This window comes from Eleutherodactylus coqui, chromosome 4 (genome assembly GCF_035609145.1).
Source record: "Eleutherodactylus coqui strain aEleCoq1 chromosome 4, aEleCoq1.hap1, whole genome shotgun sequence".
NCBI classification, from domain to species: Eukaryota; Metazoa; Chordata; class Amphibia; order Anura; family Eleutherodactylidae; genus Eleutherodactylus; species Eleutherodactylus coqui.
In genome coordinates this window covers 225,520,841-226,097,556 of record NC_089840.1, presented here as the reverse complement: position 1 = coordinate 226,097,556, position 576,716 = coordinate 225,520,841, and the positions used below count along the sequence as shown (strand labels likewise).

General features: G+C 43.2%; 1 protein-coding gene across 6 annotated transcripts; it reads left to right on the top strand.

Moving 5' to 3' along the window:
- The first annotated feature begins 243,496 nt into the window (after positions 1 to 243,496).
- Positions 243,497 to 574,871, top strand: ANK3 (ankyrin 3). 6 transcript variants are annotated; one of them, XM_066600797.1, is made up of 46 exons: positions 243,497 to 243,638; positions 338,313 to 338,417; positions 340,610 to 340,708; positions 344,615 to 344,713; positions 366,962 to 367,060; positions 369,609 to 369,794; positions 373,866 to 373,889; positions 378,447 to 378,545; positions 391,237 to 391,335; positions 396,941 to 397,039; positions 399,628 to 399,825; positions 413,061 to 413,159; positions 413,969 to 414,067; positions 418,220 to 418,318; positions 423,165 to 423,362; positions 426,293 to 426,391; positions 431,354 to 431,452; positions 434,365 to 434,562; positions 436,401 to 436,499; positions 438,654 to 438,752; positions 439,426 to 439,524; positions 442,084 to 442,179; positions 445,622 to 445,694; positions 446,836 to 446,898; positions 481,116 to 481,239; positions 492,478 to 492,580; positions 501,028 to 501,134; positions 510,413 to 510,634; positions 524,303 to 524,457; positions 526,513 to 526,724; positions 528,465 to 528,672; positions 531,369 to 531,465; positions 531,758 to 531,986; positions 532,908 to 533,033; positions 533,254 to 533,376; positions 539,496 to 539,577; positions 551,151 to 551,225; positions 552,710 to 552,841; positions 554,315 to 554,461; positions 560,755 to 561,412; positions 563,515 to 563,848; positions 565,861 to 565,953; positions 568,863 to 568,946; positions 569,062 to 569,133; positions 571,413 to 571,494; positions 573,470 to 574,871. In XM_066600797.1, exons 1-45 carry the CDS (start codon positions 243,525 to 243,527, stop codon positions 571,476 to 571,478), a joined length of 6,090 nt encoding a protein of 2,029 aa, XP_066456894.1. In that variant the 5' UTR covers positions 243,497 to 243,524; the 3' UTR covers positions 571,479 to 571,494; positions 573,470 to 574,871. The 6 variants fall into 6 exon arrangements, with proteins under 6 accessions (XP_066456894.1, XP_066456892.1, XP_066456898.1 ...); XM_066600795.1 differs by having other exon boundaries at positions 565,825 to 565,953; XM_066600801.1 differs by lacking the exons at positions 373,866 to 373,889; positions 446,836 to 446,898 and adding an exon at positions 543,072 to 549,323 and having other exon boundaries at positions 492,493 to 492,580; positions 565,825 to 565,953.
- Positions 574,872 to 576,716: the final 1,845 nt, after the last annotated feature.

Sequence of the window (576,716 nt, the reverse complement as noted above, 5' to 3'; positions counted from 1 at the left end):
TGCACCATACAGGTTTACAACCTATTAATGATGCCATATTTCAATGCAGCGTGTTGCCCTGCACCTCCTAGCTGAACCGCACTGGCACCCTGGGCTACCACAGAGATCAAAGCCGCACTACATGCTATTGATACATACTGATAAAAAGGAGGTATTGGTTTCTCCCTTCCTTCTAATGTTTTGTCCACTGCCTGTTGTCAAGTGAAGTGCAACTCTAGTAAGAGAGATGACAAGACAGAATGCAGGAAGTGGAGGAGGTTGTTGATTCATGATGCCTATAGATGTCTATGTAGAGGAGAGGGATGGAGGAATGAGGGAAACCTACACCAACATGGCTGCAGCTAAGTGAAAATCAGAGATTGAGTCTGCATAGTTGAACACTGCTGAAATGCATTATACCAGTCATATAAAGGCCAGAAATTGTGTTATTCCTCATGTACACACACTGCAGTTTATTCTGGGAAAGTCATCTGATTGTGCAGGTCACTTCAATGTGTATAGGTCCAGGTCTAGCTAGCTATGAGCTACAGCCACTCTTCATTTGGTAAATCGGTGGCTTGCTGGACCGTCCAAATCTGTGGCATTCTGTAGATGAAGCAATGCCACAGCTCTCTGGTACATGATGTTCCCGACTGTACTAGTGTATCTTGTCTCCACCAGCAGTTAGGGGCAGACCGGCCTTGACTGGAGGAAACGCCCCCGTCGCGCCCCTAGCTACCAATTGGCTCTTGATCTCTGCTGTCTCATCCTCACTGTTACTTGCCGGCCAGCCATCGATCAATTGGAGGCCAGCGGGGAGGAGAGTGACAGCGGAGCCAGGAGCACAGAGGGGAGGCCAGCAGGGAGACTGACCACAGGAAGACACATGTCAGGCCACCAGGGACTGTGACAGCGGAGATGGAAGCTGCTGGTGTGCCAAGGACCGGACTGACAAACGCCTGTAACCCGCTTGGTCGCTGTGCTGGGAACCTGGGACTAGGACCAAACTGACCGTAACCCGCGGTGCTCGTGCCCCCACGTGGCTGTCAGGCACTTTCCTCACCCTCCGTCCAACTAGCCAATCGCCAGCTGTGGGTGTTGACTATAACTCCACCCCCACAATCCCAGGTCTCCACCCCTAGTTGCTGGTGGAGACAAGATACACCAGTACCGTTCCCGACTGCAGCATACCACTGCGCTTGGACTATGCCTCTGGCAAGTGCTTGCATTTATGGGATCTATAATGTACACCATTACTTAGCATAGGAAAGTGTCAGTTTCATTGTAATGTATCTATAACCTATGGAAAAAGGTTTTAGTGTCCAAATCTGTTGAACAGCGTACATGATGTATAGTGTAACTGCACAGATGTGTTAGAACAAGCCCCTGTACCCTTCCACAAATTCCCTGCTAATACCTAAGAGGCCAATTCTGAATCAGCTTTAACATAAAAAGTGTTGTGAGATCTTACAACTTGTTAGTTCTTGACCTCTGGATTCTCATTGCTCCCACAACGTGCTGCTTTGTCGCTGTTACTGGCAGTAAACTGTGTTGGGAAACTCTAATAACTCCTCTAATTGGCATTCAAGAACTGAGCAGGAAGACTGAGCTGCAGATACATACACCTTAATTGTCCTTTCTTGCATGGGTGACAAGTGGCTCTCTGAGGGCAAACCTGTTCAGAGAAGGTGCTAAGTAATAATTGCCTGCTGTTACATTAAGCAGGGGATGTATAAGCAGGCCATATACAGTATACTCTACAGAGTGCTGGATTTATTAGCTTAGTTACGGGACTATTTGTGTATGCATATTATGCCACCACTCCCCAATGAGCTACCCTAAATCACATGCTCATTGTGGCATGGGTGAAATGGTCGCAGCAGGCGTTCTAAATATATAAAACCTCAAAAATTACAGCAAAAACAAGAAAATCCTCATTACGTCCAGCAAACACATGATGACTTAAAGTTAAGAGGGGCTTTCCAGGACGAAAAAAATATTTCAATGGCCGTGGAATGGTGCAGATGGACAAATATGCATGGCCTTATACAGGGGCGTAACTATAGGGGATGCGGTTGCACCTGGGCCCGGGAGCCTTAGGGGGCCCATAAGGCCTCTCTTCTCCTTATAGGGAACCCAGTACTATGACTAAAGCATTATAGTTGGGGGCCCTGTTACAAGTTTTGCATCGTGGCCCGGGAGCTTTAAGTTACGCGTCTGGCCTTATAAGTCTCCTCACCAGGTGCTCTCTCTAAGGAGAAACTTTACTTTTCCTACCATTGCAAAATGGTGTAACAGAAAAAAGTACGCCACACTCACTACTTTCAGTGGCTCCCCATCCAGCACTAGAGCCCTGGTCCTCACCACTCAGAACAAGTTCATTATGGTTGCGTCTCATTCAATGTGCCCATGCCAGCTGAAGTCTGTGATTGGCTCCAGTGATCAGTCTTGTGTAATGAGTGTCACGGTCTGTAGGTTGTAAATAGATCAGGCAGGGATGCAGCGCTGGAGCCACGAGGGTCCAATGCCACTAAGTATATGTTCTTTTATTATTTTCTACCATTGCTTGTTTAGTGGAAAAAAAACCCCTTTAAAATGCAATTTTTGTGCCAAAAAATCTCTCTTAAGTACTGGTCACTTGCTTCCTTCTAACTTTCTGTCCACTGCCTGTTGTCATGTGAAGTTTGTTTCCAGTTGAGGACATTAAAATAGATTGCAAGCAGTGGGGTGAGTCTATGCAGTTCCTTTATCTTCAAAATTAGTGAAACACTTCAAAGCAAGGATTTGTCATTTTAAGTAAGCTTATATCTTAATATAATGAAGATCATTTAAAGGGTTTTATGGGACTAAAAGATTGATGACCTATTCTCAGGATAGCTCATCAATAGTTAATCGGCGGGGGTCTGCCGCTCACAATCCCCTCCGAATAGACCTGTGATATCCCATTCATAGATCACATGGCCTTGAGAGCCTCTTATATTCAAGTGAATAGGATTGAGCTGCAGTACCAGGCACAGCCTCTATACAAAGAACAGCACTGTGTCTGGTATGCAACTGTCACTTCAGTCAGCTAATCGTCATGCATCCCTAGCGCAGGATCCCTACCAATAACCTACTAATGACTTATCCTTTGGACAGGTCATCAATATTTTTGAGTTGTGGAAAACCCTTTGAGCTTAGCACCTTAATAAATAATGTCTATGTCAAAGTGCAGGGATTTTATAGGTTACTAATTTCACATTTTCATAATAGTGTTGATAACCTTCTGACTGTAATGTCAAACTTTCCTTGCAGTTTCTTGGTTGCAGCACTTTGTGTTTGACATTGAACTCCTCACATACTTTCACATGTGTGATGAATGTCATATATGTAGTGCCAGGACTGCCTTTAATGTATCATGTTAAGGGCTCATGCACACAACTGTATTCTCGCTCCGCACAAGATCCAAGTTGAATGGAGCTGTAATGTCGCCCCCATAGCATTCTTTGGGACTGTACCATACCTCCATAGGTCTCTGATTTCAAACAGAACTGAAAGAAAATCTAATCTTGACTTGCTTCAGCACATGCCGTATTATGGGGCAGCAGGGAAGGAACCGTATGGTGACACATGCCACGTGTGACACCCCGGGGCATGTCAGCTCACAGGGATTGTCATCTCCTTGGGTAAAACGGTTGGCACGCTCACAGGAATTCACTTCAACACAATGGATTCTCTTTTCATTCGGGCTTCAGCCAACTTTAATGCTTGTTTTCACAGCAAAACACTTCTCAGCAGCACAGTGCATCAATGGCACGCATTAAACTAAATCCTTGGCCCTCTAACAAGATTAGTGTCCCTCACTAATAGATATATTGGTCCTTTTACACTGGCCAGTGCTAACAACCACTGATTGACAATGAGAATGTTGGTCAGTCCTTGCCGATTATCTGCTCTACGGGGACGATCGATCATTAATATGAAGGTTTTTCCCCTACAGCTGTCATTGATTGGCTGGTGGTAAGTCTCCGCATTTACCTGGGATGGATGTGCAGCCGAGCTGCTATTTATTTATTTATTTATTTATTTTTTTATGATCTGATCAGTTGATGACTGAGCTTTTGCCAGCCGATTGTTGGGTGGAAAAGCTTTTTGCAGGAACCACAATTGCTATTTTTTTTTCTCCCTGAGGAAGAGACCAGTGTTTAGGTCTCTATACACATTGGAGTTTTTTTTTAGCTTTTTTCAGCTTCAGTAGTGAGGCTAGGTGACGTCACCCCCAGCCTGCAGTTTCAGTGTATGCAGCCGCTACCAGCCGGAGTGGCTGCGTCTCACACGTGTGCTTTTTTCTTAAACTGTTGGTCATTGCCTTCTGCTCCTGGCCTCCACCCGCCTTTGCTCGGTGAGTGCTTTCTAAATTGGCATATTTTGTTCTTTTTTGCCATACCTTTCAAGTTTAGCGCACCGTTTGCACATTATTGCTTTTGTACTTCATAATTCCTGCCACTTCAAACGGTATAAGTTTTGACCGTAATATCGGCACGACTCCCAGAATATAGCATTGCCTCTTCTTCCCCAGACTCGGAGTATCATTGGGGTGGATCACACCTCTTTTAGGAGCTCTCCAAGGTGAAGCCTAATGAGCACAACTCATGAATGGGTGGGTGGAGTTGGAGCCTGTTTTTTTTCTCTAGGAACTCCAGTAATCGGGTGCCATTTCCAGATATTACACCCAGTACAGGGAGTTTTTGGCTCCTATATTGAACTGGCCTCCTTGGTTGCCTTTAATGTCATGGCCACTCCATGCCGCTCCCGCAGCTATCCTGTCTCTTCAGTATCTGCACTGACCTGACTCTGTCACTCTGCAGGGTTATTGCATTTAACTCTACTGTGGCAATGAGGCTTCATTTCTACAATATGTCTTTAATACATTCTATATACCGTTTTCCGCGACAATAAGACTCTCTATGAACAATAATTGTATCAAAGTTAGTCCGCAGCACTCTTCTGGTCTTATTCCTGACAAAGACCCCAAGAGGGTTGAAACGTTGCAAATGGAGGAGTAAATTATACTTAAATTATACGTCTAGCATTCTGTCACTCACTCTATTGATAGCGAAAATAAGACTCTGTCTTATATTTATTTTTGCCCCAACAGAGGTACTAAGACTTATTTTTGGGGAATACCTTATTTTACTTACCTAGCCGGCGCGGTTCGGGTCCCTCTCGCTAGTCTCCGAGGTTCCGTAGCTCCACCTCGCGACCTGCACTCCTCGGCCGCCAACAGAACATCACTTGCTGATCGCGGGATTCATAAATGCTGCCTCCAGGAAGCGATGGCTCTGATTGGTTCGGCAAGTGCTGCTCTCAGTCAATCAATGCAGCACTCGCTGAACTAACGTGACAGCTGTGATTGGCTGAAAGCAGCGCTCGCTGAACCAATCAAAGCCAATGCTTCCTGGTTAAAATTAATACACGGAGAATAGAACCAAATGATGTCAATGGGTTTGCTCTCATTTTGCGTGTGCATTTGCCAGATGCACAAAAAATAGAACCTGCTCTACATTTCTGCACATTTGCTCACCAAAGTACCTATAGACATCTATGGGGGTTGTGCAAATGCATGCGCAATACACGAGGGGATGCGTAAAACAATGTGTTATTCAATGAAAAAAAGAGCACATGTGGAACTCATTAGACTTAATAGCCATTTAAATCGGGCGTGTTCGTCTGCCACATGTAAATTAAGAGGCCCTGCATGGGTTAATAGAACATAGTTCAAATAGGCATACGCTCATGTCAAGGAGCCCTAACTATTATGATAGATTCACATAGATCCTACAGACCCCACTGCTGTGCTCGCATCACATATGGAGCTTTTAGCGTCCGCCTCCGGATTCCGCTGCAATAACCCTCCATAGCACGCTACGGAAAAACAATTCTTCCTGCATACGAGTGGAAACCAATTGCGGTTTCCGATTGCAGATGAAAAATCGCAGCATGCTCCATTTTACTGTAGTTCTAGCACGGCTGTATTTGCATTGCAAAATTCACGGCCGCTGTTCGCCCCCGGGTTCCGCAACAAATACCTGCCATAACATGTTGTGGCTCCACTTTACGAAACAGTTGCAAAAAAGACTATGCCAATATTTACCCGCACTGCGGAGGCTGGATGTACACTATTGCAGCCACCATCAGCTGAATCGTAGTCTATGAATAAGTTTTATGTAGGTGCTAAGAAAGTCGAAAAAACATATTGTGAAGATAGGAGTACTATTGCAGAGTGCACTATTCTTGCTGTGAAAAGTATCGGAAAACAGATGAAAACGCAGACGCAACCCATTACTACCAGTGTGAACAAGGCCTGAGGAAGAAATAAATGGCTCTTTAGATACTGCACTACTTGCACCCGAGTGCCGCCAGACACATGCTATGTATTTCTAGTAGATTGACTCTGGAGATATTGTTCTATATGATGCTCTATGCGGCTTCCTTATAGTCTGACACAGAAAATTGAAGCAATTTACTTTTAGCTGAGGAGCTCAGAAATCTGCTGAGGTTAATGTCCTGTGTGATTTTGTTGTGCTTTGCAGAATAGAAAACAGATTACCTGCACTAAATCCTTAAAGGAGTTCTGCACTATTAGCATGTATCCATACAGAGGAACACAACATGTTCTGCAAGTTTGCAATTTCTACTTTGTGTCTACATGGTCCAACTGAGACTGCACAGGGATATTGCTTACACAATGCAACTCTGCCTTGTCATTTTCGGAGAAACGCTAGCGTAATGACACTGTGAGACCGCCATAGGGGATCTTATATGTGAAGGAAAGAATAAAGGGGATTTTCGGGAATATTTTTTTTTATTACAGGAATTCACCTCCATTTCTTCTCACAGCACTTAAAGAACAGAGCACCACTACATATGAACATTGCGAGAGCGTGCACGCCTGTATATGGCCTCTCTCGGTTTGTGCAGTGTGTGAGACACTGGTACATGGGTTAGGAAGGGCATCGTTTCTCCTTAAAGGGGTTGTCCTGCGCCGAAACGGGGTTTTTTTTTTTTTCAACCCCGCCCCCCGTTCGGCGCGAGACAACCCCGATGCAGGGGTTAAAAAAGAACACCGCACAGCGCTTACCTGAATCCCCGCGCTTCGGTGACTTCTTACTTACCTGCTGAAGATGGCCGCCGGGATCTTCTCCCTCGGTGGACCGCACGGCTTCTGTGCGGTCCATTGCCGATTCCAGCCTCCTGATTGGCTGGAATCGGCACGTGACGGGGCGGAGCTACTAGGAGCCGGTCTCAGGCACGAGCGGCCCCATTGAGAAAAGCAGAAGACCCGGACTGCGCAAGCGCGTCTAATCTGGCGATTAGACGCTGAAAATTAGACGGCTCCATGGAAACGAGGACGCTAGCAACGGAGCAGGTAAGTGAAAAACTTCTGATAACTTCTGTATGGCTCATAATTAATGCACAATGTACATTACAAAGTGCATTAATATGGCCATACAGAAGTGTATAGACCCACTTGCTTTCGCGGGACAACCCCTTTAAGGACAGCACCGTCCTAGAGGGTGGGTGAGGAGACTTGGAAGGGCACGCATGCTGCTCTGGGAAATATGCAAATGAAAAAATGGAACAATACCTCTACAGCGCCACCTATGGTAAGTCAATATCAGGCTTTTTAAACACGTCTTATAACAATGACTGGGAATTGTAAGCCATAGCCAGAATAACCATCCACAGACTGCAGTTTCAGGGTTTGGCTTACATTTCCCAGTCATTGTTTTATAAGGCTTGTTTAAAAAGTCTGACATTGAGTAGCAGGAATACTGACTTCCAACAGTTGGCGTTGCAGAGGTATTGTTCCATCTTCCCATTTACACTAATACATTACACAGAGAGGGGTTTCACTTACAATCACAGAAGATGGTCAAAGTAGTGAAAGCCCTTAAGGCTCATTGACATGGGCGTATGCGTATTTTGGTCCATGAATACACAGCATGTTCAGAGGCCAAAATACAGTGTAGCACTCCTATTGATGTGTGTTAGGGTTTCTGCGTATTTAGTGCATATTTACGCACTTTCATTGATTTCAAAGGGTTCTTTCTGTGCGTAATATGCACAAAAATAAGACCTCTTGTGAACAAACCCATTAAAACCAGTAGGTTCTATTCACAGCATATTGCACGGTGCGTATATGTGTGAATGAGTCATTATGTGCAACCAGATCATTGAATTGTAGGAACTAGAACTATAAAACCAGGAGGCAGAGGTAGCTATCTTATCTGGACTTTGCTGTTGGGCCTTTTTATGAGACAGAGGCCCCCTGCACACGGGCGGAGATTCCGCGGTGGAATTTCCCGCAGAATTTCCACCCGTGCCCGCTGCCAGAATTCTCACAGCGGAATCGAACCCGGCTGTCTGCAGGCGGCCAGAAGGATTAGCGAGCCCAAGTTTTATAAGCAGCACGTAGTAATTTAGGGGAACTTGTTACAGATTTTGCATTGTGGCCCATTGGCTTAATTTCTGCCAATACTGGAATGGTTTTGCTGTGGGCAAAAGCTTATTTTTTGTAATCCGGTATGTTTTACATATGTTACTCTATATTTTTATTATGGTTCCCCTTACTGATGGTTGGTGTAAATGCTATTTTTGCTGAAGGTGGATATGGTATGTTCAATTAATTATGTGGAATGTCTTTTACATCTCCCCACTTGTTCAGTAAATTCACTGAAATGCTGCATGCTTGCCTTAATTCTCACAGAAATGTTCCCTCTGGCAATGACAGCTCAGCTTCCTTGCTTTGCCTTTATCACATACTTGCAGTACTTCTAGTGGTAACATCTACGGTACATCCGTATCACTTCAGCTAGAACAAAATTCCTCTTTTATCTAAATATATGACGATCTGCATCAGTGCTTTCGTTAAGTTAATTGTATCATTTTGGTTAGATAGTATGTATCCCAATTATAAGCGATAAAACCAAGTTATATGATATTATAAGAATCACGCACTTTACTTGCGGGATCCGGAGATTGTCAATGCCACCTTGCCAGCAGCATCCAGGATGTTTTTTTCTGGAAGTTTGTTCTCTGAATGGATAAAAGCAGTCCGTTTCAGATAAAGGATCTCAAAGACAACCTTGGTAAAATTCTATCTTCCCACCGCCCCGCACTATGAGAGCTTATTCCGACATGCGTATATCGGCCAGGTTTTCATGCCTGGCTGATATACGCTGTCCCTCTCTGCAGGGGGGAGGAGGCGGGATGGGCTGGGAGCAGTGCACTGAGCTTCCGCCCCTCGCCACTATTTGCAATGTGAGGGGGTGGGATGGGGCGGAACTTAGCGTGAAAACCCGGCCAATATACGCATGTCTGAATAAGCCCTGAGGGTGTATCCACTGTGGCAACTTCCCCGTTCAAGTTCTGTCTGATTCCGATATAGAACTTTGAATGGGTTAATACACACAAGTGATTTTTCTATTAGACCGACAGATAACAAATGGTGGAAAATAGCAGCTGAAGTGTATCAGACGATGGTAGAAAGTATGCCACAGAGAGATGTCCTTAGGGCCAATGGAGGCCCCACTATGTATTAACCTATGGAAATATATACTACTTCTTAGGCTGCATTCACATGAACGTATATCGGCTGGGTTTTCACGCTGAGCCGATATACGTCGTCCTCATCTACAGGGGGGGGGGGGGAGGATGGAAGAGCCAGGAGCAGGAACTGAGCTCCCGCCCCCTCTCTGCCTTCTCTCCGCCCCTCTCCTTTCATTGCAAATAGTGCAGAGGGGCGGAGAGGAGGCAGAGAGGGGGCGGGAGCTCAGTTCCTGCTCCTGGCTCTTCCATCCCCCCCCCCCCCCCGCGCAGATGAGGACGACATATCGGCTCGGCGTGAAAACCGAGCCGATATACATTCGTGTGAATGCAGCCTAACTCAAGTGTCCAACTACTTTTGGTAGGATAGCGTATTCTCCATTGGAACTATTGCTTCTGCTAGGGAAGAAACAGGTATCACACAAAGTATGTAGTGCCCAGCTGTGCAAGACTATGGCCACATGTTGGCAATTTCTGTATGAATCTACTTCTAAGGGCTAATACCGACATCTGTATATCGGCCAGGTTTGTCCCTCTCTGCAGGAGGAGGGATCAGGCTGGGAGCAGTGCACTGAGCTCCGCCCCTCACCACGGTTTGCAATGGGAGGGGTGGGACATTGCAAATAGTGGCAAGGGGCGCACGTCGGAATAAGCCCTAAATCTGCATGTGGATTTTGGTATGATTCGTCATCAATTTTACGCATTTGAAGCTGTGAAATTCATTGTGAAAATCCGCAGCATAAATCGGCATCACCGGTCAACTTCTTGAAATTTGTTGAAACCTCATGCACCTTGCTTGTACTGTAAAAGAAACACCTTTACAGAGTGATTTTTATAAAAATTTATTTTTATTGTTAAGTAAATGCAAAATGGGAATTTTTAGTTTGGGGTTCCTTCCTACCTCCAGGAGAGGCTCTGTAAGGAGACTATTGCGCAGATCAAGATGCTATCAACCTTTAAAACATGTCATAACGTTTGCAAAGTATTAACTACAGCAGCTGGAATTACCTTTATAGAATTTCCTATGTGTTACTATTTTGCTCACAGAAGCCCAAACACAAAGGAACTTGGTTACAAAGGCAAAGTTTGCAGAGTGCAGGATGGATACAGCATGATCCCTGCCGCCGGACTATCCACAGACCTATGAATTCCTCTGACAATTAAACCTTTGTCTCCTTGGAATGGCCTCACCCTTTTTTATGGTTCTCTAGTAGACTGTTTATTGCATCTTTTTGTACTGACTTCATGAGGGAAAAACTGCAGTAATGCCAACTACATGCCCCTCGTTATCGCTCTGCGAGACCAATGCATGGGCGCCTACAAATGACCCAGGTTATTAAATGAAGAACATTGGGACTTACAATACTTTCCAAAACGTTTAGCCAGGTGTGGAAAAATTGCTGCAAACCACTATTTGATGTGGCCTCCATTTGTCTTCAAAGCAGCATCACAATTCTTCTAGGTACACTTGCACACAATTTTTGAAGGAACTCAGCAGGGAGGTTGTTTCAAATATCTTAGAGAAGTAACCACAGATCTCCTGTAGATGTAGCTTGCTCAAATCCTTCTGTCTCTTCATGTAATCCCAGTCAGACTGGATGATGTTGAGATCAGGGCTTTGTGGGGCCGTATCATCACTTCCAAGACTCCTTGTTCTTCTTTATGCTGAAGATCGTTCCTAATGACATTGGCTGCATGTTTGGGGTCGTTGTCTTGCTGCAGAATGAATTTGGAGTCAGATGCCTACTGCTTTTGAAAAAAGAAAAAACCTTACTCTCCAGTATTTTTCCCCTCCTGCCGAACACTTTTTTACACAACACTGTATATAACCAGTGCTGCCCAGAATATATTTGGAAGTAAAGACTCAAATGAACCAAGGATCAACTGAAAAACTTTAGGGGAAATTCTGGATATATTTTTTTTACGCATATCTAATAAAAAGTCCCTTCCATCTAATAATATCATGGTTTGGGCAATTTAGGTGTTCAAATAAATACTACAAAGCCTATAATTAACCAGTTCTGGACTGCTCACATACTCTACACGTCCTATGCCTATTAAGGAAGGCAGGCAAGTAAAACTTCTGCTTAGGAAGTGGTGAAGATGTACCTGGATGAGCCTAAACATGCTTATTATTTTTTTTTAGTAATTACTACATATATTTTATACACTGATAAATTTAATGCAAAAAAACAAACTATTATGGAAATCCCCATGGATTTTACTCTAAAATCGGCAGTAAGTTCCCAGAAATATTTATCCACATTTCCTGCCCCCAGAATTTAGAGGGGTTTTTCCAGGATCCCAGTACTAAGGACCTATTCTTAGAATTGGAGAAAACTGGAGTGGGCACCACCAAGTGATACACAGGAGGGGTAATTGCTGTGTCAAAACAGCAGTCAAATACAGGGCAGAAAAAGCAGCATAGTATAGAGCCAGGTTCACAGGGCCGTAAGCGTAAAACACCACGGGGCTCTCACAGCGTTTTACAGCCGTGAATCCGTCCAGAATCTTGCGCACAGCCGCATATGGAGGAAAAAAATTGTACTGCACATGATCGCGCACAGGGTCATGCGCAGTACACCTGTTTTTTTTAAATATATTTCTTGTGCCATCGCTTAACGTTGATGCGTATACCCGCAGCCCATAGCAATGTAATTACGTAGGCGACAGTAGAGAACAATGGGCTTTTATCTCGCGCATGTACGTATCAATAAAGAACATGCTGCGTTCTATTTTGTGCTCACGGATTACGCGATTCCAACATGCTAATGTGATTCAAACTGCGTAAGGCAATATAATTGATTGCCTGCGATCTACAGCGTATCACATGGGCATACAGAGCCCAATTAATACCCAATTCCTATATGGCCTAAGTCATGCACACTCCAAAACAAATAGGGAATAGGCAAACAACTTTATTAAGGACAGCGCCATTAAAAAGTGAAATTCCCAAAAAACGAAGTGCGAGCAATGCAAAAAAGGGTGGAAGGCAGCAAATAATGCTCGTATCTCATGAGTAATATGAAGCTGCTGTAGGCAGTGCAGCACGTGGGGTCTGCTGTAGGAGCAGCATCAGGCACGCTCTTCACAGCGCTTTGTGTTTCCCCTTGGCTATGCTTGGGTAACAGCTCAGCCTCCTGACTAGGTTATCTGGATGTCACAACCGTCTGTTTGGCGCCTTATTTATTTACTTACTTCTCAAGTCATATCCCTGTTTTGCTTTGGGATGCATTTCTTTTTTTTTTCCTATTGTGGCCATTGTGCAATATTGAGGTATTATGCTTCATGAGATATGTGCATTTATTTGGTGCCTTCCAGTCTCTTTTTGCATTGCTTTCACTTGATTTGTATTTTTGCTTTTATCAGACTCCCAGCAGAGGTTTTAGGGCTTCCTCCCGCTGATCCTACACTATCTGCATCAGACCGGCTTCACACGACCGGTTGCCTATTGCAGAATCCGTGATAGCCGTGGAGGATCTGTAGCAAATAGCACTCACAGATCCAAATTGCGTATTCCGTGAGCAGAGGAAAAATCACAGCATGCTCTCTTTCGCTGTGGACCCCACGTGTATGGCCTCCATTGAGATCAACGGAGGCTGTCCGATCCGCAGCCAATACGGAATTAACATTGAGTATGGGCTGGAGGTACCCGCGTCATCGCTATGCAACGGCGGAGAAAATACAAATATTTTTAAAATTCCGGACTGCGCATTACCAAGGTAATTCACAATGCAGAAACCACAGGTACGTGGAGTCGCCAACTGGCCTTACACACATTCATGCTGGTCTGACCTCAGATGCTGCCCAACATAACCCCGCTCCTTCAGGTACCATCACTGTGTACAGTACGCACTGCTGCCAGCTGGAAGGAGGAGCGGAGTTATGCTGTGTCTGCGGTCAGATGAGCGTGACCGTGTGTAAGGCCAGTCTCACATGAACGGATTTGAATTGTGGATTCCGCAATCTCCATCCACGCGTATGATACGCAGTAATACGTGGGCATTCAAATACATTGATTTTCGCCCATCGATCCATTGATCTCGATAGATGCGTTTGATTCGCAGTACATACGCAATTATACTGCGTATGGACATGGATTCATATGCATGTTGCTAGGAGACCAGATAACAAATGGTATAAAGAAACAGAAATTTGTGGGCAAACAATGCAGTACAGAGTCTGGGGAGCAACACACCAACCAGACTGCTGTCTGCAACCTCCAGAAGAAAAGATATTTTTGTAAAAAGTGGTTTATACCACTTTCAAAAAAAGTAGTATAAACCAACTAAGCCAAGAGAGCAGTATCCTTTTCTGAAGGCATGGTTCTCAGGGCAAAGCTTACAGCTCTCACCACGACAGCACAAGGGAATGTCGCTTGAGCGATAGAAGGGGGTTGGGCAACTTTCTGATGTCATTCCTTGCTTGCGGATGATATGCTGTACATCTGTGTGAAGACCCACACGCATAAGCAACCAGACGAAGTTCCCTTTGGCGGTCATACGCAGGTCTTCTGCTGCTGTTATACACTCACGGAATCCAACCCATTCCTGTGAGCCCGGCCTAATGCAAATACTAGAAAGCGCTGCCAGAGTTTAGGGGACACAGAAGGGCCCTACTACTTAGGAAGAGACCTATATTAATTTTAAGGGGCCACAGAGGGGTTGTACTAAAAATTATGCTTCTAAGGGGTGGGAGGTTCATATTGCAAAGCGCCACAGACTGAGATCCTAGTAGTAATTAGGGCCACATGGGAATTGTTTTGAATTATAGACACAGAAGGGGTCTTATTACTAATTGTGGCCACAGAGGTGCTGCTATTAGTGGCACCACCATGGGGCACTATTACTTAGTGGGGCTACAATAAGGGCGATATTACATTTTAGGACCATAGCAGGGAGCAGTATTTCTATAGGGAAGTGCTGAGAAGTTCATTAGGAGTGAGTGTGTGCAGAAGCGGGTTGTGGCTGGAAGAAATATCACTGGTGGTCTGAGAGAAGTAAGCCAATACTTCAAAACAGAGGAGACATCGCCTATGATCACTACAGCTGAACTACACTGTGCCTATATTACATACTACACTGTGCCAATGCTGGCTATGTTCTATAAGATAATATGTGTATATAAATATAATATATATCTAATTTTTTTTAAGGTGGGGGCATAAATTCTGAGTTTTACTATGGGGCCCTATGAGTTCTTTGTACGCCCCTGCATCTACTCTCAGCTGGCCCACTTCATCGGTTACTATCCTCATGCTGTGCGTTCGGGTCAGTAGACCCACGGTCCAGCTGGGACACTCGTCTGTAAAATGCACCATTAATACAGTTGTCTGAAACTGTCCATATAGAGAAGAAATGTAGTTCCTGGCTTGGGTGTTACATTTATGTACGGATCTTGGTTCTGTATTTGTTTATTAGCTTGATTCTTGTACTCTATTTATGAGCTTGGATCGGATGCTGTTTTCATGTACTGAGGTTGGTTTGTGCTGTATTTATGTCATAAGCTTGGTTCTGGTGCTGTATTTATGTTATGAGAATGGTTGTGGTACTGTATTTATATTGTGCTTGGTCCTGGTGCTGCATTAATGTTTTGAACTGGGTTTTGGTGCTGTATTTATGGACTGAGCGGAGCTGATGCTGTATTTATGTCATCAGCTTGGTTCTGGTATAGTATGTATGTACTGAGTTTTTTTTTCTAGTGCTGTATTTATGGTAAATTGATGAACAAGTTAAGGATGGAAGAACAGCTACAAGAGGTACACAGACCTCTAGCCTGCCGACATCCCTCCCCCCCCCCCCCCCAACAGTAATTTAGGGACCGTAAAACTTTCACTCCGCTATCAGTGCCTAGACAAAAAAAAAGTTTGTTTGCTGTTGCAGAATTCCTTTTAAGTGCGAACCAATCACATCCATATCTGTGCCTTGTCATAAGTATGTATGTTATAAGTGTGTGTAAATATCCATGCCTCTTCAGATCCAATCCATAAGCCTGAAGAAGAACCCTGCGTTGGTTTGGAAGCTCGCTGTAACATCATGTATTTTTGTTAGCCATTAAAAGGTATCATATCTACAAGATTACTTGGTCTCTCTCACTGAGAACAATCACATTTTGCTCTACTGGCTAACATGGTACCAGATCTTTGTTCTCAGGTCAGTAACGTCCTTGGTCATGTGGCCTGAGAGTGGCTTGGTCCCTTTCGAATGAATGGGAATAAACAGCTATAGCAGGCACTGGCGCAATGCTTGGTATGCATTGAGGAGGTCATTGCCTCTTCAAACACCTGCCAGTGGGGTCATCGATACTACAGTCCCAGAAAATCCTTTAGGCGTATATTCACACGTTGCAGATTTTGGTGCAAATCTGCATCAAAATCTACAATATATTTTCTGCTGTGGATTTTGGTGCATTTCAATAGGAAACATTGTATCAAATTTGCATGCACATTGCTCCATATGCAATGTTTTATAAGGTCCTGTTGAAGACAATGGGCGAGGTGTTCCCTTGGAAAGTCCAAAGATTGAACGTTTTGCGATTATTATTTTTTTTCATTTGCGTGAATGAATCCATTCAAAAATGGCATCGCACCAAAGAATAAGCCCTTATAAAAAATGTTTTGGCACTATTAACAGATACTATAAGGCAAACGCTCTTCATCTGACATTGTTTTATTTCTGATAACGCCATTACACTAGAAGCGTTGCAAAATGCGATGGACACCTGCATATTCTCCAGACAGTGGTGGACCACTGGGACGATGAATAGTGTAATGAGGGAATAAGTTCCATTGACTGATTTTACTTGGACAGATAGCCTTTTGTCCTTCTCATTCGCCATTTAACAATGCATCTCAAATGGTATCTATTGTGGGACTTGTAATATAGAAGTTATGGCACTGTTGTATATAACAGAGAAATGAAGCCCCAGCATAATGCACACTGTATACACAGCTCACTTGTATATACAATGGGGTCTTCTGGACACAATAGGGTGACTGTCTAGCCACGGACAGCACTAGCTTCTGTAGTCCATTGTGTCCGCACTTGAAATAATCATATGAAATGGGTTTAAAGAGAAACAGAAACCAAAAAGTGTACTGGTGAAATTACTTAAAGGAACATTCCCAACATCACGTTCAGGCTCTATTGTACCAGTTATGAAAAATAATACTGTTATGTATCAAAAATGGATGTTTCTGGATGCTTGGTCTGGGCATTTACTATGGATCGGCATGAGTCCGCCTCTGAGGATCCCTGCTGATCCTCCGGCCCGCTGTCAGTGCTGTAGAGCCAGACGTCCGCATCGGTGCCAGAACCAGAAGTGTAATAGAAGGCTCTGCTCCCATTGAGATCAATAGTTCATGTTTCATCTGATAAGAGAATTCTATTTCATGGTGGCCAGAAGATTTGTCACAATCACTGGTTAAATGTCACCTATAATATGTAAATAAAAAAGGACACACTTTTGTCTTGGTAGATTACCTTATAAGCTATCAGTGGTTCCCAACTCTAGTCCTCCAGACCCCCCAACAGGTCCCGTTTTCAGGATATCTATGAGGGTGCATTCACATCCTCGCGTGAGTTTTGTGCATTGCGAGATACACAAACTCGCACTGAACTAGACTGCAGTGGGTGAGAGAAAACATTGCATTGCGCTTGCATATACAGGCGAGTGCGATATATAATTTTTAATTTTTCCTATTAAATACATGTGATTTTTGCACTTGTGTTCAGCAATGCGAATTTCTTGCAAATCACTCGCAGTGAACATCGCAATTTTACAAGCACGACATTGGTCCGGATAAATATCGCTCTCACCCATGTGGATACAACCTGACAAAGAGAAAACTTTCGGCCATTTCAGAGACACTGCTAATAATTACATCACCTGTGCAGCACTGAGAAAATCCTGAAAACCTCACTTGTTGGATAGTCTTGAGCACTGGAGTTAGAAAAGTCCTCACATAGGCCGGCAGCACACGAACAGGTCAGGTTCCGCCTGCAGGAGCCCACAGCTGAATTTGGCCCTGTGCCCGGCCGGCGTTTGCGCTTATCTGTTAAAATCTGTATTGCAGATGGCTGCAGCGAACCGCCGTCGGACATGCTCAGTACAGATTTTGTTTTTTAAATCTTTGTTTTACTTGCACCGTTGCTAGGAAATGATGCGGGTACCAGCGACCTATCCGCAATGTCAATTGCTAATGGGCCGGGCCGCTGGTCGGATGGCTTCCACTGACTTCAATGGAAGCTGTCTGTGCAAAATGCGCAAGAAAATAGAACATGCGATTTTTTTTTTCCTCTGCTCGCGTAAACTGTAATTAGTTTCCACAAGTGTATGGGAAAAAGCGCTTTTGCGTTGCATGTTCCAAACGGTATCTGCTTGAACGCCAACCGCGGATTGCGCAATGCAAATTAATTCGTGTGCCACCGGCCTCATGGCAAAGGGTTGACCTTGACTATACTTCTCCCAGATGACCTCCAAGGTCACACATCCCTGTATAAAGATGATGTCAATCTATTGAGAGAAGACCCCCAGTGTGTGGATGGGCTTGAGCTTAGCATGAAACTAGCTGTTTTCTGGACTTCATGGGATGACAATGTTTCTTTGTATGTTACATTACTTCTGTGACATGTTACTTCATGCATTCACATAGCTAGAGTCTGTAGTACACAAGGCGCTACTCTTGTTTTTGTCAACAGATGGCAGTCTAGCCCCGTGACTTGGAGACGAGCGGCTGGCATACAGGCGGCACAGGGCAACATGCTCAGAATTATTGATTAGATGACTCATAGTCTTTCTAGAGTGGCATTTAGAACTATAAATAGCGGTGGTTGAAAAGGTGCAACAAATTACCCGGCGCACGCCACAGGTTCCAGCGCCGGTTATATGCACTGCTAGAGTCATCCATAGACATTGCTTCTGCAGGAGAGGGAAAATAAGCAGCATATCTGCTAAGACGCTTAACCCTTTGATTGCATTAGAATGAGGTCTCTCGTGTTGGAGGGTGCACCACGTGGAAGGGTGGCACGGGGGCTCAAATTCCGGATCTTTATTGGCGTGATTTTTAATTCTTGCACGGCTCATTCTTATGCGCATAGACTGTTCGGAAATAAAGAGTTTTTTGCAAGACTCGCTGGGTTATATAGCTTGCGTCCAATTCCCTTTAAACATTAATTGAATTTATATTTATTGGAAGACTAAACTAAAAATCATTGTTTATAAGGTTATATTTTTCTTCCGTTATACACTTGTATCGTAGACTTGAAATTATTGGTTAGTAACCAGAGAACTTGGCTTCCTGCCTTTTTTATGACACGTGGAAGAGGACGTTTGAGATATAGGGGCCTTTTATAAAAGTCTGGACAGTCTACATTTGATTTGCAGGAAGAACAGCACCACCTGTGCTCTGTGACTGGTATTGCAGTCTGAGTTGTAACTGAGCTGCAGTACCAGATGCAGCCTACAGGCGAAGGTGGCGCTGTGACTGATAAGAATTAAAGAGGTTGTACAGTTGTCAACTGCTGATGGCCTATTCTCAGGATATGCTATGAATAATAGATTGATGTGGGTCCTCAGGGTGAGAGCTGCACTGATCCACTGTTTGCCGTGCTGATGCGCTGATTTCTGCAGGAAGCAGACAGCTCCGTTCCTACTGCAGTGCTCAGGCTTGGTTTTTCAAGCCATTCACTTCAACAGGCACTTGGCCTATTATACCAAACCTGGCCACTGCAGAAATCAGCTCAGTGCATGAGCGCAAATGGCTTGTCAAAGGTGGTCCTGGGTGGGGAATCCCTGACGATCTATTGTTGATTGCCTATCCTGTGGGTAGGCCATCAGTAGTTTACAACTGGACAACCCCTTTAAAGATTTTACTTTGTGCCACAGAGCATATAAGCCCTTTTATTGTTGTGATCTGTGGGGGGTCCCAGTAGACAGACGTGTACTGATAATGTATTGGTGGGATATCTTGGTGATATGTCTCCTCTCACAATTTAGGAAGGTTCCCCTTTAATAATGTTTAGATACTTTATTTTATGGGTTACTAGATGAACCTTTTAGACTTGAGTTAATTCAGCTGGTTGGTAAAGCAGTAAATTGTGTTTCCCCGGATTATAAAGTATGTTGTGCACAGACATTCCAAGTTCGATCCTGAGTTTAAAATATGGACAAAGAACTTGTGAGTCTATTCTTGTAAGACATCAAGTCATATGGCCGTATGTGGAATCCACTTCCGGCATCCCGCAGCAGACTCCAGCTATGGGCCCGGCCGTGGCCCTGCGTACAGCCGCATAATGTACTGCGCATGACCACAGACTCACGCATTTGGTCACATGCTGTACACCTTTTTCTGTTTGTTCTTATGTCCTGTGTGATCGCTTACTGATGATGCGGGTACTGCAGCCCATACGCAATGTAGTTGCGTATGGGCTGCGGGTACATCCGTGAAGATAGAGAACACAGGGCTCTATGTCGTGGATATCCGCGGTAAAATAGAACATGCTGCGTTCTATTTTCTGCGGATTACGCATTTCCAACCCGCTTATGTGAGCGAAATTGTGTCATCCAGTGCATTTGATTGATCTGTGTATTACCTTCCAGAAGAGTAAGCGGAGGTTGCAGACAGCAGTCTGGATGGCGTGTTGCCCCCTAGACTCTGTCCTGCATTGTCTGCCCACAAATTCCTGCAGACTTTATACTTTTTGTGATTCGGTCTCATAGCAGCTTGCATATGAATCCGTGTCCATACGTAATGTAATTGCGTATGCACTGCGCATCGAAACCATAGAATCAACGGTGCCCATACGTAAGATAGAGCCTGCTGTGTTTTTTCGTCCGCTCGTGGAATCTGCAACTCCTACTCACAAGTGTGAGCGAACCAGCGAAATTCAATGCCTTTCAATGCTTTGATTTTTAAGGTAAAAAAGTAAAGTCCCCTGGTGCAAGCACCGAGTCGTGACCAACTCCTAGGGTGATGTCACATCGTGATGTTTTCTTGACAGACCTTTTTTGCGGGGTGGTTTGCCATTGCCTTCTCAGTCATCTTTTACCCCCCCTAGTAATCTGGGTACTCATTTTACCAACCTTGGAGGGATTGAAGGCTGAATCAACCTTGTGCCGACTACCTGAACCACACGAGATTGAACCCACAACCTTCAGGTCATGAGCGAGAGACTGCATTCTGCTGCTCTAACACTTTCTGCAACACAAGGCTCTTGAGATGATTTTTACTGTTGCATTATAGATGTAGTTATCCTACAAATGAGTGCTTGTTTGGCGGCTGAGTGCCAGAACCTTCAGACGGGCAGACGATCGGGTAAACAGACGTTGGGATGATTGTTCATTCCCAATCACTTGGCTGTGTAAAAGTCCCTTCAATCTGAGTTTAAAGGGGTTGTCCCGCGAAAGCAAGTGGGGGTATACACTTCTGTATGGCCATATTAATGCACTTTGTAATGTACATTGTGCATTAATTATGAGCCATACAGAAGTTATCAGAAGTTATTCACTTACCTGCTCCGTTGCTGGCGTCCTCGTCTCCATGGTGCCGTCTAATTTTCAGCGTCTAATGGCCAAATGAGACGCGCTTGCGCAGTCCGGGTCTTCTCCTTTTCTCAATGGGGCTCCGTGTAGCTCTGTGTAGCTCCGCCCCGTCACGTGCCGATTCCAGCCAATCAGGAGGCTGGAATTGGCAATGGACCGCACAGAAGCCCTGCGGTCCACCAAGGGAGAAGATCCCGGCGGCCATCTTCAGCAGGTAAGTGAGAAGTCACCGGAGCGCGGGGATTCAGGTAAGCGCTGTGCGTTGTTCTTTTTTAACCCCTGCGTCGGGGTTGTCTCGCGCCGAACGGGGGGGGGGGGGGGGGGGGTTGAAAACAAAACCTGTTTCGGCGCAGGACAACCCCTTTAAGGTGTTTCAATTGAAGAGAACACATTTGAGGTTTTATAGTAAAGGAACATATGCTGCAAAATTAGATATAATGGTTTGGGAAGCCTGCGAAAAGCTGTTGGTTGAAACACCTGAACTTTGTTCAGGATCGGCTTCTCTTGTCCAGAAAAGCAAGGAGTGATTATCTCTCGCTCTGGAAGATCCTTCTTGTCCTGCATTACACAGGCAGCCCATTGATTTGAATGTGTAATGATTAATTTTCCCTGTGGAGGCGCTGCAGGGAAATTTAACACTGACTTGCAGGTTTCCCCATAGATTACAACAAGTTACTGGGAAGCCTGACAGGAGGACACTTTGTGATCAGCTAATTATCAAGGGGCCTTCTAACAATTAGCATTATTCTAAAGTGAACAAGCCAAGTCCTTTAATAATGATGGGGGAAAAATCAATTGCCTCAAAAATGTAGTTGTCCCCAAAATGTTATCATTCCAGAGCATATGAAAATGGGCGCATTTTATAGAGAAGCTAGTATGTTGGGTATTTATTCATTGATCCAGGGGAGGATCCATTCCAAATTCTACACAAATTCCACCCAACCACTAATTCTGTAGGAAGCCAATTAACAATCTCCATGCAGCATCATTTTCCATAGTAAAATTAAGTTTTTAGAGCCAAACGCTAAGTAGTTAATTACTAGCCTTTCAGTTTTGTGAATTAATTGCATTATTTTTACATAGACAACTGAAATAATTATGTTCCTTTTCATTTGTGCACAACAGTAACAGCTAACAATTATCCAGTAAGAACCAGCCACAGGAACGAAGCCCACGATGCGGTCACAAGTTCTGTGGGATCTCTAGACTCCACATGACTAATATTTAACCTATAAAATGCCTGCCTGGTAAATGATACGGATAAAAAAGATACATAAATACCTCTTTCAAGTTTAGATTAATTTTGGTCATTGAGGGCACAATTCCTTTGAATATTTTACCTTGATCATAGTGGTAGAAAACTCCAAGCCTCGAATTACCCTTACAGTAACGGCTGGTTTACACAGGCCAATGATCGCTCAAATGACAGTGTGAGTGACAGCTTTGAGCGATCATTTTGCATAAACTATTAAGTAGCTACTTAAAGGGGTTTTCCCGCGAAAGCAAGTGGGGTTATACACTTCTGTATGGCCATATTAATGCACTTTGTAATGTACATTGTGCATTAATTATGAGCCATACAGAAGTTATTCACTTACCTGTTCCGTTGCTAGCGTCCTCGTCTCCATGGAGCCGTCTAATTTTCAGCGTCTAATCGCCCGATTAGACGCGCTTGCGCAGTCCGGTCTTCTCCCTTCTGAATGGGGCCGCTCGTGCCAGAGAGCTGCTCCTCGTAGCTCCGCCCCGTCACGTGTGCCGATTCCAGCCAATCAGGAGGCTGGAATCGGCAATGGACCGCACAGAAGACCTGCGGTCCACCGAGGGTGAAGATCCCGGCGGCCATCTTCACAAGGTAAGTAAGAAGTCACCGGAGCGCGGGGATTCGGGTAAGTACTACCCGTTTTGTTTTTTTTTATCCCTGCATCGGGTTTGTCTCGCGCCGAACGGGGGGGGCTATTGAAAAAAAAAAAAAACCCGTTTCGGCGCGGGACAACCCCTTTAAGAGCAATTAAGTGTGAAAATGAAGCCTTCACTGAATGCAATTAATAGCCTGAGAGCTCTTATCTTCATTCAGATCCTTTGTTCTCGGAGGGGTAACAATGCTATCAGCACTCACTATGGAGAACTGCTGATAAGGCTAACCAACGATTTTTAGTTTGGACTGAATTTAATGATCAGCTAGCAGTGCCGATCAGCGATTTTAAATTATTTTTTTATTTTATTTTTTTTAAAGGGATCATCGGCCTTAATACATACTTATTACATTATATCTACAGCGATGAACTGGTCTAGACAATCCTTTATTCAAATACCCTATTAGGGCATCATGACATCTGACATGAAAACAATACAAGCTGCAGATAATGATGTAAATTAGAAAAAAAAAGCAATTCTTTCCGATGGATTTTCCCGTCCAGTGTCACCACTCTCTTCTCTGCGTCTGATCCTGGAAGAGCTGTAGTGGTCAAAGGATGGGCATCGCTCCCTTCACCGCTCGGTCGATCACTGGTTTCAGCGGGCATCTACTAGAAGCAAGGTTTTTTTCCAGGAACTTTCTCTTGAAAAACTTTAAGAGGATGTGAGAAACTGCAGAGGCATGGCATGGAGGAATCGTGTTCCTGCATTCCTCGTGACTCATAGCTATCTTTTGTATGCAACCTCTTACAACGAAGGCTATCTATCAGTGAGTGAGACTACCCACTGGACTCCTAAATCTAGAATGGGCAGAGGATCTATCAGTGAGTGAGACTACCCACTGGACTCCTAAATCTAGAATGGGCAGAGGATCAGGTCAATAAATGGACAAGTTATACTGCTGAATCGTATTCCACAAAAGTATAGATTAATGTGCTCGGCTCTCTCTGCTCTATAGCATGACTACAGAATAGACTACATTTTCAATGTTATAGGTTCCCTTAAAGAGAAAGAGATCATTGAGTAGAACCCTGTGTTGGGTCAAACTTTTAACCAAAAGAGGGTTCTACTGGTTCAATTCGCTCAACACTAGTCTAGAACACTGGTGTATAATAATGTCTAAGGGTGCATTCACACGAACGTATATCGGCTCGGTTTTTACGCCGAGCCGATATACGTCGTCCTCATCTGCAGGGAGGGGGAGGCTGAAAGAGCCAGGAGCAGGAACTGAGTTCCCGCCCCCTCTCTGCCTCCTCTCTGCCCCTCTGCACTATTTGCAATGACGAGAGGCGGGATGGTGCGGGGCTAATTCTCGCCACTTAGCCCTGCCCCGTCCCGCCTCTACCTATTGCAAGTAGGGCGGAGGGGGGGTGGAGAGGAGGCAGAGAGGGGGCGGGAGCTCAGGTCCTGCTCCTGGCTCCCCCCCCCCCCTGCACATGAGGACGACTTATATCGGCTCGCTGTGAAAACCGAGCCGATATACGTTCGTGTGAATGCACCCTAAGAGCCATAAAAGCCCTGTATAATGTCTCTTAGACAGTGTTATACATAATTTTTTGTGAACTTTTAGTTTGCTTTGAACGAATTTAGACGCCATCGAAGTTTTTGCAAAAGTTTGTTGAACCAAATCAAAAGAAACTTTTCAAAAGTTCGCTCACTAGTACTACTAGTGTTGATAGCTTACCAATTAAATGCAAGAGTATAGTTTTTTATTTCAAGCTGGGGCTCCCCAATAACGCCATTTATGTAGATATACAATTTATGCAGTATGCACACAGGGTACATGGACTGACCTCGATGTAAGTAGCATGGCTGTTTAGGCACTAAGCCATGCAAAGGAGAGGTGTTCACAAGTGTATGGGCACTCTACATTTTAGTCTATGGGAGTAAAAGCTAAAAACACTTGCTTGTGTAATGTGTATTGGTGAAATGCAAATAAAAATGCTTACAGGTAACATCACATGCACCTTTGTGTAAAGAGCCGACAATCAAGATATAATTGACAACTTTAAACTCCAGAATCTCTCATGTATGTATAGAAGTTATTTTTTATTTATTACTTAGGTCTTTTCATCCTGGAAAAAAGACGGCTAAAGGGCGAACAAATAACCATGCATAAATACATTAGGGGACAATACAAGGATCTCTCCCATCATCTGTTTATACCCAGGACTGCAACAGTAACAAGAGGGGATCCTCTACATCTAGAAGAAAGCAGGTCTCATTACCCACCCAGAAGGGGGTTCTTTACTGTAAGAGCAGTGAGAGTGGAAGGATATTACAGGATATAGGCATTAGGTGACCAGCAGGTTTGTAGTTCTGGGTCTTATATTTAGGTAGAAACTATCAAAGGTTAATCCAGGGATTATTCTGATTGCCATTATGGAGTCGGGAAGGAATTTTCCCCCAAATGGGCTAATTAGCTTCTGCCTCTTGGCGTTTTTGCCTTCCTCTGGATCAACTAGGGGTTGAAACAGGCTGAACTAGATGGACATTGTCTTCATTCAGCCTAACATATTATGTTACTATGTTAGTTTATTTTTCCAAAATGTCTGGGAGACACCAGAAAAGAGAAACAAAATTTGGACTCTCAGAAGATTAGGCTTTTATCCTGATTTACCCAGGGTTCATTGGTGGTTCAGTAATGGCAGCTTGTCCTTGCTGCCTGCACAGCTGCAGTTTGTATGTGCATGTGTAAAGGGGGTTACCTCAATTGTTAGGTTTGTTGTCTATTAGGCCGGTCTCACATGACCGAATATGAATTGCGGAATCCGACCTGGCCGTCTGCAGCCGGCCTGAGACCGGCCTTTTACCCCTGCTATTGTGTGATCTTGAAAACTTCTCTTTTTAGAGGGGGGGGGGGGGTTCTGCAAGTTGAGAGGAGAACAGAAGTTCCATTGCGCTCTGATTGCACAGTTGCTGCTGTGAAGAAGTGAAGTAAGCAGCCTGTCTCCATGAGATGACCTGTTGTGGTGTCGGGAACCACAGCGGTATACCGGGACTGTAACTGTCAGAAAATGCTAAGCAGACCTTGGTGAAAATGGGGAATTACTGCTGGCTGCAAAGACTCTGTCTATACGAATATCGCCACTCTCCCCTCAACTCCTTTGGAGACCTCTTCCGGTTCAGACTGTTCTGTGTTGCACCTTTTTATCACCCAGACTCGTGAGTGATGAGACAAGACTGCCATTGTTTTATTGAAGTTCCATTCTCTTCTAATAAATCTGGCTGAGTTGACTGCAGTATATGGAACCCACGCCAGTTCTTTCACAGCGTGTCGCAAGCTAGACCACAGGCAAGTGCCTAAGGGGTGGCTCTTTTGCGCAATTAAATGTATAGACTCCGGCTGGTCTCAGACCTTTTCCAGCTGCACAGCCACCTCAGATAGACCCTCTTCTGAGAGCTAGTTTCTCCAGGCCCAATGATACAATGAACCCTGGCCCAGTCATTAGATGTGTGCAAATGTGCACCGACTATTGTGAGGACGAAACCACTGCAACCACTGAACCGCCAATGGCATCATAACCACTCTACGTAAAAGAAGGCGCTCGGTGGCTGTCACTATTTTGGTGTCTTTTGTGTTTTGCGCAGTTATGTTTTTAAGTGCACATGGTTGAGGACGTTTAACCTTTAGGCTGGGTTTACACGGGGTGGATTTGCCCGGAAATTTTGCTGCGGCAAATCCGCCTGCCGCCGCTAATCCCAGGACTAGCCAGCCATGTGGACAAGATTTGTCAATAATTTCGTACACACAGGACGGCCAATCTGTCGCGGCAAAGCCGGCATTAGCCAACGCTGCGTCACGGATTCCCTGTCTGCAGCATTTCTAATTTTTTTTTCCCGTTGCGGCCTCGCCCCCCTCTATGGGAGAGCCGGCCGCAACGGAAAAGCATGCGGCCAGCCTGCTCCAAAATCTGCGGCTAAGTGCCACGGGTCTTAAAGCTGCAATTTTTCTGCAGAAATCTTGCGGGGTTTTTTTCGCTGTAGCAAAACTGCGAGATTTCCAGCGGGATCCTTAAGGTTGGATTCACACTGTATTTTTTTTTTGCTTCCTTTTGCACGCTAAATGGCAAACCGCTGAGAAAAACAGACATAGAAAAGGACTTGGGGATTTAAGTTAACCGTAAACTTAACTGAAGCAGCCAGTGTCAGGCAGCTGCCGCCAAGGCAAATAGGATCATGGGGTGCCTCAAAAGAGGTCTAGGGGCACATGACGAGAACATTGCTCTTCCGCTTTACAAGTCACTGGTCAGACCACACGTGGAATATTGTGGACAGTTTTGGGCACCAGTACACAAGAAGGACCTTTAAAAACATTGCATGGCGCTCGCATCTCGTGCGATATGTACGCGATGTAATGTTTTCCATGAAACTCAATGGGAATCGCTTCTTATCCTCTGACGCACGTAAATCGCATGCCTTAGGATTGCAATTTTATGGAAGCGATATGAGTCATTTTTGAATGAAAAACACCTCGTTTTTGAATAAAAAATGAACGCTGGCGAGCACGATATTGGCTGACATATATCGCGCTCGCCCGTGTGAACCCGCTCTGACTGTCATTGATATGTACAGCTCTCGTTAGGGAACACATCACCCTCTTCTGCCCAGAACTTCAACGCTTCAAGGTCACCTTTCCCTTCCCTGCTTTCACATTCGGCGCTGCGTCGTTTTTAACTCTTTATAACCAGCGTGTTGAAGTGAATACTGTGAGCCGCTCGGCGGGTTGTTTACCAGGGCTGTAACCTGTGGATATGCAGCTCGCGCGGCTCCACAACTGAATGCATGCTTAGAAGAACAGACAGACATATTTTACCCAACGTCTTTGTACTGCTTCACTTTGCTTTTGCATGCATCTCGCAGAGAGGGTCATATCACATCCAAAACAAAGGGGGGGGGTGCGAATGATGTATCTCCATGGCAACAGATATTGCTACAGAATTCTCCAGTGCTGTGTGGCCACTTCAGAAAGAAGAGCAATGAATAAAATGTGTCACTCCACCATGATTGGTGGTTGCTATGGTAATAATACAGTTATTGTCATGGCCGATGCGGTTGTTGTTATGGCTTTTTTTCTGCAAGTCATTTAATGCTTCTTTGGAAAAAAAAAAATTTTTTTTCTCTCTTTGCTGCCTCGCTGCGAGAAAAATAACTTTTCTCAAGTGGATTTAAGAACATTTCTGCAAAAAAATAAATGCTAGGTATTTTTCAAGATATTTTAGCAAAGGCGGAGAATGAAGCAAAAATGATACACAAGACCTGAAAAATGCGATTATTTCTTGCTGCTCATACATCGTCTACATATAACTGTATACAGATTATGACCATTCACGTCAGTCCCTATACCCTAAGGTTGCTCTCACACAGGCGTATTGTCATAGCGTGACACGGGATGCCTATAGCCCATTGATTTGCATTGGGCCACTCACACCAGCGTTTTGTTTTTTTTGCCGCACACATATTACTCGCACCAAAAGAACCGCAGCATCTTGGCGCATATTACGCGCGCATACATGCCAAGACAGTGCATTTAGATTGGCGGCATGCAGCAAGTTGCATGTGATTGTGCGAGAGAGATTGGCGCACTGCACGATGGTGCACAATGTTGCGTGAGCCTAAAAGTGATGATGCGTATGCTGCGCATGTTCAGCCACAAATTTGCATGCGGAAAATATACAACTTGCTGCAGTACAACCAAAGTGGATGAGATTTTAAGAAATCCCTTCTACACACTGCGGAAACATTACATCGCATACATTGATCTGCGGTTTGTAAATCCGCATCATGTCAAATTATTATACTAAGGATTGATTGTAGTTTCCTTGCAGATTTGACCGATTGAGTTCAATGGGTGTTGCCAATAGACACCGGGCACATGTGCGAGTCTGGTGTAACGCCCCAACAGCAGTGCCAGACCATGTGATGTACTTGCCGGCGCATGCATAGTGTTGTCCAGCACTGGATGTCAAGAAAGAAACCTTCTGCTGGTAGACTGGCTGCGCTATCTGTCATCTTAGCCAGCCAATCAGTGGCTTCTTTTGGATTTCTTTTGTGCTTCGGAATGCCATTTTTGGTCCCGTTCTCTTTGGACTGTGTTTCTTCTGACAATTCTTGTTCTTCTTGGACTCAGACCTCCTCCTGGGTTTTTTTGTCTTTTCTGTCCCATCCTGTCCTCATATATTCCCTCTCCTTTATTGTACACAGAAGAACATATAGGGAATCTAGTGAGGCTCCAGAAGTGGGATCGCCTTTTTCGGGGGAGTATTCCGCCTAATAGGCTGGTCCAGTTGGGGCAGATCAGAGAATATTCCTAGGCCTCTCCATCATTATTTTGGATGAATAAGGAACCCCTTTTTGGATTGCATAGGGAGTGCTGCAGTTTTTCCCAACCAGCTACTACTGTTCTATGAGTAGGATCGCCCATTAGTTGTTTTTATACAGCACTGCCTTTCTTCAATAAATGTAGATTGAATATTCTATACATACAATATATGAATATTGTAAAATGGTAAAATGGTCTAGAAACCTAAGCATACACTTAAAGGAAATATTCCATGAAAAACTATTTCCTGGGGCAATGCCATGTACCCCCTTACTAAACTACATAGTCAACTCTTTGCCTTGACCTGAAGAATGGTGTTTTTTTTCTTTCCTGTTGCTATATTTTGCTTTTTTGTTTATTTTTAGCTTTGGTTTCCTTCTCAAATGCAAATTACATTTGCAATATGTTTTGCATTCAGCACCCTGGCTACATTCCTGCCTTCTGAAAGGAACAGTGTCTCATAAATGACAGTAGAAAAGGATGCTTGATTCTGTCAGATTTGATAAATTATGTAATAAGAATGAAGCAATGGCAATATTAAAATCGATCTTTTCAACCTAAAAGGCAATATAAGGTGCACTGCTTAACCCCTTGGTGCTGAGGGGTGTACAAGTATACTCCCCGACAGTGGTGTTTCTATGGAGTGGGTTTGGCAGCCAAGCCCGCTCCATACATACATGGCAATTTTGGGGTGAAACCCTTCATCAGTCATGCTGATAGAAACGATACTCTTGGGGTAGCAACGTTATGGACCCAAAAGTGCTGGTGAGAACTGTGAAAAGAGATGACCTGGATTGTGAACATCAGGGGAGAAGCAGAATTTTCAACCCGAAACGCGTATCTTTTGCTAGTTTTTAATTCACTAAATAAAAGAGAAATTGGATATTTCATCCTATTGCCCCACAATTTTTATTGGAGAGTTGGGCAAAGACACCTGCTTTTCTTTTCTCCTTATTTCAATATCAGATTGCCGATCAGCCGTTTGACGGGGCATGTGGCACTTGGACAAATGCTACGGCCTCTCCCTTACCCTCTGATGTCATATCCATCTGTAATATGGACTTTCTACAGCTCAGTCCCAATTCAGGTGAATGGAATTGAACTACAATGCCAAGGACAGCCACTACAAAATGTATAGTTCCATGCCTGGTATACAATGAAGAGGTCTCTTCAAACAGTTAGGGCTGCTGGGGGTTGTACCCCCACTGATCTGATATTGATGACTAGAGTTGAGCGAACATACTCTGGCGACCTTGATGCTCATTCGAGTATTAGCGTACTCGATGGTGCTCGTTACTCGAACGAGCATCAAATCGCGTTCGACCCCCGCCCCAGCTTTTGGCTCCTCCCCGCTGTGACGTGCCTGTTTTGGCCCCTCTCTGCCACGACGCAGCACACGTCATTTGAGAATTTTTGGTCTGGCAGGGAGAGAGGGAGGGAGGGAGGTAGAGAGGGAGAGAGACGGACAGAGATGGACGAACCAAGAAAAAAAAAAAAGCTCGTGACCCTGCGTTCCACATACAAAAATGCTCGAGTCTCCCATTGTAGTCAATGGGGTTCGTTAATCGAGTAGAGCTCTCAAATTTTACGAAAAGCTCGACCCGAATAACGCGGACCTGAGCATTTGGGTGCTCGCTCATCTCTATTGATGACCTATCCAAAAGAAATGTCCTCAATATCGAAGTCCAAGTTAGCCCCTTTAACTGGAATTAAAGGGGTATTCCCATCTTGGCAATTATCCCCTATTCGATTCATGAGAGTCCATTGCTTCAGTAGGACTGCTGGAGGTTGCTGTGTGCTTGAACTCCGCCTATCACTTCATTGGGACTACCAGAGATGGCAATGTAGAGCCCATGCTCAACCAATATTGTTACATTTTCGGGACATCCTGGGGCAATTTCCCTGGCGGGTCCCAACAGTCGGAGGGAGTAACTTGCTGAGATGGGAATACCCCTTTAATGACACATAATATAGAGAAAGAGAATGAAAATTGTTAAACTTCTCATACATTAAAGCAATATTTATCGAGCCGGTTTGTTTGAACAAATTTCCATCTTGAAATGTGTTGGGATCTTTTGTTCCTCAGCAGGCAACAAAAACTCAGCAAGGACATTGGAAATTGCCTATGTATACTTAATTAGTATTTTATTTTCCTAGTACATTCTTCCTGCTGTTCTTGGATCAGGTCCTCTAGAGTACTAGTGTTTTAATGTCCACAAATACTTTCCACTTCCCTCTGAGCTCGTCCATTAATTAAAATCTGTAGGTGACCTATAAAAATAATACAAGGATATCGGACTAATGTTCATTTCAAGCATATAAATCTGAAAGATGACACAAGTTATGTATATATCTCTAATAAAGTTGTTATGCTAGAGTTAGCAAATCTTTCTTGAGGAAAGGTGTGTAAATGGACTGGATAGGTTATGTTTTTTTATTAGGGGAGTAGATTTATTATTACATTTGCATTAATTTTGAATTCAATTTTGAATTCAGGGTTTCCTAGGGGGCTTTCTCTTTCTGCCATTATACAATGGCACCATCTGCTGGCTAGAGCCAGTACTGCGATATGGGACATGCTGGAGAGGTTCCCCAACAACAGAGCGGCAAGTAATATACAGTAAGAATACCCTGCCGGACGTCTTCTGACATCGGAGCTGCACAGCCTTCAATCAGAATGTCTTTAGACGTCAGACAGTGGATTGGAAAGGGTTAGGAGAAATCCACTGCCTGCAACACCATCTATATGTAAGGGGTCCTCTTTAAAGAGCTAGTGTACACAGACATATCTAAAGACTAGTAGAAAGCCCATCCCAGGATGACGACTGCTATCTACTTATATAGTTGTCCATGCTCAGGAAAATTATTTAGTGGAATTAAGAATAATAGAACACACGTGTCGGCCATTTTGAATACACTAAATACTCGTGGCAAACCAATGTGGAGGTCCATTTGCACACTGGATTACTTTTTGTAGACACTAGCTAAATTTTTCAAAAGCCTCCGCAGGCTTTTCCTTTTATTCTTACGCATGTAATTAAAATATTTCCCGGTAAGCAACCTAACAATGACATTTTTTGTACAGACCGGGCCACAGAAAATTAGTCCGGTACCAGAGACTTATGAAAGATGTCTAAAAGAAAATCCTTGCTTTCCATAGCAACCAATCAGGGCGCAGCTTACGTTTTACCTTAGTAGTATAAGGAATGAAAGCTGAGCTGTGATTGGTTTGTATGGGCAAGAAAGACAGATTTTCTTTTAGCTTTCAGAAGTGTGTGTTGCCGGCCTACTTTTCAGTATCCCACCCTGTAGATGCTATGGTGATAGTGAGTGAGCGTGAGGCGTAGTGTGTAGTTACACATGAGGGCAGAGTTGTTTGATAACAAACTGTATATATAGTAGATTATGTAGTATGCAGTATCGGATACTAAGGCCGACCCTGCGTGCCTCTCATTTTCTTCATCTGTACTGCGGATTGACCCGGTGACTCTTGGTCGGACATGCGCATATTATTTTTTGAATGTTTATTTTTCCTGCGCAATCGCTAGGCAATTATGCGGGTCCCACAACCTTTTGCAATGTCAGTTGCTGAAGGGCCGTGGGTCCACTAGTTTCCACTGACTTTAGTGGAATCCATCAGTCGCTGTCTGCTTGTGCAAGCTGACATGCCGATGCTCCATTGGTTTGAATTGATGCGGAATGCCACGGATCGTCCGTGCGTTACTCTATTGCCGATTCTGTGATTTAAACCCGGCCGTGTGCAGGGAGCCTAAAGGTAAGGTCCAGGCAACTTTTACAGGACAGCTTTTCAAAGCATTTATGGGCAGTCAGTGGATATAAAAGCCATTTAGCATCATCCTTACTGGTAGTGGGTCCACGTCCGGTGAGGCGCATTATTGCCTACTGATGGCTTTCAAAGAGCTATGTCCTTGGTAGCATTTGCATTTATGACTGTGCCATGCTTATTTATAACGTCTATGAAAGCTCATCCGGTGAAGTGATAAGCAGTATAATAGTTATGTTGTTCTTTGCTGAACTTTGTCTCCATGTAGAGTGAATGATTTATCATTGCAAGCACTGGCCTGAGTGGATCATAATGATATTTGCTAAATGTAAGCATGGTTTGAAATCGACCAGGGTTAAAAAAAACAAGAAAAAAAACCCTGGGCCCCACAAAGTGTATCTAATCTTTTCCTTGAATTAATAGAACCTGATCACCCAGGGATGCCCCAACATGAACTCACTGGCGTATTGACTAGCAACTCTTACACAATATTTCACTTGGCTTAAAGGGGTTGTCCCGCGCCGAAACGGGTTTTTTTTTTTTCTTTTTTGAGGGTGTACGGAGAACCTGTAAGGTGTGAGACGTGCTATGCGTGGGACTGACGTTACTTGTGAAATCTGGAGGAGGTCTTAGAGAGAAGTTGTGTGATGCCCGTGTTTGTCACTGAAAAGGCAGTGATCCTGACAATCCTGCTAAGCAGACTCCTTCCAACATCTTGATCCTGAATAAGAATGCTGTTTATTACTTGAGTCTGCTGGGGAGAATGCTCCAGTATTTGAGAAAGCCCTGTGTATCCTGCAGGTGGTTTTGGACTACTTCCAGCATATCTCTGGTACCAAGGATGAGAGAAAGCTTTATCTCACCTGCCTGCAAGTGTGACCAGAGATTTAGCCAGTGCCAAACCTACAACTGCTCCATGTTCAACAGAGACTGTAACCACCAAGCTGTGTGCCTTCTAGAGGCTGTAACCACCAAGCAGTATGCACAATAGGGACTGTAAGTGCAAAGCTGTTTGCCTCCATTACTGTACTATCCACCAGTGAGTAATCATGCTAGAGTCAGGAACTGCACGCAAAAATTAACCCTCATAACTCCTTCCCTTTTCAGTACCATTAGTCATGGTGAATGTTTTTTTTGTTGTTGTTGTTGTTGTTGTTGCTTTTTTTTCCCATTCTGGCATTGTCTTAGCATCTACTAGAATTTGTGGGAGGGCACTGCAAAATTTGAATACTGTTAATTTAAAGAACCCTATCCGGTATTCCCGCATTTTGCTGCACAAATGAATGTTGTTCTGTAGACCTTCACAGCCCTAATCCCCGTTGTGGCCATGAGTCTAAGTTCCGTACTTTTAGAAACATGCATAGATGCACGTACAGATTTTACCTTGATTGTGATATCATAGCGCAGAAAGTTATCTATCCTGCTTCCCTGAAAATAAGACAGTGTCTTATATTAATTTTTACTCCCAAAGATGTGCTAGGTCTTATTTTCGAGGGATGTCTTATTTTTCCATGAAGAAGAATTTATTGTTGAACAAAGAAAATGAACATTTATTATATACTGTACAGTAGTTGTCATCACAAACCAGCATAACCAGACAAACCGTGAATCCTATCAAGCATTGCTTGTTACTAACATTATTTCCATGTACAACACTGTCTGGATACTATAACAATCACCCCTAAAGAATCAAAGTGACACACTGGTTGCCTGACTCACACACAGGGCCACAAAAAATAAGGACTGTAAAGTACCTGCCTCCCGCACACTGTCTGGAGTCTGTAACAATCACCCACAGCCGTTCCTGGACCACTTGTACAGCACGGACGGTATTGCAGCTTCCGGACACTAGGGGGAGCTAATCACAGCAGACTCACACAGCTAGGTCTTACTTTTGGGCGGGGCCTTATAATTTAGTACTTCAGCAAAACCTGTACTGGGTCTTATTTTCAAGAGATGTCTTATTTTCGGGGAAACACGGTAGTAGCTAGTACTGACCCAGGCAGCTTCTTCCCTAACAGTCTCTGCACTCCAGCGGTCTCTTATCATGCTGCCTCACTCCACTCCACAGGCAGCAGCTTCTCTCACTTAGACTTAGTCCCTACAATTTCTATTGCGCAGCAAAAATTGTCCTTTTTATATGCCTTAGCCAATCAATGTGCATCTATTGTGCATGCTCAGTTCTACAACGCCAAAATTTGCTGCAAATTTTAGCACACATTGTATTTTTTTGACACCATTTTTTGTGCATTTTCACAGTCCATCTCCATAGCAACTTAACCACTTAGGGTAAGTCCCTTACATCTCCAATGAGCAGCCAGAGTGTAAGCCAGCATTTTCCTACCTTGTTCCTTGGAATTTAAAACCTGGTCAGTCGTTCCATGGAAAACATTAAAGACCAAGCAGAAAATCAAATCACTTAAAGGAATTGTCTGACTTATTGGAAATGTATCTTCATAGGCTCCCCGTGTCTAAAAATAACACATCAGCTTATAATCTCCTTTCCCGCTCAATCACTGAGCTCTGACATTGGCTGCAGCAGCAGCCAATGTCATGTACTGCCGCAGCCTGTAAACATAATGTCTGAGTGAAGACCCGAAGTGACGGTGCTGGATGCAGTAGAGAGACAGGAGAGGTGAGTATAAGATCATTTGTTAGTTTTAGACAAGGGGAACATGCTATGATGAATTTTCAATACGTTTGGACAACCCCTTTAACAAATCTCAGGCAGAACATAATTCCGTAATTCTTAATCAATACTATTTGCCCACTCAGGTATGAAGTATATTTTCCAAGAGTTTCCCCATTGTAAAAAGACTGGGAATCATTGCTGTAGACTCTTCACAAAGAATAATAATTTTCTACATACAAGTAGTATAAACCGAGATGGGAAGCACCCTGTGCCTATTTGTTTTCGTTAACAAACCACAATTAAGAGGTAGCCAAGAGCTGGCCTGATACGGTTCTTCTTCTAAGCACAGTTTATCTGTCTCTTCTACCCCGAGGCAGTTCTTGTCTTGTGCTAGAGAGCAAGATAAAAGTACAAATTGAATTAACCTTGCTGAAGGAAAAAAAATGATTCATTGTTGCGAAGCAGTATTTTGTATCTCGACACAGCTGGGCGATGTATTGGGCAGACGTGTTATCATACAGTTTTGTGAGGAAGTGATTGGAATACTGATCAAGTCACAGATGATGTTTTGGCACCTGAGGGAATGGTAACACAAACACACCCATCCCCTCAGGTATAATGGTCACGGTTTAGATTTTTTTCATGGTTTAGACATTAGGCATGCGTTGGCTAGGAGATGTGTGATAAAGAAAAGGTTCATAAAATATTCAAAAGTTTGTAACCAACTGTGCAAATTTCTGGATTCGTTTAAGAACATCTAGCAAAATGTGGTCTAATCTATCTAAAATCACAACCAGGCTTCTTTGAGGTTAGCGTCCAGGAAATCTAGGTTTCACAATTGTTTTGCTGCGTCTTGGATGCATTCCAATTTTTGCTAAATGAATATGGAAGGCAAGAAAAAAGGCTTACACGGTGCGCACATCATATGCAAATGACCCAAATCCCCACAGGAGGTAGGTTCAGAGTTTGGGCTAAGGAGATCTTTGCATGCCCCTGGTATATTCCTAGTAGCATGCAGCATCAGAGCCTCACTAGTTATCAAGAGAGCTGACTCCTATTTAGAAGGGGTCACTAATTTCAGGAGATTCTCTGATTTCTGCACGGACTTCAGCTCCATGGAGGAGGAAGAGAAACTCTGCATTGTGCTGGATGAGAAAACACAGCAGCCATAACAACGCAATATATTCGTGCTTGCTATAGACAAGGGGTCCTTTTAGACAAGGCGATTTATCATTTAAATGAGTGATGTTATCGCTACTGTCACGGAGAGACGGGGGGGGGGGGGGGCGATACCTATCGATCTCGCCTCTGTCCCCGATTACTCATGGATCGACTACTTAAAGCGCCTCGCCGCTACCAGTTTGTCACGGCCGAGCCTAAATCGATCACTTTGGTGAGATTGCAAGCTTGGAGTCGGTAGAAAACAGGCTGAATTTTATCCAACTTTCCCGGGCTTCTGCACACATGTGAAGCGAAAGCTCAAATCACCACCTAATCCATTCTAACGCACTCCTGTGCTCTACAATGCTGCGAACATACACGCTGACACCACCAGCTTGTTACAGGTAAACTGGAACCCAGAGTTATGAATTATGAACGCAATCTTCAGTTAGGATTTATTTTAAAACGCACAAGGCTGACTAATAAATTGTAAATTTATTTCAGAAAAAGACTAGCAGTGCAGATATATATAAAGGATATAAAAAAGGGTTGTTACACAGGAGTATAAGGGGATACAGGTATACACAACAAAACAGTATTTAAAAATAGACAGGAATATCAAAAAAACCTGAGAGGCAAGTAGCTATGGATAGTTGGGGGATATTTTATCAATATCTCTATATCACAGCTCCCTTGTTCACTCGTGCAGCTTGTTTAGTGCAGCTAGTTTGAACGAGCCGTCTTTCACATTCACTGTATAAGTGAGTAAGAACGACTGAACGACATTGTTTATATTGAACAATTATTCTTTACTTTCCCCCTTTTGATTGATAATAGTTCCGTCTAAAAATACTTTAAGAGGAGTATGATATGCTATGGAGTTCTGTACCCCCTACCTGGGGATTTCCATATTCCTCAAACCTTCAGTCACAATCCCTCACCCCTATGCCTCAATTCTTATTTCCGCCTGCTTTGTCAATGCTAATGTTTGTTTAGTCCTGCCAGTGAAGCTTTTATTATGATACAATAGATTTTCTCAGGAAGGGTAACATTTCTCCTTAAAGGGGTCTCTAAGCCAAAGCCAGAAACCATATCTGTTTCGGGGTGAATGCCCCTCATCAGTGTGCAGTAGGTTTCTGGCTTGGTTAGTGAAAAGCCTATGACTGGGATCAGGAAGGGTATCATTTCTCCTAGGGTCTTATAAGTCTCCTTACACATCATCTAGGCGATCTCAAGAATTTTGCATTGATATTTGGAACTGTTCATAATTGCTTCCACTTTGACAAAAGCCCCAGTTCCAGCTGCAGAAAAACTGCCCCAGGAACATAACGCTGCCTCCACCATCTTTACTGTTGGAATTGTGTTCTTTTGGTGATGCACAGTGTTAGTTTTGTGCCAAACATACCTTTGGGAATCATGGACTCATCAGACCATAACACTTCTCCCACATGCTTTTGGTAGACTTGATTTAGGTTTTGGCAAAATATCCTCAGGCTTGGATGTTTTTCTTGATTAGAAAAGGCTGCCATCTTGCCCCCTACCTCACACCCCAGAATGAAGAATACGGGAGATGGTTGTCACATGCCCTACACTACCAGTACTTGCCAGAAATCCCTGCAGCTCCTTTAATGCTGCTGTAGGCCTCTTGGCAGCCTCCTAGACAAAATTATCTTTGGATCTTTTTATTAATTTTTGGGGGACATCCAGTTCTTGGCAATGTCACTGTTGTGCCAAATTTAATGCACTTCTTGATGATCGCCTTCACTGTGTTCCATGTTCTATATAATGCCTTGGGAATGTTTTGTTCCCCTTCTCCTGACTGATACCTTCCAACAATCAGATCCCTTTGATGTCTTGTAAGCTTTAAACGGCAACTAAGAAAATGTTAGGAAAATCCTCCTAGAAGAGCTGAACTTTATATGGGGGAAATCAGAATCGGAGCGGAGTACTGACTACTATTTATCATGAGCTTAAATGTGATTGGCTAATTCTGAACAGAACCACACCCCCACATATAAGAGGGTGTTCACACTTATGCAACCACATTATTTTAGTTTTGTAATTTTTTATTTTTATACCCTAAAAGATTTCTGTTTTTTTTTTATGGAACTATATAGAAATCGGGTCACATTGAAGGTGGAAATAAATCTGAAATGACTCATTTTGGTCGGATTTTTTGAATATGACAAAAACCTGGCATTTTAGCAGGGGTGTGTAGACTTTTTATATCCACTGTATAGTATGTTGTTTTTTTTCTTCTTTCATGCTCTAAATATAGAGATGTGTTAGACTGCTAAAAATGTCGCCATCCTTCTAGAAACATGACCATGAAATTGTAGCTTTTATGGAAATTAAAATTACCATTTTTACTACTGCTCCTAGTTTCCACCTGCTGATAATTACTTTTCACGGTGGGATGCTAAGAGCGCTTAAAGAATCTTAGGCTGATGCAGATATACCCAGACAAATCTAAATAAAGAGGTGATTGACATTACGGGACCCTTTTAGTTATTGAGGGGAAGCAGATGTGCTGCCAAAATTAGTTGGGTTTTTTTTTTTGTTTTTTTTTTTAAATATCTATCTCGTTTCTTCAAAATCGTCCCACAGACAATGCTCATGCTTGGTACCTTTTAACTTATTCTACCTACAATGGCCAATATAGATCTTCCTATTTCCCATTTGTGAGATATTCCATGCAAAGCTTTAGCTAAACAACATTATACTGATAGTAATTGCAGCCACAAGTTTCTTATCACACTTGGTCCTAAATTGTTTGACTTCTGCCACATATAGTATCTTGTTCCACCTTGCTATATAGCAACATAAACATTTTAAAGGCATTGTCCACTTGTAGACTATTGATGGGCCCATGTGCAGGATAAGCCATCAATAGTAGATCAGTAAGGGTCTGTTTCCAGGGATCCCGGGCAGCTGTTTGCTGGGTCGGTGTGCTTATACATTGAGCTGATTTCTGCAGGAAGCAGACAGCTCTGTTCCCACTGCAGTGTTGAAGTCTGGTATTGCAGACCAAGTTCCCATTGAAGTGAATGGGAACTTTGCCTATAATACCAAGCTTGGCTACTGCAGTGGGAATAGAGGTGTCAACTTCCTGCCGAAATCCAGCGAACGCACATTGGCCTGGCAAATAGCTAATCGCAGGGGTTCCTGGCGGCAGACCTCCACTGATCTACTTTTGATGGCCTATCCTAAGGATAGGCCATAAGTAGTTTACAACTAGAATTGGACAATTTTGATAATCAGTACTTATCAAGGAATTGCCATTGTGATTCCCTTATCTAGATAAAAGAACTTAAGTTACACACACACTGCAATCTGCAGTGTCCCTGACATCCTGTAAAGTAGGCAGGACTGCAGCCTGTAAACAAACGCTGGAGGACCGAGCAGTGGCACAAAACGGAGCGGGGAGCGGTGAGCTTACTCCTGTTAACTAAAAGGGCTTTAGTATGCAGTAAAATAACGAAGACCCGCGATTCCCTACAACTCGGACAGCCCCTTTAAGTATTTAGGGGGTTCCAATGGTCTAACTGATGTGCCAAAAATTTCAGTTAGCAAGCAAAGAGCTTGCACAGGCAGACATCACAGCCCCTGTTGACTCATGGGGTATATGTTGTACACGTGTACTCTTCAAGAAATCAGGAAAACTAATACAAAGTCTGTAAGAAACCTAATATTGTGTTCTATCCTATTCAAGGGAGGATACGAGTTTGGATGGTCCAGAATCTCTCAACAAGGGGCATTTATGTGCGGCTGCAGGAAACATTTAGTGGGGGTGATTGCTGCTAAAAAGGGATTTACAGGGTATTGATATTCAAGGGTTCACTTACTTTTTCTCCCTGCACGGTGAATGTTTGCTTAATAAAAGACAAGGATGGTATATCTGTTTGTGTGTTATCAGTTTCGTCAGATTATGTTCTACAATTGTGACTTTGAGAACAATCGGACCACGTTTTATTATTCAATGCCTGAATTCAGGTAATTCCAAAGGGGTTCACTTACTTTTTCATTCAATTTTATTTGTTTGTGCTGGCTGCCTATTGATACGGCCATATTATAACGAAGTACTTGCAATAACAAAATGATCAGGTATAAGATTCACCTTTTTTTCCCATCTTTTCTCACCTGACTCCGCAAAACGTGTTATTCGTCATCATCATTCAGACATGTTTAACGGCTTTAATAGCGATGTTGTATAAATGATACATGAGACGTGAGGTCCCTTCATATCTCTCTACTTACTTCCTGTTGCCATAGGCATTCATTAATATTCCGGGGAGGCCTGGTTGCCATGGCAAAACATGTAGTTGTCGAGCGGTTTCCATGGCGACCCTCCACCATTAGGTATCTACAAGAGGCTGGAAATCGGTGTCGATAGCTGTGAAATGACATCTCTTAATATATGATGATGAAGGGTTACTTCAAAGACCTTGAACCTTTTTTTCTTTTGTGTCGAATCCGTTTTTTGTGTTCTTGCTAAAACAACATGTGTGAAAATCTACTGGCAAATGGGAAACAAGTCACATATAGCGAAAACCATATTAACCCCTAAAAGACCAGGGTGTTTCGGTCCTAAAGATCCGGGCACCTTTTTAAGCTATTTTTACCCATATGGTTGTTTTATGGCCCTATTTTATTTTTCTTGGCCTGCCAAAATTATTTTTACTGCGTTCTCCCCCCCCCCCCCCCCCTTCCCATGCTGGATTCAGGGCTATATCTTGGCGCCACTCAACTGTATAGGACTGCCACATGTTGCAACATTTTGAAGTTTTGAGTATACCTTTTTGCCATTAAAATACCAGTTCTCCATTATCATCTGGTTATACTGCATCCTGTTACACGACTCAGAGAGGGGCTCTAATGTCCATACTAGATCCCCTTCCCCTCTAGTGAGTAATACCAATTTTCCTTTACACCATCTTATGAGCGCGGGTTCTTTTTTATTTATACTAGTCTTTTTAAACAAGGATCACTTTTAAAGGGCCACTCTGTCAAAAAATTATTTTTTTCCATCCCTGCACCTCTCACCTGATTGCCTGTCACACTCTGGATGTCTCCTGTAAATACTGCCGTCCTTTCCATGCAGTGAAGCCTCCTGTCTGATAGTTATTGGGCACCATCTTGATGCTGAGATTTCTCCCTGCCTTCTCTTCCTCTATGCTGTACTAGCTTTCCCATGATGCATCAGCACAACCTCACATGAGAAATTAGAGCCTGCACCATTTCTGTCTGCTGGGAGGACAGTGTGATTTATCTCTACTTTTTGTATATTCGCCTAAATAAGTTACAGACCATAAGTATACAGTCAGAGACTGACCAATCATCTCTATCATTATTACTGTTTGGAGTATCTGTATCTCCTTTCCCCTATAGGGCTTGTGTGCTAGGGTCCATCAGGAACTTTACTGACTGAAAAACTAACTTTTTGAGAGAACATCAGTCTACATTCACACGGGCGAGAACCTCGTGTCAGTTTTGTGCATTGCGAGACGCACAAAACTTGCATGAATATGAATACCATTCTTTTCAAAAATCGCAACATGTTCTTTCTTTTGGCGTTCCCATGGGAGGTTTTGCCCATTGTTTTCAATAGGACCCTTAAAGACATTGCACTCTCAATGTTTTCCATTGAGGATCGCAATTTCACAGAAGTGATGCGTAGCATTTTCAAATTAAAAATGCCTTGCAGCCTCGTGGAAAAATGCAGATATCTTAATTAAAATTAAAATAATTTGGCCTAAGGCCAAGCAGATCTCAGCCAATCACAATGAGAGCACATGACCCGCCTGAAGAAGACTCCAGGACGTTTCAGATAGAAAGGAAGAACTAAGCAATGTAATACTTGCTGACTTGAATGCAATAGGGAACTAGTTACATAATGAATGAAAGAAAAAAAGAATCACCAGAATTTTAATTTTTTTTTTTTTTATATTATTTCTATTACACTTTCTTGATTTTTAAAAAAATACTTATTAGTCCCACAAGGGGACTTGAAGATGGAATTGTTTGATCACCTGTATAGTACACTGCACTACTTATGTTTGTGCATTGTACAGTATTATGCTGTACAGGTAGCTTATTAGACCGTCTCCTGCAGAGCCTAAAAGCTTTCCTTACACAGCAGTCAGAGTGGCCATTTTTAGGTTTTCAGCTGCTGTGGATACTTCTCAGCACGTCACAGGGGGATTGGTGGGTTATAGAGGGAGCCCCCTCCCTTAGACTATGAAACCACTTAGATGTCACTGTGGAGGTTTCTCCAATTTCAGCCAATAAAGCAGGAGCCAGCCTATATGATTAGACAGCTGAGCACTTGCTTGCTCGAGCACAGGACACCCATGCACTATTTAACAAAGCTGCTGTAAAAAAGCAGCATCCTTGTCTAAGGTCTATTAGTGTCCACCATAAAAACATATATTGATAGTTACTAATGGGTTAAAAGGTGCATCCTATGTTTGTCTTCTTACCTCCAGTCTGACAGTGTGAGATGAGCATTAATGTTTCCAAGGTAACCGTATAACGCCCCAAGACTCTCCTGTCTAGTGCGCTAATGTTAGAAGTACTAGGAAGGAGCTCTAGCCTTACAGTTAGGTCAGGGGCGTAACAATAGGGGATGTGGTTGCACCCAGACCCAGGAGCCTTAGGAGGCCCATAAGGCCTCTTCATATAGAGAGCCCGGTACTATGAAGAAAGCATTACAGTTGGGGGCCCTGTTACAGGTTTTACATTGGGGCCCAGAAGCTTCAAGTTACACCTCTGAGTTGGGTTATATCAATTGATGTGTATCAGGCCTGTCATTTACAACGTTTGATAATCCTGCAACCATTGGATTTCATTTATGTTGGCCTAACATGAGAGCAACCCTCCAGGCCTCAACAATAAAATATCCACACAAGCTTCTCTACCTGTTGCATACTGTGTATTAGTATGAATCATTAGTCTGAGTCACTACACCTGCTTTGATTACCCAGTGTCGCCCAGCAGGTAGGGTCTTAGATTACCAAAGAATGCTATGCACAGTGTGTATTAAGCAGTTAGAGAAGTGGTGTGGCCATCTTTGCTTCTTCTCCAGGCCTGGAGGTTTGCTTAAAGCTAACGGGCCTTAATGCAAAATCTGCAACAAAACCACTAAGGATGCTTTCACACTGGATGGAATATTCCGCAACATTGTTGCAGAATATTCCGTTCTAGAGTTCTGCACCAAAATCCACACAAGTAACTGCGGATTGTCATGTGGAATTGCTGGCAGAACTGCCATTTTCAATTCTGCATCAAAAACGGCACTTTAGCAGTGTGGATTTTGGTCCTGAATATTCCGCAGGAGGGTATATTCTACACTGTTGCAGTTTGAAAGCACCCTTATAATGCTTAATTCATAGTGCTAGACTTCAAATATGGAACCCCTAAGGCTCCAGGGCCCAGGTGCAACTGCATTCTCTGCACCCATTATATAACACCTGTGTATGTTGGTTAAAGGAATCTTACTCTGTATTTTTACATTGGTCATGGTGTAGGACTTGTCTTATGTTCTGCACTGTATGTCTTAGGAGCATACACGAACAGATTTTTCTCAATACATGTTTTTTTTCCAGTTTTTTTTCTTCATTTTTATTGTTAAAGATCATAGAATAGTAGAGTTGGAAGAGACCTCCAGGGTCATTGGGAATAGGGCTAATCCCTCTGCAGTGTGACAGCCCCTCAGATATTTGTAGGCAGCTATTAAATCTCCTCTCAGCCTTCTTTTTTGCAATCTAAACATTTCCAGATCCTTTAACCGTTCCTCATAGGACATGATTTGCAGACCGCTCACCATCTTGGTAACTCTTCTCTGAACCTGCTCCAGTTTGACTATGTATTTTTAAAGTGAGGTGCCCAGAACTGGACACAGTATTCCAGATGCGGTCTGACTAAGGAAGAGTAGAGTGGGATAATTACCTCACATGATCTAGACTCTATGCTTCTCTTAATACATCCAAGAATTATGTTTGCCTTTTTGTCTGCTGCATCACATTGTTGACACATGTTCAGTCTGTGATCTATTAGTATACCCAAGTCTTTTTCACATGTGCTGCTGCTTAGCCCCATTCCTCCCATTCTGTATGTGCTTATTTCATTTTTCTTGCCCAGATGTAGGAATTTGCATTTCTACTTGTTAAATACCGTTCTGTTAGTCGCCGCCCACTGTTTTTTAAGATAATTGCTAAGATATGTATAGCTAATCAGATCATATATACACTGAATGGCCAGCTTATTAAAGACCCCTGCCCCTTCATGATTAGAACTACCCTGTATGGAAATTAGACATGTTACGCCAGAGTGTAGCATCAAATCAAGTGAGCAAGTTTTCTGTAGATCAGAGTCAGTGTGAATTTACATTAGAATGGGAAAATCAAGTGATCTGAGAGACTTCGTCCAAGGCCTGGTCATTGGTGCTACACTAGATAGGGCCCATGTTTTCAAAGACGGCTAACCTTCCAGAGTTTTCTTCTGTAACATTGCGTTGTCAAGAGTATACAGAGAAGGATGTGATCATGGAAAACATCCAGCAAAGAAGATCTTGTGGACGAACACAACTTGTCAACAAAATGGGTCAAAGGAAAATGTCAAGAATCATTCTGATGAACAAGTGATTAGCAGTGAAGCAAATTGCAAATACTGGTACTCCGTCGAACGCGTTCAAATGGATAACTCATCGTTCCTTAGCACAGATGGGCTATAACCGAGGCGGTCAGTTTAAGAAACAGAAAGCTGCGACTCCAGTGGGCAAAAGGGTGTAAAAATTGGATCACTGAGAGTGGAAAAACATTACCTGGTTAGATGAATCCAGATTTCTGTTGCACCATGGTGATGGGAGGTCAGAATTTGTCGCAAACAGCATGAATCAATGATCCCTTCCTGTTCAGAACCCATCAGTAGCAACTGCAAGAAACTGACCTGTCTGCATAGGACAGTATCCCTGTAGAACAATTTCAACACCTAGTGGAATCCACACCACAATGAATTGCTGCAGTCCTGAAGGCCAAAGGAGGTCCTAAGTGCGGTAGATGAGGGTCTCTAATACAGTGGTCAATCCTTACTGGAGATATAGCTGTAGGTAACTTTGTACATATGTCCTTCATCTATCTTCAGGTTTTTATTTATGCTCCTCTTTGTTCCCGTTAGTGAGTATATGTTACGTCCCGCAGAACAAAACAAGCGCCAGGGAGTAGAAGGTAGAAGAATTTGCTTTAGAAAGTGACAAGTAAATCACAGGTTCCAGTACACGTTGCCTGTGTCCTACTTGTGTGAAAACTGACAAAGAACTCTCTCAGTTTTACCAAAAGCGTCAGACAAAATGAGATAAAATGCTAATATAAGAGAAACGCTCAGCACACACTTTTCATTTACAGTGAATATTTATTCCTGTGTCTGTGATATAGAGACAGTAGAGAGAAACTCCACAAAACACGGTTGCCTTAGTTTTCATTCGTAGAGACTCCATGAGACTACAAATTACTTTGTGGCATTAATATCTTCAAAAGAGTTGGTGATTCGGGGATTATTCAGATTGCCAAATTGGAGATAGGAAAGGAATTTTTTTTGCTAAATGGGAAAAATTGGCTTTTACCTCGTTGGTTTATTTTTTGCCTTCTTCTGGATCAACGTAGGGGGTGGGTGTGTGGAACAGGCTGAATTGCATGTGTAGTGGCCCGAAGTCTATACATCTGGCCCCTCCATAATTGTCATACATGTCATGTCTTCAGTGTGGATGCACTGTGCAAATTGTCTTGTCTCTAGTTATGTGTATTGCACAGCTGCAGCATGTAAGAGGTTAATGTCTGAGAGTGGCTGGGATATGTCTGGAAAATTTAACAAATTGTCTTGTCATGTGATGTTGCACTATACATGTGATTGCAAGGAGTGAGTCTGAGTTCAGTTCTGTTCTTCTGGGTTTCTTCATGTGGTGAAGAATGGAAGCTGAGGAGAGGCATCTTCATGTCCCCATCCCAGGATCCCTACCTTGAGAGAGTGGAAGTAAGGAGCCCGCCATGCAGTGTTTCGTCTACTGAATACAAGTGAGTGTCAGCAGATTGTTCTTTCCACGTGTGTGTGTGTGTGTGTGTGTGTGTGTGTGTGTGTGTGTGCGTGCGTGCGTGCGTGCGTTCGCGTGTGTAGGAGCCGCGTCTTACAGATAACTAGGACTGTAGGCTCAGTCTCATCCTGTGTTCTCCTCCTTGACCTTGCTCAACTGTTATTCCTGCATTGGTGTGTAAAAGCTATCTTTAAAGAAGTAAAGTTCCAGTCACTGCCTGTTCCCACTGATTGAAGTATTCAACTTTCATCGTGTGTGTTAATTTCTCTGCCGTACAACCAACGGTGTGAAGGAACGGTGGTGTCACGAGTGACACCTTCTTCAGTCTACTACACATCTATACAGGTAACCGCTGTCCCAGTGTTGCCTGGAAGAGGTCTAGCGGTTCTTGGCTCGGGTCGTACGCGTCCCTCTGGGGAGGAGTTTGCTAGAGGCACCGTGACAAGTGCCATCTCTACCCCTACCAGCTCCTTAATATCGTGCCTTGGTCGCTGCCGGACGTTATAGATGGACGTGTCTTTTTTTTGGCTTTATATAGTATGCTACTATGAAAATAAATGCCAATAATGAAAAAGCATAAAATTAACTTAATATTTACCTAAACCAAATAATTCACAGCCAAGCTAGCCAATAAGTAATTGAGGTTTTGAACATGCCTGCTAAGTGAGGGTACATCTCTGGAGCTCTCACCTGCATGGATATGCACCTATTGTGCATTTATGGTATATACTATGTGCTCAAGCAGTTTGTGGCTAGACACATGGGATGAGATCAGAAGGCCGATATACAGAATCAGCATTACTGAGCACCTTGAGTGTTAGAGGGGTAACAAAAGGCAATTCCAATTATTTGTGGCTCAACAGCAGCATGCACAGATCCTATATGGAGGTCAGTTACTATGTTGCAGAAAGGCTCTATGTGGATAATGTATAATATTTCCTAAAACATATTGTGCAGCGGGGAAAAAAATATGTCTCTTATTACCGCAAGTGGTGTCTCCTATTTCCACATTGGGCAATAAGAGACACGGCAACCACTTTCTATAGAACATCTTAGGATACATTTACATGCAATGATTGTCAGGTGCTTAGGTGTCTGACTGTTGCTCTAGTGATTATCGGAATTATGATAACTCAATGACTGAAAGCGAAAAAGGCTGGAGATTACTGTGAACGGAGGTGGAAGTAAACAGGCAGTCATTTGTAGATGACCAATTGCCTGTTCACACAGGCCGATTGTTGTTTGATTTTTATGCTTGCCTAAACTGAATAATTAATGCTAAGTGAATGAATTATAGTTCATTGTTTAGTCACTGGCAGCATTTGCTTTGAATGATTATTGTTCAGTTTTGCCCGATCCAGCGATAATCTTAATGATAATCATTCTGTATAAAAAGAGATGTGAGGGAAGTGAGATAAGCCACTACTGACAGGGCAATGGCACAAAGTTTGATTTGCATATGTTTATTATAAGCAAAGTTACAAAAACTTGAAAACTGAATACAGAAAGTCACAAATAAGCTTTGGAAAAATCATTTTCAGGGAACTTTGGAGATGGATCAGCTGTCTGAATGAATTGATGCAACCACTCAAGTCCAGTTCCTTTATTGCCCCACTGAGTCTTCATGTTCTTCTCCTTCTTCACGAATTCTATGACAAGAACAATTAATTCATTCTGTGCTAGTCTTTCACCACATCTCCCACACACCTGCAGATATTCTCCCAAGCCATTGTCATCTTCCTTTGATAGCTGTCCTTTCCGTCTTCCTCACAACATATACGACAAGTCCTCGTATAGGACCCTCGTCTTTATAGTGTTTACCGAGTGACGACTTCAGCACGTTGTGACATTGGGCAGCTTTGTCAAATCAGAAAGTGTCATGCCTCTACAAACCTCTCTAACAGCAGTGTCCGTACTGTAATTACAGCGGCTGCGCCTCTTGGCGCACTTTCTAGGCATCCTAATGGTGTTTACAAGCACTTATCGTGCAAGAAACAGTCCTAAAAATCTCTTATTACCAACATGTGGTCCAAAACTGGGGTAATAAGAGACGCCTGTGCAGAACACACCCATGACGGCTTATAAGTTGTTCTTGTTTTTATTTCTGCATGCATTTTCTATTATTATAACAGCAATATCCTCCTGCTACAGTGAATGAGTGTGGTTTTTCTAGCATTTGTTGTAAGCAAAAAAGTTTTATATGTCGAACTTTTCTAAAGGTCCATTTTGGCCTATGAACCTGCAAGTACCAGATGTGTCATTTTTACCATATAAACTATCCAGCTGAGGTTTTTGCACACTGACTCCCCGCATTTCATAGTAGTGGCTGTAGAATTTTTGTCACTTATTACCCCATTCTCTCCTACCTAGGATAAGAAATAAAGACCTGTAGCATCAGGTATCACATTGTGTGCTCTATAACTTTGCTGTATTGAGCTTCGCTCACAGTGTTTTTTTTGTTTCATTAGAGGTCTATCACTAGTTGATTTATTTGGACATTTTGCAGGTCTACATTGTTAAATCTTGGCTGCCCTATGCACAATCATTTAATTACTGTACATTTACTTAGATGAAGCCTCTATCAAATAAATGGGCAGCAACGCCAGAACAGCAATACAATAATAGTGGAAGTAAGGATTTAAGCTATACATTTGGCTCTGTGTGATTGTACTGAGGGATTCTGGATGGATCAATATTGGTTGGCAGTTCCAAAAAAGTGGTGCAGTAGATACATTTCTAAAGACTGAAACGGTAGTAAGAATATAAGTGAAATTGCTTTTTGCCTTCCTCTGGGCCAACATTACAGGATAATAGGCTGAACTGGATGGACATAGATGACTTTTTTCAGCCTTACACACTGTGTTTATGTGGAACATATATTGTTTCTTACTTGTAAATAAAGTGGCACTACAGGGGTGAACCAAGTATTCTCTGCAGATAATGGACTGCTTGCTATATGTATCCTTTTATAAACGATTTCTTTAAATGGACTTGGTATCCTTTGCTGAGGGCCTGCTCAGAGGCCCATTATTTGCAGTGTGTAGGCCCATGTGTATATATACGTTGTGCTGCACTGTATATATGTGTTCTGTTTTGTATGTCGCTTAACAGTAGTTTTTTTTCAAATACAATTTCCGTTTCTCCCTAGATTGACAAGCGGTCGTCTTCACCTCGGAGTCCTTTAAAGGTAAGATGTTAATAAGCCATAAGGTTAATAAGAATAAACTATGAAGTGTGAGTTTTCTTTTTTCTAGTATACAGTACTAATTAAATAAACTTGTATTTAGAGGCAAGGCTAGGGGAAGGGCTGGCAGAGAATGTATGTTGGGTGCCAGGCTGAGGAGCCAACAAGCCATTCTGTCTTGGCTCAAGTATTTAGATAAAGCTCTAGAATAGTGGATTGAATCATTGCCCTAAGTGAAGTGAGTGTTAAAAGGCCACACTGGTGATTGATCTTTTTGCATTTATTTTGTAACTAGTCCACAAGTATATATAAATCAGCTAGTATTACATTGTTTTAATGATTTCATTCTAAGTGAAAGTTACTGGAGTCCTCCCCTTCAGGTAGGTCATGTTATCTTATTGCACCCGCCTCAGAATGACTTATCTTTATGTTCTCCCAAGAAGTCAGTTTTTCAAATACAAGGTTCTCGTTTGAAATTAAATGGACTTTACCACACAGGCTCTTCAAAGAAGGGGGCACAGAAACTCCTATCACAGTTACTGTTGATGATTGATTAAGGTCTCATTTTACAGTTATAATGAAGGAGGGATAACCATTCACCCTCATGATTGTTTACTTATGATCTTTAGCTTATTTAATAGAATACAGAGGGTGATGATAATTCCACTGTCCTACCAGCAGGCAGAAATGGTAGTGGCTCTAGCTCGTCTTGTGATCCTGTGCTGATGCATTATGGGGGTTGCTATAGAACAGCACAGAGGAAGAGAAAGCAGGGGGAAATCTAAACTTCAGGCAACTACTACAACAAGATATCAGTTTGGGTCCTGAAAGAGGTATTCTCATGTTGGACTTTTATGGCATATCCACGGGATATGGCATAAATGTTCAATAAATGCGAGTCCCTTCTCTAGGACCTATACCTGTCTTGTATTCTGACCACCTTTGTCCTTGGCCTGGCTATATGCAGTGTGGGAGAATCGGGAATATGGAAACGGCTGGATGGAATGATGATGTTTCCGTAGTTGCCATAGAAGTGAGTGGGAGTTGCAGACATAGAATAGGGCAGCAAGCAGTCAATGACTTCTTAAAAAAAAAAGCATTAGACAACCCCTTTTAAAAAAGTTATTCAAACCTGTGATGTGATGTCGGCATCCCTATGATTTCATAGGCATTGTGGCACAAGTACAGATCAGATCAACTTACTGAAGTTATGAAGTGAAGATCATTCTTTATATTTTTTTCAAAAGGAATGTTTAGATGCATGCAGAACTACGAAAGTTACAAAATATGTCAAACATGCATTGCATAAGGTATCTGTAGTTGTCATAAATGTTACAGAAGTTCAACAGCAACAATGAAGTACAAATTGAAAAACATAGAAGGAATAATAAGGGTGAAATTAAAGGAAGAAATTGAGTCCAAGGGTTCCACATTAAATACAGTTTTTGCTAATTGTTTTGATGAAAGGCATGCATTCTTTTATAAGCATTATGTTCTGAGATCATAGAGATCAGATTACAAGGAGACCTGGAACGCTTCCAATGTTTAGCTATTAAAAGTTTATCAAAGAGGAGGATTGCAATGGGGAGGGCAAGGCCGAGGCAACATCAAATACAAAGCTTTCTCCATAGGGTTGTCGGCAATTGCTACACCTGTGAGTTTTCATATGAGGGAAAAACGCTTCCCTCCAGAAATGTGACAAAACTAGGTAATTCCAAAAAATGTGCAAAAGGGAACCTGTTTGTCCAAAACCAGGTTATTAGAGTCAGGGAAACACCTGGCAATTCTGACTGGGGTGAAGCACCATCTGGACAGTAATTTGTAATGAACCTGTATAACAGAGGAGCTTGGAGAAGATCTATTGTCCCAATCAAGCGCGGAGAACCATTGATGCAAGGAAAAACTATTAGCAAGATGTCTCTCCCAATTTAAAAATGTGCTTATTTGTATTCCCCCATATCTGCGAATAACATGTCGTAAATCAAACGAGCATTTGAATTTTTTTATTTTTTTTGTGAGTTAGCAAATAATGCGGAATACAGTTTGAATGTGATTGCTATTTCATAAACCTGTAGGGAATTGAGGAAAAAAATATATTTGGGCTAATCGAAAAGAGTCCTTAAGAGGGCCTGCATATTCTGCCTTTGAGGTAGAGCATTATTTAAATCTATCCTCATGCGCGAAATCTGATTAAAAGAGATACCTCTCCTCGACAGGAATAAAATATTTTAGAACCTCCGCTGGGAGATTAACTGACACTTTTCTAGTGATAAGTGAACCCTTCTGGAGACAGAAGTTCCAGGAGCGAATCAAGGCCAACGTGGGGAAAGGGGACAGAATTTGTGAATTAGTAAGGAGTTTTAAATTTGTATTCTCCTTGGCTAAGGCTTGTGCTAATAGTAGGGATTTCAATGATTTTCCTTCATTTATCTAGTATTCGATGAAAGGCAAGCTGGAATTAGGAGTATTTAACCCTTTCCAATCCAATTTGTATCCTGGTTTTCCTAGGGGGCTTACTCTTTTTCTGCCATTATACAACAGTGCTCTCCGCTGGCTAAAGCCAGTACTGCATGAGGTGACACGTTGGATAGGCTCCGACAGCAGAGAGACTGACAATATACAGTAAGAGAACCCCGACAGACGTCTTCCAACATCAGAGCTGTACAGCCTTAAATCATAATGTCTTCAGACGTTAGACAGTGGATTGGAAAAGGTTAAGCCCAAATTTTTTAGTTGGTTAAGAGTAACAGAATGATAGTCGGATCAAAGTTTTGGTACAACCAAATAACCTTGTTTGCTTTAGAGATTGGTGATTGAAGCACCTCTAGGTCCACTACCATTCCATAGAAATCGTGAAAGCTGCCTCTAAAATTAAGCTATGCTAGAAAAGGAAAGGCTAAGGTACAAAAATAGTATAAATTTTTTTTCAAAAGTAGCATTTTGTAAAGCACTATGCGACCCAACTAGGAAAGTGTACGTTTTGATGGAGATCTATTTCCTTCTGAAGGGAGGCGAGGCAAAAAATTAATTTGATTCCCAGGTAATTATTCAGCTGCCAGTGAAAGGAAATTCTCGCTGAATAGACTCTCTCAGGGAAGCAGCGATATTTATACCAAGGATTTGGGATTTATTTGCATTAAGATTATAATAAGAGACCAGCCTAAACTGAAACGGGGCACCTTGTACTGCTCTCAGAGAGAATAGTGGATGTAAAACAGTTAGAATCGCATTGTCTGCAAATAAACCTGTTTCATGATGTCGGAGGACTGCTGATATACCCTTAATGTTAATGCTTGTCCTAATTATTTCTGCAAGAAGCTTCATTACCAATGTGAGCAGCAATGAAGACGAGGGACACCTTTTGTTGGGTCCCATTAATGATTTGGAGAGAACTACATTAACAAGGACCTTTTGCAGAGGGGGCAAGTGATCCACATTGTCTGTGGACAGGTGGATATGTCTGTCAGTTATCACACCTCCAGCTGTGCTAAACACCCTTTCTGATAGCATACTGACAGGGAAAAAGGCAAGTATCTCTAAAGCATGTTGTTCAAGCTCTGGCCACTTATCCAGCTTAGACACCCAGAAGTCAAAGGGGCCAACGCTACGCCTGACTGCATGCATGCAGGAGCTAACACACTCTTGGACCATCATGGATAAGTGCTGCCTGTGACTGTCAGTCCTACCCTGTGCCTTTGCTACAGGCTGCGTGACGGGCTGAAAAAAATATGCTATACCTCTGTTAGACTTCCCCTGCCACCAGTGGTGGTGCTGTTTTCAGATGCTTTCCGCATCCATAGGGGAATGCTGTGCTCAAGCTGCTTAACAGTGTGTCCTGATAGTGCTACATTTTATGGTCCCTCCCACTGCCGGAATGAGACTTGTCATTTTAGCCTTGTAGTGTGGATCATTAATCTAATGTGGGCTATGCAACAGTCCTTCTGCAAACACTGCAACCTAAAAGTACTCATATGCCTTTAAAGTGCATAAGGGTGATGTCCCACATTCCTCGGGTTCAGGCCTAAAAGTCTCCCACCATCCAAGTAGAATAGCTGGGGTTAGTGATGGATGGAAGGAATATTAGCCCCTCCCCTTCCTCCATGTGTCCATGGTCAGGTGTACCCTACCACTGACAGTGTTCAACTCCAGGGACACGTTGTGTCTCACAAGGTGCAGGACAGTGATGGCTTTTTGGGCAAATAAATGGTGCCTGGGAATCTGGTACTGTGGGCTAGCTTGGAGCATGACATTGCAGAAGGCATCTACGTCCACTTGCCTGAAGGGTAGCATTTCTATTGCAAGCAGTTGTGAAATGCTTGCATTCAGGCTGTGTGTGTGTGGATGGTTGGGTGGTATTCTTTTACGTTCCCATAGCTGGAGGATGTAGGGCTGACTGCTGACCTTGGACACCTGTGAAAACTGCCTCTCTGTGCTCAGAAGCTACTGCATGAACAGGGAGGCAGATGGAGGCAGAGGCAGTGGAAGAGGGAGCCAAATGAGGCTGACTTTTTACCCTCTGACCCAGAAGGGCTCTCTAAGGTAGCAGGTGGTGATAGTTCATGTGACTGTTCATACGCATTGTGTATTTTAAACGTGTACCGCAGATCTTACAGATGACCTCTTTTCTTTCTTTACATGCGGTTTCAAAGAATGTCTAGGCTACACAAGCTTTGTGACCCTACCTAGCTGTTGGCCTGATGTTGCTGCTGTGACTAGTAGTAGCTGAGAGTGGTGGCACTGCCCTCTTGTTTTTCTGCGACTTGCTACTCACTGCCTTGGCAGGGTGCTGCCTCACAACATCCACCTCTACCCTTCCATCACAAGCTGCTATCATGACTTTCCCTTTCTGTGTTTGTTGAATCAAGCACCTTATCATCTTCCACCACCTCTTCGTTGTCCTTCTCCTCTTGAGTGGACTTTGGGGCACAGTGAGCATTGGGAGCGGGCACCTCCATTTCCACATCCTTCTGCATACCCATTGCCTGTGGAAGACTGACCATGCACTGACTCATCTTTATCTTCCTTTTCAGAGGAAAAAAATGATTGGGCATCAGTGTATGCAATGTCTTGGTCTTCTCCCACTGATTGTTTGGACTGCCCGGTTGACATCCATGACACAGAATAATCAAACTGCTCTTCAGACTTAACCATGAGGACTGCTTCGGAGGGTGGGGGGATTTGGCAGGAGGAGGGGGTGTGCTTATGGCCGACTAGTGCAGACTAACTGCTGTAGGCCTGTGACTAGAAAGGAAAAGGAGGTGGTGGTACTTGAGGCATGCTGTGTCACCTACTCTATGATCTGTTCTAGGTGCTGCAGATGTGACGCACGGGCAGAACTACCTGTAAAGAATAACAGTGGGATTGCCTCACCTCCTACAGAGAGTGGAGCTGTTGCTTCAGTGGGAGCCACTTGAAGTGTCAACTTGGCCTGTCATCTACCATCCCCACTGCCACCACAAACATGTTCCCTACCCCTTGCTTTCTTCGCGTTTCCTATTTATTTATTTATTTTTTTTTTCGTTTTATTTTTTTAGTGTAGTATTCTATAACTTATTAGATAACTTTGTAGTTTGCAAAAAACCACAGCTGGCTGTTTAAAAGTCTGCAAATAATTCATAGAGGCAGGACTGGTGTCTTTGAACAACATCTGAGGCTGCTGACATGCACTGTGTGTGTTTGCTGTTTCCCTGTTTAGTTTTCTTTTTATTTTATATGAACAAAAAAAGCACCACCAACTAAATAAATGCAATACGTGGGAGGCACAATATGTGAGAACAGAAGGCCACAGAGTATAGCTTGTATCTTTGTGATCTGTCCCTCTTTGGTGCAATGTATTTGAATTCCCAACTCTCACTACTAGCTGTGTAAGGCCTTCAAATAATTTTTGGTGGCCGGACTGGCAACTTAAAGACTCCTTAGGCCACAAACAGAGAGAACTGCAATATTCTCCATGCCAAGGTGTAGTTTGCCTGCTTTGCTGGTAAATATGTTAACAGCAGCAGAAATATACCCTCTCCCAATGTACAGACCATGCTTCATATACGCATATAAATGTGATGCAGCTTCTTTCCCTGCTTCCTCTAATAGAACCTGTTTAAGTTCTCGGCTGATATTCAAGCTTTTACACCAGCAGCAATATATTCTTTGTAGAATATCTGTATTCACAGACCACGTTATATAGGCATATGTACATGTGATGCAGCGTCTTTCTTTAACCCTGGTATAGAAACTTTCACACCAGCAGTAATATTTTACATCCTCTGTAGAATATCTATCCATATGTTATACATATGTATATAGCTGATATACCCGGCTTCGCCCGAGTTAATTTGGTACTGGTGTTTATCTGGTGGTCACACGGAAATCTTATGAAGTCGTGGTTACTTTAGAGATACCGGAAAAACATATGTTCACCATTTTGCATAGTTCTCTGCGTTACCCAGGAAACACCATGGGAGGTAACCATGCGACGTTTCCTTTATATAAAATGACATCAGGAAGTGAGAGAATTAGATTCCATACGTAAAATGTGGACGCTAATTCTTTTGCGCTTAGAATTGAACAATCGAGGTGGGACCCATTAGCTTTTCCTATTTATGACATATTCAATGCCCATGCCAAATTTTAGGTTTCTATGTGAGAAAATTACATTCCGTACGTAAAATTTGGATGCTAATTCTTTTGCGCATAGAATTGAATAATCGAGTTGGGACCAATTAGCTTTTCCTATTTATGACATAATCAATGCTCGTGCCAAATTTCACGTTTCTATGACACCGGAAAGTGAGAAAATTACATTCCGCACGTTACATTTGGATGCTATTTCTTTTGCGCATAGAATTTAATAATCGAGTTGGGACCCATTAGCTTTTCCTATTTATGACATAATCCATGCTCGTGCCAAATTTCACGTTTCTATGACACCGGAAAGTGAGAAAAATACATTCCGTACGTAAAATTTGGATGCTAATTCTTTTGCACATAGAATTGAATAATGGAGTTGGGACCCATTAGCTTTTTCTATTTATGACATAATTAATGCCCGTGCCAAATTTCCCGTTTCTATGACAACGGAAAGTGAGAAAATTACATTCCGCACGTTAAATTTCGATGCCAATTCTTTTGCGCTAGAATTGAATAATCGAGTTGGGACCCATTAGCTTTTCCTATTTATGACATAATCAATGCCCGTGCCAAATTTCGAGTTTCTATGACACCGGGAAGTGAAAGAATTAGATTCCGTACGTAAAATTTGGACGCTAATTCTTTTGCGCATAGAATTGAATAATTAAGTTGGGACCAATTAGCTTTTCCTATTTATGACATAATCAATGCTCGTGCCAAATTTCGAGTTTCTATGACACCGGAAAGTGAGAAAATTACATTCCGTACGTAAAATTTGGATGCTATTTCTTTTGCGCATAGAATTTAATAATCGAGTTGGGACCCATTAGCTTTTCCTATTTATGACATAATCAATGCTCGTGCCAAATTTCACGTTTCTATGACACCGGAAAGTGAGAAAAATACATTCCGTATGTAAAATTTGGATGCTAATTCTTTTGCACATAGAATTGAATAATGGAGTTGGGACCCATTAGATTTTCCTATTTATGACATAATCAATGCTCCTGCCAAATTTCACGTTTCTATGACACTGGAAAGTAAGACAAATACATTCCGTACGTAAAATTTTGACGCTAATTCTTTTGCGCATAGAATTGAATAATCGAGTTAGGACCCATTAGCTTTTTCTATTTATGACATAATTAATGCCCGTGCCAAATTTCCCGTTTCTATGACAACGGAAAGTGAGAAAATTACATTCCGCACGTTAAATTTCGATGCCAATTCTTTTGCGCTAGAATTGAATAATCGAGTTGGGACCCATTAGCTTTTCCTATTTATGACATAATCAATGCCCGTGCCAAATTTCGAGTTTCTATGACACCGGGAAGTGAAAGAATTAGATTCCGTACGTAAAATTTGGACGCTAATTCTTTTGCGCATAGAATTGAATAATTAAGTTGGGACCAATTAGCTTTTCCTATTTATGACATAATCAATGCTCGTGCCAAATTTCGAGTTTCTATGACACCGGAAAGTGAGAAAATTACATTCCGTACGTAAAATTTGGATGCTATTTCTTTTGCGCATAGAATTTAATAATCGAGTTGGGACCCATTAGCTTTTCCTATTTATGACATAATCAATGCTCGTGCCAAATTTCACGTTTCTATGACACCGGAAAGTGAGAAAAATACATTCCGTATGTAAAATTTGGATGCTAATTCTTTTGCACATAGAATTGAATAATGGAGTTGGGACCCATTAGATTTTCCTATTTATGACATAATCAATGCTCCTGCCAAATTTCACGTTTCTATGACACTGGAAAGTAAGACAAATACATTCCGTACGTAAAATTTTGACGCTAATTCTTTTGCGCATAGAATTGAATAATCGAGTTAGGACCCATTAGCTTTTTCTATTTATGACATAATTAATGCCCGTGCCAAATTTCCCGTTTCTATGACAACGGAAAGTGAGAAAATTACATTCCGCACGTTAAATTTCGATGCCAATTCTTTTGCGCTAGAATTGAATAATCGAGTTGGGACCCATTAGCTTTTCCTATTTATGACATAATCAATGCCCGTGCCAAATTTCGAGTTTCTATGACAACGGAAAGTGAGAAAATTACATTCCGCACGTTAAATTTCGATGCCAATTCTTTTGCGCTAGAATTGAATAATCGAGTTGGGACCCATTAGCTTTTCCTATTTATGACATAATCAATGCCCGTGCCAAATTTCGAGTTTCTATGACACCGGGAAGTGAAAGAATTAGATTCCGTACGTAAAATTTGGACGCTAATTCTTTTGCGCATAGAATTGAATAATCAAGTTGGGACCCATTAACTTTTCCTATTTATGACATAATCAATGCCCGTGACAAGTTTTAAGTTTCTATGACATTGGAAAGTGAGAGATTTAGATTATGTACGTTAAATTTCGATGCCAATTCTTTTGTGCTAGAATTGAGTAATCGAGTTGGGACCCAATTACTTTTCCCATTTTGGAGATAATCTATGCTTGTTCCAAAATTCATGTTTCTACGACATCGGGAAGTTGGAGAACTTTTGGCCAGTCAGTCAGTCAGTCAGTCAGTGAGGGCTTTCGTCTTTATACATATAGATAGGCAAATAAACATGATGCAGCTTCTCTGCTCAACTGTACAATAGCTGCTGGTTGCACTGTGCTTGTGTTATATATGGCTAGGTCATATGATGCAGGCATCCAATGAAACTGCTGCCCATATGCAAGATGGAGGACACATTTAGTAACATGTGCAAGGCATCCTGGTTACTGATTGGCTGAACGCTGACCTCTACAGCAGGCATTATGGGAAATTTGGTTTTCACACACTTTTCGCCAAAAATCAAGCAATTCAATTTTGTTAAAATTTGTACGATTTTATCGCCCGGCCGATCAGGATGAGCAACATTGATTATTACATACAGCTGATTGCCTTGGCTGATCTTATAATATAATTCCATCTTTACTGTCTGGAAAAATATCATGCAAATCCTTATGGAAATAATTAACCTAGCAGTAGAATGCTACCGTGTGTGCCATGTGCTGCTCTGCATGAGAACAGGAAGCCCGGGACAAATGTAAACACTTCATATTGAGTTTCGGTGAGCCTAGTGGAGTTGCATCCTGTGATGAAAGTCTATTGTGCTTCAATTGTAAAATAAAACACCTAAGGGGTTGCTCAAGGGGCTCATGCCCACGAACGTATCGGTAAAACGCTGCGGGTCTCCTGGTGCTTTTACACAAAGCGATATCGTTCTGATTTCTGCCCTCCAGCGAGAATTTGAACAATTATCGTTCAGTGTTAACGCCTTAGTGACCAAGCCTGTTTGCGCCTTAATGACCAGGCCAAATTTTGGAAATCTGACAGGTCTACTTTAACATAGAATAGCTCCGTAAAGGTTTTGCATATCCAAGTGATTCTGACGTTGTTTTTTTCGCCACATATTGTATTTCATTTAGGTGGTGAAAATAGTTCGATATAATTTGTGTATATTTATTAAAAGTGCCAATATTGGAAAATTTTGAAAAAATTATCGTTGTTTCACATTTTCAATTGTAATATCTCAAATATGTGCAAACATACTGTACAAACTTTTGCTTAGATATATATTTCCATCTGTTTACTTTATTCTGGACGCACATTTGAAAAACTTTTATTTTTTTTTTAACCATTTAGGAGACGTACAAATTTAACATTACTTTTCAGCATTTTGAGGAACACTTTATTTTCCTGCACCAAGCCAAGATAGTAAAGGCTCGTAGGTGTCAGAATAATAGATACCCCCACAAATGACCCTATTTTAAAAACTACACCCCTCAATGTATTCACTGAGGGGTGTCATGAGTATTTTCACCTGACAGGTTTTTTTCAGGAATTAATTCAATTTAGAGGAGAAAAAGTAAAATTTCATATTTTTGTAAATATGTCATTTTAAAGACATATATATTTTTTCTATAATTTACATGAAAATGAGGATTTACACCCCAAAATGGATCCCCCTGTTTGTCCTGCATTCAAAAACATACCCATTGTGGCCCTAATCTTATGTCTGGATGCACAACGGGGCCCAAAATGAAAGGAGTAGTCGGTGTCTTTCAGAACAGAAATTTTGCTTGAAGGCGTTTTAGGCCCCATAGCACACATGTAGAGTTCTTGAGCGCCCAAAACCATAGAAAACCCCCACAAATGACCCAATTTTGACCCCAAACTAGACCCCTTAACAAATTTATCTAGGGGTTTACTGTCCATTTTGACCCCACAGTTTTTGAATACATTCAGGCAAAGCAAAAGGAAAAAATTGTGAATTTCGTTTTTTTCGCAATTCTGTCATTTTAAAAACAGCTTTTTTTTGTACAGCACACATATAAATGAAGACTTGCACCCCAAAATGGATACCCCTGTTTGTCCTGTGCTCAGAAACATATCCATTGTGGCCCTAATCTTCTGTCTGGATGCACAACGGGGCCCAAAATGAAAGAAGTAATCAGTGGCTTTCAAAACATAGATTTTGCTTGAAGTCCTTTTGGGCCCCATAGCACACATGTAATGTTCTTGAGCGCCCAAAACCATAGAAACCCACTCACAAATCACCCCATTTTGAAAACTAGACCTCTTAACAAATTTATCTAGGGGTGTACTGCCCATTTTGACCCCACGGTTTTTGAATGAATTCAAGCAAAGCAAAAGGGAAAAATTGTGATTTTCATTTTTTTGGGCAATTCTGTCATTTTAAAAACAGCTTTTTTTGTACAGCACACATATAAATGAAGACTTGCACCCCAAAATGGATACCCCTGTTTGTGCTGTTTTCAGAAATATACCCATTGTGGCCTTAATCTTATGTCCGCATGCACAACGGGTCCCAAAATGAAAGAAGTAATCAGTGGTTTTCAGAATATAGATTTTGCTTGAAGACCTTTTAGGCCCCATAGCACACTTGTAGAGTTTTTGAGCACCCAAAACATTAGAGAACCCCCACAAATGACCCCATTTTGAAAACTAGACCCCTTAACGAATTTATCTAGGGGTGTACTACCTATTTTGACCCCACAATTTTTGAATTAATTCAAGCAAAGCAAAAGGAAAAAATTGTGATTTTCATTTTTTTTGGCAATTCTGTCATTTTAAAAACAGCTTTTTTTGAACAGCATACATGTGAATGAAGACTTGCACCCCAATATAGATACCCCTGTTTGTCCTGTTTTCAGAAATATACCCATTGTGGCCCTAATCTTATATCTGGATGCACAACAGGGCCCAAAATGAAAGGAGCAGTCGGTGGCTTTTAGAACATAAATTTTGCTTGAAGGCCTTTTATGCCCTATACCACACTTGTAGAGTTCTTGAGCGCCCAAAACAATAGAGAACCCCCACAAATGACCCCATTTTGAAAACTAGACCCCTTAATGCGTTCATCTAGGGTTGTACTATGTATTTTAACAGTACAATTTTTGAATAGATCTAAGCAAAGCAGTAGAAAAAAATTACGATTTTCATTTTTTGGGCAATTGCGTCAATTTAAAAACTGTTCTTTTTTGTACAGCACACATATAAAGACTTTCACCCCAAAATGGATACCCCTGTCTGTCCCGTGTTCAGAAACATACCCATTGTGGCCCTAATCTACTTACAGGACACATGGCTAGGCCTATAATGAAAGGAACACCGTTGGATTTCAGGGTACAACTGAATAAATTCCAGGTCCCATCGCCCACTTATAGAGCCATTGAGCGGCCAAAACGATAAGGAACCCCCTCAAATGACCCCATTTTGAAAACTAGACCCCTTAACAAATTTATCTAGGGTTATACTGCGTATTTTGACTCCACAGTATTTGACTGAATCTTATCAAAGCAGAAGGAAAGAATTCTGATTTTCAATTTTTTTGGGCAATTTTTTCAATTTAAAAACTGGGTTTTTTTGTACAGCGTACATAGGAATGAAGACGTTCACCCCAAAATGGATACCCCCGTTTGTCCCGAGTTCAGAAACATACCCATTGTGGCCCTAATCTACTTATAGGGCCCATGGCAAGGCCTGTAATGGAGGGAACACCCGTTGGATTGTAGGGCACAACTGAATAAATTCCAGGCCCCATTGCTCATTTGTACAGAATAAAAATTGACTCCCTAAAAATATCCTCCCCCTCCGCTCCTTTTTCGGCTTTCCCCAAATCTTAGCTAAAAGTAATAATGTGAACTGTGTGGTATTTCCGAAGACAGGGGTAATTACGTAGGCTGGTTGGAATGGGCACATGGGGCAATAAAACCGGTATCCCCCCTCCTCTCATGCTTTTTGGGGGTCATTTCTTGACCTCAGTGGCGGGTATGGGGTTTAAAAAGTGGCGTTCCGTGGAGGTGCGGCGGTCTCGCACAGAAGGCGCTCAACAAGCTGCTCCTGGAACTGCAGGAAGGTGAGCGTTCCCGGGGCTTCTTGTAAAATGCGTATTACAGGTAGCGGTCTGAATAACGCCAGGCTCACGCAGCCATAGGCGGAATCCGCTTGCGGAGGCCCGCAGCGGATCCCAGCTGTGACCCTGCGTACAGCCGCGTAATGTACTGCGCATAACTGCCTACTCACACAGGCGGTCATTCGCAGTACAATTTTTTTTTGTTTTGTTTGTATTTCCCGCACCGTCGCTTAGCAATGACGCGGGCACCCGCAGCCCGTACACAATGTAGTTGCGTATGGGCAGCGGGTATATCCAAGACCATGGAGCACAATGTGCTCTACGTTGCTGATATTACTTACTTCCGACCCACTATTGTGAGCAGAATTGTGTAATCCAATGCGATTGATCTGCGTGTTACCGCGGATCAGACGCATGCGGAATCCGTAATTTCTATCCGGTCATGTGAGACTGGCCTATGTTAGATCGCTACTTTTTTATTATGTGACCGGCGACCGCTCAACGATGCCACCTGTCACTGCTTCAGGCTCTTGGTGACCGTTGGACGCTGGGAGCAAGGAGATTTTAAGTTTGCTGGGCTCCCCGACTCTGACTGTGTCCGGAATTTTGCCGGCGGTAGCATGTGCAGAATCCGGATAAGTTCACGGAGGAGGATCGCGTCAGGGTTCAAATACGGAGGCCTCCGGTAAAAAGTTTCATCTCCTCTCACCGATCGCATCAGTGAGGGAAGATGAAACTTCAATTTTTTTTAAAACTTTTATGTGATCGCCATTATCCATTGTATAACGGTGAACACGTGGCCAGAAACCGCTCACCGCTGCCCCCTTGAAAATCTCCAGGCTCTTGGCTAAGTTTCCTAGCCAGGAGCAGGGAGAATTTCAATTATCCTGGCAATCCACAGCTTTTGCGCATACGTCCGCCATTTTGGCGACAGGCGTGTGCGCAGAAGCTGGGGTAAGGTCCGCGGATAAATCCGGGGGCTTTATGTACGTACTTTCAACCTCCCTCACGGATGTGTTCTGTGGGGGGAGGTGAAACGTAAGCTTTTTAAACCTTTTTAAAACTTTTTTTTAACTTTTTTCTTTTTTTACTTTTACACGTTTTTTTAAGTTTACATGATCACTGCTACCCATTGGATAACAGTGATCATGTTCCTGGTGAAATCTCTCTGCTCCTGGCTACACATGGCAGCCAGGAGCAAAGGGATTTTGAATTTCCCGGGGCTGGAGTCCCTCTGTGCACGCGCCCGATGTCTGTTAGAGGAAGGTGCAGAGCTGCCGAGCTGTCCGGAGAAGCCGCCGAGCTGTCCCGCCGTCCAGCTGTCCTGGTAAGTGATGGGCCGGGGGGGGGGGCTGCCGCTGCGCCGGGGGGGCTGCCGCTGCGATGGGGGGGGGCTGTCGCTGCGCCGGGGGAACTAGCGCTGGGCCGGGGGGGAACTAGCGCTGGGCCGGGGGGGGGCTGTCGCTGGGCCGGGGGGGCTGCCGCTGCGCCGGGGGAACTAGCGCTGGGCCGGGGGGGGCTGTCGCTAGGCCGGGGGGGCTGCTGCTGTGATGGGGGGGGCTGTCGCTGCGCCGGGGGAACTAGCGCTGGGCCGGGGGGGCTGCCGCTGCGCCGGGGGAACTAGCGCTGGGCCGGGGGGGGCTGTCGCTAGGCCGGGGGGGCTGGCGCTGCGCCGGGGGAACTAGCGCTGGGCCGGGGGGGGCTGTCGCTAGGCCGGGGGGGCTGTCGCTGCGCCGGGGGAACTAGCGCTGGGCCGGGGGGGCTGCCGCTGTGATGGGGGAACTAGCGCTGGGCCGGGGGGGGGGGCTGTCGCTGGGCCGGGGGGGCTGCCGCTGTGATGGGGGGGGGGGAGGGGGGGGCTGCGCCGGTTACCTTCTGCCTGGCGGTGGGTGACAGGTCGGCCGTGTTCACTCCAGGGGTCCGGTCGGCGGCTGCGGGGCGTCTGGTTGCCATGGAGACACAGCTGGTAGCGTCTCGGGAGCGCGCACGTCGGGCTACAGCAAGCGATGCGAAAAGAGCTGGCGGCCATCTTGGGAAAAAGTTTTATAAGTTGCTGAAACGCTGGAACGGTAAGTAGAAACCAGCTAGGAAAGTAATTTACAGGGGTAATTAGTAATGTATGTTTAATTAGGGGGACTGGGCAAAAAAAAAAATTCACTGCTTCCTCGAGACATCTCCTTTAATGTCCTGCCACCTGGGCAACCTTTGAAGTACAGACAACATAAATACAGTATAGGCAATCACATATAGAATATATATGCAAAGCAAAAATAACTGTAAACTACTGTGCAGTCCCCCAGGTATCTAAAAATTCCGGCATCCAGTAATAAAGGATACATGTGCAAAATGATCTGAAAAAGTTAATATCTGGCAGTAATCAGATTCTAACTGTGTTCTTGAGGGATTTCCATTATAAAATAGTCACAGTCTCAATTATGACCTCCATAGGAATCCTAACCTAGACTAAAACATCTTATTGGTATACTGTATAATACAGTATCTGCCAAAACGTAGCAGCAGATTGACTGGGATGAGCATGGAAACTTTTTACATCTTTGCAGTTAACGTTAGTAGAATTGAAAACCCTTGGTTTGGATTTGCAGTGTGTGACTGATATACAGTCTAGCCATATTAGAGTAATGAGTGTAGGCCAGAGGGGGCTGATGCCTTACCCTTATTTACAAGGAGCTTTCAAGTTCTAAATTCTCTCTAATTTCTTTCAAAAAAACTACTTACCCCAGAAAGTGGGAAGTATTGTCATTTCTCAGAATAATCTAACATTTGTAGTACACATTTTTCGCCATGTCAACACCATAACTGCAAGGCCCCTGGCAACACTTCTTTAGGGCTAATGACTACGGACGGATTTCTGCCGTGTTTCACACCACGGTGCTATCCCGCAGTTATTAGGTTCTATTGAACTCCATTGCGATGTTCCACTGGCGGAGTCTGCCATGGCCATGGGCATGAGGCCTTAGGGTTCTGTTTTGCCTGTTGGAAAATCATTGAGGCAAGAGTGGCCCGCCTGGAAAAACATGGGAGCACAAAGAGCGTCCTTTATGCACATCTCATCCATTGAAGGAATGCAGGCACTATTCATGCCATCATCGTGTGTCAAGATTGCCTAGGACAGTGCCACATGCGCAGCCTTAAGATTGTCAGCGCCCGCCATTTATTTTATATATGATTGCTCAGCCACTCACAGGCTTCAGCAGCCATGGAATGATCACTGCTGCAGCCTGTAAATGGCTGAGTGGTCACATGCACAACAAACGGCATTTGACTGCCCGCTATTTCTTCTGCATCCCATGCAGTAGGCGCTGGGGTTACTGTGCTGGACGGAGAGCTGCTGGAATAGGCAAATATTCAATCTCTCAATTTTAACCCTTTTTATAATTTTTTTTTCTTTTTTTTAATGTCCCAGAAAACCTCTTTAATAAGTAAAGGCACTTTTTCTCTTCGAGACCAACTTATACAGACTCTTGCTGAGCACTCGAGTGGCTCTTTCCAGTACTGTTTTACCGCATGTCGGACCAGCTGGTACATGGCCAAGGCTCCTTTTGGTTCATTCGCGCACAATATTTGACCTTCTTTAAAATGTTGCATCCCTCCGTGACACCTTCACTTCATATCTAACTCAACAGATAATGAATGTCAATGGTGCCATTCGACGCAAGTGAAGGAAACTGATAATTACACACTGTTCTTGGAAAATGAACTTCACCATTTAAAGTATTGAATAGAGATGAGCGAACGTACTCGTCCGAGCTTGATATTCGTGCGAATATCAGGGTGTTCAGGATGCTCGTTACTCGTAACAAGTACCACGCGGTGTTCCGGTTACTTTCAGTTTCCTCTCTGAGACGTTAGCGCGCTTTTCTGGCCAATTGAAAGACAGGGAAGGCATTACAACTTCCCCCTGTGACGTTCAAGCCCTATACCACCCCCCTGCTGTGAGTGGCTGGGGCGATCAGATGTCACCCGAGTATAAAAATCGGCCCCTCCCGCGGCTCGGCTCAGATGCCTTGTGAGTTAGCTGAGGGACAGTGATGCTGGTGCCGGAGCTGCTGTAGGGAGAGCGTTAGGAGTTACTGTAGGCTTCAAGAACCCCAACGGTCCTTCTCAGGGCCACATCTAATAGTGTGCAGTACTGTGTTAGCACTGTAATTTTTTTTTTTTTTTTCAAAATTGGATCTGCAGAGCATTGCGCCCTGCAATAGGGACAGAAGTGGTGGTTAGGCAGGGAGAGTGTTAGCAGTGAGTGTAGGCTTCAAGAACCCCAACGGTCCTTTCTAGGGCCACATCTATCCGTGTGCAGTACTGTCCAGGCTGCTGTTAGCAGTGTTGCATTATTTTTTTTTTTTAATCTCAAAACCGGCTGTGCAGACCATTGCACCCGGCATTAATACTACAGGGATAGAATTGTGTAGGCAGGGCCAGAAGACATACATTATTCATTGAATAGACGCAGTGTGGCTTGTCCTTTGAAAAACAAGGGAAAAAAATTCTATTTCGCCTGCCTCTGACAGTCCTCAGGGCTCTGGGTACGTGTGTGCTGCGTGCAGAACGTTAAAAATAATCAGACGCAGCCAGCTACGTTTTACTGCAGGCTTGCGCCAATTTTTTCCTGCATGGGAAATCCCTGATCTACTGTAGCGAATAACTTTGCATCACTGCAGTTCTCTGACACATTTGCAGGGCCACAACACAGTTATTAAACGTAGTAGTATTCATTGAATACACGCAGTGTGGCTTGTCCTTTTGAAAAACAAGGGAAAAAATTCTATTTTGGCTGCAGGCTTGCGCCAATTTTTTTGCTGCATGGGAAATCCCTGATCTTCTGTAGCGAATAACTTTGCATCACTGCAGTTCTCTGACACATTTGCAGGGCCACAACACAGTTATTAAACGTAGTAGTATTCATTGAATACACGCAGTGTGGCTTGTCCTTTTGAAAAACAAGGGAAAAAATAATATTTTGGCTGCAGGCTTGCGCCAATTTTTTTCCTGGCTTGGAAATCACTGGTAATACAGCATGCTGAGGGGTAGGGGTAGGCCTAGAGGACGTGGACGCGGCCGAGGACGCGTAGGCCCAAGTGAGGGTGTGGGCACAGGCCGAGCTCCTGATCCAGGTGTGTCGCAGCCGACTGCTGCGCGATTAGGAGAGAGGCACGTTTCTGGCGTCCCTACATTCATCGCCCAATTAATGGGTCCACGCGGGAGACCTTTATTAGAAAATGAGCAGTGTGAGCAGGTCCTGTCGTGGATGGCAGAAAGTGCTTCGAGCAAGCTATCATCCACCCAGAGTTCTGCGCCGTCCAGTGCTGCAAATCCGAATCCTCTGTCTGCTGCTCCTCCTTCCTCCCAGCCTCCTCACTCCACTACAATGACACATGCTCAGGAGCGGGAACACTCCCAGGAACTGTTCTCGGGCCCCTGCTCAGATTGGGCAGCAGTGGTTCCTCTCCCACCAGAGGAGTTTATCGTCACTGATGCACAACCATTGGAAAGTTCCCGGGGTCCGGGGGATGAGGCTAGGGACTTCCGGCAACTGTCTCAAGACCTTTCAGTGGGTGAGGAGGACGATGACGATGAGACACAGTTGTCTTGCAGTGAGGTAGTAGTAAGGGCAGTAAGTGCGAGGGAGGAGCGCACAGAGGATTCAGAGGAAGAGCAGCAGGACGATGAGGTGACTGACCCCACCTGGTGTGCAACGCCTACTCAGGACAGGTCTTCAGAGAGGGAGGCAAGGGCAGCAGCAGGGCAGGTTGCAAGAGGCAGTGCGGTGGCCAGGGGTAGAGGCAGGGCCAGACCGAATAATCCACCAACTGTTTCCCAAAGCGCACCCTCGCGCCATGCCACCCTGCAGAGGCCGAGGTGCTCTAAGGTCTGGCAGTTTTTCACAAAGACGCCTGACGACCGACGAACAGTGGTGTGCAACCTTTGTCGCGCCAAGATCAGCCGGGGAGCCACCACCAACAGCCTCACCACCACCAGCATGCGCAGACATATGATGGCCAAGCACCCCACAAGGTGGGACGAAGGCCGTTCACCGCCTCCGGTTTGCACCGCTGCCTCTCCCCCTGTGCCCCAACCTGCCACTGAGATCCAACCCCCCTCTCAGGACACAGGCACTACCGTCTCCTGGCCTGCACCCACACCCTCACCTCCGCTGTCCTCGGCCCCATCCACCAATGTCTCGCACCGCACAGTCCAGCCGTCGCTAGCGCAAGTGTTGGAGCGCAAGCGCAAGTACGCCGCCACGCACCCGCACGCTCAATCGTTAACCGTCAACATAGCCAAATTTATCAGCCTTGAGATGCTGCCGTATAGGGTTGTGGAAACGGAGGCTTTCAAAGCTATGATGGCGGCGGCGGCCCCGCGCTACTCAGTTCCCAGTCGCCACTACTTTTCCCGATGTGCCGTCCCAGCCCTGCACGACCACGTCTCCCGCAACATTGTACGCGCCCTCACCAATGCGGTTAGTGGCAAGGTCCACTTAACAACGGACACGTGGACAAGCACAGGCGGGCAGGGCCACTACATCTCCCTGATGGCACATTGGGTGAATTTAGTGGAGGCTGGGACAGAGTCAGAGCCTGGGACCGCTCACGTCCTACCCACCCCCAGAATTGCGGGCCCCAGCTCGGTGGTGGTATGTTCGGCGGTGTATGCTTCCTCCACTAAAGCACCCTCCTCCTCCTCCTCCTCCTCAACCTCTGTCTCGCAATCTAGATGTGTCAGCAGCAGCAGGACGTCGCCAGCAGTCAGTGTCGCGCGGCGTGGCAGCACAGCGGTGGGCAAGCGTCAGCAGGCCGTGCTGAAACTACTCAGCTTAGGAGATAGGAGGCACACGGCCCACGAACTGCTGCAGGGTCTGACAGAGCAGACCGACCGTTGGCTTGCGCCGCTGAGCCTCCAACCGGGCATGGTCGTGTGTGACAACGGCCGTAACCTGGTGGCGGCTCTGCAGCTCGGCAGCCTCACGCACGTGCCATGCCTGGCCCACGTCTTTAATTTGGTGGTTCAGCGCTTTCTGAAAAGCTACCCACGCTTGTCAGACCTGCTTGTAAAGGTGCGCCGGCTCTGCGCACATTTCCGCAAGTCCCACACGGACGCTGCCACCCTGCGCACCCTGCAACATCGGTTTAATCTGCCAGTGCACCGACTGCTGTGCGAGGTGCCCACACGGTGGAACTCTACGCTCCACATGTTGGCTAGGCTCTATGAGCAGCGTAGAGCTATAGTGGAATACCAACTCCAACATGGGCGGCGCAGTGGGAGTCAGCCTCCTCAATTCTTTTCAGAAGAGTGGGCCTGGTTGGCAGACATCTGCCAGGTCCTTCGAAACTTTGAGCAGTCTACCCAGGTGGTGAGCGGCGATGCTGCAATCATTAGCGTCACCATTCCTCTGCTATGCATCTTGAGAAGTTCCCTGCAAACCATAAAGGCAGCCGCTTTGCGCTCGGAAACAGAGCCGGGGGAAGACAGTATGTCGCTGGATAGTCAGAGCACCCTCCTGTCTATATCTCAGCACGTTCAGGAGGAGGAGGAGGAGCATGAGGATGATGAGGAGGAGGGGGAAGAGACAGCTTGGCCCACTGCTGACGGTACCCATGCTGCTTGCCTGTCATCATTTCAGCGTTTATGGCCTGAGGAGGAGGAGGAGGAGGAGGAGGAGGATCCTGAAAGTGATCTTCCTAGTGAAGACAGCCATGTGTTGCGTACAGGTACCCTGGCACACATGGTTGACTTCATGTTAGGATGCCTTTCTCGTGACCCTCGCGTTACACGCATTCTGGCCACTACGGATTACTGGGTGTACACACTGCTCGACCCACGCTATAAGGAGAACCTTCCCACTCTCATTCCCGAAGAGGAAAGGGGTTCGAGAGTGTTGCTATACCACAGGACCCTGGCGGACAAGCTGATGGTAAAATTCCCATCCGACAGCGCTAGTGGCAGAAGGCGCAGTTCCGAGGGCCAGGTAGCAGGGGAGGTGCGGAGATCGAGCAGCATGTACAGCCCAGGCAGTGCAACAGTCTTTAAGGGCCTGGACAGCTTTATGGCTCCCCAGCAAGACTGTGTCACCGCTCCCCAGTCAAGGCTGAGTCGGCGGGAGCACTGTAAAAGGATGGTGAGGGAGTACGTAGCCGATCGCACGACCGTCCTCCGTGACGCCTCTGCCACCTACAACTACTGGGTGTCGAAGCTGGATACGTGGCCTGAACTAGCGCTGTATGCCCTGGAGGTGCTTACTTGTCCTGCGGCTAGCGTCTTGTCGGAAAGGGTGTTTAGTGCGGCTGGGGGAATCATCACAGATAAGCGTACCCGCCTGTCAACCGACAGTGCCGACAGGCTAACACTCATGAAGATGAACAAAGCCTGGATTTCCCCAGACTTCTCTTCTCCACCAGCGGACAGCAGCGATACGTAAGCAATACGTAGGCTGCACCCGCGGATGGAAGCTACGTTCTCTCTCACCATCCAAAACGGGGACATTTCTGCTTCATCAATATGTGTTTAATATTCCTCCTCCTCCTCCTGCTCCTCCTCCGGAAACCTCACGTAATCACGCTGAACGGGCAATTTTTCTTAGGGCCACAAGGCTCACTCATATAATTTGTCTAAACAATTTTTATATGTTTCAATGCTCTTAAAAGCATTGAAACTTTAACTTGAACCAATTTTTAGTAAAACTGGGCTGCCTCCAGGCCTAGTTACCACTTAAGCCACATTAACCAAAGCGATTAATGGGTTTCACCTGCCATCTTGGTTGGGCATGGCCAATTTTTACTGAGGTACATTAGTACTGTTGGTACACCAATGTTTTGGGGCCCTCGCCTACAGTGTAATCATAGCAATTTGTATGTTCTTCGCCTGCACTCATGGTACAGAAGTGTGTGTGGGGTTGGCCTACACTTTAGCTACATAAATGTAACTTGGGCCTTGGCTATACTGCAGCTACTGAAATGGAACTAAGACTGCGCTGCGCTCCCACTATACTGCTGCTTCGGAATTGTTCCTGGGGCCTGTGTAGGCTGCTACAATGACTTAAATGGAACTAAGACTGCGCTCCCCCTATAATGCTGCTAGTGATATGTTAGTGGGGCCTGTCGCTAATGCTACGGCTGTAATGTTACTAATTCTGGGCTCTGCCTATACCGCTGCTAATGGTATGTCTCTGGGGTGTGGAAACAGAGGCTTCCCAAAGACATGATGGCGGCGAGGCCATTTCCCACCAACGCGGTTACTGTTAAGGTACATATTACCAGTCTGACTGGGGCATGCAGTGTGGGCCGAAGCCCACCTGCATTAAGCACGACATTACTACCTCAGCTGTGTTGGGCAATGCAATGGGATATTTCTATGTACCGCCGGTGGCTTCCTGGCACCCACCCATGCTGTGGGTCCACAGGGAATTATAAATGCATCTGTTTCCACTTGTAAAGAACCCCAGTCTGACTGGGGCATGCAGTGTGGGCCGAAGCCCACCTGCATTAAGCACGACATTACTACCTCAGCTGTGTTGGGCAATGCAATGGGATATTTCTATGTACCGCCGGTGGCTTCCTGGCACCCACCCATGCTGTGGGTCCACAGGGAATTATAAATGCATCTGTTTCCACTTGTAAAGAACCCCAGTCTGACTGGGGCATGCAGTGTGGGCCGAAGCCCACCTGCATTAAGCACGACATTACTACCTCAGCTGTGTTGGGCAATGCAATGGGATATTTTTATGTACCGCCGGTGGGTTCCAGGGAGCTACCCATGCTGTCGGTCTACAGGGACTTCACAATAGGGAGTTGTACCTGCCTGTGTCTATGAATTAAAAACCGCGGTCTGACTGGGGCATGCAGACACCTTGACAGAATGAATAGTGTGTGGCACATAGGTTCCCCATTGCTATGCCCACGTGTGCAGCTCCTGATGGCGGTGGCACAGGATTCTATTTCTCATTGCTTCTGTACAGCATTGTGGGCTATCGCCCAGCCCCTTCTAAAGAGGGTCGCTGCCTAGCCGTGCCAACCCTCTGCAGTGTGTGCCTGCAGTTCCTCGTCATGGCAGACGCACTTCTAAATAGACATGAGGGTGGTGTGGCATGAGGGCAGCTGAAGGCTGCGCAGGGACACTTTGGTGTGCGCTGTGGGGGGTAGGGGGGGCGGTTGGGCAGCATGTAACCCAGGAGAAGTGGCAGTGGAGTGTCATGCAGGCAGTGATTGTGCTTTGTTGGACGTAGTGTGGTGCTTAGCTAAGGTATGCATTGCTAATGAGGGCTTTTCAGAAGTAAAAGTTGTTGGGAGGGGGGGGGCACTCTTGCCGCTATTGTGGCTTAATAGTGGGACCTGTGAACTTGAGATGCAGCCCAACATGTAGCCCCTCGCCTGCCCTATCCGTTGCTGTGTCGTTCCCATCACTTTCTTGAATTGCCCAGATTTTCACACAAGGAAACCTTAGCGAGCATCGGCGAAATACAAAAATGCTCGGGTCGCCCATTGACTTCAATGGGGTTCGTTACTCGAAACGAACCCTCGAGCATCGCGAAAAGTTCGTCCCGAGTAACGAGCACCCGAGCATTTTGGTGCTCGCTCATCTCTAGTATTGAAGCCACTACCTCCAGCCGCTGTCACGTGGGCTCTGTACACCGGGCGATGCTGCCATCTGTCTCACTCAACCCCGAAGAATGCCCGTGTCTTCCAAAATGCCTCCCATGTTTCTATCTGCTCCTACTTCCAAGAAAAAAAATTAGGAGACCTTTAGAACTTGAATATGCATCATAGATGAGGTCAAAGCCAGAAAGTCAGCCCACACTGAAAACAACTAGAATCGGATTATATATGAACGTTCCTATAGACAAATCCAACAAGATCTCTATCTCTGACTGAAATCCTCAGTAAGGAGTGCATTCATATGACATACACATTACCTTATGTGACTTTACAGAATAATTGGTCCCATGTTCTTCAGGGATTATGCATTTCCACTCGTGGGAGAGCAGGTGCTAGCTGCCAGTTACTGCGTGTTACTGTGAAACCACATTTGCGCTTGACTGATCACACAGCGCGCTCCACAGCTAAATCAGAACATATCATAGGAAAAACAACAAAGAGCTATGATAACTAAAAGCTAAGATTATTCCTATGTATGTGCTTTATTGGGTATTCTGATGACAGGATTATTCAGATTGCAAAAATATGAGACAAAAGTCCATTTAACCTTCAAACTGTGATGTCATCAGCACAAAATGTGTAGCAAATGGAATGATGTAAGAGCAGATTGGCTCCATATGTTTGGGAGATTTCCAAGAGTCCATGTATATTGGTCACAGACACTGGGCATAATGATATTTTTAAGGTCAACTTGAATGTTGTCTCCTGGTTATGCATATTAGGTATTTTTAGGAACCAAGTGTTGGATTAAAAAAGATGACAATAGGCTTTTTACTTTTTGTTGCAAGAAAAAATATTTTAAAATACTTGCGGTAAACAAATTCACCTTCAATTGGAGACTGGGACTGATAAGGAGGGTTTCAAGTAAAGGTCTATAATACAAATTAGAAACCTGATCTTGGTTTATGGAATCGAAATAAATTGTACAGCAATGTGAAAACCTATTGATAATGCTGGCCAACCCAAAAATATTTTGGAATGTTTCCTTAGCTTCATGAGTTAAATCTTACTAATTTTGGGGTGAGAAAAACAAATATGGCAAAGAAAAATTTTCATTAGCTCTAGTTTTTTTTGCTATATAATAGGTGGAAGTATGTTATTTTAACGGATTAAGAGACTCCACTTGGTGGAGTAGTCAAGATTTCTTGCAGGCCAGTCCGCTTGGATGTGATGTGATTTCCTATCCCTACTGTCCCACATACATAAAAAGCAACAATATTTAGTGTACCCCAGTTGCATTCCTAAGAGTACAACAATGACTTAAATCACCACAGATTTTCCACTTGTGTTCAGCATATGTGATTGAGTCGAGGAGGGCTGTCATGTTTGCATAAGTCTCCTGCATGTGAACTGCATGACCAAAAGGAATAGAAGGAAGACAGTTGCCGTTGTGAAGTAATATAGCTTTTAAACTGAGCTTGGGGGAGTCTATGAATAGCCTCCATTCAGTTGAATCATGGTTCAAATTCAAACATTTCATCAAGCCATTAACGTCGCAGCTAACAACCAGATTGTTTTTCTTCTCAAAAAAAGGAAGCAGATCCCTCTGACGTTCTCTGTACTGTGAGACCCTGACACGTTGGAAAAGATTCCATTGCTGTAGTCTTGACCCTAAAAGTTCCGCCTTCTCCTTTGAATAAGATCATTCAATTCTGTTTGACTCAGTCTGTGCGGTGTATCATCTTTTACCTCAAAGTCAGGGTCATGGGATGTAGAAGGCTTGTTGGGCTCTTCTTTTTCCACACTTTCTTTATTTTTTTAAGCTTTTAATGTTGTGGCGCAATAACTGGTAAACTATCTGAATGTGGAATAGGTTGAACAATAAGTAGGGGTGGAAACAGGCTGAAGTAGATGGACATGGTCTCCCTTTAGCCTAACATACTGTGTTACTACTTAAACGCGGGCATCGTGCACTTTTCGTTTGAGCGATGGATCTTAGTTCACTTCAAATCCATCGTTCAGCCACTGAAAGACTGAGCAAATGCATTCCATTAGAATGTGCTTCGCTTATATTTCAATAGACTGCAGGATGTTCTCCTCGCAGCATTAAGTCTTTAAGGGCCATTAACACTTTATGCAAATAGATCGCTAAATCTTTCAATCCTTTTGAAATATTATCTTTGCGTGTAAAAGGGCCTTAATTCAGTCTCAGTGTACAGTTTAGGAAAGTTTATTTAGTGTTGCAGATTCAAGAGAGAAAAAAAATAGTAAGAAATGAGAAGACAGTCCAGATGTTTCTGGCTTACTGCCAACAGTAACCACCTGACATATTGATTGGTCCATTGTTGACTCATCATTCATCAGTTAATATAATTAACAGTGGATTCTTTTAGTTAGTTAGGCACGGAGTTTTGCAGGTCGGATAAAACCTTAAATTATGTACATGAACAAAGATGATGTCTCTGAGGTTTAAACATTTGATTTACATTACGGTGACATTCTGCTTTCAGGACAAAGTTATATCCCAGAACCAGTGAAAGAGAGGGGTACATTACCTGCACATGTTCTTCTCTGTCGTCCTTCTAATCCACGATTTCTGCATCACATGCAATTTTCTAACTATCTAATCCCCCACGGCGCATTTGTAGTATTTGACAACCAGCACACTATACCTTCTTTCTGATTGGCCAGGGCTGCTCAAGTGTACCGCAGTGGCCAATCAGATTATAGTAGATAGTATAGATTAGGTAGGTAGAAAATTGCAGCCGCCATTTAAATGGCCAAAAATGGGTCGGTTGCATGGACAGCAGAGAAAAACAATTGCAGGTAATATACCCCCCAGCCTGTCAAGGCTCGAACCCTGGACTTTCCGGTGCTTAAGTCAGCAGCTTTCTCCACTGAGCTATCCAGGCCTTTGGACAAATTCCTCTACATACCCTAGCCCTGTTTTGGTATTATTGTATCTTAATGCCATCAAAAGCTAGGGGTGTGACAGTGCTTAGATGGAGGAATGCCCCTGTCATGCTCCTAGTTCCTAATGGGTGCAATTATTGGAGGTACTAGCAGCGTGTATATGGCAGGGAATCCACGCTGCTAGGAGCTTGGCGGCTGTGTCACCTAATCTCCCCTGGATCCTGTAAGCCCCCGGTGCTAACCTCTTTAGGATCCCTCTGCCCTCCATTCGGATGCAGACAGCTGGCCCCTCTGCAGCCAAGCATACCCACAGCTGAGAGCGGCCCCACCGCTCTGTTTCAGCTCAGAGGGGGGTCAGCGGCAGGGACACCAGAGCACCGTGAAGCACTTTCCCTCCAGTGCCCCACAAGGCAGCCCTCCCTCCCCGATGTCTGTATTGAACGGCACTGCGCCGACGCCAGCAGGGAGCCACAGCGCCGGCGGAGACAGACTACTGGAGGAAGACAGCAGAGAGGCCACAGGGATGGGGGGGACACTGACAGACTGCTGGAGGGTGCACACTGCAAGAGGAGGACAGCAGGGAGCCCACAGCTGCAGTCGACAGCACCAGGGGAAACTCTTTCTGACTGCCGCCAGCCACACACTGTAGGACTACAGCTGGGAGCCCACAGCGCTGGGGCCCAGTGAGTTTCAGCCACTGCACGCAGAACCTAATTACACTGATGCTAGGGAGGAGAGTCACATGGCTGCTCAACAATCCATTCTAGGACCTTCAGGGACCTTCAACTATTCCACCAATCGGGAGCCAGTGGCATGACAGGGGCGTTCCTCCATGAAAGGCCCTGTCAAACCCCTAGCTTCCGGTGGCCTCAAGATACAATAACACCCCTTGTTTCTATGTTAACCTAGTATCTGCCCTCACCTCTTTCTTGATTAGACTTCCTATAAAAGCTGGCCCTGCCACTCTTTTAGTGTGAGATTATTCTGCTCCATAGCGCTTGATCCAGCTCCCCCTCTGCCTGCTATTGCTACAAGATTACCCATTGCTGACTCCTGGTTTTCTCTCCTGACTACGTTACCCACCTCATCCCTTGTACTGCATACTGTGATTACCCATTACTGACTCCTAGCTTTTCATCTGACTACTCTCCAGTCCTGAGGCTGCCACACCTGAGGCTCCACCTTAGTGCCCGAACTGCTACACACACCCTCCTGTCCAAGGACAAAATTTTATCCAAATCCTGAGGGTAACTTTAAGATTACATTGAGAACATTTATGCGTTACAGGCATAAGGCCTTGTTAACATTTGAAGGCGAATGGAAATATATTGGCATTATTAGCAAAAGCTATATGGATTATTGATTTTAAGTATTTCTTTATCTGGTAGATTAGCTCTTGCATAGGGAAAAGAACTGGACCATGAGAAAGTCTAATTTTAATCAAACTTAATGTCTGGGGAAAGTTGGTGCACAACATTGAGAAAACAAGGGAGAAGAGAATAAGTTCAAGCTTAGTAATAGTAGTACTGCTTATAGGGTTTTAGTTGACCACATTTTTTTCTGACCTAAAAACTTTTTGAAAAGTTTATATGGCATGGACTTTAAATCCCTGGCATGAACAAAAAGGCCTGTAACGTATTGGCACAGTGTCCTTGTGGAAATTTTTCACAGTGCAGATAGCCACAAGTGGATTAGCCTAATTGAATGGAGCTAATTTACATGCAGACCCGCAGCAAAGCAAACTGCATATCCAAGGCAAAAATGTGAGGGTCAGGCGTGGATTTCTGTTGTGGATTCTACTGCAAATACACAGTGAGAGAAATCCGCCATGTGAAAGTTGGTTGTTTTTTTTTACTTTTATCACTTCTTTCTGAGTTTTTTGTTCTTTTAATATCATATGGAGACACAATAGGTTCTTGTATAAAAGACTGGAGTACACAACAATATAGGATTTGCTGACAAGCGCTGTTTTTTTACATCTAAGCACGCACATATCTTGAAATGTAGTTTAACCCATTGGATGCCTGAAATCCTTACAGTGTACCTGGCATTTAGGATTTTTCGCATGCCAGGTACAAAGTATTGTATATATTTTTGGCGATTTTATCACATTATGGATCTTACCACTGAGCCAACGGTAAAAGCAGAACATTAGGAACAAGTAATTTACTAAAGAGGCAATAAATTGCAGGCATTGGCTTTCATTCGGACTAATGCTAGAAGAGATGCCAACTGCAGTAAGTTAGAAGATTCTAGAGTAAAACCAGATATTGAACTGCAATGTGTTGCAGCTTCCAATGCATCATAAGCGAGATACATAAATCAATGGATACTGATCATTTTTACAGTTGCCTTCAAATAAAAACCCATGAAAAAACAAGTACAAAATGTTGGGATGGCATTGATTTAAAAGGAAATGTTTCATTATTGTATAGGATGGGTTATCCCTAGAGGGAGTAAATGGAGATAAAACATCTCCTTGTGCATTGGGCTATCAGATTGGAAAGGTCAACTTTGGTGGTCTTCTGCGCACTTTTAAAGGGGATGTCATGAACAAAACACGTTTATCAATGGACGTCCATTTCCCTAACCCTCAGCAATCAGCTGTTATTCCTTGGAAAGTCTTATGTGGGCTGAAATTTCCCTTGCAGCCGCCAACAGAGAGGAAATATCAAATAGTGGGCATCAAATGAATGGCTGTGCTTGCAAAGCATAGACAGACCTGGTCCATCAAAGCAAGAGTTTTTCTTACATGGCAGTTTTACATTGTGGGGGATGCAGAACCTTGAGCCTCCTTTTCTACGTTGATATAGACAGACCTCAGCATGGCCTTTAAAATAGTTGGTATGGATATACTGTAGTGTAGACATAGCTAGGCAAGTATTAGGGTGGTGGACAAAGCATGGTCATTATTTCAGGAGGTCTATATGTAGTTCTACTCATTGCATATCCTACTGAGATTCTAGGATGGTGTGAATTGCTGTACTACTATCTACTGCAGCTTTAGCTCAAGGACATAAGGCTGTTATTTTAAGGAGTATGACTGCATGTGATTGTCATTGGATTTGTATGCCAAGTATTTACTCCTTATACCATACCTTGCCTGCCGACATTTCCCTCTTTCACCAGCTGGTACTACGTGTGATGTACAACAGATGAAATATATTCTTTTTCATGTAGCGCCGTCTCTTCGTGTCTTGGCATAGGTAAATGCTGTGGTTTATAGCACACAATCAGCCTTATTTGTAAGATATTCAGAAACGCCAACTACGCAATGACTTCCCTATTTGTTGAAATCAATTTTTCTTTGCCTCATTTTTGTAGGTAGTTGTTTGCTAGAAAGGGTAGATAACCTGAAAGTAACGAGGTTACAGACTTCTGAAAAAGCCATAGCTTGAATAGAAGCACATTGAAACTGTTGGACTGGTCATTTTGGATCCATCGGGGACCTCATTCTGGGGGTTCGTTCTTAGGCTACACAAGTGCATGTTCAAAGGTTATCTAGGAAGAAACTTTTCGTAAAACCATCTCAGAGTGGTGGCAAAAACCAGTTGAAAGTCATACTTTCATCATCCAGTCTCCTGCCACTCCGCTTCCGAAGGTGTTTGATCTTCTGCTGGTCTTTACTTTCTATTTCAGTGATGATGTCACTGACCACTGGAGCCAATCACAGGCTTGCTTTGGCTTGTGATTTACTGCAGTGATCACCTAACCGGTGGTGTGGATTTTGACTCTGCGTCGTTTATGGAAATACTGCAGATTTTGCTGTGGAATTTTCCGCTGCGGAAAATCTGTAGCATTTCTGCTAGAAGTAAACCTACCCTTATGCCTGTGTGTCACGGATATATTTGCAAGCAAAAAATTTGCGTAATACACAGAAAATAGATCCCATTGGTTTCAGTGGGTTCATGCACAAGCGTGTATTTTGCATGAGCAAAAAAAGACACCACATGGTCTATTTTCCTGCACATTTGTGTGCAAAAAGTACAGTAAAAAACACTGATCTGCATGAAAATAGGCAGCGCCCGCTGTGCAAAAATGCAACACAAATGTGTGCACAAATATGCAAATGCTAGTGTAACACAGGCCTTAGGCAGCCTGCACAGAGGCGGATTTTCATTTGCAATCCGGAGCATTCTATGGAGAAACGCGGTTTCCTCTGCACGAGCGGAAATCGATTGCGATTTTCCGCTTGTGAAGGACAGATCGCAGCATGCTGTATTTCCTTGCAGATTCTGCACAGACGGCTTCCATTGAAGCCAATGGAAACCATTCGATCTGCAGCCCTTCCACGATGAAATTGCGTAAAAGTCGTGGATTCCATGATCATCAACCCATGTAAAAAAGGCTTTGTAGAATACCCCCCAAATGTCATTTGTTTTGGGCGATTTTTGTAGAATTCTTAGAAAATGATGTGTGTCTATATTGGTGTTTTTGTTGACTTGTTCTCACCCACTCTTCTCTAGGTGAAGCTCTCCTAAAGCCAGTTTCAGACAGGTGTAATATAGGTGCAGTTTTAAGCTTGTGTTTATACCTATTAGGCCTTCTGTCCACGGGCGATTCTTCATTGTGTTATCCGCGGCGATAATCCACATGCGGGTAACGAATGAAACGCTTTCCATAAGATAACTATGGAAAGTGCAGCCCGATGTAGACGAGCAGAAGTCCGCTGCGATTTTACGGTTGCGTATAAAAATCGCGGCATGCAGAGATGTGCTGTGATGAACCTATCATAATGATAGGTTCCTCACAGAAAATTGCGGTGACTTTAAGTGTTCTCCCGCGGCGGAAATCCGCTTGCGTTAAAATGCAACGCCTGTGGACAGGTGACCTAAATCACACCCTGACTGTAGGCTTAAAGGGGTTGTCTCGCGGCAAACATCAAAATTTTACATTAGCCCATTCCCCCTGTCACCCACCTGGCATATAATAGCATTTTAAAGCGGTTTTTAACCCGCTTGCTACTCACCGATGTGATGAAAGATGAACGTATAAAATTCTTCTCCCAAGATGGCCGCCGGTCCTTTCCCAGGGATGCACTGCGGTTTTCTCCCATGGTGCACCGCGGGTCTTCTCCCATGGTGCACCATGGGCTCTGTGTGTTCCATTGCCGATTCCAGCCTCCTGATTGGCTGGAATCGGCACACGTGACGGGGCGGAGCTACGCGATGACGCGTAGAAGGGGGCGGAGCCAGAACGCCGCTCGTGCCCGGACCGTCCAGAAGGGAGAAAACCCTTCTGCGCAAGCACGTCTAAAAAAGCAAGAAGACCCCGAAATTAGACGGAGCCATGGAGACGGGGACGCCAGCAACGGAGCAGGTAAGTGAATAACTTCTGTATGGCTCATAATTAATGCACGATGTATATTACAAAGTGCATTAATATGGCCATACAGAAGTGTATAACCCCACTTGCTTTCGTGAGACAACCCCTTTAATGACCCAATTGAGCTGCTGGTCTGAAACCGGACTTAAAAAGCAATCAATCTCAATAACGTGTAATCTCAATTATGACCGAATCTAAGGAAATCTTTTTGTCCAAGTAGATATAAATGTCTTAAAATGAATTTTTGCTATTCTGTATGGATTCTCATCAACTGGGAGGAATCCGGTTCGTTAAACTTCCTGTGTTTTCAGCTGATTAATCTACCAGACTGCAGCTAAATTTAATCAGGGGTGTAAAGTATTTTCTGCTGTCTAGGGTGAAACACGTTAAGAGTATTTTTGAAAACTTCACACTCATTTCCCTACCAACCGGTGCAGCGAAAACTAGGACATGCAGTTCATACAGATATTCCCTCTATATCTACAAGGTCAGCAAATCCTGAACTTTTCCCCCTACATATTTCAGATGGCTGGGAGTGTGAATTACATGATACCTTCTAAACACATCAGAAGGAAAGTTGTTTAATCGCGGCTTTCCTTCTAGAGTTAAATTTGTCTTTCTTTTTTCGGCACACCAGCAGGAAATGACACTATCTCGGATTGAGCCATAATAATGTCTCAGTTTTTCAAATGGGAACAAGTATAATTTGTGGTAACATTTAACAACAGGCCATTTCATGTACTTCAAGATTCAAATCTTGTTAATCTGGTTGTTTGGATGACGTATTCTTTGGAACCGATAGGAATAGTATTGGACTTCTTTTTCCCATTTCTTTGGAATTTAAGCTCAACTTTTTACTATACTATGTTGAATATATTGGCAAATAATTTGCTTGAAGTGAATCTCTGGGCTCTTATTTACTAACATTCATTTACCCCGGTGTATGTGTGGCACTTACCTGATCATTTTTTTTCTCATTCATAGTTTAGTTTTCTGCACTTCATAATAATTCTGTGCTTGTTGTAATTAGTTAGTGTTACTTTTCAGTTAATATTATGGGTGCTATTACAAGAGCGCTCGTGTTTTACCGACAATTGCCGGGCAACACTTGCAAGCACAGGTGCAGCCAGGCAGTTAATGTTATTACCTAGCGTTAATGTTTGTGTTACAGTGCTAATCGCCGGACTGAACTTGCTCTTGCAGGTGCAGCCTGGCAATTGTCAGGATAACACAAGTGCTAGCGGTTTCCACTAGCGCTCCTGTAATAGTACCCTACTTGCGAAAAAATGTATAACTCAAGTATAAACAGTGTTTTTGTATGCAAAAGTTACCATATTCAGATTTAGATCTCTTTGAGAGTTGAAGGAAATGTCCTTATTGAAGTTACACAATTCATGTGGTTAGATTATTGTTCTACCTCCAAAAGAACTAATATTGGAAATAACTCATAACAATGTAAGTCTAATGTATTGTAAGATCACATTAAAAAATGTTTTTTTGGGGTCAAGGAAGAGATGTATTCTTTAATAGAGATGAACTAGCATACTCGCTAAGGGCAATTGCTCGAGCGAGCATTGCCCTTAGCGAGTACCTGCCCGCTCGAGAGAAAAGGTTCGGCTGCCGGCGCGGGTGACAGGTGAGTTGCGGCAGTGAGCAGGGGGAGCGAGGGGGAAGAGAGGGAGAGAGAGATCTCCCCTCCGTTCCTCCCCGCTTCTCCCTGCCCGCCGCCGGCAGCCGAACCTTTTCTCTCGAGCGGGCAGGTACTCGCTAAGGGCAATGCTTACTCGAGCAATTGCCCTTAGCGAATATGCTCGCTCATCACTATTCTTTAAATTTCCAGATTAAGCAGATACAGTAAACTAGGCCCAGACCTTCTCTCAGTCTCCCTGTAGGTCTCCTTGACTCACATGTGCTTAGATGCGCACGCATTCACACGTACGGCACCAAACACTCCCTTTTCTGGACGCCCTCAGCCATTCCTTTGTGCTAATGCTTCTCACATTGCATCGCCTAGCGTCAAGTCAGTGCAGGGCACCAGAGCAATTGTCCTCTCTGGCTGATCCTTCTACTCCAGTAGGATGACATCCAGGTGCAAAACTACTTGTGTCTTTAGCTAACAGAGGATATGGTGACACTGTTGAGTCAACTGTGCACCAGCTCTTACCATAAGTACTAGGCGGTGCCCAAACAGAACATCAAACCCTGAACTACATTGATGAGCATTAGAAGCTTACATAGTACATACTGTACCAAAAACGGGGGCAACACAAAAATACAATGTGCGCTCCAGTACTAAATGTACTCCAACCAAAAAGTGGCAAACACTACTGGAATCCCACAAATGTATATATTGATAGATGCCCATGCAGCTATTAGTCAGCATCTTTTTAATTTTATTTCGAGTGATAACAGACTTACTATAGTATATGTACTTTATATACCTATCTACATCTTATGTCATACTTGGCAGAGCCTCATCATATGATCCTCTGTTGTTTGATTATTTGGTATAATAAAGAGATGGGACTATTTTTGAGTGCCATATGCTGTTTTTTACTTGTTTTTATATGAGACAGAATAAAGCTTATCATTCTGGCACATTCAGTACATGGCAACATTAACCCTTCAGGACCAGGGCTGTTTTGGGCCTTCGTGTCCGGAAGTTTTTTTCACCTTTTGAAGTGTTGCATTCCAAACTTTTTTTGTAGTTTTTTTTAATACATGGAGGAATTACCATTTGTCGTTCTGTTTTTGCAGGCACAAAAACTGAACGATGATCGGCCTGTGTAAACGGGCAGTCATTCATCTGTGAACGAATGCCTGTTTAATGTGAATGTAGGTGGGCGGCCGGATCTATCTCTGGCCGCTTTGCCAACATTCACTGAGCGATGATCGCTCTTGTCTTATGTAAAAGCGAAGGAATGATTATCGATGGGACGACTGTTGGGCATGGAGGTGCCCAACATGTAAAAGAGCCCTTAGTCTACCCCCCCAAATTTTTTATTTTGTTTTTTGAGACACTTGGGGCTTCCTTATTTTTCAAAATTGGATATTAGTTTTGTAGCTATGAGGTGACATGTTGGATAGGCTCTGACAGCAGAGAGGCTGGCAATATACAGTAAGAGAACCCCGACGGACGTCTTCCAACATTGGAGCTGTACAGCCTTAAATCATAATGTCTTCAGACGGTGGATCGGAAAGGGTTAAGTTAGTTGGTTCAATTAATAATATTTACCCCAATAAAATGGGTCGGTTGGAATGGGGTTAATGAACAACGATTTGCATCACAACAACAGCATTACATTTTGTAAGGGGTGAAGGGTAAATCTGGCACACTTGTGTTTCACCCTCCCTACAATGTTATAGTCTTTGATGTGCTGGCAGTAAAACGAATGAGATCAGAGGTTCCACAGTAGTATGTAACCGGGGTGCAGATAATTCACTTAAAAACAACTAGTGTCTATTTGACACTGCATTAATACCTTAAGTAGTCTGTCATAGGCAAATAGTAGATGTGAGAATTGTTTTTGCTGCAGCTCAAAAGCAAGAAGAGCAAATTGTTGAATCATGTGCATTAGATGCCAGAATATCTGGGCCTCTGTCCAGGCTTCCATTATGTGATCACTGTGCACAGCACCTAACGTGGGTGGGGAAATCGGCAAACTCTCAGCTGTGGAGGTTCACACAGGCTGGGATCACATGGGGATAACGAAAAAAATTGGAGTATCTTGCAAATGTGGTTTAATTGTTTATGCACAAATTAGTAAGAGGCAGTAATGGAAGCACAAGGACATCCTGTCCAGGAACGAATCGTAAGGTAAAAGCAAGTCCGAATATGATCACTCAAGTTTAATTAACCCCTTAAGGACGCGGCCCTTTTTCCACCTTCATTTGTGCTTTTTTCTCCCCGCATTAAAAAAAAATCATAACTCCTATTTATCCATCAACGTAGCTGTCTTAGGGCTTATTCACAGCTAAGCTCTCACACTCTCCCCGCAGCCAGCAATGCGAGGAGCCAGGGTGGGGCGGGGCTTAACTCAGCCCCGCCCCTTTTCAGTTCAAACAGCCAGAAGAGAGGAGAGAGGCAGAGAGCCAGGGAGAGAAGGGGGAAGACAGCTCAGATGGTAGCATATATCGGCCGGCCGTGGTAGCATATATCGGCCTCCTATGAATAAGCCCTTAGGGCTTGTTTTTTGAGGGAAGAGAAATATTTTTCAATCTAATGTACTAAAAAACTTTAAAAAAAATTGCATAGTGGAGTGAAGTGCAAAAAAAAAGTGCTATTCCGCCATCTTTGAGGAGGAAGTCTTGTTTCTACGGTGTACACATTGCAGCAAAAATGCCATAACTTTATTCTTTGAGTCAGTATGATTACGGTGATGCCAAATTTATTTATGTATATAATTTTTGTTCTATTTTTAAAAAATAATAAAATCTTTAGAAAAAAAATTTTGGTTGCTATCGTCTGACCGTCATAACTTTATTTTTCCATGGACATGGTTCTCTGAGGGCTTGTTTTTTGCAGGACATCCTGCAACGTGAATGCTCATCATGGCTGTTGTGGGTGAGTGTTGGCTGTCAAAGACAGCTGACATCTGCATTGAGTGGAACGAGATCGACCCCCTAATCCCCCTCTATGCAAACTCAGAGCCTGCACAACATGGTTGTATGTTGTGGAGCGTTAAGGGGTTAAGAAATAATGTATTTACAGCTAGTGCTGCCTACTGCACAGTAGGCAAATATACCCTATGCTACTTTGTCTTCAATGTGCCCCGTTACCAGTAGCATTAATACTTATGTTTTAAGAAAATTAAAGTGATTAGTCAAAAAAGAGGGAGAAAAATGAAAATCCTGAATTTCAACTTCCTACTCTTCCAACTCTACCATTCTATGTTTCTATTAAAAAAAAAACTTTCTGACAGTGAGGGTGATCACTAAGTGGGACAGTTTACCACGGGAGGTGGTGAGTTGGTGAGTGTTAAAACAACAGCTAGACAGACTTCTGTCTGGGATGATTTAGTGAATCCTGCACTAAGTAGGGGGTTGGACCAGATTACCCTGGAGGCCCCTTCTATATGTTTCTAATTTCCACCGAAGTCCTGTACACCCAGCAAGCATTGCAGCATACATGACCATCGCTCCATTCAATTTCCTTCTCACTATAGTTGTGCAGTTAGAAGGAAGTGCAGGTGTGAGTCCATGGTTCTAGTGATGGATATGGGTCCCGGCAGTAGTTGCAGTCAAGGGGCATAAGGAGTATGTTCCCTTAGGTCCCTGCTAGGTAAGTAGTGTATGCCCTGAGACGGGTAAGCATATATTTGGCATGCACCTTGCTACACTCATCACGAGAGCTTTAAACTAGAACAATATAGGAAGGGAAGTAAGAGGCCAGGCAAAAATATACAGCCAATGAATACAATTGAGAATCTTGCTATTAGAAGTGGAAAGAAAGAACAGAGACAAAAATTCAGAAGGAAAATAGAGGAGCAAGAGACACCGATCACAAACTAAAATGTTTTTACACAAATGCACAGAGCATGTGAAACAAACAAGGAGAATTGGAACTCCTAACACAGGAAGAGAAATATGATGTCATAGGCTTCACGGAAACTTGGTGGGATGATACACATGATTGGAATACAAGGCTTGAAGGATACAACTTTTTTTTATAAGAAACAGACTTAATAGAAAGGGAAGTGGTGTTGTGTTATATGTTCAGAAAGAATTCAAGCTTCAGAGCATGGTAGTTCTGTAGAAACTGTTTAGGTAAGAATACAAGTAGAGACCAACAGAAAGGACACCATTGTAGGCATTTACTATAGGTCACCTGAACAAGCAGAAGATACGGGATGAGCTCTTTCTGCATCAGATGGCCAGGTTCTCAAAAAAGCATGACATAGTGATCATGGGAGATTGTAACTATCCAGGCATTTGTTGGAAATCTCTCTCAGGTAAAAGTAATGGATCCAACAAATTCTTATCCGCTCTTGCTGACAACTTTATCTTCCAAAAGGTAGAGGACAAACCAAGAGGATCTGCTGTCTTGGACCTAATTGTTACCAACAAGAAGGGAATGGTTGAGTAAGTAAGGGTGGCTGGGACCCTTGGAGGCAGTGATCATGCTATCCTTGAATTTTGGATAAAAAAGGGAGGAAGACCTGAGAAAACTCAGACCTTATGGTTGGATTTCAGAAAGGCTGATTTTAATGGATTCAAAAAAGAGGGTAGGAAGAATCCAGTGGCTGGATGTTCTTAAGGACACAAATGTCCAAGAAGGTTTGGAAATATTGTGAACTGAGATTTTCAAAGCACTATTGTTAACAATCCTTAAAAGAAGGAAGAATTGGAAGCATTTAAAGAGACCATGATGGATGAACACAGAACATACACATGCTAAAAAGGAAGAAAATGGAAGGTGGGGGGCATATCTATGGAAAAATATAATTCAGTCTGCAGAAACTGTAGGGCAAGTGTCAGAAAAGCTAATAAATTAAGGCTTGCAAGAGAGGCCAAAAGCAATAAAAAATGATTTGGGGGGTATGTCAAAGCAAAAAAAAATTAAAGATGCTATAGGATGTCTACAGGATGAAAAGGGTGAACTGAATAAAAATGATGTTTAGAAGGCTGAACCTTAAAATTCCTATTTTGTATCTGTTTTCTCTATCAGAAATTAAATGTAACATCAACTGATCTTCTCTGTGCTATTGGGAGATATAGGCCCCCTGCACACAGGAGGAAATTCCACGGCGGGATTTCCCGAAGAATATCCGCCCATGGAAGCTGCCATAGGATTGCATTAGAAAACGCAATCCTAGGCAGACGGCCGTGATTTGTTCGCATGAAGTCACACGTGGAAAACAAATTGCAGCATGTTCTATTTCTGTGCGGGTCTCGCAGAGGCCTGCACAGAAATGTCACTCCCGGGCCGCCTGCTCCGCTCTGCGCATGCGCCGGCTGGACAGCAGCTGGCACATCAGAGAGGTGGAGCCGCGGGAGCAGATGAGGGCCGCACTGGTCCCTCGCAGCGGGATCCGACCTGGCTGTCTGCAGGTGACCATAAGAAAATGCAAGCGATCTATAAACAGAGAGATGGAGAGGGAACATTTAGCTAAATAACTTAAATGAATTCAAATCTCCAAGTCCAGATGAATTACATCCTAGGATACTGAAGGAAGCAGCGGAGGTAATTGATGAATCACTTGCCATAATCTTTGAAAATTCCTGGAGAACAGTAGAAGGTCCAGAAGATTGGAGAAGGGCAAATGTTGTCCCAATCTTCAAAAAAGGAATAATACGGACCCATGAAACTATAGGCCTGTGGACCTGACTTCTATACTGGGAAAGAACTTTGAACAAATTATTAAACTGCATGTATGCAGTTTTCTTCCTTTTTAGCATGTGTTTATGTTCTTTGTTCATCCATCCAGTACTTGGATGAGAATGGAGTAATTCACCAGAGCCAGCATGGGTTTGTAACAAACAAGTCATGCCAGATGAATCTAATTTCCTTCTATGACTGTATCAACAACTGGGTTGATCAGGGAAATGCAGTATAGTATATTTTGGCTTTAGTAAAGCATCTGACAAAGTATCATATATCCGCCTTAATGAAAAAAATTAGCAAATAAAGGATTGACAAGGCAACTCGTAGGTGGATTCACAACTGGATGAGGGATCATACTCAGAGTGGTCATAAATAGCTGCGCATCCAACTAGAAGAATGTTACAAGTGAGGTACCTCAAGGCTCTGTCCTGGGTCCAGTGGTATTCAACATTTTTATAAATAATCTAGAGGACAGAATTGAGGGGAACTGATCAAGGTTGCCGACAACACAAAGCTAGGGGGAATGGCTCACATTGGATAAGAGAGAGAGAGTAGATTCCAAAAAGATCTGGACAAACTTGAAAAGTGAGCGGCAATTAACAGAATGGTATTTAAGAAGGAGAAATGCCAAGTACCACATTTGGGCAAGAAAAATGAAAAAAGCAGATACAGAATGGGAGGAATTGAGCTAAGCAGCACATGTGAAAAAAACACAGGTATACTAATAGATCACATACTGAACATGAGTCAACAGTGTGATACTGCAGCAAAAAAGGCAAACACAATTCTGAGATGTATTGTGGCCGCCTGCAGACAGCCGGCTTAGATCCTGCTGCAGAATTTCCTCCCGTCTGCAGGAGGCCTAAGAGAAGCACAGAGTCTAGATCATGCAAGGTAATTATCCCCCTCTCCTCTTCCTTCGTCAGACCTCAAATGGTGTACTATGTCCAGTTCTGGGCACCTCAATTTAAAAAAGACATCTACAAACTGGAGCAAGTTCAGAGAAGAGTTACCAAGTTGGTGAGCGGGTTGCAAATCATGTCCTATGAGGAACTGTTAAAGGATCTGGGAATATTTAACTTGCAAAAAAGAAGGCTGAGAGGGGACTTAATACCTGTCTACAAATATCTGAAGGGTTGTCGCAGTGCAAAGGGATCAGCCCTGATCTCATTTGCGCAAGCAAAGATTAGAAGCAATGGGCTGCAACTGAAAAGCAGGAGATACAGATTAGATATTAGACAGTGAGAATGGTCAATGAGTGGAACAGGTTGCCACCGGAGGTAGTAAGTTCTCCTTCCATGGAGGTCTTCAAACAGAGACTGGACAGACAGATGTCTGGAATGATTTAGTGCATCCTGCTCTGAGCAGGAGGTCCCTTCCTACTCTGACTATGATTCTACTACATTAGGAATTTTTTCCACACATCCTACCTTAAGGTCATTGGTGATGCTATCAAGCTGAGAATTGATAGTGAAATGGCGTTGCAGGTTTGTGACACTCTCTTAAGATGGTCTCTGATTTGGCTGCCTCCATAACTCCTGTAGACTTGAAAAATGTCACAAGCATTTTCTGCTATTTCTTTTACATATGTCTGAAAGTAAATAAGCGGGATGGTTCCACCGATTTTACTTTTTACAAAGAGCCCTCCAGAAAATTTTGATCTGGCCCTCTACAAAATATTTTTACAGAGGGTGTTGCAGATTAAAGGGTGACTAAACTATTTACAAATTTCTTACATCTCATAGTGACACATCTGAAGCTTTGATTAGTGGGGCCCAGGTGCTAAAACAAATAGGCAGAAGCACATGTCTGAGCACTGTGCCCATTTAGCTGTTTCTATCACTAGTTGGAGTGGTGTACGGTCTCCAGAGAAAGTCTATGGAGCCTGCACACCATTCGCAGTGACAGAGGAAAGAGACCGCACTTAGCTGAGTGCTTCTGCCCATTCATTTTAGAGATTTGTGGGGGTCTCTGTACCTATACCCCCTCTGACATGTTACTAATGCATCATCCCATAGGGTGACCCTGGACACATGGCATACGCTGAGGAGCTGGGAGGGCAAGATGCTGGCTTGTCACGGTGGCACCTACCACGCTCCCTCTCAGAGGGACGCACGCAGCCAAGGACAGGGCAGCGCTGGGCCTCTTCTGGACATCCCTAATATGGGGATGCCCAATAGATGGTAGAACAGGTGATGAGATTGTCATGGGTGACGCCACCGTTCCGGTATTCACCCTCATGAACATCGGCAAAGAATAAAATGAGCCGCAGACAGGAATAGAGTACCTCAGGTCCCTGGGAACTGTCAGAGCCTAGAATAACTAACTTTACTGGATACAACTTCAACAATGCAAGGTAAAAGTAGACAGTATTCAAAGTGCTGACAATGCAAGGTAAAAGTAGACAGTATTCAAAGTGCTGGTAGTGTTTCAGATATATACAGACAGACTTGAAGATGAGTACCTCCACACAGCGATCCCAGACTTCAGGACGCCTGTGTGTGTGACAATTGTAGACTCATACCTCCACCCAACGGTCCCCGACTTCAGGACGCTTGGGCATGAACAACTGAAAAGACAAAGTGTACTATGCACTGGGCCTTGAGTAAGAAAACGTAGGACTGGCTCACGCTCTCTCTGGGGTGGGCTCACTCACTGCTCATTCTGATCCTTGCACTCGGGAAATCTCCACTCCTCTTCCATCCTCAACACATGAGGGCTGAAGGTGCCCTCATATGCCTCTGTGCTTTTCTTTCTCTCAGCTCCAGCAGGTGGAAGACCTCCTCTCCTTTTTCCCACTCTCAATCACTCACATTTATAGCCTCTCTCATCCCACATGACGGGACATAAATTGATACATTTACAGACAGTCAACTCATACTTTGCAGACATTAACCCCTCATTTGCTGCAGCTGTGCAATACACATAACAGAATGACAAGACAGTTTTTACACAGAGCATCTACATAAGACATATATGACATTATGGACGGCTTTAGTGCAATTATTGGGAGGTATACCTGTGAGACATATTTAGTTAGCATTTTAAAGTCTGCAGTATTGCATAAGAAAATGAGGTCAAAATGAAAACTTGTCAACTGTATGCAAAAGATTTTTTAATGTTTAATACTTCTGGAAAGAATAAGACAGATTGTGTTGACTCTGTTCTCATTAAGCATTTGATCTAAGGTATACACAGTCACAAACATAAAAAGAGTCTGTAGATGAAAGACAGCTCAACTTTTAAATTGGGTGTTTCATAATACACTATTCCAGTCAACCTGCTTGCATATGTTCGTCACCTAAAAGGCATAACGGCACTTAGTTTCCCACTTGTATTACTGTATATAAATATTTTGCAATTGACAAAATTGTTGGTTGGGATTAGGTCAACTCATGTAATCTTCCTATGCTGGCACACCTTTTCTGCTGGAAGGCCACATTATCAGATTGAACCTCAAGAACCTCAGTATAATTTATTGAAATTGTATGCCATAAATGTTGTGATAGGTACGAGTCCAAAAAGTGGAATCTGCACTCATCTCCCCCATTCGCACTCCAGAAAGGAAGAGACCACGCGTCTTTCTCCATAAGTTGCTGAAACTGTTAAATATTTCCCAACCCCCATAAACCACATTGAATGTGGGTGCAAGCATGCATGGCCATTTCTCCACCTCATCTACTCCTTTCTGGAGTGCTAAACGGCACAGGAGACCCCATTCTGCCAATATATGGACACCCTATAGATGGCCACACAGTGCACCATTAGTACTTACTCACCTTTGCTTCCACGCTATGCCCCACCACTCTTCTCTCTGACATACAAAATACAGGTAAATGCGAGTATCGGATACAGACAGGGATGTCCATGACCAGATGGTTGGGAGCCATACAGAAAGGAATTACGGGCTGCAGGTAGCCCCCCAAGTTTGCACCCAGAACCTAGGTGTAAGTGCCATAGTTCTAGGTGGTATACATGTGGTGTCCTCTAACCAAGCTCCTGAAGCAAATCTTCTCCCTTTTCCACCATTTCAAGGTTGCTCGGTTATGGCTGCATTCTGGTTTTGCAATATTTGCATTACTGCAGACCGAGTGCTGTGGCTTACTGTTTCATGGAGGCACTGTGCCAATGGACACATGTACCAAAATGTGCATAGATAGCCCCATAATTATGCCTATCTTTCCCTTCTTGAAAAGTTGGAGAAGCCACACAATAAGAAGATGTCAGCTGAGCGATTTTGTTTAGCATTATGAATAAATGATAACTTTGGGGTCCTTTTATTGGGTTTAGAAATGTTGAGAGATATCATATTATCGAATTCAGTAGGGCAGCCCCAGTTAAGTATCCTTGAATGTTGTAAGCCACTTATTAGATCCGTACGATATCATGAAATAGCCAAGGGTCTACATAGGTTCGTATAAATTTCACCTCGCCGGCGGTCCTGTAAGCCTGTATATATTATACAAACGCACACTGTGTTGTGCCTATCAAGAAACATGAGTGGCTGTAGTTTTCATGGCAGTACTTCTTTTTATATTTAGAAACTTGGCTACTGCATTAAAGGCAGAGTGGACATATTTGGTACCATGCCATGGTGCTTTCAATTACCCTTACTTCCAGGGAGGGAGGTTCTATCCTATGCTGGGCAGTCACATGCTGCACGATGCACGACACAACTAGGCGATGCGCCAGCAGTGTAGCCTCTAGATACCCCCTTGCTCTGCTATCTGTATGAAGGGTTATGCCACTACTTATCCTCTGGGCTGGAAGAAAGTTGCATTTTTCTTGGCAACAACAAAATGCAATCACAATTATTTCAATGAATTATTATCGGTGATATTCTAAATGATTAACAGCAGTAAATATCAGATTTGTCTCCATGGATGAGTAGAGGGCTTATGTTAAAGCATTGTATGGTTCCTGATACTAACAAAGAATTTGGGGATCTGCGCGATTACCATCCGGAAGGAATATGTGGCAATATAGAATATATACACTGAGGACTAATTAGGCTGCATAGCCTTTTAAATCACGAAGCTGATGTGTGCCGTGCCGATGTGAACAGTCCCCGCAGCAAAGAAAGTACAGTAGAATGCGCAGATACTTGTGCAATAGCACAACCTTCACTTCACGAAAAATGGCGCTATTGTGTCCGTTTTTGCGCATATGCCTATGGGAAAGTGCAGTGAATCCAAAAAAGGCACTAAAAGGGAGAAACAGCTCCACTGCAAAACTAACGCGATGTTTGCAGGGTGTTTCGAATTTTACTATTAACCTACAGAAAACATGTGGATATAACTTTTTTTTGTATGTAAACAACAATTCTGTGTCAAAATTTAAAAAATTGCATTTTTATTAAAAGGCTATGTGAGAAACCAGCCACATTCACACACAGAGGCAAATGGTAAAATCTGCATGATTTCCTTGTCAAAAAATTTCAGCAGTGATGCAGATTTAGACTTGAATTTTGGCGCACATCAGTTGATGTCAGCCTCCCAATAGAAGGGGTTAGGTCTGCTGTGGATCTGCATCACAATCTGTGTTAAAATCCACCACCAATTAGGCGGTTTGTGATGTGGATATTCCGCTGCAGACAATCTGTACCATTTTCTGCTATGTGTGAACTCACCCCTAAAGGGTTTGACATATCGATTTATTTATTTATTTATTTTTTTTTAGGGTGTAGTTTTGGGATACTTTTCCATTTAGTTTTGCAAGCGAAAAAAGGTAGAAAGGAGTTAAAAAAATATATGGGAAAAGCAGTAAAACAAAAGCACTTCTACTTCTCCTTCCTGTGTTGAATCAAAAACTGTAAGTGTGCGGGTGGCCTAATAAGTGACACATGGTAGGGGGGGGACTCTTTTACAGAACTTACTTTGGGGTGCCAGGAGCTTTAAAGACAATGCACCATAGGATAAAGCCTTAAGTTGGCTACATAGCGCTCTAGTGCTTACTTGTCACTTAAGTCTGACGTCACTCATTGAAAGGGAGTGGTGAAGACCTGATGCATGGATAATGCTAGCAACCTGACCTAAGAGCCTGTCTGGGCATAGGGAGGTAAGTGTGAAAGAAAAAAATGCAGATCGAGTCAACAGAGTGACAGATACAGAGCTATGCAGCCAGCCCTGCTGACTTTATCCTGTGACAAGTCCTCTTTGAGGTACAGTATAAGGGCGCCTGCAGATGGCCAGGTCGGATCCCGCTGTGAGAATTCTCGCAGCGGGATGCGGTTCCGTGCCCCTGCAGAGGCCTGCGGCTTACCCGCTCCCGGCGTCTTCATTCTCTGCTGTGCGCCGGCGCATGAGCAGAGCCTGCCTGTCACCATTGACATTTCTGTGTGGACCTCTGCGAGACCCACACAGAAATAGAACATGCCGCGATTTGTTTTCTGCCGTCTGCCTATGATTGCGTTATCTAATGCAGTCCTATGCAGGCGGACACGGGCGGAATTTCAGCCCGTGTGCAAGGTGCCTAAGGCTCCTCTCACATGGGCATAATGTGCTACATGCTGTGCATAAGCAGGCAGCAGTAACCTAATGACATGCATACTTGCTGCGTGCCGACAATCCCCATACACTATCTCGGCATGTATGTGTGTGCATAATACACTGCTAGATAGTGCATGATTTGTATTTTTTTTTTGCGCACGTTTTTTGTGTGCTGTGTGTAAGAGGCACAATATTAAATGTGGCAGCTAGATTCCTCTTCCTATCCACCTCTGAACTATGCCAGTCACTGCATTGGCTGCCCATCCACTACAGAACTAAATTCAAACTTCTCACCCTCGCCCACAAAGCTCTCTGTGGCACCGGTCCGTCTCCCTCCTGTCCGTACACTACCCAGCCCGCACACTCCGATCCACTGCTACACTTAGACTAAACACCCCTGTAAAACGAACCTCACATGCTCGCCGCCTCCAGGACTTCTCTAGAGCAGCACCGACCAACTGGAACGCTCTACCACCAAGGCATTCAGACAATCCCCGACCCACAGAACTTCAGATATGCCTTAAATATGGACCTCTTCAAAAAAGCATACCAAACCTCCTGATCTAGTCCCTCACCCCTGATCATATGCCCCCTGCCCCTCCCTATGGCAAAAACAAATGCTTGTGTGAGAAAGACCCAATTATGTTACTGAAGGTATGCATGCATTTTCATACACTGATTTAGCACCTCCTCACCTGCCCTCGCTTTTTGGTTGGATTATATGCATTTTTCAATTTCCAAACCCGGCCTATCCGTGCCGCTTCCGTACAACACACATGCTTCTATAATATCTAATTTCATTTGTATGGAATAGAAATCTCTTTCTATATGGTCTGTGGAATTCACTAACTGAGAGAAATAACAGGCTGATTGAAGATAATTGTTGGCTCAGCTGGAAAAATCTGATTCTGAAATAACACCACATATAAAATATTCAGCAGTTCCTGAGCTGTTGACATTCTAAGACACCACCTGTTTAGTTATTTACCAGGCATGTGGAAAATACCTGCTGGATTAGAAAGCAATGCTTAGCAGACTTCAACCTGTGGTTTTCCCCAGATTTCAGCAAATCTCTCTGACTAACTGATAATTGCTTATCTGCTGCCTTAATTAAAGGAGCACTCCAGGCAAATCCGATGCACTGTGTCACGCCCCACTCACATCACAGGATTATGGCCAATATTTGGCATCAGTATGTCTAAGCCCAAAATCAGAAGAGATACATATTTTTCCATTATACAAAAATGAATCTGTGTGAAAGGGGCTTTATGCTTAGTGCAGGCCCTTAGGGGGGCGCTGCATGACACAAGGGTTCTCTCTGTGACCTTCCCCACTATGAATACCTGTATCATGCATCATCCCCTCTCCACTAGTATTGTCAGGTAGACAGATGTGGAGAGACAGGCTTGGCACAGGGGCATAAATGAAGGGCAGGCTTTAGGTCAGGGTAGGCAGCAGACAAAACCAGAGTCCAAGATACAAAGTCAAGGTCAGGGAGCACAGATGTTAGAATAGTCCAATAAACAGGTAGGACTCAGAACCAGGAATACACACAAACTGGAGCTTTGCCACAATGGCTGTGTGAGACCAATTGCTTAGGCTACCGCCCTCAGGCGTGGATGCCTAATATAGGTGATACAGGGACAGGATTGTAGGGGAATGAGTAATAGAAGTATGCACTGGCCCTTTAACCCTTTCCAATCCAATGTCTGACGTCTGAAGACATTATGATTTGAGGCTGTACAGCTCCGATGTTGGAAGACGTCCGTCGGGGTTCTCTTACTATATATTGCCAGCCTCTCTGCTGTCAAAGCCTAGCCAAAGTGCCACCTCATGCAGTACTGGCTTTAGCCAGCAGATAGCGCCGTTGTATGATGGCAGAAAAAGAGTAAGCCCCCTAGGAAAACCAGGATATAAATTGAAATGGAAAGGGTTAATAGAACCTTTAAAAGCAGAACTCGGGTAGTGATCTGAGGAAGAAGCAGCAGCGCATCGCTGACCTTATGCGACTACAGAAGCTTGTGAACCGCAACAGATGTGTGCCGTGTCAAGTATATCCGTTTTTATTGGAGTGTGACTTTAACTCCTCTCTCTATCATGAAGACCACAAATCTTCATGTAATGATCAATATGTGAAATGAACTTCTTAAGAAAGTTACATTTGTGGCTTACTCTTATCTAGACCATTTTAAAACACAGTTTAAAGTGACAGTAAGAAAAAGCTAAAAAAAACCAGTATAATAAAGAATTACAGTCCTCCCCCAAAGTTCACTTATATGTTCCTAACTGATCTGGAGATGTCCAGGTTCTTCTTCCAGGCCACTTCTTTAGGACCCATCCAAGAACCTGAAGAGGAAATAACTTTCTGCATGTAATATTATCTGCCTTAAGCTGGCTTCATACGGACTTTTTTTGTGCACGCAGTGAATAGAACCCATTGATTCCAATGGGTTTGTTCACATGCTCGTATTTTGCGTGTGCGTTTCGGCCGCACAAAAAAAAATGATAGAACATGCTTTTATCTTTTTGCGTATCTGCAATTTAACTATTTAATAATATGCTTTATTTCCGTCCAATTTAGGTGCGAATTTTTAAAAAATTTTTTTATTTTTTTTCCACAGACCGAAAATCAGACTGAAGGTATTGTTTGTATTAAATATACCCTACAGAGACTTGTCTCGTAAGGACGAGGCCTTTTTAAATGGAAGCTAGCTCTGCAATTTGTTTATCAGCACGGGTATTGCTCCTCTAATCTTGTTAATACCATGGGAAGCCACAAATATATATTTCACCCTCAACAGAATGGCCAGCCATGTAATACAGAGTTGAGCAGGGTCTGCCTGAGTAGGAGTTGTTACAGAGTAACTTTCTTTTCAGGTCTACAGAAGGGGGTCTTTAATGGTGGGGCTTCCTTAGTGATGTAAGTATACCATGAGTACTCGGGCTCATGCCCACGGCCGTCCCGGGATATGCCCGCAGTTTTACGCCGCGGGAGTACTGGGATTGTAAACAAACCGCAGCCGCTGCTGATTGTGGTATATCGCACGTTTTTCCGCAGTCTCCATCAAGGCTATATTCACTCTGGCAAGAAAATTGCACGATTTTCTTGCGATGCGAGAGTAAGGGAAAACGTGTTTATAAACCAACGATTTTCATTCCCATTTGCAATGTTTTCACGCCTGCAATGCTGCGTGAAAAAAAATTGCAGCATGACCTTTCTTTTTGCGATATCGTCCATTGCTTTCGATGGGGCCGACGGCATTGCGATCCCCTGCGGGGCTGTTTTCATGTAAAAAACGTTTTGCATCCAGGGGTTTTCAGAAGGATTGAGAGGGTGATACCGGGCTGTGAATCACGGCCCAATATTGCCCATAGCAGTGTGAAGCCGGCCTTAGGCTCATGGACAGATGTATAGACCCTATATGGTGGGTTGCAGAGTTTTGTGTTGTTCCTCCACAATCTAACATGCATTAGAGTATGTCACGATTTTAAAACAGTCGGATAAAAAAAAACCTCCTTGTACTTCCACAGATAGAGGTACTGGCCCCATAGTATAATATATGTACTATATCACAGATTTGTTCAGTGAGTGACCATTTTATTAACAACACCGGCCTTTTCAAAGTTGACTCTTCCCTGTATGGAAATTAGACCCTGGAGTGAAACATAAAATCAAGTGAACAAGTTTTCCATGGATCAGTTTCAGTGTGAGTCCACGTGGGAAAATTGAGTGATCTGAGTATCTTCAAACCAGGCCTAGTCCTCGATGTTAGACTAGCAAGGGCCAAGATTTCAAACCTTTTGAGTTCAAACCTTATTGAGCAACCATACTGATAGTCAAGGTAAAAATATCCAGTGAAAGGGAATCCTGTGGACGTAAGCAACTCATTAGTCCTTAGCACAGTTGGGCTGTAACAGCAGATGACCACTTCCAGCGCCTTAGGTGTTCGAGAAACAGAGACACAAGTCTCCAGTGGGCAAAAGAATGCAAAAATTGGATCACTAAGCAGTGGAAACCAGAAATCAACCAGATTTCTGTTGCACTATGCTGCAGAATTTGATGCAAGCAGCATGAATCAATGAGCCCGTTGCTGGTCTATCTTGTCTCCACCAGAAGAAGGGGTGGAGACATGGGTTAGCCGTGTTGACAGAGAGGGGAGGGCCAGGTGACACACACAGGTTGTGATTGGCTAATACAGGCTGTCAAAGTCCTGGATGGGCTCTCAACCCAGCTGCTGTCAGAGTGTAGCATCTCCGCTGGAATCTCCCCTATCTCCACTGGCTGAGATTCCAGAGCTGTGATTTTGTGGGATCACATCTCCCTTGGCTGCGACGCCGCTGCTGAGCGTGTCTCGCTCCCCTGCCGATGCTGGTTGTGCTCAGGACACACTCGCCATGCCGGTTGTCAGTGTCCCTAAGAGGCCCCTCTCATGCTGTCCCTGCATCTGCTTTGCCTGTGCTCGTGGTACCAATGTCTCCCCGACGATGTTCTGCAATCTTACGCTGCGCTGTAACTCCCCACCCCCTGTCACAGTCCTCTGCCGACAGCCGCTCTCCTGTGCTGCTCCAGTACTCCGCTGCACTGTCACTCACCATCCCTGCCGCTCTTCTGCACTGACAGCCTCCCAGCCCCTGTGCTCCAGTTCTCCACTGCACTGTCACTCGCCTCCTCCACCACTCTCCTGCACTGACAGCCTCCCAGCCCATGTGCTTCGATTCTCCGCTGCACTGTCACTTACCTAGCATCTGGTGGAGACATAATGCACCAGTACCAATGAGCCCTTCCTGTCAAGTCTAAACAGTTCAGGCTAGTAGAGGTGGAGTAATGATGTGCGGGATGCTTTCTTCGCATTTCCTGGCTCCACTAATATCTGTGGATGAATATCGCAACAAATTGTTACAGTTCTGGAGGTCACATATTGTCCAACGTGCTACTAGATGGGTGTCGCTAATAAAGTGGTCTTTCGGTGTAGCCAGGGGTCAACGTTGTGGGACAACCCCTTTTTCATATTCAGATGTAGCAACTCTTAACATGCCTGGTGCATTGTGACTCGATTTACAACATTGTAGTACATTGTAGTGAAGTTATCATAATGCGATAAATGCCAAGTTTGTTTGCTAGATCTGTATCTCAGAGTCTCAACTCACTGACAACTATTGCTACAATTTTTAGGAAGACCTGGAGATAAGAGATCCAGCATTCTATCTGGATTAAAGTTGCATTTTTATTTCATCGTCTGATACAAACAGGATATGCAGAGACCGCTGGGTATGTTACACAGTACAGTATCTATATCAATGGATATCAAGGTTTTGCTGGACGGACTGGGTAAAGTGCTGGATCGGTTATCTTCATTTGTCTTCACGGTTGCACCTGTTGCTGTCATGGGAATTTGCTCCCATTGGATTGTGAATCTAAATCTAAAAGTTACTCTTGAAACTTGGTGAAGAGTTTGGTAATATACAGTTTTCAGGGCCCTCTAAATCAAATTTCTAACATACAACACACAGATAAATTTGCCTTAATTTTTATATGCGTTCTGTTAAGTATTTTCACCATATTTTTTCTCTCCAACAGAATTTTTTTTTTTGGTTGGCAAGGTACATGGTGCATAAGTGATTGAGGAATTGATGGAAAAACTTTTCATGTATGAGTTCACTTTGAGTATTACCATTGCTTTAATAGGAATTCCCAGATATGTAATCGTTATGTACAGGGTTATTACAAATTATCTTCTCGATTTGAACCCCTAATAACTCGTGTTTAATGGAAACAACCTCCGTTTCATTTAGCAAGACTGTCTAATAGTAAAAATGCCCTTGTTCCTCATAGCAACTAATCATAGTGCAACTTTCATTTCTCAAGCCGCTGAGGTAAAATGAAAGCTGTACTGTGATTGGTTGCTATGAGGAACATCTTACTGTTAGACAAATTTGCTAAATGAGGCCCAAAAAGATTTTTTCTGCCATAGTCGTCGCTAGAGAGATATGAAACAAAATATCTGCCAACAAAGACATGAGAGCGTTTTGTATCCTTGGTTTTCACATATACCAGTCTGTTATTAGTGGGCAATGTCATTTTCGAACAATGTTTGGTGAAGATCCACCCAGCAGGCACACAATTTTATTAGTGGTACCTGAATTTTAAGGAAAAAGGTTATATCTGTGAGCAAAAATCACCCATCCATCCACCAGCAAGCGTGCAAGGTTCACACGAAGTCCTCACAAATCCATTGTCAGAGTAAGCAGAGGATTGGACGTCCTGCAGCCGACTGTGTGGAAGAGTCTACGTAAGTGTTTGCGATGTTATCTCTACCGACTGCATTTGTTACAGACCCTGAAACCGGACAACAAAGCGCGGCAACGTTGTTTCTGTGAGATTCTGCAAACTGTAATAGAAATTGATGGTTTCATGTAATGTTTAGTGTTTAGAGATGATGCCGCCTTCCACCTTTCGGTCACAGTTAACAAATGTAATGTAAGAATGTAGGGAAGGAAAACCCCACCTGTCTACATGGAGCGTGTGCAACCCCCACAAAGTGAATGTGTTTTGCACTATAACCGGTAGGGACGCACTACGACCTTTTCTTCTTCCATGAGGAAACAATCCCGGGGATTTCATACCTGGACGCTACAGATATGGCTTCTGCCACAGCTGGAACAGGAAATCCCAGGTTTCATGTCCCAACAGGATCGGGGCTTGCCTCCCCATTTTCACAATGAAGTTAGAAGTGAGCTCAATAGGCGCCGACCAAACATGGATTGGTCTTGTAGGTCTTGACGATAGTGAACTCCTTCCTTGACCTCCAAATGCCCCGGACCTTACACTTTTTTTCATTTTTTTTTTCTCAGGGAAAGTGTTAAAGATAGTCTACATGCCCACCTTGCCACCCACCATGCACGATTGCTGTAACTGGTTGTCTATATATCTTGCTGAAGGATTCACATATAGATGGACAGTTCTGTTTGTAGTCCACTTCTGATGCTTAGAGTGCCCGTACAATTAGCGAATATCCACAGCAAGCACAGGTAGATCCCGGCTGACTGCCAACCAGCACCTTGACTTGGTCACAATTCCAGGTGCTGCCTGGCAATCACCGGAGATCCACCTATGTTTGCGGCGGAGATCCACAGTGTGTACATTACTAGCCAAAATTAATAGTATAAGTGCATTTCTTAAAATTTAGGCAGAAGTGAATTATAAAAAATTGTTTAATTAGCAAAATTCTGTATACAAGCAACATCAAAAACCTATTTTAACATCTTGTGGGTCCCCTTTGGCTTTTAATAGTGCTTTCATCCTGTCCGGTATTCCTCAAATGGATTTCATGATCATGTCCTTATTTCGGGATTGTGGAAACAGGCTTTCAATACTGTCTCAGACCGTTTAGCTTTGTTCATTACAGCCCCTTCTGCATTCATTTTATTTTTAAGATACACCATGTTCTCAGGCTATTACGCAGCTATGGAAGCACCTTGATTTTTATACTAACCAGGCTCCACATTTCCGTACTGTCACCCCAGGAATTCGGCGCTGTCTATTAGCATGACCCTAATTCTCTCGAGCCATTTGTGCGCACTCCACTATTCTCTAAATAGATGGACAGAATGAAAAGAGTCCTACTGGTAGACGGAGCACCAACGTCTCAGGCTGACAGCTTGGGAACAGAGAGCCCGCTAAGTATATGAATTACACCCTGGGACCCCGTAGGACCTTTCCTATAAGCACTATAACTTAGGAGGTGACAGGTTCCCTTTAACCTATAGTTGTATTGTACCATTTTTCAGCAGTGAACGTTCAGCTTCAGAACATTATAATCACATTCATCCTTTGTAGCTGAAATTGTTGCTTGCAAAGTGCAATCTTCTGTTCTGGTCTGATTTTACATGATGAGATGTCCAACAAGTGAGTAAGGTTGCTATGTTGTCATGGCAATACACAAATGCACCATAAATTCACTGCAATGGCAAAATGAATTCTTCTACAATGTAATAGCTGTGTTATTAGCTTTTAGCTTAGACATGTCAAAAACTATTGTGCTGCTCGCCTATGATGAACCCTGAGTAATGCTAAATATTATTATCTATGGTGCACTTTGGCATCCTTGTATGCCCCCAACATGACCAATGGCTAATGATGACTTTAAGATCAATTATTATTTTTTTACCAGTTCTGATATAAAGTAGATTGTTCTTCATCTTTGAAGAATGAGGCAATATGTATACTGAACTAGTTTAGAAAGGTCATTTGAAGTAAATAGAAGAAAGTCCTCCCCATTCAGGACCCTCATATGTTATCTAGAGCAGAGAGCAGCTACAAAGAACGTATCTTGCTTTGGAGGACCCAGCATGTCCGTACATTACATAGACAGTTCTTTTTATTTCAATGGGCACTGTGTAATGCTTCATTTCCTCTGTGGGGGTGCTGTAAGGGAATGTAACACTTGCTGCCAGGTTCTAGAGACGATTGTAACTGATTGCTGAGGATCAAACCAGCAGTACATCCTGTATTTAGCTTTTAAGAAGGCCTTCTACCAAATTGCTGTTGTCGATCTCTCCTTTACCCGCCTCAAGATAGTTCTTAAAGCCTCATTGATGTTGTTTGAAAAATAGAATATTGCTTGGTTGGTAATTGAAGCTAAAGGGGTTATCCCAAAATTTTAACATATCCCTAGTTTGGTGGAAAGGGGACAAGTGGGGTCCAAATCATTGATCACAAAAATTGAGTCCAGTGTCACCATATATGAATGGAATGGCAGTCGAGTATGTGTGTTGCCTCTCTATCTCTCTGGGACTGCTGGGGATTGCCGACTGCTCGGCTTCTATTTGACAGTGTGCATGCTATGCCACCACTCTATTCCATCCGTGGTATATGGAACCCCCATTCTCGTGTTCGGTGGGGGTCCCATCAGCTTTGCCTCTCCACCCCCCCACCAATCAATTATCCCTTACCTTGTGGATAGGATGTAAGTTGCAATCCTGTTACAACCCTTTTAATGGCGGATTGTGATACTGTAGAGATCTTATTTGTCACAGTGAGGTCCAGTCAGCTCAGTATTATCTCAGGCAGTTTGATATTTATAAAAATATATTTTCATCATTTTAAAACACACTAAAGGGGCTTCTGTATAGTTATATATTTAGTGGGTTGAAAAAAGACCTAAATCCATCAAATTTGTCTTTTTATACTTAAAAAAAATTCAGCGGAGGCGGAATAAGAAAAAAAATCTGTTTTTTGATGGCAAGTACCCTTTACCATAAAGTGGAAAAAAATCATCTCAGACTCCTTCTATTTGTCCTTTAACATGTAAAGGGCTGCAATTTGTATATAGGAAGTTTCTATGGACAAGATAAGCCGGATAGGTGTTTTTTTTTTTGGAGAGCTATGTAAATCTCTCATCAAGATTGCAGTATGTATAATTAGGTGAGTGGTATGGAAAACAAATCCTAATCCAGAAGTCACCGAGAACTGCTCATATCTTAACATATAATTTTATTTCAGTTTTTCATATGAAACAAGAGCATAGTAGTGATCTGAACAAGAAGAGCTGCAGTGCAAATCATAGGGGAGAGCGGAACAGTTTTTCTCGACAGTGATGAGACAGAAAGTAAAGTAAATTTCAACTTGCCACTTGACATTTGACAATATAATTGGAGTCACTAGTCATGGCTCGACCATAATGGAGCAAGGCTAAAAAGCAACCAATTAGGCAACATTGAAGAAAGTAAATGGCGGCTAAGCATTAAATAAACTAATAAATAGTAAATATATTACCAGGTAGGAATTAACGTGAAAGAGTACAGGAGTAATAAGTCTTGGAACAAGCACCTGACAGCCTTCCTGTGTAAAGCCACTCTGACACAAGGTTCATATCTGCATTGGATGCTCCTTTAGAAGCCTTCATTCTAACAGTATTTTTTCCAATAAAGCTATGAACAACATGCCATAAACCAACGGTCTACGAGATCCAACAAGAAGTATTAGTGTCAACCATGTGACGGATCTGGCTCTGCTGTTATTTCTGCTTTTCTGTTTCTATAACAGAACAGACAAAGGGAAATCCAAACTGGAGGTACGCACGTAATAGCGCTTCACGTTTGTTACCAGATGAGTAATACTTTACTAAACTCACTTTATTATGACCTTCAACAAGAGCACTCATTTAGTTTCGTCTGGGGGTAAACTGTTTCTTCATTAGTACATAAACTTCTCACTGTCTTACCCAGATGTGTGAGTGTTGTCACTCATATGTGTGTCCACAATGGACAAAAGTATGTCAATGAAGTCAAATGTACTAGTCATAAACAAAGATAATATGAGTAGATATTAGACTAACAGAGAAGAATATTAAAAAGCTTCCATTAATTGTGCTGGAAAAGTCTAGAGAAACTCTGAAAGCTTTTTGTCCCATGGTAAGCGCTGAGTGAGAATGAATTATGCATATCTGTCAGGGATTCTACAACCTTGCATTTGGTTACTGTGTAATGCCTGCCAGACTCTTCATGTCTTAATGCCGGTGCCCGTCCCTGATTTCCTATTTAGATATTTTCTGCATGGTTAAGGCTCCTATTTGTTTGAAATGAAAACCTATCCTCCGAGGTCATGTGATCTTCGTGGCCTGTAAGCTTTACTTCTTTCACTTCTTTTAGTATCAAATAGTTTGTTTGGCAAATTATCATATTTGTTCTGTTCATCAACATTTTAGGAACCTGAAGTTTAAAAGTTTAACCCAAGTTTGCATGGAAAAAAAGATGAAAACTGGGACCATCTTATTCACCCCATTAGACAAGGAAACATTTATCATGCCTATTAATACTGGTGTACTGCATAATTGTACGCAAATATCTGACTTTACCAGAAAGTGCATTGTATTTAACACAATGTACAGAAAGTGTGCAACTTACAAACAGAAGGGCTGAAATACGCAGGGAATACGTGCTTTTCGGTCATGTGTATGATGCAACTTAAACAAGCATATCCCCATGTGAATGTGCCCTAAGGCTTCGAAGGGGAGACCAGGATCTATCCCTGAATTTTCCCTAACTTGACTAGAGTGGAACTCCTGCTACAAAAAAGGCTCTGGCCATAAGGTCGCCCATCTGTATTTCCTACCACTACCTACGTGTAAGGGCCCTTTTACTCTGAATGATTATCACAGGAATCTGAACGATTAGAATGACAAATGATAATTCGTTCACTTATAATTCATCGTCAGGATTGTACAGGCATAAATATCAAAAAATGATTGGTCTGTGTAAACAGACAGCTGTTCATCTATTAGCAATCTCCGTTCTGCTCTGCCTCCATTCATGTAAAAGCACAGGAGCGATTATCACTGGGACCGAGTTTTCTCCTTATTCTTTTCTCATCTGTTAAGACCCTGACAGAACTATCAGTCACTAGTTATCCTGATAGTGTACAGATACCTGTATCAACCAATAGACCTAGGTGCATGCTGCTATGTGACTGCAGCAGTGTGCAAATGACCTTGTAAGGACTTCCCATATAAATATCAGTACCGTTTGTGGACTTGGATTTATTTTTGTAACTTTTTTCTAGTCCCTTTTAGGAATGTTTCACACGTAAGGTTTTTGTGGCAATTTTTATGTCATTATTTGAGCCAAAGTGGGAAGTGGATCCAAATGATGTGGAAAATCTAAAGGAAGCGCTTATGCTTCTTCCCACTAGATCCACTTCTGACTTTGGCCCAAAAAACTGCCATAAAAATCTATTAAATCACCCTGAAAACAATATATAAGGTTCCACATATTGATACATGAATATTGCATTACTACAATCAGAGGCGTAACTTGAAGCTCCCGGATCCTGGTGCAAAACTTGTAACAGGGCCCCCAACTATAATGCTTTACTCATAGTACTGGGTTCCCTATATGGAGAAGAGAGGCCTTATGGGCCCCCTAAGGCTCCTGGGCCCGGGTGCAACCGCATCCCCTGCATCCTCTATACTTACGCCCCTGACTACCATTGTTCTGCCCAGCAGAAATCGAAGTAACATAGCAGCCCATTTTAGGTGTAGAGTGGTTACAGCACCATCTAGCAGTGTTTAAAATGTATTACACCTTGTTTTTCTGTCATGAAGACTAATGTATTATGGGTAGTTTGCAAGGCGTGGTGGGAAGGAGGAACTTCCAGCTTCAAGATAAAGTACAGACTTACCTTCTACACTCTCCTCTTCAAATTCCACTATCCTTGTAAAAGTATATCTATTTTACCACATCATCAGGAACGCACACTCGTATTCTACGATCTGTTAACCAATAAACCTGACAGATTAAGAAGAACAGTTTGTTTATTTGGAAGAGAGAAATGGTTAAACTGAATGTCAGACTGCACACCGTGTGAACGTGTAAGAAGACAGAACAACCATGTAAAGAAGTCTTTCTAGTTTCTCTTTGATGTCCTCAGTCAGATCTTCGGATACATGTTTACTCTTGTTGACATTTGATTCTAACAGATCGGCTCTGGAGTTAGTTGTGTAGATTTAGTAACATTTTATTAATATAGTGGTTTTTATTGGTCAAGTTCTGTTCCATAAGTGGACATGTCCACTACACGTGAAATGGTCTTGGTCAAAAGGCTGGGAGAAAGGCGCGACTCTTTAATGGACATGCACATACGCAAGTGTTAGAATTAGAGTTTTTCAAGTTTTATGGATGATGCCAACTAAAAAAACGCATTTTGTAGCAACACAGTGCTGCTTTAGTATTGCTGGTGACACACGCTATCGGTAGTGGGGCTGGATGCTGGTGGCCTGAGACTGAAGAAGAAGCACTCTGTGCTTCGGAACGTACTTTTTAGCTGGCATTATCAATAAAACTTGAAAAGCTCTAATGATGACACTTGTGTATGTGCATGTCCATTAAAGAGTTGAGCCCTACTCCCAGCCTATTGGTCAAGACCATTTTGGCACTCATACGTCTACCTATAGGTTGAACATTTCCTACGTTGGCTGCACTCGACACTCCATACATATACCTCTCTCGTCACTTCAACTCTAAGATACCCAAATAGGACAAAAAACATCTCCATTGCACCTGTCCTCCACTGAGGTAGCTCCATTCCTTTTTTGCACCATATTCTATGTCTACCATACATGTATGTGTGTGTGTAACTCCTTATGGTAGTACCAGTATTTATTCTGGACATTTTTTTGAACTTGTATTACTGATCAGGTTCTTTAATTTTCCCAGACATGCAAACTACATGTGAGCAGCCATGCATAGATATTGCTGTGTCCAGATGATTGGGGCTGCACAGAATGGCCTTCTTGGGTGGGCCGTATGTGGGCCCCCAGCTGCATGTGCAGCCCCTGTAATATACACACAGATACACACATTGTCTCCAGGAAAATTAATAATGAAGGTCATCCAAGCTTACAGGTTTTTCATTTTCTGTGTATACACAGAGTGGAACCAATAAACTGCAGTCACAATTTTTAATGGAATAAGTTACTACTGAATGAACGTTTGACATTGGCTTATTGACAGATTCAATGTAGGCTGAAAATGAAAATAACTTTCTACTTCAGTTTATCAAGTTTCTCCCATCATGACCCATGGTTACGTTTCAGAATTTATGGTCATGTACACGCAAAGTAAACTCCGAGTACATTCTCTCCACTACACTGGGGTTGTCTCGCACCGAAACGGGTTTTTTTTTTTTTTTCAATAGGCCCCCCGTTCGGCGCGAGACAAACCCAAGGGATGGGTTAAGAAAAAAAATATATATACATATATTTATTACTTACCCGAATCCCCGCTCTGCGACGACTTCTTTCTTCCTTCTCCAAGATGGCCGCCGGGATCTTCACCCACGATGCACCGCGGGTCTTCTCTCATGGTGCACCGTGGGCTCTGTGCGGTCCATTGCCGATTCCAGCCTCCTGATTGGCTGGAATCGGCACACGTGACGGGGCGGAGCTACAATGACGACGCGGGACCAGCTCTCCGGCACGAGCGGCCCCATTCACCAGGCAGAAGACCGGACTGCGCAAGCGCGTCTAAAAACGCCAGAAGACAGTGAATTTAGACAGATCCATGGCGACGGGGACGCTAGCAACGGAGCAGGTAAGTGGAATAACTTCTGTATGGCTCATATTTAATGCACGATGTATATTACAAAGTGCATTAATATGGCCATACAGAAGTGTATAACCCCACTTGCTGCCGCGAGACAACCCCTTTAAGGGATTGTCCAAGAATACAAAAATTGCCAGCAGAATGCATCTTCTCTGCCGCCACACTTTCCACATTTTCTGCCAATATTTTTGTTTTCTACTCTTGTATGGCCCCAATAATTAATTTTCCAAAAGACAAATTGTATGTGTATATACTGTATTACGGAGGAGCACAACATGCAGCCCAGGGGCCACCTACAGCCCACAATGCCATTCTGTGCGGCCCCAATCATCTGGACACAGAGATATCCGTGCGTAGCTGCTTAAATGCGGTTTCCATGGCAGAGTGAAAGGGAGTGGTACATAGCAGGACAACACGAATGGACAAGTACTAAGAGTGCACTGTGCATCCATGTCTGGGTCCCCTATATATTAGGACAAGTACTAAGGGTGCACTGGGTACTGTTGTATTTTGTCTACACCGGAAGTGATGGGTGTAGACAAGGGTTAGGCTGCTTGACAGCCAGGTGACACCCCCAGTTCCTGATTGGCTGCAGGAGGCTCTCACTGTAGCCAATGGGATTTCATGCAGCTGCACTGCCTACTCCTCACTCAATCCTCTGCCGTTGTGGCTTGTGCTTGGCTCCTGTCACTTGTTCCCGGCGGCTGCGCTCAGTGACCCTGCTGCTGCTTGTCCGCAGGTCCTCCTCTCTCCCCTCACGCCTCCAGTCATATTGGCGTCCGACCTCCTGCCCCTCCCGGCTCCTATCAGTCACCCCGCCACTCTCCGTTGTCCTGCGGTCCTCCAATCTCCCCTCAAGGCTCCTGTCATATTTGCCATCCCCCACATCCTGCACCCCCCCTCCCGGTCTCCCTTGTCCGCTCACGGCTCGCTCCCGTCTTCGTCCTGTGCTGCTGAAAACATAACTGCTCCTGTCCTCCTCATGCACCGGTAACAGCTTGGCGGGGGGGGGGGGGAGGCTGGAGAGGAGATGAGGTTACATGGGCACCAAGGTCCTAGCAGCATGAGGACTGAGTTGTGCCTTGCATGGAGGGTTAGAGTTCATTTCAGTGTTAGGCTTACATTGTTAGCTGTAAATGCTTCCATGTTAATGCGGCCCCAGCTCTCACATGGAAGCATTTACAGTTAATAATGTAAGCCTAACACTGAAACTAACCCTAACCCTCTATCCCAGACAAAATTCAATCCCCACGCTGCTAGGACCTTGCTCCTGGCAGCCAATCAGTAGCTTGTGGGCATACACTGGGCAGATACAGCCCATCATTAGGTCTCCACCCATACTTGTGGTGGAAACAAGATACAACAGTAACAGTGCACTGTGTAGCCTTGTCTGGGCCTCCTATATATTAGGACAAGTACTAAGGGTGGACTGGGTAGCCATGTCTGGGTCCCCTATATATTAGGACAAGTACTAAGGGTTCACTGTGTAGCCATGTCTAGGTCCCCTATATATTAGAACAAGTACAAAGAGTGTACTGTGTAGCCATGTCTGGGGGCCCTATATATTAGGAAAAGTATTAAGGGTGCACTGTGTAGCCATGTCTGGGGGCCCTATATATTAGGAAAATAAAGTCTCTTTACCTGTTTGGGAATCCAGAAATGGGTATATGAGTCAGAGGCATTGTATATGTATGCACCTCTCTTTCTCCATTGTATTTTATAGGGCTTATGAAATGCCAGACTGTTACCACGACATCCATCATCTACAATGGAGAGATCCAAGTGCATTGTGTCCTCCCCTCTGGAGTGCTGATTGGGGGAAGTGACCCCCATTCTCCCAATAGGTGGGAGTAATGGAAATGGATCTTACTTTGATTTATTATGGCACATACTTAGGATATACCATAAATGTCTCAGGTGGGAATACCTTTGTGGCCCTTGGAAGTGGTTCAGTAAGGCAATGTGGCCCTCAGACAAGAAAAATTTGTGCAATCCTGTTGTATGAGGTCGTAGTTTTGGAGTATATTTTTAGTAGTAAACCAGTAATCCAAATAAAGTCCTGCAGGTTGAGATACCAATATGAGCAAATTTGCCTTATCTAGTTTTACTTTTTAATCTACAAAGAGTGGATATTGTCCGTGACCACCGCTACGTCAAGGTCAAGATTAAGTTGGGTTTTTTTGTGCGATAGAAATTCATTTTCCTGTGCCCCACAGTATGCAGAACTGCTGGCATAGTGCCTCTGAACTAACCTATGTAGCTGGCAGAGGGTATTGTTTTATACAGAGAAAGGGGTGGGTGGTTGAGCATTCAGTGCGCTCTCCTAGATTATGTTCTGGAACACACAGAAATGTCAAAGTCCAAGATGGACATTTTTGAGCCTAATTTTTAGAGGCATGAGAAATATTTTTTTTGTCTGCAACTACAGTTTAGATTTACTAGTACACTTTACTTTTCTTTATATAGCAACAACTCATGCTCCAGAATCATACAATTCAGAGAATTGGTGAAAATACCAACTTACAATTATTGACAAAAGTAGTGTAAAAGAGAAACTTGTCCTAAAGCTTACTGTTACGGCCACCAGCCACACTAGGTTCTGCAGCTAATCTCCTCCTCTTGCTGATCATGGCCAATAGCGTTCTTGGCCCCTTCAATGCTACACATGCCACACTCTCCCTTTTATCTATCTGAGACTCCTGTAGGGCCTGTTATATCAACTACGTCTCTGCCCTTTCCTCGGATATCTCACTGCAATTCTTCTGACCCATCCGTCTCAGCTGTCCTTACTCCAAAACTACTCCTGGAGTAACACCCTAGGGGCCCTTGTAGTGAACACCATAACCCTCAAAAAAGGGTTAAAGGGTGAAAACCAGGGGACCCCTAAGTGCAACCCTCAGGAGTAGCCCAAAGCCAAATCGGTCAATTACACAATGGTTCCACACCTGCTGTATGATACTTACGACCTAATGTGGAAGTGATACAGCAGGTAAAAAGTCACCTGAACTTCATTCTTAGTGAATCTTGGCAGATATGAATCATATTTAAGTGCATTCTTCTTACTTTCATCAATACAGTGAATACTAATACTGAATACAATTTATTAATTTATATAATAAATATACTAAGCTTGCTAACAAAAATCCCAGTGTTGACTGTGTTGACTATATGTGACCTTGAATAAATCTCATTATCTGTGTGGTCAAAGTGATAAAAACCAGACTGCAAGTCCACGTTGATTAAGATGAAATAATGTGCTAGTCTACCCATAATACAAGTACAAAGGGATTGTCTGTTTTGGTAAACTAGTTTTCAAATCTAATTAATAGAGAAGGGTTCCCCGATTGGTCACTCATCTTTTAAGCAAAAGGCCCTCCAGTTACAGGACAGAATTCTGTACCGGGACCGAAGAGTAGACGGGATATATTAATTCCAGATTATCTTCACGGCTGTATCTCTGTTCCAGCTGATGTTTTCAGGCATCCAACATCACCGCTGCCATTTTCTAACTACACTCTCTGTACTGGTCTTTGATTCGCCAACGCGGATCATGTGAACAGTGCTGGCCATTCACAGAGCAGGTTTTTAGTGCATTGGTAGTCCTAATAGTACCAATGCATTATGTATAATTAGGTAGTCTAAAGATTGCAGCCGTTATATTAGCCACCTGAAGACAGCATCTGGAACCAGCAGAATGAATACACTGCCGCGAGGATCAACAATGTCCACCTTTCGGTCCCAGGATTTGGTCTGCAAACCAAAGGGTCCCTTTAATGGGCATCATGTAAAGGTCTTGCGATTGAGTTGTAGGTTAATTGAATACTAGCTGCCAGATTCTCCTACAGACTATTGCTGATAGCTGTAGGCAGGTATGGGATGAGAAATAGGCAGTTTTTTATGGCTTTGTTGATGGTGGACAATAAATGTTTTTTAAAAATAATATAGAAAACCCTCTAAAACAACCTCCATGTAAGGAATGACCCAATGTAAATCAATGGGTTTTTAGCACTGCATATTACGCGCCCCAAAAGATACACATGTAATACGTAGGCTAAATTCACTTGTGTGAGTGAGCTCTAAGGGATTGTCCAAAGCAAAGAACCGCTTAAATTAAGTAGAAGAAGAAAAAAAAAACGTACAGAAGACGTTGTGGATAAATCCCTTTTCAGAAACTAATACGAATAATCCTGATACAATGGAATCTACAGGTGCCTAGGTAAGGGACTCTGATGATGTTTCTCTTAGAAGGTATAAGGGTGACTTCTACTCGCCATCACACATCACTGCATTTTGTGTATTTCTCTATGAAGTGCTGTATATTACTTCCGATTGGCTGCAGAGATCAAGTGGGATGTCTAAAGGACTAGGGATGATAGAGAGGTGAACAGGCTTGAGATATTAAGGCAGGAATCATAGGAGACAAACAATGGGTGAGAGGGAGGCAAGCTGGAGAGTAATCGGAGTGGTGCACAGCCTTAACCCTTTCCAATCCACTGTCTGACGTCTGAAGACATTATGATTTAAGGTTGTACAGCTCTGATGTTGGAAGGCATCTGTTGGGGTTCTCTTACTGTATATTGCCAGCCTCTCTGCTGTCGGAGCCTATCCAATATGTCACCTCATGCAGTACTGGCTTTAACCAGCAGATAGCACCATTGTATAACAGCAGAAAATAAGTAAGCCCCCTAGGAAAACTGGGATACAAATTGGATTGGAAAGGGTTAAGAGACTACATTGCAGGGAGAGAGCTGCAAGAGAAGTGAAGTGATGGCTGAGGGGACGTGTAAAACGAGTCCTGGAGATTTTGTGCTTGTTAGAGGGCCAATGGCACGAGAAAGGAGACAGCATATAACTGAAGTGTGGCCTCAAAAAGCGTTGGAACTGACATCGCTGAGAGAACAAAGTTGACGCTAAAGAGACTGTTACAAAGAGTTCACATCATCCTACAGCTCTGTGCATCGGGGAACCCCAGAAAACATCCACAGATGCTTCACCTATGCTATGGTACCAAACTTGCTAGACATACGTAAGTGGGGTTGGCCCTCAAAAAAAAAAGCAATACGTGCACAAAGATAGTGACTAAAGTGCAAGCCTGTCAGTTAAAATACACGAGCTTGAGCCAGTGCCAGAGAAATACATCTACATCCGCCAGTTGAGGAAAAGATTTTGCACTTCAGACTTTGTGTGGGTGAATAACACTGCTGGGTTGAAATATTTGGTGGTACTACCACGTGTTTTATGACTGAGGGGTGTTGCTAATTTTTGTGAATTGTAAAAAATTGTTATATTCTGTACACATTAGAGTTTTGCATATCCTTAGGTAAAGTTAGCGAGGTTATCCAATGTTTCTGTAATAACTGCATACCAATTATCTCTTAACGGAAGCTGCTATTGCCAACTTATTCTCAAAGTTTATTTTATATATATCTTTGTTAGCCCAGTGAATATATCGTACTCTAGCTCCCGTGTCCGCTGTACCTACCCATGACGCCAAGACACATTCAGTAGCTGACATATGAATACTTGTTAGGTTGGCAGCTTCCAGGTGAGTGGGTCGAGAGGGGTATCCTCTCTCCCCAAGGAGGGCACCCAGAAGAGGTGTGGAGACACCTAGAAGGTAAGTGAGGAGACTTATAAGGCCATGCATGCTCCTTTGGGTAATATACGCAAATAAGGTTTGGTTTCCTATTCCCGGTCATTACTTTAAAGACTTGTTTGAGGAGTCGTACATTGATTTGAAGGAATGCTGCCACCCAATAGGTGGCACTGCAGAGGTATTGTTCCATCTTCCTTGTTTGCATATTACCCAGAGGAGCATGGCCTTATAAGTCTCCTCACTCACCTCCTGGGTCACTCCACACCCCTTCTGCGTGCTCTCCTTGGAGAGAGACAATGCCCCTCCCCAGCAACCCACCTCCTAGGTGTCTCCACACACCTTTTGGGTGCTCTCCTCAAGGAGAGACGACACCCCTCCCGACCCATGTCACAGACCTCTCACTAGCTAAGCCAGAAACCTACTGCACACTGATGAGGGGCAAAAACCCCAAAACAGCTGTCTGTGTATGGTTTTCTGGCAATACTGCAAACGTATTGTTCCATTTTCCTTATTCCCAACTTCCGCAAACAATTGAATATTTGCTTTAGTTGAGCGTTTGGGTATTTTTCATGGGAAGAGTGGAGATAACCTCAACCAGACACCTCTTGTGGTGGCTATCTCCAAGAAGAACATAAAGAATGGGTATTAAAATTCCCAAAACATCATCTATGGAGCGAAAGTTGGGAGGCCATGCAACAGTTGGCCAATCCCATCAAAATCAGCTGGTTTGGACAACTTTTTGTAATAAAATTTTATGTAATAAAATGGCATAGTACGAAACTGGAAGCCCCCCTAGACGCTTTCTCTGCAATAACATAATAGCATTAGATCTTATTTATCATCTATAACTGATCATATCATATGATTCTAAAGCTCAAGACTCCGTGAAATCATTCCATAGGGCACGTCAACCAGTGATGGCTAAAATGAACCTCCTTATCACCAACAGTTTGAGGGAACTTGATTGTTCCATTCGTCCTACTGTTAGAATCAGCCTGGGAGTGGCTTCAGAAGCCAAGGGAGCGTGAGTTCTTCTCTGTCATGCCTTGATGCATTTAACACATGTGTTAGTATTAAGACGCTCGCTGCAATCAGTGAAATTTTACAGTTCACGAGAGAGGGGGGAAGAAAAGAAAAAAAAGAAGAGCAGATCATCCAGCGAGGAAAGCTTCCCGGACTTGTCAGCAATCTGCAGCTCATTCCCGTTCTTCACTCGTCAATACCATTTAAAGCCTGGAAGCACTGTTGGGAAAGCACAGCTTCAAAGTCTTATTCCAATTGACTTTAGGGATATAGTGTTGTTCATGCCGGATGGGGTTAACGCTCATTTATTTAAAGGAATAATAGTCTTTTGTGTCAGGGAAACTCCCAGTTTTTTTTCTCCCTTTTAAGCATAGGCAGCGAGCATGGGCACTTTCTGTCTGTGTAGCTGGAAGTAGAGACTGTAGAGCCATCAGCTTCAAAGCAGCACTTGTCTGTGACATATCGGGAGAAGGACTTTGGGTTTCTGTGTTTTGATTTCACTCGTTGGCTTTGGATGTTGGAATATATAGGAGCAGCGATCCCTTTACTGACCGTATATCGATAAAATGAGTGAGGAACCCAAGGAGAAAATTTCCAAGCCTGCACATAGGAAAAAGAAAGGAAAAAAGGTAACAGACATCTCTGCTGTTTGCATTGTGTGCTTGCAACATAATTGCGTGCTTGCAACATAGTATAATATTGGGAAAGCAATATGTTGTCGATAGGATGCTGGTTGTGTTCGATGGAGTCTGCTGGGTGTGTATATAGGAGGAAAACCATAAAGGAGTCGGGTAGACTCCGAGTGCCATAATACAGACACACCTTCACACGGGTGACTATTCATGTTCGGCTTATGTCATTGCTAGGTAGAAGATCACAGAATGGACTTCTACCTTGAAGGTTTACGATATTCATATGCCCATGGATAGCTTGGAGAACTTTCTTTTATGGGCTGGTTTTGGGTTCTGGGTAGGAGTCTACAGGCTTTGATGTCTGCCAGTATGTCTGGTACATAGTCCATCAATGGGATTGGTACCTGATAGATTAGGTGTAGGGATTGTGAGACTAGATCAAGGCAGGATTGCTTTTTATTGCAGTGCACTCATTGATTTTGCTTTGTGCAAACAGGTGCTTTGTCCATATAGTTCGAGCTTGTATACATGGGCAGTAAAAGAAAGGTGGCAATATGATGTGTAATATATGCCCACACATATATATAATGAGGGAATGATGGGTGTGAAAAATAGTGCTCATAGCTCCCTGCTAGCTACTTATTATTCCATAACTCGGTTTTAATACTGTGAAAATCCCAGCTTAGCAAATGGTGGGGAAAAAATGAGAAACGTCAAGATAGCAATCATCTCAGTATGAAATGAAATCCGTGGCAGCACCTGTTTTTCTGTTCCGCGTGAATAATTACGACTTTATTTTTCTATTAAGCTCTTCCATGCCGTAATGTTTTTTTTAAAGGATTAGATCAAATTTGGATAGTCATTTTCCACAGTTCTGCCATACTGTGTTTGTCCGTCCAACTCCGCCTTAGACACACCTCTCTTTATTACATCACCTTTTCTACTGTTGATTTCAAGGTGAACGCAGACTGTTCATTCTACATTTTGGATGACTTTTTATGAATATAATAGTAGTAGAGGGGCGACGTTGGGGAGCGATTTAACTTATTTGAGCTACAGACACGGTCGGATGCAAGAGTGAAAATGGATTGACGCAGCTGAGCTGAATTCGCCATTTAATACTTTGGGGCTGCGTCATTTGTGCATTGTGAGAATACCTTAGTAACATTGCCTGAAGTTCTACGTCAAAAACATGCGTAACATAGGGAGATTAGCTCAGTGCTTGGCTGAGGGACCAACTCGGCTCTGCTACGTTTGATGAAAACAGCTCTGCTACATTTACATATGTTTTAGAGAAACACATTGGAGGGACCTGGAGGGACCAAAAAAAACCCAGAAAAATAATGCTCATTATTAAACTTTTATCATGTCAACAGGCGTCCTCTCTTGTTTTGAGACTTTTATGATGGCCTGCGATACAAAACTGGAAGAGCTATAGTTTCTTTACCCCCCTGAATGGGGGACGTTTGCTATGATGAACGTCCAGAACGCTAATTAAAACATTGACAGAGGCTGAAAGACATAATTGGCGCTCCAAAGTTATGTGGCATTTTAGACTTTTCAAGGACAGTTTTGCAATAAGTGTTCATGTTGTCGTACAGAATACCAACCTACCCACAATAAATGGAGGCGCATCCAGTATCATCCTAATAGTCTTCACAGGGGGTCACTCATCTTTTTAGTTTTGGGGAAGATAGTCTAAATGATGACTTGTAGAACACATTTAACTCTGCTACATCTCTATAGGTAGATAGATATGGTATATAGAAAAACATACAGCAAAGGTGAATTTAGTGGGTCATGGAGGAGGATTTAAAGGACTAGTCACAGAATATATCAAAAAGTGTGATCAGTCGGTGAAGGTTGTCTCATTTAGGTGTCACCATATCTTCCATGGAGTTTAATGGATAGTGACTGTGCATGCGCAGACGTTTTCTGCTAGGGACAGGCGCCCCTACACCGTTTTTGGGGGTTCCAGTGGTTAGACATTTCTGGAATATCTAGTAGGTTTCATGGAGGTCTATGCAGAACTACTACAGGTGATACATTTTGTCAATGACCGAATCAGCTGTTCAGCAATCTCTGCTACATTGTTGCCTGAGCTTCTTTGTATAAATCTGTGAAATAAATATATTATATATATAATATTACTATATTCTGTACTTGCCCTAAGCAGGTTGTGTAGAGGCAGATTACAGTAGCATTGCATTCGATATTTTCCCCTTGTTTATGTGGAAGACGCTTGTCAATCACGTCATCTTGTAAAAGGTTCTTGATGTATCGTCTACCTGGCGTCTCACGACTCCTCTTCCATAGGAGGAAGACTATATGGCATTTCTAATGTTTGACAGTAAATGCTTCCTTAGATTTTTCCCCTAAACCTAACAATTAATCGGGATGTGATTGATAAAAGCAGATTTAAAGATGGATTCCCCTTTGGGTTTGTATATTGAGGATGGATATGCAGTGTATAATTTCTTGAATGATTGGCAGTTGCACTCATCCTGTAGCATCTTATGGATATAAATCCTTAGTACTGTATAAGCAACCGGTCAAGGATCGCCCTCAGGGAGATCATTTTGGGCTGTTAAGTACATTGCATTCCCTGGCACATCTGCCCCCTTGTTATGTCGTGGACTGATGGCTCTGCTGGGGAATTTTAATAACCTTGTAAATATCCAATCAGATTTAATTTAAATCACTTAGCAGCTATAGCGGCTACAGATGTGCTATCAGCATCCTTCCCTGCCTCATTTTTTATATATAAATGCTGGTAGTCTGACTTAAAGGAGCTATCCCATAAGATCTATGTTTCTATGGCTATATGTCCCAAAAAATGTTACATTGATCCGAATGATTCCATGCATGCGCAGTCGCTCTCCAATGGGAAATATGCCAAAATGGTAAGCATGTATGTCTGCTTTTTCACCAGGAACAGGTCTAGGTACTCAAGTTCTTGGGGCTTGTGGTGGACAGAGTGGTTCTATATAGTCAGCATTTATACCTTGCAGTTTCTATTATAGGCCAGAACTGCAACCATAAGGCTTTATTCACACGGGCGTTTTATCACAGTGATTTGGCTGTGATAAAAAAGGCTGAAAATCGAAACCATCTGAAGCATTGGATTCCAATGCATTTATTCAGATGGGTGATTTTGGGGGTCATAAAATCGTCTGGCCGGACAAAAAATAGCACACACGGTCTGGACCTATCTTTTAGCTGGAATACGGAGGCCGGTCCCATAGACTCCTATGGGAGCTGCTGAAAAAGGGAGGTGGGAGGGAGTTTAGCAGAGGCTCTGATAACTCCCTCCCCCTTCCCTTCCCCTCTCTACCACTTGCCGGCTAAGGGAGGAGGTGGACAGGAGATTAGCACACTACCTCCACTCCCGTCCCGCCTCTCCCCTTGCTGGCAGTCGGCAAGGGGCGGAGAGGGGGAGGCAATTTAGCAGAGCTAAACTCTCTCCCGCCACCTGACGGTATTCGGAGCTGCAGCGTATATACATCACAACCAGCCCGTCTGAATGGGCGTTTAAACATAAGATGCAGCGGCGACTTGGTTGCGGCTTCCTCCCATTCATGCTATTTTCATCAGTGTTGCAGCCATGATATTTGGGGCCGAAAATCGCATCGCCCGTGTGAAGGAGTCCTAATTCTGTTGCTTGATATTGGGAACCGTTAACCACAAATGGCGTATGAAAATGTGTTTTTTAATGCAGTGTGATATTTAGAGGGTTTTTCTAGGCCGTTTTTATTGATGATCTATCCTCAGGATAGGTCATCAGTAGTTGATCAGCTGGGATCCGCAGAGCGCCTGCTGTCACTGGAAATACATAGAGTACAGAGCAGAAGCAAATTGTTTTAAGGGCTGTGTAGAAGATTGCACTTTGGTAATTGCCGGCGCAGCTCCCATTAAAATCAGCAAGAGTTGTGTCTGCAGTTACAAGCGTTGGACACTACACAGAGGTCAAAACGACTTGCTTCTGTTCCATACACTATGCGTTTTGCCATGATCATAGGTGCCAGTAGAGCAGATCGGAGGTCCCGAGCGGCGAACACCAGCCAATCAACTTTTGATGACCTATCCTGAAGATAGGTCATCAATAAAAATAGTCTAGAAAACCCCTTTTAAGGATTACTATTAAGGATGAGCGAGTATACTTGCTAAAGCACTACTCGTCCGAGTAATGTGCCTTAGACGAGTATCTCCCTGCTCGTCCATAAAGATTCGGGGACCGCTGCAGCTGACAGGTGCGTCGCAGTGGGGAGCAGGGGAGAGCGGGCGGGAGAGAGGGACAGAGAGATCTCCCCTCCGTTCCTCCCCGCTCTCCCCCACAGCTCCCCGCTCCGCAGCGATCCCCGAATCTTTAAGGACTAGCAGAGAGATACTCGTCTAAAGTACATTACTCGGACGAGTAGTGCTTTAGCGAGTATACTTGCTCATCCTTAATTACTATCTGAAATGCAAATTGCTAGTCAGCAAAGAATCCTGGGAGACTGAAATGTGTTATCCATTAATTATTTCCATACCAAAAGTTACAAAAGGCTGATGATAGCAGTTATAAAGAAACTTTACAAAGTTTTTAGCATGGAAAATACCCTTGTCATCATTTTTTGCATCCATTTGTCCCCCTTCATGTTGCTGCTTTAACCACAGTCAGTCTCCTTCCCCCTCTGACAGCTGCCACTTAGTTATACAGCCATGCTACTGCCTAGGCTCCTTTCCTGACAAGCAAAAAGCTATTTATTGTGGCTGATCTGCAATGAACAAGGTTACTGGCTGTGAAGAGAGTGACTGAGCATGTGTGTCCACCAGCACTCGGCTCATTACAATATGTGGCCATGCACATTGCTGCAGACGTTGTACTCTAGGTAGCGTCCTACTTCGCAAGTAAATGTCTTAAATCTTCAATGGATGCTTTTTAACAGCATGTAAGCAGAAATTAATATTAATGTAAGCATTATTAATATTTTATGATCTACAGAGTTAATGATATTTAATGGTGGAAAAACCCCTTTAAACTCTGAAGTCTAGAGAATTGTGAATGCTGCTATAGTTTTACAAAGAGTATTCAAGATCCGTGCAACTTAAGTCGTGTAAATAACCTACAGACGCCATATGTACTGAATGTATAGATACTTATGTACTGTATACTTAAAAAGTTTTCTATGGTGGTCATATGTATAAATTATGTGATTTATTTTTTACTATCTTCTTTATTATAGATTATTGCACTAGTTTGTACAAATGGTGCAACATGTAAAACTTGCATTACAGATTCTTCACTACAAGCAAGGTTCTTCCCAAGGTCTGTCAGTCTGACTCAGTGACAGCTATTATGGGCAGCCATATTGAATGACTATAGGGGTTATTACACGCCACCCCAATGTATGCGTTCATTTGCTTCCATGAATATCACATGTAGGGGTTGATATATTCAGGCATGAATTGCTGCTAATGCGGTATAGCAGGTGCTGATCCTATTCATCTATACGGCTGAGTTCACATGGGCGAGTGTAGTGTAAGGCCGCTTTCTCGCGGCTGAGAAATCTCACACAAATGTATACCCCATTCTTTTAAATGGAGTCATATACATGAGTGACATTTCCTATATTTCCGTGTTCCTCGGAACGCATCGCCCATTGTTTTCAATGGGACAGGATAACACATTGCACGGCGTGCGGGGTGCACACGAGAGCAATGGGAAACACTTGCCGATGCGTCTGAAAGCCACACCGGAGGATCGCAACCTTACAGAAGTGATGGGAGGTGTTTTTGACAAAACCGCCCCGCATCCATGGGTACATAAGACATTCTCCAGCGCAATATCGGGCCGAGTTTCATGGCTCGATATCGCATTCAGCTATGTGTAGGTAGGCTAAGGCCGTTTTCACATGGCCGAGAAATCGCGCGAGATTTGTGCAGCGAGACGCACTAATCTTGCACGATTATGAACCCGATTGTTTTGAATGGGGTCATACACATGAGCGAGGCATGCCCTATCTTTGGGCGTTCCCTCAAAACGCCTCGCATCACCCATTGTTTTCAATGGAGCCGGCAGAGCATCACATGGCATGCGAGGTGCTCGCAAGCGCAATGCGAGGTTTGCCCATTTACCCCTTTTGACCACGGTAGAGGATCGCTACATCCCTGAAGTGATGAGAGGCGGTTTTAACTCAAAAACACCCAGCATCTGGTGGGACATCGCATGTTGGCGAGTGCGATATTGGGCCGAGTTTCATCGCCTTATATCGCAGTCGCCCTTGTGAAATTAGCCTAAGGCCATGCCAAACGCTGTACAATGCTCCCATTGATTTCAATGATGCTCCGCAGGCTGGCGATTGAATGCTGTGTTGCTAACATCGCGAATTTTGAGCGCCGTCTGCTTTATTTTCATGCATTTTAGCGCTTTTTAACACACCTCATCACCCATCACAATGATGGGGTAAGTTAAAAAACAGCGCAGCAATTTGGGAACGCATGTGTGAGAGCGGCCTAAGTGGTTTTCCTTCATCCTCACTGCAGTTTTCACGCATGATGTGTATGATGTGTTTTTGCATTAAAAACGCATATTTTGCATCAGATTTATGTGCCTTTTTCACACGCTTGAAGAAACGCTTGTGGTTCCAATAGTAAAATGCTGTAAAAACACATCACACTCGCATGCAAATTGCATGTCATGCGACTGGTGGTCTTTTTTTTTTCTTGCTTCCATCAAAAATAATAGGCAATTCTTGAATCGCACAAAAGCAGGAAGTACAGCAATTTTACAAACTCTGACTATCGCTCTAAGAGAAAAATCGCCCCGTGTGAATACAGCCTACATTACTGCTAGCAGCCATACTGAGTGCTTACAGACCCCTCGTACAATAGTGCCAATTGTGCCCATCTGTAAATGCTCTTTAGGTGTAAGTACTGAAGATTCGGGTGCCGGCACGGAGCGGGGAGCTGCAGGGGAGAGCGGGGAGGAACGGAGGTAAGATCTTTCTCTCCCTCTCTCCCGCCCGCTCTCCCCTGCTCCCCGCTGCGACTCACCTGTCAGCCGCAGCGGCACCCGAACCTTCAGGGACGAGCACAGCGATACTCGGATAAAGCAAATTACTCGAGCGAGTAGTGCTTTTCCGAGTACGCTCGCTCATCTCTAGTAAGTACACTTCAGATGAAATGCATCAGTATAGTGGGGCTCATGGACCCCCCTGTCTCCACTGCAGAGGACAGGCCTTCCTCTGGAAGGGCATCATAGCTTTAACCCCGTACAGCACACCAACAGCTAATTGGCCTCTGTTGTACCGTCATGACTGCCTCCCACATTTGTAACGTCATAGCCGTACCAGGGGAGAACTATGCACTTACGTGGAGCAGCAGGAATCACTGTTACAAACAAGGCTGTAGTATGGTGACCATTAGAGATGAGCGAGCATACTCGTTAAGGCAATTTACTCGAGGGGGGGGGCGGCGGAGAGGAGCCGGGTGGAGAGTGAGAGAGATCTCTCTCTCCCTCCCGATCCCCTCCGCGGCCCCCCCGAATCTTCAGGGACGAGCCAGCAGGTACTCGAAAAAGGTTATGCTCTCTCGAGTAAATCGCCTTAACGAGTATGCTCGCTCATCTCTAGTGACCATAAGTAAACATATATAGGCACTTCACTAGAAATACCCATCTATTATGTTAGCACACTGGACCTTCTTTTGCCTTCAAAACTGCAGAAATAGATTGTGGTATGCATCCACAGATAGTAGAGGACCTAGCATGTGCCAAGAGAATATTGATTTACAGGAATGCTGCCTTCCAATAGGTGGCACTGCAGAGGTATTGTTCCATCTTGCCATTTGCATATATCCCAGAGGAGCATGCGTGCCCTTATAAGTCTCCTCACACCTTCTAGGAGAAAAGATACTCTTATCAACCCACATCTATCAGCCTCTCACTAGCTACGCCAGAAACCTACTGCACACTGATGAGGGGCAATCACCCTGATACAGCTGTCTGTATGTTATTCTGGCTTTGGCTTTACAATTCTGTCATTGTTATAAGGCTTGTTTAAAAAGTCTGACATTGACTTGCAGAAAAACTGCCTTCTGATAGGTGGCACTACAGAAGTATTGTTCCATCTTTCCATTTCCAAGAAAACATTCCCCCGCACTATTACTTCTTCCTCCACCAGCCTAAACTGTAGACACCTGACAGGAAGCCTTCATTGATTCATGATGCTTGCGTCAAACTCTGATCCTCCTTCTTTGTCTCTTAGTCAGCAATGGTATTCAAACTGGTGGTCTAGAACAATCAGTTGTGCATTCTGACCCATTTTGGAGCACCAGAATTGTACTGGGCTGCAATCTGTTTGATTATGCACTGTCTGTTTGTAAGAACTATTTTTGACATCCTCCTCTGACCCCTAATGAGTTGTGTACATCCACAGGATCCCTTTTTGCTGGATCTTTTTCCATGATCACACCATTCTCTGTATACTCTCGACACTGTTGTTCGAATAAACCCCACACAGTTGGTAGTATGTAAAATCCTGGCTCTGGCTACTCTAGCACAATGGCCGGGCCTCATTGGAAAATGCCCAGATTGCTCTGTTTTCCCATACTAATGTGGGTTCACACTGAAACTGAGCAAATGTGCTTACGTGATTTTATGCTGCACTCCAGGGTCTTGTATCTAATTTCCATACAGGGAAGCTCCAATCGTGAAAGGGCCAGTGTCCCTAATAAAATAACCATTTAGTCTATATCATAGCATTCCATTAATACAACATCAGCCCAATAGGTGGTGTATTATCAGAAACTTTTGGGTGTTGGTAAAAATTCATATTTCATGTATATGAAACTCAGTAAAATCTTTAACCCTTTCCAATCCAATTTTAGATTCAGGGTTTCCTAAAAGGCTTTCTTTTTTTTGCTGTTATACAACGGTGCCATCTGCTGGCTAAAGCCAGTGTGTGTGCGCCAGAGAGGCTCCAACAACAGAGTGGCTGGTAATAGACGGTAAGAATACCCTGTTGGACGTCTTCTGACATTGAAGCTGTACAAAGAAGAAGTCAGACAGTAGATTGGAAAGGGTTAATTTCAGATTATTCTGCACTGAAGAGAAGCGCTGGATTATCAGATGGCTACTTATATCTAGTTCACAGTTAGGTACTTTTATTGTTCTTACCTACGTCAGTCCCTGTCCCAGCTGGAACACATAATCTGTTTTCCTTGTTTCTCACGGCCGATTTTATACAATTGCCAGTGAACCTATCAGTATGTGTTAGAGGAAACCTGAGTACCCGGAGGAAACCCATGCAAACTCTCATACAAATATATCTGTATTTTTATGCAAATTACAATAGCTCGTTCATTCTACAGAGTACGGCATATATATTTTAGAACCGCTCCGCCGGTGGCCCGCCATAGTTTATTATATTGAATTATGTTAGGACAGAGGAAGGTAAATAATACACAACTTTGGAAGTTTTTGGAAGAGTAATGCTTGTTTAAAGTAAATGCACTTTGTATTTCTCTACGTGTCTTCAGCCTGGTTGTTAATGTTGCTTTGTCTTCCTTAGAAGATGTGTAACCTTTCTATGAACTGAATGGGATATTTCTGCTTCTCATGGTACATGCACACGGGTGATTAAAAAGTCGTGCCGAAGAATCTCTGGCGCAAGTCGCATCGAACAACACTTAGGCCTCATGTCCACGGGCAAATTCGGATTTAAAATCGGCAGCGTTTTTCCTGCATGCGGATCCACGCCCCATAGGGATGCATTAGACACCCGCAGGTAGTTAAAATATCTGCGGATGTCATTTTTCCCTGCAGGTGCGGGTCCCGCATGCAGGAAAAAATCCGGACATGCTCCATTTAGGTGCGGCTCTCCCGCAAGGACGGCTCCCGCAGGCTTCTGTTGAAGCCTATGGAAGCCGTCCGGATCTGCAGGAGACCCACGCCTGAATTAAACTCACCTGCTGCGGGCCGTGTGTGTCTTCCTTCCTTCCTGGCCGGATCTTCTTTCTTCGGCCCGGCATATGTGCCCGGCACATGCACGCAGCACGCAGCCAGCCAGCGTGCCGAGCACATCCGCCGGGCCCAAGAAAGAAGATCCGGCCGCGAAGAAGGGAAGACACACACGGCGCGCAGCAGGTGAGCTTATTCTGATTTTAAGCCCTCATGTCCGCAGGGCAGGAGGGACCCGCTACGGATTCTCCATGGAGAATCCGTAGCGGGCCTAATTTTCCCCGTGGACATGAGGCCTTAGACATCTCATCCATGTGCCGTCCAAAGTGCGGGAAAACGAAAATCAGACAAAATAGGACATGCTGTGATTTTTTTTACTCGAATCATCATGAAAAGCCTGTATGTGTACAGCTATTCAAATGAATGAGTGCTATTTCTATATGGTTTTTGACCTGGAAATCAGAAAGAAATGTCGTCCATGTGGATGTAACTGAAGTCAATGTTGTGGTGACTGGAAGGAGCTCAGTGTTGTATTCTTTTTGCCAATAAAAGCCACTCGGCCTAAATTCGTAATCCAAGAATTGATAATGACCTCGCGACTGCTCGCTGCCTCACTTTCATTTATTTGGCTTTGGAGACCAATTGCAGCTTTTAAATATTTGATCGTATTTTGACACTTCGACGTTAAATAAATTTATGTTGCAATTTTGAAGGATAATCGCTGAGTCTACAATATAGCGGATCAAATCTACTCTCATGACTGAATAAGTCACTTTTATTACCTGATTTAATATACAGTAATAAAAAGTAACGGTTTTCTGTAATTGCAGTAAAAATAATGCTGTTTATAGTAAAACACAGAAATCCTATGGAAAAAAAATTCTAGAGTAAATCGCGGGGTGTGAAGTATCAGAAATCATAAATAATAGTCCTTTAATCTGGAATCTGTAAATCCAGAAATTGTCATAATAATCCATCATTAGTAAAATACACTTATGATGATGACACGGTAGCATATGGTATTAGCATTTTATTGGGGGCGGTCTTTCTGGAGGTTCTCTGCCTCGACATCACTGCTTTATGTAGTTTTCTACAACCATCTGATATTTTAGACTATTTTATAAAGTATCTGTTAATGCCAGATTAAAGGAATTTTATTCTACTGGTTCCATGTACATAAAAGCAGTTTGAGGCCGGTTTAATATCTGTTTTGGAACTTCCAGTTAGAGATTCCGCTGCGGATCCGGCTCAAGATGCCAGAAGAAAAAGCATCTTTTTTTCCGTCTAAAAGCCGGGCAGTTTAGCAGAAACTTAACCCTTTCCAATCCAATTCCTACCCTGGTTTTCCTAGGGGGCTTACTCTTTTTCTGCCGTTATACAACAGCGCTATATGCTGGCTAAAGCCAGTACTGCATGAGGTGACACGTTGGATGGGCTCCAACAGCAGAGAGGCTGGCAATATACAATAAGAGAACCCCGACGGACGTCTTCCTACATCGGAGCTGTACAGCCTTAAATCATAATGTCTTCAGACATCAGACAGTGGATTGGAAAGGGTTAACGGATTCTACTAAACCATTCATTGCATAGCTTGAAAACTATTATGTATTTATTTAGATTTCTTTTGTCTAATATTACAATGTATCAAGAGTGGGGTCCAATACTTTCACATCACTCACTACTTGTTGCTAATTCTTGTCTGTTTAGATACTAACGGGACATGCTGCGATTTTGTGTGGGTTATGCATGTCCGGCTTTCATTGAAGTCAATAGAGGCTGGCCGACCCGCGGCACTTCCGCAGTGAGCACTGTGGAAGTATCGCGGAATCCGTGTCAGTCCAGAGCACCTGCTGTTACTGCGCATGCGCGATAGAGTGCCGGAAGGCACATACGCAGTGTGTGCAGAGCCACCAGACAGGAGTCACCGGCCAAACACCAGGACGAACTCCACTGTGGGAATCCCGCATGCGGGTTCCATCCCGCTCATGTGCAGGCGGCCTAAGGCAATGCTGACAGGTTCCCTTTAAAGATCAGCATGGGGCCTAGAAACCCATGCAGTTGTTGACCCACAGTCTCCATTGTTGTTATACTCTTTACAGGCCCCCAGTTTGCTGGCTATGGCCCCTGTTACATACAGACCCCAACTGTCATGGCTCTCGGGCCGTGTCTGATCAGGACTGCGGTGACAACTCCAGCCCATGTGAACCACATGCTGGTGCATAGTCAGTGTCACTTTGGCATTGGATGGTGATATGAGCATTTCTCTGCTGGTGTGTGGATGGATTGGTTGGCTTGGAGATATGTGTCCCAGCTTGTCAGTAAGTGCTTGTCTGTGCACATTTATTCCTGTTCCTCCTCATTGAGGATGTCGGCTAGACTTCTAGTCTGTCAGTATTTCTAGTCAAGTCGGCAACTCTTGTCCTGTTCTGTGGTCAGATAAGTCTGTTTGGTGTTAAGCACATTAAGGGTGTTGTAACATCTATCTCCTGACATTTCTATTTCTGCATTGGTATTCCAACTGGGTCATTGTGTGCGTAACATCTATACTGCATGTGTTTTTTTATTGTAGAAAGCATGATCCCTATTTACAACTAGGGAGAGTCAGGGTCGCCCCAGTTTCCTGTCATGGGGTCACCCTCATCACGGCGAGTGCTCCACTTTTAAGTAGGGTCTGAATACTTGAGTAGATTAGGGTCATATTTCCTATTCCCCCACTTTTTGGTTTTGTTATTAATATGTTGTGTTCTCCACACTAGTTTATTGTTTGTATATCTGTCCTTTTAGGATAATATATTACATCCGATCTGGCCAAGATGTGTTTCTTCCAGCTCAAATATAACTCCAATACTATCCTTCCGCCAGTTTGGGCAGTCTCCACTGCTCCGTGTCAATCAAATCTGACGTCAGCCATTGAGCGGTGGAGACCGCGCACATGACTAGTGGACTAGTGTTGGGCTTCATACGGAGCATTAGCAGACAACGGTGATGAAGTCAGCGGGACAGTTGGTGAATAGGTAGGCAGCTAGTTCCACCAGACAGGACTTCATTAAAATCTACTACTAGATAGGTTCCATAGTACGCAGGTTCATTAGTGTTTCTGATGTAAAAGTAAGCATAAGATTAATGGTGTTTTGCTGTGGTTTTTTTCATCATCATCATTCCCTTTCATTGTAATGGGAATTTCACAGTCCATTAAAACTACATTTTAAAACTGCTATCGATTTGCCACGCCGCTGTACACCATTCAACCATTCATATGCAGTGGCTCTTCGCTTTGCAGGCCTGATGCCCACTCGATCTTACATGTCTTTTGGCTTAAATTCAAATAGATTTACATTAAAAGAGGAAAGTTCTCTGAAACCCAAGTGTAGGAAAATGCAGAGAATGGTGCATTCTTCTGTTATTGATAATGACCATATTCATCAGAAACATCTGGACCTCATAGAAGCAACTGTCCTCTCATCTCTCTATTACGTCCATAAGTCTTTATCTTGTACCCTACTGCATACATGTCCTAGATACCTGAGAAAGACTCTTCCCCAGTACAGTCCCCTGACTTTGAAAGGAAGGAGAATAATATGATCATAATGCAACCTTCCATATATTTAGTGTGCAAGTGAAAGGCACCATGTTGGTTGGGAACTAGGTTTGCCCATTATTGTCCATTAAATAGGACCCTTTCATCTTATCTTAAAGTGGTATTCCTGGACTTTTACTATTGATGACCTATCCTTGGGATAGGTTATTAGTGGTTAATTGGTTGAGGATCCACTACTCGGGATGCCTGGCAATCGTTTGGCCCGCTGTCAGTACAACAAGCCAGACATCATCATTGGTGGTCAGAGATGGAAGTGAAATCAATGGGAGCGATGCCTCTTATTACACATCTGGCTCAGAGTGCAGTGATGATCTGGAAATATAATAGAAGGCATCGCTCCCATTGATTTCAATGGGAATGAAGTCATCTATGAGTCTTCTGGCCAAGACCATTGATGATGACATCTCCAGGGACCTGCAGACCGGATGTTCAGCGGGGATCCAATGCGGTAGATCTCTGATGATCGAGAGGATAGGTCATCAATAGTAAAATCATGGAATACCCTTTAAATGTCTTAAGACCGATGGATAGTGGGTTGACAGAAGCTCATTTGTATCCCTGACAGCAATTCTACTCATACTGTCCTTTCCTCACATGGACATTAATTTCTATGTCCAATAACACTAATTAAACCAATATGGAGGTCTGTTCATGACCTACCTTCCTTAAAGCCATTGCTGTTACCAGGAGAAAAATGATGTTTTTTTTTTTTAAAAGGCACTATGAATTCTCAGTTATTAGAGAAAGATATCTTCTAGACATGGCCTTCAGGCAGCCGGTGCAGTATAGTAACATTTCATCTACATTTCTATTGAGGCTGTGAAGCTGGAGGTTAAAGCTGCACAGAAACAGCCAAAATTCACCATGTGATTACTTAATTTTTAGTTCCATTCACATGTGAATTAGGATGTTGAATTGTTATGCTTCCTCTTTATGTTAATTGGCGATGTAAGCTGATCATTAATTTCGGTTTGGGCTATGAGCGGGATTTGTCTCTGTTCTTATACAATCGGAGGATTTAAATTTAGCAGCATGTGTAATCCACATCTTAGGCCTGAATACGTCTGATAGTTTTTCTAAGAACTTCTGCTTATTCCTTATCCAATTTCAGGATTTCAAAGTCAAGTGTCACAGAAATAAAGCAAAATCTGAGAGGCTGAAAATATTGAAGCTATAGTTAGGCCTTCCACATACTCCAAGGGCTCCTCTCACGGGCGCAGCGCAGCGCATTAGTGCTGCATTTTTATAGAACTAACTATGCTTTTTTTTGCGCGTGGAACGGCGTATTTAACTATCCTTTTTCCACTCGCAGGGCATGTTCATTTGCGCACGGCAAACAAGATGCACCGCTTGAAATGGCTAATTAGTTCCAGATCTGCTTTTTCCAGCAGAATTGCGTAGCGGATTACACATCTCCTTGCTTGTTGCATGTACAATTGTGCATTTCTCACTCTCCCCCACATTGACTTCTATGTGCAGAAAAGTAGAGCGTGCTGCTTTTTTTGCGCGACCGAAATGTGCATTGAAATCAGTGGGTTCTTTTTTCTGTATATCGTGCACGCAGATTTTGCACGTGCAAATAAACCCGTGTTAAGAAGCCCCTAGACCCTCAGATGTGTAGGCACGGAGTCTGTGTGTTGAACCCGTTCTTTTTACTATTGCGCAGCTATGCAGTTTCCACATGCTGCCATGCAGTTCCTCTAGGTGGCGATGTATGCAGAGCCAGGGGCGTAACTATAGAGGATGCAGGGGATGCAGTTGCACCCGTGTCCAGGTGCCTTAGGGGGCCCATAAGGCCTCTCTTCTCCATATAGGGAGCCCAGTACTATGAATAAAGCATTATAGCTGGGGGCCCCGTTACAGGTTTGCATTGGGGCCCAGGCGGTTCAAGTTACACCTCTGTGCAGAGCTACTCTTCTCTAGAAGCAATCTTTTTGGGGGAGAATACCTCCATACTTACGGCATCCAGTGGAGTCATGATTTGTTTGCTATTGAATCCATTGACCGAAAAACCTCCCCATGCACCTTCTATAGGAACCTTTTTAAGGCTCTGCACAAAATGCAGCTGTGTGTATGAGACCTTTTAACGTTCAGTTTCAGAAGATACTGTTTATCTCCTCTTCATCATATTCCTTGTGTATCCGTTGTAGACCTCCACGCTCTCAAGAATTTCCTTTCACTCTTTCATTTAGAGCTTTTCATCTGTTGCTTTTACTGTCCTTCTAAATCCCTTAGTTAATGATTTCAGCAGTTTCAAAGTATAGACATATGGTGTAACGTCTGCCGAGCTGCACATACCGAGGATCTGGGGATTTTTCACTGTTTTTTTTTTTTCTTTGAAAAACAATGGAACGGCATATTGTGATGGCTTTGGTTTGTTTTTTTCCTAACTGGATCTTTTCTTTGATGTCATGAGAGTGGTATAGAAACTGTTGCAAGGCGGAGGTACCTCTGCACAAGGCAGTGTCTGTGTGGCACTGTGTGTGAGACTGCCAAGACAGTGCATGTGTGTAGGCTCAAATGTACAATCATAAACAAGATTAATAAATCTGTAAGTCTAACAAGATCTACTTTTATTTTTCAGTACACAAAAAGACAAAAAAGAATAAAAGCAATTAAAAGTACCAACAGGTACCAAAATATACAGCAGCACGGTCAGGACATTAAATGTCAAAATCCTCATTCCACCCCTTCTCTAATGGGTTTCCCTTAGGTTACAAAAATATGTATAACTCATGATGACTATACTGCGTATTTCACGATAACCTCACAATATGAGACCAACTACAATTGTGTCACATGCAAGAGAAAAAAATAACAGCAATAGTATGACCATGTGATATTCACAACTGAATGAAGAAACCCAATTCTAACTCGAGCACCAGTGCATATATACTTGAATCACAAATCAGAGTAACCAAGGTGGAGGGAAGAGAGAGGTGGGAGCGCTGCTGTACCATCTGTATCAATGCACTCAGTGGCTTCGCCAGGGAAGATGCCAATGCCAATCCAGAGATGAGATCATCCGGATGGTCGGTAACAGAAGTTCATGTGAGGTGACTGGGGCTTTCAATCAAGAACACCTAAAAAGACGGCCAATGAGTGCACAAACTGTCAGGAAACTGATTCAGACATTCAGGGAAGCTGGTAGTGTCCAGACAAAACTAAGAACCAGTCATCTGAGCAGGGTTTCTAATACCCAGGTATCAGTACCTGTGCCAGCTGTTTTCACGAAGAGCTCACAGTAAGGGCTTATGATAATGCTAATTTCTTCCGCATTTTGCTGCAGCTATTAGGTTCTATTGAACGCTACGATATTCCACCGGGGAATTCCACAGCGTGAAAGAAACTGCCGCAAGCTCTAATTGTCACGGGAATACATGCAGCCGGCTTCCACTGTAGTCAGTGGAAGCTGGCCATCACGCTATACGTTCGCTGTAACAGCGAAAGTATTGTGTGAATACGCATCCCTGCCCACCGCCGGACGGTCCATCCCACACTGCCGGCGCATCATGCACTGTACTGCACATGCGCGCCGGCTCGAAGGATGGGAATAACGCGGCGGATCCGGGAGGTGAGCATGGGGGTTTTCGGGGGTGCCATGGTGGACTCCGCTGTGATATTCTGCCAGCGGAGTCCACCACAGCCGTGGGCATGAGGCCTAAAGCACCAGGAGACTGGCATTGGAGTATAGTGTGAGTCAACCAAATGTCATAAGGATCCTTAAGACATATAAGTGGCCCCCATACAAACTGCAGCTGCAATAGACGTTGTGTGAAGACGACCCTGACAGATACTTGGGGTACTATTGTATCTTGTGACCACCAGAAGTAGGGGTATAAGCAAGATTTAGGCTGCTTGACTGACCAGTGACACTCCCAGGAGCTTATTGGCTGATGCAGTTGATGACTGTCCATCATTAGCTGTACATGCTTCCATGTTAATGTAAGCCTAACAGTAAAACTAACACTAACCCTAAGGCCTCATGTCCACGGGGAAAATCAGGCCGGCTCCGGATTCTCCATGGAGAATCTGCAGCGGGTCCCTCCTGCCCCGCGGACATGAGCGCTGAAAATAGGAATTTAAAAGAATTTACTCATCCGGAGCGGGCGGGGAAAGTCTTCTCTTCCTCACGGCCGGATCTTCTTTTTCGGCCGGCGGATGAACTCGTCACGTCGCCGGCACGTCGCCGACGTGCCGCGCGCATGCGCCGGGCACATCCGCCGAGCCGAAGCAAGAAAGATCCGGCCGCGAGGAAGAGAAGACTTTCCTCGCCCGCTCCGGATGAGTAAATTCTTTTAAATTCCTATTTTAAGTCTCCTGCGGATCCGGACGGCTTCCATAGGCTTCAATAGAAGCCCGCGGGAGACCCGCACGAAAATGGAGCATGGTCCAGATTTTTTCATGCTCCATTTTAAAAAAAATCACTTTTATTGACCATCCGCGGGTATTTATCTACCCCGCGGGTGGTCAATGCATCCCTATGGGGTGCGGATCCGCGGGCAGGAGAAGAGTTAAAATCTGCTGCGGATTTTAATTCTTCTTTTGCCCGTGGACATGAGGCCTAACCCTCCAGCCCAGGCAAACATGAATACAGACTTTGGCTGGGGAACATACACCCCACCACTGCTAGCAACACTGTCCTCTCCCATGCTGCGGCTGTCAGCCATGTGTGCCCTGCTTGCTTCTGGCCCCGCATTTACACTTCTGCCGGCAAAGTGCTCCACTGCTCACACTCGGCCCCACCGCTGCTCATCAGCGCTGACATGTGGCGATTTACGCCCTGCTGTTGCCAATGTCCCGTGGATTGTGTGTGGTGCTGCAACTGCCAACTGCTCCGCTGCTCACATTCACCCCCACCAATGCTCTACAGCGTGCTCCTCTGTCTCCTTGTCCATCAATGTTGTCCGCTCGTCTGTTGCAGGGACTCAAGACCCATGCCGCTGTGCAGTGCCTACAGGGAACACGGCAATTGTCAGCAGGGTCGGGACACTTACAAATGCCGGCTCCATACAGAACTTCATATCCGAGACCCAGACCTAGCAGGACAGCGGGGACCGCCAATGCACGGGTCCAGTGACACCAGCAGTGTCTGCACATAGACGGCATACAGCGTAAAGACACCAGCGGTGTCTGAACTGACTCCACATGTAGAGCAGATGACTAGCTCTTGGTTTGTCCTGGATAGTACCAGTTTCTCTTAACTTGATTGAAAGCCTTGGCCACCTCATATGAACTTCTGTTACCGACCATCAGGATGATCTCCATTCTGTCCTGCACAGTTAATGGCATCTTCTGGGACCTGAAAAAAAACATGCGATTTGTGCTCTCCGTACCACATAATTCAACATAAGAACTTTATTAATACTCAACATGACATCATCCATAACTCGATAAAATTCTACCCTTAAATCATGTATCCCATGACTTCTTTTCCATTGAAGTTTCTTGGGCTGAATCCACGATGGCTGGCACCAAGATGGCTGACAGAAAACATTTTTGGCACTATGGTGGTGCCTACCACCCATCTACAGTGTTCTATAGTTTCCTACTTCTATCTATTTTTTTTAGAAGATATTCCGGGTGGCCCAGACTTTCATTCACCCTGTATATCTTGTTAGGCCATATTTACATGGCTGATAGCGACATTCTCGGACACAACTCGCATTGCATGGATCTCAATCACCCAGTCTATGTGCTGTGCAATGTGTGGGACACAAGATATTTGCATGTACTGTTCTTGTGTGAGACTCATACAAAAATAGCTTTATCCATACTTGTCTGATTTGACATGGATTTCTGTTCAGATTTTACACCAAAATCCATATCAAATGCAACTACACTTAGTAACTTCGCCAAATGATTGGAGTTTATGCAACCTCGTCCACATGCAACGGAAAACTACCATGCAGACTTTGGGCAGCATAAATGACATGCCACTTATTCTGCTCCGGAAAGTCAAGGATTAGCCCCATTAAATGATGATACAATCTGCTGCACACCCGCAGCACCTTCTACAGCAGTAATCCCAAATACACATTGATGTGTGCACATATCCTTAAACTTTTAGTAGAGTCATGGATGCAATCATTGGCACTACTGATAGCAACCCATCTGTTTTAACTTTCCATCCTGTAATAGTCAAATTAATATATCTGATTGGTACAGAAGACAACACAACTGTTTTTCTATGTGCTATGGCGGGACTTTATCATAGCACTTAAAGGGGTTGTACCAGAATGACAAGTTATCCCCCCCAGCTACAGGATAGGAAATAACTTGCTGATCAGTGAGGCGCTTACCAGCACACTTTATATGAAGGCAGACGCAGAAAACACCTGTCTTATTTAGTGTGGACCTTGTGTGGAATGTTTTTGTTAGTTTTTTGTTAAATTAATCTTCCAAGCGTGTCGGGCGCTGGCTGCTGGTCCAATTATGACAGATGGGAGAACGATTGTTGGCAAATAGCAAAGTATACACCAAACAGCTGAAGATAAAGAATGTAAAATATCACCATGTTTTTTTCTGGATACAAGGACTACTTTTGAGTTTCCGCCAAAATGCCAATGCTCACAGCAGTGGTTCCCCACCGGGGCCATAAGCGCATATGCCCTTTGTCTTGTCTGCTAGGGCATCGCCCTTGGTGTCCAGTTTCCCCACAATAACATGTAGACGCCCGTTTTATTTTCTCATTCGCTTGCACAGGTGCTGCTTCCAACAGCCGAGACACAATAGCAATTCCTTTATAAGAAATTACAGTGAAAGAAAGAAAGCTCTATTGTAGACTTCATATAACCGTAAACTGATGATGGCACCTTTTCTGGGAAGTAAATTGAAGTCAGGCAGTAAGCCCAGCTTACCACTCCCTTTCATTTAGCTGTGCATTGGAAAAACTCCCAGCTAGTATATGATTAAAGCCAGAAGAAGTGCTAATAGACAATCCCATCCAGGGAATTTAATCACTTGGGAAGCGACTGCGGAGAGAAAAGACGCAGTACACAATGTGCCAGGTGCCACATCTCAGCCTACATAGAGTAACGGTATACATCAGCAATTCTGCATCATCTTATCATTTTATAGTACAAAAACCAAAATGCTTAGGGGTTTTGCTGTGGACCAAATAGGTTAAAGCTTAGAGGGAAACAAAGTAATTATTCTCCAATGGTAGGCTCATGTGAGCCATTAATCTGTTACTTTGATCTCTTGGCTGAAGTTTAAACACTTTGTTCAATACAATGTATCTTCTTTCTATAAAGTGTATCTTTCTACCTTCTTGTAACATGCAACATTTTATATCATTGGATTGGAAGAATGAAATAAACTTTTGTTTGTCAGGAGTTTTCACATTCTGTGTGTTGCTCCTCAGCAATAATCTGCAAACTGGTGCTTAGTTTAGTAATAGACAAATCCGTAGTATCTGTTGCCAAAAAGCAACTCCGAGTTTTTAAATGTCAAGTGGCAAAGAAAGTTTACCTTTCAGGCCAGGGTCACACTGAGAATTTTCTTTTCTGTGTGCAGTTTGTTCTTATGAAAAGAAAAACCCCAGTGACTGTGAATGAAGGATAAATTATAATTTGCTCCGTTTAGACACACAGCTTTTCTTAGGGATCCATTGGGAAGAAAAGGCAATGTAGAAAAATGCTTGTAAAAATGCTGTACACTCGCCAACGCAGATTCGGATTTATAGAAAGACTGTTCTATAAACTTTTTCTCTACAATCAATGCTAAAATATGTATGACAAATGCCTGCTTTTGATGTAGTTGGCTGCTCTCCTGTTTGTAAGGGTGGTTTTACACAGCAATGGGTCCAGTAGAAATAAGTAGAAGTCCTTTGTGTATGTTTCCCATTCCAGTTGAATCCACTTCTTGCTGTGGCTGAAAAACTGCATCAAAAACTGTGACTTATTTGCAATAAAAAAAAGTCTTCATTTGAAACCACTCTTAAAGTAGCTTTAGGACCTCATGCACAAAAAATGGATGCACGGATCCATGATGGGGTACCCCTAGCATGCTATGGGTGCATACTTGTACCTCTTTGTGCTACTGGGAGAGTATAATGTCTCACAGGGACTTTATGTGCCCCGATTCAGGGTTCTATACATGTCCCAATGCCTTTAAAGGGTTTTCTGGTTAATAAATAACATCCCCCCAATAGGTGCAACTGTGTTAAAATGATAAAAAGAGCTGTACTTATGCCTGTTCTGCGCGGGCATCCAGCACTGTAGCTCTGCTGTGCTTCTAGGGTTTGTTGTGGACCATGGTGTCACAAAAGTCGCCTAACCACTGCAGCGTCATCGTCCGTTCTCCTGGCATTAGCGCTCACATCCTGGGTGCTTTGATGCCAGGAGTTCAGAATGATGCGCTTAGGGGCCCGGGTGCAAAAGTTCAGCTGCCACCCCTCCACCTCCTATATCTGTACCCATACCCAGAGGCATAACTTGAAGATTCAGGGCCCTAATTCAAAATCTGTAACAGGGCCCCAACTATAATGCTTTATTGATACTACTTGGCTCCCTATAGAGGCATAACTTGAAGCTTCTGGGCCCCAATGCAAAACCTGTAACAGGGCCCCCAACTACCCAACTATAATGCTTTATTCCTACTACTAGGCTTACTATATGAGATGAGAGGCCTTATGGGCCCCCTAAGGGTCCTGGGCCTGGGTGCAACCGCATCCCCTGCATCCACTATATTTACGCCCCTGGCTCTCTATATGGAGACGATAGGCCCTAAGATTCCTGGGCCCAGATGGAACTGCATTCTCTGCATCCCCTGTAGTTATGCCCCTGATGACCCTGCAGCCTCTGGCTGGCTGCAGCATTGGATGATGCCAACATCTTCTGCATCAAACTCCGGGAGGACGACTGGGCTACAGTTCTGGACCCCTGCAGAAGAGGAGGGGTAAGCACTATTCCTTTTGTTACTTAAATGTAGTTACGGCTATCGGGAAAATGTTGTCCGGTAACCCGACAAAACCTTTAACCCTTTCCAATCCATTGTCTGACCTCTGAAGACATTATGATTTAAGGTTGTACAGCTCCAATGTTGGAAGACATCCGTCAGGGTTCTCTTACTGTATATTGCCAGCCTCTTTGCTGTCGGAGCCTATCCAACGTGTCACCTCATGCAGTACTGGCTTTAGCCAGCATATAGCGCTGTTGTATAATAGCAAAAAAAAGAGTAAGCCCCCTAGGAAAACCAGGATACAAATTGGATTGGAAAGGGTTAAGGCTACCCTGGCCATTTTTATAGTGTTACTGATTGATTTTAACTTTCAAGCTACACTTGCAGTCTGAAAGAATTCATTGAGTTGTATGCAATCTTGTGGACAGTAGTAATCACTCATAAGTTAAAATCAATCCCTAGCATTACATAAAACTTCCCTATAGTCCTAGCCTAAATGAGTTGTGCAATTTGGTAAAATCTTATTTTATATACTTGGAAATTCAAAATTTAAAGGGATATCCCATGAAAACCTCTATCCACAGGTTAGGTAATAAGTGTCTGGTGAGGATTTGGCCACTGGGACCTCCACTGATCACAAGAACTGTAGCGCCGCCTACGCACATATGCTCGTTTCATCTCCATGGGACTGGTGGAGGCAGCTGAGTACAGTGCTTGGCTTATTTCGCAGCCCCATAGACATTGAATAGAGACAGTACACATGCTTGATCGCTTCTTTATTCAAACTTCTCCTTACTGGTCTTGCAGTGAGAAGGAACGTAGGCTTGGAACTCTCATTCTTGCAATCAGTGTGGGTCCCAGTGGTGGGACCCCCAGAGATCAGACATTTATCAGCAATCCAGTGGCAATTATGGTAAAACCCCTTTAAACTAGAAAGCAAAATGCATAAAGTTTATATATCTGCAGGTTAAACTTTTACATCATTGTATTATTTGCCATTAAACCGACCTTACCTTCTTATCTAACCTTAGAAAAGCGCCGCACGGTGTGGTGGTGATTTTAAAGGGACAAAAAAAGTGTCTTGTCTTCTACTCCGATCTCATATATTTCAGCCTCGTGTGTACTTCTTTAATGCCCTCTAGTGTCTGATATTTAAATATAGTGCAGCTCATATATGAGAGTGTTTGTGATGGGAAATTGGGTAAATAATGCTGAAAACCATCTCTTCTATGTGTGCCTTTGTCCAATAAAGCAGTTTGACCATTCCTATGTTCTGATCCTTCCTGCAAAAACTTCTTCAAGCTTTCAATTTTTCTTCTTAGTCAGAAATAATTACATCAAGAAGACGTTTCTTTTTGTTTGACCTCCTGTGTCTTCAGCTACGTCATGCTTGTTTTCCACAGATGTGTGTCTAATTTTCAAACATGTTAGGCTGCTTTCACACCTTAATTTGGGCTCAGTTTTCATCTCTCTGCTCTGTTTTTAGAGGAAACCGAAATAAAATTGAAATCAATGGGGATCTGTTATTTTCAGTCCAGGTTTCTGCTTTTTCGATAGAAAAATACCGCAGTTTGCAGTGCTATTTTTACGTCTTAAAAAAGGGGAAAACATAATGGAAGGGAAGCAAAAAAAAATTCCTTTCCATTCGCTTTCCGTTTCTTTGAAACCCTATTGAAATCAATGGAGAAAAAAAAAGCAGACCTTTTTTTTCTGTTTTTTAATATCAGTTTCTCTCCTCCAAAAATGGAGCAGAGAGATGGAAACCCTGAATTGAGCCCTACTGCAGGTGTAAAAGCAGCCGTTGGGTCGTTTTATACTTGCATTGGGAATGCTGCATCCCTGCTCCGTCCGGGGAGCAAGAAAGTGGAATCCCCACAGCCAAACGGTTCTTTCTCTGGATGAAACTGAACTGGATGGACCCCATTGACTTTTTATCCAGCTGCCAGGCTTTTGGACAGCTGCCTGGCATTTTGAGATGGATTTCTGACAGGACGTCTAACTGGAGGTTCCAACGGAGACGTGACACCAGCCTTACTTGTACATTTATTCTTTCAAACCTCTCTGGATGTTTTGTACACCAGTTTTTATATGTGACACGTTTAGGGATTTTCTGTTTTAGATGCATAATCTTTAGAAAGATGTGTATACCTTTTAACATTGGCATACTTTAATTATTATATATTTTAAAATGCTATTAATTCCATGGCACTGTAGATATGAAAATGGGTCGAGTACACATAAACAGGAGTTTGAATGAAGGACAAACTGGGGTACAAGGAAGGGGGAAGAAGACAATATGTGAGGGTGGAAGGGGCTCATATGCTAGTGTAGTGGCAGTAGGGTTATTGTAGACATTTCTAAAGAGCTGGGTTTTCAGGTTGCTCTCGAAATCTTCAAAGGTGAATGATAGTCTGATCATTTGGCATAGTGAGTTCTAGAACATGGGGGATGTGCAGGAGAGATCTTAGAAATCATTGTTTGAGGAACATGCCAGAGAGAGCAAAGATATAAGTCCTATGAGGACCAGAGATTATGGTACATGTGAGGGTTTCAGGTGATTAGGTCAGAGGTGTATGGAAGGGGCTGGTTGTGGACAGCCTTATATGTCATTTTTAATATTTAGAACTGAATGCCTTGGCAGTGGGTAATCGGTGAAAGGAAGTGGATTGGCCAGGCCATAGAGTTGAGGGTGGATTGGAGGGGTGCTAGAGTATAGGATGGAAGGTCAAAAAGAAGGATGTTGCAGTAGTATAAGCAGGAGATGGTGAATGGGGCATGTTCTAGTATTTTTGTTGACTTGAAATTATGGAAAGAGCGGATTTGAAAGATATTTTTGAGTTGGAGGTGGTAAGGGTTTGGATGTGCAGTTTGTAGTGCAGGGCAGAAGCTATGTTACTCCAAGACAACAGACTTATGAGACTATGGAAAGTGTGGAGCCATTAAAGGGGTTTTACAGGCTTTTACTTTGATAACCTATCCTCAGGATAAGTTATCAATCAGCTGATCGTCTGGACTGCTGTTAGTGCAGCAGGGTCATACTTCATCATTGGGGTCAGAGCAGGACGTTTAATAGGTGGTTGCATTTCCATTGAAATCAATGGCAATTAAGCTGCCTATTACACATCCGGCTCTGACCCTAATGCGGAACCAGAAGTGTAATAGGCGGCTTCACTCCTATTGATTCAACTGGGAGCAAAACAGTCTATTACACTCTCTGCTCCAACCCCGGTGACTGTTTGGCCTTGCTGCTCTGACAGCGGGCCTCATGATCGTTTGATTGCCAGGCATCCCAAGCAGTGGATCCCTGCCAAGGATAGGTCATCAATAGTAACCCCCTCCATTCTTTAACTGTGAGAAATAAATTGGGGTGGATGGTTGAATGAGATAGAGGAAGAAAGATAAACTTAGTTTTCTCCATCTTGAGTTTTGGAAAGGGAGGATAAGAAAGAGGATGTAGTTGATTGGCACTCTGATAGGCTATTTAGAGCAAGAGGGGTAACATCTGTGTTAGAGAGGTAGATTTGAGTGCCATTCGTATTAACGTGGTAACTATAATCATGGAATCCTATGAACTGTCTCAGGCCAAAGGTATAGATGGAGGAGAGTAGGGGTCCCAGGTCAGATCCTTGAGGAACACCAACAGAGAGAGGGTAGGACAAGAAGGTGGTATGCGAGTGGGAGACACTAAATGCTTGGTTGGTGAGGTCTGAGAAGATCCAGAAGAGAGCTGAGTCTGTGATGTCGAGGCATGAGAAAAATTGTAACAGGAGAGAATGGTTGGCTGTGTTGAAAGCAGAGGATGGGTCTAGAAAGAGGAGTACAGAGGAATGTCGTGGAGCTTTGGAAGTTAGCAGATCATTAGTGACTTTGAAGGCAGTTTCAATGAGGTGGTGGGTTAGTAGCTAGATTGTAGCTGGTCAAAAGAGCAAGGAAGTTTGGAGAGAGGTTGGAAGACAGTTTGAGGTAGATAGGCTGTTTAAGGAGTTTTAAGACAAATGGGAGTAATGAGATGGGGTGATAGCTGAATAAGAGGATAGGTTGAGAGATAGCTTCTTGAGGATGGGTGTGATGGCTGCGTGTTAAAAGAAAAAAGAGAAGCTCTCAGTGGTCAGTGATACTGCAAGTTGATGAGTTGGATTAGGGCTGAGATAAACACCGTAATAAGGTTGAGAATCAGTTGGGATGGGATTGGATGAAGTGTACAAGTGGTGAGATGCAACTTAGAGAATAGGCCGTAAAGCTTCTCATCGGTAACTGTGGGGCAGCGGGTTCTGGGGGAAGAGCACTGTGTATTTATGTTGACGGGTTGCTTGGACTGTAGGCTGAAGCTTTGTGTGAAGTTGTCCATCTTGTGATTAAAATACCTGCAAATTTCTCAACTAGATGAGGTCTAAGAGGATAGAGAAGGTGGTTAAAAGTGGTAAATGGTTGTTTGGAGCTTTCACAGTGAAGATATGAAAGGCAAAATAGTAGTCTTGTTTTGCAGAAGAAAGTACAGACTGGAAATTGAGAACTACTTATATTTAAAGCAACCAATCCAGGCTTGAAGAATCAAATATGACCGAATCACTTCTCTGACTACCTGAGGCATGGTATGCATAGTATACATTGGTAGTCTAAGACATTACATGCTGCTCTGAGTGGCCTGAACTTCTCATATGGACCTCACTGATTAACCAAAACAGGTGTAGTGTTATACTAATGATGCATATAGTGTGCACCAGGCAGTCCGAGAAGCTGGTGCGGCTGTCTTTGTTTCTCCAAGCCTGGAGGGTTGCTTTAAGTAATAAGATCTTTTTTAGGGTGGATTTTTATTCACCGCCACTCTGTTACCCTGGAAGATTGCTTCCGTTTAGAATAAATTTATACCTCCACCATTTACTAATCAGTGCCCCAAAGTAGGTAAGACACATTAGCTCTTGTGCCAGAACTCTGGTGTCATTTCTTTTGTTTGGCTTTGTCCTCAGAACTGCCTGATCCAGCACATGCCAGATTCAATCAGTGTTGCACGAACCCGATTGACTATAACGTGGCACATCTGGCTTCTGGCATGCTGGTCAAAATATTTCTGGGTGAAGCTTCCATTTGGTTTGGCATTTTGAGCTGAATCTGCTCGGAGGCTCTGTTAGAAGCCCCCAATGCAGATGTGAACGTAGACGAGTGGTTGACTGAGGCCACGTGGAAGACACTTTGGATCACAATATTTGTGTGCAGTTTAGATCAACCTTCAGTAGAAAGGCTGGTGGCATGTGTTAATATCGCTACTTTAAGGCCAAATTCACAGGGGCGTATTTGCGCGTGCAATACGCAAAGAATAGACCCATTGGTTTCAGTGGATCCGTTCACAAGCACATTTTTTTTCCTGTACATTTGAGTTGCGCAAAAACCCCCCCCGCAGAATGCTCTATTTTCCTGCACACCAAAGGTCCCCATAGAAGTCAATGGGGATGAGCAAATGCATAATTTATGCGTGAAACACTGCATAATTGCGCAGGAAAAACAACACATCTGGAAATCATTAGACTAATTAGTCATAGCCGCTGCGCATTTCTTTTGCCGCATTCAAATGCACATGCCTTGCACGTAGAAAAGTACAGTAAAATACTCCAATGCATGTACAAAAAAAAGCATAATTCATTCTGCAACAATTGCGCGTTCAAATACACATACGCTCATGTGAATCCAGCCTAAGGCTGGCTGTCCATGGCTGATATTTAATAGCTTGATCCGCGCCGATAAATTGCACGCAGGTCACGTTTGAAACGCTTTTCAAAGAATAACTTTTTGAAAGCGCACCCCAATGTACACAAGCAAGAAATCCATAGCGATTTTTCCGCTTGCGTCTATAGATCGCGGCATGCCGCGTTTTCCCGTGATTTTCCGCGGTGAAGTTATCATTAAGATAGGCTCATTGCGGTGACCTTTAGTGCTCCCCCGCGGCCGAAATTTGCTTGCGATATTCCGTTGCGGCTATGGAAAGGCGGCCTAAGATTCAGCTGCCAATGAGGAACTTAGCAGCCAGTCTTTAGCATTGGATAAATGATTTTCTGGTAAATATTAAGAGAGGAGCAAAGAGAAAGCAGCAGGGGATTTTTTTTTCCTCCCGTGACCAGAAGAAGAAGTTTTCTTCTAATAAGCAATTAACAAGATTCATGTATACTTAATGCCTACAAACTCTAGAATCTGTAATAATTTATAATTATAGTCTGTGCTTCAGTATATTGTTTTACTATATTGGATAGAGACTGACAAGCGTTGCCAGCCTAATTGAAATCACTGGGATGTGTGCTGTATTGTGTGTATGTGTACCTGGCGCTGGTGTTGCTATAATTTTTTAGAGTATCCATACTGGGGGAAAAATGTTATATACATACATACATTCGCACACACACACTCTATGTTAATGTTTTGGAGGTTACTAAGGGGCTTTTCTTGGGATCCCAGCCAATCCGCTTAGGTGTCTGCTGTTAGCATTGCAACGCAGAGGTCGGAGTGGAAGCTCCTGCTCTGACAAGTGTAATGGCCGGCGCTTGTACTGGCAGGCAACCCTCCTATTAATTTTAATGAGAGCTGTAACTGCAATTGCAGATGTCAGCCACTACGCGGTTCAGAGCAGCAACTTCCACTCTGCCAACAGGTGATTGATCAAGTGATCGGCCAAGGTCCCAAGCAGCAGACCCCGGCCGATCAACTATTGATGACCTATCCTGAGGGGGTAGGCCATCAATAGTATTTCCCTGGAAAACTCCTTTTAACCCCTTGAGTGGCACGCCCGGAAAATTTCCGGGACGAGCTCCACTGCTCATAGCAACATAGCCCGGAAGATTTCCGGGCTATGTATCACTATGGGAGCTGCAGAGCACAATGCCACAAGCTGTGGCAGTGTGCTCTGCCTGCACAGACCCACACAGAACAAAGCAAGGGCTCTGAAAAACCAGCAGAAGATATTGCCGATATGCCGGCAATCTCCTGCTTTGTTTACAGGTTGCCATAGAGACCATCGGCTTGTCAGAAGCAAGCCGATGGTCTCTGTGGCAGGGAGAGCTGGTTGTTAGCTGTCAGAGGACAGCTAGGTACCAGCTCTTACAGCAGAGATCAGAGAAAACCTCCGATCTCTGCTGTGTTAACCCCTTACATGCTGCAGTCTATGTGACTGCAGCATGTAAAGGGCTGTCACTGCAGCATGTAAAGGGTTGTCACCATCAGACCCCCGGAATGTGATCAGGGGTCCTGATGGGTCCCTGTGGAAGTCCCCTAAAGGGACAAAAAAAATAAAAAAATAAAAAGTTAAAAAAATAAAAACACTTGTCTCCCTTTACTTTGTAAAAAAAATAAAAAATACAATCACACATGTGGTATCCATGCGTCGTAATGACCCAGAGAAGGAAGTTAATGCATTATTTAACCCCTTAATGGCATGGCCTCTTTTTTTTCTTTTTTCCCCATTTCTTTTTTTCCTCCCTCCTGTTTAAAAAATCACAACTTGTCCCGTAAAAAACAAGCCCTCATATGGCCATGTCAATGGAAAAATGAAAAAGTTATGGCTCTTGAGATGCAACTGCAAAATTAGTTGAAATTCAATGATTAGACCATTTAAAAAAACCTGCCCTGGTGGGCACGACAGGGTGGTAGGAAACCCGCCACTAAAGGGGTTAAAGCAAAAAGAAAAGAAATAACTTGCAGTTGTAAAATATACATCAAGTAGAATCTTGTTACATTGTAGTAAATGTATTTGACTTCTTGACTCTGAAGTTTTAACTAGTGCGGTGAAGAGTCTAGTTGACTGTAGTTGGATATCCACACAGTTTACATTACAGAGGATCTGGCTGGCATCTGGCGGACTGTTTTAGCTGTCATTAAAGAAGGAGTGGACAGGAAGCACATGTCAGAATAACTCATTATTGAGGGCTATTCTTGGTGTTGGAGCAGAAGATACTCTGCAATCTACATCTGTCTGTATCTGTAGGTGAAGTTCAGATACTGTATACTAAGCACTGTGCTAAAATAAAGAGTACAAGGCAGCACGTATCCTGTCCTTGGTCGAAAAAGAAACATGGAATTTAGAAGTAGATCATAAAAGTATATATGGCATAATGTACCCCTTACTGCTAGTAATAAGAATGTACAGATGCACTGTAAGTTTGGCATATAGTGCAAGGCTATGCTGTTTACGTAGCGAATGTGGTCGCAGAGTGTAAGCTGCAATCAATCAATCTTGTTATTTGTATAGCGCCAACTTATTCCGCAGCGCTTTCAGGTAATTATTACTTATTACCCCCCACCAAGCTGGGTTCTCATTTTACCAACCTGGGAAGGATGGAAGGCTGAGTCAACCTTGAGCCGGCTACCTGAATCAAGCAGGATTGAACTTGCAACCTTCAGGTCGTGAGTAAGAGCTTAGGCCTGCATTTCTGCTGTCTTAACACTCTGCACCACACAAGTTACAGTAAAGTTTTATGACAATATTTAAGCACAGGGGTCACAGGTAATTCTCATGCCTTGTGAACTCCAGCTGCAACAAAAACCCATTTTTGAGATGGAAAGTGGAATTTCATGCCAATTATGGGCTGATAGGTGTTGTTCAACAAAGATGACCCATATCTAAAGCTGGATGCACAGGAAATACAGTATTTCATACCAACCATTCAAGGAAATGGCTGACTATGTAATCCGTGGATGGGCTAGGTCCGCCAGGCTCAGAGTTGGTCTTTCCCCTGTGGCTCATAGAAAAAAAACTGGAGCGTGGGATCGTCCGCTATATCATCAGTATGGTCTAGTAGGGCATATAGAAAGGGGAAGGGGGGGGGGGGGTAATCAAGAGATAAACAATCATTGAATAATTGATTGAGGTGAGACAAATGTTTTTTTTTTTTTTTTTACGGGGGAAGTTGGAATGTATGTTCTGCATTAGCCAGTGTATTAAATAATAATCATTTCAGATACTACAGAATGGGAGTTTCCCAGTAGTTACGACTCTTTAAGCCGTGTGTATTGCGTCAACTACAGGATTAGATCTCATTAGAGGATAGCTTTGATTTGAGCGGACAAGGATTCCCTACTTTGTTCTTGGCTATTTTTTTGCTCTAGTATCACAGAATAATGCATACTTACCAATATTTCAATTCCCAAATTTGGAACATTTAAGTCCCACCCCTTTGTATACTCTAAAACACTTTGGAAAACGTACATTTAGGTGGGGTAAGCATAAACCATTCCCTTTTTTGTGGTACTGTCCTGGAACTGTTCGCAAGTGTGATAACCGTTTATAAGATAACTTTATGTGTTCACTTTTACTTCTATGCTTAGTATTAAAGGGTTTATCCAGAACTTAAAGGGGTTGTGCAGTTGTCAACTATTGATAGTCATTTCTTAGGTTAGACCATCAATAGTAAATCAGTATGGGTCCATCAGCCATGAAACTTTTCAATTAGCTGCTTGCCAGGCCAGTGTACTCGTGAACTGAGCTGATTTCTGCAGGAAGCAGACAGCTCCATTTCCACTGCAGTGGCCAAGCTTGGTATTGCGGGCCAAGTTCCCATTGAAATGAATAGGAAATAGGCCTGTAATACCAAGCCTGCCTACTGCATTTGGAACAGAGCTCTCTGCTTACTACAGGAATCAGCTCAGTGCACAAATGCATCGGTCCAACCAACAGCTGATTGGCGGGGGCCCGATTCCCAACACCCCAATCAATTAGCTATTTGTTGTGACTATTTGATGTGACTACAGTGCTCGGGTGAGCACTACGATGTCTTCTTTGGCCTATGACGTCGTGTGTACCTGACACATGGGCTTTTGGCAGCACAGTTCCATTTAAGTGAATGGTGTTGAAGTGCAATACCTTCAAAACACTGATCGTAGGGGAGCTGGGAATTGGACCCCTCACTGTTCTGCTATTGAAGGCCTCTCCTAAGGATAGGTCATCAATGTAAAAGTTCTTGATAACCCCTATAATTATATAAATTGTACAAATGATTCTGAATATTCTATATAATCATACACTTTAGGGGTTTTGTAGGATTTCACTCCTTTATTTCACCACTTTATTAACAGCAGGGATCTGAGGTGCCAGGCTTTTTGCGCCTACAAGTTGTTGAATTATGTATAGAATTCACTTAAAGGAAGTCGGACACCTAAATTTGACCTAGTAACCCAATATACTGTTATGCATGCTCTATAATAAGGAACCAAGTGTTATCTTTTATCTTTTGCCAAAGTGTCTTTTGAGCCTAGACCATCTGGTGGGTGGTCCACCTCTGTCACCAGTCTGGGCTCTCCTGCTGCCTTTTCAGCTAAAAAACACCCCTTTCTTATTGTGAGACACCTCCAGGTTTTCCCACTGGAGACGTCATGCTCTCCACCTCCAATGGCACCAAACCTTGGCCTGAGAATGAGTCACTGTGCATGCACCAAATCGCTCAGTGTGGCGGAGGTGCATGGTAGGTGGATTACATGACATCTCCAGCGGGAAGAGCTGAATGTGTCACTCAACAAAAAAGGGAGTAGTTTTCAGCAGAAAAGGCTGAAAGAGAGCCCAGACCACTGGCAGTCGGACCACCCATAGGAGACACTTTAGCAAAAGATAAAGGTAACGCTGGGTTTCTTATGACAGCGCATACATAACAGTATATTGTGTTTATAGGCCAAATTTAGGTGATAGACTTCCTTTAAAAAGCATTAAATAAAAAATCACAGCACAATCCAACTTTTACTAGAGCACAATCGTATCAACCAGACCAGGAGCAGAAGTAAATAATAGGCTGCAATCAAATAATTATTATTTATTCTTGTGTAATGCTATTTGCACAGGAAGCCTGGCACATATAATCTCCGTAAATGGCTAGAGTGGGCATTTACTGCGCTAATTTAATAGCTGTTTAAGTGCATGGTCGCAAGCCATCGATAATTATTACTTTATTGCAGTAAATAACTTGGGATTATTGACTGTTGTGTACAAGACGTTTGTTATTTAGCAGATACATACACATCTGGAATGATGTCAGATTACACATGAAGAAATCACTGAAGTTCAGCCTGAATCTTCGAAGATGAAAAGTCAAACCAGCCGGCAAGATGACCCAAGTATTGCATTAGGCCTCATGCTCACACATAGCCCTGGTCCACATGCAGGCCTTGATGCCCTTTTGGGTGGTCACTAACCATTTGGACCCAGAAATGGTCATTGATATGTGTTTGCTCACATGTAGTTTCTAGAGAGGAGAAGGATGTTACACCACTAAAGGCAGAGATAAGCAAGTTGGTGTAACTTGAAACTTCTGGGCCCCAATGCAAAACCTATAATAGGGCCCGAGACTATAATGCTTTATTCATAGTACTGGACTCTCTATATGGAGAAGATGGGCTCGGGGGCAACCGCATCCCCTATAGTTACGCCCCTGCTGACTGTATAGACATCTCTGGGTCACCCATATATCAGCAGAATGGAGACCTAGGTGTCATAAATGTCTCTAAGGGTAATACAGTACTGCTTTAGCTTTTATTGTGGCTCCTAGGAGTGGCTCAATTTGGCTATGTGTCCCTCAGACCAGAAAAAGTTGCGCACCCCTGGACTATAGTGTACTGCCTAGTAGGGTTTAATATAGAGGCTCCACCATATGGTGTATTACAAAGGTATCCTCCTCTAGCAGCGTTGCTCCTAGGGCAGAATATGGTACCTCGTGTGTGTAACAGGGTGTAAGTGCGTAAGTCGGTTATAGAAAAGCTTTACACCACTTCAACTGTACAAGGAGTGCTTTACTAAATGTACTATAAGCGAACCCTATATGAAGACAACTATAGTTCCAGCAAAAATGTCAGTGCCACACATCAACCGATATAGCAACCCCAAACTAAATGTCCAAGACAGGACTGCAGAGATTATCATAAAAAAATGTTTATTGAGAATTACATATATAATAAAAGCATTTTTTTTAAAAACATGAAGGAAATCAGCAGCAACACAGTAGATGTACTGTAAGGAATAACGTACAACGGTATTATTTGCAACAATCTACACCATAGAAACCACATTCAAGGTGCTGCCGGATCATTTGAAATTGAGGTTCCCAAATCCAAGTGGTTATTAGTCAAAAAGACCATACAGTACAACGCGTTTCAACCCCCTCTGGGGTCTTCTTCAGGTACGGAGAGGGGATTAAAATGTGTTCTGCTATATGGTCTGGTTGTCTAATAAAGACTTGTGTATAACAACTTGGATTGGGGAACTTGCATTTCAAATGATCCATCAGAGCCTTGGGTGTGGTTTCTATGGTGTGGATTGTTGCTTTACCAAGTTTTGAAATGCACTAGACAACACATCGCTGGATTTACCATGGCTTGATGCTTGCAAATTGTAGGTCCATGGTTGCCAATTCACACATGGAGGCTTTTGGAGTTATGCCCTGATGCATAATTCAGATTTTTTTTTCTCTTAGGGGCAATGCACACCGGCAGACTTTTGCCGAGGAATCCACAGCGGGCGGCTGCCCGCTGGTTCCGCACTATTGTCCGTCTATAGGATGCAATGCAAAAGTGAATATTCCATGCACACAAGCGGGAGTCAACTGTGATTTCCTCTTGCGGAGGTAAAATCGCAGCATGCTCCATTTCGGAGGGTTTTCCGCACAGACAGCTTCCATTGAAGTCAATGGAGGCCATCTGATCCACAGCCTATCCGGAATGACAATTCCAGAAAAGTTGCGCATTCCGCATCATCGCCCAGTGACAGCGCGGAGAATTCTGTACTGCGCATGTGTGCTGGCATGACGGCTGAAGAAAGAAGACACCTACAGGTACTAAACTTCCATGTTTTTTAATGGGGCCTCTTATACTAGCATTTTTGCGTTGCATATTTTATGCACGCAAAATCACATGCAGTATGTCCTATTATCGATGTTTTAGCATGTATTTCACTCAGAAATCCCCTATTGAAATGAATGTGGTGTGTAAAAAATCAAAACACAATTGCATGCATAATACAGCATTTTACTGTGGTTTTTACACAGCTTGCTATGCAATGGTAAGGGGAAAAAAGTTGTGACATCATCAGCAAAAACTGCGCATAAAAACGCAGCTCTGCACGCAGTAAAACACTCTGTAAAAAATGCAGTGTTTTTACATACGGTCACATAAGGGTGGTCTTAGTCTTGCAAGAACTTCAGTTAACTAAATCCGCTAACTGAAATAAGCAGTCACTGCCCCCTGAACAAATTATTTGCATAGTACTGTAACTTTGTAGAAGCTGTACAAAGATGAAGAAAAAATTAATCTGTTTTACGGTAATGAGTCTTTTCTTGCTCATGGTCGCTTAGCGCTTGTGGTCAGTCACTGCAGCAGACATTTTCTGACGATAGTCAGACCTCCCTCAGGCACTCATGTTGCTACAGCTGGAATCTGAGTTGCACACTCTCGCTGGTGCATAAAAACCCAGCTCTCCAGTAGCACTGGGACAGCTCACTCCTGACAAGGCTCTCTGCAAAAAGTGCTGAGTCAAACCAGATCCTGGGAACAGCACCTGCCTTTTATACAATACCCAGCCAATCCACGGGAAGTTCAGGTCCAACCCCTACGTCTAGGGAAGCGCAGCCAGATGACCAAAGAGGTGTTGATGACTCTGCAGGCCCAGGCTGCGCCCACACAATCTGAAGCCAGGTCATGTGTGACAATGAGGAAAACCTGTTGCAGCCCTTCATCTTGTAAATCTCAACACACGTACCTTGCTTGGCCCATGTGATGAACCTGGTAATGCAACTCTTCCTAAACAATTACCATCAGCCTCCTTTTATCTGTTGGAGGTGCAGCAACAGTGCAGCCTACCACCCAACCATCTCATCTATGATGGTCCTACAGCATAGAATTCCACATTGCGCATATTGCACAGGCTAAGCCAGTAGCAAAGCGCGATCACGGAGTACCAGATGGTGTATTCAGTTAGCAGACGCTGTATGGAGGTCAGTCACTTAATGCCTGCAGAGTGGCTGCAGATAAGGATATTTGTGCCATTTTAGCCTGCTTCGATGAAGCGACCAAAACAGTCGTGATGACGCACTAAATCAGTAGGATCATCCCTGTCGCCTACCTGCACACGCACAGGTTTTTGCTGCACCGTGGATCCACAGCAAATACTGTCCATAGCATGCTGTCGAAAAACGCATCTTCCTGCACACTTGTGGAAACCAAACTGTGGTTTCGCAAGCAGAGGAAAGATTGTAGCATGCTCCAATTTTGCACAGATTGAAGTCAATGGAAGCTGTCTGACTCGTGGAACGTTCGCAGTTAACACTGCGGAAAGGACGAGGCGTTTTTCCAACACATTCCTCCACCCATGGAAGAAGTATGCAAAAGCAGGGGAATAATATAGGTCCAGAGGCAGGGGAAGGGGCTATGCAATGTTCCTTCCATCCATCACTAACTCAAGATATATTCTATGTGGATAGGGGGCCCCGCTACAAGGCCAAAATAACAAATCTCTTTCTGGCAGTGGGGAGGGACCTAAAATGCAGCACTATTAGGATAGACTGTTAGGTCTCATGTCCACTTGCACGCATGAATTTCGTCTCCTCCGTGCCAGCCGGATCTTCTTTCTTCAGCACGGCAGATGTGCCCGGCGCGCTGGCTGACATGCCGGACACGTACAGTGCAATTAAAAAAAAAATCTCCTGCTTTTCCGCGGATCCGCGGCACGTCCACTATGTCAGCTGCAGATGTGCCACAGATCGGACGGCTTTCATTGACTTCAATGGAAGCCTTCCCTGTGGGATCCACAGAAAATGGAGCATGCTGCGATTTCTTCCCACGCGTGCAATTCGCATGCCGGGAAAAAATTATATCCACATGCTTTTAACTGTTTTGTGTATGCTAATGCATCCCTATGGGCGGCTTGACTTGCGGATTTCCCACGCAGGTGCCACAAATCAAATTCGCCCATGGGCATTGGGCCGTGAGCACCTGGAGCAGAGCATTTCCCCATGGCCTTGGGGATGCATCTGCAAAGGATTGCTGCTCTGCGGCTCATGGCAGATGAGCGAGAAGCAACTGCAGCAACGCCACCACCGGTGGCAATGGAAGTCTAACAAAGGTGTGGTATAGTGTTTTCAGCTCATCGCTGCAACAGGACTCACAGTCACAGGCAGCACTTAACTATGATAGTCCAAGAGAATGTCAGCTCCCACGTGGATGTACTCAGACATGTCATTGGTGCTTTTGACTTGTGGCTGTCTAAGCGGATGAGTGGCCAGAGCTTGCACAACATGCTTTAAAGGTGTTTGCCTGCCCCTTTGCCAGTGTACTATCAGAATGGACTAGTAATTATTAGGAAATTATTTTACTAGTGTTTCTGGTGGCGCTACATGCACATCACACACACACACAGCTCTGCTACATGCACATCACACACACAGAGCTCTGTTATGTTGCTTTCGCATATGAGCTGCACGTGATTTACGAACTTCAGCAGCTCGCTGAGGAGATATGTTCGCGCTGCCGAGATTTAGAAACTTTAGCTAGTGGGTGAGGTGAAATCGTGGCTGTGTTTTATATATGCTTTAGAAGGACTTGCGATGATGTCATGAGATGGGGCTCAGAGACCATGTGACAGTGGGATGACATGACCACCATGTGATCAGGAGTGGGCCTAAGTGCTGGTGGCTGATCACAAGACGGTGACATAATCAAAAGTCATGTGAGCACATGGCTGCTGTGATGCTCGGCATGTGTCATGCAGTAGGACCTGCGATGACGTCAACAGCATGTGATCGGGGCGGAGGATGAGAAGCACCCACGCACATACATATTAATGGACAAGTGTTTGTTAGTAGTTTGGCACAGCTGGGGGAGAGATAACTGACAGACACATCCGCTGGTCCACAGACAATGTGGATCTTATAAGATTGAACCAGGCATGGATGTCACCTGTCTTCTGCATGCCCATGGCAGATTCCACCGATTAGTTAGCATGCTGGTAACTTTTAATCACCTATGACTGAGCATAGATTTATATCAAAAGACCATATTGTGCCCTCAAACCGCCAGTGGTGCTGCTGCTCTCCTCCTTTCGTCATGTGTTCTCCTCGTACTTCCTTCTCCCCCATATAATAAATATACAGAGCTGCAGCTCATTTTTACACGAGGAGCAGTGGTGAAACTGCTCCAGCTCTCCTTCTCCTCTTTTTCTCAAAATGAAAATTTTTTTAAAGCACAGGAAACAGCTGTAGCACTGCATCTGTTCCTTGGAGAAGGTCCGTGCTTGGCTGTTCTGTTTACCCTTTGAGAAAGTTATGACATTGCTTTTAAAACAAGCACCACACCTGCTGTTTTTTTGGCGCAATTGTAGATCTAGGAGACCCTATGTGGGTTTTGCTTTGTTTTCAGTGACACCCCTGTGTCACGAATGACCCTCACACCACTGTACACTATTTTTACTAATTTGTAGAAGATGCACAGTGTTCCCCAGATGTGTGGCTGTATTCCCATGCAATCTGACTGCATTGAGAACCATCTGGAGCACAAATTGGTGAGCCCAATTTTTACTCCAGTGATTTTAATAGGAGTAGGAATAGGCCGTCCGTATTCATGATAGTTTTGGTAAAATTAGCCTGATTCCAGCACAAACCAATTATTCTCTTAATCGCTCATCACTATTGCTAATACCATTTGCTTTTTACATTGGTCTTAGGCATGATATATCTCGTAAATGTCAGCTGAAGCTCAGGATTTCAACTAATTCTTCAGAACTTTGGCCATAAGTTGGTGCCCACTATTAATTTTCTGAACACATGACATGAACTTTTGGTCTGGATTTTTTAGACAATCTGATGATGTTACAAAAAGCCAAAATTCTACTGAATGTGTTGTAGTAGAGCAGGGTTTGGCACTTGTAAGCAGTTGTATCTGATAATGTTTTTCAGAAATATTTTTAGTGGCATTGGGCAAAACTCCAGTAATATAGTGAACAGCAGAGGCGTAATTTGAAGCTCCTGGGCCCCAATGCAAAACCTGGAACGGGGCCCCCAACTATAATGCTTTATTCATAGTACTGGGCTCCGTATATGGAGAAGAGAGGCCCCCCCAAGGCTCCTGGGCCTGGGTGCAACCGCATTCCCTGCATCCTCTATAGTTACGCCCCTGGTGAACAGTCTATCACCGCATTTACATTTTTTACTATACTTTGTTTCCCTAAGTATATTCAGTGTGATAATGTTAATGTGACATATTACCAGAAACATTAAAGTCAATCCTAAACCCTTTCACCAAGTCTTGCTTACTTTAGTCTTGCTTACTTCCAACAATGGGAGAAGAGTTGCCCTGGTCCATGAGAGCTAAGCACCATATCCTATGTAATATATTAGCTCTACCCAGTGTGGGCATTCTATCTTGCCCCCTCTAGTCTCCAACTAAATATGGGTTCTCAAATTTTAGGCTGGAGACTGACTTTAAAGAGTACCACAAGACCTTACTTATTTAAATTGCAATGAAGTTTCCTATACAAAACCCATCAATCTGTGACCTGTACCCGATAACTGAGAGTTCGCTTATGGGGGTATTGAATGGCGTGTAATGAATCATGACTGCAGAGTATTACTAATCTCTTAGAACTTCATTATTTCCTTAAATTGCTCAACATTTCTGTTTAAACTCCTACACAAACCTTAAGCCCTATGCTTTATGTGACCTTTCAATTTACTGCTACTTACGCAGAATATTAAAAATGCATTGTAGCGCAGTTTAACTTGGCGGGAAAAGTACCATATACATAATTAAATGGAGAGCATTTGGTATGACAAATACTCTGCATGGACTGATAACATTTTTTCCCCTCATCTTTAATTTTATTTATGTTAATTAATCAGGCTGGCTTGTGAAAATGCTTTCATGCCTGATTATGGAAATGAGTAATATTGGCGCTACAGCGTGGTGCAGCATTTTATTAAATGGAATTCTACATTTATTCATCTGCACCCGAAGTTTAAAAAAATAGCATGTTTTCCCCAATTTTATATTTTTACATTGATATAACACGTTAAAAGGCTTGTGCGCAAACCTTCTGAGAATCTAGTCCTACTCCCAGTACCCCCTGCAAAGAGCTGATTTCGCCACGGCAAGCCTCTGCCAGTGGCAGTAGCCATGTGGCCTTTGCTGACCACACTTTGGGATGCACTGGGGCTAAAATCTTGGGATCGGTGAAGATCCCAGCAGTCAGACCCCCACTGATCACCAAGTTATCCCCTACCTTATGGAAGTATCCTCTATAGCTATGATCTTGGCTGTTGGAGCCATTTGCCAACATTGTAAAGTACTGAATTCTGATATCTCCTAATGCAACATTCACTCATAGCATTGCCATAAAATATTGATTTTGGAGCTATGGAAATAACTAGAAACCAGCAATAATGGAGCACAACAAGCAACAATTGGAGTCTATAGCAAACTTTAGAATGGAGCCCAATTCAATTTTCTACATTCTTTCCACCACTTTTAGTAATCACTATCTGCACATCACCACTGACTGGACATAGACCCACTTAATTGTAGAGCCTCATTGCGACCATTATGCCTGTGATCATGTTGCCCTACTTATGGCCATGAAGTGCCAGAATCATTAACCTTTTACACTCTGGATGTTATTGCTTGATTTCTGAAAGCAACCTACAGATGTGCATAAAACTCGTATGTTTATTACACCCAAGTAATAAAGAAAAAAACTTTATATACATTAATTGCCTTATATGCTCCTATGGCCCAAATCCACTTACTAGTTAATCATTTTTATTTGAAAGTTGCCTTGAAATATGTCAAATAAGCCCTGCAAGTGCCTAACCCCCCAACGACTGTACGTGTGAACAAGCCTTCTAAACTAAGATTAGTGCTCATCGACATATATCCCGCTGTCCATTCTGTCTCTGGCATACTGCAAAAACTTCAAAGGGAAACTGATGACAAGACTCATTCCATAGTTATTGTTGCTTGATGTCTCTCTGGGCTGGACAGAGAAGCGTCACAATTAACATTTCTCTGCTCGTCTCAGACAGATGCACAAAGTGCACTCCTTTTTAATCGGCTACGTATGACTCAAATGAAAAAGAAGTGACCGGACACAACTTTTATGTACAAACGAGCCCTAACATGGTAAAGTAATGTACTGGACATGCAACAACATGTAGAATATTTCTTTATGGAGCGGAATTAAGAAGAAACAATTATGTAATTCAAAATTATTATAAAATAACGAAACCAAAGTATTTTCAGAGTTACCAGATAATGTTTCTAGCTTGCAACCCCCTCCCTGAATTAGGAGCCCAGGGCAAACATCTGATCCTTCTGGGTTCTGCTCTTGACACCCCTTGGCAATCAGCTGATTTTTGCGGGAAAGTAGCAGCAGCCATCCAAGCATTTCCACTAGAGGGGAAACATACTATTACAAGACGAGGTCTGCCAGAACGGGAATTGTTTTTACTGAGTGGCTCTCCGTTCTGGGAAACGAGGCGGTCTTGAGTGGAGGACCCTGCTCTGTGACATTCATATCTCTAGTAAGGTATATGAACCAGGGGTTGCCATTTGGCACAGATTAGAATCTGTTCTCTTTCGCAGACAACACCATTCATGTCTATGGGCTGCGATTGGAATTGCAACTCAGGTGAACAAGACTTAGTTTATTACTAGACTCAGCCTATGGAAATAAAAAAAACAGTTTCTTCTCATTATGGACAGCCTCTATACATTTTGTATATATTTAAGCTTTATAGACACGTGCTCTGCCATTTATCCCACAAATAAGATCTCCTAGAGGCTGTACGTGGCATCGGTTTCAACTTGACCACTGTGATGAAATGCAGCCTTTGTCCGGAGTATATTACTTCTGTATGAAAGAATGAAGCCGTTTTGAGACCTGGCATTGTACTGGCAATCTTTTTTAGACTTCGCATGAATAATTCTCACTTGTCTGTTATTTTGTCACGGTTATGTGCCTCCTTCTCGCTGCACAACAGAGGCGCATTATAATATGGTAATCTCTTATTAAATATATGCAGATTCAAATTGAAGTTTGTGTTGAAAATTTTGCCTTGAGGAAATACTGTACGGTATCTTAAACCGTGGATTAGGTGAAGTCATTTAAGTCGTTTTACATTTAAGGAGATTTCAGGTGAAGGCAGACAGTTTCATAGCTAAGTAGAAGTAGTACAGTCAGTCACCCATCTGGGCGACATCTGTAACCTTTTTTTTGGTCCAAATTTCTTCTGATTGAGTAAACAAAATGGTTATTTGCAGCAGAAGTGACTATTTTAGAAGTCACAATCTTATAAGAATAGAACTTTGATTTTTAGCATTAATGTAACCCTTCCATTTCGAAACAAAATTCTATCCCAGGAGTGGAGGGGGAAATGGAGGCATATTACCTGCAGTTGTTCTTTTCTGCCGTCCCTCCGATCAGCCAGTTCCAGGACCTGTTATCAGGCGTCCAAGATGGTTTTGTAATCTTCAGACTACCTAATGTCCATAGTGCATTGCTACTGTTAGACTACCAATGCACTTGGGGCATGCTTAAACCGGCAATGATGTCAGACATGCGGAGATAGAGATCCTCACCTGGGTTATCTAATTTCCGCAAATTGTTGGATTTCGGAGCCCTAAATCCTTCTCTGTGATCAGCACTAGCCAGTCAGAGAGCAGTGCATAGTGTGCATTAGCTAGTTAGAAAATTGGTATGGCCATCTTGGATAACCAAAAACGGGGCCAGTTTTGTCCTAAAACTGGAGGATTGCTTTAAAAGGTTTTCTCTTGTGGATAACCCTTGTCCATATACCCTATTAAAAATATGGACACCATAGAACAGGGTCCCCCACTCAAAATCCCTCTCTGTGAGCCATAAGGCAAGTCACTCTGTACAAATGGTTCAATTTCTTGCAGACTGAAGCTGTCCATGGGTAAAGTGGTCATTCATCTAAATCGCCCACATCCCACTCTTGACAGGTCAGCAAACAGCTGATTTTGCCAAAGGCAAACTGATGCCAGCTAGGCACTTCCACTGCAATGATCACTTGCCCCAGAGACTTCAGGGCGTCTTCACACTGGCAAGAAAATCGGGCGACTAAAGAGTGACTAAAAACGCATGATTATGAAACCAATGCATTTCAGTGGTTTCATTCTCATATGCAATGTTTTCACTCCTGTAATGTTGCTGAAAAAAATCGCAGCATGCCCATTCTTTCTGCAATATCACCCATTGTCACCAATGGGGCAGGCAGCAGTGGCGCCGGCCCCATTGAAAACAATGGGATAAGATCGCAATTTCCTGCTGCAGCTGTCACACCTGCAGCAAGGGATTCCTTCAGCCCAGCAGTGATGTGAGGTGGTCACATCTAGGAGTTTACCCTGGTTTTTAATGGTGCCGGCGGCAGCAGCATCGGCACCGTTGAAAACATAGAGAGATCATTGCGCTCTCCTGCCGCTGCTGTGACGGCAGTGGCAGTGGATTCCTTCATGCCCATGGGAGTCTCCTTATCACTGAGCACTATGGGGGCAGCTGGGTGTTTGCGATCGGCAGAGGATTCCTTCATCCCCGCGGGGAGTCCCCTCATCACTGAGCACTATGACAGCAGCAGGGTGTTCATTGATGAGGGGCTTCCTTACAGGGATAAAGGAATCCCCTGCCGATCGCGATCTTCTCCCATTGCTTTCAATTTGTCCACACTGCTGCCTCCCCATTGAAATCAATGGGATGAAGGGACCCCCTGGCAGTAATGCGAGGCTGTTTTCACATGAATATGCCTCACATCCAGGAGTTTTAGAAGGGTTGCGTGAGTAATATTGGGCTATGAATCGTGGCCCAATATCGCTTTCGCTAGTGTGCAGGAGTCATCATTCAGATAAGACAACCCCTTTAATGATGGTATTCACCTGGATGCTGAAAACTTAATTCCTGTACCTTTGGATGCGTTGACACATAGCAGGAAATGTGTGATGTTTCCATAGCGGAAAATACGCACCAAAACTCACACCAATGATGCAGATTTTGGTGCAGTTTTCAGATAGGTCATAAAAATTGGAGTCCCAGAAAACTGCTCTAATTGTCTGCAGCTACCTCAATTCAACTATCTCAGGGACTATTCTCCTAATATAATCCAATATTACTAGGTACTTGTATATTCATGTATTCCTCTATCTTTTTCATGCCCTCTCCATCCCACTTCTTTTTCATCTTTGTTCTCTGACTTCCACTTTAGTTGTCATCTCTTTGGTTTTATTCTTTTTCCCAACTGCAGTTGGCTTTGACACCACCACTTTTAATATGGAATCGATCTTTAGGTCACACTCTTATGTGCTACAAAGTAATGTTTCCATTTGTTCCGTTGCCTCTGCTCTGTTGGAAGTCTACAATACCTCAAGATACATCTTTTATCTTATTTTAGACTAGAGTTTGCCACATCCTATATACCTTATGTTTACTAGCACTTGAGCTGTATCACCCATGATGTACATTTGAAGTCTTTGCTTGAACTTTCAAGGGGTTGTACCTGAATTACAAGTTATCCTGTATCCAGAGGGGAAAACTTGCTGATTGGTGGTGGTCTCACCACTGAGACCCCTACTGATCTCCAAAACGGGTGTCCCGTGTTTTCTGTCCTTCTTATTGTAGGCTTACTGCACCTCCCATATGGAGGCGGAGGCTAAATGGAGCACTATTTGGACAAGTGCATTGATGCTCCATTTACTTTCAGTGGGACTACTGAAGATAGTTGAGCGGCAAGCACTCAGGTATTTCCGCCAACCCCATTGAAATGAATGAGGCGCCAAGCACACACACTTGGCCAATGTTCCATTCATTCTGACAACTTTATGGGAGGAGAGGCGACGCTGCAGTGGCAAGCAGAGTGGGACATAAGACCATAATTCCCAATGAGAGTTAATGGAGTGGCTGCACGCTTGCATGACTATCTCCTCCTCACTGCAAGCGGTGCAGTAAGCCTGAAGGCAGGAGGAAAGGGGACACAGGACCCCTGTTCTTGGGATGGGTGAGGGTCACAACGGTGAGGCCCCCGCCAATCAGCACGTTATTTCGTATACTGTGGATAACTTGTAATCCTAGTACAACCACTGTAAAATTCAGATACAGGTATTTTGGGGGGTTTTCTCAAATCATGGCCTGTTTGGTGGTACAGGGGGACTAGAGTTGAGAAGTATTGCTGTAGAAGAGTGGAAAAACATCTTCAGGATTTCTTAACAGGTCTACTTGATTTAATTTACTAATACTTAATGTGTAGTGACTGAAAAAACCTTTTATGGCTATATACCATGTACAGATATACACTGTATATTTGAATCGGAGGCCAAAGTTTTGATAAATGTTTTCAAATCACTTTTTCTTGCTCTGCAGAAGGAAATGTGCAAGGCTAGGATTGCATGTTACAAGGTGCCAGATGCTTATTAGTGACATGTTTGGGAAGTTATTTCAATCCTTTGGAACAAGATATCATGGAGTATAATAGGAATCATTTTAACTTAGTCAATGGCTCATCCGGTGCAGTGTTGACATTATTGACATAGATCCAATGCTTCCGCTGCTTTGGAATTAGAACCATGAGCTCTAACACTTCCTAGAGATCACAGTGCAACAGGAATAGCTTACTCCAGATAAAATACATTCCTCTATTGGCTTCATATATCAAAAGTGTCTACAATGCCCGCAGGAAATTCAGTTGAGTTTATTTTATATATATTTTTTATAATATTCTCCAATAATGTATGTACCAAGTCACTATATGTATGTGTGTACCTTAGTTGACTCCTACTGCTATGAAGAGCATGCTGTTGGTACTTTTAAATTGCAGAGGATGTAAGGGATTCAGTAAAAATGTCAATAGGGTCGGGAGAAATTCCTATTTATGGTGTTAAAAAAAAAAGCAAAAGATGGGAATCAGATCCAGGTACCATGATGTCCCTCCCTAGGTGGAGTCATTATTGCACAACAGTTTTGAAAGGTAGTCACCAAGTTACCTTACAAACAGCCATAAATGCTCTTCAGAGACCTATTGAGTACCCCAACCCGTACATATTTTCCTCACAAGTTCCCCATTATGCTTCAGAGGCTGCCCAAAAATGGCTACTCATGTCCAAATTTGGTGGTCCTTAGAGATGGGCGAGCGTACTCACTAAGGCAAACTACTCGAGTGAGTAGTGCCTTATGCAAGTACCTCCCCGCTCGTCTCTAAAGATTCGGGTGCCGGCGGGGGAGAGCGGTGAGTTGCGGGAGTGAGCAGGGATGAGCTGGGGAGAGAGTGAGAGAGAGATCTCCCCCCCCATTCCTCCCCGCTCTTCCCTGCCGCTCCCCGCCGCCACCCGAATCTTTAGTGACGAGCGGGCAGGTACTCGCATAAGGCACTACTCGCTCGAGTAGTTTGCCTTAGCGAGTATGCTGGCTCATCTCTAGTGGTCCTGCCATGCTATAACTGATCACCACAACCATACTCTTAAACGTACTCAATTCTTATGTATGGCTGCAAGAATACATACTGCTTCCCAGTGGAACTCTCCTACTCTTCCAGTCTCAGCAATGACTAACAAAGTCTCAAATATGCTGATTTACAAAGAAATATAAGCCAACAAAATGAAGCTCTTTTTTGCTCACATTGTAGCTCTGGATTACCTACCTAGACTCTCCAAGGATTTATTATGTTGTAGCCACATGAGACATCGGTTCCACTCTCATATTCACTTCCGTAACACAATATTCTTTATATACCCATTTAACAGATACTCTACATACTGTATATTCCATATCCTTTCCCATCTTCTCTGGTTTAGTTTCTTATATTGAGTATACTTTCCTGAAAACTATGTAGAATGTTCTATATTTTGATGACTGTTTGGCTATATAATGCTTATACATATTTTTTAAGTATCTTGCTCTTATCTTGATAGGAGTTGTACCACTCGCCCCTGTATGGGGAAATCAGCATGATTGGCAATGTATTAATGTTTGTCTCAATAAAGCTTGTTTTTACACTATAAAAAGCAAAAGAAAAGTTATGACATATAAGAGTCTCACAATTGGAATGTGATAACTTGGATCCCCGGTAATCTCACATGGAAAAGGGAATGATGTCATTTCAGCACAGCTCTGTGGGAAGACTCAAAATAGTTGGCACCATTAAAGTGTGCCTTCAGCTAGAGACGAAAACTTCCCCAGTGCTCTAATATCCTCGTGTACGGTACCTATATGAGACCTTTTCTTTCAAAGCTTAGCCATCTGTGCTGAAGAACTCTCCTTCCTCCTAATTAAGGAAGTTGTTATCCTTGGCTGTTGGGTTAAGAAATTCAGCGGAGCCTTAAAGGTGCTTTTAGATGAAACAATTTGTTCAAAAACTCGTTCACTTTTCGTTCGTCATTCATGTTATGCAAGCATAAAGACCTTTGTTGGCTCATTCATTGATCATTCAGTTTAAACAGTGACTGTTCAATCTTTCTCATTCACTTATACAGCGAATGTTAAGGACTGAACGATTCTCGGTTGAACAAGCCAGCGATGTACCTGGCTGTCTAAACAGGCTGCCGGAGAGCAAACGAGTTAGGCCTAATTCCCATGGGCGGAAATCCACGGCGTTGCCCCGCAGCTATTAGGGTCTATTGAACCTAATAGCGCAATGCTCACAGTGCGGAATTCCACCCTGTGTAAAAAAAACCTGTAATCAACCACGGCATGTTCTATTTGCTGCAAGCATACGCGCGGATGGCGTGAAAACGCTTCCCCGCCCACCGACGCCCATGTCATATGACGTGGCCGGCGCGTCATTTGACGCTGTGGGCATGTCATATGACGCTGCCGCCGCGTCATGCACTGTACTGTGCATGCACGCCATCATGGGATGCAGGATGTCGGGCAGTGGATCCGAAGGTGAGAATGGGGTCTTTGGGGGGAGGGCGGCGCAGTGACGGACTCCGCTGCGGAATTCCGCTTGCGGAGCGCGTCACGGCCGTGGGCACTAGTCCTCAGCGGTGACAAAAAGAAGAAGAATGGCAGCATAAATGTATGCAGAATAGTATATACCGTAGCTTTATTCTGCCATGCCAAAGATAAACAGCTATGTTTCGACCCTGTGGGTCTTTGTCGAGATGCCTTTCTTCTTTTCAACTTATTCTGGGAACGGTGGTTCAAGCTCCCTGCTGGCTGTTGCATTCCTACAGTCCCACCCAATTTGGGTATGGTTATGTGCTGCTGGTAAGCCTACTTTTTCCACACCTTCTACTACTTCACCCTCCTCTGCCTTGTTAGTACGCTCCTATACACTGCTTGAACCAGTGCTGTGGCTGCTGTGATCACAGGATTTTACTAGTTCAAAATTTCTCACTCATTTAGTTTGTAATTTAAGTGAATCATTGGAGGTATGCTATAGTGGACAATATGAGAACATGGCGGATCTTATGGACGCCTGACAGAACGTAGAATGTGTGTATGGATAAACTAATAGATGATGCCCTGATCTTATCATGTTAGTAGTAGCTTACAGATTTGATAGTTAATGATGATCTGCAGAAATAAGATCTGCTATCAAGCTAGACATCTGCTTTAAAATGTTTGTGGATCTTTACAGAAACTTAGGCCGGTTTCACATGAGCATAGAGGGAATTGCACACTCCTTAGCATAACCTTTTTGTGCTATGAAGGAGGTTTTTTTCCATGTGTGTTCGTGTACTTAACTGCACTTTTTCTGCCTATAGGGCATGTCTTTTTTTTCTTCTTGCGCATGGGACTCCAACAAAGGACACACACCGATTGAAATGGCTAGTTTGTATAATAAGTTCTAGATGAATTGAATTACACAGTATTTCACACATGCTCTTATGTATTGCACACTCCTACAGACTTCTGACTTACTTATGACCTGAAGGTTGCAAGTTCAATCCCCGCTTGGTTCAGGCAGCCAGCTCAAGGTTGACTCAGCCTGCCATCTTTCCGAGGTTGGTAAAATAAGTACCCAGCTTGCTGGGGGGTAAAAGACGACTGGTGAAGGCAATGGCAAACCACCCCGCAAAAACAGTCTGCCAAGAAAACGTCACTTCAGGAGTCAGTCTTGACTCGGTGCTTGCAGCAGGGGACTTTAACTTTATTTACAGACTTCTATGGGGACCTTTGGTGCACAAATAGGCAGAATAAACATGTTTCGTCTTTTTGTGTTTGACCGAAATGTGTGTGCTAAAAAAACGGAAATGTGAACAAACCCATTGACATCGATGGGTTCTATTCTCAGCATATTGCGTGCGTAATTCTTGCGTGTGCAAATACGTCCGTGTGAAGCCGGCCTTAATGTAGATTTTAAAAAAAAGTGACATCAGCCCAAATACTTAAAATATTAAATCTGCAATGCACAAATTTACTGGCAAAGAATGTACTTGGGAAGCCTGTGCATGTATTTAATCAGGATTTCCATGATTACTGTAGAATTGTAAATGATCCAACTGTGACACGGATCCCATATGGAGTAGTATTTCCATCACATACTGTATACGAGCTTCTTCATTACTGCACCTCTCATAATGATTCATCAGTCTGATTTTTTTTTCTACTAAATACTAATTGCAAATTTTATGTCTGAATCATTGGAACATTAATTAAAGCACATGACCTGCTTGAAGAGCTGCGAGCAGTGAAAATAGGTAATCAGTAATTTGTGCATTGGGATGACTCAATAAGAGGAACTTTTACAGCAATGGGAGTCGTGATTCATAAACTTCTCTTTGCGTAAATTTATTTAGATGACGTTAGTAATGTATTGTACATTATTGAAGAGCTCCGTTAATTTGTGAGCAAGTATAGTGTACTTCATTTCCAATTCTTCATTTCATTTTATGCATTCTCTCTTCTAACCAGGTCATAATGGATTCTCCTTCTCTCAGTTCTAATTGAAATTAGCCGTGTTAAGGGCTCAGTCACATGGACGTATGTGGCCTGCGTATGTTTAATACGCAGTACACAACAAATACGTATGCAGTGGTATTATTCCTTTATTCTTTTTGCCAGCGCTTCCATCATAGAGAAGTGTTCATTCTTCTGTCTCGTGCATTGTATGCAGATGAGCCGTAGACCGTCCAATTGAGAGTCTGCTTGGCTCAGATTGGTCCTGTGATTCTCCTCCCAGCCTTCTTTAGTCCCTTCCCTAGCACAAGGGAGCTGTCAGTCATTATGCAAGGGGAGGAGCTGAAGAAGGCGGAGAGCAGAAGCGCAGGACTAGTCTGAGCCAAGCGGACTGCCAATTGGACGGTCTACGGCTTATCCGCATACAATGCTGAAGAATGACCGCTTCTCTATGATGAACCGTCTCATTTCCGTACGGCGCGCTGGGTAGAAGAATTAAGATTTCTCAGTGATGGAAGAGTATTGCAGAAGAAATAAAAATATGATAGCACTGCATGTCTGAGCGCTGATCTACGAGTGCTATTAACTAATTAATAGGGCTAATTTCAAGTGACAGACTTCCTTAGGCCGGTTGCACACGCCCGGATTTGCATTGTGGAATTCAGAGCAGGCGCTGTCCTCCGGATTCTGCAGTAAATATCGACCATAGCATGCTATGGAAAAGCACTTTTTCCTGCACACGAGCAGAAATCAATTGCGATTTTCCACTTGCAGAGGAAGAATTGCAGCATGCTCTATTTTGGCGCGGGCTCCGCACAGACAGCTTTCATTGAACTCAATTGAACTATGACCCTTCCGCAATAACACTTTTTTTAAGTCCCTCCTTTTCCTACTTCGTCACTAAGCAATGATGCAGGAAAAGCAGGGATTAAAAAAAAAAAAGACTATACCATGCATGTCCGAGCGGTAAGCCGTACCGGCCATCCGCAGTACAGGAAAAGAAAGAAGCAGGTTCGTGCGAATGCCGGCCAGGCACAGGGTTAGATTTTGCTGCGGGATCCTGATCCGGAATCTGACCAGTTCGTGTGCAGCCTACCTAAAGCAGATGACTGATCAACAACACTAGTTACAGTGCAAGGCCGGCAGCACGCAACTGGTTTTGCATTGCGGAATCCGGGCGGGCATCAGCCCCAGGTTCCGCAGCAAATACCTTCCATAGGATGCTATGAAAAAGTGATTCTTCCTGCACACCTGTGGAAGCCAATTGCGGTTTCCACGAGCGGAGGAAAAATCGCAGCATGTTCTATTCCTGTGTGGTGCCCGCATGGACAGCTTCCATTGAAATCAATGCGGAACATCCGTAATTAACATTGCGGATAGGTTGCGGGTACCCGCGTCATCGCCTAGTGACAGCACTGGAAAAAAAATCTGTACTGCGCATGTCCGTCGGCTTGCCATGCGGACTATCTGCAGTACAAACGAAGAGACTTCAGGGCTGGTACGCCCAGTCGCTGGCCGGGCACAGGGTCAGATTACGCTGCGAGCTCCCGCATGTAGAATTCAACCCGTCCATGTGCAGCCAGCCAAAGGGTATGTTCACACACTGTGGATTCACTGCGGAAAATCCACAGTGAATCTACAACAGCAAATTTGTGCTGAATGAGGATTTCACCCCTTTATTCCCATGCTTCAGGTTTTAGGTCCACAGCGCAGCATGTGGATGGGACTTCTAAAAACTCATCCACATTGTTTATACTGTAAATGTTGGGGATTTTCTGCATCTAATTCCACTGCAGAATATTTGCCTGCATTTTCGTCCCGTGTGAACATACCCTAAAAGTAAGCCTTTTTCTAATCGTATACCTCCAACACATGTTCTTTCTTGAAGCTGATATTGAGACTAGGGCTACATTTGGACTTTGTTTGTGACAGGCATTGCATGATCAAAGATTCCTGTATCCCAAAGCTACATTGCAACTTACTGAAAAGCAAATGTAGCCAGATGCCAAACCAATTGCCGCAAACTGACCAAAAAATTGAGAAGGTTTGGACTTCTTACAGCTGTCTATTTCAACAGCGGCAGCTTACCAGTTGCAACATCACCACATTCACCTTCATTACAGTAAGTTACGATGAACTTACTGAGAGACCTTGGATCTGTTAGGTCCCTCCATTGGATGGCTGCATAAGATGAAGGGTGAGATACTGGGTTCAGGGTGAGTATGAAGGGCTTAGGGCAAGGGCCTTGCTAAAGGCTCATGGGCCCGGGTGTAAAAGTCTATTTTGGGGCCCCTCCAACTTCTCTTAATCCCTTGGGGAAATTATGATCAAAGCCCACTTTTACTGAAAATTGATCATTTTAATTTAAAAGTTTCACAGCTCATGTATGTCAAGGATGCAATGAAATAGACTTTTGAACACTGTAAGGCCTCATACCCACAGGCAGGTTGGATTCCGCATGTGGGAGCCCGCAGCGGAATCCAACTCTGCCCTCGGCTGAGGACTGTGCGTACCTGTCCGGGTCTTCACTACGGATATGTGCTGAAGCTGCAACCTGGCGCGCCACTGCCCATGTGCAGTAGAGTTTTTTTGTTTAAAAAACTCCTGCTTTCCCGCAAAATCAGTGGCCCCTCTGGAATTTCAACTGCGGATCGAACGGCTTCCATTGACTTGAATGGAAGGCGTCCATGCGGGAACGGCACTAAAATGGAGCCTGCTGCGATTTGATTTCTGCATCCAAAGATCCGCAAATCAAATCTGCATGCTTTAATTCAGCTGCAAACGCCCATGTTTCCCTATAGGCGGCTTGAACTGTGGATCGTCTGCGCGGGAGCCCCACACGGATTCCGCAATTCAAATCCGCCCATGGACATTGGGCCTAATACATGCATAGAACATTTCTAAAGCGAAAAACATGGCTGAAAGTTCTACAATAACAATAAAATGTCTTTACCTTAATCACCATCTGAAACAACACCCAATTGGGGCAAATGTAGAGCCGATAATTCATTGCACTTGTCCAACCGTAATAGGAGAAGAGTTGAGGACAGATTATTCAATGTATCAAATCCTTGGAATTACATTTTGTGAGTTTTGACAAACACCAAGGTCCATTGCACGCATTGCGATTCTACACAGTATGAGGTCCTACAGATGTCACTTTCCATTCCTTTGGGGGGTTTTAATGCAAAAAGGACACTGCACGGGTACAATGGATGCAAAAAATGTGACAGAATTTTTGAACATGTCCGGTTTGTACTAAACTACCTGAAATCGTGTTGGTTTTACTCAAAAAGCACTTTCACCCATCTGGAAAGCAGATAAACAATTGCATTTGGTGCACTAAAGCAAAATCTGCATTGCATTTCTTATTACTTATTACCTATGACGCACAAGTCATGATTCCGCTTGTAACAATAGGAAAATAAGTTATCAGAATTCCAGATGTAAGGCTTCGGTTTATAATATGTCTTTGTAAATGGACAAGATTCTGAATGATGGTTTTATTGGAGATATTCATTAGAGATGAGCGAGTATACTCGCTAAGGCACATTACTCGAGCGAGTAGTGCCTTAGCCGAGTATCTGCCCGCTCATCTCTAAAGATTCGGGGGCCGGTGCCGGTGACAGGCGAGTTGCGGCGGGGAGCGGTGGGGGAGAGAGATCTCCCCTCCGTTCCTCCCCGCTCTCCCCCGCCGCTCCCCGACCCGCGCCGCCCCCCGAATCTTTAGAGACGAGCGGGGAGATACTCGGCCTTAGCGAGTATACTCGCTCATCTCTAATATTCATCGATTTCTACTACTACAAACAGAAAAAATATGTCCTCTAACCAACCCATAATGATACAGAAGAAGGATATAATCCAGTATATTTAAGTGCATGCTGAAATAAACAGATGAGGCGAAGTAGCGAGTGTGCCACTCAGGAGAATAGACTCAGCCGTGTGACTGAGTAAGTGAAAGGATCATCTTGACAAAGAATACATCTTTTTCCGGCACTGTATGTCTCATGGTACTTAAGAAGAGAAATTGTGCTTTAGCTCTCTGTTGAACTAGAAACTGAGAGTTTCTGGCCGAATTCAGTAGCGATTGTCTATAATGGTGTTTTCCCCAAGAGTTCCTTGGAACTTCATCAGGGGTTCCCCAGAAGACCGCAACCGCACGCTGTGAAGAAGGAGTACGCCTGGCCACCGGATAAGAAAAAAGAAGCTAAACTTATAAAAAGAATTCTGGAAAATGTATTATAGCCCATAGTAAGGCATAATTCTGGGTAGAGTCTTCTTTATACAGAAACAGTGTTTATTTTTTAGTTAATACTTTATATTTATTCACTCTTTAATTCATTTCTGGAAATTCACATAAAGTGCAGCTAGATCTAGGAATCAAGGAAAGTAAATTGTGATAGAATAAGTCAAAGATTTAGAGGTCTGGCCGGAGCATGTATACAGGCACATGGGACTCCCTACAAATTCCATATTAATTCCAGTAAGAAAAAATATTAATATCCTTCATATTGATTTCCAAACGTCAAAGGACAGCATGTATCTATGCCTACAGGAGTCGGGAATGGTATAGTTTCTCATTAGGGAGAGCACCTAGAAGGTGTGAGGAGACTTATAAGGCCATTCATGCTCCTATGGGAAATATGGAAATGGAAAGATGGAACAATATCTCTACAGCGCCACCTATTGGAAGGCAGCATTCCTGCAAGTCAATGTCAGACTCTTTAACATGCCTTGTAACAGTGACTGGGTATTGTGAGCCAAGTCCAGAGTCTTCTCAACAAGGTGCAGATAACTATTCATAGACAGCTGTTTCGGGGGATTGCCCCTTATAAGGGTGCAGCAGGTTTCTGGCTGTAGAGGCATTGTTCCATCTTTGCATTTGCATAGATGCTTATATTAATTCAATTATACTACTGAAGTCTATTTATTACATGACAATTTGATATTCGGTTGGGTTCCCATATATCAGTTGTGTCCAGCCAAGGTTCTTATGCTGAAGCTGGACACAACTGATGATATTTTGTGCACTTTCTGCATCGTTTTGACATCCATAGCCAGAAGGAAAAATACTGCATGCAACATTTTTTTGTTTGGCGCATTGAGGCATCCAGCATCCAAAATAATGTACCAGATGCCATGAACTGTCCCATAAAAAGCTATGGGAGTTGTGGCACCAGTTACACTACAAGAGGTATGCAGTAATTCAGCTTTAAGGAGGTTTTCCCATCTCAGACTTTTATGACTTATTAACAGGTTATGCCATAAAAGTCTGATGCTGGCTCCACTGCTGGGACTTCTGTCTCTGCTGTATGCGGTGGTCAGTAGTACAGAAACAGCCGAGCAGGCTGTCTCACACTGCTTTTTTAAAGGGGTTATCTGGTTGTAAACTATTGATAGTCTGTCTTCAGGATAGGCCATCAATAGAAGATCCACGGAGGTTGGCCACCTGAGTTCCCCTGCTGATCAACTCTTTTCCAGACTGAGGCATTTGTACCCTGAGATGATATATGCAGTAAATAGACAGCTCCATTCCCACTGTTATGATCCAGCTTGGTATTACACACAAAGTTTGCAGTCACTGCAATGCCTGTAACACCAAGCCTGGACACTGCAGTGAGAATGGAGCTGTTTGCTTCCCGCAGAAATCTGCTCAATCCCTGAGTGCAGCAGCCCAGCAAACAGCTGATTGGTGGGGTTTGACCATCAGTCATTTTCAACTAAACAACCCCTTTAACTCCAGTTGAGGTGATTGACAGTTACAGAAATAGTATAACACAGTAAACAATGCTGTTTTGCAACTTCTGAGTTATGTCAACCACGTAGCTCGCTGTGCTGTTTCTGTAACGACCACCCATTTCTTTGGGAGCTACAGAAATAGCGCAGTGCTAATTCCCATTTGCAGGTATTTCTACAACCAATGTGTGATTCAGGTAGCCGGCTCAAGGTTGACTCAGCCTTCCGTCCTTCCAAGGTCTGTTAAATGAGTACCCAGCTTGCTGGGGGGTAAAAAGATGACTGGGGAAGGCAATGCCAAACCACCCCACAAAACTGTTGAATACAATGATAGCTGGAGATTGGTCTGGGACCACATGGGCAACACCATGAAGAGGCCTTCAAGAGGGAACGTCACACAAGTCCTACTCCTGGGATTTTGGTGTGGGGTGGCATAATATATGATAGTCGGGCCCCTCTAGTCTTCATTCCAGGTATACTAATTGGTTAGTGTTATATTGATTAGGTCGTGGAACTAGTGGTACGTTCATTTCTCCAAAGTGTCCCAGAAGCCATTTTCAACATAACCACATCAGGGCGCATGTTGCTAATGCCACCATGGTCTGCAGCTTCTCTGGACTTGTTCCCCATCAAGCACATCTGGGATGTCATTGGTCGGCAACCGCAAAAGGAACTGCTAGCAGCGCATCATTTTGATTTGTGTGCCCAAGTGCATCTACCATGGCAGAACATTCCTCAGACAACCATTAATAATCTCATCTATAGAATGCCAAAGCATGTAAGTGTGCGTATTTCTGCACAGAGTGCTCAAACTCAGCACTCACAAAATTGGTATGTTTTGAATATTTGGTTTCCATTTTTTCGTCATTAGCATATCATTAACATATCTATCAATCCTGTGATTTCCATAATTTCGTGACTTTTTCTTTTTAGTGTTGAAGTTTGATTGTTGAGGAGTGTATCATTTATAACACACACCAGCCTGGATTATCAAGGATATTAGAAGTCACTTCAGGTTTCCCTGATCCTTATACAAGCTCTTTTGTAGGATACATGAGGCCATCAGCTGACTTTTATATAAGTGACAACATGAACAAGGAATTTATCTATTCCTGAGCAGAAGTGTTTGTTCAACTATCTGGAGCCTCCATTCTCAGCGTTTCCACCCAAAATGTAAAAATGGTCATATATTAGTAAATCGGTCTTTAGAGTATGTCGAGATAGTTTCATTTGCTTACAGAGATCCTGAATTATATCTATTCCATGGCCATTTTTCATAAACAGGAAGTGCCGCCATATTGGTTGCCCCTTTCGAAATAATTTAGAAGTTGGCCACTATAGGGGTGCAGAAATAACATTGTATGGGAGAAGTAAATAATCTTCTACCACCTGGCACACCACACTTTTAGAGTGCTGCCCCCTCCATGAACACCGTCTAGTTTGTTGCTAGTGCAGAGCTGGCTGCTGATGGAGGGGTATGTGACCTGACCAATCCATCAGCGGCCTCCATTGAATAACACTTCTAATCGTATTGGTCAAGCAATAAGTGCAGCATTATTGGGGCTGCTGATGGGCCAGTTCATGTGCCCCTCCATTGGCGGCTATGCTATGAATGAGTGTCCAGTGCTGGCGGTAAGTCAGATGGTGCTCAAGGAAGGAGTGACAATCTAAAAATGTGAAGTTACAGGCAAAGTTGGTAATATATTGGCCTCCCTTATCAAAATTTGAGTTAAAGAAAGATTAACCTGATCTTTAATTTTACCCGATGATTGTTTACTATGGGCAACAAAAAATAATTCTATGAGGGGGCGGTCATACGTAGCTGATTTGCTGCAGATTTTGGTGCACATTTCACCCCTTCAATTGAAAGGATGAAATCTGCACCAAATCAGCGACGTGTGAAGTTTTGACAAAGGAGGTCCATTTACTCCTCCTAACAATAGGATGTTATTCCTGCACATCTGTAAGAAGTAGTAGGAAGCAGCCAACCCTTTACTAGCTCCCCATTGACTGATGGCATAACCGTTTCTTTCGGTTTGATAGAGCATTTCAAAATGGTCGCTGCAATAAAACGGAGAAGCCCCGATATCTCTGTAAATAAAGCAAATAGAATAACCAAACCTTGGGTACGGCTCTAACTTCAGGTATATTGATATGATGATGCAGTAAGCATCGGTGCACTGTGGAGTTATCATAGCACCTCTATGCAATCTGTATTGTGCAGCAGTCATTGAAACGCAATGGCTACGCAAACAGCATTGCACAAATAGATTAACTTATTTGCCCATTTCAATGAATGGGAACATGGTTACGTGCTCTTTCTGCGTGCACAGATGCGAATGATGTGTGCACGCAAAAAGTGCAGTAAAACACGATGGGCGTGCGAATCTGGCCTGAAGAGGTTGTCTAGTTAGGAAGTCATATTTTAAAATGTAGTGCCAAATGAATGAAAACAATAAATCAAAGGGTACTTATCCTCCTTAGCTACTGAATTCTTTCGGAAGTCGGTTACTGCCCGTTCTCCTGGCACCGGCGCTCACATCCTGGGCACAATGCTGACAGGCATTCCGGACAGTGACACTACTACCTGTGATCGGTAGACAGCTGTCAACTGGACCAAAGGGATCGCGGGACTGCAGCGTCTGATCTCCAGAGCCGAGGACAAGTAAAAACCTTTTTGATTCTTTGTGTTCAGCCATTTCGCATTAATTTTAAACTATGACTTTGTAACTGGACGGCCCCTTTAAGACTTCCTTCACATACCATTTTTTGTGGCATTTTTTCCAATTGTATTAAAAAAGAAACAAACAATAAATTTTATGCAATTTTAGGGGTTGCATTTTTATGCATTTTTTATCTACTATGCTTTGGAAAAACGCAATAGATCAGCCTAAGGGCTCATGTCCACGGGCAAAATATGATTTAAGATCCGCAGCGGATCTCCCGCATGCGGATCCGCACCCCATAGGGATGCATTGACCACCCGCGGGTAGATAAATACCCGCGGATCGTCAATAAAAGGGATTTAAAAAAAAATGGAGCATGGAAAAATCTGGACCATGCTCCATTTTCGTGCGGGTCTCCCGCGGGGACGGCTCCCGCGGGCTTCTATTGAAGCCTATGGAAGCCGTCCGGATCCGCGGGAGACCTAAAATAGGAATTTAAAGTATTTACCATCCGTAGCGGGCCGGGAAGGTCTCCTCCTCCTCACGGCCGCATCTTCCTTGCTTCGGCTCGGCGGATGTGCCCGGCGCATGCGCGCGGCACGTCGACGACGTGCCGGCGACATGCCGCCGGCGTCAGGAATTCATCCGCCGGCCGAAAATGAAGATCCGGCCGTGAGGAACAGCTGACTTTCCCCGCCCGCGCCGGATAGGTAAATGCTTTTAAATTGCTATTTTCGGCGCTCATGTCCGCGGGGCAGGAGGGACCCGCTGCAGATTCTCCATTGAGAATCTGCAGCGGATCTTATTTTCCCCGTGGACATGAGGCCTAAGGCCTTCTGCACATGGCAGAGCCGGATTCTGCATGCAGAATCCTGCAGCTGAATCCAGCTCTGGCAGCAGCGTCTGACTTACCTGCTCTGTCGCAGCCTTTTCTGTACTGCGGATGGACCTGGCAGCTCGCCATCACACATGCACAGTACAGATTTTTTATTTAGTCTATCAGCTCTGTGCCGCCGCTACGCGAGGACGTGGAATCCGCGACCTGTCCACAATGCTCATTAGTGACGGGTTGTGGATCGGATGGCTTCCACTGACTTCATTGGAAGCCGCCCCTGTGGAGTCGGCATGAAAATGGAGCATGCTGCGATTTTTCTTCCGTGAGCGGAATTCGCAATTGATTTCCGCTCATGTGTATGAAGCAGCGGATCTCCATAGGAAATAACGAGCGGTATTTACTGCGGTTTCACGATGCAGATGTAGACCGCGGATTCCTCAGCAAATATCCGCCCTGTGCAGGAGAATAAAAATGCCAAGAAAAATACTACAAAAATTGCACTGCATTTAATAATTCCCCATTGGCTCAGTGTTTTTTGTGAAAAAAGTGTGAAAAACTGCCAGCAAAAAAAAACAACAATATTTTTTCCTAAACTCGCTGTACGTGAAATCTGCCCTCCGGAAGTCTCTCATTCGTAGATACTGTAAGTCAATTCTGTAGAGATAAACCCTTTCCAATAAGAATAATTTCCATATCTAGCCGGATCTAGTGTTGAGTTCCTGGGGATGAGGCCTGATTACCATTGTTTGCATAAAGCGTGTTTGAAGATTACTTGTATGTTTGCTGTCAGGCTGATGGGATTGTGCGCGACACCAGTAAGTGCACTGGGGTTTGCTGCTATTTGTGGCTCTTTTGAGATGTCAGTTGCCTAGGAGATCACTGGCGGATTGCCACAACAACCTGCTCCCGGCTGGCCTACAAAGAGAGAAAGCTGCAACAGATCTCTCTGCAAATCATTATATACTTCCTGAAGGGATCGCCACGGTGGACTTAAGAGGCTTATATATCCCTCAGCTGCCTTGTTTTCACATCTATCAGCCACTAAATAGTTAAACACAAGTGTCCAGAATGTTTACACAATGCTCAATAAATGTATCGTTTTTAGAAGTTACACTGTGTCAATCCATCAAATATCTCTCTCATTGCAAGGTTAGAGGCTCCTATTGCATTGCCACGTCAGGTCTTATCCTACTTTATGTCACAAGCAATTACTAATATGATAAAGAGATTAGCCCGGTGTGATTAGCCGCTCATACTCTGTCCTTTTCTCTTTCCAGGTAAGTGGCAGTCAATTGTATCACTTTCTATGGGGATGGTGGATTTATTAAAGTTCTGCTATGCTGCTATTCGGGAGGTTCCATGGCTGACGAAGGATGGTAAGTTCCCCCATCGTACTCCGCACTTTGCCTGCGCTCATTTGACATGTAAATCCAGAGTATTTCCTTCTCAAGGAACCAGCTGCTTCTGGATGAAAATCAGAACGACTTTGCTAGATTGTGAGATATTGATTTTCTGTAGACGCTCGTTCTTCTCTAATCGCTGCCTGCGAAAGCATGTCAGCTTCTCTGTGCAAGTTTTTGATAATTTTTGATCATTTCATATGGCGATGAGAATGCACTCTACTCGTTAGCTAAATGATGTGTTGCTGTAATGACGGTGTAGAGGAAGCGGAAGATGGATAACCATTAGCAGTGATGATATCAAATTTCTATAGCGCTTTTTTTTTTTTTTTTTTTTTGCTTCTGCTTGGCTGTGATGCTTAAATGGGAAGGTATGCTAGGTAGGGGCAGGACAAATGGAAAAAGTGCTTACAGAATGCAGAATGTTTGTACCGGGGCAATATACACGTACGTTGTAGGCAGAATTGCGAGATTTAGAATTTAATGGAAGGTATTTCCGATTTTATAGTAACAATGCTTAAAGCTACCCTGCAAAACCTGCACAGAAAGAGTTTGCTACAGTTGTATCCAGTCTATTGAGATATTTTTAAGGCAACATGCATACGGCAGAGCCAAATCCCTCAGCGAGATACGGCCCTGACTGCAGCCGACGACCCTGCGTACCTGCCGTCGTCGCCTTTTTCTGTTCAACCTTTGCACCATCGCACATGAGCAGTACAGATTTTTTCCTGTGCTGTCACTAGGCGATGACGCCGGTCCCATGACCTTTCCGCAATGTTATATGCGGAAGGGCCGCAGGTTGGATGGCTTCCATTGAATTCGTCCGTGCGGGCCCACAGAAAAATGGGGCCTGCTGCCATCTTTCCTCTGCAAGCGTAAATTGCAATTGATTTCTACTCGTGTGCATGAAAAATCACTTTGCCATAGCATGCTATGGGCAGTTTTTGCTGTGGAATCCAGGCGCCGCCGCCTGCCCCGGATTCCACAGTCCAAATCTGCCCATGTGCATGAGGCCTAAAACAAGGGGGAAAGTAACAAGTACTGTTAAACTTCACTTTGGAAATAGTTTACATTGTATTTGACGTTGACTGGTAATATGTGGTGCTTTTGACAAAAATGACATGGATTTGCCACAATCATGGTAGTCACTGGAAAAAGTGTGACCAAAAAAGCCATAAAACGACACCATTATATGTAACTTTCTAATAACATGTAGGACTTCTACATATATGTACACTGATCTTGTATGGCAGGGCAGAGAGTTTTGTATGATGCCTTCACAATATAGCATACATTAGAGGATGCAACAATCCATAGGAGTCAGTGCGGAAACATTCTCCATACATAAAAGTAATTGGCCAGTATTGTATTATATGCACATATTAGAGATCCATAATATATCTCATATAAACAGAATGGCCACTATATCAGAGACACCGGCCCTTTCACTACTGGAGCTTCCCTATATGGAAATTAGAGCCGTGACCCCAGAGTGCAGCATAAATTGAAGTGAGCAAGTTTTCATAGGATCAATTTCTGTGTGAATCCACATTAAAATGGGAAAATCGAGGGATCTAAGCAACTTTCAACAAGGCCTGATCATCATGATAGACTAGCTAAAACTAGTGTTTCAAAAACTGCCAACCTTCTAGTGTTTTCTTGTGCAGTAGTGTAGAGAGTATAACAATGGTGTGATCAAGAAAACGCATGCAGTAAAATGCGATCCTATGAACGTAAACAACACATGGACAAAAGGGGTCAGAAGAGGATGTCAAGAATCATTCTGATGAACAGGAGGTGCATAGTCAAGCAAATTGCTGTTGGTTACAATGCTGTTGCTCCAAATATCGTGTCTGAACACGCAGCTCATTATTCCACTTAGCATGCATTATTCCATTTAGCATCACATATGCGACAAAGTTGCTCGATTTTGTTGCGTTGCTACAATGCTATAAATCGCATGCTTTCCCATGGCTTTCTTCACACATGCGATGTTTTGTAGCATGCAACAACCCGACACAAAAACCTCGTGGGTCCGGCGATATGCCCATGACTGGTGAAGTTTTGTAGCCCATGTTTCCCTATGGAGCCTTCCTCTCTGTTGCATCGCATCGCACAAAAACGCAATTTTCATGCGGTGCAATGCAACTTTGACAGTAGGAAATCCTACTGTCAAAGCTATAATCTAAGCCCTGGCTGCAGATAAAAAATAAAAAAGCAGTATACATCACCTAAGAAGCGCTGTCAGCCCGGCCGTGTCTTCTCCCTGAGTCCCGGCACTGCTTCTCTTTAGCATCTTCTGGCCAGGGGTTGAAAAATACCCGCCTCCTGGAAGTGCTACCTGTGATTGGCTGACACTTAGCCAATCACAGCCACCACTCGATGAACCAATCACAGCCATTCATCGAGTGCTGGCTGTGATTGGCTAAGTCTCAGCCAATCACAGCCAGGGCTTCCAGCGCTTTTCAATTCCCGGCCACAAGAGAAGAAGACGACCAGTGCTGGTGACCCAGGGAGAAGCTGCAGCGGATCCACAGACAGCACTTCCAGGTGATGTATACTTTAAAAAAAAAAAAAATCTTCAGCTATGGCTTATTTTTGGGGTAGGGCTTATATTTAAAGCCCCTCCTTGAAAATCCTCACATCAAATGAATCCAGATTTTTTTTGCACCATGTTGACGGAAAGGTCAGAATTTGGTGCAATCGGCATAAATTGATGAATCCTTCTTGACAGGTGTTAACAGTTCAGGCAGGTGAGGGTTGAGTAGCGGTGTGGGGAATGTTTTATTGGCACACCTTGGTCTAATATTCATGCAGACCAAAACGGATCAATTCCTACCCCCAGAACCAACATACTTCAAGATAACTAGAGACAGAACAGAATTGAATGGAAAGATTGCCAGGTCAGTCTACCCCCTCCCCCCCCCCCCTCCTCCCTGCCTACTCCCCCCCCCTTTTTTTTCTATGCTATTCTCTTAACTATACTTTCTTATTATTTGTTACTAGACTCTAGATCCTACTAGAGTCCCATTTGACAATTTGATTATTTTTATATTAAGTTGATAATATCAAATGGTTTATAGAATATTTTAAGGTGTACTGTACGGATTGCAACCAAGAACCAAACAGAAAGTAGTTAATAACAGTTTATTGTTAATAATACACAACTGATTGGATGTTGTAATGCGGCCAGAGTTACTGGCCCCTGATGACACAATGCAAAATTCTTGTTAAAATGAAAAATGAATAAAACATTTTGAACCATAATATTCATGCAGAATACTTTCAACACCTAGTGGAATCTATTTCACAATGAATTGCTCCAATGCAGTAGTAGATGGGTGTTTTTAATAAAGTGGCCATTCATTATACATGAGTTCACAGTCAGCATTGCTGCACAAAGTAATGGATTCTCATTTAATTTATTATATCCAAGATGTAATCTATTAAAAGGCAGCTTTTTTTTTAAATGCTTCACATAATTTTTCTTGTCTTTTTTTGTAGCTTATAATTACAGTATTTTATGGACTATAAGGGACCTTTCACACAAAACGGAGTAGGCAGCACAATGCACAACTCTGCACCAAAATTCACAGGGTACCTGCAGATTTTGATGAGGAACTGAAAATGGCTTAAACCCTGACTGCAATTCTGCAATTAGACCTGCTGATTTTAGTGTGTGAATTCCATAACTGCAGAATTGGCTGCATCCTGCCGTTTATTGCGTCCCATGTGGAAGGTCCCTTAGGCACACCTGACTATAAGGCGCACCCCAGGTTTAGACAACAAAAAATAGGAAAACAATATTTTATGCTAATTAAAATTTCCCAGGTGGTCTAAGAGCCCATTTAGACACAACGATTATCGCTCAAGATTCGCTCAAAGGCAATCTTTTTAGTGATAATTGTTGTGTGCACTTACACGATCCTAGAACTTTTATGTTCTCGGAGCGTTCAGCTGGCATCCAGCTGAGCGCTCAGAGCAGGGTATACAGAACACAGCTGGACCGCTTGTCTTCTGCATACTCCAGCTGTGTTCACAGAGCGCTCAGCTGGTTTACAGCTGAGCGCTCCGAGCGGGGTATACAGAACACAGCTGGACCGCTTGTCTTCTGCATACTGCTGCTGTATTCTCCGAGCGGGATACCAGCTGAAACAGTCATATCACCGGTTTCCCGCTGAGAACTCAGCACGGTCCTGATAAGACTCATCGTTGACTTTCAGCTAACTGAAAGACAACAATGAGCAAATCGTGCACGATGGCCGTGCGTTCAGACCCAACAATTATCGCTCAAAAGATGGCTTTTGAGCGAATTCTGAGCGATAATCGTTGTGTCTAAATAGGGTCTAAGAGAGCGAGAGACCAGCAGATGCAGAATGCTTTAACAACTCTATGGTTGATCATTAAGCAAGCAGTCAGGAGGGTCTGACACTGCCAGAGCCTTCTGAGTTCTGGGTTTAAAGTCTCCATGACTTTTCACATCTAATTGTCCATTGCAGGGGTTATGCCTGTGAAATGAAATTTAGTTTAATGGTTGATTGCAATCAGTCTGGCGATACAGGACATATTTATTATTTTAATTGCATTTAAAGGGGCCTTGTGGTGTCTGTTCTCTCTCCTGCATCTTTATCTGTGTACATATTCAAAACTGCCAGAATTACATCTGGTGAGCGCTGCTCACTTATGGCTTACATAAGCAGACATGGGCTTGATTCAGCTGTAATGTAATGCCCACTGTCATCATGTTTTTTTCTATCGCCAGTATTTAAGTGGTACATTTCCAGTCCCTAATTATGTTCTGCAGTCATTAACCTGATGTTTGTCATGATTCAGTGAAATGTTTGCATTACTCAAAGATGATGTTTCTACCAGAATTTTATATTGACAGATATATGAACTTTATGTTGTATAAATTGAAAGGACATGCCTCTTGAAATATTTAAAGGTGGTTTTCAGTTTTATGTGCCTCAGGGCTCGTTCACACGAGCGTAGTTAGCGCAGAATAGGTGCGTGAAAAAAATTGCGTCCATTAGAACCAATGGCTTCTTATAGAAACCTTCAGATGAAGGAATTTTAGATGCGCAAAAAACGCGCACCTTCCAAAGATAGGACATGCATGTGCGATGCTCGCATCTAAGGCTTCATTCACATGACAGTATATCGGCCCAGTTTTCACTGCCGCTGATATACGCTACCCATCTCATGCATTGGTTACCAATGCCTTAGTTCCGATGGAAGTTTTTGCGGTGCGTTTTTACCTCAGCTCGAAAAGATAGTTCTGGAACTATCTTCCAGACGGAATACAGCGTCCGGTCCCATAGACTCATATGCGAGCTGCCGAAAAAGGGAGGTGGGATGGAGTTTAGACGCAGGTCATGGTGTTGTGATTCCGGATACGATGCAATGGGTGGAGTACCAAAAATACTCATTATTAAAAAACGAGGGAATGCAAGTGAATAATGGTATAATGATATGGAGCATGGAGAACTGCTGACTAAGGTTGCATTCACACGAACGTATATTGGCTCGGTTTTCACGCCGAGCCGATATACGTCGTCCTCATCTGCAGGGGGGAGGGAGGATGGAAGAGCCGGGAGCAGGAACTGAGCTCCCGCCCCCTCTCTGCCTCCTCTCCGCCCCTCTGCACTATTTGCAATGGGGAGAGGTGGGATGGGGGTGGGGCTAATTCTCGGACCTTAGTCCCGCCCCTGTCCCTCCTCCTTTTATTGCAAATAGTGCAGAGGGGCGGAGAGGGGGTGGATAGGAGGCAGAGAGGGGGCGGGAGCTCAGTTCCTGCTCCTGGCTCTTCCATCCTCCCCCCCCCCCTGCAGATGATGACGACGTATATCGGCTCGGCGTGAAAACCGAGCCGATATACGTTCATGTGAATGCAGCCTAAATCCTAGGATTACTAATACTTTGTGCACAATAGATAATTATGCTGTAAGAAGAGTATCAATAATGCAGTATAAATATCAGTCCAGTTGAACAGAAATACAAATCGTGTAACTTAAAGGGTTAAAACACTACTAGTTTCAATGCAGTCTATTGTAAACACAATGTATGAGCTCTAGTCAGCGGGTCATTATTATGTAGGCTTGTACTTCTATATCACCATCTCTCCCACAATACCCTCCTACGCTAACTGTGTCCCTTTGATTTGCACACCTAAGATCAGGATGGAGAGCAGCCTCACTTACGGTTTGTGGCATGGGAATAACCGCTACTACCGATACAGGCTGGTCCGAGATCAGGAGCAAAACTCTATCATGGCTCCCTTAGATCCTTGTAGCATTCCAGATGTCCAACTGGGTTGCGGACATGGCACAGTCTTTTTTTCTCTAGTAGCTTCCAGTAGTAGCAGTCTCTCCATACTGCGCCCACCGTCCTGTCTCAGCAGTTCCTGCTGATTCTCTCTCCCTTTATAACACTGGTGTCTTATGGAGCAGAGGGACCCTCTGAAACCAAGGCCCAGATGCAATTGCTACCTCTGCATCTCTATGGCTATGTCTCTGATTAGGTTTTGCATAGAATTGCTTTCTGGAATAGCTGCAAGTTCTATTCTTTCATTTTTAGTGATTCAAACATAGCAGAGATAATATCAAAAACTTGCAAAATTGTGTTTTATTGAAGATGGTTACAGAATTTCTGCTCATCCAAATTTGATTCACAATGTGTCATGTTTCATTTATTTATCCTAAAATGTATCCCAGCCGAGAAATAGGAAGCCTTCAAGCTTTCTACTCCCAGAATATTAGGTGCCGTCATTGGGAATAGCCTATTTTTCTTCTCCTTTGCATCAAAAGTGGGATATTATTTAAAATAGTTTACTGCCAATTACAATCAGCACGCTATATACCAGCTGAGCCCGGCGTATGACTTCAGCACTTTCAGCTGTGTATCCGGGGAACCGAATGAAATCTCACTCCAGGCGTAATTGTAAAAAAATTTCCTTGTAAGCTTCAAGACTTCCCCAAGCTGAGCAGGCGAGTGGTTTGGCTATATTTAGCACTATATGTAACTTCCTTAACTTTAGATCGGAGTTAGACTGGGGATTTCTGTACATGAAAATGTATGATTTTTCTTTCTTGCACTGTCATGGCCACTTCAGTGATTTTTTTTTTTTATTAATTCATTCTATATCTATCCACCCAGTATATATAAGTTGGCCAGTGTTACCTTGTTTAGTTACTGCTTTCTTTCTGAAACTCCAAGCCTATTTTTTTTTCAGATGGTCATGTGATCTCAATTCTGACCATCTCAGATCTGCGTGGGGGTCATAGATTCATTTTCTAATGAGATTCTCAGTTTGTGTGATGCTGTTGCATGGATCCACTACTGAAACTGTGTTAAGGAGGATACATGCACTCCTGTCAGAGTTACTGATGATGATCACACAGCTACTGTCACACAGTTATAATAGAGGAGATCACAGATCATCCTCCTGATTGTATACTTATGGTCTGTAGCTTATTCAGGTGATTATAGATGGTAAAGATAATTGAACTGCTCCAATTAAGCCATCAATCACGCCGTCAAATTATGAGATTAGAAGACCCCTTTAATGGTTACTTTCCTAGTGGTCTGGGCTAGTCAAGAGGTTAATCTCCATTTTTATTAAAAAGTAGGCTAGTGGAAGGGTTGGCAGCTGCTTCCTTGGTGACTTAGCATATTGGATAGGTTCTTGATACAATGGAAAGAATTTAGTAAGGCTAGCATTTCACACGCTGCTCTTATTCTGACCCTCGCAGGAGCCAGATGCAGCTAATGTATAATGGAGGCCGCCTATGTGCCTAAAAACCAATCTGTGACAGCTGGACGAGCTGGAAAATACTTGAGGTATAACTTACACTGGTTTACTGCTTAAAATCTGTTGGACTGGAGAGGCTACGCTCTTCCCAGGTTATGTCCTCTCTTCTTAAAACTGACACAAGTGTCATAAATGTCAAGTAGCAAATTGTTTGTGCAAGTAAGTTTTGCACCAAAATTTGCCACTTTTTTACACCACTTGTGTCATAACTCACCCCACACACAATGTGTATAAAATCCAGCACTGGTCTTCAAATCTTCAATTTTTTTGTTGCTTCATCTTCAATATAAATGCCAGCAGAAGAGGTTGTGCATTTTGGGCAATTAGATGCCATTACTCTTAGTTGGACACAATACTTTTGTGGACCAGAAGTCTGGAAGGTAAGTATAACTTACTTTATTTCAACAGGTTAAAGAACAGTGGCTACTCGTTTCACCACCAGGACCGACAGCTTCCTCAAAACAACTGCTGCCGATTCTGGTGGTGAAACCGTAGCCTGTGTTCTTTAACCTGTTGAAAAAAGTTTGTTATACTTGCCTTTTTAACTCCTGGTTGGTCGCTGTACAGAGTTTCCGGCATTGTATCTAGTGATTCCCTTCCTGAAGAAGATAGAAACGGGCAGCCGCCAGTTGGTAGTCACAGGTGAACAGTCACAGGTGGTAGTCACAGGTGAACAGTTCTGCATATTAAGCTCACCAGTATCTAGCCATCATCTTCCCTAGAATACCATCCCATAGCCATCGGTGGCTGGGACTACGCAAACAGCCAAATTGGCTGTTCTACAGTGTTTCCTAACTACCATGAAAGTAAATGGGAGTTCTGAAAAACGTAGAATAGCTAATTTGGCTGTTTTTGTAACTAGTGGCCATGACGTATGGGCTGTAGTCCTGTTTCAGCCTTGTTTGGCTGAGATGGGAATGCCAGCCATATGTGAAAGCAGACTAGTGCCAAATTTGGTGACTGTTTTCAAGGTCAATGATTAAAGTTTTGGAATAGAAGAGAAGGAACCTTCACTCAAGCTATGAAAAAAAAAATTAAGGGAAAGTAATGCTCAACTTTTTATGTAGATTGACTGCGAAATGGCTTTTTAAAGTAAATCCTGGAAGATATATATATTATAGTGTAATGACATAAGGGATATCCTAATCCGAGCTGTAATGCACTCATTTCTTCCTTCTCCTTGGTCACCTTTGGTGGTGGCTACAATTAACCCATGGCATAATTCGTAATGTGTCATGCTATGATCTACTGTATACAGAACAATGCAGTGTACGTGGGAGCGGGCTGTGTGTATACGGCTCTGATTTCACATTTAATCAGCGCTGGGCCAATCAATGCTCCAACTCAGCTGGTGATTAAAATATAATGAGACATTTCGGCAGCCTGAACAACCTTTTTTATGGAACATAAGACCGGAAGCACGACTGATGTGGTGATGACAGGGACTCGGGTTAATTTTGGTACCCACTGACAGGACGTCTCTGCTGCGTCTGAATATCTGTTTCCATAATTTCCTAGGCATACACTTAAAATTGATTCCAATACCAGCTACATTCCCTTGTACATTTAGTAGATGCATTGGCAATTTCCCTTTGTGATTCCCACAGAACAGACTGTACTCGGAGCTTTTAAATCCAGATTGTATTTCTGATTGCTTAGCAGTGCAAACAGTAAATCAGATGCACTTACTAACCATTATTCTGATAAGTGTTTGCTGGATAGAGAAACACTGTGATTGAACTGACCCTACAGTAAAAGATGCTAATACGGGTATATCAGGGTCAAAAATAATTACGGTAATTAATTTACATATGCAAAGGTAAAATTGATAAATGGTCACGTCCAAAATTTAATTCTGTGTACAAAGAAAAAATCAGAATACTGGTGACTATTGGGTCATGGCGGGCAGCCCCCTTGGGGTAACACTCTTTTAAACTGCAATCCACTGAGGTTGAATCTGATGGCAGCTATTTAACTGCAAGGATGGGCTTGGTCTGGCAGAGCAGAAATTGACGTCTGTCCTGAAGGGGGCGCCTGAGCAGGGACCCCTTCTTTCTGAAGTCTATGTGCGCAATAAGACATATAGTCACATGTTGTCTTTATGATCCATCCCCTTTAAGCCACTTTCAGATGTGTATTTTTACTCCATTCACCCAGGTGAGCTCTTCTAAAGTCCGGCTCCTGGCGCTGTCAATGTACAAAGTAGGTAGTTCCAACTACTCCCTGCCAATAGATGATATCAGACTTGATTGACAGTCTGATGCCATCCATTGATACTGAGCAGTGAGGACCGCCTCCTTGACACATTGACAGCATTGGGAGCAGGATTTAAGAGGAACCTGGGGAACAGAGGGGAGTGTGGGGCATTAAAAAAAATGGAGGGCAGACCCAGCCAGTGGTGCTGAATATATTTAACGGCAGATCCTCTGTTAGGAGTCATTATGTGTTACACTTTATCTGTGCAGCTTATATGCAGGAGTTTTAGACTAGTGACATCATTGACTGTTATCAGAGTATCAGGAATATTGAGTTGCACCCCTCCTATGCAATTGAAAGGGGTTTTCTGGGGTAGTAGGATTGATGATGTAGTTGATCGGCTGGGGTCTTCCACTCTAGACCCTGACTCATCAGCAGCCCGCTATCAGACCTGCAACACACTGGAGTACAGAGTAGAAGGCACAGCTCTAACTGCTATGTAATACTTGACGTTTGCAACTGCAAGTGCAGTTCCTATTGTTTTTAATGAGACCCGAGCCTGCCATTACAAGAGCTGGCCACTACACAAGGGTCGGAGCTGCAATTTCTGCTCCGTACACCTGTGCTTTGTGGTACAGGCAACGGGTTCCCAATCAGTTGATCGACTGGGGTCCCAATTTGGCAGACCCCGTAAGATCAACTATTGATGACCCATTAATAGTATTGCCTCGGAAAACCCAATTATCCTTCCAAGGCAATAGCCATTGGACATCTTCACATGTAGATTTGTTGCAGAAAGTTCTTACAAAAATCGATGCATATTCTGGAGAAGCAACTCAATTCCCATTTACGGACCCGATTTTCAGTTGCAGAAATTTCCGCCACCAGTCTGCTGGGTGTGAATATCCCCTTAAGCTGCTAAAAGCACATCACAAGTGAACGTAGAAGCTCTGTGTATCCATTAAACCTTACTAATTCTTCTTCCTCATAAATGACATACATCTCCGGAAATAAACAAAGCCGATATCTAAGCAGAATTGCAAAGGAAATAAAAAGGATAAGTGTTTTTTCTTCTCCCTTCAAACTAATTCTCCTAAGTGTTCCCTGCTGCAAGCAGAGTGGATTAAAGACGGCCAGATAGGCAGCTCCATCCAGTTCAAATACAAAATCCAAAAGGTTAGATAGACTGTAATTCTAACATTGGGGACAAACCGAGTTTTTTTTTTTTTTTTTTTTTTTTCCCGTTCGTTCAGTAACCATAGTAACGGCTGTGATTATGTTCTTGAGCGTCTGATGAATATACACAAATTCGTCGGAGTGGTCCTTTGAGCTCCACCATATGAAACTGACTGATAAGCACGTTCGCTTCTTAGAATCCTTATCTGTGTGATGCATTGGCATCGCTAAAACAAAAAATGAATCGCGTTCGTGAATCTTTGTAATTACTGGTGTTCTGCGGACAAAATAGATATTCGCACATCGATTATTTATTAATTGCACCTTTTTTTATTTGACTTTCTGTATTATTTATGATCTTCAGTTGACAATTTTAACAAAGCGTGATAAAATATGCAGAAGGGAAGCCTCGGTTTTCATGAAATATTCAAAGTCCATACAGTTACCAGATTTTTCGGACAATAAGATGCACCCACGTTTAGACGACAAACAATAGGAAAATATTTTTTAATGCTAATTAAAACTTCCCTGGTGGCCCGGGAAGTGAAGGGGTCAGTTTCACTAACTTTTGTAGTCAAGGGAAGCAGCTTCTTTCTTAGCATTCTGGAGGAGGTGAGGGGGTTACAGGGGTTGTCCGGCTACTGTAAAAAATTGCTGCTAAATCTATAACTGTCTTAAAATAAAAAAAGAGCAGAACTTGCCCATCCTCAGCTGCGAGGATCGAGCGCCATTTTCCCGTCGCCATAATGGTGATTGTTGTAGAAGATGACAGGAAGTCACCTGATCGCTGTAGCATCTCTGTTCTGAACTCTTGGCATTATGGTGCCCAGATTATTAACACTGCACCACATGAGGCTGGACAACCCCTTTAATAGCTAAGGCCTCATGTACATGGGCGGATCAGATTCCGCATGTGGGAGCCCGCAGCAGAATCCGACCCTGGACACTGCGTACCTGTTCGGGTCTTCTATTTTCTTCACTGCGGATGTGTGCGGAAGCGCCGACCGACATGCCGCTGCAAATACGCAGTGGAGTCTTATTTTTAACCTCCTTCTTTCCCTCGGAAAAACTTTTACAGGCAGGGCTTAATAGTAAGTCTTCCTTGGCAAGGCCTTCACGAGGCTATAGGCTGCCAGGTAATTGAACGACAGCCTGTGATCTTGTTGTGAACCGGCTGTTTTGGTGACAGAGCCCTGCATCTAAAAGAATAAAGGGGCTGTCTGAGCTTTTTTCAACCGCTGACCCAATTTCTGGATAGGTCATCAGAAGTTGATGGACTGGGTTCCGCCACTCGGGACCCCCATTCATCAGCTGATTATCCGACCCACTGCTCAGTGCAGCGAGTTTAACTTGGTCTGTCCTTGTCTTTTGACCATTGGCACAAAGTAGTACAGCTACCGTGTCCAATCTGTCAAAGTTCCTGAACTTCCCCTGATATTAAATGTATAACCTAGAAGCCTTTGCGGCTCGGCATGTACACGTATGTCACACACCGAGCCGCAAAGGCATTTATTTTAGCCCATTCTCTGTCCTGGAATACTGCTCTAAGCACTGATGAATATTGTTTGTCATAACCTGTAAAAGTAAAAACACGGCTCATCCTGTAATGTCTAAAAAGCAACACGAGTCGGAGAAGTTGCACTTCCAGAGACATCATCTCTGTAGGCTTAATGGTTGTTGTGTTCCCTCTAGAATATGTCACTTCTCATCGGAGATAATTCACACACTGTGGTAATCCATGTTCTGGCTCAGGCTTTTCTCCAAACACTTTCTTGCTTCATTAGCTTGCATCAATATTTTCCATTCCTTGCGGGAAAATGGCTGCTTACTTGTTGTGACTTGTCTTTCCATAAATGTACTTAATGGACTGGGGTTGTTTTATGTTCTTGTGGATATTATGATTAGGTCGTGCACTTTTTTTCTCTTCCCTTCTGTGCATTGTATCTGATACAAGATATTGATTTACAAGTACAGTCTATGAACGCTTTCACATCTCCGTTTGGAGGTTCCGTTGCCGATCGGGTACAAAATACTGAAAGAAAAAACAATGCATGCAGCACTTTTTCGTCCAGTAGAATGCCTAGGTAGCTGAGCGGAAACCAGCCAGACCCTATTATGATCAATGAACGCTGTTCGGTGCTATACGTCATAAGACGGCTCCCGTACGGCCAGGACACTCCCATTTCCTGTTCTCATAATGGAGCTGGAAAACGGAACCTCCGACACAGATGTGGAAGCAGCCTATGTAAACTAGGTGCATGTAGTGTTGGGAATATGTTTATTTTACTGTATGTATATTCTTTAATCTTACCGTATCTGGTTTAGAAAATACCTTTTCAAAATACCCCATGAAACGGTTGCTTCACTTTGTCAACCGCTTTCCATATTCTCTATTTAGGTCAGTACATGGGTATTATCAGTTGTGGTACAAAGCAACAGCAGGTAGCGTAGTCAGGGTGAAGCCAGAGGTCAGTACACAGGTTATATCAGTTGCGGTACAAAGGAGCAGGCAGGTAACGTAGTCAGGGTGAAGCCAGAGCTTGGTACACCGAAGCAGCGATTGTATAAGGAGGAGCAGGTAGGTGGAGGAGCTTGAATACAGGCATGGTGCACAATAATCACACAAGGAACTGGAGAAAGGGCCAGGCTTTTATAGGAAGTCCAATTAAGGAATAGGGTGGGGCCAATCGGGAAAACAGCAGCAGGAACTAGGGACAAGAACAAGGTGGATAGCTCAACAGGCAGGGCCACCGCATGGAGCACAGGAGCTCCTGGGGGTGAGTCCTGACAGTTATACACTAGTTTTAGGGGTTTGAGTGACCGAACTGAATTTTTTACAGACGTTTAATGAACCGGCTGAACTAGAGATGAGCGAGCACCAAAATGCTCGGGTGCTCGTTACTCGGGACGAAATTTTCGCAATGCTCGAGGGTTCGTTTCGAGTAACGAACCCCATTGAAGTCAATGGGCGACCCGAGCATTTTTGTATATCGCCGATGCTCGCTAAGGTTTTCGTTTGTGAAAATCTGGGCAATTCAAGAAAGTGATGGGAACGACACAGTAACGGATAGAGCAGGCGAGGGGCTACATGTTGGGCTGCATCTCAAGTTCCCAGGTCCCACTATTAAGCCACAATAGCGGCAAGAGTGGGCCCCCCCCCCCGCACTGTCAGCGTAAAGATCGTTCTCCTCTGCCATAGCTGTAACAGCTGTGGCAGAGAAGAACGATGTTTGCTTATTGAATTCAATGGAGCCAGCAATACAGCAGGTTCCACTGAAAGCAATGCGCTGCCGGCGATCGCAGGATGAATTGTCGGGAAGGGGTTAAATATATAAGCCCTTCCCTGCAATTCATCCAGAAATGTGTTACAATAAAAATATATACCGGCGTATAAGGCGACGGGGCGTATAAGACGACGGGGCGTATAAGACGACCCCCCAACTGTCACCTTATACGCCGGCAATACAGTGGAGCAAAGAATAAAAATCATTACTCACTTCTTCTGACGTTCTGCGCCGCTCCTGCAGGCTGTCGCTCCCTCCTGGTTCCACGGCAGAGCATTGCTTTCTGGACGCAGGGCTTGAAATCCCCGCCTCCAGAAACACAGGCAATCACAGCCATTCAATGACATCATTGTCATTGGCTGTGATTGGCTGAAGGCACGTGTGTTTCTGGAGGCGGGGATTTAAAGCCCTTCGTAGAGAAATCAATGCTCTGCCGGGAACCAGGAGGGAGCGACTGCCTGCAGCAGCGGCGCAGAACACCAGAAGAAGTGAGTAATGATTTTTATTCTTGGCTCCACTGTATTCCCGGCGTATAAGGTGACAGTTGGGGGGTCGTCTTATACGCCCCGTCGCCTTATACGCCGGTATATATTTTTATTGTAACACATTTCTGGATGAATTGCAGGTAAGGGCTTATACATTTAAGCCCTTCCCGACAATTCATCCCGCGCTCGCCGGCAGCCCATTGCTTTCAGTGGAACCTGCTGTATTGCTGGTTCCATTGAATTCAATGGGAAAACATCATTCTTCTCTGCCACAGCTGTTACAGCTGTGGCAGAGAAGAAGGATTTGTCTTCTATATGTTCTCAATGGGGTCGGTGCTGCTGCCGCCGGCCCCATTGAGCGCATATAGAGAAGATTTATGGCCTTAAGAAGGACCGTTGGGGTTCTTGAAACCTAAAATACTCCTAACACTCTCCCTATAGCAGCTCCACCAAGATACCACTTTCTCTGAACTAATGTCAGAATGCATCTGTGGCGAGCCGCGGGAGGGGCAGATTTTAATACTCGGGTGACACCTAATCTCGCCAGCCACTCACTGCAGGGGGGTGGTATAGGGCTTGAACGTTGCAGGGGGAAGTTGTAATGCCTTCCCTGTCTTTCTATTGGCCAGAAAAGCGCACAAATTTCTCAGGGAAGAAAATGAAAGTAACCCGAACACCGCGTGGTACTCGTTACGAGTAACGAGAATCTCGAACACCCTAATACTCGAACGAGTATCAAGCTCGGACGAGTATGCTCGCTCATCTCTAGGCTGAACCATCATACACTTCAAACTTTTTACTCATCAATATTTTAGTCCTGGAAACCCCCTTTAAGGAATTCTGACCTGATAAAGTAAAAGATCCTAAGGCTCAGATCACTCAGTGCAGCTGAGGTGTGCGTATGTTGTGGCCGAAATTGAGCCGACATGGAGAGCAGCGAGGTCTTCAAATGGACTGCAGGTAAAGCAGTTTCGCAGTTAATGGCCACACAGTTATTCAACCAAATAGCAGCTGTACCTCGATCATATTGCAGACCCAACATGTGAACCCAGGTTTAATTGTAAGCACCATTAACTAGACAAAGTAGAAAGCGACTACAAACATTGTCGCGTTGGCTGGAAGACCCAGCATGTCATTTATGAAACAGACACCCTATTGATTTCATTGGCTACAATGTAATGCTGCATCTCCCTATGGTGGCATGGCTGAGGAATTGAACACTTTCCATGTTCTCCTGCTGCTGATTGTTGGTGGTCTCGGCAGTGGCAGTCCCTGTAATTAGTCTATTATCAGTGGACCCTTCTAAAATGAATAAAAAGCAAAAATTCCCCTTTAATGTGAATCATCGTGCTTTTCCCTTAGCCTAACATGTTAGCTTCCCTTTGAACATAACACATCAGGACTGTTGCATATGCAGCTCTGAGTCACTTTTGCATATATTCATTCCCTTTTTGAAAATCTGACAGCTAATTGTTTTAAACAATCCCCATGTCGGCTCATTCCTTCTCACCTGAATGTCTGAGTCACTTGGCATTGGCAAGATTTTAATACAATATTTGGGGAGTACTAGGAATTATTGTGATGATGAAAATGGGATTATGATGATTTGGGCCCAGCACTAGATTCTATGTGAATGTTACATATTAAAGGGTGTACTCGTAAGTAAATCATTGATTTGTTATATAAAGATTTATTTTGATCCTGTACAAACCTGTTCATTGGTCCAATCTTATAATGCAGGAAAAACAGATACAAACTCCTACAAAGTTACAAATTTTCAAAAGCAATCCAGGTCTGCATTGGCCGCTGTTTTGCTGTGGTTTCCATCCAGTTCGAGTTTTATCAATTGCATTTTTCATGTAGATTTTCCTATTTTTCTGCTGCCCTGCTGTGTGCAATCCACCTACACATGAGAGCATTTCATAAGCTAGTCAATCTGTCAGTACTTTCTGGCCAGGAATTCCTATCCCACACTTTCTATGCTGTCTTGCATAGCCCTTCTCCAACCAGCTGCAAGGCAGCATCTAATTGCCCACCTCTCTATTGCCTGTAGTAACTAACAGTGTCCCAATGTTCCTGTTACTAGGGGATTCAAATGCCTAACCACAGGCAGTCGATTGCAGAACTGTTGGAAGGGAGATCCCTGGTGGCAGGAACTTCAAACTAGGAATGGTAGAGTTGTAAGGGACCTCCAGGGTCATCTGGTCCAACCCCCTGCTCCGTGCAGGATTCACTAAATCATCCCAGACAGATGTCTGTTCAGCCATTGAAGGAGAACTCACCACCTCCCGTGGCAACCTGTTCCACTCATTGATCACCCTCATTGTCAGAAAGTTTTTTTTCTAATATCTAATCTGTATCTCCTTCCTTTTAGTTTCATCCCATTGCTTCTAGTCTTTCCTTGTACAAATGAGAATAGGCCTGATCCCTCTACACTGTGACAGCCCTTCAGATATTTGTAGACAGCTATTAGGTCTCCTCTTAGCGTTCTTTTTTGCTATATTTTCAGGGGTAAAAGGTTATTGTCTATTTACAGTAAAGATTGCTCCTGAGTATTAAAAAAAAAAATTAAAGGGGAGATTTTAATGGGAACGCACAACTATTATATACCAGACCTGATTCTCTCAACAGCTGATGTAGATGGAATAAAGTCTTGAGCACTCTGAATTTTAATGTCCAATTCTTTTATTTTCCCTGGAGATAAGCAGCCCCTATAGCTGTCTGGCAGTGGCTTTCTCCACACTGACTATTGACAACACCGAACCCGCAACTGAACAGAATGCTCATGTGTATGGGGGAAATCGGGAGAAATAGCTTTCAGCCAAGTGAGCTTTTGGCTGACTGCTATTGAAGATGTATGAGGTACCTTTATTCACATACAGGTAGGCTGAATCTCTTAGGCCCAGATGCCAAAACTACACCTGTGCCCCATCCCACTTCTCTGTGATGACTTAAATAGATATTAGAAAAAAATAAAAATGATAATGTAGGGTTTAATATCCCATCTTAGCTTTACAAATCTGTCATGTTTAATGGACCCATTAAATTTATTCTGCAGGGGTCCAGATCAGGCTGCCCCTGTTATACTTGTAATACTCTTTAGGTTTTAATCATAGTGAGGTGTAAACTAGTTACACAGATAGTCCCTGTTCTGGTCCTATTGTGTAAGCATTGTAAGGTCAGCACTGTGGGGTGTTTTCCACTGACATGAACAGGTTACCATAGGAGGTGGTTTTCCTTCAATGCAAGTCTTCAAATAGAGGCTGGGCAGACATCTGTCTCAGATGTTTTAGTGATCCTGCACTGAGCAGGGGTTGGACCCGATGACCCTGGAGGTCCTTTCCAACCAGAGGCGTACCTTGAAGCTTCTGTGCCCCGGTGCAAAATCTGTAACAGGGCCCCCAACTATAATGCTTTTTTCATAGTAATTGGTTCCCAATATGTAGAAGAGAGGCCTTATGGGTCCCCTAAGGCTTCTGGGCCCGTGTGCAACCGCATCCCCTGTACCTCCTATAGTTACGCCCCTGCTTCCAACTCTACCATAGGAAAAAAAAAAAAGGAAAAGTAGAAGATGATCATCTTATTCTCATTTTATCTCTTTCTTCCTTTTCTCCTTTTCCTTCTCCTTTTTATACTTATCCTACTAGTCCTTATCCTTATTCCTGTTCTCTTTCACTTTCTTCTTTTTCTCCTTCTCCACCCAAGGAGGAGGAAGAACAAGTATGGTGGCTCAGTGATTGGCACTCTTGGCTTTCTGGAGTTCTGGGTTTAAATCTGTCCGATGGCAACATTTGGGTGATATTTTTATGTTCTACTTGTGTTTATTCTTCCTGTTCTTCTCCTCCAGTTGTGATGACACTGAGAGAGTTCCAGTACAGCTCCTCCTCCGTCCTATGCTTACTGTTGTGTACTTCTTATACCTGTACTTACAGTTATGTACGCTAGATGTCTTTTGATGTAGAAGTTACTGAGCATTTGCAGAACTTGTATGCAGAGTTTCAGAACAAGACTCTGCTAAGGGACGGTGAGGATAATGCTACTTTCCAATTATACCCAATTTCAGTGTTTCATTATGAGTTTCACGTTCCACCACGCACTACTTATTTATGCACAAAAAACAGAACTTCATATTTTCATTGTGATAATTTTTCTTTTTTCTTATGATAATAAAAAGTTTGATGCTTTCTTTGTGTCAAGTTCATAGACTTCATGAATGTCAATTAATACTTTGTCAGATTGTTTTGGTAGAAGGACACTTGAATGGTTAAAACCTTTTAGAGTGCATCCACCAACACAGATTTCTAATAATAGATGTTGCACATCTCAAGTACCGAGTTCTTTAAACTTAAGTCTTGTCAATGATGGAAAAACATTTTCCTTTCTTTGTAATTGCTTGTGCGTCATAACAGGATGGGTCTATGGACGACAGAAAGAAATAATGAAAATAACGATTCCGGATTGACTATCTGCTAATGGGACTCGGTTACAGACTGAGACTTGAGAAGAAATACTTAAATAATAATCATTTCCCACCAATCCAAATAAAGAGGACCTGGTCTGCATGAAAAGGAGTTGCTAACTGACTCCATTTAGAAAGTTGGTGTAATTGTCCTCAACTTTACCAAAAAATGTAGCTTTTAAAATATAATGTATATAGTCTGTTGTCCCAGAACTGAGTGTTATTTGGCGCTCTGAAGACCTATTAAACGGGTCGCCTCATCACCATTACATAGTGGCCACTCAGATGTTAGCTGTCCATGTAATACATGCGAAGCTTGATGTTACATCAGAACAGGAGGCGAAACGGCTTATCCGGACCTCATGTAATTTATTTTCCTTAAGGAGGACAGATATACACACAATATATTAACATGAAGGACAAAAATACTAACAACGAAACCAAAGAGTGTGGGAACAGGAAATCTAACCCTAACCTACTAATTTGATGAGACCCTATCTAAAAGCTGAGCACCGTCCTGATGAAGGTAACCCCACCAAGTCAGGAACCTGTGATGACCCTTGAATATCCATCGTTGGAAAATAGGGATGATGTTTGCTGCAGAGAATAACAAAGGATATGATGTAGATGGAAACAAGCCCACAATGAACTGGATGAAATTCAATAGCGAAATAGTCAGATGTCACAAGACCCCAAAATATGGATTGTGTCATTTGAATGAGGGTAAACTGCAGAAAGACCAATGAATGTGATGTTACGGGCCGAAGGCACATTTACAGCTCTTGCCCAAGTGTCATCGACTTTTCCCTCAGCTGATTGGTGGCAGTGCTGAGAATCAGCCCCCAATTGATGTGTTATTGATGACTTATCCTAAGGATAAGCCATCAATATTTAACCCTTTCCAATCCAATTTTTATCCTGGTTATCCTAGGGGGCTTACTCTTTTTCTGCCATTATACAACGGCAGTATCAGCTGGCTGAAGCCAATACTGCATGGGGTGACACGTTGGATAGGCTCCGACAGCAGAGAGGCTGGCAATATACAGTAAGAGAACCTCGACAGACGTCTACCAACATCGGAGCTGTACAGCCTTAAATCATAATGTCTTCAGAGGTCAGGCAGTGGATTGGAAAGGGTTAAATCCCTTATAACCCACATAGTAAATATTAAGTAGAAGTAATAACACTGAATCCTAATAAAGATAGTAAAAACATGTAATACTCAATAGTCTACCTACCACCAGAGAGATCAGGACTGTCCCTCTTAACTGGCTTCTAGCAAGTATAGACCCACATAGAAAAAGCACCCGGACTCTACATGTTCCTCCATTTTTACTAATTGATAAAACATCATAAAGACCAACACAAGAACATTACTAGACCAACACAACATTATTAGATTATCGTTGAGCCTGTTGGTGAACTGCAGACCACCAGTCATAGGAATAACTACAACTGCAGCAACTATAACAGCTGCTTTGAGGCTGAGGAGGCCCAGTCATGTGCAGGAATGGCGTTACCAGGTGGGTAATTGTAGGGGATGCGATTGCACCCGAGCCCAGGAGCCTTAGTGGGCCCATATGGCCCCTCTTCTCCCTTTAGAGAGCCCAGTACAATGAATATAGCATTATAATTGGGGGGCCCTGTTACAAATTTTGCACTGGGGCCCAAAAACTTGTACCTCTGCACATTACTTTTCGTTGGTAAATATAATGTAGGTGTTTTCTGCTATCTGACACTCCTATGTGTATTTCTTATGTGCTATCCATCCTTTGGCTGTAGCTCAAGAAGAATAGCTGGTCTTCTTTTTGCATTTCTACAGTTCAGGGAGCCCATCTCTGACTTTGCCTTTGATTCCAGTTGCGCCCTTCCCTTGCCACTATTTCTGGTAGCTTACAGGGCACAGGCTAAGAATCCATTCCTTGTTTATGTGCAAGGAAGGAAGGAATTTGGCTTCTTGCACTTTTCCCTCTCTTGCTGTGTATTCTTCAGGATCGAATCTCCTGCTGGAAGTGTATTAAGTACCGGGTAATTGCAGTTGTTCCAATATATTAGACCTTGTACATACAAGCTGGCGACAAAGCCCTGCCACGTGAAGAGGTGGCTTGGCTGTCCTATTAATCCAGTTCTTTTAGGGGAACAAGTAATTAATTTTGGACTTGCTGGTATAATATTTGAAAAAAAAAAAATAACCTCTTGTACTTCCCGAAATCATTTTGTCTGCAGCAGCTAAGCATTATAAGCCTCAGTGCAGTCCTGCTGTGACTCAGAATAGAGCAGGATTACTCTCTGGATACTGATTTGCTCATACACTGTCCGGTCTCTTGTAACATTAATGACTCTGTACTAAACAGAGACCCTTAAGTGTTGGGGTTGAAAAGTTCATTTTCCAGGGCTCATCTGCTGTGAAAGCTGTCTCCAAGCTACGTTTGCGTTATTTGATAGAACCAGGCTTCTTTGCACAGTCCACATGAGCATATAATAATCCAAAATTATTAAAACTCACTTGCATGGAGGTTATACCTATCAGAAGAAAGGGTTACCTCTGATTCCTGTTCTGCAAATGGATGTTGCCCACTATGACCACGACCGAATGCAGAAGTGTTTACAAATGGACAGCGCCACCTATTGGATGGCGCTGCAGAGGTATTGTTCCATCTTCCTTATTTGAATAAATTACCCAGAGGAGCGCACATGGCCTTATAAGTCTCCTCACTCACTTTTAAGGTGTCCTCTCATACCCCTTCTGGGTGCTCTCCTTGGGGAGAGATGAGGCCATCCCCTGACTCACCCCTTAGGAGTCTCCACACACTTTTTGGGTGCTCTCCTTAAGGAGAGACGACACCCCTCTTGACTCATAAAAGTGGGAAAAGATAGGAAAAGTGCTTTAGGAGGATAACATACACCAGTGTCGCCATCTTTGGTAGATCAAGACCCAATATAGCCAACATTATTATTCTATAGGTATATAAGAAAAATTCTTAAAGATAAAAACACTAACCAAAATCTGTGTTAATGGGATTCTCCAGGACTTTTAATATGATACATTCCCGGCATAGGTTATCAATAGTTGTTTGACGGGGGTCCAGAAATCAGGATCCCTGCTGATCACCGGACCGGCTGTCAGTATAGACACCACTGGAAGCAGATAGCAGTCTGTATGTATTACTGCAGCCCAGTTTGCTACTGCAGGCATAACTTGCATTTAATTCAATGTCTCTAGTACCAAATTGGGCCGCTACAATGTTGACAGTGTTATCTGCTTTCAGTCCTGAGTATCGGACCCCCGCCGAACAACTAATATTAGTGTTCTGAAACTTTTAATAGACTATTACATAGACTTCTGTTATTGAAGGGGTTGTGCACTTTGGATGATCGTTTTTCGTTGGAAAGATCCCTCAATGGTAAGCCAATTACAAAGTGTCCCGATGCTGAAACCATCACTAATCAGCACATCTGGCAGCACGTATTCCATTCCCCTTTAGCGCCACTACAGGGTAAATGAGCATGAGTTTTATCTCCGTTACATCCGTTCCACTGACACTGATGGTCGCTAGGTGCTTGTATATTGGAAATGCATGTGGTTTTTCCTCCCCACTTTCAAAAAATCATAACTCTCTTATTTATCCATCCATGTAGATGTCTGAGAGCTTGTTTTTTGCGGGACGAGTTGTACTTTTCAAAGGTACTGAATATTTTGCCATCTAATGTTCTGAAAAACTTTTAAAAAATCCTAAGTAAAATTTTAAAAAAACTAAATTCCACCATCTTGGGGTGGGGGGTCTTGTTTCTATAGCCCACAAACTGCAGGGAAAAAAATGACCTGATAACTTTATTCTATCGGTCAGTACAATTACTACAATATCACATTTATATAGTTTTATTTTTTGCTATACTACTTGTAAAAAATTGAATATCTTTTGAAAAAAAAAATCTTCTGCCGCCATCTTCTAACTGCCATAACTTTTTTGTTTTTCTGTCAGCATAGTTGTGTGGGGGCTCGTTTTTTTGCAGGACGTCCTCTAGTTTCTATTGGTACCATTTTAGAAAATATACAATTTTATGATTGGTTTACATAAACACAATTCTGGCGTTGTGTATTCTTTTTCTGACAACATTCACTCTGCAGGATAAATCATGCATTACTCTGATATCTCGGACTTTTACAGATGCTGAGATAACAAATATATATTTTTTTTATTTAGATTTTTTTATTATAAATATTGGAAATGGGGGGTTAAACATTTATTACCTTTTACCAAACAGGGCAGGCAAAGCCGCCCAATCAGACAAGAAGACAGCAGGCAACTCTAAGGCCTGAAGGAAGCCCAGCAGGTTCAAGTAGTTACGCAGCAAGAACTGACAGCTCCGACAGCAAAACTTGAAGATAAATCCCTCCGCTGTAGCACCTCCAGCAAAGGTCTCAGCGCCCTGAAAAGTATAGAAAGAAAAATACATGAATACAATAGTAACAAAAAAAGCCTTTTTTGCGCACTTTTGCCTCTTTGTATAAAAACGACCTGTAGAATAAATTGAAAACACTATTCTGCATGACACAAACTGTAAAAACAAAAACTGAGCCAAATGCTTATTTTGTTCATTATGCCTAAAAAAAAAAAAACGCAACAAAAGTGATCAGAAAAGCTGTATGTACCCCAACACAGCCTGTCACTCAAAAAAAAAAAGCCGCCCCAGAGCTCCATCGATGTTGCGGGACTTTGAATACAGTGATGCAAAAAAGTCTCCAAAATAAAAGGGGATTTTATTTGCGCAAATTTCGAAAAAGACCTGGAAAAAAAGTTGTCATACTCCTACCAACTCACACACAAAAATTTTTATTTATGCTTTATAGTAACACTGTAAAAAAAAAAGTGCAGAATTGCTGTGTTTTTTTTTTCCTGCCTGCCCTCCCCAAAAAATTGAAGTTTTACAATACATTACATTTATCCAAAACGAATGATACCAATAAATACTACAGTTCGCCACACAAAAAACATGCCCTGATATAGCCAGATCAAGGGAAAAATAAAAGTTATTGCTTTTGAAAAGTGGAAATGAAAATCCCCCCCAAAATTGTTGAGTCCTTAAGTCCAAAATAGGCCGTGTCCTTAAGGGGCTAATGACTTATACTCAAACTCTGTATATATCCTCTAACGACCACTATAAATCCTTTGCTGTATAGGTTTAGACTTGTCATATGTGACATCATCCTGCATGATAGCCAAAAGAGTAGGTTTTATTTGTTCCCCTCGGTTCTCTAAAGCCCTTCAGACAGGAGATAAGCCTGGAAGGAGATCCAGTGTTTTTACTCTTGAACTTGGATGGTAAATCTTGTAAGCTTTGTTTAGGAAATCTGAACACTGAAAACCCCGGAGCAGACGATTCAAAGTCAAAATGTTCTTGTCGATATTAATAATATATCAAAATTGCATAAAGTCAAGGCGCACGGAGTCATTCTTCATACATTGTATTCTATAATGTAGCAATGTAGAGGCACTGTGTCTTCCACAGTAATGCATGACTTCTATACATGCCAATGCAGACCGGAGGAGGATCAGAACATTTTACAAACGTTTGACTTGTCATAGTGACATTGGGGGTATACATAAAAGACATGGAGTCCTATCGCTAAATTTTTAGTTTGGCCCTTTGCCCCCCTTCCCTATAACACTGCAGGTTTAGATACAGCAGCTCAGTTCTAGGATACCACAGTGATGGTGTCCACTCTCTGGGGCTGCACATGATATTAGTGTCCTCTCTTTGTGGCCCCACAAAGTACTAGTGTCCCCTCTTTGTAGCTCCACAAGATTTTATTGTCCCCTGTACGGCACCACGAGGTATTAGTATCCCCTTTCTGTGTCTCCACCTTCCCTGAATATCCAGCCACTAGCACAAGTCTCTCCGTAAAAACTGCTTTTTCGCTCTCACTCCCAGATTCGAATTGCGTATTCCGTGAGCAAAGAAAAAAATCACAGCATGCTTTATTTTATTTACCGTGGATTCCACGCAGACAACCTCCATTAAAGTCAATGGAGCCTGTCTGACCTGCAGCCCATATGCAATTAAATTATGTAGGGGCCTCGGGTACCCGCATCATCACTAAGTGACGGAGCGGGAAATACAAAGCTTCAAAAAAATTGTACTGCACTTGGCCGATGGACATTCAGGGTAATGGGGAGGTGAGTCAGCAATGAACCAGGGGGACATGGCCAATCGGCCCTGGACCCCCATGTTTCACGTGCCTCATAGCAGTTGTGGGGTCTGCCTACATTAGTAGCACCCCAATGGGCGTTCAGACCTCCACCGATCCCTAAAATGAATGGGTAGAAGCACTCTGCTAAGTGCTGTGTCCATTCAGATGTCATTGCAAGCAGTGTATGGACCTTTTTATGGGATCATGCACACGTTTGTTTCCATTCCTGCAGGGCTATGTGTTCCCTTTAAAAAAATAAAAAAAAACCAACAAAGAAAACCTACCAGAACGCTATAAACGCTAGCGTGAAATGACCCTATGGAGCCCGTACAGTGATGAAAACAGCCAAACAGGCAGCACTTGGATGAGAGCTTCTGCCCATTCGTTTTAGCAATTTGTGGGGATCTCAACACCCAGAACCCCTACTGATCAAAACTAAAACTTTTGACCTGTCACTCGCTATGAAGTACCAGAAGTTTGTAAAAAAGTTACTTATACTTTAAACTCGTCCTTCATTTCCACCACCTTGCTATATCATTACTGCTCCATCATAAAAGGCTGCCACGTTTGGCAATGCCAAGGCCAACTATGCTCCATAAATTAGCAGTTGTACTGCTGCAATGTAAATGTGACTTATTTGCAGCAAAAACAATACTAAAATGAAAAAAAATACATTAAAATGAACATATTCCTATTTCCATATTCATATACCTAGTTTCCCTCTAAGGGTTAATATAGTTCCTGCTGTTAGGAGGGTTCAGTTTTATGATGTAGCTGTCCAGCATGTATATATTCACATTGACCTTACTGTGTCACAAGTCTACAAATGAGAATGGCAGCAGTTTAGCACCATTCTCCCTCCCCACATCCGCCCACATGGAGTTGCCGGTTATTGCCCAATATCATGCCTTATGTCCTGTTAGGGCATACTGCCTTAGTCTGAATATTCTAGCTATGTGAACACTTAATGCCTGTTTTCTAATCTATTACTGTTATGTGATGCCTCTGGAACTTTTCTAGGACCGTGGGTTGAGTAGCAAGTCCATGAAAAATAATCATACTGCCCACCGCTGCGCGAGATATTAGCTAAAAATATCAGCGCACTAACCATCTGGCAGAGAAATAAAGATGTAAAGGGCTCTATAGATGAATGTATATATAGGACTGAAAAAAACGATCACGCGCGGAGCTTACGTGTGCTAATATGTTCTTTTTTACAACAGAATTCATAAACTCAGATATTGGGAAGCCTGACTTCAGGAGACATGGGACAAATGTTACCTTGATTGTGATAGCATGGTGCAGAAAGTTGTCATATGACCCATTAAAAAGCTATTTTTTTTCCTTGTCTTAACACTACAAAACCCATTATAAAGTAATTTAAAGTGTAAACGAACCACTCTGATAACTTGGCACACCATGTGACCACACCGCGTTCAGATGAACGAGCCAACGATGCCTTTGTCTTTGCATGGTAGCGAACCAGCTAGCAGTGACGTCACTCACTCATTCAAACAAGAATTGGCTCGGCTAAAAAGTGCTTAAGAGTTAAAGGGATTTTCCAGGAAAATACTATTGAGGATCTATCATCAGGATAGGCTATCAAAAGTTGATCAGCCAGGGTTTGTTGCTTGGGACCCCGACCGATCAGCTGGGTGGGCGCATCTTGTCAGCCCCGCAATAATGCAGAAGCACGACTGTCATTGAAATCAATCGGAGCCGTCCCTGCAGTTACAAGCGCCGGCCACTACATGGGAGGTTGGCATGGAGACTTCCGCTCCAAATACACAGAGGTTGGAGTGGAAGCCTCCATGCCGACCGCCTTTATAGTGGCCGGCACTTGTAACTGCAGGCATGGCTCCTATTGATTTCAATGAGAGTTGTGCCTGCAGTTACAAGCTTCGGCCACTACATGCAGATTGGTGCTTCTACTCTGACCTCTGTGTTATTGCGGTGCTGATAGCATGCGCCCACTCAGCTGATTGGTCAGGGTCCTGAGCGATCAACTATTGATGACCTATTCTGAGGATAGGTGATCAATATTATTTCACTGGAAAACCCCTTTAAGCTAAAAGGTAAAGGTACCTTTACATGGGATGATTATCACCCGAGTTATTGCTTGAAATAGCGAATTCAGACGATAATCATTCCATGTACAGGCAGCCCCTACAGTGACTCAGCGACAAATCACTAACTTGTGGTTAGTGATCAGTAACATGTGGTTAGAGATCAGTAACTTGTGGTTAGTGATTAGTTACTTGTGGTTAGTGATTAGTAACTTGTGGCTAGTGATTAGTAACTTGTGGCTAGTGATTAGTAACTTGTGGTTAGTGATTAGTAACTTGTGGCTAGTGATTAGTAACTTGTGGCTAGTGATTAGTAACTTGTGGCTAGTGATTAGTAACTTGTGGCTAGTGATTAGTAACTTGTGGCTAGTGATTAGTAACTTGGTTTTTAGAAGTCGCTCAGTCTTTGAATGATTTTTACGCTGAATGAAGGCAGGTGGGGAGGAACGATCCCCGGCTCCTCCGCCTACATTCCCTTGAAGGGCTATCAATCTTGTGATAGTCACTGGTACAGCGGTCTGGCGCTAATGCTCACGACAGTCATAATATATATATTTTTTACTTTATGTGCTACAACAGAGTGCCGAATTTTAGGAGCGGCTCCCAGTCTGCAGCACCAAGAGCACCCATGGATTGCATAGAAGGCCGATCATCTGAATAGCTAGCATGGACTGCAGAATTGGCTTTCCCCAGCAAAAGCAGCTGATCTCCAGTGGTTGGAGAAGCCAGGCTTGTAGTGATCAGATTCTTGCCGCACTGACCTCTTTAAAAGGGGTAGTGTTTGTAAGACTATCTCCTTAATACTCTTTTCAAACTTTTCTGTTATTTATACGGCAGGCATATAGTGAAAGGAGAGAAACCTTGGGGTAACATTTATTAAGAAAAACGGTGCCAATATCCCAAATAACCTATGAGTCACACTCTGTCATTGTAAGGGCTTTTGCCGGACTCGACGAGCGATCTATTAAATGGTATTAGAAAGACAAGCAAAGAAAACATTTCATAGAAGCGGGAAGTTGTAATTTTCAGGGGCATGAGTCACCGAAATCCAACAAGAGCTGACACTTTGTCATGCTTATCTCCCAACTGTCTCACAAGCGGTTCAAAAAAATGAACAGAACAATCCTGCTTTATTGAGTAGATCTGGTTGTGGTTTCCAAGTCGGCTGCAAGATAGGAAAGTACCAAAAAAAAGTAATAAAACTGTGTAGCAACAAATACATCCGTGGGCTATCTGTAGATTCCATGGATGGCTCACTGCCCCTATAATGGCCTTTGAGACTATTCAGATGGGTCATTTTTCAAACAGACCTTATGGGGAAAAAAAATAGCTGTAAGTACTATTATCGTCCATGAGAGTAGAGCACGCAGTTTGTGTCACCCACAACCATTACACAGACGGTGTCCATGGGCTGCGCCATATTTTTTGCGCATGTTTGGAACGGTGCAACCTCCCCGTGACTGTCTGAATGCCTAAAGATGGACTTGAGGACCGTGCAGCACTGTTAATATGGGTTCACATACATTCAATCATGGGATGATCCCATCAGTCATGGGTGTCAGCACTTTGCATTAAAATACACTAAAACTTTAGTACATGACATATTCAGCTCCTCTCATAGTGCTGCTTTGCAATGGAGGGGAACCGTATGGAACCTCCCAATATACCAGTCCTCCCTGTCATTATACTTGTCAAGGCAGAAATCCCAACTTCTGGCTCATAGATATTTGTGCTAAGATGTTTGGAGTTTTTGCTGCTTTCCCCACTTTTCAAAAAAATGGGTAGGGATTAAAGGAGGGGCACGGCCTCCCGCAAACTGACAGATTTATTATAATTTATGCCTGTTACTGGTATTATTTAGCATACTGTATAATGTACTAGAAAACTTAAAAAAAAATCTCAAAGTGGGGAGAAATGGGGAAAAAAATGCAACTGTGCAATTTTGGGCCAGTGTTTGCATTTACACTCTCAATGTAGTCAAATTGATGTGTTGTCTTTATTCTGTGGGTTAGTACCACTATGACGATACCAAATCTATATCATTTTTATGTAGTATTAAATATCTTTAAAATAAAACGGATTGTTTTTTGCAAGGTGACCTTAACCCTTTCCAATCCACTGTCTGGCGTCTGAAGACATTATGATTTAAGGCTGTACAGCTCCGATGTTCGAAGACATCCGTCAGAGTTCTCTTACTATATATTGCCAGCCTCGCTGCTGTCGGAGCCTATCCAAAGTGTCATCTCATGCAGTACTGGCTTTAGCCAGCAGATAGCACCGTTGTATAACATCAGAAAGAGAGTAACCCCATAGGAAAACCAGGATACAAATTGGATTGGAAAGGGTTAATACCATTTTTGAGGTACATATGATTTTAGGATGCCTTTTTATTCCATTTTTTTTCTTGGATATGGGGTGACCCAAAAAAACACAATTCTGGCATTGTGTATATTATTTTTCTGACGGTGTTCACTGTACAAGATTAATAATGTGATATTTTAATAATCTAGACTTTTTCTTGTGCAGCGATATTACATGTTATGTAGTTTTTATTTTCCTTATTTTTGAGACCGCTGGGAAAATGTTTAACTTTTACTACTTTTTATTTTTTCTAATATTTAATAATACTTTTTTTCAACTTTATCTTTTCATTTTTTTTCTAGACCCCATGGGGGACTTGAAACGTGTTCATTTGATTGCTTCTAAAATATAATGCAATACTATGGCATTGCATTATATTATGCCTTGATCATTCATGACAGCCCTGGGGCCTTCAGAAGGTCCTAGTCTTTCATGACACCCACAGTGCATATAAGGGGGTCAGTTCCCTGCTTCATACACAAACGCCCAGTGTGCGCAGCGCATGTATGGTGCACGTCGGGAAGGGATTAAGAGGCATACACCTCTTAAACAAATGTACATTAGAGTAAGATGTGTCAAATTTATTAAGACTGACATATGAAGCACTGGTCTTAATTAGAGATGAGCGAACATACTCGTTTCGAGTAATTACTCGATCGAGCACCGCGATTTTCGAGTACTTCCGTACTCGGGTGAAAAGATTCGGGAGGCGTGGCGGAGCGGGGGGTAGCAGGGGGGAACAGGGGGAAGCCCTCTCTCTCTCCTTCTCCCCCCCACTCCCCGCTGCAACCCCCCACTCACCCACGGCGCCCCCCGAATCTTTTCACCCAAGTACGGAAGTACTCGAAAATCGCGGCGCTCGGGTGAAAAAGGGGCGTGGCCGAGTAGGTTCGCTCATCTCTAGTCTTAATAAATCCCCAATAACCAATGCATACAACATATTTTGAGGACTTTTAATATTCATCACTTATCCTTAGGATAGATCATCAATAGTTGATCAACAAGGATCCGCTGCTTGGGATCACCGTTGTTCAGCTGATTGCCTGTGCTGGAAGTAGAGAGCGCTGTCTGTATTGCAGTGGCTCAGGTTGGTACTGCAAGCACAGATCCTATTTAATTCAAAGGGAGTGGTGCCTGTAGTACCAAACCGAGCCGCTGCATTACAGACAGTGCCATCTGTTTCCGGCGCAGTTTGTACTGACAGCGGGCCTGGGAATAAGGTATTCAGTGGGGATCCCCAGTCGTGCAAAGTTCCGGACAATCCCCTTAAAGGCAATAATGAAAATATTGAAATCTTGGAAGGACGCTGGATGGATAATATAGTATTTAATAACTAATTGGCAAGTCACCTTTTCCAAGGTCAAGTGTTACATAGAATAAGCTGAAGTGTACCACACTGATTTTTTTCAAGACGCCATAACTGTCTTTGATATTCGTGACGACGACGTCTCCTTGAGCACCGTTTATTTTCCAAAGTTTTTCAGGTTTTTTTTTTTTTACACAAGCATGTCAGAGTATTGCCAGTCTGACATCATAACTCCTTAATATGTACCAAGTGCAGAGATCGTTCCTAGGAATGCTAAAACAGTATGGCGAGTAATATGTTAGAGGAGAACAAGGAATAGTTGACCAGCGCCTCGCTGTTCTCAGTGAAGTGAAATGTACAATTGATGTTGTCCATGACTAAACTGCCCATAGTGACAATCTGTCAAGTCACACAGTGTGACAGAGACTGCTTTTTCTTCTTTAAGCCCATGTCACTTTCAGTAAGCGTCTTGGTGAGCCATAAGGCAATACCGCGCCGACAATCTCTCAGCAAGGTGGACTGTGGGACCCGCAGCAGTTGTTGTTGTGGAAAGCCCTGCGTCAAAAAGAACATAAGGTTTGTCATTATGATACAGTGTGTGCCCTCTGCTTGTTACCTACGTCCAAAATTAAGCCCTGTTAGGGCTCCTTTACACTGGCGAGAAAATAGAGGGAGATTTGTGCGTTGCGAGACACACAAATCTGAAACCCGTTCTTTTGAATGGGTTCATTCACATTAGTGATGCAATGCAGAAAACAATTTGCAGCATGTTCTTTCTTTTAGCGATATCGCCCATTGAAATCAATGGGAGAAGATTGTGAAGTAATCCCCCATAGCAGAGAGAGGGTGGCAGAGCTACAGGGGATCTCCTAGAGAGCTTCACATACCGTATTTGGAGAGATAGTAAGCAGGACTAGAGGGCTTCCCTGAGAGGCGGGACTGAAGGAGTCAGCCCTCTAGTCCTGCCCTGTTTCTTGGCTAGAAAGAAAGCACTATGAGAACCCCTTCTAGCTTCGCCCCTGCATTTGGTGAAGCCATGGGGGAGCCCTCTAGCCCTGCCCCCTATCTTTCCAAATATGGGGAGATCTCTAGGAGATCCCTTATGGCTCCGCCTCTCTCTCTCCTTGCTATGGGAGATTCATTCAGCCCTGCAAGGCTGTTTACATGTGAGAACGCCTTGCATCCAGAGGTTTTCAGCAGGATTGTGAGGGCTATATCGGGCCATGAATCACGGCCTGGTATCACTCTCGCCAGTGTACAGCAGCCCTTATAGAGAGTGAGGTTAGGTAAAGACCCCATGGTCCATCTAGTCTGCCCTTATATTTCCTTTTTATTTCTCTCTTAGAATAGATCTATGCTTATTCCAGGCAGCTTGCATTCGCTCACTGTTGATTTTCCCACCACGTCTGCTGGAGGTTTCAGTAGCTCAATGGGGGTCCTTTGCCAGGGACTTCCTGCTATTAGCTGTTTGCTGGGACTGTGTGCTTGTGCACAGAGTTGATTTCTGCAGGAAGCAGACAGCTGTGTTCTCCCTGCAGTGGCCAGGCTAGGGTATTGCAGGCCCAGCTTGTATTTAAGTGAATTGAAAGTTGGCCTGCAATATCAAGCCTGGCCACTGCAGTGAAAACAGAGCTGTCTGCTTCCTGCAGAAATCAACTCCTTGTATGAACACACTGACCTAGCAAACAACTGATAGGCGGTATTCCTGGGTGGCAGACCATGCCAATGTATTATTGAAGGCCTATCCTACTGCTAGTTTATAACTGCACAATACCTTTCAGACCTTCCACCATTATTATAGCCAATCTTTAGACTAGTCCTGAAGACCTCATCTACAGAAAGATACTGCTAAAATAGAACAAAACACAGTATTCGACATGTAGTCTCACTAGAACTCTATGCAGCGAGATCACAATATTCCTCTTTCTGCTGGGTATATAGTACTTCTAGCTATGCAGCCGAGAGTTATACTTGTTCTCAGCTCTCAAAAATTAGAACCCCCTAAATCCTTCTCTTCTGAAGTCCCAACTAACATATTATTATTATTGATGGCTTGTTTTATGGTATTGGACAGCCCCATTTTTTTTAAAGGGCCTCTGTCATAACCTTTGAGGCCCATAAACTATTGATCCCAAAGGTGAGGGGACAAGGAGTCTAGGAGCTGCTTTTTATACTCCCTGAATCTTCCATTCCAGCGCTGTGCCCCCGAGAAATCAGCATATGCACACTTGGTAACTTTTCACAAGGCTCTGTGCACAAGCTCTCCCATTCATCTCTATGGGAGAGGGCACACACTCATTAATGTGAGGATATTGATGTTCATTCCCTCATATTGATTGTTCCTCCCTGATATTGATTGTTCATTCCCTCACTTGAAAAGTCAGCAGCATAAATTGACATGTTGCAGATTTAAAATCCGCACCGCAAGTCAATTTTGTTCACAGTATGTGGATGAGATTTCTGGAAATTCCACTGTGTGAATGTAAGGGGCTCCCCTAGACAGTGTATTGAGCTTCACAATGGAGCACCAAGATGGCCACTCTAAATACTCCCTGGGACCTTTCTAGTAAGATGTCAGCACTACAAAAGATTTTTGAGCTGCAACACAGGAGAGAGAGTGCAAGGACTGTAAGTGAGCTGAGGTGCTGCTAGAGGCTTGTGCTGAAAGGGTGCAACAATCTGCTGAGGAGCTGCTAGGAGTTGCTGCTGCTAGAGAGGACTCTGCTGCGGGAGCCTGAACCCCTGGATGAGAGAGGGGCTGTTTGGAGAAGGCAGAGAGCGCCATGCAGAGGAAATTGAGACCGCCTGCTGCCAGCGAAAGAGAGCACATGATTGCGCTGTAGAACACGGATCAAGACCAATGAGACATCAAGAAGTGCATTGGAAGCAAGTTGTAAGTGAGGCCAGCCTCAGTAAAATTGCTAGATGTGCAAACCTCTAGGGACGATATGTTAGCAAGCTTCTATAGTACAGATGACGCCGCAGTAGGCAATGACGCGGATTCAATGGACGCCATCCACATGGAATCTGCACTGAAATAGAGCATGCTGCAATTTTACCTCCGCAAGCGGAAAATCGCAATTGATTTCCGCTGGTGTGCAAGGAAAAGCAACTTTCTATAGCATGCTATGGGCAGTATTTGCAGCGGAATTTGGAGGTGGACACCCACTCTGAATTCCACAATTCAAATAAGCCCGTGTGCATTGGGCCTTAGGGTCTCAATCTGGACTGTGTCTCCTCAAACACTTGATTCCAAAATTGCATGAAGGAACCAACATTTTGCCACCAGTCTCCCCTCCTCCATCAGTTTGCACAACAGTACTGTGGGTATGGAGGTTGTATGAATGGGTCGGCACAGGCGCTCACCTTACTGGTGGGGTGGTGATGTGAGTGTTGGTGCTAAGAGCTAGTATGGTATGGATTGCTCCGTCTATCTTCCGACCTTGTGTTTGTCACTACCTGTATCAATCTAATCAGTGTTCATTCGGCAGGATTCATTCCTTGAGACTATCCGTTCTCAGACTCGTCCCTGTTTGTTTATCCGATTAATCAGCCTAAATATTAGCTCTATTTTTCGCACTTCTTCTCAAGTTGAATTAACTTCCATATGTTTACAAGTCTCACCATACGGCTGATCACATATTTGGAATCCGATTCAGTTTAAAAATAGGATGCGGCCGTGTATCGCTACGTGTTAGCACGAACAATTAGACATATATTTCCAGGAAACCGTGTTAGATAGTAAGTAGATGAAAGCTTTATTATACTCTGCAAACTTTACTGTTACTGCTCCTTTCAAGAAAGCAAAGCTCAAGCTGAGGAATAGATTAATGCGGTTCTGTCGGCTCAGTATGCCGCCATATGTCAGGACAGCAGATTAGAGATACAGGTCCAGCCGAGAAAAACGCTTCTGCTGTTTGACATGAAAGAATGCGGCTGACTTCTAGTCATTCATTACCTTGATTGGCAGGTTGCTTTGCATACATGTTTTCGCAGCAGAGAGACGGATGGAGGGAGAACAATTCCCTTACGCATACCATTGGCTGATGAGAACTTTGAGTATATTCATTCATCTCTCCTATTAGCCAAGCAGTACAATATCTTTTGGATAATGGACCTGTCTCTGTAATATACCACCGTTACATCCAGCAGCATATTCAGGTGACGGATTAACTTCAAGGGTGGGGATTTCTCACCTCTCAATCAGCAGCCCCTCACTGCGGTGCACGAAGCGGCCCTCACCTGGCCACCGCTACTTAACGCCACCGCCGCCAACCAGGTGATGCAGAAATTGACTTACTCAACTTACCCTTACTTGGCTTTTGGTGCTTGTGCAATGCACCAGTGAAGTCGAAGAGTAGATACCTTGACCCACAGTGCATGCCCCTTTCCAATGGGGACAGAGGGCCAGACAGCGTAAGCGTGGGATTTCACCAACAGGGGGAGGTAAGCATGCAGTGGAGGTGGCATGCATAATGTGATAACGCTGCGGCTCCGTGCTCGAGCAGTCTGCCACCATGAACCAAAACTCCAGCGTTTGCATAACAGGCGCCACGTTATAAATGTACGTTTTTAGGCTGACGAATATTCTTCTGTTTCATACAAACATATGTCTAGGGTGTATTAAATGTGATTGTAAGCTCTGTGGTGCCAGTTTAAGGACAGAGGATAGCTAAATGATCAGCGGTAGTCGGTCCGCCGGGAACCCTACTGATCATGAGAACAGGGGTACTTTTTCCCCCTGTGTGAATCGAGTGGCGTTATTAACATGGAGTGTCATAAATGGGGCAGGAAAAGTCCGACATGCTTCCATCTTGGTTTTCTGAACTAGTCTTGCTCCAGTTTGATTGGGTCTGTAACTGGCAGCAGCGTTGTCACCGCGACGCTGATCCTCCATCACTGATTGTGTTGGGGATTTCACCAGTGGAACTAGTGAGGCACGCTTTTATTCCGTCTTTTCAGTTACCAAACTCTATGTTAAAGTTTCAGAGATTAAAATTAAATCTCAATGTTCGGTAGAGAAATGCAGAAGACGTCCGATCTTCTGTTAGTTTTTTCGTTGGAAGTGGACGCAGTAAGAGACACCCAGTGGGGAGCCGGGAAGTCACCATAAGGTAACAGCTCTATGCCCCCCGCCGCTGTACAGGTAGGAAGAAAAGGAAAATGATATCTTTGATGAGTGACCTCATAGTCTGGGTTTTACCCAACAACTAAGCACAAAACTAAGAATCCTAGCGCCCTCTAGTGGTTGAAAGTAGGATATTATTTCCAGTTGATTTCTAGTGTTCTTGAACTGTTCTGCAACCAGACAGGTAATAATGTGAATTTTGACTATGATGTTAGTCACTAGAAATGAACCTGACATACTGATTGTATATTTTCGGCAGATTCTTGCAGGTTTGCTTTCATTATTTATTTTAAAGCCTCATTAATTCCAGGGCGCTGTATGTACGGTATGTAAAGGGTTCAAGTACATACAGTAATATAAGACCACACATAGCACTAAATAAATGACAGACTAATACAGTGAAAGAGACAAAATGGCCTATGAGGACTTCGGGTATACAAGGGTGGGGGACAGAGACAGCAGATTATATTATATTAAAGCGGTATTCCCATCGCAGACTTTCATGGCATATACCACAAATGGCATAGTCCAACCTCTGGAACCTAAACCTTTCTCCTGTTCTGAACCCCACCAACTTCTCTGGCCCTGTTGTACAAAGTGGTCAGGGGTTTTCGGGATTATGGGAACAGTCTAGTGTGTTCTGCTACTTTGTTTCTATAACTCCAATAGAAGTCAATGGCAGTTACAGAAATAGCAGAGCTCACTGTGCAATGCTACTTGCATACGTTCTCACCTGTTCACTTCTATGGGAGCTACAGAAACAGCATAGCCCAGCCACGCTCAGCTGCTTCCGTAGTCCTGGCCAGCTCGTTGAGAGCGCTGTTGGATCTTGACCATGACAACTAGAGAGTAAAAGTAACCCTCTAGTCCTGGACAAACCAACATGGCTGCACCGCTTCACTGACTGCCTGATGCCCACTGGAAGACGGAAGTAGCCCCAGCAGTACTCCCCAGCAGAACTCAGGTGGAGCTATGCTGATTGCAGATGGCACCTGGACTCACTATAGTCCTTGAACTGAGAAGCCCAGATGCCATCTGCATCTTTCAGGTGGGGAAACACTTGTGTAATAGCACCCTTAGACTACCCATTCACTACTAATGTACAATGTGCATTAGACAGACAAGTTCTGAGAGGATTGCTGAAGCAGAGGGTCTCTTACCAGAACACGTCAGTCTTCACTGTCTATTACCTGTTGGTTGCTTAGTGATATTTGGTGCTAAAAAACTTATTAGAGATTGCTATTTTGTGTATTAACCCTTTGCAATCCAATTTTGGATCCAGGGTTTCCTAGGGGGCTTTCTCTTTCTGCCATTATACAATGGCACGGTTTGCTGGCTGAAGCCAGTACTGCGGTATGGGACATGCTGGAGAGGCCCCCGACAACAGAGCGGCCAGTAATCTACAGTAAGAATACCCTGCCGGACGTCTTCCGACATCAGAGCTGTAAAGCCTTCAATCAGAATGTCTTTAGACGTCAGACAGTGGATTGGAAAGTGTTAAGAAATAGTCATGTATCCTCTGACAGTCATTTGTCAGACAGTTATATGGGTAGTAATCACAGCTCATGACCCTATTAGACCAGAGGAGCAGCAATGATCTACAGCATGAGACAGCCTTGTCCTAACCAGGAACACCCTTCCAAGAGTCTACATTTACTGATCATGAAGACTGATTATAATAGCTTTATGTCCAATAGCTTTATGTCGTATCCCGCTGTGAGAATACGACCCGGGCGTCTGCATTCACCCTAAAGGTGCCTTTGCACAGGTCAACTTTTAGGCACTTAAGCATGTGAAAGCTGTCCGCTCGTCTATCACACAGGGGCGATAGTCGTTCAGTGAATGGAGGCGGAGCGCGCCAGAGATCTCTTCCAGCCGACCGCCTCCATTCACTGCAAACAGGCAGGTGTTCATAGATGCATGGCTGCCTGTTTACACGACCTGATAGTCGCTTAGTTTTTGGGTGAGCTACAAAACCAATTAACAATTTCTTGCTCAGTGCCCTGTTGGTGACTGCGTGCACATGGGGCGACTATCGCCAAAATTCGCAGTTTGCTGCAATTATTCTGGCAGTAATTGCCCCATGTAAAGGTATCTATATGGACGTGATACTATAGAAATCAGTGGCCTGCATGGAGACACATATACAATCAATAGTAACCTAATCCCACAGCCGCCCTTGTCTCAACGCTCCGTTCTCTGAGAAAAACCATAATACAGACTAAACTGCTTTGTTATGTTCTGTTCTTACTTGGGTTGATTGAAAACTTGACCCCTTTTAGGTATGGACACGATTTTACGTTCTGTAACATTCTCAGGCACATATAATGTCATTCTGTTTTGTATCCTATGTTGTAAAATCACTTGCTACCACTAGATGGCGGTCCATGTGCATGATGTTAGAGGCCATCATCACTTACAGCCATTCTTCAATGTTAATGTGGTGTTTTTCTTTTTTTTGCATTACGATCTTAGAGATGTTGCAAACATGACAATGCTCGATGGGATGCATGGCTCCTCCTTATGGATGTAGGGGTTGATGGGATGCATGGCTCCTACTTATGGATGTAGGGTTGAAATATGGATAAATACGTGTTCAGAAAGATGCTGGCCAAGAATAAATATGTAGTCAATGACAGAATTATACATTGTGCCTTAAGGTCAAAAAAGTCGCAGAAGCGGAAGATCAACGGTCATTAGTTCGCTTTTACACAGAGCGATGATTGTTACATAAGAGAATCTCCATGTAAATTCACACGCAAGTCGTTCAAATACACATGACTGTGGCTTTACACCAGAGGATTTTTGGTCAACCAGCGACTATTTTTTGGTAAGCAAAAACTAAACAACCTGCGACTTCTTGCTCGTCACCCCGTCGGTTTACACTGAACGACTATCGTTTGAATTCCCCTTTGCGAATAATTACTCTTTTTTTTTTTTTCTTATTTGCATCCTCTTCGCATCACCAATCACTAATCCCTATATACAACCAGTGATACATTGTACACAGCCAGGGATGTGACCCCATACTGCATGAAGCCCCTTTTACCTTAGATGTCTATTATAATTGTACACATTATTCTACACACTTATGCTTTGCTGTCATTCTTATGTCATGACCAAAAGCTTCCAGGAGATGGTGCTCTTTGTTATTTGCATATTAATATTTATTAATAATTCAGTGGATGAATACATACATAAATAAATACCAGAAAATAAATGAATGAACACAATAAATAAATACTCCTATAGAGTAATTGTTTATGAATTTCCCTGTTTCTGTCATTCCTATGCCATGGCATGGTGTTACCAGGAGATGGCGCCATTTGTTAGTTTTAGGAAGAATCAACTTTTTTTTTTTTTTTTCCCCAGTCGATGAAAATAGCACAGCCCAGTAATATGGAGTATTTACTTACAATGCGATGCTTCTAGGGCCTGGGCTACATTGCAGATTTGCCTGTGCAGTGGGATGTAGCATGTAATGTCACTTGACATGTGCCATAGGAATGTAATGTGTCACGCAATGTTTGAGAATCAATTCCAGTTCATTGTAATATATTTCCCGTTGAAATCCCTTCTTACGGTTTGCTGAGGACATAGTCTCACTGATATTAATAACCTCTGGCCGCTGCAGTTTACCAATGCTTAAAAGCACATTGAAAAAAGGCAGAAATGAGCAAGAAGGGAACAAGGCCTGAAGGTGATCGGATTTGCTGCTACATTGCCTGAGCCGCTTGCAAACCTCTACTGCAAGTATGAAATATGCAGTGATTCTAGCACATACATGATGCTTTTAGTATCGGTGCTGACGCAGATATGCATTTGTTGCTTGACTTCTGTAAACTGGGGACCGGGATGACAATGCAGCAGTGCAGGGGCCATTATTTGGGCAATGTATGGAAATATGCAGCAGGGTAGAAAAGGCACAGAATAGTGTGGTGTATATAGAATAAAGCTGGCTGCTGCGGTTCAGACCAAAATTACTGTACTGTATATACAGCACTGTGCAAGAATTCAGGCAGGCGTGAAAAAATGCTGCAAAGTAAGAAAGCTTTCTAAAATTGAAGCGTTAATACCCCGTTTCCCTGAAAATAAGACATACCCTGAAAATAAGACATAGCATGATTTTTCCAGAATTTTTGAGGATACAAAATGATTTTTCAGGCTTTTTGAGGATGCTTGAAATATAAGCCCTACTCCAAAATTAAGCCCTGCTAGCAGTTAATTAAATAAGTCAATTTAAATAGTGTCCAGGCAGCTATACATGTAAAAAAGTTAAAGGGGTTGTCCCGCGAAATCAAGTGGGGGTATACACTTCTGTATGGCCATATTAATGCACTTTGTAATATACATCGTGCATTAAATATGAGCCATACAGAAGTTATTCACTTACCTGCTCCGTTGCTAGCGTCCTCGTCTCCATGGTTCCGTCTAAATTCGCTGGCGGCGTGCTTTTTTAGACGCGCTTGCGCAGTCCGGTCTTCTGCTCTGAGCACGAGCCGCTTCAGTGTGCTCGCCGCTACAGCTCTTCTGCGCATGCGCAGACGAGCTGTATCTTCTCGGGAGCGCGCTGGAGCGGCCATTCTGCTACCATCCTCTCTTAGAGGAAGGTGCAGAGCCGCCCAGCCGCCCAGCCCAGCCGCCCAGGTAAGTGATGGGTGACGGACTGACGGGGGTGACGCGTGACAGACTGCCGCTGTGGCCCCGGAGCCTACCGCTGTGGCCCCGGAGCCTACCGCTGTGGCCCCGAGGCCTACCGCTGTGGCCCCGGAGCCTACCGCTGGGGAGCCGGAGCCTACCGCTGGGGAGCCGGGGCCTACCACTGGGGAGCCGGGGCGTAGCGCGAGGGAGCCGGGGCGTAGCGCGAGGGAGCCGGGGCGTAGCGCGGGGGAGCCGGGGCGTAGCGCTGGGAGCCGGGGCTAGCGCGGGGAAGCCGGGGCCTAGTGCCGGTTACCTGCTGCCTGGCGGTGAGTGACTGGTCGGCCGCGTTCAATCCCGGGGTCCGGTCGGCGGCTGCGGGGCGTCTGGTTGTCAGGGAGACACAGCTGGTAGCGTCTCGGGAGCGCGCATGTCGGGCTACAGCAAGCGACGGGAAAAGAGCCGGCGGCCATCTTGGGGAAACTTTTTATAAGTTGCTGAAACGCTGGAACTGTAAGTACAAACCAGCTAGAAAAGTCATTTACATGGGTAATTAGTAATGTATGCTTGCTTAATAAGGGGACTGGGCAAAAAAAAAATTTCACTGCTTCCGCGAGACAACCCCTTTAAACCTTTTTGAACAAAAATTAATATAAGACACTGTCTTATTTTCGGGGAAACACAGTAGTTTATTTTTGACAATTAACAAAATGGAATGTGAATCAGCAAAAGAGAAATCTAAATCGCGTCAATATTTGGTGTGAACGTCCTTTGCCTAAAAAACAGCATCAGTTCTTCTAGGTACACTTGCACACAGTATTTGAAAAAAAAAAACTGAGGAGGGAGGTTGTTCCAAACATCTTGGAGAACTAACCACAGATCTTCTGTGGATGTAGCTTGCTCAAATCCTTCTGTAATCCCAGACAGACTGGATGATGTTGAGATCAGGGTTCTGTATCACCGCTTCCAGGACCCCCTGTTCTTCTTTTCACTGACGATAGTTGTTAATGACGTTGGCTGTGTGTTTGGGGTTGTTGTTCTGCTGCAGAGTAAATTTGGAGCCAATTAGGTGCCTCCCTGATGGTACTGCATGATGGATAAATGTCTGCCTGTATTTCTCAGCATTGAGGGAACTATTATTAATCCTGACCAAATCCCCAATTCCATTTACTGAAATGCAGCCCCAAACTTGCAAGGAACCTCCACCATGCTTCATTGTTGCCTGCAATAGCCTGACGAAGGGGGCGAAATATCCCTGAAAGCTTGCTTGCTGTAACATCATACATTTTTGTTAAGCATTAACAGGTATCATATCTACAAGATTACTTGGTTTCTCGCTCAGAGAACAATCACACATCACTGTTGCCTGTAGACACTCATTATTGTACCGCTCACCACCATCTTTCACTGCTGCCTGCAGACACTCATTATTTTACCGCTCTCCACCATCCTTCACTGCTGCCTGTAGACACTCATTATTGTACCGCTCACCACCATCTTTCACTGCTGCCTGCAGACACTCATTATTTTACCGCTCTCCGCCATCCTTCACTGCTACCTGCAGGCACTCATTATTGTACCGCTCCCCACCATCCTTCACTGCTGCCTGCAGACACTCACTATTGTACCGCTCTCCACCATCCTTCACTGCTACCTGCAGACACTCATTATTTTACCGCTCTCCACCATCCTTCACTGCTACCTGCAGACACTCACTATTGTACCGCTCTCCACCATCCTTCACTGCTACCTGCAGGCACTCATTATTGTACCGCTCCCCACCATCCTTCACTGCTGCCTGCAGACACTCACTATTGTACCGCTCTCCACCATCCTTCACTGCTACCTGCAGACACTCATTATTTTACCGCTCTCCACCATCCTTCACTGCTACCTGCAGACACTCACTATTGTACCGCTCTCCACCATCCTTCACTGCTACCTGCAGGCACTCATTATTGTACCGCTCTCCACCATTCTTCACTGCTACCTGCACACACTCATTATTGTACCGCTCTCCACCATCCTTCACTGCTACCTGCACACACTCATTATTGTACCGCTCTCCACCATTCTTCACTGCTACCTGCACACACTCATTATTGTATGGCTCTCCAGCCCTCTGTAAACACACCTCCTTCTGTTACAGCTAAATATTTCACATTTTGACTCTTCAGTCTACAGCACCTGCTGCCATTTTTCTGCACCCCAGTTCCTATTTTTTCATGCTTAGAAACAGGGCTAATATGGCAGGTATGGCTTTTCCATGAAGACCACTTCCGGCCATATGTCTCCAAGCAGTAAATGGCTGTGCTCAGGTACCACTGGTTTCTGCCAGTTCTGAGCTGATGGCATTACGGGACATTTTCTATTTCGAAGGGAGGTAAGCAGGGATATGTCTTTCATCTGCTGCATGTAGTATCCTTGGACGATCACTGTGTCTACAGTCCTCAACATTTTTCTGTTTCTTACTGCTTCTATAAGTGAGCTTGAACAGCACAAAAAACCCCAGTCTGCATGGAAATCTTTGCTTGGGAAGGACTTGCTGATGCAATACAACTACTTTGTGTTTTGTTGCTGTTCTCAGTCTTGCCATAGTGTATGACTTGTCACATAAAACTGTCTTCCACAACCTCACTTTTGTAGCAGAGTTTGGCTATTTCTCACTCAGTTTTGAGCCTCCTACACAGCTGTTTCTGTTTCAGCTAATGACTGTCTTTCAACCTACATATGAAAATGATGATCATTATCGCCTGTTTGGTAAATTTGGTTAATAATACACCTGACTACAATCCTACAAAATTCCTGACCTATAAGAACTAATGCTTTACATTGTGTTAATTGACAAAAATAAATTCTTAACTCTTCTGTTTTAGAAAGCATTCTTACTTTGAGGCATCTTTTCCACACATGTCTAAAACTTGAACTGTTTACCAGTTTTGCACCAGGGCAGGATCTTTAATGTAGTGAGATGTCCCCAGAAGGGCTCCTATGCAGTTTTTATGCTGAAATCCACAGAAGTACCAGGGTTTTCTTTCCATTGCTATTGATATTGGCTGTGCGCCCGACAGGGAGTATATCCATGCGGTCATCTGGCATCTGGAAGTGCAACTGGGACTACTTTTAGCTATACAAGCTGAAGTCAAATACCATCTCATGAGGACCTTGACATTAGTCTCCAACATCAAGGTATTCAACAGGCCCGTGGAACATGAAGCCCAGATCTGTGACCATTCAGCTTCTGTGAGCTCCTTGGCCAGGTCAGCCTCCCACTTGTGAACATACAACAGAATGCAACACAACTGAGCTTGGGCGAGATGAGTATGCAAGGGAGGTAATCCCAGGGGGAACTGGGGGTCTTGAAGGCACCGAAACTGAAACTGCGTAAGACGGGAAGGCACAGTGAGATTTTTAATAAGGGACAGAAGAAAATGTTCTATTTGCAGTTACCGAAAAAGCTTTCGGCTGGGAAGAGAGTATTACTCATGTAAAACTGGGAAGGCTTCCAGTATTAACCTTTTCATGAATTTGTGCTACAGTAACTTTCAATCCCCACATGCATCAGTAAGCCTTGGGCACCCATGACCTTGACATTGGTTGTCCCTCCTTGGAGTACTTTTGGTAGGTACTAACCACTGCATACTGGGAACTCAAGACCTGTTGTTTTGCTGATGACTTGGTAATCTAGCTTTCACAATTTTGCACTTTTCAGAGTTGCTCAGATCCTTACATTTGACAGTTTTCTTGCTTCCAACAGATCAACTTCAAGAAGTGACTGTTTACTTGCTGCCTATTATATCCCACCTCTTGACAGGTGTGTATGTCACAAAATACCACAATATAGTACAAGGTGGGCCACAAAAAACTAGGCCACCTCCAGTACAAGGTGGGACACGAAAAACTAGGCCGCATCCAGTCCTGGCACCACAGTCTTCGAAGTAGGACGTAGCCTCTTGCACCCCATCTGGCAAAGTCTGGTTGCCCTATGTGCAGTGTTCTAGCTTTGTTACCCTGCTATTTAGTCCTTCTGTACACGTCAGAACGATGTTATTCCTACAATAGTGAATCGTTATCGTGCAAGGCTATGTACTAAGTGGATCAATTAAGAAACCACAAGAGGCCTCGCCTACAAATACCCAAGTCCAAAACTACCTACTAAACTTTATATTAATAAACGAGAACCAAACTGGACCGGTCACAAGTATGAAGAAACCGAGGCCTTTCATCAGTCTAATGTCTAAAGTCAAGAGACTGTCCTAACAAGTTGGTGTATTGCAAATGACGTGTCGCGAGTTTTGAAACCTCTAAACCTGAAACTATACGAAATAATGTGTGCAGGAACTGAAAGAGCTTGCCAAAGCTAGATGCGTAAATTACTGTAATGTGGTTGCCCACTATGGTTGCTGGAGGACTTTTGGACCCATTGCTGTACTTTATGATGGATGAAGCGTAGTTTCATTCATCAGATCCTGTGAATTCACAGAATATGAGGTACTGGTCTACTGAAAATCCCCACCTGACTCAGGAAACACAACTTGCCTACCAGGAAAAAGGCATTTGGTGCGCAGTATCAGGAATACGAGTAGTGGGGTCAATTTTCGTTGAATCAACTGAGAATCCCGCGGTTTATTTGGACCTATTTGTTTTACTATCAATACCAGAAGAAAGAAATGTACTGCTTTTTCCAACAAGATGGGGCAACATACCACACCTCCTGCAACTCACTGGCACAGGTTCATGAACTGTGAGCAAGGGGTTATGGCCGCTACGTTCCCTGGACTTGTGCACATGCAGCTTTTATCTGTTGGGAAACTTAAAGCAGAAAGTGTACATCAATAATCCGCATACCCTGAATATGAACTCAAGGGAAACATCGCAAAAACTATCCGCAGCATCACCGTTGAAGAGCTGCAGGCAGTATCAGCTAACATGTTGCAATGTTACTTTTCCGTGACCCACCCTCTATAATGCCTAATATTAAAGCATGTGTTACATTAGGTCAAAACCTTAGTTGAAACCCGATGTCCAACACTACTGCTTGTCAGAGTTGTATGGTGGTACTTAACAATACCATGATAACCAAGGAATGAATGACCTTTCCTCTGCCACTCCTGGCCTCTTGTAATTTTCTGTCCCTTTTGATGGGAGCCCCAGTCACCGTTGTGAACCTTTTATGGTTGTGGGTTTAGTGACTAGTCACCCTTTGAAGGTTATTTCCCCCTTCATTCTTATATACACACGATATAACGTGTCTGGACTCATCCTATCCTTAGAGACTTACTTGGGATGTAAATGAGGGTTTTTCTGCTTGGATCCAGCATAGTAATATTCATTTCCTCCCATTGTCTGCAGGCAGCACTGCAGTATAATCCCTGGTGGAGCGTTTCTGTTTTGCAGATGAATCATTTTGTAGCTGTTGTTACGAAGAAATCAATACCATGTTGGTAGTTTTCAAGTGGACTGATCATGAGAACCGTATTCTGCAGCATTCATATGATATGTGATGCATAACGTGCACTGCGTGATATGCCTGTGGGCCATTAAGTGGAGCAGAGTATAGAACGCCTGTCACAAAGGCCCAATCTGCTGTCATTTTGCAATGTGGAATGTGATTTTTTTTTTTTTTTCCCTCTTTTTTTGGATATACGGTACTATAAATAGCCACCGGTGTAATCTTGTGCTAAATCCACAGCAACCAGGGATAAAAACTGCAGTTGTTGATATATATACCGCTATATTATATACTTGCCCTATATTTCACACCTTTTATACAGTTGTGGCCAAAAGTGTTGAGACTGACACAAATTTTGGTTTTCACAAAGTGTGCTGCTTCAGTTTTTAGACTGACAATTTGCATTAACTCTAGATTGTTATAAAGCCTGATCGAAGGAATTGCAATAAATTGCAAAGTCATTGAAAATTAAGTTTATCACAAAAAAAAGAAACAATTTCCACTGAATTTCAGCCCGGCCACAAAATGACCTGCTAACATATTTTCAGTGATCGTCTTGTTGCCAGGACTATCTCTTAAAGAGGATTCGGTTTAACACCGGTGCAGTGGTTGTTCGGGAATGGCAGCAGGCAGGTGTCAGGGCATCTGCATGCACATCGAGACAAAGACTTTGGGAGGATGGCCTGGTGTCAAGGAGGGCAGCAAAGAAGCTCCAAGAAAAACATCAAGGACTGGATGACATTCTAAAGGAAATATAGGGACTGGACTGCAGAGGGCTGGGGTAAAGTTATTTTCTCCTATGAAGCCCCATTTGAACTGTTTGGGACATCTGGATGAATGATTGACCAGTGAAGAAAAGGTGAGCACTACCATGAGGCCTGTGTCATGCCAGCAATAAAGCAAACATTGATGTGTGAGGTTCCTTTTCATCCAAGGCAGTGGGCTTACTTACAATTGTACCTAAGGACACTGCCATGAATACAGAATGGGATCTAAACCTTCTCCAAGAACTACGTTTCCCAACCATCCAGGAGCAATTTGGTGATGAATAATGCTTTTTCCAGCATGATGGAGCTCCATGTCACATGGCAGAAGTGATGACTAAGTGGCTTGGTGGATGAGACATTGGAATTTTGGGTCCATGACCAGGAAACCCCACAGATCTCAATCCCATTGAGAATCTATGTCAATCTTCAAAAAGCGAGCGGACAAACAAAATTGTGACAAACTCCAAGCACTGATTAGGCAGGAATGGGTTGTAAATAGTCAGGATCTGGCCCAGAAGCTGATGCCAGGATAAGTTTTGAAAAAAGAGTCAATGCTCTAAATATTGAGTCTTTGCCGAAACTTGATGTATTTTTCAATAAAAGTTTAAAAACTTATGAAATGCTTATACTTGTACTTCAGTAAGCCATAGAAACATTTGACTAAAAGATCCAAAAACACTGAGGCATCAAACTTTGTGAAAACCAAAATGTGTGTCTTTCTCAAATCCTTTGGCCACGACTACAGGTTTTATGCAAATAGTTTTTAAAAAGTGGTCTTATGCTTTTAAAACTGCTATTAAAAGCTTTCACTATAGAAAGAAAAGCCCCATTTACACGCAAGGATTATCGCTCTAAATTTTGTTCAAACGATGGCTGTTAAGCGATAATTGTTGCATGTAAATGCTTCCATCTTTCACTCTTTGGCTGAACGATGATTTTTAAATGAGCATAAAATCCATTGTTTAGCTGGAGAGAAGATAACATGGACTGCACTCTGTATTCTCCATGGAGATTACATTGTATTCAGCTGACAGACCTTCTGGGGGAAAAGGAGCTGATTGCAGAGCTCAGACCACCTGCTGTGTTCAGCAAGCAGCTACTGGGGCTCATTTCATTACAAATGAAGCTAATAAAGTGCTAATGAACATTAGTGCCCATTAGCACTTTATGCAAAATGATCGCTAAAACTATCAATCTTTCAGTCATTTGAAAGATTATCTTTACGTGTGAATGAGCCTTAAGTTGTTTTATGTTCTCTGCCATGCTTTAGATAAAAATGCATACTGTATACAGTATATTTGTGTATTTTACAGAAATATATTTTCGGTGGCTATTTTTATTATATGAATCAATTAATTCTATTTTCTGCGTATTGAGCACGCAAATTTTTTTGGTAAAATGAGCGCACAAGTATCATCGCCTGAGTCTGGCATTATAATGAGATTACCTTGCAGGGTTTATAAACTACCAATAGTTCCCCTGATACTCAGGAGTTTTAAGCCTGACTTGTTATACAAGTAAAATACCAGATTTTATGTTTAATTTTTAATTACCGGTATATAGTATAATACTGACAATTTTTTTTTAAAAGCCAAGAATTCTTAAACATTTGTTTTTCTTAAATATGGAATTAACCCCTTAAGGACCAGGGTGTTTTGGTCTGAAAGGGCCAGATGCTTTTTAGGGATTTTACCAATGTGGTAGTAGTTTTTAATTTCTTCAGGTACCAAAATGTATTCCCTGTGACATATAGGGCTATTTTTTAAATATCTTCTTTCATTTGACTTTTTTCCTTTTTTTTAAGTTTTATTGGGGTTAAAAAGCTTAAAAAAATATATATTTATTTTTTGCTATGTATAGTTGTTTACAATAACTGTTTTGGTTGGCATCGGAAGTGGGTCCTTTTATATATTTATATATATATATATATATATATATATAAAATACGATGGCATATAAGACCTCTGGGGGTCATTCACATTGTAACTGGGGCATCTGTAGGAGCAGCATCCATACAAGCCCCAGTTACAGGAGAAAACATTTCCCTGTAGTGACAGTAGTCACTAACAGAGCTGATCTGCTGTAATGGGGTACCCGGCGGTCACTTGATTGCCAGGTCAAATAGAGGAAGTAGCACTTCTGCTTTCTCTCTTTGGTACGAACCACTCATTTAGCATTATGTAACCAGTAAAGGAGAAGGCAGAAGCTGTTAAAAATCACCTCTACCTTCTCCTCCAGGTCTTCAGCTGGGACCTGCCCCTTCTTGATTGCAGGAGCAAGAGCTTTAATCCCATGTTGTACTTCTGCTATTGGCTGGGATTAAAGCCCCGGACTAAGAGCCATAAATTGCACATGGCCCTTTTAGAGGGTTAAAAAAAAATTCTCTTCGTGATGGAAGTGTCTCTTTTAGAAAACCAATAATGCTAGGGTTCTTCTGTATTTGTGCATTGTTGATAATGTGAATATTTATGAGGAGATTGGATGATGGCCAAAGAAGAGCATTCATAGTAAGCGTCTGTTTTCATCTTCCCATAGCTTAATCTGATTTGTCGGATTAATTCATTGTCTTTATACTAATTTTGTCAAAAGTAGTTTCTGTCCTAATCGATCATATCAAATGTCCCAGGCAAAAATGCGACATTCATAGAGGACTATTACACGTAGAAAAATGTGCTGTATGTGTGTTATGTGTATTAGAGATGAGCGAGCGTACTCGTTAAGGCAAAATACTCGAGCGAGTATTGCCATTCTCGAGTACATGCCCACTCGTGAGAAAAGATTCGGGGGCCAGTGGGGGTGAGCCGTGAGTTGCGGGAGTGAGCATGGGGGAGCGGGGGGAGAGGGAGAGAGATCTCCCCCCCCCCCCCCCTGTTCCTCCCCGCTCTTCCCCGCCAGCCCCCGAATCTTTTGGCACAAGTGGACATGTACTCGAGAATGGCAATACTCGCTCGAGTATTTTGCCTTAACGAGTACGCTCGCTCATCTCTAGTGTGTATGTGATGAAAAATACACCGTTTTGCCCTTCATGTGTATGTACATGTTGTATGCGCTTATGATGCATGTGTGCGTTTTTACGTCTGTATTGCATCTGTGTTCACTGCTTTTTTCACACACATTAGGTGGCCCTTAGCTATAGGTAGTTTTCCGAAAGTTAAACTTTTGCTGCTCCCACCACCTAATCCTGTTCCAATCCACAAAAAAAAAAACGGCTGTGCAAAACTTCAGCTCAATCGGACAACTGCTGGGCGACCCTCTAACGTCTTGAAGTTGGAACATACTATACGCATTACGCAATGATTAATTCCATCCAGGAGCGCTATACTCTTCTCTATCTCGGCCATTTTCTTTTTCCTTCTTAAGAGAAGTGTATGTGGACACATCCAGGCAGCCCAGCAATTGGTTACAAACCTACTGAATCAAATTTCCCAAAAGGTAATTCCAAAAAGTTCCTGAAATCACATGAAAAAAACAAAAACAAAAAAAAAACATTTAAAAAAAAATAACGCACACAACTTCTATAAGGGCTCAGTCAGACAGGCGTTTTTTTGCGCGATTTGCGCATGCGTCCGGCGATTTTATAAAACCATTGCTTTGCAATGGTATCGGACACATGAGCACTTTTTATGCGCTCGTCCGATAAATTATAGAACAGAAATTGCAGATCGCACCTATCTGCGATCTGCGATTCCTGTTCTCTTCTCTATATGCGCTCAATGGGGCTGGCGGCAGCAGCGCCGACCCCATTGAGAACATATAGTAGACAAATCATTCTCCTCTGCCACAGCTGTAACAGCGGTGGCAGAGAAGAATGATGTTTGCCCATTGAATTCAATGGAGCCGGCAATACAGCTGGCTCCATTGAAAGCAATGGGCTGCCGGCGAGCGCGGGATGAATTTTCGGGAAGCGCTTAAATATATAAGCCCTTCCCTGCAATTCATCCAGAAATGTGTAAAAATAAAAAAAAAATATATCCAGAAATGTGTAAAGAAAAAAAAAATATATACTCACCTGGTCCCGGCAGACAGAGTTCAGCGCGGCCGGCCGGCAGTTCTCCTGAACTGCTCTCTGTAGTATACAGCAGCCGGGGATTTAAAATCCCCGCCTGCTGAATGAACTGCCTCTGATTGGTCACAGCCTGACCAATCAGAGGCAGCTCTCACTCACACCCATTCATGAATTCATGAATGGGTGTGTGAGTGCTGCCTCTGATTGGCTCAGCGCAGGGACCAATCAGGGGCAGCTCTCACTCACACCCATTCATGAATTCATGAATGGGTGTGAGCTGCCTCTGATTGGTCAGGCTGTGACTAGTCAGAGGCAGTTCATTCAGCAGGCGGGGATTTTAAATCCCCGGCTGCTGAATACTACAGAGAGCAGTTCAGGAGAACTGCCGGCCGGCCGCACTGAACTCCGTCTGCCGGGACAAGGTGAGTATATATATATATATATATTTTTTATTTTTTATTTTTACACATTTCTGGATGAATTGCAGGGAAGTGCTTCTATTTTTAAGCCCTTCCCGACAATTCATCCCGCGCTCGCCCGCAGCGCATTGCTTTCAATGGAGCCGGCTGTATTGCCGGCTCCATTGAATTCAATGCGCTGGGCAGCTCCGACCTGTTTCTATTGAAACGCGGCTAGGAGCAGTTTTTTCGGGCGATTTTCCGGCCCCGCTCACGCCATTTGCGGATGTGCATCTGTCATGCGATCCGCAAATCGCGGCAAAAACCGCCCGTGTGACTAAGGCCTAAGAGAAACACGTTTTTATTAACAACAACAATTTCTATAGAATCAGAACATAATGTGAAGGAATGAATATCGAACATTATTTTTTTTCGAGAGAGGATTTAGTAGCAGTTGTTTTTTTTTTTACAGTTGGGTATTTTTTATGGTCTCCTGAAATGATCAGTAAAACAAATTGTTTCTCAGTTTCATCTTTTGTGAGAATGTTCCAGTAATCCTGAATGAGTTTGACATCATTCTGCAAAGTCATTCACAACAACCGTCTTCTCAAGTTTTTCAATTCCACTTTTGTAACCGGGATCCTCCTTCCATGTTGAAGGGTCTTTGTCGAGGAAATCGGTGCTGATAGAAAATCTTGTGAAGAAAGTTTTTTTACCAGGAGTTACAAAAGACGAAAACTTGATGTTTGTAAAGGAAGGAAAATCATTTTGGTGCAGAATGTACCTCTTCTTCTTCCTCTCCTTCACCTTTGTCTGCTTCCAGCATAACTTGAGCCATATTGGCCTTAACCGCTGTTGGAACATTCTCATCAAATAAGGATAGAGCCATAGTTTCGGGAACTAAGTACTAGAGATGGTTGGAAATATTTTTCGCAGCAGCCTATGGGCGGACACCCACTGGCATTTTTTTCTCCACTGCGCTGAGAGAGTAAGTGAAAACTCTTGCAGCGCAGTGCGAGAAAAATACTGGGATCATGCTGGGATATCGCAAGTCTTTTCAATGGGGCCAGCAGCAGCACTAGCCCCATTGAAATTCATCTTAAAACTGCTATATCTTGAATGCATACATTGCCTTTGTCATTCACCTAGCATGACTTACAGCTCCTGGTATACAGAACGATATCTCGTTCTTTGGGATGTCACCAAGTAAGATCATCGTTAACTTCAACAACTCTCGGTAATCATCCCGCTGTTGCTTCTGCGTATAAAGGTGATGTTCAAGGACTCCAAGAATGGTAGAGCAGACATCATCAGACTCATACATTAAATCAATTGTAGCGCCGGCTTAACTTAGCAATAGCAATGCTAATTAAATGAATGAAAACTCGTCTTCATTTCCATTATTAGTGCTTACAAGTAATCATAAATAAAATACCGAAAAAAAAGTTTCAAAACTTCATGGTCGGTGAGGGTCGCCTCGCAGATCTCCGACTGAGCTAAAATTTTGCACAGATCATTTTTTGTTGTTGAGTGGAATGGGATAGAGGGGTAGGAGCTAAGCTTTATGGCCGCCTGCAGACGGGCGGGTTGGATCCGGCTGCGAGGATGCTTTTAACTGCGTATGTGCTGTGTTTATATGTGACCCAAGGCCTTAATGGGCAATTTCGGTCCGTAAAATAGGAAAACAGCATCACAATGTGAAAACAGTATCGCATCACTTAGGGGATGCAGGGAATCCCCCGTCTCAGCTCTCACAGCTGCAGCAGAGGATTGCAGAGTTCTCCCATTGCTTTCCATGGGGCCGGCGCTGCTGCCACCAGCCCCATTGCGAATGGTGGGCAATCTCACAATAAGATAGGACATGATGTGATTTTTTTTTTTTGCTGCATAGCATCGCATCACGGTGCCATGCAGGAAAACCCCGCTAATGTGAATGAACCCATTCAAAAGAATAGGTTTTATATTTGTGCTAAATGTGTACATCTTGCAATGTGAAAAAGTTTTTGAGTTATTTGACAGGTGAAACTGTGCAGCGCAAATAAGCGGGTCTGTCACTATGCTGCTTTGTTATAAGGGACCCCTTTAAAGGGGCTCCCAGGAATATAATAGAATTGTAATCCTTTTGTATTTCATAGCATCCATTAATAGTACGCTAGAGGATACCATAATACGCTCAAGAAATACCACCATGCCATGCTTATATAATGGCATCATCCGTGCCCAAATAATGCTGTCATACTTAACCCTTTCCAATCCACTGTCTGACGTCTTCCTACATTCTGATTGAAGCTTGTACAGCTCCAATGTCAGAAGATGTCCAGCAAGGTATTCTTACCATCTATTGCCAGCCACTCCACTGTCGGAGCCTCTCTGGCGCACACACACTGGCTTTAGCCAGCAGATGGCACCGTTGTATAACAGCAAAAAAAGAAAGCTTTTTAGGAAACTCAGTCTAAAATTGGATTGGAAAGGGTTAGTGTGTACTGTACTTCAGGAGCTGCTAAGACCAATTCCGAAAACCAGTAGCACCAAGGAGAAAATCCAGCTCAGCCAATGGTGGAACAAGAAATGTAAAAAATGCCTTTTATTATAAAAATATAAAAAATATGGAACCTTAGGGCATTGACCACAATATAAGAACAAAATGATACATTTGGAACAAATTTCAAACCAAACTTACATCACACCTGATATCCCTAATTAGGGATCACGTGATCTCGTAACATTATGCCTAAATGGTAACACCAAAACTTGTGAGGATTGACAACATGTGTATTCATATAGATTATACCTGCACAATCTATTTGTTATGTGTACCGAAGAGGAAGATAGAACAATACCTCTGCAGCACCAGCCATTGGACGGCTGCATCCCTGCAAGTCAATGTCAGGCTTTTTAAACAAGCCTTATAATAATGACTGGGAATTGTAAGCTAAATCCAGAATAACCATCCACAGACAGATCTTTTGGGGTGATTGCCCCTCATCAGTGTGCTGCAGGCTTCTGGCTTGGCTAGTGAGAGGCCTATGGATCAGGAAGGGTATTGTTTCTCCTCAAGGAGAGTACCTATAAGGTGTGTGAGGTAATATAAGGCCATCCATGCTTCTCTGGGAAATATGCAAATGCAAAGATGGAACAATACCTCTGCAGTGCGACCTACTGGAAGGCAGCATTACTGCAAGTCAATGTCAGTGATTTTAAACAAGCCTCTTAGCAATGGCTGGGAATTGTACCGAAAGCACACATGCTTTATGCAGTATAAATGTATCGCCTCATGAGGTGAATCGGCCAGCGTAAAAGGACCATTACACTTCCTACTTCCATGCAGATATGAGATTTTGTGCAAAGCATTGAGCGGATGTTAGATAGGTGTATGTTATATAAAATATATAATGTGCGGACGAGGAAGTACTGATCCTTGAAATCTACTGCACTTCTGCACATGTCAAGTGTAAATATGGTCTTCAAGTACCAGATATTATACAAGCCTTACCACCATTCATTTATACCATGAAGTGAATGATGAGGCATAGCTAGTGGGAGATGGCGAGGCACATGCTCGGGTCCAAGGGGGCGCTCTGCCTTGGCCATAGTATACAGATACAGTGGTAAGACAGATTTCCATTACTTGCCCAATTTGTTCTGCAATTCTTAGGAATATTGCAGCAGATTTCACTCTTTGTATTATGAGGGGAAATCTGCTGTAGTATTTATTTGCTTATCTGTGCAGATTTGCACTATGTATTTTAATGGTAATATGGTGGATAGAGTTGAGCGAACATACTCTGCCGAGCTTGATGCTCATTCGAGTATTAGCGTACTCGATGGTGCTCGTTACTCAAATGAGCATCAAGCCGTGTTCAACCCTGCCCCGGTTTTTGGCCCCTCACCGCCGCGACGTGCCTGTTTTGGCCCCTCCCCTCCTCGACGTGCCTGTTTTGGCCCCTCCCCTCCTCGACGTGCCTGTTTTGGCCCCTCCCCGCCGCGATGCAGTGTGCGTCATTGGCAATTTTTTTGTCGGGCAGGAAGGAGAGAGAGAGACAAGAGAGAGACAAGAAAGACAAGCTCGGGAATCGGCGTCCCACATACAAAAATGCTCGAGTCTCCCATGGCCGTCAATGGGGTTCGTTGCTCAAGTAGAGCTCTCGAATTTTACGAAAAGCTAGACTCGAATAACGCGGACCCGAGCATTTGGGTGCTCGCTCATCTCTAATGGTGGAAAAAATCTACATCTGTTCTTACTGTGTCATTATAGCTGCGGGTCTATTTCTGGGTTTCTCACAGTTCACACTACTTTACTGTGTTTTTTATTTTATTTTTTAGCATTTGTCTAACTTTGATCAGTATTTCACAGTTTAGGCTACTGTATGTTCACACTGCTGTTGTACTGTATGTCAACGAAAGCCACAACGCACCAAAGAATCTATCGTCCGACAAATAGGACTTGTGCCCCATATGCCTTACAATAGTATCCATCCCATTCCTTCATGGTCTCGATCATCTGCCGAAGGAAGCTCCGAACTAAGCTGGAGATTTCCAACAGTACATATATTATAAAAAGTTTGTTATTTTCTAGATACCCCATTGTACAATATTTTATACTGTATTATAGATCTGAACCGCATTCACCATTCCACTTGTTAGTACAAACAGTGAAACGTTTGTCATCCATTACATCCCTAAAAACGTGGAGAATGTTATATTCTCTACTGCATTGCATTCTGGGGTTTTCTTCTATTAACTTTCATAGTATGTTAATCAGGCATATGTCCGACGGTTATACGTTTTAGATTAATTTGGCAGTTTGCATGTGCCGCAGAAGTGCTGGAATGGTAAACTGTGTCAAGAAGGCTATTGATGCAACATCATAATCGCGCACAAGGAAGGTGGACCAAACACGACTGAAATAAATGGCAGAAGGCTCAGGCAATTGCTAATTTGGCAGGACTTTGCCCATGACACAGCTACCAGTATCATCAAACCTTCCCTGCTGTCCGTTCCTTCCCAGGGAACGGACAGCAGGTTGTCTAAAATCTACTACTATATGGTCAGTTAATCGATGGTAAATAGCTCTTCTAGTTTCAGAATTAACCCATGCGCAGATTTTCTCAGGCTCCATTATAGTAAGCTCTGAGCTCTGTGAAGACCAATGCTGTACTTTAATCAAACATAATTTTTGCACTAATTCTCAATTATAAATTCCAAACTATGGGAAATCCATCTCTTGTCTACTGAAATAGGCCACTATTATGACACCATTTATCATTTGATGTGGACTGGTGATGCAGGGCTCCAGATGGCAACCAAACGATCACCAGTGTGCCCAGGTTTTTGTAAATGGCAACAAGACTTTTCGGTCTGGTCGCCATTTCTAACCAGCACCACAGAGGTACTGAACAGTTGAAGTAAAAATTCTCTTGTCTGCATCATGTGTGCCATAAGACCTGATCCCTGATGACATGCTGCCCTTAGGAGAGATCACCCTACATGCTGATCATCCTGCTGTTCCCATCAGAACTGCTTTCAGACACAGGATTTTGCTAATTGCTACACAAATGTATGTCCTTGTCCATTCACATACATTGGAAAAACTAAGAGGGAAGTGAAGTGACAACTTTTGGAGCATATGGAGATAATGAGAATAAGAGGGACAACACTATTGTGGATCGTATGTGGCTGAAGCACCCTGTGAGAACCATTGGCCCTGGAATTCCAGGTGATTGAAGTTATCTGTCATGATGAAAGTAGGGATGATTGGGACAAGGAGATTTTGCAAAGGGAAACCGAATGGATTTACAGACGTAAAACTGTGCACCCCGAGAGGCTGAACGGGACACTGTTGTTCGTATCTTTTTTGTAAGCCGTTGTAGCCTTTTTGTCCACTTTTGTGGACTTCAAAATTTTGGTAATTATTGTATATATTTTGCACCAATTGTGGATGCTTTGCTTGGAGGAGGGGCTTCCTAATGATGACTGAAGAGAGATTCTTTTGCTGCACATATAGCAATACATCCATCAATAATGAGTTCAATCTCTTTTTGAAATATTTGGGGTAGATAATGTAAGAAAATGGAAACAGAATTCGGCTGGTTTCACACGGGGCAACAAATCGCACCTCGACACACATGCAAAGCGGCTGGGTAGTTTCATGATGACGGCTTATGCCTAGCGGCAGGTTTAAGGAGGGCTGTTTGGTCCCTTCCCATGGCTCATACTTCATACCAAGTAACGTTCCAGGATGAATCCATCTATTTATCAGCAGAGCCGGTGTATAATCTAAAGGGCGTGAGTGTGTTGTACCAACCATACCATTTGGATTTATCATGTCTGGTCCCATCCTCACAATCTACTATTCCGGGATTTGCTGACCATTCTAATATGGAACAGATGGGATTTATGGCATGATACGATATGCTGCTAGAAGCTTTGATATTTGATTATGAGGGATGTGATAAGACATCTCTACTAATGCCAGGCTTTATTTCATCTTGATATATCCTGATGTTTGTGAATTTTTTGCATCTATAAAATCATCTAACTTTAAAGTGTTTACTTGTGTCTTCCCTATCTGTCTGTTATGGTTATACTTTCCATTACCATATGGAACATATGGCATTCGTGGTATGATGGCATCATATCTACTAGAGATGAGCGAGCGTACTCGCTAAGGGCAAATACTCGAGCGAGTATTGCCTTTTGCAAGTACCTGCCCGCTCGTCTCAAAAAATTTGGGTGCCAGCGGGGAGCAGCGGGGGAGAGCTGGGACGAACGGGGGGAAGATCTTTATCTCACTCTCTTCCCCCCCGCTCCCCTCTACTCACTCCCGCAACTCACCGCTCTCCCCCGCTGGCACCCGAATCTTTTGAGATGAGCGGGCAGGTACTCGCATAAGGCACTACTCGCTCGAGTATTTGCCCTTAGCGAGTATGCTGGCTCATCTCTAATATCTGCCATTCTAAGACTGCATATTTGAAGGCACTATTTAGAGATGACAAACGTACTCGGTAAGGGCGATTTTGCAATCGAGCACCACGATTTTCGAGTACTTCACTACTCGGGTGAAAAGTACTCGGGTGCACTGTGGGTGAGCGGGGGGTTGCAGAGGGGAGTGGGGGGGGAGAGAGAGAGGGCTCCCCCCTGTTCCCCACTGCTACCCCCCACTCCCCTCTGCAACCCCCCGCCCCACAGCGCACCCGAGTACTTTTCACCCGAGTAGTGAAGTACTCGAAAATCGCGGTGCTCAATTGCGAAATCGCCCTTACCGAGTACGTTCGCTCATCTCTAGTACTATTTGATGACATTTCTATTTGATCCTGAACCTATATATGGTTCTGATCTATTCAATCTACCCATAATTGGGATATCTGGAATACTGCATGGTACAGCGCATGAGTATAATTTTTTATATATCTGCTTGCCATTACAGTATGGAACATAGGGCATTCTTGGTATTACGGATGTGGTCCCAATATAGCACCATATTTACTATTTTAACCTATCTTTGTAAGAACTTTTTTATGACATTTTTTTTTGATTCTTGAACCTTTTGAAGGCAATATATGGTTCTGATATATTCAATCTGCTGATATTCAGAGCATTGCGTGGTGCAACAGATATAGTTATACTTTATCTGTATACCTTTTCCTTTTGGGGTTCTTTATACCATCTCTTAATGCCCTAAGGCCTCATGTCCACAGGCAGACCAGATTCCGCATGCAGTAGCCCGCAGTGGAATCTTACCCTGCCCGCGGCCAAAGACACTGCAGGTCTTCTGCTTAGCCGTCTGGGTCTTCTATTTTCTTCATTGCGGATGTGTGCGGAAGCCCTGGCCAGCGCATGTGCACAGTGGAGTTTTTTCTTTTTTAAACTCCTGCTTTCCCACAGAATTTGCGGCCTGTCCACAATTCAATTGCAGATGGGCCGCAGATCGCACGGATTCCATTCACTTCAATGGTAGCCATCCATGCGGGAACCGCACTGAAATGGAGCATGCTGCAATTTGTTTTCTGGAACAAACGGTCCACAAAACAAATCTGCATGCTTTAATTCAGCTGCGGATGCCCATGTTTCTGTATGGGCGGTTTGAACTGTGGATTCTGCAATTCAAGTCCGCCTGTGGACATTGGGCCTAAGGCCTCAGTCACACGGATGCATCGGCGCCCGTGTTACTGCAGGGAGAAGACGGACGTACCTGAAGACGGTCGTCTCTCTGCAGCGCCGGAGGAAAGAACATGTGACCGGCTTCAGGTACGGCCGTCTTCTAACTGTCAGTCACACGGGCGCATCGGCGCCGGTGTACGGATGCTGAAGCGCCCGTGTGACTGAGGCCTAAGCGGTAAAGCAAGTATACCATCTACTTTTTCCACCCTTTTGAGTGAGAAATATTAGTAGTAGATATAAAACTGGAGCTTCTAAAAGAGTAGGAGATTTGATCTATAGTTGAGAATACAGAGGATTTGGTTATATGCATCATTATTGACAACATCTGTATCTGAGAATACATAAGATCTGCTTATATACATTATTGATAAGTTTTTATGATGAAACAAGTTACTGATTGGTGGTCCCTGATGAGCCTTGGGAATCTAGGTGTGTCTTATGAGAGTAGGTTCATCATCTGTATGAATTGGTGCCATAGGTACTGATCTCATAAAAAAATATATATATATATTCTTGAACTACATTTTGGTCATCACATGTATTGGTTATTGGAGGCACAGAAATAAATATCTTTGTTTTTGTCCAATATTTATTATTTGGCTCAGGTCTCATTTTTCCTGGACATTGGATACCTCTCCTCCCCCCCTGTTTTTTGATTAAGAGACGTGTTGGGTTAGGTTCCTGTGTGGGGTAACCCGTTTCAGGGCATTTACTCCGCTTTTCAATCTATAGACTGGTGTTTGGGGCATTTTAGATTTTTTATATAATAATGAATAAAAGTTAAATATAAATTTATGAAGCAGCACACTTTTCTGTGAATCCCAATGGATACACTGACAACTATGAGTATCTGATATATTTAAACAGAATGTATTGTCTATATTTTTTTGTTACTAATTAAAGCCAGATAGTGAAACATATTGCATTTTCTAATTTGTTTTTATTTTCTGTTTTTCCTGTACATGACTATGAGGGCAGCCATCTCGCCTGAACTGCAGATAACAGCTTAGAGATCTGATTTGCAGCAGCTTCATGGGTCATAGACACAACTGACGAGAGCTAACTCTGATTTGCATAGGAGACTGTTTTAGGCATGCTCTGTGACCTGTGCAGAGAGGGGGAGGAAGTTAGCTGTGATCATCACCTATTGTAAATCTAAGTCTGATACATACAATGAACATTCATAGGCGTTGCATGAAACGGGCAGGAATAAGACATGCCGTGATATTTTTTCACATGGACCATGAAAAAGCATCCATGTGCACAGGGGTGTTGCTAGGATATTAAAAACTCAGGGGCACAAGCCCCAAGCATAAGCAAAGCCCGAATAATACTGCCACACCATTACCATGACTTCTGTATAGTGGCTGACTAATATTATCATACTACAACTGAATAAAAACCACTATAGAAAGACTAATTTTACCACCATATAACGATAGATGATATAAGCATTTTCAGTATTTTTATATTCAGTGATGTCCATTTTTACTGAAGTTATTCATTTGTCTGTCTCATCTATCAAGCGCAGATCACCATGACGACTTCCTCCAGGCATGACTTGTTTCTGCAAAGTTTACAGCACAGATACCTTTGGCTCCTCACTTGTCCAGCACCTTTACCAACCTACACAAACTCTTCACCCTATTGCTCCCCCCAATTCTGTGGCTGTTACTGCTCTACCTATTACTGTACCTACTGTTTGATATGGTGTCCCTAAATACTATACTTCAGAAATAATAGTGTCCTAACTATAAAAGGAAGAAATTGGTGACCTTGTTAGAACTTTTTCTTCTTTTTGGCACAAACTATTTTTAAATTTGTCTAAAACCTTGTGCGCCTTAATTCTGGGGCTGTTTTAGACACAAATCTGTCAGAAACCCGTTCATAAATAAGGGCCGCTGTGTTGATTGGGGATTAGGTTAGTGTTTTTTAAAATTTTTTACATTGTGTGGTTCTTAAGGTGGACAGAGATGGAGCGGGGAGCCTACATGCTATGTGAATGAAATGAATGAAACCTCCAGTGTGCCAGCAGAAACTCTGGTTTAGTGGGAGCTCCACGTACTGGTAGATGTCTTGACTGGTGACATCTAGGGATGCCTGCTTAAGGCTGTCCGCAAACAAATGGATTTTTGCTGCGGAATCTGCGTCAGGTGTCCGCACCGCAGATCCGCAGCAAATACCGTTCATAGCATGCTATGGAAAAATGCTTTTTCCTGCACACTTGCGGAAACCAACTGCGGTTTCTGTGAGTGGAGGAAAAATCGCAACATGCTTCATTTTCGTGCGGTGTCCGCATGGACAGTTTCCATTAATCCGAATGGGGCTATTTCTGCAGTACAGTAGGTGGAGGAAATTGTGTTATATGGGATTTATAATGGTTAGACAGTGTTATACACCAGTGTTAGGAATTTTGGTGAACTTCCAGTTTGCTCCAAACTAATTTGTATCGGAACAAACCTTTTGCAAAAGTTCAGCTAAATAGCCAAACAGAACTTTTCAAAAGTTCGCTCATCACTAATCGACAGTCACTACTATTGCATCGGTTTGCAAGTTTTCTCCAATCCTGACGGTTGCAGCGGAAGTGTGACTGTATATTATACTGCCCTCCAATCAGTGGAAGCATCTTGACATACCGGATTATCATTAAGGATACACAGGGGCCAGAACGGACGTAGGGACCTTCTATTTGCAGGTGCAGCTTCATTCATTTTCAATGGGATTGCCTTAGATAGCTGAACGTTTGTACTTGGCTATTTCCATGAGCCCCATTGAAATGAATGGAATGGCTACTGCTGCTCCATTCAGTATCCTCCTCACTGCAAGTAGGTGCAGTGAGCCTGCAATGGTAGAAGGGGAGACACAGGACCCCCATCCTTGAGATCGGTGGGGGTCTCAGCGGTGTGAACCCCACCAACCAAACATTTCGTGATAAAAGTCCATCTTGGTACAACCCCTTTAATGACGTTGAACAGTTGCTAGTCAGGTGCAGGTCAACGGGTGCAATACAGAGTTGCAACTCTGCTCTAATGGAGATCAGAGGAATTAATAGTAGCTGTGATGTCTAAGGTAATTGTTAGGACAGATAAATCCCACCCCTTGGCTAAAACAAGCATGATGGTTAAGCGGTTAACATTGTTGACTTGCATCATTAGGGTTCTGGGTTCTGCCTTTTGGTTCCATCTCTTCCCTAGATAAGTGATGCACACGCATGAAATCAACCACATGATGTAAAAGAAAACCTGATTCATCAAATTAGGCTACCGTCTTTCATGATCCATGTTTCTGTGCCCATTGTAGGAGCCTTCAGCAGCGTTGAGTCTGGCCACTTTGACTGATCTGCAACCACGTAGCCCCCTACACAATAAGCTGCCACGTTTTGTGTGTTCTTATACCTTTTATCATAGCCAGCAATGTGTACTACAATAGCTCCCCTGTAGGATCAGACCAGACAGGTTACCCTTCGCTGTCCACACAACGTGATCCTTTAACCTTTTAATCACTTGTCCTACCTTTGACTACTTTTGGTAGGTACTAACCACTGCATATCCAGAGTACCCAAGAAGATCTACCACATTGGAGTGGTTTTGACCCAGTTGTCTAGAGATCACTATTTGGCCCTTGTCAAAGTCATCAAGATCCTTCCACTTGCCCAATGTTCTTCCCTTCACTTGCCAGACTAAGATTGAATTGATAAAGCCACTCATTTGAGCGGACGCCTCTCCAGTCATTCTTGGACTGGATGCTGTGCCGCAGGCTACCTCACCACACAGGTTGGGGGACCCCGTGGATATGCCACAAATGCCCCTGGTGGGCATACACCTTCAGTGTTATAGCTAATCAATATATAGGCAACAGGAAAAAAAATTAAGTGGGTCAGTGATTTATGTACATAGATTTTTTTCCTAGGACATCAACTCCAAGAACTCCACCAGTCGAAATATTTGACCTATCAATTGTCATCTCCGTAAATAATAATATGAAGCACCCCTAAAACCTCTGCTGATAGACCCTTTGTCTGCATACGTTCCAGGCAATTGCACATGTTTTAATTACACTGCAGTTATCAGGATCATTCTATTAACTTCTTCACTGTTTTTGTACTTTTTGGGTTTCTGTTTCCACATAACATGACCTAGTTGACGGGGAGCAGTTGGTAAAATGAATTTTTCATCTGGATTAACCGTATTTGGATAAACCAGTTACTGCTCCATGCATATTAGAAAAGGTTTATTGGTCTAGCGTTACGTATATGCTGGCATCTGGATAAACCATGCAGAGATTAACCAGGCTCAGCATCGTGACAGTATACCCATCCTTGATGAAAAGTGGAATAGTCTAAGCCCCGCACATCATGTGATGTTTGGATGAAATGTTTTTTTAGGTCACATTTCTACATTTTGTAAACAAAATCCTATGAGGTGCACAATAAAAAAAAAAAACACCCAATATTTTCCGTCTGGTGCTTTTGCATTGAAATAAACGTTATTTCTGCGCACGTCATTTCCGTATTAGCTTTTGCTAGAACGATTTTTAATTTTCTTCTGTGTACATTCCATTAATAGCTCCTGCTCTGGGGCCAACGTACTGCTATTTATATACCCGGGATGAATATTCAGAGGCTGCAGATGCTATGGACTCAGGTGCTAATAGGTGATTGAAGGAGGCCTTCATGCAGCTCATCAGTCCATAACCATCAGTGAAGAGACCCGAAAAGTGAAGGGACCAAAAAAAAAAAAAAATCTGCAATGGTTTGTGTTGTTGCTATTGTATCAGTTTTTCCTCTCCAGGGCTGAGTTACAATGTATACATTCTTAGGAGACAAATAAGCCATTATTTCACCTCCCTCTAAGAATTTGTGGGGGGAGCAAGCAATACACACAGTGTTAATAAAACCCTCCGTCACACTGTGTTCTGCATAATGCAGCTCAGGGACTATGTGACTCTGTTTTCTTATTCTATATTTTGCCTCGCTCATCAGCAGCCATATGACAGTGGGAGGCAGTTCTGCATCTTGGGTTCAGAGACCTACACAAGGACGCATTTTGGTCCTAAGCTGATGACAAAGTGCATGTTTTAGCTTCCAGCTCCTGGATTGGGAAGCAGATTGTGATGCTGGGTCTTTGCATGTGCAGCTCCACATGACTGTTCCTCTGCATAGAGCATCATTAGGAGCAATCCCCCTTTACTGGGATCACTTAGACACTTCCAGCTGGTAGCAGGGGGATACAGCAGTCAACCAGCACTCTCTGCTTCAGCTGTCTATCTCATTGTACTTCTGCATAACAATGACCGGGAAAGCTCCAGGTACTGGAAGGTAGAGGAAGGGATGTGAGCACTGGAGATTTGCACAGTTCCCCATCCTCATCCTGAGCCTGCGTACTGGGCTTATCAGCTCTGTCTGTCCATTTGTTGGAGTCTTCCCTTGTCAAGCTGGATAGAAGGTGCATAAAGGGTATAGCACCTTTTGCAAGGGACCCTTGTTACATGGGATATTCTCTCTCATAATGGCTCATGCAGCATCCCAGTTAAAGAAGAACAGGGATCTGGAAATTAATGCAGAAGAGGAAGCTAAGGAGAAAAGGAGGCACAGGAAACGCTCCAGGGATCGGAAGAAAAAGGTAGCATTTCTGCATTTGACAGATGGATGGCTAGATGTTGATTTCACATGTGTAGATCCAGCCATAGCATGGCGTGAAAACAAAAACCACATTTCACACTGTTATGGACTACTGCAGAGATGATGCAGGAGGTGTGTGTGTGTGTGTGCTGTATACACATGCCCGTCTTCTTCATGGGATTTCCAAGCATTGATACCTACTTCTGTGCCTTAGAGCACCAGTGTGCATGTTTGCCATTAAACATTGTATTAGGATATGTTATGCATTGTCTTACATAATGAAGTAAGCCGCTGTTTCCTGTATATAAATGTGTGTGTGTGTGTGTGTGTATATATATATATATATATATATATATATATATATATATAATGTATGTATATATAATGAACATTGTGTTCAATCTGCGTATATGTAGTTAGAAATTATAATACATATGGAATAATACAATCTGCATATCATCGATGTACTGTTTCCATTGAAAACTATATATGTATGTATGTGTATGTATGTGTGTGTGTGTATATATATATATATATCTTTTCTGCTATTTAAGGTATGCATTTATAGTATATGTGTATATAATATCCGGGTTTTCAAACATAAGTGCTGCGCTATTCTATCACTGCTGTGACCTCATTCTCAGTCGTTCGCTATGACAATACAATCGCACTTGTATGTGGTTGACGTAACATTTTTCTGACACCATTACTAAATTATTCATTTTAAACTGTGCCTATAAGATACAGCATTTTCCCTCTTGGTGTCAGAGTCTCTGCCTGGGACAAAGGGCAATTAAAATGCATGTTCCTATAGAGGATTGTGTAGGCAGCGAAGAGACTCTGTGCTCTTATTTGGTAGACGAGGCCCAGTAGCCTTTTTTCTTTTTTTTCTCTCTCTCATCACATGCAATTAATACATATTGACCAGGAGGCCGCAGACTAAGCCCAGCAGTCTGCAGCTATAGCTTTTTCCTTTTTTTATGATCCTTTGTGAAGGACAGATAATCTTGATTTTCGGAGAGCATTGATGCGTGAGTTCCCTCAATGACATGTAGATTTGCTGCAGTAAATGTGCATCCCTCCGTTGTAGCACATAAGGCATCACAACGCTTGGTTTCCTATTTTTGCATACACTGTTACATCCCCAAATCCCTCATCTTAAACCTATTGCTATATGTGACATACTGGAGAGGCTCCTGGTGCGGTCACTGATCAGGAGGTTCCTAGGCTCCATCCTATGCTGATGTTCAATGTTGAATCCCCCCAAACTGCATTGGTCACAGTCATGGAAATGTGTGACATTACTTGTCAACCTTGGCCGATCATCATGGTGGATCGGCCATTGTGTTCTCTGTGCCCTTAGCATTTCTGGGTATGATCCGGATGTATATTGACCCAGCAGAAAATACGATGGAAGATGCAAAACAATAGTTGGCCTAGCGTTGGGATTTCAAGGAAAATGCTAGATGGAATGGACATCCATGGACGACTTCTGTATACGTGTATCAATATTGGAGACCATCATAGATATTGCTTTCTGTTGATTCATTAATACTCTCTAGGTCATTTACCTTGGGGGGTATACAATGCATGCATACACATGTCTATGACCAAAATATGCCCCCATGCTAATAGATGCTGGGAGGAACCAGAAGCTTCAGCAATTGTTGTCTGGACAGCTCCAAGTAATGAATCTGACTCTTGGCCAAATCCATTGATCTATAGCTGTTAGATAGTGTTTGGGCTTCCAGCTGATGATTGTATATGACTACATTCAGATCATTTTAGATTTTTTGCAGAGTAACGCAGCTGGTTGAAAGTAAAAGTGCAGAGTTATTGCAGCCCTGCAACCTCATTCTGCAGCAAATAGTGGCCGCTCGCACCGTGCCCCCCTGATGTTAGGCTTTGGAGTCATTATTAGCAATTTGTAAACTTTCAAAGCAGAATGACAATGCGTCAGGGTCACAGCGGAGATTTAAAGTGTCCTCTTCCATTCTTCAGGCATTTTTCTATTACCATAAGACCACCTCCTCAGTATAGAGGGGGAGAGAGAATTGAAAGGGTATACATTGTGCTGTGTAATGCCTTTGTCTTTCCATCAGGGCTTTGATCATGTGCTTGGGTTGAGCGATTACATTTGAGGCCTACAGACAATGCACAATAAAAAATTACATCCTACCCATATTCATAAAGGCCCATTAACATGCCAAATGATCTACAGTTTCCCATTGCCGACACTTCAAAATGTGGCTACAAATTTTAGCAAATGAGTCATGTATGTCACTAAATAGTAAAGACGTAAAATGTAACAGAAACAAGGCAGATTTGGTGCATTGATATGCATTATAATACATAGGAGCTTATTTACTATTACTGTCTAAAAGTTAGACAGTGCAAACTAAAGCCCCATTTACATGCAACGATTATCGCTTAAAATATGTTCAAACTATGGCTTTTGAGTGATAATCGTTGCATGTTAACACTTCCATCTTTCAAGCTCCAGCTGAACGAGGATTTTTAGGTGAGCATAAAATCATTCACCGGAGAGAGATAGCAGGGACAGCATGCTGTGCTCTCCACAGGAGCAGCTGGTTACATTGTATTCAGCTGACAGCCCATGGCAACCCATGCGAAGACAATGCAGCTGAGTGCAAAATCCAGACCACATGCTGGGATTTGCCAGCAGCTGCTGGAGGCTCATTTACACGCAAATTAAGGTAATAATCAGCTAAAGGACATTAGTGTCCATTAGCAGTTTATGCAAAATGACCGCTAAAACTGTCAATCATTCAATCATTTGAAAGATTGTCTTGCATGTAAATGATCCTTTAGGCTAGACAGTCTTTAAATGCGCCAAAGTCGTAAATCTGTGGAATTTTAGGACTGCCTAGTCTACGTTTTGGATCACCTATTAGTTGGCTTAGTTTATGCTAAACTTTTGGTGCAATTCACAGCAATTTGGCACAATTTAGACCACCCACCCATGTCTGAAAACATATGATAAATGTGGGGCATATATAATATTGCATGGTGCATATATAACATTATATAATAAAGTGGTATTACTGTGTCTCAAAATTCCCTTAGTGGAGAAGGAGTTGCAGTCTTGGTGCTGGAATCAGATCAATCAAATGTTTGGAGTGTAATACGTTCAATTTATAAGTCCTGTAAAAGGACATTCATGTTTGTATGAAGCTAAGGGTGTGGTTTGCCATAATGGACAAGTCGGCATTTCTGTTTTCTGCAGTAAGTCGAGTCAACCCAAAGTAGTGAAGCCTGCCTAGCCGGTGCTGATTACTGTCCTTCAGTGATACTTCGGCTTTCCATGTTTGCTGCAGAACTGCCCATGTGCTGGCGTAGGGGGTGTAATATACATTTACATGCTTTAGATACTACCAGAATTGTGCTGTCAGGATCATCCAAGGTTAATACATAGACGCTCTGTAAATGCAGTGGGATCCAAGGAATTAGTTGAGAGTGGGTCTGCAGATTAAGGTGAAGTATACTCCATAAATATGAATTGGTTATGGTTATTGGTTGGTCATTAGGTGGTTATAATATTTGTATCGCTAAGGGACCTTTCACACGTGACTGAATATTCCACAACAGGGTTGCAGAATATGAACTCTTGCGGAACATTCAGCCCCAAAAACCGCAATGCTAACGTGCCGATTTTGGTGCGGAATCGGAAAAAAGCAGAAATCTTCCGGCAATTCCATATTAAAATCCGCAGTTAGCCGTGCTGATTTTGATGCGGTTTTCAGGGCCGGCATATTCTGCTATGTTGTTGTGAATGGTCTCTTAGGTAGCATCTTGTCTTTATTATGCATCCATCGCACAAAGGAACATTCCCAGCATGCACAGCAAATGCATCCATAGGCTTTTATTGATCTAGTGTCCTGTTGTAATATATCCCAACGGTATTTGTCTCTCTAATTTTTTTTAATGAAGTGGATTTGACCGCACTTCTTCGCAAAAATATCTGCATACATTGTGTGATACGAATATGTCAGGAGTAGAGATGAGCGAACATACTCGTTTAGGGCGATTTCGCAATCGAGCACTGCTTTTTTCGAGTAACTGACTACTCGGGTGAAAAGATTCGGGGGGCGCCGGGGGTGAGCGGGGGGTTGCAGAGGGGAGTAGGGGGGGGGGAGAGAGAGCTTCCCCCCGTTCCCCACTGCTCCCCTCCGCTCCACCACGCCGCCCCCCGAATCTTTTCACCCGAGTAGTCAGTTACTCGAAAAAAGCGGTGCTCGATTGCGAAATTGCCCTAAACGAGTACTTTTGCTCATCTCTAGTCAGGAGATTTTCCTAGGCGAATGTACTGTAAAAACTAGATGTTAAAGGGGTTGTACCAGAATTACAAATTATCCCCAATCCACAGGACTCGCTGATCAATGGGGGGACTCACTTCCGTGAGTTTACCATTCTCTCACGTCCGCAGTGATGTCACACTGAAGGGATTGTGAGGATGAGGATTTCAATGGGGCTGACTAAACAAATGAGTGTTTGCCGCTCGGCCATCTCCAGCAGTCGCATTGAAAACTAATGAAGCTGCAGCATGCTTGCGTGACCTATGGCGGTTGTGCTTACCTTATGGCGATTGTCCCTATCAGGTATTGCATTTTTTGGCTCTTTCAGTGAATGTCTTTGTTGTTTTCCTCTCACCTCTGTGATTTTAATGTAGTTAATAGTGAGATAGCATAGGACCTGACGGACGCGTGGTGGCCTTGACGTGGCCCGTCAGCCTATGCGTTTTGGCCAAAATGCAGAACTAACACCTGAATTAATTAGTATATATCAGTATTTTTTTGTATGCAGTTTGCTAGAGATTTTGGGGGAGCCCAAGATGTCAGCCAGTGCGGCCCACTTTGGAGATGCAGGGAAACTCACTGCTATGTCAGGGCTCAGTCACACGGGCGCATTGGCACCCGTACACAGGCGCCGATGCGCCCGTGTGACTGATCCCTCACTGCAGGAGGAAGACGGACGTACCTCAAGACGGACGTCTCTCTGCAGAGCTGAAGAAAGAACACATGACCGTCAATGAAGCTGGTCACATGTTCTTTCTCCCGGCACTGCAGAGAGATGTCCGTCTTGAGGTACGGCCTTCTCCTTACTGCAGTAACACGGGCGCCGATGCGTCCGTGTGACTGAGCCCTCAGTGAGAGTTGCTATGCTGTATGGTGGGGCACACCTAACTTTGGCTGGCTTCTTTGGTATCGTTCACAAGTGCAGGCTATGTTTGTTTGCAGTCGCTCCTCCCCAATATAGGCTGGGTTGAGTGGGTGACTGCATAATGGTCTGCACCGAACAAGTAGCTCCTCCTTATCATAGTCTGGTAGACTGCATTCTATGTGGGTTTATGGCGATTGCGCCTGCCCTATGGCGATTGTGCCTATCAGGTATTGCATTTTTTTGTCTCTTTCAGTGAATGTCTTTGTTGTTTGTCTCTCACTTCTGGGGTTCCGGGTCAATACGATGCAGAAACAATATATTAAACTGTAAAACGCGATTGCATACATTTCAGTCCTCTGTGAAATATCCAAGGACCTCATATATCTCTAGTTTTTTAATTAACCACTGATTCTTTCTATGTCCATTCTTATAGGGGTGGGGAACTCCAGCCACATTTCAGTGATCATTGTGATATGCTTATGGGATTAGTCACCAATCAGATGTAATCAGGTGTGAATATCATATTATCTGCTCTGTGACATCTGCGGCTATGGGTTTTTCTTGTTATTGTGGTATTTTCTGAATCCTCGAGAGTATATGCTGTATATGTTTCATGTGTTGCTCCTTCTATCTCAAACATGTGCTTAAAAATCCCTTAATACTATCAAGTCTGTTAGGGTTAACAGCTTCACACTATGGAGCATACGCTATCCTATCAACAGTAATTACATAGCTCAGCAAGAAGCAAAAGTAGTATTTATTTCAATATGCTAATATTTAGTGGGACATCTTTTGGCCCTAAGGCCATCGGATACTCTCCGTGATATGCTTTCTACTAACGTCTAATACACTTCAGCTGGTATTTCCCTCCATTCATCCTGCAAATGTCTAGTAAGTTCTCTTAAAGATGGATGCTGTTCATATTTCCTGAGCTGACATTTCAGTTCATGCCAGAGATCTTCAGTAGGGTTCAGGCGGGTGAGTCCAATCATGGAACATCCATATACTCAAACCAATGTAATATACTGTTGGATTTGTGACAAGGCTCATTGTCTTGTATTGCTGACCATTTCTAGAGTATTGTCAGTGGCACAATCTTTTCTAGAATGTCAAGGTACACTTCCGTGTTCATGGTTCTATCAACAGACCAAGACCATGCCACTTAAAAAACTCCTAGACCATAATGGATCCTCCGCTGTACTTAACTGTTGGGGTAATGCTTCCCCAGGCGTCCTCCACACCAGGTACATCCATCTGATTTGAAGATGGAGTAGTGTGATTCATTACTCCATAGAACGTTCTTCAATTGCTCAACTGTCCAATGATAACGCTCCTTGCACCATTGTAGATGGGCCGATGCATCTTTTTTGAGAAAAGCCTGTTTAACATATGTAAATAAATACTACTTTTGATTCTTGCTCAGGTGTCCAATGCATAGAACCAAGGGCTGTTCTGAAAACATAAGACCATAATGACATGTAAAGATGACATGTGGCTCTCAAGCTATGGATATCCAACTGCTTAGTTGGACATAACATTTCCATAGTGGCCATTACTCGTGCCTGGTATACCACCAGCTAAGTACCTTGGGAATAAACCATAGGAGACCTTCACCAATGGAGCAATCAGAGTCTGGGTATAAATTTATTCTATGCAGGCATTCTATCAGTATATTCTTATAGGAAATTCTCCAGGTTTACAGTTTTTTTTCCAGTCATTGCAGTCTTCTTTATGCATAAAGTAAATTGCTCTTGAAAAGTCATCAACCTATCTAATGTTGTAAATTGTAGCGCAGCCATGGGTCATTTAGAGGAATCATGAGTTTTAAGCAGTGTCATTGATTCTAGGGACAACTATAGCTTTTGCAATTCACATAAACAATGGTGAACATCTGAGCTTACCCATAAAGGGATCTGGCAATGCAAATAGCATGAGTTGCACAATAATCCCATATGGCTCATGGATACTGATTATTTATATACCACTGTTTTATATGCCATTGTGATGATGGTTAATAAGTTTGACTGAAGTTTGCATCTTCTGCATGAAGGGGATTCACAATCTCTGACAATGAGTTTTGGATTGACCCTGTGCCATTGTACACAAGGTCCAGCTGATGCCTTTTCCTTTACTGCATAGAAATCTCAGGTCAATTGAATTTAACCCTCAGCTAATGACCTAGTAGAAGGAATATTTATATGTGACAGATAAAATGTTTCAGCATGATTTTTACATTGTGGCCATAGACAAGAGGGCCAGATGCCACCAACAAAGGCTTTTGTTCTCCTCGCCAAACCATGTAATCATTGTTGTACCAGGGATGGTTTATGGGTGGATGTAGCATAAGTAGAAAGCGCAATATATCATAGTCTCCTTAGGCTTAGTGGGCCATGAAAAATATATCCAAATATCTCCCCAAGCATTTTGTTGTAGGGATTTATAGCATGGAGTAGAAATGTGGAACTGTGTAATAGGGGGAAAAGGTTGTGCTTGCATGTATCATCTTTTTATGCTAACATGTCATGACGTTTGCAGGATCTATGCATTTAAAGTCAGGCTAGGGGTGGGGGTTTCTCGGGGTATGGCTGTCTCATTGCATGCCATCCTGGACTAGAAACCAGAGAAGAATCAGAGTATGCTTGCGTACGGAAGAATGAGGTGGAGGATGGAGCTACTCCTGAGTCTGAGGCCTGCACTTTACGCTATGGAATCAGCAAGCGGGAAAGTTGTCACATTACACGCCCTGCAGGCAGTCAGTACGTAGCTCCAAGGCAGTCCTGCATTAGCGGTGAAACAGCCACCTCCATAGAAACACCCTATAGAAACTATCTCCTTATAAAAGGGCATGCAAAGAATTGTGTGAGTAAGCCTGAATCCCTGATAATCTACAGATCGGTACCACAATGTGTTGCAATTATTACTCTTATCCCATTGTCATAGGACTTTATTGTACTTGTTGCAGTTTGGAACGGGAATTATACTAACAGCCAACTGTTGTCTGACCATTTCCGGTCCTTAAATTCTTTCCCGTAATACAGGTCAACATTTGTTAATGCGAGTCACTGTTAATAAAGCCGTTTTGAGCATCGACCCTGTCCAACTTCACTTCTTATCTAAGGTAGACTGTGACTATGCCTCAGGCCCACTGTGAAGAGCAGTGAGGCAAACTGAGACCTGAACTGGAGTGGCAGGAACCTGGCCATGAGAGTTTTCTTTCTTTGTTGCCATCATAAGCAGAAAAGGCCACCATGAGCCCTGAGACACTGACTCAGACCAAAGCAAGCCTCCGCTCTCAACCATGAGCAGGTTATTTTCACCGACCTGGCCTCCACTGGAGGATACAGGTGACCCCCAGTCTACGCCCTGGTCCATTCCTATAACTGTAGCATGCATGACATTAGCTAATATTGTCTTGCTGTATAGTGTTGATATATCTATGGGAGGAATAGCTTGGAAATAGTTTATCTCACTTAACCATTAGTGACCATAACTGATATTTATAACTATATACATATAGGTATACATGACCAGAAAATGTGGTTACCAGAGTAAAAGGTAACCTCCACGGATGGCATTGCTGGGGCAGAAATGTACTGACAATCTTCCACAGTGCTATATTTTACAATTCTGTCACATTAACAGTTGGTATGGGTTGGTTGTGTTCGGCTGTTGTATAGAGATGCCATTTACTGCAGATGTGCAAAACTGTGAAGATTCGGTACAGCCACAATTCAGTGAATCTGGGCTTCAGATTCTATTTGAGGCAAACGAATGACCAATGAAATACATAATCTATGGAAGGCAATGGAGCCTTAGAATATGGGACCATATTTTACATTCTATTGATGCTAATAGGGAGAAAACTGAGAATACTATTCAAAAGAGTGTAAAATAAAAAATATATATTTTTGGCTTTTAAAGGTCCCTATACGTACATTATGGGTGCTTGGAGCGTGATCGGTAGCTATATATGACTGGCCGCAACAGTCATGATCAGCTTTCACACTCATCACAATTGTTGTTGAATGCTGATGTGAATTCTGACAGCAGCATTTTAATGTACTCATTAGCATTCCGGAGTCTGGAAACACAACTTACCCCCCCCTGACAATGAGATTATGGGATCCTAAGGTGCCATTTGGTTGTCATGGCAACCCAGAGCCTTCTTAAGGCCCCCAGGAGTGTCCTATATTTCTGTTTAATAAAAGCAGACCTGTGGCCTTTCTTAATGGAATGCCTGCAGAAGTACCATATACTGCAATACTAACTTATCGCAGTATATGGTAAAAGTGATCAAGCAATCACAAGTGCAGGTCTCTTACGTGAACTAACAAAAAGTACAAATAAGTGAAAAAACCTTTTATTATTACTGTAAAAAATAAAGGATATATAAAAGTTAAAAGCAAAAACATTTTGCCGTATTGATAATTTACAAAAATGAAAAAAAAAAAAAAAAAACATTGGGTATCACCGCGTCCATAAAAGTCCAGTGTATCAAAATCATGTACTATACATATATAGTACGCATGGTGAATGTCCTCAGAAAAGAAAATGCAACGCCAGAATTGTGCTTTTTTTAGTCACCCCATCTCCAAGAAAAGTTGTATGTGCTCCAAAATAGTACCAATAAGTTGTCCTGCAAAAAACAAGCCCTGGAAAAATAAAAAAGGTATGGCGATCAGAAAATGGCTATAGAAAAGAATTTTTTTTAAAATGATTTTTAGACCAACGTATAAAACCACGTCCATAAAACATTCTGTAGGTCATCAATGTTTTGTCCATATTTGCCTTTGTATTTTTATAATTTTCTACTGATCTGCATTTGCCCAATAAAATAGAATGCAAATGTGGAGGCAAATTTACAAAAATGCAACATGCTGTGTTTTCAAAAAAGGGCCATAGAAAATATGGCCATGTGATTTAGCGCTGTGGATTTACATTAGATCCATATTACAATTCCCTCAACACAGATCACATACACAGCAAAAGTCCACTTGTCTGAAAGTGGCCATAAGGATCCGATCCCAGGTTAGCTACATTCCTTATTATAATGGGTGTTGATAACCTGTACAAGGATCCTCTCACCATCAGCCCTACGGAAAGTGTGGGGAATAAACCCAAGGATTCTGGAAAGAAAATAAGGGCAAACAAGAGCAAGGTTCTCCTCTCCCAGGTAGTTAATGGTGCAGAAGTATTAACCAGCATTAATAAGGGACTCCATTTTGTTCTTGGTTATGAGGCTCCATCACTTTTATTATACGGCTCTGTTGAGTACTCTGCGGAGAATAAGGACATTATTGGGGTTTCCCAGTGAACAGGTTGATCGTCCCAAAGTGGGAAAAGCTTTTTGCATATATCTACTAATTACTCATCAAACGTGGCAGTTGAGTTATAGCCTCGAAGCTTATCCCTAAACATAGTAACATAGCATGTTAGGCTATTTCTGCCCCCCCCCCCCCCTTGTTGATCCAGAGGAAGGCATAAAAAAACCCCAAATGAGGCAGTAGCCAATTTAGGCCATTTGGGGGAAAAAATTCTTTCCCGACCATAACGGCAATCAGAATAATCCCTGGATCAATGTTTGAAAGTTCCTACCTGACTCTAAGACTCGGATCAACAACCCCGCTGGTTATTTAATGTCTATATTCTGTGACATTATAGCCCTTGAGAAAGACATCTAGTCCCCTCTGAACCTCTGAAACTCTTTTATCGATTTTGCCATCACCACGTCCTCAGCCAGAGTTCCACAGTCTCACTGCTCTTACAGTAAAGAACCCCTTCTATGCTGGTGATAAAACCTACTTTCCTCTAGACATAGAGGATACCCTCTTATTACCGTCGCAGTCCTGGGTATAAACAGATCATGGGAGACGATATAATGAAAAGCCTAAGTTGAACCCTCACACTATATTCATATAGGACCTTATTTATATTCAAACCAAACATCTTCCCCATAGAGGACACCGCAGCCAGGTGGTGGTAGAGAATTAGTTTTATGAGACACAACCCTCAAGCTCGATAGGGATCCTCTAATGAAAGCTTCATTGTTGGTCAAGATGATAACTGCAGCCTGTTCTTATCTCTTGAGGGTACTTATAGGTTACAATGGGGCTTGCAACAAACTGGTTTAGGTCTTGAATGCAAATACTCAATATGGCCAAATACAAAATGCATCCTGCTACTCCACCTTGGAATCACATAGGAGGATCTAACCATGAGCAGAATGATAAATCGATAGAGATATATAATGCTTGCATTGCTATGATTTTCTCCGGTTGTAAGGATGGTACTGAAGGTAATGGTTATTGGTCCATTCTACCACATCACGGTTTCTGGTCTTGTAATTTAATGGCTAAAATCACCTATTGAATTGTAATTGTAACAGCCATAATAGACATTCTAATGTAGTGCAAAATAAATGGTACAAAGGCTCCCACTTACTGAAGATGTGCTGAATTATATGGGAAGGCATTAATGGGATAGTGAATAGAGCCGGCAGCTGGTCGGTATAAGTGGGGTGTACTGTGGGTGTAAGCATGCCTGTGATGTTAGTGGGCATTTGTGTGGCAAACAGAGGACTGCAATGTAAGAGGTTAGAGAGAGCAGGACCCGGGGCGCACCAGACTTTGAATTGGACTTCTTACAATGCAATTTCTTTGAAGTCCGCTTCAAAGTGCAAATATGAAGACGCTGATATGAAAGGAAGACAAGTTTTTCCTTTGAAATGATCCGTATAAAAACACGGTATAATTTACCAATACAAATATTTTGTTGCAATTATACTTGATGCAACAAGTACGGAATTTGTGGCTCAATGTAGGCAAAAAAGTTGGCTTTTGCTTTACCAATAATTCGCCAGCCTCTGCTGATCCATAGGCACCTCTTCAAATAGGTGTAGACCTAATGATTTCCCAATGTGCAGATGAATGATCCCCTGTTTGTTCAGAGATTTGGGGTGATGGCATCATATACAGGATTTTGTGATGACCTGAATTTTTTTCTGTTTGAAAATCAAGATAGTAGCAAAGAACCTGCAACTGGTTTTACCCAATCGAAATACGTACAACCACATTTCAGGGTCCATATTATAGTTTTACACCCAGACCCACATTTTTTGCTCTGTATACTTTCTGTTTATATCCAAACATGCTTCTGTTACCTGATCCGCGCCGGAGCAATAAGTTTCCTAGGCTTTAACGAGCGTGTCAATTTATTTTGATCTAGACTATTTATTGACGTGTTCTGATCGCTGTCTGTGCTGACCAGTATCTGTTTACCTGTAATGACTGAATCCTCCTTGCTTCGATCATGGACTTAAAGGGAACCTGTCAGTGGATTTATGCTGATCAATCCCCAAGCAGCATGAACCCAAGACAGATATGTGGTATTGTTGTATCTTGTCTCCACCATGAAGAACAGGTGGAGACCAGATGAATGCCCAAAAGCGACAACCACAATTTGATGGGCTGCAGCTGCTGATGGGGCTGTGTCCCACAGGCTTTTCACCCGACTCAGCAGCAGAGCGGTACAAAGTGCCAACTCTCCCTAACCTGAGTGGGATTTATGGAGCAATTGCTTCCCGTAGTATTGCCTGTTGTTTTCAGCAGCATAGCACAGTGGTGCAAGGCGCCATCACCGCCGGCGGTTGACAGCCCAGCAGGGTGAGCAGAAGTGCCTTTTATCAGCACCCAGCAGCAGTTAAGCAAAACAAGGCGCCGGCGCTCACTAGCTGAGCACAGGGTCCGGAGTAGTGCCTATCAGCAGCTGCAGCCAATCAAATTGCGGGCATTGCTTGTGGGCATTCATCTTGTCTCCACCCATTCTTCATGGTGGAGACAAGATACAACTATACCTAGATATGCACTGTGCCCACATGTAAGTGTTAATCTGAAGCGCTGCTGCTTTTTAGAATCAATACACTTTGAAGCTTGCCTGCATGACTCAGAAACGGAGCAGTCGAGTCAAAGAGGCTTGCCGCTCTGGCTTCATCCCGCCTGCAGCATGAAGACTGATAGCTCCTCTCCCTGCTTGTGTATAGTGACAGGGTCAACATGCTTTGGACAGGGAAAGCCCAATGCGGCTCGACTCTTTGGCTCAAGCGCTCCGTTCCTGAGTCAAATAGGAAAACGTCAAAGTGTTTTTTGTTTTTTGTTTTTTTCTGAAACGCTACAGTTTTTCCAAATAACCCTTTCAGGCAGGCATTGTGCATAGATGTCCTGGGTTCATGCTGCCCTTTGTCCAGGCTGCATGAACCCACCGACAGGTTCCCCTTTAAAGCCTCTTTTACTCAGGCGACAAAATCTCGTCATCACTACAAAACACACATATGTGAAGCCCATGGTTTCCAACGGGTTCTTTCAGGCTACAAAACATCTCTCATGTGAAAGAACCTATTGGAAACAATGGGCTTCACTTACATGCGTTTTGTAGCGATGACGAGATTTTGTTGCCCGTGTGAAAGAGGCATAAACGGACCATGCCTCTGCTTTTTGTTCCCTGCATCAGAATTATATGCAAGCCACCATCTGTTGCTATCAGAAACTGCTCCAGAATTGCAACCTTAGGATTTCAAAGTCCACCCCTTGAGGTGAAATGAAGAAAGCTAAATCCCTTAATCTGCCCATATGTACAAGATAAAATTAAACTGAAATGTTTGATTTTGGCCATTTTGGGCAACCATCATCTGAAAATCATATGTGAAATATTGTTCACCACGGTTAATAGTAGACTGTCGTCTGCCAAAAAATGTGATCTGTCTAGTTGGATTTTTTCAGCCAATGTTGGCTGAAATGATACGTGTGGCATGATTAATCGAATACGGCTAATCATTTGTCACTGTGCACGTCCACTTTGCTGCTTTTTTTCTTTTCTTTTTTTTTAAGCTGTCTCCCTGATCTGTCACTTTAGTCTGGCACGTTGATGTTAGATTGTTTATATGATCGATACAGCAGTTGATTGATCGTCCACATTCTAGCCAGCTTTGGGCTCCGTCTCTTGGTTTAGCCCTCAGCGAAATCCAAGAACACAGTAAGCTAACATACTATCCTTAGGAAACTTTGGAAAACTCCTGCCAGACAGGTTAATTGGGCCCCTGGTTCTAGAATAGCCACAGGAGGAACGGTTGCGGCTTCATGGTACAACCTGCCTATATTTGGACGTGGCTCAAGTTGCAGTTCCATCAGAACTGGCCTTCCAAAGGCCCTGCTAGTAGGGGCATCTTGACGGCTGAAATGCACCCATATGTTCTCGGATAGGAAATTTGCCGAGTCAACAAAAACTACAGGCTAGATAATCCCGCCTCTAAGAAGCCATAAAACACTCATCCAGACTCCTCAGAGATAACATTATTCCTTTTCTATGCAATTGTATTATTGCCCATACACCTTCAATAGCCGTCGGCCAAACGATCAATCGGCCAATAGCCAGAGGCGTAACTTGAAGCTCCTGGGCCCCAATGCGAAACCTGTCACAGGACCCCCAACTATTTTGCTTTATTCATAGTACTGGGCTCCCTATATGGAAAAGAGAGAGCTTATGGGCCCCCTAAGGCTCCTGGGCCTGGGTGCAACCTCATCCCCTGCATCCTCTATAGTTACACCCCTGCCAATAGCTATTCGTACCTACTTCTGCATATGCGTGCATGCTTGACTTATTCGAGCATGCATCTTCAATGGAGAGAGTGGACAAAACCGTTGCCAGACAGCTCCGCAGGCGGCTTATCTCAAGACAGAACAAGAGCATCGGCGTTAAAATTCAACATGCCCAATCCTTCTTTCACCTGACATCTTTGGGGAAGAGTTAGAAGGCACCATTACACATTAGATAGTCAGCCATTCCTGCCTGAAATGGCTGTTGAATGCCTTTTCTGTAATATCTATGGGTGACCTAAATGTAACACATCTTTTCATGAAGTTATTTGACCAGATTTTGCACCTGATATGATACGGACCTCGATACTTAGGGATACTTGTCTATACTGTGTGTGGAAACACTTCATAGAGTGTGAACATAGAGTGTGGGTGTTTTATACAAATAATCGCTAAGTAGAATAGATTGAGCACATAACTCTGCAACGTATCTGCTTATTGAGGACAGCTTTACTTCCTCTCCATCTATTTTTAATTGGACCCACAGAATGGACCAGAATGTTGCCTGCAAATTTCCAATTGCAGAGATTCGAGTATGTCAAGTACCCATGCTGCAAAAGCTTACACAGCGATCGTCATAGCAGTTAACACTAAAGTGGTTTGCATTCGGACTTTAAACTAGATTTCTTTATTGTATAAGGCATGCAAGAGTAACACTCAGCCAAGACTTCTTTCCAGTGACATACGGTCACCAGCATAACTGCGGTGGGGAGGAGTATAAACTGAGCATGTGCACTGCTGCTGCAGTCCAACTCTATGGGACTGACGGAAACAAGCAAATACACTCTGTGAAATTAACAGTATTTAGCATTAACCCTTTCCAATCAAATTTGTATTCTGGTTTTCCTAGAGGGCTTACTCTTTTTCTGCCGTTATACAACGGCACTAAATGCTGGCCAAAGCCAGTAATGCATGAGGTGACATGTTGGATAGGCTCCGACAGCAGAGAGGCTGGCAATATACAGTAAGAGAACCCCGACAGACGTCTTCTAACATCGGAGCTGTGCAGCCTTAAATCATAATGTCTTCAAACGTCAGACAGTGGATTGGAAAGGATTAAAGCTGGGATCATTTATAAAAAACTATCCAAGGGCTTGCTTCACCATTTATTCAGAGATTCTGTCATGGTTTATGTCTAAAATGCTGAAAAATGGGATCTGGATGGAAGCTACCTCTGCCGTTGTAGAACCCAGTGCGTCTCCATTTCAATAAGTTTCTGTAGTTTCTGGCATTTTTTGCCACAACGAGTAACATGGTTCACGTTATTTGCTGTGAAAAAAAAATGTTCCTGTTTTTTTTCCAAGTCCTATAGAGAAGTTTGTGGGAAATTGTATGATTCCCAGAGCCTACTATATTTTGAAGAAAGAAAAAAAAATCCATAAACAAAAAATCTAACGAGACTCTGTCACCATCTTTTGTCCCTTCTCTCAGAGCAGCACAAGGTAGTAACGGGCACGCTGATTACAGTCATATGTCTGCTGTGTGTATCTGTGCAGTAGTTTGGGAGAAACTTGCATTTTATTACTTGCAGAGCCTCGTTTGGTGCAGAGTGCTGAGGCGGCAGAAAGGCAGTTCAAGCTCTTGCTCACGACCTGAAGGTTGCGAGTTCAACCCCCACATGGTTCAAGGTTGACTCAGCGTTTAATCCTTCCAAGGTCGGTACTCAGCTTGGTGGAGGGTAGTAAGTAAATTACTTGAAAGCGCTGCCGAATAGGTTGGTGCTATACAAATAACAAGATTGATTTATTTATTAGTAGCTGCCAGACATAGGACTACAGGAAGTAGTCCTCGATATTCATGAGCTGCAGCTAGCCTTTTACTGTGCATAAAGAGAGAGAGCTGTCAATCAGTGACTTCAAGGTGGGTGGACAAGTCTAGCTGCAGCTCATGAAAATGTCCCATTATAGCCTAAGAGAACTGTAAAATTGTCTCCAGGTTCAGCACGTCGGTCAGGGTGCAAAGCCTCATCCACCAGAGAGGGCATAGAGGTCACTAACCTCTCCTCACTTGATAGAGTACTTTATGGCTCCTCAGGTACTACCAAGACCCAGTGTTAATCCTCAGGTACTACCGATACTCAGTATTAATGAGGCATAAAGCAGTTGCCAGGCAGTACCGCAGTTGGCCTTGGGCACAGTGCATCCTCATCTCCCGCATCAATTTGGATTCATCGGAGGCTGCCCACATGGTAAGATGCATGCTACATTTACTGAACAGTCCAAACAGGATCAGAACACTCCATAACTGAAGCATTGGGTAAGACTCGCACATCTTGGCTCTGGTACCATGGTTTCGGAACATTATTGATGGCAGTATTGCTTGGTTTGTAGGCCATAAACGCAGTGCTTCACTCTAACACCATTGGGGATAAATTACAGTCCCTTAAATGCTATGTACGAACTCCCACCATAGGCATTTTTCTGGTTCCTCACCTTCTCACTTAGGCTGTGTCCCACCACCTAACGCCATAGGCACCTCCTAAAATCCCATGGTCCGTGTAAAATAATCATGGCATGTCTTATTCCTAACCTGTTCATGGATGAGAAATAGGGCATAACAATGCATGTCAGTGTGCAGAGTCCGTGTATATCAGACAACACATGCACCTAGCCTTCTGAATTCTAATGTGGGACAGGATCGGACGGGGTGCAAATACAAATCTCTGTGCCCCCTATAGCTACCCTCTGTTCCACTGTATGACAACCAAGCTAGCCTAGGCCATGTGAAATGTTCCAAACTCGGCATGGTTAATATTTCGCAAGTGAATATTAGAGCAAAATTAAATCAGGAGTTGGGCTTACATCAGAAGGCGTCCGGTGCTTCACTGCAGAGGGAAGGAGCGCAGCCTTCAAGGGGAATTCATGAATACATTTGTATTGTTGCTGTGCTGGGGAAATTCAAAATAATGATCCGCGCCACCAGGAAATAAATAGTGAAAAGGACTCACCTGGTGCCCAGCGGGGTTCCCATAGACCAGACGATCATACGGGAGCTGCCCGCTGGCACCTGTAGTCCAGGTAGACCCGTAGTAAATGAAGAGAATCCCAATATCCTTCGATGAGGAAGGAGAGTCGCCAGGAAAGAAACAAAACCCCAAAGGGAGAAAATCCCCTCAATGGGTTAAAAGATAAAGTTCCAAGGCAAAAAAATCTTTCCGCGCTGCTGTCGAGTTTCTCTTACGAGAAAAAAATGAATATAAACTGTCGTAGCAGACAGTAATTGAACATATAATTCACTGGTTTTAATTCCAAAGAATAAAAATACAAAGCATGCTGCAGGGAATAGCTCTGCAGCAAAGGTCTTTACAACGCGTTTCAGCGTTCTATAAAACGCCTTTATCAAGTATAAATAACATACAAACAATCCCACATTATATAGCAAGTCTTACCTCTCCGGAGGTGGGAGTTCCCAGTAGTTCGCGCTCGCCTCCATGCCGTGTCGCTATGGCGCGGCATCAAAGCGTCATGAATGAATAACGGAGAGGGTGTTCCGGCGTAAATGTACGCTAATAATGAACGTAAACTCCGTAGATGTGGAGAAGGAGATACGTAAAATGCGTAACTCTCGATCTCCTGGAATGGAACAAGGGTAACTCCAACCTCTAGAGGGAAGAGTGTATCATAACCATTTACAATTATCTCAATCCATTACAAATGAGAGTACAATAAAAAATAATATACAGTTATATGAAAACTTATGTGCATTGATCTCTGAAAAAAATAGTATATATATTTTACACACTTAGGGTAATGTTAAAATTCAAAAAAGGGTCTTGCAAAAAACTACCTCCCAATGATAAATTCATGTCAATTGATATATATAATAAATAAACATGTAAATAGATATCAACTTATACCAAACATCGAATTAAAAAAATTTTTTAGAAGCCATATTCCAAAAATGCCAATAAATACATATAGTAAATATACATACAAATGGATATCACAATTTACTACACATCCAAAAATTAATAACTATAAATGTATAAGAAAATATAAAAAATATATATGTATAGATCAGTAATAACGAGTTTAACTATTAAAATTTTTAAAAGTTTTTTTTAAAATTTTTCCAAAACTTCGTTCAAACCGAAAGGGATTAGGGTATTTAATCTATAAATCCAAAACATCTCTCTCGTTCTCAATTGTGCGAACGAGAGAGTGTGGATGTGTTCTAAAGGTGTAATTTTCATAACCTTGGGATTTTTATTGTGTTTTTCTAAAAAATGGCGAGAAACACTATGCTTAAAATAACCCGTTGAAATGTTGAATCTATGTTGGTTCGCCCTGATATTCAGAGCGTTCATAGTACGTCCTATGTACTGCAGTACATAGGACGTACTATGAACGCTCTGAATATCAGGGCGAACCAACATAGATTCAACATTTCAACGGGTTATTTTAAGCATAGTGTTTCTCGCCATTTTTTAGAAAAACACAATAAAAATCCCAAGGTTATGAAAATTACACCTTTAGAACACATCCACACTCTCTCGTTCGCACAATTGAGAACGAGAGAGATGTTTTGGATTTATAGATTAAATACCCTAATCCCTTTCGGTTTGAACGAAGTTTTGGAAAAATTTTAAAAAAAACTTTTAAAAATTTTAATAGTTAAACTCGTTATTACTGATCTATACATATATATTTTTTATATTTTCTTATACATTTATAGTTATTAATTTTTGGATGTGTAGTAAATTGTGATATCCATTTGTATGTATATTTACTATATGTATTTATTGGCATTTTTGGAATATGGCTTCTAAAAAATTTTTTTAATTCGATGTTTGGTATAAGTTGATATCTATTTACATGTTTATTTATTATATATATCAATTGACATGAATTTATCATTGGGAGGTAGTTTTTTGCAAGACCCTTTTTTGAATTTTAACATTACCCTAAGTGTGTAAAATATATATACTATTTTTTTCAGAGATCAATGCACATAAGTTTTCATATAACTGTATATTATTTTTTATTGTACTCTCACTTGTAATGGATTGAGATAATTGTAAATGGTTATGATACACTCTTCCCTCTAGAGGTTGGAGTTACCCTTGTTCCATTCCCGGAGATCGAGAGTTACGCATTTTACGTATCTCCTTCTCCACATCTACGGAGTTTACGTTCATTATTAGCGTACATTTACGCCGGAACACCCTCTCCGTTATTCATTCATGACGCTTTGATGCCGCGCCATAGCGACACGGCATGGAGGCGAGCGCGAACTACTGGGAACTCCCACCTCCGGAGAGGTAAGACTTGCTATATAATGTGGGATTGTTTGTATGTTATTTATACTTGATAAAGGCGTTTTATAGAACGCTGAAACGCGTTGTAAAGACCTTTGCTGCAGAGCTATTCCCTGCAGCATGCTTTGTATTTTTATTCTTTGGAATTAAAACCAGTGAATTATATGTTCAATTACTGTCTGCTACGACAGTTTATATTCATTTTTTTCTCGTAAGAGAAACTCGACAGCAGCGCGGAAAGATTTTTTTGCCTTGGTGCTGTGCTGGGGAGTAACCCGTGTGTGATGTTGTTTTTCGCTGCTCGGAATAGAGTAAGAACACTGGGAATTGGCTGCTATTTGTAATGCTGTAGGTGTTTTTTGTGGGACGAATTTGAAGAGCTGGAAGATTCGGGAGATTATTATAGAAATTAATATAATTGGCTGAATGTATTATTCATCATGTGGTTTTAATTTTCATCATCTATTTTTTAATATTTTCTATATATTGGACTCTGTTCACATCACATTATGTCCTTATACTTGGCATAAACTTCAGGAAAATCTTCCAACATGCACGTCAAGCATGCCCATAGGCCCCATTCACCCGTTGGAGGTGTTCTTTTGGCCTTCATTGGTTTGGTATACAAATGTATATCTTTTTTGCAGTATGGAATAGCATATGTTGTGCTACATAGTAATAAAGCATACTGCTCGATATACATTGGAGGTGTTTCCTGGTGTATACACATGGAGCAAAGTTTAACTTGACACTTCACGTGACTGTGACACAGAACTTTTTCTTGCCCTTTTAATAGCTTTTCAGTGTTTTTTGTTCTGTTAAGATAAGTTGTTGCAGCAAGTTTTTAGTGTCGCGTTGAATTTTGCAGCATTTGTATTTAAATCGCAGTCTTGGTCATCGAGATATTGCTGGGGGAAGCTGTAGGAGTGAATGGTAGTGGAACCCCTGGATGGAAAATATTGTTGATTTTTAACCATATGTGCGTTATAATTTATTGTCCCATTGGTATCACATCAGGTAGTATTCAATAGAACATACGGGAAGGTATAATCCAATTGTGATGCTCGGGAAAGCAGGGGGACACTAAGATGCTGGGGTAGCATAGTGATGCAAGTGACAGAGGAGGATCACATACATCATGTCACTCTGGGAGTCATACATATTGGAGGTCCTGCTTGAGCCCAAGAAGGGCGTAGAAGTGGGACACTCTGAAAAGCTTGCTGAGATAGTCCGGTGGAAGGTTGGTGCTGTAGACTGCAATAGTAGTCCATGAGCATGGCACCAAGTGCTAGTCCATATCCAGATATCTCCATGAGTGGAGCTGTGGAAAAACTAGAGAAGTCCATTTGTGCAAGCATAGAACGAGAGACCGGGAGTGACATAAGGCAATACATACTCCAATGAAAATCCAGGTTACCAGACTCTGAGACACGTGATCGCTGTGCAGCCAGCTCCACGGGAAATCCCAGCACTGACCCATTTGGCCGTACGGCCCTGTCATGCTTTGCCTTGTTGTGCGTCAAGTTTCCACATTCACTCCATACATCACCCCTTACTCTGACCTCTTCCATGCTTTATACGACTTTAATGTAGTTAGAGATGGAGAGTAAAGATTTCTTCCCCAACTGTCTAACAACGTGCAATATTTATTACAAACATCATCATAAAAAATTATATTCATGACATCAAAACTCAGTAAGATTTCCATTTTGCTGGGAGTACTAAACACAATTGAAGGGGTTCTCCAGGGGTAAAGCATTTGTTACATATCCTTAGTACATTTTAGTGCTATGATCATAAGGCTGCATTTAGACAGGTGAGTTGCAGGTACGTGCGATATCACGCTTGCAAAGTCGCAATTTTTATGCGAGTGTGATTAATTTTGCAAGAAAAACACATCACAGCACCTATTATTCCCTAGGGCAGCAGAATGGCATTGCAGTCACACAAAACTCGCATGTAAATGCAAGTGCAATCCATTTTTTTTTTTGCTTCCATAGGAGAGAATGGGGGATTCTTCAGCAGAATTGCTCAAAAATAGGATGTAATGCAATTTTTTTCTTGCATCGCTGCAAGACGAAATGTGCACATATAAATAGACGCATTTCAAATATTGGGCTCTTTTCCTATACATCTTGCTATGCACAGAACTTGCATGAGAAAAACACTCCTATAAATGCACCCACATTCTAAGGCCCTAACAAAGCACATAGGTGACAAACTAAAAATGGCCACTGGACAGACGCGCTTCTACTACATGCTCATATTTGGAGAGCACCTTTTGAAATAAGGTTTTTCATGTCTCAGGCCGTGACCCCAGTACCATACACTGAATTCTATGTGTCGTTGCAAATCATAACACTGCCGACAGTAACATTTTACAACGGCACATTATATGTTGGGGTACATCTGACAAAATCGCTAAAACATAAGACGTTCTATGAAAGGAGGAGTCTAAATGGCGTGCGTGCATTACATTATTCCTTCGGCTTTGTCATGAATGGTCTACGTGCCTTGGGGACTATCATGTCTGTTCTTCCAGTGCTCACTTGCATTATTTATGTGCTGTGCATCTATTTACCTTTATGGTTTGGGATTTATTTCAGTGGTTTGCAGTTTCACAAGAGCTGGAGAGTGAATGGTAGCAGACCACAAATATAAATGTATGAAGCTGCTTTTACATCTGCGGTGGGGGTTCAGTTTTCCTGCTCCATTTGGGGAGCAAGTGAGCGGAATCCCCTGGCCAAATGGATCCGTCTTTTGACGGTACTAAACTGTGCCAAACGGACCCCTTTGACTATAATGTTTGGTTTCCGCTCAGCTGTCCGGCATTTTACCGGATGAGATAGTGCTGCATGCAACTCTTTTTCTTTTGGTATTTTGTGCCGGATCTGCAAGGGAACCTCAGAACGGCGGTTCCTGCGCTAATGTGAAAGCGGCCTAAGGCACTTGCATTCCGCTTTATTATAGCTCGCATTGGATCACGGTTTGGGCTTGTTGACAACACAAAGATATCAGCTTTGTAGAGACAAAAAGAGACTCTGCTTGGTGTTTGGCAGTGCATACAGCTCTGGGTTTTGCAGCTATGGACATTCAGTCAATGGATAGTGAGGTAGATGAAAGGTGGATGGTTGAATGATTGGTTGCCAGGAAGAGCAGAGTGGGCATGGGACATATCTGACAGAGCAAAATACATCTAGCAGCGGCATACATAGAAGGCAGTGCTCCCACTACAAAGATCAAACTTGGCCCCAATCATGGCTCCATATTTTTGGCGTTTATGGCCTCTACATGCCCCTTTCATGACTATGCAGCCGATTCCTTAAAGGGAGTCTGTCTGCTCCAATGAGTCCCATAATATAAACTTATGGGTTCATAGAAGCTGATATGCTGAGTCCACGGACATGAGTATTATATATTACATTCCCCACCATTCCTCCGATGTACACTGTCAAAGCCGACACCGAATGCATCCAGTGGACTCCTTAGAAAACTCAAAATAAGGGGTCTAGCCTATGTCCACTGGGTACATTCAGCGATGGCTTTGACGGTGCACATCGGAGGAACGGTAGGGAATGTAACTATGAGGCCGATTTCCCACAGATGTATTTCAATTGGTTAATTCTCATTTTTGCTTTTCCACATAATTGCGAGTTTTGCGAGAAAAACAACATTTCTAACTAATTAGGCTCCATAGCTTTTTAAATCACAGCACAGATATGTCCCACACCCATGTGAAATGTCCCTGTGAGTGCAAAAATACAGTAAAATGCGCTAAAGCATAACTTTTAGGCTGGGGTCACACGGGACCAAAATCTTGTGGGAATCTCGTGTAATGACCGCATGGAAATACCACCAGATTTCCGCGGCAGAAATGCAGCTTCAAAACCTGCGGCCTTCCGCCGCGAATTTTAAAGTTGCTGCACCGCCTGCATTTCTCTGTGGCCATCTCTCCCCATAAAAAGGAGAGCAGCCGCCGTGGGAATGGGGAAAGAATTGACATGCCACGGCTTTAAATTCCACGCAGCATGTCAATTTAAGCGCGGCTTTGCCGCAACGGATCGGCCACAGCATGTGAACGATGTTTTTACAAATCTCGTCCACTTTGCTGCTTTATCCCGGGATAAAAAGTCGCGGGTGGAATTTCCGTGCAGAAAGTCTGCACAGAACTTGCATGGCAATTACGCCCAGTGGGAACCAGCCTCACAGTGCAAATACATTGCGCTAATGCGTGCATGTTTTCACATCTGCCCTAATACTCACATCCCTAGATTTAGCATGCCAGCTCCTATGAGCCCATAAGTCTAGCTTATTGGACTCCTAGGAGCTGACAGACTCCCTTTTCATTTTTTTCCACCCAGCAGCAAAGAGAATGGGACCAACCAGGACCGCTCTCCTTCAAGTCCATGGCAGTGTTTCCCAACTCTAGTCCTCACGGCGTCCCAACAGGTCATGTTTTCTAGATTTCCTCAGTATTGCACATGTGATGTAATTATCGTCCGTGCCTCGGATATTGCTGCATAAGTTCTTGCTATAGGATATCCTGAAAGCATGACCTGTTGGGGTCCCTTGGGGACTGGAGTTGGGAAACACCAATCCAAGAACATGATCTGCCGCTATGGCAGCGTTTCTCAGCTCTGGTCCTCAAGTACCGTGAACACACCATGTTTTCAGGATTTCCTTAGTACTACACAGGCAATCTTTCTATAGACCGTTCTCAAATCCTGACCTGTTTGGGGTTACTTTCAGAACCCCTGCTGTATGGTATGTATATTCTTGACACTGAGCACACCAATTCTCTGACTTATACATCGGATATTGAACGCTAAATGAGATGCTGCATGTTCTAATACATAACTCAAAGTTTAATGTATGCATTCTCAATACTAATTGCTCGCCTTATGATACTGTGCAACAGGCTAGTCACGTTTTATGACAATGTTCATCATTTTCATTTACGTCAGCTGAGGATGGTATGATTCCACTTCCCCTACGCAGGGTTCCTCCCCGTCCTCTCCAGGCACTGCAATGTCAGCAAAGTATGGAGAATCAGCCTGATGGTGACTCCTTATTCTCCGACTAGTCATAGATAGGTAGGGGTAAGAGTGATATACAGGCACTGGTTGCGAGAAGGGGTTGACCCTACTTTCCCCTGCTTTGCATATAATATCTATCCTTTTCTATAGCAATTAACAGCAGATGAAATCCTCTCCTTAACCCTTTCAGTGCATTAATCCTGCAGCACCGTAGTGTATCACACCCAGGGTGGCTGCGCCAATCTCCGCTTCTTTCCTTCGCCGTTCCTCTGCAGTGCAACTGAGCATTACTTGTGTGTTACATAAACATGCATCGCGCCGGCTACATCTGCAGTGCTCGTTCCTGGCTCCATGCCATACTAGAGATATAGAAGAGGGATTCTTCCACTAGCTGGTGCACACTGTCTGTACCATATATCCTAGATGCAGTCTCTGCTGCCTGGGAAAAAAATAAATGTAAGCGATTATTTCAGATCAACCCACGTAGAAATAAAGCCCAGAAACGTAAAGTGCTTAACCCTATCACTTCTATTTCTGTAGATTATATAACGGAGCTCAGGTCTGAACTCCTGATGTTCACATCAGCCAGTCGTGGTGCTTTTAAGTAAATTGTCCTATCGTTACATAGTGTAAGGTTATCCAAGATTGTTCTTACCATTTATCAGTCAGATCGGAAACTTGGGGTGGCTAATGACTCACATTGGGGACTGCCCATCAGGACATTTATCTATAAAAGTCATTGGTTGAGACGTTAGCCGCATAGTTCTGTCACGTATGAGGACCTCGTATGATTGATGTTGTACTGCTGAATGCCGGGGCAGATTTGCCATTCGGGACCCTATGAGATGAATGGCAATCCTGCACTATTGGATGCTTTCATGCAATGGATTTAACTAAGAAAGAGCGGAATGGGAGTTTAACCATTTTGCAAATGAGGACAACTCAAGAAAAAAAAAAATATATATATATATGTTGTTTTTTTTTCAACTTTGCTGAAATAGCATTTTAGATGAAGAGTTTGCAATTCACCAACAGCTGGCAGCTATTTTAATGCAATTCACAGATACTCGGTCACAGTCCAATGGTTCATTAATTGTCCTTTTGTGACCTTGCCAGTCTTCCCAGGGGCACAGACTCATTTGTCAGGCTGCTCTATATTGTGGGGTTACTTGGGTGTCCTTCAGTTTGTTAATGCTCTCAAAAACCCAAACTGCAAATTTGAGTGAAGTGGGACTTTTGGGAATAGATCTGCCCATGATAAGCTCCAATAACAAATGGTAGGGATGCCTTATCGCTCAAGGACATACAAGGCTATAAATCTCTCTTGAGCAATCTTAAAAGGGTGCTATCAGATTTAACGTTTAATACCTATCCACAGGCTGTCTTATCACTGGGGACTCCATTGATCATGTTAGGGACCGCAGGCAGCAGGTTCGAGGCTTTGCCAGTTGTCCAGGTCGATATCAGCCTGACAGACATAGGGCGTAGGAGTCGCCATTGCCGAACAAACAACTTTTTATTAACTATAAAACAAAAAAACTGTACGGTCAGGGTGACTTTGACAGTGAGATTGATTAATGAGTGGAACAGGTTGCCACGGGAGGTGGTGAGTTCTCCTTCAATGGAAGTCTTCAAACAGAGGCTGGACAGACATCTGTCTAGGTCTAGGATGATTTAGTGTATTCTGCATTGAGCAGGGGGGGTGGACTCGATGACTCTGAAGGTCCCTTCCAACTCTACCGCTCTATGATTCTATGTACCTTGTCAACCTGGGTATCTTACTGTATCAATAAAGTTCAAAAGTCTATATGAACAGTTGTTAATCAGAATTCTAGCCTGGTTGATCGGGATCAGTAATAATAATTATCTCACTAAACAGTCTTTAGGTCTGTTAGTGTGGGATAGCTGTAACAACTCTATTCCCAGATAACTGGGCATGACTCTCTTCCAGGCCCACTGGCCCGGGTTCAGCATTGTCGGAGGGGAGGAAATGGAGGAGCCATTTAAACCCTGACTTCACTATTCAGTACTCTCTTCTTTGTTCATCAGAGAAAAACTGCCTGTAAGAAAAGTGCTACAGCCCTGTAGTAACATCATACTATCATTAAACAGCGATTAACCCCCTTAAGACCCATTTACACGGAAAGGTGATCGCTCAAAATTCGTTCAAAACATAACTTGAAGGGCAGTTTTCAGCGATCATTTTGCATAAACTCTTAAGTAGCTACTCAGCTACTTAGTAGCTTATTAGCGTGCAAGAAGCCTTTCGCTGAATGCAGATAACAGCTGGAGGTCTGTTATCTGCACTCAGCTCCATTGTTCTCGAGCGGGATAGCAGCTGAAAGAATACTATCAGCCCTATCCCGTAGAGAACTCAGCGTGCGGTCTGATAAGACTCATCGCTGACTTCAAGCAGGCTTAAAGTCAGTGATGAACGAATAGTGCACGATGGGCATGCATTTAGGTGCAGCTATATCGCTCAAAAAATGGCTTTAATCGAATTTCGAGTGATAATTGTTGTATCTAAATGGGCCTTTACAATAGCAAGAACAGAAGTTCTGTGTCCCAATTTCCTCATCACCACACCTCCCACAGTGAGAAGGAGCCTGAATAGAGCAATGGCCAAGCATGCGGAATAAGTTGGCGCTATACAAATAAAGACGATTATTATTATATGCGCACTGCCATTTCAGTCAACCCTGTGGTCAACCAAGCCCACAGTATTCAGACACTTATCACCTAACCCCTATACGAGCTTCTGATCATTGGAAGCACTTGGTATACAGTATAAAGTATAAAGGGCCAATCTGCCGATTTTGGTGAGCTCAGCCAACAATCTCCATTTCCCCCAACTTATGCTGTTGGATTTGAACATGATGATTGTTGGTTCCGATGTGGAATAAGCCCCATTTAAAAAAACATGCGCCCTCTGATAGTTTGGAGGATATGTGAAGAGCAGACAGGTACAGCCAGTCAACAGCAATCTAATGTGTTTCCTGATTCACCATCTCATACTCCTGGCATCATGGCGCCCAGGATGTGAGCGCTGATGCCAGGAGTTCAGACATTGATGCTGTAGCCTCTGATTGGCCACAATGGTCACTTAACCACAAGCCTGGGCCACGGGAACTGCTCAGCCGTATATCTATCTATCTATCTATCTATCTATCTATCTATCTATCTATCTATCTATCTATCTATCTATCATTATTTTATACTACTCCTTTAAGTAAAATCACATTGAGGTTGGCAGATTCCAGCAGTAACCAGCTCTGTTCTGTTTTATAGACAGGATCATTTATAAATGAAGCTAAGTTTTTGGTTTTTTTTTTTAAGTTTCGCAACTTTGTTTTATTACAAAGTGTAAAACTGTGTTAAAATATTACCCCCCGCCCTAATTATTATATTTGTGTGCATAAACCAAATCAATCAAATCTGTACTAACTTTAGGATAAGTTGCAGCCCCTGTTCTATTTCTGTGGTTCCAAACTGACTACATTTACATTTTCTACATGTCTGACTTATTCATTGACTGTAATTGTTTCAGAATGTAAACTTCTGGTGTGCTCCTTAAATCTACATTTGTACAAGTCCAATTAGACCTAAAACCACTGAACATGTACAATAAATCCAGCTTGAAAGTGCACATGCACAATGTGCCTTGGGTTATAAAGCCAGGAGATGCCGTAATGAAACAAGCTTCAGATATGAGCTATTCAGATGATGCATGCCAGCAAAAAAAAGTACAAAATGCCCCATATAGTCTAGAAAAATGCAAATTTGTGAACACACAATATTAAATATGCTACTGGAAATTGGGCTCCAACAAGGCAAATAATGAAATTGTCAGTGTGCATTATTTGACCTTTCTGCTATTAAGACTATTACTGATGTCTGTATTTAGTTACTTATTAGCCATTATCTTCATAGCATCACTTTACAATATCTTACAGAATGTTTTTACTTACTGCAGCCTAGTAACATGTTACAATCTAACCCTAAAGGGTATGCCTCTTAAAACGACCCTCCGATCCTGAACAAACAAAGATGGCCGAACCACTCCTCTGACTATCTGATGTACACTGTGCATTAGTATGCATCCTTAGTCTAAGATATTACATGCTGCTTCGATTGGCCAATGCTGCCCACATTAGCAGCACTGATTGGTCAGAGGACGGGTGTAAGAGTGATTCCCGCTCTGGTTAACCATACCTGCCAATTTTCTACAAGGTCAGTTATTCATTGGAATGTCCAATGTATAATACTACATTTGCTATTCAGTATCTGCTGCAAAGAAGATGTTTGCTCAGACATGTCTTCCCCCAGTGATAACAGCTAATTACCGAGGGTAAATGCGCCGGCAAGCTCTGATTGGCTGAGACAGTCAATGAAGAGCTGTGATTGGGCATCGAGTCAGCGCCGACAACCAATCACAGCACTCTATTGCTGGAGGCGGGATTCTCAAACCTGGCCTACGGCAATAGACTTGTGAATGCAGGGGAAGCCCAGATCACCAGCAGAGACCAGCGGCCCCGACCCGGACCGCAGCGGCTAGGTGAGTATTACTTTCTTTTTTTCTCTATCTAGCCTAGCTGGGACTGATTTTCGGGGTAGGGCTTCAATTGCAAGCCCTCCTCCCCGAAAATCGGGGAGCGGTTAACGCTGCCAAAAACACGGCACCAAGTGTTGCCGCGTTTTCAGCAGTGCTGAAACCGCTGCCCATTCATTTCAATGGGTGACACAGGGCTGAAAACGCACAAAAATAGAACATGCATCGCTGTCAAAGCGCAGCGTTGGGAGGCGCTGCGTTTTCAGCCCTGTGTGAGCAGCCCAATTGAAATGAATGGGAGTGTTGTACAGCGTTTAGCGCTGGGCTGAAAAGGCAGCGCTAAACGCTGTATAAAACGCCCTGTGTGAGGGAGGCCTAAGAGAAGTCAGGACAATGTAGAACAGCCTTTTAAAAGGGGTTTGTTGCATTCAAGCTGTGTGTAATTATTATGGCCTTAATGAATGAACATACGCACGGAGTATAAACGCAAAAAACAAACATTAGTATAAAGAAACATAAGAGTGGGGAAACTAAGACTCTGACCCTAACCTACTGAAACAAGGAGACCCTACCTAAAAGTGGAGTGTTCGCCCTTATGAGGACAACCCTTACATCAGGAACCTGGGGTGACTTTGACTTTCCCTAAATGGTGACTGGGAATGTGATAACAACTAGATTTTACACAAATAAATAAGCTACAAATGTACAGGAAAAAAACATATTAAAATGCCCTTGATAAATTGAATCACCACACAGACTTATCTGAACTGAGGCAGGACAGGACCTTGAACTGCCGACTTGACCAAAAATACCTTCAGACTAGGAATATAACCGGTATCCTTTGTGAGGAGGAGCGAGAATAAATGGTTACCAACAAAAACTGATTGATTGACTGAGATAAACTCCTTCCAGTCAACCAATCCATCCACATACCAGCAGAGAAGTGTCCCCAGTGGCACCCCATGCTCTAATGATAATGAGCACGCACTAATGTGTGGATCATGTGTCTCGGGGCTGACATCCTGACGTCACCCCAGTCCCAATCCTCTGGCACAGCCGGAGAGCTGTGACAGGGTTGTCTTTGTGATTCAACCGCTTTAGAGGTGAATGGTATTAGGTATAAAGGATTCCTCTTTGGTTGAGCCAATCCTTAAATGAGTATTCCCAACTCAGTCATGCATGGCCAACACGAGAATACCCATCAGTATGAGATGATCGGGATTACAGAATCAGTTGAGCCGGCTATTCTATGCTTTTTCCATAACTTCATAGAAGTTAATCAGAGTTATGAAAAGAGTTTAGAACAGCCACCGGGGACTGCTGCAGACAGGTAATCCCATCTTAACCATGATTGGCTAAGATGGGAAAAACCCTTTTAATGTTATATGATCTATTAATAATCTAGGTGATTGAATGCAAGTCTGACCCCCACCGATTCCAAGAATGGTTCAACATATGTGGACTCTCAATAAATCTTGTTATTTGTATAGCGCCAACTTATTCCGCAGCGCTTTCAGATAATTTATTTATTCCCCCACCGCTGGGTACTCATTTTACCGACCTCAGAAGGATGGAAGGCTGAGTCAACCTTGAGTCGGCTACCTGAACCACACGGGGATTGAACTGGCAACTGAGGCTCTGTCAATGCAACAAACCTCCATTAGTTTCAGCGGAAAGAGACGACACATTTACAGCACGATCTCCACCAGCAAAGTTGACTAAAACCCATCCAAGGTGGCATCCCAGCAGAGCTATCCGACATTGAGGCCTCATGTCCACGGCGAAAATCAGGCCCGCCGCAGATTCTTCATGCAGAATTCCGCAGCGGGTCCCTTCTTTCCCGTGGACATGAGGCCTAAAAAGAAGATTTACTTACCTGTCCGGATGCTGTGGATCTGCCCTCCGTCGCAGCCGGATCTTCTTTCTTCACCCTGGCGGATGTGCTCGGCACGCCGCCAGCATGCCGCGCGCATGCGCCGTGCACTGTGTCTTGCTGTGGGTATGCCATGGATCCGGACAGCTTCCATAGGCTTCAATAGAAGTCTGCGGGAGCCGTCCCTGCGGGAGACCCGCACTAAAATGGAGCATGCTGCGGGTGATTTCCCGCACACGAAATCCGCGCCATAAGAGAAAATGACATCCGCAGGTATTTAACTACCTGCGGGTGTCCAATGCATCCCTATGGGGCGCGGATCTGTCCCGGTGGACATGAGGCCTTAGGTGTAAAAAGTCCTTTTACAAGAAGTTGCATAATCTTGACAAGCACAATAACAAGAGGAAGTAGTCGGCATAAAAACAAGGAAAATACAACAGAAAGGAAAACTGCAGAAACCCTCCCCACAAACGCACAGTGTCAACAATTGCATTGATTTCCGCACGTGTCTTTGGTGTCTTCGTGAAATGTGAACACGTTATGCTGATTTTTGCACCACGTACAACGCAGGTTTGCAATTACAGTTAATTTTCCATTTTGGCTGTCAACTATATAACAAAGCAATGATTACGCTAATCACCTAACAATGTAGTAATTGATAAGGACATCAGCCTTGATCACACACTTGAATCGTCCCTTGTTATTATGATTATTGCAGCCTAGGCAAAAGCGAGGGAATACCTTCCGCACATTTAGACGTTCCCAATATTTTGGGTACCTCCAGAAGCACAAAAATCACTTAATCTGTTCAAAAGCGAAATGGTTTGGTTTTCATAGCAACCGCACAAAGCCCTCAGCTTGCTCCTCATTGTGTGTGATGTTTGTGGGGGAGGGGGAATTGGGCAAGCTGTCAAAGTTACTAAATTAATGTAAAATGCTAGAGTGCTAAGGGGGTTGTAAAGCGTGCCTGGCACTGAGATGATTAATTACTATTGTATTGTGGACCCTAGCATTGTGCATGGATTTTAATTGAACTTTGAAGTTTTTACCTTTTTTATTTGCCTACAAATATATAGTTGGTACGTTTGATCAGTCGGGTGCAAAGGTGCAGCTTTACTTAAAGGGATCGTCCAATTTAATTCTTTTATATAGTTGTGGGCCTCCTAGGCATCTGTATATACTCAACGTGGCACCGGACTCACGTGGCATCTGACAGGTGACGTTCCGTATAGCTGTGATTCGGGCTTCTAATGTAGAAGGTTTACGAGACGTCATCAGTGACGTCCCTGTTGGGCCCGCTATTGGCTGCAGAAGTCACATGGGTAAATAATCCACATGACTGCTGTAGTGCTTGGGAATAGAAGATGGGAGCGGTGGGGAAGCATCACTGCAGCGGGATGCCACCAATAAATCAGAAAACCTCTTTAACCTTTTCCAATCCACTAACTGACGACATTCTGATTGTAGGCTGCACAGCTCCGATGTCGGAAGACGTCCGGCAGGGTATTCTTACTGTATATTACTGGCCGCTCTGTTGTCTGGGGCCTCTCCAGCATGTCACATACCACAGTACTGGCTCTAGTCAGCAGATGGCGTCATTGTATAATGGCAGAAAGAGAAAACCCCCTAGGAAACCCTGAATCCAAAATTGGATTGCAAAGGGTTAACATATACTAAGAGGTTTCTATAACTGGCTCCGGTGAGGGCCGTACATGTAACATTGGATGCGACAAGCCAAAGGATTTTATCCAGTCAGTTTTCTTGTGGACTCAGGAAATAGACATGTAAAAGATAAAGCGCAGTACCTGACTATATATAAAATTTCACTAATTGGAGTCTGGTAATTTTTCATTAACTCACATTAACCCCTTAATGACAGGGCCATAGTGTTTTTACATCCTGCAGCTGCAGGACGTGTATGGAGGGAGGTAGCGCCGCTATCTCCCTCCATACAGCGCGGGCGGCAGCTGTTTATTACAGCTGACACCCGCGGGCAATAGCTGCGCTCGGCCGATCGCGGCCGAATTGACAGCGGCATTTAAATCCCCCGAACGCTGTTTGGGGGTCCCGTACGGCCCCCCCCCCCGGTGAGATCGGGGGATCCGTGCAGGTGTCATGGCAGCCGGGGGCCTAATGAATGGCCCCAGGGCTGCCTTAGCAGACTGCCTATCAAGCCATCCACACAGGGTGGCTTCATAGACTGCCTGTAAAAAAGCAGTATGACGTAATGCTACAGCATTACGTCATACTGCAGGAGCGATCAAAGCATCGCATGTTAAAGTCCCCCAGGGGGACTTCAAAGTAAAGTAAAAAAAAAAGATCAATAAAGTTTTTTAAATTGTAAAAAAAAAAAAACGTTATAAAAGTTTAAATCACCCCCCTTTTGCCATATCTATTATTAAAAAATCTAAATCATAAAATAAAAATATGTATTTGGTATCGCCGCGTCCGTAAAAGTCCGATCTATCAAAGTAGTGCATTATTTTTTCTGCACGGTGAACGTAGTCCAAAAAATAAAAAATAAAGAACGCCAGAAATGCATTTTTTTAGTTACCCTGTCTCCCAGAAAAAACGCAATAAAAAGCGATTAAAAAGTCGTATGTATTCCAAATTCATACTATCGGAAACTACAGGACATCCTGCAAAAAATGAGCCCTTGCTCAACTACGTCGACGGAAAAATAAAAAAGTTATCGCGCGCACAAAATGACCGCAGAAAATAATTGAAAAAAATTTAATATCTTAAAAAAAAAATACAAGTACTACAGCAAAAACAATACTATATAAGTTTGGTATCATAGTAATCGTACTGACCCAAAGAATAAAAATATCAGGTCGTTTTTGTTGCAGTTTGTGCGTCGTAGAAACAGGACGCACCGAAAGATGGTGGAATGTCGTTTTTTTTTCCATTTCTCTCCGCTAAGAATTTTTTAAAAGTTTTTCAGTACATTATATGGTACAATAAATAGTGCCATTGAAAAATACAACTCGTCCCGCAAAAAACAAGCCCTCATACAGCGACTTCGATGGATAAATAAAGGAGCTAGGATTTTTTAAAAGGGAGTAGGAAAAAACAAAAATGGAAAAAAGCAAAAAAGCCTGGTCACTAAGGGGTTAACTCAAGAGACGTTACATAATATCTAATAGACTTAGTAGAAGTACGTCTGTACCCGAAAGCGGCCGCCGCTGCCCTGCGGCACTCGAGGCTTTAGTGTTTTTATGTTCTTCAAGTTAGACGTACTGGTGCAGATTTACTAATATTGTCTAATATTTAGAGAATGTAGACTTAGACAAGCCTAAAATGTGCCAGCTTTATCATAGTGGCACTGCTGAATAATAAATCAGTCAAAACTTTATACCACCCACGAGTTGGCTTAGTTTATGGCAAATATTAAGCCAAAATTTGGTGCAATTTTTGCTCAAAAAATTGAACTCAGGTCATGCCCCCTTTTATTAAGCCACACCCCTTTACCAGATGAGTTGTAAAAAATGTCTGGAAGTATCTAAAATACATGATAAATGTGGTGCAAGCTATGTAAGTCAGAATACTGTGCCAAAATACTGGTTTATTTCCAATAGTAAACCTGCCCCAATGTGTTTGTATGATACAAGATAATAACGGCCTACCAGTAATTGGTGACTATTGTAAATGATTACATTTCTCCAATACAAATGGCCACTACATGAATAAAGGTCAATATAGATGGCGTTGCCTTGTGAATGCAGCCTATATGGTTGCACATAGGTACTCCATGTGGGGGGGTGGGGGGTGGTACCCCCTGAGGCGCTGTATTCTTCCTCAAAAGCAATGGTTCTATAGAAGAATACCTATGTTGTATGACATATAATATAGCATATCACCGAACCGCCAAGTAGAATTCTATGCAGTACAAGCCTCGTGTGGCGCAGAGTGTTAAGGACGCAGAAATGCAGTCTTCAGCTCTTGCTCATAACCTGAAGGTTTGCGGGTTCAATCCCTGGGTGGTTGACTCTGCCTTCCTTCCAAGGTCGGTAAAATGAGTAATAATAATAATCTTTAATGTATAGCGACAACTTATTCCGCAAGGGCGGATGACTGGCAATGGCAAACCACCCCGCATGTGACGTCATCTTAGGAGTCAGTCATGGCTTGGTGCTTGCACCAGGGGACTTTGAAAATCTTCCTGCTTGCTATGGACATTACGGATTTTTTTGGGTTTTTAAGCCATAGTTCATACCCCGCTATCATAACCATGTCCAGATGTTAAGTGAATAAACACAATGATTTAATAGAGCCATAAATCACAAGCTGCAGGACAACCAATGTCCACTAATTAAATAAAGAGGTAAAGCGAGAATACAATGACATAAAGTGAAGTGAATGCATCGCCTTATTCTTTATGAGAAACGACCGACAATACTGTTCAACATCCGTCTTTGTCTAAACCTATGAACTCATCGATCATTGGTTCCCATCAACCCTATTCCTGAAAAGAAGGAAGTTCTGGAAATGGCTGATCTATTGATCTTGCATATCATCATCTCCTGCTGTATTAGCCTTAATGCGCATATTAACATGGCCGAGTCAGAAGAAATTAAAGGCTCTGTTTCATTATGTCTAATAAATCAGATCTCCTTGGGATGCTGGAATACCCAAAGGGTTGTACCGCGCTTCAGCCCGAAGCTTCCTCCACTATTTTATGTTTGGCTTCTATGAGCCAGACACCAGTAATATATTCAGTGGGAGCATCTCCATCTGTAGTCACTATAGAATTCATTGCTTAACGCTTGGCTGCCGGTGTTTTTATGTAACGTGATGTATACTTTTTTCTTCTTATCCATATGATTTGTTTACCTAGGAAAAATGGACGCACTCTAGAAGTGCAATGCAAACCGATGCTGCTAAATTGTGTTCACATTTTGGAGAAACCCTTTATATTAAGGAATTTGATATTTAAAGGGACATTGCTTTTTGACTTTTCATGGCTCTGTTCCGACCACCTGTCAGAAAGAGTTGTGCGCTTGGCGCCGCACTGTTTCTGTGGCTCTCATTGAACTAAATAGGAGCTACGGAAACGGTATAGTGTGCTGTGCTACACAGTTTCCATAGCTAAGCGCTTGGCTCTTTTGCGTAGGCTTTGGTCACGTGGCCAGTAGTCATGGCAGAGGTTTCCCATCTCGGCTATGGAAAACTGAGATGGGAATACCCCTTTAAACAGGTTGTGCCAAGAACACAACCTCTGTTCCTATTCCCTATTATATGATAGAGCCGAGTCCCCCTTCCGCAGCTCCGCTCTATAAGTTGGAATAGACAGCCACTGCATGGCAAACGTCTAGCTTGTCATGGCTTTCCTCCATAAAATCAGCTGTTTGCCAGAGGTGCCAGTAGTGGGGACCCAAGTGCTCTGCCCTTGCCCCAGTCTCTGATGAGAAAACTCCTTTAAATGAGTGTAGAGGTTTAAAAAAAAAAAAACAAAAAAACATGACTGGTTTTCTCCTAAATCAATATTACCAATGGGATGGATCTGGCATAGCATCTCAGCTTCAGTAATGAGAAAGGAGTTAAGCTGCAATACAACACACAACCTGTGAACAAGTGTGGTGCTGTTCTAGAAAGAAAGCAGCCATGTTTTGTAACCCCTTTAACCACTTCCCTAATAAAGTCCATTCTATTGTTCCCTACAGCGCTTGGTGGTTCTTATAAGACTCTAGGAATTTGAAATTCCCTCCCGTAGAAATTTCTCGCAGCCTTAAATTTTTGGAATTTCTTTTTTATTTCAAATTAGCATTTTTCGTATGATACATTGAAGGTCCGCACTTCTGAATGTCTTGCTTATGAATAAGCCCATGCCTATAATCACTTCCTACCACTCCCTAGGCGAGAGCGATCTTATATCAATGAGAAGTCTCCTTTGCTGTCATTGTGACCTTGAAGAGATAAAGATAAACAGCCGTCTTCCCTGTTCCCTCAGGTTATCTAAATTGTTTGAAAAAAATCAGCAGTTCTTTGTACTGCCACTTAATGGTGATGGAGGGATCAAGATGGACTTGTTGATTGGGATTTACCACTACCATGCTCATCTTGTATGCTAATTCCTTTAAGATTTCTAACATTAATCTTACAGGGATAAATACACCATTAGTAACAGTTCAGGCCAGGACATTACTCGTGTCAATGAATATGTACCACGTGGGCTGCCCTAGCCGGGGTATTTAGATGCAGATCTATGGCAGCACGCTGAATCTTTGCCTAGGGCAAAGAAAAGCCTGGGGCTTCTGGGCATACTTTTTGCAGTCATTTCTATTTAATTGCTGCTTTTCAGTCCTCTTTCCCCAATAACTAATGGAAAAATACCAGTATGGTATATATAGAATTATTCCTTGGTGTTTATATGAAAGATGTCTATTATTTTCATCAGTTACTTCCGTCTCCTTATATCAAATTGTAACTTTCGCTCAAAAAACTGCATTAACCCCAATGTCAATGGGTGGGTCAGATTGTGCATGTGGGAGCCCAAAGCGGAATCCGACTCTGCCCGTGGCGGAGGACCCTGCTTACCTGTCCGGGTTTCTATTTTCTGTATTGTGGATGTGTGCAAAAATGCTGGTGCACATGCGAAGTACAGTTTGTTTTTTCTTAAACTCCTGCTTTACCGTGGAATCCACGGTCCGTGCACAATGTCAATTGCGGACGGGTCGCAGATTGGACGACTTCCATTGACTTCAATGGAAGCCATACGCACGGAATCCGGAAAACAAATCTGCATGCTTTAATTGAGGTGCAGGTGCCCCTGCTTCCCTATGGGCGACTTAAATTGCTGATCTTCTGCAAATCAAATCTGCCCATTAGAAAAATGGGGGGTTAGAAATATGTGTCTGTTTTCTTACAAGAATGGTGCCCACCTGTCCACAGGCTATGTGTGGTATTATGGCTTAGCCTCTTTACTTTCAAAAAGCTCAACTATAATAACAGAACGCAGCCATGTATTTCTGGTCTTGGACAGTCCCTTTAAAATGGCCTCAAAAATTGCATGCGATTCCAGCATAAAAAATGCATCAAAGGTAAGCAGGATAAATGAAAATGGTTTTTCCAAATTTGTTCTGGACTAGCGAATTATTTTTCACATAATACGTGTAAATATGTGCCATAACCATGAGATAGTATTAGGAAGATAAGTTTGTGTTGTATGGCATCAGTACTTTGCTTCAGTTTACAGTTCACTACCTATGTGTTTTTCTTACAATACTATTGATAAATGTGCCCTTGTATGTAAAAACTACCCATCTTTTTCTTTAAATCAGTGTTCCCCAAACTCCAGTTCTTAGGGACCCCCAGCAGGTCAGGTTTTCAGGATATCTTATAGTAAGAACAGGCAATGGATGGTGATGAGAGCGCCTTGGAGTAAGGCTGTCTGTCCACAGGCGTTGCAGTATTCTGCGGGGGAGATCCACTGCGGGAGCCGCCGCCCAGGAGCAGGAGCCGGCAGACGGATCTCCGCGGTGAGCCTATCTGACAGATAGGCTTACCGCGGAGAATCGCTTCAATTCGCAGCATGCTGCGATTTGCCGCCTGTGAGCAGAAAATCTCTATGATTCTCCGCTCGTGGACAGGGGGGACTGCGATTTCCATAGCAACGCCATGGAAAGCATGCACTGCATTCCCCACGGCCGGATTATCGCAATGCAAAAGCGCCCGTGGACAGGCAGTCTAGGAGATATAGAACACAATCCGATTCCTGAGGAGATCTTCTCAAAATCCTTGTGTGAGCCACATCAGTAGAGAGCCGCATATAGGAAAGAAAATACACCCCCTATCACATGGTGGGGGTAAAAACCAGTTAGAAGATACAAAATGCGCTGGGGGTGACAGAGTACCAGAAAATCCTCCGATGAATCTAAGCTCTGACCTAGTATTGGACCTCTAATAAAACTGGACCCCAAGGTCTAGCAAAAGACAATCTTGTTTGGAACTGATTTTTGAACCAATCATCAAATATCCTATTAAACTTTATCGATAAGTTTCACACGTGCAATGATAACAAATATTACTTTAAATTGGACATGAACATGTCCTGTATACACAGAGGATAAGCCCTCATGATTATTTCCTCTGGTGGGTCCAAGGAATTTCAGTCTGATGCTCCTAGATCACCAATGGTGTTACCCCTTGCATAGAAAAAAAAATTGTAATCACTGTTTAAAAGTTGCCATATCTACAAATGCCTCAGTCATGATCAACCAACAACAACAGTTGCAAGAGGTGGACTGCTTGGGTAGAACAATCACCAATGACGGGGATGCCGAACATGATGTCCAGCATCATATCCATATCAGGAAGGTTTGGGCATCTTTCTAACATTCATACCCTATATGGGCTACTGCCCCACTCCCATTGCAAAGAAAGATGCAACTTCTGAACACTATCCTGATCCTGACTCCACTATGTGTGTCTGAATCATGGAAAGTGACCACATGTATGAACTGGTGACTTGATGTTTTCGAACAGTGCTACCTTTGTCACCTGCTCAAGGTCACTTACCATGATCCGGATACAAATAAAGAAATTTACTGTCACTTTGGTAGGCGGCCACTACACTCCAGAGTCATCGAATGCTGACTCCATTTTCCTGAGATGAGACTGGCAAGAATCACTATCTAATGGAATCCAAAAAATGGGAAACATGGCTGAAGAAGGCAAGTGTAGTACATCACTTGGTGTAGTACATTTATAAAGGACTTGAGCACTGTCAGCCTTTCATGCGATGATGTCGAAACTATTACCTTTGACCATCAACAATGGTATTCTTTTGTCACCTGATGTTTTGAAAGGCATGGAGGGACCTAAGTCTAACGACTATGTCACGCAAGCAAATTTGCCAGTGTGACAACAGCCTATGTAAGAGAGGGCAGATGTTGTTTCTTCACAGTGGTCCTCATTTGTCTGTGCCCACTCCTGGAGCATCCAAGAGACTGGATATATTGGTATGCAAGTTGGGTGACTGGAGAACCGTGACTGGAGAAGACTGTTCTCGACAGCCTTCATAATGGCTGACTATAGTTACAGCTTATGAGCACATAAAGTATGCATTATTATCATACATCACCATTGCTTAGTGCTATGATACCAAAGGGGCATTCCGTCTTTTTGCATCACCCTGTAGCTCAACAGGTATTTTTGGAGCTACGATGGGCATAAGCTGTTCAGTAGACACTTTATATCCACATGTAGAATGATGTTGATCCTGTTAACCAGACTTTCTACATCACTCTTTGGTTAAGCTATAGAATTATATGATATTGTATAGAGTAAAATGGAATAGTTAAGCGTCTGTAACTGTTGTGGCACTAATCTGTCTTTTAGCTGATTAAGTTAAAGAGCCTCCTGTAGCTAAATATTCCTTGATGCTTTTCTATAAACTATTGTAAATGTTATGTAAAACCCAGATTTATTGAAGAAATCAGGTCAGCGAAAAAAAAAATCTGATCCTAATAAGTCTGTGCAAGTGCATGGTTGTAATACTGTGTTTTTCATTCTCTATCTGGGTTATGCTTAACCTAGTAGAAAAGTTAAGGCTACTATGTGCTAAGCCTGGCAGAATAACACATCTATCAAAATGTTAGTACAAAGGAGAGCAATCTAATTGATTAGATATCTCTAGAATGATTAGGAGAAAATGATGAGATTTAATGAGCTGCCTGTAGTTTTTCTAAAAAAAACCTAAAAAAATAACACACGGGTTGCACGAATGGTCTGTGGCTTTAATAATTTTAGATTAAGTTAGTATATACGGTAGCTCTAGTCTAGTGTAGTTCCCCTATGGTTGTCTCATAAGCATGGGCGTAACTATAGACGATGCAGGGGATGCGGTTGCACCCGGGCCCAGGAGCCTTAGGGGGCCCATAAGGCCTCTCTTCTCCATATAGGAAGCCCAGTACTATGAATAAAGCATTATAGTTGGGGGCGCCGTTCCAGGTTTTGCATTGGGGCCCAGAAGCTTCAAGTTATGCCTCTGCTCATAAGGATGTAGGGTCTTCACAGAGGGAACTCCTCCACTCCAGACCCAGAAAGCAAGAACTTTTATGGTGCTATTAGGCGACAGGACGGGGAGTTAGTTGGGTGATGTATTTTTAATATTCACCCACTACCAAGTTCCTGCAGTTCTGGCTGCTGAAGATCACACACAGCACCGAAGGTATGACTCTTCCAGAATGGCATCTGCACACTCTTATCATAGACTCGCACGAAAGAGTATGTGCATGGCGCTGTGAAAAGTTGGATTTACAGTGCGCGATCTTTAGCAGCAGGAACCAGGGAGTGAGTGAATATAAAAAATATATCATCCAGCTCCCAATCATGTCCCCTGATAGCACCATAACTTATTTTATGATGCTTTAGGGATGTGACTGGTTCCCTTTAAGAAAGTGCAGTTCCTTCTTTGGTGGACCCAACCTGTCCATGTATTGTATGGTCTAGCATTTATTTAAATGACCCAAATGTGATGCTACCTTTCCCCTGCAGTAGCTGGAGCTTACCCCAGCAATAATAATTCACTGGGGGTTTCAGGATCCCGACCTACAATAGTAAACTGATTGATAGGGTCACTTCCATTAGAAAAGAGGTTGTCTTTATAACTTTAACATAACCACTTGGTCAGGCAGTCTCTAGTTATTCATTGACCAGTAGCAGACTAAAATGTAAAAGAAATCCGTCAGCAAGAAAATTGTTGTAAATCTGTTGCAGTATGACATATGTGCGTTTGTGAAGTCGAGGTTATTCCTACTAGAAATATATGAATAAATTGACAACTGGTTGTTACCAGTTGGGGGGGTCACTGCACTTTTTTACACTCTCTAATGATATTCGTGTCAGACTCTGTAGGGACACATCCCTGAAAAGGAGAATGGTAATGGCCAGTTGTCAATTTATTCAAATTTCTAGGAGGAATAACAGAAGAACGAAACAATGCAGAATTATGAGATGGATACTCAAGAATTGTTGTTTCATGGGTAGTGGTAGTTTTCCCCAAAGCAAACATCTCAGGAGTGGTGACAGATCCTTTTAAACTTTTATTATAGCATATTGATCAGGTTTTAATCAACACAAAGGCAATGTAAGATAGTAGATGAGTTTTTGTCATTACACCACTGGTATAAAAGACCTAAAGCTCTGAGTCTATACAAAAGTGGAGTTTTTGCTGTTAAAAGGACAGCCTTGCATGGGAACTTATCCCTTACATACCCTGGAATGCTGTAGAAAATGTATGGCTACCAAACGCAAACTATGGGTTTATATAGCAAAGGCAAACACTATTAGGACAGCTTCAATGTATTTCTCCAGATGGTGCACTAGGATACCAAAAAAATCAATACCTAATATAGAACTACTACTAGGGTATCACTATAAATGTCTACCAGATCACTGTGACCAAGAGAGACGACCAGCTTGTTCAGTTGCATCTTGAGGCCTTGGTCACACGACCGTTTTTTAGTCCGATCTGCAGACACGCTTGCGATCTGCAGATCTATAGACCAAATGCATCCCAATGGGATCAGTCACATGTCTGCTTTTTATGCGGATGTGCGATCAATTATAGGACACAACGATTCGCAGAACGCGCCTATCTGCGTTCTGCGCATCACTGTGTTCTATATATGCTCTCAATGGCATATATAGAACAGCTGAGAGCTGCCTCTAATTGGTCCCTGCGCTCAGCCAATCAGAGGCAGCACTCACCCATTCATGAATTCACAGCTGTGGCAGAGGATAGCGGGCAGTGCGGGGCGGTTTCACTAAAAACACTGCTAGGTGCAGCTTTTTCAGCAAATTGTCCGGCTTGGTCCCGCGATTTGCGGATGCACATCCGTTATGCGATCCGCAAATTGCGGGAAAAAACACCCGTGTGACCGAGACCTGAGAGTGAAGGCAATGGACATGCTACTTGCTATGAGTGGCTGACGATTCTATTAGCAGATTATGGCTAGTAGATAGTATGATCAATGAGCAACTCAGGGCAATAAATTATATGGAGACTTGAGTGATTGAGTCTCTAGGAGAAAACAAAAGGTCACTCAATGAAGACCTAAAGATAACAGACATGTATGGAGCTCCATATTGCGGAGTATAGGACTGTGAGGGAAAGGTAGGAAGAAATATTCGATGTGGATATACATGACTTATTAGTTGGAAAGGGTAACAATGTATAAAACATTTTCACATGCGGTAAGACCTGTTTATTTCTTTTGCTTGGCACTTTCAAACTAACCAATTACTTTTATTGGGATTTTTTATGTGGTTGGTAAGTTATAGGGGAACACATAAAATATACTGCACTCGGGCAACCATCCAAGAAGAAACCATGAGGACCTTCTCCCCCAGGAACTATAGACTACATAAGCAACAATACAAAAAAGGTGAAAAACCCCTCGAAGGCTTCTTGTGAATGTGGTCAGGGATATCATGTGACATTTTTTTTCTTTCGTTAATCAGATTTTATCTGTTTAATTTCCAACCAGTGTGTCATTGTTAATTGCAATACATATGACATATGTAACATCCTTCTACCATCTGTCACATAATCATATGCTAATGTGTGCACACAAGATGATATTGCTTCATGGGAGCTGAAAATATCTTGCTTACAATCAATGCGCACAGAGGTTATATTGCAGTATCTGACACTGTCCACAATCGCTGTGTTGCCCTGTATAGTATATACACTCTTTGTAAAAATAAAAAAATTAAAAATCCAGCTCCTAAAAGAAGCTGTTTTGCTACAAAACTCATGCAGTTATATCTCAGACAGATATACTAATAATTAGAGTTATGGGGTGATTAGATGGACGGTCTTGAAACCTGAGGCTCTAAAAGTGGTTCCACCCTCTGGCTCTCAGAGGCTACTTGTGTGCAGTGGACCTCCTTTTCCGCTTGTTGACCACTAGACGCCTCTACGACACAGAGAAGAGAATTCACCCAGTTAAGAATTTGAGAGGGGGCGCGTTATTGGAATGCGAGAAACTGGATGGTCGTATTGACTAATTGCCCGCCACCTGGGCTGTTCTGACCAGACTGTTATGAGGTGTTGGGACCAGTGGATGCATGATGGTACTAACACAAGGTAACCGGGCTCAGGATACCCTTGATAGACCACCAGTACAGAGGATCATCTGAACGTCTGACAAGCAGCTCTAACTGTTTAGTTGTCCGCCATCCAGAGACTGGTGGCGCTATTGTTACAGGCCCCTGTGTCTTGGAATCACTTCCATGTGCTTAGCTGATGGGCATTTGGTCTTGCTGCGTTCATTACATGTACTGGCTTTAACACCCACCATCGCCTCAGTTTGTATTAAACTGGACTGCTATGGAGTGGAACTGGGTTGTTTTTAGTGACAGAACCAGGTTTAGTTTGGGCACTGATGATGGCTGTATTTGTGTCGGGAGACCAAGGGCTAAGCGATTCAATCCTGCTTTTGCTGTGGAGTGGCATACTGCCCCCTGCTGGTGTGGTGATCTGGGGGCCATCGCATATAACAGTGGTCACCTCTAGTAGTGATTCGAGGAACAATGACAGCTCAGCGATATGTTCAGGACATCCTGCAGTCACATATATTCCTCTCATGGTGGCTTCCAAGAGGCATCCAGCAGGATAATGCTCGGCCGCACACACAAGGATGTCAGAGGAATGTCCCCACAACATTGTCACACTTCTGTGGTCTGTCCCGTCATCAGATTTATCACCAATAGAACATGTATGGGACCATCTGGGATTCCAACTTCCACAGCCTACAAGTTTGCACAATCTAGACGATCAGTCACAGCAAATGTGGACCCTTATACTGCAGGATACCATACGAATCCTGTATACCTTCATGCCCCTTCCCCGGTATCACATCTTGTATCCAAGCCAGAGGCAGCCCAACAGGGTACTAGAAGCCTCCATGTCTGCCCGTATCACATCTTGTATCCAAGCTAGAGGCAGTACAATAGGGTACTACAGCCTCTATGTCCCCCATATCACATCTTATATCCAAGCTAGAGGTGGTACAACAGGGTAATAGAGCCTCCATGCCTACCCGTATCATATCTTGTATCCAAGCTAGAGGTGGTACAACATGGTAATAGAGCCTCCATGCCTACCCGTATCATATCTTGTATCCAAGCTAGAGGCAGTACAATAGGGTACTACAGCCTCTATGTCCCCCATATCACATCTTATATCCAAGCTAGAGGTGGTACAACAGGGTACTAGAGCCTCCATGCCCGCCCGTATCACATCTTGTATCCAAGCTAGAGGCAGTACAATAGGGTACTACAGCCTCTATGTCCCCCATATCACATCTTATATCCAAGCTAGAGGTGGTACAACAGGGTAATAGAGCCTCCATGCCTACCCGTATCATATCTTGTATCCAAGCTAGAGGTGGTACAACATGGTAATAGAGCCTCCATGCCTACCCGTATCATATCTTGTATCCAAGCTAGAGGCAGTACAATAGGGTACTACAGCCTCTATGTCCCCCATATCACATCTTATATCCAAGCTAGAGGTGGTACAACAGGGTACTAGAGCCTCCATGCCCGCCCGTATCACATCTTGTATCCAAGCTAGAGGCAGTACAATAGGGTACTACAGCCTCTATGTCCCCCATATCACATCTTATATCCAAGCTAGAGGTGGTACAACAGGGTAATAGAGCCTCCATGCCTACCCGTATCATATCTTGTATCCAAGCTAGAGGTGCTACAACAAGGTAATAGAGCCTCCATGCCTACCCGTATCACATCTTGTATCCAAGCTAGACATTGTACAACAGGGTACTAGAGCCTCTATGTCCCCCATATCACATCTTGTATCCAAGCTAGAGGCGGTACAACAGGGTACTAGAGCCTCCATGCTGCCCGTATCACATCTTGTATCCAAGCTAGAGGCGGTACAACAGGGTACTAGAGCCTCCCTTCCAGTGTTCAGTTTTCTGCAATAAATGATCCTTTTGCTCTGATATTGTAATCACTTATATCAACGTTACAATCACACAGATAAAGTCTCATTCCATTCCAACAACTCCTTCTTGGGGAGGGATTTTTTTTGACAATGAGCGTAGATTTAGGCCTCATGTCCACAGGGAAAATCAGGCCCACTGCGGATTCTTCATACAGAATCCCACAGCGAGTCCCTCCTTTCCCGTGGACATGAGACCTAAAAAGGAGATTTACTTAACTGTCAGGACGCTGTTGATCTTCCCTCCGTTGCATCCGGATCTTCTTTCTTTGGCCCAGCGGATGTGCCGGAGAGCAGGAATTTAGCTGCGGGTGTGCCGCGGATCCGGACGGCTTCCATAGGCTTCTATAGAAGCCTGCGGGAGACCCGCACTAAAATGGAACATGCTGCGGGTGATTTCCCGCACACGCAATCCGCGCCTCAGGGGAAAATGACATCCGCAGGTATTTAACTACCTGCGGGTGTCCAATGCATCCCTATAGGGCGTGGATCACGCATGCGGGTGACCCACTGTGGATCTGTCCCCGTGGACATGAGGCCTTACAAATAACAATCTAACATAAAATTACTCCTTCTTACCGTCCTATCCTATTTGCCAATAATGCACAACTGTAATATAGTTAATCGCAATTCTAAATTATACCTGATGTTTGCTTCACCTGGAAATTACCAGAACGGTGAGCTCCAGACCAGCTCTTGGAACATTGTATCTTACAGCACAAATTAGGGGAAAGTGGAAACGTCATTGAAACTTCTGACCTTGAGAACAGTTACATGTCCACTATTTAAAGCCAGTGTGCAATTTATAAGAACAAAACCTCCTCTTTGATAAAGAATGCGTTCTGATAAGAGATGAGATGAGCGAGCATACTCGCTAAGGACAATTACTCGATCGAGCATTGTCCTTAGCGAGTATCTCCCCACTCGGAAGAAAAGGCTCGGTTGCCGGCGCGGGTGACAGGTGAGTTGCGGCCATGAGCAGGAGAGAGAGAGGGAGAGAGAGATCTCCCCTCCGTTCCTCCCCGCTCTCCCCCGCCGCTCCCCCGCGCCGGCAGCCGAATCTTTGCTCCCGAGTGGGCAGGTACTCGCTAAGGGCAATGCTCGATCGAGTAATTGCCCTTAGCGAGTATGCTCACTCATCTCTAGTTCTGATGAGGTAAAAATTTCCAGCAGATGAAGTTTTCAGGTTTAGCTAATGGAGTCGTGTTAAATGAACTGGATGGAGTTTGTAAAGAGGCTTAAAAGTAGTTTTTTAAATTACGGTAATCTTTTTATAATTTCAGAAGAAGAATCTGATATTTTGATGCATTACATATATTGGTTACAATTTGATTAGTTTTAATTTAGTTCTCAGGTTTATGAATGTATACTATAGATATGATATATGTCATAAAGGAATTAGTATGGCAGTGTCCACAGCGTAAATCTGTAAGATTTATATCTGTAATATGATATAACTGCATATTATACGCATAAAAACTGCGTGCATTATACATGGCACAAATATGCCCGTGATGACCGAGTCCTGTAGCTTTATCTTATAGACTGATACTTGTATTAACCTTTTACTGGCCAGAATTTTTTTTACAAAAAGTTGCCAATTTTTTGGCAGTGGTAAAATTTAGGCCACTAAAAAAAATTGAAAAGTAATGACCCCATTTGGGAACATTGGCATGTAAAAGGCAATCAGAATAAGCTGCAGGACACTTGAGAGCTCCAAGGTCTATGTTACAAATCAGGTCAATGGTGCTGGATGCCTGAAGTTCAGCTCTGTCCATCTCTCACGTTCTCCAGGAGCGTGGTGCAGCATGTGACGCCAGTGAGGCGGATAATTCTATATTTGGCAGTTCTATGTCAGAGCAACTCATACAAACTCACCAGATGTACTTGTTGGATATATGCCACTAGTGCATCTGGGGATGTATTTGCTTGATATTGATTTATTAGGGAGTTCCTATGTATCCGCTGTAGACTGAGGACTGCTTGATTGAATTAATTGAAACATGCATCTTCATATTAAAATGGCTGGCATAATCCAATGAAACATGGTACAGTCATTCTGATGTATATGGAGAGATCATTCCTTTGTACCTTACCTCATTGTTCACACTTCTGCAGATGGGATGCCTTCTGTTTAGTGACTGTGATTGTAAGGGGTGGAGGGTAGGAGGGAATCAAGTGTAGAAATGTGATGGATTTCTAACTGTATTCAAGATACAGGATTGCAGACTTACAAATACATACTGTCTACTAATTAGCCAGTGGAAAATTAAATGTCTTAAAATGTGCTAATTTATTACAATGACCCTGCTGGGTGATACATTTAACAAATCTTTAGACTGTCTAGTCTAACTTTATACCACCTAGTAGATGGTTTAGCTTATGTCAGATTTTGCCCCAAAATTATGGCACAAATTTGGTGTGATTTTGGCACACTGTGAAACTTTTAGGCCACACGCCTCTTATAAGAAGCCAAACCTCTTTTTTTTTGACAAGGTGAAAATGATGTCCATGTGACTGAAACACATCAGAAATGTGATGCAAGGCAGATGGTCAATATTAGATACTTGAGATCTACAGGCCCTCAGGCGGCAGTACATTAAAAACAGGCATAATTCTGTAATGCAAATCACTGCATGGACTCAGGAATACTTCCAGAAATCATTGTCTGTGAACACAGTTCAACGCGCAATCCACAAATGCAAGTTGCATCATGCAAAGTAAAAGCCATATATCAACACAATCTAGAAACACTGGCGTCTTCTCTGGGCCAAAACTCAATTAAAATGGGCTGGGGCAAAATGGAAAACTTTTCTGTGGTCAGGTGAATCAAAATTTGAACTTCTTTTTGGAAACCACAAACCGTTTCCAGCAGAGGGACCGTCCAGCTTGTTATCAGCGCACAATTCAAAATCCTCCATTTCTGAGGGTATGGGGTTGCATTACTGCCTGTGGCATGGGCAGCTCACACATCTTGGAAGGCACTATCAATGCTGAGCAGTAAATAGAGGTTTTGGAACAACATATGCTCCCATCCAGACAACGTCTTTTTCAGGGAAGTCCTTGCATATTTCAGCAAGACAATGCTAAAGCACATACTGCATCCATCACAACAGCATGGCTTCACAGAAGAAGAGTCCGGGTGCTGAACCGGCCGCCTGCTGTCCAGACCTTTCACCAATAGGAAATTTTTCCACACATGAAACGAAAAATCCAACAAAGATGAGCCAGGGCAGTTGAGCAGCTAAAATCCTACATTAAATAAGAATGGGACAACATTCCTCTCCCAAAACTCTAACAATTGGTCTCCCCACTTCCCAGATGTTTACATGCTGTTGTAAAAAGAAGAGGGGACGCTACACTATGGTAGATATGTCCCTGGCCAAACTTTTGTGAGATGTGTGGCTGCCATCAATTTCTAAATGAATTCATTTTTATATGAAATGGAAAAAAATGGCCCACTTTCACTTTCTGATTTGTGTTCTATGTCTTTGGTTATAATATGGTTACAGGAGATTTCCAAATCATTGCATTCTTTTATTTTTTACATTTATTTACATTTTACACAGTGTCCCAGCGTTTTTGAAATTGAGGTTTATATATATGGGGAGTCTAAACATTATATATATATCACATATATATATATAATGTGTGTGTGTGTGTATATATATATACACGTATGTGATATATATATATAATGTGTGTGTGTGTGTGTGTGTATATATATGTATGTATGTGATATATATATAATGTGTGTGTGTGTATATATATGTATGTATGTGATATATATATATATAATGTGTGTGTGTGTGTATATATGTATGTGATATATATATATATATGTGTGTGTGTGTGTATATATATGTATGTATGTGATGTGTGTGTAGATATCTATATATATATATATATATATAGTGTGTGTGTGTGTATATATATGTATGTATGTGATATATATATATATATATATATATAATGTGTGTGTATATATATATGTATGTGATATATATATATAATGTGTGTGTGTGTATATGTATGTATGTATGTATGTGATATATATATATATATATATATATATATATATATATATATATATATATATATATATATATAATGTGTGTGTGTATGTATATGTATGTATGTATGTGATATATATATAATGTTTAGACTCCCCATTTCTATAAAGGGGCATATTTTAGGATCACTCTTTGCAGAGAACAATCAGAAATGGATAGGCTTGGTGCACATTTGTCCTTTTGTGCTCCCTAATCATTCTTTCACAGTCCAGCGATTCTGGTGATACAATCACAGATAATACTCTCATAAAACATTGATTCACATGATGAGCTAAATTAAAGGGAATCTGAAAAACAACTGCAGCAGCAAATCACAAGCCAAAAATCCCGGCAGAACATCAACGTGCTCATTTCCTCTGTTTTACTTGCTTTTAAGTCTTATTTTCATCATTTTAAGCAGATCTTTCAGGATTCCAGCAGCCCTGTATTCAGCTGCAGTACTCACTGTATTACCATTGAAGTTCACAGAGCCTGTAAAAAGTTTTTTTTTAAACCATTTTAAAAATCGTTTAGTAAATATGTAAAAATAACCATCTCCTTTTGTATGAAGTGCAGATAATTGTGGTTTATTGCAAATCTCAAGCCTGGTAATATCATGGTGGCTCAGGGTTAGCACTGTTGTGTGCAGCGTTGGGGCTCTGGTTTCAGATTTAACCAAGGACAACATGTGCATTTTGTTTGGATGTATCCTCGTGTTTGTGTGGTTTCTTCCTCGTACCTCAGTTTCCTCCTATACTCTATATGGACCATAATACCTGGAGTTACTCGAGTTTCTTACATAGTAGCAACTACAAACCATTGTCCTGGCTAGTACTATCCAATTAATATGACCCAGTCTAGTTCTATTCTGTATATTGCAGTCCTCATATCTCTATGTTTTAGGTTCGTACCAGCCACGCTGAGTGTCCAAATAAGTGATTAATAGAGATTATTTGGTTAGAAGTCCCTGGCATTGTCAGACTCAGAATACACCTGCGAAGCCTTAGAGCAGTGTTCCCCAACTCCAGTCCTCAGAGACCACCAACAGGTCATGTTTTCAGGATTTCCTCAGTATTGCACAGGTGATGTAATTATTGTTGGTGCCTCAGACATTGCCACAGGTGTTCTTACCATAGGATATCCTGAAAACATGACCTGTTGGTGGTCCCTGAGGACTGGAGTTGGGGACCCATGCCTTAGAGTATTGGTTGAACAGGGCAGTATGTAGCTACAGTTTACAATGGTGCTTGCCTACCACGGAACACCGGAAGTACAGGGCAAAAGATCCAGGACAAGCCCTCTTGGTTCTTGAGTTTATCGATGTCATTGATGCCCTTGAAGTCATGGTCATCCTTAATAACCACTTTGGTTGATCACCCAGGACGAAATATCCCAGGGGCCCAAGACCTCCCAAAGCATGCAAATGCTCGTTGCGGTTTTATCACTTTTTTGCAATGAATTGCGGCAAAGATCGCAACAAAACTACATGGTCAGATGGTCCCTGGCCCAAAGACTTGATGCATAAAACGATATAGCTGTGCAACTAGTGCATACATTTGGCTGTGTCTGTGCTGAGCAATACGTTATGTTTACTGGGCCCCCTCCCTGTGCGCAGCTCAGCTGTACGGAGTATAATACGGCATTTGACATTACTATTGGTTGCCATGACAATAACAAATGAAGCGGCTCACGCTTCAATTCTAGGATTGCGCTGCTTTAAGAGGGAACCACAATAAAAGACAATTAAGAATCTCAAGGGTTTGTTGACTGTGAGCTAGAAGTCTGTCTCTTTTTATTTTTTTCTGTATTTTCGCTCTTTCGTTTCAGATTGCAATAGAATTTTTTTGTTCTTTTTTTAAAATTCATCCTTACTATTCCAAGAGATGAGACAGATTGCAGCCAGAGATGAAGCACTACCTGCCAACAACGATAAAGCATAGTTATAGTATTCATCAAGGTCCTCCGTCACACACTTTTTTGAAAAATGCTATTTTTGAAATCACCCCTACCAATGGATTTGTCCTGTTTGAATTGCCATTCCACACTTAGATGCCCCTTGGTACTTCCTTATCTAGGAGGGATCCATACAGTAAGCTCTTCTAGAACTGCATTGTACACTATAGGTGCCACTGCATAGGATGACTATCTGCCCAATATTGGCACTGAAGAGCAAGTGCAAACATGGCCACCGTCAGGGTGTTGGGCGATAAGTCGCTAGTCAGTTACCGTGTTTCCACGAAAATAAGACCATATCTTATATTAATTTTTACCCCAAAAGAGGCACTAGGCCTAATTTCCAGGGAACATCTTATAGCAGCAGCAGAGCGGCGCGATTTTATTTTCACTTTTGCTTTCATTCATAAGGTGCGCTAAACGCTCAAAAGTCGTGTTCAAGCGCATGTCTGCGACTCGCTCATTGAAATCAATGGGAGTGTTATACCACGATTACTGCGGCATATAAAACGCTGTGGTAATCGCAGTAACAAAGTCTGTGTGCTACTTACCTAGCACGGTCCGGGTCTGCGGAGTTATGGCAGCTTGCTTACAGTTGCCAACAGAAGATCACTTTCTGGTAATGGGGTATATAAACCCCGCCTCCAGGAAGCGACGGCTGTGATTGGTTCTTGAATGCCGGGGCTCAGCAAATCAATGCAGCGCTCGATGAACCAATTACAGCCATCACATTCAATGGCTGTGATTAGTTCATCGAGCGCTGCATTAATTGGCTCAGTCCGGTTTTAGAACCGCGTTACCAGGAACTAATCTTACGTCGGCTGCTGAGGATTGCAAGCAAGCTGCCGGAACTCCGCAGTGCAGAATGAGGGACCAGGACGGCGCCTGCTAGGTAAGTATTGCTTTTATTTTTTATGTAGTGTAGCTAGGGCTAATTTTTGGGATATGGCTTATATTTCAAGCCCCTTTCCTCTTGCACCCTATCACACACGCACATGAAAATCAGGGTAGGGCTCTTTTTCGGAGTCCAGTGCAGATAGGTGTGGACTTTGACTTGAAATCCGCTGCGGCTCTGCAACTTGCCATTTATCTCGCCTTTCAGTCAGCAGCCCCTCACCGCTTCCTATGGAGAGGCTGTCACCCGCCAGCCGCTAGTCAGGGTTACTCTTTTGACTTGACTCCCTTACAGAATTATTGTGTCCAGTTGAGGTAAAATGGGGCTATTTCCTGAGTATTTTTAATATTTGCCTATTAAACAGTTGCAGAATATTTTTCGCCATCCAAGTGATTGATGACTGATGATATTCTGCTGCTGACCATTAACGCATCATAATGCCCGCTAGTCCACAATGGTCAGTCTCTGCTGTAGTTCTTACAGTTAGACACATCTATAGGCTACAAGCATACTATGGCACTTATACGGCTACCTTATCTGCAGGCTAATTTCGGTGTGGCAGACAAAGGTCACAGCGAGAATGTGGCACAGCGATATACACAATGTTCTCTTACATTAAAGCAGAGACATCGAGCTGCGGGTCTTCTTGCTCTTGACAAGTTCCATATTGCAGGAATTCAAATCTAACTAGCATATGTGTGCCGGGAGATATACAGAATATATACAGAGTGCATAAACCTGACATCATTCTTCTACTTATAGCCTAGATATTGTAATGTATGTGCAGAACTGACCCATGAAGGAGAATAATATGATGGTGGTTATGCTACACAACAATCATGTTGCATCTTCCCTCCAATGCCCACTGAATAGTCAGAATGGGGTAGAGACTGGAAAAAGGGCTTCAATTTGAATATATGATACCTGAGAACATATCAGGCATTTATGACATATCCTGTGCTAAAAATGCTTAAGATTGCCCCATTAGGGAAACCCATGTATATAAGTAGTGTTAGTTCCAGCTTGGGACTCCCTTCTAGGTTCTAGACATAAAAAGTCGCTCCAGTGGACCCAGTTCAGCCATGATTTACATGGACAGTTATTCCCAGGAAAAGCTAGCAGATAAAGCAAGAGTTCTTCTGCAGTGACTGATTGCTGCAGGTCTGCCCAGCTGCTAATCTCCGGCAATCAGTTGATTGCCCCTTGGGTTTTTTTTTTTTTTAGTAAAGGCGATGGCTTGATGAGACAGGCCCTTAACATAAAAATGTAGAATCTATAGTGTTTAGTGTTAAAATGCTTTTACTAAAATGCCTGCATTAGTGATATCCTGATCGGCCTCACGCAGGACTGTTGGGGATTTCTATAGAAATCTATATATCCTGTAAGCCCAGTATTTAATACTGTTATTGCATAACGACTCCACCTCTGATTACTTACTGAATGCTCATTGATGATTTGGTCCCTTAGAACAGGGGTCCCCAACTCCAGTTCTCAGGGACCACCAACAGGTCATGTTTTCAGGATATCCTATGGTAAGAACACCTGTGGAATGTCTGAGGCACCGACAAGAATTACATCACCTGTGCAATACTGAGGAAATCCTGAAAACATGACCTGTTGGCGGTCCCTGAGGACTGGAGTTGGGGAACACTGCCTTAGAACACTTGGATGACTAAAGGGTCAATCTTTGTAGCAGACGGAGGACATTGTACGTTACGTCTACAACATATAACTAGCATTGGCAGTTGTAATCGTCCTTCGAGTAATGAATTCTATGACCCAACACAGTTAATACTCAGTATCTACATGCATCCCTCATACCTTGTGGACTGCACACCACTCTCCATAGACTGCAAGGGCGGAAAGTATGGAGCACGGAAACCTGCATTACAGCATCAGAACAACATCAAGGATTGTAAAGAGAAAACTGGTTGTAAACCTCTCGTAGCACGTGAAATAAAATAATGGGGACCCTAATGGTTCAGACGTTGATCGAGGAATGCCTAAACAGTATGTTAGCAGTGTTTTTTGGGAAAAAGCTAGGTCAGTTTCACATGAGCATAATATAAGTGCATTTGTGCACCTGTATCCCTTCACAAAGACCCAGCCAAGCAGTAATGGATCCAGCAATGTGTCATGGCTGCCGTTATATTATGGTTTGACTTTTTGCACAAGGGTATTTGTACTTTTTTCCCCTCCATACGAAGCAATTGAAGTTGTGTTACCCCCATGACTTTACATAGTAACATAGTATGTTAGGCTGAATAAAGACAATGCCCATCCAGTTCAGCCTGTTTTGACCCCCCTCCCTCCTTGTTGATCCAGAGGAAGGCAAAAAAAAACCAATGAGGCAGATGCCAATTTAGCTCATTTGGTGGAACAAATTCCTTCCCAACTCCATAATGGCAGTCAGAATAATCCCTGGATCAATGGTTGGGTTCCTAGCTGACTCCAAGACCCGAATCAACAACCCCGCTGGTCACCTAATGTCTATATCTTGTAATATCATAGCGCTCTAGAAAGACATTTAGTCCCCTCTTAAACTCTTCTATCGCAGGCAGGGAGTTCCACCGTCTCACTGCTTTTACAGTAAAGAACCCTTTCTGTGTTGGTGATGAAACTTTACTTCAGTTTAACACCCAACTTTCACCTATTGAAAAGCAACCTTCCAGCTTCAGGATAAAGTTCTGTCCCAGGACTTTTGGAGGAGGGGGTATATTACCTGCAGTTGTTCTTCTATGCCATACCTCCAATCCCAAAGGCTGCCTAATCTCCACAGTGCATTGATACTTTTAGACTACCAATACACTATATACCTGCTCTCTGATTGGGCAAAGTAGCACATGTGATCAGCACTGGCCAGTCATAGAGCAGTGTACAGTGTGTGTTAGATAATTAAAAAAATTGCTGCAGCTAACTTGGACAGTAATGAAAAATTGATATATGAACTAAAACTAATGACTCAGTGCAAAACGTTTTCCACCCCCCACAGCCAAAGTAAGAAAGGCTGCAGGGATCTTTTTGGATTCAAGTGCAGATAGAGATATGAATCCAGTATCTATTAAAGGGGTTTTCCAGGGAAATACTTTTGATGGAATGAGTCATCAATAGTTGATTGGCTGGGGTCTGTTGCCCAATTGATCAGCTGATTGGGAGCCGTCTCTCAGCGCCACAACACATGGGTAAGGAGCGGAAGCTGCTGCTCCGACCCCTGTGTAATTGCAGGCTCAACGCTCATTAAAGTAAATGGGAGGTGCAGCTGCAGTTGCAAGCGGTTTTAATGGATGCTGGACTCTTTTCTCTTGTTTCAGTGACTAGTTTTTTATTCTAAGTAGTGTCACTAAATAATATTATGTAATGTGCAATGTTTGTTTTTTAATTTTTCATATTGTGCCTTCATTTTTTTTTTTCTATATAGGTAGTGTTTGACTGACATAAACACCTTATTTGTATATACTTAGCCTTAAATTCTACTTAGAAATAAAAACATTGTAAAATTCCAATAAATATGAATATTGATATTTTTGTATGTTGACCCAAATATATTTTTGGGTCAATCCTGTTGTTACCCAAATCTTTTTTACAAACGCTGCATTCAGCCTTATGTTCATGGGCGGGTCGGTTTCCGTATGCGGGAGCCTGCAGGGGAATCCAACCCTGCCCACGGCTGAGGACAATGCTTACCTGTCGGGGTCTTCACTGCAGGATGTGTGCGGAAGGGCGCACATGTGCAGTAGGGATTTTTTTCTTTTAAATCTCCTGCCTTCCCGCAGAATCCGTAGCCCGTTCCCAATTCAATTCACACGATTTTTGATTTTGCATCATGCTTTTTAGGGCTCACTCACACAAGTGTATGTCACCTGCTTATCATGTGCATATTCTTCACGCAGTGCTAAAAGCCTACTGATTTCTATTGGCCCTCTCATACTTGTTTTTTTTTTCAAGTACATATTACGCATATCCTATTTTTGTGCGTATAGGGGCTCCTTCACACAACTGTGTTTTCACCGCGTATTACATGTGCGTTGCACAGCTGCGTAACATGCGGTGAATACATTCAATGAAAGTCAATGGACTTTCATTGATGCATGCATACATGCATGTAGACACTGTGTATCCATATGCATGAGAAATAGATTGCAGCACGCTCTATTGCTCTACATACCACGCAGCATGAGCCGTATACATAGGTATAGGCGGCGTATGAAACGCTGCCCATGCGCTATACGTTGTGTATGGGCAGCATTTTCATACGCATCCTTGATATGAAACAGAGCGGGGCATCAAAAATTAAAAAGAGGGTCACACTGCCTATGTCCATGTGTGTGAGATATGCGGCCATGCACAGTACACTCGCTGCCCATACGCAGCAATATAGGCTATGGAAATTTAACATACGCTGCAAATACACAACTATTGTACATGCATATTTGCATTGTACTACATATTTGACGTGCATCAAATATACAAGTGTAAAACGCGGGTCACATATGTCCCCCCTGGTGTGAGTGAGTCCTTAGTGAAAGGAGCATGTGTATATATCACACCTAGGGGACAGGACGGGCACAGTGTAGTTGGAGCGGTTACATAGGACTTGATGTTAACTGGTATTTTAATTAAATAATTTTGCGGCCACCAGAAAGATAGATTAGAATAATTCAGTCCTTCCTACCAGATGTCCAAAATATTCACAAGGACAATTAAAGGCTAACGGAGCTGCTGTAAACGGCATAGCCCCTAAGGGTATTTTATGGTCTTGTCTGCGTCCTTCACTGCATCAAATAAATTATAGATGCAAGAATATCTAACAACAGCTTATTTATTCAGATCGCCCGGGGCAATAGTTAACAAACAATTGTCTCCACCAGCGCTTCTGCCTTTTGATGTTCCTAGATGTAATCTTCTGGCGCACACATTATTATTGTAACTTATGATGGATACTTTAAGCTGCCCATTGACATTAGATAAAGCGTGATAATGGGACAGCCAGCTATTTCTAACTGATGGATAGCACGTTGGCCATCAGGATTTTCTGTCTATGGCCTGACAGAACTATAAAAACAATTATACGTAACATATGACTTTCACCGCTCATCACTGGCAGATGAGGGGACCAGTCACTGGGAAATGATAAGTCAGGACGATCATAGGAATTGACATTTGCCCCAGACCCTAAATTTGTCCATATTTCCTTTTTACCCTTTCCAATCCAATTTTGGGTTTAGGGTTTCCCAAAAGGCTTTCTCTTTTTGCTGTTATACAACGTTGCCATCTGTTGGCTAAAGCCAGTATGTGTGCGCCAGAGAGGCTCCGATAGAGGAGTGGCTGGCAATAGACAGTAAGAATACCCTGTCTGACGTCTTCTGACATTGGAGCTGTACAAGCTTCAAGCAGAATGTAGGAAGATGTCAGACAGTGGAATGGAAATGGTTAAATGTTAAATAATGTAAAATATAAAACTTCTGATTTAACTCATTTGAATTTAATTTACAGAAACGAAAAACTGCATTGCAGGGGTGCAACTATTCTGGTAGCAGACATGACAGTTGTTATGAGACTTGGGGGGGCACCTCCACTTAGAAGTAAAGTGCAGGTATTTGGATGATGGAAGGAGAGCATCAAAAGCTGAATGTGTATCACAGAGGAACCAAGGAAAGGATATTATCGCTGCACTGTGACATCACTATGCGGATACTTTCTGTAAAACTTCGGAGCTCCATTCGAACAGGAGCTGATACGCCAGTTTCAAGACACATCAACACAGTGCGTGGGGAAAAGGATTAGATTTTTACATTTTGGGGTATTGCACAAATTCGTTTGGCCTCATGTCAAGGCAATTTGAATGTTGTTGGTAGCCGTTTAGTCATTCATAACCCTCGGCGACCCTAAAGGCTCCCTCTATCCATGTTGCACTGCTTCTTTCAGTTGTGTGATATCCATGCCAGTATCAGCTCTGACAGTATCGGCCATTGTGTTCTTTGGCGGCCAGGTCTTCTTTTGCCACTGATCTGCCCAAGCATTATAGTTTTCTAGCGACTCTTCTTGCATTACAGGGCCAACATACGTGAGCCTGAGCCCAGTCATCTTGCCCTCCATGAGTCTGAGTCTGTTCATCTTCCCCTCCAGCGATATATCGGGTCTTATACGATTCAGGACTTCTCTGTTACTCTTGCCATCCAGGGCATACGCAGCAGCTTTTACCAGCATCACAGCTCAAATGAATCTATCAGCTTTTTTCACAGTCCAGCTTCCACATGCATACATGGCTATGGGGAGCACGGTGGTTTCCTTCGACTATTGGAACTGTAATGTACATTTATGCAATAGTCCGTCAGATTGACAGTCTATTCTTGATGGGTGATCACTTTTACTTTATAGGTTTATCTGAGTAGTCATGACTGTTGTCATATTTAGGACAATGATTGTAGCTCAGTATGACATCATATATTTTTTGTGAGTCTATTTACTCATTTACAATGCATGAGAGTCCAATCAGGGCTTAGTCACTGCAGGATAAGACGGCCGCACTGCAGGTACGGGCGATTCTCTGCACCGCCGGCAGAAAGACCACATGACTGGCTCCATTGCCGGTCATGTGTTCTTTCTTCCGGCGCTGCAGAGAGTCGTCCGCACCTGCAGTGCGGTCGTCTTCTTCATGCAGAAAGACGGGCGCATCGGTGCTCGGATGCGCCCATGTGACTAAGCCCTTATACATTAGAAAGCATTAATAAAGTTTAACAGAGATGAAGTGGACATCAGCGATCTGGTCTTGTTGGGAGATTTCCGTATTAATGTTAATCAATATATCTGCCTATCTTTGGATGTATAATTGGGGCCATGGAGCTATTTTGTGTGGATTCTACTTTTCTTCAGAGCATATGCGCATTCTTTCCGCCCTGTGGGGCATCTCTTTTGCTATGGGAATTTTCAATCGCTGGCCTGCCTTCTCCCTGGGTGTTACTGCAGTTCTTATTAGCTTTCATGTATTTATTCTGTTTGCATTTTTTTTTTCTTTAGCGGGTTTTCCTTCCATACGGGGGCGCTGTTGCAATGGGAGTTTCCCTTGCTATTCTGGCCCCTGGTTTGCCTTTTACCTGAGTTTTTCTACATTGGTTCTGATTGGCTGTACAGATGGGAGGGCGTTTCCCTAATCAACTCTGCTGTTGGTCTCCCTTCTTGAAGCGATATAGGAGTGATAGTCGGGCGGTAGTCTGTGTTGGTAGTCTTATGCATCCAACAGTTGTCCAGTGTAAAGGGAACTTTAGTTTTCAGCTCTTATCTCTTCTCTCTAAATTATGACCACAAGAAAGATGAACCTTGTTGTGGTCATAAATTAACTGGTAAGAAGGTGCAGGAGAGAAGTTTTTTATGTTCTGCATTCACTTGTTACTGAAGGTGGTCACAGTGGAGTTAAGGCCCCGTTCCAAATTTTTCAATGTGGCGTCATGATTTCTTGTTACCCATCTCCTGCAAAAACTTTAACTGAAGCTTAATTACATGATTGGATTCTCCAAAGAATGTCAAAGTCACAACACGCTTTTTTCCCAGAAAATAAAATATCTTAGCTCCTCTTTGTTGCAAAAGACATTTATCAAGGGGCATTCAGCCTGAAACAGCCGTAATCTAAGAGGTTGATTTGCATCTGAGTGATTAAGGGTCAGACTCTGCAGGTACCATTACTCGATCACCTGATCGGATCATTATAGGAGTATAATATAGGTGATACATTGAGACAGAACAAAGGCTTGTGGGATATCAGCAGTTCTTCAACGCACCATCATCATACCATCATACCCTGCTTTATTCACACGGCCAAGCCTACGGAGGACCATATTGACATTGTATGACTTATAGTCTATGTGACTGGTTACATGCTGTTAACAAGCAGGGCATCCGAGTCCTGTCACACGCCTGTAGATGTCACAATAGGCTCCGTAAAATAATGTGGAAGGGGACAATGGGATTTCTATACGGTCTCTATATGGGGCGAACAACACCGCAGTGGTAAATCCAGAAAAGCGACATAATCATGCTTCAGTTTGACATCCTTCCAACTAAGATTATTATGCAGTTTTATTAATCGTACTAGGTAGATCCAGATTAGCATTTTAGAAGATTATTTTATATGCTAATAGTGCACTTGGCTAATCCAATAAAGATATTATGCAGACATTAATTTTGCTATCTTCATAGGATTTATAGGAATGAAACATGGAATTAAAAGAGGATTTGATGCTCAGTGTGTAACACAGTCTTTACTAGATCATAATGCTCTCTTGGAAGTTCGAGGAAGCTATTTATGGGCTGTATTGCTTCTATGTGGGGTATTCTGAAATATATATATATTAACTTCTGGAAATTCTACGATTTGATGGTTCTTAAAGGGGTATTCGCAGAATTAAGTGTCTGATCGGTGGGCATCTGCCTGCAGAAATTCCTACCAATCACTTGGCCATCCTTGAGGTCCCAGTGCTCAGAGCCCCACTGATCAGACACTTAGCAGCTATACTGGGCGCGCTATAGGGGATATAGTAAGGTATAATTCTGGGAAAACGCCTTTAAAGCTTTATACTAGTATCTTGAGATCTAGCCTTCCGTGATGGTACTACTAATGCTTTTCAAAAAGCGTCTTTGATTGATGGTGGTGTAATAGATTTCTTTATTTTACCCATTCCTCCTTAATCCATGTATAGTAGTACTCAACTTTTGCTGTGAAGGCTAAAAGTTTATTGGCCAGTGTGAAAGGACTAGAGTTGGCCAAAGTGTATATCACTAGGTCCATGCAGCTTATGGGCCTCTTTCTTGCAGCCCTGAGACTTGCACCTCATGGCACATCATGAAACAGTCAAGGATTCTTGGCACTGTCCTCGAATATGCATCCATCATTGATCACTTGTGACCAATGGACTTCGTCTTTGATGTACAGTATGCAACACAGAGGCGTAACTTGATGTTTCGGAGCCCCAATGCAAAATCTGTAACAGGGCACCCAACTATAATGATTTAATTTATAGTACTGGGCTCCCTATATGGAGAAGAGAGGCCTTAAGGGCTTCCTGGGCCCGGGTGCAACCGCATCCCCTGCATCTTCTATAGTTACGCCCTTGAACACACCAACAAAACAGATCGCGCTCCGGAGAAAGTAACGACTATGCAGCGGAGAAGAAAATCTAAAATGTAAGGGGGCATAATACTACTTACTTTGTGGGGGAAGGAGTCAGGACCCACTACTCCAAAACCCCTGTGGTGAAATCCATGATAGCACTTTTAAAATTCCACGGCGTACAAATGTTGCAGAGGTGTTGCAAATGTCCAATAGGTTTTTTCATCAACAGGAAGACAAATGGCAACAGGCAGAAGAGCAGGCAAACAGGCAGGCATTTTCAGTTCCTTTCCCCTGGGGATATGACGTCCTGTATTGTGGATACTTCTGCCTCCTTGGCCTCGCAGTGTACAAGGGTGCGGTGCATGTTTGGATCGGTTCCACTGTCACACCGTGTGAGTGTCTGGCTTGACATTTGTATTACAGTTACGGTATACATGGTGGATCCTTGGCTGTTGAGCGCTATCCTATCTCATTTTTGCTACTACTGCGCCTCTGTTTAAAATGATAGAGGAAAATATATTGACATTCAGGATGGTTTGGGCTCCCTAAATTGTAAATTGCGGTTAATAAGGAGCAGGCGCAATCCATGGAGGATGCAAATGTTATATTACAAAGACGCCATCTGATACATGTGTGGGCAACGCTGTCCTAATAACTGCTCTATGGTCACTGCTATGTGAAGGCCCAATTATTTGTGCGGTAAGCACAATGGTATTAGCTTTTCTGCGCTGATGTTCATACTGTGCTTGACTACAATGGAGGCCGTCCGAAGCAAAATAGTGTATGCTGCGATTTTTCCCCAGCTTGACAAGATCTCAATTCGTTTCCGTGAGTGTGAAGGAAAAAGCGAAAGTACATACCTTTCAATGTGTGCCATTTGCTGCGAATCCCACAATGGAAATCCAGTTGTGTGAGACCTGTCTCAGTCATGTGAATATGTCAAAGGAGTTTGTTTGGAGTCTGAGATGTGTAAACATTTCTGAGAGAGCAGAGAATGGAAAAAAAATAACTAAATAACCTGAACTCACCAGTGTGATCCCCCTCCACGACTCTGGTTGTCCCCACTGGGCTTTGTTTTGTATCCATTTACACATATGACTGTTGCAGCCAGTCACCCCCAGTCTTGAGCCGTATACCACTGAGACCAGTGATTGGCTGGTAGTGGTTACATGTGCTTATGGTCACAAAACCGCTGCAGTTAGGAAACAAAGCTTGGTGGGTAGGGCAGCACTGGGACTGGTGGTGGATCAGATGAGTAATAGGTTATTTTGTTATTATTTATCCTTTTCTACCATCTCTGAAATTTTTTATGTATTCCGGAAAACCCCTTTAAGATGACAAATAATGTTTTTTCTGGGTTTAGGCAGCTTTGAGACCACAGGAAAGGTGCAATAACAAGTAATAGATAATTCTTGAAAAGAATCACCCAGAAATGAACATGCTGTGATATCTCTATCTCAGACTATCGGTCGAGAGAAAAACCACTTATGTGTATAACCCAATGAAATGAATGGGTTATTTTGCACATGTGTGCTCTGTCTTTCTTGCAATCAGACGGAACTCATGCATGAATACAGCATAAGGCCGGACTCACACGGCTGTGTGCGTAAACCGCTGCATTGTACTGCTGCGAAGCCGGTCTATCGCACGTATGGCAGCGATATTGACAGCGTATCTCACACATACAGTTATTCGCAGTCTTCCAGTTTTTTTGTTTAAATATCCTGCACTGTCACTTCTCCACAACACGTGTATATATATATATATGCCCCCATACGCAATGTAATTGCACATGGAGGTTGTTGATTACGCGCCCATAGAAAACAATGGGCTCTCACGCGTAATGCGCAGCAAAATAGAACATGCTGTGTTTTTTTCTTTTACGTTCATATATTACGCAATTCCTACATGCAAATATGAGCCGAACTGTGTAAGGCAATGTATTTGATTGCCTGCAAGTTATAGCTTATCACCTGTCCGTTCATTGCACTCGTAATACTCGGTAAACTTACACTCGCGTCCTAATCTGAGATTCGTTTGAAAAGGATGCACTGAATTTATTAAGAGGTGAGCACCTCCTGGGCCGGTGGCACATTAACGCTTTTACATTGCGGAATCTGCTGTCGGCGTCCACACCGCTGATCAGCAGCAAATACAGTTCATTACATGCTATGTAAAAGCGCTTTTTCCTACCCAGTCGCGGAAATGACTTCACACGGACGGCTTCCATTGAAATCTGTCCGACCCGCGGCCCATCCACAATTGACGTTACGGATAGATCGCGGGTACCTGCATCATCGCCTAGTGAAGGTGCGGTAAAAAACATTTTCACTAAAAATCTGTACTGCGTATGTTTGGCAGGAAGCCGCCTGGACCATCTGCAATATGGAAAATGACAGGTATGTGCGGACGCCGGCCGGGCGCAGGGCCGGATTCTACTGCTGACTCCCGACCCTCATGTGCCGCCGGCCGTATTCAAAAAAATCAGCCGGTGTACATTTGCAACACACTGTAATAGACTCCAGTTTCTGGCATAAATTATAGTAGGAGTCTCTGTCCCCTTTCACATACCCTGCCCACTCTTTCAAAAAGTGGCGAGAGCGGAATAAAGTTGAAGAAAGTGCTACTTTGCGTCTGATCTTGCTACTCGTGGACCCAGCCTTACAATATCATATTGCACAATGTATAATATACTGTATATAGGTACAGCATATATCTCTATGCGTGATACATATATACAGTATATTCTCTTTGGTCTTGCAGATAAGGAGGATTCATTTTATGCCATTTACTGGCTAAACACTATTCTCCTTAGTGCAGCTTCCATTTCCTTAATCCTCTTTTAGTATTTTTGACCCTTTTTGTTCTTCTAATATGCTTACGTCTCGGCTACACAAAAGATACACATAGTAGATTCCCTCTGACTTCGCAGCATAGGGCTTTCCATGCTTATTGCAATTTGATTCATTATTCTAAGCAGGCTGAATTACAGCTGAGAAAGCTGATAAGCGAAATGACAAAAGCCTCTTCTGAGCCTTTCCAAGCAACTGTAGGGACGCAGCCAGCTGATTCTGCTGCTATTTTTGGTATGCCACATATCATGGTTACATATACAGGGAATGATTGGAGCTCACAAATATGGTAAGTCAGCCAGGAACCCTCCACCACTGTTGTTTGCAAGCGTTGGGAAGCGTACGGTCGGGACTCGAGGACGTCACCTGGAATTTTAGTCTATGTCTTTCCGGGATTACGCTTTGTGATTTTTTTTTTCCCTTTCCCCCCACCTCCTGGGATGCGGTGTTAATTCATCATATTATCAGGTTTCATTGTAAATATGGCAGTAGAAGAAGGAGAAGGCTTTTTCGAACAAGTAAGGATTTCTCCATCATTCTTTGGTAGTTTACAAGAACTGTGGCATGTCTAAAATGACTTTCTTTGTTTGGGTAACTTTAGCTGGTCGGCGAGGAACAGATGTAAGCGTTTACATGCATCGGCCCGGACGTCAGCGTTTGCCCTTGCCTCCAGGTTAAATGGACTGTCGTATTCTACACGGGCTATAATGCTGGGATATTCTACTTCTCATGGGCATGCGACTTGATTACATCGATATTGTAGATTTGTGTTCTAGTATTAGGTGTCGTGGCATTAAAGTCCGTGGATGAAGGCTGAAGGTCATTCATTATAAATTGCTTTTTTAGGTTATTTTCGTTAAATCCGTCGCGTGATCCTCTGTGAAGCTGAACTTAGAATTGGACTAAGCATAACTTTAATGATATTACGTCATTTGTAGATCTTTAGAATGAAAGGTCATCCATCGTACCTCCCAATGTAACATCGTAATTGCAATTGTAGCAAGGTTGAGTATAACATTTGCCGAATAGTGATTCATAATGTGCTTTCTGTGGTTTTACTTCGGACTGCATTGAAGAAGGGATTTATAATGCACAGGTAATGGCGCTCTAAAGAGTCGCCAACTCATTCAGCTCTGCTACGTCTGTATATATTTTGAAGAATCAGTATCATTTACTATATTTGAGCACGAATGCTGATGGAGGCTATAGGATTGGCTGCGGATTGCGAGTAGGAGTAAGGTCCCTTCGGTTTGCTTTGGGACTTTTACGCTGATCTCTAAATGGGATTTGGAAATAACATTGGCGACCTCAAGCGTCAGAGGAGTTTAACCCCTTAAAGGGACTATATCACCAAAATGTTTTTGTATTAAAAACAGGTAGAGAAACATTTTATGAATGCTGAATTTTTTATTCTTTTATCTGTATATGACTATGGGAGCTGCATTCTTGCCTTATCTACAATGTACAGCATTTAGAGAGACCCTTTACAGCAGCTTCATGGGCCATTCATAGAATGGACAGGAGGGGACCCGTTGACTTTTATGGGAGACTGGTTTAGAGATGCCGTGTGATCTGTGCAGAGGGCATTGTGCAGGGAGGGGGAATAGATGGTCACCGCTAATCATCTATCGTGAATGGTGGATACTGTGTTATCTACATATAGGTGTTACATTCCAGTGTAATCCTGCCTGTAATGTCAGTGAGATGAGTGCTGAAAAGTTTTCTCTACAGAACCAAACATAAGCTTCTTACAACACAAAGGTCTCGGGAGCTTGAAAAATGCTCACCTGATGGTGTACAGAATATAGATTTATTTCCATCAGAGTTATCTGGGATCCACACATCCCTCCCATAAGAGATAAGAAATAATACGCATGTGAAAAAAAAGAAGCCTGTGCGAGTGGCCCAAAGGAAATCAATGGGCTTTTAGCAGTGCGTATTACATACGTGTGTGAAAAATACGCCCATGTGAGTGAGCTCTTAGAGATTTCAGTCTCTATTCAAACAACAGTTGGCAATATGTGTTCAGTGTGTCTTGGCTCTCAGTGTATATGTTGAACGTATACGTAGACTTCTATGGACCCATTGTGTTCCACAAATGTGTCCTTTGGCACATATATCTCCATATACCTTCTTTTAACTATATAGGAAAGCAAAGTCAATGGCATTTTTCAATTCAAGGATACTTTTTTAGTGGTAAAACCTCAATACATACAGAGTGTGATGGAACCTGCCATCATTTTTTGGTAACCGACTCCAACAGAAAAACAAAACCTCTTTATGAAATCGGAGTCAGAGTTGAATCGTGACCTCATCTACCTCAGTGGAACCCTAATGGAGGGCAGCCCTGTATTCACATACATTTCTCTTCACTGAACATACATCGCCATAATTGGTGGGGAAACTATGAAAGAAAGCTGGAAGTATTGAGATTAATCTTGAAGACGTAAAGGAATGTCTTCCCATAATTGTTTGTGTAAGGACAGGAGGCATTCTGCAGGACTAATTTCATTGTTCAGTCCTTTTTGTCATATATCGGAGTACCGTGCATGTAGCTGGTAGTATGACATCATCTCGCTGCACACGGCTGAGCTCGTTATGACACTTGACACCAACTATGCATTGCAGTAACGTAGGAATAGGGTTGGAGAGGGGGAGTGAGACGCCGAATCTTACAATGTCTTCAATTTACATTTGTATATCTCGCTTTTGTACTAAATCACCGTTCTCCATTTGGTCAGCACAAGATGCCAGCAGACACGGCCTGGCGCCCACCGGACTCCTCTGCTTCATTTACATATGACGTTGCAAAATCTCCTTTGGTCGCAGATCCGGCACAAAGAAAAGGTGCTGCATGCATCTGGAAAAATGACGGACAGCTGAGCGGAAACAAACAGACCCCATTATAGACAATGGCGCCTGTTTGGCACTGTGCGGTTCGGACATAAAATGGATCTGCTTCAGTCCGAGGATATCCCTTTCCTGCTTTCCGAACAGAACAGGAAAACAAAACCCCAATGCAGACGTGAAAGCAGCGTAAGGCCGGGCTCACATAAGCCTATCTCGCAGCGTGTAGGCTGCCCGTAAAAACAGGCGACCAGTATGCTACGACATGCCACCCATTGCTATGTACTATCTTGGCATGTATGTACGCATAATATGAGCCAAGATAGAACATGCTGTGATTTTTCTTGTGCACGTAATTTACGCAATTCATGTGTGAGAGGCAACATGGCCGCCTATGGGATATTAGAACAGCTTGTGTAAAACAGCCCTAATGGTACATTTAGACAGGACGATCTGCATGTCTAAACGACTAATGACATCACCGCCAGTTAGCGCTCATGTGGACTATCGCTGGCTTCTGGGCTGTGTTTGTATTGGCTGATGTTGGAGCGGCTTATGCGCATGAACCAAATTGTATCCATCTGGAGAACGTAGTTGTATTGCGTATGTCAATCCAGGTTTCCCAGGTCTTATAATGGCTGTCGTAACCCTGTGGGTCGTCGTCCAGCCTCTCCGTCCTCGCAATCTCGTCCATCGCTCCCACCCATGCATGTCTAGGGACCTCCTTGCTCTGTTTCCAAAACCTCGGAATTGTTAGGCGGGTTGCCATGATGAAGAATTTTAGGAGACCTTTTTTGAGTGCTAGATTGTTGGGAGCGATGGACAGAAGCGCCAACTCTGGTGTCAGAGTCAGGGAGTTTCTGCACGTGTGTTCGTATAGGTTCTTTATATCACGCCAGAGGGGCGCGACCATAGGGCACTCCCACCAAATATGCATCATCGTACCAATCCCGCTCTGACACCGCCAGCATCTGTTTGATGTTGAGGGGAAGAAGACCCAGGTATGTTTTATCAGCAAGGTAATTGTGTGAGAGCCACTCGTTATTCCAGCGCTGGTTTACATTGCTGATAAGTGATGACAGGTTCCCTTTAAAGAGGGGGATAAATATATAACATTCACTTGTAATAACAGATTAATCTCATTCCAGTCCCCAAAATACAACATGGCTTGTAGACGTTGTAATCTTGTGGTTCCGCCCAAAAATATGTACAGTATGTCAGTCAGTGGTTACTAGTCACACACAGAACACAGCTGGTGCTACAAGCAAATCATGGGAATGGAATTCTGCACTCATGCAAAGGAATTCCCCTCCCAAACAGGAAGTCAGATCTAATGATGTGCTGTGCCCATAGCGACCAATCACAGAGCAGCTTTCATTTTACCTCAGCACTATAACATATGAAAGCTGTGCTGTGATTGGTCACTATGGGCAACAGAGACAAATTCTCTTGTAGACAGCTTATATAAGCGTGTGGTTCTGGCCTACTATTCTGTGGCCCATTCTGTATAATAACTAGTAAAGAGCCCATCCCGGTCGGCGAGTTTAATATACATTCTTCACTCTCGTTGGCCCTTTGTTGTCTCATTCTCTCTGCTTGCGCTGTTCCTCTTAGCTACCGTGTTTCCCTGAAAATAAGACCGTGTCTTTATATTAATTTTTGTTCAAAAAGGTTTAACTTTTTTACATGTATAGCTGCCTGAACACTATTTACATTGACTTTTTTAATTAACTGTTAGCAGGGCTTAATTTTGGAGTAGGGCTTATATTTCAAGCATCCTCAAAAAGCCCGAAAAATCATTTTGCATCCTCACAAATTTTGGAAAATCATGCTATGTCTTATTTTCAGGGCATGTCTTATTTTCAGGGAAACGGGGTACTATATATTCGGGGCCATACCCTGTTGTTCCTTAAGAGACTCTGTAACCTACTTTTATCCCTATAAACTAAGCTTATTGGCTTACAGTAGGTGACTCTCTGAGTTCCGGAATGTATGTGTTGTACTTACCTCCCACAGTAAGTGTTGAAAGCTAAGTAGTCCGCCCATTATAAAATTAGAACAGGCGGACTACTTCACTTAAATTAATCCGGCATCACATTTTGATGAAAGATATCTAAAAGAAAATCAGTCTTTGTTGCCCCTAGCAACCAATCACAGTACGGCATTCATTCTACCTCAGCAGTTTAAAAAGTGAAAGCTGCGCTGTGATTGGTTGTTAGGGGTAACTAAGGTATATATTTTCTTTTAGACAGCTTTCATAAGAGTGTGATGCCGGGATACTTTTCCATGGCTCCCCTTGTACCAGACTCATAATTGTGCAAGAGAGTGAAACTCGTTACAGCAATGGCTGGTGAAGGGTAACCGTGTCGCTGGAGTCTACAGTGAGAGTGTAGCAATCGGGAACTGTGTAATGAGTTCAATTAACCCTTTCCAATCCAATTTGTATCCTGGTTTCCCAGGGGGCTTACTCTTTTTCTGCTATTATGCAACGGCGCTATCTGCTGGCTAAAGCCAGTACTACATGAGTTGACACGCTGGATAGGCTCCAACAGTAGAGAAGCTGGCAATATACAGTAAAAGAACCCCGACGGACGTCTTCCAACATCGAAGCTGTACAGCCTTAAATCATAAAGTATTCAGAGGTCAGACAGTAGATTGGAAAGGGTTAAGACTATGAGTGAGAGTTCCGTGCGCTGCAAGACACAGAAAGCTTGCGCAAATGCGAACTACATTTTTTTGAATGCAGTCATGATAAGCGATTTTTTTTTTTGCTTGTTTTTTCTTCCATTGTGGCAATGCTGTGAGGTAAAAAAAAATCGCTTTGTGTCCTATTTTTTTCACGTTTCTTGGAACGCATTGCCCGTTGTTTTCAATGGGACGGTCAAACACAGCACATGCCGTAAAACAAGCGCTGGAGGATCGGAATTTTAGAGAAGTGATGCAAGGCGTTTTTGCATGAAAAAACTCGTTAAGTGAATATATTGAAGATTCAGCCTCCAAGTAAAACTGGCTCATGTTTATTGGACACAAGGCCGCGCCTCCTATATGTGGGGGTCTCCTGCGTATACTGGATGTGCGCATGTCTTACGTTTGGCTATGACTTATAACAGTGTTATCCATGGTGGGGCGTATTCACACATCGCCATTCCGTTCCCTTAGTTCTGGTATCATTTTTTAAAAAAAATACGTCAAAACCGCATTGTGTGAATAGCGCTTAAGCCAACTTTACGTGAACGCATTTGCAGCCCACATATGCATACGCTCAAATGAATCTGGCCTAACACTGATTTTTCTGAAAAGCATTTACCCACCACAGATGTTTAACCCCTTCCCACCCAGAGCCATGGAATTACTTTGCTGTCGATGAGTCGTCCCCTACACTCCATGATACCGTAATAAATCGGCTGTAACAGGAACTATTGAGCTGCCATGTATTCTCAGTGCAGCCGTACAACTGAGCTGGCTGTCTGCGCTGCCATGCCTAGGCAGCCAGAGGTAATGTGAAATCATTATTTGTCTACTGCTGTGGATTTAGGAGTGTGCTGACCCTGTGCAAGTCTGGCCACACAACAATGGGACAGTATTTACTGTGCTGGTCGTGGGGTTTGTTAGCACTCATTCGGATACCCTACTTACCGATGGTTTCATCTGGAGCTTGTCAGCTTCAATGGACTAAATCATGGAAACGAGGATCACTGTGCTGGTAATGTAACGCTGCTTGTTTTCGCATGTTGCTCACTTGTCCTGTCGTCTTCCTGATGCGACAGGCAACATAAGGTCATTCTGCATTATGTATGAATATATGTTCAGCTCATGCTGTACTGTAAATGGTCTGGCTACACAATGGCGCAAAAAGTGTACAGATCCGTGCTTCATCCATGTTACGCTGGTCATCTCTGTCTGCTCCCCGTTCTATCTCTTATTTTTTTTTCCCTTGAGCTTCCAAAGATCGTAGCCTCGCAATATACATTTACACTAGTGTATGTATATATATAAATATATATATATATATATATATATGTATATATATATTTTATTATTGAAAGCTGCAGAGGGCAGTTAACCATTTCTTGAACGCATCATGTAAATATACGGCATGCAGTTGCAAAGGGTATATGGAGCCGACTTGGGGGTGCAATGTCAAATTGTCTAAATGGGCAGACTTCAGCGTCCTATTAGTTCCCCTGGGAGGCAATTGTAGAATGGTGATGGGTTTGAATGGCAGCACTGCGCCTATGGAAGGCTCCCATGCATGGATGCTTATGGTAGTGTTGAGTAGGCAATATTGAAGTATTGCAGTATGAAGTATTTTTAGTAGGCAATATTGAAGTATTGCAGTATATAGTACAAGTGGTGAAGAGATCACAAGTTGGGAACTGAAAAAAATGTAGAGAAAGGTTTAATTCAGTTTTAAAAATAGTAAAAATAAAATGTAAATGTCCAATAAAAAAACCTTTTTCATGTTTTTCCCATAAAAATCTAAACGATGAAAAAACCTAGATATTTGGTATTGCCTTGTTCGTAAATGTATGAGCGATTATTAAAATACCACACTATTTATGCTGCACAACGAACACCATAAAAATAAAAGGTAGTACAGAATGCCAGAATTGCAGTCTTTTTTGGTTACTCTGGCTCTCAAAAAATTAAATAAAACGTGATGAAAAGAATGTATGTACCCCAAAATGGTACAGTTAAAAGTACAGCTTGCCTCACACGATACAAGCCCTCACTCCGGCAACTCAACATAAAATCTAAAATGATGGGTTTCGGAATATGGCGATGGTGTGCAATTTTTGTGTAAAAGTAAACAATACTTTTTAAAATGTAGATAAACATTAAAACAAAACTATATAAATTTGGTATCGCCGTAATCGCTCTAGTAGAATAAAGTTCACGTGTCATTTTTACTGCACCATAAACACAGCAACAAAACCCCCTTTGAAATGGTGAAATTGCTTTTCTTTCAATTTAATCCTACAAAAAACACCCTTTTTGTGAATTATATGGTAACATTAAAAAATACAACTGCAAAAAACAAGCCCTCTTGTAGCTACAACGATACAAAACTAAGGTTACGACTCTTAGAAGGCCGGGATGAAAAAACAGAAATGGCAAAAGATGAAAAATCTCTGGTTCTCAGGGAGTTACAGGGGTTATTTCACCAAAAACATTTATCACCTATCTACAGCATAGCTGATAAATATTTGATTGCTGAAGGTTCGATCACTGTGAACTCGAGGGATTAGGAGAACAGAGAACCCCAAAGCCCTATGGCAGAATTGAGCCAGCAGTGCGCAAGCGTGACCACTGCTCCATTCACCTCTGGGGGACTCGGGGAGATAGCCAAGTGCACTGCTTGTTATCTCTATAGACAGTAAATGGAATGATGTTTATGCTTGTACACCATTGCTTTATTCATCTGGGGCATTCTAGGGTGCTCCGTTCTCCTGATCCCCTGTTGGACCCTTGGCGATCAAATATTGACCTTCTATTCTGTGGATAGGTGAGTAATGTTTTTGATGGACAGTATATGACGGCTGTGATGACTGGGGGGAGGACAGTATATGACGACTGTGATGACTGGGGGGAGGACAGAATATGACAGCTGTGATGACTGGGGGGAGGACAGTATATGACGGCTCTTATAGGGTTTGGGCATATGCTGAGCATGTGGAATCCCATTCTTCATGCGTATATAACGAAAGTTCATACCCCATTCTTTCACATAAAGAATCAGATACACAGCATTTTCTTCTTAAGTACTAATTGTCAGATTTGTCCCATTCACTTCTGATAATCTTTATATATTAATGCAACCCTCCGTTCCAGAAACGAGGATAGCCACACCTGCTTCTCTGACTTCCTGATGTACACTACGCATTAGTATGTATCACTATTCTAAAACACTACACCTGTTTGGATTGAACAGTGCTGCTCATGTGATCCACACTGACCAGTCAAATCCTTAGACTACCAATACACAGTGTGCATCAGGTAGTCAGAGAAGCTGCTGTGGCCATCTTTGTTTCTCCAGGATCGGAGGGTCACTTTAAAGAATTGCTGTGTATGCGATTCCCTTATGTAACAACAAAAATATCTTGGTATTTTTTAGCTTGTTTAGCAACCAAAAGAGAAAATCGAGAAGAGATTTTTTTTTTCAAATTGAGATTTTATTTTGCAGCTAAACCGCCCAGCTCTGCTATAAATTGAAAAGGTCATCTCTCGAATTTTATTTGTTATACTAGCAAACGTGGCACAGGCCTAAGGGCTCCTACCCACTTGCGTTTTTTTTAACACAATTGTCAACGAGACTTTCTAATGTTAAAAACGCATCGCACAAAAATCGCAGAATCACAAACTCGCGATGCGTCTTTAACATTAGAAAGTCCCATTGACAATCGCATAAAAAAAACGCAGCGATATAGCAGCGTTAAAAAAAACGCAAGTGGGTAGGAGACCTTAGGCAGCATAATTATGTGGAAAGCTATAAATTAGTCTACCGTATAAGGCCTCCTGCACATGGGCGGATTTGCATTGCGAAATCCAGAGCAGGATTCCGCCTCCAGATTCTGCAGCAAATCCAGCCTATAGCATGTTATGATAATACGTAATTTCCTGCCCACAAGTGGAAATCGATTGTGATTTTCCACTCATAGGGGAGAAATTGCAGCATGCTGCGATTTTGAGCGGGCTACGCATTGCCGGCTTCCATTAAAGTCAATGAAAGCTGTCCGTCCCATGGCCATTATTGTGACAGCACGGCGTCCTCTGTACTGCACATGTGCGCCAGCCAGGCACATCAGCAGCAGAGGAGAAGACAGCAGAGAGGTACATGGGGGTCACCGACCAAGCACCGAGTTGAACTCTGCTATTGGAATCCTGCGTGCGGGGTCCAACCTGCCTGATAATTAAGGTAATTATATTTTTTTGTTTTAGTATTTTAATTTTTTTACTTGGTATTAATAACCATTATGTAGTTGCTTCACATACTGGAGGATTAGTGTGTGGAAGTGGGGCATAAGCATGCTTCACTTTATGGTGCAAGTGCCTACGGCAGCACTAACTGTAGAGGCAGCCTGGACACTTCCCAAAACGTCTGCAGTACTTAGAACGCGTGCTCCGCTTCGAGCTGGTCTACTGTATGGGCTATCCCTTGTCACAGTGATCTAAGGACAGCACTGCTTTGGGGCTGGTTGTTCTAATTTGATGTTTTGACGATGTATTTCACTTATTCTAGTAAATATTCTACAGCACTTCTATTGCAGAGGACAATGGCTCACATGTATTTATTCCCATAACCCGTCTATGACTATTTCTTGTATGTAACCAGTGAGGCAGTCCTTAACTAGTTATTTTACTGGAGATTGTTAGTGTGTTACATTTGTTTTTGCATTTTTTTTTTTCAATTTAAACGCAGCACTATAAACAAAGTATTTTTATAGGTTCCCGTTTTGTCCACCAGTGAAGTCCGTGCACAGTCTGAAAATCTGATTCTTTTCAGACTGCTGAGTGGGTGCTCTCCCATAGACTTCTATTGAAGTGCACACAGCAGTCTGAAAAGAGTCTGATTTTCAGACCGCATGTATACTTCACCAGTGGACAGAATCAGAAGATGGATGTCCTGTTCGGTGGGGATAAGTTTCCTTTAAATCCACATTTATTGATCAACACAAGAAAAAATCTGATCAGCCAATGAGCTAGTATTGGCTTTTTATTGACTAATTGCAGACATATTCATACAGGCTGATGATAATATTTGTGCCCAACCATCGGCTCACGTAAAAGGGACTTAGAGGTTAACTTCATCGTTAAGAAGGAACATTCTCCCAGCTCTGATACTGCTATAAGGTGTTGTCTGATTTTACAAAAACAGCATCCTAGGTCTTGCTACTCTACACTGTTCAAGTTGATTTATGATACCAGTATGGCGATCTCAACCATTAGTAGTGAATTGTAGTGTGAATTGTTGGGAAATGAAGACTTCAAAGCTTTTTATTAGAGTGAATGGTTTTCCAATGTCTTGCGTTGCAAACTTGATGTTGATTATTTTACATTCCGTTCATGAAAACTGGTTCTAGTAATGAACTACATCTTTCATTCTTCTCCTAGTACAGTAAGGCCATCTAACAACCCAAATTATTTGTATAACATAATTAAATCACCAAAATTGAGTTTATCCTCATTGAATTACCTGACAACTATTATAACTGATCCACTAGTACAGAGGACCCGAGCGTCCTGTTCCTCCAGCAGATTCGTGGGGAGGAGGAGTCGCTGTGCTCCATACAAATCTATGGAACATGTAGAAATATTTGACTAAGATCTCTAGAGGTCTTGATTTCTCTTAATTACTCCTCACCCTAAATGTATTTACCAGAATGCATATATGTTGCTGAGTTTCAGTTGTGCAATCTGCGTTTGAATTTCCATTGCAGAGTACAGTACAATTTAAGATTAGGAGGTTTTTAACAAACTTCATTTATTCACCTTGTAACATTTTTTTACAGGGAATTTTGGGCATACTGACGATTTTCCCTTATTGGTGGTGAAGTACCGCAGACTTTCAAGTCCAATTTCATTCATTTCAATGCAATGGGTAAAATCTGCAGCAACACTCAAAAAGCACAGCAAAAAGAGCGCAGATTTTCATGCCTTGAAAAGCACTATGTATGAACTCCCAAATGCTAATAGACCTCCCAGAACACCCAGGCTGGGCTTAGATCTACCCACATGTAGCCTTGTCTCTTTTCGAGGATGTCCTGCAGAGGAAGGAATGTTTTTTTCTTCTTTTTTTGTTTTCCAATGGCTTTTTTGCCCCCTGGATTTTGTAAAGGATAATTGATTCAGTGAATTACTTTGGAAGAGGCAAACTGTAGGTTAACGCATATTACTAGCGACCTATAGTAGATTGCTTTTAATTGGGTCATTAATCCAAGGATCTAATTACCATATTTAGAGTCAGGAGGGATTTTATCCAATATATTTCTGCCTCATAGGGTATTGTTGTTGCCTTATTCTGGATCAACACTGTAGGATAATACGCTCCACTTTGATGGATTTGTGACTTTTTTAACATTATGAACCATGCTGCTGGTTACCTCAAAACCTGGAGAAAGTCTGAGAAGTGTGGAATCAATGATAGCTAGAGGCGAGCTGAGCCTGCTGCTTCAGGCAGCAGCCTGCAGCACTTCAGAGGGATTAATTAAGCGGCAGGTAATTAAGGTCGGTTTTTATTTTTTTGCCAGCCATATTAATGGCCAGTAAAAAAAAATTGTCATCTGCGAGTTGGCCAGGCAGCAATCCAATATTGTCAGGCATTTTAACTCACTCTGTCTGTCTGCAGCTCTGGTTCCGCGGATGCCACTGCTGTAATCTGTCTGTGGCCCCCCCAACCCTTCCCGGTGTCTGCGGTTCTGCACTGTGGTGGTCACTATTACTACTGGGGCCACTATGGGGGTCACTGTTACTGGTGGGGCTACTGCGGGGGTCACTATTACTACTGGGCCCCTATGGGGGTCACTAATACTACTGGGGCCACTATAGGGGTTACTAATACTACTGGGGCCACTATCAGGGTCACTATTACTACTGGGGCCACTAGCGGGGGCAGTATTGCTACTGGGGCCACTAACAGGGACACTCCTACCACTGGGGCAACTAATGGGGACACTATTACTACTGGGGACAACAAGAGAGTCACTATTAATATTCTGGGCACTAAAGGAGACACTGGGACACTTTCTATTGGGGTCAGTACTGGGGGCACCATTACTCTGCCTCTTTAGACAAGTATCAATAGTTCAAATATGCGTTGGGTATCTTGTGTATTGGCACTTTCAAACCCTGTAAAATGAGTGTTTTGGGTGTTTTTTTGTGGGGTGTGGACATGTCACACTTTATTTGAGGTAACACAAGTGCTTGGGGCATCTGTGATAACTGTAGCTTAGTTCAAGCTGCTATAAAATGCCATTCACATGACACAATGAAATAACTGTTCTGTAGGAATGTGCTTGTAATTCCGTATATGATGCATCCTGTTATCATCAGTCTGAAGGTCATATAGTCATCACATTTGCATAATAATATGTTTGGTAACTGAGTTCATATAGTCCGATGTGGTATCAAATATTTGCCTATATTTAAAGGTAAAAAGATGGCAGCAGCACTGCTCGTACCTCCTTATGTGGGGGACAACTGCTGATGCAGTCACTGCAGTTCTCCTTTGTAATAGAGGAATACTTGTTTGTTCTTTGCACTCTTTCGTGCTGTAGCTTATATCTGGATCCCATAATTAGGTTAAAGTCTTATTTATGCTGATAAGACGCAGTAAAAAATCATTGCAGTTTCTTTTATGTCTGACATTATTGAAACTTTGATACAGTTTGAGCTGTATTGTCCCTTTTCAGCACTTATAAATGACATTCTGCATGATTCCACAAATTTCCATAGTGGAACAGCCTGCATCCCATATAAAGCCATACGTCTGACATCATTACTGCTTGAGTTTTTGTTAAAGGGGTACTTACTATTTCAGCCAATCATGGCCTTGATGGGAATACTCCTGTGTACAATGCAGTTGTGGAAACAGCATAGCGCAGCCCACTGGGGCCATGGGGTCTTGAATCCAGAGGTGGGATCTGGCTGTATTGTGCATATAGAGCTGGCGATTCTACTGTAAAAGGCTACTTTCGCACCAGCGGTAGGAATCATTTCAAGGTTTCCTTGTCTCTGCAACAGAAAGTTGGGAGAATACAGCATTGATGGAATGGTACCAAGCAGAAGCCTCTCCATTCACTTCGTTTTTTGGTTTTTTTTTAACCCCAAATAAACAGAAAAAAACAAACCGGATTGATTTTTTTCCGTTTTGTTTCAGCTTCTCTCCTACAAAAACTGAGCAGAAAGATGGAAACCCTGAACTGTTCCCTAACGCAGGTGTCACAGCAGCCTTAGGCCGAATGCCCATGGCCGGATTATCGCTGCGGAATTCGCAGGCAGACGCCCGCCGTTATGTCCGTCCATAGACGTGCAATGGTAAATGATTCTCCCCTGCCCACGAGTGGAAAACAACTGTGATTTCCCGCTTGCAGGGAGAACCGCAGCATGTTCTAATCCGTACGTAAAATCGCATGGATGGCTTTCATTGCAGTCAATGGAAGCCGTCCGTCCCATGATACTTCCACTGTGAGAACTGCGGAAGTATCGCTGGAAATCGCGTCACAGGCCAGTGCCGGCGCATCATGCTCTGCACTGCACTGCGAATGCTAAGTCGTTCGCAGCGGAACCGGAGAAGTGAGTATGGGGTATCTGGGGGGTGCCGGGTCTGATTCCGCTGCCAGATTTTGCAGTCGGAATCCGACCCAACCATGGGCAGGAGGCCTTAACTGTTTTCCTGTTGTGATTACCTTACTCATCTTCTTTCTAAATCTGCGTTGGGACACAACCCTCCCGCAACAAAGTAATGGTGAAGGAGGACGTGCATGTTCACCGGTGCTCTAATGCATGTGCCTTTGCTCCATTCACCTCAATAGAAGTGCTATCTCCAGCAGGCCCATTGAAGCACGCATATGTGGCCTCTCTTGCCCTCACTTTGGGACATTACCGCTACTGAAATCTCAGGACCGCCAGCAATCAGCACGTTATCCCCTCTCCTGTGGACCCCCATAACGACTACTATGCTTGCTACTGAGCCAGTTACACTTCTGATCTTCAGCCAAAGTGACAATTGCCTACATATTCCCTGTGGATAGGGGATGACTCGTTGAGATGGCAATAACCCGTTATGTAAATAATTATACCAACCTTTTAATGAATAATTATAGTGGAAAATGGAGTTTTTTTTACCAGCATAAGGGCAGGTTTACATGAGATAACTATCAATTGAATAGTCGCTACAGCGAGTCTTTAGAGTACGAATGATTGTTATTTGTATCCGTTTACACAGAGTGAATGTTGGGCATGTTCGTGGTCGTTGAAGCACTTACCTCCTTGCAAAAGTTATTGAAAGACAAATAGAGATGAGCGAGCATACTCGTCCGAGCTTGATGCTCGTTCGAGTATTAGGGTGCTCGAGATGCTCGTTACTCGAGACGAGCACCACGCGGTACTCGTCTCGATTAAACGAGCACTGACCATAGAATTCAATGGAGCCGGCAATACAGCTGGCTCCATTGAAAGCAATGGGCTGCCAGCGAGCGCGGGATGAATTTTCGGGAAGGGCTTAAAAATATAAGCCCTTACCTGAAAATCATCCTAAAATGTGTAAAAAAATATATGTCAGCATAAAGATCGTTCTCCTCTGCCATATCTGTAACAGCTGTGGCAGAGAAGAACGATGTTAGCCCATTGAATTCAATGGAGCCGGCAATACAGATGGCTCCATTGAAAGCAATGCGCTGCGGGCGATCGCGGGTTGAATTTTTCGGGAAGGGCTTAAATATATAAGCCCTTCCCTGCAATTCATCCAGAAATGTGTAAAAAAAAAAATGCATACTCACCTTTCCGCTGCAGCCGGAGTTCAGCCGCGTCTGGCCGGCAGTTCTCCTAAACTGCTCTCTGTAGTATTCAGCAGTTGGGGATTTAAAACCCCTGCCTGCTGAATGAGCTGCCTCTGATGGGTCACAGTCTCACCTATCAGAGGCAGCTCTCACACACACCCATTCATGAATTCATGAATGGGTGTGAGTGAGAGCTGCCCCTGATTGGTCCCTGCGCTGAGCCAATCAGAGGCAGCACTCACTCACACCCATTCATGAATTCATGAATGGGTGTGAGTGAGAGCTGCCTCTGATTGGTCAGGCTGTGACCAATCAGAAGCAGCTCATTCAGCAGGCAGGGATTTTAAATCCCCGGCTGCTGAATACTACAGAGAGCAGTTCAGAGAACTGCCGCCGGCCGCCGCTGAACTCCGTCTCCCGGGACCGGGTGAGTATATATATATATATATATATATATATATATATATATATATATTTTTTTTTTTTACACATTTTAGGATGATTTTCAGGTAAGGGCTTATATTTTTAAGCCCTTCCCGAAAATGTATCCCCCGCTCACCGGCAGCCCATTGCTTTCAATGGAGCCGGCTGTATTGCCGGCTCCATTGAATTCAATGGGCTAACATCGTTCTTCTCTGCCACAGCTGTCTTGTCGCTATTGTGGCTTAATAGTGGGACCTGGGAACTTGAGATGCAGCACAGCATGTAGCCCCTCGCCTGCCCTATCCGTTTCTGTGTCGTTCCCATCACTTTCGTGAATTTCCCAGATTTTCACAAATTAAAACCTTAGCGAGCATCGGCGATATACAAAAATGCTCGGGTCGCCCATTGACTTTAATGGGGTTCGTTACTCAAAACGAACCCTCGAGCATCACGGGAAGTTCGACTCGAGTAACGAGCACTCGAGCATTTTGGTGCTCGCTCATCTCTAAAGACAAACCATTGCCTCTTTACAATAGATGATAATCAACCCCTTCCCATCACACATATCGCTATATATATACCTTGTACAGTTAGGATGTCTATAGCTGTCCTTGGGGGCCAAAGCTTCTCCATACACAGCGGGCTATTGGCTGTTTATTGAAATCTGTAACGGTAAAGGTCCAATTCATTAAAATATAACATTAATAATCCTGCATGGTTAACAAAAATACGCTATGACAGAATTGTACTTTTTGGGTCACTCTGAATAAAAAGTGTTCAAAAAGTCCTAAGTCTATCAAATACAAACTGTAGGTCGCCCTTGCAAAAACATGCCCTCACATGGACTTATTGACGAAAAATTAAAAAAGTTATGGGGGTCAAAATATCGGTGCAGAAAGCAATTTTTTAAATATTTTTTTTACATATTACTAATATATAAAAAAAAGTTTACAAATTTGGTATCGCGGTAACCCTACTGACCCACAGAATATAGCCAACATGTCATTTTTACTAACCATGAATGCCGTAAAAATGCTTCCAAAATGGTGGGGTTTTTTTTCAAATTTCACCACACTTGGAAATTTTTAAAACTCTTCTGATACATTATAGGGTACTATTGAAAAATACATCCCATCCCACAAAAATCAGGCCCTTGTGTAGATATATTATCTGAAAAAAAGTTGTTTTTTTAAAAAAATGGGAATACTAAGCAAAAACTACAGAATATGGCCAGCGACAATTTTTTGGTCAGCTGAAATGAAGCAACTAGTGTATGAATTGTCACCCCATGGGTGGCCATGCTTACATGGAACAACAATCGCTTGCATTTCTTAATAGAGTGATGATTTGGACAATAATTGTTCCATGTAAAGCCGCCTAAGGTGTATTTACACGGTGAGAAAATCGGCGCGTTTTGTGCATTGCTAGGCGCACAAAAATGACACGAAAATTTAACCAACTTCTAATTAGTGTATTTACATGGGCAATTTTTCTCTCGCAGCAATACGACTCGCTCTCGCTCAGCGTGAATACACCCTGTAAGTCAATATAAAATAATAGGTCAGCACTAGAGATGAGCGAACGTACTCGGTTCGGGTGTTTTTGGACCCGAGCACCACTTTTTCCGAGTAACTGACTACTCGGACGAAAAGATTCGGGGGGCGGCGTGGTGGAGCGGGGAGTAGCAGTGGGGAACAGGGGGGAGCGCTCTCTCTCTCCCCCCTCCACTCCCCTCTGCAACCCCCCGCACACCCCCGGCGCCCCCCGAATCTTTTCGTCCGAGTAGTCAGTTACTCGGAAAAAGCGGTGCTCGGGTCCAAAAACACCCAGAACCGAGTACGCTCGCTCATCTCTAGTCAGCACGCAAAGCTTTCATAAAGCAACTTTTCTATATTTTATTCATTACAATTAAAAAGATGTTACAATATAACAGAGATGAGTCTCCAATGTGCAGCAGACAGGCGGAAGGACGGCATACAACATATTAAGTTCATATTGACCTGTGAGTCAATGTGTAGCCATTAAAGGGGTTGTCCCGCGCCGAAACGGGTTTTTTTTTTTTTTTTCCAATAGCCCCCCCGTTCGGCGCGAGACAAACCCGATGCATGTGTTGAAAAAAAAAAAACGGATAGTACTTACCCGAATCCCCGCGCTCCGGTGACTTCTTACTTACCTTGCGAAGATGGCCGCCGGGATCTTCACCCTCGGTGGACCGCAGGTCTTCTGTGCGGTCCATTGCCGATTCCAGCCTCCTGATTGGCTGGAATCGGCACACGTGACGGGGCGGAGCTACGAGGAGCCGCTCTCTGGCACGAGCGGCCCCATTCAGAAGAAAGAAGACCGGACTGCGCAAGCGCGTCTAATCCGGCGATTAGACGCTGAAAATTAGACGGCACCATGGAGACGGGGACGCTAGCAACGGAGCAGGTAAGTGAATAACTTCTGTATGGCTCATAATTAATGCACAATGTACATTACAAAGTGCATTAATATGGCCATACAGAAGTGTATACCCCCACTTTGTTTCGCGGGACAACCCCTTTAAGCACTTGTATAGGACAAGCTGTGTTTTGCGGTTCCTTGCTTTCTACCTTTCGGTAAACATACGATTTAGCTGAACTCTTCTTGAGGAAGAAAGGCTCTTGGCAACTGTAAATACAGATGTTAACTTCTGCGGCTTGTGCAGCACCATATGACACCATACTGCAGTTAAATTTGCTTAACAAAAGAAAGTCAGTCTTTTCGTCTGACCCACTTTACGAATAATGTCTCCACCATCTGTGCACGTTTAGTCCTGACATAGCTGAGGTGACATCTTCAAATAATTGGTGCGTATCATGCCCCGTTCCTTCCTGATTCATGTCAGGCATAGCGTTCGCCATGACGCTACAGTGTTGATGTTCCTTGGTATTGTACATTTTTAGACTGCGGGAACATAAAAGGAAAAGAAAGTCATTGCTAAGGTCATCCACTCTGAAATGTGACTGCTTCTGTCTATTACAGTATACATCTCAATGGGATTTATACATTCATTGTAAGTCACAGAAGGGTTTTAGCAAAGCTACAGAATAGATTAGTTTAAGTGCAAAGTTCTGTTCACACTGGTGTCATGACTTCCCTTATAACAGGAACAAATGACGTACCTGACAGAATCCGTATACTGTATAAGGTATAACTTAGACTTCTAATAAGGCTATTAGGTTTCGGTCCTTAACAAGAAAAGAAAAGCTCAGCAGACACCATCAGTCAACGAGCGACAGAAACCAGATGGAACAGGCTCCATGCTCAATGTAAACAGAGCATAAAGTGTAATCTACAGTATAGTAACACAATAAATTTTAGGGCCCACAGAGAAGTAAAAAGCTGCAACTGAAGAAATTTCCATAATAAAGCTGCATTCACATCTCCATATGACCTCGTGAGGACTAAAACGGGAGCAGATCCCATCTGAATAAAAAACAGGTAAACTTTGACTTTAAGAAAGTTTTCTTGCTGCCTCTTGGGGAATTTGCTTCTGTTTTTGTTAAGTATTATATGGTCTTCACCATTAATGCAGAAGTGTGAATGAATCCAAACCAGTCGGTTTCCCTGAAAATAAGACTTACCCCAAAAATAAGCTCTACCCTGATTTTTTTGGGATTTTCGGGGAGGCTTAAAATATTAGCCCTACCCCAAAAATAAGCCCTAGCTGCATTACTTTAAAAGAAGAAAAAAAAGTAATACATTACCTAGCAGGCTCAGTCTGGGTCCTCCCGCTGCTCACCAGGGGTCCAGCGTGCTTGCTCTAGTCACGGTGGCCCAAAGAAGATCGCTTTCTGGTTATTGGATTTATAAATCCCGCCTCCAGAAAGTGATAACTGTGATTGGTTCTTGAGCGCTGCTCAGCCAATTAATGCAGCGCTCGATGAACCAATGCAATTGCTGTGATTCGTTCTCTAGCACTGATCAGACAATCAATGCAGTGCTTGAGAACCAATCACAAAAATCGCATTGTGGAGCTGGTATTTATGAATTGGCCAATCAATGACACGGCTCAGCCAATTTATAAATCCCGCCTTCACAACGCGATGGCTGTGATTCGTTCACCGAGCACTGCATTGTTTGGCTGAGCAACGTTCAAGAACCAATCACAGACATCACTTTCTAGAGGCGGGATTTATGATTCCTGTGACCAGGAAGCGATCTTCTGTTGGAGCTGCAGCTCCACGCTGCAGCTCCAGAGAGCATCGGGAGGCCCCGGATTGAGCCTGCTATGCAAGTATAATAAGACATTCCCTGGAAATAAGACCTAGTGCTTCATTTGATGCAAAAATCTACATAAGACAGGGTATTATTTTCGGGGAAACATGGCCATATCCATTATGGTACAACTACTGTGTATTTGTCACTATAGCTGAAGATCAGGAGTGTAACTAGCTCAGTAGCAAGCATAGTAGTTGTTATAGGAGTCCTACAGACTATAATGGCCAACTACTTTGTTGAGTGTTGGTGGAGAAAGTAGTGAACTATAGCTGATGAACCTGAAGAAGATTTCCAAGAGAGTTTGAGTGTGTCTTTATGAGAAGAAAGAGCAATAGAGAGGGAAGGCAAAATAGACTAAACAAATGTGGAAGATATCATGGAAACAACTACTTTACAATCCATATAGAGTAGGCTTTGCTCCCTCCATGCATAAATAAGCCTTGGGCACACATGACCCTATCGCCGGTTAACCAAATGTCCTTTCTGAGGCCGGGCTCTCACAGCCATAAACAGATTACTGCTGTGAGCCCAGCTGTGATCGTGCATACATCCGCGAAATTGTATTGCGCATGATCGCGTTCTTACACACATGCGAATGGGTTGTGGGTATATCCGCAACCATAAAGAACAGTGGGCTCTATGTCGTGAATATCCGCGGTAAAATAGAACATGCTGCATTTTACTTTCCGCTCACAGATTACACAATTTCAACACGTTACTGCGATTGGAACTGCATAAGTCACTGCATTTGATTGATCTACGTATTAATCGCTCGTGGAATCCACAATTCAAGTCCGGTTGTGTGAGATGAGTCTTACACTTTTGGTAGATACTAACTACTGCATACTGGGAACACCCCTCAAGACTCATGATTTTGGAGATACTCTGATCCAGTCACCTACCCAGTTTTGCCCTTGTCAAAGTCGCTCAGGCCTTTACACTTACCCAACACATCACATCAACTCTTCAGAACTAATTGTTCACTCACTGTATAATATATTCTACCCTGTGATGGGTGCCATTGTCGCAAGTTAATCAAAGTTGTCCACTTCATTTATCAGAGGTTTTAATCTCATGGTTTAGAAGTTTACCCAACAGAGTGATAATTGCTCACTGTATGGAGGCAGAGTTCTCTGGAGATCTCGGCCACCCACCTCCATTCAGAGTAAACAGGCAGTCGTTCATAAATGAAGGACTGCCTGTTTACACGGGCCGATATTCACTTGGTTTTTAGGTCAGCTAAAAACCAAGCAACACTTGCCTTGTTGGGTCCTGTGTTTATACGCGACAGCAGATGCCAGTTATCACTTCTTGAAATGATAGTCACTTGAGCTATTGGCCCATATAAAAGTACCTCAACTTTCCAAATGTTCTCCAATATCTCTATCGACAATTCATTCGAGAAGAACAAACAATTAGGGTACTAGGGATGTTTTAATTGGAACACCCCATTCTCTGTATACTCTCAGCACCGTTGCATTAGAAAACCCCAAAGGTTTGGCAGTTTTTGAAATCCTGGCCTCCACTAGTCTAGCAGCGATGCCTGTGCCTTATGAAAAGTCACTTAGATAACTTGATTTTCCAATTGTAATGTGGATTCACACTGACAGTGTTCCTGTGAAAGCTTGCTCTAATGTTGCACTCTAGGGTCAAGGATCTAATTTCTATCCAGGGAAGCTCCAATCGTGAAAGGGCCGATGTTTCCAATAAAGTGTTTGTTCACAGTGTATTCTCTTGCCAATGAACCAATGACCCCTCCAAACAGCCTTAAAATCTAAAATCTGAGGTCTCCTTACAGGATCCTCAATAAATATAAATACCATAAGTTATCTGAACTGAAATCTTAATGTCTACCTGGTTATTGTAATTTAGCTGTAGATGATAGAAACGATGGCTGGAAATGAAGTCAAAGAAAATCTGATCAGTAAGTCGTCATTCCTCAACATATATATTCTATGCCCAGAGCTCCTCTCAATAAATTTGGAGTACAGCAGAGAGGCACTTGCTGCCAGACTGCTGGCAGAGCAACATTTTGTTCTTATGCCAGACCCAGGGATGATGAGATAAATGTCCTTTTAACTGTTGTGAATTCTGGGTGTTGCTATTCAAGGCCATTCTAAAGTCACTTAAACGGTAAAAGCACCTACGTAAGACATCCTTGTGTGGAAGCTTTGTATTTAGAGAAATTGGATCAGATGACATCATGAAAGTACCGGAAAATCTTTATAACTCTTTGTCATGCTAGCATCGATCTACTTTATTTGATGGAAATTTCAGATACCGAATCACATCAGCTACCATAAGTTAAATGGTTGCTTCCTTTTTAGTTTGTGGTTATGGGATAACTAGCAAAAGTTCAAATCACTTTGCTTTAAATTAGATTTTTGGGCTGAAGAATCACTCTAAAGTGCTGGCCACTAGAAGTCTTCATTCTAATTTGCTGTCCACTGCCTATTGTCTAGTAACAGAAATGACAGGACGAAGAACAGGAAGTGAAGGAGGGTCATCACTCATGTTTCCCATAGAAGGCTATAGAGAGGTGGATGGAGGGGAGACAGTTGCTAGAAAGAGAGAGACTCACACAGATGCTGTTGTAGCTAATTGGTGAGTTATTTGCTGTGTTATGGTTACTGTAATCACATCTACACTGCTCAGTACTTCCCTAGTGTCCTTCATGCTGATGTTATTTATTTTTGTGTGCTACAGGTAGTGAGCATAATCTGCTGTTTTCTCTGTGTTCAGTGTATAGAACACAACATAACAGCGGACTCCTCCCATCAGCTCACAGACAACTGAAAACTGGATAGACAGCTAGCAGAGTGGGAGAATGCAGGATACAAGTCATACACTGGCCGTACATAGTGTTGTTATGCATGTATCTATGTGGCAGTTTATTCTGAAAAGTCACTTGAAAACCTAGTTATGCTTTAACTATTTTTGGAGCAGGTAGAATAGTGTTGTCAGCTATAGTATTCTACCTGATTTTTCCTTGTTGTTACAATCGGTGGATATCCTAATGATACTGGATGCCTCCTGATTCAATCCTGTACATATAAACAGTAAATGACGTCTGCTTTCCTAAAACAACATTTGCTAGTATTGTTTCTGGTTGCTATGAAAAGAGATTTCGTAAACATCCACAAAAGCCAAAGTGGAACGAATTGCTTGGATTTAGGCTCCTGGATCATTCATACAACCTTGGAAAATGATCCAAGTGTTCTTATTTCCATAAACTATTGACTACTTCTCATTCTTAGCGGTGGATACGGCATTATGTACAGAGGAGTGCGCGCTTTTGTTTATTTTGGCAACATATAAAAGTAAAATGATGGCTTAAATGAATACAAAAGTAAGACTTTTTCATTCTCCACGTTTATATTGGCTGTTAATGTTTCCCTGATATATATGAATTAAGATCTCTAGAGACTTATTCGCCAAAGGTCATGTTAGGGCCTGTTGAAGTGGCACCATTACTCCCCAAATTCAGTCTGTAGCAATCTTAATTTTCAAGTGTCACTTAAGGAGGTAACTTGAGGAGCAGCAAGTTCTATAGATTGCATTATAGTGGTTAAGAATGATTTACAACTAGTATATGGCTTCCTGTAGATTTTCCTTCATTTAACCACTGCATGACCTTGATATTTCGGTTTATTTTTTAAGTGCAGTAGTGGCATCATTCCCCCCTACTGCACCATTGCAATGACAAAAGAATTGTAGGTAAGGTAAAGGTAAAGGCCCCGCCACACCGTGACGTTTTCGCGGCAGACTGTTTTTGCGAGGTGGTTTGTCATTGCATCCCCCGGTCATCTTTTACCCACAACAAGCTGGGTACTCACTTTACCGACCTCGGAAGGATGGAAGCAACCTTGAGCCGGCTACCTTAACCAAGTGGGGAATGAACCCGCAAGATTCTCCCTACTGTACCATTACAATGACAAAAGAATTATAGCCAATAGTACCCTGTTTCCCTGAAAATAAGACATACCCTGAAAATAAGACATAGCATAATTTTCCAGAATTTTTGAGGATGCAAAATGATTTGGTTCAAGTCCTTAATCGTAACAGAGGTGTTGCACAGAAAAAATAAATATTAGTTATGGGTGAAAAGAGAAGAGGGAAAGACGGAACACAGGGACAAGGAAGCAAAGAGAAGCCGGAACAGCGAGATATGCAGCAAATACTAATAAACATAAGAACCTATGATCAAAGAAAATCTATAAATATAGATGCAATGGACACTGCAAGAAAACAAGTGATATATGGCTAGAATGAGGTATTTGGCACCATATTGGCAGACACATTACGGTGAGGTATGAGACACAATGTTATGACGTGGAAGTCACAATGCTCATGGACAGATCATGATGAAATGGGGAACACAATGTTCGTCAGCAGGTTATAATGAGGTGTAAGGCACAATGTGCGTAGGTAGATTATAATGGGATATATGAGGCACAATGCTTGTGAATACGTTATAATGAGACACAATGTTCGTGAACAAAACCTGTTTACTAATAAAGAATGAAGTTTCAATGTTACCTCCGGGGCTGGAGTCTACCATTGTGAGGTAGAGAAATAGACGGCTTCTGGCTACCGTCCCAAAAAGTAAATTAAATATATATTTTATTTTAGAGGTTGGAGTGCTTGTATAGGTTATTGGGATCACGATTCTGATTATTCGACAGTCCACAGGAAATGTTCCCATTGTGTTCATATTCGGAGCTATAGACACATATCACTTTATTCCTGTGTTTTCTGGTAAATTGTCTGTAAATATTTTTGGTCACTCATGATTTTTGGCAAAAATGACACAGAAGATGGAGGGGAAATCTCAATAACTTTAAATATGAGTGGTAGGCGTTATTTCTTCTACTTCATAATGTTTTGCTATACCTTTGAAGGCCTATGACTAGAGTTGAGCGAACGTACTCTGGCGAGCTTGATACTCGTTCGAGCATTAGCGTACTCGATGGTGCTCGTTACTTGAACGAGCATCAAATCGCTTTCGACCTCGCTCCAGCTTTTGGCTCCTCCCCGCTGTGACGTGCCTGTTTTTGGCCCCGCCGCGACGCAGCGCGCATCATTTGAAAATTTTTGGTCTGGCAGGGAGGAGAGAGAGGGGAAGGGGAAGAGGGGGAGAGGGAGGGGAGGGAGGGGAGGGAGGGGAGAGAGGGGAGAGAGGGGGAGAGAGGGGGGGAGAGAGGGGAGAGAGGGGGAGAGAGGGGGAGAGAGAGGGGGAGAGAGAGGGGGAGAGAGAGGGGGAGAGAGAGGGGGAGAGAGGGGGAGAGAGGGGGAGAGAGAGGGAGAGAGAGGGAGAGAGAGAGAAAGAAAGAGAAAGAGAGAAAGAGAAAAAAAAAAAGCTCGTGACCCTGCGTTCCACATACAAAAATGCTCAAGTCTCCCATTGTAGTCAATGGGGTTCTTTACTCGAATAGAGCTCTTGAATTTTATGAAAAGCTCGACTCGAATAACGTGGACCCGAGCATTTGGGTGCTCGCTCATCTCTACTTATGACATAAAACAAATTAAGGCAGAGACCTCAGAGCTGTATGAATTTTTAGCTTCCAGTGTGATGTCATATTCTCTTATTAAAAAAAACAAAACACAAACATATTATAAGAGGCGATGACTTTATTGGCTAACCAGAACATGTATATTTCAAAATTTCAGGGCAGATACGCCCCTTCATCGGGCAGATAACTCCTATATTTGCCTGATCAAGAGACCTGTGTGCTCCAAAACTTGGAAATCTAACTTTTCTTGTAGCCAACAAAGGTATCACCTCTTATAACACGTCTGTGCTTTTTATACAAGAGTATTTAACATCAGATAGCGTTTTCTGGCTAACATGTTACCACACACTATTTTCGTTAGCTTCCAACGTAAATTATAATTTGAGTGCATAATTAGACCATTAGACTAATCATTATCAGTGTATTAGAGTGATGAGAATTATAATTTAATCTCACAGATTAGATACCAATTTGTGGGTTTACAATGATACGAGTGATAATGGGATGAAGATGAACAATATTTTAATGTTTTTTTCCAGGCACATGATGCAGATATAGGGTGCTTTTTAGTCGTTCATTTACTGCTAACCTCTAGTATATTCTGTCTGTGCTGAGCAACAAAGTGCATTGGCCTCTGTCCCAAAGCAGGATGCGAACAATGCTGAGCATTTGTTTTTGAAACAATTACCTTATTTAGAAGGGGTAGATGCGTGCAAACTGGATCCATGACGTCTGTCGCAGTCCGCTCGCTGTTTACAAAAACATCTATGTAAGAGGCAGCAGCAACACAACCATGGATAATGTGTATATAAGCTTTATGATGATGATAGAGTGGGAGGACGTGTTGAACCTTTGATGTCGTTATCACTTGTGATAATGCAGTAGCTAAAGTAGGATTGCATTTTATGGTACCCGCTAGTTATTTATAGTGGATGGTTGTCAAGAAGAGAACACATAGGTTGTAGAGACATTTGGAAATATATCTATGTAATACAGCTATCAAAGGGGACAATTGTCAAAAACATACTATGAAAAAAGTTACCAAAACTGCAAAACAAGATGTAATCAAGATTAAGGGTTAGTGTTGGATACTGGGATGTAAGCATCTTTAGGGGTTCCAGTTTATATTTTAGGCTTTGCTCATATCTGCTTTCAAGGCCTTCGGTGCAGCTCCTTGGCAAAACCCCATACAAAGTAGTGTAGCATACTGCACTGTTTAGTCTGGGAAAATGCATGATGGAAGTCGGAAGGACCCCATTATAGTTACTGGGGTCTAACCAGTGCTGTTTGGGTCCATCACAGGATGGATGCATTGTCTGTAGGGTTTCCGTTTTCCTGCTGCCATGATTGAGCAGGAAAACAGAGACCTAAATGTAAATGTGAATCAACTTCTAGGGCGCTTCTACACTGGAAAATTGTCAGGCACTTATGAGCCCAACAGTCGTCCCAGAGATAATTGTTCCTACACTTTTACACAACAGTGATCAATGCTCAGTGAATGGAGGCAGAGTGGGCCGGAGATCGTTCTGGCCTGCCCACCTCTATTCGCATTAAACAGGCTGTGGTTCATAGATGAACGACTGCCTGTTTACACAGGCTGAACATTGTTCAGTTTTTATGTGTGCGTAAAATGAATGGCGAATGAATTATCGTTCATCATTCAGTTTGTGGATGCATTTACACTGAATGATAACCGTTCATATTTCCGCAATCCAGCGAGAATCTGAACTATCATCGTCCCATGTAAAAGGGCCCTTACGCTAAGTCTACTGTGAATATTTCTAGCATTTTTTAACGTATTACACCATTTCTCCTAAATTCCAACCAGTTACTTCACTTGCCTTTGTGTGTGTTGTAATATGGATCCAATGCAGATATTTCACATGGCCACGTACATTGGGCTTCAAATATTTTCTCTTTATAGACAACTCATGTTCCAACAAATTTCTGAATGGTCGTGCATCCTTTGTATAATAGCTTGCTGATGTTGCTATACAGTATATGGTGGCATTGCTTAAAAAAGTTATGTGATATTATTACATGATCTACTGTACCCAGGGGCGTAGCTAGAGGCTCATGCGCCCAAGTGTAAAAGTTTATCTTGGGGCCCTGCCAAGTTCTCTTAGCCTCTTAAACGCAGAGGTGTAACTTGAAGCTTCTGGGCCCCAATGCAAAACCAGGGCCCCCAAATATAGTGCTTTATTCATATACTGGGCTCCCTGGAGAAGAGAGGCCTTATGGGCTGCCTCAGGCTCCTGCTCCTGGGTACAACCACATCCCCTATAGTTACGCCAATGACTGTACCTATTAGTCCTAAGGTGACATTAGGTAAAAGGGGGTTCAAAAGGTCCATAAAGTCATCAGACTATGGGCCAGATTTATCAAGACATAGGTTTCTTATGTCTGTCCTAATCTAAAGTGAACTAGAGAAAGGTGTACCTAATTTATTAAGAGGTGCATGTATCAATAAATTTGGTACATCTTTTGCCTGTCCATTCGCCTGAAAATTAAATTTACACCATCTGTGAGCTGACTTGTTATTTCCCAAGCCCGACCCACTTTTATGAGAATTACTGAGTGTGGTGTAAAATTGAATTGCTAATTTTGCCACAATTCTGGTGAGGTTTTTTTAACACTCATCAGAAAACTGGAGCAACCGCCTTGATAAATTCCTCCTGTGTGTTTTTCCAGTTAAAAAATATAGGCTTTTAAAACAATCTATTAACCCCTTTAGTGGCACACCCGGAAAATTTCCGGGGCTTGCTGCACTGACCATGCAGTTAAACCCCGGAAGATTTCCGTAGACAACTCTAGTGCTGAAATGCTGGCCAGGACACATAGTTATTGTGCTTCTGTACACCTTTGCCACTTCGAATTACCTCAGGAAAACCTCCGGGGCTTGCTGCGCTGACATGGTAATAATAAACCTGCCACTGAAGGGGTTAAATTATAAAACCAGGGGATGAATTCATTTTGCCACTTGCTCCAGTTCCTAGTGTCAAAATGTCAGAAATCTTAGTGCACTTCTTTTCTGCCATAAAGATTTGCAACTTTTAGACTTTATGCTGCTCTTTGCCACTTTCAAAAAGAAAAAGTGGGATGAGCTTAATGAAAGCAGCGGAGACTAATTATTATTTGTTCCAGAAATTGGTGCACGGATAGCCAAAGATGTGCCAAATTTATTAAGAGGCTTGTATAGCGCACTTCAGATAAGACTGGTCTAAGAAACACCCAATTCAATAAATTGTCTTATGATTTTAACTAGAGATGAGCGAGCATACTCGTTAAGGCGATTTACTCGAGAGAGCATCGCCTTTTTTGAGTACCTGCTGGCTCGTCCCTGAAGATTCAGGGGGGCTGCGGGGGTGAGCAGGGGATTGCGGAGGGAATCGGGAGGGAGAGAGAGAGATCTCTTCAGGGTTGAGCCAGCAGGTACTCGAAAAAGGCGATGCTCTCTCAAGTAAATCGCCTTAACGAGTATGCTCGCTCATCTCTAATTGTAACCATAACCTTATAGCAAAGCATGCACTTTCTATCTCCTTCTTAGCAGTACTGTGGACCTTATCAGAGAGGCAGATGTGCAGATCCTCACTGTTTATGCAGCCATGTGCTGATTAATGAACTTTTAATTCCACCATTTCCAAATTCTGGTATAAAAATAGCATATTTTGTGTTTGTGTTTAGTTCGGGACTTTTCTTGAGAGTTTTCTGTTGGCTCTATCATAGTATTTTGAGGTATCTGCTTTATAAACTGACGGTATTATTTTCTGTCTTGCAGCAGTCTGACACAAGTGCAAGTTACCTGAGAGCTGCCAGAGCCGGTAACTTAGAAAAGGCTTTAGACTATTTGAAAAATGGTGTCGATATCAACGTCTGCAATCAGGTAAACAATTAGAGTGGAACATTACATTTTTATCCTTCATTGCTTACAGCATAAATTATTGGTTGGGTTACGATTAGAGATGAGCGAGCACCCAAATGCTCGGGTCCGCGTTATTCGAGTCGAGCTTTTCGTAAAATTCGAGAGCTCTGCTCGAGTAACGAACCCCATTGATTACAATGGGAGACTCGAGCATTTTCTCTCTCTCTCTCTCTCTCTCCCTCTCCCTCTCCCTTTATCTCCCTCTCCCTCTCCCTTTATCTCCCTCTCCCTCTCCCTTTATCTCCCTCTCCCTCTCCCCCTCTGTCTCCCCCTCTGTCTCCCCCTCTCTCTCTCCCCCTCTCTCTCTCCCCCTCTCTCTCTCCCCCTCTCCCCCTCCCCCTCTCCCCCTCTCCCTCTCTCTCCCTCTCCCTCTCTCTCCCTCTCCCTCTCTCTCCCTCTCCCGCTCTCTCCCTCTCTCGCTCTCTCCCTCTCTCGCTCTCTCCCTCTCTCTCCCTCTCCCTCTCTCTCCCTCTCCCTCTCTCTCCCTCTCTCCCCCCCTCTCTTTCTCTTTCTTTCTCTCTCTTTCTCTCTCTCTCTCCCTCTCCCCTGCCAGACAAAAAATTTGCCAGTGACGCGCACTGCGGCGGGGAGGGGCCAAAACAGGCACGTCAATGCGGGGGAGGAGCCAAAAACTGGGGCGGGGTCGAACACGGTTTGATGCTCGTTCGAGTAACGAGCACCATCGAGTACGCTAATACTCGAATGAGCATCAAGCTCAGCAGAGTATGTTTGCTCAACTCTAGTTATGATGTTTAGCTTGAAAATTCAGCATTTCTATTAAAGGACAGGTCCCCCTATTGTGGGAAACGCAGAGCTTGAACTGCATCAATCACTTTAAAGGGGTTGTCTAGTTGTCAAGTATTGATGGCCTAGTCTTAAGATAGGCCATGAATAGTAGATTGGCGAGGTCTGCATCCGAGGTTCCCACTCCCCCCCCCCCCCCCAATAAGCTGTTTGTTTGGCTGGTGCACTTGCATACTGAGCTGATTTTGGCAGGAAGCAGACAGCTCCATTCCATCTGCAGTGGCTAGACTTGGTATTACAGGCAAAGGTCCCATTATTGTCATGCCAAGCTACGTCACTACAGAGAAAACAGAGCTGTATGCTTCTGGCAGAAATGAACTCCGTGAATGAGTGCATCTGCCTGGTGAACAGCTGATAATCAGGGGGCCCGGCGGCTGATCCACGTCAATTTACTATTGGTTGCCTATCCTAAGAATAGGCGATTAATAGTTTACAGCTGAACAGCCCTTTAAGTTTTAGCTGATTTAGTTACTTCAGATTTCTTACTTAACTCAGTCTGTATATGTTAGAGGAGTTTGGAAGCTTTGTAAAGGTCCAAGGCTCCTTCATTGTGTAACTTTGTGGCAGCATTGCTCGTCAACCCATTCTAAAGCTATCCTTCAATATGTCTATATCGCAGGTTTACAAAGGCTTTTAATTCAGAAAATAGTAAAATAAATCTTTGGGTTATAGAATTTCATTCACAGTAAAATTAGTCACTAAATAGAGAATAGCAGGATGAAGCCTTGGGGAACAACGACCAATATAAAGCAAGTTTAAAAGGTTGTGTGCATCTAGGAGACATTAAAGGGGTTGTCTGCATAAAAGCTTTATAAAAACAGGCCCCCCCATGTGGAGAATGTAATAAAGAACTCATACTCGCCTGTGCTTACTCCCCGCAAGATTTCCACCAATGGCTCCTGGTCTTCCTGACATCATTTTAATGGCTGCTGCAACCAATGACAGAGTTCAGTGATCATCACTGAGCTCTGTCATTGGCTGCAGCAGGTTTATGTCACTGCAGCCTGTAAACAATATGTCACGGGGGAAACGGTGGTGGGTGATTCGTGCAGAGAGGTCAGTATGAGCTTTTCATTATGTTTTCCACATGGCACCTGCTTTTATAAAGGTGATTTATCTTGGACAACCCCTTTAAATGTTAGGTTGGGGACTTGTGAGGATATTGAAGAGTGTGAAATCTGAAATGACTATGGGATTTATAATAGATGGGGAGTGGTTGACGGTGTTGAAGAATGAGCATAGGCCTAAGAGGAGGAGTATGGATCTATATGAAAATAAATGAAGATGGGTTCACAAATTTGTTGTTATTATACACATGATCATTAATGTTGTGTTTTTCTCGTTCCCAGAATGGGTTGAATGCTCTCCATCTTGCATCCAAAGAAGGACATGTAGAAATAGTCTCAGAGCTCATCCAACGAGGTGTTGATGTGGATGCAGCAACCAAGGTTTGTGGCTCACATCCGATTCATATGTTCATGACATTATTTTACAAACCCTCTTGACAAAGCATTGTGCTGCACATCTCACCCTTAACCCTTTCCAATCCAATTTGTATCCTGGTTTTCCTAGGGGGTTAACTCTTCTTCTTCTTATACAACAGCGTTATATGCTGGCTAAAGCCAATACTGCATTAGTTGGCACGTTGGATAGGCTCCGACAGCAGAGAGGCTGCCAATATTAAGTAAGAGAACCTCGACGGACGTCTTCCAACATCGGAGCTGTACAGCCTTAAATCATAATGCCTTCAGAGATCAGACAGTGGATTGGAAAGGGTTAAAGGGGTTTTTCAGGCAGCACCTGCTGTCAGTCGGGATACACTAAGGTTGCAGAAGAAGCCACTCCTCTGACCCTTGAGTAGCGCCCGAGGCTAGTTAATGCAGGCTCAACGCTCTTTAAAATGGGAGCTGCACCTGCAATTACAAGCACTGGCCACTACACAGGGGACAGAGCAGCCACTTCTGCTCCTGAGCCAGGTGTATCCTGGCATTGACAGCGGGCGCTACCGGGAAAACCCTCTTTAATTAGTGCAGTGCAATGTCCTCTCTATTCAACGATCAGCTGAAACTAAATGCTATTTCCTATGAGCAGTGTCATAAGGGGGCAACCTGAAATAATGGTAAAATTCCTCAGCACTGTGGCAGTAGAAACTAATGCAGTATTTTCATGTAGTGCTGTATCCATGCATCTACGTCTCTTAAATGTACTTCCTTGACGTTCTACATATATTACACATATGTAATGTAATTTATTAGCTCTATAAACTGTTTAATCTTCTATCTTAAATTAAAGAGGTATTCCCATATAGGCTATTCATGGCTGAGATGGGAAACCCCAAAAGCTCTGTTCCGATCACCTATCTGAAAGACCCGAATTCTTAGCACAACACCGTTTCCGTAACTCTCTCATTGAAGTAAATGAGCGTTATGGAAATAGCGGAGCGCGCTATGCTACACTATTTCCATAGTTCCCATTCTCTTCAATGAGAGCTGCAGAAACAATGCTGCGCTAAGCACCCGCTTCCTTCCCTAGGCTCCAGCAGTGCGGCCAGTAGCCACGGCTGCGGTTTCCCATTTTAAATGAGTTTTGGCCCATAGAAGACATCAGTCTTTCTGGATAGTGTTGAAATTTGAATTCTTCTTTGCATGATACAGCTTTCACTTGCATTTGTCGATTACGTGGCGAACTGTGTTCACAGAGAATGATTTATGGGACATATTCCTGAGCAGTGATTTGCATTACAGAATTATGCCTGTTTTTAATGTAATGCAGTGATTTGCATTACAGAATTATGCCTGTTTTTAATGTATTGCCGCCTGAGGGTCCATAGATCTCCAGTATCCAATATTAACTGTTGGCCTTGTCCCTATAAATTTCTCCAGATTCTCTGAATATTTTGATGATATTATGTACTGTAGATTGGGGGATAGTTAAAGTTTTAGCAATTTTATGTTGGGGAACACATGTTGTTTTATACACAGCCGTGTAATGTAGTAGCAAATTGACCCTCCAGCTGTTTATCATTAGTACCAACTACCTTTCCAGCCTTTTGTTACCCCTGTTACAACTTTTGTGAGATGTTTTGCTGCTATCAATTTCTAAATAAGTTAACTTTCTAAAATGGAATGGAAAAATATCTCACTTCCAACTTCTGATTTGTGTTCTATGTTCTACTGTGAATCAAATATGGTTTTATGAGATTTCCAAATTATTGTATTCTGTATTTCTGTAGATTTCTCTATATTTTACACAGCATCCAAACTTTTTTGGAATTGAGATTGTATAATAGAGGAGTCTTCAAGCCCCCTAAGGCATAAGGGTCTTGATGTGAGGCAACGCTTAATATAATGGATGATATAATTGGCATACCTGATATGATATTCGAATGGAGAAACAATCTCCCATTGTTGTCTTGCATAATGTAGCTCCACATCTACTCCAAATTAGAACACATGTCCTTTAATCTGGATTATTGATTATATCTAGAGATGAGCGAGCGTACTCGGATAAGCACTACTCACTCGAGTAATGGGCTTTATCCGAGTATCGCTGTGCTCGGGGCTAAAGATTCGGGTCCCGGCACGGAGCGGGGAGCTGCAGGGGAGAGCGGGGAGGAACGGAGGTAAGATCTTTCTCTCCTTCTCTCCCGCCCGCTCTCCCCTGCTCCCTGCTGCGACTCACCTGTCAGCCGCAGCGGCACCCGAATCTTTAGACCCGAGCACAGCGATACTCGGATAAAGCCAATTACTCGAGCGAGTAGTGCTTATCCGAGTACGCTCGCTCATCTCTAATTATATCCATATAACTAATGTTAATATTTAAAGGGGTTTTCCAGCTCAGAAAAATTGATGACCTATCTTCAGAATAGGTCATACATTACTGATTGGCAGGAGGTCTGTATTTCTGGACCCCTATCATAGTGTATTTACTTCATTGAGAGCTATGCCTGCAAAACCAGAACAAGCCACTGCGCAATATACCAGCTATTTACTTCCTGTTCCATGCAGCATAACAGCCGTCTGGTGGCATATTTGGTATTTCAGCCGCAGTTCAGTAGCGGTGAGCGATTCCAGCGACCTGATTGGCTGTTTGGGTACACACCCCCCCTTGGAGATGTGCACGAGTGGCCCGCCCGTTAAATAAGCAGCAGCAGGGCCGTAGGAGGGTTGACAACTGACCCCAACCCTAAACCCTAACCCCAAACCCTAACCCCAAACCCTAACCCTAAACGTAACCCTAAACGTAACCCTAAACGTAACCCTAAACGTAACCCTAAACGTAACCCTAAACGTAACCCTAAACGTAAACCTAACCCTAAACCTAACCCTAAACCTAACCCTAAACCTAACCTTAACCCTAAACTCTAACCCTCCCCCCCCCCCCCCCCCCGCTGGTCTCGTGAAGTAGCACTCATGCACATCTCCAAAGGGGGGTGTGTATCCAACAACCAATCAGGTCGCTGGAATCGCTCACCGCTACTGAAGTGTGGCTGATCTGGTGAACAGCTATTCGGTGGGTGTTCCAATCAGCAGACTTCCACTGATCTGCTAATTTTTTTTTCAGGGCTGGAACCCCTTTAAGAATAGATTTTATGGTTGAAATCATGAGGGTTACTCAAAGCTAAACTAATGATATGAATGCACTAGGAACTAACAAGCTATAATACTTAGAAAAAATGCTTCCTATTGGCCACAAAAACGGGGTCTCCACCAGATATTGATCACAGTGAGTGGTTCTTTAGAAATGAGCAAGATATCTCTTAAAGGGATTCTCCATTTTGGACAATCCCTACTTGTTGGGAGGATCCCTTGATAGTAAGAAAAGCTGAAAGTGTTCCCCTGTTGGGAAACCCACAAATCAGATTTAACCCTTTCCAATCCAATTTGTATCCTGGTTTTCCTAGGGGATGCTTACTCTTTTTCTGCCGTTATACAACGGCGCTATCTGCTGGCTAAAGCCAGTACTGCATGAGGTGACACATTGGATAGGCTCTGACAGCAGAGAGGCTGGCAATATACAGTAAGAGAACCCCGACGGACGTCTTCCAACATCAGAGCTGTGCAGCCTTAAATCATAATGTCTTCAGAGGTCAGACAGTGGATTGGAAAGGGTTAATTTGTGGGGAAACTACAGTGAATGTTCAGTTTCCCTGCAGCACATACACAAGAAAAACTAAGCATTACACTGTGCCCTTTCACCCCAATGAGTTGTCGGTGTAATGCAGGCAGGACCGGTCCTCCAGAGGGAGAGACGAGTTTTGTTCTTTTAATTTCTTAAACGTTTATGCCTTAAAACACAATGTGAATGGGATTAATATGAAGCAGTCATGTTACAATTACGTTTCATTTTTATAGAAAGGAAACACAGCTCTTCACATAGCATCATTGGCTGGACAGACGGAAGTTGTAAGAGTTTTAGTAACAAATGGCGCAAACGTCAATGCACAGTCACAGGTAAGCTAACTGGTACCTGGAATGTGATTTTTTTTTTTTTTTACACCTGTGTACTCTCCTATCATTTACAATTTTACATGTGTGTATACCCTGAACTTTTCTTGAAGCAAGTTAAAGGGATTTTACCAAAATAGATTTTCATCACTCATCTATAGGTCTGATGGGTGGGAGAACTCCAGCAATCCTGAGAATGAGTGTCTCATGCCTCCTCTTCTCATCACTGTGGGCTTGCTGCACCCACCCGCAGTGACTGAATGGAGCGGTGGTCGCACATACGTGATGTTGCACCATTCATTTCATTCAGGCTGATGGAAATAGCTGAGTACAGAGACTTGGCTATCTGCGACAGTTCCACTTAAGATTGATGCATGTGTGACTGAGACGCTATTCAGTCTCTTCCTCACTGCAGGAAGGCCTTCACCAATCAGACTTTTATTATCTATCCAATGGATAGGAGATGATAAAGGTCTGTTTTTGTACAATATACAATTTGTCATGATAACATTCAATACAGACTTATAACGGCCATTAAAAAAACATATATGTTAAACGTACAGTTTTTTACCATAGGAGTCTTAAGGGCAATGGATGGCCAACAGATGGCTTTTTTGGTGCACCATGCGTTAAGCAAATGTGAGCTTTCTTTGAAAAATTTTTAGTCAACATCTCGTGTCAAAAATATGTTAGGTGTAGAGATAAGTTAAAAGGCAAATCTGTGGTGTATACACTTTATACAGTATATTGTACTAAGGTTTCAGAACCTATTTTGAAAAGCTTAAGTCCGTAGAGATTATATAGATATCTTGTTTTCAGTGGTGTATATAGTCCCATATCCAACCTCAAACCAGGCCATACATAACAGTGTCACATTTTGCCACATTTTGTTTCTCACTCCATGCTTTTTACATGACACTTGTCCCAGTTCTGCTATACTCACTTGCATGCTTACAATGCAGTTGTTCTGTAGAGGGAAGTCCTATACAGGTTCTCACAGCCAGTACCAAAGCGGAAGAGACTACCTGGGCTGGGCCCTTCTCTTCAAGACCCCATAGCAGCTACAAAGGTTGTCTCTACACATACTCTAGCTCGTTCGGGATGTCTTTTGTTTTGAACTGCATGGTAACTAGTGATAAGCAAACTTTTGAATCCTTGGTTTAACCAATTTGCTGAAAATTTTTGGCAAAAAGTTTGGTCTGGTCTGAATTAGTTTGAACTAAACCAGAGCTTCATAAGGCCCCCTAAAACTGGTGTTTAACCCTGAGCCATAAAAGCTCTGTATAATAGTCTTAGGTCACCTAAGAATCTATCTAAGCACTTTTTATGGGTAAGTTAATGAAGAAAAAAGAAGCAAGAAGGAGAAAAGAAGAGAAAAAAAGCAGAAAAAGGAGGAGAAGGAAAATGAAGAATAAGAAACATATTCTTTTTCTTTTTTCTTCTTCATTTTCCTTTTCTGCTTTTTCCTTTTTTCCTTCTTTCTCTTTGTTGTCCTTCATTTTTAAAGAAAGGACATGCAAGAAGAATTTTATTGAGTTAAGCTGAGACAAACCACCCGAGGTTTGGGTTAATGCTGAACTACATTTTTAGACCCGAAAATTTTTAAAAATTCGACCCGAAACAGTGTTCTACTGTTTTAGTTCACTCAACACTAATGGCTACATACTGTTATGATTGTGTGGGCAAACTAAGCATGGGGCCCACACGATCATGACCATAGGGCGGATACACACGGGTTTCAAGCAACTAACCCTGTGCTATCGGGATGATGACATGGCCCTACCTAAGCGGGGGATTTGCCCCAATAAAGGGTCAGCCCAGCGGTCTTCGGATCTGGGCCCTAGCTGCTCCTAGGAACCAAGCACCAGAACAGGATACATACGCATGCCATATGAGAGGGACAACTGGACAGAGTGAGGTGACACACAGAGCTGGAATCACACCATACAGCAGGCAAAATGCAAACACTAATAGCAGATGATAAGCTGAATATAAATACCAGGTATTAGTTGACATTTTGTACCAAACATGGAAGCTAGCGGGCCACTTCACGGCTCCTGGCTATACCGCTAGTTTCTACACTAACCAGGAGTCCAGCAGAACAAAGTGACACACAACTGACAGAAAATAAACCTACAAACGGACATGCACCAGCAAGACACAGATCACACAGCAAGCTGCAACAGGCAAGGATTCATGACTTCTCACCCTGAACACCAAACACATAGCAAGCTGTAACTGACATGGATACATGACTGCTCACTCTGGACACTAGACAGAGACTGACAGGAGCTGGGTTTATATGTGAGCAAAGACCCAGGGGATTGGCTATCAGGAAGTCACCACACCCAGCTAGCTCAATCATTCACCACCTGTGTAGCTGTGCTGCTAGAAACAATAGTATTACAAGTCTCAGCAGCACAACGTAGCACATGCTATGATAACTTTTAGCCCAGTCATTGGAATATTGTACATTTTCAAGTCGGGAAAATGTTCACTTTGTAATGTTCCTTAGGACATAGGCTACGTAGTGGTAAGAATGAAACCAGAGACTTTACTGTTATAGACATGAAATGCAATAGTTTAATTTGTATTTAATACAAACAACTTGTTAAGCATATCAAAATACTAACAACCACCAGTCGGTCCGTAAGTTACATGCCCTGCCCTTGATCACATGACTGTAATGTCATCAAAGGTCCTAAAACATAAAACATGTAGAGCCTGACAGCAACCACGTTTTTACAGGACCCTTGATGATGCCACCATCATGGGATCACTTGGGCTCTGTGTCTGTGAGTGAGTGAGTGAGTTACATGTTCCGCCCCTGAGCACATGATGGTGACGTCATCACAGGTCCTTTATCCTTTTGCAGATTATGGGCAAGCTATGATCCCTACAAATCCAATGGTCTCAGTTGATATGGAATACTAATGATCACTTGTCTGTAAATGAGTCACTGTGTGAGTTATATGTAAAGATGCCACTGTTGTGGGATCAGTCACCAGGTCTCTGAGCTTTATTAAAAACCCACAGATTCGGACAGCAGCCATGTGCTTACAGGAGCTGTGATGATGTCAGCATCATGTGATCAGCCACGTGTGTGGGAGGAGTCCATAGTTACAGGACCAGGGAGTAATCAGTGTGTGTAGGAGTCTGCTGTGCTAGTTCTGATCTCTGTTGTATGAGATGAAAAATGGATGTAGCAGAGCTGTGTGTGTGCGATGTGCATATAGTAGAGCTGTGTGTGTGACGTGTATGTAGCAGAGCTGTGTGTATGCGATGTACATGTATCAGAGCTGTGTGTATGTGATGTACATGTACCAAAACTGTGTGTATGTGATGTACATGTACCAAAGCTGCATATGTGTGACATGCATGCAGCAGAGTTGTGTGTGTGTCAAGTGCATGTAGAAGAGCTGTGTGTGTGACATGCATGTAGTAGAGCTGTGTGTGTGTGAGACGTGCATGTAGCAGAGCTGTGTCTGTGAGACGTGTATGTAGCAGAGCTGTGTGTGTGACTTGCATGTACCCGAGCTGTGTGTGTGTGACATGCATGTACCAGAGCTGTGTTTGTGTGTGATGTACATGTAGCAGAGCTGTGTGTGTTTGATGTGCATGCAGCAGAGCTGCATGTGTGTGACGTGCATGTAGCAGAGCTGCATGTGTGTGACATGCGTGTAGCAGAGCTGCATGTGTATGACATGCTTGTAGCACAGCTGCGGGTGTGTGACATGCTTGTAGCAGAGCTGTGTGTGACGTGCTTGTGGTAGAGCTGTGTGTGTGACATGTGTGTAGCAGAGCTGTGTATGTGTGACATGTGTGTAGCAGAGCTGCGTATGTGTGACATGCATGTAGCAGAGCTGTGTATGTGTGACATGCACGTAGCAGAGCTGCATGTGTGACATGCACGTAGCAGAGCTATCTACTATCTATAAAATACCCTAGAGACACAATGAACCTGACGTCATTACAGGTCCTAAAACAGCAGCCGTGTGCATAAAACTCCAATTCTTTCACTGTATTATATTAGTAAGTTCCACCAGAAACACTGGTACAATAATTTTCTAATAATCCCTAGTTAGGTATTCTAATACAGATGTCAGATAAACCTCAGCATTGCTTTGGAAACATGTCTAGTAACAAGCTCATAGTTTCTGTCAAAATAATGTCATACATATGAGCGCAATATAATAATCTTCATCTAATGTATGAATGTTTATCTTTTACTCATCGCTCAAAATAATATCCAAGAACACCGTGTCAGAAACCTATTATAAATTACTGTACAAATAAAAAAAAAAGTAAAATCTTGCTAAGTCAACAGTGAAATAAAAGTTGCGTTGGTGCAGTGCAGAATATGGCCAACCACTATTGTGTGGGCTACATGAATATTCATTCATATAAGAAGACACAAGTCCTCTGACTCCCCAGCTTCCTTCACTTTGGCCATTCACTACTCTGAAAATGTGTTCTTTGTTTCTTCTTTGTGGTGAAGTACTGCAACATGTTAAGGGAAAACTTGCCAGAAGCACTATAACAAGGATACCAATGTAACTGAACTACAATATCCATTGTACTTCATTATCTAGTGTAATGACCCCTGGGTTCAGACACTGCAGTTTTGCAATGCAGATTGTGCACTGGAAATTTGAATCAGCTTGCAGTACAGTAGATACGGAGAGGAATTAGAAAATGCCACGCACGTAACAGAAAAATTTGACGTGAAAAAAGAAGCATGCTTTAAAAACGCTTACACTAGCCTAGCCAGAAACCTACTGCACACTGATGAAGGGCTATCACCCCGAAACAGCTGTCTGTGTATGGTTTCTAATTTTGGCTTACAATTCCCAGTCATTATTACAAGACTTGTTTAAAAAGTCTAATATTGACTTGCAGGAATGCTGCCTTCCAATAGATGGTGCTGCAGAGGTATTGTTCCATCTTCTCATTTGCATTTTTCCCAGAGGAGCATGCGTGCCCTTATAAGTCTCCTCACACACCTTCTCAGGAGAAGCGATACCCTTCCTGACTCAAAAAGCCACAGCATGTTCATTGTGCAAAATTGGATTTTCGCCATGATTTTACCCCTTTAGTGATTAGGGGTGACATTTTTAGTCATTCTGCAGCAAAGCCTGCATGTAATACATGTGAATTTTGCAGCAGATTCCAAGTGGACTTAAGGCAAAAATAGATTTCTCCTACTATGTCATGACGCGGGTATACCGGATGTGACCTCTGTGACCTAACCCAACCTCCCCCTTTTCCCAATTAAAACGCTACAACTTCTAGCTTGGATAAATTTTGGCCACAGCGGCCGTTTATTAAAATTCTATTAACAATTGGGTAAAAACATCAAAATAAAACAACCCACTGAAAAAGGGGGAAGTCCCTGGAGCCTCCAACCCCCTCTGTCGCCTCCCCAACAGGGAAAAGGATTTCCGTCCTGCCTCCCGCTGCTCTCTCCCTCTATCCGACTTGGGAGACCGAAATCCTTCCTGCTAAAACCCTCCCGTCGCAAGACAGCCGACTCGGGAGGCAACACACACCCGGTTGCCCCTAGTCGCCCTCCTCCTCCCGACTCAGAGAGCCGCTAGCCGTTCCTCGGCTAGGCCACGTTTCTCTGCAGGGACTACGGCCTGACAGAGCTGGGAGGCGACAGGCTGACCACACACACTATACCAAAAAGGGGTAGGGGGGGAAGGTAGCCATCAGCCCCCCGTTTCCCCCCCCCTGCCCCGCACATCAGCTGGCTCCAAGAACCCCCCCTCCGAACGCCGCTATGACAATGTCGCGATAGCCTCTACAACCCTTTCCACTAACTAAAACTGCCCCCTATATACTAAAGTAAGGGCAGGTGGGACTTCCTCGTGGCCTCCGTCTTCTCCTCTTCTGCTTCTTCTTCCTCCGTTGCCACCTAAGGACGCTCCGCCCCCCGCTGTTCCCACACTTTCTCTCTAACTTCCCCCTCTACTCCTCCCTATACTACACTCCCCCCCCCCCCTTCTCACTTCTATTAACCCTGGCCTCCCCGTTAACCCTGTCATGGGCTGCCTCCATATATATCCCCGGGGGCTACTATTCCGGCGCCTCTTGACGCGGGTATACCGGATGTGACCTCTGTGACCTAACCCAACCTCCCCCTTTTCCCAATTAAAACGCTACAACTTCTAGCTTGGATAAATTTTGGCCACAGCGGCCGTTTATTAAAATTCTATTAACAATTGGGTAAAAACATCAAAATAAAACAACCCACTGAAAAAGGGGGAAGTCCCTGGAGCCTCCAACCCCCTCTGTCGCCTCCCCAACAGGGAAAAGGATTTCCGTCCTGCCTCCCGCCCCTCTATCCCTCTACTCGGGAGACCGAAATCCTTCCCGCTAAAACCCTCCCGTCGCAAGACAGCCGACTCGGGAGGCAACACACACCCGGTTGCCCCTAGTCGCCCTCCTCCTCCCGACTCAGAGAGCCGCTAGCCTTCCTTGGCTAGGCCACGTTTCTCTGCAGGGACTACGGCCTGACAGAGCCGGGAGGCGACAGGCTGACCACGAACACTATACCAAAAAGGGGGAGGGGGGGGGGAAGGTAGCCATCAGCCCCCCGTTTCCCCCCCCCCCCCCGCCCTGCACATCAGCTGGCTCCAAGAACTCCCCCCCCCCTTCCGAACGCCACCGCCAGCATGGCATGACCACGAACACTATACCAAAAAGGGGGGGGAAGGTAGCCATCAGCCCCCCGTTTCCCCCCCCCCCCCCGCCCCGCACATCAGCTGGCTCCAAGAACTCCCCCCCCCCCCCCTTCCGAACGCCACCGCCAGCATGGCATGACCACCTCATGCCTGCGCATCACCCCACAGAACTAACGTGCGTTCTATTCCCTCCTGAACCCCCTCTGACCACAGATCCATCCCAATCTCGTTGAGATGCACGCCATCGCTCCTCCAGTAGTTTCCTACTCCTTTCTCGAGATCTATGTGCCGAACGGCCACTCCTCCATTACGCGCCACAAAACGGGAAACCTCCCGGTTAACCTTGATCCTGGCCTTGTCTATCCCTCGCACTGAGCGCGCGTCGCGCCACACCTTGCGAGGGACCATCTCAGACCTGACCAAGATCAAGCCCCGGTACATCTGCAACATACGAAGCATATCGTACCGGATGTCTCTGCCTAGGTCCCTAAAGGGTCTACTCCCCAAATCGTTACCCCCAACGTGCAGTACGAGGATGTTAGGCGGCCTGTCTAGGGAGACTAGGCGCTGAACGTCCTTTAACACCCGGAACCAGGCCATGCCCCGCACTCCGATCCATCGAATTACCGCCGTCTCCTTACTCAACCTTAAATGTCTACCGTTAGGCCTGATCTTAGCCCTCTCCCCCCCCCCCAATACACAACTGAGTGGCCCATTATCCACACCAGCGCGGCTCGATGATCTGTAACAAAAGAAAAACAACTAGTCGTAATTAACCCCGCCGCGAACCCGTCCCCCCGCCTTAAACCAAATGCGGCCTGATATAACGTTTAAACCTTCCCGACTTCCACCGACCGATGCCCATCACCGCTTGACTATCCAGTCCCCTCTCTGCTGCCTCCGTTGCCGCGCCTATTCTAAATGAATGTGTTCCGAAATTAGAGCTGTCTAAACCCAGCGTATCTATCGCTCTTCTTAACACCGCCTCAAACTGGAACCTTGACAAAAAACAACCATCTCGGTGCTGCAGAAGAGGCCCTACCCTGACTCCTGCTAACAAACTGTAGTCCTCCCAATATTTAACTGGGCACATGGACTCTCCTTGCACTCGTCCCAGCGACACTCTCCGACCTCTTCCCTCCTGGTCTGTCTTGGAATGACGGATGACTAATTCTAACCGCCCTTCTATAACCTTAGTATCCTCGCCTTGTAAACCCCTCCCCTTTCTTTTTGCTGGGGGAAACCAGTTCCCCCACCCGAAGAGCCCCAAAGAAAGCTAATGAAAAGGCCAACTTAAAAAGCGAGTATTCAAACCCGTCCCCACATACCTCCCTCAATGCGCCACCCAATCTTTTTAATAAGTCGAATGAGATCGGCCGACGCATATCTGCCCCCGCCCCCTTCTAAACCCTTTTAGTGCCTGTCTCACTACAAAATTCTTTGTAACGTCCGTCACACCCCGCAACTTAGCGCCAAACGCCACTCCTCCCATAAATTTGTTAACTCTCGCGACTGACAAACCTGTCTCTGAACTTTTCCCCAACCATCCCAACAACGCCCCTACCCTGTTCTCGTCAGAACGCACAATTCCCCACTGCCGCAGCCACTCCTCCCATTCCAACCAGGCTGCCCTATAAGACGTCCACGTACTCCGAGCCAGTGAGGTACCTATCAAGTGCCTCACTGCTCGCCGACCACGCTCCAGATGTGTCTCGGGCAAGACACCCCTTCCTTCTCCGCTCCAGGGGCCAATCATCGGAATCGCTCCCACTGGCAACGAGAAAGAGCATCCGCTAATGAGTTGCTCACCCCCGGCACATGTACCGCACCTATCCAAGCGTTCAGTGATAACGCTTTCAGCACCAGGTGGCGCAGTAAGGCCACCACTGGAGGAGACGATGCAGACAATTTATTTATTGCCTGCACGACCCCCAGGTTGTCGCAGTGAAAGCGTACTCTCTTGTTCCTAAACTGATCGCCCCATATCTCCACCGCCACTATAATGGGGAAGAGCTCGAGTAGCACCAAATTCCTTACCAACCCTGACGAGAACCAGTCGCTCGGCCATCCGGCCGCGCACCACTGGCCCTGGAAGTAGATCCCAAAACCCAAACTCCCTGCGGCGTCGGTAAACAATTCCCAATCAAAATTGTTTACCATTTCCTCCATCATTACTGACCGACCGTTGTAGTTCTCTAGAAACGCCGCCCATACTGCTAAATCTTTCTTGTGGCCCTTGCCTAGTCGGATAAAATGGTGGGGTAACCGAACCCCCGCCGTTGCTGACGCTAACCTTCTGCTGAAAATTCGTCCCATCGGCATAATTCGGCAAGCGAAATTAAGCTTGCCCAATAACGATTGGAGCTCCCTCAAAGTGACCTTGGTTACAACCCTTGCTCTTTTTACCTCCGCCTTTAACTCTGTCAACTTCTCCTCGGGCAATCTGCATTCCATTGCAACCGTGTCAATGGTAATGCCCAGAAACTTTAAACACGTAGCAGGCCTCTCTGTCTTCCCAGGCGCCAAAGGCACCCCGAATTGACTGGAAACCCATTGAAGTGACCCCAACAAAGTTGCACAAATAGGCGAACACGCTGGCCCTATGCATAGGAAGTCATCCAAATAATGGATCACTGACCTAATCCCCGTGCAATCCCTAACTACCCATTCTAAAAAGGAACTGAACGCTTCAAAATAAGCGCAAGAAATGGAACAGCCCATGGGTAGGCACCTATCCGCAAAGTAACTTCCCTCCCAAAAACACCCTAACAAACGAATGCTCTCTGGAGCTACTGGGAGCAACCTAAACGCAGACTCAATGTCCACCTTTGCCAGCTTCGCTCCCTGCCCATACCTGCGGACCCATTTTATTGCGGCGTCAAATGAAGTATACACCACGGAACAAATTTCCGGGTCTATACCGTCATTTACTGACGCCCCTTTGGGTATGACAGATGGTGTATGAGTCGAAACTTGTTAGGTTCCTTCTTAGGAACAACCCCCAGCGGTGAGACCACCAGGTCCGCCACGGGCGGGGAACAAAACGGTCTTGCCATGCGGCCTAACTGAACCTCCTTAAACAGTTTTTCTGTCACCACAGCCAAGTGCCGAAGCGCTGACGGCAAATTCTTGGTTGTGACCGGAACCCTATGAACTGGGGCGGGAATTCTAAAACCGTCCCTAAAACCCTCAAACAATAAACTCGCCTTATCTCGGTCGGGGTACCTATTTAGAAACGGCACCATCTTTGCCAGTTTCACTGGTGTCATCCCTTTTTCCAGGTGCCCCGAAACCCTTTCCTTTCCTTTTTTAAAGCACTTTGCTGCTTCGTGTGACGTGCCGTTGCACACGGAGCAGACATGCTTGAACCTGCAAGTGTTCCTGAATTTGCATTGGCCGTCGTTAAACTGCCAACACAATCCGAGCCTATGACTCCCCGACTGTCCTCCCTGACCCCCTCCCTGGGAACCACTGGCCGAGCTGCTAGTCCCGGCCCCCCCCTGAAAGGGCTGGCCAAACCTAACTGGGGCCATTACCCGCAACCATAGGCCTATATCTTTCTGATCCCACCGAATCGTCGGTCGGATCGCTTTCCGTTGACGAAATTGTTCGTCGTACCTAAGCCACGTTTGGCCCCCGTATACCCTGTACGCCTCACCTATCGCATCGAGGTAGCAAAAAAGGCCGGAGCAATTCTCCGGCGCCCTTTCACCTATCACGCTGGCCAGAATAGCGAAGGCTTGCATCCAGTTGGAGAATGTCTGTGGAATCAGTCTCCACCAACGTTTTTCTTCCTTTTCCTTATTATATTCTGTCCTTTTCCCTTTGTCTAAATTAAATTTCTCCAAAGGGAGAAGGGAAAAGATCTCGACGTACTCGTCGCGCCAAATCTTTTCTCTAACCTCCTTCTTTAAGTGTGAACCTAGGGGGCCCTCGAAACACACATAAACTTCCCCCCTCGCTCTGTCATCCAGGCGAATCCCTTCCCCGTCTTTTTCCGTCTGGACTCCTACCGTAACGGGTGCTACCTGCTGCCCTACCGACGCCCCCGCTGTGCTACCTCCCCTAGCGCTATCGTCGGCGATCGACGCGTTGGACGGTAGCGTCCAAGCAGCTACTGGCGATGGCCCTGGCCCTGCGTCTTGCTTGCGCCACAACTCCCATAATCCACCCAGAAATAACCCAAAATCACTCGCTGCGCCACGTGTGCCTGCCATCGCCCCCCCCATCCCCTGTCCACCCCCCATAGCTATCTCCCGCGGGCGCAACGCGGCTAACTGCATGTAGTGTACTGTCCCCGTGTGTTTGCTCACCTGGCTGCGTAGGGGCTGTAGTCCCACCAGCCGCCGATCCTCCCTCCAGCGGATCCGAGTCCTCATCAGAATGTGGTCCGAGCTGGCGACCGGGGTCCTCCTCTGGCTGCAGTCGCACCTCCGGATTCGCAGCCGCCCGCCTGCTGCTCGGCCTGGCTTTCACGGGCCGCACTTCTACCTGTCCAGGGAAGTTACTGTGGGGCTGCTCTGCTGCTACCGGCTCTCCTGTTGAGCGGCCCCACGCTGTAGCTGTATTCATCGCCGACAGCCCGGTGCTAGGCCCCGCCCCCCTGGCAGCACGGGACCTAGAGCCGGACGCTGCGCCGTGCCGCCCGGCGAGATTCCTCCCGGGCCTGCGCGCCCCCAATGGCATGGATGGTGCAAGGAGCCGGCCCGGAGGGGCCCGTGAGGGACTCTCTGTGCGGCGCCGACGCTGGGGAGTCTGTTCGGGGCTCAGACGCGCCGGAACGCGGGCCCTCCTCGTTCTCGGCACTCTGGCCGATGCTGCAGGTGTCTCCCTGCTCGCTCCTGCCTCCTCCCTCTGGCCACTAGCAGTCCCCGGCAGCGCTCCAGCTGCTGCCTCCGGTGTGCGGCTCCCCGCAGCAGCTGTGCTTCGTCCCCTTCCTCTCACCGCTGTTGATGCTGGGACTCCGGACGCCTCTCCCCCCGACGCTGCTGACCGTGCGGGAGCCGCTTCCTCCTACGATGGGCCCGGGTCCCCGACGTCCAGGATCCTCATGAGCCAATCGATGCCCCGCTCCTCCACCGCTGCCCGGATCTTCTCCATGGCGGCCTCCATGTCGGGTAAGTCCTTTTCTGGGCGCTTCCAGGCGATCAACTTCGGGCTCTTCGGGTCTTTAGGGACAGGTCTTGGGTCTTGGGACTTGGGTCTTGGGACTACGGTCTTGGGACTACGGTCTTGGGACTACGGTCTTGGGTCTTCTCTGAATCTTCCCTCTTCTTCCTCGTGGCCTCCGTCTTCTCCTCTTCTGCTTCCTCTTCCTCCGTTGCCGCCTAAGGATGCTCCGCCCCCCGCTGTTCCCGCACTTTCTCTCTAACCTCCCCCTCTACTCTTCCCTATACTACACCCCCCCCTCTTCTCACTTCTATTAACCCTGGCCTCCCCGTTAACTCTGTCATGGGCTGCCTCCATATATATCCCCGGGGGCTACTATTCCGGCGCCTCTGGATGTAGCTTAAAAGCAGGTGATCCGGACTCCAGAAATGTGCCTGTTTGACTTTCTATGATAACACTTCCTGACATGCAGGTGCTGAAAAGTGTAAAACCTATGGGATCATTGCACAATATTCGCGAAGGATAGGACATATATTCGAGAACTTAGTTATCTCAACCCCATAGTGACTGCCCATATGCCTTTTTACGACAGCCACTAATGGGCAGGCCTTATTCTAATGCATATGTCTTATTTTGGTGCTGCATCACAATACCAACACGTCTCCCATATCGGTAGGAGGAGATGTTTGGCTGTCTGACATCCAGGATCCAGTTCTAACAGCTGGGACTGGAAAAATCTTCAGTCCCAGCCATTTGAACCTTTTACATGTCAATGTGAGGGAGGCACCCTCTCTCACCCATCGGTCCCAGGCAATGTGATTACAGGTTGCCGATAGGTTGTTATGACACCCAGAAGCTTGAAATTGGCCTCCAGGTCTGCCATCTACAGAGGACTATGAGGCTCAGCCAAAAGCAGGGTCTCACAGGCCAATATGATATTACAGAAATAATCAAATGTTATATCATTCAAGACCTCTGGAGGGTCAAAAATAAAAAGTTTAAAAAAAGGTAAAAAATATATTTTTAAAAAAATATCAAAACTCCACCTTTCCCCCATTACTATGTTAAAAAAATCCTCACAAATTTGGTATTGCCCATGTAAAAAAGTTAATACATGGTATTGCCCATGTAAAAGAGTCAGTTTAACATAATATTCATACCGCATGGTGGACACCTTAAAATTTTTTTAAAGACATGCCAGAATTGCAAATTTTCTTAATCTTACCTCTAAAAAAGAAAAAGAACAAGAAGGGATCAAAATGTTGTATGTTCCAAAAAATGGGATGTATGAAGAATAAAGCTCATTCCACAAAATACAAACCCTTGTAGAGTTATGTTGATGGAAAAAAATAAAAACACTTTAGCTCTTACAAAGCAGCGACACAAAATTGAATCTGTTTTTTTTTTAAAGTGTTTTTAGTCTGCACAAGAAACCAAAGTGTAAAAAACTGTATAACCTTGACATGGATGGAATTGTACTGACCCAGAGAATAATGTTACTCTTTGTTTATTCTGCATGTCGAATGTTGTAAAAATGAAATTCCAAAAACAATGGCAGAATTTTTTCCAAAATCCCCCCCCCCCCTTCAAATTAATAAAAGTAACTCCATACATTATATGTGCCCCAAAATGATGCTATTAAAAAATACAACTTGTCCCACAAAAACAAGCCCCATACGGCTACATTGACAGCAAAATATTATTGTTGTGGCTGTAGGAATGTGATGATAAAAAACCTGAAAAGTTGCTTTGTGATTAGGGCGTAAATTGTCCCATAATTAAGGAGTTAAATAAAAACATAGCATAAAATATTGATGGCAGAAAAAGACCACATAGTCCACATGGCTATTGATACTAATACACTATTAGGTGGGCGGTCTCAGGGGACATTTCATTGACTCTAATTTTATGGCCATTAGAAATCATAAAAAATAATGTGTTCCTATAATTAAAGGGGTATTCCCATCTTTTACAGTGATGGCATATCGCTACAACAGGCCATCGGTGGCGTTCCAACCTGAGGACCCTTCACTGTCTCTTTATTATCCCTCCCAGCCACAAGCTCTGCAGGGAACTGCAACACAACTCCATTTATTTGTATGGGTCTGTGCTGTACTTTGCTGCTCTGCCGAAGCTGCTGCGGTCCGGGAAAAACTTTGCAGGGGCGTAACAACGCTAAACCAGGATTGTGGCCCCTTTTGTCCCCAAAATCGGCGGAGGTCCCAGAGGTTACACCAGGGGCGTAACTATAGAGGATGCAGGGGATGCGGTTGCACCCGAGCCCAGGAGCCTTAGGGGGCCCATAAGGCCTCTCTTCTCCATATAGGGATCCCAGTACTATAAATAAAGCATTATAGTTGGGGGCCCTGTTACTGGTTTTGCATTGGGGCGTGGGAGCTTCAAGTTACGCCTTTGGGTCACACCCAGACTAATCATAAACTGATGGCCTAGCCCAGTAATATGCCATCACTTATTGATATGGGAATACCCTTGCAGCTGTGCCGGAGTGTCGGGTTCTGCACAGACAAGGTCTGATCTGGTACTTATGTGTCTTCAGTACAGTCATGCAAACTGCATTGTTACATGGTCGGAATAGATAATGAGAAAGTAGGAGTGAAGAGATGGCTACATTTCTTCCTTTCCTAGTGTAAGCAAGGAGAAGAGAAATATTTCTTGGTTACAGGAATGTATTCTATAGTAAAACGATGTAACCAACTGAGAAGCTATATGACGTTCGTTAATTAAATCACACCCAGCTTGATTGGCAGTGCTGAGAATTTCACTACGGAGACCTTCATACCATCCAATTCATCTACAGTGGATGGATACCTTTTCCACATCTTTGCTCAGCTGTTTGAGGAAGCTAGTTTAACATGAGGACAACAGCTGCAACATACAAAGTCATTTGAGTAGATTAGCAGCTTATTTTAGCGGCTGCTGAAGTGTAAATGACAAAGGGTCTGGATTCTGTTTTGTAAAGAGTTGGCCTCTGGTTGGCACTAATAGCTGTGGTTCACTTCTGCTTTGACGATAGGCAGCTTTAGATTTGTAGATCGGTATGCTATGGGGAACAGTTCACTGTTGATATGGTGCAGATATTTATTTAGCATTTACTATAAATCCTACATATTTTCTACAAAGTTGGGGTTTCACGGGCGGAACAACTTGCACCAAATTTTTTTGAAGGGTTATCCACGACAGAGATAATTAAGAAAGTAACAGTTAAGCAAATGCTACCGGATATATCTAAAAGGGGTGTTCAACTTTGCACAGCTCAGTTTAAATGCATGACATTTTACTAATAGTTGGGTGTCCTTCTGCTGAAATATGTAAGATCTTTTGATCATTGCTTATGATTAGTGTTGAGTAAACCGAAAGAGTCGAACACTGTTTCGGCTTGATCGTGGCTAAAATTTCTGAGCGAACCTGAACCTCGAACAGTTTGTCATGGCCAAACCCACTAAGGCCGGCTGCACATGGACCAGTCGGATTCCTCATGCGGGATCCTGCAGCAGAATCCGCCTCTGTGCCCGGCCGGTGACCCCCGCTTACCTGTCCGCAGTCGCAGATTATGCCGTGCTGTAGCTAGGTGAAGACGTGGATCCTGCGACCTTTCCGCAACGATGATTGCGGAAGGGCTATGGGTCGGATGGCTTCCATTGACTTCAATGGAAGCCGTCTGCACGCGGAATCCGCCTTAAAATAGAGCATGATGCGATTTTTTTTTTTTCCCCCTTGAGCTGAGAATCGCTATTGACTTCCACTCGTCAGGAGAAAAAACACCTTTTCCATAGCATGCCATGGGCGGTGTTTGCTGCAGAATCCGGAGGTGGGCGTCCCCTCCGCATTCCATAATGCAAATTCGGCTGTGTGCAGGCAGCCTAAATGTTTTTCTTCTTCTTCTACGTCTCCTTTTTCTTAGTAAATTTATGCAGTATGCAACTACAAGTGATTATTATAAACAAGAAACCCAGAAGTTGTTGTTGAAGAAGCAGTTGAAGAGGAAGAAGTTGCTTTATGGCTCTTAGACTGGTTATACACCAGTTTTAGGGGTGAAGTTCCGATTTGGTTCGAAGTCATTCGGATCACACTTTTTGCTGATGTTTGGCGAACCAACTGAAGTTTTCAAAAGTTTACTCAAAACTACTTGCAATGGTTATCCTTGAAGCTCCCCTACAGTTTGGGTAAAACAATACAGTCCCTGGTGTCAATAGCTTTCAATAGACGTTTTTGACAACTCAATCTAAGGATTACCTTCTATAGGACAAACATGACGTATCATGGAGTTTTTATGTCTACTGTAGGTTGGGCCCTGAGAGTTCAGTCCAAAACTTCCACTATGTATATCCAGAAATCTGGGCATGCAACTATATATCCAGTGCACATTTCCTGTTGCAAGTACATGTTCTTATGGAATAATGTAGGATTCTGTCCAAGGTGATGTTGGTGAATTATACTGTGCACAATGATACTCCAAAGATAGCTGCCCTCAGCATACGAGCTAAAGAGCCTGGTTTGAATTCCATCCGACCAAAATCCCCACCGGAAAATTGTGGTTTTGTAGTGATTTCATTTAATGTTTGGAAATTGTGTTAATAGTAAACCGAGATAAATTTGATGAGTGAATTACGGAATCTTCAGTTTATGCCAATCATGGCAACATGAAAACAAATGGTCAGTGGGTGTTCATTTTGCATGTTCCTTTATTGGATAAAAGCTGCTTTTTGGCAACTTCATATTTCAACATCATATAATTAATGAGGCAACATCTTGAATTTTAGTTGATGATCCACAAATAAAGTCAAGACAAATGCTCAATTGTATCAGATGGCAATCTAAATAAATAGGAGCAGTTATTGACTCCACAAGTGAACAATTGTCCCCTTAGATTGAGTTTTTGTATGCATTTATTTAGGCTTCCTGCAGTTGCTTGTAGGTTTTAACCCTTTGCAATCCATTTTTGGATTCAGGGTTTCCTAGGGGGCTTTCTCTTTCTGCCATTATACAATGGTGCCATCTGCTGGCTAGAGCCAGTACTGCAGTATATGACATGATGGAGAGGCCCCCAACAACAGATTGGGCAGTAATATACAGTAAGAATACCCTGCCGGACGTCCTCCAACATCGGAGCTGTACAACCTTCAATCAGAATGTCTTTAGACGTCAGACAGGGGATTGGAAAGGGTTAATAAAAGCTGTAAGACAAATCTCATCCAAAATCTATCATCAGTATTTGCTCAGAAGATGCTCATTGATGGGAGTCATGATGAGAACTTTCCGCTTATGTTCCCTGTTGGAACTGTTTTGGCTCTGCTTTAAGTGGTGGGAGAAACTGTCCAGCAACCTGAGGGGGCTATCAGAAGATTTCAGTACTCAATGGGGTTTTTAAAGTAGTTGTTCACTTTGTTAAAAAGGGTCTTAGGTTACTTTTACATGGGCCAATTGTTTTTCCTGTGCTTTCAGACGGGAGTGATAGCTATTCAGTAAACGGAGGCCAAGCACACTGGAGATCTTTCGGCCACCCACCTCTATCAACTGTGGACAGGCAGTCGTTCAAAGACTAACGACTGCCTGTTTATACTGAGCGAGAAGTTGACTAGCGACTATTGAGCGATTTCTTGCCCCGCACCCTGTCGGATCCCACATTAACATGGGACAACCATCACTTAAAATCCCTAGTTTGAGCAATTTTCCAACTCATAGTTGGCCCATGTAAAAGTACCCTTACAAAAAAAAAAAAGGTATCTCATTGCTGGAACCTCCAATAATCAACTTTAGCCAACATCAGAACCTGAAACACCACCACAGGGCAAATGTAAAGAGATTGTTCTGAGTTAGTAAACATGCCTACTCTGACCACCTTTCCATAGGGTTGTTTGTAGTATTGCAGCTCAGCTTCATTGAAATTAATGGGAACTGAGCTGCAATACCAGACACAAGACCGGGTGGCACTGTGTTTGATAGTAAGAAGCCATTTGTTTCCCTATGCCTAGAGAATCTCTTTAAAGGGGTTGTCCCGCGAAACAAAGTGGGGGTATACACTTCTGTATGGCCATATTAATGCACTTTGTAATATACATTGTGCATTAATTATGAGCCATACAGAAGTTATTCACTTACCTGTTCCGTTGCTAGCGTCCTCGTCTCCATGGTGCCGTCTAATTTTCAGCGTCTAATCGCCCAATTAGACGCGCTTGCGCAGTCCGGTCTTCTCCGTGTTGAATGGGGCCGCTCGTGCTGGAGAGCTGCTCCTCGTAGCTCCGCCCCGTCACGTGTGCCGATTCCAGCCAATCAGGAGGCTGGAATCGGCAATGGACCGCACAGAAGACCTGCGGTCCACCGAGGGTGAAGATCCCGGCGGCCATCTTCGCATGGTAAGTAAGAAGTCACCGGAGCGCGGGGATTCGGGTAAGTACTATCCGGTTTTTTTTTTCAACACATGCATCGGGTTTGTCTCGCGCCGAACGGGGGGGCTATTGAAAAAAAACAAAACCCGTTTCGGCGCGGGACAACCCCTTTAAGCGTTACATTGACTTCCTTGGAAATAAGTGGGATGTCATTGTAATGTACAGACATGTAGAGTCAGATCTTGACACCAGGTAGAGGAAGTTTTAGAGAATGTTTCCTTTCTCCCTTGTGTTGGGATTCGCTCCAGTTTTTAAAGATATCTAGGAGATCGGGTTCTATTCAGATTTTTATTTCAGTTTTCTTGTATAATGAACTTGATGAAATGTATTTCCCATACAAACAGCTGTACAGCACATACTAGGGTCATTTTTGGTGAGTGACATAATGTAGTGAATGTTGACATCTACCCAATTTGAGCCGGCATGAGGTAATGGCTTCTCCTAACAGTCTATGAAACGCATTCCTGGCTAATCTCTCCATTGAAGCTGTATATCAGGGCTCTGTACAGGAATTTTCCGCGGTATTCCTGTTAATCTTCTATTAACCACAGAAGCAAACCCCAAGTGCAGAATGTCAGGAACATGTCAGCGTCACTTAGAAAAGATTAAACTCTGACTTTAACTTCAAGTATGTTATCACATAGAACAACAATGCAGAAGAAGATGCTTGTGACGTATATGCTTGCCAGATTCTTCTTAGTACTTTTAGTTATAGTTCTATGTAAAACTATATGCCCCCTTTCTGATGTCATTTATAACTGTATTCTGTACATGTATGAGTAGATAATACATGGCAATGTGCAACTAAGGTGACCTAGATGAAGTGGGAGACAATGACGGCTGTTTTATAAAGCTGCCTAGGAAGCTGCAGTTAATCAAGTCAGTTGTGGTCTGTACTTCTTCAACAATTGGCAAGCAGTGTTTGCATGAGTTTTACCAATTTCGCATATACAAGAGGATTTTCCATGTTCTCAGCAGAAGTTGTAGTTTTTCCAGCCTGACTTAATGATTTAGGACATGATTTTCGCAGAATGCTGTGGTCCCTAAAAGGGGTCAAAGTGACTAATAACAAATAGCAAGAATAAACTTAAGTGTTTCCGCCCATAGAATCGCTATCTTTTCTCCTTAGGGAGAGCACCTAGACGGTGCTCAAAAGGCCAAATTATGCTCCTCTGGGTAATATGCAAATAAAGGAGATGGCATCCTACCTCCACAGTGCCACCTATTGGAAGCCAGCATTCCTTCAAGTCAATGTTAGACTCTTTATACAAGCCTTGTAACATTCCCGGTCATTGTTACAAGGCTTGTATAAAGAGTCTAACTTTGACTTCCAATAGGTGGTACTGTGGAGGTTTTGTTCCATCTCCTTTATTAGCCCGTAGAATAGTACATCATGTAGTTGCATGTGAATAGTCTCAAGAACGTCAATGAACATGCTAGCAAAAGATCACTAAAAGAGAAGGTATTTTACTGATACAGGGGCAAGTTAAAGGGGTTGTCTCGCGGCAGCAAGTGGGTCTATACACTTCTGTATGGCCATATTAATGCACTTTGTAATGTACATCGTGCATTAAATATGAGCCATACAGAAGTTATTGCACTTACCTGCTCCGTTGCTGGCGTCCTCGTCTCCATGGATCCCTCTAAAATCGCTGGCAGCTTGCTTTTTTAGACGCGCTTGCGCAGTCCGTTCTTCTCCTTTCAGCACGAGCCGCTTCAGTGTGCTCCCCGCTACAGCTCTTCTGCGCATGCGCAGACGAGCTGTCACTGCTCGGGAGCGCGCTGGAGCAGCCATTCTGTACCATCCTCTGTTAGAGGAAGGTGCAGAGCCGCCCAGCTGTCCCGAGAAGCCGCCCAGCTGTCCCGCCGTCCTGCCGCCCAGGTAAGTGATGGGCCGGGGGGGCTGCCGCTGCGCCGGGGGGGGGCTGTCGCTGTGATGGGGGCGCTGTCGCTTGATGGGGGGGGCTGCCGCTGTGATGGGGGCGCTGTCGCTTGATGGGGGGGGGCTGCCGCTGTGATGGGGGCGCTGTCGCTTGATGGGGGGGGCTGCCGCTGTGATGGGGGCGCTGTCGCTTGATGGGGGGGGGCTGCCGCTGTGATGGGGGCGCTGTCGCTTGATGGGGGGGGCTGCCGCTGTGATGGGGGCGCTGTCGCTTGATGGGGGGGGCTGCCGCTGTGATGGGGGCGCTGTCGCTTGATGGGGGGGGCTGCCGCTGTGATGGGGGCACTGTCGCTTGATGGGGGGGGCTGTCGCTGTGATGGGGGCGCTGTCGCTTGATGGGGGGGCTGCCGCTGTGATGGGGGCGCTGTCGCTTGATGGGGGGGCTACCGCTATGATGGGGGTGCTGTCGCTTGATGGGGGGGGCTGCCACTGTGATGGGGGGGCTGCCGCTGTGATGGGGGCGCTGCCGCTGTGATGGGGGCGCTGTCGCTTGATGGGGGGGTCTGCCGCTGCGATGGGGGCGCTGTCGCTTGATGGGGGGGCTGCCGCTGCGATGGGGGGGCTGCCGCTGCGATGGGGGGGGGGGCTGCGCCGGTTACCTGCTGCCTGGCGGTGGGTGACTGGTTGGCCGTGTTCACTCCAGGGGTCCGGTCGGCGGCTGCGGGGCGTCTGGTTGTCAGGGAGACACAGCTGGTAGCGTCTCGGGAGCGTGCACGTCGGGCTACAGCAAGCGATGGGAAAAGAGCCGGCGGCCATCTTGGGAAAATTTTTATAAGTTGCTGAAACGCTGGAACGGTAAGTACAAACCAGCTAGAAAAGTCATTTACAGGGGGGCTTAGTAATGTATGCTTAATTAGGGGGACTGGGCAATAAAAAAAAATCCACTCCTGCCTCGAGACATCTCCTTTAAGGTACCAGTTCCCAGCAGGGTGTAGTCAGGCAACAAGTCACATAGGTGCAAAAGACTGACAAACTTTCCCTCGTACCTATCATTCATTTGCATGGTCTCATAGCCCTAAAATTGTCTGAAGTCTTGCTACTTCAGTATCCCAGGGCTTGATGGTAATAGGCATCAGGTGTAGCTAAACCTTAGTGTATTGGAAATAGGGAATATTTATATGTTCATTTTATCATAATCTTTCCTGAGCACCAGTGTCCGGAACTGTACACAGTATTCCATGTGAGGCCTGGCAAGTGCCTTATATAGTGGAAGAATAATATTTTCGTCCCACGCCCCTATACCTCTTTTAATGCACCTCAAGACTTTATTAGCTTTTGCAGCAGCTGACTGGCATTGGTTACTCCAGTTTAGTCTACTATCCACTAGTACCCACAGGTCTTTTTCCATATCAGTTTTCCCTAGCAGTGCCCCATTTAGTGTATATTGGTGACATCCGTTCCTCCTGCCCATGTGCATAATCTTACATTTATCAACATTAAACTTCATTTGCCATTTTTCTGCCCAAGCCCCCAGCTTATTTATCTAGGTCCGTTTGTAGCCGTACATTGTCCTCTCTTGTATTAACTATCTTGTATAATTTTGTATAATCTGCAAATATTGATATTTTACTGTGCATCCCCTCTATCAGGTCGTTGATAAATATATTGAACAGAATGGGGCCTAATACTGAGCCCTGTGGCACCCCACCAGCATCGGCGGCCCAATCAATTGTTCAGACCTGGAAAGCTGCTTTAACTTTACTATATGACAATTACTTCTGTCTGATCTGTGAGATGACCGTTGCCAAATCTCTAGGGCAATCTTCCACAACCTGACCAGAAGTTCCCCAGAAGATAGCAGCAAGAGGGAAGGAACAATTATTTCAGCCTCAAGATTCTAGGCATGGTGGCGGACAAAGCGGTCACCTAATAATTAGTTAGAATTGTGAGATGCTTTACTAGCCCCTACACAAAGTTTCTTTGATGTAAGAATATAAAGATTTTTTTCATGAACTCCCCAGTGATATAATGAATGGGATTGGGAACCACTGTTCTATGCACCCGTCTATGTTCAGGGGAGAATTCTGAATAGTAGGGGAGCTGAAATTATACAAAATGGCCTCCAGTCCAATGCAAATAGTAATTTTAGCATTGTTGTTTTATCTTTTAGAATGGCTTCACTCCACTGTACATGGCAGCACAGGAAAACCACTTGGAAGTTGTGAAATTTTTGCTAGACAATGGAGCAAGTCAAAGTCTTGCAACAGAGGTAAGCGTTGTCAGGAGGTCAGACGGCTCCTGCTTTCTTTCTATGGCATGATAAGATGATTCAAAGTCCCTATGCCATCAGCAAACATGCTCTGCTAATTATATGCCCTCTCTATGTTCTGTTTATCTATGTATTAGAATTTGAGGAGCTGTTTTTAAATATAATTTACTGTAAATCCTTCATTATACAAGGTTATTCAAAGAGAAATAGCAGATTTGGGGATTTACTTACAAACAAACTACAAAAGACAGGTACACAATCCACACATACAGTAAGTTCCAGAAGTGATGTGAGGATTGTGTACTTGTCTTTTGTAGTTTGTTTGTAAGTAAAACCCCAATTCTCCTCCTCCTTTTTGAATAACCCCATATTAGGCCTCCCTCACACAGGCATTTTTTCAGCGTGTAACTCTGCGTTTTCAGTGCTGCGCAACGCTGCCATTCGTTTTAATAGGGCTTGTCAGACAAGCGTTAAAATGCAGCACTTTTAATGCTGTGGTTTTAAAGCGGTCTGTTCTATTTTTGCCCGTTTCAGCATTTTTAAACGCTGTGTGTCGTCCATTGAAATGAATTGAAACTTGGCATCACGTTTTAAAAGCCCTACCACAAAAATATGCCCTAGCTTATTCAATGAATGGCTGTTATTGGTGCATCGAGCGCGGACTCTGATTGGCTGAGCCAGCACTCAAGAACCAATCAGAGCAGTCTCTTGCTGGAGGTGGGGTTTTCAATCCCCGTTACCAGCAATCGATGCTCTGTCGGTCCTGACAACTGCACGAAGCCTGCAAGAACGCCGGAGAGCAGCAGGAGGGACCAGGACAGGTATTGATTTTTTTTTCATGCCCCCTTGGCTATGTTTTATGCTGTGCTGAAAATGCTGCCAAAACGCATGCCAACGCTGCTGAAACCACAGTAAAAACAGAGTTGAAAGCGCAGCGTTTTTGCAAACGCCTGTGTAAGGCCCATTTAGACGGGACGAATGTCGAGCAAACGATGCCCGACACTCGTCCCCGCACATACTAGCTCCCATGCTGCTGCACGGCAGAGAGTATCGCTGGCTCACAGCAGGGAGGCTGGAGGAGATTTCTCTCCTTGTGCTCCCCTGCCCCTCTGCATTGACTTAACAGCATAAACGATGGACGATGAGCTGATTGCTGATCACTCAGTGTAAATAGTGGCCGTTCAGTATTGAACAGCCACTATGTTAAAGGGGTTGTCCCGCGCCGAAACGGGTTTTTTTTTTTTTCAACCCCCCCCCCGTTCGGCGCGAGACAACCCCGATGCAGGGACCTAAAGAAAGCTTACCGGAGCGCTTACCTTAATCCCCGCGCTCCGGTGACTTCAATACTTACCGGTGAAGATGGCCGCCGGAATCCTCTTCCTCCGTGGACCGCAGCTCTTCTGTGCGGTCCATTGCCGATTCCAGCCTCCTGATTGGCTGGAATCGGCACGTGACGGGGCGGAGCTACACGGAGCTGGCATTCTGCACGAGCGGCTCCATTGAAGAGAGCAGAAGACCAGGACTGCGCAAGCGCGGCTAATTTGGCCATCGGAAGGCGAAAATTAGTCGGCTCCATGGGAACGAGGACGCTAGCAACGGAGCAGGTAAGTAAAAAACTTTTTATAACTTCTGTATGGCTCATAATTAATGCACAATGTATATTACAAAGTGCATTAATATGGCCATACAGAAGTGTATAGACCCACTTGCTGCCGCGGGACAACCCCTTTAAGTCAATGGAGAGGGTCGGGGGAGCGTGAGGAGAGTAATCTTCTACAGTCACCCTGCCCCCCTGCAGGAGCATGGGAGCAAGTGTATGCAGGGACAAGTGTCGGGCATCATTTGCCGAACATTCGTCCCATCTAAATGGACCCTTAAAGTTTACTGCAAAACTCATAATATATTAGTTATTGCCTGAATATTAAACTGACTGAATGTTAAAGAGCCACTACAGTGAATTTATTTTTTCATTCATTATGTAAGTAGCCACCCCAGCATATAAAAGACAGCTAGTATTATGTTATTCCTTTTTATCTGAAGGCCCCTGTCACACAGTTATAATGAAGGAGATGACCGTTCATCTTCCTGACTGTATACTTGAGCTCTGCAGTTTATTTAGGTGAATATAGAAGGTAATAAAAATAATTCATGTCCTCCCACAAGCAGAGACTAGTACAGGCTATAGCTGCTGATGTGATGCTGTGCTTGGTGCATCATGGGATTGATGGCATAGAATAGTGAATGAGAATACTGGGAGAAATCTGTAGATCAAGATAGTGCCTGATAAACATCAGACAGGAGGCTGCACTGCATGGAAGTGAGTGTAATAGACATAGCAGACATCCAGATTGTGAGGGGTGAAGAGATAGAAAAATGTGTTTTTGCCGGAGTGGCCTTTTAAGCAGTAGAGATACTAAGTATATGAATATTTAATAAAAGGGTATGGATTCTGTCCTGGCTACCTCTTCTTTACATGATACATTTCCAGTGTTGTTTGCTCTTGGGCAGTTTCCTTCTTAAGTTGAAATAAACTCATTTGCTCCCTCAGGATGGGTTTACACCTTTGGCAGTTGCCCTTCAACAGGGTCATGACCAAGTGGTTTCTCTTCTTCTTGAAAACGACACAAAAGGAAAAGTCCGCCTGCCGGCTCTACACATTGCTGCGCGGAAGGACGACACAAAAGCAGCAGCTCTTCTCTTGCAGAATGACCACAATGCCGATGTGGAATCCAAGGTTTGTTGGGTTTATGTGGACTTTATAGACACAATAGATTGCATGTTGTAACAAATTCCAATGTCTTCCAGACAAGCATCTCCCAAAGAAGCATTGCAAGCCCTTCCTTGCGTTAATCTTACTGTATATCTCCATTGCTTCCACCCTACATATCATTTTGTTTACATAGTCATTCTGTTCTCAATATTTATGGGCACAATTTTAAGTTGCCAGTTAAGTTAATTTCTTATGATCTACTTTTACTTTGTGCAGTGCATGTGCCAACACAATCTGCTTACAGGAATGTCTGCGCCTCTTAAATGCAAAAAGTTTATTATAGGAAACCCATACATAATTGTAAAGGGAAAGCACCAGTATCGCAGACATGATTAGCAATCATAGCGGAGCTATAAAATGCAGAAGCCAACTACGGCTATAGAAGCTTCTGAGCCTTCATAACAAGCAAGTTGGACCATCAAAAATATATTTTATATGCCAAATAGGTCTTTCATTTCTTTAGAAATATTCTGCCTATTACACAATTCTAGTACTTCACATACTGGTTTGAATAACTGAGCACCGCAGTACATATTCCCTTAGTTTTAATCGTGAAGGATTCTAAAAGAACTGATTTATTGTCATTGACTTCGAATATGATCTACCATCGAAATATGGTTTCATGTAACTTTGATATGTCAAGATTAAAAGTAACAGCAATAGATTTTTTTGCAACGTAGAGCCAGGCCTTCGAACAGCTAAACCTAAGGCAAACGAATATTTGGTGGGACCACCCTTTGGTTTCAGAACGGCATCAATTTTTCTATGTATACTTGCACAGACTCAGGGATTTTGTAGGATTATAGCTATAGTTAGCTAGTTATACCAAACAGGTGATAATGATCATCATTTCCATATGTAGGTTGAAAGATAGTCCTTAACTGAAACAGAGACGGCTATGTAGGAAGCTTAAAACTGGGCGAGGAACAGCCAAACTCTGGATCAAAGGTGATGTTGTGGAAGACAGTTTCATGTCATATATCTTACACCATGGTAAGACTGAGCACAGCAAGCAGACAAGGTAGTTCTACTGCATCAGCAAGGCAAAGATTTCAAAGCAGACTGGGGTTTCAAGATGTGCTCTTCAAGCTCTTTTGAAGAATCATAAAAGTCAGGCAATGTTGAGGACTGTAGATGCAGTGGTAGCCAAGGAAACTTAGTGCAGCAAATGAAAGACATATTATGCTTCCCTTCCAAATTGGAAAAGGTCCAGCAGTACCATCAGCTCAAAACTGGCAGAAGCCAATGGGACCCAGATACACTCATTTACTGTTTGGGGACTTCTGTCCAGAAGTGGCCTTCATGGAAAAATTACAGTCAAAAAGCCACACCTTTGATGTATAAACAAGGCCAAGCAACTCAACTATGTACGAAAACATAGGAACTGGGGTGTAAAAAATGGCAGCAGGTGCTCTGGAGTGAAGAGTCAAAATGTGAAATATTTGGGTGTAACAGAAGGCGGTTTGTTCGCTGAGGGGCTGGAGAGCGGTACAATAATGAGTGTCTGCAGGTAGCAGTGAAGGATGGTGGAGAGCAATACAATAAGGAGTGTCTGCAGGCAGCAGTGAAGGATGGTGGAGAGCAGTACAATAATGAGTGTCTGCAGGCAGCAGTGAAGGATGGTGGAGAGCAGTACAATAAGGAGTGTCTGCAGGCAACAGTGAAGCATGGTGGAGAGCGGTACAATAATGAGTGTCTGCAGGCAGCAGTGAAGGATAATGGAGAGCGGTACAATAATGAGTGTCTGCAGGCAGCAGTGAAGGTTCATGGAGGTTTCTTGCAGGTTTGGGCTGCATTTTAGCAAATGGAGTTAGAGATTTGGTGAGGATTAATGGTGCCCTCAATGCTCAGGAGAAACAGGCAGATACTTCTCTATCATGCAATATCATCAGAGAGGTGTCTGATTTACTCAAAAATTGTTCTGCAGCAGGACAACCCTAAACATACAGCTAATGTCATTAGCAACTCTCTTCAATGTAAAGAACAAGGAGTCCTGGAAGTGATGATATGGCCCCACAGAACCCTGATCTCAACATTTTTGAGTCTATCTGGGATTACATGGAGAAACAGAAGGACTTCAACAAGCATACAACCACAGATGATTGTTAGTTCTCCAAAATGTTTGGAACAACCTCCCTGCCAAGTTCCTTTTAAAACTGTGTGCAAGTGTATCTAGAAGAATCAATGCCATTTTGAAGACAAAGGGCGATCACACCAAATATTGATCTGATTTAGATCTAGATTTTTGTTCATTCACTTTGTATTTTGTTAATTGACAAAAACAAACTATTAACACTTCAATTTTTGAAAGTATTTTTACTTTGCCACATTTTACACACCTGCCTAAAACTTTTGCACAGTCCTGTAGTTGTATCTCTTTTTAATAAAAGGGGGATCTCGGTATATTATACCTAGGTTTCTCTATAACCCTTGACCTGTCACAAACCTACCATCAATTTTTTTTTACTCCATAATTGAGATGAGCGCTATTATCACCCTCTGGTTGTCCTACTACTCAGAAATATCTAGATGTTTTGGGTAGACAACCTCAATGTGTGCAACTCCATGATTAACGGGACCTTGTCACAAGCTCCATGCTGCCTGAACAACAGGCACATGAAGTCTGAAAAGGCTTGTTTTATTTTCAAATGCTGAGGCTTTTCAGAGAAAACAAGCGCTTAAAAAGCAGCCAGGAACAGGGAGAAGAGTCACAAGAGTGTTGCCCCTCTGGATTCTCCCTGCTTAGAAAAGCTAGACAGGCCTCTCCCTATATATAAATGTAGGAAACACAAAATAAAAGTAGGTCCTGCACTTCTTATAAGGAGCAAAATAGAAAAATTATTTGTAAGACTTACTTGAAGAGGCGGTCTCCTCCCTGGAGATTCCCCTATTTGGAAATACAGCCATAATCATAGTTTCCTCAGCAGAGGGCTCCTCTAAGGGAAGTCCAAGCGGCTTATGAGTCAAGTCAGTTTCATCCCCAGATGTGGAGATCTTGGGTACAGGGTTCTCCTGCCTTGCTTGATCACCAGGACCAGTTCAAACTTTGTAAAAAGACCTGCTCCATTCTCATTGCCTTGGCCTACAAAATGTTTCACCCAAGGTCTTCACAAATTTTGATCTGGTCCTGGTGATCAAGCAAGAACCCTGTAACTGTTCACCTGAAGTCTTCTCATCTGGGAAAGAGACTCCATTTACACATAAGCCGTGTGGACTTCCCTTGGAGGAACCCTCTGCGGAGGAAACTAAGATTATGGCTAACATTTCCATATAGGGGTGTCTCCAGGGCGGAGACCTCCTCTCCAAGAAAGTCTTCCAAATAATTGTTCTGAAAACACTCGGTTTTGCTCTTTTTAATAAGCACAGGACCTACTTTCATTTTGTGTTCTCTATTGTTATTCCCGAACACCATATACAAGAAGGGGGAGACACCTGTCAAACGCGCCAACCCAATGACTGTTCTTATTCCCAGCTTCATGTGTTTTCTCTAGAAAACTGCGGCATTTCAGAATAAAACCTATCTCCGTGTAATGTGGATTCCTTCCTAGACTTCATGTTGACCATGGCTTCGTTAGCATGAAGCTACTGTCTGGTTTTCTTTAATGTGGATGCAATTTTGTGATAAGGCACCACCTTAACGTGTGCTGTAATGTACCATCCTAATTGACCCATTTTGTTCCATGATCCATTTTCCTTAGATGGTAACTCAATCTCTAAACAATGCTTTTAATAAAATATTGCTAGCACCATAGGAACATGCCAACTATTTGTGTAGATTTCTTATTAATCAAGTATAATGCCGCACCTTAATAATTTGCGGGCCATATAACGTGTGCCTTCACCTGCATGATAAGGTATGCAGAATTACTTGCTAACACGGATTTTGAATCTATAACTCCAGTTCTGTGCCTGCCTTGTGATCACCCCACATCCCATACTATGATCATTCATGAAGTCTTTGTCATCCATATCATCACTGGTGGACTAACCATTCATTCTTTTCCCCCTTCTTTGCTTCCCAATGTGTAAACCTAGGTGATGGTGAATAGGACAACAGAGGTATATATGTACACGCAGTCACTTGCTCATACCTTAGCACTGCTGCTGCTTTTTCCTTATCTTCTTTGTGTTGCCTCCTATGTAGTATTGATTTGCTTTAGACTATAAGGTAGCATGTGCTATAGGAGGCAATACTGTAAACTGGGCTGTCTGCAGTAAAGAACCATAACGGAGCGACAAATTATCAGCATGTCACATAGCGTTTGTGACATCTCGTAAATATTTTATTGGCTTGGTCCTGAGCTGCACGCGGTCCTGACACACTGCTTCCTAGACTGTTTTTTCTATTAGGCTTTTCTGCATGACACTTGCACTTCTCTGGTGTCAGCAAACCGGTGATCTCTAGATCGGAATTTTGCAGACCCTCACTTATGAAGCCCTCTACCAGCTAGCATGGCTACAATGTTTGCTACTTCTTTACAAAATTGCATCTAGTTTATTAGAGACATTGTTTGAAGGATGAATCGAAGACTGATTGCATGTTATTAGTCTGAAGACTCTAATAAGCAGAAGATGACCTAGTGGAAATGATCGATGATACAATGGCATTTTTAGATGGGAGACCTAAGGCAAAAAGTTGAGTGGAGTCACTTTTTTAAATTAAATATCATGGTATGTACATAGTCAAGGATTAACCACGAAAGGGTAAAAGGCAGTGGTATCCAGCCTATGCCTCTATAGTTGCAGTTTTACACAGAAAGGGGGGCACTGGTTGGAGACCACAAAGCCAAAAGACAATATGTACAGTAGAGGGTCATGACATGTAGTCTGCCATAATTCAGATAGCCGGTGGTGATCTGGGACATTATGGCCCATCAACACAGAAGAAATATGCCTAAGGCCTCAAGGCGGGTCAGATTTTGCGTGTGGGAGCCCACACCGGAATCGGACGCTGCCGGCGGCCGAGGACCCTGCATATCTATGCGGGCAGACGACGGCGTCCGCACGGACCTCTGTACTTCCGTGTTTTCTGTACTGCGGATGGTCCACACGGCTTGCCGTCGGACTTGCACAGTACAGATTTTTTTTTAAACCTCCTGTTTTCCTGCGGGATCCGCTGCCCGTCTGTGTGCGGACCACGGATCAGACTGCTTCCATTGACTTCAATGGAAGACGTCCGTGCAGGAACCGCACTGAAATGGAGCATGCTGCGATTTGTTTCCAGGACCAAAAGGTCCACAAAACAAATCTGAATGCTTTAATTCATTTGTGGACGCCCAAGCTTACCTATGGGCAGTTTCATTTGTGGATTCAGCAAATCAATTTCCTGAGTGGATTCAATCAAATTCACCCATGGACATTGGGCCATGAATCTCTTATTTTCCATCTATATAGATAAATACACCACATGGGAACCTTGTATATACTATGAGGGTCACTCCAAAACTAATGCCTCCTATCTTATGTTGGCACACAATGTAAGAAGTGGATGCTGGCACTATGGCAATAAAGTTTGAACCTTTCCACCAATATCCAGCATATTTTATTGCCATGCAGCAAAGGGACGGCGATTAACAGGAAGGTCCATATAAAGCGAAGTTGTGTAATTGAATTTCTCCATGCAGAAAAAAATGGCACCCATCAACACTTTTACAGAGACCAAACAATTAGCAGAGTGAAGCGGTGAGTAACGTATTTCAGTAGTGGTGACGGCAATGTGAAAGAGAGTCGTTTTCTGGATGGCCATGAACAACTCTGGGAACCGTGAAATGACGTGCATCTCGATCCGCTTATCCACTTGAATCGGCGGATCATTGTTTCCAACACGTTGAAGAAGATATTCAGTTCCTTATGCAGTTCCCTTGTTATAGTGTGCCGATTCGTGTGGATGAGCTGATAAGACACTCTACATTACGGGATGTGACAGCTGTGCACGGACGTCCAAGATGCTGCATGTCTTTCCCATTGCTGTTGCCGCTGTTGAAACAAGCCACCCACCGCCTCACTGTGCTAACATCCACTGTTCGGTCTCTGTAAATGTTCAGCAAGTGTCAATGGGTGCCATTTTTTCGGCATGGAGGAATACAATTGCACACCTTTGGCTTCAGAAGCACTTTCATGCCAGACACCATTTTTCTCAGGCTGTCCCTCTGCTTTCCATCTGTCACATGGCAACGCAATTTACTAGATATTGAGGGAATGGTTCAAACTTTATGGCTACCTGAATAAAGACATAATTTTAATCTCCTCGGCCCCAATGCAAAATAGTGAAAGGGAGCCTCACCTACCATGTGCCATTTAGAATATTTGGGGTGTAGCGGGGCTTTAGGCCCCCTCAACAGTAGGGCTTGTGTGTGATTAATAGCTATGCACCCCTTAGTACTACTGAACTGCCTACAGATGGTGTTTCACAAGATATACTATATTTACCTATATATGCCAAATAGTCTGTTGTTCTAGTGCATGAAGAAAAGCTACTGTTCTCCCGAATTATGCCAGAGATCATTAAAGCAGACTTCCCTTTTATACTGGTATAGAAAGTGACACGTAATTAAAGGGGTTGTGCCAATGACACTACCCCTGTTCATATGCCCATTAGGGCATACGAATGTAATAGAGTGGGATTCCCCACTCAGGACCCCCTCTGTGAGCTTAAGCACAGAGCCTGCAAAAGCAGTTCCCATTTATGCAAGCTTTAAGCCCTCCTTGTATTACAGGACGGTCTGAATGACCATCTTGTAATACTGCTAACTACTTCAGAGGAAATTCCTGGTTGACCATCGCTTCCTTCGGCTGTTTGACAGGGGTACCGGGAGCAGGATCTGGGGTAATCAGCTGTTTTCCTCCCATGCGATTGTATTCGGAAATGGGTGAAAGCTCAACCTCTTTGAATATAATTTAATGAAAATATTTCTAATTTCTTAACCAAGCATTATTTCCTATAGAGGTTAATCAATTGTATCATAAAAAAGTTGGGCAGTTTTTGTAATAGTAAGATCTTACTTGTAGGCTTTGAATGCAAACCAGCATTCTTGACATTCAAAGATCTGTCCTGGTCATGCATTGATCGTACATGTGAGACTGAAGTGACCAGGACCCACAAGACCGAATTATTCAGATCAGAGTACCCTGATCTGATATTAATGACCTGTTTTAAGGATTGTTCATCAATATCCAACCCCTATAAATTACATATGAGTCACTGTAATCTTTTAGCTTCGGTATCCGTTTTTGCTGTATGTTCTGATCACATATAATTGGACTGGCCCACAAAATTTCAGTAGATCTTCTGATGGACCCAAACAATGATCCCAAAGGTACAGGAAAGGATAACTCTGTTTGGAGGGGACTTTGGAGCCAATCACTTGCCCCCAGGGTCTATGCCCTATAGTTTTGAGTAACATTTAACCTATTACATATTATTGGTGATATGTCCTGCACGTACAATGATAACAATAAAGATTGTTGTGCAGTTAGAAAAATACAAGCACATATTCTGTATAGATGGGAATGCCAGGAGTCGGATCCCCAATTCTTCCATTGATCAGCTGTTTGAAGAAGCTGCTTTGCTCTGGTGAGCGTTGTGATCTCTTCCTTGGCTTGTGACATCACTTACATTTGACACTTAACCTTTGTGCAGTTTGGTCCGATTCAAATGAATAGGACTGAGCTGCAATACCAGGCACCGCCACTATGACTTGAACGAGGCTGAAAAGGCCATTGCGCTTTCCCAAGGGATCTTGTTCCTTCAAACAGCTGATAGGTAAAGGCCTATTTAGACACAACGATTACCGCTCAAAAGATGTCTTTTGAGCAATAATCGTTGAGTGACTTTAAGAGCGAGGTGATTGCTCAAACATTGAGCGATCACCTTGCGCTCCGAGTGGGGGATGCAGAAGACAAGCAGGGCCGCTTGTCTTCTGCATCCAGGTATTCCCTGCTTGGAGCACCCGGCTGTTATACAGCTGAGCAGAGTATGCAGAACACAGCTGGACCACTGTGTTCTTCATACCCCAGCTGTTCACAGAGCGCTCAGCTGGAATACAGCTGTGCGCTCCAAGCGTGGTATGCAGAACACAGCTGGACCGCTGTGTTCTTCATACCCTGGCTGTGTTGAGGGAGCGGGATACAGCTGAAACAATAGTATCAGCTGTATCCCGCTGTAAACTCCTGATAAAGCTGATTGACAACAATCAGCGACTGGTTAACGAAAACTGCACAATGTCAGTGAGTTACACACTAGGATTATCGCTCAAAAGACGGGTTTTGAGCGAATTTTGAGTGATAATCGTTGTGTCCAAATGGGCCTTTAGTCCTGGAAAATGTGCTTGCATTTACCAATGAACTAGAAATCATATGTAATCCTCCTTGTGCCAGGCTGTAGAGGGATCATGGATGGTACAATAGGCCGTCATTAATGTTCACAGCTTAAATGCTCAACTCCAAAGGGTCAAATGCAGCAGAAAGAAGAATATTGATCAGATTACTGCTAATGTTCCGTGTGTGTCAATAGGTTTTGAATGTTATTGCCTTCGCTTTTGATGCTGCCTACATGAATGACATTGCTAACATTGACCAATGCACAGAATTCACATTGCTCTTGTTTGGTCTTTCCAGAGTGGCTTTACACCCCTCCACATAGCTGCACATTATGGGAACATTAATGTGGCAACTTTGCTCATAAGTCGGGGCGCAGCTGTGGACTTCACTGCCAGAGTAAGTCAACAATCAAGTACTAAATTATTTACAGATTATTATACTGTTATTGATCATAATAAAGATCAAAATTTGTATTTTACTACCTAAACTTCCATTTTTTTTCATAAAACACTCCAATCTAAGGGTGTGCATATAATGGAGGCTGTCCATATGGCTGTTATGGGGCTTCTGGAGAGAAGAGGCCCAGTTCTGCCTGGAATTAGGTATATATGCAAGACTCTCCAGAAGAGTCTGTTAACAAATAATGTAAATGGGGATAAACACCATACAGAAGTATTGCAGTATATAGTACTAGCGAACAAATGATCACAAGTTCAAGTCCCCTAAGGGGACAAAAGTAATTGTTAAAGTAACTTTTTTTTTTTTAAACTTTGTCTTTATTAAGCGGGTCTGGACAAACATGTAACATTACAATATTTTTGCAGGTTCTTTTTTCCGTATCAGTCTTGGTTGTCCCAGCCTGCATTTTTTATATTATTTATATTAAACTAAACAAAGTAAAACAAAACATTGAAATAGGCAGATTATACTCATGAAATCTAACCTTTGACCCATTTTGACCACGGATATTTTTGGTCTACTGACCTGTATGTTGAGGATCTTCAAAGTTTTCGGAGGCCCCGCAGGCTATGGCACGATTTGTAGATCACCCTAAATTGGTATGTCTCCCATTGCTATCTGTTCCTGGAACCAGCAGGTGTAGTAGAAGCAGTTTCTCAATTTGTCTTTTACCCTTTCTGGTAATAATTGAATGAAGCTCCCCCAGGTTTCAAAGAAGGTTTGTACCTTCTTTTCTTTGAAAAGTGAGGTTTCCGCCCAATCCATCTGGAACAGGAACGCTAGCTTGTCCAGGAACAGTCTGAATGGGGGCCCTGATGGTTGTATCCATGTTTGTAAAATGGCTTTTAATCCCGCTGCTGCTATGAAGTGCAGTAGTTTTCTAACGCCTCTCGAGCAGTGGTAAACTTCAGAGTCTAAGTAGCCAAATATTGCCCATGTTGGTTCTTGTGGGCAGAAATTTGTCAGGTGCGTTTTTGTGTATTCTCCTATCCGTGTCCAGAAGTCCTGTATTGGGGGGCATGTCCATAGGTTGTGATATAAGTTTGCATATGGCGCCTGGCACTTGAGGCAGTTTGGGGTGTCGTAAGTTCCTATTTGAAATCCCCTACTTGGGGTTATGTATGATCTGTGGGCAATTTGCAGTCTCATCTCCAGAAATCTGGCTGCCGGTAAGTATCTGTGTGCTGAGGTCAGAGACTTCATTATCAATGTTGGTGTGAAATCAGGGTTGTCCCTGGCCCACTTACCAACCCCCGAATCAATGTCATCTTGCTCCCTCATATTTCTTATTATCCTGTACAGCTTGGAGATCATTCCCTGTGGGCCTGTTTTCCTAGCCGCCCATATGTCATTTGCTTGTACCCAGTCAGGTTCTCGAAGTCGTGGTATAAGTTCTGTGATGTAGTGTCTGACTTGAAGGTATGAAAATAGTGGGATTTGGATCTCAGGGTATTTTTGTTTCATTTCGTCATATGTTAGGATTCGTTTTTCCTCTGTGTGCAGCAGTTTGTCTATTGTGTGTATTCCTTTGGTCTCCCATTCCGTGAATATATTATGGGGATTACCGTCTTGAAAGTTGGGGTTGTTCATTATCGACAGGTATGGCGATACTTGAGGTGATGTTTGGTTATCTTTGCGCAGTTTATTCCATGTTTTCCAGGCCGTTAATATCAGGGGGTTCTTTTTGATTTTTCCTGGGAGTTCTACGTATGGGCAGTGGAGGATGTTCTGGAGTCGTGTTGGGCCGGCCATTTCTTGTTCGAGTGGTTTGTTTGTGAAGTGTGACTTGGAATGAATCCAGTCATGAATGATTCGTGTTTGTGCCGCTAGGTTGTAGTCTCGTATGTTGGGTAAGTTGGTTCCTCCGTTCTCTCTGTGTTTATGTAATATTTTGAGCGCGATGCGTGGTCTTTTCCCTCCCCATATGAATCTCCTGTACAGATAGTTTATTTTCTTTATGTCTTTTAGTTTTAGGAATATGGGTAGTGAGTGTAGGATGTATAATAGACGTGGAAATTCTATCATTTTTAATAGGCTCACCCTTCCCAGAAAAGAAATCGTGAAGTTTTTCCATGTGCTTAGGGTCGCTTCTAATTTTTTGATATGGGGATCTATGTTTGTGTTATATAATTTGGAGGGTTTTCTTGTGATTTGTACTCCCAAGTATTGTATTGCGTGTTTTTCCCACTTAAATGGATACTGCATTGCCCATGGGGGTTTGGCCTGTCCCCTAAGAAGTAAAGCCTCTGTTTTGTCTAGGTTTAAAGTGTAACCCGAGAGTTTGCCGATTTTTTCCACATCCTGTAATAGGGGTGTTAGTGTTTCCCTAGGGTTGTCTATCACCAGTAAGAGATCGTCTGCAAATGCTTCTACTTTTATCTTTGTCCCTCCGCATATGGCTCCTGTAAATAGCGTTGTTTGTGTCAAGTATCTAAGCAGTGGATCTATTGATAGATTAAACAGCAGTGGTGAAAGGGGGCAGCCTTGTCTAGCCCCTCTAAATAGGTCTATGTTGGGAGTATTAAGGCCGTTGACTGTGAGAGTCGTGATGGCCCCTGTGTGCATTGTGTCTATATAGTTCATAAAAATCTGTCCAAAGCCTCTTTTTTCCAGCAATCTGTTTAAATATGGCCAGGCCATTTTATCAAAAGCTTTTTCTGCGTCCAGACTCAGCAGCATTGTAGTCTGGCTCTCGGGGTTTTGTGCTATGACCGTCGCCGCTATGGCGGCTCTGATGTTTTTTAAAGCACTTCTCCCTTGTGTAAAGCCTTTCTGTGCTGGATCTAGTATGGACGGGAGGATTAGCTGGAGTCTGTCGGCTAGTATTTTGGACAGGAATTTATAATCGCAGTTTAACAGCGCTATTGGTCTGTAGGATTTTGGTTCTGTCTGGTCTTTGCCCGGTTTGGGGAGTAGTATAGTTCTTGATACTCCAAAGTCCTCTGCTTGTGTGTCGTTTTTGTATATTGTGTTGTACAGTTGAGTCAGTACTGGCACCATATCTGTTATTAGTATTTTATAATATTCCGTCGAGAATCCGTCAGGGCCTGGTGTTTTTCCCCCTAGTGCCCTCGAGATCGCCCCTCTTACTTCTTCCTCCCGTATGTCAGCGTCTAGTAAAGATGTTTGTTCTTCTGTTAGTTTTGGTAGGTTTACAGATTCTAGGAAACTGTTTATGTCCTGCATGTTTGTTGGTTCTGCCCTGTATAGGTTTTCAAAGTATTCGTGTAGTATTTGAGTCACTTCTTCTTGTTTTGTTGTAAGATTATCTCCATTGGCATGTCTCAGTGCCAATATTGGTTTGTGTGGTTGTTTTTGTTTAGCCAGATTGGCTAGCAAGCGACCTGTCTTGTTGCCCCACCTGTAGAACTTGTTTTTTGTTAGTTGTGTTTGCCAGTGTGCGTGTGTATGTACAAATGTGTTTAGTAAATGTTTTGCTGTGAGGAAGGTTTGATATGAATTATCGTCCTGGGAGTTCATGTGTTCTTTTTGTGCCTCCAGGAGGGAGTGATGTAATGTCTCGAATTCTGTGTGGAATTTTTTCCTCCTATGGGACAGGTAGCTTATGATGTGGCCCCTCATCACTGCCTTCGAAGCCTGCCAAAATAGGTTTATGTCCTCTATATGGGCCCTATTGTCGTCTGCATAATTATTCCAGTTTATTTTCAGGTATGCCCTAAAATCCTCTGATTCCCACAGGAATGAGGGGAATCTCCATATTTTGGTTAGCCTTCGCGGGGTTGTCAGTTGCAGTTTCATTGTTATCGGTGCATGGTCACTGAGGGATATTGGGTGGATTATTGTTTGGTGGTGATATTCGAAAGTGCTGTTTGATATCAGGAAAAAGTCTATGCGTGAAAATGAATGGTGTGCATTGGAGCAGCACGTGTATTCTTTATTGGTGGGGTTCAGGAGTCGCCACGGGTCACATAGATTGAGATGTTCTTTCAGTGTTAGTAATGCATGTGTGATTGAGGTTGTTTGGGTGGATGGTCCTGTTCTGTCCAGTGTTTCGTCTTGTACGCTATTAAAGTCTCCTCCCATGATTATTCTATCATTTAGATACGGTTGTAGTTTTTCTATTAGCGTGGCACAGAATGCCGGTTGATTTGTGTTGGGGGCATATACGTTCACCAAGGCATATATTTGTTCTTCCATTTTGATTCTCATTATTAGATATCTGCCCTGCGGGTCGGCTATGTTTTGTAGTATTACATGTGGTGTGTTTTTCCTAATCAAAATGGCTACTCCTCGTGATGCTGACGTGTGTGAGGCTGTATAGCATGCGTCTATCCATGGTGCTTTTAGTTCCCCTTTTCCCTCTTTTTTCCAGTGTGTTTCCTGTAGAAACACTATGTCTGGTTTATATCTTTTTAAATGTGTGAGTACTTTTTTTCGTTTAATGGGTGTGTTTAGTCCGTCTACGTTCCAGGACAGTATTTGTATCGTGGAGGGTGTTTGATATTCAGTTGTCTCTAAGTCTGTGGGCATGTTGGTGTGTGTCGGTTATAATTACCGTGGTTTTTGCCTCTTTGTTGTCGTCACATCCTTCGGTCCCAGCGAGCCGTGGATGCAACTGGGTGTTTATTGTGCCATGCCTGCGGGGCTCTCCGATCCTCCCTTCGGTCCGTTTTCTAAAGGTCAAATGGGTCAGAAAAAAAATAGAGAACATAAAAAACATGAAAAACGTAGTTATAAACATATAAACTTTCAGTATTGAATTCTTTTTCTTTTGCATAACGGGTGCCACATCCACGATGTTTCGAACAGGGTCATAATAAAGAGCAATTATGCAGTTCCTTTTTCCCCCATCTTTCTCATCCCTGTTCTCCGTCTTCTTCCATGCGCAGATGTCTTCTGGCTTCCTCCGGGGTGTTGAATATTAGAGATTTATTGCCATGTTGGATTCGAAGCTTTGCCGGATATAGCAATTGGAAGCGTGTGTTTTGTTCATGTAAGGCCTGGCAGATTGGGGTAAATAGTTTGCGTTTTTGTGATACTGCCACTGAAAAGTCCTGGAACAGTAAGATCTTTGATCCTTGTATTATTAGTTCTCCTTGTCGTCTGTAAGCTTGTAGGATTGTTTCTTTTGTTGCCCAATGCATGTATTTTGCTATCACTGGGCGAGGTCTATTTCTGTTGTTACGCCCCTCCCCCGGGGGGCCAATTCTGTGAGCTCTTTCTATTGTTAGAGGGTCTTTAGGTATGTCGAGCTGGAGTACTTGTGGTAGCTCAGTAGTTAGGTAGGTTATAAGCTGGTTATTGGTTACTGTCTCAGGTATTCCCACAAAGCGAAGATTATTACGGCGATGTCTATTTTCTAGGTCGTCGATTTTCTCCCGAAGCATTTCGGTTTCTGACTGATTTCTTTGTAGCGAGGCTTCCAAGCTTGCTATGGTTTGTTCTGTGTTCTGGGTTTTCGCTTCTAATTCCGTCAGCCTTTGGGTGTTTTCCGTGATTTGGGATAATGCTGAATTTATGGATTTATGCAGCGCCTCTAATCTGTTATCAAATAGGGGGAGAAGCATTTTTGACACCTCCTGTGCCACCAGTGTTGCCTGGGTTATGTCCACGTTGTTATTCATTGGTTGGTCATTAGTTTGTATGGAGGAAGTGTTCATTGTCTCGTGGTCGGTGTCTGGTAAGACCGCGGTACGTGGTGGGGAGTTTTTCGAAGGGGATGTAGGTTGGTGTGTGCTTTTGCTTTCTCTTTCTTTGATGTTTTTGGCAGATTTGTTCTTTTGTTGTCCTCCCATGGATGTTTTGTCTGCGTTTGGCTGGCGTGTTGCCCTTGTTGAGGTGCCCGCGTTTTTTTCGTTTAGATATTTGTCCATGTTTTTAAGTCGAGTGGTTATGCGGGTTGTTTTGCTGAGATGTCTTCCCTGTTCTTGAGGTTTGTCTGGTTTTATTGCAGTTTAATTTTGTTGTGGATGTGGCTTATCTTTCATTATCTATTGCTCCATCTCTGTTTGTCTGGGGTCTTTGGTTCGCTTCGCGACTAATGTTCCTGCTGGTTTCGTTTTGTCACTTTTATCTCCCCCACTCCTGTTTTTGGTGTATTTTAGTTATTCTGTTTTGTGCTGTCTGTGCTTTCTCTCCCCTCTTTTCCTTATTTTCCCCCCCCCCCCCCTGTTGCTGTTTTGTTCTTTGGGGGTTTGTCAGGGGTTAAATTCGGATGGTAGTTCCTTGGGATCTTTTCTGTGGTATGTACTGGGTTTTATGTTTTTCTTGAGGTTGGGATGGGGCTCCTGTGGTAGTTGTGGTTGCCCACTATTCTTGAGCTGTTTCCCCCCCCCCTCTCTCTTTGCAGGGGGTCTCTGTGCCTCTGTTGCGTTCTAGGGCCCTCTCTGCAGCGTTGGTGTGACTGTGTGGTGTCTTCACACTTCTTTGCTGCCTCTCGGCTCCTTCCCCTGCCTGGTGTGATGGGCGGGGCTTATTGTGGGCGTCGCGGTCGAAATTTAGGCCGTGGCTTCTGCTGCTGCTAGGCCGCTGCGTCCCCACAGGTTTTCGGGGGGGTCGCCGGTTCAGGGGGGGTTTCTCCGGTTGTCCGGGTGCTCTCCCGGGCTATTCTCCCCGTGCGGAGCTGGGTTATATCTGTCACGGCCCGGGTGTTGTGGCGCGATGCCCGCTGCTGCCCGCTTTGGCGTTCCGGTGGGGTTTCTACTCTCGGGGGGTCTCCCCTGGTCCTCTATGGCTTCCCGAGGTCTTCCCCCCCTCTCGCGGCTCTTACCGGGCTTGGTCGCGGTTCTCGCGGCCGGAAATTTAGTCCGCGGCTTTGGGCGCGTCCAGGCCGCAGTGTCCCCGGCGCTCCCGGTGTGTCTTGGGCGGGAGCCGATGGGTCTGCAGACCTTACCGGAGATCTTCGGCGGAGGTAAGGTCCCGGCTGGCTATGGGTTGGGTGTCCCGTTTTCTTGCCTCTGTGCCCCGGTTCTCCTTTCCCGCGGTCCGCGTTTGGAGGTTCACGGAGGATCTTCCGGGCCCCTTGCCGGTGTTGGGACTTCTGCCTAGCAAGCAGGGGAGATGTCCGTCCCCCGCAGCTGCTTTTTTGTGGGTCACTAGAGGGTCCCGGTGTCTCTGGGAGTTGTGTCACGCAGGAGCTCTGAGATACACGTCCTGCTTCCTCTGTGTCCTGGGCGGAAGTCTGTTAAAGTAACTTTAATAAAGTTTTCTTGAGTATTAAAAAAAAATTATGTGCCTATAAAATATGTTCACAAAAGCAGTTTTCTTAAACAAACATTAAAATTTTTTTTGTAAATAGTACAACGCGAAAAAAAAAAATATCTGGAATCGCTTTCATATTTACCACGCCATGAACAATGTAAAAACCAAACCCACGCAAACGTGGCACAATTATCTTTTTTTTTTAAATTCCACTTAGAACTACAGCTCTTCTCTCAAAACAAGCCCTAATATGCTTATATAGATGGAAAAATAAAAAAGTTATGGCTCTGGGAAGGCGTGCATGAAAAAATAGACGGCTGACAACTTAAAGTAACAGGCCTTATTTTAATATAATGCAGCAAGCGCACTCATACTCATTTAATATCTGAATAAAATGACATAACTCTTGTATTGACTAACTACATAATAATGCAAGGTTCTTAGCACGCATTTTGATGAAAGCATGAGGGCCCATCCAGCATGTCCAGGTGACCATGCTTTCAGACTGGTCCTAGCACTAACAAATACCACTAATAGATACTAACAGGTATCCTACAACTCTGAATCGATTGTAGGCTCCGCCCCAAAAGAGATGAATATCTGTTAGTGGTAGGAACCATCTGAAAGCATGGACCTGACAGATGGGCCCACATGCCTTGATCAAAATATGTGCTAAGAACCTTGCTTTTTTATGTGGTTAGTACGTACAAGAGTTATGCAATTTTCTTCAGATATTAAATGTGTATGAGTGCTGTTGTCACAATATATTAAAATTATAGCTCTTACTTTTAGTTGTCTTGATCATATTAATGTTACGATCGTGTGGGCAAACTAAGCACGGGGCCCACACGATCACAACCAAAGGCGACTGGGTACGCACACAGGTTGCACACGGTATTCACATGGGTTTCAGGCAACTGACCCTGTGCTACGAGGGGGATCACAGTGTCCTACCTAAGCGGGGACATTGCCCAAATAAGAGCAGCCCAGCTGTCTTCAGATCTGGGCCCTAGCTGATTCTAGGAGCCACGCACCAGACCGGACACATTCACATGCCACATGACAGGGACTGAACAACAGGACACACAGAGCCATAATACACAGCATACAACAGCCAAAATGTAACCACTAGTAATAGATAGGAAGCTGAATATAAATACCAGGTATTAGTTGACATTTTGTACAAAACGTGAAAGCTAGCAGGCCACTTTACGGCTCCTGGTTATACTGCTAGTCCCTACACTAACCAGGAGTCCATCAGAACTGGACAAAGTTCACACAGAACGCTGCGACAGGACACAGATCACAGGTCACACAGCACGCTGACACAAAGCTGACAGAAAAGAAACGAAAAAACGGATATGAACCAGCAAGACACAGATCACACAGCAAATTTCAACAGACAAGGATTCATGACTGCTCACCCTGAACACCAGACAGAGACTGACCAGGAGCTGGGTTTATATGTGAGCACAGAACTAGGAGATTGGCTAGCAGGAAGTACCACACCCAGCCAGCTCAATTAATTAACCCTGTGAGGTCCGTGCTGCTGGAAGCACAGTAGTACAACATGTTTAAGCAGCACACGTAACAATCAACTGTAACAATCCTTAGTCTCGGCCTTCTTACCTTTTTGGAAAATGCCTTCTGCTTCTGGGAAATGTGGGTGTTGCATAGGAGTGTGGAGTGTATTGTTGCCTAAGCAGAAGAATATGTCATAAAAGCGTCAATGACAGCTAAATGACGGCCCCTGTGGGAGCTATAACAGTGGCCATAAGCCGCTACAAGATGACTAGTCTCCATATGACCGGAGCATTGCAAAAATTTATAGGAGATGTAAGTCAAAAGATTTTGTACCCAATTTAACTTAATTTAGGGAAAATATCAGCCTATACCTGTATATGTGCCTACCTCAGCACTTCAATGTAAATGCAAGGATAAAATATGCTCAAAATAAAGGTTTATATCTATTCCAACAAGCAAGGGCATAAAACTGATACAAGTGGATGTAACACAAGAATGTGTATTCTGCTTAATGACTTCTCCATTTTGAAGCATTTCAATTAGCTGATGAAGATAATTGCCTGTTGTAAGATGCCGAGTACCATAACTATTACCCAAATTTCTCATATTTATAAAAACATTTAGTAACCCCGTGTGATCTGCGTGTTCCTCATAGCTAGTATCATTTAATGTCACATTAGATTATACTGGATCCCTGTAAATCCTGTGTAAAAAGTACCCAAATCCAGAGCCAGTGTTAATCCATGGAACTATTCACAAGTCTTTGGGTGATTTTTTTGTAATGTGTGGCATGCCTTATTGGAGTCGTTGGTTGCTGAAATTACAGGTTTACATTTTAAAGAGGTATTCCTATACAGAGGATATATTGTAAATGTGTTGCTCATGTGAGTCCCACTGTTTGCTCAGCTTTTTCTATAACTCCTTTAGATCTCTTAATCAAAATCTATGGGAAGGAGCATGCAGAAGTTGGAAACGGGGTCATAAGATGCACATTTCACCTTTTTTTGTATCTAAATTATGGAGGATCATATATATAATATTAATAATATGAAGAAACACTGAAATAATACAGAATTTAAACAAGTTCAATCTAATGTGTCCATTGTTTGGACCACCAGTAATCAGCAGTAATCTGTGACAGAAGCCAGAAGCAAGTGTTCCGTTTCCCTGCAGCACCTCCAAAGGAGAAATGAAGTATTACAAAATTCTCATTGCAATCAGTTTACTGTCCATGTAGTGCACTGAAATGGACAGACATCACGAGCAAGAGCCACTGTTTCTAGTTCACCTACACTCTGGTCAACAGATAAACATCCTGAAGAGGGGGGTCTTTAAAGGAACTCTGTCAGGTCCTAGGAGCCCCCAAAGCTAAACTTATGGGCTCACAAGAGTTGAAAGGCTGAATCTGGCAGTGTCTTAGGCCACGGTCACACGGGACCGAAATCTCGCGGAATGACCGCACGGAAACACCATGAGATTTCGGTGGCAGAAATGCAGCTTCAAAACCCGCGTTTTGAAGCGGCTTCACTGTCTGTATTCCTCTACGGCTATCTTTTCCCCATAAAGAGGAGCAATGGCTGTAGCGGAGACGGCGATACAATTGACATGCCGCGGTTTTGAATTCCCCGCGGCATGTCAATTTCAGTGCGGCCTGGCCACGACAGACTGGCTGTAACATGTGGACGAGATTCTTACAAATCTTGTCCACTTGGCTGGTTAATCTCAGGCTTAAAATTGACGGCGGAATTTCCGTGCTGAAAGTCTGCATGGAAATTCCGTGGCAAATCCACCCTTCCTAAACCCGGCCTTATATTTACCTTCCCTGCTGTTGTCCCACTGTTTACTGTCAAAGCCGCCTCTGAATATTCCTGGCAAACTACATGGGTGTGCGCATAAAATCACAGGACTAGGCTTCTCATTCCATGCGAATGCTGAGTAGTCCAACACATGCATTCAGAGGTGTCTTTGACAGTGAAGGTAAGTATAAGATGCGCATTGTGTTGCAGGTTCAATCCCCATGTGGTTCTGGTAGCCGACTCAAGGTTGACTCAGCCTTCCTTCCTTCCGAGGTCGGTAAAATGAGTACCCAGCTTGGTGGGGGGTAATAAATAAATTAAATGAAAACACTGTGGAATAAATTGGCGCATACAAATGACAAGATTTATTTTTCATGTTTTGTGTGTTTCAGCTGCTATGAGCCCATAAGTTTAGTTTATGAGACTCATAGGAGCTGACAGAGTCCCTTTAATGGCTGGCACGTTGTTTATTAGACAGAGTTCCTATGAACATAATTACAACCGCTCTCTCTAGATCTTTCTAGAAGACGGTTCATATATACAGAGGTTAGACTAAAATTATCTTCTAAGAGTAGGAGCTGTTATTATCGTGGAAACATAAATTTACTAAAAAGCAATTTTCAACTTGAGAATTACTAATCAGGAAGAAACTGCACCAGACTAATGGCGATTGCCACGCATACCTGGTATTCAAGTATCTGCTAATTGCAGATCTCCGAGGCGGTGAAGAAACTGAGTCGGAAGTATTAAAAAAAAATAATATTCATGTCACGGTAACAATGACAAGCTCTGGGTGAGTTTGGGTGAGAAAAATGTAAAGTACAATATGCAAGAAGTAGAGCAGAAGTAACATACCTGAAGGAAAACGTACCGCCATATACTGCACTGCAGTTGATTTGTCTACATTAAACATTCATGAATAGGTTATAGTTATGTAACAGCAAACACAAAAAAACTGACTTCTGGACTTAATAGTTACACGTATATTACAATATTGCGCATAATCGCATACTTGGGCTGTATACATACTTTGGCATATTTGGTATCTTAATCACTGCATTGTAATATTATAACATGATGCTTATGTACTGCAGCCCGATTACATGTCAGGAGTGTTACCTTCTGAGGCATGTACCCTTCCAGTGGCTCCTTTCCTTTTCCAGCTTACTTCTTCCCCATAGATTATGATTGACATAAATCTCACTCGCCATCTTCTACTTAAAGAGGTGTTGCAGCAGCAGGGAAAAAAAACATAGGAAAAAAAAAAAACGAACAGTTACAACAGTACCTCTTCGAGGCAGAACTTAGTGTCGTTGACTATTTATTCACTGATTGATATAAAAGTGATCTTTCCAAGAGGTTATGCAGCGGATGGGGTGTATAATGTAAGAGATACAGCCAGCTGAATGAGGCAGCTGCGCTTCCCACTGCTCACTGGGAGCCCCTTTGTTTAGCTGATTATGGTAGAGTCAGGATTTGAGACCTCCACTGGTCAAGTGAGTCCCAGAAAACACCTTACCATTGGTGTAAGCTATAGCAGAGATGTACCCCAGCTCCTAGCTGGCATGGATTTCAGTTGGCAGCGCACGCATGGCCTAAGATGCACCTAATGTATTAAGACGCTTTTGCCTCTTAATACATTTTGTGAATCTTCATCTAGTGGCTTCAGATTAAAGGCTTATCCCACGAAATCAAGTTATTCCCTACCCACAGGATAGGGAGTAACATTTCCGATTGCTGGGGGTCTAAACACTGCAACCCCCACTGATCCAGAGAATGGTGCATATTCTGAAGCGGTCACATAGGACACCGCTGCTCTATTCATTTCAGTGGGACCACTGGAGATAGTCGAGTACTGGAACTTGGCTGTCTGGCAGTCCCAATGAACTGAATGCCAGAGCCCTATTCTGAGGATTGGTGGGGGGCCAATGGTTACAACACCATCAATTAAAAAGTTATTCCCTATCATTTGGGTAGAGGCTGTGCTGCTTTTGTGGGATAAACCCTGTAAAACTGGTCTGAATACATTCCCTCTTTATCTACTTTGCAGCTATATAATATGGCGCCTGTGATAATTACATTATGCATTACCTTCCTTGACTTCATACAGGAATACAGAACTTATTTTCTACTTTTGTTCTTCTCAGAATGACATTACTCCCTTACACGTGGCTTCCAAGAGAGGCAATGGTAACATGGTGAAACTTCTGCTTGATCGAGGATCGAAGATCGATGCCAAAACGAGGGTAAGGCAAAATAGGACCATCCAAATTATGCAAGATGGGATTTGTGGTTGACATCAGACTTTCAGCGCTCACGTTCTTCCAGGCCTACTAATTAGTGGTGAATTCTAAGGAACAAATTTAGGGAAATGTGCATTTTGCTCTAGAGGCTCCAAAGGCTTCTTTGATGTAATAGAGGACATCAGTAGCAGAAACTTCATACGACTATTTGAGGGGGGGCTGCTATAGTTCTTACATTGCTCCCTAGATCCTTTAAGCTATGTTCTCAATGTCTATTGTCATTTTTTTAAGTGGTGTTTAGAATGACAAGCCAAGATGGTGGCATTTATAGATCCGTTTACACCAGGTCCAGCTATGGTGATGAGATGTTGGCTTTAGACAATGGAACATGGGGGAGAAAAAGCTGTCCCAACATCACTGCATGAAGGCTACCTCCACTCTGAAACCATTTAGGCTCGGTTTTACAGAGTATTTGGGCTTTTATGTTTGGCTCATGTACTAAAAAAAATATCTCGCCACATTGGAAATATCTCATCTGCCACTTTATAGTGGCAAACATCGGCAATGGGATACTTTGCAAACGAAAGGTATTCCAAGTGCTACATGTTTCTTCACCTAATTCCTCTGCATTGAAAGGCACTAGGAACAAAAAGTATGCCAGCACACCTCCCACCTCCGAGTATATGCCAAAAGGACTCTCTTTTGGGATATGTGCCGTAAGTGGTGCCCTGTGGATACATTCAGCATATGAGCTGGGAAAGCTTGAACTACCCCGACCGTTGACCTTCTTGTGAACATAGCCTGACATAGCCTGATAAGTAAATCTTCCCTAATAGTTTCCTTTGGAAATTGCCAAATGTTCAGGACAGACCTACAAACTCCAGAACACTTAGAAACCCTTCTTGTAGGGGAAGAAGAATACATGAAAGTCTGTTTATCAAAAGCAACTTCACAGTATTTGCAGCTCTCGAGAGCCTCAGAAAGCCACACAGATATCATACATTTTAATGAGAGCTTCCGGAAGGCAGAAACCTCTTTTGACGGCGGTTGCTGAATATGCATTTAACACATAACTCACGCATCATGTCTTACGTAAAGCTGATGCTACAGTATTGATTTTTTTGGAGAGAAGCCAGCCTTCCTCTTCATGCATTATATATTAGCCGACCAGCACTAAGAGGTGAGACATCACCTGTGAGACTAGGTTGTGTGCCCGCCTGGCGCCATTTTGCTCACCGATGATGTACATACTGTATGCTGCCGAAATCCATTTAACCCCTCTAATGTGTTAAAATTAAACAGACCATAATAGAATGGCCGTATCTGCCATATTGAACTCAACCATGAATGTCAAGCTGCTCTCCAATGAAATAGTTAAAACATAGATTTAACCCTGGACTACCGCCATGACAGGTCAATCCAGAGCCGACGGATGAAATAGGTCTTCACCCGCTATACCAGACATTGCTCTCTATTCGTTTGGTCGTAATCATTCTGTAAGCGAGTAAACCTTTTAATGTCATAGTCATTTGCCTACTTTACACAGCTGCCGGAGTAATGTCAGCAGCTCCCAAAGCACCCTGCAGCTGGACAAGAGTAGTATCTTGCATGTTTCTAGGCTTTTTACCCAAAGTATATCTTGCTCATCGTGATTTCTTTACAGATGTTAACCGTTTATATATTTAATAAGACCCTTCTGCCATAGGGATCCTTCCAGCCCTCTTACTGCAGTAGTAGCAGCATGCTATGGCCCTGAAGGCTTACAGCCACTGACTAGAGACTTAACAAGGTTCATTACCAGAGGGTGACATTAGTCAGAAGCTGTCTTAATACATATGTGCAAATATTAAATAGCTTTCAGTTGTTATAAAAAAAAATACAGGCTGGGATTTCTACAGAAGGTCATATGAAATATATGGAGTGTATGTCTATATCTATCTATCTATCGCATATCTATCTATCTATCGCATATCTATCTATCTATCGCATATCTATTTATATCATGTCTATCTCATATCTATCCATTTATATCATGTCTATCTCATATCTATCTATTTATATTATGTCTATCTCATATCTATCTATCTATATCATATCTATCTCATATCTATCTATATCATATCTATCTATCTATCTCATATCTATCTATCTATCTCATATCTATCTATCTATCTCATATCTATCTATCTCTCTCATATCTATCTATCTATATCATATCTATCTATCTATCTATCTATCTATCTATCTCATATCTATCTATCTATCTCATATCTATCTATCTCTCTCATATCTATCTATCTATATCATATCTATCTATCTCTCTCCTATCTATCTCTCTCTCTCCTATCTATCTATCTATATCTCATATCTATCTATCTCTATCTCATATCTATCTATCTCTATCTCATATCTATCTATCTCTCTCTCATATCTATCTCTCTCTCATATCTATCTATCTCTCTCATATCTATCTATCTCTCTCTCTCATATCTATCTATCTCTCTCATATCTATCTATCTCTCTCATATCTATCTATCTCATATCTATCTCTCTCATATCTATCTCTCTCATATCTATCTATCTCTCTCATATCTATCTATCTATCTCATATCTATCTATCTCTCTCCTATCTATCTATCTATCTATCTCATATCTATCTATCTCATATCTATCTATCTCATATCTATCTATCTATCTATCTCATATCTATCTATCTATCTCATATCTATCTATCTATCTCATATCTATCTATCTATCTCATATCTATCTATCTCATATCTATCTATCTATCTATCTCAAATCTATCTACCTATCTCATATCTATCTATCTATCTCATATCTATCTATCTATCTATCTATCTATCTATCTATCTATCTATCTATCTATCTATCTCATATCTATCTCTCTCTCTCATATCTATCTCTCTCTCTCATATCTATCTCTCTCTCTCATATCTATCTCTCTCTCTCATATCTCTCTCTCTCTCTCATATCTCTCTCTCTCTCTCTCATATCTATCTCTCTCTCTCATATCTATCTATCTCTATCTATATCTATCTATCTCTATCTCATATCTCTCTATCTCATATCTCTCTATCTCATATCTCTCTATCTCATATCTCTCTATCTCATATCTATCTATCTATCTCATATCTATCTATCTATCTATCTCTCTATCTATCTCCTATCTAGCTCTCTGTCTCATATCTATCTATTTTATATCTATCTATTTATTTTATATCTATCTATCTCATATCTATCTATCTATCTCATATCTATCTATCTATTTTATATCTATCTATCTAATATCTATCTATCTCATATCTATCCATCCATCCATCCAGTGGGAAATAAGGATTTGAGGAATAGGGTCACATCTGGGATAGGGGGTATAGAAGTCTGTGGCATATCATGCACCCATCATTGTATGTCAGGCACTAACAAATCTGGGGACACTTATAATGACATTTATAAGTTTCTGGCATAAAAAAAAATGTTTTAAAACTTTGCACAAGACTTGGGTTAACATTTTGTGACTCTTTCTCCTTAACTCCACATTCCCGAACATGGGGTGGGGCTTGTCAGGAGGTAGTGTGGCCATCCCGGGCCAACACATTTAATGTATACCAGACTGGATCTGGTGCACATTTCTGTATGGGTGCACAGAGGAGTCTAATATATGAAGAGGTAGGGCTTTGGTGCACCCATTCGTTGGTGACTTCAATGATAATACATTTCGCAGGTGTAGGTATCCTTTATTGAAAATACTTTATTTAGGACCAGCAAGTGTAACGTGTTTCGAGGTACGCAGATCTCTTCATCTCTGCATGTGTTGGTATATGAAAGAATTCCATGGGCTTCATTATACTTAACCATGTAAGCCATTATTGGCCCGGCTACGGCTCCGAGGCAGCAGAAAAAGCTTTCGTTCCAGCTTGCAGGTCTTATATGACTTTTGATCAACCAGCACGCTAGTTCAGCAATACCTATTTCCTGTTGACTATCTTGGCGCATCCTACTTCTGGTCTGTTTCTACCTGGAGGCTGCTCTGCCCGCTTCCTTACTCTCACCTTAGTATATGACAAGATGTTTGCCTCTGCGTATATTAGGTGCATCAGTAGAAATTATGTTAAGACCTCCATTTGAAATGTTGGTCTTAATAAATTTCCCCAATTGTGGCCACTGAGTTTTCCTCTGCACCCATCGGGATGTAGCGTTTCTCTTGCTCTACTCATGTTCTGAGGAGCATGAAGAGATCAGAAAGTCTTTTGAAGTCAGTGTCCCTCACTGCCACTGCTGAGTATCTGGGACATTGCAGTTGGAAGTAGGCTTCATCCTCCATGGCCGTCTGGTGGCACTGTTGGCACAGTCTACTCTCCCTGGGCTTGTAATTCTGGTCTTTGCTGTACTGATTCGATGCCCAGGCTCTGGGCACTCAGTCCAGCTAATGATCTGTCGATCTCAGGGGTTTGGTAGTATCTGCAGACTCTGATATATTGTGACTTTCTGAGATGTCCTTATGGTGTTCCTCCAGTCACTGATATATTCCTCTTAGCCCTTGAGTGGGTTCGCACAAGCGTTTAATCTCCATTTTTGCTTTCTGTCTCTCTGTTGCAGAGAGACTGAATTAAAACAGAATTAAATTGATGCATTTTTATCATCATTGATAATGGAAAGCTTTCCATTTGCTTCCATTCAGTTAGCTTACATGTACCTCCTTCCTCATTTCGGTTTATTTGAGGCGGTGCTGGTCGGTGTTGGTCATGTTGGGTTCTGTGATTTGTTCCGGGATGTCTGCTTTGTTTGGAGCCCTTTGGTGCAGCATAGCTTTGTGATAGTAGGAGCTTAGACTGCTATTCTAGGTGGACCCAGAATGTTAGCGCCCTCTTCTGGATTGTAAGGTATACATCTATCAGTCCATCCATCCACATTTCATCTGTCATTATTGAAGTTGTTTATGGTCTTTCAAGCTTTGACTTGACAAAAGCATGAAGCCTGTAAGAAGATTGTATACTATTCAATAACTGTATGTATTATCATATCGCACATGCTTCATTTAGAATAATGGCCTTTATTAGAGCAAGAAAATGGATGAGTGCTTTAGAAATTAGATGATTGAGTCTCAAATGTAACATTTTTTTAAGGTTCAGAAAGGGAATCTTTGCCTAAAATAATCCCGTCGGCCTCATGATTTGCATCAGATCCCGGGGGAGGATATTTATATGGTAATATTATTATTACTTGGAGCAACACTGCCCCTCTGTGGATAGAGCAGCTACTACATTGTTATTGTAAATATAATGCATATGGAATATGTGGAACATCCGCCATCTGTCATCAGTCTTTATATATATATATATATATATATATATATATATATATATATATATAATGCAAAGAAAGCCTATAAACAACTGCTGTGGTAGATCAAACAAATAAACATTGTACCTATAAGGGAAATTGGAGATCTGCAGAAACGGGATTGCGCTATTCTTTCTATTGGTGGTCCATTTTAGTCATCAACAGTTCATTGAAATTCGTTATAATGCAGAAAGGATAAAAAAAATTAGCAATGCAAAATAATTATACTGTTTATTGCATATTACAGGACGGCCTGACGCCTCTTCACTGTGGAGCAAGGAGCGGCCATGAGCAGGTTGTGGAGATGCTGCTGGAACGAGGAGCCCCTATTCTTTCTAAAACTAAGGTTTGTTTGAAGATTAATTACAGTATATTGGTGTTTCTCAGGATAATTAAGGCTGTGATCATATGCCTAGCACCTATATAAAGAACAGCATGTGAAAAGTACAAGTACCCCTAGAGACATGGCATGTAACCCCTGGGACACATGTACTTAGAGATTTGCCTAACTTTATATGGAGGTCTTGGAACCAGATCACTGAAAGTTAAGTGGGCTTTACCAGGGATTAACTAGCTCCAAAATCTACATTCCTTTGACCATTCCTAGTATTTGTACACCTACCTGCTTGCCTAGTGCCTGTCATTGCTATAGCTGTCAACGGCAGCTGACTCTGGGCAGGAGCACTGATAATACAAGAAGCGACTGTGGAAAGTAAAGATTAATACATTGCTCTCCAACTCTCATGTAATCGTTTCTTCACATGCACAAATGTAGCAAAGTTTAACTTGATTGATAACGTTTTGTAACGGGTTATCCTATCTGAAACCATTGAAAATCTATTGTTATCTATCTGTGCATGTTTAACCCTTTGCAATCCAATTTTGGATTCAGGGTTTCCTAGGGGGGCTTTCTCTTTCTGCCATTATACAATGGTGCCATCTGCTGGCTAGAGACAGTACTGCAGTATGGGACATGCTGGAGAGGCCCCCCGACAACAGAGCGGGCAGTAATATACAGTAAGAATACCCTGACGGACGTCTTCCGACATCAGAGCTGTACAGCCTTCAATCAGAATGTCTTCAGACATCAGACAGTGGATTGGAAAGGGTTAACTGTGAACTTTTGGCAGAAACTATAATATTCAGCTTGAAAGAATATATAGCTGGGACATCTCACAAACATATACAATACTTTTAGCTCACTCTACTATCCATACATCAGCGGCTAGCACTATATGTAGTTTATATGTGTTCTCTATGTACAAGTGGACAACATCCGAATACTCTAGTTTCTCCCCACACACCAGAAACTATTGGTAGAGCCAGGACACCACCCACAAGGAGGAAGGTTCACAAGCCCATATATTTCATGCAATGGCTATATAAATAGTGTCATGCAATGCCTATATAAATAGTTGGGAGGGCTAATGCTTCCATCCAATAGGTGGCGCTGCAGAGGTATTGTTCCATCTTCCTTTTTTATATAAATAGAGTCATGCAGTACCCATAAAAATACTGTCATACCGTGCTCATATAAATAGTATCATTCAATGCCTATATCAATAGCTGCACACAATGTTAAAATGAGTAGCATCATACATCAACCAGATATGTTGAGATGAACAGTACCAAACATTCTGTCTTAGTGCCGCCTTAGCACCATGCAATCCCTTATAGTGTCCCATAGCATCATACAGTATCACTAGCACTATACAGTGCCCAGACACAGTTTAAAGTGGGTGTCGGTTACAGGCAACATTCCTCATATAGAGCCCACCATGCTAAAATAACCAAAGGAGCAGTATTTACTTTCCGTACCATCTTCTGCCATCATGATCCATCGTTGCAGCCCCACCGTTCTCCCAAAGTTTGTTGTAGCAGATGATATCACCAGAAGTCAAGTGACCGCTGCAGCATCACCAACCATTCCCCCAGCATCAGTACTCACATCGTGTGTACCATGATGCCAGGAGTTTGGAATGGCGATGATGCAGTAGTCAGGTGACTTCTAGTGACATCATCGGTCACAGCAAACACTGGGACCACCGCAGTGCTGCAGCTCTGGATTGCAGTGGCAGCGGACCGGTTAGTACTGATCCTTTGTTATTTTAGCACCGTGGGACGAATAGGGAAAAATGTTACCTGGTAACTGGACAATCACTTTAAGCATGGCCACAGACATATTTGTGGTCAGTCATAAACATTAGAATTAGTTAAGTGGCGGCTTCTCTCTACAGAAGTGAATGAAATGTAAAAATATAGATTATAGCTTGTTCTCACTACAAAAGTCAATAAAGTCTAACATACAGATCTGTAATTTAGAGTGTAGAGAATACCAACCAAAATTCTCCCATCAGAGTAGAAGACGTGGATCTAAGTCTACTGTACTAAGTTTTCAGCTGCTGTCAGGAATTCCCATACACTTCCACTTTGGATATTATTCTGGTCTTCCTAGTTTGTTAATGTCATGTCGGTATTACAATCTAGACTGACACATGCGCAGAGCAACAGGAAAAAGGCAAAATGTACTTCTGATGGTGCACATTAAAGCCCATGACCATGAATAAATGGAGCTTGGTCATGGGCCTTAAGTTTGTCCAATAGTAAAAATATGAGGCCTAATTAAAGCTCCTACTCCTGAAATCTCTCTGAGGTAGGGTCCTCTGATGTCTGTGACAACCGAGGACCCAGAGGAGAAGACAGTAGCGGTTTTTAACGGCTTCTGCCTTCTCTTCTGTAGGCTACATAGCGCCCTAAAGAGTGTCTGGTCCTTTAGAATGGAAACACCTTGGTGTTTAAGGGGTTAAAGTGTAAAAGAACCACGCCTTTTCTGAAAAAGCAAACTTTCCCAATCTCCATTCTTCTTTAAGTAATTGGAGAAGAGCTTAAGAAACTCATGTTTACCTGTATCTCACTATGCTTTCTTCTTTACAGAACGGACTGTCACCACTGCACATGGCAACCCAAGGAGATCACCTGAACTGCGTCCAGCTCTTGTTGATGCATAACGTACCTGTAGATGATGTCACCAATGACTATTTAACTGCACTACACGTTGCCGCACACTGTGGCCACTACAAGGTCGCTAAAGTCCTGCTGGATAAGAAAGCCAATCCTAACGCCAAAGCATTAGTGAGTACATTTAATGCAATAGTGCTTTACATTTTACTATTCTCTTAAAAAGGGGTTATCCAGTTTTAAACTATTGATGGCCTGTCCCTGAGGTAGACCATCAATAGTAGATCGGTGGGGGCTCACTGCCTCTGACCCGCACCGATCAGCTCTTTGCCAGGCCATTGCGCTTGTGCACGGAGCTCATTTTTGCAGGAAGCACACAGCTCCATTCCCACTGCACTGGTCAGACCTGGTATTACAGGCAAAGTTCCCATTGAAGTGAATGTCCTGTAATACCAAGCTTGGCCACTGTAGCAGGAACGGAGCAGTCTGCTTCCTGCAGAGAGTAGCTCAGTACATGAGCTCACCGTTTGGTAACAGCTGATTGGAGGGACCCTAGCGACAGACCCCCATTGATCTACTACTAATATTGTGTCCTAAGGATAAACCATCAGTAGTTTATAACTGGACAATCCCATTATATAGTTTATGATATGCATATTAAGTTGTAGTCTAACTTTACAGCCAAAGCCCATGGAGTAAATCACATAGGACCCATTATTAAGAATGGATTTCTCAACACTACATTGGAATTTAAAGGAAAGTTATGGTAAAGATGATAGTAGCTCTCATTAAGTGTCAGACTGCAAATAATACTGGCGTGACCACTGGACCTCATTCGATTAGGACATCCCACACTGCGTAGATGTAAAAGGGAGTCTGCCGTGTAATTCCCCACAAGTTCATCGTGTCTGACATAACCTTGACGCTGCATTGTCACTATGGTAAAGCTGCTCTCAGCACACACTGACACATCAGCCAGCATTGACTGCCTCATGAATGTTCCTAGTTAGATTTTTTATGAAGTCAGCACTTGCAGCCCGGGTGTCAGTTTGCATTAATGCCAAATGCACTAAAGATATGAGAGTCTCTGCTGCACTTACTATGTGATGAACAGACAAATTTGTGGGCACACCGCATGCGACCTGCCAAGCAATAAGCCCCGTCTTATAACTAAATACACGGCTCCGTTAAATTTTGGGGAAATAGTTTTTTTTTTAATTCTATTGAAAACGCATAAACAAGTAAAACTGTTGAAATCAGGAGAAGTTTTTGATACTATTGAAGTTAACTAAAACTTCATTAGTGTAGAATGTTCAGTGCATTTTGTCAGCTTCTTCTCTTCTCTCGGTGGCTGGTAGTCACTTCTCTGGGTGTGATTTATTATTTATGCCTGTCTGCCCTGATTTCTTTTTAACTTCAGCACATTACAGCACACCCAGTAACGTTCTAGTCGCATAGCTATTGCACATCAAGCAATCTGACTTCCTATTTCATGTAAAATGGAATGCTGTGATCATAATGCGGCTCCTGCGAATGCTGCCCGGCCATGTGCGGAGATACAAGATGGTGCCATTTAGTTGAATATTTCTGCCGTGTGTAGTGGTATAAATTGATCTTCTGTTCTGAATTACGGATCACTCACAGTTGCACGTAGCCTACGCAACTTTTTTTTTTTTTTTTTAAGAATAGAGCCACATAACTACTAAGCATTGCCATTCAGGCTCTGTCGGACTCTATGTGTAGGCAGATGTTTTTCTCTAGAAGTAAGGCTTCTAGAATGCCCAAATACATATGTACTTTCATGGACCATACCATTATTTTTTTTTTCTATCTGTTTCATACAGAATCCAGCAAAAAATTTCTAGGTGTTTCCGAATGAAACAGGAGACCTACTTTGGTAGAGGTCTGGTGCACCTCTAAGGCAGCCCTATTGCAGCTCTATGGAAAACGGAGCCACAATACAGCTGTATTCAGAAGCGTATATATACTCACAAATATGTGTTGTCTAAGACGTCAGACAGTAAGTTAAGGCTCAGATTCCCATGAAAATGAATGGGCAGTGGTGCTTTGTAGGCCATCAAAATACCTTCAGGAGCAATTAAAGATTTATATTACTGGAAATCTCAGATACAACTGCTATTTAGTGGTGCCTTGTCTAAAGTGTGTTAGACGTTTTTATTGTCAGACATTTTAAACCTCTTTGGCCTAGATTTTTTTGAAATAAGTGGGTTCCAAACTCGTAGACCTCTACCAGTATCTCCTTTTGGCAAGTCCTGTGAAATTTCATCATATATCACATGACCGCTCCAGCCAATGAGATGCTGCAGTGTCAAAGCCCGTTCTCCTGGCATCAGCCCGCACATCCAGGATGCCATGATGTCAGGAGTTCAGAACGGTGATGCCTCGACCTCTGATTGGCTGCAGCAGTCACATGATATCTGGTGAGATCATCCTTAATATCGAACACCGGGGCTACAGTGTTGGATCGCAGCCACAAAGCACGGGTAAGTATAACGAACTTTATTTAGCACAGTTGGTAGTATAGGGGGGAATATTGTCTGGTCACCAGACAACCCTTTTAGGCTCGCCAAACACAACAATGCTCTAATCTTGACTTCTATGTAGAGATGAGCGAACGTACTCGTCCGAGCTTGATATTCGTGCGAATATTAGGGTGTTCGGGATGCTCGTTACTCTTAACGAGCACCACGCGGTGTTCGGCTTACTTTCACTTTCCTCTGTGAGACGTTAGCGCGCTTTTCTGGCCAATTGAAAGACAGGGAAGGCATTACAACTTCCCCCTGCAACGTTTAAGCCCTATACCACCCCCCTGCTGTGAGTGGCTGGGGAGATAAGGTGTCACCCGAGTATTGAAATCTGCCCTTCCCGCGGCTCGCTACGGATGTATTCTGACATTAGTTCAGGGAAAGTGGTATCATGTTGGAGCTGCTATAGGGAGAGTGTTAGGTGTATTGTAGGCTTCAAGAACCCCAACGGTCCTTCTAAAGGACATAAATCGTCTCTATATGCGCTCTGTGGGGCCGGCGGCAGCAGCGCCGACCCCATTGAGAACATATAGAAGACAAATCCTTCTTTTCTGCCACAGCTGTAACAGCTGTAGCAGAGAAGAACGATGTTTGCCCATTGAATTCAATGGAACCAGCAATACAGCAGGTTCCACTGAATGCAATGGGCTGCCGGCGATCGCAGGATGAATGGTCGGGAAGGGGTTAAATATATAACCCCTTCCCTGCAATTCATCCAGAAATGTGATACACTAAAAATATATACCGGCGTATAAGGCAACGGGGCGTATAAGACGACCCCCCAACTGTCACCTTATACGCCGGCAATACAGGGGAGCAAAGAATAAAAAGCATTACTCACTTCTTCAGACGATCTGCGCCGCTCCTGTAGACTGTCACTCCTTCCTGGTGTTCTGCGGTGCTCCTGCAGGCTGTCGCTCCCTCCTGGTTCCCGGCAGAGCATTGCTTTCTCTACGAAGGGCTTTAAATCCACGCCTCCAGAAACACACGTGCCTTCAGCCAATCACAGCCAATGACAGTGATGTCATTGAATTGCTGTGATTGGCTGTGTTTCTGGAGGCGGGGATTTCAAGCCTTTCATAGAGAAAGCTTTAGTCCGTGGACCAGGAAGGAGTGACAGTCTGCAGGAGCGGCGCAGATCGTCTGAAGAAGTAAGTAATGCTTTTTATTCTTTGCTCCACTGTATTGCCGGCGTATAAGGTGACAGTTGGGGGGTCGTCTTATACGCCCCGTCGCCTTATATGCTGGTATATATTTTTAGTGTATCACATTTCTGGATGAATTGCAGGGAAGGGGTTATATATTTAACCCCTTCCCGACCATTCATCCTGCGATCGCCGGCAGCCCATTGCTTTCACTGGAACCTGCTGTATTGCTGGTTCCATTGAATTCAATGGGCTAACATCGTTCTTCTCTGCTACAGCTGTTACAGCTGTGCCAGAGGAGAACAATCTTTACGCTGACAGTGCGGGGGGGGGGGGGCCCACTCTTGCCGCTATTGTGGCTTAATAGTGGGACCTGTGAACTTGTGATGCAGCCCAACATGTAGCCCCTCGCCTGCCCTATCCGTTGCTGTGTCGTTCCCATCACTTTCTTGAATTGCCCAGATTTTCACACATGAAAACCTTAGCGAGCATCGGCGAAATACAAAAATGCTCCGGTCGCCCATTGACTTCAATGGGGTTCGTTACTCGAAACGAACCCTCGAGCATTGCGAAAATTTCGTGCCGAGTAACGAGCACCCGAGCATTTTGGTGTTCGCTCATCTCTACTTCTATGTAATTTTGTGCACCTATCAAAACATTTTTTTTAATTTTAAAAATTAAACCTACTTGTTGCCAAAGCTCTGGGTCTAGTATCACAATAAGTACAATACAGATATCTTTAAATTACAGACCTGTTATTAAAGTCAGACTGATGATGGTAATCAAGTAGGACCACTGCCAGCCTCAAAAAACACTATAAGACTGGTGTAAATTTTTGATATAAAGATGGCTGTGGATGTGTGGCTCCGCTCCTCAGAAATCAGTGGAGTACACAGAGCGTTCCATAGCGCCTGTTCATTTTTGTAAATGGCTAACTCTACATACATATGTCACAGCGCTCCGCTGCCACTACAGGGGCTGCTGTCTGATGCTGTCATCCTCCATGCGCTGCATGCCATGCCTGTTTCACCGCTGGGTCTATTTTCTGCCTGTCAGACACACATGCCTCTGCCCCTCCCCTTAACATACCAGCTGCCATACCTCGACTCTTATGTCATGATTGTAATTTCTTTAAAAAATTCTCTACAGACAACTATTTAATCAAGAAAGACAATATATAGAAGGAGTTGAGCTAAGCAGCAGCACATGTGAAAAAGACTTTGATATACTGATAGATCATAGATAGAACATGAGTCAACAGTGTGATGCAGCAGCAAAAAAGGCAAACACAATTCTGGGATGTATTAAGAGAAGCATAGAGTCTAGGTAATGTAAGGTAATTATCCCCCTCTACTCTTCCTTAGTCAGACCTCACCTAGAATGCTGTGTCCAGTTCTGGGCACCCCAATTTAATAAACACCGAAAAACTGGAGAAGTTCAGCGAAGAGCTACCAGGATGGTGATCGGTCTGCAAATCATGTCCTATGAGGAACGGTTAAAGGATCTGGAAATGTTTAGCTTGCAAAAAAGAAGGCTGAGAGGAGACTTAATAGCTGTCTACAAATATCTGAAGGTCTGTCACAGTGCAGAGTTATCAGCCCTATTCTCATTTGCACAAGGAAAGACTAGAATCAATGGGATGAAATTGAAAGGGAGGAGACACAGATTAGATAGTAGAAAAAAACTTTGACAGTGAGGGTGATCAATGAGTGGAGCAGTTTGCCATGGGAGGTGGTGAGTTCTCCTTTAATGGAAGTCTTCAAACAGTTGCTGTACAAACATCTGTCTTGGATGATTTAGTGATCCTGCACTGAGCAGGGGGTTGGACCCGATGACCTTGAAGGTCACTTCCAACTCTATGATTCTACATAACTAATCATATGACGCAATTACTGGCAGATATGCCCATATATAGATTCTTCTCTTTAATTAAGGATCTACTTTGCAAAAATTAATAGTGAATTGGCAATTTACAAATATAACATTCTTGTCATTTCTCTACGTACAGGAGTGTTCCTAGTTTAGCTAACATTTCACGGGTGTAGCCAGTGATGGTGCCATGTGGTAGAGTACTAATTTTCAGAAAATAAGTTCAAGTATTACTTTAGCATCATTTCCCTTACCGCCCACCATCCAACAACCTGTCATCTAGGTTTATTAGCTTCCGTTCTTTCTCTCCAGCTCCTTATATAACCTTTAATGATAGAAGACCTTTTGGAAGAAAACAGAAGTCTCTTATCTGCAGGTTGTCGTGCGCTTCTATTCATGCCATATCAAACTAACAAAGTCTTCCCAACAAATGGAAGTACTTCACAAAGAGCCGGTTCACTTGAGTATTTGTGTCTGTGTCGAAGAACCAGGGCTACTTTTTGTGTTTAATGTAGACGTGTCATCAATGTGTCTATTTTGTGGGCTGAACCAATATGACATCATCGTAACTTGTGACTTCACTGAAAGTTATGTTTACAAGCTACTCCTTCCCTGTTGTTTGGACGTACTGCTGTGTACAATAACCACTTTCTCACATTGAAGTATTCGGTTAATAGAGATTTGCCTAATATTTTATCCATCCATTGTTTAGGATGAAAAAAAAAAGATTTTTAATTCTTGTTTTTTTAATCTTTGCCATTTTATTGCCTCTACAATAAAGTCTAATATTTATGGATGCTGAATTCTTTTTTTCTTTTTCTTCCTCCTCATTAGAGATGAGCGAGCATACTCGCTAAGGGCAATTACTCGAGTGAACATTGCCCTTACCGAGTACCTGTCCGCTCAGAAGAAAAGATTTGGGTGCCAGCGGGGAGTGGCGGGGGAGCGGGGGGGAAACGGAGGGGAGATCTCTCTCTCCCTCTCTCACTCCCGCAACTCACCGCTCATCCGCGCCGGCACCCGAATCTTTTCTTCCGAGCGGGCAGGTACTCGCTAAGGGCAATGCTCGCTCGAGTAATTGCCCTTAGCGAGTATGCTCGCTCATCTCTACTCCTCATGTGTCCGTAGATCAGCCGAAGGACTTGCAGTGAATCCAGAATGTTTCTAAGAGTGTTTAATTTTGCATTTCAGTAGATAGCGATCGTATAGCCAGGGAAAGCTGCCTCAAGTCATTTTGACTTCCAGACTTGAAATGTAATACATTTATATCATCTATCTAATTGCATTTAAGGCATTTTCTGACCTTTTAGAAATTCTGTACATGCGATCAGAGGAGTCTCCTACTAATGTATAATTTTACGTTTTATAGTGTATACAAATCAGTCCTATATTTTAATTTTATTATGCTATCCACCAAAAAGTTGTGAGAAGTTTTGTATCTATGGAAATATTGCAGGAAGTTTATTCAATTCTGTATGTCTGCATAATTGATGCAATAGGAACCGTGTAGTTTATGTAATTCACATATGTCTAAGTAGGAATTGTATTTTTTTCCATGTTCGGCGTATCACAAGATGACAGGAACAGGACATGTCCACCTCGTGGGAACTAGCTGTAGAGTGCTTTATTACTAATTACTCAGAGCTCACCTCAATCTGTCACATTAGAGGCAGACACAGATATAAACTAGTGGAGAATCACATTACATTTATCACCCTGCAGTATAGTATTATAAGTCAACTACTCAAATGTATGGCTGACCATATGGAATACTGTATCAAAAGTTTTAGGCAGGTGTGAAAAAGTAAAAATGCTTTCAAAAATAGAAGTGTTAACATTTTTTTTGTGAATGAACAAAATGCAATGTGAATGAACAAAAGAGAAATCTACATCAAATCAATACTTGGTGTAAACAGCACTTGCCTTCATTCAACATCAATTCTTCTAGGTACCCTTGCACAAAGTCAGAGATGTTGTAATATTATAGCCAGGTGTCTGATGTAAGAAATGGCCAACGTTGAGGACCATAGGCTCAGTGGTCGGCCAAGGAAACTTAGTGCAGCAGATGAAAGACACATCCTGCTTACTTCCCTTCCAAATCACAAGATGACCAGCAATACCATCAGTTGGGAACTGGCAGAAACCAGTGGGACTCTGGTACACCCATCTACTGTTCAGAGACGTCTGGCCAGAAGTGGTCTTTATGGAATAATTTCAGCCAAAAAAGCCACACCTTCAACGTAGAAACAAGGCCAAGTGACTAAACTAAGCACAATAACGTAGGAACTGGGGTGAAGAAAAATGGCAGCAGAAGTCAAGATTTGCAATATATTTAGCTGTAACAGAAGGCGGTTCACAGAAGGGCTGAAGAGCAGTACAATAATGAGTGTCCGCAGGCAGCAGTGAAGCCTGGTGAGCGCGGTACAATAATGAGTGTCTGCAGGCAGCAGTGAAGCATGGTGAAGAGCGGTACAATAATGAGTGTCTGCAGGCAGCAGTGAAGCATAGTGAAGAGCGGTATAATAATAAGTGTCTGCAGGCAGCAGTGTAGCATGGTGGAGAGGTGTATAATGAGTGACTACAGGCAGCAGTGAAGCCTGATGAGCGTGGTACAATAATGAGTGTCTGCAGGCAGCAGTGAAGCCTGCTGAGCACGGTACAATAATGAGTGTCTTCAGGCAGCAGTGTAGCATGGTGGAGAGGTGTACAATAATGAGTGTCTACAGGCAGCAGTGTAGCATGGTGGAGAGCGGTACAATAATGAGTGTCTGCAGGCAGCAGTGCAGCATGGGCAGAGATGGGGATTTGGTCAGGAATAATTGTGTTCTCAATGCTGAAAAAGATATGCAGGTACTTGCGCATCATGCAGTACCATTGGGGAGGTGTCAGTGGCTCTAAAATTATTCTCCAGCAGGACAACAACCCCAAATACACAGGCAATGTCATTGAGAACTATCTTCAGGGTAAAGAAGAACAAGGAGTCCTGGAAGTGATGATATGGCCCCACAGACTCCTGATCTCAAAAATATCAAGTCAGCCTGGTATTACATGAGGAGGCAGAAGGATTTGAGCAAGTCTACATCTACAGAAGATTTGTGGTTAGTTCTCCAAGATGTCTGCAACAACCTCCTGCTGAGTTCCTTCAAAAACTGTGTGCAAGTGTACCTAGAAGAACTGATGCTGTTTTGAAGACAAAGGGCGGTCACACCAAATATTGGACTGATTTAGATTTCTCTTTTGTTCACTCACTTTTGTATTTTTTAAATTGACAAAAATGAAATATTAACACTTCTATTTTTGAAAGCTTTCTGGCATTTTCCCCACACCTGCTTAAAACCTTTGCACAGTCCTGTATGTTCTTTTGATATATACAACTGTGTTTTTTATAGATAGTTATGTAGATATTTAAGAAACCTTTGGTATCTCTATTTTCTCTGCATCTGATTTAATCAATGTTCTACTCATTATACATGAATGCTCTTGATTACAGTAATTGAAACCACAAAGCAAGTTGAGTTATGAAGTATCATGTGATAGTCTGTACTCTGTCATTACTAAACATTCAGCAATGACACACCATGGTCACATTCAGGACTGGGTTTAGAGAAAGTGTGGCCCTGGGCAAAATTGGAAATGGGGCCCCGAGTACTCAAATACTGCATTAACAGCATAGTTGCATTCTAGATATTCAGGAGGAGCAAAGTCCTAATTTCACACCGGTGAGTGCAATATTGGGCCATGCAATGTCTTCGTGGATGTGAGGAGTTTTTATGTTAAAATCGCCTCGTATCACTTCAGGGAAGTAGCGGTCCTGCCACGGCGGAGAATCGAGGAGTGTTTACCATTTTTAATGGGTAAACTTCGCAACGCACTCGTGTGCACCTTGCACATTGTGTGATGCTGTGCCAGCTCCATTAAAAATAATAGGCGATGGAATGCGAGGCGTTCTGAGGGAACGCCCAAAGATAGGTCATGCCACGATTTTTTCCCACGCCGCAATGCCATAAAAAATTGTATAAAAGTGTATTTGACTCTATTGAAGGATGTGGTTCATATTCGTGCGGAATTTGTGCATCTCGCAACACACAAATCTCACACGATTTTCTCAGGAATGTAAAGTCTAAGCTTACTGCATACTGAATATGCATTGACCTCAGAGACAGTACAGAATGCAATAAGCTCCCTCTAATGGAGGCTGCAGCTAGACAACATGCAATGGGCACCTCTGAGTCAGTTTTTTAATTGCATTGGGTACTGGTGTAGTATGTCGCCACCGGACGTAAGAGGTGGCGACATAAGACAGCAGTTGACAGAAATGTTAATGCCCCCAGTTTGTGATTGGCTGGGGGCTGGCTTACATTGGGAGCGTCTGGGCGGCGGTACAGTGGAAGAAGAGAGGACAGTGGTCGCGGGAGCAGGAGGGGCGGTGGCAGGCTTTGTGCACTGTTGCTGGGGGCACATGGCCAGGCAGCCGCAGAGAGAAGGGGGGCTGGGAGCGCAGTGCGGGGGCACATGGACAGGACAGTGTCGGCGGGGGCACATGGCCAGCCGGCCGCAGGAGGAAGGGGGCCAGGAGCGCAGTGTCAGGACCGGAGTTGTGCAGCCATTTGTGGCAGGGATCAAGGGTTAGGGTGAGGGGTAAGTGTAACAGTTAGCCTAATATTATTAAAGTAAGGCTAACTGTTACACTGACCCCTCATCCTCCATCCCTGCCAGAAATCATGGCACGCTGCTCTCTGCCTCCCCAAAGCTGTGCTGGGTCCGCAGCCAATCCGGAGCTAAGGGTGTGACAGAGGCGTTCCTCCTATCAAACCCCTAGCTTCCGGTGGCGTCAAGGTACACCAGTACCATTGCATTTTCTGTATTATGGGCTAAAAATGTTTTTGTCTTATGTTTTTATTAAAAATTTAGAACTATTTTTCTTCTGCAGCTTGCATGTATTATAATGTATTATGTATTTCAAGCTGCTCAATGCCATTTACTATCCATTCCATCAGGTGGCCTCTTTTGACTCCTCTAAGTTGGATTCTGATTAAATCTAAGTGGATTTCATTTGATCAGAATTTAGCTTAAATGGGGACTCAGAAGAGCTGAAGACTGAGCTGCCCGAGAGCTGATGTCTGATGGGACTGATAGTGAACCATATCAAGCAGCTTGCAATACGTAGTACATCATAACATGACTGTTCTTCATAAGGCAAACAAAATAATATGATACCTTTTAATGGCTAACAAAAAGAGATGATGTTACAGCGAGCTTTCGAGACTACTTGGGGTTTTCCCTCAGGCAACACTTAGTTGTTTTGAAAGCTCCCTATGACATCATCTCTAGAGATGAGCGAACGTACTCGGTAAGGGCGATTTCGCAATCGAGCACCTCGATTTTCGAGTACTTCACTACTCGGGTGAAAAGTACTCGGGGTCGCCGGGGGGCAGGGGGAGGCGCGGCGGAGCGGGGGGTAGCAGCGGGGAACAGGGGGGAGCCCTCTCTCCCCCCCCCACTCCCCGCTGCAACCCCCTGCTCACCCACAGCGCACCCGAGTACTTTTCACCCGAGTAGTGAAGTACTCGAAAATCGCGGTGCTCGATTGCGAAATCGCCCTTACCGAGTACGTTCGCTCACCTCTAATCATCTCTTTTTGTTAGCCATTAAAAGGTATCATTTCTACAAGACTACTTTGTTTCTCTTAATAGTAGTAACTCAAAAAATGCCCACGCTCATAAGATAGTGTAATAGTTAAAACAGTACTTACTGAGGGAGAACCTATTGTCAATAGAAACCCCTTCCAGAAGTAGTCCAATCGATAGGGTATTGAAGTTCAAGAAGGTTTCTTCTTAAAATACAAGGTAGTCGCAACGCGTTTCAGTGATGAGTGATCACCTTTTATCAAGCATGACAATATGAGACAAAATACAACATATATATAGCTATGAACATATATATATATCGCTATGAAGAAATGCAATCCGCACACAACAGAGGAGGAGTTAGAGGTGGGGAGCATCATTGCTCCAATGATTACCCTACTATGACTCAGGGTGGTGCTTCTAGGTGGAGTCAAATAGCAGGTTCTGGGAAGGATTCATGTATTGGCATCAGGCAATAGGCTCCGGCACTAAATCAAATGTCATTACACTGCCAAAGAATTTTGCGTGATGTATAGAGGAAAAATCTATTTGGATAGTCTAGGGGGAGTCTGACGCAGCGGGGATCCCCGCACACAGAGTCACATTTTACTCTACTGGATAACATCCTACCAAACTTTTTCTGTAGACATTATAATGTGCTGGAAAATCCCTTTGCAGATCTTGTTGTGCGTCTGCTGCAGATCCTATCCTACGTAATGGAAAAAGTAACACCCGTGGTGAAAATCTGCTAAAATCGACATGCTGTGGATTTAAAATCTGCACCGCATTTCTTTTTCCACACTATGTAAACAAGATTTGTTACTGTAATATGCTGATGATTTCTGACCGCATATCCGGATGGCAAATACACATGGTTCCTTCTATTTGTGAGCAAACCCTTCAGGTCGAACCAAAACACTAAAGTAGTGCCTAATTTTATACTTGTATTTGAACCCTTCCCTAATTGCAGCTCTGCAAGTGATTAGCTGGTTGCCACAGGTCCTAATGTTCAGGATTGAAGTCCTTAACATTTTCATAAAATGTGTTAAAAATAACCCTCAAAGAGGTTTGTGTATCACCATGCTACCTCACTGGCCAGCTTCTATTAGAGTTCGATCAGAGTACATCGCCATCATGCCAAGTCATCAGCACAGTTCAGTGGCGTGCAGCATTATAAATTTCTATTTTTGCTGAGCTTGGGGAATCCTTGTCCTTGAAACGCTGAAAAAAAATCAGTATGTGTCAGAAAAGCAAGTGGAGCTTTAGAGGTTATGTATGTCCTACAGGGAGCACCTATTATGGACTTCACAAACAGGGAAAGTCCAAAAGTATCCAAACTTTTATCTAGAAGCTATATGAAAACCTCTTCCTCATTTGAAATTTCTTCTATAACATAAAAAGCAGAAGCATCTACTTTTTGGATGCATGGACCAGTGACTAGTGAAGAAAACACAATCCATAACCAGTAGGACCAGTCAATCCATGACCAGTAGGACCAGTCAATCCATGACCAGTAGGACCAGTCAATCCATGACCAGTAGGACCAGTCAATCCATGTCCAGTAGGACCAGTCAATCCATGTCCAGTAGTCTTGAATGAGGCAATGACTCGGGGGCTCATGAATGTTATAGCTATTGCAGTGGCTTTCCTCATCATGTAGAAGTGATCTTTCACTTTGGATAGTATTCACCACATCAATCCATATATACAGATATAGCAAACATTAACTTGACATTTAATGCGTTATGATAATTTAAAGGGGTTGTTTGGTTACTGGACAATCCCACTTCAATAGGAGCCCTTGTCTTAAAATAAAAAAACTGAACTGTGATCACTCTGCCACCGCCAGGGCTGCAGTCCCACTTTGGTCCCGGTGTGTGTTGTGACAGGTGACCGCTGCAGCCAATGGAAGGTTGCAGTGTCATGTTCCTGAACTCCTGGCATCATGGCACTCAGGATATGAATGCCGATGCCAGGAGCATGAGTAGTGACACTGCAGTCTCTCGTTGGCTGCAGTGGTCACTTGATTTCCTGTATCATCATTGTAAGGGTGACGCTGCAGCGGCGGAGGGGTAAGAAAAGTTCAGCCTATTATTTTAATACAAGGGGCCCTATTGCATTGGGACTGCATCCACACCGTAGAATCGTATGTAAGAGAACTTTTACTACTTTTACCATGAAGCTACTAATGGAACTATCTTTTTTTTTTTTCTTTCCAACAGAATGGCTTCACACCACTTCATATTGCCTGCAAGAAAAACCGGATTAAAGTAATGGAACTTCTCCTGAAACATGGAGCGTCTATTCAAGCAGTCACTGAGGTAAGTAAGTACTAGTAGTATTTTGAGACTGGTGAAACTGTGGAGCTATTGAGAAGTGTCATAAAAAAAGAACTTTATGGCATTCACATTGCTATTGCATTTCTTATTTTTTCATAATCTGACACTGTGATGGGCAAATGTCGGCAAGGGCATAGGTACCATAAAGACTTCCCATGTGGCCTGCTAAATAAGCTTACAGACCACAATTATACATTCAGGAGGATGAGCTGTAATCTCCTTTATTATAACTGTGTGACTAGTTTCAGACAGCATAACCCCAAATAGATCTGAGCCGGTCAGGATTCGGATCACGTGACCAACTGAGGAGAGAGAGGCCAGGAGTTTCAGATAGAAAGGAATAACTAACCAAGGTAATATTAGCTGACTTGTATATACTAAGGGGATAGCTACATAATGAAAAAAATTTCACCAAAGTTGCCCTTTCACCTTTAGGCACTCCCTTGTAACAGAGGACTAGAGGGTTTGTGGTGGGAGGGCACTACTAGTACCAATATCAAAAAGTTACTGTTTTTGCAGTAAAAGTTGGGCTTACTAGTGGTTGGGCCGCTGAAGTTTTTCTATCTTCATCAACATACAAGAATTTGTATGTATTATTTTGTGGCCAATGTAGTCTACTGAAATTTGGCATTCTGTTCATGACCTGAGAAGATTAGGGTAGATCAGGGCTTTGTAAAATTCCTGCCTCATGTATCTATGTAATATAACTGCTTATTTTTCTGTTATTGTCTCAACATTCTTGTGTAATGACCTCTACATATTAGTTAATTGTATGTATGTCTTCTTTGCAGTCCGGCTTGACCCCTATCCACGTTGCTGCCTTCATGGGACATGTCAATATTGTTTCTCAGTTAACGCACCATGGAGCATCACCCAACACAACCAATGTGGTGAGCTGGTTCTTTGATCACTAAAACACATGCAGTATTTTGAAATACAATGTAGCAAATTTACATTTGCAGCGCAGCTTGGTTTGCCGTTTGGTACAACTTCTTTTCATCAATGCTTTACACAGGACTTAGGGGATATCTGCTGCCTTATTATTGCACAAATAATGCAGCATCAATTTGTTATATATGGAGTCAATTAAAGCCCAACCTTCCACTTCCTCTAGAAGTCCAGGTAATGATGAGGAGATATGGGAATTTTTTAGATAAAGTACTTCGGGTGATTTTAGATGGAACGTCCCATCTAAACGCGAGCCAGCGGCTGAACGACAAATGAGAATTGTTTGCTTCTCGCTCACTGTTCATTTTCTCATTGAACAAGTCAACGATGAATCTGTTTGTCTAAAAGCCTCCTTACTCAGACTCCTCTCATCAGAGAAGGCAGGACGGCTGCAGCACCTCTACACTGAGGACATCATCCAATGCCTTATACTGGATATTTGTTGTTCTCTAGAGTCGCTAAATCTTGACCTCTCCTTTGCATTGTGGGTAGGCTTGTATTTACATACAGGCAATTTGCTAGGGCGCTCCAGTAGAACAAAGAGTGCCTTATGTGGCCCTATCAGCCAGTTAATGTATAGGAGGCTTTAGTGTTAATGATTAAAGTGTAGACTCACATTAAAATTATTATCTAGCTGGGTAACATCTTTCAACAAACACAATTTAATACACTTTTAACAGCTTTGTTTACCATCTCCTGGTCATGACCAAAAATGAATAAAACCGGTTGGTTGCTCCATAGTAGTTTGCACCATTCCTTATACGAGGGGCTGCTGATAAGTCTTTGGCTTTACCCAGAAAGAAACGAGATAGGAAGATGAAACTTTACATTTATTCCACATCCTCTCCACTGATGTCAACACACTTCTTACATCGGTATTCCAAGTTCTGTAAGCCTTGCATAAAGAAGGATTTTGCTTGTGCCTCAAACCAGTCATCCGTAGCAGCCATGGCATCAGAAATGGTGTGAAATTTGGTGCCCTTGAGGTGTTTCTTCAGGTTTGGAAACAGATGATACTCGGAGGGTGCTAGATCTGGTGAATAAGGTGGGTGGTCAAGCAGCTGGAAGCCTAGCTCCACCAGTTTTGCCGTGGTCGCTTGTGCAGTGTGAGCGGAGGCGTTGTCTTGCAGGAACAAGATTCCTTTGGACAGCTTGCCGCGCCTTTTGGCCTTCAGAGCTGCCTTCAATTGGTCCAAAAGTTCAATATAATACCTTGCATTGATGGTGGAACCATTTTGAAGGTAGCCCACTAGCAGCACGGCCTTCTTATCCCAGGACACAGACGCCATCACCTTAGTGGCTGATTTTTGCACCCTGAACAACTTTGGGCGAGGAGAACCACTGTGCCTCCACTCTTTTGACTGCTCCTTGGTTTCAGGGTCATACAAATAAATTCAGGTCTCATTCATAGTGACCAGTCGATCCAGAAAGTTCTTATCAGTCCGGAAACGCTGACAAATGGACTGGGAAGTTTTCACTCGCATGCTTTTCTGACCTGTTGTCAAACATTTGGGGACCCACTTTGCAGATAGCTTCTTCATGTTCAAATGTTCATGGATAATGACACAAACACGTTCACCAGAAATCCCCATGATGTCTGCTATTCCTTTAGCTGAAATCCGCAGATTCTCCAGTATGAGGTTGTGCACAGCATCGACGATCTCCGGAACAACAACCTCTCTAGTTCGTCCAGGACGTTCCTCATCATTGGTGCTGAAGTGGCCCAGATTTAAATTTGGCAACCCAGTTCTTAACTGTAGAATATGAAGGGCATTGATCCCCCAATGTCTGCGACATATCACCATGAATATCCTTCGTGGACTTTCCTTGCAGAAACAAGAATGTTACCACTCCTCTGCTCTCATTTGCTGTGAATATCGCCTTAGACTCCGCCATGTTGTTTTCCCGCGTGCCTAGATCACTGTTGCCATAAGCTACAAACACAACATTTTGAAAACATATATTAGACACATAAGGCTTTCATATGATGTAACATTCGTTACCATAGAAACAAAAAAGAACACAAAGCCAAAGACTTATCAGCAACCCCTTGTATAGCATCTAACATCTCAGGAATCAGCACTACTACCTACATGCCTTATAACTGCACAGTAATCTGTACCCATCCCATGTTATCATATAACAGAACAGTAGTCTGCACCACTCCATACATGCTGTATAACAGCACACTGCTTTGGAACCAAGGCCAACTTTAGTTATGTGTGACTTGTGTGGTCACCAGCCTCCAGCTTGTAGGGGGCACACCAGACAGATGTAATCTGGAAGCAATCACCCTCCCCAGGGTCTGCCCGAGCAGATGATCTTCTTTCTCCATGCAGCAGCGGATTGTGGTGCTACATGCATTGTCCATCTCCTGGCTCTGTTTCTTTCCCTCTGATGTTCCAAGGCACTGCTGTTCGCCCATTGGCACCCCTGTAACACAATTGCTTAGTTCTGATACTGTATTCATGTTATAGGTTTGGTTCTGGTGCTGTATTTATGTACTCAGCTTGGTTCTGGTGTTGTATTTATGTTATTGGCTTGGTTCTGGTACTTACTGAGTTGTTCTATTGTGGGTAATCTACTATCCTGCTGCTTTCTGAACAGCAGAATTTGGTGCAGCATAAACCCGAACTGAGCTTTTAACAAAGTTCTACTGGAAACAAGGCTCTACTGGTTCGGTTCGCTCCACCTCAGTCCTGAAGGTCCAGGGCTTTTATGGCTCCTAGACAGTGTCATACACCCATTTTAGGAGTCTGGTGAACTTCCGGTTCTGTTCAAACTAATTGTGACCGGCCCAAACTTTTTGCAAACGTTTAGTGAACCTACTAAACCAAACGTACAAAAAGTTCACTCATCACTGACTGTAATGTTAATGACACTGGTACAAAGTGAGTCAGGAAGTTTTTGTACATTGCCAGTAAAGATTTATCTAGCACATCGTGTAAAATTGCATTGTATTGATTTTTAGAACAGTTCCTTATCTTTTAAGCCTGACCAGTAAACATGATATTCTCGAGAGATTTTTTTTTTCATCTTTTCAATTTATTTTGCTGCCAACAGCAAGTTTTTAAAGCACATGGAGGACACACATGCTGTGTACCTCCAGCTACATTAAACAGCAGCCTTCTATGTTCGAGATATTGATTTTTATTACCCATGTGTCCTATGCAGCTGGGATACTTTTAGATTTGGGTTACACCAAAAATAGCCCGTTTACTGGCATTGCTGCTATTTTTCAAGATAAATATGGTCTGTGCCCCGAAAAAAAAATTGCTGGGATTAGATTTCCTCCGATGATTAACGTTGGTTCCCAGACTCATGGCAGGTTTTTTTTGTTTTCCTCCTTCGATTCCAAAAGCAAAATAGATTTGGACATCTCTCAGAGGCAACCATATGTTTACATAGATGCTAAATGCTAAACTCCATTTCAATATACAGTATTATGACATGATTAGAGTTTACTGTCTAATAATGTACTATGCACAACGATGTGGAATTGGAAGTAATGAAGTAATTAATATATAGTAAAGTTTAAATAAAAGTCTGCTGGCCATTTCTGGTACTACTTAAAACTTTTAAAAAACTTTTTGCTTTAGGGCTAATTCAAGTAGCTGCCATTCCCTCTTTTTACATCATATCAGTAGTTCTAAAACTTTCTGTATTAAATGAAATCCAGTCTGATTATAATTATGCAAAGTGCATTAGGCTACTAGCTGAAAATGTCCAAATCTGTTTTCTATGTCTACAGATGTAGCAAATTTTAACTTGACACTTATCATGCTATAATGTAGCAAATTTTAAAGTTACATTTGTATGCCGCATCACCGTGTACAATGCGTTAAATGTCAAGTTAAAGTTTGCTATATCTCTGGCGTTAGGGATACATGTACTATATATTTAGTTGGTTATAGTAAACTATTTACTGTATCTGCAGTGGTTTGCCATGTTGACCCTTTAGGCAGGGTTTTATGTCAGTGATACTTCCAAGAAAGCGAATGCTGCCCTTATAATGTAGTTTTATGTGATGTCCCTTCCTTGCTTAATGATTCTTGCTTGTATTAGTAATTGGCCTTTTTGCGTTGATGTTCTAGAGGGGGGAAACGGCGCTCCATATGGCTGCCAGAGCGGGTCAGTCTGAAGTTGTCCGATACCTTTTGCAAAATGGAGCTCAGGTAGAAGCTAAAGCAAAGGTAAGCGGTATTCTGATATACTTAATGCTGGACTAGTGAAGTGCGTCGGGGATCAAGACCAAGTTGGCTTTCAGAGCACATTTAACAGGAGAAACATGGGAATGAGTATTGAATCCTGGTATCAGTTTTTTTAAAAGAAGTTTTCCAACTGTGTGGGAAACAGAGATTGCAAAATTCCTCCTCCTTCCCCCTACATCCAATTGTACTGATTTTCCAACTTTCGACATTCTTTATACTATAGAGGTCTTCACCCTTAACTTCACATATCCATAAAGGTGTTTAAAAAGGAAGAAAAAAGTAGATGTTGGATGGATAACCTCTATGGGCTATCCAGACAAAATTCAACTGGAAACCGCACAGATGTCCCACGATTATCCAAATGCAATGGTCCGTCCTGGAAGGATCAGCCCTCATCTATCCAAGGGTCGTATGGATAAATGGGAGTCGGACATCGGCATACTGTAACTGCATTACTAGGCAGGAAATACAGCTGGCAAAGTTTTGACACAAGACACAAGTGTTTTTCTTGTGACATACATAGACCATACCACATAAATATATAGTAAATAAATAAAAAGACCACAGAAAGGGCAGGGTCTCGCGCAGCATCTTCTCTGTAGCCAAGATCCAGCCAAGATGTGGTCAAAGCTCCAGCTGACTGCGGCACATTAATAATTTAAGTGTTACCTGGTATTCATTCCTAATGGCCATTCGGTTTAAGCAGAGCATGCCATTTACAATGAAGGGGAAGATAACAGCAGGTAGGACCCTACTATAAATGATGCCCTCAATTAGCATAGTTAAAATCTTATGTTATACCATCCATGTCATAACCTCAATGAATTGTAAATAACGTGATTCACATGAATAAATAGTGCAGTATTCAATCATTCCTATTTTAGAGGGGTTGTCCGGGTCTCAAGTATTGATGACTAATTCTTAGGGTACTGTAAGCCCTAAATAAATGATCAGTGGGGGTCCACCGCTGGTCAGCTGTTATCTGCCCTCTTTTCAGTATGTACGGCGCTGGAAGCTTACAGCTCCATATACATTGCAACGGCCCAGGTTGGTAATTTAGGCAGAGCTTCCATTGAATTCATTGCCTGCATTACCAACTGGCTGATTTTTGCAGAGCCAGACCCTTGTCCTCCTCAGTTTCCCCTAATGCTATTTCAAGTAGCCAAATATAAATCCCCATGTCGTTGCACCACTACTACTCGTTACAGTTTACCCTGCCAGTATTTTACCCTACACCTGCTTTTCATTTTATTTACATTACTGTAGAACATATTGCCATTTGGCAAAAAAAGATAAAAAAGCAAGTATAAAAATATTTAAATAAAATACAAATTCTGTATGCAATAATATACCCAGGGTCCGAACACTGTAAGACCTACCAGGGTCTGGTTCAAATTCCCTGTTCATGGGTAACAAATCCTCCAGATCGTCCCACAGGACAATTCAGTTCTTTTTGAGGTTCCTGAACCTTATTATAAGCTGCGAAGAGAAAGAAGAATAGAACACATTATATACATCCTTGGCCACGAGAGGCACTGACAAGAAACAGCATCTGGAGAAGGAAGGACTGAGCGGTCAGCGGCGGTGGGGGCAGACAGATGAGCGTTCCACAGCGCCTTTTTCTACCTCGATTAGATTTCCTCAACTTGTACTTGGATCTCGAAAGATTTCGACATAATCTAAATGATTCTTTACAGACTACTATGTAAGAAAGAGAGCAGTGTGGTATGAAGAATAGATCTGCATCTCATATGCTGACCTTGAAATCTCGATGCAGCAAGAGGTGGACTATGTAGGAGCCAAGGAATAGAAGCCATTCCGGGATTATTCTTGCTTTTTTTGGAAGGCTGAACAATTAGAGCAAATACATTTAACTTTCTCCTTTCCGTTCTTAATATTCCATATAGTGATAATTGTTCCTGGAACCGGGGGACCCCAAGGCTGTTTCTGGGAAAGCAGAGTAGTAACCAATAATACCACCATGAATATTAGCCTTCAGATTTGACATCCTCATGAATAATTATGCAGTGATATGTTCTCCGCTTCTATATTACTGCAGAACTAAGAAGATTCATACAGAACTTGGCAAGAAAACTGGCATCACCCATGTTAGAGGGAATCTGGCATGTTGGAACATGCAGTCTAATCTGCAGGCAACATGATTGATATATAGCTTTGTGGGAAAAGATTCTAATTTGTATTTTATACATTTACGTCTCTGCTCATTTGGGGCCTAGGAGTCCAGCGGGTGATCTTATCAGAGCTTGACAACTCTCTTTGTATGACTGTGCATAAAGAAATAGTTGTCAGTCACTAATGGCTCCACCCACTGGACTCCTAAACTCTGAACGACCAGAGATTTAAATTAATAAAATACAAGTTATACTGAATCCTTTCCCACAAAACTATATATCAATCTGCTCGGCTGCTTCCGCTCCATAGGACGCTGCCTGCAGTTTGGACATCATGTTCAAGGTGACCAGTTCCCTTTAACCCTTTCCCAACCATCTCATGTAAATCTATGGCAGCTAGCAGTGTGCCAGTTTGCTGAGCTGCCGTATATTTACGGTCACCCCTTCCAGCAGCAATCACAGGCTCGCCGCTTCTTCAAAGCTCTTGCTATGGCTGCAATTAACAGCCTCTGGTCCATGTGCCCACATCAGAAATTAATTAGTTCAGGTCCTGATAACAGCTCTTGGATCATAAGCTGTTAATGACAGCCATAACAGGGTCTCTGAAGAAGCAGGAAGTTTGTGATCCTCTGGTTCCGGCCACAGGACCAATCAGTACCTGCTGTGAACATTCAGGGGATAGGCTCCCTCTGCATATATGCCAGTTGGAGACATGCAGAGAAGATGCTATGTGCATCCTTTCTGTATGACTGTGAATACAGATCGCTGCTTACAGTGATCTAATGGGCTGTTACCAATAGTGATCTGTAAGTGGGGACAGCAGGGGACAGATAGATAATGCCCTCATAGTATAAAAAATAAATAAAACCGAAAAGAAAAACCCAAGAAAGTGTATACCTCTGCAAACTCTCATCACATACACCAATTTTAGGCATCCTGTGTGCCATAGATGCGTTTTGCATAAGCGTCATAGCATAAAATAATTTAAAACATAAAACCGCCAGCCACCAACATTAGTCTCTTCTACCGAGACCCAATGTGCTTTTGTGCCTTTACTAAAAATGTCTCTAATTGGATGATTATCATCCACATACAGAGGCTGCACCTAAGGGCTTATTCTAACGTGTGTATATCGGACAGGTTTTTACGCCTGGCTGATATGCCCTCTGCAGGGGGAGGAGTGCACTGAGCTCCCGCCCCCGCTACTGTTTGCAATTGGATGGGCGGGACGGGGGCGGGCTAAGTTCAGCTCAGTGCACTGCTCCCCACCCCCGGTCCACCTCCTCCCCCTGCAGAGAGAGACAGCGTAAATTGGCCGGGCATGAAAACCTGGCTGATATACCCACGTCGGAATAAGCCCTAAAGCTAAGGAGGATAGTACGTTGATAGCTAAAATAGGGTTTTTGGTTTTGATACTATGGCGATATTATATATTACACAATATATACATATGGGAAATCATTAGACATGGGAGAACTGGAGGACTAATTTTTGTGGTAACAAACTCCAATTTTAAATGATAATAAAGCTCCATGTGACCTGCAAGTAAGGGAAACAAAATATTTTGGGGTAGTCTAAGAACCAAAAAAAATAATTTTTGGTCACATTCACACGGGGTACCGCAATATTGTCCTGGATATCACGCTTGCCAACGTTTGTTTTTCATGGCGATGTGGAGCTTTTTTTTATTCAAAATCGCATTGCTTCTGTGAAATTGTGATCCTCATGTGCGTGGTTTATGCACATCGCTAGTGTTTCCCATTGCCATAAAAAGGGAACTTTACATTGCATGCTATGCAATTGCCATGTGATGGCTTTTTAAGGTCCCATTGAAAACAAAGGGTGAAGCGTTCCAAGGCAGCACCTAAAGATGGAACATGCTGCGATTTTTTTTTTCTTCCTTGCAGCATCTCTGGAATAAATCCATTCAAAAGAATGGGTTTTAAATTCGCAAATTTTGTGCACATCGCATTGCAAAAAACTCACGTGAGAATAAGACCTTGGAATGCAGCATTCTAAAAGGTGACATTTTGCTCCGAGCCCAAAACACCCCTGGTCATGAAGGGGTTAAGATCCTGAATAAGTTGGCATGACAGCCAAGAATAAGATCTATATGGTAAAATATATGGACCTGCACACAGCGATCGGATACGTATGACAACTTCAGCAGCTTTACTTAGTAAGCGTACAAGGTGGGGGGTACACAGGGGTGGGGGTGCTTACAAGGATCATGCATGGATCTGCTGCTGATCTGACAAGGGTGGTTTATTCCTTGAGGTGCTGGGGGGGGGGGGGGGGTAAGAAGCAGCCATGTTGGATATTTATGTCATTTATTTGTTTATTCTCATAGGCACTGGCGTAACTATAGGGGATGTGGTTGCACCCGGGTCCAGGAGCCTTAGGGGGCCCATAAGGCCTCTCTTCTCCATATAGGGAGCCCAGTACTATGAATAAAGCATTATAGTTGGGGGCCCTGTTACAGATTTTGCATTGGGGCCCCTAAGCTTCAAGTTACGCCTCTGGTCATAGGCATTACATTCTAGGGCTGTCTGACAGCTACTTTTCCTGTATGACCATTATCGAAGCATCCATGCTATTCTTAACCCAGTCTAGTTTACATTGAATGTAAGCAATGAACAAACCATTCCAAGTTATTCTCCAAAATGTTGAAACCGTTTGTCTCTTTGTGCTCTTAGGATGACCAAACCCCACTGCACATAGCGGCTCGCCTGGGGAAAGCGGACATAGTTCAGCAGTTACTCAAGCAAGGGGCATGTCCAGATGCCTCCACAACATCGGGTTACACGCCACTGCACCTAGCTGCCCGGGAAGGGCATGATGATGTAGCATCTGTGCTGCTAGAACATGGGGCTACCTATGCAATAGTCACAAAGGTAAGTTAAAAGACTGGGAAGTCTCATCCTACGTGATAATCCAATGGTCAGCAACTTCCCACAGATTTGTGCTTGAAAAAGGAGCCTGTTTCTGCTCCGAAACACATTGCATATCTCTGTATTGCTTGCTTGTATGCTGGGACTTCCCACCACTGTGTATGGATTAAAGTTTCTAAGTATCCATCCTGGGAGGACGTGGATTTATGGCTCAGACATTTTGGGTTCCCAAGGAGGAGACTTTCCCCATCATGATCAAGGGGGATTTTCCTCCGCCCCAAGTAAGTCCTCTAACCCTCTTCTGGTCTTGACCACCATTGGAGCGCACACACTTAGTTCTAATAAATGGTCATAGCAATTTGAAAAGCAGGGACTCTACTGGGTGCCATCAGGACACAAAAGCATCCTCAGACTGTATAGGGGTATTGCTTAAAAAAAACAAAAAAAAACAACAAGTCTCTGGTCACTGTAATACAGCATGTAGTGAGTATACCTGGCCCACAGGTAACCAGTTGTGTTGTCCAATAGCTACCTATTAGCATATTTATGTATACACATTTTTCCACTCATCTGAATTAACCATTTTGCTGCTGGGGTTTTTGGACATTTTGCACCTCCATTAGCCAGGATGATTTTCATACTTTTGACTTGTACATATAAATCGTAAATGCGAAAAAAAAAAACCTCATACTAACCTCCTTATACATTATATTTTCTGAGCAGACATATGGCATGTTCTCCGACTGTCACTGAGCGCTTCATACTCAAGGCCACCTTCATCAAACTGTAATTTAACAAAATGCTTAGAAAATGATATTGGTGTCTAATAGTGCGGCCCAAGCAAAAGATTAAGGGCACAATATTCCCTAAAAATAGAAGTTTAACATGTTCAGAGTCCATATATACTCTTTAGGCCTGTGTCTGTATGTTCACATCTTGATAAAATCACCAGAACTAGAAAGATCAAAAAGTCTGGTATTAAGCTGGAATTTTTTTTAAACTAATAACCTATAAAATACAGAAATTACACACCTTGAAAAGTAAGTGCACCCCTAAATCCCATGTATTTCCTGAAAGCAGCCAACCTGCTGATAGCTGTCAGCTGACCCATCAAGACAACTACAATGTCCACCTTCATGTAACTTTGTGACAAGCAGGATTTTCTTTCAAAGCATTCAGTATTGTCAAAAAGCCATTTAAATCAATAGGGAAAAAAATGATCATTTTTTTCAGTTTTTCTTCTGTTTTTCTCTGCTAATCTGCTCAGAAAATTGAACAGAGAGACGGAAGGTCTGAATGGGGGCTAAATACTTGTGTGAAGGCCCCCTTTTGGCCCAATTACACAGGACAATTATCAAAAGTTGTTCAGTCATTCCAATTCTGCATGCTGAAAACTGAACAACTAGCCGTTCAGCGTAAACAGCAGTCGTTCACTTTTGAACAGCTGTCTGCTTACAGTGAATGGAGGTGGGCGGCTGCCTCCATGTAACAGTACAAGAGTGAGCATCACTGGAACAAGCTGCCCAGTATCGTTTGCCGACAGTTCGACCTTTGTAAATGGGCCATTATCAAAAATTACATGAAAATTCAAATTTGCAACTACTGTAAAATGCGTGCTCAAACAGATGCCCTATGCAAGCAAAGTGTACTCTGCAAAATTCTTGTAACATGTGAGAAGTTCATGCCTGCCTCGTACGTCTACGTTCACAGATGCGTGTGATACAGAAACACAAAACCGCAGGAATGCATCAGCCAAATTTTGCATTCAAATTAAATTGGGCATTCTGTTCATAATTTTCCATTCCTCTATACAAACTGTAACCGTGTAAATCCCTGAACATAATGTAATGTGTTAACAAATGGGAGTACAATGAGTGTGTTTTTTGCTCCCATGTTATAGCACCCAAATGTCCTGCAGTTCATCAGAGTTAGAGCACCATAACTCCGATTCTGATGAACTGTAGGAGATTTGGGTGTTGTGTAATGCAAGTACGACTTGTATAACACTCTTCTGCATCCGGCGAAATGTTGAATTTTTTGTTGAGATTGTTAAATACAATCCTTTATGGCATTGGTCAGTGGGTGAAAATGTCTTTTCTGACTGATAGAAATCATTTCCATCTGTCTGAAATGTATTAAACCTTCTCTTTGGTAATATTTGTTACCGCTATGTACTGCAATGTGTAACTGGTATTGCTAGAAAAGCAGTCAGAATATTTTATATCAGATTTTATAGCAGCCTTTTTGACACCACAGTCCAGATGCTGGTAAATGGAGTTAAAAAAGCTTAAAATCGATGTTCTAGCCGCAACACAACCTGAGCAAGGACAGTTAGTAGCAAGAACATTTCTCATACATTTTTGGCTGCTGAAGTGCCTCCTTGCAAGGATGTAGGACATACGTGGTTAGCAAGGGAAAGGTCACCAATCAGATATTCATTTTGTTCAAATCACAAAAATGATTTCCAATCGGAAACTTTATCTGACCCCCTGCTCCTAACTTCCTATTGTTAGGAGGAACGAGAGCAAGAATCATTGGAGGCCATTGGCATTCATTGAAAACAATAAATCAAGGATTTCCATTAATTCAAAACCATCTTTATATATCAGTTCCTTATACTTGGTGGTATTATGGCTGATGTTTACCTCATACACAGTTCGGGAGATTTTGAGTTTTTTTTCACCATTAGTATAATGTTCCTGTTATATTGGTATGAATGTATCTGAGTATTAAGTTAATAAGCCAGTGTTAGGATTCCAGTGGTTCATGTTGTTTCATATGGTAGATGATTGCCTGGAGAATTAAACTGTCTGCAACTCATTAATTTGGAAGGTACTGTAAATAAATTATGGAAAAGTAAATGGAGCAAAGAGCGACACATTGAAGCAAAGAAGCAAAACCTGTTTGATCACTAGTAAAATTTTTATTTACAGAAAGGATTTACTCCTCTACATGTTGCTGCAAAATATGGGAAGATTGAAGTAGCCAAGCTGCTTTTGGAGAAAAATGCCTCCCCAGATGCAGCTGGAAAAGTAAGTATAATGCGAACCACAATTTGGGGGGCTCAATGGCCCCTTAGGGTTAAATTGTAACCAATCCCACCACAGCTTTTGCCATAAGCTGAAACCCACAGTTGGGTCCCCTTTAAAAAGTAACTTTTATTGATATGTAATAAAATATATTAGAGTAGCAATGAATGAAAAAGAGTCTCAATGTAGTGTGAGTGAATGTAATACATTAGACAAAACCAGTCTAAGAGAAATAATATCCTGCCTTGCTGATTCTGCACAAGTATCAGGATCACGACTAACACTTGTGTAACGACTGTGGATGTGGAACCACTGTATCAACCTACCGAGTAGGTGATGATCCAATCCAGCACGGCTGACAGCCAACCCCAGCGTGGGAGGTAAGATACCAGATGCACAAACCCTGTATACAGATGGAACCTAGGGAAAGTATCTTGCCCTGAGCTGACAACAAGGAGAGGGAAACCCCTGCCTATAAGCTGAGCTGGCGTCCTGATAAGGACGGGCCTGCGGTCTTCCTCTAGGTGCTGACTGACCCTGACAGGACAGAACACCTATATGACAAAAGACCAAACAATACCGGGGAGTACAGAAACAAAGGAGGAACAAGCTGACAAGGATAAACAGAGAAGCAGACTCACAAGGAATACAGAAAGCAGGATACATGAATGGAGGAACAATAAAACACAGAACGCGAGTAGATAGCAGGATAGCAAGGTAACTGCCGGAGCAGCAGCTAAACATGGAGTTATGGAAACAAATCTCACAACAACACTGCAGCACTGTCTGAAAGGCCCAGGGCAGCTATATAGGGTGGTGATTAGAAAAAGTGCATCAGCTGAACAGGAGACCCGGAAGCAATTAACCCTAAGAGTGCTGGAAGAGAATAAATATAAGCTCAGGGATCAGGGACAGGAGGACAACACCCACATCTGCCAGACACAGAAGCAGAGTATTGTGTCTGAACAGTGCACCTTACAACTTGTTGCAAATGGTGCACGCTACCATGAAGCAGTACACTGCTATGTGCTAAAGTTATGGCAAGTGATTGGATCCCTGCATGAACTGCCAGCGTGTGTGTTAAATGCTGCCAGATAGACTGAGTCGGAAATAAGACTACATGATGCTCCATGCTAAAAGACCAGCTCCCCCAACATGTTTAACCAGAACTCCTATCTCCCTGATGACGCCAGAGGTTATCATTCCTGTGTGAAAGCTTATTATCACTGGGACAACTATCAGATGCTTAAGTGCCCAACAATCGTTCCGTGTAAGAGGACCCTTTATGGGGTTGGACTTGGACGTCTGCAATACTAAGAAAATCAAAGCAAATGCCAGAGTATGCTTTCTTGGGCTTGATGGAATAACACATACATTCTACTGTCATCATTTGTATCCTTAGCGAAGACTGATGGACTGTGAGTTCCCCAAAAAGTGAGAGATCACACAACGGGAAATCTGCCCTATAGTCAATTTCAAACCGACTTCCAATGAACCTCATGACTGTGATCATGGCTGATTACATCTGGTGCTTCGGTGAACTTGCCCAACTCTAATTGCAACTGCTTGCTGACTGAAGTTCCAGAAAGCAAGGGTACTTTTACACAGAGCAGTTTGCTTTGGTAGACAAGCTCCAATTATTGAGATTGGCACTTTTTTTTTCTGGGTCTTTACACAAGCAGATTCAGACTTTAGTAGAGGATGAGTAACAACCAGCAAGTATTTTTATGTTTGCATTAGAGATATGATTAGCCGACATACAAATGTTTGCTCGCTCGTTAGCTAATTGCTTGTATTACACAGCCCAACAATCGGGCAAACGAATGTTCAGGTGAATGTTCTTGCCCAGTTATCAGGCTGTAGAGTTAGGCCTCATGTCCACGGGGAAAATCAGGCCCGCTACGGATTCTCCATGGAGAATCTGCAGCGGGTCCCTCCTGCCCTGCGGACATGAGGCATTAAATTAAGAATAAACTCACCTGCTGCGGACCGTGCAGGTCTTCCCCTTTTTAAAAAATTCTGGAGCATGAAAAAAAATGGACATGCTCCATTTTCGTGCGGGTCTCCCGCGTGGACGGCTCCCGCAGGCTTCTATTGAGGCCTATTGAAGCCGTCCGGATCCGCAGGAGACCCGCGCCTGAATTAAACTCACCTGCTTCGGGCGATGCAGATCTTCCTTCCTTCGCGGCAGGATCTTCTTTCTTCGGCCCGGCGGATGTGCCCGGAGCATGCGCGCGGCACGCAGCCGGATCTTCTTTCTTCGGCCCGGCGAATGTGCGCACATGCTCCGGGCACATCCGCCAAGCCGAAGAAAGAAGATCCTGCCGCGAAGGAAGGAAGATCTGCATTGCCCGAAGCAGGTGAGTTTAATTCAGGCGCGGGTCTCCTGCGGATCCGGACGGCTTCCATAGACTTCAATAGAAGCCTGCGGGAGCCGTCCCCACGGGAGACCAGCACCTAAATGGAGCATGTCCATTTTTTTTCATGCTCCAGAATTTTTTTAATTCACTTTTATTGACCATCCACAAGTATTTATCTACCCGCGGGTGGTCAATGCATTTCTATGGGGAGCGGATCCGCGTGCGGGTGATCCGCTGCGGATTTTAATTCTTCTCTTCCCCGTGGACATGAGGCCTTACTCTCAGGAGTGGATTATATATAGATGGCAAGTATATAAAAATATATTTCTATTAAACCCACTCCTAGTTTTGGTTTCGTAAATGGCATCAAAACAGTACAACTTTTACATACTTATTACCGAATTTTGGTTGGCGAATGCACACCAGAATTCTGCAACAAAATATATTACATTGTTGTTGCTTCGGCCTTTAAGGCCTTGTTCATGTGATTTATTAAAACTCCACATTGGAAAAAATCCAATGTGGATTTCAATGGAAATGAAAAATGCATTTTCACTTGTAGGTGTCCTGTTCAATTGGCGTCAAGAAATGACCATTAAATAGTAATGACACGGATACAAGCGCGGTGTTCAGTATGGAGTCCGCACAAAAAAAACAACCTGTTATGAAAGAGGCCTAACAAACCTAATTTACTCACAGTACAGAAAAAATCTGCTATGAAGGCTTGGCATTCTGTAGGTTTTTAGATCTATCTGTTGTTGAAACGCCACACAGATTTTCACTGTGGATTTAATTCATTGCAATCCATGCAGAGGGTGAAATCCACTGCTAAACTTCACATCAAAAGAATGAAATCGGCATAGAATACATGTGGATTTTGGTAGTAACACAGAAGTGCTCTAACTTTGATATGTTTCAACTTTCACTGAACTGTTATAAAAAAGATACACAGTGAAACCTCTCTAAAAGACCACCTCTCTTAGAAGATTAGATTGGATTACCTGTGAGAGATTTTCAGTTCCATCATATACATGTATGTGACCGTCTTCTTTGAGAAGACCACCCCCATGCAATTGTAGGTGATTGTCTCAAAGAGGTTTCACCGTATTCCTATAGAATAGACACAAAGACATGTAAAATGCAAGAATGCAGAAGTCCTGCATGTTGGTATAGTCTGGCACTTAGGACAACTAAAGGACTAATTCGACACTGTCGTCTGCTCTCAACTTTCTTCCTGGAGGGACACCTTAGGCCTTTTTGCATTGCAATCCTTGCGGCGATAATCCGGCCGTGGGGAACGCAGTGCATGCTTTTCATAGCGTTGCTATGGAAAGCGCTTCCCCCCTTTTCATGAGCGCAGAATCAAATCTGTCAAATCTGGAGATCCGTCAGCTGGCTCCTGCTACCCAGTGGTGGAGATCCGCCGCGGGATATTGCAACGCCTGTGGACAGACAGCCTTAAGGTGCTTTTACATGGAACGATTCTTGATTCAGCAGGAATCTGAAGGATTATCGTTCAGTGTAAATGCATGCCCCGACTGAACGACAAACAAAAAGTTGTTCACTTCTTCTACATCGGTCAGTTTCTGCATGCATGAAACTGAAATATGGACCATTCTGTGTAAACAGGCAGTCATTCACTTATGACAGTCTGCTAGCGGTGAGTGGAGGTGGGTGGTCCGATACGATTCCAGTCCCCTCCGCCTTCATTCAGTAAGCGATGCTCATTTCTGTGTAAAAGTACAGAAACGATTATTGCTGGGATGATTGTCGGGCATTTGTTGCCTGACAGATAGTCCCATGTTAAAGCACTCTAAGGCCTCCCTCACAGAGGTGTTTTTGTACAGCATTTAGCGCTGCCTTTCCATTGAAATGAATGAACGCTCTCATTCATTTCAATGGAACTGCTCACACAAGCGTCAAAACAGCAATGCATGTTCCTTCTTTGGCCATTTTCAGCTCTGCATCGCCCATTGAAATAAATGGGCAGCAGTTTAAGCAAGGCACAACTCGGTGACGCGTTGTTGGCAGCATTAACCGCACACCGATTTTTGAAGGGGGGGGGGGCTTGAAATATAAGTCCTACCCCGAAAATAAGCTCTAGCTACACTAGATTAAAAAAAAACAAAAAAAACAATGCTCACCCAGCAGGTGTCGTCGGGTCCCTCCCGCTGGTCTCCAGCACCGCTCCAGGCTTTCCCTGCACTGACAGATCATCTATTGCTGCTAGTGAGGTTTGAGAACCCCACCTCCAGCAAGTGATTGACTGACTCAGCCAATCAGATGTTGCCGGCTCTGATTGGCTGAAACCAGCACCGAGAACTAGTCACAGCAATCTCTTGCTAGAGCTGTTTCTGCAAACACCTGGGTGAGGGAGGCCTTACTATGTTTCTGTAATGTACTGTAACTAAAGTTTACCACTTCCTCTAAACTAACTTGCACAATGTCACTATGATAAGATTATTATAAGGACTTCTAAATAATGTTGTTGCTATCTACTAACATACATTCCATTTACCTCCAAATGGGTAAAATAAAAATTAGACTTGCCCCTAATTACCTTACTGACACACTGTGTGATCTTTGTTTTTCTGCATCCCTTCAGAGCGGTTTAACTCCACTGCATGTTGCGGCACATTATGATAACCAGAAAGTGGCGTTGTTACTTTTGGATAAAGGTGCATCACCTCACGGAGCTGCAAAGGTAAACCATTGTAGATCGTATATGTATGATAGAGGGTAATTTCCCTGTGAAGGTCATCAGATTGGCTCATGTTTGACTATTTGCCAATTTTAGTTGCAGGCAGTTCTTGGGCGAGCTGTGCTGCTGATCCACCAAAATGACAATGACTATATACCACGTAACATTATGTCTCAGCCTTCTACTAAATATTACACCTGGCCATTTTGATAGGTTTGCATGTATTTTTGAGTTCAATGAAGCTACAGTACCTACAGCAAATTCAGTTGTCTACTATGTTTAGTCCAGACCAGCGCACTAAAGCAAGCTGGTATTATACTTAGTAGGTTAGGCTGGTTTCACGTCTGTGTCGGAAGCTCCAGCTGGAAATACCAGAAGAAAAGCACTGCATGCAGCACCTTTTCTTCCATCGAAAAGATTGGCAGAAAGTCGGCAGACCCCATCAGGGGCGTAACTATAGAGGGTGCAGGGGATGCGGTCGCACCCGGGCCCAGGAACTTTAGGGGGCCCATAAGGCCTCTCTTCTCCATATAGGGAGCCCAATACTATTAATAAAACATTATAATTAGGGGCCCTGCTACACATTTTGCATTGGGGCCCAGGAGCTTTAAGTTACGCCTCTGGACCCCATTATTGTCAATGGGGACTTTCTGGCACCGTTCAGTTCCATTTTACAAAGTAACCGTACGGCCACAGGGATTCCCCTTTCAAGGGAGCTGGAAAGTGGAATCCATGCTGCAGATGTGAAACCACCCTAACCATGATAAGCTTACAAACATTGTTTGATATCAGACAAAAAATGCTTATAAAACTATTTTTTCTCCAAGAGATAGGCTTGTCTTGTTCATTGGCTATGTCTAGTCTTGCATTTCAGCCCCATTCAGATGAATAGCATTGAGCTGCAATACTACACACGGCCCATATAAAAGAGTGGTGCTAGTTCTGTAATCAAAGAAGATCCCTTTTCTAAGCTCATTAAAGGAAATGTATTTGGCATACTTCTCCTGAAGGTTATTGATATAACTTTTGTAGATGGACTTTACGGGGGTTGTCGAGGGTTAGAAAAATAGTGTTGCTTTTTTGTAGAACCAGCGCCACACCTGTCCACAGGTTCTTTGTGTTATTGCAGCACTGCTAATTCACTTCAATAGAGCTGAACTGCAATGCCAGATACAACCAATGGACAGGTGCGGCGCTGCTGTTGCAAGAAAGCGGCCATGTTTTTCTAATCTTCGACGACCATATAGTAAGTGGTGACTAACGAAACAGGAATTCATTGGGCATTAATAAAATATGGTCTGTGGGTTGAGGGATGCAAATCTGATATCTGCTCAAGGGGAGAGGGTGCCCACACTGACCTTTAAGTGAAAGGAGTAAATAGACAGCAAGATAACAAAGTGTTATATATAGACTGCAGATTTGTATTAGGAGCAGACAGAAGGTTGCAGAGACTGATTATATTTTTCTGTATGTCATTTGCTTTAGACATCATTACATTTTATACACATTTCACCACTAATGTTGAAGGGAAATCTCTGGAATCAGGAAAAAGGATCTGCTTTATTTCCAAAAATAGCACATTCTTGTCCGTCGGGTGTGTCTGGTATCACATCTCATGGCCATTTAGGTGAATAGGGCTGAACTGCAAGACCAGATAGAGTCCACTGCCAAGAGTAGTGCGGTTTTTGGAAGATCCTATTCACTAATCTTCAAGAACCCCTATTAAAAAAAATAATCGCCTGTAAATATTAAGGCTTATTCATATGAATGTTTTTATGTCCGTGGGGTGTCCTAGTCTACAACAAGCACAATACTGTCTGCACACTGAGCCTAAGCTGTTAATTTGTTTCATTCACATAAAGGTTTTTCTGCATGGACTTACACAGAGTTGGACGCTGTAAAAATGTCCATCCGGCCCAGCCTGTGTCCACCCCCCTTGTTGATCCAGAAGAAGGCAAAAAAAAACATGAGGCAGAGGCCAATTAGCCCATTTTGGGGGGAAAAATTCCTTCCCGACTCCATAATGGCAGTCAGAATAATCCCTGGATCAACATTTGAAAAGTTCCTACCTGACTCCTAGGCCAGCATTCAGAAGATCCCCGGATCAACACTCTTCAGAAAAAGTCCGGCGGTCGGAAGATCCCCAGATCAACAACTCATCTAGTTATTTAATGTCCATATCCTGTAATATCGTAGTGTTCTAAAAAGATGTCTAGTCCCTTCTTAAACTCAATTTTGCCATCACCATGTCCTCAGTTCCACAGTCTCACTGCCCTTACAGTAAAGAATCCCCATTTATATGTTGGTAGTGAAACCTTCTTTCCTCTAAACGTAGAGGATGCCCTCTTGTTACAGTCACAGTCCTGGGATTTATATAACTACTGTATGTTTTCTGGATGTAATACAGCATTTTTTCTCACATACGTGTGAAGCCACCCTTAGTCATGGGTGTTTCTATGAAGGGTGGAGGGCAAAAAATATGGCTACCATTACAGCTCCCACAAGCAGTTGGAGCGGCAGCCATATTTGCTGTCACACTGCTTAAAGGGGTTGTCCAGGGGGTAACATTTTTAGCATGAGCCTAGTGATTGATTGTAAAATAATTCCATTCACTCTCTTCCAATCATTGACCTCAGCGGTATCAATGCTGAGGCCAGGGATTACCCGCAGCTGTAAAGTGAATGGAGTCCGGCGCCAGAGTGGTGGAGGTGCCGAAACAAGTTAATACAGTAGTCCTGTTTATTATTGTACAAGCAGTCTTTTGGCTTATGCTAAACATTGTATTCTCGCTTGCTACCACTTTAAGGTCTTACTCACACTTTAGCTTATAGCCTTCATGGCTCTGACATGAATGGATGTCACACCAGTAACATGAATAGCGCCTAAACTTTGTTTCTTTGTTTGTTTCCTCCTAGAATGGTTACACACCTCTGCACATTGCTGCAAAGAAAAACCAGATGGACATAGCTACCACGCTACTGGAATATGGTGCCGATGCCAATGCAGTGACCAAGCAAGGAATAGCCCCTGTCCATCTAGCTTCTCAGGAAGGCCACATGGATATGGTGTCTCTGCTTCTCACCAGAAATGCTAATGTCAATGTTAGCAACAAGGTATTAAAAATGCCACAGAAATACTCATCAATATGGGATGGGCCGTATTTATGTAGTGTCATTATTTTCTCACATGCTATAAAAGTAGGCTTTAGGCGTATCAGAGGTTACAAAGTGACCAGAAGATCTGGTTTGATTTCTTTCTTCAGACCAAAGGCAAATATTGTCCTGCACCGTAGGGAACAATTGTCACATTCAAAGCATGACATAAAGTTGAGCTCAGAAAAGCAGAGCTATAAATATAAAAAAACTCAATGCTTTGGGAGTGTCAGGTATGAGTCTTCAAATTTTGGCTGGTTAAGGATGACCTTGTATGTCCAAAGGTTACGTAAAAGTTCCCTTTTGGTGCAAGTATGCCATCTCCAGATCTTGAAAACTATGGAGCCTGCATGGTAGGTGGCAAGACCCACAGCATAGACCACAGTATATTAATGCACTGTCCTGTAATAGCTACAAGAGAACAGATATATGGTAGAAGGGGCAGATCATGACAGCACTGGCATAAGTATGGGGGGTGCAGGGGATGCGGGGACCCATAAGGCCTCTCATATAGGAAGCCCAGTACTATGAATAAAGCATTATAGTTGGGGGCCCTGTTACAGGTTTTGCATTGGGGCCCAGGAGCTTCAAGACTGAAGTCATCGTTCTAACTTCTTAGATAACACACTTATTAAAGGGAAACTGCCTTCAGGATTTTCCATCTCAAGCTGCCAACACACTGCTTATAATCACGTATTCACATCACAGACATGCCTTTGTATAAAATAGAAACTGCATCGTGAGGCTAAAAACTTACTTTATAATTTGGTGCCCTCTGTGTAAATGACCAGTTTCAAGTCATGAGGGTGGGCCGCTAGAACTCCGAGTCACCACGTCATATCTTTCTACTCACCATCTCCGTCAAATGCCCACTTCTCCCCGGTTGCTGACGTCAGCGCAAGTCTGTCAAACCAGTTCCAGGCGGAATGTGCAGTGAAGTTGGGATATAACCCCCTTGACTCAATTCGCATGTGCATTTGCACTAGGGACCAGAGGCCACATAGCGCAAATGCAGGATTTCACCATAACTTGCACTGATGTTAGTGGCTAAGGAGAGGCGAGCATTCAGGGTGTGCAGAAAGATGACTCAGAGCTCCAGTGGCCCATCTATGTGACCCGAAATGGGGCATTTACATAGAGGGCACTAAATTATAAAAACAAGTTTTTAGTTTCACAATCCAATTTCTATTTCATACAAAGACATGACTGTGATGAGTAGAAAGTGATTATAAGTAGTGTGTTGGCGGATTGAGATGTCAAATTCCGATGACAGGTTCCCTTTATGCTGCATATATATGTCCAGACATTCCATAGAAGTAGCTAGGTGTTCCAGAAGTCGAGGCAAATATTCAGACTGCTGCCTTAGCCCTGTAAATAAACACCCTGGGCATGTATGACAACCCCCATGGTACTGTAATGGCTGTCAGCTAGCATCAGTTAACTATGGGGTAGAACATAGTAGCTCGAAAACAGTTGAAAAAAAAGGTGCCCATACACCATCAATAGCTGTTGGCTGAACAAACCACTGTTTCTCCCAGTTCCCCCATGCTTGTTATTGCTTAGGTTGGCCGACGGTCCATGTGTTTTCAATAGGGAAAGCTTTGACAATTGCTCTATATATCTATATATTACCATTGGACTTTGCTATCACGAAATATCCAGGTTATGGCAGCCACTGCAATGGCTCCTAAGAAAGTTTAATCACAAGTTTACGGGTTACAAAAAGTTCATAAATATTCAATGAATAGGAAAAATCATCTGTTTTCTTACTAAATACTACTATTTTCCATACTCTTTAGAGTGGACTGACACCTCAACACTTGGCAGCTCAGGAGGATCGAGTCAGCGTTGCCCAAGTCCTCTCCAACAATGGAGCAATCACCGACTCCACAACGAAGGTATCATGATTTGGGTTCTTCCTATTCTAAAAGGATTATGTCAGCCCAATATTTGGGCATTGATTATGAGAAATGTCTTTGGGGACATTTCAATAAAATTATTCATATTAAGACTTTCATGAATATGCTACTCAGATTTGGTTGTCAAGGAAACTGGGCAATAGCTTTTACGTGAAGGAAATGTATGGTGACTGTGTTTCCTGGAAAGTGGACTCCTTTAGCTGTTTTCTGAATATACTCATGTAGGTAGGACAAATATGAGCAAAACATTCATGGAAAATGCTAAATATTCCAATGAGTGATATCTGATACCATTGTTTCCACTGCTGTACTGCCATGCAGCCTCAGCTTACCTAGAGGCGCAGCTCCAAAAGTTTGGACCCAGATACAAGAAGAGCTTTCGTAATATATGGTGTGACAGATTTCCATTAGCACAGTTATGTAACTGACAATCAGCACGAAACGTCCCCCAAAATTCTCTGTTATTACCCAATGAAAACTGGGTCTGATTGCAAGTAGACAACCGATATTATAATGGCTTGGTTCTTGGCCTTTGGACCACTGAATTCTTGACTGAGCTCAACACAATTGGCTAACTTCTTCTAGCTGAATTGTAAAGTGTCGGTAAGGTCTTGTAAGTAAGAATAGAACAAGTTAAGGGTATTGGATTAGTGGAGAGGAATCGTTGATCATCTTGCCATATTTGCAGTCGGGAAGGAATTTCCTCTAAGATGAGGACAATTATCTTCTACTTCATTGGTGTTTTTGGCTTCTTCTGGATCAACATTCCAGGACAATAAGGTGTAGCTAAGTGCACTTATGTCTTTTTTTAACCCTTCAAATTATGGTATTCTGGGTCAGATTTAATTATTGGTTTCACCAGCTTTCTGGTGTGGAAAAGTCACTCATTTTGGTGCCCGGCATCTTGTATACTAAAATGTACAACATTTTGTCGACATCGTTTGCATTTTTTTAAAAAGTTGGTGTCACTTAGTGTTAGATCTGATGTCCATGGGGAAATTAAGAATTAAAATCCGGAGCGTTTTTCCTGCACGCGGATCCGTAGTTAAATACCCGCGGATGTCAATTTTCCCTGCAGGCGTGGGTCCCGCGTGTAGGAAAAAATCCGGACATGCTCCATTTTAGTGCGGGTCTCCCGCGGGGACGGCTCCTGCAGGCTTCTATTGAAGCCTATGGAAGCCGTCCGGATCCGCAGGAGACCCGTACTAGAATTAAAACTCACCTGCTTCGGACGATGCGGTTCTTCCCTTCTTCGCGGCCGGATCTTCTTTCTTTGGCCCGGCAGATGTGCCCGGCGCATGCGCGCGGCATGCTGCCGTCATGCCTGGCACATCCATCGTGCCGAAGAAAGAAGATCCGGCTGCGAAGAAGGGAAGACCTGCACCGTCCGCAGCAGGCGAGTTTATTCTTATTTTAATGCCTCATGTCCGCGGGGCAGGAGGGACCCGCTATGGATTCTACGTGGAGAATCCGTAGCGGGCCTGATTTTCCCCGTGGACATGAGGCCTTAGGGGGAATGGCCACTCACAGCCTGTCACATTTACTATAATCAACACCAGAAACTGGTATAAATTATAGCTGAAATTAACGCCAGCTTGTAACCAGTGTGGAGTTCAGATTTGGCGTATGGAAGAGGTTTGTTCCACTTGGTTCGGTTCATGGGAGCACTATCTTTACATAGACCAGCATATGGAAGTGCAAGTGCAAGCTGAATTATAAGGACTGAGAACCAAGTTAGTTTGACTAGTGGAGAAATTCCCTGCGCTCTCTGGTACCTATTGTTTCTTTATGAATTACATAATGTAGTACTATTGATTCGAATGACTTGCTGAAGGCATGGAACGTTTTTGAGCACAGCAAGAGTTCACATGGTAAATAATTAAACAGTTCAATGCTGTATAATATTTTTCTTTTTTTGCTTCTTTTTATTTACCATTTTAATAACGAGCACAAAGAAAATTGTACAAAGTCGGGAGGGAATGGAAACGCCGTAGTGTTGTGTTGCTCAAAGGCATCTAACTGCATGTAGCAAAGTAAAAGAGCAAAACCAACAAGAAATGCTGCAAATTCAGAATGCCGATATGAATGAAGGTAGTAGTAATCGCCTGTCTTTTCTTTAATGATGTTCTACAGATGGGATACACTCCTTTGCATGTAGCCAGCCACTATGGGAACATTAAAATGGTGAACTTCCTGCTGCAGCATGGTGCCAAAGTGAATGCCAAAACCAAGGTGGGTGGTTGGTTTAATACTTGGAAAAGTAACATATACTTGGTGGATAATCAATCTTAATCTGTCCATATGGATACAGTAGCTGTTGGTCGACTGCTCGTGCAACTGACAGTATATCTCACCTGACACCCGTATACACATGGGTGCTGCATGTGTTCTGAATGTAAAGAGGGAGAAAGCCACTGCCAGACACCTCTGGCAATGACTTATCCCCAGAGAACAATAGGCTGGAGCAGTTAAAATCTCAGTTTCAAAAACAGTTTAAAAATTTTTGTTCAGACTGTATGCTGTGTTCTCCATGGTAGCTAGAGATAACATTTTATTCTCTCTGTAGCCCGTGCCAGAACAATGGAGCTGATTGCAGTGCTCAGACAACCTGCTGTGTTCTGCAAGCAGCTCTTGGAGGTTCATTTACACCCAAATAAAGCTGATAAAGTACTAATGGGTAATAGTGCCCATTAGTACTTTATGCAAAACTATCGCTAAAACTTGTAATCATTTGAAAGATTGTCTTTGCATGTAAATGGACCTTTACCAGAGATGTTGCTCCTATCTGTGACATCTGTAATACTCATACCACTAAAGTTCGTCTTATTATTAGTACATGAGCCCCTTTCTTCCATTCGTATTCCTCGGTTTCTTCAGAACCTAATTCATGCTGTTCTTTCCCCAGAACGGATATACTCCTTTGCATCAAGCAGCTCAGCAAGGACATACCCATATCATCAATGTACTGCTCCAGCACGGTGCCTCCCCCAATGAAGTCACTGTGGTAAGTCAATATTCAGAAAAACTGGGAATTTCTTTTACACTAAACATAAGTGGCATCTATATATTATATACAATACTGATTTGGGGTTTTCTTATTTTGCATGTTAAAATGAGTGAAACATTTAATATGCTTAAAGTGAATATCCACCCTTCAATATCATTCTGTTTTTTATATCTAAGTAGGTCCAAAATAATGCGCTGATTGATTGAATTCCTAATATATCTTAATAGTGGTCTCAACTGATACAGAGCTCCATATCCCTTGCATATATACATGATAAAATTCTGGCTACCTACAGTGACCACTAGGGGGAGCTTATTGCATGCTTTTTAATACATAAAAGAAGCACTGGGAAAACTTTTCATAGTTTCTTCCACGTGCAACTGATATAAAGTACATTGGAGGGCAGTTGATGTACTTACCGGCTGCTTTAGTCATGAAATACCCGCTCCAGTCTCCTAAACTCTGCTGTGACTAGCTGAATCCTACCGTGTCTGTTGTGTGGATCAAAAGTCATTTTCTCAATGCATTCCTATGAACGTTGCAATGGGAGTCTCAGAGGAGTCAATAGAGAAAGTGACTTTCGATTTGCTGTAGGATTCAATGCGACTTATCACATGGGAGTGTCATTTACCATGTGCCTAGCCACATGATCTCTGCCAGCCAATTAGCCAAGAGAGACAGGTCTATTAAAGGGGTATTCCGGGATTAGAAAAATGTGCCTGCTTTTTTCCAAAAAAGATTGCCACATGTGTCCATGGGTTGTGTGTGGTATTACAGCTCAGCCTTATTAACATCCATAGAGCAGAGCTGCAATACCAGACACAACTTATGGACAGGTGGCGCTCTTTTTGGTAAAAAGCAGCCCTTTTTGTAAGCCTAGACAACCTCTTTAACATACAACACATGCTAAGCAACAGAGCGGGAAATAAAAAAATGAGACCATGAAGACGGCGCATAGCAGAATGCATGAGATACACTGTCATGTGCAGTGCAAAATCGGTGCCATGCACGGCGATATTCCTGCTCACCGCCGGCGCACACAGCGGTATACACACAGTGTATTACCAAATGTTTGTATAAGACCGGCCTTAGGCTGTTCTTAGAATTGTCTTGTCGTCCAAGACAGCAGCTTCACCTTCTCTCCTCTCTGGACGTCTCCGGCTCCCATACGTACAGCATTCATTGCTCAGATCCTTTCTGAGAAACAGAAGTGTTCTATGGACAACCTACCAAAAAAAAGCCAAAAAATGTTAACTTGGCCTTGTCTCAGAAGCACATAGCATATGATACCACAAACTTGCCCTAGTTTTCTGCTGTCAAGCCAGAATTTTAATTGCCTCTTTTGATGTACACAACTCATTTACACATCAAACACAGAAGTGGTTTGGGATACTGAAAGTGGTTCATCTGCATTGTACTTACAGTATTTCACGGTTAGGATATAGTAAAGTATATAATAAGCATCATAAAAAGTGTATTGCAGAATAGCTTAAACTATATTAACCCCGTACACAACAGGGTGTACATTAACATCCTGGGTGTATGGGGTTTATATGGAGCATTATTGCAAGCCCATCCCGCTCTGTCTGTGATAGCACACACCTGCCTGCCACAACAGCAATCGGTGCTAACGCTGATCGTGGCTATTAACCCTCTAAATGCCACTGCCCATTCTGAATGCGGGGTGCTGTTCAGTTGCCATGGCAGCCTTGAGCTTTCTGAAGGCCCCCAGCGCTGCCATGAATAAATGGCAGGCAGTGAGAATTAGACCTCATTTACACTGACAGATGATCGCTCAAAAGTCGCTCAAACGACAGCTTGAGTGACAGTTTTGAGCAGTCATCTTTGTATAGTCTATAGTAGTTAAGTAGCTACCTAAGAGCCATGTAGGTGGAGCGGGACACCGCCGATATCACTCGGCAAACAATACAGCTGTTCTGCATAAGCAAACAGCTGTATTGTTCTCCGCGCTTACAGCTCGGGTCCCACTGTAAACTACCAGCGGGACACAAGCTGAAAGAATCTTATCAGCACTGCCGACTGTGATAACAACCTGCACCGCTGATAAGAGTTCATCGCTCAATTCAAGAACACTAGAACTAAGCGAGGAACGATTCGTGCATGAAAACTACATGATGTCCGTGCATTTAGACCCAACGATTCCCGCTCAAAAGACTGCTTTGAGCGAATTTTGAGCGAGAATCGTTGGGTTTAAATGGGCCTTTAGAACGTGGGTATATACACTTTGTAATTCACACCTACTGACTTGCCTATGTGTCCTCCTTTTTGACGATTACTGGGTTGGCTGAACTAGTTAAAAATTCTGTTACATACAGCTGGGTTCTCATTTTACCGACCTCGGAAAGATGGAAGTCAACCATGAGCTGAATACCTGAACATTCAAGGATTAAACTTGCAACCTTCAGGTAGTGAGCGAGAGCTTAGGACTGCATTAGCACTCTGCGCCACACGGGGATGTAGAAAAATGATAGTCACATTCAGGCTGACTGTGACTTACCTCTACCTTCAATACAAAATGTTTTCTTCTTTCCCCAGAATGGTAACACCGCTCTTGCCATTGCTCGAAGGCTGGGTTACATTTCAGTAGTCGACACATTGAAGGTCGTGACGGAAGAGACCCTGACTACAGTGGTGAGTGAATATATACAAATCTAGTACTACTGGTTACAGTTGGCATAGATGTGTCAGCACTTTGGGTGTCCTGGAACCAAGCTGATCACTAGAAGCTTGGGGGCGGGGGGAACGAACCACAAGGGGGTGGGTAGGGGTAGGATTGGGGAGGGAGGAACGGGGGGAGGCATGAGGTCTTGTAACTAGACCTCTATAACAAATGTAAACTGAACAGCAAACATTGTTGGCTTCATGACTGTCATCACTTTTTATTGAACCTTTATCTAAACGCTCACCAAAAGGATTTAACATTAAAGTGGAAGCACCCTTTTAACTAACTTTTTACCTATCGTAGAAACATGTCAAAAGTTTTTGGCAGTGGCGGTCCCACTGCTCAGACCTCCACTGATTGCTAAAACGAGAGGGCTGGAGCATTCACCCGAGTGCTGTGCCCCTTCGTCTTACTTTGGTGCTTTTCGGTTCCTCCTGGCAGCTGAAGTCAACCTCATAGAGGTCTGTGGAAAACTTCTATAGAGGTCTATGTGGTCATCTTCAGCGGCTGGAAGGAACCTATGGGTAGCGAAGATGGACAAAGGGGCACGGTCCTCGGGTGAGTGCTACAGCCACCTCTTTCAGCATAGGGTCTTAGCAGTGGGACTCCCTCTGATGAAAACTTTTAACATGTCTCTATAATATGTCAGAAGTTAGTTAAAAGTTTAGTTACTGTTTAAATTTAGTGAAGATGCTTTGATTTCACTAAACATTTGTGATTTTCTCTTTCAATTGAAATGGCCCACTGCATTTTTTGATAGATGACTTCTTCCCACATCCCATCCCATGTGAAGAAGAACTGCAGCTTTCCCTACATGTCTGTTACATTGATGATGTATCCTCAGGATAGCTCGTCAGTATCAGATTGATGGGGGTCCGATAGCTGATACAGATGCTGATCAGCTACTTACTGAAGCTGCTATGCATTAAAATTAACACAGCACCGTACACTGTTTAGTGGCCCAGAATGGTACTGCAAGCTTAACCGCATTGATTTGAATCAGGGAGAGTCTGCAGTACCACTCTGGGCTTCCACACAGTGTACGGAGGAGTGTTAGTTTCGGAACAGAGCAGCTCTGGCGAGCAACTTATGAGTGGGACTGCTGGGCATTGGTCTTCCACCAAGCTGATATTGATGACCTATCCTAGGATAGGTCATCAATATTATAGTCCAAGAAAAGCTATTTAAATAATTTGTATGCCCGTGACATAACATCGATGGAGAAACATTTCTCAGAAACCTGTGTTCTGCATTTCCTCTATTATTCTTCCTGTAAATGTGTGAGTACATTGACAACAGGGCGTTACCATTCTCTTTGTCAACGGGCTGGTCAGGACAAATCAAGCATTTTCAGAGTTTGAAGCAACATAGCTCATTGATAAGGGGAAAGATTGTGCCTCAATTTGGGCATACCTTGCCAGGATGAATAGCGGAGGAATGGCGCAACATGAATTGTTGTTTTATGGAAAATGTAAGTATTTCCCAAAATAGACATGTTGTGAGAAGAGACAGGCCTTTACATTAGATTAGATACAGACGTATCCCGCTGCTGGGTTACAGCAAATACCTCTTGTTTATTACTAGGTGATATTGATTGATGTTGTGTGTATGCTCAAAACACAGAATAACCACACTTCCCTACCCCTGACAATAGGCAGGTGATGACATGTAGGGCCTAAGCCAAATATCTGATGATAGATGAGCCGATGAGCTGCCTTGGCTGCAGTAAATGTCAGATTAGCAACTAGATAATCATATCTCCTATTCAACTTGTGATCTACAGAAAAACCTTCTTCCGTTTTTACTATTGCATTAATTTGTGGATATATAGACATACACATTCATGGTGACAGTAGATTAGACTCATTGACTGGAAATGACAATCTCATTAAATCGGCTCTCCGTTCTCCTGGCTGCAAAATAATAGAGTTACGCCAAAAATCTGCCAGCTCTTCGGTGAACTTGTATGTGACTATAACGTACCAGACAGGCAAAATTGGGCTAAAAGTCCGATAAAAAGTAAAAGGCGCCTGTACCCCCATGAATAATATGCAGAATGTAATGTAATGTACAGTCACTCGACACTTCAGATTTAGTAGATGCCTTAAAACATAAAGAATGTGCACCAGAGGCGTAACTTGAAGCTCCTGGGCCCCAATAGAAACTTGTAATAGGGCCCACAACTATAATGCTTTATTCATAGTACTTGGCTCCCTATATGGAGAGGAGAGGCCTTATGGGCCCCCTAAGGCGCCTGGGCCCTGGTGCAACTGCATCCCCTGCATCGCCTATAGTTACACCCCTGATGTGCACAAATATACAGGCTTTGTATTGCTTTAATGTATCCATTGTAAAAACAAAAAGTCCTGCCGTTTTTTGTACACAGCTATTCAGACTTATGTGTCTTCATGGTTACAGACTATGAGCAAACTATAGATGTCATCCAATCTGTAGTCATGTGTAAAAGTGTTCATAGATGTAAGAGTTGTCAGCTGAACACATTTACCCAACAGACATTTCCCCCTATTCGCCTATAGACATGAGCACCCGATTCACCATTCATATGTTTTCAATAGGCAGAATGGAGAAAACTTCTGTCGGTGACTTATTTCACAAACTGAAGCTTAAAGTGCCCCATCCTTCCTTCCCCCATCATTATCTTACTTGTTAGGGAGAGTCCGTAATCCCCCATACACATATGATAGTCGGCTGGTTGCACCAAAATTGGCAGGTTTGGACAGTATTTCCCTAATGTATGTGGGGTCTTGGCTTCAGGACATTTTTACATGGACTTTATATTGTTCGATCCATATCAGATTTTTTTTTTACATGGATCTGACTATTACATTTTTGGCATAACTCCAAGGCTGATCCTTAGAGTTCTGCTGCGGATCCTCATGAGGATCTGCGTATGGATTTAGTTGACCTCCAGATAGTGGGACAGGATGCATTCTCAGCCATTTCTTTTATTTGGCCTTCCCCAAACTACTACCACTGCTCCATACAAACATCACCTCAATGAGGTTTCTCTGGTAAGGAGCAACAGATGCCTCAAGATCTCCTTACGAGCGATCTGTGGGGCCCCTCAGCTATCTGTCCTGTGGATTGGGGTAAATGTTGGCTTTTTTAATACAGTAATATTCCTCTTAGGCCCGCATGTAACAATCAAGATATTCGGATAACACAGCGCTTGTGTGTGCAGAGGTTTCAGAGGGGTTTGGAGCACACATGTTATACGCATCATAAATCTTGCGTAACCTTCAAGGATCGTTCTTCTCTTGGCATGAAGGCCACTGCACACACAACACACATCATCTCTCGGCGGTTTTCCAGCTCTGTTGTCATGTTTGGCTCACTACACCCTAAACCTAACATAGGAAGTGATTGTTTCTATTTTTTTTAATCCAACAGATGGTGACAGAAAAGCATAAAATGAATGTCCCGGAAACAATGAACGAGGTCCTGGACATGTCAGACGATGAAGGTATGGGAACAACCTATATCCTTCCTTTTATCTGTGTCATCAGCAAGGCTATGGAGAGTTGGGGATTTTGACTTCTTTTGCTTCCAAAAAACTTGTAAACAGTAAATTTTTCTTAGTCTTGCATCCGATATTCCCGAAATTCTGATAATGCAGCACTTGTATCTTGTACAGAACTACAAAATAGCCTTGAATCTCACAAGAACAGAATCCGAAGACTGTGCAGAGAGCACTTTACTTCTGATCCAGGGGCTCTGCTTTAGATATAGCACCAAGTCCTGTCCTATGTTGGATGTTGCCCAATGCAGTTCTTTCTGTTGACATCTTACCCCCATTATAAGCACCATACAGTATGGTGCCTAAATAAAAATGCCATACATTGGCCAAATGACACTTTCCTACAGTTGTGGCACCACCGTATACTGCAAGAATAATATTCTGCGCAGTGTCTGAATGTCACATAATACAGGATGCAAGTCACATAATGGCCAGGTAGTGTTATTCCTCATAAATATATATATATATATATACACGGCAGCTTATTCTGAAAACTCAGCTATGCTTTAGGTTACGCAAAATCTATATATTCCTCCTCATGACAAACCCTTGTAGTGATGTTCTTTCTTCTTTGTATATATTCTCCAATGAACACATGTAACGTAAAGACTGCCCTTGAAGCATCAACAGCACAAAGATATAAAGCTGGACATAGACATTAGACTGTTGTTGATACTTGACGATTTTCACCTGGATCTGCTGATCATGTATTGTCTATGAGAACTACCGGACCGTCATCAGATATCAACCACTGCGAGAAGAAGCAACAGAGGCAGCCCATGCCGTCAAACTAATACAGGTCGAGCAGAATGCACAGTGTTGGGGTGACAACCTCCCCGCTACATAATGTCTACGGCCACTTAGTTGTACAACCTGACCTTACAGTCCATATCATTATGCAGCAAGAATTGAATATAAAGCCAACAGCGATGCGCCTTGTCCATTCTTACCACTTGCTGGACAGAAATCAGCACCGGCCGTTATACTTATACTCCGTGCCGCTTGTGTTTTTTGCGAAGGAAATGTAAATAGTTGCTGTGTATCTCTCATTACAACGTATTTATCTCTGTTTACTTGAATTACACAGTACGTAAAGCCAATGTACCCGAGATTCTCAGTGATGCAGAGTATTTATCAGAAGGGGATGAAGGTACAATGCTTTATTCATCCACGGCCGATTCAACTAACATTTATCGGTAATTGGAGGCTCGCACAACAATAAGATTAAGGGTCAGTCCCAGGGTAACACTCATAAACAAAAAGACAAGATGGAAAGTATTCTAGGACTCTTCTAGCAAATTGAGTCTCGTGAACTTATTCTTTACTCCCATTCAAAGTGCATAATAGGAATTCTGAACTTAATGACCTTAGCAATTATTTTGGCTGAGGCAGCGGTCTAGTATCCATCATATCTGGCCCTCTCAATGCCTGACGTAAATCACTAGAGACCTGTTCTAATTTTTTTCTCTGTTAGACTTTTGTGAGGAAGAATGGAAGAATGATGGGGTAGTCTAAGACTTGTGGCCATATTATAGACGCTAAAATGTGCTGCATTATGTCTGAATCCAGTTTTAGGGTTCATCCACTTGCATCAGATTTGTTGCAGAAATTTGCAGAATGAGCCTCATCCTGAGAGTCAAAGTCTAACATACTTCTGAGGATGGCCCTATATGCACGCTGTACAGATATATAGAACTTATTAGCAGTTCTCTGGATAGGTCATCAATAGTTAATCACAGGTGGTCTACCACTTGGGGTCCCCACCAATTGTCTGATCACTGGGCCCACTGTCAGCACAGATAGCACTACAAGCAGATAACTATGCCAACATTGCATTGGTCCTGTTTGGTACTACAGGCACAGCGCCCACTGAATTCAATAGGAGCCATGCCTGCAGTACTAAAGCGGGCCTCTGCAATACGGACAGCGCTGTTTGATTCCAGCACTATCCATATTGATAGCTGTCATGGAGATCAGCTGATTGGCGGGGATCCTGAGTGATGGACCCCAGCCAATAAACTATTGATGACCTGAAATTTGAGGATAATCCTCGGATTTGCATTTTGAAATGTTGCAAGAATTGAGCCCCATCCAACAGGTAATGCTGCAGCGGCTGCAAGCTACAGTTACCACTTAGAAACTGTGGCAAAAATTGACATATCAATTCTTTTTTTTTCCCCACAACATGGATTTCAAATCCACGCTCAGAAAAATCCACACTGAATAAACTGCAGAGCGGACTCCCATTGCAGTCAACGGGACATGAATATTAGCATGGAATCCACATTGGAATCTGTGTGAAGTTTTGATCATGTGAGCAAGTCCTTTATCTTATGTTTACTTGCTGCTCTCCCTTAGTTTTAATTTATAGGCATTAACCCTTTGCAAATCCAATTTTGGATTCAGGGTTTCCTAGGGGGCTTTCTCTTTCTGCCATTATACAATGGTGCCATCTGCTGGCTAGAGCCAGTACTGCGGTATGGGACATGCTGGAGAGGCCCCCGACAACAGAGCGGCCAGTAATATACAGTAAGAGTACCCTGCCGGATGTCTTCCAACATCGGAGCTGTGCAGCCTTCAATCAGAATGTCTTCAGACGTCAGACAGTGGATTGGAAAGGGTTAAAAACTGGAAATAAAATGTAAATTAAATTAGAGGGGATCTCTGACAAAAGCCTGCTGTTCTATAAAATAATGTGAAGAGGGTGATGAAGAAGAACTCTTGTAAATGTTATGGCTCTGGACCTTCCAATCTTTATATGATAGACGTGTAATACATGTTTTATTAAGACCACAATTCAGATTATCACCACTACTAGTGACCATTGTTTTCAATATACAACAATACAACAGCGCCCCTGAACTCCCCCGGCAAAAACATAGCGACACTCTTAACTTTAAATAAAGTTTCCAACAGTAATGGCCGCCCTCATCCTCTTATTTATCTGTTTCTTGACAATATCGGGGGTTAAAGAGTATTTCCCATTCACCACTTTATCCATGGGAGATTTTACTGAATTTTGTGCAGGTTTAAATGATCCATTAATCCACAAATTTATGTCAATTATTGGTTTAATGCTGGAAAATACAACTGCATGGATACAAGAACAGCAAAGCATAAAATCCTCTCAACCTTGCATGACATGGTGGAATGTGTTATACTCTCACTATCATTGAAGCGAGCCTCCCGGCCCGGACAAGTAGAGATGGCCGCACCGCCTGTCTGACTACCGGATGCACCCTGTACATTAGTATACACTGGTAGTCTAAGACGCTGATCTAGGTGGTCAGCACTACTCATGTGGGCAGTAATCAGAGCAGGGGTAGTGTCTTGGAATAATGATACATACTAGTATACATTGTGCACCAGGTAGTCAGAAGCTGGTTGGCCATCTTTGTATGTTCAAGCTTGGAGGGTTGCTTTAAAGGGAATCTGTCCCTTACCTTTATCCCTATAAGCTACGCTAATGGGATGATAGTAGGTGACCGCTGGGTCCAGGGATGTAAATGTTATACTTACCTCCCCCATTGTTCCTCCTGTATCATCGCTGAAAGCCACTGCTCAATACATTGAGCGGTTCACTAAGTAGTCGCCCGTTTTAATTTTATAATGGGCGGACTACTTAGCAGCGCTGCTCAATGCACTGCAGTGGTGGGTTTCAGTGTTCACGCCAAGGGAACGACGGGGACGGTAAGTTTAACACTTACATCCCCGGAACCCTACATTGAGCAGGGGGTTGGACATGATGACCCTGGAGGTCCCTTCCAACTCTACCATTCTAGGATTGTATGACTCAGTGGGTCACCTACTTTCAGCCTATAAACTTAGCTTATAGGGCTAGAAGTAGGTGACAGAGTCTCGTTAATTAATACCCTTAGTCTTAGATGTGTTGTGTGAGCTCCAAGTTACTGGATTCTATAACTCTCAGTGCCAATGTGTGTTCTGTTCTCAATCTAATACATTAACCGTGGTTTGGATCCTAACCACACAAAGCTTGCTATTTCCTCAGTGGGTGATGCTTATAAACTTAGGGTGTGGAAGAGCTACTAATGAAATGTTATGTAAATGTGACAGTTTTTCCAGAACCGGCTCAGTTTTATTACAGGAAGTCGCCCTGACACATGAATTCACAGACAGGAGCTGTCTATGGGAGGAATCCTTTCTTGTTTAGATCCAGCATTTATCTTTGACTTCAGCAAAGCAATTATGGAGCCCTTCTTTTCTCATTTACTCCACTAGGGATAAAGGAAAGTGATAAGCCTCTGATGCAGGAGAAAGCCAGCAATGCAGCGACTGCTCACCAGCTGGATATGTTTGCAGTGCTGATCTTACATTGCAGTGCAGATTTTAGGTTGTACAAGAAGGATCTGTTATAAGAGAATGTTTTGATTTTTACTATGGAGTATGTTTTCCAACCCGCATGGAGAAAACAGTCTTGTGGCCTCTTGGCACCAGGTTGGTACTCCTGTAATCTGCCATACCTGGCGCCAAATGGCAAAAAGACTGATTCTTCTATATTAATTTATTTGCAAGTATTACTGTAGAATATGACACTCCTTTGACAGATCCTCTTTGGAATCTTAAACTGTATTAAAGGGATTTTCCCATGACTTAAAATGGCTCCTCAACTCCTTCCTGGTTGCTGCTGACCAGAACATGTGACTGCTGCAGCCAATCACTGGCTATAGAAGGTCACTGCTGTGGCTAGTGATTGGCTGCAACAGTCACATGTCCTGGTCAGCAGTGACCAAGAAGGATAGAATGGGTGTAAAAAATCCCCTTTAACATATTTAGTTTTTTTATGCATTGTAATTAGAGATGAGCGAGCATACTCACTAAGGGCAATTACTCGATCGAGCATTGCCCTTAGCGAGTACCTGCCTGCTCAAAAGAAAAGGTTCGGATGCCGGCGCGGGTGACAGGTGAGTTGCGGCAGTGAGCAGGGGGAGCAGGAGGGAGAGAGAGATCTCCCCTCTGTTCCTCCCCGCTCTACCCCGCCTGCTCGCTACCCGCCACCGGCAGCTGAACCTTTTCTCTCGAGCAGGCAGGTACTCGCTAAGGGCAATGCTCGCTCGAGCAATTGCCCTTAGCGAGTATGCTCGCTCATCACTAATTGTAATATACCATTGAATTTTGCCAATACACTCATAAGAGACTATATTCAGTATTGGAACAAGCATATAGAACAGAAGTTGCTGACTATGTGTAATATATGTATAGTCCAGGCTGTAAACAGTCTTTCATGGTGTATAGTCAATTGATATACTGTACTACTGAAACATGTGCAGATATTCCTGAGCGATTCTAATGTGCTACATCGTCTCAAGCACATCGATGGGAAGTGATCATACTTTCTTTTGCACTTTGTTATATGAGGATACGTGTAAATAGAAAGGTAATGAGTCTCCGCATCAGTTCATTTTCAATGCAAATAACGAGTCTTAATGGCAGCCCATCTAAACGGTGATTGCATGCCTGATATTTCAGTAGTGCAGACGGCCAACACCAGATATTAACTGCAAGGAAAAGTCAGTCCAGGACACGCCATATGGAGCAGCGAGAGAAGATTTTAATCCTTCATATGGATTAAAATATTTTGCTGCTGCAAACGGTTGGTGTCCTGGACTGACTTTACGGTAACTTTCACTAGGGATTATGGCCAGCAAGACAGAAAACATTGGGAATTTTATTGCAGACATGCAGATTTCTGGGCAAATAGAGACCAATCCACGAGCATCGCGGGTACAATAGGCTCTTGGTGAGATTATACAGTATGTTCTCATTTGCATAGGTCATTAGCAAATGCTCATGGCATGATCTTCTGCCAGGGTCTACCTTTGCTTCAAGCCACATCCTACCATGACAAATGATTTCCTTGAATTAGCGAACTGCTTATTCAGTACTTGAACCCTTGACCAGTATTATTAAAGGCAGAGGCAAAACTTGAAGATTCGGGGCCCAATGCCCTGGGGACCCCTAACTATAATGCTTTTTAACCATTTCCAATCCAATTTGTATCCTGGTTTTCCTAGGGGGCTTACTCTTTTTCTGCCGTTATATGCTGGCTAAAGCTAGTATTGCATGAGGTGACACGTTGGATAGGCTCCGACAGCAGAGAGGCTGGCAATATACAGTAAGAGAACCCAGACGGATGTCTACCAACATCGGAGCTGTACAGCCTTAAATTATAATGTCTTCAGACGTCAGACAGTGGATTGGAAAGGGTTAAATACTACTCGGCTCCCTATATGGAGAAGATAGGCATTATGGGCCCCCGAAAGCTCCTGGGCCTGGGTGCAACCGCATCCCCTGCTTCTCCTATAGTTATGCCCCTGACTTTAAGGTGTTGTCCAGAGTTAGAATAAGAAGGCTGCTTTCTTTCAAACGCAGCGCCACTCTTGTTTTTAGGGTTGTGTGTGGCATTGCAGCTTTGCTCCACTGCTGTAAATGTGAGCTGAGCTGCAATACCAGACACAACCCACGGACAAGGGTGGCGCTTTAACACCTTTAAAGACATGTTATTTATGTGGGTCTTGCGGCGCCTCAGCTGTGATGAAGAAGTCGGTCTGAGATAATGTCACAGCTTTATCCCCAGCCTATGCGCTTTGTCATTTGCCGTTGAGCGCAGACATAAAAACATCTTTGCGTATGGGCTGATTGGTTGACAGGAAGGGGGCTCTCCTAGCCGACCAATCAGCCAATGTGAAGGTATATTACAGCCCCTCCTTTCATAGGGCGCTGGTTATTCATCTTCATGGTGGTGTCCTGGTCAGGCCCGCGTCTTCCTGGTGTCATCACACTTTCAGATAAGTTCCTGCTGTCTTTACTTATTTGACTGATTTAGTACATCTGCTTCCTAGTACTGCTTTGTCAACTGTTATTTACATCTACCAATTGTCACATCCTTAGGGACAGTCTTGGTAGCCCCCAGGTACCGGACATGGGGCCACCCTCATCAGGGTGATTGCCCTGCTTTAGGCAAAGTCTGTCACGCCAGTTTGGTTAGGGTTAATGTTCCTTTTCCCATATTTTTGTAATCATTATTAATTTGTTTTGTCTTCCCTGCGTTATTGTAAAAATATATGTTAACCAATCCCTCGGAGACTGTAGTAAATGTCTGCGTCAGAAGTACAAGTGGCATCCATGAGTGGCGCCGTATTTGCTCCCTGCATGGATGTAATAGTGGGGTCATGCTATAGCTTTTGCATTAGGGTCTAGGAGCTAAAAGTTACACCACTGAAGACAAGAGCTCCTATGGTCATTTTATTGTCATACCCATGTACACTACCAGTACTACTGTAAGGCTGGCTTTATGAGCTACAATTCTATACAGCTATGTCTCCATATTGTAATAAGATGTGAAGAATTCCATAATGATATTGTTTGGAGGTCATGCCTTTCTATACAAAACGCTAAAACAACTACATACCAGGATAGGGCCTGTCTGGTGTCAAACATTGACAGATTAATTATGGCAATGACTATCATGCACTAATATTTCCACTTTGCAGTTCTTGTTCGATGTTTTCAAATCAGTTGAGACTCTCCCTAAAGCTGGCCTTACATTTTAGATGTTCGTCCAACAGCTATCTCGCCTGAACCCCACCATACATACATGTGCCCTGAATAGGGAGAGGACAGTACGCTGCCAGATGCAACTGACAGCACTTTATGTTGCTGTGTACAAAAGTTACAGACCTGTTGAAATTCAACTGGCCAATCTTAATTTTTTCCAAGATCTGCTATCGAAGAAGAGTCAAAAGTCTCTTTTACACATTTAGCTCATTTGGGGTCCCACCAACAGTAAATGGGTTTTCTATGATTAGAAATATAGCTGCCCTCTTCCACAAACAGAGCCACCCCTGTCCATGGGATGTGTGTGGTATTGCAGCTCAGTTCCTTTGAAGTGAATAGGGCTTAACTGCAATACTAGATGCAAACCATGGACAGGGATGGTGCTGTTTTTGGAAGAGAGCTAGCCTGTTTTTCTAATCCTGGACAACCCCTTAAGGCCACTTGCACACGGCAGAGCCTGATTCCGCATGCGAATTCTGGCTCTGACTGCGGCTGGCAACCCTGCGTATCTGTCTTTCTTCTTCGTTCATGTACCGTGGATGGTTGCGGTGAGCCACCGTCGGACATAGGCAGTACAGTTTTTTTTTAACTCCTGCTTTTCCTGCGATATTTGCGGACCGTCCACTATGTCAATTGCAGACGGGCTGCAGGTCGGACGGCTTCCATTGACTTCAATAGAAGCCATCCGTGCAGACACTTTAATCTAAAGCGAATGCCCAGCTCTACATGTTGGCCAGAATATCTGTGCTTGTGTCTATGCCAGCTATTGAAGGTGAAGCCCTTGCCAGCAACGGTTATCTGCTGTGAGAAAAAAAGATCGGGCTTGTCGAAGTTTTAACCTGCCTTAATTTCCTTTCACCTGTTGGGGTGGAATACCCGCATACACATGGAATAGTCAGATGATCTCAGATTACTTTCTTCTAATATGTATGTAGAGTTGAGTCACATTATTATGACCACCAGCTAATATCCAGAGTAACCGCCGTGTGTCGCACGGACAGCAACTAGACGGGTTGGGACGCACTCAATAAGGTACAGGTAAGTATCTGGAGCCATGCTGATGGCAGTGCAACCCAAAGTTGCTGAAGGGTGCATAGAGGAGGATCCGTAGTGCGAATACGAAGATCAAGGTGGTCCCATAGATGGCTCGGTTGAGTTCAAGTCTGGGGAATTAGGGGGCAAGGGAAGTACTTGGAAGTCTTGGTTCTGCTCTTCCAACTACTGTGGGACATGTCTAGCCATATTGCATATTGTCTCGCTGGAAGAGCCGATCTGCCCCAGGGAAGACAAACAGCATGTATGGTTGTACGTGATCTGCAAGGATGGATTCATAACCAAATGCATGAGCGGGCCCAGAGAATGCTATAAAAAAAACATTGCCCAGACCCTAACGCTGCTGCCATCAGTGTGTGTTCTTCCAGTAATGGTTGCAGGGTGTGTGTTCTCTGACGTTTCTTGTCTGACACGCCAATGTCCATCTGTTTGATGAAGCAGAAAACATAACCCATCAGAGAAGGCAATCATTTGGCAATCATCGGTGGTCCAATTCCGATACTGCCATGCAAATTGCATCCTTTTCTTCCTATGCACCTTTGTTAGCATAGCTGCGGTGACCATCCATCTGCCTCAGAGCTCAGTACACAGTAGGGCTCGCTGAACTGTTATTCTAGACACGTCTGGTAGCCCCTGGTTCATTTTCATGGTGAGATGCTCCACTGTAGCGTATTGGTTGGCCTTCACACAACTTCCCCTCTCACATCAATGGCACTTGGTTCTCCACAGTCGCCACTAGGTCATTCCTAATCATGCCATTTGTCCACTCATGATGCACTTTCACCACAGCGGCACACGAACCATTCAAAAACTGCGCTGTTTGAGAAATACTACCAGCCTTGGCCCGAAAGCCAATAATCATCCCTTTTTGCAACTCTTATAAATTGCCCCTTTTACCCCTGACAACGAGTGATATATGAGCGGACAGCCTATCGCACACCTTCTATACCCACCAAGCCAGCCCCTGACACGTCACTTCCTTCATGGGCTAGGAGGTGGTCATAATAATGTGACTCGACTGTGTATATGAGCACTTTAAGGGTCTCTTTGGAAGAGGCGATTCTTGTTTGAACAAGCGTACGAGCGAGTGACGTCACCGCTAACTCGTTCGCTCTCGCGCAGTCTGTTTAGACTGGTAAATGCATTGACTCGTTCAGTCCCTGTAAAAGTGAATGCGGGGACTTAATGATTGCTGTTTAAACTGAACGATAAGCGAAGGAGCCAACATTCGTTGTTATGCCTGCAGAAACTGAATGGCGAACGAGAATCGATCAAATTCTGTTCATCATTCAGTCGTCGCCTCGCTTTTAGATTGCAACCTCTACACTAAAGTTAAAGGCAAGAACTGCCCATTCTCTGTACCTGGTTAATCTAGTGGTGTGCCCTCCCTCCACACACGACCCCCTCATGTGACATTATTCCTGTAAAAGCGTGCCACACGCTGGCATGAATAGCCGGCCAATTTAATGCAATTACTCACTTCTTTAGTCTATTTTGTTCTCCTCCCATCCCATACATATCCAGTGCGCTTTGAAAAAGGGACCTAGAAAGTACTACAGGCGTAATACACATGTAGAACAGAGAAAGAAAAGCACAGCATGCAAACAGGAAACACAGCAAAGAACAAAGCGAGGGGCTCCATATACAATAGCCCCAGGGAAAGATACCCGAGACCATTATCCACATCCAGCCACCACTTAGCCTCTATCATATAACATTGTTGACACAAACACTCAATTTAGGGGCAATTTCCTGCAGGCTAATAAATGTGTCCGTATATATTAATACTGGCAACTCGTAGACCAATGTAGTTGACATTTAATATATTACTGACGACTTATCGCATGATCCCCATACTGGCCATGTGTCTGTGGATCTGAGAAAAATTAGACTATTGTGAATGCACAGTAGTTAACGAAGTCCTATATCTTTTATGGGCAGTGAGCTCCCCTATAGAGCGCCTCTATCCCCCTGGAGGACCCAACAGGTCCAAGTATTACACAAACAGATCGTTTACTTCATTACGAAGCCTGCAATATTTAATTTAGCCTGAGTGGCGCTGCAGGGGATTGCTGCTGTATCCCTCCCAGTTTATAGCTAATTGCAGGAGAAAACCCTGCAATCTTCTTATATTTTGTGGAACTTGCTTACATGAGTAACAATTTTTTTGATGATGTTCATGGAAAGATAACGTTATGAGAGTCTGTAAAGGGAAAAAGCATAAAAAATGGGGAAAACTTGAAAAAGAAGTTGGGGTATTTTACAGGATTCAGCAAAGTACTCAACAGAATATTACTAGAAAAGACCTCCGGCTTAATTATGACATACTAAAGACTTGTGCACATGGCCGAGGTTGTACAGCAGTGCATGGACCCCATACAGCACTGGCCTAACTATAGGGGATACGGTGGCACCCAGGCCCAGAAGCCTTGGGGGAGGGGGGGGGGCATAAGGCCTCTCTTCTCTATATAGAGAGCCCAGTAGGAGTAAACCATTATAGTTGGGGCCCTCTTACAGGTTTTGCATTGGCACTCCGGAGCTTCAAGTTACGCCTCTGCCCTACGGTACTTTACTATGGCGGTGCACTACCTCCATGTGCTGCTGTAAGGTCCCATCATTAGTGTAAGTAGCAGTGCTTCTAAGGGGGAACACCTCTGTATGTACAGAAGCTGATGGAGAGTGCCACAATTAGATTTCCTTCCAATTAAGCCAGCTTCACACAGACGTATTTGTGCGTGCAAAACTACCGTGCGCCATATGCGGAGAATAGAACCCATTCATATTATAGGTTCGTTCACATTTTGGTATTTTGGCAAGTACTTTTTGATCATAAAAAAAAAGCATATATTCTATTTTTCCGCATATTTGCGCACCAAAGGTCCCCATAGAAGTCAATACAGCATAAAACACTGCGTAATTCTGCTGGAAAAAGAACCCATCTGAATCTCATTAGATGAATTAGGCTGGGTTCACACAGGTCGGATTCCCGTTGGAAATCTCGCTGTTTGGCCGCAGCAAAAACCACGAGATTTAAACCGCGGCGGCTTTGAAGTGGCCCGGCCGCTTGCTTTTCCGTTGCGGCCAGCGCTCCGATAGAGGAGAGCGCGGCCGCGACAAAAATAAACAAAAAAAAAGGAAATAGACATGCTCAATCTTCTGAAACCGCGGCTGCGGCGCGGATTTACCGCAGCGGATTGGCCGTCCCGTGTGGACGAGGTTTCTGAGAAATCTCGTCCACATGGCTGGCTAATCCCGAGATCCCGAATCCGCCCTGTGTGAACCCAGCCTTAGCCATTTCAATCGGTGTGTTTGTATCCAACGTGCAAAAAAATGGCCTACGAGCAGCAAAAGTGCAGTGAAATCAGCCAGCAAAAAACCCCTTATTCATAGCACTAAAAAGTTGCACTAATGTGCGTATTGCACTTGCGGTCATGTGAAACCGGCCTTTTTATGGGAGCAGAAATAAAACACGCAGATAAACCTTTGTATACCTCTGTACAAAATGATAAGCAGAAGGAGATAAAGTAAGGACTGACACACGTTTATGGCTGCTGCATGGTTCCATACAGCTTAGAGGTTGTACAAAATGGTAGTACCACCATGTGCTTGAGGCCTTAGGGGTCGTGTACCCTGCCACACAGCGTGGACGGCAGCACATGGGCAGCTCCAGTAGTACAAATACACACAACCTCTGTTCCATGCTGTACATTCCCAGCTGGACTCTGTGAGTTTTGTGTATTGCGAGACGCACGAAAATACAACCCATTATTTACAATAAGTGTATTTACATGGGCGATTTTTCTCTCGCAGCGATTTTGCAAGACGTAAAAGTCACAGCTTGTTCTATTTCATGCAAGTCATGCACAAGAATCAGAAACACTGTATTTTCTCCTTAGGGAGATCACCTAGATGGGGAGTGAGGAGACTCAAAAGGCCTTTATACTTCTCTGGGTAATATGCAAATAAGGGAGAATAATACATCCACAGCGCCACCTATTGGAAGGCAGCATTCCGTCAAGCCAAAGTTAGACTCTTTATACAAGCCTTGTAACAATGACTAGGAATTAAAAGCAAAGCCAGAATCCATGTTCAGGGTGTCTGCCCTTCATCAGTGTGCAGTAAGATTCTGTGCAGTAAGATAGCGTTTCTGACCCTCGTCCCAGGCCTCTCACTAGCAAAGCCAGACTCCTACTGTACACTGATGAAGGGCAAACACCCTGAAACAGCTGTCTATACATTGACTCTGGCTTTGCTTTTAATTCCCAGTCATTGTTACAAGGCTTGTATAAAGACTCTAACTTTGGGTTGAAGGAATGCTGCCTTCCAATAGGTGGTGCTGTGGAGGTATTATTCCATCTACCTTATTTGCATGCTCAAGAATAAAACATCCTAGATGTGTGGTCTCAAGCACATTGCATAGCAGACGGACAGGGTGACCGATGTGACAAGCGTGCCCATATAAATGCACCCTCCAGTAGATGGGTTCTAGGGCGGCTTCAGATGCCCGTATATCGGCCGCGTATTCACGCCGGCCGATATACGGCATCCCTCTCTGCAGGGGGAGGAGGCTGGAAGAGCCAGGAGTAGTGCTCTGAGCTCCCGCCCCCTCTCTGTCAGCTTTCCACCCCTCTCTGCCCCTCTTCACTATTTGCAATGAGGGGAGGCGGGATGGGGGCGGAGCTAATTCTCAGAACCTAGCGCCCCCCCCCCTTGCCCCCCCTCTCATTGCAAATAGTGCAGAGGGGCGGAGAGGGGTGGAAAGGAGGCAGAGAGGGGACGGGAGCTCAGAACACGGCTCCCGGCTCTTCCGATATACACCGTATATCGGCCGGCGTGAATACCTGACTGATATATGGTCATCTGAATAAGTCCTTAGGGTGTGGAGCCATACAATCTCACCTCTTGATCTGGCTTACATGACACTAGTTAACCTCTACCGGTACGTCATGGAGCGGCGGGGTATGTATGAAGATAGGTTGCGTGGCAACCTCTCTTCATACAGTGCGGGTGTCAGCTGTTTATAACAGCTGACACCCGCGGGCAATAGCCGCTATCGGCCGAACACGGCTATTAACCATTTAAATGCCGCTGTCAATTCTGACAGCAGCATTTAAATCCCCTGAACGATGTTCGGGGGTCCACATGCCCCCCCCCCCCCCTCCGCGGTGAGATCGGGGGAGCCGTGCAGGTGTCATGGCAGCCGGGGGCCTAAAGAAAGGCCCCAGGGCTGCCTATCAAGCCATCCCCGTGGGGGGGGGCTTGATAGACTGCCTGTTAAATTGCAGTATGACGTAATGCTATAGCATTACGTCATACTGCAGGAGCAATCAAAGCATCGCATGTTAAAGTCCCCCAGGGGGACTTCAAAGTAAAGTAAAACAAAAAAATCAATAAAGTTTTTTTAATTGTAAAAAAAAAAGTTATAAAAGTTTAAATTACCCCCCTTTTGCCATATCTATTATTAAAAAATCTAAATTATAAAATAAAAATATGTATTTGGTATCGCCGCGTCCGTAAAAGTCTGATCTAACAAATTAGTGCATTATTTTTCCCACACGGTGAACGTCGTCCGAAGAAAAAAATAAAGAACGCCAAAAATGCACTTTTTTTTTAGTTACCCTGTCTCCCAGAAAAAAACGCAATAAAAAGTTGTATGTACTCCAAATTGATACTATCGGAAACTAGAGGACAATCCCGCAAAAAATGAGCCCTTGCTCAACTACGTCCACGCAAAAATTAAAAAGTTATTGCGCGCACAAAATGACCGCAGAAAATAATTGAAAAAAATTAAATGTCTTTGAAAAAAAAAAAAAGAGTAGTACGGTAAAAAAAAACTATACAAGTTTGGTATCGTAGTAATCGTACTGACCCATAGAATAAAGTTATCATGTCACTTTTGTTGCCGTTTGTGCGCCGTAGAAACAAGACGCACTAAAAGATGGCGAAATATTGTTTTGTTTTTTTTTCATTTTACTCCACTTAGAATTTTTTTTAAGTTTTTCAGTACATTATATGGTACTTTAAATAGCACCATTGAAAAACACAACTCGTCCTGCGAAAAACAAGCCCTCATACAGCGACGTCGATGGATAAATAAAGGAGTTACAATTTTTTTGAAGGGGGGAGGAAAAAACGAAAATGGAAAAAGAGAAAAGGGGCCGCATCATTAACCCCTTAGTGACGGCGCTATCGTAAAACTACGTCCTGCTGTTGCAGGATGTGTATAGAGGGAGGTAGTGACGCAATAAAAAGCGATCAAAAAGTCATATGTATTCCAAATTGATACTATCGGAAACTACAGGACATCCCGCAAAAAATGAGCCCTTGCTCAACTACGTCCACGGAAAAATAAAAAAGTTATTGTGCGCACAAAATGACGGCAGAAAATAATTGAAAAAAATTAAATATCTTAAAAAAAAAATACAAGCACTACAGCAAAAATAATACTATATAAGTTTGGTATCGTAGTAATCATACTGACCCATAGAATAAAAATATCAGGTAGTTTTTGTTGCAGTTTGTGCGCCGTAGAAACAGAACGCACCGAAAGATGATGGAATGTCGGTTTTTTTTTTAGAATTTTTAAAAAGTTTTTCAGTAAATTATATGGTACAATAAATAGCTCCATTGAAAAATACAACTCGTCCCGCAAAAAAACAAGCCCTCATACAGCGACATCGATGGATAAATAAAGGAGCTACGATTTTTTAAAAGGGAGTAGAAAAAAACAAAAATTGAAAAAAGCAAAAAAGCTCCGTCACTAAGGGGTTAAGGGGTTAATCCTCTTCACCCCTAGATATTTCCAAATAAATCTGTACAATTGTAGCCCTGCTGGGATCCTGTAACCAGCATTCTCTATTGACTTTAATACATAAAATTGCATATGTGTTGTATATATGTGGTACATGTGCTATTCACTAGGAAACAATAGACCACATGATGCCGTCTGACATAAAATTAGTCCTAATAACGTATCCTGGAACCATTTCTATAAAAAAGCACCCCCCCCCCCCCCCCCACACGCACAATTATGGAACTAATTAACATACATTGTTTGCGGCTGCATTTTGGCACTTTCCATCACACCTCTATAGAGCCCTAATACTGTAACCCTTAAAATAATTGTATCATTAGTTAGATTTAAGTATTGGAAGGCCTTGTTCAGAGTTGCCTATTTTTTTGCCTTGAACCTGCAGAAAAATATACATTACAAAGTGTGCAAGAACAGACAGAAATACAGTGTTTGGAGGGTGTTTCATCTTTTACTACTGACCCGCAGCAAAGATGTGGATGTAGCGGTTTTTGCCTGAAACAAAATCTCCATTGCATCAAAACACAAAAGAGTGGCTTTTGCATCTATGCAAAAAAGACTATTATCCATATTTATAATATTGTAAATGAGAAAGTAACTCTGTCTGTTAGTAGCCTTTTCATGGCTAAACGGCTGAAGTGATTTTGATGAGATTTGGCAGGGAGATAGCGTGCATCTTGAGGCTGGATTCAGATGAACGTATATCGGCTGGGTTTTCACGCCGGCCGATATACGTGGTCTCTCTCTGCAGGGGGGGGGCTGGAAGAGCCAGGAGCAGTGCTTTGAGCTACTGCCCCCTCTCTGCCTCCTCTCCGCCCCTGTGCTCTATTTGCAATGGGGAGAGGCAGGACAGGGGTGGGGCTAATTCTCGGAACTCAGCCCCGCCCCCAGAGAGGGGGCGGGAGCTCAGTTCCTGCTCCTGGCTCTTCCATCCCCCCCTTGCAGATGAGGACACCGTATATCTGCTCGGCGTGAAAACCGAGTCGATATACGGTCGTCTGAATCCACCCTGAGGAAGGGTATGGGCTACCGTATATACCGGCGTATAAGACGACTTTTGAACCCCGAAAAATCTGCTCTGCAGTCGGGGGTCGTCTTATGCGCCGGTAATACAAAAAAAAAAAAAGTGTAAAAAAAAAAAAATTTATTACTCACCTCCCACGGCGTTCTGTCGCGCTCCGGCAGGATGTCGCTCGCTCCGGCAGGCTGTCGCTCGCTCCTCGTCCCCGCCGCAGCATAGCTTTCTGAATGCGGGGCTTGAAATCCCCGCTTCCAGAAAGCTAATACACACGCCGGCAGCCATGACAGCATTGAATGGCTGTGATTGGCTAAAGCACACGTGGCTTCAGCCAATCACACTATTCAATGACATCATTGAATGGCTGTGATTGGCTGAAGGCGCACGTGTTAGCAATCACACCCATTCAATGATGTCATTGAATAGTGTGATTGGCTGAAGCCACGTGTGCTTTAGCCAATCACAGCCATTCAATGATGTCATGGCTGCCGGCGTGTGTATTAGCTTTCTGGAAGCGGGGATTTCAAGCCCCACATTCAGAAAGCTATGCTGCGGCGGGGACAAGGAGCGAGCGACAGCCTGCCGGAGCGAGCGACATCCTGCCGGAGCGCGACAGAACGCCGTGGGAGGTGAGTAATAAAATTTTTTTTTTTTTCTCCACTGAATACCGGCGTATAAGGTGACATTTGGGGGGTCGTCTTATACGCCCCGTCGCCTTATACGCCGGTATATACGGTATGTGTTATCCCGAAAATTTATAGAGTTCCCTAGGGAGCGCGACAAGACAGATTTGGTGATGCGCAGGCGCACTTCCGCTCTGCTGCCATGCGGCAAGGAGAAGGGGCTGCACCTCATAAGCTATGCCTACACAAATGGGCAGACACATGAGGGCAGATATTGTTGCTGCACATATACAATTATAGAGCCTCCTTTCATTGCAAATAGTGCAGAGGGGCGGAGAGGAGGCAGAGAGGAGCTCAGTTCCTGCTCCTGGCCCTTCCATCCCCCCCCCCCCATGCAGATTATTAAAGTAGCAGGGTCACCCGGCATTGCCCGAGATTAAAACTTGGCCCCGCCCCCGTCCCAACTCCTCTAATTGCAAATAGTGCAGAGGGGCGGAGAGGGGGCGGGAGCTCGGTGCACTGCTCCCGGCTCTTCCAGCCTCCTCCCCCTGCAGAGAAGGACGCCGTATATCATCCAGCGTGAATACCCAGCCGATATATGGTCGTCTGAATAAGCCCTTCAAGTGACCCTCTGGACCTGGAGGAAAAAAAAGATGGGCACACCAGCTTCTCTGACTACCTGATTCACACTGTGAACTAGTATGCATCAGTAGTCTAAAACACTACACCTGCGTTGATTAACCAGTGCTGCCCAGATGAGCAGTTCTGGACCGTCAGAAAAGCGTTTAGTGTCTTAAGGTGCTTTTAGACGGAACAATATCGTCCAAAATTAGTTCAAACTAATGAAAGTCAATGATAATTGTTCAGCCTAAACGCAGGCCAACGACTGAGAATCGTTCGCTTCTCGTTCGTCCAGTTTCTGCAAGACTAAAAATTGTTGGCTTGCTCACTTGCCAATCAATTTAGACACTTGTTGCTCAGTGTATCGCATAGCGAATGTGAACCAGAAGTGAACAATACTTATTGAACGAGTCAACGATGAATCTGCCTGTCTAAAAAGGCTGCAGGAGAGCGAATGAGCTGGTGATGACGTCACCAGCTGGTTTACTCATGCAAAGGAGAATCACGCCATCTAAAAGAGCCCTTAGACTACCTATGCATACTAATGCACAGTGTGCAACGGGTATTTAGAGAAGTATTGGAAGGCTAAAGCGGGACTCGAGAACCAACACATCTGCGGCAGAGCAGTTGGGTAACCAGAGAAGCATTGCAGCCATCTTGGAAATCCAAAGAGGGACCTGGAAATTGACAGATCCGCAACAGAATGGTGAGAAAAGAAAGTGACAAGTAATTACTCCTCTCATTAGTACCATAGGCTTGCTTTAATTCCACGGCACTATGCATATGGATAAGGTTTTACAGTACATAACATACAGTAAAGGCCCTTTTACACGGAACAATTTTCATTAAAAAAATGTTAAAACAAGCAAATTACCAACAATCACTTTTCATTCATTGTTTATGCTGCATAAGGCTGGATTCAGACGAACGTATATCGGCTGGGTTTTCACGCCGAGCCGATATACGTCGTCTCTCTCTGCAGGGGGGAGGATGGAAGAGCCAGGAGCAGTGCTCTGAGCTCCCTCACCCTCTCTGCCTTCTCTCCCCCCTCTGCACTATTTGCAATGGGGAAAGGTGGGACAGGGGTGGGTCTAATTCGCAGAAATTAGCCCCGCCCCTGCCTCCTTTCATTGCAAATAGTGCAGAGGGGCAAAGAGGGGGTGGAGAGGAGGCAGAGAGGGGGCGGGAGCTCAGTTCCTGCTCCTGGCTCTTCCACCCCCACCCCCCCATGCAGATGAGGACGACGTATATCGGCTCGGCGTGAAAACCAAGCCGATATACGTTCGTCTAAATCCATCCTAAAAATCAAAGTTGGCTCGTTCACTAATCATTCGGTTTAAATATTGATCGCTCAGTCGTTCTCATTCACGAATGTAAACCACTGAACGAATTTTCATTCGAACAAACCAACAATGTATCTGCCTGTATAAACAGGCTGCATGAGCGAATTAGCGAACTCTGACATCGTTCGCTCGTACAAACGAGAAATCGGCTCGTCTAAATTGACCCTAAGACAAAAAACAAGTACGATAAACACTGCATGAAAAACAAACTAGAACAGAGGGAGAGAAGACTCTGGCTGCCAGGGTTTACAATCTAATGTTTGATCTTCGAAAATATTTAATCATCCCAACCTACTAAGTCATATAATACCCTGTTTCCCTGAAAATAAGACATCCCCTGAAAATAAGACATAGCATGATTTTCCAGAATTTTTGAGGATGCAAAATGATTTTTCAGGCTTTTTGAGGATGCTTGAAATATAAGCCTCACTCCAAAATTAAGCCCTGCTAACAGTTAATTAAAAAAGTCAAATTAAATAGTGTCCAGGCAGCTATACATGTAAAAAAGTTAAACCTTTTTGAACAAAAATTAATATAAGACACTGTCTTATTTTCAGGGAAACGCGGTAATAGCAATTATTATGGGTATTTACCTGAAACATTACAAAGCTAAAACAAGATGCAGTTTACTGCTACATTGTTAGCATAATGCTACATTGTTGCAAGTTACACACATGTAGCATAAACATTGCAGTTACAGATTCCTAGTATTACAGCCCTGCTGAACCACTGCATTACAGATGTCCCTGGCTAGTGACTACAGCTACAGAAAGGGGACTGTACCTTTAAGGCTCAGATTACAAGCAAAAAAAAAAAAAACTCCACACCCCCTAGCAGATACCTATTTACATACAAATACTTGAAGGGCTCATTATTACACCATTCACTGCTTGCAGAGTTTTGTTAAAGAAGTTTTGTAATCCAACTGGGAGCAGCTTTAAATGGATGTGTGCAGGGCGATGAGAGAAGATCATATGCCACACTTCGGATAACTTTTTTTGAAGGGGGGAGTTGTTGTTTGTGTCACTTTATATTGCAACCAATTTTTAAAGGGACTTTGGTCTTTACGGATTATTCCTGCTGGAGCTGCAGAGCAGAAACTGAAATGTCTGGAACATGTTGCTTGTCACATGGAGAAGTTAACATGACCCTGTGGAATTAGTTTCTTTCCTGTGCTGTTTTGGATTAAACTTAATTCAGCGCTTAAGGACTACAAGGAATTTCTGTGGGGAAAAAAGGAACATCTTGTAGCTCGGCTCAAATGGCTCTTCTCATAAAAAGTAAGGTTTCTATACAGTATTTTATATGCCTTCACCTCCCTGTGGCTTGTAAAACACAGAAAGAAGCCCCCATCTGGCTCCTAAAATAAAAAGGGAGAGGCGGAAAGATGATCTATTCTTTATAAGTAGACTTGTGTATGTGCCGGGTATTTTTAGATGGTTTCTGGCCAGTTAAACAGAGTCCATCTGCGGCTTCCTGAATGGAAACTGTGGCTTTGAATTATCCCTGTAAACCAGAATGGAAAGATGGAGATTGCTGTAATTACAAGTCTGTGTAAAGGGATAATAGCTGGTTGTAAAGTAAGGCAGAGACAGAACCTAGTTCCCTGAACTTTGCTTTACCTGCTCAGTTGCAATGGAAAAAACAATTACAGATAAGGGTTGTAGTCCTGGAATGTGCTGCTGGTAACTTGAGGTGCTGGGTAACCCTTTGTCGTCTGCTGGATTGGTCATGCACAGGTATTGCAAATGTTCATTGGTTGTAGTGGAGTAATATGTGTGTATTGGACATGTGGGCACGCATGACATGTTATATAGCTGATATGAAGTGTTGCATATAGAAAAAAAACTTTTGGATCCTGGGGTCTTGGGAACAGCTAAGCTGCAAGACATCTCTGGATCCTGCTCATGGCTCCTGCAGGATAGTGGCGGTGAATTTGAAATCCCCTGCAGCTCTTTGGAGTTCTTATGGGTTCACTCCGTCCTATAAAGGGAATGATTCCAATAATAGTATTATGTAAGACCTTGGCTGATAATAACATTCCTTAATATAATGTTTAAAGTGGATCCAAGGTGAAGATTCCGGGCACTTTCTCACAGTGTTTAGTGTAGATTTTTCTTTTATGTGGTGGTTCTTTGGAGCTAAACCATTGCAGCCAGATGTTTGCTGGGAGTCTATAGCAGATTGGGAAAATGACAGCACACATTATTTTAAAAAATGGCATAAAAAATATTCAAACTGCACATGTTTTATAACTGCACCTTACTTTAGAGGCTCCTTCACATGGGCCTATTTGCGTACACAATACATAGAGAATAGAACCCATTGATTTCAATGGCTTTGTTCAGATTTCATTTTTTGCGTGTGCGAAAAAAATGCAGGATGCTCTATTTTTGCGCGCATCAAAGGTCCCACCATAGAAGTCTATGAGGGATGTGCAAATGCTTGCTTAATATGTAAGAAGCTGGAAAAAAAGAACACACCTGGACGCACTGGGCTAAATAGCCATTTAAATCAGGTGCAGTTGTTTCCCAAAAAAACATGCCTTGCACATGCAAAAAGTATAGTAAAATACGCCGGAGACCGCGCAAAAAAGTCTAGTTCACGGCATAAATGCCTTGCACTGAGGCATGCGCAATTGCACATACGCCTGTGTGAAGGAGCCCTAAGGCCGTGTTTACATGGCCAATTTTCCTGTACAAGTTCTGCCAATTCTGAGATGGGCAGAACTCACACAGCGATAAAACACATTAATTTGTATAGCGTAATACACAAACTGTGCTCCAAGTTTGAAAAATCTCTGCATGTCCGATTTTTGTATAAACAAGAGTATTTTCTGTGGGAGTGTAAAAAATACAGAATTCAGTCACTATTTACACGCTAGTGCAATGTATTTGTAATGTAATATAATGGAAAAAAATAGTGCAGAGCAGTGAAAGGCACGTGGGAAAAAAATGGATAGATATCGCACATGGAAGTCGCAAAAACACATCGCAAACTCATGGAAATTGCAATGAAAATGGCCAGTTTTTTTCCTGACCAAAATCGAACTCGCCCGAGTGAATACAGACTAAGGCGATCCGTCACCAGATGCTGTCATAACCAGAGTCGGTTCTTGTCAAAAGGTATCCCAGCTGTAGCCATGTGATACTTATCTGTGAATCCATCCAGAAAGCACTTTTAAAGGTGTGCAAGGTGGGGCAAAAGCTGCCCTATTCACACACTATGGGTGTAACTATAGGGGGTGCAGAGGTAGCAATCGCCACCGGGCCCTGGAGCCTTATGGGGCCCAAAGGCCCCTCCATCATATAAGAAAACACTAGTTTTATAAATGGCACATGGATTGTGAGGGGCCATGTTACAGATTTAGCATTTCTGTTGTTCAGTTTCTACTCCGCAAGTGCGGGATACCGAACATTACAGCGCCTATTGAGAGACCCAATTGACTTAAATGGGGTTTGTTGGCTTTTTCAGCCACAGCAACCCACATTTTACTGGTCAAAATGGCACAGCTGCACTATTTTGGCTGGGATTTTGGACTGGACCTGCGACAAAGGCTCCTAGTGAAGCTTCTACCGCAGATGTGAACAGAGCCTTAGCTGTATTTGCAGAATAACTTTTGTAAGCACATGAGTGCTGAGTTGAGGGATGTCCATTAAATAGGCTGTGCCAAGTTATAAAGTTATCCCCTATCCACAGTGTGGACTAGAGGATTACTTTATGAATGGTGGGGGTCCAATCATTGGCATCGGTTACCGAGCACTTCACCAGAGTGGTCATTGAAGTGAGTGGAGCAGTGGCGAACTTGCATGACCTCCACCCAATTGACGTGGGGACTGACCCCCATTCTCTTGATTGGTCGGACCCCCACGAGTCCTAAAGTTATCCTGTGGACAGGAGCTAACTTTATAACTTGGCACAACCTCTTTTAACAGGGAAGGAGAATGTCAAGTGGTAGAAAGGAACACTTCTCCAGGATCTGCTAAATATTATACTGAATTATTTTTATATCTACATGATAGTGGTACTTGTGACTTCCTCTTAAAGGGATTATCTGTCCTTTTTTTTCACTGATTACCTATTCTCTGGATAGAATAATTGAAGGATGGGGGTCTGCTGCTTGAGACCCCCATGTATAAGCTGATAATTCGGACTGCTGCACTGGAAAGTGTGCTGCACATTGTCATCAGTGGACAGCAGGCTGGACAATCAACTGATAGTTGGGGGTCCTGAGCAGCAGACCCTCATCCATCAACTTCTGATGACCTATCCAGAGGATAGGTCATCAGTGAAAAAATGGGCAGACCACTTCTTTAGTTAAAAAGTGATCACCTAAAGGTGCGCTGTACAGAATGAATGGTGCGCTCTGAGCAGAGAACAGCTGGATGCACAAGACAAGCGGAGGCACCCTGCTTGTCTTCTGCATCCTCCGCTCGGCTGTATAACAGCCGTGCACTGCGAGTGGGGAACAGCTGGATGCAGAAGACAAGTGGGGACACCCCCCTTGTCTTCTGCATCCTCCGCTCAGAGTGCAATGTGATCACTCAACGTTTGAGCGATCACCTTGCGCTGCAAAAAGAACACAACGATTATCACTCGAAAATCGCTCAAAAGATTTCTTGAGCGATAATCGTTGTGTCTAAACCAGCCTTAGGCTGCATTCAGACGAACGTATATCGGCTCGGTTTTCACGCCGAGCCGATATACGTTGTCCTCGTGTGCAGGGGGGGGGAGGATGGAAGAGCCAGGAGCAGGAACTGAGCTCCCGCCCCCTCTCTGCCTCCCCTCCGCCCCTCTGCACTATTTGCAATAGGGAGAGGCGGGGCGGGGCTAATTCTCGTCACTTAGCCCCGGCCCGCCTCTCCCCATTGCAAATAGTGCAGAGGGGTGGAGAGGAGGCAGAGAGGGGCGGGAGCTTAGTTCCTGCTCCTGGCTCTTCCATCCTCCACCCCCCCCCCCTGCAGATGAAGACGACGTATATCGGCTCGGCGTGAAAACCGAGCCGATATACGTTTGTGTGAATGCAGCCTTACGGAAGAATACTTAGAGATTCAAAAGCTCGCTACACATCATGTTTTTTTGTTAGTCATTAAAGGGTATCATATCTACAAGATTACTTGGTTACTCTTGCTGAGAACAATCACATTTTGCTCTTTTGGCTAACACAGTACCAAACTTTTTTCAGCTGAGTCTGAAATGAATGGAGAAGAACTGCAATGTCATATACATCCCATAGACAGTTTCCAGTAAAAAGTTATGAATGCATTCATACCACATTGAACAGCTTCTGTCTGGATCCCCGAAGAGATTCAGATGGAACCATAGGCTGTCATTACTCAAACAGAGATCAATAAAGTCTCTGTTTGGGCAGGTTTCCATTTGTTTCTGGCATATCCTCTGGACATGATCTTCTATGCTATTTTGTCTAGCACAAATGCTGGAAAGCTGCTCAAATGCCTTATTGGTCTCCAATTGAGGGATGACAGCCTACGGTTCCACCTCAAGGTTCTCTCTTCAGCCTGCTTTCACAGATTCAGACTGAACTTGGGGACACAGTGGTGTGAATGGCCCCTAATACAACTCTTCAGTCAGCTTGGTAGTAGGTTTTTGTTGCTCTTGTATTTCTCATATATTATGTAACATGAACATTTGACAAGAATAGCAATTCTTAAGCAATACCAAATAGATATTTTATACTAGATATTGTTTGTTCACTTGGAAAAGATCCGGTGACCCTAAAAGATAAATATCCACTCAAGGAAATTCCTGTGAGATCAATTAAAGATTGGGTACAAAATATTTAGGAAACTGATATATTAAACAGGAAGTCTAGCAGCTTGTCTGCAAGGTGCACATAACCTGAGCCGCTCAAATACACAGCATTGTGTTTGCAAAGCAAAGCAAACATTTCAACAGAGTTTTTATTGACGGCTAGACGGGAGAGACTAGTGGTTAACCATTCTATGGGCAGAAGCAAAGGACTGACTGTTGGCTATTCATCCATTTACTTCCATTTATTTGTTTACCCCTGAATTGAGTGACTCTAAGGGTCCGCATAGGTGAGCTGATTTCTCATTTGAACGAGCCAACGATGTCATAGTTTGCTCGTGTCACCTGTTTATACAGGCAGGTACATCGTTGGCTCTTGAAGCGAGAAATCACTTATTGTTCAGTTTATTCTAATTCACTGTATAACTGAATGAGAATGACTGAACAAATGAGCCAACAATGATTTTTATGCCTGCATAAAATGCATGAACAAAAAGAGAACGATTGTGGTTTGTTGTTGGCTGTGTTTAGACTGAATGATTGAATCGTTTACTTTCGCTCGTTTGAACGATAATCGTTATGTGTAAAAGGGCCTTTAGGAAAGACTATATCTAGACTGGTTACCACAACTGTCCTCTGCTAAAGTCTTCAGGTGGCCATACATATTTTAGGGTCCTTTCACATAGGACAACTTGTCGGGTGCAGATACTCACCACTTCATCCCAGCGATGATCATTCCAGGAGCGATCATTGTTTAGTGAATGGAGGAGAAGCAGCCGGAGATTGTTCTCGTCCGCCTGCCTCCATTCACAGTAAACATAAATGAACGACTGCCTGTTTACCCAGGCTAATCACTCATTCAGTTTTATACATGCATAAACTGAGCAATTAACGAGAAGCGAACAAATTATCGTTCGCCGTTCAGTTGGGTCATTCATCTGCACTGAACAATTTATTTATTACCCCACCACCACCACCAAGTTGGGTACTCATTTTACCAAGCTCAGACGGATGGAAGGCTGAGTCGACCTTGAGTCAGCTACCTGAACCATGCAGGGATTGAACTCCTAAATTTCAGGTCGTGGGCGAGAGCTTAGGACTGCCTTAACACGAGGCTCAACATGAGGCCCATTATAGTCGTTCAAATTGACATATGTGTTCATTGATCCCAGGTGTAGTATGAACAATCTTTCTGGGAATGTGATTTTAAAGAAAGCTTTTGTGGATGAAAGGTCTTTCATTTGACTATGAAACAAAATTTCAAATGTGTCTGACTTCCCCATAAACACTCTTTGTCAAAAACAATCAAGCACCTAGAAGGAGTTGCAGTTTTGCTGCAAAACCTGGTATGATGTTACATCTCAAATAGATATGTAAAGGATTAGAGTTGTGACGTGATTGGATGAATGGTCTTGTCACTTGAGGCCCTAAATTGGTTCCACCCATGGTCTACAAAAGGCTCTGAGGCTCCTTGTGTGTAGTGACCTCTTCTTCTGCTTGTGTAGAGCTTGTTGACCACTAGACGCCTCTACAATACAGAGAAGAGATTTCACCCAGTTAATAGAGTTTGAGAGGGGCGCATTATTGGAATGTGAGAAGTTGGTAGTCGTATGGATGAATTACTGCCATCTGGGACCTTCTGGCCAAACTGTTAGGAAGTATTGGGACCAGTGGATGTGTGAGGACACACAAGGTGACCGGGCTAAGGCCTCCTTCCCACGAACGGATTTCCGCCGCGTAATTCGCGGCGAAAATCCGCTGCGTTGCACGCAGCTATTAGGTTCTATTGAACCTAATAGCTCCATGCTCACGATGCGTAATTCCACCGCGGAATTACGCACCGCGATTTCTCCCGTCCTCACCCGCAGCATGCTCTATTTTCTGCGGGTGAGGACGGGCTGTACGCACTGACGGCTTCCATTGCAGTCAATGGAAGCCGTCCATTCACGCTATCTCCCGCTGTAACCAGCGGGAGATAGCGTGAAAAAACGCTTTCCCGCCCACCGCCGAGCGTCATATGACGCCAAATGACGCGGTCCGGCCGCGTCACGTGACACGGCTGGTGACGCGAGAGCGGTGGGCGGTGACGAGCGGTGACGCGGCGGTGGTGGGCGGGGAAGCGATTTCACGCTATCTCCCGCAGGTAAGTATAGGGGCTCTGGGGGGCGCCGTGACGGGCTTCACAGCGGAATATTACGCTGCGGAGCCCGTCACGCTCGTGGGAAGGAGGCCTAAGGACACACTTAACAAACCACCAGTAGAGATGATTATCTGATCGTTCGACAAACACGAGTGGCTCCAACTAAGTTGTTGTCCGCCATCTAGAGACAGTTGGCACTATCATTACAGGCCCCTGAATCATTTCCACGTCCTCAGCTGAAGGGCATTTGATCTCATGGTGCCCATTACATGTACTGCCTTTGACACCCACCCACAGTCACCTCCAGTTGCGGTGGTGTCGTGAACAATGAAACTGAACTGCTATGCAGTGGAGCCGGTTTGTCTTCAGCGACATATCCAGGCTTAGTTTGGGCACTGACGACAGCCGTGTTCGTATGAATGATGAACTGGCAGTATAAACGGATGTATGAAGGTATAAAATCGTTTTATTACCCCATTTACAAATGAATGCGACGTTTCGGCACTGTTGTGCCTTCCTCAAGCAACTGGCTTTTGCATTTTTTGATTGCCTGACCCTGGTAAGGGATTATTTAGTGCTGTTGGTGGGACTGACTTTATTCTCGACAGCCGTGTTCGTGTCTGGAGACCGAGGGGTGTGCACCTCAATCCTGCCTTTGTTGTGGAGCGGCACACTGCCCTCTGCTGGTGTGATGGTCTGGGGGGGCCATCACATACAACAATCGGTCACCCCTAGTAGTGGTATGAGGGACAATAACCGCTCAGCGATATGTTAGGGACATCCTGCAGCCACATGTGTTCTTCTCATGGCGGCTTCCAAGAGGCATCAAGCAGGATAATGGGACACAAGGGAGTCACAGGAATGTCTCCACAACATTGTCACACTTCTGTGGCTGCCCGGTCGCCAGATATATCGCCTATAGAACATGTACAGGATCATCAGGGACGTCAACTACAACAGCCTATGGGTGTGATCTAGAGCAAATGTGGAGCGATATGCTGCAGGATACTGTTTGGATCCTATATGCCTCCCTGCCTGCCTGTATCACATCTTGTATCCAAGCTAGAGGCGGTACAACAGGATACTAGAGCCTCCATGCCCGACCGCCTAATCACACATATAAAGTCTTGTTCAATTTCGACAACTCCTTCTAGGGGATGGATTCTTTTTTTTTTTTTTTTTTACACTGAGTGTGTTAGATGATTGATCGAACCTTTAGATGGATTCAGCCAATGTAGAGGTGAGATTGATGGTACATCACCGTATTTCAGTTGCACCTTTATGTCACTGCTTGTTTCCTGACCCAATCCCCAAGCACCACAAGAATCTATGAAGCTTGGAGTTTGGGTCAGTTGACCCATAGTCTGGCCGGGACGCACATCTGTATTGCAGATGCAAAAATGCTGCTGAAATATGATGATGTGTCACCAGCCTAGTATGTATGGTCACCCTTAGTCCAATAGCAAATGGGCAAAGTTGAACTACTACCTTGCTCTCCATTCACTAATGCTGTGGAAAGACAGCAAAGCTGCAGGTAAGAGATACAGTACAGTTACAGCAGAAAATTAGCTTTAATCCCATTCACTGTAATAGTAAACGTTTCCTCTGAGGTTTTTTCCGCAGCATTTCTGCAACCTGGGAATAAACCCTTCAGTTATTCTGAAGTTGTATCAAAATGCAGCTTCTACATAACGATCTCGCACAGATGCATAGAGTTGCATACGTAAGGATGCATCTGTCACATGTGAAATTTGCATTCATCTGACTAAAGCCTGTCTCACACGGCTGGGTCGGATTCCGCATACGGGAGGCCACAGCGGAATCCGGCTCTGACCACCACCGGCGACCCCCGCATAACTATAATTCTTTATTGTGTATGACCATGGATGTCAATTGCAGTTGGGCCGCGGGTCGGACAGCTTCAATGGAAGCTGTGCGTGCAGAATCTGCACAAAAATAGTACCTGCTGCGATCTTATTTCTGCTCGCAGAAATCGCAGTCGCTATCCGTTAATTTGAGCGGATATGCAAACGTTCTATTATTTTAATGTGTGCGGAATACCGCTGATCATCCACAAATCTAATCCCTTCGTGTGAAACTGGCTCTACGGCATGGGTTACCCCAAACCTTCTTTGAAGACCAAGTAGGGATGTGTTTCAAAGGGTCCCGTCACCTTACTACAGCACCATAAACTAAGCTATGGCGCTCTTAGGGGAGGTGACAAGGAGCCGGGTGATGTGTTTTTTTTTTTTTTATATTCACCGGCTCCCTGGTTCCGACTCGTTTCAGAGTTCCGTGTGCTTGCTCTTCTATACAAGTCTATGGTTCCTGAAACCCTCCAACGAGCTTTGCTTCTTTTCTGAGCCCTTTCAGCTTCTTTTGGATTCCTTAAGTGATGCCATTACAGCTGTAACGACAAGGCAATTGGAAGAACACTGCAGCCTCTTCATTCTAACATTTTTCGCAAATTAGTCATGTCCGTGTCTGGACTCCCACCAAACCTGACATTTGTGTATAATATGTCAAAAGATAGGAAATTGTCTTTAAAAGCTTATTTTAAGGTAGCATGATTACCAGAATCCCTTTTCTCATCACATGACATTCCAGTTACGTGTTTTCAGGGCTGTATGGAGTTTGCAGTCCTTCACTGTCATAAAAGGTTTTCGTGTGACAGCCTGCGGTATCACATCCATTGGTGGACTCTAGGTTAGAGTCAGGAAAACATTTTTTCCTTAAATGTGAAAAATTGGCTGCTACCTCATTGTTTTTTTTCTACCTTCCTCTGGATCAACATTGGAGGGTAAGAGGCTGAACTGGATGAACATATGTTTTTTTCGGCCTTATATACTATGTTCATAGTAGCCTGGATCCCGCTTGGGGCCGGTAGTGCAGTAACAAATGACACTTTGAAATTCCAACATGATTATAAATTTAGTGTCAAAGTGTAAAATTATTTTGTAAACAACCATGTAATGGGGAATTATTATTTATGCAATTACCTGATAGTTAATGGGTTTGCCGTCAGCTTTTACTCCCATAGTTGCTTCTGCATGTGTGGTTAATTTTAAAGGGATTCTACAGTGCCAATACAAATTTTTAAAAAGAAGTCTAACTTCGTTAACATAATAGAAGCAGCGGTACCCCTTCTTCTGACTCTGTGATCTAGCTTGCAGCCTCATGGTGGACCTTGTCTCTGTTGTGGAACAGTCCGATGCAGTTGTCCTCGAAAATCTGCGCAGATGCTTGGCACCAAAATGTCAGGAGGATGGCACCTGACCACTGTGGCCTCTGATTGGCTGCAGCAGTACCAGTTCCACAATAATGACTAAGAAGACGCGGGGCTGCAGCGCTGGATCACCAAGTCTGAGGCTCAGTATGGTCGCCTGCACATGACCCGCAGCGGAATCTGACCCTGACCGCGACCCTGCATACCTTCTTTCTCTCATTTTCATCTGTACTGCATCTGTCGGACATGCACAGTACAGATTTTTTTTCACATGTCTATTCTTCCACGCAGACGCTAGGCTGTTGCGAAAGGGTGCAGATCGGACGGTTTCTATTGACTTCAATGGAAGCTGCCCATGTGGAATCCGCATAAAAATGAAGCATGCTGCGATTTTATTTACTTTGTTTTCCTCCGCGAGCATAAATCGCAATTTGTTTCCACTTGTGTGCAGAAAGAATCACTTTTCCATAGCATGTAACAATTGGCATTTGTTGCGAATCCACGGTACAGAGGTGCGGACGCCGACCTCAGATTCCGCAGCAAAAAATCAGTTTGTGCGGCCTATCACTGCTTTTATTATTTCACAATAGTTGGACTTCTTTTTAAACACTTGTATTGTAACCGGACAGCCCCTTTAAAGGGGTTGTCCCGCGCCGAAACGGGTTTTTTTTTTCAATAGCCCCCCCGTTCGGCACGAGACAAACCCAATGCAGGGGTTAAAAAAGAAAACCGGATAGTGCTTACCTGAATCCCCGCGCTCCGGTGACTTCTTACTTACCTGGTGAAGATGGCCGCCGGGATCTTCACCCTCGGTGGACCGCAGGGCTTCTGTGCGGTCCATTGCCGATTCCAGCCTCCTGATTGGCTGGAATCGGCACGTGATGGGGCGGAGCTACGAGGAGCCGCTCTCCGGCACGAGCGGCCCCATTCAGAAAAGAAGACCGGACTGCGCAAGCGCGTCTAATCCGGCGATTAGACGCTGAAAATTAGACGGCACCATGGAGACGAGGATGCCAGCAACGGAACAGGTAAGTGAATAACTTCTGATAACTTCTGTATGGCTCATAATTAATGCACAATGTACATTACAAAGTGCATTAATATGGCCATACAGAAATGTATACCCCCACTTGCTTTCGCGGGACAACCCCTTTAATGCATGAGACCGTCGTATAAATGTATCTCTCCCAATTACTCAGCCCACATAGGAATTGGTTATGGCACTTTATCAGGTGTAAATATGAGAACACATCCTGCATATTTGTATATAAGATGTGGCGAGGCGGATATTTGTCTAGATTTCTAGTACATACTGCAATAAGCCCAGAGAGCGACTCTCTCCTGCTCTTTCTCTTTTGAATAGTATATGAGAAAAGAAATATTTGAAGAACCAAATGAGAAATATGGAAAATGCTGTCCGGATATCAGGGAGTGATGCGTCCTATGGCTTTACACTTAATGCTGCAACACTTTTATAGTATGGCCCTTCGCTTACAGTTCTGATCATTGTGGTCTTATTATCTCATCTGCTAGGTAACCACCTTCTCCAGCAGTCTGTTTCTAAAACTTAGTGCAAAAACACAGTAACTCTTCATCCTAATATTGACCATACAATGGAATTGGTGGCAGGTGGTTCAGACCTTCCCTTACTATGCGTTAAAGTACAGATCAGGTTTTTTTGCATCAGGGCTGCAATCTAGTGAAGCCAAGTAGGGTATTTGACCTTGGTCCTCCAGCACCTACTTCTCTCCAGTCCTCCCCAGTGGCTAAACATGGGACTTTCTAATGGTTTCATATACATTAGATTAGCATCAGTGTCAATCAGGGACATAACTATAGGAGATGCAGGGGGTGCACCCGGGCCCTGGAGCCTTAGGGGGACCCATAAGGCCTCTCTTCTCCATATTGGGAGCCCGGTACTATGAAAAAAGCATTATAGTTGGGGGCCCTGTTACAGATTTTGCACCGGGGCCCAGAAGCTTCAAGTAACGCCTCTGGTGTCAATGACTATCTAATGTGTATGGCCATGTACATTATTTGTGCATTATATCATACAGGTATTGGGGAGGGGCTCCCAGTCTTTTTTTTTTTTTCTGTTTTTGCCAGGTGCCTCCATCAGCCTTTGTCTGACTTCACATTGCATGGAGAGACAATTACTGATGGAAACATTTGATATCCTCACATATTATGACTCCTATATGACATAGTATGGCTGGGCTCAAACGAGCGAGTCGGGTTCCACATGAGGTAGTCCTGCAGCGGATTCCAGCTGTGAGCCTGGCCGGTGACCCTGTGTACCTCCTATAACTGCACTGTGGATGACCATGGAGACTCGCAGGCGGTCACGTGCAGTGCAGGGTATTTTTTTGTTTTGTTTTGTTTTTTTGTATTTCCCGCCCCCTTGCATACCCAATGTTAATTGCTATGGGCTGTAGGTCAGACGGCCTTCATTGACACCCATGAAGGCCGTCCACGTGGATTTCGTGGCAAAATAGAGCATGTTGCAATTTTTCTTACACTCGCGGACTACAGAAGTTAGTATCCACAAGTGTGAATAAAAAAGCAAAAAATGCTTATCTTTCAATCACAAAGATTTACCAGGGATCACCCGCGCGGACGGCAATCGCGGAATCCTCAATACAAATCTGCCCATGTGAGCACTGCCAGATAGTCATATTTGACCTAAAAATATGTCTGTTTTTGGCAACACCAGATCCTTAAATGAGTTGTCCAGACCAAGGAAAAGAGAGATTTTTCTAGGTTTATTTTAGAGGGCCTAGGCTCAGTATTAGGGGGTCCTGACACTTAGCATTCTGCCATTTAGTGTAACTGCTGTCCTAGTGCCTGAGCTGCTGTGTGTTGGAACTACAGTAGTACAGCTCCATTGTGCTATTCACTTGAAAACCGCTAATCAGCAGGGGTGCTGGGTTGTTTGAAACTCCTTGGATCAATGTCTTATCCTGCTTTACCCCTCCCGATTCCCCTACACATTGGGTCTACTTTTAAGTTTGGGGGGGGGGGGTTGTTTTGTGTTGTTTTACTGCCTATCCTGGGTTCCCACGGGATGGAAATCTCGCGGCTTGGCCGCACCGAAAAGCCACGAGATTTCTGCATGAGAGCCGCAGCTTCAAAACCCACAGCATTTTGCTGCGGGTTTTGGAGCGGTTTGGCCACCGGTATACTGTTGCAGCTTTCTCTCCCCATAGGGAGGAGTGAGGCCGCAAAAGAAAAAAAAAAAAAGAATTGACATGCTGCGGCTGTCAATCCGTGCCGCATTGCCGGTTCTGCCCGGCTTTGCTGCGACAGATTGGACGCCACGTGTGGACAAGATTTTTGCAAAATCTCATCTACTTGACTGGCTAATCTTGGGATTAGGAGCTGCGGATGGATTTACAGCACAGAAATTTCTGCTGCAGATCCGTCCCGTGTGAACCCAACCTTACTGAAAATTGGAGACAGTAATATCCGCACTCTGGGCTCAAAGGATGACATGTCAACACAACCGGTGGCGAGTTGCAGATAATCTATACAGTACTACTATATAGTACTACTTTAAAAAGTTAAATAAATATATATATATATATATAATTTTAAAATTGCTTTCTGTCACAATTTTTTAACTATACCTCCCGCCCCCAATCCCCCATAATTTTATTATCTCTCAGTCGATGGAGCTGTGTGAAGGCTAATTTTTTGTGGGATGACCTGTAGTGTGTTTTTTTTTTTGTTACCATTTTGGAATACATATGACTTTTTAGTGACCAAAAAAAATTGCAATTCTGGCCTTTTTGTGTATCGAGTTATTTTATTATTTTAGTCCCAACAGGGGACTTGAACCTGTGATCGTTTGATTGCTTATACAGTATAATTCAGTACTATGGTATTGCATTTTACTGTATTTTAACAGACTTCCTAATACAGATGTGCCACTGACACGTCCTGACAGACCAACAATCATAGCAGCCCTAGAAGCCTTTAGAAGGTACCAGACTGCCATGACACCTGGATGTCACCTCCGCAATCTTATCATGGTGGAGCCATTCAGGGCATTTAAATCCCTGTTGATCTGAACATTTAAATGTTGCTGTCAGAAATGACAGCAGCATTTAAGGAATTAACATCCCCAATCTGAGTGATCTCTATTCATGGCTGTTGGGGGCAGGTGTCGGCTGTTAAAGACAGCTTATTCTTGCTGTGTATGGAAGGGGCTTGCCTCCCAAGCCCTCTTCATACACGGCATTTACAGCAGATGTCTATATACATGCTAACTGCACTGGGTATATACAGTAAATAGTTGTATGGCTGTCGGGAAAGAGTTAAGCCTCCCTCAAACAGGCATTGCTAAAAATGACACAATTTAAATCGTGGGCCTTCAGCTCCGTTTCCTCCCACACCCCAGAAACAGATAACTTGGTATCCATTTGGCACTATGTGTATATTTGAGAAGGGGAAATGATATTGTGAGCCCCGTTGGGGACAGGGACTGATGTGAATGGTGATAATCTCTATACAGCTTTGCAGAATAGGTTGGGGCTGAACTAACAACAAGAAATAAATATGCTAACAGCTTTTCATTCTTCCGGGTTTTCTAATATTGGAATATAACATGATAGCGTAATGAGGATGATTATGCTCAAAAACTGAATTAATAGGGGGGAAAGATATTTATTTAACAAGGGTCAACAAAATTGAAGCCCGACCAGTTGTTATGGTGTCATACAGATCTGCAAAATCCACATGTTTTCTTTGTAGAAAGCGCAGTAAAAACCCTGCTTAAATTGCACTGTAGTTTTGTTACAGATGCACAATGAATTTGCCAAATGTGCACATGAAGAAACCCACCCAGGTTTAAGTAACTACAAATCGGTGATACATAATATACTGTAGTATCAGTGCATTCATGCCATGTAGTATGACCTTACCCAACAGAGCTACCTCCTGCATAGGAACATCTGTTTTTGAGCATGTATCCTCATAACATTGGACATAACATCCAGGGACCCGGTTATCTATGTGTTTCCTGGTGCTGGTGTGCATTATTGAGATTTCTGTATGGAAAATGGCCCAGGGCTCTGTTATGTCATTGATTAGAAGTCAGAGTGCTCGCAATGGTGATCTACAGTACGAAGCCATCATCGTCATTGTATGAGGTGCTGCTTGTAGTTAAACAATCAGTCTTTTTTCTTAGGTGAAGATGCGATGACAGGTGACACTGACAAATACCTTGGACCACAAGATCTGAAAGAGCTAGGGGACGATTCTTTGCCCCAAGAAGGATACATGGGCTTCAGTCTCGGAGCCAGATCAGCCAGGTAAGTCCCAGTGTGGTGACACTGCATTCCATATTACATCATTGACATTAACGTCTACATTGTCTTTTTGCTTCGAGACTCTACTTCATAATCATGAGAAGTCACAAAACCTGTTTCTATTACCTGGGAATCTAATGTGTGTGCATTGCATTGACGCATTGAAAAGTATAGTTTGAGTAAAGCTAGTGAGGTGTATACACCGATCAGCCATCGCATTAAAACTACTGACATGTTTAGTGATTAACACTGACGTGGTATTTCATGGCAATGGCAAATATCAAGGGGTAGGAGAGATTAGGCTACAAGTGAACAGTCAGTTCTTGAATTTAATGTGTTGGATGCCAAATTTATGTTGGCTAGTTGCCTGGGTCAGAGTATCTATAAAGTGGCAGGTCTTTTGGGATGTTCCCCGTATGCAGTAGCTAATACCCACCAAACGTGGCCAAAGGAAGAACACTTGGTTAGCTGGAGACAGGATCATGGGTGCCCAAAGCTCATTGATGCTTGTTTGAACCATGGAGGCCCCACCTTGCAACCTATGGGACTTGAAGGATCTGCTGCTGAGGTCTTGGTGTTAAATACAACAGGACACCACTTGAAGACTTCATTTCTTGATGAGTCAAAAGTAGAGATGAGCGAGTATACTCACTAAAGGCAATTGCTCGAGCGAGCATTGCCTTTAGCGAGTATCTCCCCCGCTCAAGACAGAAGGTTCGGGTGCCGGCGTGGGGGAGCGGTGAGTAGCGGCTGTCAGCAGGAGGGAGCGGGGGGAGAGAGGGAGAGAGAGATCTCCCCTCCGTTCTCCCCCGCAGCTCCGTGCCCGCTGCCGGCACCCGAACCTTCCGTCTCGAGCGGAAGGTTCGGGTGCCGGATTTAGCGAGTATACTCGCTCATCTATAGTCAAAAGTTGTTTTAAATGCACAAAGGGGACCTACACAATATTTTAATGTTCTGGCTGATTTTTGTGTACTAATCACTAGATCATCTTTGCAAGAGTCTGTGGATTATAGAACAGTGTTAAGTAGCGGCCAAATATTAAAAATGCTTCTCTTTCCATATTTTTGTCTTGGTTTGAATAAACACCTTGCATGTCCATCAACCACATACCTGAAGCAGAGGTTCCATTATTAACCGTTCATTTTCAGTCATGTAATGGTATATGGTCACATGGATTTCATCTTATTAAATGTTGACAGGAAAAGCAGTCCATATATTTATATTTAAACATTACAGTGGGTCCTTAAAGTCATCAGACACTTGAAAGTGAAAGGGTCTGAAGACTTTCTGACCCACTGTCACTGATCCAAGCCCTGGATCAGTGACAGCACCATACTGCAACAAATTAGGATGTATCACATTCTGAGAGTGCCAAAAGCTGTTTCATTGTATCACATCTGACTGTATGGCAGAAGACACCATCCCTGCAGACAGGTGGAGTGCAACTGCCCTATATTATCATGGCCATTCCAAAACAAATCGGTCCATACAAAATTCAACTGCACCCACATACTGTAAGCATGTATTCGTGCAGCATAGTCCACAATACAATTAAAAGCTCCTGGACCCCAATACAATATCTCTAACACCCCCCTTCCCTCAACACCACCCCACACATACCATATGGCAAAGAAGAGATGTTGTAGAGAGCCCATTGTGCCCCTTGAGCCCCATGGCACAGTGTGTCTACTACCTTTGCACACTAGAGCTAGGCGCCTGAGCACAAGCTTAAAGGAGTTATTTAGCACCATTTTTTTTAGAAACTTGCTTAGGGTGGTGGGAAAACATAGACAAGAGTCGTACTCCTCTCCCCCTTTCGCACAGCACTCCCCTGCTGCTATCAGGTTCCTCCTGCAGTAATGACAACACCAGGTTCATCTGACCGCTGAGCCAATTGCCAACTGACTTCAGGTACTCTCTGCTTGTCAGGATAGTACACTGTGGGACCTAGAGAGCAGCAAGGGACTTCAGCACAATGGGAGAGGAGGCGAAAATGACTTTGTCTACGCTTTTCACTACCATGAGCAAGTTTCAAGAAAACTATGGGGGCTGGATAACCCCTTTAAAACAAAACCGATGCTGTTAAGGCGACCCTCCGGTCCTGTACAAAGAAAGATGACTGCTCCAGCCTTTTGACAACCTGATGCACACTGTGTATTAGAATGCATCGTTAGTCCAAGACACTACATGCTGCTTTGATAGGCCACTGCTGCCCATGTGAGAGCAGTGACCGATCACAGTAGAATGCTTTAGACTACTGAAGCATGCTAATACATAGTGTGCATCAGGTGGTCAGAGAAACGGAACGGCCATCTTTATCCAGGATCGGAGGATTGCTATAAACACATATAAAAAGTGGTGAAATGTAGCTTAAGACGTTTGTCCAGTATTGGACACACATAATTTTTGTTTCATGGCTTTGTTTTGTATTGTGGCCTAGCTCCATTTAATTAAATAGGGAGATTGGCTGCAATCCCAGACACTGCCTATGCACAGGAGTGGCACCATTTCTGAAAGACAATAATTACCCTTTTTTTCCAATTCCATTCAACTTTTTTAACCCTTTGCAATCCAGTTTTGGATTCAGGGTTTCCTAGGGGGTTTTCTCTTTCTGCCATTATACAACGGTACCATCTGCTGGCTAGAGCCAGTACTGTGGTATGGGACATGCTGGAGAGGCCCCCCGACAACAGAGCGGCCAGTAATATACAGTAAGAATACCCTGCTGGACGTTTTCCGACATCAGAGCTGTACAGGCTTCAATCAGAATGTCTTTAGATGTCAGACAGTGGATTGGAAAGGGTTAAAACATGCAAAAAGATGGAGACCCTATGGAAAGCTTTCAGCATTGAATGTTCCAGATATTCCCCAGTTAACCATTACACGTTAGCACACTCTCACATCTGAGCTACCTCCATTTGTCTTCTAACCAATTTAGCAGATTCTAATTCTGTAGCTTATTCTACTTGGTAGCTTTATTTCCGGATGCCCCTTTTATAAGGATCCACCATATTAACAGACCAGTTAACTAGAATTCAGATGGGTTTTCCTTTGCTTGGATTTCTGAAGGAACCAAACGCCCATCAGTTTATAAGGATATTACACGTTGCATGTGGAATTCCGGCCTGTTAAAGCTCTGCTGTTGGAGATCTAGCCCCCTGGATTCTCTGGAGTGCCGGGGACATGGCCATACATTCTCTGCGGAGCTTATTCAAAGCTCAAAACAAAACCCGGCACTGTGTTGGTGGCGGAGATTACGGCCAGTGTTTTGGATTACATCGGCGTGTTTGCTGATGGGCCAATGTTTAAGCCAATAATGCCGCCTTTCAAAGTAAAAGCCCTAAAGAAGTTTCTAGTGAAAACCGAGACTTTTTCAAGGCATGTCATGATATGAAGTCTCTTTCTAAAGGTAGTCAATACAATTTAGAAGATATGCAGAAGTAGGAAAGACGTTGCATCATTCTAATACCGTAGCTCCACCCAATTGTTCACCGGTGGTTATAAAAGTATAGGATTACTACCAGCAATGAATTTATATCTCAGGAGCCTGTAGCCACAAATTATCTAAGGTCACATTTACACGCAAAAATTATTGCCCAAATCCGTTCAAACGAACGAATTTGAGTGATAATCGTTACATGTAAACGCAGGCGTTTAAGGTGAACTTAAAATCCATTGTTCAGCTACTGGAGATAAAGCAAAAACTTTTATCTGTCAGTAGACCACATGCAGTTATCTCTGCGGGGAGTCGGCAGTTAACATTGTATTCTGCCGACACCTGCGATGAGAACAACACAGCTGTGCGCGCAGCTGAGTGTGTGATTAATCACGCTGGGCTCTGAAGACAGCTTGTGAAGGCCCATTTACATGCAAATGAAGATAATAAAGTGTTAATGGCCATCAGTGGCCATTAACACTTTATGCAAAAAGATCGCTAAAACTTTCAGTCGTTTAAAAGATTGTTTTTGCGTGTAAATGGACCTCTTAGATTTAACCCATCAGGCCACCACTTAATTTTGTGTATGGCTTTAATATGTTTGCCTGCTCTGCATTTTATCACCCTGAGTGTCGTCCTCTCAATTCTACAGCACTGTGAGGGGTCAATTAAAAGGGTTGTCTGGGGAGAGAAAAACTGAACCAATCACTGTCACTTTTGGCCCAGTTACGACACTGGGTCATGTGGTATGGAATAGTCTTCCCCTACTCTTTGTCGGTGACTTCATTGCAGGGGGCTGACTGACTTTCTCATTTTAAAGGGAACCTGCCACCATCTATTAGGACCATAAACTGAGTTATGGTTCTTATAGGACAGGTTCCCAAGACCTTGGGATGTACTTTATTAAACTTACCCGGCTCCCTGTTCCCACTGAGCCCACCGCATGGTCCATGCACCAACTTTCAAGAGTGTTAGCGTGGAAAAGGGGAGGCGGGTACGTATAAAAAATATATCCCCAGGCTTCTGGGAACCTGCAATATGAGCACTATAGCTTAGTTTTTGGTGCTCATAGCTGGTGGCAGGTTCTCTTTAATAACTAAGCCAACCTACTTCTCTGCTTATGCATTTTCCGTGACAGAGAAGGGGGCTCGGAGAGTTCTTAAAATTAGCCAGTCAGCCATCCTCCTGCAATCATATCAGACAACAAGAATCATTACAGAATCATTACCATGCGACTCGGTGTCACAGCTGGACCAGAACTGGAGGCGCCAGGACTGCTGGACGTGGCCTGGATCAGGTAAGTATTTTTCTCTCCGGACAACCCCTTAACATATAAAACACACACTACATGTACATACACCTTACTCAATGTATCCTTGTGGACATTTTGACTTCCATAAGTGACGTCCTCCAGTGGTCACCTATAGACATAGGCCTATAGGTAATCTGACCCTGGATATTACACCCCATACATCAGATGCTCATTGCAGTTCAAGGTGCATATTACTTTATATCTATCGAATACATCTTATTGCTGCTCAGATAAAGCTGTCATTCATCAAGCTTTTATTCTATTTTGGAATTGTTTTACATATCCAGTCACAGATTTCATGTTATACACATAATATCCTTTCTAAATGTCTGTACTTGGTTAACAAGATGTTCTCTCACTGGTAACTATCCGGATATATTTGTGTATAACATGTGCAGAGACGTCCGTTCTCCAACTGCTTATTCATTTATAGTTTTTACATTTGCTGCCTCTGATTTTTTATTTATTTTTTACTTTTTTTTTTTCCTTGTTCAATATAAATTTCTTTAAACTAGTCCTAAGATCAGGTAAGCAGGCATGTAATCCATCGTTTAGACTGTTTCTTTTAACTTTTGCTCATTGTCATTCATATTGGTTTTTATTGTGCTGTGGCGTGCCAATTCTTTCCTTTTATTTCCAGATTTGGAAAGTTGTGTTTTTCTGTTCTGTACGTTTTATCCATTGCTGGAAGAAAGTTCATCGCAATTGATTTTAAAGCAGCTTTTCCTGTTTACTAACTTTTTAACTAATTGGAAAATGAATACTAATTAACACATTTTATAAGTGGGTGCAGGGCATTTTATGTATGTATATTTTGGGGGGCTAATTCTGAATTTGGTATATTGCAGCCTATCATTTTATTAAGGACCAGTGATGTAGTCATACTTTCATAGTTTCATCAGTCCTCACATGTCTGTTGAGATAATTCTGAAGCTTTTTTCTCTTAAAAGTTTGCATTGTGCTGTTTCTCAGTTATTCCTCCAAGAAATGTATGAATAAATCGACAACTGGGTGTTACCATTGCCCTTGTTAAAAGGGTGTGTCTGTACAAACGTCTGAGGCTGGCTGCACGCAACCGGGTCAGATTCTGCATGCTGTGACCCCGGCAACCTCATGTACCTGCAAAATCTATGCAAATAAGGAAGATGGAACAAGACCCCTTCAGCGCCACCTATTGGATGGCAGCATTCCTGCAAATCAATGTCAGACACTTTTATACAGGTCTTTATAATAATGATTGGGATTTGAAAACCAAGCCAGAATTCATACACAGACACACCCCGAAACAGCTGTCTGTGTATAGATTCTGGCTTGGTTTTTCTTATTTGCCTATATTTCCCAGAATGGCTTTATAAGTCTCCTCACTCACCTTCTAGGTGCTCTCTTGTGATGATACCCCTCCCTACCCCTTGTAAAATCTGTAATGTGGATGACTGCAAAGGTGTGCAGGTGGTCATGCGCAGTACAGATTTCTTTTAAAATACCCACGGCCTATCCACAATGTTAATTGCGTATGGTCTTAAGGTCGGACGGCCTCCGTTGACTTTAATAGAGGCTATCTGCAGCAAAATACAGCATGCTACGATTTTTCCTCCACTGGTGGAATACACAATTCGTAAACGAGAGTTTGAAGTAGAATGCGAAAATACGTACCTTTCAATGTGTGTGATTTACTGCGGATCCTCCATGTGGACACTGTTCACGGATTCCGCAATAGGATTATGGTTGTGTGAAGCCGGCCTGATACTAATTGGACAGTGACAGTGTGAGAACAAGCCCCTAATGAGTAACACCCAATTGTTAATGCTTTCATACATTTCTAGGATAAATAACAGAGCGACGGCTAAACCCCGTGTTGTGAGAAAAGATGCTTCAGCCTTTTAGATTATGGGGAATTCTACCTCCAATTCTGCTTTATTTCACAATCCATTATTTAACGAGGACCCGACGCCTCTTCTGACACGTCTGCTTAAGTAAATCATTGTATTCCGCATGGTATAACAATTCTGAAGCTTCCTCTGTATGCATGGCACTATTCTTCTGTTACTTCTCCTAGAAGTTAAGAATAAACTGACAAGTTGGTGTTACACTTTGGGGTGTATCCGTGCCCATTGTCCAATCATTGCTGACACCCTGTTGTCAATTTATTAATTTATTTCCAGGAGGAATAATAGAAGAACGGCACAACATAGATTTCTGAGAAAGGCATTGTTAAATTATGGGGAATACAATTATTTACTAAAACGGAAGCCGATAGGTCCTTTTTAAGCCCATAAATCTACATTTTCGTATCCGTAACACCACCCCTCTTTTCAAGAACACTTGCCCCTAAAAGGAAGCTGTCCTGCAGAATCGTTACAGTGATAACAACCATTTTTAGATGGTGCCAACATTCTCATCAGTGAAATAAAAGGAGAGCAAACCCTGCCGATAAGAGCTTACAGAGTTCCAAAAGGGGCAGCAGAATTAGGGCATCTAATGTATTTCCAAAAATAAGTGAAAAAAAAACAAAAAATGCCATCATATATTCGTGGCCCGATATGAGCTCCTCAAGTTTAGTGAAATAAAAATGGGATAGAGCAGCGTATGTTGTTTTGAATGGTAGTCAATGGTAGACATGTGCAACTGTATAAGGGAACATTCACACTGCGTATTTTGAATGTGTCAGAAACACTATCTTTTCACCTTGGGGAGAGCACCTAGATGGTGAGTGAGGAGACTCAAAAGGCCATTCATGCTCCTCTGGGTAATATGCAAATAAGGGAGATGGAATAATACCTCCACAGCGCCACCTATTGGAAGGTAGCATTCCTTCAAGCCAAAGTTTAGATTCTTTATACAAGCCTTGTAACAATGACTGGGAATTAAAAGCAAAGCCAGACTCCATGTACAGTCAGCTGTTTCAGGGTATTTGCCCCTCATCAGTGTACAGTAGGAGTCTGGCTTTGCTAGTGAGAGGCCTGGGATGGGGGTCAGAAACGCTATCTTTTCTCCTTATGGAGAGCACCCTTTTTGAATGCGTAAAACATATACTGTTTTTTATGCTGTTAAAGGTATAAAAACGTATATTTTAATGTATACATAGTTATATAGGAAAACAAACATAGATAAACATAGACAAACATATATAGTATACATTCACCTACATTTCACAGTTTTGAGCTTCAGCTATAAGTATACGTCACAAAAGTGTAACAATGAATGCAAATGTATACCTCATTTGCAGTACATGTCTTCATTAAAAAAATATCAAAAAAAGTATACGTCTTTATGAAGATGACGCAAACGAATGTGTATTTTTTTCAGAACACAATCACGTAATCAACTTTGTTACATTGTACTGCAAAAAAATCAGAGTTTAGGCATAAACCCGTGAAACATAGGCCATATGATCATATACGCTTGTCTGTTTTACCTCGAGCACTCTCGATGTATTTGTTAAAGTTTTTTGTAACTTTTAGGCTGGATTCAGACAAATGTATATCGGCCCAGTTTTCACGCCCAGCCGATATAAGTCATCTCTCTCTGCCGGGGGGGGGGGGGGGTGGAGGCTGGAAGACCCAGGATCAGTGCTCTGAGCTCCTGCACCCTCTCTGCCTCCTCTCCGCCCCTCTGCACTATTTTTAATGAGGAGAGGCGGGACGGGGGCGGGGCTAATTCTCGGAACTTAGATCAGAGGGGCGGAGAGGGGGTGAAGAGGAGGCAGAGATAGGGCGGGGGCTCAGTTCCTGCTCCTTGCTCTTCCATCCCCCCCTGCAGATGAGGACACCGTATATCGGCTCGGCGTGAAAACCGAGCCGATACACGGTCGTCTGAATCCAGCCTTAACAACATAAATATGTATATATTTACCACATACAAAAAACACAGTGTGAACGCTCCTTGAGACAGACATGCATGTCAGATGCATACGCTTAATGAACCATTTCAATTGATCTTATTGAACTTAATGCCCAAATGTAGAACAAGGAGTTTGCAACATCAATCCATTTCTTAGACTCCATTTGTAGGCCATTATTGTTTTCATTCCCACATTTGAAGAATACGCCAGACGGACTTTTATAAGTTTTCTTCACTCCAGCATGTTTCTGTAATACTGGTTCCTTATGATCTGATACACTGCACCCATAAATGTATCCCTGCCCAGAAGTGACTGCCTCCAGTAGTACAGACAAAAAGTAGAGCTGAAGGAGTCGAAACCCAAGTGGTTACTTTGTGCAGTCGCTCCACTTTTTGTAGGCACTTTCGAAACTGGATGCTGCTTCATAAAATGACTCACAAGCCCACAAATGCCGAACATAGTCTAAGTAAAAATAAATGGTTATACGATCACAGTACTTATTAATACATGAAATGCTGCTTGTGTGAGGCTATGTTTCTAATATGTGCCTAGGGAGGAGTGCGTGTGTAAGTTGGTTTTTTGCCTAATAATGAAGAATAATGTGTGTCTATAACCTGTCTGATCATGAAACGTCCGAATCAGAATTATGGCAGCGTCCAATGAGAAGTCTAAGATCACTGCTTCCTCACAACCTAGAGAAGTTTTCCAAATTTTATAAGATGGCTATCTTTAATAAATAGATCCATGATGCCCCTTCGCCTACACCCAGCAAAATAAGGGCGCTCTCAACATGAGCGGTCTTTGGCAGCGCACTGCGCATGTACCTCCTGTGCGGGAGCACAAAGCAGTATGCAATGCATTGCATACTTGCTCCATGCCGACAATCCCCATACACTATCCTGGCATGTATTTGCTTGAAGATCAGCCATGTGGAATCCGTGGCAAATTGGAGCATGCTGCGTTTTTTTTTCTCTGCTCGCATAATATGCAATTCTTATCCGCGAGTGTGAGGGACAAATCAAAAATGCATGCTTTTCATATACCCCATTTTGCCGTTGAGCCTCCGTGCAGATTTCTCAATTGGAATCCGCCAGTGTGAAGCTGGCCTAAGTCAATGGTTTATCTGCGCAGTGTATTGAATGGCATTGAGCTGCTTTCAGGCCATGTAACTGACATACATGACAATATCACAGGCCTGAGAAGAGGGCACGGTGCTAACCCAAGTGCAGTGGCTTCTTCAATCAGCTGATTGGTAGGGATCACAAGCAGCAGGCCCCCACCAATGGACCTATCACAATGTTAGGTCATTGAATATGTTAGTCCTGGAAAACCTATTTAAAGGTGTGCAGCTACAAAAATCTTTCAAGGACTTTTGCTCTGTGTTTCCTCTTTTAATGCGGTAACTGGTCTACTATAGTCTTTTTAGACACAATTACCATAAAGCTAGTGTAGATTCTCAGATTTAGTGCCCCACATTAACTAGTAGTTTTTATTTTCAGCTTAGTAAAAGTAGCAAAATTATTAAATCTGTGATTTGCCCTAAATTTATTTCCATCTGTTCTAAGCAATAAATGTGGCCTAAACAACACCAATTATCTCTCTCAACTTGGCCAATTTTACAAAAGAGTAGAAAATTCTCAAATTTTACCACTAAGATGTTTTGCATTATCACTTGAGACCAGGGGCGTAACTAAAGGCTCAGGGGCCCTGATGCAAAAGGTGAGCTGGGCCCCCCCTCTATCTGTATCTGTACCCGTACCCATACCTAAACCATGCTGCACAGAGACGTAACTTGAAGCTTCTGGGCCCCAATGCAAAATCTGTAACAGGGTCCCCAACTATAATGCTTTATTCATAGTATTGGGCTCCCTGTATGGAGAAGAGAGGCCTTATGGGCCCCCTAAGGCTCCTGGGCCGGGGTGCAACTGCAACCCCTGCATCCCCTATAGTTACACCCCTGCTTGAGACCTTCTAGGGATACAGTTCGCCCAAAACCTGGCATAACCGGTTTCATACATGCAGGCAAATTACCTTTTTATGGTCAATTATTGGATCTACTTATCTCTGTAGATAATTAAATAATTTCTGAGTTTTAATCACCCGACAGTCTACAAACTTGTTTGGAAACCCTTCAATTATCTTCCCACTCGTCTATTATTGCCACTGTTCTGATGCCTTAAATAACCGTGAAGTGCATGTAATGTTTTTGAAGACTGAGTATAATGGATTGACGTGAGAGTGACCTACTGGATGTTTCCTTTTATATGTTTGCTTTGTCTAGATGTAGGGTTTGGCTTGGAGTCTGCCTTTCATGTATCTTCCAGGGTCCCATTCACATGTGACACATAAAGTTTACTGTAAAGTGCACTTATCAGCCATGTTTGCTGAACTATAACTCATATGTGTATATAAAACTATTTTCTTCCCAATAGCAAATTTTCCTCCAAAAGTTCTATTATCAGAATCATTTGTGACGAAGGTTTTTGTTTCTTTTCCCATTCGTACAGTTTTCTAAATTCATTGCTGCTCTGATCAGACTTTATTTCATCATACTTTGTTTTGCCCTGGAAGCTGCATTCATTGTTTCCTTTTTTTCCCATCCATCTCATTGTCATCTGCGTGTACTGTGGTAAATTGTAAATGCAACAACAGCCTCCGCTCCTTCAGTTCGGATAGGTCCTACACCCTGAACAGGAGCTCTTTCGCCCGGGACAGTATGATGATTGAAGAACTCCTTGCACCTTCAAAGGATCAGGTAAGTTCATGTTCCCTGCTGAAAACACACATATGACTACTTGAAGCAGTAATAACCCCTATCAGTAAAATTAATGTTCTTTCTTATGACAGATGTATTTTACAAGCAGTTGTCTGGCTTCTGAAATCTTTTTGCAAATACCCTATTATTTATTTCTGGACGAAGGGGAGGGGGGATCCATCGTTCAAAACCCTCATCTATTTGCAAAGCAGTGACTGAATACAAAAGAAAACCTCTCTTGCTCTAGATCAGTGATGGCGAACCTTTAGAGACCGAGATGCCAAACTGCAACCACAAACCCAGTCATTTATGGCAAAGTGCCAACACGTCAGGCATATCACAACGTATGATTATTACCTCTGTCATTATAAAAAGGACATGGCCACTTCAAAATAGACCGTGGCCCTTAGTAGTAATGGTGTCCTCCACAGAGGTCTCAGAAGTAATGATGTCCCCCACAGTGGCCTCAGAAGTAATGGTGTCCCCCACAGTGGCCTCAGAAGTAATGGTGTCTCCCACAGTGGCCTCAGAAGTAATGGTGTCCCCCACAGTGGCCTCAGAAGTAATGGTGTCCCCCACAGTGGCCTCAGAAGTAATGGTGTCCCCCACAGTGGCCTCAGAAGTAATGGTGTGCCCCACAGTGGCCTCAGAAGTAATGGTGTCCCCCACAGTGGCCTCAGAAGTAATGATGTCCCCCACAGTGGCCTCAGAAGTAATGGTGTCCCCCCACAGTGGCCTCAGAAGTAATGGTGTCCCCCCACAGTGGCCTCAGAAGTAATGATGTCCCCCACAGTGGCCTCAGAAGTAATGGTGTCCCCCCACAGTGGCCTCAGAAGTAATGGTGTCCCCCCACAGTGGCCTCAGTAGTAATGGTGTCCCCCCACAGTGGCCTCAGTAGTAATGGTGTCCCCCCACAGTGGCCTCAGTAGTAATGGTGTCCCCCCACAGTGGCCTCAGTAGTAATGGTGTCCCCCCCCACAGTGGCCTCAGTAGTAATGGTGTCCCCCCCCCACAGTGGCCTCAGTAGTAATGGTGCCCCCCCCCCCACAGTGGCCTCAGTGGTAATGGTGCCCCCCCCACAGTGGCCTCAGTGGTAATGGTGCCCCCCCCACAGTGGCCTCAGTAGTAATAGTGCCCCCCCCCCACAGTGGCCTCAGTAGTAATGGTGTCCCCCCCCCCCACAGTGGCCTCAGTAGTAATGGTGTGTCCCCCACCACAGTGGCCTCAGTAGTAATGGTGTGTCCCCCACCACAGTGGCCTCAGTAGTAATGGTGTGTCCCCCACCACAGTGGCCTCAGTAGTAATGGTGCCCCCCCCCACAGTGGCCTCAGTAGTAATGGTGCCCCCCCCACAGTGGCCTCAGTAGTAATGGTGCCCCCCCCACAGTGGCCTCAGTAGTAATGGTGCCCCCCCCACAGTGGCCTCAGTAGTAATGGTGCCCCCCCCACAGTGGCCTCAGTAGTAATGGTGTCCCCCCCACAGTGGCCTCGGTAGTAATGGTGCCCCCCCCACAGTGGCCTCGGTAGTAATGGTGCCCCCCCCCACAGTGGCCTCGGTAGTAATGGTGCCCCCCCCCCACAGTGGCCTCGGTAGTAATGGTGCCCCCCCCCACAGTGGCCTCGGTAGTAATGGTGCCCCCCCCCCACAGTGGCCTCGGTAGTAATGGTGCCCCCCCCCCACAGTGGCCTCGGTAGTAATGGTGCCCCCCCCCCACAGTGGCCTCGGTAGTAATGGTGCCCCCCCCCCACAGTGGCCTCGGTAGTAATGGTGCCCCCCCCCCACAGTGGCCTCAGTAGTAATGGTGCCCCCCCCACAGTGGCCTCAGTAGTAATGGTGTCCCCCCCCCACAGTGGCCTCAGTAGTAATGGTGTCCCCCCCCCACAGTGGCCTCAGTAGTAATGGTGTCCCCCCCCACAGTGGCCTCAGTAGTAATGGTGTCCCCCCCCCCCACAGTGGCCTCAGTAGTAATGGTGCCCCCCCCACAGTCACCTCAGTAGTAATGGTGCCCCCCCCCACAGTCGCCTCAGTAGTAATGGTGCCCCCCCCCACAGTCGCCTCAGTAGTAATGGTGCCCCCCCCACAGTGGCCTCAGTAGTAATGGTGCCCCCCCCACAGTGGCCTCAGTAGTAATGGTGCCCCCCCACAGTGGCCTCAGTAGTAATGGTGCCCCCCCCACAGTGGCCTCAGTAGTAATGGTGCGTCCCCCCCACAGTGGCCTCAGTAGTAATGGTGCGTCCCCCCCACAGTGGCCTCAGTAGTAATGGTGCCCCCCCCCACAGTGGCCTCAGTAGTAATGGTGTCCCCCCCCCACAGTGGCCTCAGTAGTAATGGTGTCCCCCCCCCCCCACAGTGGCCTCAGTAGTAATGGTGTCCCCCCCCCACAGTGGCCTCAGTAGTAATGGTGTCCCCCCCCCACAGTGGCCTCAGTAGTAATGGTGTCCCCCCCCCCCCACAGTGGCCTCAGTAGTAATGGTGCCCCCCCCCCCCCACAGTGGCCTCAGTAGTAATGGTGTCCCCCCCCCCACAGTGGCCTCAGTAGTAATGGTGTCCCCCCCCCCCCCACAGTGGCCTCAGTAGTAATGGTGTCCCCCCCCCCCCCCCCACAGTGGCCTCAGTAGTAATGGTGTCCCCCCCCACAGTGGCCTCAGTAGTAATGGTGCCCCCCCCCACAGTGGCCTCAGTAGTAATGGTGTCCACCCCCCACAGTGGCCTCAGTAGTAATGGTGCCCCCCCCCCCCCCCACAGTGGCCTCAGCAGTAATGGTGCACCCCCCATATACTTACCTTCTCCTTGTAGTCTAAGCGCCACTACTCCTCTTCTCGGCGCTGATGTGGGTGCACATACTGTTGGAAGTGTGTGTGCACCCAGAACGCTTCCTCCCTTCTCCTCTCCTCCTGTGGAACTAAGGAGAAGAGCTCCGGGTAGGATGATCCCCGCGATCTGCACACTGACGTCAGAGTGTGCAGCCAGAATCAGTGTTGCTATCAGTGCCGCTGAGTGATTACTGGCTCGGTAGCTGTGGCACCCCGGTCGGTAATCCCTATTGTTGAGAGCAGCCATCGGCGCGTGCCAACAGTGAGGGCTCTGCGTGCCCCCTCCAGCATGTGTGCCATAGGTTTGCCACCATCGCTAGAGGATCCATCATTATATTAGTATACCATTGATTTCAATGAACTGTAAACTCATAAAATGTGTAATACTTAGCTTCCCCTGCGTTGGCACTGCAGGGAGAGTACACACTTGATATTAGGTGCCACCATAGATTATAGCAGATCTGGATTTCTTGCAGCTGTTGCTTCAGAGCTGCAACAAATTGCAAGTTGTAGCACAAATGCATTCACTTACATTCTGTGTGACGTAGGCAAAGTGACAATGCGATTTTTGGCTTTGCGATGTGTGTCGTAGCCAAATTCGCTGTGTAGTCCTAGCCTACTAAGCATCTGTGGGTCAGAGGTTCACACCAGCGCTAGTATGTTATTGGAGGAAGTCATTAATGATTACATTGTAGTCTCAATCCCATAAACCTCAAGATTCAAAAAGATTACAGGGGGTTAATACTTTTGACCTCCTGTATATATTCTTCAAATTCTTCCTACATTTGTTTTATGGCAAGTGTCCAAATTGTATATAATTGAATTTCCGGTAGAATGCACGTTCCTCTAGCCTACAATACAAAGTGCATGTTGTATACAGTCCCGATGACCTTCTATTAATCTACCATTAGCCACACATGCTTCTTATTTCATAAACAACCCTCAGCTGTTCTCTCTGGCTTTTGGCCAAGGAGACTGAAAGCAAAATGTGATAAGAAGTATGGCAAGGAGAACCAACCCATATTAAGATGAAACTTTATGAACTATCTTAAAACATTGTTCCCAAGTCTAAAGGTGGCACCCTGTGTGGTCAGATTCCAATAAGCTAAATGTAATCAACAGCATTGATATCTCTGTTCTTTCTTTCATAACATTCAGCATATTCTTTTATGGGGGTTTGTCCTTAAAGGGGTTGTCCCGAGGCAGCAAGTGGGTCTATACACTTCTGTATGGCCATAATAATGCACTTTGTAATGTACATTGTGCATTAATTATGAGCCATACAGAAGTTATAAAAAGTTTTATACTTACCTGCTCCGTTGCTGGCGTCCTCGTCTCCATGGTGCCGACTAATTTTCGCCCTCCGATGGCCAAATTAGCCGCGCTTGCGCAGTCCGGGTCTTCTTTTCTGAATGGGGCTCCGTGTAGCTCCGCCCCGTCACGTGCCGATTCCAGCCAATCAGGAGGCTGGAATCGGCAATGGACCGCACAGAAGCCCTGCGGTCCATGAAGACAGAGGATCCCGGCGGCCATCTTCAGCAGGTGAGTATGAAGACGCCGGACCGCCGGGATTCAGGTAAGCGCTGTGCGGGTGGTTTTTTTAACCCCTGCATCGGGGTTGTCTCGCGCCGAACGGGGGGGGGGGGTTTAAAAAAAAACAAACCCGTTTCGGCGCGGGACATCTCCTTTAAGCAAATGCATGTTAAAGCACTATGTAAAACATGTCCTTAAAGGGCTTGTGTGGTTTAGACAGACCGTTTTCAAACATGCTTTTCATGTATCTATCCACACAGTGTGTGGTCTGCTCGTCAGGACCCGCATCTACTAGTCAGCGCAGAAGGCAGATACAAAAAGTTTTTCTGACAACGTTCACCGTTTGGGATAAATAACCCCTGAACACTACAAGTTCCCCTGAATTTCTGAATCAAGTTTCCTGACAGTTCGCACTCTCGCTGGCATCTTCCTGAGTGTTCTTGATTGAAAGCCTCGGCCACCTCATGTGAACTTCTATTAGTGACCATTAAGATGATTCCAATTCTGTCCTGGATGGTTGATAGCATTTTCTGGTATCTGAAAAAACATGCAATTAGTGTTTTCGGTACCACATAATTCAACATAACAACTTTATTAATACTCAACATGACATCTTCAAGAACTTGAAAATCATTGTGGGTATTGAAAAAATGGCCCCACCTATCAATGCCTGATGAAATTCTATCTTTAAGGGCTCTTTCACATGGGTGTGAAGATTTTCAGCCAGCCTTGTCACGGCTACAGCGCGGCCGAAAATCGTGTGAAGGAGAGGCAGCCATGACCAAGTCATGGCTGCAACTCCCGTTTAAGCCCATTCAGGCGGCCGAGGCTGCGGCACATATATACTGCAGCCTTGGAATATCATCAGCCGGGAAGGGGAGGGTGTGGAGTGGCAGGAGTTTAGCTCTGCTAAACTTCCACCCCCTCTACGGCCCTTGCCAGCTTACGACATAGGGAGGGAGTTTAGCAGAGCTAGTCCCTCCCCCTCTCTGTTTCAGCCTATAGGAGCTGCTGGCAAGGGGCAGTGGGCGGGACATTAGCATACTAGCTCCCACCCCCTCCTATTTCAGACAGCCAACAAGGGGAGGAGAGGGAGAGGGAAGGGGGAGAGAGTTTAGCAGTCATGCTGCTAAGCTCCCTCCCACCTCCCTTCTCTGGCAGCTGTCATAGGCTCCCATAGGAGTCTATGGCAGCGGCCGTATTCTGTCCCAAAAAAAAGTTCCAGCATAAAAGTGCCCAGCATAACCAATGCCTCACATGGGTAGCGTATATCGGCCAGCCGTCAAAACAGGGCTGATATACGCTCGTGTGAAATAAGCCTAAATCACGTATCCCATGACCACCTTTCTATTGACGTTTATCGGGTAAATTCCAAGATAAATGCTATCAAGATGAGCAACAGGCACCACCATAATGCCAAAAGGTTTTCCCCTGCCCAACTGAGTGTTCTACAAAATTTTCTACTTGCATTCTTTTCGTTTTGAACATATGCTAAGTGGCCCTGACTTTTGAATCATCCTGTCCAATAACCCCAATGCTCAGGTTCTGCTTCCCGTGTTCCCAATAATGCAAAATCTAGGGTACAAATCCAGCCCCACATATAATGTTATTGACAAAGATATCTCTATCTGGTCCTTAAAATCTAGGAGACCTTGTGCGTTATTTTATTTTCTAGCATTTGCCAAATATTTGTTACAAAGCCATTTGTTTAATCTGGAAAGTATAAATCCCCCATCCTGTAAGAGGTTGGCGGACCTCAGGACACAGAACAGCTGAGAAGCTGTAAAGAGACGTCTTTTAGCGCGTATACAACCAGGTAACATACTGATTACAGTTGGGTGAACTTTTTAATCCTGTTCGTTTTCGGAAACCATCTGCTTGACTTGAGGTCATCGACAATCCTGTAACGAGCAGCCGTCAGGTGTTTAAATAATACATTTACTAATGAACAGGGGAAAGCGCTTGGCAGGAACATGCCTATCTGCGCACCTGGACTAACAGGTAATTGTGAGCCACTCACATAAGATTATCCGTGTTACGTGAGTCAATCTATTCCGAACAATAAAGTTTCCAGTGCTGGGGTATGGCCAAAAATGGCTGAATGTAGTGGGATCATCGTTCCAGCTGCTTTTTTACATGCAACACAGAATATGAAGTAGAAGACATATGAAAGCAATGTAAACACGGACATTTATATATACTGACTGTTGCTTTGCACAATATAGTAGGTCTAGGAGAATAGCATTTCTCCTTGTGGCCACCACAATAGTATTAGGCAATATGTAACTTCAGTATGTAACATAGAGGGTTAATATTAAAGAAATGGACACTTTCAATGTTATGTAGAACCAAAGCCGGTCAAAAGGTAGACATGCAAAATATGTGTAGCATAAAATTGGGGTGAAAGTTTTGCACTTGCAGCTTTTGGTGACCTCTGCACCCGGGAGGGATCGGAGAGCAAGAGATTGCAGAATACTGGGTGTTTATGCAAAGGGGAAAGTTCTTCAAGACAACTGTAGTCGAGGGACAAGGGGATCGGGTTTGTCAAAACCCGACCACATAGAATATTTGTCATACAAACTCATTATAGGAGACCAGTAGTTGATCTGCCGGAGTTCACCACTCAGGACCTTGGCTCATCAGCTGATTGGTACTCGCTGTCAGCTCTGCAATACAGAGGGGTATGGAGTGGAAGCTGCTGCTTCGACCCCCTGTGCAGTGGCTGGTGCTTGTAACTGCAGGCACACCTCCCATTGATTTTAATGAGAGCTGAGTCTACAATTATAAGCGCCAAATGCTACAAGGGGTTGGAGCAGCGGCTTCTGTTCTGCACACTTGTGTGTGGCGGCACTGACAGCGGGCACCCAACTATCTGATTGGCCAGGATTCCAAGTGGTGGAGCCCAGCCAATCAATTATTGATGATCTGTCCCTGAAAAGCCCCTGTAAAGAAATATGTTAAAAAGCCATGCAAGTGGTTTTGCTACATCAATAATATTTTGCTTTCTATGAAATACACCTAAAACACAAGGCCTGCCATCTCTTTTTATATGGCCATGCAACAGGCATTCCACTCAAGCCAACCTGCAGTTCTGGTCCACAGCGGCAGTACCGAGTCTGCTGACCTCTTGCCTCCCCCCTCACAGACTCGGTAGCGACTGTGGGCAGACTTGAGCTGTCGATTGGGTGAGTGGAATGCCTATAGGGAAGCTGCCCGGCCAGAGGTCAATAGGGTGTGTGGGGGAGGCACTATTACTACTGGACACACCATGGCAGGCACTATTACTACTGGACACACCATGGCAGGCACTATTACTACTGGGGCCACTACAGGGTCACTATTACTACTGGAGCTGCTATGGAGTCACTAAATATCACTGGGGCCACCATGAGGGGTCACTATCATTACTATGGTCCCTATGGGGGACCATATTACTACTGGGACCACTACAGGGTCACTATTACTACTGGGGCTGCTACGGGGTCACTATATATCACTGGGGCCACCATGAGAGGTCACTATCATTACTATGGTCACTATGGGGGACCGTATTACTACTGGGGCCACTATGGGGCTCACTACTGGGGCCAGTATAGGGGATCGTATTACTACTGGGGTTACTGTTACTATTGCAGCCACTATTACTATACAATCTTACAATTATAATCGGCCTTTTAAAGGCAGCCATAAGACTGATGTAGCCTCAGTGAAAATGAGTGAGACATCCCTGCTATAAAATGTTGAAAATGTATATTTCCTTTATTGTAACCCTGTACTATTGTGCCAATTTTTTCATCCAAAGCCAGAAGTGAATTCTAAGGGAGTGGGACATAAAAAGGAAGGACTTATACTTCAGGCTGGACCCACTTCTGGCTTTGTTTTAAAAAAAAGTGCAGTAAAGACTGCAGCGCAGTTGTAACAACTCTAAGCCATAAGGAGTGATGGAGCAATTTCTTGTCTTAATTTTCATATGACTGGCCCTTTAAATGTCCCTGTATTTCGCAGACTGCTGTATTCAGTAGTTACTTCCTTACCCTTTTTAAGCCAGTGCTACAATGACCCCCGCTTTGTATTTACCAGTTGTACCCGTCTCTGTTTCAGCACCTTTCTTTTACAAGAGAGTTTGACTCGGACTCTTTGAGGCACTACAGCTGGGCTGCGGACACTTTGGATAATGTCAATCTCGTCTCAAGCCCTGTGCATTCTGGGTAAGTGGAAAATGGCATTTTATAATGGATATATACATATATGTAATGTTCAATCAAATCAACCAGTGTGTTATTTCAAAGGAAAAGTATGCTATCCGATTTAGTGAAGTCTTGACCCTTGACCCGCACAGGCCAAAGACGGCCCCTTTAAGAGAGAGTAGGAAAATAAAAAAAAAGGAAAGTGTCATTATATACTTGGTAGATCGGCGCCTAATACTGATTATTAGATCAGTGAAGTTGATTATTGATACAGCAGGACATGAGATAAAGTAGCATGCGGCTCAGCAGTTCTCCTCTTGCAGGCCTTGGCCGCTGAGGATTGCTACGTCTGACGTGTTCTCTGCTTGCAGCATCAGTGGGGATCGTCTGGCTTTATAAATAGTGACTCGTATGGTTGCTGCATTCTGTCATGTAGGACAGGACTGGACGGTCACACTGCATGGCAGCTGTTCTAGTAGAATCAGAGGCGCTCTCTTTAGCGGTGGGGAGCAAGACTGCAGGGGATTGCAGATTCTCCACCAGCATCCTGTGAGTCCGTCTAGACTGACTGCTTTATGAGTATCTCTTATTAGGAATCCATAGGCAGGTTACTGCTGGCTGCAGCATAATGATAGGAAATGTATCATTCACTGTAGCCTTGCAAGTTACTACTGTAGAACATAGGCGCTTTTTGTCATATTCATACATACTAGGCACAGAAGCAGACTTGCTCATACACACGGGCACAGAAGCAGACTTGCTCATACACGCGCACGCAGAATCATACTTCCTCATACACGCACGCGCAGAAGCATACTTGCTCATACACGTGCTCACAAAATCATACTTGCTCATACGCACGCACGCAGAATCAGACTTGCTCATACGCGCGCACGCAGAATCAGACTTGCTCATAGGGGCACGCGCGCAGAAGCATGCTTGCTCATAGGCGCACACATTTACTGCTTTGTCAGTTGTTATCCCTGCATTAGTAATTCCCTATGTAATTTTTCACAGCTAGCTATCTTTCATGACCAATGGCGTCTCTACTGTAAAGGCAATGGGCACAGCACTGAACTTTACCTGCTTGCCACAATACTGTCATACCCGCTACTGTCACTAGCTCTATTGCATACAAATGTATACATCGATACAGCTTCCAGTCACTTTTTTTACTAGCTTTATATATCCATATAATATTCGCTCCCCGTAGTGGAAGCCAGAATTACATTACTTATCAAGTCGGGAAAACTTAACAATACAATGACTGACCTTAAATTGATTGTCCCTTAAAAATACTGTTTCTCGTTAAACTATGGACACCATTGGGGGGCAATATTTTGTTCACTTAAATGCACGTACTTTTGACTGACAAGCATTTTTGAAATAGGTATTAATTTAAAAATGTTGCGCTGTTTACCTTCTGCAGCTTCTGTATATCATTGTATATAGAAACTGCAGTATAAGCCTCAATAGGAAATCTGTCAGTGGGTCTGGACTGACAACTTATGGTCCTTTTAAGGCCCATTTACCTACAAAGATAACGTTTCAAATGACTGAAAGATTTTGCGAATGTTTTGCATAAAGTGTTGATGGCCATCTTCATTTGCATGTAAAGGGCCTCCGGGAGCTGTTTGCAGAGCCCAGTGTGTGATTCATCACAGGCCCAGCTGTGTACACAGCTGCATTATTCTCATTGTGGCTGCCCACAATTCGTTTAAATTCGTTCATCATTCGTTCGATCGTCCATCTTTCAGGGCCTGTACCAGTGAGGGCTTAGTCACACGGGCACGTCGGCGCCCGTACACTGGCACCGATGCACCCGTGTGACTAAGAACTTACTGCAGGAAGACAACGGCCCCACTTCAGGACGGACAACTCCCCGCAGCGCTGAAGAAAGAACACATGACCGGCAATAAAGCCGGTCACATGTTCTTTCTACCGGCGCTGCAGAGAGACGTCCGTCCTGAAGTGCGACCGTCTCCTTCCTGCAGTAACACGGGCGCCGATGCGCCCATGTGACTAAGCACTGAATGGGATCGATCGCTGTATACGTGTAACGACTTGAAAACAGCTGAAGGATGTTTTTTATGTTTGCATAAAATGAAGAATGAACATTAAGTGAACGATTATCCTTCATATTCGCGCAATGCAACAATTCTTTTTTTTTTTACGATAATAGTTTTATTCTGAAAGGCCTATATATTGATAGATAGAAGCTGCAGAAGACAAACTGTGCAATTGTATTAATTAAACCCCATTGCGAAAATTGTCATGCATTTAAGCAAAAAGAAGAATTGCCCCTTTAAGTGTCCATAGTCATATAGTCGCGCGCAGCCAATAATTCTAAACACGTCTTGTATTTACACTTATTAGGACAATTTTATAAATCTCCGGATATTCTAGGACTGATGTTAGTATAGCGCCACCTGCTGTTTCTGTTCTGTGTCACCCTCCTCAGTAAGGCTGCTTTTACACAGAGCTATCTCGCTTGCATGAGCGAATGAGCTGGTGCCATCATCAGCCTGTTTAGACAGGCAGATTGATTGTTGACTCGTTCAATGAGAATCGTTCACTTCTCATTCAGTGTTCACATTCGCTGTATGAAGCACTGAATGAAAAGTGTTTACACGGAACAACAAATGAATGAGCCAGCGATGATTTCTAGTCCTGCAGAAACTGAACGACGAGCAAGAAGCAAAGGATTCTCGTTCATCGTTCAGTCATTGGCTGCGTTTAGATCGACCGATTATCGACTTTCATTTAACCCCTTAAGGACAGGGCCTATTTTGGGCTTAAGGACGCAATGATTTTTGGCGGATTTTCATCTCCATTTTTCAAAAGCCATAACTTTTATTTTTACTTTTATGGCTACTGCCCTGCCATGCCTTATCGCTTATACAGCGATCATAGGCATTGGCACTACAGGACGCCAGTGTCTGGCGTCCTGTTGCCATGGCGACAGGCCGGGCTCTCACAATAACATCGCGAGAGTCGGCTGGAGACACAGAGGGAGTGCGCTCCCACTGTGAACTATTTCCCTGCCGCGATCTACTTAGATCGCGGCAGGGAAGGGGTTAACAGCGGGGGGCGCATCTCTGTTGCAGCGGGACGCCAGCTGTGACTGACAGCCGTCTCCCGCTGCAGGATAGCGCGAGGTCAGTCATGATCTCGCGCTACCCCGATGACGCAAGGGTACGTTATTTTGCAGGAAGTACCAGCCTGCCATGACGTACCCTTACGTCATGGGGCGGGAAGGGGCTAAACAATTTTTGGAATGATAAACGTTCTGTATAGCCGCACTTTCATTGTTCCAAAGTGGTCACATCTACTCGGTGTTGCTTCTCCGCAGTAACGCTGTCGCATTCTCTTATCACCTAAGGCTCATTTAGACACAATGATTATCACTCAAAATTCACTCAAAAGCCGTCTTTTGAGCGATAATCGTTGCGTGTAACTCACTGTCATCGTGCAGTTTTTGATAAGCCGTCACTCATCGTCGTCTTTCAGCATGCAGAAAGACAGCAATGAGCCTTATCAGGGATTCACAGCGGGATACAGCTAATACTATTGTTTCAGCTGTATCCCGCTCACTGGTGACAGGCAGGTTATGAAGAACAGAGAGGTCCAGCTCTGTTCTCCATACCCCGCTCGGAGCGCTCGGCTGTATAACAGCTGCGAGCTTCGTGCAGAGAACAGCTGGATGCAGAACACAAGCGGGGATACCCCACCCCGCTTGTCTTCTGAATCCTCTGTGACAGCCGGGCGCTCCCAGCAGGGAACAGCTAGATCCAGAAGACAAGCAAACTATTCTAACATTAGTCCTGGAATATTTAGAGATGGGAACATTTGTATTTTAATAAGTTGAAATACATTAACATGTTTATAAATATAGAATGGACGCAATTAGAAATATTTTTCCTGGGACAACATCTTAAATTTAAGACCTCATGTCCACAGGCAGATCAGATTCCGCATGCAGGAACCCGTCCATGTGGGAACCGCACTGAAATGGAGCACGCTGCGATTTGTTTTCCGAACCAAAAGGTCCGCAAATCAAATTTGCATGCGTTAATTCAGGTGCCGATGCTTTCCTATGGGCAGCTTGAATCGCGGATCCACCGTGCAGGTTTCCCACGAGAATTCCGTAAATAAAACCCGCCCATGGACATTGGGCCTCAAGGTTGCATTCACACAGGCGAGAGAATTATGTGAGTTATGTGCGTTGCGAAATGCATAAAACTCGCATGCACATACAAGCCATTACTTGTCATGGATGTACTTCCATGGGTGATTCTACTCTTACAGTGAAGCTGTGAGTTGGGAAAATCGCAGAATGTACTATTTTTATGCAAGACTCTCAAACTAGAACAGGCAGATCTGCAGTCTCCCGCGCACGGACAGAGTCCGCGAATGCACCCTTAAGGGGTTGTCCCAAGACGAGATTTTACCCTCTCTCCACAGTATAGAGGCTGATAGGCAAGCACTGTAGCCATTACTATAGCTGCTACAATAGTAATTGCCTCTACAAAAAGCGACTCCCTCATATATTCTAGTTCCTTCCACATTTTGCGGTAGTATTTTTGGCGATGCTACGCAGCACATCAGCAACACTGCTGTGAGTGAAAGGACTTCAGAGTAGATGCTAGCTGTGCTGGAAAAAGCTTTCATCGCTGCTTTTAGCCATGTGTTGTGTAGAGAGAATACAGCGCATTCATGCTGCTCACGCGTTTCTCTCCTTTGCTGCCCATACAGTTTTTTCTGCTGATCACTTTATTGCTTGCTTTTAACTGTTTATATGATTATTTTCCTGTTTTGCTTTCCTCTATTATTTTGCAGCTATTACTCTTCACTTCCTGTGTATGATGCAAGGTGATACTGCTGATTTGAGTGTGGTTGTGCCTTTTATGTTAAAACTACTAACCCTGTTTTCAGTGCTGGATTTAGATTGCCTGTATGTTTAATGCCATTACCCACCTGACTAGTGATCGTATGGACACGAAGATTGAGAATGCATTGAGTGTATTTATTTAATGTGGATTAGCATGATTTACAGATTATAGAATTGATGTACTACATTGGTGAAATACATAAAACTCACTGCTAACATTTTCTGGTTCCATATTATTAAAAACTTGTATATTGCACCCTTTATGTATGTATCCCCATCCACTTATGTAATGAAACAATTACTAGTGCAATGGTCAATGCAAAAACAAGAGGGATAGGGGCAATAATAATGAAATATATGTATATAAGAATTGCCCCTTTTCCAGCATTATGGTAAATGGACACCAAATGTGTGCAGGACTGAGAGTACTTCACATTTTATCGCAGAGGTAATGACAAAGATGCATAGGGTAGTTAAATATCTACACTGAACGATCACTATATTAGGGACACCTACTCACACCTTTTTGGGCTGCCACGGCTTTCAGACATCAATAAACAGATTCCACAAGGTTGTGAACAACCTCCATACTCAACCCAACCCATGCCCGCTGCAGCAACTCCTTCAGTTGGTGGACAGTTTGCCGATACGTGGTTGTAGAACCCACAGTCCTTTCCGGCATATCCCAAACACGTTCAATGGGGTTACAGTCTGGCAAGTTTGAGGACCAAGGCAGTGTAGAGGATTCATTGTCGTTTTCCTCCAACCACTCCTTATTTATCAGATCTCGATGACGCTCAGCGTTTACATGCCTCTACACAACATTTACTATCTAGTATTTATCATTATCTATTGTTGCTGAAGTTCTTGTTGCAGCTTGGTTCATATACAATGCTGTAGGAGAAATGTAGTAATATACAGTTGCCATTCAGATGGACTCTCTGCTCTGTCTCATAGAGGGTAGTTTATGACATAAGTGAGGTTCCTGTTGAGATTGGCCTTGAATCCCTCCTAAAGCACATTAGGTGACCCAGTTCACTGCGTGTCTACAGGCACCCCAGCCAACCATCTCTCCCTCGATGGACAAATCCCCACCAGCCTCTGCTTCTCTAGCAATGGTCAAGTCACTCTGGCCTCTAGGCCATTACCTCTCTTGTAATGGACAAGATGATCACTGTTTTACCCCCCACAAGCCCAACTTGTCCTTCAGCTCACCAAAGTGTTCCCAGTTGGTAAGCCTCAGGCCTAACAGTTCTATACGCCAGCAATTGGTTCTCCAAGCATCTCCCCCACTCCTCTCTCTGGCACCAAAGCCACTTTCTTTCATGACTGCTTCTACTAAGGGCATCAAATCTGCAAGTTAGCAACAGGGAGAGGCCACTGAGCAAGTGATTGGATATTATTGCATCAAGAATACGGAGCTGAGCCGTACCCTGAAATCCAACATATTCTCATCAGTTTGTTGCAGCACAATTTCTGTTGTACTTTATATTATTTATGTATAAAGATCTGTCCCTAGGGTGGCCGAATCAAGCAATTGTTTGCTTCTCATTGTAAGCCAATTTGATTTTGCTCAGTAAGAGTGGCTTCACACCGGCCAATAGTCGCCCGAGTAATCACTCCAAAGAGCTTTTATGGGCAACTTTTGCCCCATATAAATACAAGGCCCAACAGGGCAAGTAGGCGAGAGTCGATCACTTGTCGGAGTCACTTGAGGTTTTTAGGTGAGCAAAAAAACCTAACGACTATCCACCCATGAAAACAGGCAGTTGTTCCTCTATTAACGACTGCCTGTTTACTATGAATGGAGGCAGGTGGCTGGAAGAGATCTCCCACATGCTCTGCGAGTGATTATCTCTCCCGCATGTGCTGTTGGGACACCCGTCGGGCACTTAAGCGCCCAACAATCATGTAAAGCCACCCATGGTTTTTCAAGACTATCAAGACTATCCAGGATGTCCCTGCACCTTCCCCTACCTGCATTCTTTCCGGACAACGCATTAAAGGAAACAAGTTTGTGTTTTCTCAGATTACAATCTTTATCAATGGAAAATTATACATAGAAATGTTATGTTTCCTGAAACAGAAGTGAAGACCATCCTTGTGCTAACAGGGCAGCGTGCACCTTGGCGTGTTGAAGCACAAAGCCTACGGAGAGGCCTTTTCTTCCTTTATTTAGTAGTTACAAAGAAGCAGACTTGTTTTATTGAGTCAGTCACTGGAAGGTCTGAGACGCTCAGGATTCACATTACACAATGCTTGGGAAAACCTGAGGATATCCCGTAACCTGTAAGGGCATTCTGTCCCTTAGTAAAGAAACCGGTTTAAATCAAAGGAGCTTTGTGTGCCTCATACAGGCATGGCTTGTTTGTGCTCACGGTAGCCAACTGTTGCCAGAAGATCTGTGTCTTGTTTAATTGTATGAGAAGGAAAGGGCCGCTGTAGTCATCAATGTGAGTGTATGTTCAGGCCGGAAGACTTGCCAAGTTTGACTCAATAAGAAAACATCTGAAGCTGACTGTGTATCTATTCCCAAGGCGTCTTATGCTGCTCTCATACTGCAGGCATGGCTTTAAAATTGTCCATTTAATGGATGGCAATGTGCATCTAAGAACATCTGATATAGTGAAGGATACATAATCCAATGCTTGAGATATTTAGAGCTATTGACGCTTGAAAAGAGTGTTCTCTTTTTAACACCTTGTTGTATTTAGGTGTAGATGCTGTACTGATTAATTTTATCTTTATATTGGTCAGAAATCCAATTCTCCAGCTTTAATTCATACATCCATTAGATTAAAGTGGTTGTCTGGTTGCAAACTAGTAATGGGTTATCCATAGTCGATCAGAGAGGGTCTGCTGCCCAGGATCCCTGCCAGGCAGCTCTATTTCTACTGCAGTGGTCAGGCTTGGTATTACAGGCAAAGTTCTCACTGAAATGAATGCGAACTTAAGATGTAATACCAAGCCTGGCCACTGCAGTTGGATGGGGCTGTCTATTTCCTGTGGAAATCAGCTCAGTTTATGAGCACACTGGTCTGTGGAACATCAGGGGTCCCAGGTGCCAGACCTCCACCGATGTACTATTGATGGCCTATCATACGCATAGACCATCAATACTTTACAACTGGGCAACCCTTTTAAAGATGGCCTGTCAGCTGTCCTGTCATGTGTAAGTGAATTAATTGTATTCTGCATAATATAACAATTCTCAAACATCTCTGCTTATAACGGTCTTTAGTTGATTTGCCATGATCTCTGCCCCTCTCCCTCATCTGCTCCTTTTTGTGTCTGTTGGTCTGTTTTTTCTTGCACATTGACTTGAATGGGCCAGTCTTTTCTACAAATCGCATCAAAATACTGCATGCTATGAGTTTTTCTTCTTGCCATGTGTGTGTCCACATTGACTAATATGGGTCAGTTTGTCTAATCTGCTTGTTACTTTCACAGGACACAGACTTACAATACGCTAGTGTGCCGGAGGCTTAAATGCAGGAGCGTAACTATAGGGGATGCGGTTGCACCCGGGCCCTGGAGCCTTAGGGAGCCCATAAGGCCTCTCTTCTCCATATAGGGAGCCCAGTACTATGAATAAAGCATTATAGTTGGGGGCCCTGTTACAGCTTTTGCATTGGGGCCCAGAAGCTTCAAGTTACGCCTCTACTTAAATGTGTAAAGTTCTGGATGTCTACGACCACCACTTATGACCCTTCTACGCGGGTTGGCAGTCGGGTAAATGACTGCACAAGTGCTGCCATCACCGCTAAGGTCGTTGGCGCTTGTGCAGAGCGTTTACACTGACAGACTTCACCTTCTATGTGAAGCGCTGAGCGGGAAGCGTTTTACACAGAACTACAAGCCCGCGATCCAGCGATCGTTTTTAAGCTGACTGACGCTATAAAAACCTGTGAAAGAAAAGTGAGCGATTTTGATGCATTTACACTGCACAATTATCGCTCAAATTCGTTAGTTTAAACGCATTTTGAGTGATAACCATCCTGTGTAAATGCCCCTAAGGACAACTTACTGAGCTATAATTTACTTATTGAGTTCAGTGTATGGCCGTTGTGTATTAACTCCTGATCGTCCCCTACTGGTGGCTGAAGGCGACGAGAATTTAAATGTTTAATTTTCTGTCTATTCAGGCAATTTCAAGTTGTGTATCAGGAAAAGCCCTGGAGCCCTGAACAATATATAAATAAACTGAATCAGAACAGAATTTTAGACTTGAAGCATTGTATTTGCATGACAAAATGTATCACATATTATCATACTTGCTGAACTGATCTTTTCTGGATTGTTACCAAAATTAATTATTAGAACTAATCGGAGAAACTGCATGAATAGCTGAATCTGTTTTTTGTCCCCATAAGAATTTTCCTTACACCTGAGATTCTGTTTCTAACAGCTTCCTGGTTAGCTTCATGGTGGACGCCCGTGGTGGCTCAATGAGAGGAAGCCGACATAATGGCATGAGAATCGTTATACCACCAAGGAAGTGCACAGCCCCAACCCGGATCACCTGCCGCCTGGTCAAGAGACACAAATTAGCTACACCACCAATGGTAGAAGGAGAAGGATTGGCAAGTCGTTTGGTTGAAATGGGCCCAGCAGGGGCTCAATTTTTGGGGTGAGTTACTTTAAGATACACTAATTTTATAACTTACTGCTTGAAATAAGCTTCCATACCGTGATATCAGACAAAGCAACTCATACACGCTTCCCTCCATAGTGACATCCATATAATGGAATTTACATTCAAGCCAAGGGTGTAGTTGTTTAGATTTTTTAAGCCAAATATATAATTTGGGTTCAAATTAGTTAAACATTTGAAAGGTTGTCCCATTTGAAGTTGTCCTCTATCAACGTGATCGGAAATAACTGATCGGTTGGGGTCTGACAGCTAAGAATTGTATGTAATTGATATTATTTGCTATGTTCTCCTTTTATTCAATAGGATAAACATTTACAACAGTATACATAATTCCACTAAAGAGGTTGACCACAGGATAGCCTATAACTATCTGATTGGTGATCACTTGGCCCCCTACTGAAATCGATGCTTCTGAAGGCCCATAAATGAATGCAGTAGTGATCTAGTATGCTCACTGCCACTCCTTTTTCTTTCAACTGGACTGCAGGAGATAGCTGAGAGCTTGAACTTGGCTATCTCTGACTTACTGGTCATGGTAAATGACCTTAAGAAGACAACAAAGGCATCATTGTTTGAAAACATCTAGTTGTCTGTTGATAGTTGTCGCTTTCAATGTTTTTCAGATGCACATAGAGCAATCAGGATCACAATAGTGTTCAAAAGTCGTATGTTCGTTTGTGATGTGAGTAAGGCAGTAGTCCATATAGGGCGTAGATGTTGCATAGTCGAACACAGCCTCCTGATACAACACTGGACATCACATTTTGTCATCCCTGTCATTGGGGATTTTACTGCCTTAGTAGACAAACTGGTCAACCAGTTTGTAACCACTGTTGGTTGACCTTGTTTAGGGCATTTGTTGGTGTGGTGTATCATTATCTCTGTCTCTTCTAGTAGTTAATTCATAGACCAACCTCCGACACGTCTTGTTCCAGACCTGATTATATTGGAGTTTGGCGAGCAAAGTCCAAGTCGGAAAACCATCTTGTGGGTTACATCCCACAAAGCCAATTATTTTCAGCCTGATTGCTTGTCTCATGAGGTGGTCAAGCACTAGTTTGAAAAGAAATGGCGATGGATTACACCCTTGCTGGAAACCTGTCTCGATGCTGAAAAAATCCATGGCCCTCATGTTCATCTGAATGTAGCAATTAGAGTTAGAGTACAGTGCACAAAAAATGTTAAGGAACTAGTCGGGTAGGCCGTAGGATTTGATGATCTTCTGTAAGCCGTCTTACTGAACGTGGTCGAATGTTTTCTTAAAATCAATAAAACTTAACCATAACATCTGCTGGATAACAAGACTCTGTTCAATGTTGGTTCAAAGTGTGACTATCTGCTCGATAGATGACTGCCCTTTTTGGAATTTTCCTTCTTTCTGGTGCAGGCTTGGGACCAGCAATGGCAGAGTTGATCATGCTAGATTTTTACTCCATTTATTCAGGGACCTTCGGGACCATCGTCCGGATCAAATCGGATCCCACCAACCAGATAGTTGTCCCCTATCCAGTGGACAATCTGTTTAATGGAATTATGTATACTGTTGTAAATGCTTATCATGTTTAAATAAAGGAGAACACCGCAATTAATATCACTTAACGTTCTATATTCCAGCAGTCAGACCCCAACAGTCAGTTATCTCCTATCCCATGGATAGGGGACAACTTCATTTGGTGGGACAACCCTTTCATGTTTTATTCGATTGTATCCACATTATATGTAATATGTAATTTGCAATTACTGGAGTTAAATGGAAAGTCTTACATCTAGAGAGGTAATGGTAAAGGAACAATTCTGGAGGAATCTTTGTATATCCCTATGACACACTTGCATCAGTCTCAAAAATCACTTAAGGTTCTATTTAGTAGAATTTGGTGAGAGTTTTATTGGTCGTCTTGAGGCCTGATGCAACTTCATTGAGGAGAACAGAAATCCTATCTTTATCCCTTTTTGTATTTTGATGACTGTACTATATTTACTGTATGTAGATTATTGTGTTTTTCTATCCGTCTCTCCCATTTTGTAGAATACCGTTACACATTTTGCTACGCAACAGATCATTTTGGAGAACTGTTGTGATGGGGCTGCACTCTCTCGCAGATACTGCTTTGACAAGTTAGATATTTTTGGGACTACAGCCTCTCCATTCACTTACAGCCAGTAGCATAGTTGTTTTCGAGTGAACTTTTAGTAAATATTAATACAGCATACAATTTGCAGGCATGCATGTGTACAGTATGGCCTCATACCTATGGGTGTCAAAATAACGGATCTGTATTAGGCATGAGTCCTACAGAGAGGAACCACAGTTGGAGGGAGTTAATGTACATCTGTAAGGCTGCCTCAACATCTACGGTGGAGAGTCCATTTTCCTGCTCTGTTTGTGGAGCATTAAAGGGGAATCCGTTGGCCAAATGAGTCCATCTTATGACTGAATCGAACATTGCCGAACTGAGCCCATTGACTATACTGGAGTTCATTCGGTTTCCGATCAGCCGCCCAGCATTTTGCATGCAGCGTTTTTTCTTCCGGTATTTTGAGCCACCGACTGGAGGTTCCAGTGCAGATGTGATAGCAGCTTAACCCACATCGCTTTATAAGCAGGAGTGATCTGAGTAATAGACAGGGCTGCTATGGTTAGACAGTGTTTTGGGCAAGGAGAAAAGAATGAGCTGTCCCGGTGCCATTACTACACAAAAAACAATTGCAGCGCTAAAGGGAGTCTGTCACTAGCTTCATACTGCCCAAACCTTGGGCAAGATGAAATCCTGTACCCACCTTCCAGACGGGAATGTTTTACTGTGAAACTCAAAAACATGCTTTTAAAAGCAACTAGGAATGGGGAGAAGTAATCGGGGCGGCTATCCGCCCAACTCCTCTAGATTGATGGGTCTCTCTGTTTGCGAATAGGGAGAAACCTGGCAATTTAGCTGGGTTGGGACAAGACCATCAAAGAACCGCCCTGATGACTCCGCTTCCCATTCCCGGCTGCTTTTTAAATGTTTTCTCTGTAACGTTGCAGCATTTCAGTGTAGCACATAGCTCTCTGTAATGTGGGTGCCTGTCTGGATTCATGCGGACTGTGATTCAGGCAGTATAAAACTAGTGACGGGTTTCCTTTAAACTTAACCTATGGAGCCACTTTAAAGATGATACTATCAGTCAGTGTTAGACTGAGGTACATTGAGTCCAGCAGAAGATAGATAATAATATACTACTTGTAAAATAACCTAAAACAAGTGACAGACCCCTGCAGTGAGTTACCCACTCTACTGCCAACTTTGAAATGGTTCTTCGTTGCTGGACCTCATAGATCCTATTACCATGTTGGAGCTTAGACCCACAGGATGACGTACCAGTGGGCTAGTCTGGCCTTCTTATCAGTTACCCAATAGGATATTACATTAGATCCCCCCCCCCAATCTGTAGGGTTACTAAGAATTCAAATAACTTGGGGTCATTTCATATGGGATGACTCGAATGCTTAAGCCCTGGACAGTCGTCCCAACGATTATCACTCTGGTGCTTTCACACAGGAATGAGGATTGGTCTCTGAATGCAGGTGAAGCGTGCCAGAGGTCTTTTCCGGCCGCCCACCTCCGTTCAGAGTTAACAGACAGTCCTTCATAAATAAATAACTGCCTGTTTACACGGGACAAGAGTTGTTTAATTTTTATGCCTGCATAAACTGAACCACTTAAATAATTACCGTTAATTCATTAAGTCGTTGGCTGTGTTTACGTTGAATGATCATTGCTCAGCTTCATGTGATCTAGCAAGTAAGGGTCCATTTAGACCCACCGATTTCTCGTTTAAATGAGTGAACAGCATCAGAGTTTATACAGATAGATACATTGTTGGGTCGTTCAAATGAGAAATCGTTCAGTCGTTCGCATGCACTGTATAAGTGACTGAACGATGGGTGTTTAGACCAAACAATTAGTGAACGAACCAATGATGATTTTTATGCCTGACCAAAAAGCAAACGATCTATCATTCATCGTTAGCTGTGTTTACACAGAACGATTATCATTCATTTTCGCTCATTTAAAGGTTTTTTTGAATGGTAATCGTTCTGTGTAAAAGGACCCTTATGCTTACAGAGCAGATAAGTCTAGAGAATATACATTCTTGTTAGTGAGCTGCAGACTCTTGGCACCATTTATAACGGTAGCCACACAGTTTTTTTTCAGCATACATATGAGGGCTGTTTCATACGGGCGCTGCGATTTTCGGCCGGCTGTGTCACAGCCACAGCTCGACCGAAAATCGCATGAACGAGAGACCGCCATGACCAAGTCATGGCTGCTTCTCCTGTTTATGCATCTGTTCAGATGGCCCAGGTCCGGCGAGTATACGCCGAGCCCGGGATACCGTCGGGCAGGGGGAGAGAGTTAAGCTCTGCTAAATTCCCATCCCTTCTCTCCCCCTCTCCGCCCCTTTCCGGCTGTCTGCAATAGGAGGGGGTGGGATGGGGCGGGAGCTAGTGTGCTAGATCCCTCCCTTTGTCAACAGCCAGCAACGGGCTAAGAGGGGCAGAGTTTAGCAGAGATGCTGCTAAACTCTCTCCCACCTCCCTTTTTCGGCAGCTCCCATAGGAGTCTACAGGACCGGCCGCCGTATTCAGGTCGGAATATAGTTCCACAACTATCTTTTCCAGACTGCGTAAAAACGGCCAACCGGGATGTGCACTGCATGCGCTATTTTGGCCAGCCGTTTTTACGCACCGCAAAAATGAACTGGAAATGCCTCAGATAGGTAGTGTATATCGGCTGGCCGTGAAAATGGGGCCGATATACGCTTACGTGGATGAAGCCTGAAGTAGAATATACAACTAAATGCATATAAAGCAACTGGCTGCCATTTTTGCAAACTGTCAGGATCAGCACAAACCTTTTGCCCTTCCACTAATTGTATTCTTATAATTTGTTAGTAAGCAGACGCTGAATAAGATAGCATTCACAGAGGAGGATTTACTACGCTGTAGGGGTTCCTTTCAGAGGTTCCATGACAGCTGCAGAAAAAAGCGCTGTGACGAAACCCCCAAACGGAGCCATTCATTTGTATTGTGAAATAGAAGACACTTTGGTTTATGTTTTTGTTTCATTTTGTAGAATAACTTGGTTGACTACGCTAGTGCTTACTCCAAATAAACCGTAAACCAACGAAAACCTTGTAAAACAGACACCAAAGTGACTGTTTCAGAATACAAATGAATGGCACCGTGTGCGGGTTCCGTCACAGCGCTGTTTTCTCCAGCTGTCATGGAACCTCCGAAAGGAAACCCCACAGCGTAGTAAATAATGCTTTGTGAAGCTCCCTACCAACGAAGACACATTTAACTTGTAATTCGTGGGGGCAGGCCACAGCTTTTATTTCTTAGCATAGGAGGACCTTGCAAAACGATAACTACTGCCAATACTGATTTGAAGAAGTCGCTAGAGGGTGGAGCTACCACTCCTGCGGCAAGAATGGCATTGTTAGGCTACATTCACACGAGCGCCGAGAAGCGCAAAACTCGCGTCACTATGAACTGCAATCTTTTGAGTCATACCCTTGGCCTTTTTTTTTTTTTTGCCGACCATCTGATGCGCGTGAAGCAAGCGCCGAAAGATTGCAGTTTTACGGAAGCGATGCAAGGCGTTTTTGCACGAAAACCTCGCATCCGCGGGTAAAACGCACGTTGACAAGCGTGATATCAGGCCAGGGTTCTCGCTCATGTGAATGTAGCCTTAGTACACCTCGCTGCTTCTTCATATATTTCCTCCATCTACTGTAGGGTTTTCCTAGGCGCCAGCTGTGACCCGGATCATGGTCAAAAAGGAAGGACCTCCTCCTGAGCACAAGTTATATTATCTTTAAACTTCTTTCCACCAACATCATTTACCCCTACTGTTGCTGTAGGTGCTGCCGAAAATTAAAGAAAAATATTCTGCCACTGAAGGGCCATACAGCCTAATCGCTTCCTTATCAGAAGTTTTATCTCCTTTTATTATCAGGCATGGGCTACCCAGACAATTTATAGTCTGTGGGCCGTCAGCAACCGGTTAAGCACCTACATTAGTTTTCACATTGGAGGTGTGGTTTAATATGTTGCAAATATGAACCAATTGTATGAAGCAATGAGACTGCCCACATCACAGAAGCCATATGAAGATTTTGTCACTATATTACATGAACCAAGTTCACATGCAGTATCTTTATTGGTTTTGGTTATTACCTTCGTGCGTGATATAAAAAAATAAATACATTTTTAGCTTGTGCATGTTTTTCCTAATTCATATTTATTATGTTATGTATTTACTTGGTGAAGACCGCTTTAAAGGGTTGTCTGAGACTTTGGGGATTTTATTCTGTTGATGACGTATCCTTGGGATAGGTCATCAGTAGATGATCGAAGTGGGTCCACCTCTCAGCATCCCCGCCAATCAGCTGATCCCAAGTGTGGCTATCAGTATGTAGAACATAGGAAGCAGATCAAGCTGCCCATATTGCAGCAGCCCGGTTTGATAGTGCAGGTGCAGTTCCTATTGAAGTCAATGGGGGCAGTGCCTGCAGTACCAAACCGGGCCACTGCAGTACGGATGGTGCAATATGCTCCTTGAGCTGAATCAGCAGGGATCCCAAAAAGCAGACCCGTGCCGATCATCTACTGATAGCCTATCCTCAGCATAGGTCATCAATAGAAACCATCTTCAAAGTCCTGGAATCCTCTTTGACAAATCTAGTTCCTTACCTTTTTGCTTAGCATGAAAGGATACTGGTCATCCCCAATAACCTTACTCCCATACTCTGCCCTTTTGTCTGCTCCATTGCTGTCGTGTAGCTCCTCTTTACTTTGGCTTAGTTAGAAAATAGACTTGTCATTCGGTCACTAACACTTTGATTATTAGAGACTGTGACATTCAGATTTTTACTGTAGGCTGTAAAATGAAACTTGTTTATCCTTTTACTAGACTGGATTATAGCCTGTTGTGCTGACATCTAGTGGCCAACGTGAAAACAGCCATATTTTATCATTTATTTTTACATGATAGACAACTATTGCAAAACCTATGACGTATAATTAAGTCACCGATGATAGTGTCCATTTAAAGTGGCTCGTTATATACATTAGATGGCACTAAAGCTAATGCTAAACAATGCTAGCATAAGTGTCCTATTCACATTCTATTTTACAAGCAATCATACCTGTGACATTGCTGTATCATCCAGCTTGCTGACAGGCAGCAAACCTCATGGTATGGATTGACCCTTGAAACCTAGACTGCTACTATTGTTCTGGATTGCTGCATTACAGCAATTCTATCACATTTTGATGTGGTTGCTTTGTGACTGTAATGCAAATGCTTAGAACTTCCAGTGATTGCACACAGGCTGACGAAGCATATACTTTATGCTTTTGACCACTATTTCCATGAATGCCCCCCCTTTAGATTGCATGCGGACTTTTATTTTATTTTCCAAAGCAGGCACCAGACATCTGGTATAGAACCGGCCATCATTGTCTGGAGTGGCCGTCCAATCCTAATTTCCCCTTCTTATTTCTCTTCCTGCTGCATGGATGTTATTCAGTAAACTGCATCTTCCTACCAATTCCCCCCCTCTAAACGAGGGAGAGAGCTTGATTAGCCGAATCCTGCAGCTTGGGCCTCAAGGGACAAAATTTATTGGGTAGGATGCTGCATTATTAAACCAAACACTAAGGCTCTAAATGGTCTGAGGGTTTTATTTGTACATATTCTATTATTATTTTCCATCCACATTTTATTTATTCTTTTTAATTGTCACAACTTTTAAGTCATGTTGTTGGAAGGAGAGTGGCTTGTCTACGGCTGCTGACTTTATTGTGCTTTTAGGCATGTGGAACTCACAGCAAATAATGATTTCTTTTAAGTTGCCTTTTTCATGATTGCTATATATATATATTTTTGTCTGTTTTTATATGTTCATGCCGCATCTAACACATTGTAGTTTGGAGAGACAGTATCTTTTTTTTTCATTTTATTTTGTTCAAGAGAAGGTATTTGCAGTAAATGGAAAATTGTATACAATTCTATATACTTTGAAAATATATGTACATGTGCTTGTCCTATAGGAAAGGAACGGTAAGTCATTTCTACGCATGGTTCAGATTGCTCTGTATTTTCCCTCTACTGTTATGTAATTATAACATATCCGCCGGTGTCATAGTGAATGTGAGACCCTAGACACCACTGTGGGTTCAGTTACACAAAGGAGAGGTTGCCAACTCAATAAAAGCATTGATTGAGTTTTTCATCCTCCGTTGGCGGTGGGAGCACCAAGCTGCTTATCAGTAGCCGCTCTTCAAAGAATTCTGGGCATGGGAACAATAAGAAATGTTCTCCTCTTGTCTGAACGCGGCCCGATATTTGCAGAAACAGAGGCAAGTTCTATGTGTAGAGATATTGGAATAATTGTCCCGCTACAGCTAGCTTGCAGATCTATTCAGCCAGTAAAAATTCCCACTGTGTTGATTATCTGACTACATGGATATGGAGACAGTACTAGAGAACCTTATGGAGGTACTTTCTCCTAAATATAATGCATGCCATGATTTTTGTTTTGTCTGATGCATGTGGGATCTGACAGTATATACCACCATATAAAGTTATATGAATAGAAAGTTACAAAACAGACCTTATGTCTCTTAGTGGCAGCTTTATTATGGTTTTGTATAAAACAGTGTGAAAAAAGTAAGTACACTCTTATTGCTTCCATAAGAATTAAGGTAAGTAGCAGCCAGGTGCAGCTAATTAAATGCCTTGGATTAATTGATCATCAGAAAGTGTGACCACTTCTATAAAAGCTGAAGTTTTGGCAGTTTGCTGGTCTGGAGCATTCAGGCATGTGCTAGCACAATGCTAAGGAGGGAAAACATCATCAATAATTTTGGAGACGCAATTGTTGCTGCCCTTCAATGTGGGAAGGGTTATAATGCCATTTGCAAACAAGTTGGAGCCCATCAGTCTATAGTCAGAGAGATTACTCACAAATGAAAAACAGTGGACAATCTTCCCAGGAGTGGACATCCCAGCAAATTCATCCGAAGGTCAGACCATGCGATGTTCAGAGAAATTGCAAAAAAAAAAACAAGAGCTACATCTCAGAATCTGAAGGCCTCGGTTAGCATGTAAAATGTTCCAAGTTCATGATAGTACTATTAAAAAGACTGAACAAGTATGGCTTGTTTTAGAAGGGTTGCAAGAGGAAAAGCCTCTTCTTTCTCAAAAGAGCATGGCTAAAGTTTGTGAAGCTGCATCTGAACAAACCACAAGACTTCTGGAACAATGTTCTTTGGAAAGAAGAGGCCAAATTGGAGATGTTTGGCCATAATGCCTAGCACCACATTAACGGAAACTAAACACAGCATGTCAGCACAAAGCCCTCATACCAACTGTCAAGCACGGTGATAGAGGGGTGACGATTTGGGTTAATTTTGCAGCCACAGGACCTGGGCATCTTGCAGTCATTGAGTTAACCATGAACTCCTTTGTGTACCAAAGTATTCTAGAGCCAAATGCGATGCCATCTATCCAAAAGCTAAAGCTTGCCCGAAAGTGGTTCATGTAACAAAACAATGATCCCAAGCACATCAACAAATCTATATCAGGATGGCTGAAAAAGAAAAGAATTAAAGTGTTGCCCAATTGAAATGCTCTGACGAGGCCTTAGGATAGCTGTGCATAAATGAATGCCCACAAATCTCAATAAACTGAAGCAACATTCTAAAGAAGAGAGGGGGCGAGAATTCCTCCAGAGCAATGTGAAGGGCTGATAAAAGTCATGCAGAAAACGATTACTTCAAGTTATTGCTACTAAAGTTGGTTCTGCGAGCTATTGATTCATGAGGTGTACTTCTTTTTTTCACACACTGCTTCCGCATTTTGGCCTGTTTTTTGTTAAATAATGACAGTGTAATTTGACTGGTGGTGTTCATCTGAGGCTGCAATTACCTAATTTTAAGACCGTCTAAGGATCAGATTTTTTTCATTATGTTCTGATACGTAAAACCATAGAATTCAAAGAGGGTGTACTTATTTTTACTTCTGGCTGTATATTCATGTATAACTAGCTATAATACTAGTTACATGTATATGTTACAAGGCCAAAACTATGAGCAAATATGTATATGTTATAAAATGGGTATCACTAAGTTAATGATTACTCGTGAAGAATGCTGGTCACTTTCCAACACCTGTTTAGCTTTCTCTGTTAATATTCAGAGGGGTCACGTTCTGTTAGGTTTGGGAGCATACTATGCAACTGGCTAGTATGTCTATTACTGGGGCTTTTAAAGGCTCCTTAAATGCTAAAAAAATATTGCCTGTAGCAGTTATCATTATGTTATGAATATTTATAAGCTGAAGCAACATCAGGCATACAAATCTGTAAAATAGTGTGAGAAGACGAACATGTGGTCTAACAATTCAGGTGTCTACGCTGGTTTCTGTTTATACATCGATACAGTTTATGCAAAAAGTTACCTTACTTATCCTGTACAAATATAACTACAGCCTGAGCTCATATGTCCCAGCACTCCCTGCTTGTTCAGTGGATATACAGCGCTTGCCCCTATAATACCTCCTGGGACAGCCAGGCACTGTTCAGTAATCTGGCATACAAAACCAACTAACTTTTCTTAGAAATACTCAGAGAGAACAGTGCATCATAGGCGCTCCGTTAACGTGTAAGCGGTAGATCTGGATTTTAACCAGTTTCGGTAGCAAATATAAAAAAAATGGTCAGCGCAGCTGTTTATGCATAATACAACGCGTTTTCCAGGTTTCTCATATTTTATGTAAACTGTAAAATGATGTTGAAATGTGAACTCTTGTCTTAATTTAGATGTTGTGGTGCATTCATTTTCATATGGTGTGGATTGGGAGTGGTGTAGGGGTTCCATACTGATCGCTGCCCATAGCTTTATCTAACAGAAGCCCTGCATTTCTAAGCTAATTTAATTGGTGGAAAGTGTAATAAATTAATAAAAACTTGTTTGCTGTCAAATTGTTAAAAATTTTATTCCAAAGTTATACTGGTCTTTTGGGAAAGTGGGTCAACAACCAATATGGCCGCTAATATAGCTTTCACACTACTTTTGGAAATGGAAATCTATGTAGATATGTAGTGATACACCCCACTACACATCATTACTTCATAACAGCTGATAACATTCTGATATAAGAATATTATGGCATATCGCTAATAGGTTTAATGGGGATCCAAAATCCTGTAACCCCACTAGTCTTTAAAATGAAGGGATAATGTCTAGAGATGAACGAGCATACTTGGCAAGGCGATTTACTCGAGAGAGCATCGCCTTTTTCGAGTAACTGCTGGCTCGTCCCTGAAGATTCAAGGGGGGGGGAGGTGAGAGTGAGAGAGATCTCTCTCCCTCCCGATCCCCTCTGCAACCCTCCGCTCACCCCCGCCCCCCCCCCCCCCCCCGAATCTTCAGGGACGAGCCAGCAGTTACTTGAAATTCAAAGGGGGGCTCCAAATGAGAGAACCCTAGTAAATCCAGGTATGCCAATTACACTGTCAAAGCAGTGTCTCAAAATCCTGGCCCGCAGAGGTTGGATAAAAACATTTTATTCATGATGCATATAAAACGGGGATGCAACGTGTTTCGGAGAGCAAGGAGCCTCCTTTTATAAACACATGCAAGAACACTATAAGGGCGAGCACCCACTGGCGTTTGCGTTTTCCGCGGGGAAAAAACGCAGCGTTTTCGCCGCGTTTCCCGCGATTTTTCCGCGCGTTTTTCGCGGCGTTTTCGCGGCTTTTCCATTAATTTCCATTGACTTTCATGGGTGCATTAGGAGAAAAATAAGGACACATATGCAACTGACAGTTCCTATGTTAAAAACGCAAACGCAACGCAAAAAAAACGCCAGTGGACAGGAACACATGTTATCTCTATGCCTGTGCAGGAAGAACGCAAAACGCAGGTAAAAAAACGCCAGTGGGTGCTCGCCCTAACAATGAAATAAAAAAGAATGCCCCCCCCCCTCCTCCAAATAAATAAATAATACAAGTTCTACAATAAAAATTGGTTGATCATTAGGTCCTAAAATGGGCCCGGTATTAAGGGATTAAAGGGAGTGTGCAACCGATATTTTTTTTTTTTTATTAATTGAAACCAGATCGTCAAACCGTTTCCTTTTTTTTATTTTCTGATAGATTTTTCTTTTATTCTATCACCTATACATGACTATGGGGGGTGCAATCTTGCCTCAGCTGCAGTTTACAGCATTTAGAGATATGTTTTACAGCAGACTCTTGGGCCTTTCACGCAGTGAACAGGAGCTGACCCATTGACTTTTAGACTTCTATGGGAGATGGGAGTAAGCAGAGGCATAACTTGAAGCTTCTGGGCCCCAATGCAAAACCTGTAACAGGGCCCCCAACTGTAATGCTTTATTCATAGTACTGGGCTCCCTATATGGAGAAAAGAGGCCTTATGAGCCCCTTAAGGCTCCTGGGCCCGGATGCAACCGCATCCCCTGTAGTTACGCCAGTGGGTGTGGGAATGCTCTGTGACATTTGCAGAGGTCATTCTATGCGGGAAGGGGTGGAGTGAGCTGTGACAAGCTGACAATGTAACCCTCAGATCAAGTGCACCCCTGCAATAGCGGAAAACGTATTCAAGCAGAGTTCCTATGTACGCTATATTGGTGGTCATATTGATTGTCACCCAGTCATCCCAGAAATGCATATACAATAACTAAGAAGTGGTTAAATATAACTTTTAAGAAAGTAATAGAAGGCAACAACTCAAGGACTTCTCGTTTTGGAATCGACATTTTAATTGATATGGGTCTCTACTCAGAAAGTCACACACTTTTCTAGAAAAGCGGAGTATTTAGGTTATCGCTGCACAGTATGATGTGTAAATCTATTAAAACCTACTAAACCAATTTTAAAAAAGTTCAAATGTTGACACGACTGTGAAATACCTTCTCTCCGAACAGTCTCGTTCTACACCATGCACAATGATTATGTGGTCTCTGGCGAAAAGCAGACAGTATCTGACCTATTAACCTGCAAAGATTGTATTGCCCTTGCCCTGTGTTCATTCTTTGGCTGAACTATGTCCAGTCTCCTATGTTCGTATGTCCTACAGGGCTCCATCCAAGTTAAGTGGCCTAATTCATTAGCTCGAAATAGGAAATGAAACTTAGAATTCACAGATGTGCTCCTTATGATGATATATTCTCCTCCTTTTGAAAAATTTGCTCTGTGCTTCTCTCGAAACCTCAAACTCACAGTGTGGATGACACATGTACAACCTCTGTAGGAGAATATGGATACTGTCTATTATTACACCAAGAAAGCTGCAGAATCGCTCCTTTGTAGGGATATCTGCAACCCCTTATGATAAAGTCATGGCATATGATAAAGTCTAAGAATACTTCCAATGTGAAGAGCACTTGCACAGTACCTGGATGGGTGCCACGTAATGCTTCAAATTACCCATTTCTATTCTCATGGATTCTGCAGCTTTTTGGTTTTCGTTCTTTTTTTGTTTTTGTTCTTCATGTCACTTGGCCGTGGAGGGTTGGATGGCTTTGCTGTTGGTGTTTTTGTTTTTAAAGTGACTGTTTTGTTTCTGTGCAGACCTGTCATAGTAGAAATCCCCCATTTTGGATCAATGAGAAGTAAGGAAAGAGAATTGATCGTACTGAGAAGTGAAAATGGGGAGTCTTGGAAGGAGCACCAATATGACTGCAAACTGGAAGAGCTGACTGAACTGCTGAACGGCATGGATGAAGGTAAAACTTTTTTTCCCTCTTCTGTAGTACTAAAATTACGGAGTGAGAAGTTTACGTTATGGTCAGAGATCGATAGTAGAGATGAGCGAGCATACTTGCTAAGGACAATTGCTCGAGCGAGCATTGCCCTTAGCGAGTACCTGCCCGCTCGAGGCAAAAGGTTTGGGTGGCGGCGGCGGGCAGGGAGCTGCGGGGGAGAGCGGGGCGGAACAGAGGGGAGATCTCTCTCTGCTGCTACTCACCGCTCCCCCGCGCCAGCACCCGAACCTTTCATCTCGAGCGGGCAGGTACTCGCTAAGGGCAATGCTCGCTCAAGGAATTGCCTTTAGCGAGTATACTCGCTCATCTCTAATCGATAGTGATTTGTCTCACCTTGGCAGTAATACTTGTCACAGACCAGGCTACTACTATAAGCTAAGGACATACCAAAGTTATGTTATCCAAAGGGCCTTTTATATGGACTGATATCCTGTCTGCTAACGAGCACCAAGTGACGGTAGAACATATAGATTGGTGCTCATTACTACTGTTTACACAATCACTGCTCTTTTACTACAATTGTTCGTTTCCATTCAGATTGGGTTCATTGGCAGCATTTTATGCAAACATAAAAGATCCAATCAGTTACAAAAAGTTTACTCAATTGTTGACGGATTGCTGACATTTTCATATGGGCTAAAGTTGCAGACTAGAAAATCATCCAATTTTCTAATCTAGATGTATTTAAAGTTCTGCTCGTATTCCTTTCTTATAGCGATGCAGTGGCCTCTATCAGCAGAGTAGGTGAATATAGCCCATGGACAGGTCTGTCCATTGTAATGGCTGTCATCCACCAAACGTGTCATGCGACCCTTTGTGTTCATCTCACACTGATCAGGTATTTTAATAGGTGAACAGAAAATTGCTGAGGAGCAGAAGTCGATTTTATTATTACGTGCAGCATCATCATGTGACTGACGGCTATTACTGTGGTCCAGTCCATGGACTTATACCAGTCTACTGTGTATATAGAAGCCACTGCACTGCTATAAGAAAAAGATATGCGCAGAATTTTAAAATCCTGTATATTACAACATTCTATAGGTAAATAAATAACTATAAAAGTGGAAAACCCTTTAACCCTTTGCAATCCAATTTTGAATTCAGGGTTTCCTAGAGGGCATTCTCTTTCTGCCATTTTACAATGGTGCCATCTGCTGGCTAGAGCCAGTACTGCGGTATGGGTCATGCTGGAGAGTCCCCTGACAACAGAGCGGCCAGTAATCTACAGTAAGAATACCCTGCCAGACGTCTTCCAACATCGGAGCTCTACAGCCTTCAATCAGAATGTCTTTAGACGTCAGACAGTGGATTGGAAAGGGTTAAGTTATTGCATCATAGCATTTCTTGTATACACTGTGGCAAAGAACCTTTTGCATGGCTAATTGATTGGAAGTGAATGTTAATTCGCTTAAACATATGCCCATGCTGATGATCACCTGAAAGACAAGCAAACGCTCGTTTGTCAGGTGTTTACATTTTTAAGGGGTACCCTAATTTATCTGTTGTCAGAAGCACATCACCCTGTGAAAATAAGGCTGAGCTATGGGCAATAATGGAACTGAACGTGCCTAATCATTACAGAAGTGCTAGCTGCTCCATGTAAAAGACGCTCAAGGGGGCATTCACCCAGCATTATTTACTACATTGGGGGTTCTGTAGCAGCTGCTGAAGACACCATTGTGACGGACCCCCCAAACGGAAAAGAATGGAACCATTGACTTATATTAGTAGAACAAACACTCTCTTCTCTATGTATGTTCCTGCTCCATATAGGTGTTTTCATACTTTTGGCATTTTTTTACCAAGGCCGAGGTCATTTCCGGTAATGTTACACAGACCTCTGGTAGTGAGGTGTTCATGAAAATAGTTTTTAAAAGGGTTCTTGTCCTTTTGGCCATTTTAGTGTTAATTCTTATTAGCCTGGTCCTTTTTGTATTCCTTGTGACACATAATACACTAGTGTTCAGTTCAGGATGACCACAATAATATATGTATATTTTTTTGTTACTTAAGAACTGGACAGTTCAGAAGAACTGGAAAAGAAGAGAATATGTAGAATTGTTACCAAGGATTTTCCCCAATACTTTGCTGTTGTGTCTCGGATAAAGCAAGAGAGTAACCAGATTGGACCTGAAGGTGGAGTTCTGAAGAGTACAACAGTCCCACGAGTTCAGGCATCCTTCCCAGAGGGGGCTCTGACTAAAAGAATTCGAGTAGGCCTTCAAGTAAGTAGGAAAATGCTATTCATGTCAACATGCTATATACAATATACTTAGATTTTTGTCTTAGACTCCTTATGATGGCGTTATAGGAGGTATTTTATATAGATGGTCTTATTTTGGGAAGACTTGATCAAACTATTAACATAATGAAAATGTCTACTAGGATTTAGTAGAGAAATCATCCATGACCTTCTAGCAATTTTTGGGTATCTCTTATGATATATGGTTGCAGTCTGAGCGTAAGTACAATTTTCATGAAGAGCAGCGGTCTATTAGTATTTTCAAGTTGGACTCGGCGCACGCTGCTCTTAAGTACTACGCTTAATGTATGCCACTGGAAAAGCTTCCGTTCTGTATCCATAAAGGCCTCTTCACACTGGCGACCGCGATATCGATATGAGCATGAATGTATATGAGGTCAGTTTAGCATTTTTGAAATAAAAAATTTGCATATGAAATCGACCGTACAAATAGTGTAAATTAAAAATTCCCCACCATTATATGTTTACTGCTCCAATGCATACATGGTGGCAGACAATAACCAAACCCTGCATCACCAGATGCTGCATTCATATTGTCTCTCCACCTGTTTTTTTTGCCAAACTTCCAAATGTATGTTAGCAAGAAGTTGTGGGCGCATAGAAATGCTATTAGTATGGGTGCATGGACGGCTTTCTTTGAAGTCAGTGGTGACCGATCTGCAGCCCGTCTGCAATGATTTCGCGGGAAGGCAGGAGTTTGAAAAAAAAAACCAAAAACCTCTGTTGGGCATGTGCAGCGGTGCGCTGGCTGGCGCTTCAACATACTTCTGCAGTAAAGAAAAAAGAAGACCCGGACAGGTACGCACGGTCCTCGGCCGTGGACAGAGTCGAATTCCGCTGTGGGCTCCCGCATGTCAAATCCGACCCACCCGTCGGCATAAGGCCTTACAGTCAACTAATTCCCAGCACCGCTGTCAATGCAGATGGCACTGGAAACAGGCAGGACTGTCAACATATATAGGCAGACCTCCCAATGAATTCAAATGGAGCTATGCCTGCACTACCAAACTGGGCTGCTGGAACATGGACAGCGCTTTCCGCATCCAGTACTAACAGTGGTGCTGGGAATCAGCTGATCGACTTTGATCCTGAGCGGTGGGCTCCAGACGATCAACGATTGATGACCTATCCGGAGGATAGGTCATAAATAGTAAAAGTCCTGGAAAACCCTTTTAAAGCCAGCAGCTCTTGCCGCATAGAAATCCGTCATGTGATCAGACACAATGCTCCTACAATTAATATATAGTGCAGCGTCATCTTGCCATTTATTTACTCTTCAATGGGTTAAATAGTGAAGATGGTGGAAGAGGTAAAGAAAATGCTGCAGTCTGCTCTCAGGCGCATTGGTGTTAGTTACAGCCGAGCTGGCAGCACAATTATTGATGGCGATAGAATTTTGATGGAATGCAAAATTGCAGTTGTTGAGGGGTTAATCATACAGAGATTATTTTGTGCTGTACTGTAGTTCCTATATTGTAATGTAATGTTGGAACTTGAAGACGATGCAGAAAAAACAGTTGTTTTTGCAGGTTCTGGTTGAGTTGCTCGGGATGGCCGCGGCTCGGCTCAGCAGCTCAATACTTTCCAAATCCATTAAGTAGAAATGATATTTTAGTTAATGAAAAATGAAACCATAGCGGTTTTACTGTCGATTCGCACTGAATGGTTACAATCAATTATTCAAAACATTAATGAATTACAGGCACAACCGGTACCTGATGAGCTGGTCAAAAAGGTCATCGGAAACCGAGCAACCTTTAGTCCCATTGTCACAGTGGAACCCAGGAGGAGAAAATTCCACAAGCCTATAACTATGACAATCCCGGTGCCCCCGCCATCCGGTGAAGGTGTAACCAATGGCTATAAAGGAGACACCACCCCAAGTCTCAGGCTGCTGTGCAGTATTACAGGTGTGTATGGATGACCTCTACTTTGTTATAGTGTAAAGCTACCCATACTGCTAAGCATCCTTGTAAAATATTATGCAAATCAGGGGCGTAACTATAGGGAGTGCAGGGGATGTGGTTGCACCCAGGCCCAGGAGCCTTAGGGGGCCCATGAGGCCTCTCTTCTCCATATTGGGAGCCCAGTACTATGAATAAAGCATTATAGTTGGGGGCCCTGGTACAGGTTTTGCATCGGGGCCCAGAAGCTTCAAGTTACGCCTCTGATGCAAATGATCCCTTACGATGACTGAAAACTAACCGGTGGTGATGAGATGGGTTGTTCACCACATTATAGAATTACGTTTTGTTTTAATCATATTTTTAAGCCATGTTTCTGATCTGTGAGGTCGGTCTCACATGGTGATGGTAGGATCCTTTTTTGTATAAACAATCCAGCTCGCGAAGGATCAGCTACATTGTAGCACTATAATCTGGTGTGTGCGGCCACCATAAAGCCAAGTATCCCTTGAATAAGGGATAATTGTTAGATTGGTGGGAGTCCAAACACTTAGATCCCCACTGTTCACTATAATAGGGGGACCCCAGCAGGAGGCGTTTGAATGGCGCGGTGGAGTTGAAGTGCGCACGCTGCCACTTTATTCACATTCCATGGCAATAATGCAAACAGCTGAGCAGTGGTCCCTTTTAAGCTCAGCTATTTGGAAAGAACATGGTTTTAATGTGCTTCATCTGTAGAAGCCAATCGGCTAAAAACCACATCGCAAAACTGCAGCATTTCGCAGTAAAATGCACATGATCTTCAGCAGTGATTTTGTTATGCTATTAACATGCACATCAAAAACACCATAGAAATGCCATCGGAACACTATACAAAGTGTTAAAACCACATCCTAATGAGGTTAAAAAGCCAAATTTAAGATCTACCTGTCTGCAGCATGGGGTATTTTTCATATCACCTGAAGAGCACACCGCTTAGAGGGAACAGTGCAGCCAAGTACAGCTAATTAAAGGGGTTGTTCAGTTGTAAACTATTGATAGACTATCCTCAGCATAAGTCATCACTAGTGGATTTGTGGTGGTCAGCTGCACAGACCCTTTGGCAATCAGCTGTTTGCTAGGTTGGTGTACTTGTGTACTGAATTGAATTCTGCAGACAGCTCCATTCCTATTGTAGTGGCTAGGCTTTGTATTGCAGGCCAAGTTCCCATTGAGTTGAATGGGAACTTTGCCTACAATACCAAGCCTGGCCATTACAGTTAAAACGGAGCTGTCAGTTAGTTTCCTACAGAAATCAGCTCAGTGCACAAGCACATCGACCAGGCAAACAGCTGATCAACAGAGGGTCCAAGGGATCCCTGCCAATATACTACTAATGAATTCTGCTCAGGATAGGTCATCAATAGTTAATCAGCAGGGATCCCCACCAATGCATCACAGAAGGGGAAATATAAAAAAATTTAAAACAATCACAGAAAATGGCCGTTACTTACTGAGTGAGGAGTGCATATAGATGCATCCTCCTCTCACCATGCAGGTAGCTGACTACCAAATGGAGGAGCCAATAACACCTGTGAGGGCACCGATAAAACACCCACTCACACTGCCTCCTGATAATGAGGGGGTGGCTGCTTGGTGTACACTCCCACACATAGTGGATACAGGGTGCCAGACCATTCTGATATATGTAGTTCAGCAACCTATTAATGACGCCATGATAATTCGGCGGGTTGCCCTGCATTTCAAACAGTGAACCACATTGGTACTGCCACCCTGGGCTCCCCCTGGAGTCTTAATGCCACACTGCATGTGAATGATAGATAATAAATGCAAGGCATTGGTTGGATGTTGGCCAAGATACATGAGCCCACTAACCACTTCACGGTTCCTTGCGTTGTAGTGGGTCCCTACACTAATATAAGTACATCGCATGATAATTCGGTGGGTTGCCCTGCAATTAGCTGATTGAAGAGGTACTGGGGCCTCTTCACAGACATGTGAAGTTGGTTTGATTGGTTACATGAACTGAGAGGATTGAGCTGCAATACAACGCACAGCTGCTATTCAATGTACAGTGCTGTGCCTGATATGAACTGAAGTGACACTCGCCCAATTGCAGCTGTCACTTTAATCAGCTAGGGTCCTGAGCAATGGACCCCTGCTAATAGACTGTTGATGACCCATCCGGAGGATAGGTCATCAATAAGTTAGTGCCAGAAAACCCCTTTAAAAGTGGTGTGCTATCAGACAGAACCCTTGCAGAATGCAGCACCGAACAGCCAGTTACATCAGATCCCTCTCCTGGTACCTCCAAAAACAGACGATTTTTTTTTCCCCCAAGGAAGACCATGGTTGGCCAAACTTGTTGCTGTGTTACAAATTTAGTATTATAGGACAGAGATTCAGCTGAATTGCCGTTCTGTGATATAAGGACAGCTCAAAGTCTGCTTGGAGACTACCCGTTTTTAGGGTCATAGAGAGGGATCCTGAACGGGGAACCCACTCTGACGCTTATGTAAACTAATAGGGTATATGAGCTGAGGTTGCCTTCCTGACACAAGCCCTTTTATTGACCAAATTAGTGGTATTCATTTTAAATACTATTTCAGACCCAATGTGTAGTATGCCTCTTCTTGGAGTCTTAATGGTTACAAATGAAAAATGCATTACCTTTTAACACTAATGTTGGTGGTTTTTCTTAGGTGGTACATCTCCAGCTCAATGGGAGGACATCACAGGAACAACCCCGCTGACATTTGTTAATGACTGTGTATCTTTTACTACCAATGTGTCTGCCAGGTAAATATTCAGCTAAAGAGAAGGTAAAGCAGATACACCTGTTTAGATATATGAGATTTGATTTACTACAATTGGCTATGATAACCATGTGCTCAAGTCTTGTATTCATACTACAATTTATACCTGAATAACAAGGCCACCAACACGCTGAGACATCAGATGTAGAATCTAAGTGTCGGAATATCCTTCTTTGATTGGTCTGTATTTTCCGTGTGACTGTTTCCTTTTAAGAAGCTGGAATTCTCCATATTCTGCCTTTTTCATCAGTGCAACTATGTGTCCTTTTGTGCAGATTTTGGCTTGGTGACTGCCATCAGATTCCTGAAACTGTTAGTTTGGCGACACAGCTCTACAGGGAATTGATATGTGTACCATACATGGCCAAGTTTGTAGTCTTTGCCAAAATGAACGACCCGGTGGAAGCTCGACTACGTTGCTTCTGTATGACGGATGACAAGGTGGATAAAACACTGGAACAGCAAGAGAACTTTGAAGAGGTGGCTAGAAGTAAAGACATAGAAGTAAGTTTCTCAATCCCAATGAGAATATTAAAGCATGACTAGATATGTATTTGGGGATAGATTATATATAATATACACCTGAGGTAACTCCTGTTTTGGTGGACAGGAAAGTTCTTCTGTGCTTATCAGATAACCCTTAGCACTGCTCTCATCCTTGCTTCATAAAACTTCCTTCTAAGAAGGTAATGCAAAGGGGAACAATTCACTTTCTTCTTATCGTTCCTCCTGGAAGCCCCTGTATACTTCTGTCAGATACTTGAATACTTCATATAGGAATATGATTACTCCGAATAACTGCATTTGATGAAGACTCAGCAGTGTAGCTGCCCACCATAATCTGATGAGTGACTAAACCCCGGAACAGTCTGTCTGTAAACGGTTATCTTTTCCTTCTGGAGAAGACTCTGGCTTTGGCTTATGTTCCCAGTCATTTTACATGGCCTGTTAGAAGGTCAGACATTGACCCGCAGGATTGCTACCTCCAATAGGTGGTGCTGTAGAGGCATTGTACCATCTCACATTTGCATATTTCCCAGAGGAGCATGCACGGCCTTATAAGTCTCCTCACCAGGTGCTCTCTCTAAGGAGAAACGTTAGCCCTTCCGATCTTTGTCAATCAAGCCTGCTCTATACATGCCGACTAGTCATTGGCAGTTTGTTTGGGGACACAAACTAATGACAAGGAGATTTGTCAATTTGTTTAGACATTTCCAAAGGGGATAATGGTGCACATAGAGGTGTGGGAAAAGCTGTTCTAGAATTCTTAATTCTTATACAAGTATATGTCAGGAGAACTGATGGATCCTCTTTAACAATACAGCCCTCTAATGCAAGATCGCTTGTCTATAAATAAGGTCGCTGATGGTTTTATCCAGCTGATCATCAAGTTAACAATATTCTTTTTTTTTATCATCTGAACAGGTACTAGAAGGGAAACCCATCCATGTGGACTGCTATGGAAACCTAGCGCCATTAACAAAAGGAGGGCAGCAGCTTGTATTTAATTTCTATGCTTTCAAAGAAAATAGACTGCCATTTTCCGTGAAGGTAAAATGATGAAAGGCGATGTTATAAAACAAGGTCACCGATTTGTTCTGTAGCATTTCTAGAAAAGTATGGAATATGAACAAATGATAAAAAACAAAAAAGCCGCAAACACCTCAAGCACCAGCCTGAGCAATCCATCACACCCACCCCAAAACAATGCCAAGAATTGTATTCACTGTACTTTGTATTCTCTCAACTAATTTTCCAAAATGCATTTTAGGTGAGAGACCCCAGCCAGGAGCCTTGTGGACGACTGTCATTCTTGAAGGAGCCAAAGATGACGAAAGGCCTGCCGCAGACTGCCGTCTGCAACCTCAACATTACTCTGCCAACCCAGAAAAAGGTAATGAGATGACTTCTGGAAGTTGTCTCTCCTATATAGCTTTGTAACCATTTGCATGAACCCAAAATAATAGAATTTCCTATTGATCAGTTTTACAGAAGAACTCTACTCAGATTGGTGTTCTCCTAAAAGGAAACAGTCCAAAGTCCATGGCAATTCTCCATAGACTTACATTTTCTATGTAATTCTTCTGTGCCTTCCATATTGTTCTTCTTTGAAATACTGTGGCACTATTTTTCCTCGATAGCCTTGAATGCCCAATGCATCTCCCAAATGATTATGTCCGTGCCTATGTGGCCCTTCAATTATATGGCCTTGAATTTGGATCCCTTTCAGTTATTACATCAGTAGCCGCTAGAACCTCTTAAACACAACCAGAACTGGAGCAGTCCTTTTGGTCTAAGCTCGGAGTGAGCGGCCTTTGCCTGGTTTGGTGGCATAGGGATTCTCGGTTTCAGGTTCTTTTCTGGCCCCCATCTTCCAGGACTCCTGAAGCAATACTAAGCTTATCAACAGGAAAACACTAACTTGGAGTGCAGTTGTTCTTTAAGACCATTTTAAAGGAAAAAGTAGCCATTAGCATCCAGTGTTCACTAGATCAATGAAGAAAAAAACCTTGCAGTGGATTTTGCCATGACTGGACAGGCTTCTGTCTACACCGCTTAGATTGAAAGCCAAGTCATCTACATACTTGACCTCCTCAGCAGTGGTTATTATTGACGCTTTGCAAAAACCCACTGGGTAAAATACACAAAGGAAAATGCCCATTTTATTACATTTGGATTACCAATGGCAATATGACTTGTTTGACACTTTCAGTTTTTACATACTGAACAATATACTCCTCTTTGATGGTACACTTTGAATGCTAAATACGAACTCCAGCAAGTCTTATATGAAATGCCCTTTAATGTACATTAAACTTGTGAAGATAGTTGTTTCCTCTCCTAACCTAGTATTGACATATCAGAATTTGAAGCCTCTAGGTGTGATGTCAGGCGATCTTATGAACCTCTTCCCTATGGCAATGCCTATATTACAGTGGTTTAGCATTGTTATGTAGACAATGGCTTCAGATCTTCGTCTGCACCAATGCCCCCCACCCCCCATCCTAACTGCCTAAAGAAGTCAGGGTATGGATGAGGATGCTGATTTCCACAAAACATCTGGTAGATGCATATGCCAACATTGAGAAGAGTAAAAGTTAAATCGGCGCCCCTACAGGTGCTGGATAACATTGCAACATGCCTAACCACCTGGGGAAAAAAAGACTTGGTGCTTAATTGCCACCTTCTATTTTCCATGATTCTTAAAGTGGTTGTCCAAGATAGTTTTTAGAAACATAGGAAAAGTGATAGGATTGAAAAGGGACATATACTCACGATTTCTGTCCCCCTTCTGGCCGTCCCTGAGGAGCTTTGTTTGCATGGAAGCACAGTGATGTGCCCGTATACCCATGTGAATGCTGTAGTCGACAACTGAACTCAGCGGTGTGTGGCACAAGAGGCCGCTGATTGACTCATACATCAATCAGTGCCCTCAGCAGTCTTCTGCCATCGTACTCCCGCTAAGGCCCGTGATTGACTGCAGCACTCATGTTGCTATATGATGCACCACCACTACAGTCATGTAAACAAACCTCCAGAGCGGCAGCACTGAGCAGCGGGGAATCAGACTGCTGTTTAGAGGTTCTTTTTTTTATTTTATCACTTTTCCTATGTTTAGATAAAAACCCTTTTAAGTTGATTCCCAATTATTCCTGCACAGGTCCTCACCTACTATCACAATAATGGATGCAGATAACTTGATATGGGTGTCATTTTTCTCCAGGGGTACCCAGTAACTGCGTTTTATGCCTCTATGATGCATACCGTATGCATTTTACACCTTATCAAAGACTACGAGTCCGTTTAGACCTACTGATCTCTCGTTTGTACGAGTGAACGATGTAAGAGTTCACTCGGGCAGCCTGTTTATACAGGCAGATACATTGTTGGCTCGTTCAAACTAGAAATCGTTCGGTCGCTCACATTCGCTGTATAAGTGACTGAGAACAACTGAACGATCGGTATTTAAACCGAACGAGCCAACGATGGTTTTTATGCTTGCATAAAATAACGAAAAGTGAACAAATTTATCATTTGTCGTTAGATCGTTGGCTGCGTTTACACTTCATGATTATCGTTCATTTCTGCTTGTTTAAACGACTTTTTTTGAATGATAATCGTTCCATGTAAAAGGGCCTTGAAACTGAAATGCTGCCAACATAAGGCCTAGAACTAAAGCATGGTAAAATGAGAGTAGACCAATCATGCGAAGCGCAATTGATTGCAGTGAATGGTTACAAAATAAACTGGTTATAATTAAGAGGATTTTCTGCCCCCCTAACAACATCCTCCTAATGGTTTCAGTCTTATAACAAGAAACTGTAGAATATAATATCCATCAAAATTCATCCCTATTCCTATGCATTGGTTATCTGGGTCTCTTGTCCTTGCTACATAGTGACATATGATCTAGCAACATGTCACATGACTGTACTAGCCAGTCATTGCCCACCTCTGTGAAATGGTATCCATAGTGCAGTGATGATAAAAAGTAGCAAGGAACCCAAATGATCGGTAGTATATGAATGACACCAGATTCTAAGTATATTAAAAGTCTATTTTCCTTAGTTTTCATGAATGCACAGAGGCATTTTGAGGGGTTAAAAACCCCCTTAAGATCTTAATCTTTGCGTGCAAAAACCCTGATAGGCGTGTAGACGTTTCATAGATTTTTTTTTTTTATGTTAGCCCAGACTTTTATTCAGTCTCCACAGCTTTCCTAGAAAAGACTATTGCCTTTATTTTATTTTTTGTGCTTTAAAATTAAAAAAAAAAAAATGGCAAACCAGCCAGTTTCCAACACATGGAACAAAAAAAAAATACAATAATTGAATAAAGGCCGCCTTCTGAGAGCAGCATGGTATGAAGGGAAAAACTCTGAGCATGGAGGATATATAATTGTCTGTTATGTAATTCCGTATTTACGCATACAAAGCTGCTGAAATGCTGCCTGGACTGGAGAGCCGTGAGTCCTACTTCCATCTGCCCATACTTAATGATTGACAAATCCTCCTGCATACAATCCTATAGAGAAAAGTTGTCAGTCACTGTGTATAGCTGGAGGAAAATAGGACTCACAAGCTTTCTTTAGGAGTCCTGACAGCAGTTAAAAAGCTTCCTACAAAAAATACTGAATCAAATACTGTAAAACTATACAAATCCCGAAAGTCAGCATTTTCCTACTTTTGTATCAACCTTATCAATAGGTCAGATTAAATGGGACGCAGAACTTGTCTGATCACAAGGTCCAATGTTAATATTTTATTTAGGCAGTGGTGATTCTCAATAGCTATTATGTGTACACCGTCACTACGGCTGAATTTCCTCACATCCTTCTCTTAGTCCTCAGAATTCCGTGATAAATACATGTTGTTCCCACCGTGCTGTCATATTTGTAACTCTGTGTTAAAGTGGATCGCTTAGTTCACAGTGTGAATTTGTATTCTTCAGATAACCTGTATGTTTCTTTACCTTTATTTTTACTTGTCTACTTCTCTTTGGTGTCGGTGTTTGCTGTTTTTGTGCTTCCGCTGCTGCTTATCTATCCCTTATCACATCCTAATATTCTTTTCCCTGCTGCCCACTATAATTTACCTTATCTCTGCAATGCATCTTGGAACCAAAAGGAAACAGAGTCCGACCAAGATGATGAGGTAATACAACTCATGCACCTTTCTCAGTAATAACCATCTGTAGTTGAGGTTCCCACACACGTTACGTAAATCAGGGTGCTTAGGAAGCGCATAGGGTTCCTAACTGAAGCCAGATCACATGTATATTATATTAGTAGACAAGCTAAACTGCAGTAGATGTCACTCGGCATATGTTTCACATATATACACACAACTTTGCCCCCGGCTAGGAGAGAATCCATACTTTTACATATGTACCATATGGATCTTCTTTCATAAGTAAACCTAAAATTGGACGTACGTAGTTAGAAGTTAGAGCAGTGGCCAATGTTGGCAATTATGTTTCTATACCAATGTTGACATTTTTCTATCAAGTGGCATCCATTGTTTTTGGCAAAAGTTAAATCGGACCTGCAGCCATATGGGTTGTGATTAAAGATGAGTGAATATACTCGCTAAGGCTAACTACTCGAGTGAGTAGTGCCTTAGCCGAGTATCCTGCTGCTCGTCTCTAAGGATTCGTGGGCTGGCGGGGAGCGTCGGGGGAGAGCGGGGAGGAACGGAGGGGAGATCTCTCTCTCTCCCTCTCTCCCCCCGCGCTCACTGCCGCAACTCACCTGTCACCCACGCTGGCAGCCGAATATTTACAGACAAACTGGAGGATACTCGGCTAAGGCACTACTCTAGTTGTGATCTTACAGTGATGGATCTCAATTTTTTGAGTGTTTTAAAAAGCTACTTCAAAAGTGACCTCCAATATGGCTGCACTTCCTGTTGTCACCGATGCAAAATTGGCTGTTGCAACTGAATAGAAAAATCCCAATATGTTTATAAGTAAAAGGAATAACTTTGGCTACTGCTTTACTAATGTATGACCTGGGAATACTTGCCGAATTGAAAATATGTAGTATTGTGTAGTAGTCCAATTTGTAGGGTGATCTCAGGCATAGGAATGCATCCAGATTTCTAACGTGTGACAGCCTACGATCATTGATACAACTTCAAGCATTATGACAAGTCACACTACTGCATGCAACTCTTGCATAAGCTTCCCAGTCTTGGCTTTTAGGGGGGGCTTTACACTGGAGAACCAATCGTCCGAACACTTGCTCTCTAAAGCGTATGAACGTCTGTTTGTGTGCTTTTACATAAATTGATAATTGTTCATTTGTTGCTAAGTTTCGTGGTCGCTGAAACGCACATCTCCCTGTACAGTTATTGGCTAGTCATTGAAAGTCAAACGATTACTTGTTTATATGAGATGACAATAACCGGTGACTATTTTTAGTTGAGCTGAAATGAAGCAACGACTGAACAAATTCTCACTCCTCACCTCTTTGGTGGCCATTTTTACATGGAACGACTGCCACTTACATTCGTGCCACCCTAAGTGTAAAGCCACCCTAAGTGAGACACAAGGGTGGAAAAAAATCCACTGGTCTCTCTTGCACTGAACATTTAAGCCAACCATATAACAAAAATATTCTGTCGATGGAGCACTCCTATGGCTGACAGCTCTTTTTTTTGCTTTTGACTTTCCCTTTAAACATCGGCAGAACATGGATGTTTTTAATACAGAGGGAGACAAGCTGCTGCCAGATCAAAGGATTAGCCTAGTAGGGAGACTTCAGTACACACTAGATTAACCAAAGTCAATAGGATCCACCAACCGTTTTGTAATGTGAATGGCCAATTTTATCCATAGCATCAAGACCTTATAATCTCACTGTATTTAGTTTGCGTTTCCCTATTCTCTGCCTCGTTAACGCTACAAGAAAATGCTGCCACTTAAAATCTCCATCATTCTTTTTTTTACTAATTCAAAACTTTGACCTGTTATATTGTTAAGGCTTTGCATGGAATTTTTGAAATCTCTTAGTTGCCTAAATCTGATCCACAACTCCAACGCAGTCCTGAGCATTTCACATTCCCTAAAAACCAATATGCATAATTTAACTTTACATAAATAGGCGCTAAAACTTCATTAAGTTATGTAGTAAAATATACAAAAGTGCTAAAAATATAATACCAAATGTATCTATTAATACACATACAAGTCGAGTCCAAACCAGCAATGTGATCAAAGTTACGCAATATTCAGTAGTTTCTGTTTTGTTATACGCTGTTACTCTGTTGATTGTTTGTGCCATTAACGATGTTACAATATTAAGTATATAGTATATGTAATAAGTATATATTCTGACCACATACAACTCACTATGTAAAAGTGTACTATGTTGTGGTGTTGTTTTAATGTGATTTATGCATTTGTTTACTTCTCATATAATCGAGTAACAAGTATTAGATGTATGTCAATCTTGTTGGAAGTTACAACTACTCAGAGAAGGAATTACCTTATTGTATTTTTCATTTTTCACAGATCGAGAAGGTGGATCGTCGACAGAACTTTGTGTCATTAGCTTTGCGTAAGCGGTACAGCTATCTGACTGAACCTGGAATGAGTGAGTTTATTAACATTCTAACAATACTAATCTCTTTAAAAGAAGAGTTTTTTTTTTCTTTACCCACATCTGAATTCTTAATTCTCTTTATCCTTTATATGGGATATAGTTCTAAGTTCCTTATGCAGGTTGAAGAGAGTAGCCCAAGGGATGTTGCCCTAATGTCTTCGAGAGGCCCAAGTCCATTTGCCGTTTTGACAAATTTGGCTGTAGGACCAAATAACATGGTTATGAAGATAGTCTTGTGAACTGATGAAATTCACATTAATCGCAGCATACTTTAGGTCCTAAACCAAAATACAGGTCCCCCATTTTGCCCCATCACCATTGACTGATGGCCACCATGTCTACAGGTAGAGACACAATGGTCCACAGTCAATGGGGAAGTGAGGGTAGGAGAAGGTGGTGAGAGGTGAAGGGAGTGCTCCCCTCATAAGTCCTTCAGACTCTGTTCCAAGCGTCTTTCTTTTTATTTGAGGCTCATTACTATGAGTCTGCTGCATTCTGTATAAGGTGCTATGAAGCAAACAGAACAATATTTTTGTGTTCTATATTCTAATACTACAACAGACCTGTCACTATAATGTATTGCCCTTAACTAGGGCACCATATTGTGGTGGAGGATTCGCCTTAAGTGAGTTGTCTGGGTTAGAAAATCATTTTTAACACCCTATTAGAATGTGAGTTAAGTGAGGGGAATCCTTCATCTAAGGATTCCATCATTTAGAACCCAACACATCTTCATGCATTACATGGACAGCACCATATAATGCTTAAAGCGGTTCTGTCATTGAAAAAAAAATTCTATGCTTCTTTATTCCTCTCCAGGCAATTTTCTTACCGCATCTTCACCTCACCTATCTTCTCCTGACTCCTCCAGTCCCCCGGGTCACGTCACTTCCAGCTGGTCAGATCCTCTTCTTCCTGTGACAAAGCGTACATTGCCAGCATTTTACTTCCTGCAGATCAGTGTACACTACGTCACTAGTGATGTAGCGTTCACTGCCTAGCAGGGTATGCCGAATACTTGGCAGCCTGCTTTAGCACGCATGTGTGGGGGTCTCGCCGCTAATGTTCATATAGTATGTATAGCGGCAAAACACAGCACCTGTGCTCTAAAGCAGGCTGCCGAGGATTCGGCATCCCCTGCTAGGCAGTGAACGCTATGTCATAGTGACTGGCTACATTGACCTGCAGGAAGCAGAATGCTGGCAATGTTTGCTTCGTCACAGGAAGAAGAGGATCTGGCTGGCTGGAGGTGAGGTGACCCAAAAGACAGGAGCCAGAAGAAGATGGGTAAAGTGAAGATCTGGTAAGAAGACTGCCCGGGGTGGAAAAGGGAAGTATAGAATTTTTTTAAATGACCGAACCCCTTTATCTTCCTCAGTGGAATCAATTGGAGCTATGCTGCAATTATAAGCACTGGCCTCTATTACAAGTAGCTGCAATTACAAGTGGCTTCCAACCCGAATCTGGTGCATCCTGGCTCTGACAGCAGGTGCTGCTTGGAAAACCCTTTAACTATATACACCTAAAAAATAATTTCCCATCACATATTGCTGCATGATGGCAGCGACTTAGTCCTTTGCATTTTTTTCAAGGAGAGCACTGTTCCTTGTTGATGGGCTTGAGTTTGACTTGAATTGAGTAGACTTCAAAGCTAATTCAGGACTGGAGTCCCCCAACATGTTGACTTTAAGCTTAGCAATGCAAAGAGCAGCATAACTACTGTTACTTGAGCGGCAACCAAAGGAGGGATAGCATTGAAGTAGAATCCACCACTTTTCATTTATTCCCCTTACAAAAAGACAACTTTACTGTCACTATGGCTGAAGCTACAGCTTTGCTGATTATTTCCAGTTCATTGCTGCATGTAGATGTGGGCTTTTGTAAGCCCACTTGTGCATGCACTAATTAGCATTTCCCTCATATGTCCGGCAGCTCTGCAGGTTATTTTCAGAAAGCTCCAGATGCCAAAGGGAACATTTATGATTATAACCTCGAAGAGGTCGAATGCCAATGTGCCACAATCGCCATTTTATAGACACGTTGGATTACAATTGGCAAAAGTGTAAAATTGAGAACTATTAACCCTTTGCAATCCAATTTTGGATTCAGGGTTTCCTAGGGGGCTTTCTGTTTTGGTCATTTTCCATGGCGCCATCTGCTGGCTAGAGCCACTACTGCAGTATGTGACATGCTGGAGAGGCCCCGACAACAGAGCGGCCAGTAATATACAGTAAGAATACCCTGCCAGATGTCTTCCAACATCGGAGCTGCACAGGCTTTAATCAGAATGTTGGAAGACGTCAGACAGTGGATTGGAAAGGGTTAAGATTAAAAATTGACCCCACATTTTATTAAACCAATCAAAAAGAACTCTTCTTTTAAAAGGAAAATCTGAATGTATATATTGAATTGTGATTATCCAAATCCAGCCTTTCTACAGTAAAAGCTAGCTTAATATATTGTATATCTTTGTTGGATTTTGCTCAGTAAAAGCCAATTTAATCCTCAATTTGACCATGACTTGTTATGAAACGCTGGCATTGGAAACTGTTTGTCCAAAAGTACTGAAAAAATAATGTCATAATCCATTGCTTGTTCTGACATAAGGTTCCATGCACGCTTCAGTCCAGAAACCATTCTTTAGCCACCCCCTTGCCTGACCATGTTCTCGGACATCACATTTCACTCATCATCCTGACCCAATGGTTTTTTACTTCATTTCATTTCATGTTTTCTTTGGTTTTATGAAAAAGTAAGACAAAAACAACAGCATGAGAAATGCAAGGAAAATACAATGATTGAGAATATTTTCAGAAAACCTGATCTTATTGGCTTTGTGATTGTGCAGCTTATATCTAAATTCTGCATGGAATTAAAAAAAAAAAAACATTTTCGAATGTCTCAAGGTTCCTCCACATTTTTGCACCGTACTTGCCTGTCACATATTTCAATTTGGATCTGCATGAAGGGTTCTGCCTCAATATAATATTTAAATACTGTTTACAACTTCTATTGTTTTTAATTGCCAGTAATGTGTGCATCATGATACAACCAGAGAAAGCATAAAAGACCATACTAATTCTCAACACTAACCCTACACAACCAAACTGTATTTCGCAGGACAAAATTAGCACATCAGAAAGTCAATAGGAAGTCTGAGTAGCACTATGTGATTTGTAGTCCTTTTACATGTGCTGTCTTTTCTGTCATCGTATTGTTGTTTTTTTCCCCCTGCTTTGGTGTTTGTCCTTTTTGCTTTTTGTTGCTTGTAGTATCGGCTCATTTTATGTCCACAAAATCCTTTTTTTTTCTCTCTTTTCTTCCATACATTAAAACCATAACCATCATCTTGACTCATGAAAACAGTTGTACTTGCTTTTGAAATAATATAATCGTTACTGACCAATTTTTTTTTTCTCTGGTCTCTCTGTTTTTTCAATCATTTTTTGTTAATTTTGCATTTAATTTTAATTTATTCATAAAAGAACCCATTGATCGGAATGCAGGAGCACCAAGAACTATACCTGTTACCTATTCATACAAGCCAGGCTTTCCAACAAGACCATATCAGTCATGGACAACCGCTCCCATCACAGTGCCTGGGCAGACCAAATCAGGCTTTACCTCTCTTTCGAGCTCTTCTTCTAATACTCCATCAGCATCCCCATTAAAATCAATTTGGTCTGTCTCCTCTGCCTCTCCAATAAAATCTACGTTAGGAGCCTCCACTACATCTTCTGTTAAATCTGTTAGTGATGTAGCATCTCCAATAAGATCATTTCGGACAATTGCTTCACCAATAAAAACTGTTGTCACTCAGCCTCCATATACAATTCAAGGCTCCACTGGTTCACCAATTAGAGCCTCTACAATTGCAGAAGCCCCGGCTTTTAAGGGATTATCTTCCACCTCTGTTTTTACGTCCAGAACATCTCCAGTGACTACTGCTGGTTCTCTTTTAGAAAGATCATCCATTACAATGACACCTCCAGCATCTCCTAAATCAAACATTAACATGTACTCTTCAAGCCTCCCTTTTAAATCAATCATTACTTCTGCAGGGTCACTCTCATCTTCACCTCTAAAATCTGTGGTTTCTTCCACTATCTCTACTCCTCCGAAAGTGAACATTGCACCCTCTCTCCCTTCCCCTTTAAAGATTGGGAATGGGCCAAGTGAAGTTGGATTAATGAATGGATCTGCATCACCACTAAAGTATCCACTATGTTCCAATTACATCAATGGTTCAGCAGTAAATTTGCAAGACAAGATATCAGCAGTTACTAAATCTACAACTGTATCACTCAATTCAACCATTGATACGGCTGAAAAAGGCTACTCCATTCCCACAACAACCCAAATGTCATATTCACCAATCAAGTCCTTTGCATCTACAGCATCGGCTTTTCAGACAATACGAGCTCCACCTGCTGGTGCAGTCTACGGAAACTTTAGGTCTTCATTGTCCTCTACTACCTCATCCGTTACATCTTCAACATTAACAGTACCAGTGTATTCCGTGGTAAATGTGCTGTCAGAGCCAACTTTAAAGAAACTGACAGAGTCGGCATCCTTAACCAAGTCTGCAGCTGCCTTGTTAGCAACGTCAAAAAACACATCAACGGAGTTCAGCCGACTTTCCTCACCACTTAAGACATCCTTATTTCTTTCTCCTGCTGCCCTCAAGTTAGCTACAACGTCTTCATTATCTTCAAGTCAGGAGATTTTGAAAGATGTTGCAGATATGAAGGAAGACTTAATAAGAATGACAGCAATATTACAAACTGACACCACCGAAGACAAACCATTCCATTCGGAGTTAGCGAAAGAAGTTAAAATTGAAGATGAGGAGCCATTTAAAATAGTAGAAAAAGTAAAAGAGGACTTGGTAAAAGTCAGTGAAATTTTAAAGAAAGATGTCTTCTTAGAAAAAATGACCTCTTCTGACCAGGGGCAGTCACCAGAAGAAGACTGGGTAGAATTTAGTAGAGAGGAAATAGAAGAAGCTAGAGAAAGTGCTAGCGTAAACCTACCATTATACCCACCAGAAAAAGTGCATTTGAAATCTAGAACTTTATCTGAAAAAGACTACAACTTAACAAAAGTAATTGATTACTTAACAAATGACATTGGTGGGAATACATTTTCAACTCTTAAATACAAGTATGATGATGGGAGAAAAGAAGGAGAAGAAAAACAAAAAAGAGTTCTCAAACCAGGTATAGCTCTGCAGGATCACAAACTTAAAATGCCTCCATCATCAATGAGATCATCCGCATCGGAAAAAGAGTTATGCAAAATTGCAGACTCTGTATTCGGAACAGACATGATTTTAGAATCTCCAGATGACTTTTCGCAACATGAGCAAGATAAAAGTCCTTTATCTGATAGTGGATTTGAAACCAGAAGTGAAAAAACCCCATCGGCTCCACAGAGCGCAGAGAGTACTGGTCCTAAGCCCCTTTTTCATGATGTACCTATTCCACCAGTTATTACAGAAACACGAACAGAAGTGGTTCATGTTATAAGGAGCTACGAGCCATCAACTGGGGAGGTTGGAGAAGCTGACAAAATAGAACCACCGCAGTTAAAATCAGACAAAACGTTCCTGGAACTTGAACAAAATCAAACTGGACCTTTAAAAATAAAAAATAAAGCATTTCAGTTAAAAACTGGGATTGATGAAGATGACCATGCAGGGGTTTTGGGGAAGGGTGTACGAGTAAAGGAAGAAACTCATATAACAACTACAACAAGAATGGTGTATCATCCTCCTCAATCTGCTGAAAAGTCAGAAAGAATTGAGGAAACCATGTCTGTTCATGACATAATGAAAGCTTTCCAGTCAGGTCGTGATCCATCAAAAGAGCTGGCAGGCCTCTTTGAACATAAAACCTCAGTAGCTTCAGATGTTCAGAAGTGTGCTGACACCTCACAACCACATCTTGAAAGGGACATCAAAATGAAGCCAAAACTGGAGCGCATAATTGAGGTCCATATTGAAAAAGGTAACCAAGCTGAGCCTACAGAAGTCATTATTAGAGAAACCAAAAAACATCCAGAGAAGGAAATGTATGTTTATCAAAGGGACTTAAGTCAGGGAGATTTTAACATCAAAGATATGGTAACAGAAAGAAATAAAATGTTTCCATGTTCAGATGAACAGGGACAGGGAGAAGAAGAGGAGTTGACTGCAGAGGAGTCTTTACCATCTTGTTTGGAATCTTCGAGAGTAAACACCCCAGTTTCGCAAGAAGAAGATAGCCGTCCAAGTTCTGCCCAACTTATATCAGATGACTCGTACAAAACTCTCAAGTTACTGAGTCAACATTCAGTAGAATATCATGACGATGAGTTATCAGAATTAAGAGGGGAGTCCTACCGATTTGCCGAGAAAATGCTCCTTTCTGAAACGCTAGATGACGCACAAGAATCTCTGACGGACCATGCTGTGCTTATTGGATCTGATTTCCATCTACCTGAAAAACAATGCAGAGAAAAAACAATCACTACCCCTAAAAAGGAAATTCTTTCCAAAATATATAAGGACGTAGCTGAAAATGGTTTAGGTAAAATGTGCAGTGATGACTCTCTTGATAAAGTGACAGTATTGCATTATACTGGAGATCCTAAAAGCCCTAAACATGCAATGTGGATGCGATTTACAGAGGATAGGCTAGACAGAGGTAGAGAAAAGTTACTGTATGAAGATAGGGTGGACAGGACTGTCAAAGAGGCAGAAGAAAAACTGACTGAAGTATCTCAGTTTTTTCGAGACAAAACGGAAAAGCTAAATGACGAGCTACAGTCACCAGAAAAGACGCCACACAAAAAGAATGGTAAAGATTATAACTCAGGTCAGCATTCTACTAACAGTAGTCCAGAAAAACGAAAGGTTACAGATTTTAGGACTTCCAGCGAAGACTGGACTAAAATGCACCAATTTTTGCACGATGGAAAGTGTACCACCTTAGCCGATGACCGAAAAGCAACGAGTTTGCCTTGTAGTCCTGAGAAAAGGATGTTTGACCACAGGACAGACAATCAACAATCAGGTTCACAATCTGGCTCACAATCTGGCTTTCAACTAAAACAGTCAAAACTCAGCGCTATTAAATTAAAATTTGAGCAAAGTATAAATCTCAAAAATAAGGACAGCAGCCAGGAAGAAAAAAAACACGAGACTCCATCAAAAATTCCGGTTAAAAAACCACAGGACAGTCGGCTTCCATTTTTTCAGTTTCACGCAAAAGAAAAACCACAAAAGACCGTTGAGGAAATGAATGGAGACATCCCCTTGCTGAAGGAGTCAATTACAGAAGCGATCAATGAAGAATGTTTAAAATTCAAAGAGAGGATTAAAAATAGTGGTGGATTTCTAGATCACAAAGCTGATAAATTAATTGGAGGACTAATGGATCAATTTCCGCAGCAGTCAGTGACCTCAGCATCCGGCACTAAAGACTCCCCTGAAAAGAAAACTTATAGAACATGGGAGACGTCTGGTGCTGCTACTCAAAAGGCGCAGAAGGAAAAACTGACACACATGTTTGTAAAAGACAAAGGAGCCGAAATGAATGGATCTCATCACTCAAACTGTGAAACTGAGAAAGAAAAAACGTTGGCCAAAAATGGATCTGATACAAAAGAGAGTGTTAAATCTCCTTCGAAAAAACTTTTGTACACAGAACTTGCTCGAAAGGATGTAGGATATATCAGTGATGAAAAGCACGAGAACAAGAAGGAAGGGACAAATGTATCACATATCCCTGTCCGAGTTTCTGAAGAAAAGCGAGCGTTGCATAGTGCAGACAGCCATAATAGCCAGTCGAAGCTTGAGAACGATTTTAGGAGAACATCTTCATTACCCTTAAATAAGCAGATAAAGCCTGATATCTTACATTCCACACTTGTTGCAGATGAAAGTAATAGGCGTGTAGATAAGGCCCAAGATTACTTGGGGATATCGCCTTCTACTGAAGATAATGAGATATCCCCTGTTAAGTCCCCAGATTCTTTAGAGAGTAGTCCCATCAAGGAACGCTTAGCCAGTGTTCATGAATCTAAGCTAGTAGCAGACTCGAACCAGAAATATTCATCAGGAAATACTGAGGCGTTAAAGGAAATAAAAACATTACCCGTTTATGTTAGTATTGTACAAGTAGGAAAGCAATATGAGAAGGAAGTACAAGGTGGTGTTAAAAAAGTAACTAGTCAGGAAAGTAGGACAACTCAAGAAACAAGAGGCTCCCTCTTTAATATTAAACCACAGAAACAACCCCCATCTCCTCAGGGCAGCCCAGAGGATGATACCCTTGAACAAGTCTCCTTTATAGATAGCTCAGGGAAAAGTCCTTTAACCCCAGAAACTCCCAGTTCAGAGGAAGTTAGCTACGAATTTAATTCTAAAACCCCCGATTCTCTAATGCCATATTTACCCGGAAAACCAAGCCCTATACCTGAGGTCTCTGAAGAGTCAGAGGAGGAAGAATTAGTCAAACTTCCATCTATTAAGCAGAGTATTCCAGATTCTATGAACGCTGATATAGCAAAACCAGTTACTGTTAGCAAAGACTTAAACAAACGATCCAAAGACAACAGAGTCGCATATATTGAGTTTCCACCTCCACCGCCTCTAGATTCTGAGCACAGTGACTCTAGTAAGAAAAATATGGAGAACTCAACGGACAGTGAAATGGAACTAACTGAAGTTAACCTGCAAGATGACCATGACAAGTTTCTTTCGGCTGAGCCAGTGATACGAGTACAACCACCATCTCCTATTCCCCCTGAACTAGACATCAGTGATTCGAGTGATGATGAGTCTGTTCTCCAACCTGTTGCTGTTAAAAAATATACATTCAGAATTACAGATGAGGAGATAAAAGAATGTATGAAAATGAATTCTTCTGTGAAGTCTTGTACCTCAAAGCAAGATCAAGAGTTAGATATGGGCTTAAATGCACAAACTAATGACCTTGAACAAAATGGTAATAATGACCAATCTGTCACAGAGTGCTCCATAGCAACCACTGCAGAATTCTCACATGATACTGATGCAACTGAAATTGATTCTCTAGATGGATATGACTTACAAGATGAAGATGATGGCCTGACCGAAAGTGATGCTAAACTTGGACAAAGTCAAGAAGTGGAAGTAAAAAAGGAACCATGGGCTAAAGAAGGAATGCTGAAACACAGTGACCGTAGTTTTAGCCAAAGTAAACTTGAAGTTATTGAAGAAGAAAAAGTAGTAATTGAGGAGTATAAACCATGTAGAAAAATATCCGATGGAGAAAAGAAAAACGAATCTGGTGAAAAGAAGCAAGGGGGACAATTTTTTACTTTGGAAGGACGGCATCCTGATAGACCAGTGTTTCCAGACACGTACTTTAGTTATAAAGTAGATGAAGAGTTTGCAACACCTTTTAAAACTGTAGCTACAAAGAGCCTTGACTTTGATCCATGGTCCAGTAAAGCAGGAGACGATGATGTGTTTGAAACCAAATCCAAAGATGAGGAACCAAAGCCTTTTAGTCTAGCGGTAGAAGATCGCTCTCAAGCAACTACACCTGATACAACTCCTGCCAGAACTCCTACAGATGAAAGTACTCCTACTAGTGAGCCCAACCCCTTCCCATTTCATGAAGGGAAGATGTTTGAGATGACTCGCAGTGGTGCTATTGACATGAGCAAGAGGGATTTTGTTGAAGAAAGACTTCAATTTTTTCAGATTGGTGAGCATAATTCTGAAGGGAAGTCAGGGGACAAGGGGGTAGGGGGCAAAATTACTGCCATCACACTTCCACAGTCAGGGGACATCTTGATAGATCCCATTCTAGAAAAGAAAGTAGAGACATCTACAGTTGAACATGCTACTATCATCCAGGGAAGTGGAGATTGTCCTGATGGAACAAATGGTAATCATTCACTGGACAAACCAGCTACGACTACCAATTGTAAAGTTGATCCTAAATTGCGTACTCCCATAAAGATGGGCATATCTGCCTCCACAATGACCGCGAAGAAAGATTGCACTGGAGAAGTGGCAGATAAAATAGAGGCTGTGCCAGATTTCCAAAACGTAGATAATGAGAGCAAGGCTATTTTCACAAACATAACAACCACAGAGACAATTATTAGGCACATAGAAATACACGATTTCCAAACAGAAAATTATAACAACAACAACAACTTGGATTCATTAGCTTTAAATGTAAATAATAACACAATTAACTTGGTACTTAGTAAAGATTGTGAATCCAAGTCTTCTAAAACACTTACTAAAGCAAAAGTCAACGTAGAGAAAGAGAAGGGAACACCTAACAAAAACATTGATAGGGATAAGAGGAGACCCCAAAGAAATGAGCAGAAGTTAGCAGATCCACCAGGGAATAAGCCAAGGTCTAAACTACCAGTCAAAGCCATATCAGTAAGACCAGTTAATGAGCGAACAAGCAATACAAACACATCAGTCGTTAGAAGAAATTTGCCTAGCAAAGTTGAAAAAGATACAAGACAGGGATATGTTTCAAACACAGAAATAAAGTCTAAAATCCCGATTAAGAATGTCAATAGAGTCAACCCACCTCTCCAAAGAAAAGTGGCACCAAGACTCAGACAGGCGCAGATAGAGAAGGAGGCAAGTAAACCAACTCCTTCAAAATTACCAGTAAAGGTAAGATCCTTGCCCACTGCTACTTCAGCAGCCAAAGTAAAGAAACATGAGTACAGTGAGGTTTGTAAACATTCTATTGAATATTTTAAGGGAATTAGTGGTGAGACATTAAAGCTTGTGGATCGCCTTTCTGATGAAGAAAAAAAGATGCAGCAACCTGACATCTCTGATGATGAAGAAAGTACATCGAGAAATACATCATTATCTGAAGCCACCCAAGTGTCCCAGCCTTCGGTAACATCGAGGTCTGCTAAAGACATGAAAGCAGACGCGACATCTTTAAAATCAAAGATTGAAAAGGCCGACAGTGAGAGAAGGAGCAGTAGAAGGACTGGTGAGAATAAAGGCAGTCAGGTTTCTGGAGCTGTAATAGCTCACATCGTGGAAATCCAGCCTAGTTTGTAAACCTCTCGACTTGTTGACCTTAGTGCATGACCTGTCGTGATTGCTTGTGGAGTGACCTATGTTAGTTTCCATTCTTTCATTGTCATCTGTGTCTGTGTCTTACACAACTTGTGCTTTGTTTTGTTTAAAAGATACACGGCAGTTAGTTAGAAAAGCATGCCAGTAATTCCAAGAAATCACACTTTACCCATGGATCCAAACATGAAAACTTGCCTCTACCAGGCCAACATCATCCAGCACTGAAACTCACCTCTCGTACACCCAACCAGCATGCTTACTTCCATTTAATAATTCTACTCACAGAGTTCAACTCGTAATTCCCCCCCACACATAAGAGTACAAGCTGTAGTAGTCCAATGTTTCTAGATCACGGATCACACACTTATTATTTTGTAGAGCAGTTTCAGTAGACAAATCTCAAAATTCAAACGCATTCTTGTAAAACAACAAAATGTTATAATTTCTCTTTTGTAAATTACAGGTCCTCAGAGTCCATGCGAGCGGACTGACATAAGGATGGCCATAGTCGCTGATCATTTGGGACTTAGTTGGACAGGTAAAAAAAATTGCCTGAATCTTAGCAATGGTGATGAGTGAACTTTTGAAAGTTTGGTTTGGCTGGTTCGGCAAACTTTTGCAGAAAGTTTGGTTCAGTCCGAATTAGTTTGAACTGGTGATTCACCAAATCCTCTAAAACTGATGATTAACACTGTCTAAGAACTATAAAAGCCCAGCATAACTCTTTGAGAATATTATTCAAGGCATTGCTGTTAGACAGTGTTAGGCCTCGGTCAGACGGGCGTTTTTTCGCGCGATTTGCGCATGCGTCCGGCGATTTTATAAAACGCAATGGTATCGGACACATGAGAGCTTTTTATGCGCTCGTCTGATAAATAATAGAACAGAAATCGCAGATCGCACCTATCTGCGATCTGCGATTCCTGTTCTCTTCTCTATATGCGCTCAATGGGGTCGGCGGCAGCAGCGCCGACCCCATTGAGAACATATAGTAGACAAATCATTCTCCTCTGCCACAGCTGTTACAGCTGTGGCAGAGAAGAATGATGTTTGCCCATTGAATTCAATGGAGCCGGCAATACAGCCGGCTCCATTGAAAGCAATGGGCTGCCGGCGATCGCATGATGAATTTCCGGGAAGGGCTTAAAAATATAAGCCCTTCCCTGAAATTCATCCAGAAATGTGTAAAAACAAAAAATATATATATATACACTCACCTGGTCCCGGCAGACGGAGTTCAGCCGTGGCCGGCCGGCAGTTCTCCTGAACTGCTCTGAGTAGTATTCAGCAGCCGGGGATTTAAAATCCCCGCCTGCTGAATGAGCTGCCTCTGATTGGTCACAGCCTCACCAATCAGAGGCAGCTCTCACTTACCCATTCATGAATTCATGAATGGGTGAGTGAGTGCTGCCTCTGATTGGCTCAGCGCAGGGACCAATCAGGGGCAGCTCTCAGCTGAACGACAAAGTATGACATGCACAGAAGTATATTAGCACTATATACCATCTCCAAGTTGCGTGAAACCATATTCTGGCATCCATAGACTTCCATGGGACCTACTGAACCTTTGTTTGCCTTTTGATACTGAGACACATAGAGGTATTTACCGTCAGATTCTGTATGATTGTGACATAGAAAAAAATCATGGCTTGCTCTCTCAGATGCATTATTTTATATGTATATCAGCGTGTAAAATAAATTCTGATATGGCACCATACAGAGCACACAGCTCCTATGACTTTGTAATATTTGGTGCAGCGACTCTGTGCATGAAGCCTAAAGGGCATCTTTTTGTGGTAGGTCTCATTTAATATTGTTTCTTTGTGTTTGGAAGTACTTAATTAAAAAGGTTGTATGAGATGAGAATATGGCTGAGCTGTAATACTAGATACAAGCCATAAACTGTTGCACGGTCTATGGGGAAAAAAAAGCCTGACCCATTTTCTAATCTCATAAACCCTTTTTTAATTGCAATATATTAGATGAGTAACTTAAATTTTAAAAACTATTCTTATTTTTCAGAACTTGCTCGAGAGCTGAACTTTTCAGTGGATGAAATTAATCAAATTCGTGTTGAAAATCCAAATTCGCTAACTTCACAAAGCTTTATGTTGCTCAAGAAATGGGTTATCAGAGATGGCAAAAATGCAACAAGTGAGTCTATAATTCTGATAAATGAGTTATATTTAATGTTTACTTCTTAATGAAAAAGTGAAGCCCCACCGTTGTGTAACATTGACTCTATGGCAGAGCAAGTAAAAGCAGCATCTGAATAGTTATATGGTGTTTTATGGAGTTGCCATCGATGAAGCTGTAATTCTTATATTTAGTCTTTGACATTGATATAAATAAATGTAGTCACATTAATTACATTTCTATGAGATGCCCACGTAACAGCAGTCCCACGTACAGCAATTTTTTGAAAAGCACCACTGCAGTTTTTGATACAGTTTTTTGTTAGCCAAAGCTGCAACTGGATCCAGCAGGAAGGTGAAGTATACATCCTTCCTTTATATTTTATATTCTTTTTACATCCACTTTTGGCTTTGGATCAAATAACTGCACCTAAAACTGTGACGTTTTTCTGTCAATCCTGCCCAAAGAGTAACTGTTTAAACATTTTTTCCAAAAAATCTATATTACAAGCTGTGGTTAGAAACTACGTGATATATCTTATTAGGGAAAAATGCATTTTTCTCCATTTATTAGACTCCTTTCCTCCTCCTCTCCCTCCATTCTACACTGACCACTCACTCTCAATTTACTGGTAGAGATGATGGGGAATTACCTATTCAATGAAGGATTGGCTTAGAAGTCTATGGAGAGGGGAGGGAAAGGTGGAGTTGGGAACAGATGTACAAACGCACACAGACACTGCTTCTTGCAGTAAGGCCCAATGTCCACAGGCGGATTTCATTTGGGGAATGCGCACAGGAGATCCGCAAATCAAGCTGCCCATAGAGAAGCATGGGCATCCACAAATGAATTAAAGCATGCAGATTTTTTTTGCAGACTTTTGGTCTGGAAAACAAATCTCAGCATGCTCCATTTCAGTGCAGTTCCCGCACTGACGGCTTCTATTGAATTTGATGGAAGCCATCCAATCCGTGGTCCACCCGCAGGGGAAGCAGGAGATTTAAAAAAAAAAAAATCTATACTGCGCATGTCCGACGGCGAGGTCTGCTCTGACGCTGCTGCCTGCCCGCACAGGTATGCAGGATCCTCAGCCGCGGGCATGGTCAGATTCCACTACGGAATCCGACCCACCAGTGGACATGAGGCCTAAGTGTTCTACAGTATCACCTCAGTGTTGCATTCACAGCTACAGGGCTCAATACTGCTGTACAACATCCTCCATGCTGCTGCTATTCTTCTGTGTGAGAAGCACGTAGGCTAATCTCAATCCATTATCTTAGGGAAAACATATGGAGCCGGCAGAGGTGTAAAACTGCCGATAAGGTTTGCATATGAGTTCTGTACACTAAACTATTGCAAATAGCCTTGAAAACCAATATACTTCATGTTTTATTTTAGATGAATTAGCAATGCAAAGAATTGGTTTACTGCTCATTGCATGATGTGTTTTACACTCTTATGTAACATATGGATGTTTGCTTGGTTTTCTAGCTGATGCCTTAACCAACGTCCTGACAAAAATCAACAGAATAGATATTGTGACGTTGCTGGAGGGTCCAATTTTTGACTATGGAAACATTACTGGCACTAGAAGTTTTGCGGATGACAACAATGTGTTTAGTGACCCCGCTGTTGATGGTAAACGTAGATTGCAAGTCTAAATGGCTTATACATATTCTAGGCTGGAATGTAGAGCACTTATACAAGCCTTGTCCATTATTATGTTATAACATTGCACTTTTGCTTCTTTTATTTCTCATTGCTTATATAGCGCCAACATATTCAGCAGCGCTGTACAGACATTATCATCAAAAGTGGCAAATGGGGTTTAACACTGATAAATGTAATGTCTGCACATGGGCAGAGGAAATACATGTCACCATTACACACTAAAGGGGAAACCACTGAGTAACACTGACATGAAGAAGGACTCGGGGATTTTAGTTAACTGTAAACTTAACTGGAGCAACCAGTGTCAGGTAGCTGCTGCTGCGGCAAATAGGATCATGGAAGCATCAGAAGAGGTCTAGGGGCACATGTTCTTCCTCTTTACAAGTCAACGGTCAGACCCCACATGGAATATTGTGGACAGTTTTGGGCACTTGTACTCAAGAAGGATATATCAGAGCTTGAGCGGGTACAAAGACGGGTAGCTAAAATAATTAACCTAATGGGTGGACGACAATACCCAGAATGGTTATCAAAATTGGGATTATTTAGTTGGCAATTCCAATATTACCCTTTTATTAGGAAAATGAAATTAATTTGTATTCCTTTTACATAATATTGCTATAGGTAAAACTAAAAATGACCGATGTTTGCATGGCAGTCTCAGTGAATCCACTCACTTTACACATAGCTATTGTTTTCTCAAGAAAAAAGCAATTTTCATGCTTGGTTTGTAACACCAAGAATTGGCTCTGATCAGAGGCGTAACTTGAAGCTCCTGGGCCCCAATGCAAAACCTGGAACGGGGCCAAACTATAATGCTTTATTCATAGTACTGGGCTCCCTATATGGATAAGAGGGGCCTTATGGGCCCCCTAAGACTCCTGGGCCCGGGTGCAACTGCATCCCCTGCATCCTCTATAGTTACGCCCCTGGCTCTGATGAAAGGAAAGAAAATCTGTACTGCGCGTGTCCGATGGTAAGCCGCCAGGTCCATCCACATGACAGGTGAGGAACAGAAAAGACAGGTACTCACGGAATCCCACTCCTACGTGTGCAGCCGGCCATACTGTGAATCTACACAGAATGGACATTCCTCCACAAATCATTGATGATTGTAGTAACAAGACTACTAGAAATGTATTAAATGTCATGCATTAACCCCTTCAGTGGCAGGTTTATTATTAGCATGTCATGTCTCACAGGGCAGGTTTTTTAAATGAGTCAACAATGCAATTAAAACCCTGGAAGATTTCAGATGACAGCTCAGTGCTATACACATTTCAGCACTAGAGCTGTCCACTGAAATCTTCCAGGGTTTAACTGCATGGTCAGTGCAGCAAGCTCCAGAGATTTCCCAGGCATGCCTCTAAAGGGGTTAAAGGTTTTTTTAGAGTGGGAATAACTAAAATATGTTCAGTTGGTAACCAACTCAATTTATCTGTGATGAGCTTAGTCGGCCAATTCGGCGATTTTGGACAAAAAGTTCAGTTCAGTCCAAACCGAACCAGAATATCACCAGCACTCCTAAAACTGGTGTACAACAGTGTCCAAGAGCCCTGAATGTCCTCTAGGTCACCTAGGAGTGTATCTTAAGTATCTGTGAGCCGTTTTAAGGTAAAGTTCATGAAGAAAATGCTGAAGGAAAACTTTTCCTTTTTTTATTTTCCTATTTCCCTTTTTCCTTTATTGTTCCTTCTTTTCCTTGCTCTTTTTCTGTTCTCTATTCCTGCTTTTCTTTTTTACCTTCTTCCTTTTCCTACTCCTTCTTTGTTCTTTTTTTTCCCAGTGTTCTCCTTTTTCTTTCTTTTTAGCTAAATAAAACTTTTAGCAACATTCACACTGAAACGAGGTTCTACTGGACTGTTCTATTTGGTTAGTTCAACACTAATGATGACATACAACTCCATGTGAGAAACCCCATTGTTTTATATTGGGTTTTTCATACACATATATTATGCACGCGAAAAAACAAAACAAAGCCATGTCCTATTTTGGTGCGTGTTGCATATCATTATAGTCTATGGGTGCATAAAATACACAATGAATAATATACATGTGTGTTTGCTGCATACTGCGTGTTATGCTCGTAAAACAATATGCACCTAATATGCAGCCACAATATGCTTGATTCAATATCACAACGTGAGCTTAGGAGTTTTTATATTTACCCTACTGGTAGTAATAAAACACTATGCGGGAAATTTACTTAGCCCGGCATTCCGGTCCTGGGCTTGGTATAATTTCTCCCGTCTCAAGATGCGCTTAATCCATTTAGAGGAGCACGCCTCCTCATGTATTATCACATCACCGGCTCCTCCGTGCCCAGAATGGTCCGACCTGGTGTACATTTCTAGTATAATTTACGCCAGTTTCACTACTTCAAAGCTGACTTTCAACTTCTTCTTGTACTCTTTGAAACAGTCTTTCTCCAAACTCCACTCCTTACTTGCTTCCCCTTAAGCTCGCTGAGGTGCACTGTCAGGACTTTCGAAAGTATGACATAGGAAGAAAACATCGAGGGTCGTTAGTCCAAAGACTTTCTGAAATTTGGTGAATTAATATGAAGTGCTATGAGATCATTAAATAAATTCTTATTATAGAGAGAACCCCTCGTATTCACTAACCATTGGCTCTAGATCAAGGTTCACGTCACACCTTCTATAAGAGAACGACTGTACTAAATATGAAGCACAATGTGATTGGCAAATGCTTTATGGTGTGCTGTATATCTGAAGACCTTCATTTGGAACTTCTTGCCATAATGCTTATTCTAAATGCATGCATGTGAGATGCACTGCCGCCTTTGCAGTTTCATATCATCTTCTTCTTTAACCAGCTTGAGTCTGCATCTGCAATTCTTAAAGACTGAGCAACACTGTTCCTGTCTCTCCTCTGAATCTTGTATACCTCATCAAGACCAGGCTACAGGCTACTGCTCTTTCAATATAAGACAATCAGCTAATTTACCTAAAATGAAGGATGTGTTTTAGTATCTTTTTTTAATTGTTAATTGACGAAAACTCAGATTTCTGCACATTTATCTATCATCTAGGTAGTTTAGGAAAGTGTATCTCATGTTTCCCTTAGATAAATTATAGCAGCATTCTCATATTTTAAGTACTAGACTCCTTTTTATGGCATATATTGCTTCTATTGCAATAATGCTTTTACTAGAAGAATGAAGTTATTGAAGGCCCGGTGTCATGTGGTTTTAAAGTGCCCTTTAATATAAAAGTAGAGCGATGTCAAGTAGAGAGATTTTTGAGAACTACATATCCTGAAGTGTATAAGATCACATGGCTATCCAACAATTGAAACTTCCTTTTCCAGTTCCAGAATAACCAAAAGGATTTTCAGTGTTCCATATTTTCTATCTCTGCTGCAGGCTTACTTAAAAGAGCATCTGTCACTCTTTGCACATTAACATCAATATTTATAATAGATGTTCTGCAGTGTTCAATTAAATGATGTCTTTTATAACCTCAAACCCCAAAGAATTGGGATGCTGTCTAAAATGTAAATAAATGTGAAGGAAAAAGAATGCAATGATTTGGAAATCTCATACATTTTATTTACAATAGAACAGAGGACACATGAAGCTGAAAGTGAGACTTTTTATTTAGCATGTCATTCAAAAAAAAAAAAAATTAAAGTTGATGGCGGCCACAAATCTCACAAAAGTTTGGCCAGGGTCATGTCGATTGTTGTGTAGCATCCACTCTTCTTTTTACAACAGTCTGTAAACGTCTGGGAAGTGAGGAGACCACTTGCTAGAGTTGTTGTCCCACTCTTGTCTGATGTTGGATTCTCGCTGCTCAACAGTCCTGGATCTTTTTTGCTTCCTAATGCGGCAAAAAGTTTTTCTATTAGCAAAAGTTCTGGGCTGCTGGCAGGGCAGTTCAACGTTTGGACTCTTCTTCGGCAAAGCCATGCTGTTGTGATGAATGAAATGAGGTTTAGCATTGTCCTGCTGAAATAAACAAGGCCTTTCCTTAAAGAGACATTGTCTCGATGGGAGAATGTTATTCTAAAACCTCTATACACTGCTCAGCATTGATAGTGCCTTTCAATATGTGTAAGCTGCCCATGCCATAGGCAACCCTATACCATCAGAGATGCGGGCATTTAAACTGTGCGCTGATGATCTTGAATGAGCCCTCTCCTTTTGACTCTGTTGGACATGGTGTCCGTGGTTTCCAAAAAGAATTTGGATTCATCTGACCACAGAACAGTTTTCCATTTTGCATCAGTCCATTTTAATTGAGCTTTGGCCGCGAAAAGACGCTGGCACTTCCAGATTGTTTTCATATATGCCTGCTTCTTTGCATGATACAGCTTTAACTCGCATTTGTGGATTTCATGTGTTCACAGCCAATGATTTCTGGAAGGATTCCTGAGCCCATGCAGTAATTACATTACAGAATCATGCCTGCTTTTAATGCAGTGCTGTCTGAGGGCCCGTAGATCTCAAACATCCAAGATTCAGCATTGGCTTTGTCCCATGTACACATGAAGGTCTCCAGGTTATCTGAATCTTATGAGGATATTATGTACTGTAGATGGTGGGATGTTCAAAGTCTTCACAATTTTTTGTTGTAGAACATTTTTCTGAAATTGTTCCACAATTTTTAGATGCAGGTTTTCACAAATTGGTAAACCTCTGACCATCTTTGCTTCTGAGAGACTTTGCCTCTCTTACATGCTCAGTTACACACGGCCATGTAACTTGCTAGAAAATTGACCCATCAGCTCTTTTTCGTTAGTAACATTTACCTTTCCAGTCTTTTACTCCTGTAGCAACTTTTTTGGGATGTGTTGCTGTTATCAATTTCTAAATTTAGTTAATTTTTTAAAAATTAAAAGGAAAAATGTCTCACTTTTAGTTTCGGACATCCGTTCTATTGAGAATAAAATGATTATTTGAGAATTCCAAATCATTGCACTCTTCTCCCCCCCCCCCCCCCCTTTACATTTATTTACTTTTTACACAGTGTGCCAACTCTTTTTGAATTGGGGTTGTACTTTTTTAGCTTAAATAACTACAGTCCTGTACTTCTGCCCTTCTGATGTGAGCTGAATGAGCAGATACATCAATACAAAGAGAATGAGATGTAGTTACAATAAGTTGAATACTTTCCCTAAACAGAGAATTAAAAACTACCTTTGTATCTCTAGAGTGAACTTGCTAGCCAAGACATTCCTGTGATTACAGCAGCCTCTACACTAATCAACCTCTACTGTGAGAGAGAGGTTCGACCATAAAAGTGTATAAACAGTGGAAAAGAAGGAAAGACAATTGTCAGATGTAATATAAAATGACTAGGTTGCAGCGCCACTAGATCTGTAACATAACAGACAATCCCTTCTTGCTAGTGAATTAGGAGGAAGGGAGCTCTGCAGCAGAAATGGCTGGGCTTTGGAGGTAGAAGCTTTCGAAAGCTACTGTACAGGAGGATCTAACTGCTCTGTGAAGATTTTATTTTTCACTGGAGGCACATTTTAATGAATACTCGTTAAACATTATATTTAATTATGAAATATATTAGGAATCCTAAAGTTGAACAGAACATAATGTATTTGGACAAAATAAGCCTTAAATCAGTCTAAAATGATTTTTGAAAACGGATCCAGTGAATTGCATTTTGGCGACCGATGCTCTTTTAAAGCTTTAGTTTGAGTGATCATTTTGCGATATGTGTTGCCTTCATTGTACTTGTCCATTCATTGTGTAACATGACTGTGCTCATTCTAAATGTCTGTGTGCTCCATGGCTTACTATTTCTTTTTCTTTTTCTCAGTGCTTCTGATTTTACCCATGACAACGAATTCTCTTCACTCTCCAAGATCATCTTACTCATCACACTCTACTCATCCACTTATCGTTACTATACCTGAAATATTCTTATAGAGCACCCTTCCTCTACCGTTTCTTCCCTTTTTAGATTTAGCTTCTTGCTTGCAAAATGTTCTATATCCTCTTATGTCGGTGTGGAAGATTTTAGTTTCCAGATGCACTGACCCTTTCAATTCATGGTTAAAAAGGAAAAAGCTACATAAAAATACATGAAAATAATACATTAATTACAAACTAATGTTAATACCATTCTCGGTCACTAGGTCTCCTTTTAGCGTAACGCTGCATATTCCATGTGGTCAATCATTCTATCATACCATAGTGCTAAGCATGATTCGTATTGTATAATTTATTTTTTGTTGTTTCATAATCCATTTCATTCAGGTCAGTGTACTGTTTTCCTCAGGTTATCCTACCATTCAAGTGGAACTGGAAACTCCCACTGGTTTGCGTTATGTGCCTCCTACCCCCCTCAACCAAGATGATTTCTTTAGCGATAATTCTAGTGTAGAGTCACCCCTTAGAACTCCTAGTAGACTGAGTGATGTGTTAGTAACTCAACAGGGAAATGGAGATATTTTAGCATCACCACCCATGGTGCTGGCAGAAGACACATCTCTAGATGACAGCAGACAAGACTATTTAATTTACTGTCCTTCTTATGAAACAGCCATTCATCGGGTGAAATTTGAAGATGTTAAGTTGCACGATGAACCCCTAAATGAGGGTAGCTACATCGAAGTTGACCAGTCTGTTCAATACAAACAACAAAAACTGATTGAAAGAGCAGAAAAGAGTGGCAAGCTTGAGAAAGACACATCTGGTCCTGAGGAGGAGATCACTGAAGAAAGGCTTAAATTACTGTTTAAGCATCTTCATCTTGAAGAGGTGGAGTCAGAGGAGATGACTGAGGAGAAGGTGCAGGCCATCCTTAAAAATGTTGAACAAGCAGAACAAGAGATGTCTTCAATTGCAGGTTGGCACACAGAAGCATCCAGCATTCATGTGGAACAAACGCCTGAGCGGAAACTCAATAGTGAACTGTTAGAGCGATTGGATGACAGGTATGTCCCAATTTACGTTCGCAAATGACAAAAAGATTCCTAGAGAAAATTATTTTATTGATGTGCCATATTATTTGTTGTAGAAAGGAAGAATAGAGCGCATACAATACACAACACTTACTGTACTGTCAAAGAGGGGCATGGTATTAGTGTATCTTGACGCCACCAGAAAGTCCTGGTGGAGTCAATAGTGACAGCTGGGTGACGCCTGCTGTACCTGATTGGCTGTACAGATGGTTCCCCTGCAGGTCCTGCCAAGCCACTTTCATTCACATGTTGGGCCTCTACTCCCGTCTCCCAGCCCTGAATCAAGGTCCTCGCTGCTGGTGTCACTCTGCCAGGCTCCCCAGATGTGCATTTCCGGAATCCTGGCCTCTCTCCCATGCTCGTCGGCTTCCCTCCTGCTGCTGCTTATTTCTCCGCCGGCTGTGCCGTCCCACCTCAGCTCCCTGGGTGTGCCCCACTGTCGGCGGTGCGGCTCCTCATGCAGGGCAGCACAGATGGCGTTCGGCACATCAATGCGCTGCTAGAATTCCTGCGGCTTCTGAAGCACAGTGAGAGAAGCGTGATGGTGAGCGGCGGTGGAGGACATGGTGAGTGGCGGTTGCCTGCATTGCGGGGAGCACATGGTAAGCGGCGGTTGCCTGCATTGGGGCAGGACATGGTGAGCGGCGCTGGGGTGGCTGAAGCTGTGCCGTCGAAGGCACCAGTCGAAGCCGGCAGTCTATTGGAGCGCTGCTCCAGTCGCCGCGTGCCGAGTACCGCAGTAAGAGTAGGAGGACGACAGCAGGGGGCCCTTACAGCGCAGGGGGGACAGTCACTCGTGGTCTCAGGGAGGCCACAGAAGCGGGGAACAGTCAGTGACAGCCAACGGCGGCAGTGGTGGCTGACAACAATGCATTCTAGAACCTTCCAGGACCTTGTATTCTTGCACCAATTGAGAGCTAGGGGTGTGACAAGGGCATTCCTCCTGTCAAACCTCTAGCTTCCAGTGGCGTCAAGATACACTAATACTGAGGGGCACTTACTGGGTTTGTGCAAGTTGGGGCATGACCACCTTTTGTGAAGCTAGCCTAAAGCTTAATTTCTACATATTCTTCAATGATTTTTAAGTACAATGTTGAAGGGTTATTGTAATCTTGAACATTTATCACCTATCTGTGCGTATTCGATGTATAACGCATATAATGAGATAGGAGAGATGATTCAACTGTTGGGAACTGGGCAGTTGCTAGAACAGTGGCCCCTTCCAATCAGGACATCCATATTGACAGGATTTTGTGTGGGAGTTGTTCAAGTGTGTGCGATGACACTCCATTCAGTCCTATGAAAGGTACAGGAAATGGCAACTTGAAAGTGGCCCTGCTAGTGGAGAGATGGTAGACTGAGGTTCTCAATCTAATTACCTATGCCTGGCATACCCTTCTAACGCAAAAATTAACTAAATGTACAAACTTCTGTTAAACGTTGATAGTACTTGATCAAGTAGCAATCAATCAAAAAATAATATAAATGATGGTTGGTAAATGAGAAGACAGTTTACAACCTTGTAATGCTACAACATTTGTACATAAAGGGGTTTTCCCATTAAATACATTTATCCTCTATCTACAGCATAGGAGTCGTCTGATTGCTGGGAGACAGATCCTTGGGGTCTCCAAAGATCCCGAGATGGCACATTTAAATACACCATATGACCACCACTCCTTTGACTACTTTGGGATGGAGGGAGATTGTTAAGTACATTGATTTCTGCGTATCCCATAAAAGTAAATGGAGCCTCGGTGATCGTGTGCACCGCTATTAAAATTCGCTTGGGGCATTAGAGTGTGACAATCTTGTGATCGCTGGGCTTCCCAGCAATTGGTCCCCAAGCAACCACCTATTCTGTGAGTAGGGAATAAATATTTTGAATGTAAAAACCCCTTTAAAAAAAGAATCCCAATTAAAAATCTTGTCTGTGAATTCCATTCCCCTCACTCTCGTCAAATAGTCATTCTAATACAAGGTGTCACCGTTCATACGTATTAAACTACATGCAATGACGTTTCTGTCGCAGTATGGCGTAGTAAATCTTATTTACTTTGTTTACAATTTTGTAGCCATGAGTCAATTACCTCATATCTCAAGGGAGAAGTAGGAAGACTTGGATCTAATGTTAGTCCTTCTGAGTCCGTAACAGAAGGTAAGACGACTTCCAGTGGTCCAGAGAGAGAACCTGTGAAACTGAACGAAAAACAGAAACCAAAAACACTCCATGGCAAAGTGGAACAGACAACACCATCAACGGGACATCAGAAGTCATCAGAGATAACAAGCAAGTCAATAACAGTAGAGCATAAGAGCTCATTGCCTATTAGTGCAAAACGGACTGGCTTGGAAGAAGGAAAATCCAAGCCTTCAGCCCATGCAGAAGAAGGAACATCGTCCGAGAAGGTACAGTTCAATGTTGTTGTTGTATAGCTAGTGAGTGCTGGTAAACTTTGTGTCTGACCGAATGCACAAGTGACAAAATATTGCAAACATGGATACCTAAAAAAGTGTTGCAATGTAGACTTGTTTATGACAACAGATTGAGAACTGCGCTCATGACTTACCTTTTAACCCAAGCATATGTACACCGCTAGGTTAGATACATAGCAGTATGGCAACCTACAGAAAAAGTTGAATAACTTTGTAAACCCTTCACTTTTTATACTATTCCCGAGGTGTATACAGTCGTCCCTCAGCATACAAAATTAACTGTACGTTGAAACCCACAGTCTATAGAAAACTGGTAACTGGTTCCAAAGTCCCAAAATGTCACCCAAAAGTAATAGAAAATAAAGAATAAAGAAAAGTAAGCAGATAACTAATACTTGTAAAGCAAGTCCTTACATATATATTATGTACATATACAGCATATATATTGCTGGAAGCTGTAAATCACTTTCTATGCAGAGAACAGGAGCTTCTCCTGTACAGTACATACACATACCAGAAATGTAACATGGTGCTGCCCTCACCTGGTGTACAAAGTTAATGCTCATTTTGGCACACGTAAATAGCACCTGTAGTACTGTTTTATACTACAGAGAGGAGCTACTAGACAGCCAGCCAATGAATGTACTTCAGTAATACAAGCAGTTTACCAATGAAATGCCCAAGCTGATTGGTTGGATTTTCCAGAACTCTACACGTGCTGCAGATCTGGACTGTCTGTGACATTGTAATCCAAATTATTGGTTCCAAATCACAGTAGCCGAGAAAAAGACACTGTATATTCAAAATACTGTATCCTGAGGCCGTTGTAACTTGAGGGATCATTGTATAACAGTGCAAATTTGCATTCTGAATTGTTCATGTTGGTATGGGAACTACTCGCCAGCTTGTTAACGGTCACAACTCTCAGCTCAGCTCCTAAAGTTACAGTTTCTTACATCAGATTACAGTGCCTCATGATTAGACTCTCCAGAGCAGTGGTTCCCAAACTTTTTCAGCCATGGAGCCCTTTTTGAAGGAAAAGATTCTAGTAGAGCCCCAAAGCAGTACGGAGGGTGTGGTCAGCCACTGTAAATTCTGCAGAAAATCTGCCCCATGTAGTAATAATGATCCCCTATACTGGTGGCTCCAGTAGTAATAGTGACCCCCTAAATGAGCCCCAGTAGTAATGCCATTCCCTATTATACTGGCCCCAGTAGTAAGTGTCCCTTATATTGGCCACATTAGTAATAGTGTCCCCCACAGTGGCCTCAGTAACAATGGTGACCCCAATAGTAGCTCCAGTAGTAGTAGCGTCCCCTATATTAGCCCCAATAATAATATGGCACACCCAGTAGTAATAGCATAAATGGCTGCAGCAGTAAGGGGTTAAAAACCTAATTTCTTAGCCTGTAGTACATAAGGCCTAGACAGTACATTTTGCACCCCCAGGCTGTGGTCCGAGACGTCTTCCTTCCTCTTCACCTGTTCTACCATGCTGACTGCTATAGGTGCACTCTTGAAGGTCGGCTCTGTATGGGGCTCTATGGCTGGCACTGTAATGGAGCCAATGTTGCTGCCTGCTCTGGTAGCACTGCAGTACAAACAAATGCAACACATATATATGTCCCCATTCGCTGCTTGTATGAAATGTGCAGGGAGATACAGAAACGTAATGCACCAGCTGTTAACTATTGTAATGTGCAGTCAGCTAGTACAAGCTGAACAATGCCCATTATCACTACGAACGAGGTCCAGTGTGGAGACAAATCTTGACGGAGTGAAGAAGAATTAATGGGTGCTGGCTTAGATGCTTTTCACGTTTTTCTTGAGAAGCGGTCACACACACTGCATTCACAACTACTAACCACTAAAGACAACGATGTCACTCGAAGACTCAAATGTCATTTTGTTTGGGCTTCGTAGATAAAAATATTTCTTTTCCTTTTAAGTTTTCTGGTAAAACTTGCCTAAAATGCATTTATCAGGATTCTAGTGACAGTGAATGTGACAGTGAGTCAAGCTCAGATGAGAAACGAAGAATCACTACCAAAATCACTCGTCGACGGCTGATCTACAAGGTATCGAGTGCAGATGGCCCCTGGCACTGGCTCCAGCATGAGTTTTTGGCTCTGATAGCTTGGATTTTTTTGCTGTTTTCAGATTTCTTTACAAGCATGTTGTAACAATGTAGACCCTGACCAACTAAGGCTTTGTAATGCATACATCCCTGGCCAGGCTCCCTGATATATGCAGGCTTTAAACTTTTTTTATTTTCTTTTCTGCTCCATTGTATTACAGATGATTTATCAATCGGTTATCAAAAAACATTTTCTATTGACTTTAGTCATCGTGAAATATATCCTACACATAGAGTTCATCCCATTCCAATGGTACATACATAATAAGAACATACAGAGTATAATAGGAGCCGTGCCGTTGAACATAGTATCTGGCATATGTTGGAACTTGTAACTTTGGCATGGAGCAGAATGTGGTGCTTTACGACTTTCAGGAATCATGGGCAATGAGTGAACACATCCGTTTTGGGATAGGAAATGATTAGACTACTTCCGAAATTGGTGAGACAATCATTCTTGCCCTTTGGATTCCTTATTAAGTTGCTCTGCTTAGGACCTACAAGAAGGCTTCCAACCAGTGATCTCTCTCTGCGATACAAAGAGCTGCTTCCTTCTGCCTTCATTCCTCCGCTTCGGTTTGGTTTATAGGTGGTTTCTCCTTTTTGAGCATGGATAGCAGAAACCAGATCTATCAGCATCTGAACCTTCACTTCTGTGCATGTTTGTGTGGCGGTAGGATGCTCTGTGGAGTGAAGGACGAAAATCTATCACAACTTAGAAACCAAATGGGCTAACACAACATTGAACATTGTTTATTCCAATGGCGGAAATATTAATTGCTCATGACTGTAGTGTAAACAGTTTGTAAAATGTACAGTTTTGGGTTACGTTCAGATTGTATTTTTGGCCTCTGTCTAACATACTTGCCTGGAAAACTCCCGACATATATTTTAAACAGAGGTTGTAGCAGATGACTAAAGGTGGCACCCATCATCCATCCATAGGCTGTAATGACATCCGCTTAATGGATACTGTACACCATGAAAAATTTAGGACGTACATTTAGAAGATGCCTGTGACTGTTACCATGCACAGGCGTCTGTAAACCACAAGTATGTTGTAGACCAGGAAGCGATGGCATATACTTGCTAAATGGCATCATGTTCCACAGTAAAGAATTCTCAAAAATTGGGAAAAAGTTAATTTTGTTTCCAGACACCACAACACGCTTGTCCCATGGACTACATCTGGTATAGAAGCTTGGTCCTATTTAGTACTCAGCTGCAATACCAGGCACAGCCCATGGACAAGAGTGCTGCTTTTTCAGGAAGCAAAGCAAACCTTATTTTTTTTCTCCTTTCATTATAGGCTTCTTTAAACTTGAGGACCTATCCTTAAAAGAGTTATCCAAAAAGAGAAAAACTTACCCAATCCAGTCTGGCACGGCCCACTACTCTGTCTCTGTGTTGGCCATGGCAGAGAAAGAGATTGGCTTAGGGTCCTTTTAGACAAAGCGATTCTCATATGAACAAGCAAGTGACGTCACCAGTTGGCTCGCTTGCTCTTGTGTAGCCTATTTATATAGGCTGATACATTGTTGGCTCATTCAAACAAAAATCGTTCAGTCCTATACATTTGCTGTATAAGTGAATGAGAGGGACTAAATAAGAGCTGCTTACTAGAGATGAACGAGCGTACTCGTTAAGGGAAACTACTCAAGCGAGTATCCCCATTTTCAAGTACATGTCCGCTTACCCAAAAAGATTTGGGGGCGGCGGGAGAGAATGGGGCGGGGGGGGGGGGAGATCTTCTCCCCCCCCCCCCCCCCCCCCCTCCCCTCTGCTCCCCCTGCTCACTCCCGCAACTCACCGCTCACCCCCGCTGGCCCCCGAATCTTTTCAGGCAAGCAGGCAGGTATTAGAAAATGGGGATACTCGCCCGAGTAATTTCCCTTAATGAGTACGCTCGCTCATCTCTACTGCTTACACCAAACGATCAGTGATCGGCCCAATGATGATTTTTCTGCCCGCATAAAATGAATGACGAACGAACAGCGAACGATTTTTGTTCAGTTGTTGGATCACGCTTTGACCAAGTGATTATTGTTCACTTTCGCTCTTTGAATGATACTTCTTAAAGCACCCCTAGTTATTGACATTATCCACTGCATTGGGACTGGATCGGGTACGTTTTTCTCTCTCTGGATAACCCCTTTTAACAAAGCTGCAATACCACGCAAGGGCTCTACTAAATATATGGCATGGTGCATTATGGGCCAGTGTAGACAACAAAGGGGACACTGCACTGCCAGGAATGCTGTAGCCCTTTAGTGTTATACCCTAGTGTTCTCATATTGATAACCCATGCTAAGAATAAGCCATCAATTTTAAACAACCTTAAGTATGGAGAGTGGTGCCGTTTCTGGAGTGTAAGTTATTTTGACCAATCACCATTGACCTGAGGGTTGCTGATTGGATATCTAAAAGTTATGATCAAATTGGAGAAGCTGTTAATTACAGCTTCACGCTGATCAGCAGGAATATTGTAATGAGAAGAGAACTGCTCATCCAGCCTGATATCCCAACATCACTTATAAATGTCTACTAATCACTTATTGAACATTATTATGTGACCCCCCCCCCCATTCACCACAATAGGCAAATCGCCTGACAATTGCTGTAACAGATCTGCTATGAATGCCTTGTAGAGCGGAGGACGCTTGAATTAGCCGTAGATGAAATGTAATAATGTGTTTGTTTTCATTAAACGTTCCTTAACACCAGTTTCGCCCACTCGTCGCATGGTTCCCAAAGGCTTGTTTTGTTCTCCTCCTACCTTGCATGCTTGGCGTGCTGCGTTTAGAAATTAAGATTGATGTGTGATTGATGTAATAATCTGACACTCTCTAGGGGGAGGAAGTTAAAAACATTCCCGGTGAATCTGTTACTGAAGAACAATACACAGATGAAGAAGGCAACATTATCACCAGAAAAGTAATTTTTTTTTCTCTATGTCCTAGTTTGGGAAGAATTCCCATATTCGACTTTTTATGGTGTGAGTTTTTGAATTTTCAACACCGTGCAAAGTCAATGTTCCCGCTTCTCGTAGGTGACACGAAAAGTCGTGAGACGGGTTGTGGTTTCACAAGAGAAAAAAGATGGTGAAACTGTAACGGTTGGGGCAAGTAATTGTTTGCTGTGCTGATACGTGTGCCTTGCCGTGTGCTGGGTTTGATGTTTTAGGATGAGCAACCAGTTTGGTTTGTACATAATATTGTGTATTTACATGTGACATAAAGGGTCTTTTGAACACCATAAATTACGCTATGGTGCTCAAAGCTGAGGGAACGGGGAATCCGAAGGGGTATATTTTATACTCGTCCGGTCTCTCGTTCCCACATTATGTCCGCACAAACTTGGTGCACTCTCACTAACAGAGTCTTTTCAAATGGCTCTGTATGCGCACTCTCCTGTTCATCTCTATGGGAGAGCAGGCGCACAGAACCATCTCAAAAGGAGTCACTCTGAGCGCCAGGTTCGTAGGGATGCGTACCGGATCAGTATAAAACTTACCTCCCAGACTTCCTGTTCCCTCACCATAAAATAGTTTATGCTCATTAAAGGTGCTGTCAGAGGTCTTTAAAGTGATTCTCTGGTTTTGGGACAGAATTTTGTCCTGGTGCCAGAGGGGACAGGTCTATTAATTGCTGTTGATCTTCTGTGCTGGTGGCCTTCTGATTCACTGATACCAGGTACTGTTTTCAGGCATCCAAGATGGTCAATGCAATCTTCAGACTACCTAATCCTGACTTGGGTTAAACTACCAATACTTACTCTTTCATTGACCAACACTGATCATGTGATCAGTGTTGGCCAATCAAAAAGCAGTGCACAGTATGTATTAGGTAGCTAGAAAATTGCAATGACCACCTTGGAAAGCTGAATGAAGGATCCCAAACTGGCGGATTAGAGGGACTTTGGTAAAGAAGAACAACAGGAGGTAATATATCTCCCTGGTCCCAGGACAGAACTTTTCTAAGGACTGAAGGATTTCTTTAATTTTGTCACAATTATCGCACAATCCTGGCCAAAAGCCACTATAGTTTTATAAAAAATAACGTTTTTTTCCAAAATTGCTGCAATTTTGCAATAATCACAGCAGGAGAAGCCTTAAAATCACCAAGTGTGAATATATACTCTTTTGTGGGTTTTTGGATTTGTTACCATAAACCCATTTGTGTAGTGCAGACATCCTGCAGATATACAGAACTACTCCTACAGAACCAATGATCTCTCTTATAACTGCTGAGTACAGAAGGAGTTACGTCTATGCTGGTAATGGCCCTTTATACAGTCCTTATAATAACACTGTGGTCTTGTGCAAATATAAGTTCACCTACTTTCAAAAGCAGACATATATTTGTAACTGCACAAAGACCCTCTATAGCCAATGAGACGGACTCCTACCACCAAGACAAAAATCAGTGTTTTCTTCAGCCTACTACACTGCATGCAAGTACTGCACTAATAGGTCCCTCATTCCCATTAATTAGCAGATGAGAGCAAGACCACCAAACTCTACCTGCACAAGAGCCCTCTAATAACTACACTATAACCTATGTCATACATTAAGTTTAACATTTGAATGCACCTATAAAGTATTAAATATGGAATAATATAGGTCTATAGAAATCTAGAAATGCTCCAGACTCCAGCTAGTTCCAGGAGATGACCTATGCATGCAGTGGTAGGTTGCAGCAGGGCCATTAGGTAAGTATTCCCAGTTAACTTGTGTATATGTTCCATGATGGAGTTTTGTGTGGAATTTGTCTGTGATAATATTTAGGCAACTTTTGGGTAATACTTGGTTCATATTCAAGTTTTAGGCAATGTAACACACTTAACTTATTGAATGAAGTTGGTTGTCTTACGTTTTGCTGCATTAATACTTTGTGTCAGAATTGCATTTGCTTTAGTTCTACTAACAGTTCAAAGTATAAAATCGAATTCCACCAAAATACAGCTATACAGATGTAGCAAAATTTAACTTGACTGTGATAACTTGCTCTGACGAGTTCTTAGTGCAAGCCAGTGAAAAGCCATTATCTTAACAAAAAACTGTTAAAAAGTTATTGAAAGGGTAAATAAATTGCGGCACAGAAAGTTAGGCTGTTAAGAGTCGACTTTGCTACATTTGAAGTGTTACAAGGCTTCTCATTCAGGGTTGACTTTGACCCCTTCAGAAAAGCTCTGGACAGCCCACTGAGTGGGGCGCGCCCTCTACAGTCACTGATTTAGGTCATTGATATTTGATCTCCTGCCCATAGGTATTGGGTGGAACTACAGTATAAATATGTTGGTATTAATACTTGATTTTCAGATTTGAACAAAATGTAAGGAATTGAAGTAAATCACTTCATTGGAATGATCTATAACAATCCTCATTCATTTATTCTCTAGAATGACGGCCATAAAGTGAAGACCAAGAAGGAAGTCAGGCACATTGAGAAGAAAACGTATTCTTAATACCATAGCGATTCAGGTCAGTTGTGTTTGTAAGATTTTTTCTGAAGGACTCAATGATTTTGAATCATTGTAGATATGACGATGCAATATTACAGAATAGGCAGGGCTGGAAGCTGTGACCCTGCAGGAGCACCAGAGCTCAAATTATATGCTTGATGTTCTCAGTGTTGGCCCAAAGTTAAAAGCCTTGGTTAAATGTTCATTGCTAAACACCATATTACTGTATGAACCCAACATAATGCAAAAAATACCGCTAGAAAGCATATCCAAAGCAAAGTAAAATAAATGTATGCAGGTGCTCCTTACTGTGGCTGCAGTGCAGAAGCAAGCAATCACAAGATGTGTAATGGCACTGCAAGCAGTAAGAAAAAAGCCAACAGTCAATATAAATGGACAAATGAACCAGACATCCGGAAGTTCAGGGAGATGAGGAGGAGGAGGGTGGAAGGATGCACTTGCACAATGTAGGTACAATTGCAAAGGCAACCAAATGACACACGGCAAATGTTGTGCGTAAAGGGCCATTTACACAGGATGATCATTGCTCAAAATTTGTTTGAATGAACACAATTAAGCGATAATCATCCCATGTACTTGTACAATAAATCGTTTACTATTCATTCACTTCTCATTTCTGCTGACTTTCAGTCAGGATGAAAAACATTGCTGGATTGCTGGCTTCTCACTGAGCGTAAACGCTCCACGCTCAATGCTTCACATAGAATGTGAAGCATTGAGCAAGAAGTCAGCGATCCAGTGGTGAACAGTCTGTCTAAACACTCAGCACGAGCACCAACGACCTTAGCAGTGATTTTAGCGCTCCTGTGGTCGTTTAGACAACTGTTAGCCCATCTAAATAGGACATTAGCATACTGAACACAGCCTTGTGCCATTGGCAACCAAACCACCCAGCTATGCTCAACATAAGATCAGGTAAGAAAATGGAGGCAGTAGCTCTTCATTCTAAAAGTAACCATTGGCCAGCATGGCATTTTTAGATGGATTTCCCCTTTTAAGCCTCATTTATCAAAATTGTCCAGCACAATTTCTTAAACTGCTCTGAAAAACTGAAAACTGCCCATTTATTTATAGCTATGACTCTGAGCAACAAGGTCACCTTCCCTGTTAGTCCACTGTCTGTCGATTCTCTAGGAGATATCAGCAGCAAGAATTACAGCTGAAAGAACAGCAAAGTGATTTCAGGCTGTTTGTAAATGCTTGGCATGGGTGCAGGCAAAGCAGCCAGCAAATCGCAGCTAGATTATACAAATGACACTCCATAAACCTCCTATGTGTGGGACTGGGTATTGGAGTCCCATAGGAGAATAAACCTTTTCAGGGATCTCCCATAGTAATAAGTTAGCGTGTTTGGATAAATGAGGTTTATTGTGTTGTAGTAATCTCCCCTTCGGTATGGTGGTGACACTCCCATAGTACTGGACTACTCATTCTTAGTTGAGTCCCTTTTGCTACAAGTACACAAGTAATTTTCCAAGGGCTAATTAGGCTTTCTTCACACTAGCATTAATTTGGGCAGTTCTGTTGTGCTTTTTGGTATTTTTTTATTGCCGAAATACTGCAGTCTGCCTGCAATCAAAAATACTTAAACTTCGACAAACCCATCATCAATGGTGCTATCAAAATTCTGTACTGTAACTAGAGATGAGCGAGTAGTGCCTTAGCCGAGTATCTCCCCGCTCATCTGTAAAGATTCGGCTGCCGGCGCAGGTGACAGGTGAGTTGCAGCGGTGAGCGGGGGGGAGTGGGGGAGAGAAAGATCTCCCCTCCGTTCCTCCCCGCCGCTCCCCACCCCCCGAATCTTTAGAAACGAGCGGGAGGATACTCGGCTAAGGCACTACTCGCTCGAGTAATGTGCCTTAACGAGTATACTCGCTCATCTCTAACTGTAACCGTTTGAAAAATGCATCCAGCATCGCTTTCCCGAATAGAATGGATGACCATAAAACTCTTTCTTGTCTCGTTTTCTACAGGTTGAATGGTTACTGCCAGTATTGAAAAGAAAAAAACATATATAATTAGTGGAGAACACTGAAAAACAAACAAAAAAGTGTGTGTTTGCCGCTTCCACACATTAACCGCATGGGTTTTTTTTATGCAAGAAACCTTTATTTTAGCATGAGCCAATTATACAGAGCATGGGATATCACCTTCATTCGGATGGGGTCAAGGAGTGTGTAGTTTACAATGCAGTGTACATATTAAATACCATGCTGTGAATGCCATCTCTTCAAGCGTCCGGATTTTCCCGGCAAACGGAACACCGCCGATAGACGATGACTTTGGATGGACTTGTGAAAGACACAAATAATCACTAAATAAAGCAAACAGTTCGCCTTATTTTACATGTACCCTAAAAAACTTGGGTCTGAAACGCTCTGGATTTTCTTTTATAAATCATCAACGGATTTGCTGTAAATAAGTGACACTTGTATAAAACTCTAACAAGACTACAATTGATGTTAATAATGCACCACCGGGTAACTACTTACCAACCGAAGATCACTCACATATCCATATAACCTGCTAGGTGTCTGACAATACTTCACCGACGGGGTATATACTTGGGTGCGTCTTCACGAAATCTTGTATATTATCAATTCAATTGTTTGTATATGAAAAAAAAAATAAAAAGAAAACAAAAGCCAAGCAGATTTTACACAAAAATTTCTTTAATTCTGCTGCAAAACTGTAACGATACACAAGAAAACAGGGACTTCTGCTATCCCGAATCATTTTTTTCTTCAGATGAAGTAATATTTTTGGTGCATGTATCACTCACTTTACGTTGATTTAGCCTTGGTTCGACTTTTTTGCAAAAAAGCTACACTAGAACACAACCGAACATCCGAGCTATCCACACGGGCCCTTTATTTAATCGTATTGCTGTTGCCAACCTCTCATGAACTTTAAGAAGAAAACTAATATATTGTACGGTAGTGCGTAGTTACAGGCACTCACTGTATTGCTTTTTTTTCAAGGGGTGGGGGGTAATGGCTTCAGGTTTTTTCGAGATGAAGTTGTGCTTAAGCAAAGCACAAAAAGAAACTGAAAAGGAACAATTAGATCTTAGGCAGGCAGCACGATGTAAAGTCCTTACTGTATTGTGTACTGGCTATAAAGATGTAGACTCTTTTTCAGTAAAAGCCAATCATCTGTATTCATTCTAGCAGTGTAATATTAGGTTGTTAATGCTGCTGTGTTTTAAAAGGGCATTTTTATTTTTTGGGTTTTTTGGTGAAATCTTTTCATTTGTTGATTATATTCATATGGAGACAGCATTCATTGATAATAGCTCTAATAACAATGTATGAAATCAAACACTGGATGAGCTAGTTGATTATTTAAAACAAAAATAAATTGTGTTTAAAACTGTCCCGGGTTATTATTTATGTAGATTAGAAATGTTTTTGGAATTGTGTGTTTTTGTTTTTTTTTGTTGTTTTTTTTAGGCTGGACTCAGACGAACGTATATTGGCTGGGTTTTCACGCCGAGCCGATATACGGTGTCCTCATCTGCGGGGGGGGGGGATGGAAGAGCCAGGAGCAGGAACTGAGCTCCCGCCCCCTCTCCGCCCCTCTGCACTATTTGCAATGAAAGGAGGTGGGACGGGGCGGGGCCAAATTACGAGAATTAGCCCCGCCCCAGTCCCGGCTCTCCTCATTGCAAATAGTGCAGAGGGGCGGAGAGGGGGCGGGAGCTCAGAGCACTGCTCCTGGCTCTTCCATCCTCCCCCCCCCCCCCTGCAGAGAGAGACGACGTATATCGGCTGGGTGTGAAAACCGAGCCGATATACGGTCGTCTGAATCCACCCTTAGGCTGAAAATACACTTTATTACTTTGATATGCTGTAATATAATCTTCCTAAACTGTAAATTCGGTGCATTATGATAACCGAGCTAGAAGAGCTGCACTCGGCAGGAGGTGGAAAGGAGTAGGTTAATACTATAAGGATGCAATGTTTTATAACGAAAGAGGTATTTATTTCCCAGTGCTGATATAGCGGCAACATATTTTGCAGCCAACAGGAAAAATATATTACGCAGAAATGTAGGACAAATCTGATCTGGCTTGGTGTCCTTTAGGGCGGGCTCAAATGATAGGGTCAGATTCCGCATGCAGGAGGCTCGCAGCGGATACTGGCTGTGAGGCCGGCCGGTGACCCTGCATACCTGATGCCTCTGTATTGCGGATGGCCGCGGCGGTTCTGTTGCGTAGTATAGTTTTTTTTCATTGTTTGTATTTCTCACCCCATCGCTAAGCAATGAAGCGGGTACCCGCAATGTTAATTGCGTATGGGCTGTGGGCCAGAAGTCTTCATTGACTTCAATGGAGGCTGTCTGCATAGAGTCCACGGCAAAATAGAGCGTGCTGTGATTTTTTTTTTTCTGCTTGTGGAATACGAATTCGTATCCACGATTGTGAAGGAAAAAATGTAGATTCATGTCTTTCAATGCCTGTGTTTTGCTACGGAATCTCCGCATGGACGGCGATCGCGGATTCCGCAATTAGAATACGTTCGTATGAGACCCCTCATGGACCCCAAAAATGCAAGGAAAAACTATACAGCAAAAACCGGCATGTTTGTACTTCCTTTCATAGTTCTGTATTAACCAACAGCTAGCATCTGCATCTGGTATTTTTTGCCACAAAGAAACTGATAAGAACAGCCTGCGTCAAATACACTGAAAACAGTGTTTTGTCAAAGAAATGGTTACACCAGTTTTAAAGGGATTATCCAGTCACTGCACAGACAACAGGACCATGTGACTACTGAAGCCAATCATGGGCTTGCTTTAGCCTGTAATCAGCTGCAGTAGCACATGTCCCCGTAACAGGAAGTCACCGCTGCTGCAGTAGCAAGTAGAGGGCAGCGGGGTACCAAGCACTGTCAGAATGGGAGTGGCAGGTATTCAGTGAGGGGAGTGTGCCTTTTTAATGTATTAGTGTGCCTTTTTTACATTGTTATAGTAGACTGAGCAGCTTTCCAATATTTTTTTGCCTGGATAACCCCTATTAACATTTGTCCCTGTTCCCAATGGGGATCACAATCTAGTTCTGCCAGACACACTAGGGACAGTGTCATTGGAAGCCAGTTAACTTATAAAGCCATGTTTTTGTAGCGTGGAAGAAAACACATGCAAACACAAGGAGAACATACAAACTCCATTCAGATGTTGACCTTGGTTGGATTCGAATCCAGGACTCCATTGCTGCTC

Coding starts and splice junctions, on each gene's coding strand:
- ANK3 (XM_066600801.1), top strand. CDS start 243,525: ATGGCTCATGCAGCATCCCAGTTAAAGAAGAACAGGGATCTGGAAATT. Junction 340,709..344,614: donor ATGTGGATGCAGCAACCAAG/GTTTGTGGCTCA, acceptor TCATTTTTATAG/AAAGGAAACACAGCTCTTCA. Junction 431,453..434,364: donor CACCTCACGGAGCTGCAAAG/GTAAACCATTGT, acceptor GTTTCCTCCTAG/AATGGTTACACACCTCTGCA.